The sequence below is a fragment of the Festucalex cinctus genome, chromosome 18 (genome assembly GCF_051991245.1).
Source record: "Festucalex cinctus isolate MCC-2025b chromosome 18, RoL_Fcin_1.0, whole genome shotgun sequence".
NCBI lineage: Eukaryota > Metazoa > Chordata > Actinopteri > Syngnathiformes > Syngnathidae > Festucalex > Festucalex cinctus.
In genome coordinates this window covers 7,067,579-7,514,600 of record NC_135428.1, presented here as the reverse complement: position 1 = coordinate 7,514,600, position 447,022 = coordinate 7,067,579, and the positions used below count along the sequence as shown (strand labels likewise).

At 37.3% G+C, this 447,022-nt stretch overlaps 19 protein-coding genes and 1 long non-coding RNA gene across 49 annotated transcripts in view; 12 read left to right on the top strand and 8 right to left on the bottom strand.

The window, feature by feature from the left end:
• The first annotated feature begins 5,123 nt into the window (after nucleotides 1-5,123).
• On the top strand, nucleotides 5,124-71,774 carry LOC144006192 (glutamate receptor 3). 8 transcript variants are annotated; one of them, XM_077504913.1, is made up of 17 exons: nucleotides 5,125-5,318; nucleotides 5,429-5,581; nucleotides 6,816-6,974; nucleotides 20,731-20,970; nucleotides 34,321-34,508; nucleotides 42,502-42,555; nucleotides 42,709-42,870; nucleotides 43,893-44,060; nucleotides 44,400-44,504; nucleotides 48,504-48,611; nucleotides 50,855-51,061; nucleotides 53,318-53,691; nucleotides 55,851-56,049; nucleotides 61,436-61,683; nucleotides 63,896-64,010; nucleotides 69,818-70,066; nucleotides 70,144-71,774. In XM_077504913.1, exons 2-16 carry the CDS (start codon nucleotides 5,500-5,502, stop codon nucleotides 70,061-70,063), a joined length of 2,655 nt encoding a protein of 884 aa, XP_077361039.1. In that variant the 5' UTR covers nucleotides 5,125-5,318; nucleotides 5,429-5,499; the 3' UTR covers nucleotides 70,064-70,066; nucleotides 70,144-71,774. The 8 variants fall into 8 exon arrangements, 6 of the variants coding, with proteins under 6 accessions (XP_077361042.1, XP_077361040.1, XP_077361039.1 ...); XM_077504918.1 differs by adding an exon at nucleotides 68,130-68,244 and having other exon boundaries at nucleotides 5,125-5,581; nucleotides 63,896-64,036; XR_013279756.1 differs by having other exon boundaries at nucleotides 5,126-5,581; nucleotides 70,144-70,834; nucleotides 71,295-71,774.
• A 1,660-nt stretch (nucleotides 71,775-73,434) lies between these two features.
• thoc2 (THO complex 2) lies at nucleotides 73,435-91,253 on the top strand. Of its 4 annotated transcripts, none has more exons than XM_077504447.1 (39): nucleotides 73,435-73,605; nucleotides 75,116-75,171; nucleotides 75,424-75,515; nucleotides 75,626-75,677; nucleotides 75,851-75,921; nucleotides 76,095-76,216; nucleotides 76,310-76,443; nucleotides 76,918-77,078; nucleotides 77,247-77,339; nucleotides 77,493-77,648; nucleotides 77,786-77,958; nucleotides 78,038-78,233; nucleotides 78,337-78,375; nucleotides 78,441-78,571; nucleotides 78,951-79,052; nucleotides 79,282-79,366; nucleotides 79,448-79,541; nucleotides 79,658-79,738; nucleotides 79,854-79,950; nucleotides 80,136-80,253; nucleotides 80,356-80,535; nucleotides 80,640-80,804; nucleotides 80,890-81,165; nucleotides 81,292-81,433; nucleotides 81,516-81,673; nucleotides 82,286-82,414; nucleotides 82,510-82,641; nucleotides 82,739-82,923; nucleotides 83,358-83,533; nucleotides 83,655-83,754; nucleotides 84,255-84,634; nucleotides 84,725-84,783; nucleotides 86,161-86,196; nucleotides 87,864-87,995; nucleotides 88,071-88,137; nucleotides 88,198-88,352; nucleotides 90,078-90,154; nucleotides 90,334-90,372; nucleotides 90,452-91,253. In XM_077504447.1, exons 1-38 carry the CDS (start codon nucleotides 73,541-73,543, stop codon nucleotides 90,359-90,361), a joined length of 4,695 nt encoding a protein of 1,564 aa, XP_077360573.1. In that variant the 5' UTR covers nucleotides 73,435-73,540; the 3' UTR covers nucleotides 90,362-90,372; nucleotides 90,452-91,253. The 4 variants fall into 4 exon arrangements, with proteins under 4 accessions (XP_077360573.1, XP_077360572.1, XP_077360575.1 ...); XM_077504446.1 differs by having other exon boundaries at nucleotides 84,252-84,634; XM_077504448.1 differs by having other exon boundaries at nucleotides 73,436-73,605; nucleotides 84,252-84,634; nucleotides 88,210-88,352.
• A 1,856-nt stretch (nucleotides 91,254-93,109) lies between these two features.
• Nucleotides 93,110-100,098, top strand: scn4bb (sodium channel, voltage-gated, type IV, beta b). Its single transcript, XM_077504450.1, has 6 exons — nucleotides 93,110-93,342; nucleotides 93,470-93,608; nucleotides 96,869-97,032; nucleotides 97,104-97,323; nucleotides 97,457-97,586; nucleotides 97,709-100,098. Exons 2-6 carry the CDS (start codon nucleotides 93,545-93,547, stop codon nucleotides 97,806-97,808), a joined length of 678 nt encoding a protein of 225 aa, XP_077360576.1. The 5' UTR covers nucleotides 93,110-93,342; nucleotides 93,470-93,544; the 3' UTR covers nucleotides 97,809-100,098.
• Nucleotides 100,099-104,201: 4,103 nt separating this feature from the next.
• On the top strand, nucleotides 104,202-173,161 carry LOC144006331 (cell adhesion molecule DSCAML1-like). Of its 3 annotated transcripts, none has more exons than XM_077505120.1 (33): nucleotides 104,202-104,423; nucleotides 112,897-113,217; nucleotides 115,278-115,424; nucleotides 132,542-132,688; nucleotides 133,842-134,120; nucleotides 135,683-135,958; nucleotides 136,911-137,207; nucleotides 138,565-138,837; nucleotides 140,487-140,771; nucleotides 150,126-150,245; nucleotides 150,328-150,504; nucleotides 151,515-151,714; nucleotides 152,568-152,664; nucleotides 152,776-152,904; nucleotides 153,004-153,171; nucleotides 153,248-153,318; nucleotides 154,065-154,305; nucleotides 154,900-155,085; nucleotides 156,663-156,818; nucleotides 160,179-160,318; nucleotides 163,120-163,273; nucleotides 163,736-163,853; nucleotides 164,547-164,710; nucleotides 164,783-164,881; nucleotides 166,410-166,598; nucleotides 166,679-166,966; nucleotides 167,819-167,974; nucleotides 168,051-168,081; nucleotides 168,224-168,342; nucleotides 168,520-168,672; nucleotides 169,803-170,003; nucleotides 170,129-170,440; nucleotides 171,863-173,161. In XM_077505120.1, exons 1-33 carry the CDS (start codon nucleotides 104,381-104,383, stop codon nucleotides 172,303-172,305), a joined length of 6,180 nt encoding a protein of 2,059 aa, XP_077361246.1. In that variant the 5' UTR covers nucleotides 104,202-104,380; the 3' UTR covers nucleotides 172,306-173,161. The 3 variants fall into 3 exon arrangements, with proteins under 3 accessions (XP_077361246.1, XP_077361245.1, XP_077361248.1); XM_077505119.1 differs by having other exon boundaries at nucleotides 104,241-104,423; nucleotides 154,900-155,046; XM_077505122.1 differs by lacking the exons at nucleotides 140,487-140,771; nucleotides 150,126-150,245; nucleotides 150,328-150,504; ... (20 more) ...; nucleotides 170,129-170,440; nucleotides 171,863-173,161 and having other exon boundaries at nucleotides 104,241-104,423; nucleotides 136,911-137,200; nucleotides 138,565-138,741.
• LOC144006333 (uncharacterized) lies at nucleotides 143,934-149,051 on the bottom strand. The gene is made up of 3 exons (XM_077505123.1): nucleotides 149,013-149,051; nucleotides 148,159-148,277; nucleotides 143,934-146,753 (listed from the first exon to the last, which is right to left on the bottom strand). The coding sequence occupies exons 2-3, from the start codon at nucleotides 148,264-148,266 to the stop codon at nucleotides 144,780-144,782; spliced, it is 2,082 nt and encodes a 693-aa protein (XP_077361249.1). The 5' UTR covers nucleotides 148,267-148,277; nucleotides 149,013-149,051; the 3' UTR covers nucleotides 143,934-144,779.
• Nucleotides 173,162-175,671: 2,510 nt separating the features above from the next.
• myo1ca (myosin Ic, paralog a) lies at nucleotides 175,672-210,868 on the top strand. Of its 4 annotated transcripts, XM_077504000.1 has the most exons (36): nucleotides 175,703-175,720; nucleotides 175,828-175,896; nucleotides 176,109-176,140; nucleotides 192,391-192,558; nucleotides 196,344-196,585; nucleotides 200,435-200,593; nucleotides 200,682-200,797; nucleotides 201,063-201,261; nucleotides 201,356-201,436; nucleotides 202,677-202,856; nucleotides 202,938-203,036; nucleotides 203,133-203,246; nucleotides 203,323-203,394; nucleotides 203,867-203,986; nucleotides 204,083-204,165; nucleotides 204,241-204,346; nucleotides 204,423-204,503; nucleotides 204,586-204,677; nucleotides 204,747-204,841; nucleotides 204,933-204,979; nucleotides 205,062-205,142; nucleotides 205,264-205,369; nucleotides 206,464-206,581; nucleotides 206,663-206,776; nucleotides 206,868-206,944; nucleotides 207,032-207,100; nucleotides 207,191-207,275; nucleotides 207,801-207,960; nucleotides 208,033-208,116; nucleotides 208,200-208,293; nucleotides 208,379-208,434; nucleotides 208,773-208,908; nucleotides 209,685-209,755; nucleotides 209,834-209,931; nucleotides 210,005-210,104; nucleotides 210,188-210,868. In XM_077504000.1, exons 5-36 carry the CDS (start codon nucleotides 196,568-196,570, stop codon nucleotides 210,212-210,214), a joined length of 3,138 nt encoding a protein of 1,045 aa, XP_077360126.1. In that variant the 5' UTR covers nucleotides 175,703-175,720; nucleotides 175,828-175,896; nucleotides 176,109-176,140; nucleotides 192,391-192,558; nucleotides 196,344-196,567; the 3' UTR covers nucleotides 210,215-210,868. The 4 variants fall into 4 exon arrangements, with proteins under 4 accessions (XP_077360125.1, XP_077360126.1, XP_077360128.1 ...); XM_077503999.1 differs by having other exon boundaries at nucleotides 175,672-175,896; XM_077504002.1 differs by lacking the exons at nucleotides 175,703-175,720; nucleotides 175,828-175,896; nucleotides 176,109-176,140 and adding an exon at nucleotides 186,519-186,639.
• arhgap35b (Rho GTPase activating protein 35b) lies at nucleotides 178,857-191,569 on the bottom strand. Its single transcript, XM_077503998.1, has 7 exons — nucleotides 190,849-191,569; nucleotides 183,979-187,961; nucleotides 182,705-182,846; nucleotides 182,464-182,541; nucleotides 182,245-182,376; nucleotides 181,925-182,030; nucleotides 178,857-181,424 (listed from the first exon to the last, which is right to left on the bottom strand). The coding sequence occupies exons 2-7, from the start codon at nucleotides 187,696-187,698 to the stop codon at nucleotides 181,004-181,006; spliced, it is 4,599 nt and encodes a 1,532-aa protein (XP_077360124.1). The 5' UTR covers nucleotides 187,699-187,961; nucleotides 190,849-191,569; the 3' UTR covers nucleotides 178,857-181,003.
• LOC144005732 (uncharacterized) lies at nucleotides 210,751-213,555 on the bottom strand. 2 transcript variants are annotated; one of them, XM_077504004.1, is made up of 5 exons: nucleotides 213,336-213,555; nucleotides 211,733-211,888; nucleotides 211,543-211,644; nucleotides 211,234-211,425; nucleotides 210,751-211,144 (listed from the first exon to the last, which is right to left on the bottom strand). In XM_077504004.1, the coding sequence occupies exons 1-5, from the start codon at nucleotides 213,381-213,383 to the stop codon at nucleotides 210,956-210,958; spliced, it is 687 nt and encodes a 228-aa protein (XP_077360130.1). In that variant the 5' UTR covers nucleotides 213,384-213,555; the 3' UTR covers nucleotides 210,751-210,955. The 2 variants fall into 2 exon arrangements, with proteins under 2 accessions (XP_077360130.1, XP_077360131.1); XM_077504005.1 differs by lacking the exon at nucleotides 213,336-213,555 and adding an exon at nucleotides 212,051-212,516.
• LOC144005733 (uncharacterized) lies at nucleotides 211,111-214,275 on the top strand. The gene is made up of 3 exons (XR_013279637.1): nucleotides 211,111-211,501; nucleotides 211,745-211,913; nucleotides 213,542-214,275. It is a non-coding gene; the product is annotated as an uncharacterized LOC144005733 (long non-coding RNA).
• Nucleotides 214,276-218,671: 4,396 nt separating this feature from the next.
• epd (ependymin) lies at nucleotides 218,672-220,235 on the top strand. The gene is made up of 6 exons (XM_077504003.1): nucleotides 218,672-218,842; nucleotides 218,929-218,960; nucleotides 219,061-219,198; nucleotides 219,274-219,460; nucleotides 219,577-219,658; nucleotides 219,728-220,235. Exons 1-6 carry the CDS (start codon nucleotides 218,767-218,769, stop codon nucleotides 219,852-219,854), a joined length of 642 nt encoding a protein of 213 aa, XP_077360129.1. The 5' UTR covers nucleotides 218,672-218,766; the 3' UTR covers nucleotides 219,855-220,235.
• A 692-nt stretch (nucleotides 220,236-220,927) lies between these two features.
• Nucleotides 220,928-227,594, bottom strand: mpzl2b (myelin protein zero-like 2b). 2 transcript variants are annotated; one of them, XM_077505554.1, is made up of 6 exons: nucleotides 227,439-227,594; nucleotides 227,201-227,327; nucleotides 225,081-225,250; nucleotides 223,611-223,821; nucleotides 222,454-222,667; nucleotides 220,928-221,662 (listed from the first exon to the last, which is right to left on the bottom strand). In XM_077505554.1, exons 2-6 carry the CDS (start codon nucleotides 227,313-227,315, stop codon nucleotides 221,491-221,493), a joined length of 882 nt encoding a protein of 293 aa, XP_077361680.1. In that variant the 5' UTR covers nucleotides 227,316-227,327; nucleotides 227,439-227,594; the 3' UTR covers nucleotides 220,928-221,490. The 2 variants fall into 2 exon arrangements, with proteins under 2 accessions (XP_077361680.1, XP_077361679.1); XM_077505553.1 differs by having other exon boundaries at nucleotides 227,419-227,484.
• A 1,104-nt stretch (nucleotides 227,595-228,698) lies between these two features.
• Nucleotides 228,699-234,496, top strand: pafah1b2 (platelet-activating factor acetylhydrolase 1b, catalytic subunit 2). Its single transcript, XM_077505493.1, has 6 exons — nucleotides 228,699-228,895; nucleotides 229,330-229,417; nucleotides 230,412-230,501; nucleotides 230,724-230,840; nucleotides 231,382-231,504; nucleotides 232,600-234,496. Exons 2-6 carry the CDS (start codon nucleotides 229,331-229,333, stop codon nucleotides 232,876-232,878), a joined length of 696 nt encoding a protein of 231 aa, XP_077361619.1. The 5' UTR covers nucleotides 228,699-228,895; nucleotide 229,330; the 3' UTR covers nucleotides 232,879-234,496.
• A 5,187-nt stretch (nucleotides 234,497-239,683) lies between these two features.
• On the bottom strand, nucleotides 239,684-246,162 carry LOC144006631 (transgelin-like). Its single transcript, XM_077505576.1, has 5 exons — nucleotides 245,937-246,162; nucleotides 240,936-241,122; nucleotides 240,687-240,855; nucleotides 240,511-240,613; nucleotides 239,684-240,393 (listed from the first exon to the last, which is right to left on the bottom strand). The coding sequence occupies exons 2-5, from the start codon at nucleotides 241,113-241,115 to the stop codon at nucleotides 240,243-240,245; spliced, it is 603 nt and encodes a 200-aa protein (XP_077361702.1). The 5' UTR covers nucleotides 241,116-241,122; nucleotides 245,937-246,162; the 3' UTR covers nucleotides 239,684-240,242.
• Nucleotides 246,163-256,788: 10,626 nt separating this feature from the next.
• Nucleotides 256,789-277,955, bottom strand: LOC144006627 (gap junction delta-2 protein-like). Of its 2 annotated transcripts, XM_077505562.1 has the most exons (3): nucleotides 276,753-277,955; nucleotides 275,779-275,835; nucleotides 256,789-258,975 (listed from the first exon to the last, which is right to left on the bottom strand). In XM_077505562.1, exons 1-3 carry the CDS (start codon nucleotides 276,821-276,823, stop codon nucleotides 258,111-258,113), a joined length of 993 nt encoding a protein of 330 aa, XP_077361688.1. In that variant the 5' UTR covers nucleotides 276,824-277,955; the 3' UTR covers nucleotides 256,789-258,110. The 2 variants fall into 2 exon arrangements, with proteins under 2 accessions (XP_077361688.1, XP_077361689.1); XM_077505563.1 differs by lacking the exon at nucleotides 275,779-275,835 and having other exon boundaries at nucleotides 276,753-277,948.
• Nucleotides 257,339-289,242, top strand: LOC144006630 (ras-related protein Rab-6A). Of its 3 annotated transcripts, none has more exons than XM_077505575.1 (8): nucleotides 257,339-257,410; nucleotides 283,140-283,198; nucleotides 283,278-283,331; nucleotides 283,899-284,004; nucleotides 284,130-284,241; nucleotides 285,767-285,860; nucleotides 287,757-287,823; nucleotides 288,006-289,242. In XM_077505575.1, the coding sequence occupies exons 1-8, from the start codon at nucleotides 257,377-257,379 to the stop codon at nucleotides 288,068-288,070; spliced, it is 591 nt and encodes a 196-aa protein (XP_077361701.1). In that variant the 5' UTR covers nucleotides 257,339-257,376; the 3' UTR covers nucleotides 288,071-289,242. The 3 variants fall into 3 exon arrangements, with proteins under 3 accessions (XP_077361701.1, XP_077361700.1, XP_077361699.1); XM_077505574.1 differs by lacking the exons at nucleotides 257,339-257,410; nucleotides 285,767-285,860 and adding exons at nucleotides 281,530-281,920; nucleotides 286,236-286,329; XM_077505573.1 differs by lacking the exon at nucleotides 257,339-257,410 and adding an exon at nucleotides 281,535-281,920.
• Nucleotides 289,243-289,491: 249 nt separating this feature from the next.
• Nucleotides 289,492-298,546, top strand: dnajb13 (DnaJ heat shock protein family (Hsp40) member B13). 4 transcript variants are annotated; one of them, XM_077505570.1, is made up of 8 exons: nucleotides 289,492-290,089; nucleotides 290,170-290,273; nucleotides 290,555-290,716; nucleotides 290,784-290,932; nucleotides 291,196-291,309; nucleotides 291,393-291,506; nucleotides 291,591-291,667; nucleotides 298,085-298,546. In XM_077505570.1, the coding sequence occupies exons 1-8, from the start codon at nucleotides 290,022-290,024 to the stop codon at nucleotides 298,230-298,232; spliced, it is 936 nt and encodes a 311-aa protein (XP_077361696.1). In that variant the 5' UTR covers nucleotides 289,492-290,021; the 3' UTR covers nucleotides 298,233-298,546. The 4 variants fall into 4 exon arrangements, with proteins under 4 accessions (XP_077361696.1, XP_077361697.1, XP_077361698.1 ...); XM_077505571.1 differs by lacking the exon at nucleotides 298,085-298,546 and adding an exon at nucleotides 296,670-298,074 and having other exon boundaries at nucleotides 289,495-290,089; XM_077505572.1 differs by lacking the exon at nucleotides 298,085-298,546 and adding an exon at nucleotides 294,181-296,456 and having other exon boundaries at nucleotides 289,498-290,089.
• On the bottom strand, nucleotides 292,541-296,993 carry LOC144006628 (dicarboxylate carrier UCP2-like). Of its 4 annotated transcripts, none has more exons than XM_077505566.1 (8): nucleotides 296,811-296,993; nucleotides 296,651-296,743; nucleotides 295,097-295,230; nucleotides 294,604-294,811; nucleotides 294,329-294,520; nucleotides 294,159-294,260; nucleotides 293,228-293,408; nucleotides 292,541-293,163 (listed from the first exon to the last, which is right to left on the bottom strand). In XM_077505566.1, exons 2-8 carry the CDS (start codon nucleotides 296,670-296,672, stop codon nucleotides 293,058-293,060), a joined length of 945 nt encoding a protein of 314 aa, XP_077361692.1. In that variant the 5' UTR covers nucleotides 296,673-296,743; nucleotides 296,811-296,993; the 3' UTR covers nucleotides 292,541-293,057. The 4 variants fall into 4 exon arrangements, with proteins under 4 accessions (XP_077361692.1, XP_077361690.1, XP_077361693.1 ...); XM_077505564.1 differs by having other exon boundaries at nucleotides 294,329-294,526; nucleotides 296,811-296,985; XM_077505567.1 differs by having other exon boundaries at nucleotides 294,329-294,526; nucleotides 295,097-295,296; nucleotides 296,651-296,985.
• An 895-nt stretch (nucleotides 298,547-299,441) lies between the features above and the next one.
• On the top strand, nucleotides 299,442-306,603 carry ppme1 (protein phosphatase methylesterase 1). The gene is made up of 14 exons (XM_077505591.1): nucleotides 299,442-299,723; nucleotides 300,581-300,676; nucleotides 300,860-300,950; nucleotides 301,053-301,110; nucleotides 301,896-301,947; nucleotides 302,195-302,349; nucleotides 303,462-303,552; nucleotides 303,662-303,727; nucleotides 303,817-303,943; nucleotides 304,041-304,170; nucleotides 304,248-304,292; nucleotides 304,356-304,420; nucleotides 304,505-304,572; nucleotides 305,750-306,603. Exons 1-14 carry the CDS (start codon nucleotides 299,638-299,640, stop codon nucleotides 305,751-305,753), a joined length of 1,134 nt encoding a protein of 377 aa, XP_077361717.1. The 5' UTR covers nucleotides 299,442-299,637; the 3' UTR covers nucleotides 305,754-306,603.
• A 2,324-nt stretch (nucleotides 306,604-308,927) lies between these two features.
• Nucleotides 308,928-325,775, top strand: nectin3b (nectin cell adhesion molecule 3b). Its single transcript, XM_077505048.1, has 6 exons — nucleotides 308,928-309,086; nucleotides 316,550-316,897; nucleotides 316,994-317,293; nucleotides 317,601-317,718; nucleotides 318,862-319,013; nucleotides 322,358-325,775. The coding sequence occupies exons 1-6, from the start codon at nucleotides 309,008-309,010 to the stop codon at nucleotides 323,035-323,037; spliced, it is 1,677 nt and encodes a 558-aa protein (XP_077361174.1). The 5' UTR covers nucleotides 308,928-309,007; the 3' UTR covers nucleotides 323,038-325,775.
• A 113,642-nt stretch (nucleotides 325,776-439,417) lies between these two features.
• rtn2b (reticulon 2b) overlaps nucleotides 439,418-447,022 on the bottom strand; it is an 18,442-nt gene continuing 10,837 nt past the window's right edge. For 3 of the 4 annotated variants that reach the window (XM_077504949.1, XM_077504951.1, XM_077504948.1), the window contains 6 exons: nucleotides 442,546-442,753; nucleotides 442,283-442,421; nucleotides 442,123-442,192; nucleotides 441,300-441,346; nucleotides 441,149-441,207; nucleotides 439,418-441,067 (listed from right to left, as the gene is read on the bottom strand). In XM_077504949.1, the coding sequence (XP_077361075.1) occupies nucleotides 440,965-441,067; nucleotides 441,149-441,207; nucleotides 441,300-441,346; nucleotides 442,123-442,192; nucleotides 442,283-442,421; nucleotides 442,546-442,751 (624 nt within the window). In that variant the 5' untranslated portion in view covers nucleotides 442,752-442,753 and the 3' untranslated portion in view covers nucleotides 439,418-440,964. Of the gene's footprint in view, nucleotides 441,068-441,148; nucleotides 441,208-441,299; nucleotides 441,347-442,122; nucleotides 442,193-442,282; nucleotides 442,422-442,545; nucleotides 442,754-443,612; nucleotides 443,839-447,022 lie in introns of those variants that run through there. The other variant, XM_077504947.1, reaches the window with a different exon arrangement.

Here is a 447,022-nt window from a genome sequence, read left to right as displayed (position 1 = left end):
ACTTTTACGGATTTCGCAAATGGACAATTAATCTGCTAATGGAATAAATGTTGATCGATGAGATTGTTTAATATGTTTAGTCACGCATATGTATAGACATAAAAGTCTTTATGAAAGGACAGATGTTCACAGGCTTCAAACTTCCGCCAGTATTGGGTATGAACAATTACGGTTATATTTAGACTTGAGTCACGTTGTCCAAATGCTTTTAAGGTCCCGAAAAATGGCGGTAATCTGCATAAATGCCATATTGTTGTGAAACCTCCTAAATTCAAACTGAAGTCTTCACTTCTGTTTTATTTCAAACCCAAGTCCAAATCATAAATTCTGTCACTCCTCAAGTACGTTTGCACTATATTCAGTTGAGCGAAAACTGATTCTCGCTTCTATCAGTCCATCTTCTATCTTCTCACACCAAGATGAAGCGATTCGTTCCAACAGCTGTCATGTCCAAACTTCATCTCAACTTCTTACCTAGTCCAAAGAAATGTCTTTCTGCCTCTCAAACTAAAAGTTGCTTTTGGTCAACAATGCTTTTGAAAAGTGCATATGAGGCTAAGATGAGCTACTCATATTAAAGGAAGCCGTTAAATAAAATGTGAATAGTCAAGTTAATTGAAAAGCAATAAAATAAGAGACAGTAATTTTAGACGAGGCGTATCGAAGGTTTTATTGCGAGCCATAACTACAGGAGGAAAGATGTCACATTAGTTGTTTTTTTTTTTTTTTTAAATAGCTTTCAACTTTTTCTTTCTTTCAATCTGCTGACCTTTCTGGTGAGCTTCAGACCACGAAGTATCACATCGTTTAATCTCAGGATTGTCACAGGCATTACTTCCCATTCCGTTATCAAACCTCCCTTTTGTTACACCGCTGTGGCGCTATCCATTACCCCGACCATTAATTTTAACACGGTTCTTCATTTATTAATACTTGTTAATCAGCATTCCCTCAGGTTGCCCATTCTTTTTATTGGCTCCATGCAGGTTGCAAACTAACAGCAAAGTGAGCTTCATAGCGGTCTGCTGAGCCTCCGGTACTACACCCTCCAATCCCATTTTATAGGACTTTAATTTTTTTCTTTCTTTTTTTTCTCTTTTTTTCCAAGAGCTGACTTGAAATCGATAATGGCAAAAAGATGTGCGATGTGCTGTTTGTTTTTTTGGACGCCGTTTACAACAGGATTTCTCATCTTTAATTACCAAGTGCCAAGCTGCGTTTATGTTAGCCGCCCCGTGCAAAATGAAGGAGCGAGCGCGTCAAAGCGGCAACGCGCCGCTTCCCGGCAGGCTTTTGGCTCCGGTGTCATCTTTAAATTTGAAATGCGGACGCACAGCTGCAAAGTTCAGCGGGCAATTTCATAGGTTTCAACTCGCAATAATGAAATGGGAACTTGGCCGGAATAAAACACTAATGAGATACTTTCATTAACTGGATTGTACATAATTTCCATATAACTGATTTTTTTTATGTAGGTGTCAATTTGAATAGATGTCATTTTGTTGACGTGATTATGGCCGACGATATTCCCTCTATTAAGTGTGCTAACATGTAACACTGGATCTGCGTGTATTTAGGCCACTCCAGTCCCTCGGGCTCACAACTTGTGTAATTCGGTGAATTATAAGAAGCAATCGTTATATATAAAATAGGGTTAAGTTCACAGGCTATGATAAATGGCTATTGACAAGTAGGGATGTAACGATATCCAAACATCACGATACGATATGGTCACAATACGATAGTTATCACAATATTGTTGGTGATATTTAAAAAAGATCACAATATTGCAAAAAAAAAAAGAGCTCATACTAAAAAAAATAAATAAAAAGGCACAATATTGTGCTTTTGTACATAACAGCAATGCATAAAAGCCACCTACAATCTCTAACAAAAATATTGAGGCACTTATTTGCTAATGCAAGCACACATTTATTGCTTCACAAGCAAATTAGGTTCCCCTTCATCTGACAATTAGCATAGATTTTAAACATGGAAGGCCAAAACATCCCTAATGAAAATTAAATTGCGCTAATAAACTAGCCACTGGAGGGTGCTAGAACTGCACAAATGGAAATCAACCTCACTTTTTGAACAGATGTGTTCCTTGTAAATATTGTGAACATGACGACGACGATATTGTGGCAGTTTTAATATCACGGTATTGCCGTTATCGTGACATCCCTATTGACAAGTGGTTAACAGAAATAAATCTATGCCTCGGTTCATGTTGCTCTGTGACGCGTTTGTCCTATTTAAATAATGTGGAAGGAAAAAAAAGACGACAAAGCACACTGTTTTTATGTTATGTTTTTTTTTAATCAATATAATGTGTTCATGAGCTGCTTGCAACAATGCCACCAGCAACACCCCCATGCTATTAATTGCACCCACCATATGGCCAACTCTTGAGTAGTTATGGACCGATAATCGGTGCCGATATTTGGCATTTTCACAAATAAAATCGACCTTTTTACGAATATGAAGGCCGACGAAGCTGAGCAGTGAATGTGGCAAATTTGGGGTTTTCATCAGGATTTGAAGATATTCACAGTTTTTACTTGTTGCAAAGACATTTTGACATGTTCACACAATTTTTCACTGTCTGCGAAGATCTTTTCAAACCTTATACAAACTCTGACCATAACCCAAAATTAGCTACATACACATGCATTTGTTGCTCAGTGACATACAGGGAACTTTTCTTATGTATTTATTTTTTAATTTAAATTTCCACTTTACCTTATAAAAGATTATGCTGACAGTGGGAGCTTATCTACACTTTTTGTTCTTCTAAATTAAAAATTTTAAGAAATTGTGTTGAATTTTTTTGAAAACTTTATCTACAGCAGAAAACTTTAAGTAGACTTTTACTTGCTTAGTTTTTTAAACACATGGTGATGACCCAGGAGGATCCATTTAAAAAAAATAATATTTTTAAACAGTTTAAATGTTTATTTTTATTTATTTATTTATTTATTTATACCAATTTTACACGATTAAATTTATTAAACAAAGCAGTCTATTATTTACTGTATATTTAAAATTAAAAGAAAAAAACATGCAGAAAATGTAAGCATTTCAACAGTTAATTTAAAAAAAAAAATGATGCTAATATTTTCTCTTTTATTGCAAAGGAATATTGGCTGGAAATATTGGTTATAAAAATATCGCTGTATCACTACTCTTCACAAAGACCAAATTCCATGCAAAGTAACTTGTGAAACATTTAAACAAACTTGAATCCTGCTCGAGATCAATTTTCTTAAAACACAGGTGCACGTCATTGAAAGTAATGATTCACAAATGCGTGTTAAGTTTAATAAATATTTATGCTTTAGCTTGTATTTTTTTTTCCACTAGCTGCACCCTCGTGGACATTTTCCAATTGCGCTTCAAACAGTGAAATTATTTTGATTACAGACTCCAGCCTGTTTTGCTGTGTTAGTGTTTTGCCCAAGACGTCTGCAGTCATTTGCGCGCGCACGCACACACGCGCACTGCCTTTTCCAACAAATCACACTGTGTGCAATTGATATTGCATTACTCTTTTAATCTAATGGAATATCCAGCACAGTGGGTATAAGCAATAAGTGAATAGAGCACTCTGAATTATATAACAAGGGTGTTTATCCTTAACCATTAACCTCGTGTGTAAAATGAAATCACATCCATTACAGCGCAGATGAATGGAATTTACATTCCTATAATGAAAATGCATTATTTAGGAATGGCGTAAAAGCCACTTTTCTCATTGCTAATGTATCCGTCCAGCAAAACCAATGGCAGCTCTGCTTATCTTTCGGCTTTGACACCAAAGTGTTTCTGACAGTGTGGTCCATTCGCAGCTTCATTCAGATTCTGATATCTTAGCCTGACCCAACTGCAGTCTTGGACGAAAAAACTCGATGTGGGGGTAGATATTATGTAAATTAGCCTAACGGTGAGCCTTTTTGGGTCTTCAGAAAATAAAATGTATAATTGCACAATAAAATTAACCTTTTATTATTTTGCTATAGGTAAAGTGTCACACATTGATTTCACTGCATATATAATAAATACAAATATAAAGATTTGTTTAATCCACCTCGAACAGCGGAAATATAGCATAATTTCCTAAAATGAGACATTACCATGAAATATATCAATTTATGTACTTTAGAAATATATATCTTAACATATTTGCATTTATACTATACTATACTATACTATACTATACTTTTCTATACTATACTATAGGGATGTAACGATATCCAAATATCACGATATGAATCTCACAATCCGATAATTATCACAATATTGTAGGGAGGTTGGCGATATTTAAAAAAGGTCACAATATGGTAAAAAAAATATTGTGCTTTTGTACATAACAGCTTCAATTAATATTGAGGTACTTACTCACCTAATGCAAGCACACATTGAGTTCCTCCACATATTGACTCGCTTCGCTACCATATTACGATTCCCTTCATCTGACAGTTAGTGATTTTAAACATAGAAGGGCCAAAACATCCCTAATTAAAATTAAACTGCACAAAAAAAAACTAGCCACCAGAGAGTGCTAAAACTGCACAAATGGAAATCAACCTGACTTAACAGATGTGTAGCTTTTAAATATCGTGAACATGACGATGACGATATTGTGGCAGTTTTAATATCACAATATCACGATATTGCCATTATCGTCACATCCCTATATGCTATGCTAATATATACTAATACTTTGTTTATTTTCTTTCAAAAAAATATCATTCAAATCGGCAATTAAGTCATGTCCCTGGATTACATACTCTGGGGGGGGGAGTTCACACGTTAATTTTTCTAGTGCTGTCACCTAAATTTGTTTTTATGGTATTTGTTTATTTTCTGTTGTTGTTGTTTGTACTGTGCTTCGCTTTTCAATGCTATTATGGCTAAATAAATTTCATTTATTTGCTAATTCTGTGCTAAAATTTCAGTCATGTCAAATGGAGTTTCAGTACAATAGAACGACAAAAAGTCTGATAGACCAATTCGTATTGTATTTTTGGTATGTAAAATATTTGAATTAGCTCAATAAAGAATCACTGGATTGGAAGACATTCAAAGTCAGCTGAATCACACACATACACGCACATGCACACTGCAGCGACATGAGGCTGAGCTTGAAATTTCAGCGTCGACAGACACAAGTTTGAGCCTCCTCTGTTTTCTCTCTCTCCCTGTGTCCCTCTCAGTAGTCCATTTGTGCGCTCCTCGTCCACAAAACAGGAGCTCGTCGTGTCTTTTTCTTTCCTCCTCTTCCACCTAAACAATTACGCCGTCTTTGGGTTTACGAGGTTCGCAGGACGCATTGACGCGGGCGCACATTCTTCGTGGGCGTGTGCGCACAGCAGCCCCATCACGCGCATCTTGTGGATTTTATTTTTTTATTTTTTTCTCCCCCCAGAGCCGGCTCGCGTACATGCTGCGCTGTGCTCCGCCATCACCAGGAGTTCGTCTCACTTCTCGGATAGAAACATGTGGCCGGGCATAGTGGCGACACTTTTGTTGTGTCTGTGCGGAGACTCGATGGCTGGATTTCCGAACCAAATCAACATCGGTAAGTCGCCGTCTTTTGACCACAGCCGAAATATAGGACACACATGTGCATCGAATTGTATTGATTAGGTATGCGCAATCCGTAACCAAGTTCAGTTGAAAGTGTGGGCGCGTGCTTTGAAGTGACGGTTATCTCAGAAACTGCAGGCAGGCGAATTCTGGCGCACAACAAAAAAATGCCAGAGAAAGACATTAACTGTCGCACAGAATTCCAAGATTCATTTGGAAGTTGGCACCTTGCTCAAGGGCAGCTCTGCAACATGTCAATACATTTTTATAGTTGTTTTGCCGACGGATTCCCACATTAAAGTCTAAAATAATGCATTCATTTGCAAATAGTACATACTGTTCTAAAAAAAATAAAATGAAAAATGCACCATTTTGGAGCCAATAAAGCTACAAACACTCAATACCCAAGAGAGTTAAGGCAATTGCTGGAAAATAATGTTGGCACAAAAAAAAATAGTCAGACGTTGGACATTTTCACTTAGGGGTGTACTCAATTTCGTTGCCAGGAATTTAACTATTCCTGGCTGTCGGGTTATTTTGAGGGAACAATAAATTTACACTTGCTCTTACAAACAATAACAATAGAAACAATACAAAAATAAATATTTTTATAAATATTTTTTGTTTCAAAGTGTCATTTCTTCAGCGTTGTCCCATGAAAATATTAGGGATAGACCGATAATCGGCCGGGCCGATAATCGGTGCCGATATTTGGCATTTTGACAAATATCGGCATCGGCCGTGTTTTGAATCTAAAGGCCGATAAAGCTCACTGAGCAGGGAATACTTGCGAACGTAGCGAATTTGGGGTTTTCATCAGGATTTGTAAGATGTTCGCAGTCAGTTTTTATTTGTCGTAAACACATTTGGAACATATTCACACAATTTTTCACTGCGAAAATCTTTTTGAAACGTTTTTACGAACCCTAAAAAACCCCCCAAATGAGCTACATTCACATGAATTTGTTACTGAGTGAGAAATTATATATAGTTTAAAAGAATTCCCTCCCCCATTTTACTGCAAATGAATATCGGCTTGAAATATCGGTTATCGGCCGACTTGACTACAAATAATCGGTATCGGCCTTGAAAAAAACATATCGGTCTATCACTAGAAAATATATTAAATATCTGCAGAAATGTGAAGGGTGTATTCAATTTTTATAACAGGCACTTAACAGTGCATATGTTGGGAGTGCTTCATGTAACTTGTTCCGTACTTATAGGTGGACTGTTCATGCGCTCCACAGTCCAGGAGCACAGCGCCTTCAGGTTTGCAGTGCAGCTGTACAACACTAACCAGAACGCAACGGAGAAACCTTTCCACCTCAACTATAATGTCGACAACCTGGAGTCCTCCAACAGCTTCTCCGTCACACACGCCTGTGAGTAGTCGTGCACGGATGGTAAAAGCGGGCTTTGGTTTTAGGATGTTTTTTGCAAGTATGAACTCGTTCACTGCCATTGACGGCTAAAGACGTCAAAGATCGATTTGAGCTGGGCTGGCAGTGAAAAAGTTAAGTTTTAAGTGTTTTCGCTGTGTGATGTCAGGTATGAGTTTAAAGGGATGTCACATTGTCTTGGCTGCGCATAAAATTATGCTAGCCACTCTCCTTCATTGCTAATTAGACACTAATATGCCATATATTTGCATATAAACTCAGACATGCATCCCCCCCCCCCCCCCCTCTCAGCTTCCTTAAAATACAAAATGAAATTTTCTGCCCTTGCATCTTCTGACACTCAGTTGCCTGGTGACAAGATGCATTTGCTTTAAACGACTCACACGGTACTAAAAACGCCCAGCGTGTACATCACAAAGCCCCAGTACATTATCTCATTCAGTGCCATTGACGGATATAAACGTTAAAAAAAAAAAACTTTAATTAGGCTGGCAGTGAAAGAGTTAAATGCACTTGTTAAAAGATGCTACAACATCAGGTAGCACAATCTGATGCCACTTAGTAATCGATTTGGTTGAAAAGAGCTTGTAAGTTTCCTTCACAGATCTTAACTATTATTCACTATTTAACATAATGTGGTTAACAGTATAGAAAGTGGATGGAGGCAAAGAAGCAAATACAGTATGTTGTGCTTTGTACGCTGTGACTTTGCATTGAGATTGATCAAGACTTGTGACATAATGTTGTCTGGACATGGTAAAAACTACAGGCTGGCACTGTCAGCTCCTGATTTTATCACCACTGCAGCTGAAGGGAGGTCAGAGTTTAGCGCAAGGGCACTTTGGCAGTCGCTGCTATTATACACATGAATGTATAAATTGTGTTTTGCTTACATCTACACACACAGATGACTATCTATGTCATATAATATATTCTGCACTCTAAAAGCAGTTGGATCAAAAATAACCTCTAAATTGGGTCAACAACATTTTGGGGTTATTCAATTAACCCAAAATGTTGGGTCAAATAAATAACCCACAAACAACCCAGCTAAAATGGGTTGCTTTATGGGTTATTAATTTAATTTAACCTGATCTTTGAGGCTAAATTGGGGCTCAAAAATTTGTTTTGAATCATTTTTGACACAATTCAATTGGGTTATTCAATTAACCCAAAAAGTTGTGTGAAATGAATGACGCACACTCAACCTTTAGAAAATTGGGTCATTTTGTGGGTTATTAATTTCATTTGACCCAACTCAAAAATGTGGGTCATCTCATTTTTGATCCAATTCAATTGAAATGAAGAACCCACAAAGCAACCCCAACAAACTGGGTTGATTTGTGGGTTAATAACTTTTGATGAAATTCATAACCCATTCATATAATAACCAATCTTTGGGTTGTTTTGTCAGTTAGTTTGATCCAACTTTTTGTGTTAAATAATTCAAATAGTTGGGTCGGTCCATTCTTGACCCAATCTGGGCTATTTTTGACCCAGCTGTTTTTCAAGTGAAAGCACTGTTAACTCATTCACTGCCATTGACGGAAAAAGACGTCAAATGATGCATTTTTTTTTTTTTTTGCTGGTCTGGCAATGAATGTGTAAAAAAAAAAATCAAAGTGGCCCTTGCTGCTTTCTATTTTTCTCTATGTGGCCCTCAGAGGAAAAAGTTTGGACACCCCTGCTGTACATTAAATCAAAAATTAATTGCTTCATTGATTTTTACCATGTTTAACTGACGGAAAAAACGATGTCAAATGATGCATTTTTTACAGGTCTGGCAATGAATGTGTTAAATACCTTAATCTGAGCGCCGTATGGCATTCGTAGGAAAAAATGCTTTTGGTCCGGGTGGGATAACTTATAATGCAATAGTACTTTTATAGTTAACCATAGCGAGTTAAAGAAAGTAGTGTGTTGGTGATCTTTGCACGTTTACCACATATCTATTTGTTGGGATGTTTTCCCGTCTGTCTATTGATTCAAATAATGACAACATAATCAGGATGCTTAATCGTTGCGAGAAGCAAATGCAAGCTAAACGTAGACAATTTTCCAATTTATGAACTGAGAACTTAATCATCCACACCAGTCAAACAGTTTGACAAATGCACCAAACCAAATCTATTTCTTATTTTAGTCATCCGGGTTGCATAATGTCCTGCTCGCCTGCCGGGTGTTTACGCAGCAAGTGAAAGTGCTGATTATTTTGACACATTTCTATTCTGCCCAGAGTGATAGGTTAGTCATTCCTGAGCTGTGCCACGGCTCACGTCGCTGGTTTTCATAATAACGTGCCAAAATGACTGAGAAGTCGAATCGGCTTATTTTCTTCGGATCGTGTGTGTCATCTGCTCAACTTGCTCTTTTGTATTTGTCGTGAAATGACTGTGATCAGCAGTGTCAAAGAGAAGGGTGACTGTGCTTTGATTTCGAATGGACTAAAGCCCGACGCCGTCCTCTAGCTGGGTCACTTGATAACGACGATACAAATCCCTCATGGCGAATGTGTGCGTGTTATAGGCATTATTGATCAAACGTGTTTGTGTGTGCCCGATTCCAGTTTGTGGAAAAATCAATTCCCACTATGGTCACAGACACAGCAGTGTCACTGTGATGTTGCGTGCATCGTTTATAAAAATAAAATAAAAATTACCACGCATAAAAGAAATGCATATAGAACAGGAAATAGGAACCGGTCACTGATACCTGATTGGGCAGATCCTAGAGAACTTGTGCGTTGGACATTTAGCACCAAAATAGGATAAATTGCTGGACATAATGAAGCTGTCCAAGACGGAAGAATCACAATCTTTGGCCATACGGTTATATACATACAAGTGCATGTGGGAGATTTATTTATTTGCTGGTATTTAGTGCTGAAAAGGATTCTAATGCATTCAATAATAACCCCCCCCCCCCCTTTTTTTTTTTTTTTTTTTATAAATAGACGAAACGTGTTGTGCATTTTTTTTATGTTTCATGAAACATAAAACATGTGGTGTCAATTTGGTGCAGGGTTATTATAGTTTGGGAATTTTCATTTTAGTTAGTTTTGTGTTTTGTTTTTTAAATTTTGTTTTAATTCAGTTTCGTTGTGGTTCTGTTAGTTTTTATTAGTTTTAGTTTTTTAAAAATGTTTAGTTTTAGTACTAGTTTCCTTTTTTTTTCTATATGTATTACTTGTGCACAATATTTAATAAACAACAAGGTAACATGGAAAAAAAGTAACACATTTCGTACTTAGTGAAGGTGTTTTTCTATCAGCTGCTGCTATATTATGTCACTTCTGTGTGACACACTTTTAAACGTCTTTATTCCGGTTAATATCGAAATAAATATACTTAAAAAAACATTTGAAATCATCCCCAAATGTTCATGTATTAAATTACCAAAGCCTAAAACGGACATTTTCGCTATAATTATAGTTAGTTTTAGTTTTGTAAACATAAAATGTCGTTTCAGGTAGTTTTCATTTTTTAAAAAAAAGCATTTTTCTTTTTCTTTTATTCCGTTAACGAAATTGTAGTTAGTTTTAGTTTTTTTCGTTTACTAAAATAAACCTTGATTTGGTGTCAATGGTCAAAATGGTGTCAAACTGTGTCAATTTGAATTCAATTAATGGTTAAGCCCAATTTCACGTTTACTTAACTCATTGACTCCCAATAACGTACAAATGCGTTTTTTTTTAATGCTCTAAGTGTCCCAAAGACGTATTTATAAGTTGTTTTTTTTTGTTTTTTTTTATGCTAGAGCATACAGAAGGCTTTGATGCAGCCTCTCAACTGCAAAGAACGGTTGCAGAAATGGTAGTTATTACACAAACGGCCAGCAGGTGGCAGCAGAGCAAAGGAGCTCAACCAGGGCCATCTAGAAAAAATGCTCAATTACTTACAATTTTGAATGGATTTGTGAAAACTGATGAAACTTAGCTTTCTTCTAATGCTAATTGCTGCAAAATGGAAATGGATAGAAACATACTTGTTTTTTTCCTGATGAAAGAAGAGACTTTAAGCTTTCTTTTGATAGGTTCCATGCTTTTATAGCAATAGAACACAATATTCTGTGGGCCTTGCAAAATCAGTCAAAATCCAGTATAACAGCCGGGAGCCAACGGGACTGTTTCTGTGAAAATGGCTGGGAGTGAATGAGTTAAAAATATTCGGATCGGCTGGGTCTGTGTTCCCTTGAAGAGAGGGGTAAGACTTGCCCAAAAATAATGCCTGGTGAAAAATATCTCAGCTACCCAACTTAAAATCCTGTCAACTTTGATAACCTGCCCCATTACAGAGGGAAGATTTGCAGGTCATCCCATTTTCAAAAGGATACGTTCACTCGTGTGCATAGAGATGCAGTGTGATGGTGTGTTGTGATCGGGCAACTCTCTCGGGTCATCACGCAGCTTAAAACGCCTCGGGCTCTCTCTAAATAAAGGCCATGCTGCCTGTTCAATAAATGGACTTAACCATCGTAGAAGCTTTGGAGTGTCACTTGACTGATGACACAGTTCCATTCAAGTGAAAAAAGCAACATAAAAAAAGTGCTGTATTTTATTTGCTACCTAAGTCAGCACATTCGCAACGTGTGGCCCAGACATAATGCTGCAAAATGCGTTTTGCTGTGGCCCAAATGGGTTTGGAGCCAAGCCGCTGGATGTGTTCATCTCTCATCCCGTGCATCAGAATGTGCTCGCATGTCAGCGCTGCAGCAGAGCAACAGTGATGACTTGTGACAAGTCGCACTACAGTTGACGCTGCGGCAACATTGTAGCAACACCACGCCGGCCCCAGCAAGGCCGGCTTTTGTTCCTCCAGTCTCCCCGCTACCTGAGATTATTCAAGGACACGAGAATGAAAAGACGCCAGCAGATTAGTGACTCACGGATTCAATTTGAAAACATTTGCGTAAGTTTTCCATGCGGTTTTAATGAGTGGATGGTTAAAAAGTGTTATTAAAGTAGTTTAGTTCAAGACGTATGTGTTCACATTTTTTTGAGAGGTAAAGGACGGCATATTAACTCATTTGCTCCCAAAGACGTATTTATACGTTTTTTTTTGTTTGTTTTTTGTTTAATTTTGTTTTTTATGGTAGAGCATACAGAAGGCTTTGATGCAGCCTCTGAACTGAAGAAAATGCTTGAAGCAATGTTAGTTATTACAAAAACAGCCAGCAGGTGGCAGCAGAGTATAAGAGCTCAAACAGAGCCATGTTGCAAAAAACTTTTTTTTTTTTTCCCACTGTTTTAAAAGATAAGATAAGGTCATGAGGTTCATATCGTGATAATATCGTATCATGTTTGGATATGGTTGCATCCCTAGAGAGAGCGATGGCGCCGGGACTCAAACCCAAACCTCTGTGAGAGTGAGGCATTAACCCTTATCAATAACCCCCTTTCAGTTTTGATTTATTTTGATAGTACAAGATTGTCTTGAATCGATACGGTGTCAGAAGCTGCAACGCCAAACCATCTGATTGGACCCTGATTCCATATATGACAGCAATATAAATGCAAAAACTCCCCATGATTTTAGATGCTAATACTGCATCACTCTCAAATTTGTTATTCTTGTTTTTATAGAAATCACATTACATGTTGGTCCTTAGGGTCTTCCATTTAGCCAATAAAGCTAAATTACATTATTGAAGTTTGCAAGTGATACATTGTTTGTCCCCTCAGAGTACTCCTAATGTATTCATTGAATACACACTAAGCTGTTTCACATGCAGATTCTTCACAAATATGAATTCGAACAATCATTTACCATGCATGTTCCTTTTTCAAGTGTCTTCTGTAGAGCCTAACAGCACTTAACATCCTCATTCCTCTGCCTCCTGTTGTAGTGGTCCTTGGGTAATTTTATTGCTGTGCATGGAAAGTCGGCGTAGGTGGCGTGCGAGCAGGCTTTTCACTTTGCTGCAGTGAAATAATAAAGTGTACTTTGCGCTCCCCTGCAAGCTTCTGATAGCCACGGGGCTCGTCTCTGTGGCACTGCTGTAGATTTTTCTTCCGTCACGTTTTCAGCTTTTTGAGCTTCGTCTGGTTGTGTTGCTTGGATAATCCGGCAGTGATAAATTTGGAGCCATCTGAGCATTGGGTTCATCAAGGGATGCTCAGGAGTGCTTGTATCCGTGATCACGTGACGGCTCGATCACTAGTGAGAGACTAAATCGGACTGTTGATGTTGTGTTCCCTTCTTCACTTTAAAAACAGTTGGGTCACAAATTGGATCGAACCACTAACCTGGGTCAATTTGACCCAATTTTGGGTTGTTTTATACAAAAATGTGGGTTGTATATACATAAAGATGAGTCAAAATGTGCCAAATTCACAGGTCATCTATTTTTTTTTTTTTACCCAAATTGGGTTGTTTTTGTCCCAGTAATTTTTAAGAGTGTACACCTAAAAACAGTTGGGTCAAAAATTGGATGGAACCACGAACTTGGGTCAATTTGACCCAATTTTGTATTGTTTTATACAAAAATGTGGGTTGTATATACATAAAGATGAGTCAAAATGTGCCAAGTTCACAGGTCATATATTTTTTTTTTATTTTTTATTTTTTACCCAAATTAGGTTGTTTTGTCCCAGTAATTTTAAGAGTGTACATCCTAGAAACAGTTGGGTCAAAAATAGGGACTGATCAAATAAACAACCCCTCCCAAATTGGGTTGCTTCGGTTATTAATTTAATCTGACGTAACCTTATGGGGTAAATAGGTCAAAAAGTTTGATTGGAATCATTTTTGCCCCAATTCAATTGGCTTATTCACTTAACCCCAAAAATGAATAACCCATGAACAACCCCAAAATATTGGGTTGGTCATTGAATTAATTTGATCCAACTTTTTGGGTGAAATACCTGAAAAAGTTGGGTTGTCTTATTTTTGACCCAATTCAATTGGGGTATTTAACTCATTCACTCGCCACCATTTTCACAGAAGCAATCCCGTTCGCTCCCGGCTGTTTTACTGGATTTTGACTGATTTTGCAAGGCCCACAGAATATTGTTTTATTGTTATAAAAGCATGGAACCTATCAAAAGAAAGATTAAAGTCTCTTCTTTCATCAGGAAAAAAAAGTGTTTCTATCTGTTTCCGTTTTTCAGCAATTAGCATTAGAAGAGAGCTAAGTTTCATCAGTTTTCACAAATCTATTTAAGATTGTAAGTAATTGAGCTTTTTTCCGACATGGCCCTGGTTGATCTCCTTTGCTCTGTTGCCACCTGTTGGCCGTTTGTGTAATAACTACCACTTCTGCAACCGTTCTTTGCAGTTGCGAGGCTGAATCAAAGCCTTCTGTATGCTCTAGCATAAAAAACAAACAAACAACAAAACGTATAAATACGTCTTTGGGACACTTAGAACATTAAAAAAAACATATACACGTTATTGGGAGCAAATGAGTTAATGAACCCAAAAGTTGGGTCAAATTACTAACCCACAAAGCCAACCCCCAAAATTGAGTTGCTTTTTGGTTTATTAATTTAATTTGGGCCCGGATAAGGGCCCGTTTCCCGTTTTTCATTTTCATTTTTAATTCAACAAAAACGGGAGACGACTCATTTCCCGTTATTTGTTCATATACATCAAAACGGAAATCGGTTTGTTTCCCGTTTTCCGTGTCCTTGCTTCAGAAGGAAAAACAAATGGCCGAAAAGTACACTGACCCATTCCGACTTTGTAGAGCTGGTCCCTTTGAATCTGTGTTATGCATATTTGAATTTAAATGGATTCAATGAATACCATTTTTTTTTTAAATGACCCAAAAGTTTTTATTTTATACGTGTCAGTAAAAAGTTGAATTCAATTTTACCTGCTGAAACTTTGCTCATAAATATGCACTTTACATGCCCATGCACCGTGCAACCTGAGAATTACCATTGTGGAAGTCACTGAATTACAAAGTATCAGAAACGGTTATAGAATTTATTTACTTGACGGCTATAACTCTCTTACCTCCCTTACCTCTCCTTGCCTGAATGTGAATGTTCTGATTCTCTTGTGGGCTTGCGGCAATGTATGCAGAATTGAAATATACAGCAGTGAGAAGACGAGTGAGTGAATGGAATTTTTATTTATATTGTTTATGCTTATAATGCTGTCACTCATTGAAGTTGTTTATAGGTCAAATCTTTTCATTCCAAAAAACTAGTTTGTGCCGGGTCAGTGTAAATCCATCACTTCATTATTTATCGTAGCCTGACATGGAGTCCTTCTGGTTGTATAATAATAGAACTGGTCGTCTTTGACCCCATCATTTGTAATGCGGTCATTTTGGGACAGCAGCTGTGTCCTCTTTAACCGACCCTGACAAGGTAGGACAAGTACCGTCTGTCTCCTTCTTTTCTCAACCCCTGCTGTTTCTCCTTTCAACTTTGAGCATTACTGTGGCTTTAAAAAAAAAATGTTTTCTTGTTTTCAATACCTTACTTTGCGTTGGATTACTGTTGACACATTATCATGTTTTTTTTTTCTACACTACAGTCAAAATTTATGCAAAAGTCTGTTAGCTAAGCATCATACGTTACAAGGGAATACAATGCTGTAAATTTACATAATACACAAAAAGTAGCACTGTTTTTTTTTTTTTTTGTCACTTATTGTTCAAGATGGCACGCCATCACACTTCAATCCTCTCACCTCACCTACCATCTCAGTGTGAAACCTCCTTGAACACTTTTCACTCCTCCTCTTATCTATACAGAAGGATGTAATTCCTTCTCTTGTCTCCCATTTCTTCCCTGTAAACGTCGCCTCAGCTCAGGTTCACACGCACGAGAGGCTCAGAGCAACATCATAAACAGATTTTAACGACACCCCCCCCCCCCCCCCCCCCCCCCCCCGATCACCGACATTAGAGACCTGCAAGGCTGTAGAAAATGGAAGCTTCTGCTTCTTCCTCCTACATTCTACGCGGTTAGCAGAACCTGAAACAAAGAAAGTGAGGATGAGGAGGGAAGGACACGAAGTACAGAACATTCAGCAGACACATCATCGAGATCCAATTCAAGAACAAACAAAAGCATTTATGTAACCTCATTTATAAGGTTTAGAAAAATTGTGAACATATCATTTGCGAACTACCCGTGTGCTGTAGTTACATAATATATTATGACATCATAACACATGACTAGGGATGTTCGATACCACTTTTTTTTCCAGACCGATACCGATACTCAGACCCTCAGTACTCACCGATACCAACTGCCGATACCAGTAGTACATTTTGACAAATAAAAAAAATCACTAAAAAGATATTTTGAAACAAATATATTTCCTTTAATTTTGACAAAAAAAACAGCACAGTCACTCTTCAATAGTCTTAACGCTCCAAATAAAACACAAAATTGCTCTTTTAGTTTAACTCATTCACTGCCAATGACGACTATAGACGTCAAAAATCCAAGCAAACAGCCAGTGCAAATTTTGACAAAAAATTTGAATTTAGTTTTAGTTATTCATTGTTTTCATTCATAGTTATTAATCCTCATTGTTATTAATAACAACGATGACAACAATTTCATTGCTAAGTGCTACCATCGTGCATAGTGATTGGTCTTGGTCTTACTGAGACCACAAACTGGGTCTCGACCTCCAGAAGTCAATTGCTCCTTATTTTTGTCAACTAAAGTTGGATTAAAACTCAAATACAATTAGGTGACTAAGTTATGACTAAGGCTTTAATTAAATTTAGTCAGAAGACTATAACTAAAACTAAATTGAAATTTCTTTTTTTTTTTTTGACAAATAAAAAAAATCACGAAAATATATTTTTAAACAAATATATTTTCTTTAATTTTGACCCAAAAAACAGCACAGTCACTCTTCAATCGTCTTAACGCTCAAAATAAAACACAAAATTGCTCTTTTAGTTTAAGATTCACAATTTTGAAGTATTTCCAACCCGGTGAAGCTTTGGTGAAAAACTGCTGCAAGCTAGCGCCAGTTACAGGCAAGGAGGACTCACTTAACGTCTTCCCCCTCTGCCATCGCTCGCTTGTACTCGTCTGCGTCACGAGTACTCGAGTACTTGAAAAAAGGCTAGTATTGGCCCCATACCGATACCTGGTATCGGTACTCGCCCATCCCTACACATGACTTTTAACTCATTCACTGCCAGTCATTATAGAAAATTTTTACATTTCCAATACTCACGTGATATTCCATTCAATAATTATATATAAACCGAATCTACCAAATAACAGAATAGACTCCCTACTTTTTGTCCCGTCCCGTTCTTTTATAATTGACAGCAGAAAAATGTAGGTTTGCCAAAATACAGCCATTTCTCCCATGGACTCTGAAACTGTGTTTATTTCCTATAAAATGGGGCTATGATGTCATCTACCGGTGGTTGGGCATCAGTAAAGTTGTTTCCAAGTTTGATATTTACAGTGGAGCATAATCAGATTCGCCCCCATTTAGCACCGCTCTAAAAAATACAATTGACAAGTATACTTGTCAAAGGCAGTGAATGAGTTAAATGGTAAAACAGACTAAACACAGGTGAAAAAAAATCATGTAAACTGTGCCCAAAAAAATGGCGACCTTTCGTAAAAATGCGGGGACATAGATTGCAGGTGGTGGTATGCATGGTGAGCAAGAGTGAAGATAGAGCGGAATCTTAAAATTGAAACATTTAGAAGACAGTACGCCCTAATAATAAAGCATATTTTGAACAAATGCATGTTAATACTGTATATGAATGAAAATTGAGCATCATTAGCGTAAATAGGGTGTAATTCGCTTTTCGCCCAAAGTCAGCTGAGCTACCGATGACCGTCAAAAAACATAAGCGGCGTATAAAATGGATGGCTGGATGGAGCCCAGCAAAAGATTCTTTATACCAGTATTGAATATTTATACATCATCCATTGTACATTACAGTATACATCGTCACATGCTGCAGTGTGACACATTTAAAGGAGAATTTATAGCAGGCCCAAGAAGAGAGTTACAACCTGGGCGAGACCCTGACAAACCCAAAAAACATTACACCACACTAACTCCCATAATGAGGGCACCTCATCTTGTCGATAAAACCTGTGTTAGTATTCTGGGCAGTGGTACAAGAAGTAAAAAAAAAAAAAAAAAGCTCTACCTCCTTTAGGTGATAAAACAAATGACACGTATCTTTTTTTTGTAGACTATACTTCAACTTCATAGTTGCATTGTTCCCACAGGAGAAAGACTCTCTATCCAAAAATTTTAGCACCATGTCGAATTGGATGATTTATGGCCCGAGAGCCGTTCTTATGGATATATTTAATTTTCCATGTGCAACATGACCTGAATAGCAAGTGCTGTGGCTTCAATTAAAAAATTGTCTGTTTTGTATTGAACTGACAAGGCCTGAATTCAACTACTAATATAGGTAAGTCCCACAATGAAGAAAACTGCATATTCACCTGCAATCATCTTTTACGGAACATCAGACTGTCCTTAATAGCTATAGGCATAAAAATCAATAAAACATTGACTTGATTATTAAGGAAATGTTTAATTGTGTGGAATTGATAGGGAGTCAATCATGTCGGAAATGAAATGAGGTAAAAATGGAGCCTAGTAAAAGGCTACTAGCAAAACCAGTTAAAATTGATATAATTAAAAATAAAAACAAAAGGTTTTAAATAGGGATGTTCGATACCACTTTTTTTCAGACAGATACTCAGACCCTCAGTACTCACTGATACCAGTAGTACATTTTGACGATTAAAAAAAAAATCACTAAAAGATATTTTTAAACAAATATATTTCCTTTAATTTTGACAAAAAAACCCCCAGCAAAGTCACTCCTGAATAGGTTTTTTTTTTTATTTTTTTTATTTTATTTTTTTTATACTCCTTTATTACTCCTGAATAGTCTTAACGCTCAAAATAAAACACAAAAATGCTCTTTTAGTTTAAGATTCACAATTTTGAAGTATTTCCAAACCGGTGAAGTTTTGGTGAAAAACTGCTGCCAGTTACAGGCAAGGAGGACTCACTTAACGTCTTCCCCCTCTGCCATCGCTCGCTTGTACTCGTCTGCGTCACGAGTACTCGAGTACTTGAAAAAAGGCTGGTATCGGCCCCATACCGATACCTGGTATCGGTACTCGCCCATCCCTAATTTTAAACTAAGACGTTATCAACTCTCGAGACTCCGTAAGAAATGGGCTATCGCTCTGGTTTGATGTTGTTCCAGTAAACCAGATAGCTAACACCTTTTAGCAAACACGGGTCTACGGCTCAGTATTTATGACTGCAGCCCGTTTCCATGGACCTGCGCATAGCAGAGGATTGGACTCTGCATAAATCATCGAAACTGCAGTTCAGCACAGCCTAGCGCTTGCACATTTGCATTCTCTTGTTTCTGGGTGGGGACTGATTTCTCCATTAGTTTAGCTGATTACCCAATGCAGTAAAGCCCAAGGACAAATGGAGGGCATGGAGCTTCCGAACATGGCCACGCACGGGACCAAACATGCCACCATTACTTTGGTGGAGAACGATTTCATTAATGATTTGTAATCCATATGTTTTCGAGCATTTATCCTATTCAGGCTCACATACATATTTGCAATATGGAGCAGACCTTTCTCAAATGTCCATCTTTTGAAACCCATCCCTAATGAATACTGTACATAAACATGATATAACAGCGAACAATTGTGCCACACACATCAATTGGAGCAGTTCAGAATTAAAGTTCTTTTATAATAACATGACAAAAAATATGAAACATATCAATAGAATGCATCAAACTCTCCAGAGATGTGTATTATTAATTGTGTTATGGTGTGAAGATTTTAACAGATGTCTTTGCTAGTCGAACTTGGCTGTACACTGTAAAAACAGTGGGTCAAAAATGATCCAAATTGGGTCAAGAATGGACCGAGCCAACTTTTTGAGTTATTATTCAACATCCATATGCACATACCGGAAACAGTACAGCCAAAACACAAGGAAGGAAGCAATACTAGGTCACTTCCTGTTGATATTGGATCACTTCCTGTTGATATTGGATCACTTCCTTTTGATATCAGGTCACTTCCTGTAGATTTTAGGCTACCATGGGTCACTTCCTGTTGATATTGGATCACTTCATTTTGATATCAGGTCGCTTCCTGTAGATTGTAGGCTACCTCTGGGTCACTTCCTGTTGATATTGGGGCACTTCCTGTTGTTTCTGGGTCACTTCCTATTGATATTGGACCACTTCCTTTTGATAACAGGTCACTTCCTGTAGATTTTAGGCTACCTCTGGGTTACTTCCTGTTGATATTGGATCACTTCCTTTTGATATCAGGTCACTTACTGTAGATTTTAGGCTACCTCTGGGGCACTTCCTGTTGATTGTGGGTTGTTTCTGGGTCACTTCCTGTTGATATTGGATCACTTCCTTTTGATATCAGGTCACTTCCTGTAGGTTTTAGGCTACCTCTGGGTCACTTCCTGTTGATATTGGGGCACTTCCTGTTGATTGTGGGTTGTTTCTGGTCACTTCCTGTTGATATTGGGTCACTTCCTGTTGATTTTGGGCAATATACATGTCATAAAAGTTAGACAAGTGAAGAGAATGGACTGTTGGAAATGTACAATTTCATTGAACAAGTATCAGAATTGACATTTTGAAATGTAGGTCGGTACTTCTGATAGTATTTAGGCCTAGCTGGCCCTGAGGGTTCACCACTGAGTAAAGGTAATTCTTGAGTGTCCCTGCAGTGACGCCAATCTCTTGTCTGTGTCACCAGTCTGCTCTCAGTTCTCCCGAGGAGTCTACGCCATCTTCGGCTTCTACGACAGGAAGTCCATGAACACGCTGACCTCCTTCTGCGGGGCGCTGCACACCTCCTTCATCACACCCAGCTTCCCCATCGACGCGGACGCGCAGTTTGTCATCCAGATGAGGCCTGGCTTACGAGGCGCCGTTCTCAGTCTACTGGACCATTACAAGTGGGAGAAGTTTGTCTACCTTTACGACACGGATAGAGGTAAGAGCTGCTTGCATTCGCAAAAACCGACATCCAGCAGAAGACAGATGAGCCGTGCCGCACATCTGTTCTTAATTATACAGTGTGCATGATGAGTCTCTCATATGTAAATCCACTCTCCTCAATCATCGGATGCATTTGAATCTATGCCTTTAACGACTCTGAATTGCTTCATTATAACGTCTGAATGTCTGGCTGGGTGGCGTTCAATCGCTCCTTGCGTCCCGTGAAGTGAGTCGACCACAGGTGCGGTCCATCTGCCGTCTCTTTCTAATCCTCAACACCCTCCGATTATCATTTAGCTTTTTGTCATTTCGATTTGCTTAATAGGATTACATCAAGATATAGCGTAGTTTTTTTAAACCTCTTCAAATGCGGCGCGATCCTTGCTCCCCTCATGTAGGCCAACTCTTTACAGACTTGTTGTTAAATTTGGCTCAACGTTCTGTGGGTTCAAAACTGGCTTCCAGCTTTCCTTCCTTCATTTGAAAAATCATGTTTCTTAGGTTAATTGCGATCTTCCAAAATTAAGGAAATCGGGGCCGATAAATCGGCGCACCCCTACTCTTAATTGAAGGTTGCTATTTTATTGGTCACTGACTATGTGGAGGACCAAAAATGCCAAGTGAAAATAAAAACTTGTATAGCCTCCTGACTACGAGGAAAAAAAAAATATTGTCCAATTATGTTTATTATGGTATTCCCCAATCTTTGTAAAGTAACTGGAATACTGTAAAAGAAAATTTTGACAAAAAAGTTTTTATTTTTAAGCTATGATGTGTCCACTACAGAGGACATTTTTATTATTATTTTTTTTTTTTTTAAAACGTAAATGCTAGGCTCAAATACAGTAAAAATAATTCAAGCAATACTTTAATATGTTCTTAAGAGTCTTTTAGAAAACATGCTAACAACATTTAAAGACTAAATTTGTTCAATAAAAAGTGTTATACACGTTTCCTCTTCCCTAAAAAGTGCTTGCACTGAGGGAAGCCATTTTCTTTTATGATGCAATCATAGATAGCAAAGCCCCACACCTACACATTTGGTATCATTGGAAAGCTCAGAATGTCCTCTATAGAGCACAAAAGGAGTTAATTCAATCGTATGCACTGGGTGGGAGATATTCAGGTTTAAAAAATGTCCACTACAGTGGACAAATTTGAATTGCTGGTAGTCAGGAGGATGCAAAAGTTAAAAATAAATGTAAAAAATTAGACTCAAACATAAAAACAAAAAGTAAAAATACAAATGGAAATACATTATTTTTTGTATTTAATTTTCTTTTTATTTTCACTTTTATTTATTCTTTTATTTTATTTATTTTTTTTATTTTATTTTATTTTTTTTATTTTTTTGGGGCATTTTTGGTCCTCCATAACGACTGTAATAAGAAACCAGTCCAAAGTGTCGTCTGCCTTTTGCCTGATATCATCTAGAATAGGCTTCAGCGCCCTGTTACCTTGAACAAGCAGTATCGAAAATGAATGATGTTTTAATAATTTATTGATTGCAATATACTGACTGTTTTAAATTGTGATGAGGTGCTGAGCACCTCTAAAGTTACATCTAGAACATTCTGCTGCTCCTAAATGTGCCGACGTGTTCACAAGTGCATGCTCCAAGTATTTTTAAAACTGACACAGAGCATTTCTAGGACAAGAGCACTCCTTTTTCCATTGCTTCCCCCGCCTCACTTTACATATTTCGCTTTCAGGTGGGTGTCTAATCATCTGCTCACTCATGCAACTGACTCTCAAAGAGATATTTGGTAACATCAGCAGAACAGATCAGCAGAATCACTTTTCTTAAAATCCCTTTCTACCCCCATAACACTCCAAAAGTGAGTCATGTTTGAACTCGTTAGAAGGATCATCTCAAATCCGGGTGGGCGGGGACGTTTGTTTCATTGAGCTGGCCGCCACCTTTCGGTGGCAGATTGCAGAAGCTGATAATTAGGCCGCTGGTGAGACGGTGACAAAATGATTAAGGAGTGCGTAACCTCCCCTGAGCGCAATCATCCTTCTCCGAAGTGCATCATGACGCGGGCCCCCATCGCTCCTCCCGATCGTGCAACTTTGTTGGCCAACCGTCTTTAGCGCTCCGCAGCCAGACGCAGTGTAAACACTGCAGCTTAGGATGGATTCCCACATGCCGCACAGCTTGTGTTTACTGAGAGGCACGTTAGCCTTCCTATTTTGGCCGCCTCCTCCCTGTTGGGCTTTTGCGGCAACGCAATCACCACTCATTCACATGGCAGCTCCACTTTCATCAACGGAAGAGGAAAGGGGCAGGAGTGGGATTGAGCAGCTCAGGTTCTCTGCAGATGCACAGACAAAAGTATTGAGACAAAATACTTAGACAATTAACCAGCTGTTTGAGCAGTGCTTCTTAACCCTGTTTGGTGTATGAACCCCACCAGTTTTCTATGCGCATTCACTAAACCCTTCTTTATTGAAAAATAAACTAGAACTTTATGATCAAATCCAGGTTAAAAAAAAATATGGGTGTCAAAATTAGTGTTAATTTTGAATTAATTTAAAGTTCCTTTAACGCCACTATTTTTTTCCCCCCCCTGTAGCAGACACGTCCACGTCAAAATTTAGCAGCAATAAATTTGATAATAATGCATATATTTGTGGAGAATGGGTTTCAAGTTGTATTTTACAATTTTTAAAATGTGCAGAATTTCACAAGGTACTTCATGTTAAAGATTAGGTAGCTCATAATATGAAAAGAAAAATGCACTGAGCTGTCACCATCTTCCAAATGGAATTATGACATCTCGTGGCAGAAAAATGACCTCAATACAAATCAATATCACACTTGTTTTATACAATACAGTACGTCTTTTTTTTTTTTAACTCAGTTTTATGAATTATCAAATTACTGTATCAATGATGCAGCAGTATTTCTATTAGTTTAACATTTTTTCCCCACTTTTATATTAACGAGTATGAATACTCAGATTTTATTGGACATTTAGAACAGATACAAAATTTGTCATTAATTGTAAGTTAACTATGGAAGTCATGCAATTAATTACAATAAACAAAATTAATCGCCAAACATCCCTAAAAAAAGATATATTTTTTCTGAAGGCTTAACAGCCATCCAAAACTGTAACTGTAAAATTGGATTTTCAACGCATGACCAAAACAGAATCCCATTGAAACCATTAAATGCATTCATGTATGAGCCGCACGTTTAATTTCCAAAATTATACTTCAAACTGGAAAGTGTATCAAGTGCACATTAATGTTGGCAACGTCTCTCGGTGACAGCAGTCTGCAGTTGATCTAAAAGGAACTGACACGCCAACTATGATTCGGAAATAATGAGCTTCGTTTTCCCCCCTTAGTGCTGCCTCATGCAGCCCACTTCTCACCGCAACAATTTATTGTTTGATGATCATAAGTGAGACAAAAGGAGGAAACTCAGACAGCCAGTCTCCTCAAGACAGCAGTTTCATTAAACAAAAAAATAAAATAAAAAATGAGAGCTGCTGCAGTGTGACGTCATCCACTTGCAGTGCTTGTACTAGCTTTGAAATGTCCTCATTTAACAGCCTGCTGGCAAAAAAAAAAAAAGACCTCTCGAACTGGGCAACATCTGGACTTCACCAGCTGGCCACTCGAGTTGAACTTTGCCAGGTTTATTAATGCTTTGATGATTTACTGCAAATTGTACTTAATCCAAAGTCATAATGAGCAGTTTCATTTAGCCAAAAATAATGCTCCACCCCGCACCCTAATACATGCCTAATAGCTCATATGCATTTTTTTTTTTTAATGTCAGTATCATCATTGGCTTACTTTAAGCCAAAGACTGAATCATGAAATCTATGAGAGAAAATTCTGATTCTTTATAAATAAAATATTTATTGGTCCTTTTGAACAAACAACAACAAAAATTGATTTGTGTCATACTTGATACATCTGGTCACGATTTATAACTGTGAAAAATATAATTAATGAACACACATATCAAACACATTATTACATACATACATACATTACATATTTCCAAAAATCAGAAAAAATTGCCCCACTATTAATAAGTATAGGTGTCTCTCCTTTCTCGATTGGTGCGTTCTTGCAAGGTGTCTGGAAAAGCCATCACATGGGTGATACTGCCCTCTAATGGATTATCCATGCAATGCATGTGTCAAATTATATACATCAGGGTTTTAATAGGGATAAAAAAATATACTCATTAAATATAGGGCTCAAAATGTCTTCTGTTTAATGATATGATGGCATTTTATCTACTAATATTAGCATAAATGAAACGAGAAGAATATAAGATTGTAGTACTTAGGATAAGCATAATCGGAAAGATTTTTTTTTTTCAATTTTTTGTTTCTAAAAATTATGAATTTAGCGATACTTCTAAAGTCGATTAATCTTTGACATAGTGTTGTCAACCCGCTATGTGCACTTTAGCCTTCAAACACAAGCTCAATCGCTCTCATTTTTCATGCAATGGCCCCACCCCTCCACTCCATCAATTCCGTCAAACTGCACGAACCCTAACCCGGATAGTAGATAATTTACATTCAGCGTTGGTCTCTTGAAGAAAATATCTGATTAATTGCACGCTGCTAAAGAGCTGCACTCAGCAGTCAGGCACGCTAGCTCATTAACAGAAAGTGGAAAAAGCCTGAAAGCAGATGTTCCATGCTGTAAACACTTCAGTGCACCTTCAATAAGGACGTGGACGCACATCAACGAGATACGAGCCAAGCCTCCAGCTTTGCGTACACTGTTTTTATCCCAGGTTATAATATCGGGGCTGTTGCAGAGATTCGTCATACCCACTCTTCAGTTTCAAACGCCTCTTTCTTCCCTCTTCAAGGACTCTTTCCTGGCACAAACACATGGCAACGTAAAAGGGGAACAAAATGGTGACAGCATAGGCGAGCAGAGACTTGATGGTGCTTTTCAAATGTTTCAAGTGGTAACCAAAACAGAGACATGTCGATGAGAAAGGAACTTTTACAAACAAATCTGCAAGGTCACACACGGGCCTTTTTCTTGCATTTAATAGATGATGTGCCTGTGTGCTTCTTTTTAAGAGTCATTTCAATTAGCTTTTATTTGCATCTGCAAATGCAGTATAAACAAAATGTGACCTTTGGATTTAATGTTTGGATAAAACATGCGCACAAATCCATATTTAGACTAGGCATTCAAAAATTGAACAACTTTGAGTATCGACTCTTTTACTGCCACACGTTATCAAAAATACAACCCCCTAAAGTGGCAGCCGATTTCGAGCATTTTAAGTCATTTTTCAAGGCAAACAGAATATTGTGTGCTTTTACTACATATACAACATACAATGTGCCCCGCTCTCCACAGACGCCCAAAATGGCACCAATTGATCCATGCACGTCCACGCATGCAGAGGCAGTGCAGCTTGGGGGGGGAAAAAAAAAAAAAAAACATCCGGCAAAAAGCTGCAGGCTTTCTGCCCGACTGCCTGGCTGTATTTACTAAATTATGTGCGGATTCACATTCATGCAGCGTCGTGCACCAAAATGCCTTCTAGATTTTTGCAACCTCGAAGGCGACTTTGAAACCAATATTTCTTAGCGTGGATTATTTAGTATTTGCCGACTCCATGTTATCCCCTGGATATCAAAAGTCTTCTTGTCACCAGGCGGAAAGTGTAGCAGCAGTAAGACCTGCTTAACTCTTAAGCTCTTTGTTTGTGGAATTGCAAATCGCGCTCTTATTACATTATGTAGGTGCTTGTCTGTGTCTCGGGTGGCGGAATTTACAGCACACTTGCATTGCAAAATGCCTTTACAAACTGGAAGTAGCACTGGCACACTTGTTTACATTCCTTTTGCTGCAGTAAGTTGTGTAGTTTGAAAGGATCTTGCCTCAGCGCGCCGATGGTTGTGAACTTCAGGACCCCGGACAGCTCCCACTGCAACCCTGCTCTGTGAATTGCCGTCAGCACTGTCAACATGCATGTGCTCGTCCACAGGCAGCATGCAGTTGCTTAGCAAAGATATGAACTTGTGCTGCATTTTTACTGTAATAGAGTTTCAAGAGAATCTTGTCAGTTTTGTAGATGAAGAGTTACACTGCGTGTTGCAAGGCAAGGCAGCTTTCTTCATATGACACATTTCATGCTCATGTCCTTCACATCATTAAAAGTACATTTAAAAAAAAAATTAACAGCAAGAGACATTTAAAAACAAAAAGAAATAAAAGAGTTGACTAAAAGAACATCCTGCAAGCAGATGATTCAAAAGATTTGAAAAGTGCTCAGTCGTAACTTTCACACTTAGGTCTGACTTGTGCAGCATAACGGCAAAATGCCGCTTCACCATGTTTGGTTTGAACTATAGGTTCTCTACCTCGGGGGTCAGCAACCTTTCCTTTCAAAAGAGCCACGTTAGGCCAAATAAATAAGCAAAAATCTGTCTGAAGCCGCAAAACATTTGAAGATTGTTTTGAAGGAAACAGTGAGTTAGTACTGAGAGCAGAGATGCACAATAACAGAAAAATATGCAGCATTCAATACATAGATTCATTTTTTTCTACCTTTTGGCTTCCATTTCTAGTTGTTGTAATTTTTCACACTTTATTTTTCATACATTTTTACACTTTTCTGCCTTTCTGATAAATTTCTGACATTTTTGGCAATTTTATGGACATATGGTAATTTTCTGCATCTCTTCTATTTTTTTATTATTTATTTTTTTTATTTTATTTTATTTTTTACATTTTTTGTCATTTTTCTACTTTTTTACAGTCAATGTTTGGACATTTTTAGGTATTTTTAAGAACTTTTTTGTCTACCTTTCATCTCTCTTTTTCTGACAACAAATTTGAATATTTAATTATGATTTTTATTTAACCATTAATTCATTTGAGGAATATTTTATCTAAAAAAAAAAATATATATAAAAAACAAAAAACAAAACCCAGATTAAACATTCAGGGTCCTATTCACTAAAGACATAACCGATTTTTCGTTTTGACAAACATCTCGTCTTTTTTTAAATTTTATCTTTTGAAAGATTTGAGCGAAATATGCCTTATATGTATATATAAAAAATAATTGAGTTGACAGTAGCTCATGAAAAAAGTGACCCATGTTTGGTCTATCAGTTGTACAATACAGGATTGGGGGGGGGGGGGGTCTTTAAATATAAAAGCACTGTTATCATCTTTACACACTAACGGAAATTCTTGCTGGGGGCTGTGTGATGATCTGTGGACCATTTACACAAGGCTGCCATGTTAGAGCCTCAGGTCACACACATTTCCAGACACCTATTAGAGAGTGGACGAGGAGAAGATATGCCTTTTTTTTTTTTTTGCAAGATCAGCACAATAGTCGTTGAGATTGCTGCATTTAAAGTGTATGCAAGCCAAAGATCCTGGCCTGGGGTTCTGTGCACTCATGCGTGAGATGACACATGAATATACAGGAGGCTGCTATTTTTATATTAGCTACAGAGCTCTGGTTTAATTCTGCTTGTACTTCAAAGTATTTTCCCTCCTGCTGCTTTGGTTGAGCACAGGCCAGGAGGAAGATGACGACTGGGGCCAAATTTTCCATCTCTCGGCCGGTTGTCCCGTCGTCAAATGGCTGCAATGGAGCGGAGGAGTAAACCAAAAGTGTACGGAGGCGGCGAGCGAGGGACGCAAGGAACAGACGAGTCAGCAAAACCTTTGTGAGCGGCCTGCGTCACAAAGCAGGCAACGGCGCATTGTCAGCTGTCAAATCCACCCGTTTGTTTATTTTTTTTACTCATGGATTGCACGCTTTCCTCTTCCTAACATCCAGCTCATCATATCTAATCTGCGCAGGTGACTACGGTATTAACACATTCACTGCCAGTCCAGCAAAGATGCATCATTTGACGTGTTTTTCCGTCAATGGCAGTTAATGAGTTAAAAGACAACCAACCCCCCCCCCCCCCCCCCACATCCGTTGTGAAGCTCTGCTCAGTTTACCGCCTCTCTTCCCTCATCTATTTCAGGACTATCGCTTTCAGGATAACGAAAAAGCCATTACAGCAGACTTCTTTATGCATTATGAAAGAGATTGATGTGACATGCGCTTCCCTCGCCCCAAGAGAAAACGTTGTTTTTCTTTCCTTTAAGAAGAGAGGATGAGAGCGAGCGGAGAAAGGGGGCTGGCGTTCCATTTGAAAGAGCGCTTTGTTTGTTAGTCGCCTCTCTTTGTCCATTTGATTTTTACAAGTTGACAATGATCACACGGCGCCGCCGCAAACAGGAAGCAGAGGTGCGAACGCTCAACATGTTGTTCGCAAATAACGGCAGCGGCTGTTAGATGGGGAACGATCTGTTTTGATGAGTTCTCGTTTGGGGCGCTGGCAGGAGCGACGGGGGTAGTGGCGCCATCCATCTCATTTGGAATAGGAAGCCCAACGTGAATAACGGCAGCTTGTTAGGCTAACTGGATATTTCCAGAGCTCTTTGTGTGAGCGTTCTCGGATTTAAGACGCACAACGCGGTACGGATGGCTCCTTTAGGATTTTAACGAGGTCACCTCCTCAAGGGAGGCGGGAGGATGACTGAGTCACAGATGAGACGACACACAGACCCGCAGTTTGTTCTTTTACACCCTGTGTAAAAAAATATATATATAAAGTGTTTTCTTTAATTTTATTTTAAGATTTTTGGTCACTAAGAATAATCTCCAACAAATACAGCAAATCCAGTAAATACATTGAATTAGGGAAATAGAAAATTCCCATAAATTTCATGCAAATTTAAGGAAAATGCTATATTTAAAATGCCATTGTATTTTAGGGGAAATTTTATGTATTAACACTACTCATGGTATCTGTACTTGGTATTGATTACTTCTCATTCACTGAGTACATGTACTGGTATTGAACGTCCCTAAATTGAATATAATATTAGTATAATCCAAATATCATCCTGTTAAAGACAAAATTATATTGTATAGTGATGGTCTACAATTGATTTAACTCATTTGCTCCCAATAACTTGTACATAAGTTTTTTCTCAATGTTCAAAGTGTCCCAAAGACGTATTTATACGTTTTTTTTGTTTTGTTTTGTTTTACGCTAGAGCATAAAGAAGGCTTTGATGCAGCCTCTCAACTGCAAAGAACGGTTGCAGAAATGTTCTCCCCTCATGCTAATTGCTGCAAAACGGAAACAGATAGAAACATACTTTTTTTTTTTTCCTGGTGAAAGAAGAGACTTTAATCTTTCTTTTGATAGGTTTCATGCTTTTATAGCAATAGAACACAATATTCTGTGGGCCTTGCAAAATCAGTCAAAATCCAGTAAAACAGCCGGTAGCGAAAGGGACTGCTTCTGTGAAAATGGCTGGGAGTGAATGAGTTAAAGTCTACACACCCCTGTTCAAATACCAAGATTAATAAATAATTAAAAAATAAATAAAAATCCACCTGTAATGTGACCTTAAACCTGAACAATTCAATTGAAAATATATATTCAAAAGGGGAAGTGAAACTAAACTGAGATAATGTAGTTGCACAAGTGTGCACACCCGCTTCTGACTCGAGATGGAATTGCATTAAAAAGACAATCACTTTCATATAATGTTAAAAATGTCAGGAAAAGCCAACTAGAACAGCCATCCACCTGTTTTCTGTACGGCTTATCCTCATTAGTTTAACAGGTGCGCTGTACACTTTGGGTTTGTCGCCAGCCAATCACAGCTCAATTTTCTGCCTAGTCAAATGATCCAATGTTCCATTTGGACTAAGCATTATTTTTTTTTCAAGGCAGGACTGAATAATTGAGTTGGTAAAATGTCCTTGATGGTCGTCCTGCCTGCTGGCGCTTGTAAAAGGTGCCATCTGTTTACAAAGTCAACCAAAAGACCAGAAGGACCAAAAGACTTTGTCACTTGTTCATTGACTGATAAGTCACAACAGTGCGAATACTCACCAAAGAGACTTTGGCTGGTTGCCTTTGACATTTTTTTTCTTTTAGTATTTTAATGCTTGATTCCAAAATATCCTGCTTAGCATAGTTTAATGTCAGGTTAAAAAAAATGAGCACATATAAAACTCTAGTCTAATAGTGGGAGGTGCACAGAGACTCAGCCTTTTTTTCCCGCTTGTCTGCCACCACTAATATTCACATTTTTTGACTTGTTAATGTTTGACCTGCTTGAACGATGTCAGACTGAGGACCAGTTTGGGGCCATCTGCCGCCTCTTATCCACAAATCCCGGAGGGTCGGTCGGTCGGTCGGTCATGGGGACGCTCCTGCGACCTCCCGAGTGGCCGACGCGGCGGCGCCCGGCGAGAGTCACTTGCCTTTAAAGGCCACAGCTGACTGCGGAGCCGCTTGCTTTAATGCGTGACTCTGAAGGTCACCAGCCATCATGTCACCTGAATCCCTGTGCTGTGATGGTTTATTGGGAACGGATCAGCCGGCATATCCGTCTGGGAGGGCCGCTAGCAACGAGCTGGTTGTTTTTACCGTGCATGCATTTTGGGATCAATGCACATTAGCCGCGATGAGTGACATCCTTTCGGATGTTTTCGTTTTGACAGTATCTTTCATTGAATTTAATACAATAGCCTACAGTTTAGTGTGGCTACCTTATAGTTTTTATTTCTACTTGTTTACAGAGCTGAATTCAATATTTGCTGCAGAGTTACTTATTCTTCCAATTACATGGTATACATTGTTTAATTTGTATATTCTGTAAATGTTACTGGATAGAAATGGTAGATTTAGCAGGAATGTACACACATTAGGTAGATTTCATTCAAGAACTTTGGCTACAAGAGTTAAATGTGAAATGAACCCTCAAATTTTCTCACTAGTCTAAACAAATCATTCTGATTAATATTTCATTTTTGGAATATAAATAAAGCTGCAAAATCGACCTGTTTTTATTCATCTTTGGGGGCGGCCATTTTGCCACTTGCCACTGAAAATGACCAATCACGACTCGGCTTCTGAACGTCACATGACCAAACTCCGACAACCGGCGAGCTGTGATTGGTCGTTACATGAGCCTTGAGCAACTGTGATGTCATTTTCAGTCGACAGTAAGTAGCAAAATGGCCGCCCTTGAGATAAATATTGATAAATACTCAATGAAAACAAGTGGATTTGGCTGCTTAATTCATATTCCACAAATGCAATGTTAATCAGAATGCCGTATTTAGACTAGTGGAGCCTCCTATAACAATTATAGGGTTAATTCAATTAAAATTTTCTAAATCTTTTAAATCATTCTTTCCCAGCACATCGACGAGAATTGATGTCCGTGGAAGGTCCATGGCCTCAGGCATGTGGCAGTGACCTACTTGCTTGCAGTCAATCAGTCACCGTTTGTAGCGATTGTATTCCTTTGACCCGCGAATAAAATACGATCCTGTACGTTCATAAATAACAGCAAGGCTTCTGTGCGCTGTCCTTGGACTGAAAGGCAGCAATTGGGTGGATAACAAATGACTTAAATACAACTTTGTCTGGACTTAGCTGGTTCTTCCGGACTGAATGCCATACAAAACCAAAATCTTCCTTCTATGAACCTATGTACGAACCTTTGTGTACAATATGTCGTCTTAAACCTACCATGACTGGTTTTAGACTGTGGAAACAAACTAAGCAGCAGAATATTTCCTAAGTTGCTCAGCGACCTGTTCTGACTGCTGACCATGATTCTTGAACCGCCTCTGTGAATTTAATGTTGCTGCTGAGCCAGATTAGCACCTGCTCTTCTTCCTGTGTGACTCACCTGATTCGTCCCACTCTATCCCACTGAGCTCGACAAAGTAAACCTGCCACTCACTTCCTGTACACCTATTGTGCTCACTAAAGTGCTTCTTCAGCGCAGCATTTTGACTGCAGATTTAGCCACTCAGCTGCCAGTTTTTAGATACACCAGCACAAACCAGTGACATTAGTTTGATCAGAAATTCTGCTGTTATAGTGATACTGTACATTTCAGTTTTGATTGCCGCTCCTATTTAGCTATATTTTTGAAAAGCCGAAAACGAATAGCATATATAAACAAATGGAACAGTACAATGAAGCTGCGCTATCATTTCACAACATTACCCGTAATGTACAGTATGTTGTTTGTTTGCTGTCCATAAAAATACCAATTATGACTTCCCTATTGGACAGTTTATCACATTTTTGACTGTCAGACCTCTACTTGGATCTTCGTCGTGCTATTAGCTGGTGGCCCACGTTAGCTGTTAGCATGTTAGCTAACATAGCATTAGCACCGTCGAAGGAGATTTTTTCAGCAAAAAGTAAGATTCAACAGCAATATTTCGATTAGGGGAGTTGGCGAATGATGAATTGTGAATCGTCTTCACTGTATTTGTTAAAATTATGCAAACTGATGTCCAATTTTCTTTCATTTTTGTTAACATGGCGCAAGGCAGAAATTTCTATACTGTTCTATTTTGGTTACAGTATGCTGTATACAATTTTCATGCAATTTTAGACTACATTTTAGCCGACAACATATGTTTTCGGCAGCCGCAGCAGCCCGTTTCAGACAAAACATGATGGCCATGAAACAACACGGGGACAGATTGGGCAAAGATGACATACCGTGATTGTCGTGGATGCCCGGCGAGATTTTTGACTGTCAAAAAATTTGACGGCAATCATGGTACGGATGGGAAACGTTTTCTAGCGGCCTCTGAGAACAGTATAAAAGTAGCCTATGCCGTTTAAAATAAATAAATAAATAAAAATCTCTTCATCACACAAAAGCAGATTAGACTTAAAATATGTTGGTACATATGAACTCATTCACTGCCAATGACGACGATAGACGTCAAAAATCCAGCCAGTGCAAATTTTGACAAGAAATTTGAATTTAGTTTTAGTTATTCATTGTTTTCATTCATAGTTATTAATCCCCATTGTTATTAATAACAACAATGACAACAATTTCATTGCTAAGTGCTACCATCGTGCATCGTTATCGGTCTCAACCTGGGTCAACAAACTGGGTCTCAACCTCCAGAAGTCAATTTAGTCGACTAAAATTGCTCCTTATTTTTGTCGACTAAAGGTTGGATTAAAACTCAAATACAATCAGGTGACTAAGTTATGACTAAGGCTTTAATTATATTTAGTCAGAAGACTAGAACTAAAACTAAATTGAAATGTCTTTTTTTTTTTTTTTTTTTAAATTAAATTAAATTTTATTTATTTGTTTATTTATTTATTTTTTTTCAAAATTAACACTGGCTGTTTGCTTGGATTTTTGACGTCTATAGTTGTCATTGGCAGTGAATGAGTTAAATCAAGAAATAAATTTTAAAAGGTTAGAAGCTGCAGCTAAATGTGCCCGTATGTTCTTGTTACAGGTTTTGCCATCCTCCAGGCCATCATGGAGTCGGCTGTAGCTAACAACTGGCAGGTGACAGCTCGCTCAGTGGGGAACATCGTGGACCCCACCGAGTATCGGCGCATCATTGAGGAGATGGACCGTCGGCAGGAGAAACGCTTCCTCGTCGACTGTGAGGTGAACAGGATCAACTCCATTCTGGAGCAGGTAGTGAGACAACTTTCCTATTTTTTTTTATTTTTTTTTAAATCTCGTCTTCTATTGTGGATCCTCTGCTATTTTGGTCCTCCAAGTGCATCTGGTGAACTCAGACGTCATGGTTTTCATGTAGAGGATGGTGTTAAAAGAAGAAAAAATGGTTGCGAGTTTGTTATTATTTGTTGCTCCTTGTTTGAAGTCAACTATGCTTCAGGCAGGAGGGGGAATTAAACAGCCTCCTCATATTTGTTCCCTTGGTGAACTGCAGTTTTCCCACATGAGTCACACCGAGTGCTTGCTTGCTGTGAGTGCACATTGGAGAATATGTACCGTATATATACACTATAAAGATAACTACTTCTACTTCTTCAGAAGTTTGGGTTTGTTTCTCGGCTCTGGCCTTAGAATTGTGAAGAAAGAATTGTGGAGTTTATAGCTAGCTAGCTAGCAGGGTGTATGTGCTCATATGTGCTCTTTCACGTGAGCCACAAGCTGAATAATGTGTACTGCCGTGTTTTATAAACAGTTGACTTCCCCCGAGGTGTCTCTGTAATGTGGAGCCACACATGAAACAACACAGAGTGAGACGGTCCATGTGTGTATGGACGCCTGTTAGCCCACGAGCTAGCTGCTGGCTAGCACCTCTCGTCATTGCAGGGCTTTTCTTTGCTGCGACGACTCGGTAGAATGTATTCCAGCCACTGGAGGATTTACATGGACATATTTTCATATATCAAGATTGTTTGTGTGTTTCTATGCTCATTTGAACTTGTCTTATCCCCTCCTATGCTTTGCTGACATATTTATGTACAGAAAAGGCCTCGACCTTTCCGTCAGGATCCTCGATAATCTTGATTTAGCATGTTTTTTTTCTGACCTTCATTACAGCTTAATTTCCCCTGACAGGAGGGAATATATTAGCGACGACAAGGCACATGTTCATTAATTAAGCGAGTCCCGTGATTGACTGACAACCAGTCTACTGTGTGCACAACTTCTCGCCCAGTCAGTTGGGATAAACTCGGATTACCCATGACCCTGAACAGGATAAGCAGTGAGATGGATAGATGGATGTGAAGAACATATAAATTCATGTCATCATCCTCTTAAAATAATTGCCTGTCATTTTTTTTTTTGCAAAAATTATTTTTTTGCATAAATCATGTCCTCATGATGCAAATGGTTCATTTTTTTGTTTCCTGAAAAATCTGAAAAACAAAACAAAACACAGGCAATTATTTTAATGTCGATTTAGGTGTCGATATAAAATGTATTTATAGACAATATGAGATAAGATAGATTTATTGCCATTGTAAAGTACAATGAAATTTCATTTGGTTTAATTTTTTAAATGCATAATTAAATCGAAAAATAGTAGTAATAAAATAAGGAAATAAATTGTTTAATATTAATCAATCAATTAAAACTCCTTCACTGCCAGCCCAGTTTAAAAAAAAAAGGGACTTTGACGTCTATAACCGTCAATGGCAGTGAATGAGTTAATATTAATCAATCATACTATAATAATGTACTGACAACGCTTAAGTAATTTTTCGAAGAGTTAGGCTAATTCACATCACCGCTGCCCTTAGTTAACAGCATTGGTAATTACAAAAATATTTTTTGTTTTTTTTCATATTACTACTACTACTACTAATAATAATAATAGTAATAGTAATAATAATAATAGTAATAATAGTAATAATAATAATAGTAATAATAGTAATACATTCATTGCACCTTACATGCAATACAGCACAAAGTGCTTTACAAACAAAAAAAATATACACACAAAAACAATTGAACAGCCAAAAGGAAAGTGGACATAGAAAAGAAAAGATTAATATAATAAAAAGAAAACATACATGCAAATACACAACAGAAGAATTTGAACTGGAAAAGCAAGCCTAAAAAGTCTTTAAATATCATTTGTGAGGCTGTTAATGGTCAATAAATCAGTATGTAGTGGAAGGTCAACCAAAATGATCATCCTACTTCTGAAACGTAATAATGATTATCTCTTAAATTTACTGTAATAACTGCTCAAGCTAGAACATTTATGTTGATTTACCAAACACTGTAGACACCCAGCTATAAAACATAACGCCTTTGGAGAATGTAAATATCCTATCGGATAATTGCGGTAGTAATGTGGCAATATCTACCCTGTGGTGCCTTCAAGTGAAACCTCGTAAACCATCATCTGACAGCCAAGTGTCTCCCCCTCCAAAGAGGCTTGCCGTGCTTTTTTGTCTGGGGAGAACAATTCCTTATGAGCTGTGACATCAACACTTGCTTTAATGTAATATCAGCACCAAATGTAAGTAGGCCACACTGTCCCATAACAGCAACAACAATGAGTCTACTATAAATAGCCGATCCTCCAAGCCAGAGGGAAGATCTCTTCTCACAAAGGCTGGAGTGAGCAAACAGCCGAGATCACGCGGGCGTCAGAAAGCAACCGTTACGCATGTGATTCATTTGGAATCGCTCGTCGGGCCTCGTTAAAAATGCTACGCAACTCTTCAATTTGCTCCACATTTGCCTGCATGTGCGGTAACGCCATGAGCTGATTGATTTTCCCAGGAAAAATATTTGTGTCAATATTGGTTTCATCTTCTACTCGGTAACTAGACATGGGCCGATAACCGGTTTGACGAAAACCGCTAATACTGTCTGTCACCGGTAATTATCTCGTCTTGCGGAGTTAGATAAACGAGCCAATTTGAAGTTAATTGCCTTCAATCAGGGCTGGACTGGCACCAAAAAAAATAAAAAATCGGCCCTGCCATTTTGACTTAGACCAGCCAGCCCGCTGGTTCAGTTTGCTGTTTATATTGTATTGATGGTCTTCTCCCTCTCTTGGGGTAAAATAGAGGAAAATACTAATTAAATCGCACCGTAGTGGCCCCAAAAGACGTCGGCCCACCGGGTGTCTGCCCTGTATGCCAGATGGCCAGTCCAGCACTGCCGTCAATTAAAGGGATACTTCACTTATTTAGCCCATTATAGCAATAAAAAGTTAATATTTTTTCTATAATTAATTTGATCCTTTCATTATTTTTCATGTACAAATAGTATCTTTTAAAAGCACATTTTGCAACTTGCTGTCGACTGAAAATGACATCACAAGGGTTCAGGTAACCTGTCACAGCTCACCTGTTTTCTAGGTTTGGTCATGTGACATTCCCAAGCTGAACTGTGATTGGTTACCTGAGCCCTTGTGATGTCATTTTCAGTCGACAGAAAGTTGCAAAATGTGTTTTTAAAGGTACTAATTGTACATGAAAAATAATGAAAATATCAAATTTATTATGGGCAAAATATTAATGTTTGACTGCCAAAAATGGCTAAATAAGTATAGTATCTCTTTAACTTTCTTCTCCTCCTACAGTAAAGTGCACATGGAGTCGTGCACGAGGAGGAGGGAAGCAAAGAGAAGGGTAGGAATAAGGAGAGAGGCTTATTGTCCTTAAAATAAACTAAAATTAAATAAATAAATAAATAAATACGTGTACATGTGTAAGTGCAAGCGTGTCCCCAAGGACAAAATGAGTAACTGGGGTCTGTTCTAAAAATAGCTCACTAGCGATGGGACACTGCGACTTGCTAAGAACGAGACTAAGCACAATTTCTACAGAAATTGCGTTGGAATGCTGAATGCTAATAGCTGAATGCTAAGATTTGAATGCATGTGAAATGCTTGTGAAGTAAATTGAGAGATAAATTATGAAATTATACCCTCCTGGTTACGGGGCTTTACCAACTGTGCCACCAAGCAGGATCAGACACCTGGTCATGATGATAAGTTATACGTATGGAAGTGGGCGTGGAAAGTGATACTTAGAAACAACGTCATTGTCTGTCCCATCGAAAATGAATGGGGAAAAGTTGATATTAAACACTAAATTGTGTAAATACTGTAAGTAATGTGGAATCAGACGATAAATACCCCAGGAGGCGTCAATTTTTTAAGCTATTTGAAATTTGAACAGTGTAAATTGGAAGTATTATGTGGGAGTTGTTACACGGCAAAAAAAAGTGTGGAGAATAAAAATCACAATAACATATGTGGGAATTCTACAGCATTCCCACAATTAAAACACAAGAAAGAATGTCAATGTTTATTTATTTCATCAAGCAGATGTGCCACCAGTGGCAAAAATTATCTTTTAAAAACAACAACAACAACAACCTATGCTGATAATCCAAATGGTTCAAGAACAGCTTCAAATTTACTTTGTGTGCACCTTTTTTAGACGTTTTTGGCAATATTGCCCTAATGATAAGGTCTTTTAACACATTCACTGCCAGCCCAGCAAAAATGCATCATTGGACGTATTTTTCCGTCAATGGCAGTGAATGAGTTAAACTTAGCATGATACACATTTCTTAATGTACCAAATATCCTATATTTTGTTTAGAAATGAAATAGTGTTGAATGGAAAAAAAGATGCTGTTTTTATTTACCCAAATATGTTTAAAAAGGACATTTTAGAGATGTAATTTTAATACCGTGACACCACAATATTTTTGCTCACAGTTATCATACCGTCAAAATCTATTATCGGCCCATGCCTATCTGTAACCACCTTTTACAGGTATCTCTCTACCTGCCCACAGCTGCAAAACCACAGCAATAAACACCTTTTAAGCCTTTCATCAATAATAGAAGCACAGTTGGATTTGAAAACGATGGCGCAGGGCCAGTGACTTCCAGCCGTCTTCCGCAGAGTGGACAGCGAGAGAGGGAAGGGGGAAATAGTGAAACGGCTGAGAGCTCTTGGGAATTGTGCCATGTTGTGTAAGTCTGGACTGTCTGGAGGGAAAGATGAGACTCAAAGATGCTCAGCCAAGGAAGGGAAGAAGAAGCATTGATTTTATTTTAGTTTGGCACTTTGCCTGTAAAGCATCGCGTATCGATAAACAGGAGTCAAATGCCCCCCAACATCACACGTCAGAATTGAAACGTTCTCTTGAAAAATACACACAACGTCAAAATTGGATGCTTGACCTCATTATGACCTGCGTAAACCTCAATTCAGCATTTGCAGTGCCTATAAAAAGTTTACACAGCCCTTTCAAATGTCAAGTGTTTGTGACATAAAAAAATGAAACTAGATTAATCCTTTCAAAACTTTAAAGACATTAATGTAACTTATAACCTGTGCAGCTAAACTGAAAAAAGTAAAATGTTTTTGAGAGGGAAATGTGGTTGCACAAGTGTGAGCACCCTCTTATAAGTGGCTATGTTGCCATGTTCAAACCCTGCCACTATTTAAAGTGTCTCCAATCAACCCCAAACAAATTTCAGCTATTCTATTTGGCTTTTCCTGACATTTTATTTTATGTTTATTTGCTAGCATAAATCTGACAATCTGACTAAATATTTTTTTGTTTTTGTTTGTTTTTTTAATGCTAATGCTAACTGCTGTTTTGAACTGCTCATAATTCCATTCAGCTTAATTCCCCAGTTACACATACAGAAGCATAACCCCAATGTATGATACTGTTGTTTAGTGTTGTATTTGTGCCAAACATTCTCTTTGGAATTATGGCCAAGACGTTTTCCCCACAAAGTGGACAAATACATATATGTTGCATAAATTAATCTTCTTACATGTTGCAAATAGCCACATGGTGTCATAACACTGGAATTTCCCCCCCATATTGGGATTTGGGACAAACAATAACGCATTATATTTTATATTATCGTGAATGTTAAATTTTGTTATCCTGAATGGAAGATACAGTAGATTTTAAGGAGTATCTGTGTTATCAAAACACCTGACAAGAAAAAAGCATAACAAAAAGAAGTGGTGACTAATGTGCATGTCAAACAGTAGTTTCAACCTTCTAGCTATACTAAATGATTCATATCAGCGGCCATTTAAATAACTGGGGGAGATGGGAAAGTGCACAGATAGGTAAGCAAGGTTTTTGTGGACACCTTGTTTGTTTTCAACTGGCTTTTTCATTTCAGTTACCAGCAATTCTAAAGAATTATTTTATATAATACAGCAGAGGTGAACATTTAAAACAACAACAAAGCAGGCATTGATACAAAAAGACCAAATTGGAGCGCTACAATGATATTTGGGCCAGTGTGTTTGCTATACTACTGTGCCTTTCCTTCCTGGTATTGCTTTGGTGTAGTTTTTGGCAGTTCTCTTCCAACTCAATTTTTTTTTTTTTTTTTTGTACAATAGCAATAACTAGCTGACTGGCGAAAAGGGACCATTATCAATCACTGAGGATGTGAAAAAGGCAGCCAACAGTGTATCCGTGTAACAAAGAGAATTTTCCATCAGTGGGTAGGGAGGCAAATTCTATTGAAGACACTTGGGCACGCATCCAGCTCCGCACTAAACTCTGGCTCCATTCTGCGTAATTAGATGTGGTTCCGTTGGGAATATTCAGACTGCGGCCCGACATCAAATAGCACCGAGCAAACCTGTTCATTCAGACAGGAGGTGTGTGTGAGGACCATATTCTGTTTTTTTTTTTACTATCATTGTGGGGACCACAGGTGCTTTGTGGGGAATTTGTGGGGGGAATAATGGTACCGGCATGTTCGTACATGCCGATGCCGATACCACTGTTTTTATGCAGTATCGGGGCCTCTTCCGGTATCGGGACAACACTTTATTTATTTATTTATTTATTTATCTATTCATTTATTTATTTGTTTATTTATTTTAATATATAAATTCAATTCAATAATAACAGAGGCACAGATTTTTCAGGCGATGTTTTTTTTTTTTTTAGTCATGAATTTATTTTTATACATGTATGTTCTAGTAGACCGTATCATGAGGAAACCAAGCTTTTTTTTTTTTTGTTCTCCTTTGTGTTCGTTCCACTGACCTCCAGCAGCTTTCTGGCAGTTTCAAGCACTCACAGAAAGCAGTGATCCCAGGGGACCATGAAACTAGAGCATCAGGATCCTAAAAATATTTGTTATGCCCACATGCTTTTTTTTTGCCCAGAACAAATCCACTAATAGAAGGCAAGCGCAAGCTATGTAAGGCATGCAATTAAATATACTGTATTAACTTATTTACTTATAACTGCAAATGTGTACGTGCTGGTGGTGTAATTATTCAAAATGGCCGATCATGTGATTGGAAAACAAGCCCGATCATTTTTCAGCTTAACAGAATCACTGAGAAAAGATCTGGTTCAGTTTTTTTTCCTTTCCCCCCCCCCTTTTTTAAGGACTACAAACAAAATAATTCACATATATATATATATACATATACACACACATATACACACACATATACACCGGTTTATGCCACTGTCAGTCTAATGCAGTGCTATTCAACACCATTATTACATTAATTTGATGCCTTTCTAACTGTCACTCAAAACATCTTTGAAATGGCAGAATTTTGTGTGAAATTGTGGAAGAGTAATTCTTGTATATGCTTAGAAAGGACACTGGGTAGTTAAAATGATTGCAATGCCCGACTGTGCTCTGTGTGGGTGCACAGAAAGCGAAAAGAATTAAAAAAAAAAAAAAAAACACCTCCACAATGCCATTTTTAAGCTCGGTGCTCTGTTACGGAGAAACCGACACAGTGGCAATACGGAGCGGTAAAAAAGCATGTGTGCAAAGGATGTTTTGCCTGTTGAAGAAGTTTAGTTTTGCTGCTAATTAGGCGCCAGTTAGACAGGGGAAGGGGACGGTGGGAGAGACCCACTGCGGAGAGCAAGCAGAGCGAGCGGCCAGTTTTGCTGCAGCCTTGACCTTATTTCACTTGTTGAAGTTAATGGAAAGGAGCAGGCGGTGTCATCGTGGCGTCTCGCCTCTGTGTGTCTCCCACATACGCACTCGCATGTGAAAATGTGCTCGCAAGTTCCCCTGCAAATGTCACTTCTTTTGCTCATTTTGTTCTTTCTGCCTTTGTGTTCCAAAACTAAAAGGTCTTTGTTGTTCAATCTTCGATCACTTGTCAGCGTTGGGAACTATGACTCACTGAATATTTCTTCCTTGTAGGTGGTGATTGCGGGCAAAAACACCAGAGGATACCACTATATCCTTGCCAACCTGGTGAGAAATGTTCCAACACAACACAATAATAATATACAGTACATGTTTTCATTTGTTCAGGAGTACCTGAAGTTTGTTTAAAATGTAAACAAAATAAAAACACAACAATAAATGGAGGCATGAGTTTTACAGCTTGTAATCTTTTACCTGAAGGGTTTTTCCAACATGAGCTTGGACCGGGTCTTTTCTGGTGGAGCCAACATCACAGGCTTCCAGATCATCAACCCAGACAGCGCCATTGTGCAGCAGTTCCTCCAACGCTGGGAGCGTCTTGATGAAAGAGAATTCCCAGAAGCTAAAAACACTCCACTAAAGGTCTAATTGGGAATGCTCAAACTAAGGGGTCGATTCACTAAAGGTTTGCGTACCCTTTGCGTCTAATTCACAAAACGCGCAGATGGGGAAATCCGTCACTAAGTGCGCTGCCAACCAGATTGCGCCGGTGTTATTTGCGCGTATGTAAATTAGGTAATTTGCATACATTTGACGCAAAATATGCCCACCCCAATGCAAATGAGACTCATTGATATACAGCGTCTAATTCACAAACGCCAGCGCAAATAGCCACACCGCGTTTGCTTGACGCAAATAACATTTTTGGAAAACATGTATTAACCTGACGCAACCTCGATCCTGGGATCATGACAGCAGTGCATGTGGCACGGTGCACGTCACTTTGCTGATCACGCAGAGAGGAGTGAGTGAGTGAGTGAGTGAGTGAGTGAGTGAGTGAGTGAGTGAGTGAGTGAGTGAATGAGTGAGTGAGAGATTTTTTTCTATGTTGGTTTAGGACACACAACGTAACCCAGGCTGATCAGCAGTGGCGGGGAGGCATTTTATGATCATTTTGTGTGCCAGATGCATACTGTACGCCCACGCCAACCTCTGAAAATATATTTTCAAAAAACAATCGCACCAATAATTTGTACTTTATGAATGAATGACGTCGTTGTCATCCTCTCTGCTCTGTACAGCTTAATGGCGCTCTAAACGCTAATCTCGGTCCAACCTCGCTTTCTGATAATGTCATCTTTCTCACAACTGTTACTATAACAACCATGTTTTTGGCGCAAACCATTGCCATGTGTGGTAAATCAGGTGCAAATTTGCTCCAAGCTGTCAGTTTTGTGGGCGTGTTTGCGCCGGTATATGATTAGAGCAATAACCTTAGTGAATAGGTGGGTAACTGGGCGGAGGCTGCGGGTGCAGTTGTGGTGCAATATTTCACGCTATTACCGGACGCAGCGCATTCTCAGTGAATAAACCCCTAAGTCTTTTTCTTTGTTTTATTAAATCTCTTGAAAATAACTGTTCCGATGATTTGTTGTGTATAACAGTACACATCGGCACTGACCCATGATTCCATCCTCATCATCTCCGAGGCCTTCCGTTACCTTCGACGCCAGCGTGTGGACGTGTCACGCAGGGGAAGTGCGGGCGACTGCCTGGCTAATCCCGCTGTGCCCTGGAGTCAAGGCATTGACATAGAGAGAGCTCTGAAAATGGTGAGGACATTCACAGGCGGATTTCGACATAACTCCCATTTTGTTTTATTGTTTTCGCTGTAGCTGATCAGTACAAAGGCTCATTGTCAGAGCTCAAAACAGTAAAACTGACCATTCAAAAGGTTCCACGCTTAGTTTGTACAGTGTTGAATATTGATATTAGTGTTGTGCTTGTACAAACTTGCTAAAATAATGTCACTTAAAATGTAATTCACTCCTTCAACTTCATTGAAAATTCTTCCTCTTCACAGTTAACATTCAGTTTTGTGTGGTGGTGGTTTTGTATCAGGTTAGTAGAGTATATGAGAGTCATGTTTTCAATCCTGTTTTACCTGCCAGGTCCAAGTTCAAGGCATGACGGGAAACATCCAATTTGACACATTTGGGCGAAGAGCTAACTACACAATCGATGTGTACGAAATGAAGTCAGGGGGCCCAAGGAAGGTATGTCCATTATTAGCCCAGGACACCACATACATACATACAGTAAGTCACTAAATTATAATTTGTATTAGGGTGACCATATTTTCGAATCCAAAAAAAAGGACACTCGGCCCGGCCTCGAGATCGCGGTACCGGTTGCTGTAATACGGTGCACTCCAGCTCCTACTAGTCGTGCAATGTCAACCGAACATTTTCATGAATTTTTTAACCCACGGACAGGATGTAAAAAAGTGGTCAGTCCTCCCAAATGTCTTCCCAAAAGAGTACGTTTGGTCACCCTAACGAGAAGAACTTGACTGGAAGAAATCTTAACGTACAGTAACGTTCAATGGGCGGGGCTTTTTGCTGCTAACTTGGAGCACAGCAATTGTGAAAAAAGTGTTGGGAAAGTGTCTGCTCTGTTGAGGTATTTTAACTTTGTAACACCGAACATGCTAACATACTGTATATCATGCTAACAACCTGCATTGGTCCATAATGTTAATTCTGAATATCTCGTGCTTCTATCGACAGGCATTGTTGCTAGCATGCTAACATATAACGAGATGGCAAACTGAATAGCGAAAACACCAAGACTAATCGCTGAAGAGTTTACATGTTGCCTTGAAGTTGTGTATTTCCTTTTTAACTAACCTGTATTTTTGCAGAATGCTAGTAGTAGTCAGACACTATTACAAGTAAAACAATGATAAAAATGCTAGTATGTTAGCATAAACTTAAGTAGCATCCTGAGAACAAATGGTGTTCAGACAGATTAAGACCTATCAGGCTATAGTCAGCCTACTTCTTCAAATTAATAACTTGCTAACAACCTGCATTGGTCCATAATGTTAATTCTGAATATCTCGTGCTTCTATGGACAGGCACTGTTGCTAGCATGCTAACATATAACGAGATGGCAAACTGAATATCGAAAACACCTAGACTAATCGCTGAAGAGTTTACATGATGCCTTGAAGTTGTGTATTTCATTTGTGACTAACATATATTTTTACAGAATGCTAATAGTAGTCAGACATTATTACAAGTACAGACGATGATAAAAATGCTAGTATGTTAGCATAAACTGAAGTAGCATCCTGAGTACAAATGGTGTTCAGACAGATTGATAAAGACCTATCAGGCTATTTAGTCAGCCTACTTCTTCAAATTAATAACATGCTAACAGTTGCTAACATATAACAAGAAATAGCTAGCAGCAAGTCCACAAACTTTCAACAAAATTGATGGGATCTGATGTACTGCTAATTGTCTGAGGTTTTGGACATTTGGATTGCCAAACAGTTGATATTTGGCTTTCCACTGTTTGGCTTGCTAAATTCTTGCTGTCATGAAGTTTGAGTGTCTTTCAACCTGATGATAAGCACACAGTAAGCAGTGGGTAACAATGCATGGTGACATATGTATTAAAAAGTGAGCTCAGTGAGCAGGTCATCTGGAATTTTTATAAGATGGGTGACCTCTCCTCTCGGAGGACTCTGTATCCTGCCATCGTGTCCATCTGTTCTCACCAAATGACCCATTAAAATGCAACAACACGAAATCGCCCAGTTACCGACGCTCCGGCAGCACATCAGTCTCTCGTCCTTTGTCCTCAATATCCTTCAGGAAACTGTTAAATCTGGCGTGTGCACGCGCGGCCAACATTTACTTTGGATTTGAACAAAGTAACAACTGTCACTCTTTTATTGTTGGTGAGACAGTGTCGAACAGGCTGACAACGACCGTGCGTCAACACACAACGGCTGGACACTGTATGTCGTCGTCGTCTGAACGGACAACGTCGTGTTGTGTATCGCTTGATCTCGGTTATACTTTAGAATAACTATTGTCCTCTGGATCAAACTATCACGCAATATTTCAGTATTTTGTTGATGGAGCAATCACGCAATCATCAATATGAGGCAATTTAGCGAGCTCCGATTTAGTTTTTCTCAGTCATCCCTGTATGTTGCATGTATACGTTGTAATGTTTTTAAACGTTTAAGAGGACTTCACAACTCGCACACCAGCGGACCAGGTAAGATGCGAGTCTTCTATTTATGCTTTTCATAGCTTTTTAGCTGTCAATAATTTTCACCAAAATTGAATGGGGAAATTATCATGAGAGGTAACCATCATAAAGAAACAAAAAGGTTGATATCGCTAAAGGTAACAAAAAACAAACAAAAAAAAACACACAGGTGAAAGAGACTGTCATTGATGCAGATAAAAATAGCTAATAAATTTGGATTATGATAGCAACAGATAACACACCTTCCAAACCCACTGCATAAAACAAGAGGAATAAAGCAAAAACCTTGCTAGTGGTTATATCACACCCGACTGAAGTGTGTTGTATTATTAGAGCAGCAAAACATGAAGTTTGTCTTACTCGACCCATGCTGCTTTCTGGTTATGTAAGAGAAGATTTGCAGAGCCGTGAATAGCTGCCTCCTACTCAGCTGAAGCGAGGCACAGGTGAAGTGAGCGCCACCACAAACTAGCTTTCGGCATATTGTTCCAGCCATAACGATAGTATCACCATAATCAGCATACTATCTACAGAAGCCCACAATAACCATGCAACTAAAGAAGTGAAAAGTCTTTTTGCACGTTAAGCATAGAAATACAAAACACTACAAAAATACTTTTTGCTTACATTAGAGTTAAAATATAGTTGTATGCCAAGATTGTGTTCAATTATATTTTTTAGAAAAAAAAGAAAATATAACAAAAATGATAGTTATTTGACTTTTTTTTTTTGCTTCTGGACCATGTATGTCCAGTTCAGACCAATGTTTGAACTAACTAGACTAAGTGCAATTTCTGAAGAAATTGTGTGGTAATGCTGAAAGCTGAATTCTAATAGGTGAATGCCAAGATTTGAATGCATGTGGAATGCTTAAGAAGTCAATTGAGAGGTAAATTATGACCTCCTGGTTACTGGACAATGCACTTTACCAACTATACCACCGAGCAGTGTCCCATTGAAAATGAATGGGGAAAAATTTATATTTAACGTTAAATTGTGCGAATACTGTAGTCTGTAAGTAATGTGGAATCAGACGATATATATACCCTAGGAGGTGTGAATTTTTGAAGCAAGTTGAAATTTGAACAATGTAAATCGGAAGTATTGTGTGGGAGGTGTTACACTGCAAAAAAGTGTGGCGAATAAAAATCACAATAACATATGTGGGAATGCTCAGCATTTCCACAAATGAGGAACCATTTTGGGCTTGGATCCTTTTTGTTGCCTGTCAAGCATAAAACAACTGAAATACAAAACTGCACATTACTCTCATAATTATTAGAAAACTATCGTCCATTAAAAACCTGTGTCTTCTTTCTGAGAACACAGTACATTTACATTAATAAACGTTGACTAAATTTATTAAAGATTTGAGATATATGTGCAGTAAAAACAATGCTAGCACTGCAACTTCTTTGCTAGTTTTCCTCTACTTTTTTTTTAAGCTAAAGAGCAATTTTAAATAATAAAAGCTAAATACTGAGGGCAAAAGGGGCGGGCATAATAACAATTTAGAAACTTTTACAATTTTAAAAATGGACCGTGTGTTTGAGTTTGGTAGTAGCAGTCATCTATAAATGGAAAAAGATGTGTATAATATGAAAAGATGCAGTCTTTTGAGTATTGCAGTTTGTAGATGTATTTATTGCACAGTGTAAATATTGAAGTGAGCAGGATTACAAAAGAAAAATATGGCAGTGTGCTTGCAATGCTGTCCAATTAAGATATTTTGAAATATTCAATAAAATAAAAAAAGGGGTGTACTCACTTTTGTGACGTTCTGTAAATACTGTATATGAATGGTGACATACTACAGTATAAGATTTGCATTTGCACTCTGTGTTATGTTGAAATTCGCATAATTAATAGTTTCATGGAAAAAGTATTATAATTGACATTTTGTCCCCCAACTAGCAAGGAGTTGGTTGCATGTGTTGTCTTTCTCCTTCTTTTAATAACTGTCACCATCTGTGTTGTTCTTTCAGATCGGCTACTGGAACGAATATGAAAAATTTGTATATGTAATGGATCAGCAGGTCACCAACGAGTCGTCTTCTGTGGAAAACCGAACAATTGTGGTCACTACTATTATGGTACACTCTCAAGCAGGTTTTAAGTGTTTCACCACCAAGATTTCTGCCACTCAAGGTCAAGGTGTCCATTGTTGCAATCTGTCCTGGGAGGGTAGAACTATTTTCTTTTGAGTTGCTTTCCATCCACTCACTACATGTTGAAACAGTCGACTCACAAAGAGTGTTTCAACTGTATCCGTGTGGGTGTCAAAGCATTTTGGTTTTCTTATATTCCAGTGGGCTGTTGTAGTAGTGACATCACAATAACGGCATTGGTAACGCTAACAATTGAGATAAAAACAAAACAAAAAAACACAGATTCGCATTCAGTGCGTACGTAAGTAACAGTGTTTCCGTCTCAAGGAGTGAAGCGGCCAGTGACAGAGCGTCCAAGCGGCTCATTTGAGAGGACATAAGCAACCAAAGGCAGCCCGCCCTTGGTTGTTTATCCCCTTTTTTGCCCCACAAAATGTACCTCAAGTTCACCTTTTATGGGTTTAGCCATGGAGAGTAAAAGTAATGATCAAATCATAGCAAGTGTGGAATCATCAGGCCCCTTTAAATGTAACATAAGGTGCGCCTTATGTTACATTTAAAATCATGGCCTCGTCTTCCTTCTGACTTTGTCTATCATGTTTGCATCCTAGGCAAATTCAGAACATGTTCTCCAAAAGTCACAATGTGAAATGTCACTGTCTTTCTGTTTTTACTATTTTTATTGCAGTCATGTCATTTTGAAACTTCTTTCTGACATCCCAATAATTAATTAATGCTGGATATAAGCAATTAATATTAACAGCAAATGAGCACCTGATCTGATGAGATTTGACTGACATATATTAGCATCTGACCATGTCCAATGGGATTTTTCCATGATAAATTGAAATGGCTGTCTAATAACACAATCTGGATCAGATCCGGTAAAACTCGGTTTAGTATCGTACCTTACATACTCAGCAAAATAAAAAAAAGTGTTTGGGGGGAAAAAAGGTTGTTGTATGTAAACAGATGTAACCATGAATCTTTATTATTATTATTATTATTATTATTATTATTATTGTATTTATTGTGTTTTTATTTACTTTTATTTACTGAGGTAAATGACTCATTTACAATCATGACGACTATAAAATAAAAATAATTGACATTGATGGCATCAAGATTGGCACAACAAAACAGGCAAGTTGTTTTCATGTATATCTTTAAGTTGGAGGGCAATACAAGGGACAGTTCTGTAACTTCGTAATTTTTTGGTGTGAAATATGAAAAGAAAAACAACAACATTTCACCACAGCAAAACGTAAAATATTTTTTTTGAATTGCCCCAGAGAGGGGCATCCAGAATTCACATACTTGTATGTAAATGTTTGCTAGGACGTTCAATTACAATTTCAATTATTACACTTCACAATTACAAATCAGCATAATCGTAAAAAATAAAATAAAATAAAATGCAAGATTTTTAATGCTAACTTTGAGTTGAGTTGTTTAAATGTACACATTTGCACATTTTAAATTTTTTAAAAATAACTAATATATTTTCTTGCATCCAAAAGGAACTTGCATAATTATAGCATTTCAAATAATTTTATTTGTCTTAATATTTTTTACGTTGAAACATTTTCTTCTCTTGTATCAAAAAATAATCAGGATTTCAATGATTACCATAACAATCGTGATTAATATTTGTTCATAATCGACCAGCCCTATCTGAAGGTGATACTATCAATCCAGTGGATTATTATCCAACACCGATTGACAACTACATTGGCTCTTATGACATCTATTATGATATTTGCACGTGAGTGTCTCTTCTGTCACTGACGCTTACTCTACGAACTGGAAAAGTGCTCTGTTCAGCTTGCCCCGCCCCTCCCGCCCTCATGTGCCATGCTGATCAACGCACGCGCGCACAATCCAACCCTTGCCCCGCCCTCCCACAAACTTGTAGCTTTAGTATGGGGGAGCCCCGATTTCCTGCTTCGTGCGCTACTCTTTCTGCTGGCCCACTTGGCCACTTAACTGCAGCAGCGGCCCGCTTTATTTTGCCATGTGTTGAGTGGAACCCCTCCCCCCGCCCCCAAACCCCTCCCACCCCACATTGCGTGGCTGTAAGCTGATGCTGTGTGATGGTCGTCCGACCGTGCGGCGTGTGTGTTTCATTTATGCTCGCCCTGCAGCATGCGTGCATGCCACCGTGTGACCGCTCAGGTCCAACAAATGTGTGATCTCGACCATCAACTCAAACTGTGTCTGATTAACAGGAAGCGCCGTATGTGATGTACAAGAAAAACTATATGCAGCTGGACGGGAATGACCGATACGAAGGCTACTGTGTCGATTTAGCGTCGGAAATTGCAAAGCACGTGGGGATCAAATATAAGCTGTCGGTAGTTCCGGATGGCAAATACGGAGCCAGAGATCCAGAGACCAGGACGTGGAACGGGATGGTGGGTGAACTGGTTTATGGGGTAAGTAATCACTTCAATCTACTTGATTTATTTTTTGTTGTTGTTGTTTTGAATGTTCTTTAACGAGATTTGGGGTAAAAAGCCAGAAAATGAGAAATACAGACGTCATAGCAAACTCCACTTCTGAAAGCAACACAATTTCTAATATTAACTCATTTACTCCCAAAAACGTATTTATATGTTTTTTTGTTTTTTTTTGTTTTTTGTTTTTATTTTTTAGGTTTTGTATGCTGGAGCATTATGACAGCTTTGATGCAGTTTCTGACCTGAAGAGGTCACTTAAAGCAATGTTAGTTATACAAAAAAAGAAAAAAAAATGGCCAGCAGGTGGCAGCAAAGTATAAGAGATCAGCCAGGGCCATGTTGCAACAAGCTGTTTTTCCCAGTATTTTCAACAGGTTTGTAAATAATGATGAAACTTAGCTAATTCTAATGCTAATTGTTGCAAAATGTAAAAACAGATACAAATATACTTTTTTTTTTTTTTTTTTTTCCTGATGAAAGAAGAGACTTTAATCTTTATTTTGGTAGGTTCCATGTTTTTATAGCAATAGAACATGAAAATGGTTGGGAGTGAATGAGTTAAGGGCAACTTTTAGCTGCCTACTTGAAAAACAAGACGCGAACGCTTTTGTGTAGCTTCCTCCGCTCGCGTTTGTATATAAAATGCGTAAAGTGCGATTTGCCGGGGGTTCGAGTAGAGGTGAATGTACAGGCTGATTCACGTTTCAAGGACTGCCCACATAAGCTCCTCCGCCCCTGTCTTGCAACCCTCTTACTTGATTCATAATGCAGAGTTGGATCAAGACAAAGACGCCAACCGACACAAATGCTGGTGACTCATCTCACCCAGCGAGAGCATTTTCTCTCGCTTTTGCAGAATGTTCTTATCTCCCACCTTTCTCCAAGCTGTTTCATGTATGTTTGCTTATTAGCAGGGATGTGACTTATTTTCAGTTGTGGAGTTTCATGGCTCAGACCAGTCCACTTTAGTTTTATGGAGGATATGCAATTTTACCCTTATTAGTGCATTGAAATAACTGACCATCTCTCCAACATCGATATCCATATAGATCAAAATAGAGCTGAATGGAATGTGCTTACAAGATCACAATCACTGTTTATTTGAACTAGTATGAGAACATAAATAGTTGAAATGAACAAAAAAGGGACCAATAGGCAAGTGTACATCTCAATACGAGAAATAATTTCAATTTAAATTATTTTAATATCTTTTTCTCACAAATTCATATAAGATAAATAAAGACTTTTTTTGTTTTGTTTTGTTTTTTGGTCTCTTACTGTTTTCTTGAAATTTACTGTTCACATGAATTTACATTTATGAAAGACCTGACTTATTGCACTTTAAGACAATTCAGAATCTTTTTCATTTATATTTAAAATTATTGAATTAGAGTTATGAAAATAGTTTCATCTCATCCTTGCTGATATCAATGTTTGTGTAACGTGTTAATTAATAAACTAAATCATTTAACCAGTTGCTGCCTCCGCAAACTTTAATATGGAATTGAATATTTGTGGAGTTTTTATCATATCCGTGACATTTAAGAAGAATTGATGTTCCAAAATTAATCAACATCAGGTTGAAGTGAAGTGAATTGAATTGTATCGGGAAAAAATTGAATCAAGCTGAACTCTTGTGAATCGAAATCAAATCGATTCGGGAAATTAATAATTGAGCCCTACGATAAAGTCACGATGCTGTGCAAAAACTCACTACATTGCATTAAAAAAAAAATAATGAAATATATTTTACAAAGCTCATATTGGGTGAAAAAAAACAATAATATATTTTTGTACATAATAACAGCAATGACACAGAAATAGGCTTGACTACCTCATCGTCATGTGCACCTATTGGCTCAGCGGGCGCAAAGTATCATGGTCTATGTAGTCTATGTAGTTCACAATGTTGTGTTCGGCTGAAGTGGGCCCAATTTTTAATTTTTTTTGACAGATGTTGACAATAATTGCTTGTATGACTGACTTATGAGTGATAACCGCCACAGTGGCCAAAACATTCCTCATTGAAATTAAACTGCACTAAGAAACTAACCACCAGAGGGAGCTAGAAATGCACAAATTGATTACAACCACCTTTTAACTAATGTGCTGCTTTTAATGTGAAATGACGACGACATTGCATTGAAATTGCGTCATTTATTAAATTATTGCGACTTGATGATGTCATGTCATTTGCTCTAACATGCACTGCGCTTGTCGCCGCTTCCACAGAGAGCTGACATAGCAGTGGCTCCTCTCACTATAACGCTGGTACGAGAAGAAGTGATCGACTTCTCCAAGCCCTTCATGAGCTTGGGCATCTCCATTATGATCAAGAAGCCTCAAAAGTCCAAACCCGGCGTCTTTTCCTTCCTGGACCCGCTGGCCTACGAGATTTGGATGTGTATCGTGTTCGCCTACATCGGCGTGAGCGTGGTGCTGTTCCTGGTGAGCCGCTTCAGTCCGTACGAGTGGCATCTGGATGAGAACGACGAGGCCAAAGACCCCCAGAGCCCCCCCGACCCGCCCAACGACTTTGGGATTTTTAATAGCCTGTGGTTCTCGCTGGGTGCCTTCATGCAGCAAGGATGCGATATCTCGCCAAGGTTGGTTGTCGCCTTCCCTCTCAGTCGCCTCTCATCATCTCGTTGCATTTTACAGTCCCTTACGTACATTTCCATCCTGCCATGGTGCATAAAGGTTATTTTGGGCTCCCTAGTACTCACGTCACGCCTTACTAAACCCATCTGCCGGATTTCAAGCTATGTCATGCATCCACAAAATTATGGAGGACCAAAACTGCCAAAATTAAAAATAAATAAATGACTTTATTTTTAATTTTGGCAGTTTTGGTCCTCCATCCAAAATAACTTCTATTCACCATGCTGAGGGCTGTAAAATGCACAGGACTCATTTCATTGCAAAGTCATTCCTCGTGACTCTTGGAGGGCTACCGTGTTTTTGCTGCATGTCCCATTTTCCGGTCATCAACTTTGGCGCATTTCACGCATTTTCATATGGAAAAGCCACCGTCGCCTCGTATTGATGAAGTGCCTTCAAGTGACTGCATCATGCGTTTGGCCAACACAACGGCCGTCCACGTCAGGTCATCCATTTATGAACTCCATCCGTCTCTCTCACACGACGTCTCTGACCTCTCCCGCAAGGATTCTCAAAGACTACAGATGCATTATTCAGACAATAAAAAGACACTTCTGAATTTCTTGTGGTAAAAACTGTGAATTCAAGTCTCCACAACTAAAATCATGTTATGAGGGGTTACTTTTTTTCTGTCAAAATATGCAAAAGGTAAAGAATTAGATCACACTGTCATATTCTTAGTTTTGGGAGCGATTCTGTCTCATACAAATGCCAAGTACAGCTTTTGTTGCCATGGCGACCAGGGGCGCAGCTAGGCAACTGTGCAGCAACTGAACAGTAAATGTTTTAGACTACATTTTACTCTAAACAGAGTAAAATTTACACTTGAAAGAGGGTAAAATATTCAAAGTAAACTGTACTCCAAGTATTTTTTACGATACGAGAGAATTTGCCTATGGTATGCCGTGACAAAAGTTTTTGTCACTCAGAAATTCGAAGTAGATTTTAGAAGGATATGTTTTAGTACGTTTTACTAGTTTATTAAAAAAAAAAAAAAAAAAAAACCTACACAAGGTTTGAGGAACAAACTGACTGCTACTGTCACTCTACCACCTGAGCTATGCCACTCCTAATGTTTGCTAATATCCAAAAGATGTTTTTGGTCTCTTGGCGGTACGAAGATTCCAACTGACACGAATAATATATAACACACAGTACGAGTGTGATGGCTCAGGGAGGAGATTGGCTCCCAACTGGAAGTTGTGGGTTTGTTCCTCAACCCTTGAGTGACTTTATTTTTATTAAACTAGTAAAATTTTGTCAGAATTTCTCAAAATTTACTCAGAATTTCTAAAAAACAAAAACTCATTCACTCCCAGCCATTTTCACAGAAGCAATCCCATTCGCTCCCGGCTGTTGGACTGGATTTTGACTGATTTTGCAAGGCCCACAGAATATTGTGTTCTATTGCTATAAAAGCAGGGAACCTATCAAAAGAAAGATTAAATTCTCTTCTTTCATCAGGAAAAAAAAGATGTTTCCGTTTTGCAGCAATTAGAATTGGAAAAGAGCTAAGTTTCATCAGTTTTCACAAATCTATTTAAAATTGTAAGTAATTTAGCTTTTTTTCAAGATGGCCCTGGTTGATCACCTTTTCTCTGCTGGCCGTTTGTGTAATAATTACCATTTCTGGCACCGTTCTTTGCAGTTGAGAGGCTGCATCAAAGCCTTCTGTCTGCTCTAGCATAAATAAAAAAATTTTTTATAAATGCGTCTTTGGGACACTTAAAACAAAACAAAAAAACGTATTTACACGTTATTGGGAGCAAATGAACTAATGTGTTGTAGCACTGCAGCTCTGCTTACCTTTTGATTTTTACATGATTATGCTTGCATGTAGTCAAGCTGTAGAGCTTAGCTACATATCGTGGACAGAGTAGGAGTTGTTAATTTTTAGCTATTTAAAGTAATTAAACAAAGGATAATCAAACATATGTAAACACTATAATGTTCAAGAACGTCCAATGGAAACTGCAAAAACAAAGAAATCTGTGGTATAGTGGGACTCGAACAATGAACCGCTACAAGTCACTGTCTACAAGTGAAAGAGCGGCCGTGTCTCGCTGCTCTTACGTCTGCCATCCGCTCTGCTTCCTCCCGCCAGGTCACTCTCGGGCCGCATTGTCGGAGGAGTGTGGTGGTTCTTCACCCTCATCATCATCTCCTCCTACACGGCCAACCTGGCCGCCTTCCTCACCGTGGAGAGGATGGTCTCTCCCATCGAGAGTGCCGAGGACCTGGCCAAGCAGACCGAAATCGCCTACGGGACGTTAGATTCAGGCTCCACAAAGGAATTCTTTAGGGTGAGTGCTGTTGGCAATGTATTCGCAATGTGTACTAATCTGTAACATGTATAAGATTAGATTTCCTACATAGAACGTCTTGTTACTCAAGAATGACGCTCTCTCGCTTTTGTTGTTGTTGTTGTTGTACACAGTGACCTAATCTAATGTTCTAAAAATGTAATGAGATCCAATACAAAAGCATTATAATGTATTCTGTTCTTACGCAGATGATAATCTTATACTGGTGTAACAAATCCAATTAGATTGTGCAGCACACGCAGTAGGCAACAAAATTAAATACACACACAAGGTTTTTAAAAATTAAATTGGCACTTGCAACATTTTTATCCCAGTGATGCAATGTCTATTTGTATAATGTGATTAGTATTACATGCCCCTGAGATAATTATTGAATTGAATTTTTAAAAAAGTTGTAAGAACAATAATTCGGCAACCCAAAAGCGTTATACCCAGTACTATTATTATTATTATTATTATTATTGTATTTATTATGTTTTTATTTTAATTTTAATTGTTTTAATTCATATTATTTTCACTCATAAATAATTACCCTTTTTGGTGGCCCCAACATTGATGAAAACTAATCGCACATTTTTATTATTATTTTTTTTTTTATGGTAGAAATATGTATTTTAGGGAACACGCTCCCAAAACTCACTCTGTGGCTCGTGCTTCTGGAAATTTAGATGAAAAAAATAAATAAAATACAATAATAATAGCCTGTCACCATTTTCATGTCATTTGCATGCCTTCTCACATTTAATGATCATTTTGCGGATTGCTCCTTGCAGCTCTTATTAATAATAATAATCGTAATAATAGTAGTTATCCTAACACTAAATCCTCAATCTACTTGAAATAATGGCAGCATATTGTAATTACTTAATCTAATCTTTACTTAATTACTCAGTGAAATATTAGTTTTCCGTCAGTGTTGAGTGACATTCGACATTAATTGATGTTAAACTGGACTGTATTAAACTGATTCTAATATTTTCCCCTCTAAAAAGAGAAGTCAACACAAAAATGTTCTTATCAATAATATGTTCCATGCAACAAAATCCAAACGTTATTATCCATGTCAGGGGGGGGAGGCCATTTTGTCACTTGCTCTTAGCTGAAAAATAACATCACAGTTGCTCAGGTAACGACCAATCACGGCTTAGCTTCAGAAGTTTGTGCTGTGATTGGTCGTTAGCTGAGCAAATGTGATGTCATTTTCAGTTGACGGCAAGTGACAAAATGGCCGCCGCTAACATGGATAAAAACAGATGGATTTTGGCTGCTTAACTTTTAACGTTTCATTTTTGGGTCGACTTCCCCTTAAAAATTCCTTGATAAAATCAAAATAAAATACAATATGTAGTAGTCATAATAATAATAATAATAATTTGAGGAAATCATTTACTTGTTTTGTTGAACAATATAATGAATTGGGAAGTGGAACGTGGTAGCTCTATGTTGTGTTTTGTAAGCTTATTTCACAAAACAGCACCATGGAAACATCTTTATAGTCTGGTGTCCAACTCTGAGCTGAGTCTATATTTAGCCCTAGCCTGAGATGTTACCTCTCTACATACCATCGGTGGTCTCATTATAATGATAGTTGCTTGGCTCTGCAGCATTTTTGAGAAATGTTTCGGCTACGTTAAGGCGTGCGCCGCGTTTGTGTCCCCTCAGCCCATTTTTCAAGGCGTCCAAGTGGAATAGCGTTGTCTGAGCGGAGGTCTGAAAGCAGTGACATGGAGCAATCGCTCTGATTAGTGTGGAAGAAGGTCGGCGCTACCTCGCTGCGCCCGCCATCTCTTAAATTTAGGAAAAAGATGCAAGGGCTTGCTTGCAACGACAACCGTGAACTCAACCGAGCTGAACTGTTTCAAATCGGAAGAGACGGCTTGTAGCTGTTATCTATTTGTGATAAGAAACCTTGTCCTTCACGTTTCGCTTCATTTGAGAAATATATTTCGTACATACGGAACATCCAGAAGCAAGCCAGCTACGTATGTGCCAGGTTCCGTGTAATATTTGAGGAGGAGGAGGAGGAGGAGGAGGAATATCTGACAGGCTTTCTGGTGAATCATCGCATTAAATGCTTCTTTATGAGAACATCTCCAAAAATCCTTTGCGGAATCCTTCAGAATAATTTTAGGATTCAGCTAGGGAGTCTGATTTATAGTCGTCGTATTATTATGACTTCACTACATGCTGTTATATTGAATTAGGAATGAGTACTGTTGATCTATAATGAATTCTTTATTATGTTAGTTTGCAACTTAGCTTATATTTATAGTTATATGTGTCCTTTTATTAAGCCACGAGTACATCTCTGATGTCAGTCACTAATGAGCAGAATTCCGTACAGTTGCAATAAAAAAGAAAGGCTGCTGACAAGCATTCATCTTCATGTAATGAAAAGAATAAATGCAGAAAAGAATAAATGTCTTCACAGCACAGCCAGAACTGTCATAGGCTATTATTGTCATATTCAAAGTGTTTACAGTACACTGCAATGATGTATAATTGTGCATATGTCAAGAATGATTCACGTAGTATAGCCCCGTCTCACAATCTGTTAGGTTTGCGGTGAATTATTTATGTTCCCACGTCAGGCTCGCACGTTCTTTCAACGCCGAGTATGCACAGAATAACGAACAGCATTTGAAAGAAACAAAAAGGGCTTCATCATTTCACGATGTCCCCTCCGTTCCTGACGTCTGAAATAATTGCTGCGCACATCCAGAGCTTGCTCCTTTTTCTGCCTGTCTGCCTTTTGGTTACGGCGCTCGTGCCGTAAGCGGCTCGGTGACAAACGGCCTCTTGAAAGACATTTAGAGCTAATGAAAAGTTTTCCTCGGAGGCGATTCGTCTTCAATCAACTCAAACGTTTATTCCACTTTCATGTGGTAACACCGTAACACTCCCCTGCCAAGTATAACAGGAGCTCACGTTACGACACACGATGTTGGTACATTTTTGTTTATAAAAAATAAGTATAAATAAAATCCCTATAACATAGTTGGTTGACCACAAAATGTCGCAAGATGGTACGCAAGCACTATTTTGTCTCAATGAAACGCCTCAACTCACTTCAGCGTAGGTCATTGGAACCAAGAGGCTTCAATGTAGCGCCGATGCACTACTTCTATCTAAACAAAGCTCCTCAATGCATTTCAACATAGCTCCTTGGCACCAAGATGCCATCAAAGCACTAAATCCGTCTAATTTAATCATCTCAACTCACTTCCTTGGCACCAAGTTGCCACAGTATGACGCCAAAGCACTATTTTTGTCTAAGTGAAATTCCTCAACTCACTCAAGCATAGATCTTTGAAACCAAGATGCCACAAAGTGGTGCCAAAGCACTTATTTTGTCTAAACAAAGCCTCACAACTCACTTCAACATAGTCGGTTGGCACTAACCTGCCAAAAAAGTGGTACCAAAGAACTACTTTTATCTCAAATGAAGCTCCTCCATTCACTTCTATATAGTTCCTTGACACCAAGATGCCATCAAAGCACTACTTTTGTCTTACAGAAGCATCTCAACTCACATCAACATAATAGTCCCTTACGAGAAAGATTCCAAATTGTGACAAAAGCACTAATTTTGTCTGAAATGAAGCTCCTCTATTTACGTCATCATAGTTCATTCAGTGGCACCAAGAGGTCACAAGATGGCACCAAAATACTTTTGTTGTGTTGGACTAGTCCCAAACATGGTGAAGAATTTGCACATGACAGATATTCAGGGTTCACTGTTAACATCATCGCCATGGTGAGACTTTGAATCAAGACCAGTCAGGATACCTCACTTGTTGTTTTAGCACTAGCATAAGTGCTAATGTTAGCATTCAGATTTGCGTGCAGTGCGTGTTGACTTTGAAACACAAAATTAAGCCATGTATATATATTCTAATATTTAAAGAGCTAGGTTATAACATAGACAAGATACATTCAATTATATATAAAAAAAAAAAAAAAGTGTTTGTGACTGCAAGCTGTGAGGAGCTGGTGGGATCAGACAAGGACGAGGTCATTTCCGCCTGTTACTCCCGAGTGGAAACATGGCTGTTATGTATCTCTACTGTGCGGCCAGATTGTCTGACCTCAGGCTTCTGGCGCAAGGCCTGCAAATCGCTCCGCCTCGCCGCTTGGCTTAAAGGCTGAACTAACTCGACTAATTAAGTGCATTACAACTGCATTAACTGTTATGGACTATTGGGTTGGAATATTCACGCCGCTGTATTGTAGTTGGACACAAGTTTGATGAATGATGCTGAGGTTACGGAAAAACAGAACTCATTTTAACTTTGAAAAGACGACATCTGTTTGTTTTTATATAATGGTAGGGGCAGCTATAATGTTGCCATTTAGAAAATTCGAAAAATGGCATCTACAGACAATTATCAATTCTCTTTCTCACTTATTTACTTGCACATTTTGAAGGGCTGACAATCTACGCCCATCTAGTCTTGGCAAAATTAACATATAGATACACCTGATTCACTGCATCATATTGGGAAGGGACAAAATATTAGAAACAGACATCAATAGGATGCAGTGAGGTTATACGCCACTAAAAACTATAACAATAATAGACAGTGTTTCATGGAAACTGCTGACAGCATCAACCAAAACTGAGCATTATTGTTTGAAAAAAAGAAAACAGAAACATAAGAAAATATTTTTTTTTTCATGTTAATGAAAAAAAAAATCACTGTATTGTGAAACATGTCACAAAATATGGATCACCAAAAATGCCAAAATAAAAAATGCATAAATAAATACATGTTAAAATAAAAATGATATAAAAAAATATAATTCAAAATTAAATACAAAAAAAACAAAATATAAATGGAAATAAAAACAGCAAATCTGAAAGCAGAGCCTTTTTAATTGATTAATATTTAATCAAAACATTTATTTATTTATTTAAACATTTATTTATATATTTTTTGAAAAAAAAACTTATTTTTATATTTATATTTTTAATTTTTTGAGTCTTGTTTTTTTTTTGCATTTATTTTTTACTTTCATTTATTTATTTATGTATTTATTTTGTGGTTGTTTTTATTTATTTCCATTTTTATTTATTTTTTTTGTATTTATTTTTTAGTTGTATTTTATATCAGTCTTTATTTTAATTTTTATTCATTTTTAATTTTTTTTTTTTTATTTTGTCATTTTTGGTCCTCCACAGCAAAACATAAAAAGCCTTACAATGTTTGTCGCACATTTCTTAAAAAAAAATAAAATAAAATAAAATAATAATAATAATAATAATAATAATAATACTAAACTTCAATCATCATTTTGTATTGTTGCCAATGTTAGCGAATGCATACCCTAACTCTGTTTTGTGTCTCTTTCCCTCCAAACGCAGCGCTCCAAAATTGCCGTTTACGAGAAAATGTGGTCGTACATGAAATCAGCGGAACCGTCGGTGTTTGCCAAAACAACACCCGACGGGGTCTCCCGGGTACGAAAGTCGAAGGGAAAGTTCGCCTTTCTCCTGGAGTCCACAATGAATGAGTACATAGAGCAGCGGAAGCCGTGCGACACCATGAAAGTGGGCGGCAACCTTGACTCTAAAGGCTACGGCGTGGCCACACCCAAAGGCTCTGCATTAAGGTGGGTGGGATAATATAACAATGTGCTCCATGTTGTTATAGTATTCCACCCACCCTGATGTCACCTTTTCTCATTCCTTCATTCTCTTTCCCCCTCTTGAGTCCTTTCAATCCAATCCACACGTTCGGCCATCTTCTCTTTTGTCTCTCGTCTCCCTTTCTCGCTCGCCTTTTAATGTCCGCCATCTTCTTATTATTCCCACTTGTGGTGCTTTTGCTCCCTAATTGACCTCTGAATGATCTTTTTTTTTTTTCTTCTTCTTTTTTATATGTGCATTTGCAAGTAAGAACGTTTCTGGTGATGAATATTGAGCAGCATGCTGAATGTCCTTTATGCTAATCCAACAATGGTCGTCCCCATCCCGCACACTTCACGCATACAGCGCTCACGAAATGTTTGGGATTGGGCTTTCGTGGGGGGAAATTTCAGGACCAACCGAAAATGCACGATAACCTTTATATGTTAACTCTAAACTTTTTAATGCATGTGTCCAACTGCAACGTTTCAGCACAACTTGCTATTGTCTAAAAAGGAGCTGAATGGCAACATTATACTGGAGTTGAATTTATATTTTAACCTCCTTTTTCATCAGACTGTTTACATTTTGACATTATTAATATTAGGGATGTAACTATAATGGCAGTATCGTGATATTAAAACTGCCACAATGTCATCGTCGTCATGTTCACGATATTTAAAAGCTACACATCTGTTAAAAAAAAAAAAAAAAAAAAAAAAGTCAGGTTGATTTCCATTTGTGCAGTTCTAGCACCCTCTGGTGACTAGTCTTTTTAGTGCAGTTTAATTTTCATTAGGAATGTTTTGGCCCTTCTATGTTTAAAATCACTAACTGTCAGATGAAGGGAATCGTAATATGGTAGTGAAGCAAGTCAATATGTGGAGGAACTCAATGTGTGCTTCCATTAGGTGAGTAAGTGCCTCAATATTAAATGTTATTAGAGATTGGAGGTTTTTTATATGTATTGCTGTTATGTACAAAAGCACAATATTGTGCTTTTTTTTTTTTTTTTTTTAGTATGAGCTCATTTTTTTCAATATTGTGACCTTTTTTAAATATCGGCAACCTTCCCACAATATTGTGATAGTTATCGTATCGTGAGCTTCATATTGTGATAATATCGTGATATTTGGATATCAGTACATCCCTAATTAATATGATATGTGAGAGTGATAAATACAAATAAGCTGTTTGCTTACTTAATTTTTGAATGTATTAGTGTAATGTATGTCAAATGCTTAATAAGAAACTTTTTTTTTAACCTTCCTAAGTCATTACCCCGAGGCATCATGGGAAAAATGCTATTTTTTTTTAGCATTTAGCTAACAAGTACTTTAGACCGTGTTTGCAAATATGTTTAGACATATTTGCCGGTCAAAAATGTTAACTCCACATTACCAGTTCCACGCTTTCGTATTCTCAAACCGAAACATTTGCGAACCGAGCTAATGTTTCCCATTGAAATGAATGGGAATGCAATTAATCCGTGTCGGCCATTTTAGGCAAAGAAAAACAAAGATACTTGAAGCACTGAGCCGATGATGTTTACACAGTACGGGAAAAATTACAAAGTTCTGAGCCCTATGTGGCCATTTTAAGATTCATAATGTGTAACGGTGTAATTTATACTTAAAAAAAAAAAAAAAAAAAACGTTCGGAAACCAAGGCTGCAATGTATGCCTTTTCTGCATTTCTGCTCTTGAATTAAAAATGGAGGGGGGGGGGGGGGGGTGATTATAGTTCTCTGTGGCTTGATCAACTGTACCCTCAATGTGGCTTCAAACTAAATTTTCTCAGAGGGAAGTGGCCACTGAGGAGGAGTCACAGAAAGGTGAACTTTTAATGGATTTGAATTTTGCTGTTCAGCTCCTTGTTAGAACAGCCTATTGTACAAAAAGTGCCGAAATGAAGTTAACCTGTAAAGGATCTTGTGCATCTTCGTTTCACCCTGAAATTTCCCCCAAACTTTCCGTGAGTGGTGTACGTACAAAACAGTGTGACTCTCCATGCCACCTCTCTAAGTATGGATGTCAAAGTGCCTCTTACCTTTCCACACAAGTGCAAATTCTCCACCAATTTGTCCCTTCCGTGCTCCCCTAATGAACCACTGATCTTGAACACGACAGTATTCCCACTATTAGATTTCTCACGGACCTGTTCCTTTTCTTACAAGCTATGTTTTATCGTTTCAAGAAATGCTGTTAACCTGGCAGTGTTAAAACTGAATGAGCAAGGCCTCTTGGACAAATTGAAAAACAAATGGTGGTACGACAAAGGAGAGTGCGGCAGCGGGGGAGGTGACTCTAAGGTCAGCCTCAATGTCACCAAAGTCGGGTGTCCTAAAACTGAGTAATCGGCAAGGCTGGCCTGACTTAAGTCCACTTTCATAGATGAATATTATTCTGCTCTTTATTTTCTGCCGCTGAGATCAAATGGGAACCCTTTCCTTGGCTAATTTCTAAAGAATTAAAAAAAAAAAAAAAAAAAACGATTATTTTATTTATTTTTTTTTGGCGTGTGGCTAGGAAAGACGGGAAGCATTTATAACGCCCGCTTTTCTAACCACATGCCAACGTGAAAGCTTGGGTAAGGCTAATATTCAAAAACTCCGAACTGGGCGCCCCCCAGGGGGCGCTCTATCTAGTGCAGGCTCAGGGAACAGCGTTGTCTTGAGGGGATGAAGCATCGCAGGCAAACGTGAGAATTCTAAAGAGACAAAATCAACGGCCATTCACATTTGGCCGATTTCGCACAAGTCGCCGTTTGCAGGATGTCACCGGGGGCCTCATTTGTGACACTTACGCCATCTCACTTGTATTTGTTTTGTTTTGTGTCAATGCAGTACTGTGCAAAAGTCAGAAGCAGTCATTTGTTGTTTTTGTAAAGTAAAAAATAAAATAAAATACTTTAAAATAGTTTTACTGCTCACACACTTTCAACACATTAAAACGAGGTGCAACAATTAATCAAAAATACTCAACTAATTATCTAATTCAGAGATGTCAAACATACGGCCCGTGGGCCGGATCAGGCCCGCAAATGGGTTTAATCCGGCCCGCGAGATGATTTTGTAAAGTTAACAAATAACCAAAAAATAATAATAATAATAATAATAATTGTAATGTCGGACTAATTAGACTTAGACTTAGACTTGACTTTATTGATCCCTTTGGGATGGCTCCCTCTGGGAAATTTACATGTCCAGCAGCAATGAGAACAAATAATAAAATAATTCAATCAATCAATAAATAAGGTTATTACACCAGAGATTGCATTAATAATAATAATAATAATAATAATAAAATTAAAAATTCAATCAACCAATAAAACATCATATACTTAATTTAAACATCAAAAATTGTATTGGTTTATTAGGTTGATATACATAAAATTGTAATGAAAGCAAGCTGTTCATGATGTCTACTTTCTCATGTCTTTGGGTGGAAATCACTAAAGAAAGTTGGAATAAACATCAAAAATTGTAACCAAATGACATACAATATTAACAAAAGTCTACTAGCTTAATGCTAATGAACAATGTGAAATACCTTGATGAGCAAAAAACAGGACAACAACAAAAAGTGTACATTTTTCGTGACCTCTTCTTGCTTTAAATTACGCTGAATCTCATCCATTAAACCTCAGTGCTGCCACATTGTGGCACAATCTGGTACTACAGTTGAAGGTGCACAGCGCTTAATTTTGGTGTTACGAAACATGTCTAATACTAGCATTGCTCAAACAACAAATGCCATGACAGCCTTGGACTTTTTCTCCAGTACTGTATTTACTGTATTTTTATTTATTTTTTCATGCCAGTTTCCTCATTGTCTGTCCACATTATTTTATTTCACCAATGAGGACCCCCCCCCATCCCAAAAAATGTGCACCAGCCACAAAAATAGTCCGACCGTGCATCCATCTCTGCCACTCACTGCCTTTCTTTCAGCTTGCGCCTCACCGTCTCCGAATTATATTGCAAAAGTGGAGACGACCCAAGTCATCCTCTCCTCTCCCGGCTGAGCGGGACACGGATACTCACGAGGGGACGCAGTCGACAAGCTGCTGCCACCTTTTGTCGCCCTGGTTTCACTTTCAGAAATGCCCGTCTGCGAATCGTACAGTCAGGTGGAAATATATTGTACACAAACAACCAATGAGGAATGAAATTTCACAGCGACATCGAATCAGTTACACAGTACATTTACACAAACTGCATTCCAATATATAAATGTTTACGTCATAGTTTAATGTATGTTCATGTGGCACATTTTCAGGTGCTGTTTTGGTGCCTTGCAGACCAACTGAAGGGGAAAGTTGTGATTTTACTTTGTTCGTTGTTACCACTAACCTGAATATATGACTGGATAGCCCGTGTTAATTGGGAGGAGCAATATGGGGGCCTCGCAACTTCAAAATTTTTGTCATATCGGCTATCCAGTCATATATTCAGATCAGTGGTTGTTACACAATGTGAACATTGGGCAATTATAGAGAGGAAAAGTAGCCGTTAATTACTCTCATGAGTATTTGTGTGCATGTAAGTCGCACAGTGGTGAATTTAATAAGGTGAGAATTATGAAATGCCCTTTGACCTTAAGATGTGAACCTAATTTGAACTTTAAACTTTGGCACTATACAATAATTCAACAATTTAGTGCGAACAATTACAATAATTTCAACAGTCTACTTATGTTTTATGAGACTGATGACAATTACTAATTGAGCTATAAACGAGAGTAGGCCAACTCAATTTCTGTCTTTTTTTTTTTTTTTTTTTTTTTTTACAGAAAATCAGAACAACGCAAGGCCCACATAATGTTATGAAGAGAAATTGTGTTTAGTCCTAAAAATTGTACAAATAATTTATTTGTGCTTTTGCATACTTAGAAAAAAATGCTACAGTATATAAATCATTTTATTTGTAATATGGCAGTAGGGTTATTATAGTGTTGGAATTTTTCATTTTAGTTTTTATTTTCAGGGTGGTTCTGTTTTTATTAGTTTTAGTTCTTTAATAAATTTTGTTAGTTTCAGTATTCGTATTAGTTTTTTTTTTTGTTTTTTTTAATGTCTATTACTTGTGCGCAATATTTAAAAAAAACACCAAGGGAGCAACGTCATCTGAAGGTGCTTTTTTATTGGCTGCTGCTAGATGATGTCACGTCTGTGTGATATACTTTCAAACGTCATTATTCCGGTTGATATCAAAATAAATCTAATGAAAATCACACCAAAAACTAAAACGAAGGACATATTTGCTGTAATTATAGTTTGTTATTTTTGTAAACATAAAATGTCATTTCAGTTAGTTTTCGTTTTTTAAAAGCATTTTCATTTTTTTTTCATTAATGAAATTGTTTTTTGAATTTTAGTTTATTTCGTTAGTTTTAGTTAACTAAAATAATTTTAATATTACGTGTGTTTTTCGACACCCTCCCTTTCACACTTTGACCATCGCCAAACATTTTAGTTTTTATTTTATTTGAACTGAGTCAAATGCCATTTTTAGCATATGTGGCGGGCCACTAAAAAATGGACGGTGGGCCGCATAATGGCCCCCGGGCCGTAGTTTGGACACCACTGAACAAAATAGTAATGTCCAAAACTGTGTTAACTTCATGGAACTATTTCATTAAATTTGCAGTTAACCTCATAAGAATTTACTGCACCTGTTGTTTTTTTGTTTGAAAGTTAAAACAAATAACATTTATTTTGAAATGTAGCCAAACTTTATTTACAATACTGTCAAACACTATAGGTAACTACTTCAATTTTCATGAAACTTTTTAAAACATGCTAATGATTAAATAAATAAATACTAATAACTGTTGGAATTTTATTGGTCGTGGAGGAGTCACAGAAAGGCATAAAAAGGGGATGTCTTTGGAATTGCGGACAAAGTTTAAAGGTCAAATGAGCTCACCTCTAAAGTGCATTTTAGATTGATCCTGGAATTCCACCCGAAAGCCCACCGCTTGTCATTTATTGCCGCACACTTTGGTTCCATTTTGTTTGAGCTGAACCTCCACGAGCGTCATTCGTTTGCCAACAAAAGGGTTCCTGTTTGATCCGGCTTGTTCGCAAGCAATAAAGAGCCGCCAGCTTTGAAAGCTGCGCGGAAGCCGAACAGCAGCGAGCTGCTTCCTCACTCTGCAACGTGTAACCTTGTGGTCCGTGCCGATTACTCAAAGCGATACAGGTGGGGTCTTGGCAACGCTAGGGTACATGTATCTAGGCTCAGGTCACACCTAACCTTTAGTACTGACATGTATTTCTCGATCTAGTCTTGCTTGCCATCTCTTGTCATGTCTTGGCCAGCACCCTACTTGTGATCGCTTGTGCACACTATCAAGTAGTTGACAAAAAGTTGAATAACATAAAATAACATAATCCAAATGTTATTTATGTTATTTCCCACGTGAAGAACTCCAGTAAACCTTGCAGTATTGAAACTCAGTGAACAAGGCATCTTAGACAAGCTGAAAAACAAATGGTGGTACGATAAAGGTGAATGCGGAACCAAGGACTCGGGAAGTAAGGTCAGTCGCTGCAGGTCTTTTTTTTTTTTTTTTATATATATATTATACTGATTGCCAAAAAGAAAAAGAAAACAACAGTTCATTGTGGCCTCATATCTGCATCTCTTGACATCGCAGCTGCACCTCCACGATCAAACATCGACCTCACCTCGCACACACTTTACTGGATGAACATGATCCATGCATGTCGAAGGTTACGATTTTCAATCGAGTTTTCTCCAGCATGATCACACGCAACCATGTCATCAAGCAAACGTTGGAATGAAACCCATCCTGCTGCTATTTAATCATCCAGGCTGCTATTGAAATGGAATTTATTGGTGTTTGCATTTTGCAAACGCAATTTATTTACCGCCTTGTTTTCTCACTTCCTGACAAAAGTCCCAGCTGACTTTTAAATGCCTCTTTGCCCTGAAAGGGGTATCTTAAGAGTCAAATTTCTCGTGGGATTGTCTCAGTGAGAAACAAAAACATTAGGCATGATAAACCAGCATCGTGTAATAACAATGTAGTAGCATAGTAATACGCCAGTAGGTTTTTTTTCTTCCAATTATAAGTGCAATAGTCATAGTAATAAAGTTAATGAGCAAGTGTTTTCTTCCATTCAATAGCAAGATGTCGCAGCTAATAGTTGTAACAACACTGTAATAACATTGTACTAAGTCATTCAGATCATATCTCCCGCCAGTTAGTAATAAAACAGTCATATTACAGCTAATAGGTATATCAGTGTACTAATGTGCTAATATTTTTTCTTTCAATCATTAGCAAAATAATGTCACAGCTAATAGATAGTTGTCGTGTAAAAAAAAATAAAAAATAGAAAAAAGGTCCATCTTTGATGCGATTAAAGTCGTGTCATTTTTCTCATAATGTAATAACGTAGTATTTAGTTAATATTTTTTTAAATAATGACATGTAATAAGCGAATGTGATTGTATTTTGTCCCATTGAGCTACTCATTGTAATAACAATGTAATACTGTAGTAATAAGCTACGCATATATTTGCATCTATTTATCAACGAAACAGTTGTAATAAGGCAACAATAAGAATGAGCTCAAGCCAACAAACTCATATTTTGTCCCATTTAATGATGAAATTGTTATGGTACAGTTGATAGCTGTTAAAAATGGAATAAGGTAGTAATAAGCCCAATGAGCCCATATTTTCGCCTAATAGGTCATGTCAAAGTTAGAGTTGTAAAAATGTAGTAATAACGAAGCAAGCGCGATATTATATAATACTTATTATTATTATACAGTTTAACATTGCAAATGCGGAAACTCACATAAATTGCTTTCAATGTAATTGTTTGGCGTTTAATAGCAGCAAAATGGCAAATAGTTAGAGGTACGTAGACCTGTACGACCACGACCGCCTTCCTTTTAGAATAAATTATCGTAGCCTTTAAAACCTCTCTGCATTCACCTTCCTACTTGTTACTTTAAGTCTAATTGGCCTCCCTGAAGGGGCTTTAGTCAGAATCGGCGAGAATGTGACAGTATATACTTTTTGCAGCCTCGCAGCGCCAGTTCCAAAAAAGCCTTAATGGTGGTCTTTACCTCCCCCAGGACAAGACAAGTGCACTAAGCCTGAGCAATGTGGCAGGGGTCTTCTATATTCTGGTGGGGGGGCTGGGCCTGGCTATGACCGTGGCGCTCATCGAGTTTTGCTACAAGTCTCGGCAAGAGACCAAAAGACTCAAACTGGCAAAGAACGCCCAAAATTTTAAGCCAGCCCCTCCGGTCAACACCCAGAATTTTGCCACGTACCGTGAAGGCTACAATGTGTACGGGACGGAGAGTGTCAAAATATAAAGGGTACGACCGTCATCCGCCTCGTTAGCATTTTTCCCCAAAATTCCAATCGTAATGCGAATGTTTTGCCTTCTGCACAGGAAGCAAAAGGTGCCAAATTCCCATCCGGATGGGATACGGACCGCCGTGGTGACACTCCGCCGCCACCGTGCCGGCCGGACAGCGGGAGCCGTTTGTTTTGCCACAAGAACACACAAAAGGCCGTGACGCTGCAGGACTTGTCGACGTTCCCGCGTCCTCTTAGTGCCTTACGGAGCGGTCGGCGGCGTGCAATTGACATTCGCTTGAAATTCAACGTGCGGAATCGGGAGGAGAACACCGGGAGATGTTCACTTTTAGATTTTAGATGACGATAAGGAATGGGAAAAATCACGGGGTCACCAACTTTTTTTGGAAATATGCTCAAATTACCTTTAATTATACAGTGTCTTTTAAATAGTTCTTTATATTCATCTATGTGAAGACCCAGATTATGTTACATAAGTATAAATAAACACCCGGGCTACTCAAATAAGTCCCTCAGGGCACCATGTTGGTGACCCTTGCTTTTGTGGTGAAATCTTACGTTGTATAACTGTTATATTTGGTGAAGTCATTCTCTTGTTTTATTATAAAACTTTTCAGTGTCATATTTAAGATGAGCGTCAATTAAGGTTTAAGCTGTTGTTTTTTTTTTTTGTTTTTTTTTTTTTTTTTTATTAAATAAAAACAACTCCTCCAACAATAACAACCATTTTGGTCGTTTTACCATGCACCAAAATACGACCATGTGTCACATACTGTAGTTTAGCGACCTCTATCGGTCATGTTAAATAGCGAAAACATATCAATCTGTGAGACTCGAACCCAGATCTTTTGTGCAAAAGACTAACGCATAAATTATTGAGGTAACCATCCAGTGGGAATAACTTTGTTCATTTTTAGTCTAGGATGATGTTTCTGAGGTATAGTTCGACATGGGATAATAATGGTTGACTTGAGATTAGGAAAAGGCACAGTGAGGTTGTAGATCATTTAAAAAAAAAAAATTAAAAAATTACTCGACACTAAGAAAATATGTAGTCAACACTAAAACAATCACTGAACGTCTTTACATGGGACACAAATGGTTGATATTAGGGAAAGATTGTGCAAAACATGTAGTCAGTACTAAAACAGTCACTTTGGACCAGATAAACCGGGTTTGAAACTCTCTGTAGTGTTTTGGCGCTATTGAACATGGCCGCTAGAGGTCACTAAACTAAAATACGTAATTTGGCACCTTTTCAAAACGACATATGTTGTCGTATTTATTGGAGGACTGTCTCAATAAAAAGACATCCTCCCCGGTATTATTAATATTTATTTATTTATTCATTTATTTATTTATTTATTTTTAATATAAGTTAAATGGAAAGCTGCATTTGCCCCAACTGCCACTACTTTTAGTTTCACTTTGTAACACTTTAGTGCCATCTTGTACTTTGAAGAAAATTTTGAGGACGATTCATGACGTGATACTCCAAGTTGCTTAATTAACTGGGCTTATGGTTTCCATTTTGTAAACGCTGTTCACACGTGAATCCAGAATCTGCAGTAGTTACAGTAATTTGAACATTTTTGGCTTGTTTTGGGCGGAAGATGTCATTCTGTGTCGATGCGTTCATCGCGGAAGTTGAGCTGTACAAAATGCAAACACGTTTATAAAAAATAAACTTTTTTACAAAATGCTTTCCTGCGTTTGAGTGACAAGCTGCTGCTGTACATGGGGAACGTGTATGTTATGTTCTGTACATTTATAATACGTTAAAAATGTCGTTAATATACAAATTAAAAAGTTTTGGCCCCAGAACGGACCCCTGGGGCACCCCACAATAAATATTAAGGTTATTAGCTGAGAACTGCCCCATTTGGACATATTGGGTCCTGTCCTTCAAATAACCTTTTAGCCATTGTTCGGCCACTCCCCGAATTTCATGTTTTTCAAGTTTGTTAAGTAGGACTGAATGATTAATTGTATCAAAAGCTTTTTTTAAATCAACAAAAACACCAACGGCATATTTTTTCTGATCCAAAGCATTTGTAAACTCTTCTATTGCCTCAATTAATGCCCAAGAAGTAGTTCTTTGAGTTCTAAAACCATACTGACATTCATTTAATATTTTTTATGTTTATCCAAAAACTTCTCAAGTCAAGACTTTAAAAGTTTCTCAAGAATTTTTGAAAATTGAGGCAACAGAGAAATTGGTCTATAGTTGGTGAAACTGTGTTGGTTATCATTTTTAAAAAGAGGTATTACTTTTGCAATTTTTATATTCTGGGGAAAATGGCCAGACTGGAAAGATAAATTGAAGATACATGTTAAGGCCTTTGTAATATCAGCAATAACTTTTTTTTTACTAAAGCCATTTTTATAAAGCTGCTTCTTATTTTCCTCTTTTATTGAGTACTGCCATTATTGGTTAATTGTTATCTGATTGGCATTCTGTAAATTGACAGGAGTTGGACAATTTTTTGACATTTGTCGTCATTATAATTCGTACTATGCATGTAGTCACTGGCGTTACACACATTTAGAATGACTTTGATAACAAGTCACAATGCATCCTCTTGATACAGGATGATCAAATGTGTGTATCACTTCGCTACCAGAAAAGTGACACACACAAACTCGCTCACTGTTATATTCTTTGCGGTTGCGAGTCCCAGAAAGAATCGACGATAACATAATTGAAGCTTCTACATTGTTCACCTACTGATGTGCACGCTTTCGCCAGCAGGGGGCAGACATGCACGCTTACACTTCTCAAAAATGAAAATTGATGTTTTACAATTTCCTAAAGGCCAGCACCAGCAGACCTCTTTGCCAATCCAAATTGTGTCTTTTTTTTTTAAACATTGCACCAATACTGCCACGCAGATGTATTGTCTTAAGTTTAAAATTGGTGATGCTACTATTAGATATGGATTTATCTAGCAGAATCAGTCATTTGCACTTTTGTTAACTAACAGGATGCTGGATAAATAAATAGTAATACTCGTTTGTTATATACTTGTTTGCTGTAAATGTACATAAAATATGTATATTTAAATGCGTTCGTATGTGAATATTACATTTGTGTTACAGTGTTTCTATTCACTATTGTCCTAGTATTATGGTTGGGATACATTATATTTGTTGTTGTTGTTGTTGTTGTTGTTGTTGAGCATTTAACACGAAAACGAAAATAAAAACACCGTTATTCAATATACAGTACTGAAGTGTTTCAATTAACCAAACTTCCAAATGAGCACACGTTATCTACGTTTTTACATGAAGCTAATGTTCGTCTTTGAAGCATTCGGTGGGAGTCTTTGTGAGAGAGGTTCCACCTTCCACGTCCCGCCATGCATCTGTGCGCTAGCCGCAGTAGCATCGGCGTGCTAGGCGTGCTAGTTCACAGTAGCTAAGCACATTTGACCCTGCCGAAGAAGACATCCGGCCGCTGTGGGTGGAAGATGGCGACGCTTATCCTCCCAGGCGAATGGGTCAAAAATTGGGAGAAATCGGGAAAACACCAATTGTGAGTGGTCTAACCGCAACAGTTAAAACAAAAACACCCGTAGTTAAGACATTTATGTAAAACTAGATATATTAGTGCTGTTAGTAAGTGCAACTAATGCTAGCTAGCGTACAGTTTACCGCTATTAAATAATGTGTGCTTTTTTTGCGGGTGTAAAATGGGCAAATGTAACGGGCCTATTCTTTGCCCATCGGATGGCTGCGACACTTACAATGCGAGGATATTAGCTAAAATTTGCGCGTTTGCCAATTCCATTCACTTAATAGCTCATGAAATTGTAAACACGATGTCTAGTAAAGCTAGGCTAGCTAGCATCCATGCAGTCCTCTAGCACGTTTACAAAATGTAAATACAAGTTGTAGTTCTTTTAAGATTTCGTCGATATCAACTGTTAATGTAGAATCGTCACACATACAGCAAACGTACAGTTTGAGTGTTTTTGTGTAATACAAATTGCACTAATCATCTATAACCCATAGTGGAGGGAATTACAGATCTTGACACAATGCTAGCAAATTAGCAACAATGCTAGCTTGTTGCTCGATGTCTATTCCTTGCGCCACATTGGATTTACATTAACATATTGACTCGAGTTAAATTCACATTATCTAAGTGACGCGATTCAAACGTCGACTGGGCGATCGAAAATATAGGAATTGCTTAACTTCCTTATGAGTATCTCGCATTTGCTTTCGTTAGCCAGTAATATATATATATATATATTTTTTTTTTTTTCGTGCAAACATTTCGATGCTAATTAATTATTCAGGCAGCACCTAACATACATGACCAAAAACGTCTATAAAATGAATTGAGTAGACTGCGCCTTAGTCGCACATTCACACACAATTGTATTGTGCTGGTCGGTTTAGGCCTGTTGAAATTAAAGGCCTGAAATGTCGATCATTGTATTCCATGGCTAATTTTTAGGCGTTTAGTTGTTACTGTAGCACATCGCACTTGGCTAGAATACTGCTCCCCATGCTGCCATTTTCACGTCTTTCTCTTCCACCTTCAAACTGCATGCTAACCATACACGTCAGAGGAAAGCATACATTAACCATTAATTAAACACAAATAACACGCAGTAATTAAAAATAAATAAATAATGTGGAATTGGAAAAATGTTTACTAGGTTAAAGATTGTTTTAACTGTTCTTGCTGTTTGTCTGAAGTTCCTATTTCATCCTGTCTTCACATGCTATTTGGAATTAGATTTACACAAGATGCATCTGTGAACGTTTATTGCCACACTGTATAAATAGGGTATTTTTTTTAATTTTTTTTAAAGCAGATTTACACCTTGCAATGCATACATAGTCACATAGGCAACAGCATGACTGTGTTTGGGATTTGGCACCTTGTAAATTTGTCAACACAAATTTGTAGTAGTCTTATCTATTTCTCTTTTCTCTGTCAAGATAAGTTGTGTAGTGTTAGAATCACTTGACATTCTACTAAATATGTGTCACTGACCCATTTCCCCTTTTTTTCCGTCCCCCCCCCCCAGTGTACAACTTTGCAAAGGCCTAACAGAGAAAATAGACCATGGATGTCAGATTAAAGGTAACTTTTATTTGTTTATTTTGCTTTGGGGTTCCGGGGATCGGATGAGTAATTTCCCATGTATTCTGTGTCTCTTTCAGAGAATTTATCGTAATAAATGTTACAACAAACAATATAGCAGCAGCACATGTATTAGTTTGCCTACTTTTAGGGCTCCAGTAAAACTGCACATCCTTAATCCCAAAGCTTTTGCTGTCTGTCGCAAGGAAACATAATCATCAAAGAAATTGTCTTGTCTGTTGAACCATTCAGATATCCAGGCGGCCTTATATGAGCTCTCCTGGCAAGTTGTACAGGGCAACCTCAAATTGGACCTCGTCGCCAACGTCCTCGGAGAGATGATGGTACGCTTTTTCCCCCTAATCAACAATGTTAAGTTGTGTTGCCGTTATCGCAGTCACTTCGACTGGGGAAATAGTTTACCTGGTTAATTTTTTTTTTTTTTTGCTTACAGGAACTCAAAGATGACATGCCATCGATTTTAGCTGATGTCTTTAGTATCCTAGGTAATGTTTGATTTGAATATTTATCCTCGCATGGTGTTAAGGTCTGTGAGACCTTTTTTTTTAGTATGTGAACGTGGCTCCCACAGACCCTGAACACCATACAAGGGTTTAATCATAAAGCAAGCCCTGATTTGAAAAGATTTGCGATTACATATATATTTTTTCTGTTTCAGATTTGGAGACTGTTGCACTTGAGGAAAAACACAAGCGTGACCATTACATCCAATTAGTGGGGGCATGTTTGGTAAGAATTATTTTATTTTTAGGTATGATAGAATTGATGTTTATGTGATGATAATGAAATAGACTGGTGGTTTTATCTGTGTGAGGCTAACTTTTCATTCGATTGCCCAGGATCACATCAAAGTGTTAAACGCTGCTATTTATTTTATTTTATTTGTATTTATTTTTTTCCAGATTTTTGTTCCGGAGGTCATTTTGAAAGAGCGTCTGGATCCAGAAACCCTTGAATCTCTTGGACTTATCAAGCAAGCCCATCAATTCAATCAGAAGATTGTGAAAATAAAGACGAAACTATTGTAAGTAGGAGGCACATATTTAAGGGATGTAGATTCTTTTTTTTTTTTTTTTAATTGCGCTAATTCTGCTTATTGTATGCTGACTCTTCTCAGTTACAAGCAACAGAAGTTCAACTTGCTAAGGGAGGAAAATGAGGGCTACGCCAAATTAATCACAGAGCTTGGCCAAGACCTGTCTGGCAACATCACCAGCCACATTGTCCTGGAAAGCATCAAGTCTCTCATAGGTAACACACCACACTTTTTTTCCCTTTACACTTTTGTGACTACAGTGGATGGTCTTACATGTTATGTACATTTAAAGGGTAGTAATTTGTCATTTATCATGATATTATAAGAATATCAGTTTTAGGCAGCATGCTATTAGGAAGCTTTATTTGTCGATCTCATTAATGTTTCCAAACTTCTGATCTATTACTGCTCTTGCTGCCTGGAATAACTGTTTTTTTTGTTGGTTTTTGCAATCTCATTTTCATATGTTACATTTGTTATACATATACAGTATATTATTTGTTATACATAATATACAATCACCCCATTTTCTTATTGTCACATGACACCAGGGAAATGTGCACGTTTACATAATTTACTGCTCAATGCAACTTCTGCATGTGTTGCATTAAAATGTTTTGTGAATTTAGTTGAGCATTACTCCATAATGTCATGTGTTACTTATAAAAAAAAATTCCCCCTTCCAACAGGATGCTTCAATTTAGATCCTAACCGCGTGCTGGACATAATCTTGGAGGTGTATGAGAGTCGATCAGACCAAGATGAATTCTTCCTGTCCCTCATCAAGTCCTACATGTGCGAAGCACTGACTCTCTGCCACATCCTTGGCTTTAAATTCAAATTTTATCAGGTGAGGACATTTTGAAGTCGGGATGGGAGTACTGTATATAACCATCTGAAACCTGAAGGCTTTTTTTTTTTAAATTGTTTTGTTATTTTTCCATGTAATTTTCAAATCTTTGTTACCTGATTATTTTTATTTTAGCTTAGAAACCTTATCCTATTGTTTTGCTTTCAGGAACCAAATGAGGAAACCCCTAAGTCACTATACCACATTGCTGCTGCACTACTACATCATAACCTCATCGAATTGGAAGATCTCTATCTACATGTAAGGAAAAGCAATTATTCTACTAGTTTTTTTATTTTTATTTTAGTAGTGGTTAACATATAAAATGTGAACATTCCGATGCTGTTCATTTCAGTGCTACTGATTTCTTAAATTCATGAATCAAAAAATTTAATCGTGTCTCTGTCATTCCAGCTTTTACCGCTAGATGCCGCCATTAGTGAGGAACACAAGATCGTTATTTCAGAGGCCAAGCAGATTGCTCGCAAGATGGTCATGGTTGTTGTGCCTTCTGACAAAAGTGAAGACAAGGAAAAAGAGAAAGAAAAGGAGGAAGAGAAGATTGAGCAGGTATAGGTCCTTTTACATATTTTTTTCCTTTCAATTCACGTACCGAGTATATGAATTGTATACAAAATACTGTATTTGCCAGACTTTAACATATTTAAGTCAAATAATGATATACCCAACTATATATGCACCCGTAGCCACCTGATAACCAGAAACTTGGTCTGCTGGAAGCACTTCTCAGGATTGGGGACTGGCACCATGCACAGAGCATCATGGACCAGATGCCTTCCTTCTATGCTACTTCACATAAGTTCATTGCACTGGCACTCTGTCAGCTGTTACACCTGACTGTGGAGCCTCTTTACCGAGGGTACGATTCCTTCCGAACATGTTTCACTTCCTGCACGCCTGTCAGACACAAATCAAGTTGAATTCCTCGGTTCTGGCAGGGCTGGCCTCCCGAAAGGCGCACGGGGATGTGCGATGCATCCGCTGAAGAACAAGCGGGCCCCAAAGCCCGCAGAGAGCTTTGAAGACTTGCGCAGGGAAACGTTCAGCATGCTCGGCTACCTTGGACCTCACCTCGCGCATGATCCCATCCTCTTTGCCAAGATTGTGCGCCTTGGAAAGGCGTTTATGAAAGAGGTACTCAATTGCATCGCTACATGCGCACTCATGCTTCTTCTTGACATCAGCGTCCATTGCATATCCTTTTTTTTTCTTTTTTCTTTTTTTTTCCCCCCCACAGTACCAGAGCAGCGAGGGCTTGGACAGCAGAGACAAAATGGTTTGTATGAAATTGAGCTTCTAATTGCTAAATACTGTAACTTATTCTCACTATTTTTGTCCCAGGAACCACTATTGAGTTGTTTCCTTAGCATTGCTGACCAGGTGCTACTCCCCTCCCTCTCACTGATGGAGTGTAACGCGTGCATGTCTGAGGAGCTGTGGGGTTTCTTTAAGCTCTTTCCCTACCATCACAGGTGAGACTGACACACATATATCTGTCAGTACATTTGTTACACAAGTGAGGTATCAGTAAACCCCCAGGCAGTTCTCCAGGATGGTGTTTACTGGCTGTCGAGGAAATGGAAGCCGTTCTTCAAAGTGTCTCTAGCACGACTGACAAAGGAAGCCTTCAATTTAAAGTGACTAGACGAAATTTGCTGCGCCAATTTACTCTATTGTGTCAGCTTTGAAATGCTTATGTTCTTTTTGTGTGTTCATGTGGATTTTTATAGCTCAGACGTTAAGGGGATGCGTTTGTTGCGCTGTTTATGGTGTTTGATCAATTTCTCTTAAGCTTCGGTTTAAAATCCACTGTTTTTTTTTTTTTTTTTTTTTTTTTTTTTTTTTGTCCAGGTACCGCCTGTATGGACAATGGAAAAATGAAACGTATTCCAGCCACCCCCTGCTGGTAAAAGTCAAAGCTCAGACTGTGGAAGGGGCTAGATATATAATGAAGTAAGTCCCCTTTTGAATGGAGCATTCGTGAAATGTTCTAAATTACTTTCAGATATTAATTAGATACATCTATTTTTACATTTTAATAACCTTTATCCACATTTAGTGGACTCCATAATAGTAATAAAGAGTGCAACTGTGCTATCATTAATAGTGGTAAAGTCTTAAATTGTCTTTTTTTTTTTTTTTTTGTCACAATTTGTGGTTTTGTGTGATTTTCTTCCTGTAGGCGCTTGACCAAAGAGAATGTGAAACAATCTGGAAGGCAGATTGGGAAACTAAGCCACAGCAACCCCACCATCCTTTTTGATTATGTAAGTGTATTTTGTTAACATTTGACTTATTTTTGTTGAATTATCACAAAGTGATGCGTTGACATCGGTCCTCTTTGTCAGATGCTGTCACAGATCCAGTGGTACGACAACCTCATTGGTCCAGTCGTGGATTCCTTGAAATACCTCACATCCCTCAACTACGATGTCTTGGCATGTATCCTCCTATGCTGTTGTCTTGGCAGGGAATGACTTTCTTTGTGGTGTGCATATCAAGGGCTGTTTTTTTTCCCCAGATTATTTTGGCTGTTTCTCTTAACCCCAAATGTTTAGATTGCATTATTGAAGCGTTGGCCAATCCTGAGAAGGAAAAGATGAAGCATGACGACACCACAATCTCATCATGGCTACAAAGTATGGGTCTTAACATGGAACGAACTGCATGCTGTCCCTATAAATTAGATAATTGGAGAGAACTCATTTTAAGTTTATTGAGTAGCTAACTCTTCTGTTCCATCTGTCAAACAAGGCCTGGCAAGTCTGTGTGGAGCTGTGTTCAGAAAATATCCAATTGAATTGGCTGGCCTCCTTCAGTATGTCACCAATCAACTCAAAGCAGGAAAAAGGTCCGTTTTATGGAATACTTTACCCTTGATATTTATTTGCATTTCCTGTCGTTAAAATTTCCTAATCAGATGTTGCGTCAAATGTGTCCTATAATTTGCATGTGACACATTTGCTGGCATTTTATTAATATATTTGAGTCAGTATTTATTTTTTTCAGTTTGTATTTTTCTTTTTCTTTTTGCAGTTTTGACTTGCTGATCCTAAAGGAAGTGGTGCAGAAAATGGCTGGCATTGAGGTCACAGATGAAATGACATCAGAGCAGCTCGAAGCAATGACAGGAGGGGAACAACTCAAAGCCGAGGTATAGACCAATTTATGTTTGTCAGTTTTGTTTTATCCAGCGTATTGCTTTGCAGTCTACTTCCCAGTATTTGTTGCGCTCACCCCTGCACTTTTCCCACAGGGTGGCTATTTTGGTCAGATTAGGAACACTAAAAAGTCTTCACAACGTCTTAAGGATGCTCTGCTTGATCATGAACTGGCCCTGCCGCTTTGTGTGCTCATGGTCCAGCAAAGAAATGGTGTGGTTTTCCTAGAAAGTGGAGAGAAAGATCTCAAACTGGTCGGTCACCTGTATGACCAGGTATGTGCTCTCTTGCGTAATTCTTACATTACATTGTTGGATTAGATTCTTGTTTAGCTCCATAGACTTAATTATTTTCAACCCTTTTTTTTTTTTTGCGTCAGTGTCATGACACACTGGTGCAGTTTGGTGGCTTCCTGGCCTCCAACCTCAGCACGGAGGACTACATCAAGCGGGTTCCCCCCATTGACATCCTTTGTAACCAGTTCCACACTCCACATGACGCCGCCTTCTTCCTTTCCCGGCCAATGTTCGCTCATCAAATATTAGTGAGTGGACATACTTGGCAGTTCTATTAACTGGACTTAGTACAGTAACATATAATGTAGTCCTTTTTTTTTCCACTTCTTTCAGTCAAAGTACGATGAACTGAAGAAAGCAGAGAAAGGCAACCGGCAGCAGCAGAAGGTGCAGAAGTACGTGGCGGCCTGTGAGCAAGTCATGACGCCGGTGCACGAGGCCGTGATGTCCCTCCATCCAGCCCGGGTTTGGGAAGACCTCCGGCCCCAGTTCTACGCCACCTTCTGGTCTCTTACCATGTACGACTTGGCTGTGCCCCACGCCGCCTACGAGCGTGAGATCAACAAGCTCAAGGTCCAGATTAAGGCCATTGACGAGAATCCTGAAACTGTGAGTAATTGGCTCACCACATCGAGCATTTAAATGCTGTATTTGTGTTTTACACTTGACTGAGTCTTTATGCATTCATGATCTTACCACGCTTCGTGTCGTGACTTTGCGTTCCTTCCACTGCAGCCTATGAATAAGAAAAAGAAAGAGAAGGAACGCTGCACTGCTCTGCAGGAAAAACTGCAGGAGGAGGAGAAAAAGCAACAAGAGCACGTCCAAAGGGTTCTCCATCGCCTCAAACTGGAGAAAGACAAGTGGTTGATGACCAGTAAGTATTCTGTAATGCGTATCTATGCAGTCCATGTGGCGTCTTTCTTATTAATAATACAACCTTCCACATTATTCAACAGAATCTACCAAGAATGAAACCATTACAAAGTTCCTCCAGCTCTGTCTGTTCCCTCGCTGCATCTTCTCCTCCATCGACGCTGTTTACTGTGCCCGCTTCGTCGAGCTGGTTCACCAGCAGATGACGCCCAACTTTTGCACTCTCCTGTGCTACGACAGGGTAAGATGGTTATTTGCACATGCAACTACACCGGCTAAATTGCTATAGTTTACAACAGTGTTCTTGTGGAGATCTTCTATGGCTTTTGTTAGCATCATCATTAAGATAATAGCTAATGTCACCAAGGAGAATATGGTGGTTATATGATTAGTGTTAAATATTTCTTTGAAGAGGAAGTCGACCCAGAAATGTTCTTTACTATCAAAATCAGTTCGGAATTTGTCATTGCGTGTGCACAAGGTCATAGCAATGAAATTACACTTAACAGGCTATTTTGCCATTTGCTGTCGACTGAAAATAACATAATTTGTCAGGGCTCAGGGAATGACCAATGACGGCTTATCTGTTTTCTGGGTTTGATCATCTGATGTTCACAAGCTGAGCCATAATTGGTCCTTACGTAAACCCCTGAGCAACTCTGATGTCAGCTTTAGTCAATAGCTGTGGCAAAATGGCCGCCCCCTGAGTGTGTTTTTTGGTGCTTAGCTCATTATTTAAAAAAAACACAAATTATTAATCAGAATGTGCGTAGAATCTATTGTAAAGAAAATTGTGTTGATTTCCCCTTGAAAAGCACAATTGCATGCATAATATGTTTGTTTTGCTCTACAGGTGTTCTCAGCCATCATTTACAGCGTGGCCAGCTGCACAGAGAACGAGTCTCACCGATATGGGCGCTTCCTCTGCTGCATGCTAGAGACGGTGACCCGCTGGCATAGCGATCGCGCCGTCTATGAGAAGGTATGGTCATACATTCAGTAGCAACACCCCACTTTTGTATATGCAGATTGATAGGGCATCAATTTAGACATAAGTCGATCTCAACGCTTGTCCAGGAATGTGGCAATTACCCCGGCTTCCTCACCATTTTGCGAGCTTCAGGATTTGATGGCGGCCAGCAAGCCAATCCGCTCGATTATGAGAACTTCAGGCATGTGGTGCACAAATGGCATTACATGCTGACAAAGGTAAGCCACCTGAAATTGTCTGTATTTTTACATTTGCCATGATCACAATCAAACAAGAGTCTAATGTATTGTATACCTGTTTGTGCGCTCTGTATAGGCTTCAGTTCACTGCCTGGAAACGGGAGATTACACTCACATCCGAAACATCCTTATCGTTCTCATCAAAATCCTGCCATGTTACCCCAAGGTTTTGAATCTGGGCCAAGCGCTGGAGTACCGTGTCCACAAGATCTGCGTTAAGGAGAAGGACAAGAGGCCCGATCTCTATGCCTTAGCGATGGGGTAACATGGCATTGTGTGCAGTTGAGCGCTCTGTGGAGCTTTGAATTTGAGTCACGTGAGGTTTAGTCCTGAGGTGTCGGTCACTTGGAAGATGAAGAAACAATATATTCACTTGCAATGAAATTTAGAGGACATTCTGCCATCTCCGATATTGATCCAGCTTAAGTGTTTTACACACCAACCAGTGCAAATAATTATTGGCCTCAACATAAGACATGAACAGAAAAACAAAACTTTCTGGTGATGGATCTGGTCTGGATGCAGGATAGTCCATAGATGCATTTAGATAAATTTTAAGCTGTAAATGATACAGGTATTAAAGGACAGCTACTGAGACAGGGATCAATTCATTTCTTAATGTAAGGCAGCCGACAGGCTCTGTGTCTTCCATCTTTTCCACATGAACCCTTTCATTAACCTTTTACATCTTGCAGCTATTCAGGTCGCTTGAAAAGCCAGAAGGTGCGCATGGTCCCTGAGAATGAGTTTCACCACAAAGAGGCACCAGCGCGCAATGTTACTCCAGCCAGTCAGCAGAACGGACCAGGTAGCACAGGCAAGCCTGCCTCAGCCACGATTAAAGGAGACGATGGCTTGTCAGAAGATGGAGGTGGGTGACGTTGGCATTATTCTGATGAGCGGCGCATTTGAGACACTTAATAGCCTCGAATAATGTGGTTTAAAAAAAACAACAACAACAAAACAAAACACTCTGGCTTGTTTGCCTGCAGATCGGGGGAAGGATAAATCTCAGACTACAAAGCCAGTAAACAAAGCCAACAGTGCAGCAGCTAAAGTAACCACCAGCAATGGGAATGGCGCTCTGAACAGGTGAGTACTCCACACATCACGGCCTACAACTCCACACGGTAACATCAATTAGACATAGGCCGATATTAGGTTTTGACCGTATGATAATCGTGAGCAAAAATCACAGTTGGGGATGAGCATACCAGCATCAGTCACTCTCTTGTGGCTACTTTAGAATTAGGAGCTAGAAATGAGAAGAATAGAAAATTGTCATGAATTTTATGCAATTTAAAGGGAAAATGCGATATTCGGATCTATAGGTCTTTCTTTAAAAAAATTCAGTCATTTTGTTTTTGTTTGTTTGGAGGGGGATATTTTACGTATCAAAAGTATTAGTAGTATCGGTGACTACCGTACTGGCATCAGTCTGGGAAAAAAAAAATCATTTTTAGACAATCAATTGTGAGATCATTTCTATTAATTTTAACCCGGAAAATTGTCACGGTTCATGAATAGTTGTGGGGGCAAAAACTGAATAAATATATACATAAAAATCAAAATGTCTTTTCTTTTCCCAGCAGCAAAACCTTAAAAGAGCGTGACGACAAAGAGAAGAGTGGCAAGGAGAAAAAAGAGAAAAAAGAAAAGACACCTGGCAGCACTCCTGAAACAAAAGCAGAGGCCCGCAGAGAAAAGCTGAGAGAGGAGAGAGCGGGCAAGGATGAGCGGGTCGTTCGCGAGGGTAAGGAGAAGACGCCCAAGTCAGACCGAGACAAAGTCAAGGCCGAGGAGAAGATGAAAGATGACAAGACCAAAGCGGGCAACGGCGAGTCCATGGAGCCTTCCAGGGAGCGCGATGCCATCAAGGAGTCGAAGAGCAAGGAGAAAGGAGACAGGAGCGTAGTGGTCGGCTCCCGCAAGTCGCCAGTTCCCAGGTCAGAATCAGCTGACACTGAGAGGGGTAAGAAGACTTTTCTTGCTTATCAAATGAATCTTTTTATTAGCTGTAACAAAAAAAAGAAAAGAAAGCCAAACTCTTGCCTCCTTTCAGATCACAAAAGACGAAAGCTCGACAGTCACTCTTCTCCATCCCACTCGTCGTCTGTTAAGGTTAGTATGGCTTGAGGAAGGCTGTGCCCGTTACTTCTCTATCTGCCGGAGCGTTCCCTGCCGTTGCACATTCCAGCACCCCTCAAGACCACCAAGGAGAGTTCCCCTAAACGCAGGCTGCATGGCATCTGGAAAGCATTCTGTGGACATTGGCAGAATATTTTTTTCTCAACAATTTGGGAGGAAACTCCTGAAGGACTTAGCAAGGAAAAAATTGTATAAATTCAGTATTTTCATAGTGAAATATTTATCTATTTTCATACTAATGGAAGCGATCAGCGTGCCTTGTGAAGAAGACACATTTTGTATGCATTTCTATATTCCTGATGGATTTTTTTTTTTTTTTTTTTTTTGGAAGCCTTTTGGAAAATGGCTTGGCAATTCATTTTCAAACCCAAACTGAGAGTTTGCAACGTTTCCTCATTATTATTTATTTTTGACAAGCAGAGAAGATTTCCTGATTACTCCGATTGAAGCATAACGCCCCTCCCCCTGCCCTTCCTCATCGCCAAACCCAGCAAAAGAACGGGATGTCGTTCTGCTGACGGAGTGCCTCTTCGCCGGGCCTGATTCATCAGACTCCCCCGCCCCTTCGACGGCCGCATGATCGATCCTCCCAAAGTCATTTTGGTTCCGACGGTCGCCACAGCGCTGCCGTGACAACTCCAGCCATCAGCATCAGCAGCCACACCTACCTCCTGGCGAGCGTTCCACGGAGCCACCAGCAGCTGAGATGATGAATGTCACGCGCGGTCTCGAATCAGCCCCGAAACGCGGTGGCAAAGTTACAGCTGCCTCGACAACAAAGACGCGATGAGGGAACATCTGGAGCTTTGCCCTATCTGCTGGGAGCTTGTGATAGGTCTATATTTAACCTTCCGCCAGAGAAATAGGCTCCGTGTGTCATATCCTGAACTGTAAGTGACAGCCGCAGTTATCTCTGTAGGGACGTAGTCTCATGCACGTGCACACTCAGACTGATTTTTCTTACACACACGCAGTATTACACACACGAGCACTTTTGATGTACAGTATTCTTATAAATATTAATACATGTTTTATGTCGTTTGCTGCCTCATATCACAGGCATTAATGACACTAGCTGTTATTTAACACACGCTCAGGGTATTCTATCAAATATTTACATTCCACGTGTTGAGCCATTGATCTCTCCTCTGTGGTAACCATGTCGAAGCATAAGTCCCCGAAGGTCAGAGGTCAAGGAGCAGTTGCGGCCAGCCAGCTGAGACACCCCCCTCAGCCCCCCGCCAACACTTCCCAAATCCGATCTTCCGACTCTCTACTGCTGTCTGAAAACCTCCTCCCAAACCTCCCAACCTCCCTCAGCTCATCTGTCATCTCCATTCATCCCCACAGGACAATAGCAACGATCCCAAGGAAGCCACATCCAAGGTTTGAATCGAATCTGATACTTTGAGACTGTCGCGCTCGCTTCGCCTTTTATTTGTGTTAGATCGATCGCACAGCAGTCAAACAAGTTAAAAAGCTACTGATTCCTGGGAATTTAAAGAGCGAACACCACCACTGTGATTGCATTCCATAGCAAATAAGTCAGTTTCTTTATTATTATGACATCACATATATATATATATATATATATATATATATTGCAAGAAAGTGGGCATGTTTTTATAAGTGAAATACTGAGTACTACAGCGTTAAATGGGAAGTAAAAGAACAAATTCTTTACAATAAAATGTATGTGCCTGCTCACACTAGTCTAAAAATGGCATTCTGATTAATATTGCGTTTGTGGAATAGGAATTACGCATCAAAATGCAGGCAGGGGGCGGCCATTTTCTCACGTGCTGTCAAATGAAAATGACATCACAGTTGCTCACGTATTCAATGTGCTTGGCCGTACGATGTTCACAAGCTGGGCCATCGATTGGTTGTTACCTGAGCCCTGAGTGGCTGTGATGTCATATTCCGTCGACAGCAAGTGACAAAATGGACGCCTCCAGGGGAGGGATAAAAATGGGTGGATTTTGCTGCTTGATTCATATTCCACAAGCAATATTAATCACAATAGCATGTTTAGACTATTGGGGGGGGGGGGGGGGGCTTAGAATAATAAAAATTGTGGAAAATACTTTTCTTTTTTTTTTTACTTTAAATGGTACTATTTTATTTTATTAATTAGACTGCGATTGGCTGGCAACCAGTCCAGTGTCTACCCCATTGTCTACAACATTCTTTTGACATGCCTTTTTGAGGCTGCTCCTTCTTTATATAAAAAAAAAAAAAACTAAAATAAAAATACAAGCCAAAGAAAAAGCAAACCAGGCCAAGTTATCATTTCATGCCCTCTGATTACATCACTTGAATAACACAGATTTCAAAAACTTGTCAAATTCCAAATTGCTGGTGAACAATCCTAAACATGGCTTCCCTGTTTAATTTGGTATTAATTTTCTTGAATTGGATGACTCCCTGGTGCTGTTTGATTTGCTCAAATGGCCCAGCACCATTCGGCAATGCCAAGTTACTCAAAACTAGAAGTGTCAATGCCATCGTCTAATTTAATAGAATCAACTTGAATCCCTGTACAGCGTAATATTTGGTGTCATACTCTATGAAGACCAGCCACTTCGGATGAGGGGACAAGGAGAAAGCTGACATTATGCATCTTTTTCAAAATTAAAGCATACCCAGGTGTCTTTAATCACAGTGCGGTTAATGTCCACTTTACACTGTTTTGAACAAAGCCACCGCCGGCTAATTTACCCATTTCATCCCCCGATACGGCGCACTTATGACGTTTCAATTGTATTTTCACTGGTGGAAGCAGCACTTCGTTGGTTAATTAATAACTGTAGAAGATGCATTTTCAGAATTAAATGTTAGCAAACCTGTTAGCTCATGCTAACGTCGTTCGGGTTTGAAGAAGGAAACGGTGACTCCAGTCCTGGAACTTTTCTGACGCCCGACTTAACCATATTCGATCAGTATGTGTTTTAAAAACATGGCCGCTGCTCACGCACTGGATCGTTCAAGATGTATGTATTAAGATACTTGCTCTTTGCTCTCCTCTTGTCTGGGTCTGATTGTCATTGCAGTACCACCTCATCTACAATTCAGTAGCGCCGTCCATAAGCAGAGAGAGGGAGCTGGAGAAGAACGATCCCGAGGTGACACTTGGCCGATGCAAAGAGAAGAAAGAAGAAAAGGAGCGCAAAGACAGGAAGCGAGTCAGTACCTTTGAAAACATTCCACATTTGAAAACCAAGTTTGCCAATGGATATTTTTCCTCATTTGCTTGCTAGGACGTCAGTCTAGGTGAGCGCGAGTCCAGCCTCGAACCCAAACGCAGAAAGGACGAGAACAGCACCAGTAAGTTGTCATAATCGCTCTTATCAGCCAAACTGGTAAGACGTCATTGACACTGAAAAGTTCTCTCCCCAGACTCGGCGAAAAACAGCCAGTGTGGGAGTCCTTGCGACTCGCCGCTCTCGATGGAGAAGGAGAAGAGCAAACGATCCAAATCTTCCAGCAAAGAGAAGGGCGACTCCTTCAAGCCCGAGCGAACTTCTACCGGAGGGAAAAAGGTCAGCCATTTTGTGCCTCACATAGCCTTCACTATTGCAATATTGTACTTATTTATTTTGTGGATATATTTTGACTGCAGTTTAACGTGTGTAAATATTTGTTTGGATGCCGTTACAGTATATTTATCACTGCCCCCTGGTGGCCTGTGCACACTGGCCAAACTGTATTTCTTTACATTCTCTAGAATTGCCGTTATGTTATGTTAATCATGTTTTTTTTATCCAGTACATTATAGCATATGTTTAAAAAAAGAAAAGAAACATTACAAAGAGTTTCCTCAGGTCATTAAAAAGCATTAAATACGATGACCAGATTAATTAAAATTATTCATTCACTTGATGTAAAAACATTCATACTTTATTGTACATACAAAGGACACACTATAATGTAATAATAAATTAGATTTTTTTGGGGGGGGCTGGTGAGTCGTGACAAGTTGTAATTTACAATGAACAAATGTTCCAATTGCTCTGAATTTGCAAAGGAAAAAATTCATTTCATTTCATTTTATTTGAAAGGGACAATGCACATTAATGAACACAAGTTGTAAATATGCCAGTTTCTAGCAGCAGTTGCTAATTTGCATCTGTAGTCCCTTATAAATACATTAAAATACACATCACATAGCAATACAAAATCAAGATAAAACAAATAAGAGCATTACAATAAAACAATAGAATACCATAATAAAATGACTCGATAAAAACAAATCAATGTAAAAAGAGTTAATGTTCACACTTCTGATTGTCTTGTGCTATTTGTGTCAGAAACGTCCAACATGAAACACTCATCCCACCTAGTGGCATAAAATTACTTCCACACAAATCTGACACAATGTTTTACACACCTTTGAACAGTTCAGCATTTTTTTTTTATTAACTTCAAATAACTTCTATAAAATGACCTTTTTTTGTATTAAACATCTTCCACTTTTATATTGAGTATGAAAAACTTGCAAAAAAAATAAAATAAAAATATATACATTTAGAACATGTATAATGTGATTAATTTGCAATTAATCACGAGTTGTGGAAATCATGTGATTATGCATATGCAGCATGTATATACAGTACGACGTATGTTTTAAGTTGCATTAAAAACAGCATAACATTAGACTTACTGACCTGGCCTGCAGAAACTCATTTGCTCCCAAAAACGCATAAATACTTTTTTTTTTTTTTGTTGTTGGTTTTTTATGTTAGTGTCCCAAAGACGTATTTATAAGTTTATTTTTATTTATTTTTATTTATTTTTTTAAAAGCTTTGAAAAGCTTTGATTCAGCCTCTCAACTGCATAGAACGATTGCGGAAATGGTAGTTATTACACAAACAGCCAGCAGGTGGCAGCAGAGCAAAAAAAAAAAAGCTTAACTCACAACTCAAACTAACAATTCTAAATAGATTTGTGATAATTGATGAAACTTAGCTATATTCTAATGCTAATTGCTGCAAAACTGAAACAGATAGAAACATACTTTATTTTTCCTGATGAAATAAGAGACTTTAATCTTTCTTTTGATATGTTCCATGTTTTTATAGCAATAGAACACAATATTCTGTGGGCCAGCCGGGAGCGAACGGGATTGCTTCTGTGAAAATGTCTGGGAGTGAATGCGTTTAAAAAAAATAAAAAATAAAAAAAATAATGGTTTTAGGGGAGTCTGCCACAGCTTGCTGGCTTTTCAATTCATTTGAAATATAAACTGGTCCATGCCGTCTTGCAGGAATCCCGACGTGATAAAGAAAAGTCTGAAAAGAAAGAGAAGAGGGACAGCAGCGGAGGAAAAGAAGAAAAAAAACAATATCCTTAATCCCTGCGTAAAAAAACAAAACAAAAAAAAACAAAACAAAAAAACAGACTGTTTCCGACTTTGTCTTGTGTGCTCCAACTTAACACATTTGGACTCTCCACCTTTAAATTGGTTGATTTCTCTGCTACGTCATGACAACACGATTTCATTTTCACCTTAACGCTCACACTCATAAGTCTTCTGACAAGCACAGATAATGTGCATCAAGGTAAGATGCTTTCTTTCAAATGATGACAAACATTGTCAACACGTTCTGACGTCTTCGCTTTCTTCGTTTCCACACACAGACCTCGGAAAAGTTTGGCTTTTATTCAACTCCTCCATTCGTGCTTTCTTGACTTCATCGCCAACCTCCATTCCTGTTTTTTTTTTTTTTCCGTTGTTTTTTTAATTAAATGCCCTCCCACGTGCTGTCTGCTTGACTCATTGTTAAATTTTGTAACCTGCAGAAAACAAGACGGAATATCTTATTTTTTTTTTTTTTTCTTCTCTTATTCTCATGTGAGAAAAATATTTTGCCCTTTTGACAATGTGGATATTTAGTGACGTTACTGTAAGAAATGATATTTGGTAGCTTCTGATTATGGATCCTGTAGTCTCATGATTGAATTTTTCTTTTTCTTTTTTTTTTATAAATGTCTTCAGGCGCTTGGCTTTGATTCAATTTTATTGGTGTTCATATGCTTTCCATACTCATAAACCTCATACCCCGCCAAGATCATTTTATTTATTTAGCTCTGCCTTTTAATCTGTTAGACAATACAATAATTCATTAAAAAAAAAAAAGGACCATTTTGTATATTGTGTACAATAATAAAGAAGGTAACATGGAATTCACGTTCTATTTTTTTTCAACCTTTTTTTTTTGTTATTCAACTGTTTACGTTTTGTGGTTGTGTTAATCAGGTTTTACATAATTTATATATATACAAAAATATTTTAAATATAGAATTGTACGGCATAAATGCAGAAACTGTTCTCCAAAATGGAAGCTGCGTTGGAGATTTTAGCTGCTGTACTCAGTGTGGTTTTTTTTTCTTTTCTTTTTTTAATAAACACAAAAAAAATAAATAGTTTTCCTATAGTGTGTCACTTTTGTATGGTCTCTTCCTTTGCACTTCCATTATTCATCTTGACCAGTGGCGTAGCAACATTCCCCAGGGACCCCAAGTAAGAAGGGATTGAGTGCCCCGGCGACCATTCGTAGTATAGGCCTACGTAGTACGTCATTTTTAAATTGCACATCTGCATCTCCAACAGACAATCACCATTAATTGTGCTCATTCAAGTGACTTGTTTTGTTTTAGTTTAACTTCACCAAGAATCCTGAGTCAAAAAATAAAATTACTAATTGCAAGATTGTTAAAAAAAATAAAAATTACTATACATGGTTGTCAGGTTTACCTGTTTGACATCTATTTACTCACAACTCATCACAAATTTTATAAATTTTCATACTCAACATAAAAGTGAACAAATAGAAATATGGCTGCATCTATTAGTCATTGATACTGAAATTTCATAATTCATCCATCCATCTACTGAACCGTTCACTCCTAACAAGGCTTGCGGGGGGTGGAGCCTATCAGGTGGCGATGGGACAGTAGGCGGGGCACACCCTGAACTGGTTGCCAGCCAATCACAGAATTTCATAATTCTGAAATTTAATTAAAATAAAAAAAATGTAATGTAAAAAATAGTTATTGATTTGTGTTAAGGTCATTTTCTACCACTAGATGGCATAATTGCATTTGTAAGATGTTTACGACAGCTCTGCATTTTTCTTTTCATATTGAGTCACTTGTGAAAGTATACACATTTTTAACATCGTAAAATACAACTTGACTCCACAAGTATATGTATTATTATTAAATTTATCACTGCGAAATTTTGACGTGTCTGCTGCGTTGCGACTGGAATTCCCCCAGTACAGGCTCATTAATCGCGAGCAAAAAAACAAAATAATTGTGGCATTGAAGGAACTTTAAATGAATGCACTAATTTTAACACCCAAAGTACCAATATTTTCAAACTATTTTCTGTGTGTGCAATGAACAGCAAAGCAAAAGATTAATACAAACCAGCTTTTATTATGGAAATGTAGTCAAATGCTTTTATGGCCTCTCCTTCAATGCTAACTGTGTCCATTAGGGGTGTGAATTGCCTAGTACCTGACGATTCGATTCGTATCACGATTCACAGGTCACGATTCGATTCGATACCGATTAATCCCAATACGAATTTATAAGTCGATTATTGCGATTTTTTTTCATTCAAATTTAGAAAATACTAATCAGTAAACTTGTAGAGTGTAAGATTTGTATGAAAATGTATTATTTGTGTATCTGAAACTTCAGTCTTATACAGGTTGTTATTTGTTTCATGTTTGAACAGCATTGAAATAAAATATTAAGGCTTAATGTTCCATTCATATAACATTCTTCTATGCTTAAGGTGTGAACCCTAACCCGAAGTAAGACGTTTTGTTGAATATATTTCCATCAAAAACGGAAGTTTAAAAATCGATTCAGCCGTAGTATCGCGATATATTGCCGAATCGATTTTTTTTAAGTATAGTCAGAGAGGTCAGACGTAAAAAAAAAACAAAACATGAATGATTGGTAGTTTCTGTGAAGTCATATATTAGATGTCTAAAAACAAAAACTTTCATTTTTAGCCCATTTTGTTGACTGTTTTTAGCCGAGACGTCTAAGCAACCATTTAGACGTCTACCTGAAAAATGCTCGGTGGGATGTGGTGTGGATCGACCCTGTTGGCTGCATTACACAAGCCCAATCTGCACTGCAGAACTTTTCCCTGCTCATCACAAACACTCTGACAAAATGCCTGCATACACACCCCGAGTCAGCAGGGGGGGGGGGGGGGGGGGGGGGGGGGGTTATAAGAAATGGCATGGTGCCAGCGTAGAGGACAGGCAAAAGTTGTTAGATAGCCTGAGGGGGGTGAATAGGAGGAGGAGCCAGCTGCTTTTTGGGGGGGTCTCCAGCGGCGGCGTTTCCTCCCCTAATTGTCTCTCTAGCCGGCTGCTCCTGCAAAGTGGCAGCCGCTGCAGCGAGAGTGCGGACCGGCGGATTTCTCCTTGAATGAACCCTGACGGTGCAGCACGGTGCAGAGTTGGCCGCCGAGCTGTGGGCCTGAAGAGGGAACACTAAAGCTGGTAGGCGTTGTTATCGCTTCAACTTGAGCTCACCAGGTTTACAGGACAGTTTGCAACTTTTACTCCTAGATAACGGTTCATTCGAATATTTAAGTAGTTTACATTTGTCTTGTGTTTTCTTCCGAAGGTTCCAGATTCAACTGCTGAGGCTTGAGCGGGGCTAAAGGAAATTTTCCGCAAGTCAAGCTTGGTTGGATCTTGCATGGACATGGAGGTCCATGGGATCTGGATTGATGCCCTGAGGCTGATTGTCACACTACTGCTTGGTAATGTCAATCTCCAAATTTTCTCAACTTGAACATACTTTCCCCATTATGATTTGATGATGTTGCCTTTGGTGGCTGAACTTTTGTTTTCATGACGTTAACTGTTAAATTTGCGTCGAATGAATCCAGTCTTGAGGGACGGGATGTGGCCAGGACTGACTCCCGCATTTTGGAGAGCATCAAAAAGTCATTAAGCGTTAATGCACATGATGCCGTGATTTGTTTTCCATTAGCTTTGCATTATGCATAGAGTCGGTTAATGTGATGGTACCTCTGGGTGCACTGCGCTTGTTAAAACACAGAGATGAAGTTCTGCATATAACTTTGAAGTGTCTACAGTTGACATCAACTTATCACACATGCGCTAATGGATTGTGTACGGGATATGTAATTGTCAGCACGAAGGGATTTGTGAACACAAGAGAGGTGTTTTTGCAAACTCACCATGCACCATAGCAGAAGAGGAATTGAGATAGCCGAGGGTGCGATGTGAAGGAATCAATAACAAGTCTCTCACATGTGACCTCCTTCACTCTCCCTGTTTGCTGCAATGATGTTTGACCTCATTTTGACCTTGGCGTTGTAATGAACAACTTGAGAAATGTGCACCACAAACGGCATCAAAAGTTTATTACCAAACGCATGCACAGCTATTTTGGTTTCAGTATGTGAGTGTGTGTGTGTGTGGCTTTGTTTTCTCTGCGTCATTGGCATTGCACCTGAGACTATAGTTCTGCACAAAAGCTTTGTCAGCATGTAATTTACACAATATGCACTAGATGGAAGCATTAAACACTAGTGGGGAAGTCAGGGAGTGGACAGACTCAGATTTAAAGTACCCGGTATGTTGTTGTTGTTGTTGTTGTTTTTAATATATTAAATTAACATTTCTGGATCTGAGGTCGCAAAAAGTTATCCAATTAATGTAATTTAAATGTATTTCACTGGTGAAAATTGATTTGATGTCCAGTATAGGTAAATTTGTGAGTAAATTAGGTCATCTTTAATAAATGTATGACAAAAATTCTATTTCAAATATGGACAAAATACATGCAAAATATATACTCTTAATATATTTAATTTTTGATCATATATATTTCAATGTATCTATAAAAGATCCAGTAACCTAACCCAACAACACAATACTTGAAGGAAACAACAAAATAACAATAATAATAAAATAATTATAATTAATATTAATTATAATGATTAATTATCAATTAATATTAATTAATATTAATATTAATAATATTAAGAATAATTATTATTAATAATAATAATTATAATAAAAAAAATTCCCCAGTGCAAAGGACCATTCAAGGACAGCAGAAAACTGCTGAACAAGAAATTGAAAGCGCAACAAATTTTTTAATTTTTTTTTTCCCCACCACAAAAATACACTCACTCAAAATATTCATTTAAGGCACTATGTTTGTCCTGCATATCATTCCAAATCAGCAAAAAAAAAAAAAAAAAAAAAAAAAGGTTACTCACGTTGTAGTATAGGCCAGAAAAGAGCCCAGTGTAAGTGCAATTAAGACATCTGCCATCTAGGGGCGAATGCTGATAATACAACTTAAAACTACAGTCAATCCCTGCATATTCACAGATTATTTTTTTCCCCCCACGGTTTTTGCAATTGACCCCTTCCTCCCCTTTTCGGCTCTTTTTTTTCATGGATAACTTATATTGGATTTCTATCAGCATTTTTTGAAAGTTTTTTTTTTTTGGGGGGGGGGGGTATTAAAAAATGTATTAAATAATTTTTTTAATTTATTTATAATCACTCAGAGTAAGGTTGCAGCAGGCAATCAAACAAAAAAAAAACAGAAGTTGAAATTAAAAACACAATGCAAAAAATGGAACACAATGGAAAAAAAATTGCAAACAAAAATAACGATTTGTATTTTTAAAAAGTTTTGCAAACATCCAGAAGAATCCATCCATCCATTTTCCTAACCGCTTACTCCTGCAAGGGTTGCGGGTGTGCTGGAGCCTATCCCAGCTGGCTTCGGGCAGTAGGCAGGGTACGCCACACCCTGAACTGGTTGCCAGCCAATCACAGGGTTGTTAAAATATTTATGCATTAATGTATTTATTTATTTATAATTTATAACCGAGCAAGGTCGCAGTAATTTCTGTATCCATCCATCCATTTTCTTGACCGCTTATTCCTCACAAGGGTCGCGGGGGGTGCTGGCGCCTATCTCAGCTGGCTCTGGGCAGTAGGCGGGGGACACCCTGGACTGGTCGCCAGCCAATCGCAGGGCACACAGAGGCGAACAACCATCCACACTCACACAAGCACACCTAGGGACAATTCAGAGCACCCAATTAACCTGCCATGCATGTCTTTGGAATGTGGGAGGAGACCGGAGAACCGGAGAAGACCCACGCGGGCACGGGGAGAATTTCTGTATCTTCATTCATAAAAAAAATAAAATAAATAAAAAAGAGAGATTTGAAATAAAATAAAAAAATGCAGAAAAATAAAATGCAAACAGCAAATGATTTGTAATTATAAAAGGGATGCAAGCAAAAATAATGCGTTTGTATTTATTAAATTAAAAAAACGTTTTGCAAACAAGACCCATATTTCCAAATGCATAACTTATATTGGATTTCTATCAGCTTTTTTGGAAGATTTTTATATTTTTTTTTAGGGGGGGGGGGTGTTACATTTTTTTATTAATTAATTTATTTATTTATTTATTTTTTTATTTACAATTACTCAGAGTAAGGTTGCAGCAGGCAATCAAACAAAAACAGAAGTTGAAATTAAGAACACAATGCAAACAAAAAAAATGTAAAAATGCGTTTGTATTTATTAAATTAAAAAAAAGTTTTGCAAACAAGACCCATATTTCCAAATGCATAACTTATATTGGATTTCTATCAGCTTTTTTGGAAGATTTTATTTTTTTTTAGGAGGGGGTGTTAATTTTTTTTATTAATTAATTAATTAATTTATTTATTTATTTATTTACAATTACTCAGAGTAAGGTTGCAGCAGGCAATCAAACAAAAACAGAAGTTGAAATTAAGAACACAATGCAAACAAAAAAAATGTAAAAATGCGTTTGTATTTATTAAGTTAAAAAAAAAGTTTTGCAAACCAGACCCATATTTCCAATTATTATTTTTTTTTCAGTTGTTTTTTTTTTTTTTTTTTTCAATTCCCTTTTTCTGCTCGATTGAAAATTAAGACACATTTCTCTCCGTGGGAAACACGTCTAATCCTATAATGTGTTGCTTTACAGTTGTGAAGTCTGCTCAGACCTTGGAGATGACTGCAGACAAGATTCCATTCCTGGTGGCTGTCAATGGCAGCACAGTCTTGTTACCCTGCAAATATTCCAGCTGCATCGGCATTGAGAACCTTTATTTTAGATGGCAGTTCAATGACAACGGCACTATGCAGACGGTAAACCCTTTTTTTTTTTTTGGCCTGTGTCGGTTTCGAAAACGGTTGACAGCGTTCGTCTTTGCCATCAGGTGTGCGACGGAACGATACCATCAGAAGGGGTTGTGCCAAAGGTGAAGATGTATAAAGATCGCTTCGATTTTGTGGGGATGAACAAGGAGAACAACATCTCCATCTTGTTGTGGAACATTACGTTTGAGGATGCAGGCCAGTACACTTGCTTTGGTCGCAACCCCAAAGAATATAACAAGAACCACAGCGCCGTCTACGAACTCATTGTCGTGAGCGAGTGTGAGTGTGTCACTTTTCTGAAGTGAAACACACGTTTGATCATCCTGTGTCAGGATGCATCGTGACTTTGTTATCAAAGTCATAATAAATGTTATGTATAGGCCAGTGAGTCCTCTGTCTGTTTTTTTTGCAGTGAGCGTGGTGGACAACACGCTGACGATCATCATAGCTTCTGCCGTGGGCGGAGCTGTTGCGCTGCTGATGGGCTACATGCTGCTGAAGAACTTCACTCTCTTCGTCCTTTCCAAGCTCGAGGAGAAAAAGTGAGTCGTTTTTGCACGCCAGACACTTTCTTACGACATTCATCGGTCAAACTGACGGCTCATGTTGTTTGAATACGATGTCGGCCCCTCCTCCTTCTCCCCTCATCCAATCCCGCGAGCAGTAAGGAGTGCCTTGTCACGTCATCAGGGATCGACAACACAGAAAATGGCCTCTCAGGATCGAAAGTGGATTCAAAACCCAAACCCGCGAAACAGAAATGAGGAAGTGCATGCATTTTAAACCTTAGGAGTGCTTTTATGTATAGGCCTTCATTGCAGAATTGTACTATACAAGCACGATATGTTTGGCGGGGGGGGGGGGGGTTAAAAACAAAAAAAAATGTGCCTGCCTGGCTTTGATTTTCAAATGTACATGCAATGCACAGAATGTAAGATTTTAGATGCTTTTGTCAAACGTGCACAGTTTTACACATATAAGATACAGCCAAAGACAATTTTTAGACCTCCCATATTTCAGTTAGTACTCAACGTTTTTCCATTAAAACAAACGCGCTCTTTTTTTCGTTCACATAATATGCTCATATTTGTTTCCATGGCAACTCATTACGATTGAAATATGAGTGGTGCTACAAAATGAATTCAATTTGCAAGAGAACAAAAAAAAAAAAAGTAAAGTTAAATCTTCCTCTCGTAATGGTTTGCATAATAACACATAAGAATCGCTTCGGTAATTGCAGTTTTGCACAGTAATTTTACTTGAATGTGATATTCAAAATGTACCTTGTAAAAAAAAAAAAAAAAAAAAAAATAGTAGGCCCCCTCTGCTTGTTTCTTTGCTTGATGTAATTACATCTTAGTTTCTCTGAAAGTGTGGACACACTACTTGCGAATATTCCAAAAATATGGATAATATAAGCTTCTCTTGAACTACACAATCCTCCCAAGTACCCTTGTGAATGTCTTACCAGTGTTGCTGCTTTTTATGAAAAATAACGAATGCAATTCATGCATGTGACATGAGTCAGCATTTAGAACGCTTTAAAAAAAACAACAACAAAATGTGCGGCATTACATATTCTATTACAATGAAAGTAATAAAAGCTTTAGCTTTGGGAGGTAAAATCATAAAAGCTAATATACAACAAAATCATATTCCATTCCTATGGCCATGCATTATGTCCATAATGTGTCCTACCTACTGTATTATTCCATGCAGATGTTAGTTTTACAGCAGTTATTTTAATAATTAAGCAAAAAAAAAAAAAAAAAAAAAAAAGATGCCTTGTCCTGTGTATTTAGTAGGGATGTAACGATAACCGCAATATCGTGATATTAAAACTACCACAATATCGTCGTCGTCATGTTCACGATATTTAAATGCAACACCTGGTAAAAAAAAAAAGTCAGGTTGATTTCCATTTGTGTAGTTCTAGCATCCTCTGGTGGCTAGTTTTTCAGTGCAATTTAATTTTCATTAGGAATGTTTTGGCCCTTCTATGTTTAAAATCGACACTTGTCAGATGAAGGGGAACATAATATGCCTGTGAAGCAAGTCAGTATGTGGAGGAACTCAATGTGTGCGTGCTTTAACAACAGAACAAAATAATAACAATAACATAATAATAATAATAAACAATAATAATAATAATAACATAACACTGATGTTATGTACAAAAGCACATTTAAGCAATATTGTGCTTTTTTTTTTTTTAGTTTGAGCTCTTTTTTTTTTTTTTTTTTATAATATTGTGACCTTTTTTAAATATCACCAAGCTTCCCACAATATCGTGATAATTATCGTTTCGTGAGCTTCATATCGTGATACTATCGTATCGTGACATTTGGATATCGTTACATCCCTAGTATTTAGATGAACCTCCATGACCATGTGACTTGGTCTCATATCGCACTCTGGGTAGTGTAATATCATTATTATATGGATTGATTGTGCCAAGCAAGGATAATCATAAAACGAGTAACACATCAGGAAATGAATGTACACCTATTACGGTGTGTTTTGTATGTATCAAATTGCACCTTGTGAAGATTACCTCTGGAGTGTGGGGCAAATGCTGGAGGAGAACAACTCGAGTGAATGACCACACCTGCAACAGGTGTTACATCAACATGCTGTAGTGTGATTTCTTCTGTTAATACTAATTTTATTGTGCCTCCATAAGCAATACTATAATAAAGGACGGTCTCGTCGACGTATTGGACGTATTGAACACTTGAAAGAGGTTGCAAAAAAAAAATGTACACGATGACTTTTATAATTACCGCTCAGGTTTGAGAGAGCTGCAGGTACACCGTAATTCACTTTAGTGGGTCCAGATACAAAATGATATTTGAGGTTTTAAAATTTAGAAACGGAAATAATTCCATTTCACAGAAATTATCCCAGATTACTGATTCCCAATAATATGATTCATATTGTGATGCACCTCTGAATTATTTAATCTGAGTCTGGAGAGTGAACCGAATCAATGTTTTCCTCCTTGCAAACACGAGGAGCTCAATTAATTAAGATAAATTTGGGCGAAGATTTTTATTATTTTTTTTAAATTGAATTTATTGACGTTTGTTGTGTATATTCTGATGGCGTGGAAAGTGTAATGATCACCTGTTCTATGCAAATGACAAAATAAGTGCATGGTCTGACTACTGAGGGAAAAAAAAAAAAAAAAGTACCACTGATCATCTGAGTCACTGTGATTATATTGCAAGCAATACAATTTAATATATTCTGGATCGGGATGTCGTAATGGGCTACAGGGAGAATAAGGGAACATCCAGAAAGGACCATCTTGTGGATTTGGACCCCTGTACTTGATCAGAATCTGCACCCCGCAGACTTAACCAAGTCATTCTCCATCGCTGCATGCTAATAATACTCAGCTAAGAGGCTCCGGTTCGCTCTCAGACGATGTCCCTGCCTTTAGAAAATTCTCCCTGTATATCAGCTCTTGACCTGTTTATTACTGAAACAATAAAATCAAATTTGGAGCAGACCTTTGTCCGACTCGTTTTGTCACCACCGCGTCAGAAATGTATGTTCTCAAAGTACCACAATAATGGGCAACATTACGGCAACAAAGGAGGTCAAAAGAAGAGTTGAAGAATTGGCGGAGCTCGAGAGACATCAACAACAGTAACTTACATCACTAATTAGCCAAAACTGGAGTTGTAAATGATTACTTGCTGACATTGCCAAGGCTCTTGTTTATACACATGCATTGATAACATGTATTGCTGTTCCCATTTGAATCTAAATATTGTCTGGCTCTAATTCCATTTGGACATTTTTTTGTAACGGTCAAGGCTACATGATTGAAGCTGTATTGTGGCTACAATGAATCTGCTGTCAATACGTAAAATGGGGGTTGGTGGTCCGGATTCCTGGAGTGCGGCTGGCGTGGGCCGCTAGGCTGGGTAGCGCTCAGGAGTCATCAAGAACAACAGTGGTGTGCTGAGATGACCAGAATCGAGGCAAAAATTGCTTGAAAGCAATGAGCCGAATGCAAACCGATCTACTCTTCTGGAAGACACAACATGTGTGAAAGCTGATCCGAGGTCAGGGAAGACGCTACTGGTGAAAGAGAAGAATTGTCTGGTATAGTATGGGATGGATAACGATAAAAATGAATGACTATTCTAAATTAATGTATATGACTGATGCGTTATAGTAATTGGTCAATGGGGACGGGTCTCGAATAAGCTTCGGCTTCTACCCGTCAGCCCTTCTTTCGGATGTCAATGTTGCAAATGATGTGATGTGATTGATGTAAGCTGTAATGTGCCCGAAAGTAATAAAAGATGAAGAAAAAAAAAAAACTAAATCAAACCAAAATATCTTTGTAAAAACAAACAAAATACATTGTGCAGTCTTTGTATCTTCTGCTTTAAAAAAAAAAAAAAAGAATTAATTAATGCATTTAAATAATGACTCAATTTAAAATGTATTGCACATATGATAAATACATTAAAAAGTGTAAATGTACTGTACTTTAAACTTCAATATAACTCAACTGTAATTAAAATGTACTGTACTTCCATCCATCCATCTTCTACCGCTTAACCGAGGTCGAGTAAATACTGTATTTTGAAGTAATGAATGAGAAGATGCTTACTCTCTTTTATCAATCAATTATTCAGAGGTTAATTGTAACTTCTGCCATCTAGTGGAAGAACATTTAATAGTTCAGCCTGTCACTACACGTCTCTGGCATGAACAAAGATAAATAATTTAGTCAATAATAATTTCATGAAAATTATTATTATTTTTCTCTCGCCTCTAACAATAGTGTTTGGGAATCACTGCAGGACAAATGAAAATAAACATCAGGTAAAACGATTACCACTTATAGTCCAATGGGCTCTTTGCACAGCTCGACTACTTCCTGAATTGAATACCACGTTTTTGGGCTCCGGGTGGAGGAGTGGAACCGTCACTTGCCTTTGGTGCCAGTTGGCGTGGGTTCACTTCTCTGCCTGGGAGACCATGTGCGTCTTACATGATGTAAGCTTGTGTGAGTGAGTGATATATAAAAAAAATAAAAAAAACAATAAAAATTTGAACAAAAAAAAAAAAAAAAAAAAAAAAAAAAAAAAAAAAAAATACCACGTTTTTGTTTCCGGTCTTTCATGAGTGGACAAACTGATTAATTCAGGTGTGTCTGGCCAATGTCGTTGTAGTTACTCAGATCAGGCACACCTGGATTAATCAGCTTGTTTACTCATGAAAGACCGGAAACGAAGGAGTGGTGTTGAGTTCAGGAAGTAGTGGATTTGTGCAAAGAGCCCATTACCTCCACTTTTTCTTCTACTTTTTTTTTTTTTTTTTTTTTAATTATCATCTATTGTCAGTTCACCTGATCCTTGAGATGACGGCAGCACTCAAATACTGGTAAGAAAAGAAGCTTAATATTGAATGTAGCCTATCTACACTACAAGAGTGTGCGTGAACTTAATTGTATGAATTGAAAAATGATGGCGGTTGGTGGAATGTTGGCAGTCTTTAATTAGCACTGTGTGGAAGACATAGAAACTGGGTGGACTTTTTTTTTTTTTTTTTTTTTTTTTTTTTGCGAGAGAAATAAAGGTTATTGGAACTTTCACTAGCCTAGCATAGCTTGTAAACAGAACTCGGTGTTTCTTATTCTCCACTAATCACACACCACTCTCACACTTGCGTAATGTTGCTGCGTCATTAACTGGTTATCATTTAGTTTATTGAATAAACTTTGTTTAAAACGTTGTTTGATTGCTGTCACTGTACATAGTTGACAGGGTGCACGTTCACATACAACCAGCAGATGTCAGGAGTGTGTTAAATTTGGACACTGCTACTATCACCTGGGTGCAAAGTGGTTTTACTTTCCCAATCTTTATTGAGCCAACCTAGCACATGTTTTAGGTACAAAATTTCACGGCACATCACCAAACTGCAATGTCACATAAATATACATACTCAAATAATGATAATCTCGAATTTACGTAATCTGGGTGTGTTTTTGTTTTGTTTTGGTTTTTTTGCTGCTATTATGACTGGCAACAGGTGAACACGAGTGAAAGTTCTGCCATCTAGCGGACGAGCATTTACCTGTTCTGCCTGTCACTTTAAATCGCTGGCATAGATAGAATTGAGATATTGTACAATGTAAATTAGTTATAGTGAGTAAATGGGAGCAATATTTACCGGCTAGCACAATGGTCAAAACAAAATATTTTTTTACCAGAGGGTGCTAGCTTTCGGTGTGAAAATTGTCAAGCCATCGTTTTAATTTGTATTTAAAAAAAACACACACAAAAATAACTTCGTAAAAATACATGCACTTTCTTAGATGTTATTCGTTTTTATTTATTTATTTTTTGACACAACTGCAGTACACATTTTACTTTGAAACGTTCAATGAGCTCGGTATCCCCACATAGCAATTTATGAAGACACAGTGGACACGTTCAGGTTTGATGTTTAAATGTCAATAATTCTTAAACAAAAATATTAGTTTTAATTTACCCTGCTGTCTTTTTATATATTTTTTTATTTATTTTTTTGACACAACTGCAGTACACATTTTACTTTGAAACGTTCAATGAGCTCGGTATCCCCACATAGCAATTTATGAAGACACAGTGGACACGTTCAGGTTTGATGTTTAAATGTCAATAATTCTCAAACAAAAATATTAGTTTTATTTTACCCTGCTGTCTTTTTATTTGTTTATTCCTCCGTGCACACAGCTGCGCTCTCCATTCTCACCACTTTCTCCCCCAGGATTGCAGAGAAAAACAATTTGTTATCATGTAATGGAAGTCCAAACCGTTCAATTGTTCAAAAATATATTTTTAAAAGATATATATAGAGAGATAACGTTAACCCAACGACAAGGCTTCGGTTCCAACGTAGCGCCTCGATCTGGTCCACATTTTGCAAAGAGGCAGGGGTCATCCTGCCCTCACAGGTGGGCACCAAACGATCCAGCTCCACAACTTTTGTGGCAACTGATGGACCAAGAGGACCACGGTCAGGCCCATATGAACCCCATGGACCAGAGCCGGTCTGTGGAGGATGGTGGATGTTGGATTTGCTCACGCGCTAGTCCCGAGAAGAGAGGAGGGACTTGGGCGGGGCTGAGGCTCTTCTCCTTTCCCAACCATTCTTAGTGGGGCGGCAGGGCTGGAGAGACCTCCGGGGAGCACAGTCGCCAGTCCAGCACGGAGACGCACCTGGCCCCCCGAAAAAAAAAGAAGAAGAAAAAGGGGGGGTGACGCGCCTCACGCTCGCCAGGATTGCAAACATCTCCCAAAAAAATATACCTGCTATTTATGGCATGTGGCTTGTAACTTTACTCCTGCTGTACTCTCTCCAAGAAGGTAAGACAAATGCATTATTGTCATTTCCATCCCATAGAGTGAGTGTGATAGTTTTTTTTTAAGTTGATTTAACGGCGAACATCAATCGAAAGTGTTGTAAATGCATTAATTCCCGATGTGTGCCGATGCTTGCGCTTTGGCGCGTCGACTAATTAAAGAGAGAAACATGATGCTTTTTAAAATAAACAAATACATAAAAAGGACATCTCAAAATGTGCATGTTTTGGAGAAAGTGATGATGAAAAGTGTGTTTTTGTGCGAGCTGATGTGGGCCCGTGCACGCCTGGATTGTTTTTCGCATTACCAGTTAGGATATGAATATGTAAAATGGCTGAATGGAGAGAATGAGGTGCAAATACAGCGAGAGGTGGAAAACATGCAAATCTTCCAATCGATCCTTAATTGTCTATCGCGACGATTTACCTCCAAATCTGGCCCTCTGTAAAGTTTTCATAAAGCACGCATGTGGTTTGTCGTGATTATTTCCCCACTCATTGTGCATATTTTGCTAATTGCAGCTATTTTGATCAGGCCTCGTGTCCAGTCGCTCCTCCACAAAAAAACAGTGATTTCCATCAGGGTTTTTTTCGACTGATTAGTTATTTTTTTTGTAATTAGTGCCAATTTGTCGCAATTAGTAATTTGATGTGAACAAAAGGCATTTCCCTGACAACGGCTCTTTTGGCTAAATCAGGATAAACCCGCATAAAGGCCCTAATTGGTGCAATTAGCCGCTTGGATGTTACAGCGTTGAAATTGATTTACAAACGCAAAAAGGACGACATGCAGATTTTTTTCCCCCCTTTTCTTATATGAAATAAATCCTGACCCTGCTGCCAAGTTGATCCTTTGCTGTTAAAGTGCTTTATAATCTGGACACATCTGCATCGAAAATTGCAGAAATTAAGCACCATCTCCATCTCACATCCGGGCCTTTGTATCAACGAATATGTGACATTTTTTTTTTTAAATTAAAACGTGGATATGTCTGCTTTCTAAATAAACAAAACAAAGCATTTTTTTTCTTTTTGCACCATGTGATTAATAGTAATTATTTTTCATTTTTATTTTCTAAAATCAAATATCCTCTTTATTTATTTATCAACTTGAAGGAGGAATTAATGAAGTCCCCCGTTTCCCCTCGCGCGTGCATGCGAATTTACGCAAATGAGGGCGTCCACAGGCAGGCAGGCAAGGCAAGGGGAGGTGGGCCAGATTGCAGACTTGCCCGGTCATGTTCCTCACTAATGGCGCACCTGGACCCCCAGACTGGTTCGCGCGCTTGCCGGGGTGTCGCGCGCGGCCGAGTGAGCGCGTGCGTGCGATGCGTGCGTGTCGCGTGCTCAATGGCGCGCAGGAAGAGAACGGGGACACCCTTGTTTTGCTCGTTGTAAACATATTTCCAATTGCATCTCACGCATAAGATGAAAAGCAAGTTTGTCACTTTTTATTTTTTTTTCCATTTTGCCTTTTGTGATGCGTTCAAGTGCAAACGTGAGGAGGAAAAAACAAAACAAAACACGAGTGTAATTAACGAATATTAGTTAGGCCGATGCCGGTAATTTTTAACCAGTTAGATATATTCGATCAAACTTGCAAGCTGTTATTCCCGTTTCTGATTGGTATCCATAATTACGTATAAGCTCGGAACGAATCGAACCCCGTTTGACGTATAGCGGCCTGCGACGTCGTGGGCCTTCTTATGAAGCTCCTATTAAAACGTTCCAAATAAAACGAAAATGTGAATTTGAAGCTCGCCAAGCAATAAAGGTGATCCTTCACCCTGGCACGTTCGCGTGTCCCCCATATGCAGCTCAACCTCCACAAATAGAAATATGCTAAATTCGCCCTCCCTCCCCGCAGTCCAATTCCCAGTGCTGTCTTTGCAAGGCTGCACAATTAAAGCTGCAATGTGTGAGCAGTAGGCACCGCTGAATGACAGAGCTGTGGGCTCCACTGCGGTGACATTATTAAGGCAGCTTTCCGTTTCCACAATTCAAATCCTGAATAAATATTTATTTATGTAAAAATGAATGCATGTGCACCATCTGGATGTAAATAATTTCAAACAGACACCCGCAGTGTGCTGCATCTTCGCCGTTATGTAAATACTGGCCCTCACAAATTGTCAGTTTTACCGTTCAGTTTCAGACAAAACCCAAAATGCACTTTTAAGTTAACCTTGCTGCAAAGTTGAGATGTGCAGGCATTCACGCTCAGTCCATTATTAATCACATTTCAAAGCCAAATAAACTGTTGATGGCAACTTGCGTGTTCAACTAACCGAAGCTGGTCGAGCCGCATGTTTTTCGGGGTTAGTCGTTGCAATTCGGCAAATGTCAAATCTGTGAAGCAAGTGGTTGTTTTTGTTCATCTCCCTCTCCAATCGCTCCCTCCCGCCATCGTTTCCTCCTCTCGCAGCAACTCCCCTCCCTCTTTCCCCTCATCACTAGGCAGAATTAAAGGCTGGGGGGGGGGGGGGGGGGGGGGCGTTTATGCAGACTGTGCCGGGACTTGTGATCCACAGATTTGATATTCACATTAGGAGAGAAACTGGCTGCTTTGATGTGGAGGGGGAGCAGGTCCCAGGGGACTGCTGAAGTAGCACACTTTTTTTTTTTTTTTTTTTTTTTTTACTGACACAGCACTGGCCGGGGGTGGCTTGGTGGGGTGATGTTGGAGAGGGGGGGGGCGTAGCAGATTGTTGGGCAGGGTGTGCCAATACACAGTAGGTGGGAACTGCGATATCGCTGAGTTGATTAGATGTAACCCCAACCACACCCCCCTCATGCTCCTACTTTCCTCCTCCCACCCTCCACCTACTTACATGAGACCCCATGAGGATTATGTACAAGCTTACACGTATACCTTTATCTCATGACACCCCCCCAAATATTCAATTGACACCCCTTCTGATGCTTCAGTTCAGCTTTCCACACATTATCTAAACCAGGGGTGTCCAAACGTATTCATTTGAGGGCCACATACAGAAAATCAGAAGGACGCAAGGGCCACATAATGTTATGAAGAGGAATTGTGTTTCGTCCTAAAAATTGTACAAATAATGTATTTATTTATTTATTTATTTTTGCATACAAAATGCTACAGTATATAAACCAATTTATTTGTAATATGGCAGTAGGGTTATTATAGTTTTGGAATTTTTGATTTTAATTAGTTTTTATTAGTTTTCAGTGTGGTTCTGTTAGTTTTTTTTTATTAGTTTAGTTCTTTTAAAAAAAGCTTAGTTTTAGTTTAGTTTTTTAGTTTCAGTATTAGTATTGGTTAAAAAAAAATGGGGATGATTTTAAATGTGGCTTTTAGTAGATTTATTTTGATATAAACCGGAATAATGTCGTCACACCCATGGTGTTTTTTTAAATATTGCGCACGAGTAATACACATAAAAAAACAACATAAAACTAATACTGAAACAAACTAAATTAAAACTAAGCATTTATTAAAGAACTAAAACTAATAAAAAATTAACAAAACCACCCTGAAAAATAATTCAAACTAACTAAATTAAAAATAATAATAATTCAAAACAAAAGAAAACTAAAATGAAAAATTCCAAAACTATAATAACCCTACTGCCATATTACAAATAAATTGGTTTATATACTGTAGCATTTTGTATGTAAAAAAAAGTATGCAAAAGCACAAATAAATTATTTGTACAATTTTTAAGACTAAACACAATTTCTCTTAATAACATTATGTGGCCCTTGCGTCCTTCGGATTTTCTGGATGTGGCCCTCAAATGAAAAAGTTTGGACACCCCTGGCATAGAGGCACTGTTGACTCAGTGTCAACTAGTTTCCCTTCAAACTGCACGACAAGGAAACACTTCAATCTGGTTGGGTTGTGCACCCCCACCCCCACCTCACCCCCCTTGTCATCCCCATCAGCAAATCTAATAAAGAATGCTGTCAAATTGATCAGTGATGTAGATGGATGGAGATAATGGAGGAACATGCATTATTGCACCTCTGGTTGGGCACGGGGGGGGGGGGTTGCGAAAATGCATGTATGTTGAAACATTGGCGGCCCTGGGGTTTGTTTACCACCGCTTCCCATTACGGCCGTGTGCGCACGCACACTCCTGTGCGCGCGCACGCCCTAGTGAGGCGTAGATCAGCTGCATTATGCATGATGAAACCTTGCATAGGTTATGACTTCTACCTCTGCGACATACATATTCATGCGGCGCTCTGGCAGTATGTATAAAAAATAGTGGCTGCAGGTCTGCCAGTCCGTGCTGTACTGTAAGGTGCCGTGCTCCAACCGAGACTGGGCTTGAATAAGTACGGAATTTTCAGTGTTTTTGCGTGTTGTCGTACTCTCTGGTTGTTTGTGAGAGAAGTTACACAAAAAAATATTAAAAAATTTGTAGAGAGGTGAGACATAGGCCAAGTAAAGACCCCATTATCTAGTCTTAGCCATATTTTTTTCATTTGTACAGGAAAGGCAAAGGTAAAATTTCAAGATTATGAATTGGGGGGGGGCGGGGAGAATCTGAGATTTGAGAGTAGATGGGCAGTTTGTTACTGATTATAATTACTTCATTTGTGCTTCTCTTATTGCGTCAGGAATAATCAGCAAAGGTGAAGAAGCCTGAAAGCTTGAGTGATTGAGTAACTTTTTTTTTTTTTTTTTTTCTGTTCATATTATTTTTAGAAGTCAAGTTCTAGAAGTACACCTGGGATGTGGCTTTTTTTTTTTTTTTTTTTTTTTTTTAAATAGAATTGTTTGAGGATTTCTTAAAGAGAGAGGGAAAAAAAGTGTGCTTTTAATTTGTGCATTGTCTGGAACAGATATAATTCTTGCTAGCAACAACTTGATGTCTACCTGCTCAGTTGATTGATATCCAATACTGGAAGTGTATGAATATAAGCACAAAAATGCTTCCACTTGACTGACACCATCAAAGAAGGATTTAACAATGCTGTTATTCTTGTTTTTTAGTGATGTAGATCAGCACTTGATCATAGTAGGATGGCTTATTTATAATTTATTTACCTGACCGAGCAACACAAAAAGGTCTATATATATTTGTACTGCAAGATATTGTGAAAATATGCAATATAGTTTCTGAATATAGTGATATTTAAATTATTATTATTATTATTATTATTATTAATTTATTTTATTTATTTATATGTACTTAAAGAAATGACATTATAAAAATATTATCTAATGTAAAGTTGTTGTTTTTTTTTCTTGAGGCATATAAGCAAGTTCAGTGTATTCTTATATTATAGATATTGTTCAATTATCGGATGGCGATGCACATTTAAGTTTGCGTCTGTTCAAATTCAGATAAAGGTAATTCCATAAGATATTTTTTCGATATATAGCAAACATATCTGCGTTAATTAGGATCTGTAACTGTAATTTGTTTTTATTTGTGGTACATGACCTCCATGGTGGATTAGTGGTTAGCACAGTTCTGAGATTTGGAAGTTTGAATCCAAGGTTGCATTTTTTTTTATTTTATTTTAGTTTTTAAAACAGGCTCCCACTATGCTCCCCTTTTCAAACATGGCTTTGACCCTTGTCGTTTTCTTCCTCCTCCTTCCCTCTGTATCTGTGCATGTGCAATAACAATAAGGATTCATTTGTTTAGAATGTTAACCCGCCTCTTGCCCCAAGTCAGCTGTCTCCCGGTGTACCAGTAATTAATATTGTTGGCAAAAGTCCAAATGCATTTTTATGCCTGAAGTAGAAAAAGGAAACATTTGTTTTAATGGCATGATGCCAGGGGAAACATTGGCTTGTGTTTACATTATGTAATGCTAGCATGCTACATACAAGCTTTTCTGTATTCATGGAGAACATCATGTTCATGTCAGGTCAAAGGTCACTGACACACGTCCTCCCATACTGCTTATGACTGTTTGCACTTTCACATCGTGAAAACTAAAGTTTCCCCACCAAGCCAATGAAATATTCTGTATACTTGTTTACATCTGAGCCATTTTGACAAAACGCGCACGTTAGTGATGATCAGGATCTAAATTTAGATGTATCTCTTGGCTACTGCTGTCTTTCATGTGGATGCTGCTACTTCATTTTTTTTTTTCTGGTTGTTGTTTTCATCCTCACATGTTGTTGTTGAAGTGCCAGTGCCACCATGACAATACACCGTCTCCTCCCAGTGTGACAGAACTACTTTTGGTTTGTTTGCGCTTGGAGTGTAGTACGTGGCGCATGTGGCGAATGCGTGTTTACGTCGGCTCATTTTGACAGACTGAGTGGTGGGAGTTTGCTCTGATCCTGTTTCTGTTCCACTTCCTGCTCCATCAGTCCCCAGTGCTCCCCAGCCTTGTGTGTCCAGGCCCCCGGGCATATAATCCACAACCACAGCCCACTCCCTCCCCCCGACCCCAACAAGCTCTCAGGGTGACCCCCGCACTCCTCTACTCTCGTCCTGTCCCCCCATTGGGAGATTATAGATATTGCAATCTTTAATATGGCTTTATGCTCAGGGGCCATTATCAGTAATCTGCAGTGGGGAGGGAGTCTGACCTGGATTTTTCAGCTCACCACTGGACTGTCCGTCACTTTTCATATACCATCTGTAACATTCTGCACAGTTTTATCAATCTCAAGCTTAGGGGCACTCTCACTCCTTGTAAGAGCACTTTTAATATCGGTTGTTGGAAAAGTTAGCTCTCGGTAGTAGCGTCGTGACATTGTTGATCTACAGGCATCACTTGTGTTGAGCAGGTGTTTAACCCATTTTGTTATAGTACATCCATTTTTAGCTTTCATGGAGTTATTTGGGTTAAATCATAACCCAGCCGACGTTTTTACGGCAACTACCTTCAACTTTTATGTTCCTCACATTAATCTCGTACAGACAGACTTTTATGTATCCGGAATAGATGAAAGGGTCTGGTATAAAAGCACTGTTAGACTATATTAACTACACGATACTGTAAGAATATAATGATTTTTATTGTTACATACAAAATAAGCCGTAGTGTTGGATAGTCTGCCAACAGTTGGGACCATTTTTTTTTTTTTTAAACATATACAGTCACCATAAAAATAGGTCAAACATAGCAGAAAAATCATGCCCATCCTCCTTGTTCTTTTCTTATCCTTCCTTACTATGATGACCCCAAATTTTCAAGACCTCTCAACCCTCTTCCTCCATCTTCCCTCTCACTCTTCTTTCTCTGTCTGTGTTTAATCGGAGTGCCAGTATGTCTGTGTGCGTGCATTTGTGTGTGTGTGTGTTAAATATGTAAGGAGATTAAAACGACTTAAATCTGCGTCTGGCATAGAAATTCCAATCACATAACCTATCATCAGTGTTCACCCGCTTCCTCTTTGTTTGTGTACGCGTACAACTGTATAGAGGTAGCCGGCTCCTCCCCCTGCCCGTCCACCTTATTCACCACAGGCATTAGCCCAAATCCCTGGCTTTCTGCGTCACATGACTGATGTTTGCAGCTGGACAGTTGACGTACATTTGTTATGATTATTTTTCAATACATTTGAAGGACATTCTGGACTTAACTCATTCAGTGCCATTGACGGCTATACACGTCAAAAATCAATTTGAACTGGGGTGGCAGTAAATGAGTTAAATGGCGCCTTTTTGCCACCCTCACCTGGGCCTAATGTTGTGCAGAGCTGTCAAAATTAATCGATTATACTATTTACGATTATTATATTGTTAAAAAAAAAAAACTATTGTAATAATTGAGTAATCATTTGGAGCTTTTTTTTTTTTTTTAAATTCAAAATGGTCCTTATCTGATTTCAGCACATCAACAGTAATTGATCAAAATAAGACATTTGCAAACATCTTTAAAAAAATGGAATAATCAATATTGAATTCATTTTCCTTTTCGAGCCTGATATCGATTCATAAATCCATGAATCAATTATTTTAATATCTTTTCCCATAAATTCATAAAAAAAAATAGAATTTTAAAGGCCATTTTTTTATGTATTTTACTGTTATATTAACAATTTACTGTTCACATGAATGTTCCTTACGTTTACTAAAGACCTGACTTATTACACACTAAGATAATTCAGAGTCCTTAATTATGAAAGTATTTTCATCTCATCTTTGCTGATGTCAATGTTTGTGTAACACTTAAGTGATTATAACGTGTTATGCTCATGAATAAACTAAATCATTTAACCAGTCTCCACAAAAAACAATTTAGAATTTAATGCTTGTAGAGTTTTTATATTTAAGAAAACTGTATGTTAAATAATTAATTAATATCGGATTGAAGTGAAACGAATCAAACTGAATCGGGTACAAATCCAATCGAACTGAATGCTTGTGATTTGAAGGAAATTAGAATCAATACCCAGCCCCAGTTTTTACTTAGGGAAACAATGACCGAACTGGTAACATAGTACAATATTGAACAGTCGATTAATCGATTCTAAAAATATTCGCTCGTGACCTCACTTTTGTCTTTTCTGTTTACCCCTTCAGTACACAGTGAGGATGTGGGCTCTACCAGGCTGTACTTTGTGAATGCCTCCCTGCAGAGGGTAACCTACTCCAGCTCCGTGGGGGTGTCCCTACCCTGTCCAGCAGGGGGCACCCCCAGTGCCATTCTGCGCTGGTACCTGGCCACTGGCGACGACATCTACGACGTGCCCCACATCCGTCACGTGTACGCCAACGGCACCTTGCAGCTGTACCCCTTCTCGCCCTCTGCCTACAACAGCTACATCCATGACAACGACTACTTCTGCACTGCCGAGAACCAGGCGGGCAAGATCCGCAGCCCCAACATCCGCATCAAAGCTGGTGAGTTGTGTGGGGAGGTGTTGCGGGATGAGTCATAAAACAAAGTATTTGAGAATCTGCATGAGAGAGGAGAAAAAGCATCCCAAAGGTCAAAATGAGACTGCATGATGAGTCGGGCGGATGTGATTGACAGCTGAAAAAAAGACCAGCTCGCACACTGGATCACCTGCCCTAAAAATAGTCTGTCTGAACCCGAATGCAGGTTGACCTAGAACATAAACAGCGCACACATATTTGACTGAACCGCATCATCATTATAGTGATAAAATAGAGGTGCTATTTTAGTGTGTTTCTCAAATTAGTGTGAGTCAAATTAGATTTGGAAAAAAAGTGACAACATATTTGATTGTACTGTCACTATATTAGCAAAACTAACTGTTTTGTATTTGGTATTTGCAGCAGAGCGTTATTGCCAGTTGTAGAGTGATTCAATGAGTAGAGATGGGAAAATGTCTATTTTTGGCAAATCTGACCAGAAGCTCCCTCTGTGCTGTCATTTAGTCCCTCTTCTATCCTTCCTCTCCACCCAAGTTCTCCAAACTGCCCTCCTGTGTCAGACTAAATATAGCCACAGCACACTTCTTTAATGAATTCTCATTAACAACCCTAATTGGTGCTTTTCATTGATTAGAATGTGTGATGCTGCTTTAATGAGCCCGACCTCATCTCTTGTAAAATCGCACATTTGGGGGTTGCAGTTCTCTGGCCGTTCGTGAAGTAGAGACAGAGATTACTAAACAAATAGTAACCTCAAATCATCGGCGGAGTAAATCTGGATGATATAGTAGTTGCGCTGCGTCTGTTCTCTGCGGTTCATTCAGGCCAGTCGGTTCCACCCCCTTCCCTCCTGTCATCAACATCTGCTTTCATATTCTGCCTCCCAACACCAACCAGAACTAATACTCATATTCATTCTAATACTAATACTAGCGCCAAGTTGCGGATTTGAGCCAGGACCCTGAGCTGCATGCCAGCCGGGTGTTGCCTTCATTCCTACATGACCCAAAAGCCTGGCTGCAGGAGACAAGGGATTAGCGTGAACCAAACATCCTGTAGCCAGCGGCCTCCGTTGGGCCCGGGCAGCTCTTGAACAGGTTGCAGAGGAGGTTGAAGTATTTTTGAGGAGCAGGGGGGGCCTCATACTTGGTAAATCATCATAAAATTCCCTTTTCACAAATTGTATTACAAGTTAAAATATTCCAACAGCCGTTCCTTAGCAACCTTTTGACAACTTTTTATCCGATTTTGCTAATGAACCCCTGCTCATTCAACAGGGACAAAAAAAACAAAAAAAAATTTGAGAAGCTAAAAATGGACACTTGCTTCTTTTGTTCTGGATTTGACATCCTGATAAAGTTCTGAAAACGATGATTAATTCATCAAGATAACATGGCATTGCTGAAAGATAAGTGATTGTTAATGTAGAGTGCAGGCAGGATTAGCCTATGCCCGTTAAAACAAAGCTCAAGAACGGGCAAATAAACAACTGAATATATACAGCGTGCTGTAATTGATGAAAGAGCTCCGGGTGTTTTTAATGATGTAAACACAAGTAGATCATTATAGGTTTTGGAGCAGGATAAATATTGGGCTGCCATATTATTGAATTGCTCAGTGGTGTGATGGCAAAAGCCTCAACAAGGGAAGAATCAATCTGTCTGTCTAGTAGCTAGCTAACTTCTGTGTGTATCTAGCTAGCTTCTGTATGGATCTACTGTAGTTAGCTAGCTAGCTTCTGTATGTATCTACTGTAGCTAGCTTCTATATGTAACTTGCTAGCTAGCTAGCTTCTATATGTAACTTGCTAGCTGGCTAGCTAGCTTCTGTATGTATCTAGCTAGCTAGCTTCTATATGTAACTTGCTAGCTAGCTTCTGTATGTATCAGCTAGCTTCTGTATGTATCTGGCTAACTGGGTAATTTGCATCCGTTTAGCAAAGTTCTCCATGGGCTAGCCATATTCTGCATTTAGTTTGTGATATGCCAGTGTTTTTTTTTACTTTACAGTCACGCTATCAATAGAGCATCACTCTGTGTGTGACTGTATTTGTGTACGTGTAGTTTTCAGGGAGCCCTACACTGTGCGGGTGGCGGACCAGCGCTCGATGCGGGGCAATGTAGCCGTGTTCAAGTGCCTCATCCCCACAGCCGTGCAGGAGTATGTCAGTGTCGTATCTTGGGAGAGAGACACGGTTTCTATCGTCCCAGGTAAGGCATCTTTTTTTTTTTTTTTTTTCAACCAGGGTGATCTGTTGGCGGATGTTTTGTATGTCGTTTTTCAGGGATGAATTTAGTTTGTATTTGTGCATGACAGTTGACGTATGTTGACTTTTGTGTCTTCTGTCTGCTCACTCTTCTGGATCACTGATCTGGCCTTCCACCTCCTCCCAGCTTGAACCCCTCCCTTACTCAGCCTCATCTTTGCCCTCCTTTGTACAGATATTTCTCCCCCCCCCCACCCCAGTTATCGCTACCTTTACATCTCATTATATATGATACAAATGTTAAATCATGACATTAACTGTACCTAATTGATATCTAGTTGCGAGTTGTAATGACTATCTTTATAGTTGTCTTCATCAGGGCTTCCAAATTTTACATGGTCCTTGAAGATAGGAGCTCCAATTAGAGACAGTGGATGTCAATAGCATTGTCCCCACATTCCCATCTTCATGAACATAATTTGCAAGCGTGAGAGAAAAGAAACATCGTGATAAACCATTATGTCTTTATGTCTGTTTTATTATGTGATCACTGCTGAATTTGTGCAATTTGTGGGTCTACAATATGTGCAACTACAATGTTAAAGCGAAATGAGGAAACGAAAATGAAGCAAGGAGGCTAGTAGGGTAAGAATAGCCTCAGGTTCCGGCAGATGGTGTTTTATATCTTATGTATGCAAAGTCCAACGTTGTGTTGTGTTTAATAGTTGACATGCGGACCAGCAGTTTTAATGTAATTGTGAGAAAACATTATTTTGTGCATTTGCATCCATAGTGTATTTTTATTTTGTATCTTTTTTTTTTTTCATACGCTTTCAACCTTTCCACGGATGCGATGACAACTATGGCTGACTTCATTAGTTTGACTTGACATATCCTGATAACAAATCAGATCTGATAGCGGAATGCAAGACTTTGTTGTGTATATTGATGCTTTGCGTGTTTGGTTCGTTTGGCTGGGTGTACGATCACAAGGCTGCTGTGTGTATGTATGGGTATATAGGTCACTTGATGAGCAGTGAGTGTGAAGATCAGATGCTGAACATGATGAGCTGCTCGCTGAACTCGACTCTCTCCTCTGTACGAACAGTAGATTGCACAAACGCTGCAAGCCCTCACAGTGCAGCCAGTTCAACCTTGACCCCCTTTATCGGCGCATGCCAATCAAACATTAAATCCAGGCAGAAAATAAACACAAATCACCTGTCAGTTGGAAAATAATGCTGAAATGACCTTGCTTGCATGGAACTACACAAACAAAAAGGAAGGATTTATCACAAACGTTTTAGGTCACATTAACATTACTTTCTGGTTAGTGGATGTGTTAAAATTCATCTTTAGTACAACCCCTCAGACTAGGGCTGCTTGATTATGAAGAAAATATTAATCACGATTATTTTGAGAATAACTGTTTTTTTGGTACAAAATAATAAAATGCCAAAGCTATGCTAACACATGAGATCCACTAATATCCATGGACAAAATAAGATGTTTAGGTTACGTGCTAAATCCAAGTAGTGTATTCACCTGCTACCTGTGCCGTTGAGATGAGATCTCCATTTACACATTCAGTAGTACAATCACATATTGGGCCATTGGTTGAGTTGATGACATAACACCATGCAGCCTTGCCCTCTGAAGCCCAACCGTTTCCATCCCGACAGTCGCACATGTTCCCCATCTGTTTGTGTGTGTGTGTCTGTATATTAATATAAGTGTGTGTGTGTTTTAATACATTTGTGTGTGTCCCACTTTCCTGTCCAGCCATGACATTAAGGGGGTTTTAAAAGGGGAGGGGGTGCAGGCAGACTGACCTAGTTCCCTCTCACTTGCCCGTCCCGGTACCATCCCCGTGGTGTGAAGTCTCGTGCAAGTGCGTTTAAGCGCCCACATGAGAAAATACGGGATTGCAAATTGGAGTAGTGATCTAAAGGAGGAGAGTTGGAGTAGTGACAGAGAGATGAAGAGTTTGTGGACGGGCATAAAAAAAAATAACACACCATGAGCACAGATTTAAGCTGTCAGAGTAACCAGCAGAGAGCTAATGAGTGGCTCCGATGCATCCAGACTGGACCGGCAGATGGCTGCGGCCACATGGATGGCCCATAGAAGAAGCCCAACTATGCTTTATATCATCCACCTGCCACACAGTTTGCCTTTGTTTACTGGCGCAGTCATTTCATACACATTCAAGACTGTAATGGTTAAAAAAAAAACAGAAGAGAGACATTTATTGTTGCTTTCCACATTTGTTTTAATGGACTGTATTTTGTCCTTCACAAATGTGAACGTGAAATCCGAGCGCAAATTATGCAAATCAGGAAGGGGCCACTAAATGAAAGTAATTACAGGTATTTTATTCTATGCTTTGGCTCACTATAATATTGTAGAACAGTGGTGTCCAAACTACGGCCCGGGGGCCATTTGCGGCCCGCCATACATTTTTTTGGCGGCCTGCGACAAATACTAAAAAGAATTTTTCAATGCTGTTTTAAAAAAAAAAAAAGAAAAAAAAAAGGGTGGATTACATTTCTAGCTATGTAAATAAAGACAACTTTGCAGCTAATAATTCAGTTTCAGAAATAAAAATAGTTTCTTCCACTTGTTGCTTAGTGTCAAGGTCCAATTTGTGAAAACATCACATTAAATTAATGGTTCTTAAGTGTGGTCTGTTTACTACCGATTGTTCTTGTTGTAGTTCAGAATGTCAAGTTGGTAGTGGAGAGGCGTATCTATTATCGTGGCACACAGTGGTCACTATTTGCCTTGTGACTGTTAGCAGTTTTCAGTAAGTAACTGCACATTATATCAACAATTTCTAAATGCGTCATTGATTTTTACCATGTTTAACTCATTCACTGCCATTGACGGAAAAAGACGTCAAATGATGCATTTTTTGCTGGTCTGGCAATGAATGTGTTAATAAATAACTTTAAAAAAAAATCAAAGTGGCCCTTGCAGCTTTCTATTTTTCTGTATGTGGCCCTCAGAGGAAAAAGTTTGGACACCCCTGTTGTAGAAGCTAATAATATTTAGCTTACATCTGTGAGTAAAACTAATACGATCTTGGATACTAATGGGCGCCACTGAGTGACAAGGTCACTTACAGGCTACATTACTGATCAATTCTCTGCCCCTGGCGTCCTTGTTGGAAGTCAGGCTTTTCAAAACACACGCGCACGCACATACTGGGTGGTCACAGGGTTGAATGGAGAACAGCTGGATGTTGCCATTACAGTCCGTTTGCAAGCTAAGCAAATCTCGGTAACAAATCTAAACTGATTAGTTCATCAGCGTTGCGTCAGTTTGATGAAGATGATGATCTGCACTTCATCTCCAATGTGCCATGTGATCAATATCAATTCAAATGCTCAAATGACCAGAACTTCATTTCTCCTGTCAATCAACTGACACATTTACTTCAACAATGTGCTAGGCAAAATAATCACTTTTATTTATATTTTTTAGTCATCCCGACATGACAACCGGATCATTTTGTTGACGTTTGTTTCTTTAAAAAAATAAAAATTAAAAAAAAGTTCCCTCAAAGCCTTGCAAAACATATCTGCTGTGATTGTTTGAAGACAAATATTTGAGTAGTTTCTCTATATTCTGTATGCAATCGTACTTACTGTATTGCTGGTTTTTGTTACCAATTTAGTAGAGTTGCACCAACCCAATCATGTGATTTTCCGCTAATTGTAACTTGCTGAAAAAAATCGGCATTTTAAATGTTCTTACTTCCTAAAGTCAAGAGTCAAGTATTCATCTACTTGACTTGAACCATTGATTATTTAAAGCCGTTCTATTAAGAGTAATTTGTCCCCAAAGCAGATGTGTGACCAGGAAACAGATGAGTCGGACCAAATTTTGTCATAATCCCACGTCTCATGTGGGCTTTCAAATTGTCGCCAATACATCTCCGTAAACCTCCTCCACCCTTCGGCCGTTAATGTGCTTAAATAGCGGCGATTCGCCCGCTAACTTTCTTCGTGTGTGGTGTTTCTATACAGTCCGCCATGTTTTCTGCCACACAGCTATCCGCGCATGCGCTAAAAAATGTCAACAAAGGATTCTCCTATAGGCCAGTATGGGGAGTAGCCATGTTTTGGGACACGCACACTCGCACGCACATCCGAACACAGTTTCTGTTGGTAAATCTGTGCTTGTGCGCACACAGCAAAGAATACATGAATAAAAAAACACGTGTCCGGGACACCACAGACTCATGTAAACACTGGTTTTACAAAGGCACTCACTTCTAGGGAGAACAAACATACAAGCCCAACATCACATGCAAGCACACACACACATTGAATCTTAACACAATAAAGCCATTTCCAGATTTTACATGAACCTGCCTGAATAGGGAGAAGTCATTAAACATTAACCTGGGGTGCATTAAGGCTGCGCTCGCCTGTGCGGCGGTGGTCCTGTCGCGCTTGGTTCGACAATTGTGCGACGGGGGGGGGGGAGGCTGGGGAGCACATGGCCTCCCCGGGGCTCATGGGACACAACCTCATTGACTGTAACCCCCCCCCCCCCCACCTCCAAACTGCCCAGCGATATCATGTTTGCCTCTGCTGCCCCATGTGGCACACAGCAGGGTGTCGCCATGCAGCTGATATCATGCCGACAAACATGCAGCAAAGGAAGGAAATTGCAAGACGGCATCACGTCACTTTGCAGCGTTTTGCCGTTTCCCTCACCTCCGCATGTGCTTCCCTCGCTTTTGTACGTACAATTTTGCTCCGTTTGAGAGCGAGAGGAACAGATGGGCTGCTGGCAGCCATCTTTTTACTCAGTTAGGTTGAGTAGGCACGTGGAAGAGTGTGTTAATTAGCACAAACAAGCGCGCGCGCACGTGGCCACAATAGGCATAATTATTTCTGCTTGAGAGGCCAGTTTTAGTAGGGGGGGGGGCAGCGAGAGGCGGAGTACAACAATGCCCCAACCACGGGCTTTGTATGCATTGAGGAGAGGGCTGACAAGTGTCGACTATTATTGACTATTTACACACGACGACACGCCCGCGCACGTGTGCTCAACGCGGCACGGCCCCGCCGTTTTCCCCTTCTTTTGCGTCTCTATCAAGCACTCGCGTTACACACTTGGGACGCACACGCGTGCGGTATGAGCATGTTTGTCGAGCATCGGCGTATCAGTGTCAATCAGTGTAAGAGGGAGAGATGGGGAAGTCCCTGAGAGCACATCACTCTGACACAAATCTGGCCACCGCCTCAGCCTTCAAGCCAGGCTTTAGTGACAATACAGTTGACACGGGGAGAGACTTACTACATCCTGGCTCTCATTTACAGATTTAGAAACAAAAAAATTAAAATTGTTTTGATTCGTACATAATTTTTATTGAATAAACAAAGATTAGAATCGAGTAGAAAATGGACCTGAAGACCATTTTAAAGCAAACGCTACCAAGAACATTTACAGTAGAATAGAAAGGTGACAATTTCTTACGATTTGGGCGAGTACTGATACTGGGTACTCTGTTACAGCTGCCGATACCAGTCACTGATACTCAAAGCGAACAAGATCTGACATTAAGCCCTCCTCGGCATTAGATGGCAGTTCGACACATCGCATATTTTTTTCACAATTTTTCATCACTGTGTTAAATGAAATTTTATACATGAAAAAGTACTCGGTATCGGTGAGTACTCAAAAGAGTATCAAACATCCCGACTCAAAATATTGCAAGCTGATCATCTTACAATTTTTTGGGGAGCATTTAGTACTAGTGTGTAAAATAATACTCTTTCGATTTTTAATCGTGTTCACCCGGTGGTACTTGTTGGAATTCATGATGATTAAGTAACGATACCAGGTATTGGTATCTGGCTGATGTTGAGGCGGTTTTATGAATTAGAACTATAAATTAAAAACTAGAAGAATAGAAAATTGCTATATTCGGATATATAGGCATTTCTTTAAATTATCTGTTATTCTGCGTGCTTTTTTTCATGTCTCAAAAGCACTAGTGGTATCGGTACTTGGAATCAGTATCGGTGATTTCTCAAACGTCGAGTGCTCCTACCGGCATGAGCCTGAAAAAAAAAAATGTTTTATTCATCTCATATACTCACAATACTATACAAACAAAATATATTCACCAGTAAGATTGAAAATTTGATTTAAAAAAAAAAAAAAGAACAAACAAAAGAAATAATAATAAAACCCTCATACCCAAATCTAATTAATCAGGTGTGCATATGAGAAGGGGCAGAATAAAGCATTTTAGCTTATCTAGTCATGTGCTAGCATGTTGGTCATAATCTGCGTGTGCGTGTATGTACTGTATATGTACACACAAATACACACTCTGCATCTACAGTAAAACGTAGTGAAGTAATAATGAAAAATTTGAGTATGAAGCCTTTGGGTTGTGCAGTTGCCGTTGATTTTCCCCAGCTAATTTTTAGGTTAAAGTGAGTTGTCAAAACTCTGACAGCACTATTGAGTATTCACGGAATTGATTATTCTACCAGGTCTTCGTCACGGTCTACACGATAATACTGGTGGCTTTGAGTGTGTATGGCTTTAAAAGGTAGGGCCTGGTGAGTGATGTGGGAAGTCAAAAAATGAGAACAGTTGGTTGTGTTGTGAGCTCAGGTTAGTAGCTCGCTTTTAACTGGCTCACACTTTTCCTGTTTTGATGTGTAATAATTAAACAAATATACTGATACTGATTAACACAAGCCAATTCTCGCCGATGCCTCAATAAACCTCACATCTCATTTTCTAAGTATTCCGAGTCTCTAACAGAAGTGAAAGCAGGGAGGCTTGTGCCAAGGCTTAGTGAAAATAAGTGAATGGGGATATCTGGCTCGGATTGGGTTAAGAAATGGGATTTAAGTAAAGAGGTTTTAACCCTTTTCCTCCTGCTTTTCTTCCATTGCTTTGTTTCGGCTAGTGAAAGACGGATTAGTGCCGAGAGATTACAGCACGTTTTGCCAAGAAAATGGTGTTCAAGGAAACACTTGTTCAAATGTTTGGTGAGCCACATTTCTCCCTGTCATGAACAACAATTTATTTCCTTTTAATCCCCGGTAATCCCTTCATAGCATCTCTTTACTCGTAACTAAAAACAATTGATGGATTTCTCACTTGAGTCAGAATGAGGTCTATATTTCACGGCCAACACGAGCAGCCATAGAGGGGTCGGAGTGGCACATAATCAAGAATCAAATTTGATCCCTGGTGGGCCTCCGTGTGTCATGTTCCTACATGACCCGGCAATCAGACCTATTGATCCGACTCGCTGTTTGCTGACCAAACGCACACAGATGTCACATCAATGCTATAGACCCTCTTTGAACTAATTCTGGGCGGGGGAGCTCAAAAAGGACAACAGCAGCCTGTGATGGTTCCTCTGTTGGTTCTCTGGATTAGTCGTATACTGACATCAATATCAGTATATTGATCATTCAAAGTGGTTAAAACATGTTATTACGCTGAATATCCATAGCTAAAACATAATCTCAAAATAACTAGGGTGCGACCGCGACCGATATGGATTTATTGTGGGAATGCTGAAGCATAACAGCCAGTCAGATAATTCCATGTCAGTACTGGTACTCACATGTCTAGCCACAACCAATGAGATCGATTCACTGTCTATAGAAGCTGTCTGAGAAATGTGCGTGTTGCCGGATTATTGCTCGCTGTTCTCTGTGCTTCTCCGCAGTCCAAGGGAGCTAGGCGTCTCCTGATTCTCAATGTGTACTCGTTGCTTGTCGTTTAGTCAAGTTATGTGAATAAATAGTTAAAACCTTATTTGTGTCTGCGCTTTGGGATCCAACCTTCAGCACATAACAAAAGGAGAGGGACTAAAGAGCCACATGTGGCTCCTGAGCCGCAGGTTGCAAACCCCTGGACCAGTTTTTGGACACCAAAATGACACTGTATAGACTGCAATATTTGCTATATCTGTTCTAGCTCTGGCGGCACGGTGGTCGAGTGGTTAGCACATCCGCCTCCCAGTTCTGAGGACCCGGGTTCGAGTCCAGGCTCCGGCCTTCCTGGGTGGAGTTTGCATGTTCTCCCCGTGCCCGCGTGGGTCTTCTCCGGGTACTCTGGTCTCCTCCCACATTCGAAAGACATGCATGGCAGGTTAATTGGGGGCTCCGAATTGTCCCTAAGTGTGCTTGTGAATGTGGATGCTTGTTCGTCTCTGTGTGCCCTGCGATTGGCTGGCAACCAGTCCAGGGTGTCCCCCGCCTACTGCCCAGAGCCAGCTGAGATAGGTGCCAGCACCCCCCGCGACCCTTGTGAGGAATAAGCGGTCAAGAAAATGGATGGATGGATGGATGTTCTAGCTCTGTAAAGGTGTCTGATGGGGCTAACTTCTCTCACACCAAGCACATCCATGCAAAAGCTTTACTGAGCAACCGGGGTCATGCTGGAACAGCAAAGTTAAAGCAGACTATAAAATGTCATGTCCATGTTGACAACACGAGCTCAAGGTCAAGTTGCGATATAACAATGAGCAACTTTTAAGCGGCTGACGGCTCTTAAAATGTCACATCGGGTTATTTGTTTACTTCGCTTGCCTGGGATTTCAGCCATCGTCCGTGGTAAACACTGACAATCTCTCTGCGTGCGTGCGTGCCTGCTTTTGCACGTGTGTGTGTGTGTCGCCAGTTAAGCCCCGTCTCTCTCCATGCTGGCCAGTGACACTCCTCTGCCACCAGCACTCTAATGGTTGGGTGGAGGGAAGGTGGTGGTGGTGGGGGGGGCGGTTAGCGGGGAGACCAGGCGACTCACTCAGTGCTGCTAATGCAGCTCACGGCCTCAGGCCATGGGCTAAGCTGAAGTGCACCTCACCATATACACACATGCACACAATATATATTCCATTGTGTTGTTGAACCAAAACAACTTGGTGGGGGCTAGTGATCGTCCGCTAGATTATTATTTTGTTATATTTAATCGCATGTTTTTGTGTGGAACTGGCTCCTTTCAGAGATGAACACTCAGTTTAGGATCCAGTGCTGGGTAGTTGAACCGAGGTTAGCATCTTTCTACAAACTGCGGTGAATTGCGATTTGTGTGTGTGTACGTGGTTTTGCTCTCCCGGGACCCTCATTATCACTGCTGTCCCAGATGTCACCAGGCACATGAAACACATCATGAATAATGGAGTCCTATTTCTACATCTTTCTCCACGTGGCAGCCTCCGTCCACCGGATTTCCCTCTGATGCCGAGTCTGCGGCCTGCTCCCTCTTTCCTGGATGGACCGTTTAGTTTTACGCGCTGTTGTTACGCCTTGTCTGCTCACGACGCATTTATGGAGGGGAACGTGGCTCTGCAGTGTGGAGTTGTATCTATGGAAACTACATGCTTTGCATAAGAAGACTTTTACGAGGGTCCCCCGCTGTCCATTCAGCACCACACATGTACTCCCCACCCACCCATCCCCCAGTGTTTACCGTTTAAAGTCACACAGGGCAATTTGGGACAGAGCAGCCAGTGGAGCAGAAGAGACGTTGTCCCATCGCAATGGAAACTGGACTTTTAGTCTGTCTGGTCCGCCCCTCCTTTCCTCGACAACCATTCTTCTTCTTCACCTTTGTGTTAGGGCTGGATGATTATGGGTTCATTTCCATTCTTCAACATTACCCTTATCTCTTGATCATATTGACGTTAGCTTATGTTATTTTAACAAGTCTTGGGACTTACTGGGCTAACGTGCGACCTTGGGGATTGTATTTCATGCCATGTCACATGGAAATGTGTGGAAAAAGTCCATGGATCTTTTGAAGGAAAGGAAAATTCTTTGAATGCTTGAAGACTGAACTTTAAATATAACTTGAAAGAATAATGAGAAAAGAAGTTAGTAAGAAAGTAATGTAAGAATATATTAGCTCCCAATAACGTGTAAATACGTATTTTTTAATGTTTTAAGTTTCCCAAAGCCGTATTTATACGTTTTTTTGTTTTGTTTTTTTATGCTAGAGCATACAAAAGGCTTTGATGCAGCCTCTCAACTGCAAAGAACGGTTGCAGAAATGGTAGTTATTACACAAATGGCCAGCAGGTGGCAGCAGAGCAAAGGAGATCAACCAGAGCCACGTAGAAAAAAAGCTAAATTACTTAGAGTTTTGAATAGATTTGTGAAAACTGATGAAACTTAGCTCTCTTCTAATGCTAATTGCTGCAAAACGGAAACAGAAAGAAACATACTTTTTTTTCCTGATGAAAGAAGACTTTAATCTTTCTTTTGATAGGTTCCGTGATTTTATAGCAGTAGAACACAATATTGTGTGGGCCTTGCAAAATCAGTCAAAATCCAGTAAAACAGCCGGGAGCGAATGGGATTGTTTCTGTGAAAATGGCTGGGAGTGAAAGAGTTAACATAATAGCAATTGAAAAAAGAAATACTGGTTGTTGTGCGTTTTGGCCTCTTGGGGCAGTGTGGCGCTGTGTATGTATGGAGTAAACATAATGAGAACAGAAGAAAGTTGTGAGTGAAATCTATTAAAACTCTGATTGCCAACAACGATTAATATTGATTAGTAAAATTCCGATGAATGGAATGCCATCTTTCATTTAGTAGCCACATTGAATATGTAGTAAAGGCAAACAATATTCTTTTTGCCTTGAAAGGTGAGTTAAAATGCTCAAAAGCTGGTACTGTGGATTTTTTTTGTTTTGTTTTTATAACATGTGGCAGTCAGAGTTAATATAACTTATTTTTTACGAGTGTGTATGTGCTTCCACACCGTTTGTATGTGCATGTTTGTTATATTGAAGGAATATCACTCCCAAAGTTGATCCTGCTTTCCCCTTTAGCATTTCAATTGGATATTACTTTGACTTTAGCATTAGCGGCTAGTGATGTTTTAAAAACAAAGTATGTTTTGTATTTAAATACACGATGTGTAGAATTCTTTTTTGTTGTGAGTTTTAGTTTTACAGAAAACGCCAACTGGGGTGTCATTAAATAGTTTAAAGCACGTTCAAGGTCGGCAGAATCACCTACGCTAAAGCTTGCTACGCGAGCAACATGGTGCATTCAAGGTACTTTCACTAGCTAACGGACCGCGCCGTTCTGCACGTTAATTGTCTTCTTTGATTCTAACGTGACGTTTTAAAGATCTAGAGAAGCCAAAATCGAAATCATAATTACATTTTCGATTAATCGTCCAGCCCTGCTTTGTGTCCTCTTTGTCATGTCTGCGCACGCGACTGTCCAACATGAGCAGTGGCAAAGAGCGGACATGATTGAAAGATGAGGCAAGCGGTCAGAATTGCTCAGGAAAGGGCACAGCAGTTTGGATTAGACAGTGAAGCGTGGCTTTTTAATGAAAACGCGACAGAGCCGCCACCGCCGCCGCGTTCCCCGTCCAGCCTCCCCGCATCTTCCGGAAAATGAACAGAGAGGAAGCGAGGGCGAAAAAGGGCCGATATTGCTCATGCGGCGTGGTCTTAACTGGCAGCGTGACTTCTGCCCCGTCTGAGCAGCTCGGTGGCCTGAACAAAGTCTCTTTTGTGGAGGAGATGCGGCGGGGGCGGGCTCCCGATGCACCGTCGCTTGTTATACGTCAGTTGGGCCAATAGAACCTGCTTAGAATGTGAATTGAAGGAGTTAAGAGGACGCCATTCATGGACGTTAAGTGTGAAACAGAATAAAAGCCAGAGAAGTGTATATATTTAATTGGCTGACACCTGCTTCTACTTGTGCTTTTAATCTATACGCAGTAGAGAGAGGGAGCAATGTTAGGGCGGAGTGAGTGTGCACTTTGAATACAGATGCAACACCCCTTTTTTTGCATGAGGTTTGAAAGGATGAGAGCTCACAGACATGGGCTGTTACCTCCGCCGCCGTTTTCATCGCCATTCTTCTCCTTCAATTTTTCTTCCAATGGAGCCGCTTCAGCTACAACTTCCATAAATGTTCACTGACTCCACGGTGCTAAATTTACAGCATTACTTTTTTGTTCCGACTGAGAAACACGATTTGTCCTATTTTAAGCCTGGTTTGTTGATGGCTTTTGTGTGTGTGAGTTTATTCCAGCACCACGGAGAGTATCTCCAGAATACGCCTTTTTTTTTTTTTCCCCTTTCTTCCCATGACAGTTCCACCTCTTTGATCCATTCCTCCCCCCACCTATTCTCACCTTCTTTCACATTCTTCTCTGCGACAGAATGCAGTTTTCTAATGTCAAAATCAGAAGATTCTCTGATTTTAAACTCTGAGGTTGTCATCCAATTACAAGTGGAAACAAAACACCGTCGTGCTTGTCCACTGTGAGTTCATTTGTATGCTTGAATGTGTTTGCGTCCCATAAATATGCATGTCTAAATCCTTTGTTTGCTCCTTTCGAATTTGGTGGGAAGGAAAATTGTGAAATTATGAAAAATCAAGGAACATAAAAGAAACAAAACATTTTTGTATTCATGTATTTGGAAAATTCATGACCAAAGTACCCATCATTTCTCGTGAGATTTTCTGACCAATATTCCACTTTTTTTTATTTTTATTTTTTTTTTTTTTTTTTTTTTTTTTTTTTTTTTTTTTTTTTTTTTTTTTTTTTTTTACAATGTGCATATTTGTGATTACTGCGATTGGTTGGCAACCAGTCCAGGGTGTCCCCCGCCTACTGCCCAGAGCCAGCTGAGATAGGCGCCAGCACCCCCCGCGACCCTTGTGAGGAATAAGCGGTCAAGAAAATGGATGGATGGATATTTGTGATTAATAATGTAGCACCTTTCACACTGCAGGTACAAGTTAGATATTTTAAATATTGATGATTTACAAATAAATGTATAATTAACCAAATATGCAACTGCATAAATAAATAAATAAATAAATAAAATAAAAAATGAGTGGCCACATCATGCACAGAGTTTGGGTATTGTAACTAGTGTTGTTCCAATACCGATACTGGTATCGGCAGAGGCGCCGATACTGCATTAAAACAGTGGTATCGGCATCGGTGAGTACTCACAAGTAACATGCCGATACCATTAATTCCAACCCTAATAAAGGATTTTAGATATTCTTGTGTCTTGCTCGTGCACGACATTCACTGATATGTAACATGTTCACTGCATGCCGATCTAAGATATCCTATTGGCCCTTGAATGCTCTGAACCAATGGCAGGACAGCTTTTTCATGTTGAGGAAAAAAAACCTTAAGTATCTGTATGGTATCGGTATCGGCCAATACTGCAAAGCTGGGTATCGGTATCGGTATCGGGAGCCAAAAAACGGTATCGTGGTAAAAGTGTTTGTCAGTACAATTATAACAAATACAAAGTTGACATTGCTCAGGGCTCAGCCCAATCATAGCTCGCCTGTTTTTGTTTTGTTTTTTAGTTTGGTCATGTGACATTCACAAACTGAGCAGTGATTGGTCGTTACTTGAACCCTTAGCAACTGCGATGCCATTTTCAGTAGACAGGAAGTGTCAAAATCCAAATTTTATATGTTGTGTTGAGTAAAAATATGGAAACCCATGTTCAATACTTTTTTTTTTTTTTTCTTCACTTGGAGCTATATCATAATTTTCACATCGAGAAACTCTTTTTTTCTTCACACAAGTAAGGCAAGTACATAAATCTAAAAGATGAAAGGGAGCCAATCTGTCCTTTGACATTCATATTTTGATCTGTAAGGTGAAATAACTTCTTACATGCGCCAGGTAATTGTTGCTACTATGAAACAGCGCTGCTTACTTTGGGTACACAATAGGAATAGCTATATTTAACTACCTAATGATAGTGTTTTTCATATTTGTTATTTTTACTCCCCTTTTACCACTATGAATTTTGCATCTACGCAACACCGTGCGGTTTCATTGTTTTCATCTCTGACCGGGATCACGTTGTGCTTTAATAATTGCTGAAACGACACCAAAACAGAAGGAGGATGGCAATGAGAAGACCCTAGCAACAGGGACGGGATAACAACGTGTGAAGGAGGGTGTGTGTGTGTGGGTGTGTGGGGTGGGGGGGAGATGCAGAACATCAATAAATAATGGGCCCACTGAGGAGGTGGAAATATGGGCCTCGTTATTTTTGCCCCGACGCCTTCATTTGCATGTGGAAAAATGCGGCTAACGCTAACCTGCTTGTGCTCACATTCATTGCATACGCAGACGGACCAAAACGGCCTACTGTATGCATCCTATTTATAGACGTGTTGGTTTATTTTTTCCTCTCTCGCACATTCATAATTTCATCTTCACTTACAATCCTCAGTATTATGATTTGTCACAGCTGTAGTTTTGTCTCTGAGGTCGCAGGCATGTTGTATTAGAAAACGGAACTCAAGAAGACCTTTTATGGCACAGTGGTTTATTACAGTAATATCATGTAAGAATATATAATGTCATGTAGATGTTTCAATCAGAAGTCCATCAGTAGAAATAAGTGCAGACTGTATGCTGATTTTTAATTAGATTAGAAAATAATTAGCATGTTTTGACATCCAAACGAATGAAAGCAATTAAAATATTCTAGACTGGATTCACTTTCAAGAATCTCCATCCAATCAGAATAGAAATCCCAACATTTTCCCCCTCTGGAAATTCTTTCTTTGCACTAATAGCTTATATTGAGGCTCAAATGGACCTCATGCAAAATTCTAACAATGTCAGCTCTCCTGGAGGCTACGCAGCCTCTTTCTGGGTGAACAGACTTTTTATAGAGCCATTTATGTTGAATAAAAATGTGCGCAGTAAACCAAAACAAGACTTAATAGTACCGAGTTGTATGTAGAGTGGAGGCTGCTGCCTTTTTGCCACGTTGGTGACTTAATCACGAGTAATATGAAAAGCAAGACAATCTTGAAAGCTGAGATACTATGAATTGAAAATGTGTTCTAATTCAACCTGAACAGATGTGACTTTAAAGTTTGTCTGGTGTGGATGAAAAGACATTTAGTTCTTGTAGTTTTACTTTTTGTCATGCATATGTGTTTGCTATTAACAGACGTCAACTGTTGCATTAAAACACAGTGAAGCTCTTTTTTTTTGTGGGGGATATGTTCCAGACCCACCAACAATAGGTGAAAATCTGTTATTTTGGGATACCATGTGAAAAAAATAAAAAAAATAAAACACATTTTAAAGCAGGGGTGTCCAAACTTTTTTCATTTGAGGGCCACATACAGAAAATCAGAAGGACGCAAGGGCCACATCATGTTATGAAGAGAAATTGTGTTTAGTCTTAAAAATTGTACAACTAATTTATTTGTGCTTTTGCATATTTATAAAAATGCTACAGTATATAAACCAATTTATTTGTAATATGGCAATAGGGGTCCGCCCGCAAATATATGGATGGCGGGCTCCGAATGGTCCCCAGCCCTGAGTGCTGCCCCTCATGTAGTGGAACTTGCCTGTACACTGCAAAAAAACGATGAAAAACAAAATATCACTTCAAAATGAGTGTTATATATGATGATGACGATATAGGAGGAGAACACTGCACTTGTAGTGCGTGTGCATGTATGTGCGTGCGCGCCTTCCACGGACATCAGCTCTGTTTCTTGTTCGCTTGTCAAGTAAGCATGAATAAAAGCTGAGGGGCGCACAGTGATTTAGTAATTAATATTTTACTCTGTCTGCCACTCGGCTTGGAGACTGCAAGGAGGAGGCCGAGACAGACCAAATGAGCGAGTTGACTAATGAGAGTTGACTATAAAATAGAATGGATTTTACGCAAGCCACTCGTCCGAGATGGACAGTGTCAGTAAAGGGGAAATCGTGTGATTGAATCCGCAGATAGGATGAATTCAACGTGCTGCAAAGGGCGGAAATTGTGCTTTTGACACATCCTGCTGATCCCGCCGTCGCTCTGCCTGTGTCAGAGTGTTTTGACAAGCCACTTGTCACTGCTGTGGGAGTAGCGCTCTTAAAGTACTCATTATCCTGTAAGACTTCTTTGCAGGGGGGCAAACAAAGGCGGTGGGGAAATTGCAGGCTGCGTCGCCTCACGGTGTCATACAAAATATCGAATGCAAACATGGAGTAAATAAGTGCGGCATACTGTCTCCATCCTTTGCAAAACCCTAATATACAGGGTTTGATTAAACATAACTGTTGTTAAATACCCAAACAGAGGCAGTCAAAAGCTGTTGGTATGTAGCTTTAGTCTAAAGCAGGGGTGTCCAAACTTTTTAATTTGAGGGCCACATACAAAAAATCAGGACACAAGGGCCACATAATGTTATGAAGAGAAATTGTGTTTAGTCCTATAAATGGTACAAATAATTTATTTATGCTTTTGCATATTTAGAAAAATGCTACAGTATATAAACCAATATATTTGTAATATGGCAGTAGGGTTATTATAGTTTTTTGAATTTTTCATTTTAGTTTTTTGTGCTAGTTTTTTATTTGTATTTAGTTTTAATTAGTTTTCAGGGTGGTTCTGTTAGTTTTCATATTAGTTTTAGTTCTTTAATAAATGCTTAATAGTTTAGTTAGTTTCAGTATCAGGTTTTTGTGTGTGTGTGTGTGTGTATTACTTGTGCGCAATATTTAAAAAACACCATGGGCGTGACGTCATTATTCCCGTTTATATCAAAATAAATCTAGTAAAAATCACATTTAAAATCATCCCCAAAGGCTCATGCATTAAATTAATTACCAAAGACTAAAACGAAGGACATATTTGCTATAATTAGTTAGTTTTATTTTAATTAGTTATGTAAACATAAAATGTAATTTCAGTTTTCTTTTTTTTAAAAAGCATCTTTGTTTTTATTTTATTTTGTTAACGAAATACTTTTTTGAATTTTAGTTTTTTCGTTAGTTCAGTTAACTAAAATAACCTTTAATAGCACTTGTTTTTCAACAACTTCCTTTCTTACTTTGACAACCTCCAAACAACCCCGCGGGCCACTGAAAGATGGACGGCGGGCCGCAAATGGCCCCCGGGCCGTAGTTTGAATACTGTTGGTCTCAAGGAAGAAATGGGGCTCTTACTCAACAAAATTATTTTAATCATAATCCATGATACCTCCCCATATCTCCTATTGAGGTGTTTTTTTTTGTTTTTTGTTTTTTTTGTGCATGGTTGTTTTTACATTATGGTTTTGTAATTGTAATTTATTTTCTCTTCTTTTCTTCCAGGTAACAGGTTCTTGCTGACCTCCTTTGGGGCTCTCTACATCTCAGATGTTCAGAAGGAGGATGCCCTGTCCACCTACCGGTGCATTACCAGGCACAAATACAGCGGGGAGACGCGCCAAAGCAATGGAGCCAGGCTCTCTGTGATGGGTGAGAGAGGTTCTTCCGGTTTTCTGTCCAAATCTACTTGCTACATGCCAAAACACTCAGTGGTTTTAACCAAGGCTATTTCGATTTTTATGAAAGTTGATGTACTTGTTGAGAGTGATGGCAAAAGACTAAATCTCACTACGGCCCACAGAATTTTGACATTTTCAGCCGTCCTTTGAACCCTTACATCTCAGGAACTACTGGGTCAATCTTCACAAAACGGATATTTTGTAAAGATTGACTTGTTAGTTCTTCACAAAACAGGTATTTTATGAAGTGACCCAGTTCCAGAGATAAAAAGGTTCCAAAGAACGGCGATCACGTCCTTTTCCCTAAAAATGTCAAAATTCGGAAGGCCCTAGCTCCCTAACTCTTGCTCCAATTAACCTAAAATTTGAGATTTAGTGTTGTGTCATCAGTATTAACAAGTACACCAACTTTCATTAAAATCCATATCTGCTTGGTTAAAAATTTCAGATTTCTTGGGGGAGTTAAGGCCCGCGGGCTTGATACAGTCGATTTTTTTTTTTTTTTTCTCAGTGCACGTCTAAGTGCAGCGCTGCCCGGTCAATGGGTTGTGGAATCTAAAACACTCTAAACTATGGCCAGCAGATGGAAGCATTGTATCTCTTTTCGTCAATGATCAAAGCCTCTGTCATATCAAAGTTTTTGTTTGATAACGTGTGGCAGTAAAAGAGTTAAGCTGTAGTGAGTAGGGAGGACGGCAGTGATTAACTCATTCTTTTCGTTTATCAGGGGGAAAAAAAGTATATTTCTATCTGTTTCCGTTTTGCAGTAATTAGCATTAAAATATAGCTAAGTTTCATCATTATTCACAATGCAGTTTAAAACTGTGGGGAAAACAACTTGTCACAACATAGCCCTGTTTGATCTCGTATACTCTGCTGCCACCTGCTGGCTTTTTTTGTAATAACTACCAGTGCTTCAACCGTTCTCTTCAGTTCAGAGGCTGCATCAAAGCCTTCTTTATGCTCTACAATAAAAAATGTATAAATACGTCTTTGGGACACTGGCAATATTTAAAATAGAACGTATGTATATGTTTTTGGGAGCAAATGAGTTAATTATAGAAAATTGTGTGATTAATTAAGTAATCATTTGAGGGAACTCAATTTTTCCATCTTCCCTCTAGACCCCAATGAGTCCTCGCCCACCATCCTGGACAGTTTCCAATCAGGAGAGGTGCATGCAGGCCAGAGTATCGAGCTCCCCTGCATAGCAGGAGGTTACCCAAGCCCTACCGTGCGTTGGCTCAAAGATGGCCGCCCCCTGCCCTCGGACACCCGCTGGACACGGCGTTTGACGGGGCTGACCATCAGCGACCTGCGACAGGAAGACAGCGGCAGCTACGCGTGTGAAGTCACCAACAGCTTTGGCTCGAAGGAAGTGTCCGGACAGCTTCACATAATAGGTGCGTGAGCGCTACACACGCACACACCAACTGACAGACTACCGCGCACTCTCTTCTAGCTGGCAGACGATCACATTCGCACTCCTCTCCTTTTTTTTTTTGCTCTCAGGCACGCATACTGTGTGAGTGTAACAAACACGTGAGCGCTACTGTATACGATGCCCCAATATGTCAGGTCTCAGAGTGGGCGACAGGGATGTAATTTACTGAGACTGAAGCCATAACGTAGCTGCCAGCACAAGTCAGCATCACTGAGGAGGAGGGTGAGGAAGATGGTGGTCGAGACCAGGGGTCATCAACAAAATGAGCAGACACTCCACCAAGGCCAGCCCGGAATGACATTATCAACAAAGTAACGCGATAATAATAGTGTCGGACAGAGGTAAAAGCGTGTAACATGCAACTAAACAAAAGGCGAGCAAACAGGGAAGCGTTCAGCTTTGCCAGTGGGCACATCATGGCAGCACACTCTGTGACTTTGACAGGATGGGTTGTGGGGGGGGGGGGTGCTTGGAAGGCACAGCAATGCCCCCTAGCACACACCACCAGCTGCCTTATTGCTCACTGACATTTGCGCACACACATAAAGTGGACATAGATGTGAAGCGATATCTCCAGCTGCTTTTTAATGAGTGCATCCAACTGATGGAGTCGCCGCTGCTGATTGCGCTCTCGCTGGCTTTGCACCCTCCTCTGTGATTGTAAATATGCAACTGTACTCATGGGCGGAATTTGGTGTTACTTTATGCCAGGGGTGTCCAAACGCTTTCATTTGAGGGCCACATACAGAAAATCAGAAGGACACAAGGGCCACATAATGTTATGAAGACAAATTGTGTTTAGTCCTAAAAATTGTGCAAATAATTTATTTGTGCTTTTGCATATTTAGAAAATTGCTACAGTATATAAACCAATTTATTTGTAATATGGTAGTAGGGTTATTATAGTTTTGGAATTTTTTATTTTAGTTAGTTTTTATTAGTTTTCAGGGTGGTTCTGTTTTTTTTTTTAGTTTTAGTTCTTTAAAAAATGCTTAGTTTTTGTTTAGTTTGTTAGTTTTTGTTTTTTTTATAATGTGTATTACTTGTGCGCAATATTTACTTGTGCGCAATATTTAAAAAACACCATGGGAGCGACGTCATCTTTTGGTTCTTTTCTATTGGCTGCTGCTAGATGACGTCACTTCTGTGTGACATACATTCAAACGTCATTATTCCGGTTTATATCAAAAATAAATCTACTAAAAATCACATTTAAAATCATCCCCATCCCCATGCATTCAGTTAATTACCAAAGACTGAAACGAAGGACATTTTTGCTATAGTTAGTTTTAGTTAGTTTTGTAAACAAAAAAAAAACAAAAAAAAAAATATATATATATATATATATATATATATATATATATATATATATATATATATATATATATGTTTGTTTGTTTGTTTAAACATATCTTTTAGTGATTTTTTTTTTATTTGTCAAAATGTGCTACTGTTATCGGCTTATCTAGTTGTGCTAAACAATAAACCAATTATTCCTCCAACATTTTCATTTTCTTTCAGATCCACTTCGAGTGACCTTATCCCCCAAGAACCTGAAAACGGGAATTAGCAGCACACTCTTCTTCACCTGCACTGTGGAAGGTTCTCCGGAATACACCATCAACTGGTACCGAAACACGGAACCCATCTTCCCCGACCAGCACATCTCCATCCAGGGTCAACACAACGACACCCTGCAGATCACTGCAGCACAGAAGTTCCACTCTGGTGCCTACCAGTGCTTCGCTTCCCGCAAGGGCCACACATCTCAGGACTTTTCCATCATTCTGCTTGAGGGTATGTTCAAAAAGACACTGTTAAAATACAGTGGTACCTCTACTTACGAAATTAATTGGTTCTGGGAGAAAATTTTGTAAGTGGAGACGCAATTTCCATGTAAATGCCCTAATCCGTTCCAAGCCTCCCAAAATTCAGACATAAATGTTTTATAAAGCATAAAAAATGCATCAAAACATATAACAAATACATGTTACAATTAGATTATTGCATAATAAATGAAAGTTGTGCATAATGTAAAAAACAAAGAATAGAGTAAAGAATAAAAATGGTCATTCACCTTTTATCTGCTGTCCTCATGTTTTCCGATCTCAAGTGGTGTTTTTTTTTTTTTTTTGCCTGGTGTTTTGTAAAGAACTGACCCATGGATGTTTTAAAAATAAATAAATAAATAAATAAATAAATAAATCCTTCGGAAATGTCGAAGGCAAACATCTTAGTGAGCAAACGCCCGACTGGTGAACACTTTTTCTGGGCGATTCTTTTAAACAAATTCTGAAACTTCACGGAAACTTCCGGTATGGCGAGGCATCTTTTTTTTTTTCACAAAAAGGCCCGTCTCGTCGCAATTAAAAACTGTGCCTTCATCAATCACCAATTGTTTGAATTTTTTGCACAAATTCCTTGGCAGTTCATACATTTACGGAAAACTATCGTAACACCTCATGGGCCGCGGGATGAATGATGAGGACGCTGTATAGACACCGATCTAGTATACGCTCATAGATACCTATGGTAGGAAATAGCCATAGCCGAAAGTATGTTGCGTTCGGTAATGTATTTTTACCTTTCGTATCTAGAAATTTCTTTCGTAACAAGAGGCAATATTTTCCCGTTGAGGCGTTTTCGTAACTCGAAAATTTCGTATGACGAGACGTTCGTAAGTAGAGGTTCCACTGTATTTTATCTTCTGCCAGAAAATGATTCATCTTTGTCTGTTTTTCGTCGGTAGACGGCACCCCTCGCATCGTGACGTCCTTCAGCGAGAAGGTGGTGAACCCCGGCGAGCCTTTCTCCCTCGTGTGCGAGGCCAAAGGAGCGCCGCCGCCCTCCATCACCTGGACGCTGGACGACGAGCCGGTGGTGCGAGACTCCACCTACAAGACCAGCCAGTACACCCAGTCGGACGGCCTGACCGTGTCCCACGTCAACGTCAGCAACCCGCTCATCCGCGACGGGGGAGTCTATCGTTGCGTCGCACGCAACTCGGCCGGCAGCGCCGAGTACCAAGCGCGCATAAACGTAAGAGGTGCCTGTCTGCTTTTCAATATCAACGCACTCTACACCTCATTCTATACAAATACAGTACAGATTGTGATAGATGTATGTGACTATCGATATGTAAATACACTGATACCTTGACTTACGGGTGGCCCGACTTGTGAGTTTTTTCTAGTTACTAATCCGATGCTTTTAGCCAATTTTTTAAAATGTATTTTTTTTGTTTTGGTTGCACACTAAAATTTTAGCTACAAGAAAGCTTCAGATACACAACCAATCGAGTGAAAATTATTCAGATGTTAATTGAACTCAGAGGTCACTCAGTTGGCCAAAAGCCTTAAAAGCTAACACGAATGCTACATCATGTGCAGTAAATACACTTTTTAAAGCTCTGCATGCACACTTTATTATGTTTTCAAACAATACAGCAGGTTCAAAATAGTTCACAAATTTTCTTTATAGATACTTTTATTTAATTTTGACTTTTTTTTTACGTTCATTTTAATCAGTTTTGACAGCTGGTTTGTTTTGTTTCTGAAAATGCTTCATTTTATTTTTATTATTAGTTTTAGTATTAGTTTTTTTTTTTAAATAATTGCAATTTGTGGAGTGCAAGATTTAGAAAAGTCACTAAGTATTGTGTAATAAAGTAAAATAAACAATGACTGCCAAATGACTGTTCAACCTTCTTTCTTCTGTACATCCGTGCAGTAATACCAAAATAAATATAAATAAACCAAACCCTGAAAAGTAATGAAATTCATAAACAAAGATGAAATCAAAGGACATTTTTGCGATAATTATAGTTAGTTTTATAAATGTAAATACAATTACAGTTGTTGGTAAAAAAAAAAACACTAGTTTTTATTTTATTTCATTAACAAAAATATTTTTAGGGATTTCCTTAGTTTTCATTAACTAATTAAAAACTCATAAAAAAACTTCCAATACAGTACCTTTTTTTTTTTTTTTTAAATATATATATAAACTTGTTTGTTTCGTAGGAAGGCTGGAGTGGAATAATGGCATTTAAATGGGGAAAACTGAATTGATATATGAGCAACTTGAGCTTGGCCTTGGAACAAATTACACTTGTAAGTCAGGGTACCACTGTCTGCTCTTCAATTTGTAGCATACAAGTAGTGTTAAGATAATAATAAGAAATACAAATATCCTCAGTCAATTTTAGCAAAGGGAGCAAAACTAACCTCCCTGTCCGCCTCTCAACTTACCCCAATCACTCTGTCCATCGACCTTTATCGCTTCACCTTCTGTTTCCATGGCTGCTCCATCTCTCTGCCACGACCTCCCTCACCTCATCGGCCCGTCTTTCCGACCACTGTGTCCGCCCCGCCACCCCCTCCCTCTTTTCCCCGTGTCTCCAGGTCCACCCCGAATCAGACCCATGCGGGACATGACGGCAGTGGCAGGCAGGAACACGTACATAACGTGCCGCGTCATCGGGTACCCTTACTACTCCATTAAGTGGCTGAAGGACGGCATGCAGCTGCCCGATAATCACCGACAAGTGTTGTTTGACAATGGCACCCTGCGGCTGACGGACGTGCAGAAGGGCGCCGACGAGGGCACCTACCTTTGTAGTGTTCTGATCCAACCGCAAGTGTCAATCAACCAAACTGTGCATGTTACTGTTAAAGGTAAGTGGGAGGAATCTGTAGTCAAGTGTTATGTATTTTATAGTAGGGATGTAACGATATCACATCACGATACGATAACTATCACGATATTATATTTACAAGCATATTACGTTTCCCTTCATCTGACAATTAGTGTAGATTTTAAACATAAAGGGCCAAAACATCCCTAATGAAAATTAAATTGCGCGAAAAAAAAAAAAACTAGCCACGAGAGGGTGCACAAATGGAAATCAACCTGACTTTTTTTTTTTTTAACAGATGTGCTGTTTTTAAATATCGTGAACATGACGACGACGATGTGGCAGTATTAATATATCACAATATCGCCGTTTAGCTTTACATCCCTATATTATAGTAGGCATTTTTTTTTTTTTTTTTTTTTTTTTTTTACAATAGCAGATTGTGCTATTTGTTTTTTATGTCCAATAAAGATGTCTGATAGCCTACCACTTTTTTTTTTCCCAGGACTGATACCTATACTCAATTCTTGGGTTGATACCGATACCAATAGTACTTTTGATACATAACCCCCCCACCCCCAAAAATGGGAATTTTCTGTTCTTCTCATTTCTATTTCTAGTTCTTAATCATAAAACGGCCACAGGAATGGGCAGATACTGGTATCGATTGCCGTTGTGAGGAATGATACCTTGAAATAATGCCTGGTATTAGCTTGATATCAGTGCCCGACCATTCCTGATGTCCAATATTGTTTTTTTTTTCTCTTTGTAATACAGAATGGTGTTTAATTTGCAATATTAATAATAACATTTACATTAATTTAATAAAAATTTAAATTGCAATATTTCAATTAATTAATTTAATTACAATTTAACGTTAAATAACGTTCTTAGCCTCTCGCTGTATGACTTATTTTCCAGACAGCTCTCTGTCCCAGTACACAGTACTTTTAGCACCCAGTTTGCCATTCAAACAGTCAAATGGCCATGACTGTATATGTGCCCAAGTCCGTTCCTCGATAGCCCCTATCCAGCCTGTTTTAAATGCTTCCCTCCTCCAACACACCTGATTCATATGATCAGGATCGTTATCAGGCTTCCGCAAAGTTTGCTGATGAGCTAATCCAATCCTATGAGCTCAGAGGAGCAACAAGTACTGAAATGATATTTCATCTATGAAATAGAATGGATGAATCATAAATTATTTTTGAATTTTGTATTGTTGCTGGTGCCCCACCTTTTTTCCTCTTGCAAAAAAAATACGCCACTTTCTTCCGATCGCTGCAGTGGTTCATTTCCCGTTTTAGGATTGCCTTATTGACTCATTTTGTCCATGAGTGGGGTAACGATGGCGGCTGGGCAGCTGCAGAAGTGTTTAAGGGTGTGCGCATGTGCCTGCGTGTGTCTGATTTAATTAGATGAATAATAATGAAGCCTAGATTAAATCCCCCCCAGATGTCTCAGCTGTAGTACCACAGCGCCAACCTCCATTACTATGGCAACGGAATGACTTCCTCCTGCCAATTGGATCCTAACCAGACGAGCTCTTAGGGACTACAGGAGATGGGGGACTCAGGGGGGGGGGTCAAAGAAGGAGCCATACTGGCCAATGACCTTCTCTCGGCATAGCTGCCACTCTTTCACATCAACTCACTGTCATTTTTTTAACGACTCCCCTCTCTCCCCTAGTGCCACCTCTCATCCAGCCCTTCGACATCCCCTCTACCTCAGTGGGGAAGCTCATCTACATCGCCTGTGTGGTGTCATCCGGGGACATGCCCATACGCATCACCTGGCACAAAGACGGCCAGCTGATCGTGCCAGGGCCCACCTCTGGCGTTGCGATCGAGACCAAAGAGTTCATGAGCTCCCTGCAAATTTCCAAGGTGACACTAAAACACAACGGAAACTACACCTGCATTGCCAGCAACGCCGCCGCCACCGTCAGCTGGGAGCGACAGCTGATCGTTACCGGTGAGGCACTAATACATAATACAAATAGCTGAAATGGCTTTTTATGATATTTTATCGTTACATGCACAAGGAAGACAGGATGGAAAAGTCTATCGTACTCACTAAAAAGCTCCCCACAACTTTACACTCTAAAAACGGTTGGGTCAAAAATAACCCAATAGGGATCAACAAGGGACTAACCCAACTTTTTAGGTTATACATTCAAGTGATTCAACCCACAAAATTTGTCAACCACCCCAAAATTGAATAAAAATAATAGTTAAAGGAATACCTTAAAAAAGTAGTTAGTCTTTTTTTTTTTTTTTTTTTTTTTTACTCATATTGGGTATTTGTGTCCCAAATGTTTTTAGACTTTGGCTTCAGAGTGTGTGGTTATTTTTTTTTACCTGTTTTTAGAGTGATTCCACATTGGATCAAAAATAACTTGGTTTTGGTAAATTTAACCCAGTTTAAATGTAATCAAATTCAACCCAATTTTGGTTATTTATGTATTTATTTATTGCACAAAAGATCCCCAAAAAGTGGGTCATTTTGTATAAAACTACGGAAGCGTATTGCATTCACTTGAAAAATAAAAAAAACTGCTGTTTTTCTGACTAATTTTTTTTGGGAGCTTTGTTTTTTAGAGTAATTTTTTTCCCCCCCTGTTTTATTGAATATTTTTTTTTGCTGTTTTTCTGAGTAATTTTTTTTCCTGTTTTTTCAAAAAATATTTTTTCCCCTGTTTTTCTGAATAATTTTTTTTCCTGTTTTTTCAAAAAATATTTTTTCCCCTGTTTTTCTGAATAATTTTTTTTCCCTGTTTTTCTTAGTAATTTTTTTCTGTTTTATAAAATAATTATTTTTCTGTTTTTCTGAATAATTTTTTTAAGGTTTTTCCCTCAGAGAGTACAGAGCAAACTGCAATATAGTATACACATTCAGTAATTTGCGAGCCAGTAAGTAAACATGACCATCTTATTTGGTTTAATCAAGTTTTATTTTGATATGGGTTTAAGGCACTGGGAGATAGTCCTGTCTTTGAGTCAGCTAGATGGTATTATTATTAGTTTGACGACCTTACGCAGGCACCTGAAGACTTTGCATTTGTTCAGGAGGAAAGCCCATTCAGATCTGCTAGATGTAGCAATGTTTGTCCAGGATCAGTTGGATAGATATGGCATGCTCCATGGATACAAGATGATGCATTTGAAATGCATTCAGGCTGGCTATGTCGTGACTCAAGAGACGATCAGGATACTGATGAAAATACTGGATCCGCATGGTGTGCAACTGAGACGCAGGAATCGCCTTCGGCGCCGCTTATACCAGAATCCAGGCCCAAACTTTTTGTGGCATGTAGACTCTTATGATAAACTCAAACCGTACGGAATCTGCATCAATGGTGCAATAGATGGGTTTTCGCGAATGGTGATATGGCTACATGCTTACTCTACAAACAGTGATCCGAAGATAATCGCTGGATACTTTATTGATGAGGTGTCATCAAGGAAAGGAACTTGTGCCCGAATTCGTTCGGACCTCGGCACTGAGAACTGTTATATTGAACAAATGCAGATGTTCTTGAGGCACGACCATCTCGACAACTTTGCTCACAGATGCTATCTGTATGGATCAAGCAATCACAACCAAAGAATAGAGAACTGGTGGAGCTTTTTAAGGAGGCAACACGCACAGTTTTGGATGAACCTGTTCCAAGACCTAAAAGACTCGGATTCTTTTTCTGGTGACTTCCTTGATAAAAGTATCATTCAGTTCACATGTCTTGAAATAATAGAGGTAAGAACTGAAATAACTACTATTTTCCCCCTTATAGTGCACCTGCTTAAGAAAACGCAGTAAAAGGTAGTAAAATGCCAGTGTGAGTAGTTTGGGTGTGGTAGTCAAATAATGTGCTTAAATAGTGAAAACATTTTCACTCTGTGTAGGCTATAGGATTCAAAACATTAAAGGAAGAGACCAGCACCAATCAGCAATATACTGTAGCCTATATTCAAATTACTTAAAAAGTGGGAAAATTAAATAAAATGTTCCTGTTAGCATTTAGATGTTTTTAATTGCATGATACAGTTTAACTAACCGTATCATGTAATTAAAAACATCAGCCTATATTGCAGATGTTGAGATGGAGCAGATTTGCAATAAGTTACTGGCTAGTTTGCATCATGATGTGTACTGTACTGCAGAAAATATGTGAACCGATTTGTATCACTTTCCTTATTTATACTTATTTAGAAAGAACTACAGGAAGTTGTTCAGCTCTGGAACACTCACAGAATTCGCCCAAGCAGGAATGCTGTGTCTCCAGGTGGGCGTCCAGTGATGATGTATACCCTACCCCAACTTTTTGGTGCTAGAGAGTACCTGAAAATGGTATCCCAGCAAAAGATAGTAACCTGCAGAGAGGAATGCCTTCAGAGAGGACCGTATCCCTGCGATGATACAGTGTTTGACATTTGCTGCCTTGCCATGGCAGAAAATAATCTTCATCCACCCACCTCTCCAGAGGAAGCCATTGAGCTTTATATGTTCTTACGTGCTTACATCAGAGCTCGGATTGTATAAACGCAATCCACCCTATTGGATCAAATGACAGGATGTAAGCCTCCAAATTGTACTTGTAAAGGGTAACAACTGTAAACAATGGTAAATTTTATACTAATGAACATCTCCACTTAGTGCTTTTTTATATATTCTTTCTATTCATTATTGGGGAAATCGTTTCTGACAGGTAATAGTTCCATTAAAAAAATAAAGACTTTGGTTTCATTATAAAAAGAACAGTCTACAAAAATGAAAATCAAAAATATCAATAAAACACTATAATACAGTAACCTATCTGCGTGTGTATGCTTAATGTCAAATGTAGCTCTTACAAACAGAATATCTATTAATACCGAAGTGAAATATGTCTCTTTTGATATTGTTAATTTGTGCATCATACCACTAAGGAAGTACCCTTTACCTTCTTGATTTTTGTAACTCTCAAAGAGATTCCAAGTGTAATTTGTAGCACATGTAATAGTTTTGTAACTGTATTGGATTTTCATGTAATCTATCAAAAACAGATCAAACATTCATATGTATTTGAATGCAGTGTCACCGTAATGTATGCATTTGTTAAAAAGCATTTGCCATTAAATTTTCAGCAAATGAAGCATATTGTGTGAATAGCTTTTATTAGAGCAAGCATCATGACCTGAGTTTTCATACATTTGCTACTTGTACCTTTCACAATAAAATCACCAAAAGAAAACATGACCAATGTTCACACTGCAGTAGAAAAATAAACATGTCTCAGAGAGTATGATTCCTGAATGACATGACTCAACAAAAAAGGCACAATCTGCTTAAAAAAAAAAAAAATCAGAAGTACCTTTTAATATGACAGATCCACATACACGCTGATATGAGGTAGTGTTTCAACTTGCATTATTTAACAGTGAAAATATAACAGAGGTATTTTTTAATTCTCATCCTAGACTGATAACGAAAGTGTGTTATTGACTGCTGATAACAAAGTATCCAAAATAATAACTCAACAAACCTATGCTTGCTTATCACACAGGCGCAGAGGTAGTCATATATTGCTGGCATCGGGTGGAATCACCACAACTCCAAAGCAATCACTTTCCAAGAATCAAACACAAAAATGTTATGTTTGTTGAGCCAATGGCATTGCATTGTTAAAAGGAGTACAAAACACTTTTTTTGGTCAATCAATAGTAAAAAATAAAAATACCTGCGGACTGACTAATAATATAAAATTTGTGAAAAAATTGTAAAATTAAACAAATTTGGAGGTTTCCACTTGATGCCAGCAATAGACTATTTACATGCTCTGATTACAAAAACTGTACAGTAAATCTGTGTATGTTACTGTTTCAGCACTAATCACAGAACTATTGAACTGAACAAATCTTTCCTAACATTCTCTATCCCACATTCAAAAATTCCAAACATGCATTGCTTATATGTCTGAGGGAGAGAAACATGTGAACACCACTCCTAAGCAATGTCCATTGCAAGAGAGTTGCTGGACAATATAGCCTCCATTTCAGCTCGTAGCTCAGGATAGCTGTTATAGGTGGATGGCAGCTCCACAGTTGGGCCACAAGTATGGGCAATCACTCGCCGTGCTAACCCGTCCAAAGTGGTGAAGATGACTTGAATTTGTTTAACACAAATAACATCAGACCCAGTCAGAAATCTCATCAGCTTTCGGAGACCAATTTCATCCAAGGCCCTTATGTACTGTTGTAAAAATTGCAAACTTTGGTTCTCTGCTGCAGTATCTGGAGAAGCTGTTAACATCTTAATCACCTTCCGTGCTGTTGGTTTAATGTTGTCGTACAGCTTCTTCATATCCGGTACATTGGGGAAAAAACACCTGAGGGTTGGTCCTGCAACCTCTGCGATATTATCCAGTGCATATTTTGGTTGCTGAATGAGTTGCTTGTGGGCGACCTGGATAAGCACAGCTCTCAGGTTATCTTTTGTTGGTATTTTTCTTACACCCATTCGATCCATAAGATCTAGAAAGTCTTCCTCATCTTCACCGACAACAGCCTCTTGCAAAGCGGTGGACAAGAGGTCACGCTCAGACTGACTAAGATACAACATCAGGGAGTCAAACAGTAAATCAGATGAAACAGCATGTTCACCAAATGCAAGTGCTGCTGTAAAAGCTTGTGCCAGCCGAAATGGGAAATACCCATGGTCCTCCAGTCCCTTGGCCAATATCCTACCTACAGACCTCCATTCCTCCTCTTGCCATTTTGGGGAGAGTGATGGCACCCTCACATCTGCACCTTCAGCTGCACAATCTAGGAATTCTGTCCAGAAGGCAGCGTATACATCTCTAGACACGCCATCAGCATCTGCCCCCATTTCATCAATGAAGCTGTATTTCACAGAATAGGTCATCATTGCTTCATCCTTGAACTGGCCAATCAGTTCATCGAGCAGCGTTACTCTGTGAAGTTTCACATTCACATGCAAAACTTCATAGGCAGGACTTGGTGGTCTAACAGAATCTGTCACAGCATTAGTAGGAGTTGAGGCATAGGCAAGGCGGCTCGTTTGTTCACCTTCTATTGCAAGGTTTGGCTCATGTATGAGTGTATCATCAAGATCACCGAGAAATGGACCACCTGCCAAAGGACCAAAACTGACAACTGATGTATTACACAAAGATGAAAAATCAATCTGAACAGCTGCACTAGAGACAACAGCTGACACAGTGGCAAGACTCAGCTCATCATCTTTGACTATGTGTATTGGATTTTCACTGTCGTCTTTTTTCTGTGTCTGCTGCTCCATCTCTTTCATTGTGTCTTTCTCTTGTCCAGATTCTATCGTGTTGTCATGTTGCTCATCTCTCAGTACTTCGGCTCCTTCCTCTGGGTCATCTTCACCAGTTATGGTCTTTGTGAACAGATAAAATCTTAATAGACCAAATTTGTGTATGTCATAATAGTCGCGCACACTAACATCCTCATCAAATTGTGCTTCCTGAAAGTCCACTATGTCGTGACTGACCTCTTCCCACGTTCCCATTGTTGACTTCTCATTGGGGAAAAACAGTTTTTTAGCTTGTGACAGAATCTCAATCTTAGTGGCATTCTTGTTAATATCAACAACTCTGGTTCCTCCACCACTGCGTTTTCTGACTTGCCTGTTGTCATGTATCCATCCTAATTCTATTTTTCTGGTTGCCTTCCAGGCTCTCTTGTTATTTTTTAGACGCATATTTTGTGGTTGTACTGTATTCTCCCCCTCAAAACCTTGATCACATACTTTGTTGCTCATTGTGCCCATTTTTTTAGTAAGTTTTTTGAATAGGGAAAGTCTTCTTGTATCATCTTCACCTCTTCTCTGTTTTTCCATAGCGAATCCTCTTGTGGCAATCCTGTCACCATAGGCTGGAATGTAAGACGCCAACGTAGCATCATCCATTTCTCCAATTATTGAGCTGTCAATCTACAATGAAACCAAAAATATACACATTAAATGTGAAAATGTTCAACTATATTATATCCAAGACTATTTGATTATGAGCAAGAAAACCAATCATCAGTTCCAAAAAGAGAGAAAACTGAGGCACCAAAAGGTGTTCCAATTAAAAATTACCAAATGGCCAGTTGATTAAAAATTGTCAACGCATTTCGGCCTTTCAGCTGACGAAGACCTACCAAGGCCGAAACGCGTTGGCAATTTTTAGTCAACTGGCCATTTTGTTATAAAGGCATTTTACTTGGACCACCTTTGAGGGCCTCAGTTTTCTCTCTTTTTGGAAATGCTTTGCAGATCCCTCCAATGAACAGCACCAAAGAGACACTTGAAAATGAATAAATAAATAAATTAATTAATTAATTAATAATCCAATAAATTCTAGCAGCAGTACTGCATGCTCTGATTTTTTTTTGTATACAATCATCGGTGTCTAATGCAGATTGAACACTATAGACAGTACGAAACAATACAAAAACAGATTATGAAGATCGCAACAATGCAGTGTGCAGAATCTGCTGATACAACATCTGACATTTAAGTTCAGAGCTTTGTGCGCACATGCGTGTGTGCGCGCGTGTTTGCATGAATGGTGGGGCCTGGGTGACGTGGTGACAGATGCATGCATCAGAGAGTGAGAGTATTTTGATTAAGCACAAAGCCAATCAGTCTGCATTCATGGAGGAATATTAGAAATAATTGATTATTTACAGTTGAAAGGTTGAAATAAGATTCTGACAATTTTAAGTTAAAAAAAAACAGCTCAACATGATTAATCACTTCTCAAAATAATTGTTTAAATCAATAAATGATAACCTATCAATAGTTGCACCTGTAGTTACTTTTTAGCATGATAGTGAACATGTTTTAACTCTTCTTACTATGTAAAGAATCTGCATGACCATGTCGACAGTGCATCTCTAAGTCATCAAACGTGATTCATTTGTTGCACATTCCTATACTGGAAAAATGTGATGATGACCCATACTTATAGTCTTACTTTGATGGCACAGAACACTTCTTCGCCTATTGTATATTTGTTCTGATTTTTTTTTTTTTTTTTTTACATTTTAAAATGTAATATTTATTACCAATCTTGTAAAAAAAAAAAGGCAGTAAATAGTTTGTATATTTATTTGTATATTGGTATAGCAGTGATGTCCTACATCAAGCTACATTGATGGAAGATACAATTGACAAATATAAATATTAAAACCCCTGGAGTCACATGTGGTCAGCTATGTATAGGTGTATAAAAAATGAATTGCAATTCAGTTAAATATTAAAATATACTTGAGACAAAATACTACATGTATTACATGGTACATGGTACAAGGTACAAGTACCTTGCGGGAACAAATTTCCTGCGACTTACATGATCCTGCTGCATTTTCTGAACACGCGCCTCAGGAACACCTCTGTTGCGTAAAAATACCCACAGACCATCATCTTGTGGGAGGCCAGGGGTTGAGGATGCAGCCATTGCAGCTGGCACTACAAAAATACATGAAAAGGCAAAATCTATATGAATAATCATTTGAAAGTCAACCTGATATTAAATATTTCAATATGCTCACTCAAATCGGGTTTGTGTTGTGTGTCCTTTTGTGATGAAAGCCTTCAAAGTTTATTCATGAACAATAATATAGCCTACTAATAGTACATTAGACTAAAGTCAACATGTCAGAGTGGGCTTTTAGCAGTATCCTTTTCATTGTTATAATTAATGATCAATTACAAAATTGTTCATCCAGATTAGGGCTTTGCAACATCCTTCCTCAACGTTACAAGCTTAAAACACGTGTCCCATGTTAAACAATATGTTACTATTCGTACTGATGAGCTGATAATAAGAATAATTAACGTTATCTCGCTAAACTCATAAGCATAGTGTTAGCGTGTATTTAGTATAGCCTATAATGTTACGTAGCCGACATACGGGTCGTTCAATCTATGGTACGGAGCGTAATAGTGTATACTGTACTTGCAATCAAACGACGTTATGACGAATGGCTCCTTCCAATTTTGTCAAGTGAAGGATGAGCAATTCCAGCGGGAACCACGGCTAAATTACGTTGGGCATTGTACTGTTATCTTACGAAAATTATGCCGACCGATTTACATGTTCGTATACTTACATGCTACATAAAATCATGGCATACCTACCTCACACTAAAACATTAATAATAATGTGTGTTACTAATTAGGGTACATGGCTACATGCCTTACCTTTACTGAGCCAGAAGGTACGTTGTACCGTCCTTCCACTTGGACGTCTGCGGGAAAGTGTCCGCTTCCGCATTAGCGAGTCTGCAGCAGGAGTTCATTCAGAGGTCAAAAAAAAATTACTCCGAAAAACAGAAGTGGGTGCTCTGTTTTTCGGAATAATTTTTTTTTCTGTTTTTCGGAATAATTTTTTTTTCTGTTTTTTGGAATATTTTTTTTTTTCTGTTTTTTTGAATAATGTTTTCTCCCCTGTTTTTCAGAGTATTTTTTTTTGTTTTGTTTTTTGGAATAATTTTTTTTTATGACGGAAAAAAAATATTCAGTAAAACAGAAAAAAAAATATTCAAAAAAACAAACAAAAAAATTACTCAAAAAAACAAAGCTCCCCCAAAAAAATTACTCAGAAAAACAGCAGTTTTTTTTTTTTTCAAGTGAATGCAATACGCTTCCGTATAAAACAACCTAGAAAGTTTTTTTTTTTTTTTTTTTTTTTTTTTTTTTTTTTTTTTTTTTTAACCCAAATTGTTTTTACCCAGTGTGGCTCATTACATTCTTAAAAAAAAAATGGACATACATTTTGGAAACTTAACTACATTTGAACTTTTATCCAATTCAACCCAATTTTAGGTTGTTGTTGTTGTTGTTTTTGCAAATAACAAAAAACAAACAAAAAATAATAATAATAATAGAGTTTTGTTGTTGTTGTTTTTTACAAGACTGACCCAAGTAGTGGATCAGTCCATTTTTTATTTTTTATTTTTTTAACCCATTTTTATTTTTGACCTAACTGTTTTGAGAGTGTAGATAAGAAGGGAGAGGTTGGGATAAATTAAACTCAACTCAACTCAACTTTGTTGATAAAGCGCTTTAAGAACAGACATTGCTGTATCCAAAGTGCTGTACATGAAACATAAATCGATGGTGCAGTAAAGAATAAGGTGACAAAACAAGAACAAAGCAAACATTTTGAAGTGCGCATACAATTTTTTTTTACAAGTAAATAATTTTTACATCAGTAAATCTGTGACTCTCTGTGTGCCTTCAATCAGCAATCATTTTAACAACGTAACCATTTCACAGCAAAAAATAAGCTGAGTGCAACTTTGTGTTTCTCAGTACCGCCACGATTTGTGGTGCAGCCCAACAACCAGGACTGCATCTACGGCAAAGCTGGAGTTCTCAACTGCTCTGTGGAGGGTTACCCTCCTCCGAAAGTCATGTGGAAACATGCTAAAGGTAAGAATAATCACAGCAACCCAACAATATTATAACTAACAATAAATAAAGAGACAAAGTAAGAAGGCGTTTTGTCATGCAGGTGTAGGAAACCCCCAGCAGTACCATCCGGTCCCTCTAACCGGCCGCATCCAGATCATGTCAAACGGATCGCTGCTCATCCGCCATGTGCTGGAGGATGACCGCGGATACTACCTGTGTCAGGCCTCCAATGGAGTGGGCTCAGACATCAGTAAGAGCATGATCCTCACTGTCAAGAGTAAGTGGCAATCATTTCCTCTGCTTTGAAAACGAGAGATGTAACGATAAGGGCGATATCGTGATATTAAAACTGCCACAATATCGTCGTCATGTTCACAATATTTAAAAGGAACACATCTGTTAAAAAAAAGTCAGTTTGATTTCCATTTGTGCAGTTCTAGCACCCTCTAGTGGCTAGTTTATTAGTGTAATTTAATTTTCATTAGGGATGTTTTGGCCTTCTATGTTTAAAATCTACACTAATTGTCAAATGAAGGGGAATCTAATTTGCTTGTAAAGCGATCAATGTGTACTTGCATTAGCAAGTAATTGCCTCAATATAATTATTAGAGATTGTAGGGGGTTTATATGCATTGTGGTTATGCACAAAAGCACAATATTGTGCTTTTTTTTTTTTTAGTATGAGCTCTCTTTTTTTTTTTTTTTCAATATTGTGATCTTTTTTTAAATATCGCCAACTCCCTCACAATATCGTGATAATTATCGTATCGTGACCTTCATATCGTGATAATATCGTATCGTGATGTTTGGATATCGTTACATCCCTATTGAAAACAGCTTCTTCTTTTTTCCCCCGCACGTTTCCAGAGGGACAAATTCTTACTAGATGCATTTTTGCCCTGAAGTAGTACAACTGTGGACCAAACCTAATAAAAACCACGCGTCTGTCCTTAACAGGGGGTAGATTTACTCTTGAATGATGCGTTCCATCTGTCTGTGTACCGCTCAAGGTTGGGGAAAAGGACGGATGAATTAGTGATGAAAACAAAACCACAAGAACCCCTATAATCAATAATCTGTCTGAGCAGAGGCGAGATTGAAGCGTCGGGCACGAAAGATGCAGCCAGCGGGGCTTAAAGCGTGAAATGGAAGAGGAAGGGAATATATAGACGTGGATATACATTTGTAATATATCCTCCGTTTCCATCACCTCTTCGCCGCATCCTTGTCTCATTATGCCATGTAATGCCGTTTGTCACACTGACACGGGTCTATGATTCTTCTCAGTTCCCGCAATGATCACCAGCCACCCCAACACCACCATGGCCAGGAAGGGCCAGACGAAGGAGTTGAACTGCACAGCTCGAGGCGAGCAGCCCATCATCATCCGCTGGGAAAGAGGGGACACGGTCATCGACGCGGAGAGGAACCCCCGTTATTCAATCACCATCAACAAGAAGGGCGATGAAGTCATCTCGACCCTAAAGGTCAAATATTGAGCGCCTTATACACGACATGTCTAACGTCTTCATGGCCTCGCGTACGGAGGACCAAAAATGCCAATTAAATAAATAAATAAATTTGAACTTAAAAACGGATATATGTATAAATATAATTAAATAAATTCAATAAAAAAAAAAATAACGGAAATAAAAGCAACAATATAAAAGTAAAAATAACCCCCCCCCCCAAAAAAAAAAAAATAGATTCTAACATCAACAATATAAAAATAAATGAGGAAATAAATACAAAAATATATAAATAAAATGAAATGCAGCAATGTATAAAAAATATAATAAAAAAATATTAATGGCAATAAAAACAACTATATACATATATAGTAAAAATAAATACAAAATTAAAAAATAACTAGATTAAACAATAAATATAAAAATAAAAGTGGAAATAAATACAATATAAATAGAATTAAATATCAATCAATAAATAAAAACGCTCTGCTTTCATATTTATTTATTTCATGCTGCAGACGCTGTCAGCATGAAATGCGTCATGAAATGTTATTCAATTGAGGGGGCTAAGTGTCGCATTTTTGGTCTTCCATAACGTGCGGCCGAGGAGGGAGAATTATGTGTGTTAGTTTGATTAATTAAATGCAAAAATAATTCACAAGCATGTATAGATGGGGATATAAAAACTGATTAAATTGTATAGACATATTTTGGCAACCTTTGCTTTTTGACAGCAAGACTTTGAATCTTTATTGCTGCCTTAGAGTAGAAAAAAATTAGTATAGATTTTTTAGATGCTACTAAGTTGCTGTTGCTAGCATAGTTTTTGTCATATGTAGTTTTAGCTAATTATAACCTTTGTTGCTCACAGCTGAACCCAGCAGACAGAGGAGACTCCGTCTTCTTTTCTTGTCACGCCATTAACTCCTATGGAGAAGGTCGAGGACTCATCCAACTCACTGTGCAAGGTATCACGCATATGGGAACATTTCTCAATCTTTCACCTGATTCTTTGATTGTATTAGAAGTCCAATAGAGATATTTGCTCTTGCAAACTCTGTATTCACATACACATACAGAACCGCCAGATCCCCCTGAGCTGGAAGTAAGAGAGGTGAAGGACAGGAGCATGAACCTACGCTGGATCCAAAGGTTTGACGGGAACAGCATCATCACAAGCTATGACATTGAGTACAAGAACAAGTCAGGTAGGTCGCCCAAAACAAAACCTTCATGACAACTTTTGATGATCTGTTTCATTAAAAAAAATAAAAATAATAATAAATCTTAATTTATTTACTTGTCAGACTCCTGGGACCATATGTACACAACCAGGAACATTTCACCCACCAACAACCAAGCCAACATTGTAGAGTTGCACCCGGCTTGTGTATACAGCATCCGCATGTATTCCTATAACAAGATCGGCCGGAGCCTTCCCAGTAAAGAGCTGACAATCAGTACAGAAGAAGCACGTGAGTCATCTGAACAAAAATAACAAAATACAGTATGCTCTCATTCATAATGTATTCAATGTCTTCTCTTCAATAGCGCCTGATGGGCCGCCAATGGATGTGATCCTGCAGCCCATGACATCACAGAGCATTCGGGTCACATGGAGGGTAAATTTCTGACCATCTCGTATGAGTTGTCGTGCAAGTGCCAGTGATGAAATGGAATTGCTTCAAAGTGCTGACTAAGCATCCAATCAGATTGCTCTGATGTTATCTTTATGCTGCTCGCCATATGTCTCTGAGGCTCACACTCATTAAGGGTCATTGCTTTAATTTTCAGTGAATAGTCAAATAATATTGTAGTGGAGCGTATTGATTTGCAGCAATAGAATCCACAGAACTGTAAATTGTGGTTATTTCACTTTTTGTACTGTTGTGATCAAGTGCAAACCAGAAAAACCTACAATTATATTATTATTTAGCTGCTGTAAATATTTATTCAGCTAGCTATGTCTCCCAAAAAAACAGGACCTATATTATTTTACCTCCCTGTATGTTAACTCTTTGACTGCCAAAAACGTTTAATCACGATTAATAAAATCACAACGTATGCCACCATAAACGTTAAATGACGTCAACTATTTTTATTTATTTTTTTTAAATCAATGGGCAGTGCAACATCTAAATGCAGCGCTGTCTGGTCAATGGGTTGTGGAATCAAAATCACTCACTAACTATGGCCACCAGATGGCAGCATTGTATCTCTTCAATGGGCTGCCCGTGTATCAAATTACAATGAAAGATGACGAAATCTGATGAAATAGAACGTTTTCAATGATGATGTGAATGATAATGTTTTGATAACGTGTGGCAGTAAAAGAGTTAAAAAACAAACAAACCTTCATCTCTTTAAGGCTCCCAAAAAGGAGTTGCAGAACGGTGTTATCCGTGGCTACCAGATTGGCTACAGAGAAAACGGCCCAGGCAGCAATGGGCAATACAGTATCGTGGAGATGAAAGCGACGGGCGACAGTGAAGTATACACCCTCGACAACCTGAAGAAGTTCGCCCAGTACGGAGTGGTGGTCCAGGCCTTCAACAGAGCTGGGACGGGGCCTTCCAGTACGGAGATCAATGCAACCACGCTGGAAGATGGTAAGGAAGACGCTGATTGACAAAATAGTAAGAGAAAATATCTATTTTCCTATTGTGTAAAAGTCTCAATGGAACAGGAGCACATGAATAAGAAATGTGAACATGTATTTGTACAACACTAAAATGGTTGGAGTTGTAGCACCCCCTCCCCCCTCCCCCCCATGATTCTGCCTTCTTTAATTAGCACCCTCGTTAGGCTGCTAGAAGCCAAGGGAGAAACAAGGAACCTTATTATGCTCCTTTTCCACCTCCTGTTTCCTGTTTCTCATTGTCTTACTACTTTTGGTTCAATCTGAGTCAAATATTTTCTTTTGCTTTTATTTGTCTCTGATGATTTTCACATTCGGCCATAATGTCGCATGGCAAGTGTGGGGAATGTGTAGACAACCTTGATCATGGTAGGATGTTTTTATGTTGTTGTAATTACCCACATTGTGTTTCTGTCACCACAACTGTCTTTGGGACACTTAAAACATTTTTAAAAAACAAAAACAAAAAAAAACAACGTATTTACACGTCATTGGGAGCAAATGAGTTAACGACAGCAGCAACCAAAAAAGTACTAACACTCCTCCCCCCCTGCTACGTCCGCAGTGCCCAGCGAACCCCCCCAGAACGTGCGAGCCATCTCGGTCACGTCGGATGAGGCGGTGATCACGTGGGCGGAGCCTCCACGGCTGACGCTGCACGGTGTGCTGAAAGGCTACCGGGTTGTGTTTTGGTCCCTCTTCCCCGACGGAGGTGGGTGCTGTGGGGGCCGGGCCCAATGGCCAATGCAGAGTAATTATCATCTATATCATTCTAAACTTCACCCAACAGCCCTCCCACCTCACTGTCATTGTCGTTGACGTGCGTGTACCTCATAATGCACTTCCTCTTTTTGTGTATCCTTGATTAAGTTTGTTTGTGTGTAAATGTCAAATAATGTGCTTGTTGTCGGAGTAGCAGTTAATGTTAGTGTGTAGTTCAGTGTTGTTAATATTGTTTATTAGGGATGTTTGAGATTGATTGAAAAAAAAAAACAATCACTGAAAGTTCCTGATTGTAAAAAGGCCACAGGAGAGCAGCCGATACCAGTATCGCGAGTACAGAAATAATGCCTTGTATCGGCCTGAATATAACATTAAAAACAAAAAAAATCGACACATAATTTGAAAGATTTATACTGTATATCCCAGTATAGCATTTTTTTTTTCTTAAAATTTCATTTAATTAGTGGCAATGTTCTATTATCTTTTCTTTTTTTTTTAATCATTCATAAAATATATATTTTCTAAATAAAACAAATAAAATACATGTAAATAAATAAATAAAGCAATAAATAAATAATTAATGTAAAAGTAATAAATAAATAAATAAAATAAATAACATAAAAGTATGACATAATATAATAATAGTAATAGTAATAATCAAGTGGCAAGAAAAAAAATTCCAAGAAAAATGTATCGTCGTCGTCATGTTCAAATAATTAAAAGGAACATATCTGTTAAAAAAAAAAAAAAAAAAAAAGTCAGGTTGATTTCCATTTGTGCAGTTCTAGCACCCTCTGGTGGCTAGTTATTGAGTGCAGTTTAATTTTCATTTGGGATGTTTTGGCCCTTTAATGTTTAAAATCTATGCTAATTGTCAGATGAAGGGGAACCTAATATGCTTGTGAACCGAGTCAATATGTGGAGAAGCTCAACGTGTGCGTGCATTAACAAGTAAGCGCCTCAATATTCTTATTAAAGATTGTAGGTGGATTATATGCATTGCTGATATGTACAAAAATACAATATTGTATTTTTTTTTATTATTATTATTTTTTTAATAATATTGTGACCTTTTTTAAATATCGCCAACCTCCCCACAATATCGTGATAATTATCGTATCGTGAGCTTCATATCGTTGCAATATCGTATCGTGATGTTTGGATATCGTTACATCCCTAGTTTAAGCTATGATACTTGTTCTATAGTTGTTTTGTAGTTGTAGATGTCCTGTGATTTGTGTGTGTGCAGTGAACCTCCACTATTAGTGAGGAAAATTTGCGAATAATTGATGCCCCACCCTAAAAAGGTGAATTGCCCATAGGTCACACAAAATGGCAGTAAAGCACAATTTTGTCTAAATAAGCTCCTCAACTCACTTCAACATAGTTCCTGGATGCCAAGATGGCCTTGGTCTGCAGAAAAAAAGAAGAAAAAAAACAGGGAATAGCAAGATTTTCAGTGAATAATGGGGGAAAAAAAATCAGCGATTAGATGCATTCATGAACGCCAAACCGCAAATATGTGGAGGCTCACTGTCGTTATTCATAAGTAAACTGCAGCCAGCCAGTGTGCATGAATGAATGAAATCATTCCATTATTCTCAGAGTGGGGAGAGATGCAGAACATCACCACCACACGTGAGCAGGTGGAGCTGCAAGGACTGGAGAAGTTCACCAATTACAGCGTCCAGGTGCTGGCGTACACGCAAGCTGGCGACGGCGTCCGCAGCAACGTCCTCTACATCCAAACTCGTGAAGATCGTGAGTATAACACACGCAAGAAATTATTTTCGTTCATTTCAGTGTTTCAAAACGTCCAAAACGAGTACCGTATTTTCCACACTATAAGGCGCACCTAAAAGCCTTCGATTTTTTGAAAAGCTGACCATGCGCCTTATATATGGATCAATATTGAGCCGCAACAGGTACGCTGTCAAGACGCTATCGGTGACCCTGCACGATCGGTGACGCTCATGCGCAGAAGATCCCGCCATCTTGGATCGCTAGCTAATATTAACACTTTACCTCAGAGACAATAATGAAACAGCTGTTTATTCATTTTGGGATTGAATTGAGTTGTCCGAAAAATGATTTGTAATCTATTAATAAAGTTTGACTGACCTCTCTGACTGTTTTGTTGACATTCCCTTTAGCGCAGCACCATCTAATGGAGCATAATGTAACCCCAGCCTCTACTGTAGCGCCTTATATATGCAAAAAAAGTTTTAAAATATGTCATTCATTGAAGGTGCGCCTTATAATGCGGAAAATACGGTAATACAACTGAAGTGCTTGAGAGTACAAGAGGTTAGGGGAGTAGATAAATGGGTGCTGGGTGTATCTCAAACCCATGACAAAAGCTCATTTATGCTAGGAAGCTCCATTAGTGGTGCTAATGAGAATTAAGAGGCTTTGGGTACATGGCTCAGGGCTGAGCGAGGCCTGGCGGGAGGAGCTGGTGTGGGGGATGGACGTTCTCCCTCTCGCAGCACACGGGAGTCAACCATCATCCCAAGCCTGCATCCTTTCCGTCAGCCCCCTTGCCATCGGCATAAGGATTAACTCCTCTTGGATTAGAACGAATTAATTTTGTGCTTACACCATTGGAGGCAGGATTATTGTCAGATCTGTATAGAGGAGGGGGCATGGGTGGCAAACAAGGGTGGAAGATGGGGCGATAGAAAGAAACATCATACAGCCTATTGTGTGTCTTGAGGCCTCCCCGTGCCTTTTACTGTCAATTGTCCCTCTCTTATCAGTATAATAGATCATAATGCACCAATCATGTAGGTTGGTCCCTTCTCCTGTGACTCCCTGAGGATCTCTAAAAAATATTGTAGAAATAATTTTTTACATATTTATTTTTATTTTTTAGATAAACTATACATAAAATGTTCTCTAAATTAATTGATTTAGATTTAAAAAATGAATTAAATATAAAAAAAAATAAGTTGCCAGAAAAAGAGAAATGCAAAGTATATAAAAACAAAGTTTTTAAAATTACCTAAAGAGTGGCCATAAAATGTCCAAAAAGGAAGTGAAAAAGTCTAAAATTACAATAAAAATGTCAATGAAATTGCCAAAAATGTCAGAGAATTAAATACAAAAGCCAGAAAAGAAAATGCTCAAAAAGTAATGATAAAATATCCAAAAACAAAAAAGGAATCCCAAAAATTACCATAAAATGTACACAAAATGGCAAAAAAAAAAAAGTTTGAAAATTGATTTTAAAAGAAGGCAGAAAAGAAAAAGTTCAAAAGGTTAAACTATGAAATGTCCATAAACAAAAGAAGAAATCCCCAAAATGACCACAAAGTTGCCAAAAAGTAAAAAAAAATTGAGCAAAAAATGTATATAAAAAATGACAATAGTACAATATTTTAAGTTGTCAGAAAAAGAGAAACAAAAGGTAAAAAAAAAAAAAAAAAAAAAAACGGTTTAAAAATGACCTAAAAATGTCCAGAAAGGAATATGGGAAGTAGAAAATTACCATAAAATGTCCATGACATTACCAAAAATGTCACATTTATTTTAAAAGAAGGTAGAAAATGTTTAAGAAGTAACTATAAAATGTCGGGACAAAAAGGAAGAAATCCCGAAAATTACCATAATATGGCTCCAGATTTTTAAGTTGTCAGAAAAAGAGAAACAAAAGGTTTTTAAAATGACCTAAAATGTCTACAAAGTGCCCATAACATGTCCAAAAAGGAAGAGAAGTAGGAAATTACATAAAATGTCCATGAAATTGCCAAAAATGTCAGGGAATTAAATAAAAAGGCAGGAAAGAAATCGTTTAAAAGGTAACCATAAAATGTCCCAAAACAAAATAAGAAATCCCGAAAATTACCATAAAATGGCCACAAGATTGCCAAAAATGTCAGAAAATTGATTGCAAAAAAAGGCAGAAAAAATGTTTAAAAAAATAGCCATAAAATGGAAACGAGGGAAAAAAATTACTAGATGTCCATGAATGTAACAGAAAGGCAGAAAAGTGTGAAAAACTAGCTGAAAAATCACACACACAAAAACAAAAGAAAGGTGGAAGAAAATCAATCTCTATGTAGTGGATGCTGCGGGTTTTTGTGTTCTGGTGCAGCTCTTATTCTTGAGTCCTCACTAGATTAGACTAACACTGCTTCCTTCAAATGTTTTGCGGCTCCAGACAGATTATTGGTCATTTTCTTTTGGCCTAAAATGGCTCTTTTAGCAGGAAAGGTTGTAGGTGGTCCTGTTCCTTTGTAGTACTGTGCTGTTCCTCTTTATCGTAACATAGGCCTCACAAGGTGGACTGCAGAATATTTGCCTTCCTGGCATCCTGGGCAGATTCTGGGCGCCAGATGGGATTTAACTCCCGCCACACCCACTATACTCCTCTCACATGGAGGTTCATTTATGACGGTGCGCTTCCCCGTTGCCACCCATCATCACTCCCCCGGGATCAGCAGCTATCAAATGCTTCACCCTTGCCTCGCTTGTAAACGCTGCCCTGTTACATCCTATCTGAGCAACTGAGTCACCGACTGGCTGAATAGCGGGATCAGGGAGGCCTACATGTTGGGGAAAAAGGAATTGGTGATGGATTTACAGAGGCTTGGCAATACACTGCAGTGCCTCTTTCTGCAGCCCTGAGATGAGGCCCACTGTCGGGCGCGCCTAATATTTATGTCAGGAACTGAATAGGTTTGACACCGTGAACCCCGCACTCTATAGTTTACGAGACAAAAGCCTCACTCTCACGCTGTCCGGCGCCGTTGTGCGTTTACAGTTAAGCGCGCACGCATTTTAAACTCCTCGAGGCTTTGGCTTGATTACTTCCAATTGAGCGTATTAAGCGACATCCAGTGTCAAGCTGAAGTGGCCGACAGAGGATCAGACATTAGCGTCTAATCTGTTTGCGGGGTTTGCGAGTTGGGAGAATGTCGCAGTGTGAGAATTGCTGACCAACGTCTGAATGAACATATGTCACTCCTCGACACGCAAAGGCGCTTCTTTGCAGTCCTTCCGGAGCGGCTTAGTGAAGGGATAAGACTAAAAAAGCTGCAAACAAGCCCGATCACTTTAATAGGCACCCGACACTCAGCATGGATAACCCTGCTAATTTGCCTCCATGTTTTTCTGTAGTTCCCGGTCCGCCGGCTGGCATCAAGGCAGTTCCTTCCTCTCTTAGTAGCGTGGTGGTGTCCTGGCTGCCTCCCCACAAACCCAACGGTGTCATCCGCAAGTACACCATTTACTGCTCCAGCCCAGGTTCTGGACAGCCGGTAAGCGACTCATAACATAACGTTTGCACCAATCGAATCACTGATTCAAACGATGTAAACAGGCAGATATGTGTGTGCGTCTTTTTTTTTTTTTTTTGTCACGTTTTCACTGTGTTTGCGCCGTCGCCTTATTTCCTGCCCTCCCAGATGAACAGATGAGGTTGTCTTGGCAACGTGATGAGACGTAGATATGCAAATGAGGCCGAGAACAAGCTCACACATGCACACTGCCGCATCGGAGAGGCACACAGGCATCACATTTCAGCCATTTGCTATTTATACACCCGTGTGTGGCATTTCACTTTTGGTTATATCATGGGCGCGCGCGCACACACATCAACACAGGGAATTCTGCTATCTCTCACTTTGTTGTTATTCAAAAATGCTCCTCAATTTCTGTGCACGAGCGCAATGTAAATGAGCACGGGCTGGGAGGACGGGGAGGGAGGGCGGCGGAAAGAAAGACACCATTAGAGGTAGGCAGAGACCGAGGGGAAATGGGGGAGAGAAAGAGGGGGGGGTGTAGAGTGACAGACGGGCAGGGAAGGAAGGGGGAGCAGAGGAGGGTATCAGTCACATCGAGATGAGAGTGCTTTTGTCCGTCTTTTCATTATCTCCCTGTATCACTCCCTGGATCACCACAACACGGCCGCTATTCTGGTGGAATGTTCGCAAGCGCAGATACGCACACGTCCTCCCCTCCCTGGGTTCCCTCCATCCTCTCACTGATTTAGACGGAGAAGGGGGGGGGGGGGAGCAAATTGTGGAGATGTAGATGAACAGATTAAAGAGACACAACAGGAGATTGACTTGAGAGAATGCAGTGTTTTGTGCGCATGGCCGGACGTGCGTTCGCATGCCTGCAGGCGCAAGCGTGAAAATCATTTTCAAGATATATTTCTTGCCCACATGAACACATTTAGTTGTGTATGGAGACATCAAAATAGAGTGTATTTTTGTTACTAAATCCAAAGTGGAAAAATTATTTGAATGAATCGGATTAAATTGTGCTTTTTTTTTTTTTTAACCATCTTTCAAAATTCTTTACACTCGCTGAACCAAACGTTATATAGACTTACAAAGTCTAATGAGAGCTATGTGAAAAATGTGAAGATAATAGTAATATTTGATTGACAGTGATAATGTGAATATCATACTTGGGTGTATTTAATAATTGTAAGAGAGGGAGGCAATGCCAATTTAGTCCGTCGCGATCGAAATTTGATTTATGGCCTCATTCGCTTTGATGTCCTTTGATGACGTAGGATGAAACGATAAAAATGATCGATCGGGGGTCAAGAGGTCACGATCAAAGGCCTGGTATGACGTAGGATGAAAGGGAACGATAAAAATGATCGATCGGGGGTCAATAGGTCACGATCAAAGACTTCAATTCCGATCAATTCCTCTCTCTTGGGATTAATCATATCGGCCTACCACGTCGCTTCTTACATTTTTATCAAAAGCGGTCATATATAATCTCCTTCTTGGGGGTCCAATAGAGGGCACACAGGCACACCTCTCTTTTTGAAATCCTAACCCTAACCCTCATTTTTATCGTTTTCCTTTCATACGTCATCAAAAAAAGTCTTTGATCGTGACCTATTGACCCCCGATCGATCATTGTTATCGTTCCCTTTCATCCTACGTCATACCAGGCATTTGATCGTGACCTCTTGACCCCCGATCGATCATTTTTATCGTTTCATCCTACGTCATCAAAGGACATCAAAGCGAATGAGGCCATAAATCAAATTTTGATCGCGACGGGCTAAATTGGCATTGCTTCCCTCTCTCTATTGTATTTATTTAGTAACATGTTATTTAGAGAGGGTCAACATTTTGTATGCAAAGTAAATACTTTGGCATGTATGCTGTATAAAAAAAAAACCCAAAAAACATCTCAGTATATAGAATCAATACAATACATTTTGAATCATTTTTAAGGTCAAATTAAGAAATCTAATTTTAAATATGATCAAGGTCTTTTTGTAAAATAAGTCAAATAATATTCATAATCTGATTTTTTTTTTAATGTTGAATCTATATAAAAACGACAAAATATCGAAAATTGTTGTTGTTAACAGATTTTAAGAATAACCGTAAATTGTTGAATAAATAGAGACGTTCGATACCACTTTTTTAGACCGATACCAGTATGGAGTACACAACTTTTGAATAGTCACTGTTACTAATTCCAAGCACCGATACCACTACTACTTTTGACACATAAAATTTCCAAAAAGAAAACAATGATAGATCATTTTAAACAAAGATGTATATATCTTAATATAGCATATCTTTTTACTTAATTATTTTTTGTGTATGTATTTTTTAAATATTAATTAATATTAATAGCAATTTCTGTTTGTGTATTTTTATACATATACTGACAGAAATTGCACCTTAATAATAATAATAATGTGCAATTTTCTCTCTTTAAAGTGTTTCCTGGAAACCAAACAAAATTGTTAATGGTCTGTTTCCTTCAGCTCAGTCTCCATTTTTTTTTTTTTTTTAAATTCACTACAATACAATAAATGCACTGTTTTCACTGAGAAAATGTAACTTGTCATGGATGCTAATTGTGTCACCTAAGAGAGAGGCTTACTGAATGGAAGAGAGCCACCATCTCATGGAAAAAAAAAATGTAACATTCATTTCCTGGTAACTATTTTTGACTTCACTACCACTCTGAGCTCTGTAAATTTGAGCGCTCCACTGCGGAATGTCAGATTGGCTGTCGTGACATCAATCCAAGTCTGCAATCTGTAATCCTCTAACGCAAGACTCTATCTCAGGCTCCCAGCGAGTACGAGGCCAACCCCGAGATGCTCTTCTACCACATCACGCACCTGAGCCGGGGAAAACAATACCACATCTGGGCCGCTGCCGTGACGACCGCCGGCCGGGGCAACATGAGCTCAAAGGTCATCGTGGAGCCAGCCGGAAAAGGTGGGTCGTGAGGCGAGCCTTGTAAAGGTTATGAGCCGGAGCGCCCTAAAGATGGCCATTAAACAGCAACATGATCTCCTGTTCACACATCACTTTCATCGCCCGCCCTCCTTCCTCGCGCCGCCTGCGCTCTCTGCTATTGATTGACAGTCGTAGTATTGATTGAGTGCCAGCTATGTTGCGAGAAACGTTGTTGTTAATTATGTGGTGATGAACAGGGCCTATCTAGTCCAAAGTAAAATGACCCTTGGGGAGAGAGCGAGCAGGCAAGAATCAATAGAGGGAGGATCTATGGGTTGAAGATAGACTGGAGGAACTATGAGGTCAGCGGAGGGGCTCAGACGTGAATAAAGGCCTTCGTCTCAGACAAACTGGGCCAGTCGTATGGCGAACAAAAGATGCACCCTGTTTGGGTGTATCGGTCAAACACTTTGCGTGATGTCTTTGTGTCTCGCCTTGCAGTCCCAGCCAAAATCTTGTCCTTTGGGGGAACGGTGACCACGCCCTGGATGAAGGAAGTACGCCTGCCCTGCAAGTCTGTGGGGGAGCCGGCTCCAACCATCAAATGGACCAAAGATAGGTCAGTTGATCATACTGTATTTTTTTCTTTTCTTTTTTTTTTTTAATCACTCGCTCACACACTCACATACAGGCTTACTTCATGAAAAGCCACATGGGTCTCCCAGGTGGAGGAGTGAACCCACGCCAACCGGCACCGAAGGCAAGTGACGGCTCCACTCCTCCCCCTGGAGCCCTGATCATACTGTATATAACCGTATCATAGAAATCAGGTCACTTCCTGTTGAAATCAGGTCACTTCTGGGTCACTTCCCGTTGAAATCATGTCACTTCCTGTTGATTTTAGATCATTTCCAGGTCACTTCCTGTTGAAATCAGGTCACTTCCTGTTGATTTTAGATCATTTCCAGGTCACTTCCTGTTGAAATCAGGTCACTTCCTGTTGATTTTAGATCATTTCCAGGTCACTTCCTGTTGAAATCAGGTCACTTCCTGTTGATTTTAGATCATTTCCAGGTCACTTCCTGTTGAAATCAGGTCACTTCCTGTTGATTTTAGATCATTTCCAGCTCACTTCCTGTTGAAATCAGGTCCATGTTGCTGTGTCGTTGAGGTGAAACTCCAATAAAATTAGTCGGGATGCTCGATAGTCGCCGACTACTGACTCGGAGTACTGTTATCATAAGTACAACTTGACAGAATTCCATACGATGACGATGAGATTAACATCTGTAACGTGCATGTCATTTGCCAGCGAGGACTCGGCCATTCCGGTGACAGCTGACAGTCAGCGGCAGATTTTATCCAATGGCACACTTGTGCTGCGTTCAGTCAAAGCAGAAGATTCGGGCTACTACACATGCACGGCCACCAACACTCTTGGTTTTGACACCATCATTGTCAACCTGGTAGTGCAAGGTAAGGAAGACATGATACGGATTCTTCATCTAGTTGTATGCTCAGTTGTGAAGTCGTGTGTTGTTCCTCTAGTTCCTCCAGATCAGCCCCGTTTGACCGTTTCCACCACTTCCACCTCTTCTATCACTTTGGCTTGGATCCCAGGAGACAACGGTGGAAGTTCCATTCGAGGTATGCCATTATTGACGCGCTACATCAGTGTCATGTATTCATAAGTAGGAGACATCTGCCGCCTGGTGGCCAACAGCTATAACAGCAGATTGATGTACCTTGTGCCTAACCAGAGGTGATTCTGAGGTTTAGGGGCGCTACAAAGAGTAGTCTGTCGTGATTTGGGCGTACTGACCCGCTCCCATAATTGCAAGGGAAGTCAGTGAGTAAACCAAATTTAATAAAAGTTATGTAAAGGAGAAAAGACCTGTAATTTATGGCAAAAGGTACTCTTTTTGATACAACAGCTCCTCAACGTACGCATTCACAATATGCATGTTTCTGGAGTAAACCAGCTCCACACAGTTTACAGTGAGAACAAAAAAGGACCCTGGACTTGTTTGTTTTCTGACTATATATTGCTTGTCTGTACTATTTCATTAAAAAAACAAAACAAAAACAAAAACATTAACATGCACATCAAGTACAAATCTGTGTATGGGTGAAGTGCAGACACAATATAAAACATATTTAACAAAATGGACTTGTTTGTTTGGCCTGGCTTTAAAACAAACAAATAAATAAAAAATAAATAAATAAATAAATAAATAAAAATACACTTCAAAATTGAACTTTTGTTTGCTGAACAACAATTTTACAGGCACGCACATACACCACGCACGTTAATAAGCTAGCCAATAGCAACACAGTACAGATATTAATTATAATAGTCACATTGGTTTCCCTCATTCCACTCAAAAATGACAGTGATGGGCGTAAGCCTTCAGTCTGACCACCTGCAAAGTTTCCTAGCTTGAGGGGAGGGGGCAACTTCGGATAACAAATATCACATAACAGCATTAAAAAAAAAAAAAAAAAGGAATGTTGAATATTGAGTTCTAGAGAAATAAATATTTCACATATAATGGTGAAAGTAAGGAAATTACAATTTCACTTGACTAGATAGCCACAGGGAGGTACATATATATTAGGGGTGGGAGAGAAAAAAAATCGAAATTGCAATATATTGTTGAGCTCTCTGTTGCAATAAATTATCGAGACACTGACGGTAGATATCGATATAATGTGTCCAGTTGTGCAGTGTTATGTTATAAATGTTTATGCACTTTAATTTGTCTCACTTTACGATGTTTACAGTTTAAAAGGCTCAGAATGAAGTCAAGTCTAAGTCTAAGGCAGTAAGGCACTATGCAGAACTTCGTACATTGTACAAAGTTTTGGCATTGAATAAATGCATAATTAGACATTTTCCTTTTTATGGGCATTTGTTGGCTTTTTCAGTCACATATCGTGATATATTGCTAAAATGTTTTTGACAATATATCAAAAATCGTAGATATCGTGTATCGTGATATTATCGATACCGTGAGCCAAATATTGTCACGGTATCGAATCGTGTTTAGCCGTATCGTCCCACCCCTAATATATATATATACACACTTTTGAGGGTGTTTATTGTTTATTTCGCCTCAAAAATGGGCTACATATGCATCTGTGCCTAACTGAACGTTTTGATATAATTGCGCAGGTTTCGTGCTGCAGTACTCAGTGGACAACACCGAGGAGTGGAGGGACGTTTTCATCAGTTCCAGTGAGCGTTCCTTCAGGTTGGACAACCTGCGCTGCGGAACGTGGTACAAGGTCAAGCTGGCAGCGAAGAACAGCGTGGGCTCAGGGCGCATCAGTGAGATTATTGAAGCCAAAACGCATGGCAGAGGTGATGCGACGGACGTGTTATCCGACGGTTCTCGTTCGACGCCTCCCGCTCATCTCTTTGGCCGCTCTCCTTCTCCGCAGAGCCCGTGTTCAACAAGGAGCAGCCGCTGCTCACCCACATCAACTCCACCCACGCGGGCCTCAATCTGCAGGGTTGGACCAGCGGCGGCTGCCCCATCACCGATATGATGCTGGACTTCAGGCCCAAAGGCACTTGGGCCTGGCAGAGTCTCAAAGCCAACTCCACCACTCAGCTGTTCCTCAGCGAGCTGCGGGAGGCAACCTGGTATGAGCTCAAAATGAAGGCCTGCAACAGTGCTGGCTGTGGCAACCAGAGCTCCCAGTTTGCCACGACCGATTACGACGGAAGTAAGTGTAGCTCAAAGTCATCTCGTTGTTGATTGTGAGAACAAACAAATTGCCAGAGGGGCCCAAACCGCTCACACTCTGTACTTAGTCTTTCATTTTTGGATTTTATTGGTAAGTTTTCATACTTTTATTTTCATACATTTTTAGACTGATCTTCTTTTTTTGTCAAATCTTAGGCATTTTTGGGTAATTTTATGGCTATATTATGGTCATTCTCTGCCTCTCTTCTTACTTTTTTTTGCATATTTTACGACTATTTTTTTTTTGCTATAAATTTTCTGACATTTTGGGCAATTTTGTGGACATTTTATGGTAATTTTAGGGATACCCTTTGTTTTTATATGGTTAACATTTTCTTTCCTGCCTTTTCTAAAAATAAATTTTCTGACTTTTTTTGACAATTATGTGGACATTTTATGGTAAATCTTATTAATTAAGATGACATTTTGACAATTTCATGGGCATTTTATGGGTATTTTTTTTTTTTTTTTTGCTTTTTCTCTTCATCTTGGGACATTTTATGGACACTTTTTGGACATTTGTAGGTATTTAAAAAACACTTTCATCAACGTTTCATCTTTCTTTTTCTGACAACTTACACATTTTGACTGTGGCATTTTTTATCTTAATCATTAATTCACTTAAAGAATATTTTATCTAAAAAAAATAAAAGTAAATGCATAAAAAACACAAAAAAACAATTTCTACTAATTATTTTGAGAGATCCACAATGAGAGTCTATATGTGGCTCCAAAGCAGTCAGTTGCAGACCCCTGATAGTAGATAAATTCTCCCAGTCCTGCTCACGATATTTAAAATACAACATTGCTAAATTCACGTTTCCCGCAACAGGTACAATCCCTCCCATCAAATCCGCCCGCGGGGAGGGTGATGATGTGAAAAAGTTGTTTTCCATCGGCTCTCCTGTCATTCTGGTCACCATCGGTGTTGCGCTACTCTTCATTATACGCAAGAAACGTAAAGAAAAGAGGCTGAAACGACTTCGAGGTAAGACAAAAAAGAAAAAATATGATTGTAATGAACTCATATGTATTTATCCAAAATAATTTTTTCCTGTTTATAGATGCTAAGAGCCTTGCTGAGATGCTCATCAGGTGAGAGAGAGCTTTTATTTATTTTATGAGGAACATTATTAATTAAAAGTAATAGAATACAGAGCAATAACCAATATATTGTTGTTTTGTGTGTGTGTGTGTGTGTGTGTGTGTGTGTGTGTGTGTGTGTGTGTGTGTGCAGTAAGAACAATCGCAGTATTGACACTCCTGTGAAGGGCCCTCCTCAGGGGCCACGACTCCACATTGACATACCTCGTGTTCAGCTGCTCATTGAGGACAAGGAAGGCATCAAACAAATAGGTGCACACTTGACATCCATTTTGTACGCTGCTTATTATTCTATACAAAGTCATGTAGATGTAAGCTGAGTAAAGCGGTGAGACGTGATAGAAAGATTGGCAGTAAAATTGCAGAGTATTTTTTTTTTCCTCCTAACTGCATGTCTAACCATTAAATTTTGTCATCTGTGTCTAAAAGGAGAGGACAAGGCTGCGGTGCCGGTGACAGACACCGAATTCAGCCAATCAGTCAATCCGCAGAATTTCTGCACGGGCGTGTCGCTTCACCATCAAGCACTCATCCAAAACTCCGGACCTTTGATTGACATGTCAGACATCCGTCCTGGAACAAGTAAGCTGTCTTAGACTTTATGAAGTGTCAAAAACAAACATGTCACCCAGTGGTTCTGAACTTTTGAGGCAAAGCATATATTTTATATTAGAAAAATATCATGGCACACACAACCTGACAAAAATGGCATAAAAAGCATACTGAAGTTTTGTTCTGAAACTCTATTGTAAAAAAAAAAAAAAAAAAAAAAAGTGCAAAATAAAATGATGTGAAGTTTCTAAATGGAAACGTTTTTACAAATTTCCAATAAAAATAACATAAAAGGATATTGAAATAATTGGCCCTTTTTTCGTGCCCAGTGCAAGCAGCTGTGTACATGGGAGTTTTCTTCTTTTTGGTATTTTGCTAACCTGGCAATAGCCAGATAAATATGTAATATCCATCTGGTACCGCTCCACAGTAATTTTGTCGGGAAAAGGCGGGACATTCTGTACAATAATTCGAGCTGATTGGACAATGCGACATTCTACTAGTTTGTTTTAACCAATCACGGCCACGGATGAAAATGCGTTTGTGTCCGTTCATCGTTCTTGTCGAAGATTGGGAAAAGGCACGAACATTTTACCAGCTTGAAGTGCACGAAGCGCCTCTCGCTATTCAACAAGGAAACGGTAAGTCATTCTGCGAGAACAGAATTAATTGCAGCGTCCATTCGTCCATGTTGGGTTTGTTTGTTAGCCCTGGCGTCGGCGCTAGCTTCCTGGTTTCGTCACAGTTGCATATCCCGCCCCCAAACACAATGTCGCTCTGTGATTGGTCCGAACGGCTGTTATCTGCGGGAGCGGTATAAGATGTATTCGCCGGAGTTTGTGAACTCACAAATACCTCGAGAATTCATCTTGTGAGAGCAAGGTTAGTATTTTTGCTAGACTAGTTCAGAATTTGCGCCGTTGTGGGAGGGAATGCAGCCGACTCCTGGTCAATCGAAGCAGCTCCTCTCATTTATCCATTCAATTCCAGTGCAGAGAGAAGCGCACGGTCTCCATGACTTTTGGTCACTCGACCAAATTCACAACCCCACTAAACTAGACTTGCCCTGGCACGAAAACGAAACTACTCCCGTTTTTACGCCAAGCGCTCGGGCCCAATTTACTCTTAAATTTATGTCGCTGATGTAATGGTCGTTTCAGATCCTGTTTCCAGAAAGAGCATCAAATCAGCTCACAGCTCCAGAAACAGATACTCCAGCCAGTGGACGCTCAGCCGACCCAGTCAGAGCCAGTCCACGGCCTCTGCGCGAACTCTGACCTCAGATTGGCGGACCATGGGCTCTCATGGCATCACCGCCACTGAGAGTGACAGCTACAGCGCCAGCCTCTCCCAAGACACTGGTGAGACATGTTGGGACATTTTTAACACAAAAAAAAATGGTGTTAAAATTATTTCACAAGAGTTGATTCACTCTGCAGAGTGTTATAATAACTCCGCTTCTGGCGTGTTTTTGTTTTTTTAACAGATAAGGGTCGTAACAGCATGGTGTCTACGGAGAGCGCCTCGTCCACCTACGAGGAGCTGGCGAGGGCGTACGAGCACGCCAAGCTGGAGGAGCACCTGCAGCACGCCAAGTTCACCATCACGGAGTGCTTCATCTCCGACAGCTCGTCCGACCAAATGACCACCGGCACCAACGACCCGGCGGACAGCATGACCTCCCTCAGCACGCCGTCCGAGCCGGGCATCTGCCGCTTCACCGCCTCGCCGCCCAAACCGCAGGACTACGACCGTGGGAAAAACGTGGCTGTGCCCATTCCTCATCGCGCAAACAAAAGTGAGTCGACTGCGAGCGAGCGCTTCCTCCATCTTGAGCTTTGACGACAGATGGCCTTTTCTGACCCATATTTGAGATTCACCTATTTGTGTTTTGCTCTGAAAGCATCCTTATCTCATAAAAGTATTGCTTAGGCGCCATCTTGTAGCATCTTGGTACAAGGGAACTATGTTGCAATCAGTTGAGGAGCTTCATGTAGTGTTTTGCCACCATCTTTTGTCTGTAGACAATAGTAAACCTTTTTTACGGTGGTGCTGTCAGTTACTTGTGTATTTTCATTAGTTATTATTGGATTTTATCCAACTAAAATATAGATGTAACTAAAATAAAGCATAGTACAGGGGTGAACAAAACATGACCCATGGGCTCCAAATGGTTTACTCCGCTTTATAAAGATACTGTATTCTGATTTATTTAGCGTTTATGGAATATAAATTAAAGAGATACTTGACTCGTTGAGCCATTTTCAGCAGTAAAATGTTAGTATATTGTCCAGAATGAATTTGATAGCTACATTATGTTGTGTGCTGAGAGGTGGGATCCCAACTGCAGACACAAATAAGTCTTTTTCTATTTATTCACAATGAGAGGCAGAAACTAAGAGAGCGGTACACAGGAACAGTTGAGCAATAATCTGCCAAAACACACATAATTCTCAGACCCTTAAATAGTCATATCATTAATATCATTCAATCTGATTGGTTGTGGTTAGACATGTGAGTACTAGTACTGACATGGAATTCTCTGATTAGCTTTTGACTCCGTAATTACTAGGGGTGTTAAAAAAAAATCGATTCGGCAATATATCGCGATATTACATCACGCAATTCTCGAATCGATTCAAAAGGCGGCCGAATCGATTTTTAAACGTCCATTTTTGATGGAAAAATATTCAAGAAAATGTCTTACTTAGGGTTAGGGTTCACACCTTTACCATGGAAAAATGTCATATTAATTAATGGAACATTAAGCCTTAATATTTTATTTCAAAGCCGTTCAAATATCAAATAGATTACAACCTGTTAGTTCAATACAGTGGCTCACAGTTATGACTGAAGTTTCAGATAAATAAATAATAAATTTTTATACAAATCTTAACAGTGTACATGTACAAGTTTACTCAATAGTACTTTCTAAATTTGAGTTAAAAAAAAATCGCAACAATCGCCTTATAAATTCGTATTGGGATTAATTGGTATTGAATCAAATCGTGACCTATGAATCGTGATACGAATTGAATCGTCAGGTACTAGGCAATTCACACCCCTCGTAATTACAGATAGTTCCTGACATCACATATCGCCAACGCCCCTACAATATCGTGATAATTATCGTATTGTTAACTTCATATCGTGATAATATCGTATCGTGACGTTTGGATATCGTTACCTCCCTAATCTTAACCTTGCTTGCTTTCCTCAGGTGAATTCTGCAACCTACCCCTTTACATGAAGACGGATCCCTTCTTCCGCAAGCAAGGGGAGCTGCACGACCCCTGCCCGGCCGTGCCCCCGCGGGAGGCGTCCATCCGCAGCCTGACGCAGCGTGCGTATCACACGCAGGGCCGCCACAAGACTCTAGACTCTGCCAAGCAGCAGGCGCTGACGCTGGGCCACTCCGGGCTGGGCAGCCTGGGCTCGGGCTCGGGCTCGGGAACGGCCACCCTGCCGCAGAGGACTCTCACCATGCCCGGCTCCAACGCGGCGGCCACCGCCTCCACGTCCAGCACGGGCAGCAACCCCACCAACAGCGGCAACAAGATGGGCGGCTCCAGAGACTCGCTGCTGGAGAGCAGCTCCTCCGCGCTGGGCCGGCTGCAGAAACAGAGCGCGGGGGCTTACTCCAAGTCGTACACGCTGGTCTAGTCCGATCGGTGCCATCCCGCCGCTCGAGCCCGGGCAACGCCACCGCATTTTGTACCTCGCTAAAGGTGAGCTGCCCGCTGCCCTCTCCGTAGGTGTCCTCCTATTCAGAGACCCGGCTAACTTTGCTTTTTAATCTCCACGAGGGACTCTACTAACTCCAACTAACAGTTACGGCCGACTGAGGCTGAGTTCCGGAGTTGCGCTGTCAAATATTGATTATTTGTGTGGAGCAAAGCGCTCTGACTCCATGACAGTGAGGACTACACACAAACACACACACATACGGTCCTTCATAGTTTGAGTATTACTGACCATTTGGAGGACTTCCAGTTCAGTTCCTTATTCTTTTTCTATTGTTTTACCCTTTGTATGCCTCCCTAATAACTATTGGCAATTATCATCCAAAAGAAGAAGTCTATTATCTCTACAGATGTCACGCTCTATGGCTATATTGTAGGGATAGACCGATTATCGTCCGGGCAGAATATTAGCAACATATTGAGAATTTTGACAAATATTAGCATACGTTAATAAAGATATTTTGAAAAACTTTATTAGTCAGCTATTTACTTGTTTTTATTTGACTGTTAAGACATGCTAATGACCCTGGGAGGCCTCTGAACTTCTTTTTTTTTTTTTTTTTTTTTTTTTGAATTTTAAATCAAAGATGTCGATAATAAACCTCTTAAAACTTGTTAACATGCTTAAAGGGATACTTGAGTCATTGAAAATGTTTCCGCAGTGAAAATATTTTATTTAGTCCAGAATTAATTTGATAACGTCATTATTTTTCATGTACAATTAGTACCTTTAAAAAATAATTTTTCTACTTGCTGTCGACTGATGACGACATCACCTGTGCTGAGGAAGTAGGTAACGGCCAATCATGGCTCACCTGTTTTCTGGGTTTGGTCAGTAAACTGAGCCATGATTGGTCGTTACCTACTTCCTCAGCACAGGTGATGTCATCAGTCGACAGCAAATTGAAAAATGACTTTTTAAAGGTATTAAATGTATGTGACATTACAACATTAATTATAGACAAAATATATGAACTTTTAACGACTTTATTTAGTATTATTATTATTATTATTATTATTTTTATTTATTTTTTTATTTTTTATTTTTTAAAACAATTTAGTGAAAATGAATATCCGCTCCAAAATATCGGTTAGCGGCCTCCTTGACTACTAATAATCAATATTGGCCCGGAAAAACATTGGTCTATCTCTACTATATTGTTAAGTCAGGACAACCCAAATGAACCATCTGCAATTACCCCACACTGCAAATAGAGAATGTTTGCTATTTAAAAAGAATTAACATATATATTTCTATATAGGTATATTGACATCTAAGTGAATAAAAAAGATAAAGCATAAATGCTATGTACTACGGCAATGTAGTAATATTTACAGAAATTTAATGTCAAATTTAAGAAGAATGAGACAATCGCTCAACCAGGAAAAAAAATAAAAATACATATAATAAAGGTTTGACTTTGTATGGATGTTCTGAATGATTAAGAAGTATTAGTCAGTATGTGGAAATGGGAAACGCAAGATAGATTTCTTATTGTTTAATATTATTATCATCATCATTATTGTATTGGGTCATTGGATGATTGCCACTCTGGTTGGAGTCATTCTTTGCATTTCATGAATAGAATCACTCCCAAACGTTAGCCCAGTGTCTATAACTAGCTATCGTCATGACAACCAAGCTCCCAGTAAGCCTAGTTGAAGGAATCCCAGTAACGAAGTGAATGAGGTGAAATATTTCAATTAGATATGTTTAAGGTCAGGGATTTGAGTTGTAAAAGTTAGCAAATCGTCACTCAATCTTTCTTGATGTCCAGTCTGAAGTACTGTAAATGTCCCACGAATATGTACATTCACACAAGAAGCTACTGGAATGTCTCTCTGGAGCATCTCCATAATAGTTGTTGCGCTTTATTTTTATTTTGTATGCTTATTCCGGGGAGGGTTTATTTGTTGGTTATTCATTTTCATCTGACTTAGTTTGGGATTTAATGAAAATGTAGATTCTAGACTAAAGTCAAGTTTGTGGCCTGCCAGCCAAAGCAAATCAGGGACTTGTAGCTCTTTTGGTCACATAAACTGCTATTATGTATATAAATAGCGGAGCGGAGTGTGAATGTCAAAATGACGCGTTCAGGCTCCTCTCCTTTGCCCCCACACGGATGAAAGAAAGTAAAAATATCCTTACCCTACAACCATATTAGATGCAGCATCTGCTACCTTTGTCAGTGTTGTTTATAGATGAAGTCTTGTACATAAAACACAGTTTTGTATGAAGAGCTATTTTCGTCAGAATGGTTAAGGGGACGTGTCATGGTTGAATCCCCCACTTTCAAGAATTGAAACGGAATCAAAAATACCGTTATTACTTTTGAATGGGCAAAACACTTTTCTTTCCCTTCATGTTTTGATACTAATTTGTCATTTTTTAAATTCTTTTTTTTAAGGTCTTTGATGTTGTCATTTGTCCTTTTTTTAATCATAATTTTGTATTTTGTTGATCCTCTAAAAAAAAAAAAAAAAAAGTCATTGCATGCTTGCTAAAAGGGAAACATTTGAAGGAAAATATGTATGAAAATCAAAAATGTCCCCAAAAAAAAAAAATGTTGAGGGTATCCCAAACATTTGTTTGAGTTGCTTGTTATAGCAATTGCTTGTGTTCAAAAGTACATTTTCTATGAAAAGAAAGCAAAAACTAAAAAGATCATTCTAACACCTTGTGCAATAAAGCTATCTTTCATATGTCATGGTTTCTGTGTGGTTTATATTTGACCTCTAGGTCTTCTGAAATTTTGAAAAGCGTCAACCTTTTACACGTATCGACATGAACATCTTGCCTGCCAAATTTAAATTCTTTTCTGAGAGGTGATCCCAGACCTACTTGCAACGATGTCTTTATGAAAACATTAACTGGAGGTGAGTTCAACATGAGTCAACTTCAGCACAACAATGAATGCAGTACTCACAATACACACTAGAACGCCATGTTGTGGACTAAGTACAAACAGTTATTGTACTTTTAGAATGTAGTAGAAATTTCTTGTATGTAAACAAATATGTGTACTTAGTACAGTGCTCCTCTGTGTCAAAGTAGATTTATTTATTTTTTTTTTCAAACTTAGTAGATACTACATAAAAAATGTGTATATATATATATATATATATATATATATATATATATATATATATATATATATAAATGAGAGAAATGTAAGTAAATGAGCGGTTAAGATCTTGATTATCTTACCTTACAAGGTGTGCGTGTGAAGGGGGAAGCAGTTGGGGCGTTGCCATGTTACGTTGCTTTATGGCCGACTTCCGGCGTCTAAAAATGTCGTCTATCTGGGGTAGGAGGGGGAAGACATACAAGTAAGGTGATTTAGTACGTTTTGTGACTCGAAATTAAAGCTTTTGGAGCACGTTTTGATAGCATAAAGTCTGAGCTAACGTTAGCTTGTGCTTAACATACATGTGTTACAAGGTGGGGGGAAAGGCAAACGCCATGTGCCAATTTATGGCATTCATTCATCTTGGGTGGTGGGACATACAGGTAAGATGTTTTTTTTCCCCATTATAAGTTAATTTAGCACATTTGTGACTTAGTTGATGTTAGCAAAGTTTTTGAAGCACGTTTTGATAGCATAAATGTTGAGCTATGCTTGCTGTTTTTTGTTGTTTTTTTAAAGAAAAAAAAGCTATGTTTGCTAACGCTTTCTTTTTTCGTCTTTTTTTTCTCTGTTTATCAATAAAACGGGGAAACAGTCAGCTGAATTTCCCTACGAGGACAAATAAAGGTAATCTAATCTAACTTTTCTTCTTCTTCTACCAAGTTATCTAAACAGGTATTGTGTATATATTTGACTGTACTTATTTACTTTTCAATACATTTCAGTTTAAATGTTTGCTTTTGAGTACAGGAGGGAATCATTAATTGTATAACGTTTTTGATTTAATACTTTATCAGTACTTTTACCAGTGCGGTTACTGCCGGTTCTGAATTTTGTCTGATTGTGATGTATGGTGAGGCTACTTTACATATTACTCGCACAGAGTTTCCGTCGACTTGGCTGCTAGCTCATTCACTGCCAGCCATTTTAGGAAATTTCAAAATTTTCAATACCCACGTGATAATACGTTCAATGATTATATATAAACCGAATCTACCAAATGACAGCATAGACTCCCTACTTTTTGCCTTGTTCCGTTCTTTTATAATTGACAGTAGAAAAATGTAGGTTTGCCAAAATACAGCCATTTCTGCCATGGACTCTGAAACTGTTTATTTCTTATAAAATGGGGTAATGATGTCATCTACCGGTGGATACGGTTGGAAAATCAATCAACCTATAAACTTAACTATTTAAAAAATATATATATAAATATTCAAATTAGAGATAGACCGATAATCGGGGCCGATATTTGACATATTGGTACATATCGGTATCTGTCTGTTTTATTAATCTGACGGCCGATATGAGCGATCCATTTAAAACTCCGTCTTTTCGCTTCGAATGCAGCCCAGAGCGTCTCTGTCTGTTATGGAGTCCAACTCCAGCAATGTAACGCCCATAGCAGCATTTGATTGGTTAGCCGTGCAAAAGCCAGAACCAATCAGTAGTGTATGCGGTGTATCACAGTAGCCGGTCACACACGCGCCCACGGACACAACGCGAGACACACATGCTTCGAAGGTAAGTTAAAAGAGAAGAGACTCCGCCGATCGTTTCACCATGATAAGCTAAACACATTGAATTATGTTGTGTATTAAATGCACTATATGAATGGAGCTGCATTGCCTTGCATTGAATCCCCGCTAGCTAACAGTGGTGTGTTCAGCTTAGCATGTAGGCTAACACCCAGTAGCTAATTCGCTACTTGAACTACTCGGGGAGGGAATCACACACATTTTCACTTAATTAAGTAAATAATGTTTGTTAGAAAGGTTCCAAATATTAACAGTTGTCATTATTATATTGTCTAGTTCCATGTTAAGAGTAGAGTAATGTCATTATATTTACCTCTCGTGACGCACACATTGCATTCTGGATCACGTCCACTACTTGTTGCATAGCGGTTATTATGCAGTGAGATGCCACAGTGACACTAAATAGCGTTTAGTTACTTTATATTGTGTTTATTTGTCGCACTGGTTTGCCATTGTGTGCCTTAAGCTTCGACGTCGATTTGATTGACAGCTCGTTGTGCACCTCGTTAAAGTCCGCTCCGTAACTAATTAAGTGTCTCAAACACCGTTTAACTACACGAACGTGTTCTCTTCCGTATGTTTGGCATTAGTAGAGAAGTGCACTAAAGTATAGTGTGCTTATTTGCTCGTTTTGTCTCTCTTTTCACGTCATGTCTGCCGTCATTTGGGACATTATCCTCTCAATGGATGCCACTAATATGTAACATCTACGGCCGTACACGGCTGCAATTAATGTTCAGTGATGTAATTTCGTTACGTGCCTCATACTTTGAATAATGAGCTCATGTTTGGTGTGTTGTATAACTTTCTCGTGTGTTAGTAACTATTCATGTGGACAGCTAAGATAGTGCTTGTTAATGTGAATTAGCAATGTTGCAGCCCAGTTATTACTTAGACAAGTACATCTGTGCCATTAAGTGATACAGTACAGTACAGTAGTGAGAGAATAGTGGGCCCATATACACACACGTGTCTATAAGTGTAAAACACATTAAACAGCAGAAACTGGCAGCGGTCCACCGCAACAATGTCTGTTTAACCAAGTTATTCTTACTATTATTATAACCAAGTTATTTTACTCGACCTTTTTCTGCGTTGATTGGGGCATCCTAAGTGGCAGTAAACTACATGATGAAGTGTCTTTTGACAGTTCTCTTGTAGAGAGGAGTAGCATGATATTGCTGTTCTCGATTTAAGATCCTCAGCTTATCAAAACTGTCTATATGGTAACAATAACAATAATCATAATAAGGTCTACAAGAACTGTATGGTGTTCAGGGATGAATAGTTTTTCTCATGGAATTTTTTTATTTATTTTTGCTGTATTAATAAGTAATGCCACAGCTGATGCACATTTTGAATGACAGGGTTCCTCCTATTACTTCAAAATATAAAAATATAACATTTATAGAATAAAACTACAAGTATCCCAAATGCTATAAAAGGTAATGTCACATTGGCCCCCACATTTAACTCCCCCCGCCACCAACGTCTTATTGCAGATAGAAGGATGTAAAATGAAAAGTGTAGTGTGAGAATCCATTGTAAAGAACGGTTAGGGTTTGCATTATTCAAAAATTTGGTGCCAACATTTTAACTTTTACTGCAAATGAATATCGGCTTCAAATATCGGTTATCTGCCTCCTTGACTACCGATAATCGGAATCGGTATCGGCCCTGAAAAAAGCATATCGGTCTATCTCTAATTCAAATGACAGGGATATTCAAATGATAGACTATTGGTGCGCTCATGTCATAGCCCATTGTGCCCAACAGATGCTGAAACACACAAACCACAAGAAAGATGACAATTTTACAAGATTTAATTTATTAACTATCATACAGTTCACATAAGGCCTTCATCTTCAAACACTATTTGCTCAGTCAGACAAATTTCATGGTTTCCTCTTGGTGCGCAGTACATAAGCTATTTCTCTTGAAGCATTTGTTCTGTCCTTGGACTAAATTTTTATTTTCAAGCAGTGAGAGGCTTTCATCTCTCTCCTGCGGTGTTTGTGTGTTTTAAATCATGCACTAAGCGGCCTTGAACCCTTCACAAAAAAATTGGAAAAAAACGGACTTTCAGTCATCGAAATACACACTAGAAATGTTTCCTACCACTGACTTCACTGGTTCTCCCGCAGCCTACAAACGGTCACACAGTCACTCAGCCACTGAATGGCAATGAGCACTTACGGTTGTGTGTTTACAGTATATTTTATCATGGACAGGTAGGAGCAACAATGTTTAGAATGAATGCATTGTGGTAAATTGACAAGAGCCAGATTGATGATATGAATCACTCACAGGAGTTCTAATCTCCAAAATATAAATTTGGAAGTGTTCCAATGTGACCTGCTCGGGAAAGGCGGGACATTTAGTACAATAATTTGAGCTGATTGGGCGATGTGGCAACTTGTGCATGCCTACCAAACATTTTTTTTGACCAATCACGGCAATCGATGAAAATGTCGTCGTCGTCGTAGTCATAGGTAAGAAAGCACAAAATGAACAAAGCTCATCTCGCTGTTCTTTTAAAAAACAACTGTGGGTAATTCGACGACAACATAATTAATTGCAGCGTCCATGCATTCGTCCACCGGTGTCGGCCATGTTTGGTTTAGTTGTTTCCCTTGGCATGCCCCAAACCCATTGTCGATTTGTGATTCAGAGGTGCTATAGACCCGTACAACATGACGGCTGTGTCCGAATGTCCACCCTTATCGCAATGCATTGTGGTCTTTGAGTGACCATCCATGTTCACTACTTTTCCAAATGCATTGTTGGTAATCAAGTACACTGCATTTTTCTCTTTTGGCACCCCTACAAAATGGCATGTCCCCTTAGTAGTGCACTATATTGGGAGTAGTGGGCACATTCTGACACATTCTCAGAGTCAGAGGTTTGTGAACTCACAAATACCGCATGATTTCAGCTTGCGGGCAAAACTAGCATTGTGGTACTTCCTATCAGTAAAAGATGGTCTGGGGGGAAAAAAAAAAAAAAGTTGTTCCAGTGATTAACACACTTTCCCCGTAGGAAACGCAGAGCTTTATCTTGTAAATTTAAGGGTAAAAACAAAACATTCAGATCTTCATAAACAAATATACTAAAGTACTTCACATGGCATCGCCATTCACAGATCCTTTCTACGATATTGTTTATTTCCAGTAAATGTGGAAACTGGAGGGAATATTACAAATGATTGGCATCTTATTACGTTTCAAGTGATCAAATATGGCTGCTTTACTTCACTTGACCCACATTGAAAGTCAAACCCAATCTAGACATTCCTTCAGCTCAACCAACAGCTAGAAAGAGGACAAAATCTAAAACTATATTCCGTGAGGCCGGATGAGTGAGTAACAGGAGTCACTCCGGGATAATGGGACCAATGAAAGTTTTTACAAAAAGGGGCTCATTTGCACAAGAATGCCAAACTTACCACTAAACAAACAGTATGGACAATTAAAATAGAATGCTACACTATCAAAAAGTGCTTCAGATAAGTATGTAGATAGAAAAAAACCCCCAAAAAAACAAACCCTAACTTCATGTAAACAAAGGTTGATCTGCCAGAGCTCTGTTCTGTAGAGGCAATGGGTATGGCTGAGCTGTCAAAATTATAGACACAATATGTTTAAAAAAAAAAAAAGCTGTGAAAATTAAAGTGCATCCCTGGATGTGTAAGCCTCTTACCCTACCCATATACAACATGCCTCCACTAGAGGGCGCAAACTTCCACCCCTAAAGACCATGCGGGTCAACAAATCCAGTGGCAGTACTCATGAAGAAGAAAAACACAACAAAAATGGTGACGGCAAATGTCTTCCAGCTTCCATAATGTCCAATGTCCAGATGACCCTCAAACAAACCAGCGTGAGGTTGCCCCTAACCCCCCTTGCCCTCCCCCACCATGAAGTTCCATCCCGGCACACGTGGCTTCGTCGTCTCACAGTGTCTCCTGTTCGGCGGGGGAGTGATGGGGGTGAGGGTGGGCATGCTGGTGCAAGGGTGGGAGAAGGGACTGCAGAGGGGACTGCGGGGTGGTGGGCGGCGACTGCTGCTGCAAGGGGCTGAAATGCGCACCCGTGTGCGGAGGAGAGGATCGGTAGCAGGAGTAGGCCGAGCTCCCGCCGAGGGTGGTGGTGGGCGAGGCGGGGAGCCCCCCGAGGCCCGTGGGGGAGTCGATGAGAGGCTGGTTGTAAAAGAAGAATGCACACTGGTGTATGAAGATCTCGATGATTGTCTGGTAGGTGCGCGTGGCTGTCAGGGCGTCCATGGTAGTGAAGTCCGGTCGCATGAGTGTGGGCCAGAAGCAGATGGACAAATTCTCGCTGGTCATCAGGTTCAGCCTGCTTAGCTGGCTCACCCTGTCGAATGCACAAAGGTTGGAGCAAGTTCTGTATTGAGTAATTTGGAACCAAGTCCAACTTTGAAATATATCGAGATACATATTGAATCGTCCTTTATTGGAGACCTGTATCTTAGAAGGAAATGGCAAATTGACAGTACTGGGATGCTCATTCAGGTGAATGTATGTGCATCATATCCTCTCGTCCTGAGCCATACCATACTAAATTGAATCGTATCCCACTGAGTTGAACCAAATTGAATCGTTCCACTTTCAAATCAAACCATCCTTAAAATTGTTTGGCACACCACGTATCAAACCATATTGAATCATCTTTTGTGGAGCGATGCAGTTTTACACCCCTAATGTAAGTATATATATATTTATACACACATTTACATATACACATATAAATTTACCAATTAAATAAAATCAACAATATCACCAAAAATTGCGAGGTAGCAGGCAGTTTTTGCACAATTCTACTATATGCAAATAAATTATCCTTGGGGAACTTACTTGTGTAAGTGGCTCACGACGTACTTGAAGGCATCATAATTCTCCCTGGGGAACCTCCTCAGGACATCCTTCATTGTGTACAGCCGCTGTTCTCGGTCAGTGATTTCTGCATTCACAGCGAACATTTTGGATTTAGAATTGCATAATGGCATTTACAGCATTGATTTGTTTTCAAGAAGCCTCTTCGCACTATCATTGAAATCATCAGCGTCAAGACAGGAAAATAAATGTTAAAAGCTGCCCCACCCTCTTTGCTCCTAGAGGAATCATGCTTTTATATTGGAGCCAAGACCATTCCCTGCCCAGCCGTGTTTGCTTACTGAAAGCATCCAGTAGGTCCACCTGCAGAGCACAAGGCACCAGGGGCTCAGGCAGCTCGGAGAAGAAGCTCTTTAGGGCTCCAGCCACAGTGTTTATGGAAAAGTCTTTCTCCACCAGGTCTAATCCATGGTCTGCACAACAAACACGTGTTATGGAGATGAGAAAATGAGAGGCAATGGTTCTTCTGAGTGAACCATCATCTTGCTTTAGTAACTTACCCTGTTCAAACTGCCTTTGCATGCTTTCCATTTCAGACTTGTTCCCACTTACGCGGTACAAACCTTCTGTGTTTAGACCTGAGCAAAGCAGGGAAAGGTTCAGGTATTACCAAAAACATTCCAACATTTTATCTTCCTAAATATTTACTCATGTCATATTTACCACGACCTAACGAGGTCTAATACAAGACACACAAATGCCAATCAGAACAACTCATAACAGGTTCATAAAAACACCCACCTGTGGTCTCAATGAAACGAACACACTTCTCAATGAAGAGTGGAATAGGTCTATCTGGGGACACCACATTGACTAATGGTACACCAAAATAGTTGCTTTCCATAGGCTTGGGGATTGCTGGACGGGGCTTTGGTCTTGATTTCTGAGAGGAAAAGAATGATGGAGTTCAGCATCAAACAATACTGACAATAGGAAACATACATTAGGTGAAGCAATTTCTGGAGAAATTGCGTGTGAATGCTGAATGAAAAATATATAGAAACGTGGAATCATATTGAGTGAGGTGGTTATTGAAAGGTATGGAATTATGTCAAATTGTAGTACTGAATGATTTGGAATGATATTAATATTGATGAATGCAGAATGTTCTTGAAATGGTAGTGGTGCAAATGTAAGCATTAAATGATGTGGAATGCTATTGAATATTATTATATAGAATTAGGTGAAATGATATTGGTGAAAATGTGCAATATATGCAAGTGTATAAGGTATGGAATTTTTGATATGTGGGAATGTTGAAAATCATTACCAAGGTAAGCTGAATGAGTAACATTTTGAATTGTTGACGGGAAGGAATAGTTGAAAGTGTCAGTGGAAATGAATGCGGAATTTGTGGGACAAAAACATAGAATTATGTGGAACGTGGAAATATTTTGAATAGGAACGAAACTGAATTTCCAATAGGAAAGATACAAACACTAACCCTAAATCGTAACGCCTGACCCAAGACATATTGTTGGTGAAAAATATGCAAGAAAAGTGGAATTTTTGCTATATGGAATTGGGGGAGTGCTGAAGCTTGATCCCAAGGCGAATTGAATGAGCTTAACAGTTTGAATTTCGAATAGGAGTGAATTTTTTAATATCTAATTCGAAATGAATGGGTGTGAGTGTGGATGGTTGTCCGTCTCTGTGTGCCCTGCGATTGGTTGGCAACCAGTCCAGGGTGTCCCCCGCCTACTGCCCAGAGCCAGCTGAGATAGGCGCCAGCAGCCCCCGCGACCCTTGTCAGGAATAAGCGGTCAAGAAAATGGATGGATGGATGGAAATGAATGGGGATTTTTGGGGTGAAAAATGTTGAATTGTGAGAAAACGGTGACAGGAATGAGAAAAATAATAGCCTGCAAAGCGTGAAGTTTTGGAACATGTTGAAGTCTGAATGGTTTGAATCAGTAGAGAATTGCATAAATATTGAAAGACAACAAACGTCGGAATAAAATGATAATAATGAAAGGTAGAATAATATAAAACAGGAGAAAGAGTTTAATACACACCTTAGCTGTTCGTCGAAGACTCTTCAAAATATTCCTTTTCTTGGGGTCCTCATTCTCCTCATTAACCAGACTTTCACCCTTCAGTGTTCCAAAGTCATCTTCCTTGGACTTTGTAAGCGCTCCCATTTCATCGTCGCTGCCTATGAAGCTGGTACGGAAATTGCTGAACTTGCCAAGCCGTTTGGAGCGGTCGCGGTACAGACGAGGCTTTACGCCTGCTGCTGAGAATTTCCTCCGCCGCTCCAGAGAGCTGCTGTCTGCTTCACTGTCGGACCCGTTGCCGTTGGAGTGCATCCTATTGGAGTTGCGGATGGTGATGATCTTTCCTTGAGTGCTGTCATGTGGCACAGAATAGATAATCTCATCATTGCTGGGGCGAGGCTTGCAAACAGCGTCCATAGGTTCTGCGTAGTCTGAGGGGTCGTAGCCCACGTCGCCCCCAGGTACCCAGGTAACAGAAGATGGCAGTGAGCGCCGGTGACCGACTGTGTCCATGTATGGGTTTCGACTGATCTTTCGGAAGTCAAAAGTGACGCCAGGTTTAACTCTTACATGAGGAGGCACCTTGTTGTTGAGTTTGCTCTCAAGGTCTCTAATGTCAGAGATAATAGAGATGTCATTGGAGTCCAAGTCGGGCAGGTTAAAGCCCCCATGGTGAGATGTGAGTGTGCCATCGTAGTACGGAGGTGAAGGCTCCACATCGTCCTCTGAATCCAGGAACATGGTGACAGGACTAGGAGAACTGCAGCGTGGGGAATACACGTTTTCATTGGTGCACGCTTCAGCAACATTATCGTACATGTGTGTGGCTTCCACAATGTTGCGCTTCTCAACTACCTCCATGAGAAAGGGATGGAACATCTCTATCCTGTGCAGGCCTCCCACAACGCCCCCAGATCCACAAACCACGCTATTGAAACGGCCTTCGATCTCATGGGCAAGTTCCTCTCCTTGTATCTGCTGCTCCCGTGCGTATTCGCTCTCTGTCAGCTCGGCCTGGCTGTCCCCTACTGCCAACAGTTGCACTGGGATGATGTCCTGAACCTCACACAAGAATGCGCACAGCGTCTCCAGGGATGCTTTTCGGGAGACTGAATACACAGCAAAGTAGCCGTGAACCAGCCTGCTCTTTCGTAAAGTGAAGGAGGCGTGATATGAAAGAATAGATAACTCTATAGCCAGCTTATGTCCAGCAACAGTCTGTTCAAGCAATACAGAGGTGCCGCTGTTTGACATGGGCCTGCAGTGCTGATGCATCAGAAAGGGGGACAGCAGCTGCTCAACGTCGTAGGAGTCGCCGCACATTAAGCACATGACAATGCGAAGATCTGCCTCTGGGGCTGGCTGATGAGGAGACTCCCTCACACCTGGGGGCTCAGGGAGGAGCGGAGGGGAACTGCTACTAAAGGATGTACTCCTCCGAATATCCAGAAGGCCCCTTAGCACCTGGTTGATTTGTGACTCACTGACATTATGTCCATAACCGACACCAGGAGAGGCAGGATCCAAGAAGCTACACTGCAGTCTCCTTGCAACTTGCTGTCCCTGCGTTATTAGATTTAAGGCAGTTTCTCCACCAACATCCACATATGATCCTACGCCTCTTTTGGTGACTAAAAGCAGTGATGTTGGCAGCTGCGCTAGGTGGCTGTCCCTTCGACCTAGCGTTGATTCCCTAAGACGTTCAAGGCTTTCAATCACATAGGAGAGGGATTCTTTTGAATTATACAGACACAAACATCCGTGAGGAGTGAACGTCGGAGTGTGGAAAGAATTTACAGGAAGACGCACATTTCCCTCAATGGGCCGCAGCGTCAGCTCATACATCTTCCCGTCTAACACATACCAGTCATCATTTGTGCAGAGAGCCCTAATCTCATTGGCAAATTCTCTGGCCAGTCCATCCCTTCCCAGTATGACAAGATTGATTCTGTCAGCCTTTGTATCACCAAAATGAGCTTTCACATCAAAAAAGGGATAACATGTAGGGAAACGGGACGCCAGGAGTTGTTCAATCTTCGAGTCACCACAGTGGGGACTGCTAGGGCAGGTCTCCTTAGTTGGGTGATATACAAAGTGGATATGCTTCAATACCAGAGCGTCTCTTTCAGCTGGAAGCTTTTGTAGCGCCTTGAACCGCTGCTCTTCCACCAACACCTCCTGAATTGCCCCCATCTTCTCTTTACTTGGCTTGGCATCCACTTCAAGTTCATAAAAAAGCTCAGAATACTCCAGTAACAGCTCCTGGAAGTCTTCTTTAGCACGGTCAATGATCTCCTTTTGATGACGGTTGTAAAGGTCTAAGTACTCCGGTTCCTCAAGCCACTGGTAGAACTCTTCGTTCATGATGAAGCTGCGAGCCTCCTCCCAAGGTCTACCAGGTGTGACAAAGGGTGAAGACGCTAGCTTGTGTTTAAACTCGAGTCTCATCTCTGCACGTCTGCACTCGTTACGTAAATGCTCCAGGTGGGCATTAAACAATTCCTCTGCTTCATCTGTCTCCAGAAGGTCTGACGGGATCCGTTCATCTTCCATGTTGTCGATGTGAGATGTATCCTCCCAAGGAGAGTCCTCCAGAACGACAAACCAGTGAGCAAAATGCTGCTTGGATTCAAGAACCTTCTGTACACCAGACCAACTGAGCTGATCTATTTCATCCAGGTCAGGCACCAAAGAACTAAGTGCAAGAGGAAGTGTGCTTAGGTAGATTTTACGCCGTCGCTCAATATGTTCCTGCTTCAGACGGTAAACATGTTGTTGAAATAGCTTCTTGCATTTGGCTGTTCCCTCCAAGAAAACATATTCTTTGTATTCCGGGGAGGTGTTCATGCGCCGACTGGTGTTAAGCCACGTTTCGTTATGATTCTTCACTATCCGGTTTATTAACCATTCATAGCGATCCTTGGCGGAAGCTATTTGCTGACTCTGGAGCTTTAATGCTTCAAAATAGGGGATGATCTTGGGCTTGCCTCTGCTTTTATCAATTAGCTGAACCAAAGTGAGGAAGGCAAGGTCCACGTTTATATTTGAACGAGCAGAGGTCTCGACTACAGGCAGACTCTTTTTAGTGATAGCAAAGGTATGCGCATCTTTGATATAGCGTTCAACTCCTTCATCGCACTTAGTGAGGACTAACACGATGGGTTTCTTAGTCTTGCTGAGCTGACCATAGATGTTTGTGACAAATTTCAGCTGGTCATCGAAGTTGCGGTTCATGCCTCGGCTGACGTCAACACACAGCAAGAAACCATCAACCTGCAGCTTGCCCTCAGGCATTTGCTTTTGCTCAAAGTCTTGCTCCAAGCCCAACTGATCTGTGCAGAAGTACATTAGCTTCTCTGCTGATGCGAGCTTGGTTGCAGCCGCCCGTTTAATATAAGGCTGCATAGCGGTGCTACGATGTGGCTGAAATGTCTGGTCATCAATGAATTCTGTTTGCTCCACCACATGCATTCTGCATTCAGGCCCTTCCTCCAGGAGCCGCGAGACCTCGCCCCAAAACAGAAAGTGATCATTGTTAACCACTCGACCCCCAAAGTCACTGGTGCTCAACACTGATGTGTGGTCCAAATAGAAGTCGTCTGCGCTGGGCCTAACATACCTATTACACAGACATGACTTTCCAACCCCACATTGTCCTTTTTCTTTCTCCGTACCCGACAGACCCACCACAATGAGGTTGTAAATGGGGGAGCGGACATCTTGCTTTTTCGCCATCATAATCTCCCTACGATCATCCTGCCATAAACAGGCACTGTGTAAAAAGTTCGCTTGAAGATTTGTCCATAAAGTTCGTGATGGGCTCAAATTTCAGTTCCTTCTGCAGGGCACAGGCAGTGTAAAAGGTTCGCTTGAAGATTTGTCCATAAAGTTGGTGATGGGCTCAAATTTCAGTTCCTTCTGCAGGGCATCTATTTTGAATTCAAGAAACAGTGCAGTATGTGAAGATGCTGTTCTCATTCATCCTCTTTGAAAGTCAGGTTCTGTAAGAGACGAGAGGGAAAACATTAGCCTTAATTGGGCAAACAGTCGCACTATTTTAATATTGAGATTTTCAATAGGAAATGAAACGATGGGACAAAGGTTACACCCAGTGTGTGAGAACGTTTGTGTTTTGTAAAGTAGCATAGCTCTAAGTCAACCACTAAAGAAATGCCTTGCAAACTTGACTATATAAGTCAGGTACACAGGCTACACAACATCATCTTGCACTAATGAAAGTTACTTTGTACCAAATTAACAAAATTTATACAGCGTCAATACCCCATTATAGATGTCAAAGTCAGCAATATATCAGCTATGGTCTGAACATTTTGGTAAATCGTAATCACATTCATCAGGGTCAAAATACTGTAATTCAAAGTGAGGGACCATGATAGGAGTGGTTCTCTCTAAACAACATTGTTTGCTGATAACTGATTGTGCTGTAACCATAAAATGACTAATAAATATTAGAATCCCTCTTTCCAGGCTAATGAACACACTCTCATCCAAAATAAAGCTAAAGCTCCGCAAATAGACAGAAAATGCATATTAGAACTTAAAAAACTAAACATTGCCAATTAAGACGTGTGGGCAACACAAAATATGCTGCAGAGTGTAAGTTGAATTTCTCCTTGGGGGATTATGCTAAAATCAAGAAGAAAAAAAGTAAGAGCTTGACCATCCATCCATTCATCCATCCATCCACTTTCTTAGCTGCTTCTCCTCATAAGGGTCGTGGAGGTGCTGGAGCCTATCCCAGCTGTCATAGGCTGAACTGTACCCTGAACTGGTTGCCAGCCAATCCAGGAAGAGCTTGACCACTAATATGTAAACCATTGCAAGTCGGTGTACTGTCCAATTGACAGTAAAATGTAACATATTAGTTTAACTGGTCTGTATAGCCGAATAGGGGTGGACGATATGGCCCAAAATTCATATTAATATTAATTGCAACCCTTCACGGTAACGGTATATATTATCACGATATAAAATTAAGGGTAAAAAATATTTTTAATTAATGATCATTTAATAAAGGAATAATTTCTGAATATGTTTATACACCATTACAGAAGCTAAATTGGTCAAATAAAAAGTGATAAACAATTAGGATAACATTTATTGTGTATATGATCTCAAGTCAGAATTAAATGAAAGCACTCCCTAGTGCAAAATAGTGCAAACAAAAATAATACTGCTCATATTACAATGAACTCAGTACAACTGGTTTTCAATTTAGTTTTCCATAATTCATTTATATGACTTTGCCATGGATTACTTAGCCTTTCCAGATTCTGAAGTAAAAGAAAGCAACAGTCTATTAAATTAGATTTAAAATTAACAAGCAGCAAGAAAAATAACAAAGTTGCTGGTTTGACAGTTAATGCAGAGCCCATATTACTATTTGTGCCATGTACATATTGTACAAAATGTATTCTCTTCCTCCAATTTGACTAAAAGTAAAGGCTCTTATATTTTAAACATTTATAACTACTATACTACTCACCTTATTTACCCCCTACATGCATTGTTGAGTCGAATGCTAGACTATGCTTGAAGTTTCCAAAATCATTATGAATGACTGTTTGCTTACAATCAAACTGATTAATTTAAGGTTCTTGTCAATTTGTAAATGTCATTTCAGTTAGAAAATACCCCGTCAAATAATAATTGACATATTTTATTCATTTGAACAGTTGAATGAATGAATGAGTAAATGGCTCATGTGATTTTTCTTTCATTTGGATGATTCACTGACTTGCAAACTCTAAAGTGTTCATTTTGGTGGTCTACATAGGATTTTGAAATATTTGCTCAATACAAAAATTCACAGTAACTCAATGTGGCCAGTGTATGAATAATTCTGAGCTTATCAGTGCGTTATACTGTATACTGAATAAATCAATTTCTTACAATGATCATAAAAGTATGATTTGGAATTCAAGCAATTACAGTATGGAGTTAAAATGCTTGAGTTGAGTACAGTAAATGACAAATGTGATTATATTTTTGTTAATGCTTAACAAGGCATGAAATTTGTCTTGTTTGCTTGCTTTTGTGGTGAGCCTGCATTTATGGCTAGACAGGTAAAGTTAATTGGAGCTTTGGAGCAAATTATTGTTGATTGTACCTTGAGGAGCATACATTGATTACTGGTGTACTCATATTTCTCAGAGTGATAAACAATATGAAGCTGTACGAGTCATTGCAGTCAATCAGGACCGGGGGGGACATTAGAAATACAGTACAGTGAAGTAAATAAGCAAGCAGACACATTTAGCAGCCTCAGCAGCAACTATTAGCAGTCCACATTGCTCAGCTGGGCTAGGCCTGACATCCAAAATAAATACGTGCAATCCTGCTGCTTCCCAATGCAACCCTGAGAGGTGGCTTATCCAAACATAATCGACCTCGAGGGATCATATTTTCTGACGTTCCATACTACTGTCGATCCTTTTTTATTTTTTTATTTTATTTATTTTTTTGCAACGGATTGACATGGGTGGCCAGTCACAGAGGGGCTGACCAACGCCAGGCCTGCTTTCTTTCTGCTGTCTCCATAATGAGATTGCAGAAGCATGCAAGAAATCTGGGCTAGTGTGCCTCCACTAGAACACACAGACAGTATATAAAGTGCTTTATTTAGGCAGCTGTCTGGTGTGCAACGCACGAGCACTCACCGGTGCACTAACGCCATAAATAAGAAGAGGGCGTGCATACCATCGCATGTCTGCCTTTCTCTTGCTGCATCTGTCAGGCCAGCTTGCCGCAGACCAACCGCCTGATGTGCAACCGCATAAAGGCACACGAAACATTCATACAACGTATTCGAGCTACAACTTAAGAGTGCATGTGCCATTGTGTGCGTTATATGGCGTTTTTAGTTACCCGTGCTTGCCTTCGCCTCTTCGGCATCACTTGCTCCCTCCGTCGCTGCGATTGAAAATCACTGGAAAGGCAATAAATATCCACACATACAAAACGAGAACAATCCGATGTTGCTTAAGCATACGTTCGCTTCTAAAAAAAAAAATCCAGATGTGCAAAAAGAAGAATAAAAAAAAATCCTACTAAGCCTTCCTTTTGCTGGCTTCACCACGTTGCTTCGTTTTCACTCATTATTGTGTCCATTGTTGTGCACATTTAATGCTGGGCCGGCCGTACACGCCTCACACGAAACCGGTCAGTAGGTTGCAATCGACTAACAGTTTCGTCTCCAACAAAACATCAACGGCGCGTTCAGAAGCGGTCACGTCCCGATTTTGGAGCAGCTCGCGTGTGTGAAAGTGCGATTTGAGGCAGCTTTTCGATAATGGCGACGGCGGCAGCGGGGGCCCTCCTCCTCCCCGGACCCAGTCCTCCTCTTTTCTTCGGAGAGCGGAGCAGTGGATGCAGAGGCGGCGGAAAAAGGGACTCACCCAGCGGCGCCCGCACACTACTGCAGCACGGCTACCTAGCAAGCAACTGGCAAGGCTCACTACAATATTGCGGGATGCGTCACTCCTAAAGGCATCCTTTTATCCAACTAGGTAGCTACAAACCAACCTCAGAGGATTTAAATTTTAAATAAGGTATTAATTTGCACACATATCAAAATAGCACCTACGCCCCTCCCTTCAGTCTCACTCCAAAAAAAGAAAAAAAAGAAAACTAAAATATTACCTAGCTAAGTCGTTGCCTACGTGTGTTATTTTATTTCAGTCACCAAATTAATATTTGTTTACATTTCATCGTTTTCCGATTTGTCACTCAGAACTGGCTCAATTTCAGTTATTCCTAGTGAGCATAATTGCTTGGCAGATGTGCAAATTTGATTTGCAGTGTAAAAAAAGTATATGGCAAAAACAAATGTATAAATGCAGGTGAGAGGTGGTTGGGGGTGGGGGGGGGGGGTATTACAACCTAATATTTCCATCATGATTATGAAAAGTGTACGTTCAATTACTGATGATTCTCGTTTATCCACAAGAGGGCAGCATCAACGTTCAAATCCTCTTGTGGATTATAAACCACAATTTTAAAAACGTATATGTCAGGAGTCTGAAATTGTTTCTGACAGGGCAAACATAGGCGTGCCCGTAAGTGTAGGCTACACGAAACATGAAGTTCTGCAAAGTGATCAATTTATATAGGTAACATAACATGATCAATACCAGGGCACTGGAGATATAATGCAGTCATGTTTCAGTTGTTTGTAGCAGACTATTCCACGTGTCTACATTTCTTTAAATCACCATATGTCGATGCCAGTCATCATCAGCATCACAGTCTGATTATTTCTTGCAACCTGTTAACTTTAGTGTTGCTACTACAAATTGCCTAACTGTGTATATTGGCTTTGCAAGTGTGAAGAAGTGAAAGAAGAAAAAAAAAATGTTCAAAGCGTGTCACCTGCACTCATTCATTAATGTATATGCTTATATTCTGCAGGTCAGAGATGCCTGCCACTGCCTGGTGAAGAAACATCTGGGAATGGAATTTACCCTGCATCAAAGTTGACTCACCTTCACCTCTGAACTTCAGTGAAGACATGTGTGGACCAGTAAGTTGTGGAGGAATACTAGCAGAAGATTCATGACCAGTCAGCTATTTTCATCTGTAAGTGTGACCCTTGTTGTTTAACATAAATACCATTTGCATGTTTGTTTTTACACATGAAGACTTACACTGTTTTATGCAGTACCTGAAACTAATATTTTTTTTGTATCTGTAGACTAAAACGGAATATTCCTTAAACAAAAAAGGCACCTCCAAGATTGACATTAATATACAATGAATGATAGATGATGACAGAGCCTCGTTTAGCCTTTCAGAAGGATTTGATCAAGGCAATAAAAATAAAACGATGAGCAGTTTGAGGCGTTGGCGTTTAAGTGTCATTGATACGACCTCCACTAGGCGGCGCCATTGGCATTCACTTAATGACACACCAGAGGAGTTGAACTCGTGATAAAATTTGTCTCAGTGATTAAGGCATAACTGTTATTCTTGTGTTGTTGACTCCACTTTCCACGTTACAATTTAAAATGGAGTCTTGCATATTTCTATGTTATATCTCGCATACTGTTATCTAGTAATCAAGAGGGCTTTGTCCTTGTAACAGGGATATGGGGCAGTGGCAGGCAGCAAAGGTGAAGACGGGGTGAAAGTGACAGCAGATGGGTGCTGACGGAGCCCAGCACAGACGGACAATAGGGCTACTAGCGGCTTCTGCATCAAGCGCATAATACGCTGTGGTGGTGGCTCAATAATAGCTGCACATTGAAGCGTATACGCTGCAACATGATAGGCTGAAGGGACAGGAATAAAGACAGACCGTTAGACATGGAGAGTGTATGTGTGCGGTTGACCAAATAGATACAGAAAGAGAGGTAAGATTCCCTCCCATTTTCCACCCTGCCCTAACAGTCATCCCACCGTGATATATTGCTGTGTTGAGTCATACAACCTCTGAAGACTATAAACAGCAGGCAGACATTTTGCAACGGGAGTATGTTTATGCTTGAAGTTCTGAATTCCTTCAATTAGAGTTCACATGTTTGGAATTAGTTTTTGAGCTTGGATACTATTATGTGAAAATCAAAGTCAGGTTTATTTTCCCCATATTTTATTCATGGAGTCATAACAACATCGCACAGTTGTGTGAGATCAGACCAAAGTGTGTGCCATGACAGTGGACTTCCCACCTTGTATCATTTAAAAAGCTCAAATAAAAGTACTCCTGGCTTTGCAAACAGATTGAAGTGCTATTTAGCAAGCAGTACTTGGGGTTAGCTGATGGCAGGCCATGAAGGAAAATCTTGAACATCAGGAAAGAGCAAGGAAGGAAACCATACTTACAGGAACTGCTGCACAGAAATAGGAGCATGAACTGACACATCTGGAAAACAGTGGTGAATGATACGCCTCTCAGATGTTGGACAATCCTGTGGCACCTTGCAGTATGTGCGCTACCTTTATGTTATGCACGGATGGTAACGCATAATGTGATTTATAAGGCCTACAGTGAGATTGGCATCCTAATGATGGAAATTCTGACACAATGATGCAAGCGCACTCAAACACCAGTTGTGATACTGTATCTGTTTTTTTCCACTGAATATTTTGGTCAAATTCTTTAGGTTTTACATGTTAAAACACATGCAATATTTCATCGTTGCAACTCGTATACAGTAGATGTAGTAAAACATGGGTGAGAGTGAAAGACACTATTGTTATTTGTCTTAGATCACTACAAAAGAATGTCACTATGAACATAACTTTGCAATATAATGTACCCTTGAGTGTAATTTGCAGGTTGCACAATTTCATATCCCGAATTGTTTCTCAGGAGACTGTTTGGCTTTGATAGGAAAGCAAAACAATACTGATCACTTTTCCCCCATGGCAAACAAATGATCAACTATTGTCTCATTGTATGAATTTCTTTTGAAATGGTGGCCTAATTTGAAAATGAATAACTAGAATTTGAGGGAATGCGACATTGGCGAGCATGAGTATAAAGGGGACAGTGTGAATGGACCATATATAGTAAAAGTATTTGTTCACAAATATCTCACACACTGCGGTTTAACCCCTAGTGTAGAGTTAATTTGAATATAAGTAGACGTACTACGTTGTGATTTTTTTTTTTTTCCCTGCAATCAAAACAGTTCTCAGGTGTCTGTAACATGCTTTTGTTTCAGTGACAACCAAGATGTCATGTGAGGTGCGGAATTAGGACCCAAACTCAGACAAGACATGGGAGTTGGTTAACAGAGCTCTTTTATATACAAAAAATACCAAATAACAGACAGATGGGCTCAATTCAGATGGCCTCAAAGAAAACACTTGACAGAGAAACCTTGACTGAGAAACCTCAATTGAGAGAGTAAGGCTGGAAGCATGAAAGCAACCTCAAAACACATGGAAGAACATATTGCATGGAAGAAAGCTTGCATGGAAGAGTAGGGAAAGGAAACCTCGACATCCTGAGAGAAAACCACGGCACACTGACAAAAGTGTCATTCAGTAACTCGCTAGGGCAATGTAAAATTTGATATGACAGAATAAAGGTCTATATGATCAAATAAGAGTGACTAGACAAACTAAGAGTGGCTAATATAGGACCATAGCAACTGACAACATCAACAGAAACCAGAAAAAATAGGGGTGTCAGGAGTTTAAAATGATTAACCATAATTTATCGCATAACTTCATTAGTTAACTCAAGATTAATCACAAATTTTATATCTGTCTCAAATGTGCAATAAAATATTTTTTCTCAGTTTTCATACTCTTAACATAAAAGTATAAAAAAAATAATTAACTAATAATTTCATAACGAATAAAATTGAGTAGAAATTAAAATGATGTACTCTACTGTAAAAAAAAAAAAAGAAACAGTGTGATATTGATTTCAGTTGGTCATTTTTCTGCCACTAGATGGCTTAATTGCATTTGTAAGATGTTGGTGACAGCTCAGTCCATTTTTCTTTTCATATTAATCTTTAACATGAAGTAACTCTGAAGTAATTCTGCACATTTTTAAAATTGTAAAATACATCTTGACCCCAGTCTCCACAAATATTTGTCTTACTGTTACATTTGTTAGGCCAACAATATATTTTATTTTATTTTTTCCTTGAGAAGGCCCACTGTTATTATTGCGACTGGAATTCCCCCCAGTATAGGTAGTCATTAATCATGCGTTAAAAAGAAAAACTAATTCGTGGCGTCGAGGACTGAGGACCTACACAGACATTTAAATAAATTTAAAAAAAAGAACAAAGTTTTTAACAAGCACATTTTTTTTTTGTTAGGTTATTGGTCGGCTAATGTTGTAAAGCGTTGAATGTTACATTGAAATTAAAAACAACAGGAAAAATTAATCCCAGATAACTGTATAACGCCACGCAGGTATACCAACTGGAAGAAGTCCTTTAACCACATCCTATTTGAATCTGTCTCAGCTTGTGGGAGAAAAGGGAGGGAGCAAACTCAACTGGGAGGGAAAAAAAGAAAGAATGCTTCAAGATCTCATCATCTCTCTCTCTTTTTTTTTTTTTTTTTTTTTTTAACATTGCAATAGCAGAGTGGTAACTCTTAATTTTGGAGCTGCTAGTAATTTTTTCCACTCCCTGTTTCTCTGGCTTGCCTTTTGCATTATCCACAGCAGCATACTTTCCCATGTTTTTCTCTTTTTTTTTCTTTTTTCTTTTTTTCTTTTGCAACCCACTTGTGACGTGTGAGTGGAGTTCCTGCTCTTGTTTCATGCAGCGCAGTTTGGAGACAGAGCGGGCGAAAGGCTTTAGAGAGGCAGACGTACATTTGGAAGGGAAGGTGAACTGAAGGTTTAAACGAGCAACTTTTTTGGCTTGACCGCTTTCTATCCTCACATGCAGGGGAGGTCAAGCGGGAGGAAGACGACGGACGTGCGGAAAGGCTGAGAGAAGTGAAAAGGGGGACTAACTGGGGACAGAAGACATTAAGCTGCCTCACTCTGTCGCCCTTGGGGTAACGCTGAATGAGAGGTTACAGTTGACGGGTCTTCTTCACACGAGAGGAGGAGCTCCAGCACAGCGGGGGGACCAGCACTTCATCCTATTTCAAGCAACAACAGGACAGGATGAGGTACCAAGGCAGGGTAAGAGCCTCTCTACCATAATGGCCCTTATACTGTTTCACATGTGATTCAGCACACTTCCAGTATACATATTAACCTAGCTACTGTATGTACCCGTATAAGTGTTCCATTTTGGGTTTCAATAAGCATTAGCGCAGAAAAGTTAGCATAGTCACAATAGTAGGTTGCATCCAGCTGTGGTAGCATCAAGCCTTGCCAAGGGACAGAGGCTTACCAAATAAGGAAGATTATCTGGATGGGGTCACTCAGGAAAAGTTTAGTCAAGTCCTCTCCAGAGCAAACATGCTCATTTACAATCAAAACCAACTCGGACGTGCTATTTAAAAGCTGCAAAAAGCCACATTGCATTTCTTTGAAAAGGGAATTCAACTAAAAAAAAAAAGTTCTTTACAATAATATTCAGCCTCACTTGTCTAAACACAGTATTCTGATTAAAAGATTGTGGGATATGAATTAAGCAAAAAATTCTACCTATTATTATCGAGTTCAGGGGATGGATATTTTGCCGCTTGTTGACTGAAGTGAAAATGACATCAGAGTTGCTCAAGGCTCAGGTAATGACCAATCACGGCTCAGCTTGTCAACGTCACATGACCATATTCATAAAACAGGTGAGCGCCCGCGATGTTGTTTATTTTCAGTCTACAAGTGGCAAAATGGCCACGCCCTCTACTGCAAAATTTCTCTGACTGTCTTATATTTTTTGGTCTTATTTTGTTTAGCTTTAATATCCTTTGTAAACTCCTTGGTGTGTTTTGTGGAGTTTTTTATGTTGTCTATATTAAATGTTGCTACATATTCATTGTTTACATAAAACTTGATTGAACCCCCCCCCCCCCCCCCCCCAAATGGCCGCCCCCTAAGATGGATAAAAACAGATGCTTTTTTTGCTGCTTACTTCATGTTCCATAAATGCAATATTAATCAGAAAGCGTTGTTTAGATTCTAGTCAAGATTTTGAGTTGAAAGTTCTACTTGGTGTGGTGACTGTAGGGATGAAAGTCAAAATCGACTCGTGACTGGAGAGAGACAGAAAACAATGTTTGCTGTGTTTTGTGATGACACAAAATAGTTTGGTTGCCTGGCAACCCCGGTGTTGAACTGGCCTTCTCAAGTTGGAAAAAATGAGATTGTTGCACAAACATGGTTGCACACGCACGCACACAGCGACAGCATGACAGCTGATGCACATCTGTAAAAGTCTGAGCGAGTTACTTGTGAGGTGTTAAATCTGACGAATGACTGATTATGCTAAAGGAGCTGTTGCAGGGCGAGATTGTTATTGCCAATGGCAATCTGGCTCTGTGCAGTCTTGTACTGAGGTATGTTTTACGAGGGTAATGCATGCCTACATGGCTTTTCTTTGGTATGAAAAATTCTCGGAAAAAAAAAAATATTCGAAATGTCAGAGTTATTGTGCCGATTCCTCGCGTTTCACCCCTGTTTATGAGGCTTAAAAGATAACGCGCATCGCCAGTGTTTAATCTAAAAACATGCAGCTATTGCCATACAAGCAACAAAAGATTCCACGGCGTCCTCCGCTCCAATCCTGACCTGAACATTCCTTCGTTGTGTTCTTTGGAAAATCTGACAGCCAACTGTTGATCACATCTGTAGGGAGCCCACCTGCAGGAATGAGAGAACAATACTCCAAGGTGAAGCCGTGAGGAGTGGCCGCAATCGACTCTTGGTGACTTTCCTTTGCTCTCACGTCTTGGCTCCCTTCCACTGTTGTCCTCTTGTTTTCGCAAGGATTTCCCTGCGAATACTGCTCAAGGGTAAAAGGCCTTTTACCGACATGCAGCAGCCAAATGAGCCCCCTGGGAGAGACACTTGCATGGAAGAGAAGTCTTTGTGGAAGTCAAGCTCCTTTGTTCTGCTCTCAACTTGCTGTTTGTTTTGATAGCTGTTTACAGCAAATCTGCACGAGGTTGCAGATAGAAGAAGATAATGCTAAAAAGTGACTCAAGAGTGTTCAGAGTAAAAAAAAAGAAGGGGGTACAGGAGAAGGAATGTCTGTCTCTTAAGTGCAGCTAATAAGAGGCACCTTTTCTCATGAGTGACCCGATTTCTGCACTAAATGGTGGCAACAAACTACACAACAAGCAACAAAATAGTGAGCAATACTATTTTATACCAAGCTGTTTTATTGCCATTCTCAGTTGAAGTTTAAACACAGAACCAAGAGAATTGGAGGCGTATTTAATCAAACAACATAACGTCTGAAAGCCCACTAGCATAATGCTGACACATGTTGCTAAAAGCCATTGAAACAATATTAACGCTCACAATTTCGCACATGCATTCTACATCCTCTGCAAAAATAACTACGATTACTGCAGCCTACTGAGCCGCTTAGTTTTGGAACTTTGTCTATTATAATACTGCCACACCAGAGAGGAGCAGCACAAAGTCAATGGGCATTGAAACATGAAATCAGGGTACGGAAAATATTTGATCAGTTTAGCATTATATTTTTCTTAACAAAAACACAATTTACAATTTTTTTGTTGATGTTTTTTTTTTCTGGAACAGGTTAATAGCATTCACATTTATTTCAATGGGGAAAGAGTGTTAACTATATGGATGTATTATCACCAAACCACTGTTTGAATAGGGAAAATCCCAGAAATTTTCTTTACAATAACAAGTTCTATGTAGCCCTACTAGTATAAACGTGGTTTTCTGACTACTTTTGCGTTTGCGGAATATGAATAATGTAGCAAAATCCACCCATTTTTATCCATCTCAGGGGGCAGCCATTTTGCTACTTACTGTCCACTGAAATTGACATCACAGTTCAGGGTTCAGGCAACGACCAATCACAGCTAATCTGTTTTCTGAAGATGAGCCGCGATTGGTTGTTACCTGCACCCCTGAGCTACTGTGATGACATTTGACAATGATGACAATGGCGACCTCCTGAGATGGATAAAAACAGGTGGATTTATATTTTGCTGCTTAATTCATATTCCACAAATGCAATATTAATCAGAATTCTGAGTTTAGACTCGTGGGGGGTGCATACAACATTAATGTAAGGAACATTTGGAGGTTGACTTCCCGTTTCAGGTGAACCGGACTACTATATTGCCTATTAAAGTGTCATGGGTACCAAAACAGTACTTTTGAAGCTACCGCATGATTGACACACCTCTTAATGTGTAATAATGCATGTTTAGAATATTACTCATCAGTAAGGATTCCAAACTGTCAAACGTTTCCCTTTCCGTTGCATGTTGCTGTGGTTGTGTGTGCGTGTGATATTTTACACTGCGGCCACAGAGAATGTCACCGCAGCCCACTAAATTCTACCCATCCTTAATATTAGGTTTGCCATCAAATTAAGATTGACATGTACACAGTTACATCACTGTTATCATCCTCGGGTGTTATCACGTTGTGTGTATGTGGTGCATATCACCACCTCAACACAGATAAGCATATCCTGTTTATCATAGAGATTCTTTCAATGGCTTGCCTTGGCGAGGTTCAGGAGAACTGCGGAGTGTTGTTTATAGATGTGGCCAGTCATGTTGAGTCATTTGCAATTTTTCATACTCAAGAATATATATATATTATATCATTAGCAAAGATTATCATTTAGAATCTTACTGTCTGTGTCATTCCAAACCATTTTTTAATCTATATTTGGCATCTAACCCCCCCCCCCCCCCCCCAACATTTTTCTCTTAACCTAATTTATTGTTTTATTTTTATCATCATTAATTCTGTTTGAATTTTCTCGAGGCCTTCAATAATGGAGCGTACACGTCCGATAAAATAGGAACAGTCCAGGAGCGCCACCTTGTGTCAAAATGTTGTAACTACAATCCTTCTTTTCCACAGGAGGTGGACATTGAAGGAAGGGTGCGCTTGGTGTTGGAGAGCACCCTAACAGCCCGTGACAGGGTTGGAGTGCAAGATTTTGTCCTACTGGAGAACCACAACAGTGAGGCAGCATTTATAGAGAACCTGCGACGGCGCTTCAGAGAAAACCTCATCTATGTAATGAGTGTTGTTGGCATATTTGAAATGCTGAAAGTTGGAGTGATGTTTGAATGTTTGGTATAATTTTGTGACCGTTTTGGCTCAGACTTACATAGGCTCAGTGCTGGTGTCAGTGAACCCCTACAAAGAGCTTGAGATTTACTCCAAGCCACAGATGGAACGCTACAAGGGAGTTAGTTTCTATGAAATCTCTCCTCACATGTGAGTCTTGTTTTTGTTGATGCTAGTAACCACACAATGTAATGTGAATTATTAATTATTTGTCTTATTTTTACGATAACTTGTATCTAGAATGGATTATGTGCCTTAATAACATGCGCATTTCTGAAATGTTGTAATTCCATAATATGAATAATGATTTGTTGTTGTATACATAATTGGCAGCATTATGAGTTTAATGCACAGCTATCAACATGACAATTGACTACATGTGCGTGAATCTGAAATTGTTTTGTTTTTCACTCAGCTATGCAGTGTCAGACAACACGTACCGGGCCATGCGGACTACATGGAAGGATCAGTGTATTCTTATATCAGGTGAGAGCGGTTCAGGTAAAACAGAAGCCTCTAAGAAAATCCTCCTCTACTATGCTGTCACCTGCCCCACGAATCATCACATGACCACGCTGGGAGACCGCCTCCTCCAGTCCAACCCTATTCTGGAGGTATTTAATAGAACAGCAGTGTGAATCAAAGCATATTTGGTACATTTGAATGTTGAATGTTGCTTTTCGATCATGAAACTTTTTGTTTGTGTAGGCATTCGGGAACGCCAAAACATTAAAGAATGACAACTCAAGTCGGTTTGGAAAATATATGGATGTGCAGTTTGACTTCAAGGTAAACAATCTTTTGCTGTTTATTTTAATTTTAAAGGGGAAGTAAAAAAAAATACATCTTGACGATACTATGTTCTATGCAGCCCCACTAGTCGAAATACAATATTCTGGTTAATACTGTGTTAGTGGAATATGAGTTAAGCAGCAAAATCCTGCAGTTTTTATCAATATCAGAAGGCAACCATCTTGCCACTTGCTGTTGAGTGAAAATGAGATCACAGTTCCTCAGATCTCAGGTAACAACCAATCGCAGCTCAGCTTCAGAAGACCATTTAATTGTGATTGGTCGTTGCCTGAGTCCTGAGCAACTGTGGTGTCATCTTTAGTCGACAACAAGTAGCAAAATGGCCGCCTCCTTTAACCCGGGATTTACACCGGATGCGGCTGCGGTGCGTTCCGGCGACGCAACCAATTAGATTCCATTTATTCGAATGGTGCAAATTACACCGGTTGCGTGTGCGTTGCCGCAGCTGAGACGCACGGGTGGACCAATTTTCCATTTTTGCCGGATGCCTCATCCGTCGGCCTCCGGCAAATGGCAAGCTAGCACAAAACACATCGAGCGGGACAGGAAAACCGACGCAGTTTCAAAATAAAATTCCGGTTACCTTTCAGAACAAAACACTCGCCCGCTCCTATTTCGCAAGCATGTCAGCAAAACGTGATGTGGGCGTTGCCGGGCCTGGTGTTAACGGGCAAGGTGCTCATTCACGGTTTAGACACCAGCGAACATGGACGAGGAGAGGTTTATATTGGAGGTGGAAAGCCACAAAATAATAAAAGTCCACCTCTCTTTCTGCATCTGTTGAGCACAGACTTTCTGTGTTTGCCGTTGTTTTTAATGCCACATGATCGCGCGCGGTCACGCGAGACACGCCAGAAGTGGTTGGCGACGGAGCTGCCGGACTGCAGCTGTGCGGAGCCGGTGTAAGTTGGCCAAAAAATTGACGCTTCTGGAGCACGCAGTCAAGACCCACCGCAGCCGCATCCGGTGTAAATCCCGGGTTAGATGGATAAAAACGGTTGGATTTTGCTGCTTAACACATATTCCACAAATGTAATATTAAACAGAATGTCATGTTTAGACTAGTGAGGTCACATATAACAAAGTATTGTCAAGAAATGTTTAAGGTTGACTTCCACTTTAAATTCTGTATGTAAACCACCTTGCACCATTCTAGAAATAATGTGTAGATTATTGCAGTTCTCTTTTCATGGTGTTCCAATCCTGCCCATCATAGGGGACGCCAGTGGGTGGCCACATCCTCAATTACCTGTTGGAAAAATCTCGCGTGGTCCACCAGAACCACGGCGAAAGAAACTTCCACATTTTCTACCAGCTTCTGGATGGTGGCAGCAGTGAACTTCTCCAAATGTTGGATCTTGAAAGAAACCCTTTAAACTACCCGTATTTGGTTAAGGTTCGTTAAACAAAAGTTGTATTCTTCGTACACGTAAATTAATCTTGATATTTGGTGTATGATACTGAGTCGTCTTGACAGGGAAGCTGTTCCAAAGTCAGCTCCATTAGTGACAAGAATAATTGGAAAGTTTTGATGAATGCCTTGTCTGTTATTGGCTTCACTGAGGAAGACCTGCAGGTTCGTCAAAATCACTCTGTTTGTCCGTCTTTAAATCTCCAAATGTACAACACTTCTCTCGTTTTCACCAGTGTGATTCATGTGTCTTTTTCTCAGAATTTGTTGAGCATCATTGCCAGCATTCTCCATCTGGGAAACACTCAGTTTGGAGAAGGCGAGGAAGGTGAAACGCACATTACCACTGAGATGCCGATAGCAAATGCTGCAAAGGTCAGAGTTATCCCACAAGTATTGGTCGATGTTCAAATTTTAAAAGCAACTGAACAGATGTGCTCTTGTTTTGCAGCTGCTGGGTCTTGAAGCCTCATCCCTCAGCGAGGCTCTTACTCACAAAAAACTCACCGCCAAAGGGGAGGAGGTAATGATACTATTGTTCTTGATTTGGGTGTTTCTTGACAATAATATGTTCTATGCAGCTCCACTAGTCTAAATATGATATTCTGGCTAATATTGCATTAGTTGATGTTGAGTTAAGCAGTAAAATCCAGCTGTCAATATCAGAAGGTGGCCATTTTGCCACTTGCTGTCGAGTGAAAATAACATCACAGTTGCTCAGGTCTCAGATAACAACCAATCACAGCTCAGCTTCAGAAAGCAGGTGAGCTGTGATTGGTCGTTGCCTGAGCCCTGAGCAACTGTGATGTCATCTTCAGTTGACAGCAAGTGACACAATGTCCGTCCCCTCATTCTGCTTGCATAGCTCATAGTCCACAAATGTAATATTAATCATAATGTCATGTTTAGATTAGTTAAGTCACATATACCATATTATTGTCAAGAAATGTTTAAGGTTGACCTCCCCTTTAAAATTCTTCTTACTTGCATTCCAGATGATCATCCCACACAACTTTGAGCAAGCAATGTCAGCCCGAGACGCCTTAGCCAAAGCGCTCTATGGTCGGAGCTTCACTTGGTTGGTTGATAAGATCAACCAGTCTCTTGCTCTGAAGGTGCCGCCATTTATTTATTTATTTATTTTAATAACAAGACAAAGCCAACTCTTACAATGTCATCATGTGTCTATTGCCTTCTGTATTGTTATACAGGATGACATGGACCACAGCAATAAAGCCTTCCCAGTGATCGGGCTTTTGGACATCTATGGCTTTGAGGTCCTACAGCGCAACAGGTCTAACTAGTACTTGTTTGACGTATCTCTTCCACCTAAATATGTTACAACAATCGTTTCTTTCTTTCCCTGTAGCTTTGAGCAGTTCTGCATCAACTACTGCAGTGAGAAGCTCCAGCAGCTCTTTATTGAGCTCACCCTCAGATCCGAGCAAGAGGAGTACACAACAGAGGGAATAGCAGTGAGTGTATTATAAATCTCAAAATGCATACATTTGACCCATTTCCACTCTAACACATTACGCCGCCCATCTTCAGTGGGAGATGGTGCAGTACTTTGACAACAAAATCATCTGTGACCTGATAGAGGAGAAGCACAAGGGCATCATCGCCATTCTGGTGTGTGTATATAAGGTCCTTGTGGAAATATCTGCCTGTCTGCTCTTGTTGTTATCAGTTGAGTAGCGTTCCTGTCTTTCAGGACGAGGAGTGTCTGAGACCCGGAGAGACGAGTGATGCCTCATTCTTAGAGAAATTGGAGGACACACTTGGCGGCCATCCCCATTTTGTCACGTATGCGTGAACATGATCCAATCACTGTTGTTATTATTTTTTGTTTGTAAATCTCCACGTGTCTTGCAGTCACAAGCTGGCAAATGGCAAAACTCGGAAGGTCATGAGTCGAGAGGAGTTTAGGTTGCTGCACTATGCTGGAGAGGTCAACTACAATGTTGATGGTAACCATTCATTTCCTCAGGATTATCATTAGTCTATATGATGCAACTCATAAATGAAAAACAAAGTTGATGCCATTTTTCATTCGTTTAGGTTTCCTTGAGAAGAACAATGACTCACTGAACAGGACTCTGAAAGAGGTAAACAACATTTGTAATTGCTAGAAAGAGGGTTTCCCACTGTGTTGACATGATGCATTGTTTTTGGTCTGTCTGTGTCTAGGTCATGTGTCAGTCAGACAACGAGATCATAAGTCAGTGTTTCTCCAGAGAGGAAGTGACGGAGCAGAAACGCCCACACATGGTATGAGCTTTTCTTTCTCTCTCTCTCTCCCTCTCTCTCTAAAAAGGACATAATCAAGTTTGATATGTATCTTCAATTCTACCAATTCCTTTCCAATTGTTGTTGTATTTTTTTTCTCCAGGCTGCCACTCACTTTAAAAATAGCCTACTGAAACTTATGGATATCCTCATGACTAAAGAACCGTCATATATCCGCTGTATCAAACCGAATGATGCCAAGCAGCCAGGTGAACTTGTATGTCAGATGACACTTCATTAAGTAGACCTGCGCAAACCTATGATATCAAATGCTCATTCCGATGTTGTATTAAATTTTGGAAATTTCTTGATAGTCTTAGTTGCAAAGTAGTTTGAAGTGTAAGCAAACAACACATCATACAAAGAATTTCTTTAGTTGATCCACACCAAATTTTAATGAGGTCCTTAGTTCATGTAAAAAAAAAATGTGTTGCTTATTGTCATCAATGTTAACTAAGAATGATGGGGGGGGGGGGGGGGGGAATCATGCTGGCGGTACAATATAATGGACAGCTAGGAGTATAGATATATACTTCTGATTAGTGCTGTCAAGGTTAAAGCATTAACTAATTAATTAATCAGAAAATATTGCCTTAATCGTGAATTAACACAGATTAATCACACTATTAATTTTGACCAGAGATCCTTTACCTTGACAGCGTAAAAGGTAGCAAAGGTGTGTTTGAGCAATAAACACAACTACATGCATTAAAGTAAAGCTTTTAATAAATGTTTGTGTATGACATTCAGAATATTTTTTCATGTCAAAATATTGTGGTGATATTTTTTTTTCCATTTTAAATTATGCAAGTAATATAGTAATAGTTACTGATTAGAAAAAGAGGGGATGAGCGTATGCAGTGGATCAAAAAGTGTTGAAGATGTCCTCATAACATTCAATGTCAAAAGAATGAACACGTAACAGGTGCCCTTCAAATTTGGCGGGCAAGAAATGTTGATTAAAAAAAACAATAATAATTAAGTGATTAATCATGATTAATGAAAATTCTAATTTACAGTGTCGTGACCAGAAAATTTTCTTTGGGATGGCCAGTCTGATTTTATACTAAGTAAAATAAATATAATGTAATAAATAAAAAATAAAATATATAATACTAATATAAAAACAATAACAATGAAATTATTAATAATAATCATCATCATCATCATCAATAATAACAATCAAATGAAGACGGGTACCAAATTTAGCCACCATGTAGCTCCGCCACTGTATATTTCTGAGTATATACTAATGTGTTCTGACAAAGTATTTCAAACTAGCTGATATGCTCTCCACCTGCAGGTCACTTTGATGAAGTTCTTGTCAGACACCAAGTCAGGTACCTCGGCCTGATGGAGAACCTTCGGGTGAGGCGAGCAGGCTTTGCCTATAGACGCAGCTTCGAAGCCTTCCTGCAGAGGTGACTCACTACTCCGATCACGGTTTATTTGGGCTTCGTGTATCCTCAGCTAGGCCATTTCATTATGTTATGTGCCCTTAGGTACAAGCCGCTATGTCCGGAGACGTGGCCCGTCTGGTATGGCAGACTCCAAGATGGTGTGGCCACACTGGTCAACCACCTTGGCTACCAAGAGGAGGAGTACAAACTGGGCAGGCAAAATATCGTCCATCGACTTTCACAACGTTTATTTTAATCTGTGACAAACTTTGCACTACTGCAGTTTGTAATCTTTCATTCTATGCAGGTCCAAAATATTCATCCGTTTCCCCAAAACTCTCTTTCTGACTGAAGATGCACTTCAAGCCAAAAAGCCAGAGATAGGCGAGTAACATTATGACAAAGAAATGTCTCTCAACAATCCAGATAATTTCACCAAGTTCATAAGAAACTTCTTCTTTTGTGTTCCAGCTTTGACTCTGCAGACATCATGGAGAGGCTACAGGGAGCGAGCCAAATACAAACGAATCAGGCACGCAAGTCAGTGCGCATTCCACTTGTTTTAACATTTTAGCCTCAACAGTTCTTCGGATGACTTTGTAGTAATATAAACGCATTGTGAATGTGCAGTCATAGTGATTCAGTCCGCATGGCGAGGGATGAAAGCACGGCGGAGGGCAAAGAGGCGTCGACAGGCTGCTGAGTTGATACGCAGGTACACAACTGTCTCTCATTGTAATCCATTTTTTCATCTTTAAAATTTTTTAGGCACACCTGTGTTTTTAAATGAGCTCTCACACAAAGCTGAATCAACATTTATATCTTTACAATTCTAATAGTTCCCTATTTCATTATCATTACCTATCCTATCTTAACTCATTTTTCTCCCAAAAACATATAAATGTTTTATTTTATGTTTTAGTGTCCCAAAGACGTGTTTTTACGTTTTTATGGGGGGGGGGGGGGGTTATGCTAGAGTATACAGAAGGCTTTGATGCAGTCAGAACGGTTGCAAAAATGGTACTTAATACACAAACAGCCAGCAGGTGGCAACAGAGCGAAGGAGATCAAGATGTTGAATAATGTTGAAAAAAGGTCTATTACTCACAACTCTAAATAGATTTGTGAAAAATGTTTAAACTTAGCTATATTCTAATGCTAATTGCTGCAAAACGGAAACAGATAGAAATATACTTTTTTTTTCCCTGATGAAAGAAGAGACTTGTATCTGTTTTTTCAGGTTCATAAAAGGCTTTATCTACCGCCATGAGGACTACTGTCCAGAAAATGACTATTTCTTGGATCATGTGCGTTACTCCTTCCTCATGAAGCTTAGCAAAAACCTGCCAACAAACGTTTTGGACAAAAGCTGGCTGCCATCTCCTCCCTCTGTCACTGAGGTACAGTCAACAGTCGTTTACAGCTAACAGTTAGAAATCCACCAGTGATTGTCGATCTGTTTTCACCTGCAGGCTTCAGAGTACCTTCGCGCTCTGCACATGCGGAACATGGTCATGAAGTATTGCATGAGGATCCAGCCTGAATGGAAGAATCAAGTAAGTTTAGTGTGATAAATTAGGTTTAATTGTGATCCTGTTTGCAATTTATGAATATAATTAATGACGTGACTCATGACTAGATGACACAGAAGGTTGTTGCCAGTGAGCTCTTCAAGGATCAGAAAGAAAGCTATCCTGAGAGCGTTGGCAGGCTCTTTTTGGACACCAGGATCGGTGCATGTTTATTCACTCTCCTCACAATAATACAGTCTAATACAAGAAATATACATTGACTCACTCACTTTTTTTTTTTAAATAGAACGTGAGCAGATCAGTCTCAAAGTTCTCCAGACTCTCGGCAGTGACAAAGTGCAGGTGAATTTCACACTGTTTGCATGAGGGTTTTTCCCATTCATTTATCTAAGTGGACAACTCTGCCCATTTGTTTGAATGTGAGAGTGGAAGTTGATCTTTTTATTATAGAACCTTTCACAGACAGGTCTCACGATGCTTTCCATAGTTACTGTGAAATACAGAATCACACTATTTTACACTCTAAAGCTAATATGAGGCAAGTTAAACAAAATAATAATAATAATAATAATAGGCTTAACAGTCTCTCAACCCTGGGTAGGATAAGCAGAAGAAAATGGATGGATAAAAACACCTCAGAATGATCTGCAACAGTGTGCTACATGCTTGTGCTTCCACAGTACGGCGTCCCGGTCACGAAGTACGACAGGAGGGGCTTCAAACCTCGCTCTCGTCAGCTCCTCCTTTCCACCACCTTCGCCGTGCTGGTGGACAGGACCAAGATCAAGCAGAGAATCGACTACGCGGCCCTCGGAGGTCTGTTTGATCATCACGTAGTATCGTTTTGAGCATCCAATCGGAATTCTCTGATGTGATCCTGTATACTGCTCACAGCCCATAGAGGAATGATTTCCAATCACTGTATCATTCAACTTTACCCAACCAGTTGGAAAAAATATTTTTGTTCATCTATTTATGTCAGCATTCAGCAATGTTTAGAAATAGGCAGAACAATTTAATGCTCTTCCACTAGATGGCAATAATTAGGTTCAACGTGAGGTGGACGGAACGTTTAACTCCACCCTCATAGATTCTTTTTTTTTTTTTTTTTACAAAATGTTTTTTTATTATTATTATTATTATTATTATTACAGATTTAGTGATGTGCTGTCTTATGACTTCACATGTATTTATTTTTTAACACTTAATGGAACATCAAAAATTACAAACACTCAACCAGTCAAACGGGGCGGAGCTAAACGGAAGTGGTCCAAACAGCCATTTTGACGTCCATTCTGGGTGAACAGAGGGTTATAGAGCCACAGAAGCACGTCCAGCGTGTTAAGAGGCCCTGAAAATGGCGGAGTCGACTCTGGCTGGGTATCTGCTCTAGGCCATTAGGTTCAAAAGTTGTGGTCAACTCAAAATATATCTTCTAAGTGGGTGGTTGCAGTACAACATGTCCTCAGCAGAGGGCGTACTCCCTTGATGAATGGTTTGCGTTTCCGTCATGTCATTTTGTAATGTTCAATTAGGTGTTCCTTGTATCAGGGTTTTTTTTGTAAATTAGGGTTTTGTCTTAAAATTTGCAGGTATCTCAGTGAGCTCTCTCAGCGACGGGATGGTTGTTCTGCACCTACCCACTGAGGACAATAAACAAAAGGTACAGAAATTAAGCTCAGTTTAGTTGTGTACAGTACAATAATGGAGGGCATCCCGAATCGTCCTGCATCTTGCCCAGGGTGATGTGTTGCTGCACTGCAACCATGTGATCGAGCTAGTGACAAAATTAGCCCTGATGGCCCGCATGTTAAACCACGTCAACGTCAAGCCTGGCAGGTAAGGCCTCGTCTGACCGCTGAAGCCGAGGTCCACAAACAGCACCATTTTAACAGATCTGACGCTTTATCAGCGTTAGGTTTGCAGGGGCACGAGGCAATGAGGGGATCATCGATTTCGTCAGGGGCTCTGAGCTGAAGGTGGCCAAAGGCAAAAGAGGACACCTGCTAGTGGTGAGTCGGTAGCTGCTCTTATGTCAAGTCATTCAAATAAAAGAAGCCTACTAAATAAAGTATTCAATTTGATTTTGCCCTAGACTGCCCCTCGGATCAACACCACATGAAGAACAAAACCAGATCACTTCTAATTAACACTTCGATAACGGGAAGATTAACACACTCTGCTCTTGATGCAATGAAGCACACAGCTTGTATTCAAAATCTCCTCTTATAGTGGCCTTTATGTACTCAAAACAATGTGTACAGTCCCAGGCTTCTATTAGGCGTCAATAGTAAATTAAGTTATTGATTGTTCATTGTTTTCCACATAATTAAATGTCATGAAATCATGGCAGATCGGTGGAATAGTGGTTCCAAGATTTGCCTCACAATTATGAGATTCTGGGTTTGGATCTTGGCTCCGTAAGGGCTGACTGCGGTCTTTCACATTCAAAAGGAGGTGCAGCATTTTTTTATTTTTTATTTTTTATTTTTTTGAAGTGAATGATGCACCCATGTGGTGAATTGAAGAACAGAGCGGAGCCACTATTTGAGGAAATATGCTATGCAAAATTGTCTTTCAAAGAATATCCGCTAATGGTCGATGACATCATACATGAAGTCTTCACATTTCATATTTTTTATTGAAAGCCATATACAAATATATAATACAAAATGTCATATAAACACTTGTACTTGGAACACTTGTCTGTGTAAGATAAATAATACAACTGAAATCTATCAAATAAATATGTCAAATAAATAAATAAATAAGCAAATATCTTGTGTCTTTGGAAAGTCCAGTCGATTCAGGTCCTCGGTGCGAGATAACTCCACAACACCCAAAATCTTCCGTTGTTCCGGTGTTACTGACTTTTAGAGGCCAGGAGGAGGAAATCTCGGGCCAACTTTGTGAGGTAAAGGTCGAGATCCCGTAAAACGATGTAACCCTCCACACGCTTTTCCCACAGTGTTTTAGAGATATTTGATTGGTTCAAGGGTGTCCAAACAGTGGGGAAGGTTGGTTTTCTGCTGGAAGTCTTTATGTAACTCATCTAAAGAAGGAAATACATTTTTTTTTTAAATGTCATGTTTTTGGGGTTTTTTTTTCAGATTTTCAGGGACAGAATGTGTGTGAGCATACCTGACTGCTGACTTGGCTCATCAGGTCCCTCAGATCCAGCTCAATGTGCTTGATGTTCTTCGGTAAAGTGTTGAGGAGCGCCTGCGCTCCCCTCTTCTCTTTTTCCTCCGTTTCCAGTTCTTTCCTCTGCCATTCCAGCCTGTTCCTGTAGGCCTGCATGTCTGACAGAGCGGCATGTAGTCGGTCCCAATCCTTAGACGCAGACAACAAGAGCCACAAGTTGAGCCAGGGGAACGGTTTCAAAATGTAAACAGGAAGTCTGATCAAGGTGACGTATTTTGTCATGCACAATTTGAAAAAGTGACTAACCGTAAGCTGGAGCCAGCTGTTGAAGTCTGTAGAAAGCGATGGCAGGTCGTTCAAATAACCACTTCTGTCCTCAAAGTCCTTGTTTCCTAACTGCTGCTCCTTCTGATTTAGGGAATCAAACATTTTTTGACCAATTTTAAAAGCTGAGCAGGCACAAAGTAACAATTTGTCAGCATTGTTGACCACTTACATATTTACTCAGCAACTGCTGGACACGGGTTCGAGTGGACCTTGCCAGGCGGAAGGAGTTGCTGTATCTAGCCTTGTGGATGCCGAGTGATGGGGCTGACTCGGCACAGCTCAGTATGCAACAAAGAAGGATGAGAGCACAGAATCCGGCAAGCATCTGGAAAACAAGGAGCAACATAGCTGTGAGAAGTTTTTTTTTTTTTTTTTTTTACTTTTAAATTGCTTACAGAGGTGGAAAATCCCCGACCAGAAACTAAAAACCCTGTCACAGTTTGGCTTTAGCCTCAGGTGCTAGCTAGCTTACATGATGCTCGTTTACCTGCTAGGGATCTGCCACAGTTTGGCTTTAGCCTCAGGTGATAGCTAGCTAGTGCCCTAGCCTAGCTAGCTTCCATGATGCTCATTTACCTGCTAGAGAGCTGCCACAGTTTGGCTTTATTCTCAGGTGCTAGCTAGCTAGCTAGCTAGCGCCCTAGCCTAGCTAGCTTCCATGATGCTGGTTCACCTGCTAGGAAGCTAGCTAGCTAGAACGAGGGGCTAAAGCCAAACTGTGACTGGGTATTTACTTTCTGGACCTGGATTTGCCACCTCTTAATTTTATAAAATACATGACAGCTTTTTGTGTATGTATTAATCCTATAATACTGTTCAGTCTGTCTATTGCTGCAGACAAAAAAATTACATCATCCTGGCTAAAAACAAAATATGATTCAGCATTGTGAAATAACGTTTTGACATAGTTGTGGCAGTGTGATACACGAAAGCAACAAGGCAAGGCAGCTTTATTTATAGCACAGTTCTTACACATGTGCTTTACATGACGTAGATGAAGTAGAAGCATTTAAAAACAAATAACCAAAGGTGTTTATAAAAAAAAAAAAAAGCTTACTGGAATTACTAATAAAACATACAGTGCAAGAAAAATATTTTTTAATGATTTGTAATCGCTCGAGAACTCATTCAGAACGTTCACTTTCAATTACAGTTCACTTGTATTGAACGTTCTAGTACACTACATTTGCATTAAACCTTGAACGCTTTTTTCCCGTCTCGATATGATGACGTTCTACACTGCTTTATTTTAATGTTGGTAATAATGGAAGTCCTTGGAAAGCTAAGAATTTTTTAGGTGGTACTTTGTTTCAAACCCACTGTCCTAGTACTTTTTTGTAAATTTTGAAGTTGGGGGGGAGGAGTTGTGCAAAAATAGAAAACTACTGTATATTGTTTTTTTTTTCGTGGTTTAGTATCATTTGTTCACAAGCTCATTAATATTAATATTTTTGTATTTATAATGATGAAGGAAAATTCTGTGTTCACTAATTCATACTCACACATGCAAGCATACCACATGTACTGTATATAGCTCAGCATGAAATACAATTTGCACAGATACAGTACAAATCTGAATAAAAGTAATGCAGGCTGTCAAGAGTCAATGTAACCTCAATTTAACCTCACTAAATCAAAATCCAAATTGTCTCCATGGCTTCCTGCACTTATACAATGATAATGCTAAATGTAAACTTTAAAAAAAATCAATTAAAAGACATGCCTACAATTACCCATATTTTATTCAAGTATAATACGAAAGATGATCATACCTTGGAGCAGGAGCAGTGACCGATCACTCTTAAGTGGCAAAACTTCATGCTTCTGTGTTACTGCATCTTCAATTTATATTGTTCATGTTTTCGGTTCCTGACTAAACTGGAGTTTTTTTTTTCGTTTTTTTTTCCCCCTCCTCTCTTTTCTCTCTCTCACTTACGGTTACCGCATCTTGTGGTTACAAACATGAATCATTCAAAAGGGAGGAAGTTGCCAAGTAAGAAACTTAGTCGAATACAGTTGTTGTTGAGAGACGCTGTTCTGCATCCTGACTACTATCGAGGTGCACGTGAGCATGGCAGCAATCCAACCCAACAGCTCAAGCCTTACATGCTTGCATCATGCAAGTATGTAATTTGGTTCTGTGTGTGCTGTGCAATGCAAATATACAGAACAGTACATCAAAGGGTGAGTTGAATTTCTCTTTGCAGTATAATCGTAATAATCAGCTTCAACTGGGTTCCCACTTAGGCAATCTCACATGGTTTTTCTTTTCCTCAATAAAATCCACTTTTTATTTTATAATACCCCTTTCCTTCTTTAGACTAAAAATACAAACTGCCTGGAAGGTCCCTGGTACATTTAGCAATAACATAATAATCCAATATATTGTCTCATACACATTTACCCCTGGAAACAAAACAGGGAGTTTCATAAAGATTCAAACTTAACCGTGCACCTTATGGGAATATACCAGGAGTCTCGTGATACTCATGACTAATGAACGAATGATCCAACAAAAATCGCAAAAGGGGAAAGTAGTTTCAAAAAAGAAAGTGATATTTTTACTGCCGAATACATTAAATAAATGTCTGTTATGGTATCAGTGTTTAGTGTCGAGCAAAAACAAAATAATGGGACTTTAATTTCAGGTTTTAATCCAAGTACAAGTTGGATTATGATTATACGTTATGGTTACATTTCACATTGTGCATAAATACCGTAAATATATTTCTCTTAGATAAGGAAATGTGCAAGTTTTTCTTCAGTCCAAACATGATGGATGTGATAATTACGCAGTGGTAAATCCCTAACTTGTTTGGGAAGTTACCTAACATTCCAAGGTGGCTGATGAACACTGTTAATAATTTACCAAATGTGTACCATGCAGTGTGTGCGTGCGTATGTGCACTGTGTATCCTGCACTGTAAATGGAGCTTTCTGTATACTTGGTCAAATGTTTCTGGCAATTTCAAAATATCAAAACATCTGTCCAAAATCATTGGAAATAACGCCTCCACCAAACAAACCACCACAGGTTTCAGCTAACCTCTTTGTGGTTTGGCCGTTTCACTTTGGCACATCAGTGTTGGCTGCTTGTATAGAGCGAGGTGAGGTGTCTTTCTATTTTTTTTTCTTTTTTCTTTTCTGTCTTTGTACTTTACCTTGAAGTAGTCAAAGCGGCAACCGGTTTCGTTGTGTGTTCCAAGAAGTTGTATCGGTTTTCACTCTATCTGTAGCTTGCCAACCCCATAATATAGCACTTTTCATACATACAAATAGAAATAGGCCAAACTAAAAATGTATGTTTTGATCCTTTGAATCAAACCAAAAAGGTGAATTGATTTAAAGTACTGTTTAGCTCTCTTGTACATTTCATAGAGGTATCCCCCAAGAGTCAATATCAGGCCTCTAACCAATTACACAACAAACATTTTTCATCTTCAGAATAACTTGTGTTCAGCAATAGTGTGATCTTCCAACACAAGTATGAGGTAACCATTTGCCACTTGGAGTGGTATTGAATCATTGTACTTCATGACTTCCTCTTGGGCAGAAGTTCTCACATGTGGTTTGCGCATCAGGAGAAGGGCTTCCCTCATTTTCATAATCTCCGCCCCCAATGGCGCCTTCAAAGCAAATTTCCCTTGTGACGTACTGAATATTGTTTACTCTCAGTCTTATTCTTGGTTTTGTTATGCATTTCCTTCCTGTTTTTCCTTTCACACATTATTGCGCAACTCTTTCTATGTGTCAAGTTGTCATTCATGTCACAGTATGGGAAATCTTAAACAATCACATGAACATGACAAAATAAATATGTTAATGAAAGGAAACAGATTTTAAGAATGTGACGCACATGGACTGATTTTTTTTTTCACCCTTGTTTAATAGGATTCTCTCTTTTTTTCATACAATTAAGTAAACTGACTCATATAACCAAAACCTTAATTTGACTTTTTTTTTATATTTAAAATATGACAACACCAACCATCTTCTTAAAGCTACAGAGCTAGCTAGCATAGCTATAAAACCACATAAATAAGAGTAATTTGATACAAATTCAATTTAGTTTTTCAGGCAAATCTATAGGTTGCTGTTTTCATAAGGGCTCTGAATCCACAATTTTTCATGTTAACTTGTAATCTCTTGTGGAGCCACAACACTTAAATAATGTATATGATTGATGCGTTATAGTAATGGGTCGATGGGGACGGGTCTCGAATAATTCGGCTTCTACCCGTCAGCCCTTCTTTCGGATGTCAATGTTGCAAATGATGTGATGTGATTGATGTAAACTGTAATGTGTCCGAAAGGAAAAATTGAATAAACTAAACTAAACTAAACACTGACAATAAGATTTGGTATTGGGGGGGGTAAAAAAAGGTCATTGTGGAAAAAGCTTCATTGGCATTGATTGGTACTATTAGGCATTGTAAAACAAGAATTGACATTGTGAAAGGTTGTATTGAAAAATAAAATACAAACGTGGAAAAAAAAACACAATTTTCCTTAACCATATGTTTTTGTATTATGTCTTTTTCGATGCCAATCTGCAGGTTTTTTTTTTTTTTTTTTACACTTCTCTCTCTCGCTCTCTCTCTCGCTCTCGCGCTCTCTCTCTCACTCTCTCTCTCTCTCTCGTTTCACGGTTTTTCAGTTTCAACTCGCTGGGTTTCAGTTTCACTTCTCTCTCTCGTTTCACGGTTTTTCTGTTTCAACTCGCTGGGTTTCAGTTTCACTTGGCAGTGTTTTAACGTGAAGGGGCGGAGCTTTGACCAGGAGAACGCCTTCCAGCTTTTCAGGAGATGAGAGAGGAGAGCGCGCCCTCTGTCGGATAAAGGCAATACCTGAATTCCCTGTGGCATGTATTAGACATATTTAGCTAGCATGCTAAGTGGTTTACTAAAGAAACATTAACACTGACGCCACAAGGTTATATGTCGAAAAAACAGACTTACAGGCGGTTTAGGAGTTCCTGGTCAACTTTTGTCTCCACGAGTCTGTGACGATATGCCACAGGGAATTCAGGTATTGCCTGTAGCCGACAGGGGGCGCGCTCTCTCCTCTCCTGAAAAGCTGGAAGGCGTTCTCCTGGTCAAAGCCCCGCCCCTCTACGTTAAAATACTGCCAATAAGTTGAAACTGGGAAAAAAAAAAAAGAGAAGTGAAACACAGCGAGTTGAAACTAACCGTGAAACTCGAAAAATGCGTAAAAAAAAAAATCTGCAGATTGTCATTGAAAAAGGCATAATACAAAAAATATGGTTAAAGAAAATAGTGGGGTTTTTTTTCAATGTTTATATTTTATTTTTCAATACAATCTTTTACAATGCCAATTCTTGTTTTAATGCCAATCCAGCTTTTTCCCACAATGACATTTTTTTTTTTCAATACCAAATCTTATTGTCAGTGTCGTGGCTCCATAACCACTCAGCTATAAAACCAAACATCACAGTACAAATTAATATTAATACAATAGCTCTCTGCATTTATTGAGATGCAGAAGACGTAAGCAATAATTCTGTTGCCGTTATTCCGCCCCCCCAAAAAAAAAAAGTGCACTGACTTGTTGGCAGGGACAAGGTGACACAGGGACACAATGTTGAGCAGAATAATAAACGACAGCTGCACCAACTTTTGGACAGCAACACATTCCGGAAGAACAAATGACTGTTACACAAACTTTGGACAACAAAACATTCCTGACCTAACTTGTGCTGTTGGTGGGGTGGAAATGGCTCTTACTTGTTTTGCCAAAGCTCCTTTGATCAATTAAGCTTTGAAGGTTAAATCCCACATTTAAAAGCTGTATGTGGTTTAGTACGGTCCATCTATCCGTTGTTGTTGTTTTTTTGTTTGTTTTTTTGTTTTCCCACTGCTTATTCTCACTAGGGTTGTAGTTGAGCTGGATCCTATCACATTCAATTTATAGTCTTCATTGAACCTAACTAACATGCATGTTTTGGCAAGAGTGCAACATGCAAACGCCACACAGAATTGTTAAGCTAAAGGACTAACCACCAACTCAACTGCTTATGTAATTGTAGGACAAGGTGTCACCAACAAGGTGCCCACCAGTACCAGGTAGCCTCCCCAAGGACTACATAAATATCTAGAGCAGGGCTGTCAACTGTCAAACATACAGACTGCGGACTTGAAGCTACCCGGTGAGGACAGAACACGAACTGCAGTTTGACATAAATGAACTGCTAATTTTGTCCACTGGAGGGCGCACTGACATTCTGAAATTTGGCTGTTTTGTTTTAATTAAGAAATGCCAGATTACTCTAGAGTAAGATACTAATAAATGAGAATATTTGCAGTATTATTTGCAACCAAAAAAATAAGAAAAATTTATACCAAGTCATTATTTAAGCTTTGTTGCATATTATATTAATGTTGATTATTGTAAGAAATTATTAATATGATGCGTTATCACATATTGTTGTTGTCTACCATAATTATCAATATTAACAGAAATTTAACGTAATATGAGCCAAATTGATATTTGAGAAGAGTGTATCAGACAAGTTTGTGACTACTGGTGTATGATATTCTCTTACAGTTGTAAGGAACAAATAAGCAGTGCTCATGAAATCAACTGAGCTCTTTTATAATTAGTACTTGCCGACCTTTTGTTATTTTATACTAACTTTTGTTCAGTTTATGTTAAGATGGGGATTAGGTGTGCTAGAAAAATACTAGTAGCATCTATCAAAAGTGATAAAAATGGGCAATTTCAGTATAGATTTTCTGCTAAAATGACAAGAACAAACTTTGTTTTGTTTTGCTTTGCTTTACTGGGCATCATAAAACAATCCTGTATTAATTCTCATCTGACAATCAAAATAATGAGACAGTACAAGTTAGACTTTACTGATCCAAATTCAGACATTGAAAAAGTGCAAGCAAGATGCAGATAAACACAGTCGTAAAACACCAAAGAACAGCTGAATAAATCAAGTCAAGAAAAGGAATCCAGCAATTTTTTATTTTTTTTTCCCCCCCTTTAAGAAGGTCACCACCTGGCGGGACAAAGCAGGGGACTTGTTTTGAAAGCTGGCTGTTTACGTCATCTCAGGCTATGGTGCGTCCTTTTAAAAGCTGCTCGAGCTGCGCTGGAGAGCAGAGGGGCTTAGCTGCGTTTGTGAAAATCCTTTTTTTTTTTTTTTGTACTCTAAACTGCTGTTGGAGAGGGAGAAAAATGTATACAGCTGTTCTGCTGTTCATCTTCATGTGCTGGACTGCCACTGCCCATGGAGAGCACCATCAGCCTTGTCGTAAGAATTTCATTTGACGTCTTTCCTTGCCTATTGTGCGTCATTTACATGAGTTTTGTAATTAAAAAGAAAACAATGTCTTTCAGGTTCACCCAATATGACAGGATTAGCTTCCGTGGTGAGTGATGTTCTTTTGTTTCTAACCAAAAAATCTAAACGTGTTTTGGAAGGTATAAATCGTGTTTTTCTCTCAATGTGCGCTTTTTGGATGACACCAGATGGGAATGAGAGCTGAAACGAGAGCAATCGGCGCGTTCACGTACGACTCAATGAACAAGAAACTCCGCTTCCAGTCGAATGTAACCGTACCCTTCAACGCAACCTTGGATCTGGATCTTTTGGTGTTCTTTGACGAGGTAACGGCTTTGTCTCCCCAGCCACCGCGTTACTTCACGTTCTTTAAATGTATGTGTCACTCTCGCATCATTCAGGGGATATTATACAAGATCGACAGCAAAAATCAGAGCTGTGAGAAGAAGTCACTGCAAAACAGAAAGCACCCTTTCGCTTTACCCACGGATGCCACCTTCTTGTCCACAATGACCTCTGGGAGTACTTTCATCGAGGGGGAAGGCCTGAAATTTCAAGTATGGACAATACCAACGCCAGGTTTTAAAAGTAAGGCAAGACACTGACAATATTGTCTTCCAATAATTCATTCTTATTTACTGTTTTAACTTAGATTGTTCGAGAGCTTTAATTCAATTTATATTAATTAATGATGATTTTTTTAGGTCAAACCATCATGTGCACAACAATGGGGTGTTTACCTCTTAGTACGTTCTACGTGACAGAATCTTCTATGTTCTTCTTCAGGTATGGCTGCATGCATGTTCGGGAAGCTTCAAATAAATGCCTCCTCATATTGTCTCTTTCTTTCCCCAGCAACATGAATGTTGAACTGGAGATCAAGGATCCTGATCTCCTTGTAGTGCCTCCCTTTTGCCAAGGATTGCATGCAGAGGAGACACCAGAAGGGACAGTATATGGCTTCTTTGATGAATTCCTCTAAAGAGAACCCTCGTCAGACCCCTTCTTTTCACGCGCGACCTTAATACTTTGCAGGATATTGCGATGCATTACAACTGTTTCACCTTCCACTTCTCTATGCTGAAAGATGTCACACTGTATACGTTTTCAATGTAATGAGATATATGATATAATTAATCATAATTAATAACTGCTTTCACTCAGTCTTGCTTCCACAGCCCTTTACGATTAATGGAACAACAAACACAACTGGCAGTGGTTTTGTATAGAATTTTTTTTTTCTTTTTTTTTTGTGTAATTCAATAAAATCCAAGTTTTTGGAAGGATGCAATTTAATTGCAGTGACTGGATTGTTCAATGTATTGTTCCGTCTTTAGTTTTTAATAAAAGAGCAGATATGGTATACTGGCCAACGTGAAATCAATCTATCTAGCTAGCTGCTAGCTAAAAGTGTTTGTATTTCATTGCAGTACACACAAATCAATTATAATAATCAACTACTTAATAAATTAATACACTATAATTATTGCTCTTGTAAATGCTCATGTGGGCTGGATTATTTTCCCACCATTGATTTACGTAGAGATCCATCTTGACCTTTTTTGGCTTGGACACCGGAAGCAGTACAATTAGCAGCCAATAGGTGGTGCTACTGTGCTTGTCACACGTTTGCAGTTTGCAGAATGACCGTTTCTTCTTGAAAGGGATACTTTATTCATTTAGCCATTTACAGCAGGAATAAGTTAATATTGTGTCAATAATTAATTTTATAATTTGTCAGTCTTTGTCAGTTTAGTCTGAGACAAAACTCATTTACAAAGATGTGAACAGAAACGCTCCAGGTGATGCATCAACAAAATGCGATGCCATTCACCACAAATACCGTAATCATTTCTGTAGTGTATGGATCTACTTTTTAGAGCCTAGTTACCAGCTCCTCGAGTACCACGTCACTGCATGCATGCGCGGAGTGATTTGTCTTGCCCGTTGCCTGTGATTTGCCTCGAGTTCGCAAAAGAGTTCCACAAACCCAAGTTTCGAGTGGTCTCATTAAGCTGTTAAAGACACAATTTCCTTTATAACATTCATATGACATGCTTTCAAATAGTTTATTCCAGTTACAAATAACATCTTAGACTATGAGACAAAAACAGTATATAAAATAAAAATAAAAAAAATCGTAAGTGCAAAGTTTGTAGAGATAAACAACAATTTTGTCATCTCTGACGGTTGTTACTTTACGCCAACATGTGGTACTTGTGAAAAATGGTACTTGGTAGTAGGTTTATGTAGTCGGGTGTTCAATTAACAGATAATCTTAGTGACTGTAAACATTGTGTGCATTATTACGAGGGTGTAAATTGGCTCTGCTTGTTTGTCTGAACACACACATACAAAAAAAAAAATCATGCCACATCACTTGTCCATCAGCAGCAGAGAAAATACAGCCAAAAGAAGCTACAGCAGTGACAATCCCCTTGAAAGCGAAACGGCACAAGCAGTGACGAGACAAGCACTCAATAAGGTAAGGTTGAACAATCCTCATCTCACATGCAGCGTCTAATACCACCATTTATTTTTTTTCTTCAAAGGTGAGGCCAAACTAGAATCGTTGGGGTAATGCAATTACCGATTTACTCAACCCAAAAGTGCCCGACTTAATCGTCATCGTCATCATCATCATCGTCATCGTCGTCATCATCATCATCTTCTTCATTGTCGTCGTCCTCGTCATCGTCTCCACTGCTCGGCTCAGACTCTTCATCATCTGAGCTAACAACTTCCAGTATCTCCTTCGCAAGAATCAGGTGAGCCGCTTCCTCGGGTTTACTGATGCAGCGCGGCATTAACAAAACATAAACAAAATGTGAGATGGGCTGCTAACAGGAAAGCATAGCAAATAAGCAAACAGGACGTTTATTGTGAATTAATACCCAGAATGCTCAGCTTGACCCAGCCAGCTTACCACCGAGGAAAAAAAACAACTACTGAGAGGCTCATGAGTATTCACTCAAAAAACTATTCTTGGTTGTCCAAGGTTTGGCCTCTGGACTTGTTAGTTTCGTCACCTGTTTTCACGAAGCAGAAAAGAGTAAACGAGCAGAATCACAGCTGGTGATTATGAGGAAAAATTTGACAAGCCAGATATGTTAATGTGCTCATATCATGATTTCAACCTTTTAAAAACAGCCAGAAAGACAGGATGTGACTAAATTCGCAGCAACAGGTTTGTATTTTAAGGCCTCATTGGAGTAGTAGTAGTTGTGGACTATTTCACGTTTGATGACAAAGGTTATCAAAACTGCTGCTGTGAACTGAGATAAATTATTTCAAAAAGAAAGATTCCTCCATATTCACATCTCCTACTTTACTTGGCAGCGTTATCAAAACGGCAACATAGTAAAATGGCAACTTTTACGGAATACAGCAATCAGCGATAGAGACTGTAATATCGAACACTGCAATGATACATTTAAATAAATCTCAAAAAGGTTCACATTGGAGGAGCAAACATGGAAGAAAAAACACTCCCAAGCCGTCATTAGTCTCTTTCCCAAAATAGCCACACCAGTCCCAAGAGGAAGAGCAGGAGAGGAGCGGCGGCCCCTGTGGCCCCTCACCACACGGTCGGGTCCTTGCGCTTGGGTTTGGGCTTGGGCTTGGTCTTGGGCTTGGGGTCCTTGGCGGTGGGCTCCTGTGTGTTCATCTCTATGTCCTCGCCCCTGCGCCTCTTTTTGTAGAATTTCACGGCCAAGCAGATACAGAGCAGGACCATGATAAGCACACAGCCGCCGACGATTGCGATGACCAGGATGGTGATCTCGGAGAGGGAAGCTGGAATAAAAAACAAAACAAAACGGAAAAAAAACAAAAAAAACTGTGATGATAAGGGAGAAGGCTCAAGATATTCGTTGATGAGATACGTCAACTGCACAAAACAGTGATAACGTTTGTAAAGAAATAAACGCAAGGTCTCAGTAGTTCCTCTGCCATACCTTTTGAAAAAAAAAAAAAAAAAGTACACCTATCCGTATAATTAACATCAATTGTAGTGACTAAATGCACAAATGCAAAAACAGGTTCTGAAATGTACCTAAGTACAAAAGTAAAAAGTACAAATACATTTTTACTCATGTATAATTCCCACCTGATAGCTTGGCCCTAAAAAACAAAAAACAAAAAAACAAAACAAACAAAAAAACACGCATCTGTACACAAAACAGTGTCTGCATTTGTTTTTTTTAAAACCACTGCAAATATGTTTAGAATTGTGTAAATTATGTTTTGCTATTCACGGTCTGCAATTGATGACTCGACTGACCCCCCCCCCCCCCCCCCAACTTCTAAAAGTTCTAAAGGGGAGTTCTCGTGCACGCTTCCTGGTTTGAAGTAAAAAATAAAAATAAAAAACTGAGGACTTTCCACTTTCCTTTTGTCCTCGAATGCAGCATGAGACTGTCATTTGGACTTGTGATTGTCAATTCTGATAAATATCGTTTTTGTGGTATATAAATTAAGCAGCAAAATCCATTTCAGGGAGCGGCCATTTTGGCACTTGTTGAGTTAAAATGACATCACAGTTGCTCAGGGCTCATGTAGTGACCGATCCTGGCTCACCTGTTTTCTGAGTTTGGCTTGATTAAATGTTATGAAGGGTTGAGGCTGGCTATGTATGTATACATCCATTTTTCTATCTATAGTGCGGTTCTAGAAATGTGAGAATATCCTATGGAAAGTTTCCAACGTTAGTTTTGAAACAAACACAATTAACGCTTACCTTTGGTGACGACACTGAGCGTGGTCTCTCTGTTATTGCCGTGCACATCTGGGCGGTTTCGCACGTTGCAGATGTACGTGCCGTTAAACGTTGGCGGCACGTTGTGCAGGGTGATGGAGGCGTCATTTCTCGTAACATCGCCTGACCACACCACGTGGTCTTTAAAGCGTCCGCTCTGAGGAGGGTACGCCTCCTCCTGGTAGTAGAACACCTGACAAACATGCACAAATACATTGCGTATACATACGTGTGAACACACCGTACTTTTGGGACTATAAATCGCAGTCGTTCAACCAAAATAGTCTGTGCCTTTTCAAATTATGTCTAATTAACAGGTGGACTCCAATTAAGCTTTAGAAACATCTTAGTTGATCGGTAGAAACTGTAACTGGGCTCATTTTAAATCATTTTAGTACTGTTTAATTCCACTGGGCTGGGTTTAAGTTTCACCTTATGCAAGATGAAAATGACACACCTGTCTACCATCACTGCCTGGCAATTGCTCAATGAAAAGAGGGTCTATTAAAGCACTGTTGGCTTTTTAAAGACCATACATGCAAAGTCATCATTCTTCTTGTGTTTAACTATGGAAGCGTAGAGCTGCCAATGTGGAGTAAACATTTTTGGCTGGCGAGTATGTTGGAACATGCTCGCAAGTACGTTCGAACCTGCTCGCAAGTACGTTCGAACATGCTCGCAAATGCGTTCGAACATGCTCGCAAGTACGTTCGAACATGCTCGCAAGTACGTTCGAACATGCTCGCAAGTACGTTCGAACATGCTCGCAAATGCGTTCGAACATGCTCGCAAGTTCGTTCCAACATGCTCGCAAGTACGTTCGAACATGCTCGCAAATGCGTTCGAACATGCTCGCAAGTTCGTTCCAACATGCTCGCAAGTACGTTCGAACATGCTCGCAAGTTCGTTCCAACATGCTCGCAAGTACGTTCGAACATGCTCGCAAATGCGTTCGAACCTGCTCGCAAATGCGTTCGAACATGCTCGCAAATATGTTTGAACATACTCGCAAATACGTTCGAACGTACTTGTAGGCTACATGCTACAAACTTAGCATACCTTCCCATAATGCCACGGGGTATTATTTGCGCATGCACAGAACCCCATTTTTTAGGCATTTGGGCCACATTACCAATTCTTTAGAAAATTAAGTAGACAAAAAAAATAGTGTTCATTCGTAACTTTTACGATTTATTATGTCTGCCGTGCATGATTTAGGTTTGTCAGTTTTCGCCCCATAATGCAATGGGGTATTACGCTTGCGCACTTGAGTACCACAGCAATCGAGTATGTTCAAACATATTTGCGAGTATGTTCGAAAGTTTTTGTGATGATGTTCGAACATATTTGCAAGTACGTTCGAACATATTCGCCAGCCAAAAATGCTTACTCCACATTGGCAGCTCTACGCTTCCGTAGTTTAACAGAATCATGTTAAAATTAATTACCTACCGACTCGTCTGTTTTCGAATTCAGTGGCCGGAAATTCCAAGACACGATAACGGACTGAGCCGACACAGGATGACTGGAACGGAAGGTGCACTTGAGTTTCACTGTGGTCCCGTTCACCGCCTCCAGCTCACTCGGAGCATAGATCTCAATTCCTGACACGTGTGTCACTCCTAAAGAAGATGGCAAAAAGTATTGAGTTGGCCTCATTCCTAAACTGTTAATGATTGCTACAGAGTCTGAAGGTCACATGTAGCCAAGCTGATGATAAATCCCAGTGATTCCCACAACGGTGAAGTGAAAATATATTTTGCAGCTACAGTACTTTCTGTAAAATCTTTTTCTTTTTATTAATGCAATGCCAAACAACATGATAAGAAGGACCCCATCGTATTTGTAGGGTTGGACATTAAATACTGCCTTTAGCAAGTACCCCTGATAGCTAAACTGAAATCTACACAGGAAGCTTATGACAGCACATTATGAAATTTACATTTTAAATCCTAGTTTTACAAGTACAGTTGTGCCTTGAGATACTTGACATATTAATTTGTCAGACTTTCAAAATGATACAAGCGTCAGATGGCGGAATCAAAAACAACTCAATTCACATCACAGCAAGCAGCAGTTTGATAGTGAACAATACTGTAAAAAAAAAAAAAAAAAGAGGCCTCTATCAGTTTATTGGGCCTCCCAGTTAATATTTTCTGTCAAAATAAACAAAACAAAGCCACATAATGCCTTAATGTCTGCTCTCTTAATGCTAACAGATAATGGTAAACACTATAGACTGGGTAACAATATAGCATTGATATACTGTAGTAGTTTATAACCCTTAGGCAACAGATCTTTGAAAAAAAAAATGGTAGCACTGCTTATGAGTTTTTGACTGACTGTATTACACTGCCCCCAGGTGGCCAAAACACGAATACCAAAAGGAGCATAACACTGTCCAATGAAATGAAACAAGAGAATATGTTTACCAAAAACTATTTTATTACTTTACTTTCTATTAAATTTTCATGACTGTAAGTTTAGTTTGTATACACAACAACATTATAGATAACTATTTTTTTTATTATTTAAAAAACGCATTCTAAACATTTTTTGTTTGTTCTTGTTCCATTCATTTCAATGGGGAATGATGACTTAAGATAAGATTGTTTTGAGTTACAAGTGTGGTCACAGAGCAAATTAGCACCACCGTATTTAAGAATACTGATTACATATAGGGCTGAAAATGTTCTGATAAATGGTGGGGGAACCTGAGCCACTGCACATTGGCTAATACCATGACAGCCATTTGGAATGCCCTGAAGAAGAAACAGGAAGTTAAATAAAATAGTCAGCTGCAATAAATTAAATGCAATTATAACACCAGGAAACAATGCACAGTGCACATAATCATAAAACTGATTTAAAATCACTGAATTTGCTTGCTCAAACACATCGTTTGTTTATCTTTGTCACTAAAGAAAATCTGATGCCAATGCTAATAATAACATTGTGTCCAGTCAATAAGGTGTGCCTCAGTGACACACCTTCCCATTTCACACATACACATAACCATAACACGTGTAACAATTAACATAAAGGCCCTTTGACGGTAGAATAAAACAATAAAAGGCTACATTAAGAGGTTGATTGCGGCATATTATTGGGCTCCCTCTGAAAACAAAATATTCCCTCTGGAATTTGTTCTGTCACATCTGTTGTTTAAATGAATTGAAAGGAGGTGACAGATGTCTTTGTCAAACGGAATGACCACAATCTCTTTTAGATTAGCATTTTTACATTGAACTGAAAATCAGGGTGTCGTAATATATGCCGTAGGAAATGTGCCAAAAAATCAAATTAAATAAATAAATAAATAAATAAGTGCTTGCAGCGTTTCCTCAGTATAAATACTTTTGTGCGATAGTTGTTGCTGAAATACAAGATGTCTGAAATCCACAACTCGGTTTAAAGGTTGACCAGCAGGCCAGTGAGCCTAAACATTACCACACAGTGTATGCGTGATACTTCAAGGTGCTAAACAACAAGACATTTAAGCGAACCCTAACGTGTCTTTTAAAAGACGAACAATGCGTTGGATGCGTCACGGAAGTTTCTCTCGCTCTCACCTGACAGGACGAATCCTCCCAGGAGAAGCAGATGCCATGTCGGACACATGAGACTGGCAAACATCGATGCCGTCTCAACTCGGACAGTCCCTTCGTGATAGTAGAATGGGGGCATGCATGTATGTTCCTGGCAAAAAAAACAAACAAACCAAAAAATAAGAATGCGTGAGTTGAAACTCCGATCACTCCACTCCCACCGTGTAAATCTTTTGAGTCACCTCTCGGAACGAGAACACACCTGATGGGCGGTGTTTGGCCACTTCTTGCATAACCTGTTGCTCTACCTCCTCAAATTGTCTCCACGTACCTCTGGCTTTAGTGAACATATAGTTTTTTTTCCTCCTTTTTTTTTTTTTAAACCCAAAATTGTAAATCTGCAGGTTAGTTCCTGTGACACAAATGTAATACTAATAAGCTTTGGCGCCCCCTGGTGGTCGAAGTACGAATATGACTATTAATGCATTTAGTTTAATTTAGTTTAGTTTAGTTTAGTTTAGTTTAGTTTTGTTTAGTTTACTTTAATTTAGTTTAGTTTACTTTAGTTTACTTTAGTTTAGTTGTACATGGTACACTAGTCCAGACAATGCATTTGTATACAATACTGTATTTAGTACAGTATACTGGTGGCCTGCATTGAAATGAGAGCCCAAAAAGCATTAACATGAAAAACAAAATTATCAACAGGCAGTGGAAATACTTTTAATGTGCTTAAAAAAAAAAATATATATATATATATATATATATATATGTTAAAAAAATCGATTCGGCGATATATCGCGATACTACATCGCGCGATTCTCGAATCGATTCAATAATCGGCAGAATCGATTTTTTATTTTATTTTTTTTAGGATTCACACCTTGAGCATGGAAAAATATATGAACGGAACATTACGCCTTAATATTTTATTTTAATGCTGTTCAAACATGAAACAGATTACAACCTCTATAAGACTGAAATTTCAGATAAATAAATAATACATTTTCATATAAATCTTACACTCTACAAGCTTACTGATTAGTATTTTCTAAATTTGAATGAAAAAAAATCGCAACAATCGACTTATAAATTCGTATCGGGATTAATCGGTATCGAATCGAATCGTGACCTGTGAATTGTGATACGAATCGAATCGTCAGGTACTAGGCAATTCACACCCCTAATATATATATATATATATTATAAATTAGCAGCACATTTTAAATGCATACCAATTGAAGAAAAATAAATTTAAGGACGGGAATTGAAGATTTTTGTTTGATATATCAAGGTGAAATAATACAAACATATTTAAGTTTTTCGTTATTGTTTTTGTTAATACATGATCTCCTATCATTGCTAGTCTAAAGCGCTGCTTTCATGATATGACTTTGAGAATAACAATAACATATTTATAATAATGTATAAAATAATATATATATTTATAATTATTTATGAATGCCTGCATGCTACACGATGAACCCCTTCGACCTTCGTTCAGGCAAATTGTGGCACCGAAACACTCTCTTCTCAACAGGATCTCTGGTAGTTGCCTTCATGACACGCCTTTTGTTGTCTCGCCTAGCTTAGAGCCCGTTTGATGCTACTATAGCGACTAGCGAGCATCTCCCGCATCAAACTGCGAGACAGCTGCCAAGTCTACAACACAGCAAACGTCAGCCTCGGGTTGAGAAGTGACGCTCTGCACTCTGCCAGGTAAACAGTTTTGTAAAATGCAATAACACGTGATATTATTGCGCATTTTGGGTGAAACGCGGTGCACGGTTGTGTCAGATGCAGCTGCAGTATGCAACGTTTAGCTAGCTAACAAGCTATCGACAAATAAACCTCCGTGGCCGTAATAGCGGGGCACTTTAATCCTAGAGTTGATTCTGGGATTTTGTAAGCAGTCGCCTTGAAAGCGAAAGTAGTCTGGGTGCATATTAGGCCACGCTGTCTGCTCCCAAAACGTTAATCTGCTGCTCCGCGGCTAATGTCTCGGCTAGCTGCTGCTGATGCTTTGCTCCTCAAACAAATGACGTACGTCCTTGCATCTTTCTCTTGGGATCTGGATTTATTTATTTTTTTATTTCGTCTGTGCATGTCTGTTTTAATTTGGTAGTTAGTAAACGTTCTTGTTTATTCTGCAGGATGAGCGGCGATGGTGATGGTTTCAACCCTGCTGCAGTGGCTCAGCCAGTAGAGGATGTGCAAGGAGATGGGCGGTGGATGTCACAGGTATGATGGTATCATGAAAGCTTCCCATAAGAATTTATATGGCCAGTAATTGATTGCCAGCCACCAATGTGCCATGAGAAATTATGCAATTTAACTTAATTGATTTGAATGTTTTCTTTTACCATCATTAATATTTGTTCATTAGTTACAAAATGGCAGATAGTACAAATAACTATCTAGCAGCTGTCGTTCATTTGAATCGGTCTCATGACTTCCTGTGTTCAACCAAACAGTCCTAGATTTTACATTGTGTATGTCAGTTTGTGAGTAAACTGTTTTTGTTTGTTTGTTTGTTTGTTTTTGTAATTTTGTCTGGCCGAATTAGACATTTGTTGTGGGTGTTTATTTTGGATCGAATGTACTCAAAGCACTACTTTATCCAACTTGCTTGGTAGCACCACATGCTAGGCGTCTGTTGGTTAATCCATTGAAGCTAATAGGACTGAGGCAGTCTGCTACAGTACAAGCTCTGCATCAGTTGGTACGCCAGACCTTTCACACCTGCAGAGCAGGGTTTTGTTTACATTTGGACACATGATAATGCGGCACTCTTCATGCTGTTTGCGGGCGAAGTCAAATGGTACAGCGAACTTGTAGCCCTTAGAATAAATTGTTCACAGATGATTTGATTTTTATTAAAATTCACTGGAAGTGTGCATATAATTTCCCATGTGGCGATGACTAATTTACCTACCAACCCAGGCTAAACTTAGCTCCTCCCCAAAAAGCTAGTCTGTTGAGATCGATACTTAAACATATTTAGCTAAAAAAAAGAAAAAAAAAGTAAGTGACGGGATAGGTTTCACATGCAAAAAAAAAACGTGAATTTGTGAATAGTGAACCGCAAACATGCAGGTCATTACTGTAGTACAAATATGCGGGCTTAGACTCATTTAGTTAAATTCCTATTTATCTGTATACGATTGAATACTGTCACTGTAGCATGAATCACATCCCAAACTCTCTTTCTGACAAGGTTATGTTTATTTTGCAGCACACGCGATTTGTGCAGGAGTGCAAGGATGGGGAACCAGATGTGCTTTTTGTCGGGGACTCGATGGTACAACTAATGCAGCAGTATGAGGTGAGATGGGAAAGTGTGTTTTGTTTTATTATTTTTACTTTTATGTGCAGAGCAAACACAAATTCATCAATAGATTCAACTGCATCTATATTAAAAGCTCCCTCAGAATGGTCCCATATAAGCCATAACCGAAGATCTGGCTTTTAGCGCAACTGTACGCTTTTACGCAGCGACACGGCAATCCCGTGGTCAGACAATTAACCACCTGATTTACTTGAACAGGTGTGGAGGGAGTTGTTCTCACCACTTCACGCTCTCAACTTTGGCATCGGCGGCGACACCACCTGCAACGTGTTATGGCGGCTGCAGAACGGAGAGCTGGAGAACATCCGTCCCAAGGTTGGTCTGAGTCTGCCTCTCCGGTGTGCACTCCTATGAACACTGTGTGCTTGTGTCCTTGTCAACATGCACGGTATGTTGCTGAGGCTCACTCAAACGCGAATTGGCTGCCCCCGACCTTGCCATCTTGGTTGTTTCAGAAGCAGGTGTTATTATTGGAGTAGTGGTACCAAATTATAGCTGAAGACATATGCCCAAATAGTAGTGGTGCAACGGATAACAAAGTGCGCATTCACAGTGGACAACATTCAGGCATGTCAAAGGAAGTTGAAACTTGAAGCCAGATTTTTTTTTTTTTTTTTTTTACATGCTGGACCAAGGCTACTTCATAGTCATTTAAATTGTTGTAAAGTGTGTGGTGTGACACCCCAGAATAAGAAGTATAAAATCTTGGATCAACTGAACAAGATTGTCACTGAGTTATGTAAACAATGGAGCAGCAATATTCATTGCAGTTTGTTGAAATTTTGCACACAGAACACTGAAGCCTAAAAAAAGAATCGTGAAAATGAGCCGAACATCTGTTTTTGGTTTTGTGCAGATTGTGGTGGTGTGGGTAGGAACCAACAATCACGAACATACGGCAGAGCAAGTTGCTGGAGGAATTCTTTCGATCGCAAAGCTGCTCACCTCCCGTCTACCCAAAGCAAAAGTCGTCGTGATGGTAAGTTCACATTTGTTTGCTTTTTGTTCTATTAAAGGTATGAGCAGTTATTTCTTCCTTCACTGAGCGAACATCATATCTTACAATAATAATGGTAATTAAAAAAAATACCTCACGGTACACAAATATGTAAAAAAATACAAAATAAAAAAAATAAAAAAATGTTGAATACATGGCCCAGTTAGGATTGTAATCTTTTCAAGTATTTATCCATCACTATCACATCTGGTTCATTTTACTAGTACTTTCTGCTATCTTGCATTTTAAGAGGAAGTCGACCCCCCCAAAATAAATAAATAAATAAAAAATAAATCTTGACAATAATATGTTCTATGCAGCCCCACTAGTCTAAATTCGGTATTCTGGTTAATATTGCATTAGTGGAATATGAGTTATACAACAAAATCCAGCAATTTTTTAATCAATATCAGAAGCCGGCCATTTTTTGCCACTTGCTGTCGAGTGAAAATAATGTCACAGTTGCTCAGGTCTCAGGTCACAACCAATCACAGCTCAACTTCAGAAAACCGGTGAGCTGTGATCGGTCGTTGCCTGAGCAACTAGTCAAGTGTGATGTCATCTTCAGTTGACAACAAGTGGCAAAATGGCCGCACCCTGAGATGGATAAAAATGCAAAAAAAGAAAAAAGGTCACATTTAACATATTATTGTCAAAGAAATGTTTAAGGTTGACTGCCCCTTTTATTGTTTTGCTCCGTATATTAAATACACGTCACTGGATAGATATATAAATAAAGATACATATGATCTCTCTCTCATGGCTGTGAGCTGAAACATCAAAGAGGGGTTTAATAGTTTTTCCTCTTCAGTGTCTCTTGGCTGAAATGAACAAGTGAGACATTTTTAAGACTGGTGCTTCACTTCACAAAACACCATGAACACAAGAATGAACGCAATAACATTTCAAAGATCTGAATGTTATTTATACGGTCTTGACATAGCATGGAGCTAAATGTTTTATTAGCGCTGACGTTGCTCAAAGTTGTTTGCGCACACAAGCCAAGTGAAGCCCAAGCTTACATTTAAGCTGCCTATGTTGCGTTTACATTGATTTCAAATCAAAACCGGTCCTCAGGGATTATTACCGCGGGGGGAGCGTCCGAACCCCCTGAGGGAGAAGAACGCCGCCGTCAATGACTTTCTGCGCTCCTCGCTGCCTCGCCTGGGCCAGGCTCAGTTCCTGGACGTGAGCGGCAAGTTCGTCCACTCCGACCTCACCATCAGCCCGCAGGTCATGTTCGACTTCCTCCACCTGACGTCGACGGGTTACCGCAAAGTGGCCAAGCCCCTCAGCGACCTGCTGCTTCAGATACTCGAGGAGACGCCAGAGGAGCGAAGGGGGTCGCTGGTTTGAGCCGCCGAGACGCAGCAGCGCCCGAGTCCTGCCTCCGCGGTCCGGAGGAGGAACGGGCACCCTGAGGATGGGCGTGTCTTGGCGTTGCTAAGCGGAGCGGATTGCGTAGAGGGAGAGACATCACTACACTCTTGAGATGACTTACTGCCTGAGACTGTCAGATCAAATGAAGTATTTCTCTTGATTTCCGAGCTCCATTACACACTCATATGAACAGCCTCATTTTTTCCCCCCCTCTATTATCTCATCATGGTTAAATGTTGGCAGCAACTCTGGTAACAAGTCTGTTCAAAAGACAAAAAATATAAAGTGCTTGCGGTAATGTTCTTGAATCATTTTTTATTTTTAAGATTCATAAAGCAGTATCAGAAAACAGCACAGCAAATCGAGCACATATTTACTTAATGTGCTCCATTTAAGTGACTATAGATGAGTATAAGAGATGAATCCAGTTGAAATAGTTTGCCGAACTCACAGAAACTAATTGAGCGACTTGTGTAACCCAACATAACGTTACATATCGTAAAAGTGTATTGTTTGCAGCAGAATTTAAAGTGGAAGTTAACTCGAAAATTTTCTTCGCAATATGTTCTTTGCAGCCGACACTAATCGTATTCTGATTAATATTGCATATTTTGTGGAATATGAATTAAGCGGCAAAATCCATCTATTTTTATCCATCTCGGGGGAAGCCATTTTGTCACTTGCTGTCGCCTGAAAATGACATCACAGGTAATGACCAATCATGGCTCAGCTTCAGAAAACAGGTGAGCAGTGATTGGTCGTTAACCTGAGCAGCTGTGATGTCATTTCCAGTTGAGAGCAAGTGGCAAAATGGCCGCCCCCTGAGAAGGATGGATTTTACTACTTGGCATATATTCCACAGACACAATACCGTGTTTACACTAGTGAGACTGCATAGAACATATTGTAAAGATTTTTGAATTCTTCTTTAAAACTTTTAAACAAAGTCACTCATCATGCATGCTGTTATGTTCCTGACATGGATGGACAATGACACTCACCCTCTCCCTCCAGTTCACTATCTTGATGGTTATACAGTATTTTCTTTCTTACGCACCTTTTCATTCTGTTATCTTTTTTTGTGTAATTTTATCTACCTGTCGTGTTTAGTTTTCTCACTGACCTTTCACACAACCCGGCCACTCTTAGCTTCTCTACTTGATTACCCAATACTTTTAGGAATAAAAAGTTGCAGAAGCTACTGAATATTATCACGCTACCCCGCAACGACAACAAAAAAATTGTCTGCGAGCTTACGCTTCTTTATAGCTCAAAAAGTCACATATGAGCTTCAAATTATCTCAAGTTACGGCTGTCTTAAGCTCTACACAATGCGTGTTGTGTTCAAATGTGTATGATTGTGTGCCTCGAATGTCTACGGGAGCAGTTGTGTACAGTGCGTCTGGAAGTTGGAGTTGTGCGAGTGGTTAGAACTGACCCCGGTTGTATATAAGCGATGTGGAAAGGATGTCTGAAGGGGGGGTTATATTGTGGGAGTCTATCAGTGTGATCATTATGTGCACTTGTTTGGCTTGTTGTCTCGTTATTGAGTTAAAGTAAAGCATTCCAATAAAAACAAAAAACATGGATGGAATACATTTGTCTGAGTGGGCATGTTTAGTCGCGTTTGGCTTCTTCCTTGGTAGTTTCAACACAGGAAGGTAAGGCAGTTCGCTGTTATAGCACTATTTTAGCCAACAGGAGCAGCGTTGCCCAATAAATAAATAAATAAATGTTACACAAAACATAAATTAAGTTGTTACATGTTTTCACTCACACTAGTATAAGTGGAAAATGAATAATGATGACGGCCCTGTAAACACAATATAGTGTTAAACCAATTTCATTTTTAATCGTTTACTGTTTACGTTACATGTATGACAAGTTGTTGCTGCAGTTTGAGATGCTCACCATTAGGGGGCGGTATTTGATTAAAATGTGGAAAAGACGGCCACATACTGCACCCTAATAATTGTATTTTTCATCTGCATACCAATACTGTGTGACTTTACTAGTTCTGAATGTTTGATTTACACAAAGTTTAGGTTCCAGCTTACTCTATCTTGACTTCTCATCACTTATGAAAAGCTTATGTTACTCATTATCGTGTATCAAGAACCTGCCACGTGTAATAATGTCTGAATGAAAGGAATGGCAATGGATTTTGCACAGGTTAAAACAATACTACTGCCACATGCTTGGGGCTGGAAGTCATGTGATTGAGTAATCCAGAGTTGGAATGTCAGCCTCTTGACATATCCATCTCTCTGCTGTGTTTACGTTGTCGTTGATCCAAATGTGTAGGAATTTTACATTCATGTAAATAGTTGTGAACGCCTGGCAGCGCACACTTCCATTTTTCTGCTTCGTCTCAACCAAACTCTGCGCTTGTAAAGTTCAAACCTTCTGTTCCCAGCATGCATTTGAAGTTGAACAGATAAAATCTACATGCAGCCATGTTTGCTCTTCAGGCACTGTTAACCGGTTACGTTTGGCTTCAGTTCAGTTGTTTTTATCACTCTGGATTCGAAGAGTGTTTTTTTTTTCCCTCCTTCATCTGCTGCCAAGTGTAAGCAATGGGTCAGTGGTTATTGGATCCTTATGTTGTCGGCTTCCCATAGCTTTATTAAATTGTAAACAGTGATAGCTTGACACCACCGTAGACGTAAACTCCGGGAAAGTGCACTGCATTTTGGTCTTTTAACAATATTTTTGGGGTTGTGTAAAATTATTTTTTTAATCCTCCAATCCTTGTCCAATAATCCCTGTTCTAGTATCATCCTAATAGTGTGTTATTCCACATCAACATCAGACTCGCCTAACATTAGCTTTTCTTAATAATTTTTGCTCTTACATAATTGCTTAAAACGGAAGTCAACTAAAAAATGTTATTTAAAATATGTTGTATGCTCCCCCGCTCATCTAACATAGCATTCTTGGAATATGAAATAAGCAGCATAATGCACCTGTATTTTATCCATCTCAGGGGGGCGGCCATTTTGTCACTTGCTGTCGACTGAAAATGACATCGCAGTTGCTCAGGTCCCACCAATCACGGCTGAGCTTGTGAACATCACGTGACCAAACTCAGAAAACAGGCGAGCCTTGATTGGTTGTTACCTGAGCAACTGTGATGTCAACAACAAGTGACAAAAAGGCCGCCCCCTGAGATGGATAAAATGTGGGTGGATTTTGCTGCTATATTTATATTCCACAAATGCAATATTTATGACAATTTTTAGTTTATTTTTTAACGCTGCCTTAACTGTTGTGATGTTGGCTGCCTGAATTCATTTGTGAGATCTTAACTTTATGTGCCCGTTTAGTCACAAATTGAAGCTCCGTTTTAGGCAGCAGAAAGTAGCATTTTATAGGGGAAGCACCTGCTTCCTGATTAAGATGACACATCACTGTTGCATGCTACACGCATAGTTGCTGTTGAATGACACCAAATATTGAAGTAACACATCATTCAAGAGTCATACTGTCAATAAATCATTTTTTTTTTTTTTACCATAGCCTATAATGCAACAATCACAACTTTAGTGAACCTACAGGAAAGCACATGTGTACACGAGCAAGTGTCCCGTTATATTTGGTTTATTAATTTAGGCAGTTCCCTCGAAAGTTGTTTCATTACAATGTATTTGCCATTTTAAAGAACTAATGAATAAAAATGAAAATGATTAGCCGTGCGTGAAACCGTTTTTACCTCTTCAACCTCTCGCGTCTCCCACGTCATTCTACCTTTCTGCATACTGTACCTTCAAAATAAACTTCCGCCCAAAGAGGAAGTTATAAAATAAAAGTTCCAACATTGACGGAAAATTAGAAAATAAACTCGTTGACCTTTACATAGATTGTGAGATGCTTTACTTACCAATTTCTGAAAGTGTGTCTGTGAGTGAGCCTTAATTTACACAAAAACTGCCCCCACGCAGAGTCTGTTGGGGGTTTTGCCTGATTTGCTCCACTGGTCTACAAGAATGAGCCTGTGGGAGTCCACACAGACCGTCAATGACCATAATGTTCTTTACTGGCTTCCCAACCTACAAACTTGGCTCCTGGTACTCCACCTGGGACTGTGGCCAAAGTCTTTGCAGACTTTTTCCACTGCGTCACTCAAATAATCAGTAGCACAAATTCTAACCTGATGACCACAGTGAATGTTTAACTTCTTTTTAATTAAAAAGTCCCTACCACTGCAACTGACCGTAAGCCTGTTAATGAGGGTAGTAGTAAAAACATTGTAGTTGAAGTTTTAAGTGACACTCAGACATTCTTTGGAAAATATTACGACACGGCAGTTTTATGTATCACAGTGACAGCAGCTTCCAGGTTCAGATTTACATTTTAAATTTATTATAATTTTAATCCCTTAAGGGAGACATTTACTATTCACTTATGCAAGCATTTCAGGCGAGATGTCGTGATGTGACGTACATATGGTGTTTCTGAGGAGTAGTTAGGAAGCGCATCACTTCTCACATTTGAAAGCTTGTTGTTATGCTCAGGCCAAACAAAGTAATTATGTTGCTTTTGTATCATCTTGTGCCACTTGGCGTCAATGAACTACAGTAAGGTGAGTTGAGGAGCTTCATGTATTATCTATAGACAATAATACACTTTTTTTTTTTTTTTTTTTTTTTTTAGGTTGTGACTTGTGACATAGGCCTACTGTAAATTGTTTTCAATTTGCAGCAGGGCTTGGTTCATACCCATCCTGACTAGTGGTTACTTCTAATTAGTCAAGTCAACTGAATTTTATTTATATAGCGCGAATTCACAACTGAAAATACCTCAGCTCAAGGTAACAGCTGCATAAGACATCCTGTCAAAATAAAATAATGTAGTAGAATAACAGTTTCACTGCACTTTCTCATGCCCTATTGTGACTTAGTTAAAAGCCTCACTCAATAAAAAAAACACAATTGTTTGAGTGTAACTGCTAAATAAGCCAACATGGGGGCCAAAGAAAGTGTCGTGAAACTGCTAATACAATGGTGTGCTTTTATTTTGAAGTCATGATTTGTGACATATTCGTAAGGTAGAGAGAAGACAAGAAGAATCATTGGAGATTGACATACAGGATTTTTTATTTTTTTATTTTGTCTGGAGCTGGGCTCATACTGGTTCACCATTCCAAGTCCTGATCTATAAATAATGAGAAATTTAAAATTATATATATAAATATCTTGTGGGCTCAGACAAGAAACAACAGTCCAAAGATCATATCTCCAACCTCAAGGCTATTGTTACCCAGCTATGCTCCTGTATGGCATTAAAGTACATTCCACTGGGGTGAGGTAAGCAATATGTTGCGCTTTGTCACTTTGAAAACAACTGAGGAGGAAAAATGAGGAGGAAGGGGAAAGGAAGTCTTTTTGTTTGACCTCCCTCTCTAACGTTAACGTTATTCCTTCTTTGAAAATGCTTACAAAATTCTGTCCTCGCTCTGCCTTGACTTCACCTTCTTTCTGACCTCAGTTGTCATAATCTCCGATGTTAGATGGTGTGCTTTCAAAACAGCAGAATGTTCTCGACGCTTTATCTCTGTCTCCTTCTATAACTCACTTATCTGTTATGACGTACTTTCCCGACTTTGACATTTGTCCGAGTCGCTCCATGCCGGGCATGTGCGTTGCTGGTAACAATAGTCATCTTCCCTGAAACCTCATGATGTGTATTTCACCACTGCAATCACTCACAGACTATATTATCACCTTCCATTTTGGGGCAGATTTTTTATTTTTTTTCCCCCTGTGTAGCTGAAGATGTTATCATCCCGTAGCGCTTTGCTGCACGCTAAAATCATCAGATAGTGTTATAGTTCAAGATATGATGTTATATAACACATACAAGTCCTGCTAGTGTTAAGCACACATATTTGTTGAAGTGAATCTTTAGTTTCTGACCATGTCGTTCCCATTTAGCTTCAGATAAAAGTTGTTGATATAAATGGCAAGTTAGGTACCAAGTGAGTTATTCATGGATGAAAACTAAGTATAAAATGTTGAGGATGGTGCACTCCGTTCTGAGTGAAAATAATTTGAACCATCGGGTCATGAGAAATCTTTTTCTTCCAGCTGCTTTTTAGGGAACACTCGCAGTAAGCAATTTGTGCTTAGACGTCCGTGTTCTCTCAACCACTTGTCCTCATTAGGGTCACGTTTGAACTGGCGCAGAGGACATTAGCTTATTTATTTTTATACTGAGAGCTACTTCTTGGGTACTAATAATGCGAAGGGCTACCATTTTTATATTCAGGTACACTCCTGAAATACCAAATTTGCTGTTACTATTTGTGGGTAATAGTTCTTGTCATCAAAAGCTAGCTAGCTAGCTAGCTAGCTGGCTAGCTTGTCTCCATGAACGCTATGGTTTGGTTGTGGACTACAGTACTTACCTTCCAGCTATACAGTACTAAAATATAATTTTAATGTATTGTTTACAGATTTACATCAATGTAAATGTTTGTTGTTGTTTTTTAATCGCATTTGGGGTCCTGGTGTCTAGCCGTATCACACTTTGAAATGCAATATACTTTAAATGTGGACTGAGCTTACTAAAGTCTCACAAGATTTGTTGGTCTTTTTTTTTTTCTGTTTTATAGCATTTTCTTCTAGATAATTTTGGTTGTACTACAAATTTCACCATATTCAACTTTGGCAGTTCTACTGTATTGTACTTACTGGTTCATCAAGGCAAGCTTAATGTCGTAATCATCTTCTCGAGCAGCACGCAGTGGTGCCATTATCGTTCATCACACGGCAGGCGTCTCAACAGTGAAAAGGAACTTTATTTTCAAATCATTTTCAAACAGAGAATGTATTACACCAAAAGAAGGCCATCATCTTGATTAGAAAAGTAAAATATTGTCAACAAAAATGTAGCAATAGAATTTTAATGCATCCGACTATTTTCTCTGATTTGCTCTTTATCTTTACGTTATTCCATTAAATCTGTCCTGCACTTCTGCTATGAACGTTTGCTGGAGTTTCCTTGAAAGCATTGTAAGTAAAGCCCATACATAGTTGAATCAACCTAAATGCAATTCAGCTGTAGTACAACATTTTTTTTTATATGAAACTTGCAAAATACGTACTTTAGCAGATATGGTCTAAGGGGATTTAACTGTTTTGCTGTTGACATTATGTGCACATGGTTGCTTTGGTCCCTGTCTTGGTCCAGTTTGGTCTTTAAAAAAACAAAACAAAAAAAACAGACGGGTCACATTTGTCATCCTAGCCTGAAGATTCACTGGAAGTGGAAGAGTTTCTATGTTTTGTGCTTGCTGGCCTGTCACTGAGCAGAGGGAACGTCAAAACACTTTTTTGGCCTCAGTTGTTGTTGATGATCTGTCTGTGTATCCCGTAGCCCGTCATGCCAGCTTGAGTCGCCCCCCTGTTTGTGCCCATTTGCAGGCCGATGATGTTCTTGCCTTCGCTCAACTGCTCCTCCGAAAAATCCCTCTTGTTCTCTTGTGCCTTCCTGTAGACAAATGATATATTTTTTTTCTAACTACAACTCATTTATTTCTTACACTATCGCTTACTTTGACATAGCATGATTTTAGAGCGAAAAGGGAGGGGGGAAAAAACGACGTACTTATTGAACCAGCTGGCGTCTCCTCTGTAATTCCCATCATTCTTTGTGACAGCCAAGCTACCCAGAGCCGCCAAGGTCCTCTGGACAGCTGCCATATCCTTGCCTGGAGATGAATAATCAAATCAATAAAACACGCCGCAAACAGTAGTGTTGCACACATTTGAAAGCCGTCTTACTTTCAAAGAGGTCAACAGTTTGGAACATGTCCGTTTTCGTCACTCCGTATTTTTCTGCCGCACCGAGGAACAAGGAGATTTGCTCCATTTGAGCAAAAGCCCTTTCGGAGCTCTTGGTTTTTATTGGATTGTTGGGCGCGTTCAAGCTGTTCATCAGCTGACACAACACCTAAAGGCACAGAAAGTAGTTGCTTCTTATAGATTACGTGGCACTAAATAATAAGGATGACAAATCTGCATCCAACTTACATATCCATTCTTTAGCCATTCATGGAAACCGGTTTTGCCTGGCTGCGGCCGGCCCACGCCAGTTCCACACTGCGCCACGATCCACTCCACCAGCGTTTCCTCAAGCTCCGGGTCGTATTTTTTGTCAATCTTAACCTGCAACTCGCGGGTGAGACCGTAAGCCGGGCCCCTGTTTGCCATGTTGAGCCTGTTAGAAGGGAAAGTTTGGTTTAATAAACGGCAAGAGGATTTCCGGGCTCTTGGCAGGCTATTTTGTACTTTCCGGAATGCATGTTTAATGGAACATTTAACGATGGGCCCACTAGCACTTGGAAATCAGGAGACAAAGCACTTAGACCATTCCCTCAATTCTGATTTTTGACTTTTCAAGTCAGTGCTGATATGACAAAACACAGTACAGTTTGAACTGGACATAATGAGTACCACCTTAGTATTGCAGCCAGACCCGATTGTGACTGTAAAATGTTATGTTGACTTGTGTCATCACAGCTCGAGTCAGGCTTTGTAGTCTGGTTTTCATGTGCGACAGAAAAGGCTCTTCAATTTTTGTGCCCTTTCATGTCTTTGATTTAACACAATCTCTCTCATGTGAATTTGATTTTCTTCAACTTATTGTTTTCACATCGTTTGAAATGTGGCATCTTCTAATTGTCAATTTAACGCTGAACATTTGAAGTTCTGAAATTGTACTATTGAGACTTCATGCTCGTCAGTGTCTCACACACACACACACACACCAAAAATGCTGTCTTGCTTGACTTCACACTCTACTTTTGCTTTTTCTTTGGCTTTAATTTCCACTTGATTTGATGTCGATTTCCCATTGGATAAAAGCTATTTATGAACACATTTTAGACTGACAATTGTTCAAGAAGAGATTGTGTTTAGTTTGTGCTAGATTTTTTTTTTTTTTTTTTTTTTTTGCATAGCAGCTGTCTGCAGTAGGCTACTTCTTACTTACACATACCAAGAAGGCAAGGCCAAAAAAGATAGTTGATGCAATGCCAATGCGCTTTCAATTTGTGAAACAATCATGACAGCAGCAGTTTAAGTCTCCTTACGCAATCACTTCCATTTCAATCACACCCACTCCCACCACTTGTATTTACTAACACATGATTGCCATCTCAAATTTGTATGTGTGTGCTGACATGTCATGAGGAGAAAAGGACGGAGCAACTCACGTCATGACATTGTCAGAGGAGGAGTTGGAAAAGTCAGGTTGTTTTTTTCTTTTTCTTTTCTTTTCTTTTTTTTTTTTTTCTGAGCACAGTCCACTCCTATCATGGTGTATCCCCCGTAAACAGACTGTATCAATCAGAGACAATGCAAATGTGTCTCATGGAGCAGTGGCTGTGGAAACAATGCTCTTCATTTATGCTAAAGTTTCTGAAATAATGGAAATAGGATTTGGTTGTTTCTTGGTCAAAACATTTCCCCAAACAAATCAAATGATTTCCCTAAAATATAAACCAAACTGTAACAATATTCATTTTAACAGAATTGTATTCAGAGATTTGTTTCTAAATATATTTTCAAGGACAGATTTTTTTTAAAAATGTTATTCAGTGAATTTGCTTAGTGCTTAGTTACTACTACATCCATCACCAAATAAACTATACTAAACTGTGTGCAATTAGCTAGCTAGCTATGCTAAGTGACCCACTTGCTACAGTGTGCAGTTAGCTAGATAGCTATACTAGGCCCATTTGACACCCACTACAATGTGCACTTAGCACTTAGCTAGCTAGGTGCATCTCTCCCATTATAGTGTGCAGTTAGTTAGCTAGCTAGCTATGCTAGGCACATGTCCCACTACAGTGTGTACTGTAGTTAGCTAACTAGCTATCCACTCTGGAAAATACGGTATATATTCCCAGAATTTACAGAACAGTTTGTTATTATTTAGATTCCCAACTGAGGAGGTAAATGAGCCCATCAAAATTAACAGAGGTGTAAAAAGTGAACCACTGTAAAACATAAAAACAACCAATTATTATGCTTTAAATTTGATAACAATGGATAAGACACTTTTTTTTTTTCTTTAAATATGAGTCTGCTGATTTATTCATGTGTAAGTTATTTCTCTTCTTCCTAATTTTACAACTTGGAGGTTCAACTTTTAGGAGTCTATTGTAATTGATGAAAGATATATGTCTATTTATCTGACAACACCACTTTAAACTAAAACTTTACAGCATTTACTTATCATATAGTGTGATTAACGTTGGCCATGTGGCATCCGTTGTAGATTGGTTTCTGATAGTTTTTCCTTGTCCAAGTGGGAGGTTTAGACCAGAGGATTTTGTTGATCTATGTGAACTGTCAGCTTGTAAAGCCCTTTGAGATACTTTTGTGATTAAGGGCTATATGAATACATTTGACTTGATTACTTGTTTGTTTTTTTTTTAACATAAAAAAAATCTTTCATGCAAAACTGTCCCTGTTCACAAGGACAAATATTACTTACTTTTATTCATTTTTAGTTAAATCTCCAGCAGCCTTGTTTCTCTGAATCACGGCTGACCGCTACCTCCTATAATGCCGTATGCGCTTCCTGTTGGCTTCTACAGAATAGTCCTCCTTCCTGCATCCTGTTTGCTCATTCAGCTGTCACTTCCTTCCTCCCTCGGTAACAAAGAATGTTATGTGTATACAAGACTTTAAACAAAATGCCAAACAACACTGCTGTATACTGCCTGCGAGAACTGCCCTAATAGCTAACCCTCCATAAAGCATGTCTAGTCGGGAAAGTGTATCTGTAATGGCTTAGAAACATCTCAATCCCTCATTTAAATCATTTTGTGGCATATTTTACTGAAGTTGATGCCATATGGAAGTGTTTAGCCCTAGTAGGAAAAATTTTCCCACACTTCCTTTTTCTCGCCTGCACGTCTATGGTATGTATGCCTACTGCATATATTCGGAATGAGCTTTTATTTTATCGCTGCAGTTGCAGTGCTTATGTGTTGTGAAGCACCTTTGTTCCCTCAGGGCAGAAAGGCGCACCTATTACATCCCTTGCAAAACAGAGGCCTGTCTTGCACAACGCGAGCTGGCTGCTTGACAAATGATCGTTTTGTCTAATGGCTCCACACTGCTTTGGATGAGACTTGTGTCTGTTTATTGTCTGAGGTTGCAGCGGTTATATGGGCGGTAAGAGCATATGCCTGTTCGCTAAATGATTCCAAACCAGCTCACTTTATTAAAAACATCTGCTTGGACGCATTCTCTCGTCTATCTCAAGATCTGAGCCGTCCGGGCATATCCAAACTACTCCAGACGTACTTATCGGTGAACGAAATGAAGGCAGAAATGTCTGTGCACTTTGACCTTAACGTGCACTTTGAGCCCTCAACCATGTAAACAGCTGATTGTAGGTCACAAGGTCTTCCTGATGTGAACAATCACGGGTTATTTTTCCGGTGTTTGTAAACACATGATGCTATTTGAGAGCATGAGTAGAATCATATGTTTTTGAAATTAGTTCATACGGTAGTACATTTTCATTGAATGGATGATTTAAGAAATGATTCATTGTTACTATTCAATTAGTATTTCCATGGTTGGGAATTTGCATTCTTTGCTCGTCCTTTACTAGGGTTACGAGTTAGTTAATTCTATCCCAGGTGACTCTGGGTGAGAGGCGGTGTACATTCTAGACAAATGTGCCACACCCGCAAGTTAAATGAGTTTTCAGTTTTTCAAATTTAAAAGAAAAAACACACAGATTAGTTGCAGCCAACTTCAGTGACTACAGATTATTTTACACACATCACTTAATTTACAAACAAACCTTGTGTATGCTACAGTACATGAACGTGTCACTTAAATCACTTCTAGACACTAGACGATAATTCAAAGATACTTGTAATCATATTCTAATGTAGTGTGAATGCAACTTGAAACTCTAGTGTGAGGTCAAATTTACATTAGCTTTTCTTTACTGTGATAAATGTGCTAAAAAGTGCGTATATATGAATGTTGTCATGCTTCATTTCACTGCCTAAATTAAGACAAATGTCTAAATTAGTAGAAATTCGGTGTTGAGGCCGCCAGAAATGCGGAATGAAATGTGGATCTGCAACACAAACCACACCTTCAGTCATTGCTGAGCCTTATCGTTTCTATATAATTGAATGACTGTTTCGACGATTTCACTCTTACTTCAGAACTTATGTACAGTGAATAAAGGCTTCATGTTTGACTTGGAGGAGATTACGGCGACCAGAATTTCAAAACAGATTGCGGTCAACAAAGCAGTAGAGCAAAGTGTGTTGCTTATTCGGTGTGGCTGAACAAGTACTTTTTTTTTTTTTAACACTTATTTGACATACTAGTTCCAAAATCAGGTACTTTTATTCACAGACAGATGTGTGTGGGTATTTTCATGGTATGTGAGGTTTGCTATGACGTGCTGTTTATCACTGGCTCTCAGTCCCTTGAAGCGGCGTACCTCATGTATCACCCTTGGTGTTTCTGATTTCTTCCTTTCGAGGTGTTTTTCAACTTCCTTGTTGTTGCATCAGGTTGAATTATGCCACGTAATACTTATACTACGTAACATATTACATTCCAATTGGTGGCTGAAGTTCCTTAACGATTTGATCCAGAAGAATTGAATGAAAGCTGGCTAGCGTTGACCCTGGCTGGGAATTCAATGGCGCGTACCTATTGAAAGGCGCATGGTTTCGGAACAGCTATTATTCAAAACAAATGGCTACTTTTGTGCAGTCACTTGAAAACTCCGTCTTAGCCCCAGCAGTACTTGAAACGATAAAGTTTTGAAATTCATCACAAGGGTGAAGAGAAGAATGCTAAAAACAACAACACCAAAAACATTGCAATTCCGTCCAAGGAAGAATGAACTTTCACCATCTGATTATTAGTATGAGTGAGCCAGATTGAAGTAGACTTTTTTTTTTTTGTGTGCAAAGTTAGCCTTTAGCACTTATGGAATTTGAAAAGTGAAAGTAGGGTGAAAAAGGAGCATTTACTTACTTTGTGTAGTAGCGTTCAGGGAAGTAATGGTACACTTGTCTTGTCTTATGCTGTTCTCCTCCCCCTCTTATCTAATCCCTTTCAGCACAAGTACACTGTGCACTGCGCAGGTTGCCAAGGTAAATACTGCAAACACCCTTGTCTGAAATATATGACTTCACCGCATTCAAGAGAAAAGAGGGAGTCAGAGAAAGAGATACGCCTTCACGTCCTCTTATTTCACTCTGTGACCCGCCCCTTTGCTCTTTCTCCCTTTCTTTACTCAAATTGTAATTCCTTATTTAGGAGAAGCAAGGGAAGGAAAAAGAGGCCATGTGACAGGGGAGTTTGGTGTGGTCACTGAGAAGCATTTTCCAAATATCTCCCCCGCCCCATCACTGTGGAACAGCACTGGATTAAGGGGGGGGGCAGGAGTGAGGAATGAGCATCAAGAACAGTTTGTGGGAGGACAGGAAGGAGTCTGACTTATGGGAGAGCGGGGAAGCAGACGGACGAGCTCATCTCACGCCTGCGTGTTTGTCTTGTCTAAAATCAACACCACGCTCCTCCGTGCTCACATTCGTTTTAATCTCATGTGAAAAGAACAGGCCACGACACGACCCGCAGCATGCTGGAAGTGAACCGAAACTTGTCCTTGTTCCGAGTTTGTTTCCATGCCAACATGGGGGGAGACACTTCCCGCGCCACACATGCCAGACACAAGAGCAAGTCTGCACATGGGGAGACTTTTTTTTTATTTTATTTTTTTTTTAACGACAAACAATGACATCAGATGAGTGGACTCATCAGTTGAGGCCTTACAGGTCGTGAGCAAACATTTGTTCAGAAATGTTGGGAGTTGAGTTTGTAACGATTCACTATGACTGGTTTTACAACTACTTCCTGTAACCAGTGTGATATGAAACTTTTAACTATAGGGACAGCTACAGTGTTTTTGATTACCACACTTGGGACTAAAGACGTGTGGTGGAGAAAAATACAAGTGTGAATGTTTGGTCTGCTATACACATCGATCAACTGCATTTCAGCTTTCATTTGCATGTGGCTCTGATCCGCAGTTTTGGAAGATCATTTATCGGAACACACCCAGTTTTGGAACATGTGTCTCACTGATGTGTTTTGATGTCTGTCTCAGTACATTCATTAGTCAAACAAATAACACTCAGTCAGTTCCAGATTCTGGTTTTGCCTGTGAAGACAACGCTTTTACCGCAGTGAAACTCAACTAATTACGTAGGCTTGGGATAGATTGAGCCCTGACACGAATAGTGATAAAATGCACAAGTAACCGACTATCATGAAACATACATTATTATCCCAAAACACTTTAATATAATTTCAAATCCATTCTACAACATTACCCTTAAAAATAAATAAAATATTTCAGCTAGAGTTGTACGTGCTGTCAAGCTAGCTATCAGCTGGTGGCCAATCTAGCTAGCTACTCCTCTGCATGCTAACGTTGTGCCTAAGAGGGAGAGGGGCATTTAACTGGCGTCTTAGGGTGTTAGAAAGCGTTGTTGTTCGTTCGAGTGTACCGAAGAAATCGTGAGTATGTGAGTTTTCGCTGTATTACTACGACTACTGTTAGCAGTGTAACTAACTCTGGGTAAAAACCAAGCAATAATTGTGAAGCTGAGAGATTAAAAAAAAAAAAAAACATCAATCAGCACCTTTGTCTTAAATATTATTGTTCTGTAGCTGTGCTGTATACTACTGAGAGACCCACTGTGTTTCTCATTGTTTTACATTTCCTGTTTTATTTTGAAGGTTTATTTTGAGCCTTTAACGAAACTATTTCGAGACAGGATGTTTTAACAGGGACAAGTCTTTTTTTAGAACATTAACACAGTTTCATTCCCACATTTTTAAATGAGAACCGATCGCTTTTTGGTCATGTTAGCTTGTCAATAGCATCTTGGCTTTAATATTAACACATGCACAGGACATACAGTTAGCTTCTCCTATTCCAATTCAAACAGGCGCTGACTCTGATACCTGAAATGTTCCCAGCCAGAAAAAGCGTCAGCCAACTCCTACCTAGCAACATAATTGCTGTAATTATTGTTTCAAAACAAAAAAAATAACAAAACAAAATACTGTATGTTAACGCACTTCTCTAGCTTGTTAAAAAGGACATATATTTGAAAAAAATCTTCTCACCGTTAGAGGTACTAAGATTCAATTTAGGGGTGCTTGAGCACCACCTAAAATAGGCTAGAAACACCCATGTGTACCTTTATCTATTTATTTATTTATCTATTTATTTATTTATTTATTTTTTAAACTATTGTGTTGTGATGAGTCACCATTGAGTCTCCTCAGGCTTCCTCTGCACACCACCAAACATCTGGTGGCTTAGACTCAAACTCTTGCTGTGAACAGACCGAACAGGTTTAATTTGGTTTTGGGGTGCTGTGACACTCCGCCGCGTGTTAACGATCCTGCTGGGAGCCGCTAATTGAAAAACTGTCGCCTGGAGGACAGACATAAGTGTGAGTTCATGAGGGTGTCAAAAAAAATAAAAAAAATGTCGCGTTAGGCAGAATTAGAATTTTAACGAATGCAGGTGAATCATTCCGAAAGGACAACGCCGGATGGTGAATAATCTTCTTGATTTGTTATTTTAATAATAAGTCATTCATGTTGGATCTTGAAGGAAATAATTGCGGGGGGGAAAACATGGCAATGTTTTCTTAGACTTAGATGGATGTCTTCTGCATATTTAGGCCCGTTTTTATTAATTCATCGACATGTCTGCAGTATTGAGTCTTGAGTTGTGGGGGATAAAGAACTGCAGCGTGTGCTGGATCATTTATCTTAACATTTCCTGTGTCCAACCTTACACCATTAGTGGCTATGTGAGCCGTGAGAGGTGTGCTCATAATGAGGTACAGGACGTGCATGAATAAAAAAGACCACAGGCACTGCATGATACCACAGGGCCAAAATAATAGTTGGACACAGCAGGGAACACATTTATATTCCTTATCTAGTCCAAGCCTTCTTTCATGCTTGCTGTGATGTAGCGCAATAGTTTTTGTGAGACTGCGGATTTTTGGTCTCCACATGGTTTCTTGTTTCTTATGTTATGTATCTCTACCACTCTTTGATGGCAGTATACTGCTGTTTTAAACCGAATTTCCCCTGGGGGATCAATTGTCTCTTTCTTCTCTTCATTTGAGGATTAGCAGTCAGGATGGGTGCTGTAGTGTGGAGTTAAATCCTCTTGAGGGCGCTGTGTTTCATTCCACACACTGCAGCCACTGAGCTTCGAAAACTGTGACCCCTAAACGTCCATATAAATCTTACGCTTGCCATCTTCCTCCTCTCGTAAGGCTGTAGGATGCTCACCAGCTGCGCAGTGGATATGTCAAGGTGGATGTGAGGTTTGGTGGAGTCACTAACAGCACTTGTGTGACCACACCAGAGTGCAAAATGCACACACAGGCCATCATAGAGAGGCCGCATGCATTCTATAAGACAGTAATTTAAGAAATAAGATTAGGCTTGCGCTTAATTCATGTAGCTTGTGTTTATTGATCCAGTGTGAGGGGTGTGGGCTGAGATATTGAACGACTGAGAGCCGCGGGGTCCACAGACAACCTCCACTCGTGTCTTCGTGAAGGGTATATACATCATTAGCGTCTAATGGGAGGCCACCTCCGTTTGCATTCAGAAAATACAATTTAGCCGCCGGTTTCACACTTCTTTTTCAAATTTAAGGGACTAACAGAGGCGTGTCGGGATGACAAATGCACACTGTGGCGTCCACACGCCGACTGGATTTATTACTGCCGAGGCTAATTTAGGCTTCCGCTGGAGGATTATGTGTTCTTAAAGCCAATCCATAGAGATATGTGGGTGCAGTGGTGTGATCATATGTCCGTGTTCACACCCCATTGAAATCCTGAAAGATATTTTTGCTCTTCAGCTACGTGAGTAAAATTCATGTTAACAGCTGTAGAGCATCTACAGTATGTATTCTTAAATGATACTGTGAATCATACTTTGTTGTTATTTTGACATTTTAAAGCAGTAAATAGTAGGACTGGAGCAGGAAGACATTTTAGGTGAGTCTTGATGAAGGAGAAGATAGAACAGTTTGACCTTCATTTTGTCTATACGCTCTTAAGGACAGGATGTCCCAGAAGTCACTATACCCTATAACAGGGGTCGGCAGCCTTTACTGTCAAAAGAGCTATTTTAGGGCAAAAAATAATTACAAAAAAAATCTGTATGGAGCCACAAAACATTTGTAGATTGTGACGAAGGAAACAGTGTGCCCAAGACAGTGCTCATTTGAGCTGCGCAACTACAGAAAAATATGCAGCATCTAAATACGTTGAGATTTAATTTATTCTACCTTTATTTATTTATTTTTATTATTTGTATTTTTTTTTTGTAATTTATCAGACTTACATTCATACATTTTTAGACTTTTCTGCCTTTCTGTCAAATTTCTTACATTTTTTTTGACAATTTTGTGGACATATGGTAATTTTCTGGCACTTACTTTTATTGGATATTTTCTGGTATTTTTTTATTTGTACATTTCTTTCTGCCTTTTTTTGCTATCAATTTTCCAACATTATTTGGCCATTTTGTGGACATTTTATACAAATTTTTGGGATTCCTTATTGTTTTTGAACACTTCCTTTCCTGCATTTTTGGAAATGTTATGGACATTTAATGGTAAATTTGTGGATTTCTTCTTTTTTTTGACATTTTACAGTGAATGCTAAATTTGAAACGAATGCATTTGCATATTTCATTTAATTGTAATGTGAGGCTGTTTATCCAAGCTAGAAACAATTGGGAAAAAAATGACTGTGGATTCCAAGAAGACTCATAGCCCTAAATAGGTCTTTTTTTTTTTTTTTCAGATGATTTCAGCAGATCGCAGTGTACTGTGTTGACGCTCCTCGTAGATATATCCACTGGTGGGTTGCATCGTGTCATCATTGCCAGCATGATGTCACGTTATTTATGTCGCTGACGCACATATCGCCATCCCACCTACACACGTCGCCAGATCGGGATTTACCATTCCAAATGACGTGCTCGGCGGATGTACTTTGTCAAATAATTAGACATACATACGTCCAATTTTTGTACGTCCATTTAACAACAATATGAATTTGAAATCAGCAGTCGTGGAAAATCATGACAACTAAATTAAATCGTGTTCTGACGCTTAATCACGATTGGCTGATTTGTCGATTTTCATGTTTCTGATTATTTTTTTGGAACCCATCCTCCACCATATTGTGGCATGCTGGTGGAACTACATTGTAGTTGAGGAACGTTGTTTAGACAAAATTAGTGCTTTGCCACCATTTTGTGGCATCGTGATCGGCATTTTGGTGAAGTGACTTGAGCAACCTTCATTTTCAACTATCTTGGGGCATTTGGGGCCTGTCAAGGTGGGGGGAATTATTAACAGTTCCGAATACTAATCAGTTAGCACAAAACATTCAGCCTTCTTCTTGGAAAAAGATAAAGATTTTTAGTTGAATTGTACAGTTCATAAGTCACATTAATGGTGAAAACCTTTTTAAATGACTTATCCTGGTCTCATTTTTTGTTTCCCGAAAAACTGCATTTGGACAGGGAGGGGTGTGTAGACTTTTTATATCCACTGTTGTACAATTGATATCAAGAATGGATTTGGTAAAAAAAAAATAATAATAAAAATAATAATAATAATAATAATAAACATTAAAAAAATGTAATTCCCGTCGCGTGTGAAGACAATTGCAATTTTGGTACATTTTCCAAAAATATGAAAACAAATGCAAGAACATTAAAGAAGAGCATTTATCAAAAACAAAAAAAACATGTGTATGTAATGGTAAGCTAGATGGACGGATGAGGGGGAATCATTGTGTTTTAATGTTACACTGCTGGTAAAAAAAAAAAAAAAAAAAGAACAAGTCCATTTGCGAGAGGACAGGCAAGGTCAAAAGTAGCAGAGTGAGTCAGGTAGAGGAGGAGAGGGGCAGATGGAGACGGAAAGAGAGAGAGGGACGAGTGAGAGTAAGGGCTGAGAGCGGGTGCCAAGCGGGGGTTGGATTGGGAGGGGGGTGGGGGGGGGGGGGCTGTTGAGAGCAAAATGGAGACTGACACAAAATGATGGCACAAAACATTAAGAGGCTGCAAGAGGAAGAGCGCAATCCAGAGGGACACGCCAACTCCACTTTCATCTTTATGAATGAGCCGAGAGGCGCGGAGGCAAATATCCAAGGAACAATAGCGACTAATGAAATGATCTTTCTTCATGCCGAATAATAATGAACAAGCCGTGGTGATATGTAGGTCACGCAGGGGATGAAAATTTGATGAACGAGGCAACCCTGCGAATAGCCAGTTAATGGAAATCGATGCGTTAACTCTGCTTTATCCTTACTGAGGGAAGAAGAAAAATCAAAAAGGAGGTCGATTGTGAAGTGAAAGAGTCGATGGATGCATTCAGTGTCGGTTCGACGTCGGAACGTGACATTATGATGAGCAAACATGCCACACTGACTGAGCTTGTCCCGACAAGTGAAGGCACAAAAATAGAAGCAGCATACTCATAACATGCTACGACAGACAGCACCCATCATGTACATTTTTTAATTGACAGTCTGTCAAGTTAGAGAACTAGTCATACTGTATGAGTGCTTTTGTGTCCCTCTAGGTACATACAGAGTGCGTTAATGTACCATACAGCCATTTTCTCTACCTCTTGTTCTTATTAGCGTGAGCAAGGAAAGTATCCCAACTCATTTTTGGGTGAAAGGCAGCTGGTTAGACCTTAACTTAAGTGTTTTAAATCAGAAAATGTTTCATCTGAACCAGGTAGCTTACCGACATTCTCACGTAACTTCTTAAAGCACACCCGAACTCTCATACACACACCTCTTTTAAAATGGCCTCTCCAGCAGGTTCATCCTTACTTCATTCATCACTCTTATTACTCGCACGCTACCCAGCCTTGAAACACTGTACCGTCCCGTATTAAAATTGAAAGAAAGAAAAAAAAGATGTGATGTAATTACACGCTGCAATGAAATGTCTGCACATTTGAATGTGTTAAAGAATAAATGAGCGCACACCTCTGATGGATGGCATGAACTATGGGGATTTTTAGTGGCGGTTCCTTAGGTGAAACACCTGCACAGTCCAAGACCAAGCAATAGACCAAAAGACCTCAGATAGATAGATAGATAGATAGATAGATAGATGGCATACAGTATGAATAGATAGGTATATAGCTACATCGATCTAGCTATCAAGGTATAGCTCGCTAGCTAGCGAGGTATATAGCTAACTAGCGAGGTCTCTCGCGATCCAGCTAGCTCATATTATATACCTAATAACACAGCAGCATACAAAAGGCGTTTAGCCACCTGTACTTTGGTCAGACTGGAGATGACAGGCTAACTTAGCGTTAGCAAGCTTGTACGCCACATTACAGATGGTTTTACTGGACCAAAGCAAGAATAAAAACACGCAGAATTTGACTGTTGGCCAGGGTACAATGAGGGATCCATAAAGTTGAAGTAAGCTATTTTAAACTGTAAAGGGAAAACGTTTCTGTAGGAAGAGGCTACTGCTTCAACACACCTGTGTGTACACTGGTTCAATACTAGGGTGGTTATTTCCATAAGGTCAAAAAGGTGGGAATATTTTTAAAAAATTAACACATCAGACTCGCGGTGTATTTTCATCAGCAATAAAGTTTTGCATGGTTTATAGATCATGTTTGTGTAACTAAATTGTAAAAAATATCAATAATTTATTTAGTTTACAGTACAGTTTTTTTTTTAAACCACTAAGCAGTGACATGCTTCTGTAAAAGTGCAATGTGCCACAAAACATAACTTATTTTGAAAAGTAAATATCAAGGAAAAAATGTCTTCAAGGATGACACACCTGTTTCTCACTTCTTTCTTTTCTACTTCTCCTTCCCTGCGTAACGTTCTATGACTGCTTTGCCCTGACTCTTCACGTCCACCTCATACCGGCAAAGCATGCAGAAACCGTGAAACCAAACGTAGCCACACGTGAAACTTTGTTTAAATTTATTGAACCAATTAGAAATAAGATTTTCAACTGAAGCCATGCTTAGCCAATCACAGACCGGTTGTGACAAATGTGGGGTGGGTCTGATATTGATATCACATAAACTCAACCGTGGCTCATTTTCTTTAAAAAGGAGGGCAAACCAGCATCCTGCTTTGGGTTGTGCAGGGCGCAGGACGTATCACTGAAAATTAGGACTTTCCTGCCTAAATCAGGACACCTGGCCACCCTATTCAATACATATACAGTACATCTTTATAAGTGAATGAATAAGGCTTTGTAAAGTGCTTTGGACACTGTATGGTGGACATAACACGTGATACAAGTGCACTCCATTTTCCATTTAGAGTTTTCATTTCTTGGACTGTGAAGCTTATTTATTTATTTTTTTGCTCGAAAGTATTAATTTCACACCTGTTCGATGGACAGGCATTTTAGAGACTCAATACTTGTACACACGCAATAGAATAATTATCTATATCTCCCATTTAATTATAAGTCAAATATAATGGTAGCTACCTGATATATAGCTGATATTGTACTAGTGACGACTGTATTGTGGAGCGACCCGGTGACGTTTGTGCTCCTCATTATTGTCTTGTGTGTACTGTTTTTGATTACCGCCCTCCTGTCACCACAGCAACCAGACTGGCCACATCCTCACTAATGCTTTTGTCTGGCCACTTATTGACTCTTTGCGGGCGTGTCTGTGTGCGTTTGTTGGATGCTTGTTGATGTGAGTGTGCGCCACACGCAGCAGTGTCAATCGCATGTCAATAAGAACCCAGCATGGCCTTTAAGTGAATGAATATGCCCGAAATTCATTAGCCTACATCCCATCAGACAATCAACTTTATTAACACGCCACCTTCATCACCATGGTTCCCATTCCTTTGCTGCCCGCTAAGCCTGCTTTGAGGCTGCATCGACTGAAGTTTTAATAACGCTAAAAGGTTCACTGTCCACCCACGCCTCGCTCTGGCATTTTCACCCGTAACCTCGCTCATTCTTCAAGTGATCATTATTGCTCTGATGACATAGCTGCCTTTTCATCCTGGCATAGTCTACAACTAAATAATTATCAAAGGGTGAAAACAAAAAGAATTGAGAATGGATGTTGTTTTATGACATTTCATTTTTGTTCAGAGCTTTTGAGGTTTTTATCACGAACATCTATAATTCATCAACAACAACAAAAACTCACTATGACTTAAAATATGTGTCCGCCCTCGCCCCAGAGATATATCAATTGTCAGGGTTGACTAATGCATATTAAAGCATGTTTCTAACTCTGAACAGCTGAAAGCATTACAGTGAGCTTACAGTATATATTCCATAAGGCCACAAACCCAATTTAATGTTATTCTAGCTTATGTGAAATGGTTACAAGAATAGAATGCCTTCATTGTTTTATTAGCTAACGACAAAAACTATGATTTTGGCCAGGCATGGTTTTATATTTATTTGTGTATTTATTACAACAAAGCTTCTTTCAAAGTCACTTTTTAGGAGTCTGGAGCACACAAAAAAAAAAATCAATTTTGAGGTGGCTGCAGATGAAAGTGCCTGCGCTATGTTTGCAATAATTCATTCATTTCCTATTCCCTTATCATTATCACTATAAGGGATATTTTGTGTACAAATGTACAAATGCCAGTTTTTGTGATTAAAAAAAAAAAAAAAAAAAATAGATCAACATAAATCTTTTCAAAACTTTTCTCCCTCATTAATGTGACTTATTATTTAACAACAAAAATCTTTCGAGGGTAGAAGTAAAAATGACTTGAATAGCAATTTCCAACTCGGATTTGGCTTTTTTTTTTTTCAGAATTAACCAATCACATTAGAGCCCACATTAAATGGGAGTCAGCACACACCTGCCACCTTTTAAAGGGCCTTTAATTAACCCCAAATAAAGTTCAGATGTTTGAGTAGGCTTTTATTTATTAATAACAATTATGTCTTCCAATAACATGTAGAAAAATTACTCACTATGCTTATATTTGGGAATGGGAGATACCAGGCGTCACTTCAAAGTATCTGTACTCACCACGACAGCTGAGGGTTGCTGTTTTCCGATCAAAAATTAGAAGAATAGAAAATTGGCATTCATTTAATGTTATTTTAAGGAAAAATTCTATGTTGGAATATATAGGTCTTTAATTGTTTTATGTATCAAAAGTAAAAGCAGCGTTAGTACTTGGTTTTGTATCAGTGACTACTCAAGAGTTGAGTACTTGCACTGGTATCATTCTGGAAAAAAAAAGTGGTATTGAACATTCCTACTTATATTACACCACATTAAAGAGGAAGTATTTTCATTTGATTTTATCTTTGTTATACAGCAGTTAACTTCTATTTTCACATTTTATTACATTTTTACTACATACCTTGATTTACTTTTATATAGCCTACCTACAACAAGATACTACACTGGATGACGTGGCAGTTCAAATTGCGCCAGAAGGAATTAATTAGCATATGTAAATGCTAGAATAAACAGCAGATGATTTTTGAAAAGCGTCTGCATGGTGACACGCTGCATCTTCGTCTTGAGTTGACATTGATTGACAGATGCGTAAGCCGGCAGTCGGTTCATCCTCGCGCCTTGTGGATCAACGTAATTAGCCTTTTCACCTTAGATTACTTTGCACACACCTCATTTTGCCCATTTTGCATTTTTCCTCCAGTGATAATCAGTCACGTATTTAATTGAACACCAGCTGACTGTGACCCTGTGAAGGATAAGCAATAAGGATGATGGATGGACGGACAAGGAAGCTGTTTGCATAATAATTTATTGACTTGTTTTCTTTTCACATATTATATATTAATATTATTGCTGCAGTTCGGGAGCCTTTCAAATATTCACTTTCAATGTTCCCATGATGGGAGGGCTATGTATCTCTTAATATCATAACGCATGCTGAGTACAATTCACAGGAGCAGGATGCAAATAAATAAAAGTCTTCTTAAGTTAAATGTCATGACCTATCCATTCTATTTATGCTTCTTTAACATGCCTTTTTCAGTCCATGGGGTGGGGGAGGAACACTCGTCGGAACGTTTCTATTGGAAGGATGAAGGCTGAACAGAGCACATTGATAATACATATTTTTAAAGCTAGAATTCATCTTCTTCACCACCTTAAATCGTGTTTCCAAATCCAAGTGATAATGATTAATTCCTAGATGCCAAATATGTACAGTACCTTTTAAAAAAAACGGCGCTAAAAAGCTTAAAATGTATGACAAGTTGACAACTGTATATTTTACTGTTGAATTGTCGAACACAGTTGAAACACTTTTTTTTTTTTTTTCTTTTTTTACCAGGTTGCTCTTGAAAGTAAAGGCCCAGCATTGCGGACATCATGAGCACTGAGGTGTGTAACACAGCGCTTGGAGGTAAGTGCGGGACTGATCATCAGTGCACGTTTGTTTTACTGACTCGGCGCGTTGCGGTAGCACAGCACCAAAAATGTTGCCAAATTACTGGCAGAAGCAGGAAAGGCGACGTCAGTGTGTTTGAAACGTGAAGCGTTGATCAGAAAAACGGTTTGCACATTGATAGTCGGTGCTCTTATATTGAGTGTGGAGTTGTGTTTAAAAAGTGAAGCGCTTGTCCGCTGAGTGGCGATGAGATGTATGAGTCTCTCTCAGCATCTTCAAATTCAATTTTTCCACTCAAATGAGCGATTGGCTTTTTTTTCCTCTCCACTCATGCGTATGCATCTTTTGCATATGTGCACATCTTGGGAAAACAAGATTACCGTATTTATGAGCTACAACAAAGGCAAGTAACGAGGGGCATTCCTCAATGCAATTTCAAACTACCTTTACATTATTTTATTGAAATTGCTCATTTGTGTCTGTTGGGTTCTTGAAAGGCACCTAGTGTCACCTAGGCCGAGTGGAACGCTCCATCAGTTTCAGGGCGGAGCTTAAGCAGCACCAAAGCTGGTTCTTCTTCTCTGACATGTGCTCCAAGTCATAATACAGTGGTGACCTTTTGTACCCGAATGCTCTTTGGAGGTCCAGGTCCAAGGGGAAAACTTCTCCTCCAAAATGTCACATGTCCTCGAGGCCCCAGGCGGGGAAGCCTCTGTCAGACGTAGGCCGACTCGCTGGACTGGGTCCTGCCCAGGTTGGGGGCCTGAGACAGGTGGGAGACGTCCTTCTTGCGCACTTCGCAGATGGACTTCCGCCGGGCCTGCACGCCGCGGATGGCCGTCTTTATCTTGCGCCAGCCGAGGTGGTTGAGCTCGGCCAGGTTGAGCACCACGCAAATGCCGCTGACCGCGAACATGAAGACCAGAAAGACGGTCTTTTCCGTGGGGCGAGACACGTAGCACTCCACCTCCTTGACGCACGGGTAGCGGTCGCACTCGAACATCCCCGGCACGTTGAAGCCGTACAGGAAGTACTGGCCCGCCAGGAAACCGATCTCCAGGGCGTTGCGGAAGACCACCTGGATGACGTAGAAACGAGAGATCCCTTCTTGCCGCCGCACTTTGGCGCTCTTGTGCGTCGGAGGGAGCCCTCGAGGTCCGTTGGGGATCTCCTTGACCTCCAGGCAGTCGTGATCCTCTTTACTGCTGTCGGGGTGCACCAGGATGCCGTTGATGTTGCGGGAGTGAAGCTTGCGAGCGTGATGGTCGTGATGGCGGCCGTGGTGACCGTGACCGTGGTGGTCCATGTAAGGGTGCAGCAGGGAGTAGCTGCGGTCCCGAGCTTTGGCCGACTGGTGGACCGAGTAGGTGATGAAGCACAGGCTGGGCGTGCACACCAAGATGATCTGAAAGACCCAGTACCGGATGTGCGAGATGGGGAAGGCTTTGTCGTAACAGGCCTGATTGCAGCCGGGCTGCATGGTGTTGCAGATGAACATGATTTGCTCATCCTCGTACACCTTCTCGCCCACTATGCCAACTATCAGGATGCGGAAAATCACCACCACAGTTAGCAGGATCCTGCAGAGGAAACACAACAGGAAGGGGAAGGTCATTCTTTAATGCAGACATTTAAGTGTGTGGATACAGAGGAACCCTTAAAAGCCCTTCCAACAGTTAACTATAATTTTTTATGAAATATTCGAAATATATTCGCAAGAAATCGTGCAGGAGGAGGAGAGGAGGGAAAGAACAAGGAGAGGGAAAAAAAAGCCTGAGCTGGTCTTGAACATGGGACCTGCTGCTTACAGAGCGAGCACACTAACCACTATACTTTTCGTTCAGTTAGGTTCAATAGTGCAAAACGTTTACTTGTAGTTTACACAAGTGTCAGCCAGAGCCTTTGTGGGATTTTAAGTGTGTGTGCAAATGTGAAGGATAATTGATTACTTTGAATTCATTAAGACAGAATGTTTACTGATAAAGGCTACTTTTCTCACTATCCCACGGAGGTCTCAGAAAAAGTGGGTGTGCGTTTAGTCAGCAGAGGCGATGCTGTGGTGTGTCCGCACCTTATGAAGTCAAAGAGTGCCAACAGCTCATTTTCTTAGGTTGGAAGGGGCTGAGTGTGTGTGTGAGCAACTTCAGCTTTGCTGAAAATGATCGCATTTCATGTATTATTGCATGCAAGCTCACAAGTTCACTAAACTGCACTAAACATGAGAGGATGCCAGTAAGTAGAGTGACTCACACTCACAATTGATATCAGTGTGTAAACCTACACATATGCTTAAACCGCTTGCTGTTTGTCATCCTAAACACTAAATATTATCCACTGGTGTTGATCCAACTTGGCCACTGCAGAGGAGGAATGGGCCTTTAGGATTGCACTGTCAGCGCTTTGTAATGAGCAGCGAGCGCCCGCACTTCACGGGGTGCCCGCTGCCAAAATGCAGTGGATGTGCATACTTCCTGTGTGGAGGAGCCAATTACTTAGAACGCACTTGTCTCTAGGCAGGGAAAGGGATTGGAAGGGAGATCAATGAGAGCTGGCTACAGGCTGCATGGACCAACGACTGTAAATACAATGACATACTTTATGTGTGTGCACATTCACATTATTAGCTGGTATATTCAACAACCACAACAATTGGTACACCTGCTCAGTTTTAAAGTACTTCCAATACAAGTGCAAAATCCACCCATTTTTATCCACCCCATGGGGCGGCCATTTTGTCTCCTGCTATTACATCACAGTTGCTCAGGGCTCAGGTAAACAACCAATCACGGCTTACATGTGTTCTGTGTTTGATCATGTGATTGGTCATTTCCTGACACCTGAGCCTGACACCTGTGTTGCCATTTTCAGTTGACAGCAAGCACACAAAATGGCTGCCCCCTGAGAAGGATACAAACAGTTGGATTTTACGGCTTTATTTAACACAATATTAATCTGAATATCATGTTTACACGAGTGGGGCTACTATAGAACATAGACTCACGTTGATTGGAAGCAGTGTTTATTTTGTCTGCCATTTTTAAATGTAGTCTTTTAATTTTAGTTCAATTTCAGTCACGCTTGTTAGTTTTTATCACGCTTAGTCAACCTCATCTCATTTTTATTTAGTCCATTTTTAGTCGACTATAAATCTAGCATTTTAGTCTTTATTTTAGTCCAAGAAAATGCAGTTTTATTCGTCTAGTTTTAGTCAACAAAAACTGTCAACATTTTAGTCTAGTTTTAGTCAGGACAGCCATTTTACCCCTGTATGTATATATTTTTTTTGTTAGCAGTTTTTATTGAACCTTTTCGGCTCTAAAACTATTTCGTGTCAAATTTTCTCATCTTTTTGATGAAAAAACAACTTGACACACAGTTACAGCGGCTACTATGGCTCTATGCTATGAGCTAGTAAGTTAGCCAGCATTAGTTACCAGTCGCATTAACATTATTGTTGGAACGTTATAGCCGTTGGATTAACAACCAATCACAGCCCGTTGCCTGAGTCCTGAGCAACGTTGATGTCACCTTCAGTCGACAGCAAGTGGCAAAATGGCCGCCCCCTGAGATGGATAAAAACGGCTGGATTTTGCTGCTTAATTCATATTGCACTAACGCAATATTAAACAGAAAAACGTGTTTAGACTAGTGGGGCTGCATAGGACGTATTATTGTTAAAAAAAAAAAAAAAAAATAAAAAAAAATGGATTGACTTCCACTTTAAATCGTGCCAGCATACCTAATAATTTGTCAAATGATGTCCACTGTATTTATGAGGCTACCCTTGCATTTGAAGGCCTGTTTCCAAAGCAACTGCTAAAATGGGAGATGTTTGAGCGGGGTGAGAAAAAAAAAAGGTTTATATAAGCTCAACATGCTGTATTCCTCAAATGTAAATATTGTTGTTAGAGACGTAGGATGGAATTTTGGGCTAAATATTAGAAGAAAACTGTTGTAACAATCAGCATCTCTGTTTGATGTATTTTATTTATATTTGTAATGTTTTAGTCTTGTAACTTGATAAACACTCATTCTGAATAACTCCAGATGATGAAAGTGGCGACAGTTTTTGGATAATGTTGATGGTTTCTAGCCAGTGGTGGCATTCCAGTCATGTCATCCCCACTGAAGGCCCTTGTACCAAATACACCACTTAAGAAAAACTTCTTGAAGTGTCTTAGTGGAAGCAGCTGAAAGCGACAAAAAAAACCTCATGTCGTTAGCGTGAAAGAGGTTTAAAATAGAGTCGTGCTCCACCTGCGAGCGCATGCCAAGAATGTTTCCTTCTAACGCGAGACGCAGACACGAGAACCGAGACAATGAGGGAGAGTCAGCCATGTGTGTGACTCGTGCAAAATGGCAAACGTGCCTGGCCGTCTGTGATGCAGCAGCTGCGAGTGCGTACGCTACACTGACTTTCACTCCATGAGCGCCGAGAACACAATAAAGCTCAGCTGCACCTTTGGACCGCCATAAATTCAATTTAAAGTTGTCGTAATGCAGGCTTCGGGTCGAATCAAAAGGTTGATAGTTTTCGTCATCAAGGAGGTAAATCATATACTATATGCTCATATATATATATATGACATATTTTTTATGCAGTTGTAGGAAAGTAGCACTTATTCACTGCCAGTTGGAGATTGACACTATCCTTTCTAGTCAGTTTTTATTGTTATTACTTTATTTACATTACTTTAGTTCCCACGTAGTGAGAGTGGTCTATTTAATTTATTTTAAATTGTTGTTAAATGTTTTGCTGACGGTTAATCATGAATACGTATCAGATTCAAAATATGACATTACATTACAAATGACAGTTTCTCCATATTTAGTCTAACATGATTGATTGATTATTGTAGAAAGAAAATAATGTAGCTCCAGTTTTTCTTTTTTTGTTTCATGTTTTTCTCAAAGCAAAATCTTCTCTTTTTTTCAAATAAAAAGAGAAAAAAAATGGGTGTACTGTAAATATCTTCCATCACAAAATGGCACCCTATCCATCTCAGGGGGCGGCCATTTTGCCACTTGCTGTCGACTGAAAATGACATCACGGTTGCTCAAGGCTCAGGTAACATCCAATCACAGTTGACCTGTTTTCTGAGTTTGATCATGTGACATTTGCAAACTGAGCTGTGATTGGTCGTTAGGTGAGATTGAGCAACTGTGATGTCATTTTCAGTTAACAAGTAGCAAAATGGCCGCCTCCTGAAATGAATAAAAACTGGTGGATTTTGGTCATATTCCACAAATACAATATTACTCAGAAGGCCGTGTTTAGACTTGTGGGGGCTCATAAAACATTATTGTAAAAATAAGCCATTTTCAGCAGTAAAAAGTTTATATTTTGTCTTTAATTAATTTAGTAACTTCATTATTTGTCAACATATTTTGCCACTTGCTGTCCACTGAAAATGACATCACGTGTGCTCCGGGCTCAGGTAACGACCAATCATGGCTCAGTTTGCGAACATCACATGACTAAACTCAGAAAACAGGTGAGCGGTGATTGGTCTGAGCCTGATCTCTGAGCAGCTGTGATGTCATTTCCAGTCGACTGCAACTGTTAAAATGGGTTTTTAAAGGTATTAATTGTACATGAAAACTAATGATGTTATCAAATTAATTCTGGAAAAAATATTAACGTTGTATTCATGAAAATACACGCTAGGTTAATTGAAGACTCAAAATTTTCCAAAGGTGTGAATGGCCCAATACTCTAAATGTGCCTTACCCTGCTGCTCTCACTTAAGAAATTCATAAATTCCACTCAAACCTTCCTAGTTTCGAAATCATATTTTCTGAACATTGTACTGCAGGTATTTATTGCTGTATCATTAATAGTTTCTGCGCCAATGATCATATTGGGTGTTGTGCTGTGTTTGTTTGTCTTGTGAGTGCTTGCGTGCGTGTGTCAATATGTGCACTCCTCTGCTGGCTAACAGGATAATCAGCACATGGCAGAATGCTGCATTAGCAGAAAGGAATGAAGGAAGGTTATCTGCAAACATCAGTGTTTTAGTGCCGCACAGCGCCAATCGTGTGCTTTGGAGCACATTGGGCCAGTACCGCCCCGAGCTATGAACCTGCAGAAGGTTCTGAAATCACCACACCTGTCCCTGAAATAGATTTCTAGTCCAGCACACAGTTTAAAATTATGTAAAGGAGAAATGTGAATATGTGGGTTCTTCATTGTTACACCTTGTGGCATGCGGCGTGTACGGTGAGTGTTTTTTTGTTTTGTTTTCAGTCAGTGCTCATCGCATCAGTAACAGCAGCTGCCCACCTTCCCGAGGGCGTCTTTTCAGTAATCATTACTTTTTGGACGACGGGGTGCCACAGCTTCAATAACATTTGAAAGCGGATCGGCGTTTCGATGACCTGCATGGATGCTATTTATTCGTATTTAGCATTTGTAGCCGTTGTAGCCGGCTGATGTCAACGTGGGCAATAAATTGTATCATTTGATGTAGGGATGGGCGAGTACCGATACCAGGTATCGGTATCGGGCCGATACCAGCCTTTTTTCAAGTACTCGAGTACTCGTGACGCAGACGAGTACAAGCGAGCGATGGCAGAGGGGGAAGACGTGAAGTGAGTCCTCCTTGCCTGTAAGTGGCGCTAGCTTGCAGCAGTTTTTCACCAAAACTTCACCAGTTTGGAAATACTTCAAAATTGTGAATCTTAAACTAAAAGAGCATTTTTGTGTTTTATTTTGAGTGTTAAGACTATTGAAGAGTGACTGTGCTGTTTGTTTGTTTTTTTTGTCAAAATTAAAGGAAATATATTTGTTTAAAAATATCTTTTAGTGATTTTTTATTTATTTATCAAAATGTACTACTGGTATCGGCAGTTGGTATCGGTGAGTACTGAGGGTCTGAGTATCGGTATCGGTCTGAAAAAAAGTGGTATCGAAGATCCCAAGTTTGATGTGAAGAATATGAGAAGACAAAATGAAGCATACTGATTAATGGGCAGCAGACCATCCTGTGTGACATTAGATTCTCCGCCACTGGTGTGTTGACTGGACTCACCCACAGGCTTCAAAACACACTCACGCACATTCATTCATAAGGCAGCTGCTGCCGCCAAGCCCCTAGGGACGACAAGAGCCTGCAGCATGACAGCAGATGTATTAAAAAAAAATAAAATAAAAAATGCACACATATTTTCTCTCTCTCTCAGTACACACACGCTGCATATACAATCAAACTCCCCTGAGGTGGCCCATCCATTTTTTTTTTGTATCCTGTTTAGGGTCATGACGGGCTAGAGTCTGTCCTGGGCCGACTACACCCTGAATGAGTAGATGAATGAAATGTGAGTCTGTGTAAAAAATAAAATAAAAAAATACTTATCCGTCAAACAGGATTAGAAATATGTAGGCTACATAATATAATTACATTGAATTAAGTCACCTTAGATTACACGTTTCACACTGAGAAAAAAAAAAAGAAAAAAAAAGAAAGAAAGACAGAAAAAAAAACACTGTGTAACCTACTTTCTGGGTAGTAATGGATTTTGAGCAGATTGGGTTACTTTTAACCAAAGTTGGGCTATTTACATACTAGAAACAATTGGGTTAAAAATGACCCAAATTGGGTCAAGAAGGGACCCAACTTTGTTGGTCATCTTTTCTTTTTTTTTAAACAAAAGGAACCAATTTGTGGTGTTGTTTTGTACAAAATGATCCGTTTTTTGGGGGGGTTGTTTTGTGCAAAATAACCCAGGAAGTTGGATGAAATTGACCAGGTAGTGGATCTAAATTGTGTTATTTTTTTTTACCAAACTGTTTTTAAGGACTATTTTGACCCAGCTGATTGGCTTGAAGATTGGATTTGGGCTGACTAAAGAGTTGAAAAGTTTTGGTTCCTATTTTGGACATGATTTTCTTGTGTTCTGAAGATGAAGTCAATTTAAGCCTGGATAAAAATCAGTGGGTTGTACCAGAGCATCCGGTGTAAAAAAAATTGTTCCAAACATGTCATGCCACCATCATGCGAGTGACTTACTGTGCACTCGAAAAACAATTGATTTTTGGGTAAAAAAAAAAAAAAAATCGGGGGGGATGACCGATTCACTACAATTTGACTTCAATTTAGAGGGGTTGTTTTATACAAAAGGACCCGATTTTATGGCTCGTTTTGTGCTGTTTTTAACTGTTTTTAAAGTGGACCCCTGACAGGGGAAAGTTTCTTCTGCTTCTTAGAAAATGTAAAGTTAGTATTATTTTTAACCACAGCTATACTGATAAACTGGTAACCCATTTATTGGTAGCTTTTAGTCACCAGTATGGTTAGTTTTTATCTTTTGTTGGATCAAAATCTCGACCCAACGAGCTGGGTCAAATCCACAACCCAATTGGTTGCGTATAAATAAATCAGCATTGTCTCGGTCGGTTGAAGCCAGCATTGGGTTGCATTTTTTTTTTTTTTCATGAGCTGAATTCAAACAGTTTTTCTGTTTTAATTTTAATTCAATTTTTCAAAAATATTTTTGAACAAATCTGTATTGGTGAGGATTTTTTTTTTCTTTGCAGAGATAATCCATCCACAAAGTACCTCATAAATGTAGCATGTTGGTAATTGCACAGGTGTGTCCTAGACTGCCCACAATAAAAGGCCTTATTGGTATGGACTATTGAAAAAAAAATGATATTCAAACTTTTTTTACCGTTATTTAGTGAAACAGACGAGCACGTACATAATGTAAAATAGGTTTAATAAGTTTGGTCAAGTTTCAAATGGCTTTCATGTTTCTCAGAGCTTAACTGTTTTTTATACTGTATGTGACACATACAGTAAGATTGCATGATATGTGAAATACTTGTATGACCAAAAAAAAAAAATTGCCTGTACAGTCATATGAGGTTTCATGATAGTGACAGTGTGACAATTAGAACAGCTTTTTTCTGCAGTGTTTCCATGATTTCCTATGGGACAAGTTGATTCTAAACAAATCCGTCGGGATAAATAGAGTGCAGCCAGCCTTATCTGCAGGGTGAGGAATAATCTGTGCAGGAAGGCCTTGAGTGAAAAGATTTATCCCACCCATACGCTCTCAATAATAAGCTCCACCGATTGCTGTAATGAATAAAGACTTTCAGCAGGCAGAGAAATTAGGCCGCTTAATGATGACTGTGCAGACATTTCTATCCTACTGCCACTCATTCCCCCACAACTCCGCTTTGGAAGCGCTTTAATAGTTTGGAATTTATGGCGGGCAGGCCGCCTGAGGGTCCACTAAACAGCACCGTGAATTATGATTTGAAGTGTGCGCTCACCAAAGCAGGTTCACCAAGTTCAATCAGCATATTTTTAACCGAGCGATTAAAACCTAAATGGTTTATAAGTACCGTGGACTGTGGAGAAACGTGATAATCGCTCTTCCAGGGAAACAACGCATTTCTGTAATTGAGAAACTGACCCGCCATTAGTTGAAGGGAGTTGAGCAAAACAAGAGCAGATTATTCTGAGGATGATGCTGCCTTCCTCTTTTCCCATCACCCTTTCATCTATAATGCTCTTTCCATCTTTCTTCCTTTACTGGCAGAAAAAAAATTAATTCTCTCTGAAGGTTTCCAATGAATGAACCAGAGCATTTTTGCTGACTGCATGGAAACGCAGTTCCTGAAACCACCATGAATCTTATTGCTTTCCAGTGTTTGCAGTCACGACAGCTTCTCTGTCGTGAAAAATATGATCACCACCGAGGTTTTGCATGGTCTCAAGTGCAGTGTGCTAAGTTCAGCATAACTACAGTATAGAACTGTCATTAATATCCGAGCATTGATATATTGTACTTTAATGCATCCTTAAGTGTCACGTCAGAGGCAATGTAAGACTAACATCTCATGCATGTAATAGCATATCATAGTTTTGATTAGGGCTATCACTCAATGTAAGTGAAAATGCATTTTGCACATTAGAAAACTGCTATAGCAAATTATTATACTGTTATGTTATCACGCTCACGCACACAATCTTGTGTGGTACCAAACAAAATGATTATTATTTTTCTTATTCAGATTTTTGAATATTTTTTTTAAAGAAGTAATTAAAAAAATTCAATTTTCATATATCGAGAATAAACAGTACTTGTAAAAAGTCGACACACCCCTGTTCAAATGGCAGCTTTTTGCGATATAAAAGATAACTTTTTACACCATTAGACCACACGCCACCACTTTAATGTTTTTGAGAGGTGAATTTAACAACAAAGACAATGAGGTTGCACAAGTGTGCACACCCTCTTATAATCAGCGATGTAGCTGTGCAGATTTAACCAATTACATTCAACGTGCCTCTGATTAACCCAAAATGAAGTTCGGATGGTCTAGTAGGCTTTTTCTGACATGTTTGGTTTTTGCTTGTTTTCTACAGTATCATAATCCTTAAGTTTTTTTTGTTGTTTTTTTTTGTTTTTGTTTTTTTTTTTACTGCTATTTGGAACTTTTCATAATTTCATCCACAGTGTTTAGGTCACAGTTCCAGCTGAAGTAAAACAGCCCCAAATCATGTTGCTGCCACCACCGTGTATGTTGTGTTCTTTTAGTGATGAGCGGGTTTATGTTTGTGCCAAAAGTATCGTTTGATGTTTTGGCCAAAATGTTCAACCTTGATTTCACTGGAACACTACAAGAACTCCCACATGTGGAACTCTGTGTTACAGGAAATCCTTCAGGCTTCTGCTAGAGAGCACAAAATAATGCCATATAAAGTCGACTAGATCAGCTGAAGTTTATTTTTGGGTTAATCTGAGTGACTCGCATTTAAGATGAGTGTGACTTTGATTGTTAATTATGAACACAGCCACATACTAGTTATAGGCGGGTGTGCAGACTTGTGCAACCTCATTATTTTAATTGTTTATTTTGACTTCCCCTCTTGAAAAGAAAAAAAATCACAAGTTGTACAATTTATTGGCCACATTTTTGCTGAAAAAAGTTTTTAAATGATTTTCCTTGGTCTAATTGTTTTAATATCAGAAAAAGTTGGCAATTGAACAGGGGTGTGTAGATTTTTTTTTTTTTTTTTAAATATGTATCTTATATTGATTTTATAGCTAGTTAAGCCGAAATGGTGGATATTTTTCTTGCTCAAAATGAAAATGGAAAACTTTTTAAAAATTTATTTATATCTGTGATAATTATTGAATTATTTATTAATATTAAATAATATTAATATTAATATATATATTAAAATATAAATATAAATAAATTATTATATTATATCATAATGTATATTATGTAAAATATATGAATATATATGAATTAATACATTTATACAATATTATATTTTATATTAATATAATATTTAATTAATATTAATAATTATTAATTAAATCTGGAAAGTGCATCAAGTGTAAGGGTTACGGATCAAATTAAATTGATTGCACCCATCCTGTCGTGATGGAGAGACTTGATTGATGGCTATCCTTGGCCTACGGCCTTCTGTGTTGTCTTTGCTGATATATGATGATCAAACAGAGTGTATGACACAATAAGTGGCAGGATGGCCCATTGAGCCTGTCTGTCCTCTCTCTGCTCTCGTGCGGCCTCCTCTGCAGACCCATGTCATCATTCATGAGCTGAACCGCAACTCACACTCTTTCCCCTAAAGTGCTTCATGCTTCTCACAATGGGACGCATTGCGGTCATTCTGCTCGGCATTTTACCAGGAAAGAAAGAAAGACAGGAGTGTGGCTTAAATGCTTTGCTCAGCGTATGCGTAAGCCCGGGTCAACAGTTTATCAACATTGATATTAAGATATCCATACAAAACACTGCTCTCGCTTTATGTGATGTTAATGAGGGCTGATTGGAGGAATAATTGCTACTAAAGAGAAATCTGCACAAATGAAGAAGCACTTTACCGTCCTGGTTCAAGTTCAACCATCCAATAAATTGATCTTGATTGAGAATTTAAATGTAAAACAGGCCTCGGGACTTATAAATAGTTCATAAAACATCTTCAGAAAGTGTCAGACTCATTTTTGTTGCGGGCCACATTATGGTTTCCCTCAGAGGGCCGTTATCACTGTGAAGACATAAATTGATAATCAGCTCTCCATAATTATACATTAAATTGATGGATAACTAGTTTTAAAATACAAAGTTAGGGAAAACAAACATGAAGTAGACAGATGATTTGCTTTACCGGCTGTGTCAGTATCTGACGGAAAAAAAAGGGACAGAAACTTCTGCATAGAGCACAGCCACGCAAAACAGTGACACATACTCTGGGAACTTACGCCGTCCATCAATATGTTACTGGGATGAATAATATCCTTCAGCGAGTGAACGCCGACCTCAGCTTTATCAGGAAAAGCCGCCATTAAACAGCAAAATCAATTGCAGTCAACGCCGCGGATTGCTGCGCAAATAATCTAATGACAACCCCTCCGATGTGCAGACAAATAGTTTAATCTAAAAGAGCAATCAGCTTCAAGTCATCATAGAATGATGGATCACTAATCAAATGTTGACATTGCGGATTTCTATCATGGAAGCTGATGAGAAATGATACTCAACTGCCCATAAATGAGAGTGGTCCTGTGTCTGATTATTTTGGGAGAATTTGGGAAGCTCTTGTCAAAGTAGGGTACCTCCCCCTGCTGGATATCTTGACCTATTTAGGCTAAGAGGCAGCTAGAATGCAAATAACTACTGCAGCAGGCAACTATTTAAAAGGCCATGCACAATCTTTGCTTTCCCTTTAGAGCCAACACAAAAAGGCATGTAAATCTTTTGAATAATATTTTGGTCAAATTGTGTTTGATTGTGAAAGCAGTGAAATACAATTTGGATTTTGGATCAGATTTTGTCATAAAATCCGTAATACTACTTGACAGGCTTTAAAAAAAAAAGAAAAAAAAAAAGCATTTCTCCTTTTCTATTTTTGGATTTGAGGATTGACTTGCACACTGTATTTTGCATTCTATAGGTCTTATTTTGGTCAATTATTTCCATTATTTCTATGATCTCACTGTTATGTTGATGTTATTTGTCATTGTAGAGTTAACTCGTCAACTAATAGTTTCAACGCCTAGTAAGAAGGTAGGTAGGTAGAAATTGTTAGCGTAATAGCATTATTGCCATAGTCAGTTTTAACTTTTAACAGTTTTAACTGATTGTCTCCCAATCAATAAAAATATGCACTTTTTAAAACTGTTTTTTTTTTTGCTTTGATTTCCATAAAATTCAAATACAATTTTGACAACTATACTATTAGGCTAACAATACGGTAGATACTGCATGGTACGTACAGTGTGTTGGTAGCTAGGCATCATTAGCCTAATAGCATAATTGCCAAAGTCAATTTCAGCTGTTACCAAATCTAAAAAAATAAAATTAAACACTAACATGCTTGTTAAAATTATTAAATTTTTCCTGTTCCCTGAAAATGTTCAAATGTGACTTGGGCAACGACGCTATTATAGGCTAACGATACGGTAGACAATAGATATGGAAGGTACACTATGAAGGAAGCTAAGTATCATTAGCCTAATAGGATAACTGCCCAAGTAATTTTAAACTGTTAACAAATACACCCATGCTTGTTAAAATTGTGTTCTTGTTCTTGTTCCCTGAAAATGTTCAAATGTGCAACTATGCTATTAGGCTAACGATACGCTATAGATGTGTTAGCAAATACATACACTACACACATGCTTGTTACATTTGTATTCTTTCTCTTGTTTCTTGTTGGAGTGAGCATCTATACTTTTAAGCTAATGATACCTAGCTAGTAGTGTGCCTATTTTTTAATTCTTTTGACTATAGGATTTACACTGCATTTATTTTTTAGCACTGATTGTGTCTGTTAATGTAAGAAGTAGAGAAACAAGATGCTCGAAATGCAGCTCAACACAAGGCTGGTCAAGTCTACTTAAATTTTTTTTATAAAGCACATGACATCTATTGCAGCTTATAACACGTGCCAAATAATTTTCCTGTAATTTTTAAATGTCATATTTACATTACATTTTTCACTTGAGGTAGAAATTAGTCACCATGAAGAAAAGCAAATCTGGAAATGTACACGTGGTTGTGTAAATTTTTCATTGGAATTATTTCGAACAGCTGTGGCTTTGGAAATGTATGAAGACGCGCTTTTAAAAAGCTACATCGTTCATTTGAAGATCCTCTGCTGCTTATTAAAGGTGCTGTTTATTCAGCCAAAGCTGCATTGCTGTGTCTGCGTAGATGGTGAATATTGCATGTCATTTTTCTCTAAATAGCACTGCAGTACTAAATTCCGTGCAGAGGAATGTGAAAATTAAAAAACTTATAATAAACAGAGCTTATGCTGACTTTGTGAGCTGTTTTGAAACTTTTTTTTTTTTTTTTGCCCTTTCCTCTCTTCCCATCCAGCAATATTTAGGATTTTATCTTCCCAGGATCACTCCTCCTCCATTATCTTTGCCTCTTTTCTCGCTCCACTTGTCTTTGGCTCCGGCCCTGCAGCATTGCAGTGGAGAGCAAAATGCATCAAATTCCTTCCTTCCTTCCGCTCTACCTGCAAGGTGTACACCTCTGATTTGTTGGTGCAGCCCCAAGGCTTCGTGCTTTCACGCTAGACAGCGACACACACACACACGCACGCACACCTGTGGTCTCAAGAAAATCTGAGCACGTCATGTCAAGCAGGAAATATGGTTACGCATATGCCTGGATAATTCCTTTTAAAAGAAATAATGCTGTATGTGAGTCAAGGACGTTTACAGTATCAGCCTGAGTGCGAGTTGCGTGTGGTCAGCTTGTGGCTGGATGTCCTTCATATTTAATTATTTTGTTTGCATGTATCGCTTTTGGAGAGAACATTTGTTCGTCCTTTTGTGTAGTTAAGCGTATGACTCCCGTTGTGATATATATTTTTTTTTTACAAGGACGCTTTCCCTTTTCCAGCAGTTTCTATCCATTACCTCACAGTTATATTTGCAAAATAAACTATTTATTACTCAGGCTAATATAAATTGCTGATGCCTACAGGACGACAAAGCATGAATTTTATAAACAGCTGTAGTACAATGATTCCGTCATAAAACGAAATGTTCCGTTTCCCTCCCAGTTTTTTATCTTTTGCTGCTGGCCGTAATTTCACTCGCTGCTGCTCTAAGAGGAAAATGGTATCAAAGAATAATTTGTTTTTAAGATCCTGGAAAACTCAATTCAGATTCAATAAAATGGTTCAGTAATTATTTTCTTATGAGAAACAAGCTATTATAACTAATATGTGCCTTAAAGTCCTCTGATAAGAATTATGAGTAGACTGCAACTAAAGGGGATGTCAACCCATTTTTTTTTTTTTAAACAATATTATGTTCTATGCAGCCCCACTAGTCCAAGCATGGCATTCTGATTAATAATATTACGCTTGTGAAATATGAGTTAAGAAACAAAATCCCATTTTTTATCTATCTCAGGGGGCGGCCATTTTGCCACACACATCTCACATGACCAAATTCAGAAGAAAAAAAGATGAGCTGTGATATGTCATTACACGACCCTTGTGCAACTGTGATGTCATTTTCAGTCGCCAGCAAGTGACAAAATGGCCGCGCTCTGAGATGAATAAAAATTGATGGAATTTGCTGCTTAATCAATACTCCACAAGCGCAATATTAATCAGTATGTTGTGTTTAGAGTGGGGGAGCATGTAACATATTGTAAGGACATTTTATGGGTTGCCTTGCCTTTTATTAAAATGATCTCAAATGATAATTAAAACAACAATCGTTTTAGCCAGTGAATGAGGAGCCACTATACACGTTCTTCTTTGCAATGCAATTATGATTCCATTCATTGGTTAATCATGTACAAATTGTACAAGATGAGACCGGCCTTTAAAAGGGCAATACACGAAACGCTTGCAATGAGTCATCGTGTGGAAGCCACCTGCAGTTAGTCTGAGGCATAGAAGCAAATCTCACATCAACCTTTCCCAAGACTATGATTAAGCCAACCTATGCTAGTTTCTATTTCTAGTTTCAAGGCATAGTTTATCTTAAAGTCTGCAATCAAGAAGAAACATAATGGCAGCACGGTGTCTGATGATGGAACGTCATCGCCATATTGCGAGAGGACACCCAAACAGATGACTGACATGCAAAGGACAATGATCAGCCAATGGGCGACGACGTTGTTGTCATGTACTTTGGAGCATCATTTCAGCTACAAGTGCAGACATGCAATGTATTTATAAGTTTCAAATGCTACACAGGCTCAACATTCTATTTTGTGCTGCCATCAAGCAGTTGCTGCATGCTCCGGCCACACTGTGTGAAGATAACACTTGACGATGCGCAACTGTGAATCACAGTTGATCGTGTTGGCACGTGCAACAACAGATCACTCCTGACCACACCCAACTTGGGAGGGGTTGGCTGTGGTCAGTGGTGCAACAGACTTGAACCTTTCAACCCACAGAGGTCAGTGCAACAATTTGGACTCCATACACATGTTTATGGTGTGGAGTGGGTTCCATTTTGGAGGCACCTGTACAGCTTAAGACTGTGCCAGAGGGTGAGCAGCATTCTCCAACTTGCTAGGAAATTCCAAAAATAGAATTCGGATGGATTTCCTGACCATGCAAACACATGCTTAGTGTTGGGGATTCAAATGTTAACGGGTTTTGTCATCTAGCCTCAGATGGTGAATAAGTTTGAATAATAATAATAATAATAATAATAGAACAGCATCAAGGCTGTTACTTCAATACAGTGGAACCTCCTAAAATAGAGAGACCCCCCCTATTTTATTATTTAATTTTTATTGTTCACGTATCACTGTAGCTCACCTGTTTTCTGGGTGTGGTGAGTAAACTGAGCCCTGATTGGCCGTTACCTACTTCCTCAGCACAGGTGATGTCATCGTCAATCGACAGCAAGTAGAAAAAAACACCTTTAAGGGTATTAATTATAAATGAAAAATAATGAAGTTACCACATTAATTCTAGATAAAATATTTTTGTACTGCTGAAAATGGCTCAATGAGTCCAGTATCCCTTTAAAAATTAAATGTAACTAGTGCTGTCAACAATTAATTTTTTGACTAATTAATCGCAGTATTTTCCTTAATTAATCACAATTGATCACAGTTTCTGCTTCTACTTTTTTTTTTCTTCAAAGCATGTAATCTATATTACTTGAGTAAAAAACTTGGAATTAATGGAGAATCATTAAATAGAAACTGTTAAACAAAACAATCAAAATGGACTCTCATCTTCTTTTTCTCATCTCATCACAAACGTCAAGTAAAATTGAAAGTAAAACTACCGATAGTCCGTGTTTGCCATTTTCATGCAAGTGTCTAAGTTTGGCTGTACGGTACAAACCATAACAGGAAGTAAATAAAACGTACTTAACTGAGTTAATTTTTTAGCGCTTTAACGAATTTTAATTACTCTCCAGAGTTCACTTTAATTTTGACAGCCTTAAATTTAACATTAACAGTTTTAAACATTTTGTGATCGCGGCAGGTTATTTTCTATTTCCTATGGCAAGCTTTATTTTGAAACCAGTTTTGTGTACTGGATCATGTTTGCCTGTTAAGGTTCCACTGCATTGCTAAAACTCGGGCCTTTCAGACCAATATATTATATCTCGGTTTGTTGTAAACACTTTGTTTGCAAGGGCAAACAGAAAAGACATCTTTAAGGAACTACATCCGACTAGCCTGAGTACAATGTTCGGAGCTTGAACTGCATGGACAGGCAGGAACAATGCGGGGTACCTCATCGGAAAACTCTCATGTTACTGCTAAATGCCCCATGGGCCGACTCGAGAGGCTCGCAGGACAAACACGATCTGTGTGAAACCAAAACACATTTACCACGTGTATCACTTTGCTTGGGACTGTCTGGATGTTCAAATCCTGAGGGTGTCAACCACCTTCCGGATTGTTTTAACCATTTCACATTAACACTTAACCCTGTTTGTGTAATTTTGGGTTATTAAGCTAATGGCTTATCATAAAAAAAAAAACACAACCAAAACAAGTACTTAAAGGACCATTCTAAATTGAGCCAGAAAAGCTTCTAGGCTGATTACAATGGTGACTCAGGGAACCATTTTAATGTTCTTCCAGTGAAGTGCATGATCAACAAATAGCTTAATTAAGCACAGGAGAGGGAGCCATTACATTGTTAGAGTATTCATTATGACTTTTGAAAGCGGGAGCAGACAAATTGAGAGTTGCCTCCATGCCTCTGAAAAACTACAGGTGGCTTTCTGCGTATTGTACACGGTTGACTTATGTTTTGACCACTAGGGGGCGGAAAGACTCATTTAAAAAAAAAAAAAAAAAAAAAAAACAATCACAACAATTAGCAATTAGCTTAGCAAGTAGCCATGACTAACATGTTAGCAAACAGTTTCCTACTTACAAATCCAGTAGAAACAGAGCAACACGGACATCCCTTTGGTCTCCTTTTTCCGGCCACCTGTTGAACGCAATTCCAATATTCACTGGCGTTTTAGCCCTTGTGCTCTTTTTTAGCGCTAGCTACATGTTCACCATTCTTCAGCAGTTACTCGGACAAGAAAAATGAACTCCACAGAAGTTGAAATTTGGAGCTTAATTCCTAGTGGTAAACCCCCATAAGCTGCGGTCATATAATCACATGTCAATAAAACCTCGCTCAGTGCATCTTTATTGAAGCCAGTCAGCATCCTTGCAGGTTTTCCTTCCATCTGTTGTACCCCAGAAGATTTAATTGCTTAATAATGTGCTTTCAACCACAAGCAAACCTCTATGAAATGGCTTAGTTGGAAGGAAAATCTCCATAAAACCAATCATGATTCCAGCCCAACAAGAGGTTTGGTGTCATATAATGCTGCTCACATCATCTCTGTCATTATTGTGTTGCAGTGACACTGACCCACATGCTGAAGGGTATAGGGAATGTGAAAACAGAGATTTTCCCATACTTTTATTCCGCTCGCCATAGTGCTATGTGACGATTATGTGTGTAAAATTTTGATGTAAGCGTCGTCTTTATTTCATTTTGTCAATCACACAGAGATGATGCATAGTGCATTGTTTTTTTTTTTTCCAAAATGAAAGCTACTATTCAACGTCTGTCTGAGATGAGGCACAGGTGTTTCTTTTTGATTCTCTTCAATAATACTTTATTGATATAAACCTTATCCTATCAATAGCTAGGCTATCAGGTAGTATCAACCTCTCTGAATTAACCCTAAGCTTCCTATTGATTATGTGTGATTTGTTTATCCCTTAATTAATGGTTAAGCTGGCGAGGGGGAAGATGAGGAGGCATGGAGTTTTGAGGACAACATGGGTCAAGATGTCCTCAGCAAGTACACACAAAAACCGTTGAAAAATCAACCCGTTTCTTACCTGCCAATCATAGTAGAGTGCTGCTGGACAGCCGCCTCCAGCAGCCTCTCCAAAATGGTCCATTCTCCCATGGTGAAGCGTCAGGGCGATCAGACCAAGCGGCGGGACTCGGAGGTGACCTTTTTTCCTCGGAGGGGGCACGGCCACTATGACCCCTCCCCACCTCCTCGTGCTCTCTCTGTCAGCTGGATTTTGACCTCTACACCTGGCCTTGGGTGATTTTTTTTTTTTTTTTTTTCACGCTTCCTCCAGGCTAGTCGTGCTGTGATTCTCTTGCCGGTGGTGGTGAGGTGCTGATCTGATTGCCCCCTCCCTCCCTTGTGCGGCGATGCTTGTCCTCCCCTGCCGCACCACTCTGTTCTGCACTACAGCATATGCTATAGCTCACTCTTTGACAGGCATGATCACCCTCTTTTCCACCCTGTCGTCGTTCTCCGCTCTACCTGAGCTCCTCCTGGCACCTCAGCTGGCCTCCCTGCCACCAGCGCTGCTCTCTCCTCGTCCTCGCATCGTCTTCAGATTTCTGCTTGCACTTACCTCAGCGCACAGCAGCATAAACAAAAGCCCCCCCACCCCCTAGCCCCGCTCTCTTACTTCCTACTGAGGACTGCAGAGCCGCACCAGCGCACGCAGCTCCTGTCTGCTGAATGTCATTTTATGACTGGAGGAATGGTCTCTCCCAAAAGCGCCGAGCGCTACAAGGACCCATAAAAAGCTGCACACATACACGTGCATAGACGCACGAGCACGTTCCCACCTTTGTAATAAATCAGCTGCCTTGCTGCATCCAGCGAGGCTGAACCAAGGCTCTGCAGACCTCCCGTCCTGCTAATTTGAGGCACGCTCCAGTGCTCAGAGTCACGTCTGCTGCAGAGAGCGCTGGCGAAACGCTGCCCCGTATAGCCTATATTCTGGGCTCCATCATCTTAACATCCTGCTACCTCCTCCTCCTCCCCACCTTCACCTCCTCCACCTCTCCCGCTAACCTCCGCTCTCCTTCTCCCTCCACCTTTTTTTTTTTTTTTTACTCACGTTTCTGTGCGGATCTTTCCCAACTAGCTCTGCTCTCAGCGCTCAGTCCCCATCTCTGCGCTCCCTTCTCCACCTCTGGCTCGTTCTCGTGCATGGAATCGCTTTATCTCTGTCACATTGTGAGCGTGCACTCCCCCCAATTCTGCGCTCTCTCCTCCCTCTCTCCCGCCCTCCCTGGTAAATGTGCTTACTCCCTTATGCTTGCAAGAATGCCTCCTTCTGGACACAAATGAGGGATTCTAGATCTCACGCTGCATTATGTCTCATCATCGCTGCGATCCTTTGTTCCGTGGTCTTTCCCACACTCTTCCGCTACTCTCATCCGGGGGAAACTGATTTCAGGAGAATTATGTCCCTGCTTCCACAATTTTCATTGGGGTAGCCGGGGGGATTTTTATCCTAAATAAATTAGAGCTGTCAAACGATTACATTTTTTAATCAGATTAATCACATCGTAGAATTTTGATTAATCACGATTAATCACTGTCTTAACAAAGCTTTTTTTTTCCCCAACATTTTTGCCCGCTGCACACGCTCATCCTACTTTTTCTCATCAATTAATTATTTGCATAATTTAAAATGGGAAAAAATGACCTACGGCATATGTAAACATTTATTAAATGCTTTACTTTAATGCATGTAGTTATGTTTATTGCTCAAACTCCAACAGCTACCTTTAATGTAACCATCCACTGTTGGCTAAAAAGGATCATCTGCGGTCAATATTAATAGTGTGATTAATCTGTGGCAATACAATGATTAATGCAATAATTATTTTGTGATTAATTAATTAGTTAACGCTTTAACTTTGACAGCACTAAAATAAATACAATAATATACTATAATAAATAAAAATTAAAACATATCTATAATAATAATAATAATAATAATAATAATAATAATAATAATAATAATGTGAGGAATAAGCGGTCAAGAAAATGGATGGATGGATTTTTTTATGGATAATAATAATATAAAAATAATGATAGTAAAAATGTATAATAATAATCAATAATAATAATAATCAGAATCATATGAAGAAAAATAACAGTTGCCAACATTTTCTTAGGTAGGAGGGTGGCCAGAGAGTGACAAGGGGTGGCCATGCCCACCCCTGGCCCCCATGTAGCGCCGCCACTGTCTGTTCCTCCACTCTCCCCCCCAGTGATCCCCCTTCACTTCTTAATGTCACACTTGACTTGACTTTACCCTGACCCCCATCCCCATATTCCCTCGCCTAATCGGCCCCTATGTTCTTCATTCCCTTCACTCCTACTCCCCCTCCCATCCTCCTTCATTACATCCCGCGTGCTCCCCATCCCTCTCAGGAGACGTGAGTGCTGTATTGCACTTTGCTGTGACATTGAAAGCTGCATTCGTTAGATTTATATTAAGGTGATGTGGGGATGGGAAGGTCTCCCTCCATCATGTGCACACATGTAGGCAGAGGTACGTCATTGATTCTCTCACATATAGGCAAGCCACTGCAAAAATCCATATTTCTGTGTTTATCGTAAGATAATAGAAGGGGAACTGTGCCACAATTTGTGAGTCATAGACGGGCTTCCCCATCCACGGAGGATTGTGTGCACTCGGAGGTTTAGCACAGGCCGATAATGCAGTGGAATGACGACCAACTTGCACATCAAAATGAAGTCAGCACTTGAGGTGACATTTTCATTTGTGCTATCTTACCTCTTACGCTTCTTTGGCTTTTGGATGACATGCTTAAGCAGCTCCTGAGTTATCTGATTTCCTATGTAACCAGGGCAGCAAATCTGCTCTAGTGAAGTGAACAACAAACTCCGTCGTGCATTTTATAATCCATTGCACACTGAGCCTTCCAAACATGCCCGAATGGAAATGTCTAATAGGGGACAGTGTGAAAGACGAATTTGTCAGTTCAGCATCTTAGGGTCGTTCCCTTACCAAGGACATATGGCGGAGTTGAGGAGAGCAGCAATGGGGAGGCGGGCAGTGAAGGGGGATGGCTCGCGTTTGGCGAGGTTCAGGTCTCGAAAACCGATGCGCTGGTATCAGCCAGATGGAGACCAAGCTGCGTAGAGAGTCGCAGGTGTGTCTTCAATGACCTACAGCTCAAGAATGCACAGAAACACACACTGTGTTCAGCACAAAGTCAATTAGAAAGTGCAATGTTCTGTTTAGTCTATTTTGTGATGTGTGCAACGGACTCGCTATAAAACTGGGTCATGCTTTTATGCATTCACGTAGGAATTCATTTATGTACTGTATACCATTCAGCTGAAGGTCACGTTTCATTTGATGCGTGTAAACAAACACATGTGTCCCTGTATGCCGCTACTATCAATATATTCACTCAGGTTTTGTTGGAAATGATTTCATTACCCTACCAATAAAATAAATGTGATTGTAATTATTATGATCGGTAGCTACCACATCTCACTTCTCTGCGATATGACTTAGCATAATGGCTTCTTTCAGTTTTGATTTGATAAGACATCACAGACAAGCAAAAAGGTTCCTAAATGACTATAAAAATTCCTCTCAGTCAGTTATGTCAGTTCCGTTTCACAGCAGCACAAATTACAGCCTTCAAAATGGCTATTAATCAGCACCTCTCTTGAATAAATTCAATAAAAGCCGGATATTATAATGGCCTTGACACGAGATTTTATCGCTGGGCTATTGTGTAAAACTGTTAATTTTTTCTTGTTGAGTGTATGTCACGTAAAATACAATTAAAAATTTAAATACATCCTGTTACCCTCTCATCTATTAATGTTTTTATTTTTATTTTTTTATCAAAGATATATTCAAATGATGAAAATGTTTGTATGAACTTGATCGTAGGTTTGTTATTAATTAATTCATCAATCTTAGATTTTTTAATTTCTAATAATTATATGTTTTATTTCCGTAATTCTAATTGTCTTAATTCTTTGTTGTGGCTGTATACATATTTGTTTAGAATTCATTACAAGCTGGGACCACCATTGCACAGAGCTTTAAAATGTGTTACAATTACATTAATACGTGGCACATAAGACTTGTAATGTGAGCATTATGTCAAAATAGAATATACATAATATCACAAAATGGTTTTATTCTAATGCACACTTTAGCTTAATGTATTGCAGTATTACAGTGAACATTTGACCAACTAATTTAAACTAACACATTAACCTTTTTAAATAGATAATTTCATAAGACAAATTCGATCAGAGTGTTGGTGTATATTAAATGACTTCAAGTGGAGCTCAGCTTTACATTACAAATATTCTCATCTCGAGTGAGGGGTGTCACAATTCGCCCTCCTGTGGACAAATAGTGGTATAACGTGTACTGCACAATCCGGTGATTTAATTAAACACTGTGATGTAAAAAAAAAAAAAAAAAAACTACAATATAATAAATAAACTGTGGGTATTGTGTTTTACTTCGGCAATTAAGTCTAAATTCACAAATACATTATTGTATTGACAGTTATTCGCAAACACTGTGCCACAACAGCACATTGCACATTAGTGTGCGGTGAAATTGATCAAATTAATTGCGGTGAAATTAATTGGTCAGATTCGTTATTTATTTATTTATTTATTTACAAAAAATAATTTGTCTTTATTTATTTAGACCAGCAACATATATTTCTGCTCTTCTTCAGAGGTATTGTTCACATACACAGCACTACTGAGTTTTGCGAAATAGTGTTGTACGGTATGTTTACCACCAGTAGGGGGAAGTACACTAATTTAGGGCTGGCGTTTTACTTACGCAGAAGAAGAGTGTTCCAAAGTGGCAACCATAGTGGCAACTAGCCAGTAGACATGTCACACAAGTAATATACTGTAATGCTAACTTGTCTGCAGCTCGGGGGTGAGTTGTCTAAAAAAAGTGTCAAGAAATCCGAAGGAGACGTTTTCGTAACAGAAACCACATACAAGTGGCTTCTGTCACGAGTTTGACAAATCGGTTCGACGTTCCAGATCTTTTCTTTTTGAAAACAAGTGGTTAGCTCGCGTTAGCCGGCTAGCTGGGAAGCTCCAGAGAAGTCACGTCAGAGCCCATTTGAGCCCGTTTCACAGCCATGTCTACGGCAGGAGACTTTGGAAACCCACTAAGAAAATTTAAATTGGTCTTCCTCGGGGAACAGAGTGGTAAGTGTTACTCTTAAGTGGGTACAGGGGGATTTGTTCTAAAGCAATGTTGACTGTGTCCATTTGGAAATGATGCTCAGGACTTTGGGTGTGTTGTGCCTTTGGCTGATTTAATCGGTTGTTGTGGCTAGCTCATAATAGCCACGATACAAAACTCATTCATATTATTTCCTCCCTTAAAACGTAATGTTCTTCTAATCCAACAATAAACGATGACATTGAAATGCATGTTTGTTTCAAGAAATAATGATGGTGAATTCGCAACTTTCCAGAACAAATGACTAGTAAATCGATTCAAGTAGTCTGTATCAGACGCTTGTTGGCCCATTTATTAACACTTTTAAGACCAAAGCTACTGTCCAGCCTAATGTTGTGGTAAAAACCTGTCCAGTTGCATTCCTCTTCCCACCCATTCTCCCACTTTCTAGTCAAACAGAGCACCGAATTCCTATGTAAAGGGAAAATTTGCTTCACTAACAATCTTTAATCCTTATTTATCACTATTAGGATAAAGGCCTGTCAACACAAAACGTTTTAAGAGCACTCTCCCAAGAGGGGTCTCATACCTCAAGCCAATACACTATTAAGTATTAATACTGTATTAGAAGTCTCCATGACTCATCTTTGTGCTTGGTAACATGAGGCAAGAAGTTGCTTGCATCACTGTCACTTACTGGATTGCGCTGATTGTTTGAATCCTTGTGAATCTTTTATTGTGCCAGTGTTAATTAGGCTAAAATTGTAAGATGCACCTCCTAAGCAAACATGCTGGTCTTAATTAATTAATTAATTAATTGTGCTTAATTCTTCATCCTACTGAGACATTTTTGACATCCAAATTGTGGCGACACTTATGAGAGTATGACTGTGTCCCAAAACACTATTCATATTCATTTTTTTGCCTGTTGCAGTCAGCTCTTGTTCTTGCTGGCCACTTGCCACCCAGCTTGTGTGGCAGTTGTGGTGTCTTGCTGTTTTGTAAACAGACGTGTTGACTTTGGCCCTGTCGTCATCAAGTCAGTGCGTCTTGTGAAATTAATAGTCCAGCTTCGTGTCATAGTCCACGCTGGCAAGTGCTCAAAGCCATTGCGTGGCTCCCCCCTCCTGTTTGTCTTCATAACGGGATGGAAATGACAACATGGAGAACTACGACTTGCTAGTTTTAAGCGGGACTTGATGTGACATATCCGTAATTCTCTGATGTCTGTGTTGCTTTCAGTGGGGAAGACCTCGCTGATCACCAGGTTCATGTATGACAGTTTCGACAACACATACCAAGTGAGGCCAAAGGTCACAATCAAATGTTGATGGACTTAGCACTTAATATGCCTAATGATCGCCATGTGCCATGTTTCAGGCCACAATAGGAATCGATTTCCTGTCGAAAACCATGTACCTCGAGGACAGAACAGTAAGTTTTGCGTTTTGTGTTAGATCTTTTTGTGTCGTTTGTGAGACATGATGTAATTTTGTTGAGTTTCTGTCAACATATATAAAAATAAACATTTTGTTCTGCCCTTTAAGTGTGGGCTGGCTTCCATTCCTTTCTCACTGCATGATGCTTTTTTTCCCCCCTCCTCAAATCAAAGTCAATACGTCATCTAGAAAGAAGAGTGGATGACAATCGAAAGCTGATTCCGTTGTGTGTCCTCAGGCCTCCTACCCTGTTTTGCATTCATATTCACATTGATGTTATGATTCATTTGCCCTAAGCTATAAAACACATAGGCATAATAATAATAATCTGATATTGTTTATTTTAATACAGAAACATTTTTTTTGCTTGTATTTGTTAAAAATAAGACCTTGAAGAACATGACATATTAAATCATAATCACATTACTAAGGGAAAAAATGCATTTACATTGTTTACCCTCATTCATATAACTATTTTCCGTTTTGGCAGAAAAACTGACTAAATGTGTTTGTGTTTGTCTCGTATTTTCCCCATGTTTGACTTCTCCTCCCTACCTTCTAGATCAGATTGCAGTTGTGGGACACGGCGGGCCAGGAGCGATTTCGTAGCCTCATCCCAAGTTACATCAGAGACTCGGCCGCCGCTGTCGTCGTGTACGACATCACAAGTAGGCAGTGATCCCTTCCAGACACAATTTTTCTCTTTTGTTTGACACTTTTTAACAATATTTGTCCAAATCAAACAGTCAAATGACATTTCTACTCCATTTACCGGTTCTCATGTCATTGGCAGACGTGAACTCGTTCCAGCAAACCACCAAATGGATTGATGACGTGCGAACGGAGCGAGGAAGTGATGTCATCATCATGTTGGTGGGAAACAAGACAGACCTTGCAGACAAAAGGTAATCTTCCTCCTCCTTCCTCGCTCCCTGGCAGCAGGCATGCTAATGAAGGCATCGATTGTCGCTGCCGGAATGTCAATATAGAGTGGTTGCGAGTTTCCTGATGCAGCAACTTATTTCGATGTCAGTGCTGTGATTGGTGTTTTCCCACCACTGTTTTCTTTCACTTTCAAAAGTAATGAGTAAATATAAAGCTCTAATATGTCTATTTATTTTCCATATACATTTAATGTAATGTTCAAATTGTTGATTTACTCACAAACCTCATTTTTAACGTTTACTCCCAGACAAGTAGCAAATTAAATCCACCTCTAATGTAAAACTAACACACACATAAACACTTTAGTTTTATTCTCCTCCTAGGTTAACACATTGGGAGCAGCATATTCCGAGATTTTGTCCATCTAAGCAAATGGCCAGCAATAATGGCCGTCAAAACAATGGGGTAAAATATACTGTTTTTTTTTCATTATTATTATTATTGTGTTATAGCTTCTGTTATTTATATTTACAGTGGTTTTAAAAGCTTATCTCATTTCATGTTTGATAGTATCCGATTGGCTTCATGTCTCACTTGAGCCGGCATCTCCAGTATATGTGTGTGTTTGTATTTTTGGGTGTGCAGGCACATTCAGAGCACTGCAATGCAGTGGGAGGGGTGGAATCGAGGTGGAAATACAAACAACTCAGCATTGATCGTGACCATATTGCAAATCGTTAAATGTTTTATCATATTGCTTCTAAATTACTGAACAGATGGGAAAAGTTTAATATAGAAGTTTTGCAACTTAACCACACATACGTTTTTATTCACTGGGCACTTTACTAAGGAGTGCCAACTGCTTTTTGGCGTCTTTTAAGGTTACTTGTCACCTCACTCAGGTGTGACAACAAACTTTCACATATTTTATCATTGATGAAACAGAGAGGATTGTTTTATTTTTGTTGCCTTCATTCCTTGAATATAACAGGCCATAATAGCAGCAACTTTTTTTTTTTTTTTAAATGCATGGTCAGCTTTGTAAAAATTTGGCCAGGAAGCTCAGGAACATTGCAGCCTCTTGGCCTTCAAAATAAGGTCAAATATGGTTGAAATGAGGTTTAGTGATATATGATGCAAAAATGCTGACATCACACATGATGATGGTTTTTGTGTGGTATATTTATCCTGTGATTTTTGGTTAAATGTAAGCTGTAAACTGTCTGCCCGTCAATATTAGATGTTAAAACTGTTAACTATATATTTTGTTTGCCTTCTTGACCTTTTAATAGCTACCCAGCAGAGCAAGATACATACACATTCAGCAGATTTGCTGTAAATTCTAAACGAAATACAGCGCCACTTTGATTTTAACCAGGGTGTTGACGCAATATTTTGGTATCTAATATGTTACAGAGAGCTGCCAATTGAGCTGCTTTAAAAAATTATTTACTTAGCTGCTCTCTTTTATGGTCATTTGTGGGTTTGTTTTCATTCATGCCACTGTCGTGCGATGTCCAACTTTAACCCCTTTATCTACCACAGGCAAGTATCTATTGAGGAGGGAGAGCGGAAAGCCAAAGAACTAAATGTAATGTTTATTGAGACTAGTGCGAAAGCCGGCTACAACGTAAAACAGGTAAGCGTGAGCGCGAGCGTCGTGCTCAGTCACCTCGCCACCGACGCTGCCACCTTGGCGACGTCTCCAAAAGTGCCCCCCATCCTAGTCACTCATCAGAGGGTGTCGTCGACAAGAAACCACTAATAAATATTGTGGTTAGTGCAGTCGAGGCCTACATTTACACCGACGTGACCTCCTGTTTGTTGTGCAGATGGTGAACTTTTGGTCTTGAGAAAAGGTGGCAGCAGGAGCAGGGATGAGCACGACTCCTTCATTCATTTGAAAATATTGAACCTGTACTTTTTTTTTTTTTTCCCTCCTTTTGTCTGTCTATCTGTGGGCGTGTTTTGTGTGGTTGGCTGTGCGCGTCCCGTACGCTGTGACTCATCACAGACAGATTACCACAGAGGAGGGAGAGCAGAGGGCAAAAGAGATGAATGTTCTGTTTATTGAAACAAGTGCAAAGACAGGCTACAATGTCAAACAGGTAGAGCGTGCGTGCGTGTACGTGTGTGCGTGTTCGTGCTGTCCTTTGACTGTCTTCGTCTTTACACGCGCATGCTCGCTTTAAATCGTCTTTGACCTTTGGCCCTGGGTGGACGTAAATGGGTCTGACTGATTGGAATCACATTCACAATCTACGTAGTGCAACATTTAAATGCTTGTTGTGTTGGCATGGGGTGAAAAAAATAATAGTAACTGAAATATGCACACTCCTTATTAAAAAAAAAAAAATATATATATATATATATATCAAGGGATGTGTCAGTTTACAATCAAAGCAGTATGAGGGGAATGCCAAAAAGTACAAAAGTGATATGAGATTTGAGTAATTGAATTGCAAGAATGAAATTAAAATGTTAGGTGGTAAATAATTATTTGAAGAATAAACCTGATTTTCATTGTAATGCACTCTTACCTGTTGATTTAAAAATAAAAAAATTACTGTATTTTGACTGATTTTGCAAGACCCACAGAATATTGTTTTATATTGCTATAAAAACATGGAACCTACCAAAAGAAAGATTAGTTTCTTTTTTCATCAGGAAAAAAAAGTATATTTCTATCTGTTCCATTTTGCAGCAATCAGCATTAGAATGTAGCTTAGTTTCGTCATTATTCCCTATTTTTTATTTATTTTTTAATCTGTGGAAAAGAGCCTTTTGCAACATGGCCCTGTTTGATCTCTTATACTCTGCTGCCACCTGCTGGCCATTTTTTGTAATAACTACCATTGCTTCAATCATTCATAAATACGTCTTTGGGAGCATTGTAATATTTAAAATAGAACGCATTTATACGTTTTTGGGAGCAAATGAGTTAATCGATTCTAAAAATATTTGATAATGACAGGGCTGACTTCTCGCTCTTGAAATGTTACCCCTTTATTCCCACATTATAAGCTTTTTCACTCTTGCAACTTTTTGAGCCTGGCCCTAAAACTCCTTAGTAACATTCCATTTCACGGGATAGTTGTGACCAGTCTATTTGTCGCATGTCAAGAATCATAAATACATGTCCACTTTTTTTTTTTTTTAATTCATCTTTCACTTGACATGCTCTTAGCTCCCTCAGTGGAAAGCCATTTTTAAAGTTGAATTGGTACACGGTTTCCTCTGTGAAAGCTTCAAGTGGACCACATGATCATGCCAATACGCATATCGACGCCTTCGTAAAATAATCGCACAAGTCATTTTTATCATATTTTTCAGGAAACACAAACAACTGAAACATTTGCATCATGAGGACATGATTTATGGGGGGGGGAAATAGCTTTTGCAAAAAAAATAAATAAATAAATGACTTGGGCAATTATTTTAAGAGGGTGACGATATGTCACTATATTGAGTTTCACAGAATGTAATTTCCTCATGTGGTTAAAAAAAAAAAAAAATGCTTTCTTCCCTCCTGCAGCTCTTCCGTCGCGTGGCAGCCGCCCTCCCTGGTATGGACACCACACAGGACAAAAATAGAGAGGACAGTATCCTTGTACATTTGCCGCCTATCTTGTCATAAGCTGGTATGTCACGCTCCTCTTGTGCTATACGACAGGAGGAAAAACTTTACGCCTTGTGGCACGAATGACCAACTTCAGTCTTTAAGAATCAGAATATACCACAAAAATAAAACAAAGTGATGTTCCCTAATTCATGCATCCTTCAGTGATCGACATCAAGCTGGAGAAGCCGACAGAGCAGCCTGCCAGCGAAGGCGGTTGTGCCTGCTAGTTTTCCCCCCAAGTCACTTGGAAAGGTTTCTCTTACTGGGCTTGTTTGTCTGCATCTGTACCCTCCACTACATCCGCCTCACTTCCTCAACCTACGGAGAAGGGAGACCTTCGCTCTCGTCCGGCAGCCGTTAAAAGTCTTGGATCGATATTTGCACTGCTGCGCAACATGGAAACGGTATTCACAGCTTGAGCTCGGACGCCTTCCCCGGACCGCGGTGTCTGCCCGTTGGGAAGGAGATGGTGGCAGAAGCGGAATGAGACACGGTGGCAGTAGTTTGTGTAAACTTTACTTTTTGAACCAAACGGCAAACGTGTGTAAAAGCACCAAATGACGTTAGCATGTTAAATAAATAAAGAGCATTGCATTAACAGTATCGAGTGCAATGTGGATCTGTTAACATCACCTTTTGAGAATTCTTACGTAATTTGTGTTGCACTAAAAGCAAATAGGCGTTATCATGGCGAGAGCTCGCTGTCGACACAGAGTGAAACTCACTAACAAGCGTGACATGTCACAACAACCTTTAGCAGCAAGGTCACCCATCTCCTGATATTTCCCAGCATGTCGTGAAAACCTCCAAATGGACAAAAACATGACGCCCACAGGGGCCGACACTACACTTTTCCCTTTCACCGTCCTCACGCTTTCTTCCTGTTTGGATTTGTTTTCTTGGCTTTCATTTTCTACCCTTTTCATTTGGATAGTTTATTTTTATCTTAAGAGTACCATATAGCAATTTGATAGTGTTAAAGATGTTCTCATATATACAGAGTTATTATAAAAACCCACTGTAAAATTACAAATGGAGATTGCTTTCTAGTTTGGCTGGTTTAAAACTTCCTTTTTGTTTGTTTTTCTATTTTGGTGTTGATCTTTTTGTTAGTGATTTATCTACAATAATTTGTTATATTTATTTCTACTGGATTCATTTTTCTTTTTCTTTTTTTATGGTTCTTAATTTCTTCAATCTTGCTATGTCTTCTGAATTGCTAACATATATCTATGAACAGATGAACACATCTGTCATTCACGTTCGTTGGTAAATCATGCAATTTTCACTGTGCAATTTTAGCTTGTGTCAACATCTTGAGGAAGTTATACAGTAGTTTCTGTCTGAAAGTGATTTCAAAGGAAAAATCAAATAAACTTGTTACTGCTGCTGCAATTCATCCACGCATTCGGTCCACTTTGTTGAAGATGTTTGGAAATACATCTCAATGGATATATATGTGTTTTTGTTTGTTTTTAGGTATTAATACTTGTTCCATGTAATTGAGATTTTTTTTCTGCAGTGGGCCTGTGTTCTTTAAATACATTAGCCTGCAGGTCAAACCATTTTGTTTATCCTTAACTGCATAGCTAACTGCTATTCTTGTTTGTTTTTAATTAAACGTCAGAGATTTTTTTTTCTTTCTTCCATATTGTCTTTGTTCGCTTAAACTCTTTATTGACGGTCCCTCGACTGGCCGGTGTTGCCCCTAGCAACCAATGTAAACAGTTCCTACGCAATGGACCCTTTGCTTGAAAACGATGCTGTAATTAATGTAGTTGTTTTTTTACTTTCATTGCTATGTTTTTTATAGCTGTTTTTTATTTATCTTATTGATCACGGTATTGGATTTCTTACTAAATTAAGCGCTGAATGAAACGTCAGGTGGCAGCTGCCATCATTAGCGTAACTTTAGAACTATTATCGTAACATTAACGCGTGTAATACTCCGTCGTTTATGTCATCGGTATGGAAATTCTCTTGATGTTTTAACGACCCTGACCTCAACATTGTATTTTTCCATCTCTTCTGGTGAATACGTTATCACAGAGACTGAAAGGGACCGTCGTGGCGTGATCTTGGAAAAAGAAACGATTATTCATCTTTGAGTAATTTTGTAGTTTATTGTACATTTTTATTCCTGAAAGAAATAACCAAGAGCAAGCATTCGACGTTGCAATGTGCAGCGAATACTACGACAAGCTTGAAATAAACAGAAATGCGACAGACGCAGAAATCAAAAGAGCGTAAGTCTACCTAGCAACAGGTGTCGTAATGAACCAATCACGGTAAAACATCGTCATAATTTTATTCTCTGCCTTTGCAGGTATCGACGTCTGTCACTCAAGTTTCATCCGAGCAGCAACAAAGAACCTGAAAGTGCTGAGAAATTTTACCAACTGGGTGAAGCCTATGATGTTTTGAGTGACCGTAAGTATGATTAAATACAGTATTATTTGTTGCATGGTGGTGGTTGTTCTTTTCCCCTTTTTGTGCCATTATGCACTATCATACATTCATTGGGCAGAATCGATTAATATTATGGAAAACTTCATTTTAAGAAAGACACAATATTACTCATTTAAAACTTATTTGCCAAGATAATCCCTCACGTATGCCCTAAATTGCCATTAAAACGTGCATTTTGTTTATTGTGATTTTGCTTTGAATAATGAGTGTTTGTTCATAGCATGTATCCAATGTTGTGACAGCTCGAAAAAAGGCAACATATGACAAGTTTGGAGTGGAAGGCCTGAAAGGTGGAATCCCATACGAGTTTGGCAGCGGCGGCGCTTGGTCAACCAAATACGTCTACCACGGCAATCCAGACAAAACCTTCCGGCAATTTTTTGGCAGTGACAACCCATTCGCAGGTACCATCATTTTTTTTGATAATATCATTTGCAACATTGAATGCATCATTTATTTGTCTGTTGTCAGACTTCTACACAAGTGACATCCCTCTTCTGTTGGGTGGCCTGCTACCAGAGGAGGTCAAGACACAAGATCCGCCCATCGAGAGGGATCTTCATTTATCCCTGGATGACCTCTTCCATGGTTGCACTAAAAAAATCAAGATATCTCGAAGGGTCAGTTTGGATGCGAGTTACTGCCGTGAGATGCAAAACATCTGTTTGGCCAGCTGGGGGCAGTATAGATGGTCGCAGCTTCTTCCAGAGAATAAAAGCAATATTGTTTGTTAGCATTAAGCTAAACGGACAGTAAACAGCAGTTGTTTGAAATACTGTACACCAGTGTAATTCGCTTTGTTTCCTATTTAGTTTGCCATTAAACTTCAAACACTAACAACAAAAGAAACACAGACAAACATTTGTTGTCATTCAACTTCCAGGTTATGAATGATGATGGCTACACGTCGGGTATCAAAGATAAGATTCTGTCAATTGATGTTAAACCTGGATGGAAAGAGGGCACAAAGGTCATTTTCTCCAAAGAGGGGGATCAGGTAAGAAATAAGTTGTAGTCACAAATTGTTCCATTTTGGCACAATTAACAGAACCTGCACGTTTTATGAATGATGACCTACAGGGCCCGAACAAGATCCCTGCAGATATTGTGTTCATAGTACGACAGAAGGCTCACCCTCAGTTCAAAAGACAAAACGACGACTTGATCTACAAGGCCCAAATCTCACTGGCAATGGTGAGTCATGCTCAGAGCCACAGAAATATTTATGGAGATGTGGAGAGGCGGACTCAAGTAGCAAGTATTCTCTCTCCGCAACAGGCCTTGACGGGTTGTTCTGTCAACGTGGAAACACTAGATGGCAGACTACTCAACATTCCCATCAACGACATTGTACAGTAAGTGTTTTCTTCTTTTTGATATGTAGTATTTATTTACTTTTATTGAGCCATGGCACGTTTTTATATATCACAAAAATATATATATATATATGCTGTTTAAAAAAAAAATGAAATGAAAAACAAAAGGGGCATAGCACATAAGCCGTACTGTACTAAATCGAAATCAAAACAGGAAGTGTTGATTTTCGAGGATTTGCATTCCACCACATACAAGCGGAAGGATTTATGCATCCCCTTTCCTCCTAATTTGTGTGTCACCGCACTGCAGCTTCACATACCAAAAAGTGGTGACTGGAGAGGGGATGCCGCTTTCCCAGAATCCTTCCCAGAGAGGAAACCTCATCCTCATTTTTGGCATCCAGTTTCCTGAGAGGCTCTCCCCGGACAGGAAGGATCTCATCAAACAAGCTCTGCTTTTTAAAAATTGATCACAATTGGGCTTTTTTTTTTTTTTTTTTTTTTCTCTCTCATCACCACCATAGGGCAAAGAAGAGAAATATCCATAAAGTCCATTCCGCTCAGACAATGCAGACTGCTGAGTCATGCTGAAAACACAAGAAGACTTTGCACTGTACAGAAAATGAGATCCATACATCGAGGCTATTTACATTTGTTTTCAGAACGTGAAGAGCCTCAACGATTGTCATAAGTCATCACATACACATAGGTGTAACAATATTATGGTCCGTTGTTATGATAGCACCCTATTAGAATCAGTTTTGCCAAAAATTCAGTTAAAATTCATTTTTCTTCCTCGCCAACTGGCTCACTTATGAAACCAGTCACAACATACAATTGCTGCAAGTAAAAAATATTAGATGTATTGAAAGGCAGTGGCAAAACAAATATAACACTAATAACACAATAATTAAAAAAACAACAACTTTATTTTGTCATCTCAACACTTTTTTAACATGTTTATAATTTATTGACCAGCAATAAATCAATATATTTAAGTGCATGTCCCGTAATTATTCCTAACCTCATGACTCACAAACGTAAACAAGCACTGTAACTCTTAAAAAAAACAAAAAAACAATCACGTTGTTATCATATGGCTCAGTCTACAGTACTTCTCGTCTGTGGTCTCAATAACAAATACAGTACAACTTAAGCAACACTTCCGCATGACCTGCCAGTTTGCTGTAAACATAAACATCCTGTTTTGTCACTCGGCAGTGCACTTGCTAAATTGCAAAAGGGTGTTGCAACAATTCCCGCAGCAGGAATTAGTGGACCTCGGGTCGACCTGAGCTGTGACCACATGGGCCCCCCAAAACCGTTTCATGTACTGTGTGTCCCGGGGGGGGGGGGGGTCAACTAACCACTCGAACACTGAGCACATTCCTGAAGCTTTGGTTTGTGTGCATTCCAGCTGGAAGAGGCTTCAAAATGGTGACTCCCAATATTGCGTCACACCTCGTTTGATTTGCTCATATGTGACAAACATGACGATATTCCAGGAGCCCAGTCGCAGGAAAGAAGGCATAAACCTGACGGAAGAAATTCCAACATTAGACGTTGAGACGAGTGTTTATGCGACTGTTTCATACGTACCCTTTATAGAAGGCCGCGGCTCCTTCATTCTTCATCATCGTGAGAGCGCAGTTGATGGCGCTGCTGTACTGGTTGGCACCCGAATTCATGAAGCGCGTTTTAACGACGTCCACAGGCGACGCCACGACGGTGGTACAGAAGCCCGCGCCGAAGGCAGCCGTGAAATGACACGGCAGGTTGTCTGGAAGGGACCAAAAGGCAATTAGCGCTCATCAAATTTTGATAGTAAACTTGGTTTTTCAAACTACAAAATGTTCATTTACAGTAATATATGTGCAAAAATGTGATCAGTATTCTCTTAAAATATGACATATTAGTTCAATCTTTTGCTGAATGACATTTATTTTGTGCTATATGGATATGAATGAATCAAATTATGTAAAATGAAGTGCGTGGAATGTGAATAAAGCCGCAAAATCCACCTGTTTTTATCGGAGGCGGCCATTTTGCCTCTTGCTGTCCACTGAAAACGACATCACAGTTGCACAGTGCTCAGGTTACCGACCAATCACAGCTCAGCTTGCGATTGTCACATGACCAAACTCAGAAAACAGGTGAGCTGTGATCGGTCGTTACCTGAGCACTGCGTAACTGTGATGTCATTTTCAGTCGACAAGTGGCAAAAATGGCCGCCGCTTGAGCTGGATAAAAACGGGTGGAATTTGCTGCTTAATTCATATTCCACAAATGCAATATTAATCTGAATGCTTTATTTATACTAATGGAGGCTCATACAACACATTGCAAAGAAAAATTCTGTCACACCTAGACACAGTTTCTCAAATCAGTAGCATTATAAAAGTACGTCCAACATTTTGACTGGTGAACAAAAAACTAAATTCACCATCTTGAGATATATATATATATATATATATATATATATATATATATATATATATATATACTAAATGTTGTATTTGCATTATCTCACCTGTCATTATGTTATACTTTAGGATGACCTCCTTAATGATGTCATAGGTCACCAGCTCTGCACAGTTGACGATGGCGTTACGGGTGATGTTGGGCATGCACCCTACAAGTATGTAAAGCCGGTTATTTCATTGGATGATTTAATAGTGACGTATTAAATGGTGGAAGTACCTTTCCAAAGTCCTCGTACTCCCTCATCCCGGGCGATGGTTTTATAAGCATCCAGAGTACCGTTGTATCTCCTCTCGCCGTCAGACAGGCGCGTCTGAGCTTGGAAGCGCACCTTCACCACGTCGGTCGGTTGCGCGAACGCCACAGCCATGGCGCCAGTGGTGCAACCCGCCATGAGCCTCGTGACGATCCCTGAACCTTCACACGCGCACTCGTTACAATCAGGTCGCCTTCATCAGGTGACAAAATCCTCCTGGGGTACTCGGGGTACTCACTTTCGTTGCCTCGAGTGTAGAATTGCTTCATGGAGTCGTAAAGACCGATTCGTACGGAGGCGAAGCTCATCTGCCTCTGCAGTCCTGCGGCCAGTCCGTTGTAAAGACTCCTGGGGCCCTCCGTGCGCACTATAGTGCAGATGGTGCCAAACACGCCACGGTATTTTCTTGCATTTGCACCCTCGGCTTTCTGAACCTCGCCTTGAACCTAAAGACACGGCCACATAGAGTTAGAGACGCGTTTAACATGATTCACTTTTATCCGCGCAACACCTGAGTTAGCGGTGAGCTCGCCTGCCTCACAGTTCTGAGGTTCGGGTTTCGAATCTCGGCTGCGCTTTCATGTGTGGTCTAATTTATTGCTTTTGTTTAAAACTCAAAATACATGGATACAATAATAATTTTTTGAGGAGGGAAAAATTTTCAAACCAATTCAGTGAAATTGAATCGTCACTGCACACCGGTTGGGAATCACCCGTTTACATCATCCCACCTGTAGTCGCACTTTGGCCGTGTCCAACGGAAAGGTGACCAAGTCAGCGACGCAGCCTGCAGTGCCAGCGCCGAAGAACTTGACAGTTGCCGTGGGGGCCACCTCACTGGCTTTCATCACGACCATTTTTCCACCTGAGTCGCACGGAAGAATCTGCTCTTATTTGACCTGCGCATGCTTTAGAATGAGCACAGCCTGACCTGCAGATATGGCACGTCAATCAAGTTACACAACATCGGTTGTGATGATGAGAAAGAACCTTATTTGGTAGCCACGGTGGAAATGTGTGTTGTGGTGTTTCACTTTGCGTGTGTCGCTGTGGACCTATGTGATTGTTAAATAAAAGTATAGGAATGATAATAATGAAGGTATTAAATCTATTAAAACAAGCGTACTGGTGCATCACCTCTCTGAATAAAATGCTAGTTTTAAATACTTTTGTTTTTTTGTTTTTTAACATTTTGAAAAAGATGAAATTGCTGTCATGTGTTTTTAACCCTGATACTCACTCAAAGTCAGCTGCTAAAGGTGGAGAAGATAATGAGACGACATAACCAGGATATAGCTAACGTGTGTAGCATCTAGCTAGTTGTCTCAAAAATCTTATAGACACAAAGGTACCATGAAAATCAATACCAAAAGGATAACAATGACCCCCCCAAAAATTCGAAGCAGTCACTACCACATTTCCTTTCAATTACATCTTGGAAAAAAAACAAAACTAGGCTAGCATCAAAACACTAGCCTACGGTGTGTGATGCTAGCTAGCTGCAACAGAATCCCCCACGCTTCTTTTACTGTTTTTATGATCAAAAGATGGATGACTGCACATTGTTCTCACTATAAATCCATAGTAGACAATTTCAAAGAAGAATATTGACAATATTTTAGCTATTTCTTGACATTAAGGCTTGTAAATGTTTGAGGTAGCCATACAACAAGGTTCAGGCAGTTAGAGATCAATGGTCATGTTAATGTTCTTCAAATAAATCGCGTGATATTGATATATTTGGTAGAAGACAACCTATTTTTTCAGTTTAAAACCTAAATAAGCTACCTATAAAGTCAAAACAATGCTTTGAATTTCTATAAGTAACATAAAAGGTGCGGCAACTAATGTTGCCAGTGGGATTAAATTGAGCAAAAATCTAATTTATGTCTTAAATCTAATAAAAGCATGCTTTTATTGTGGTAAAATTACAACCTGACTGTTGCAAAATTATGCAATATTATGATTTAATTATAAATAAATATAATTAAAAAATGTGACCTCATAGTTTATGGTTGGATTATGTAACAACTCACTAAAAAAAAACAAAAAAAAACAACAAAAAAACTAACAAATAGAAACCATTGTGGCCATAAATTCCATCATCAATACGCCCTTTCGAGTGTTAAAGTCTATAAAGAGACTTTCATTTTCCATACTCAATGTAAACTTCTGGATGAGACCTTGCTTTGCTCCATATCCATTCTTTGTGTAACAACACAACAGTTATGCACGTATTTGAAATGCTATCATCCATACAAAATACACTATATGTAATCAATTACCTTTGTTGTGTTCCTGAAGCATCAAAGTGAATGAACAATCCCTATGCAGTCCTCATCCCTTGCCACATGCACGCTGTTTGACCCGCCGCCAAGCTGCCGAATATATGGACACCTTTTGCACATGACCCCCCCACCAGGCTGCGTGACAAGTTGAACCCACCTGTTATGCGAGTCACATGTTTACCAGGGTGGGAACCAGACACAGGCAGGATACTCGAGCTCTTGTTGATCTTCACTTTGCACCGTCATTGGCGCGTGGACTGTGCAAACATTAAAATGATTGAAAGCTATTTAATAGCCTGACTGTGATGTCATCACTTGTTGTTATGCAATCCTTACATCTACTTTATCTTTCAGTGCAAGTTCATTTTGGAACATGCAGTCCTTGGTGAGTGTATTGGCTCACATTTGCAGCCAATGAGAACGACATTCCCATATGGAATTCCTTGTGTTTCCGCTGGTTATTGGAGGGACTCACAGGAGGGTTGCGCAAAGTCTGAATGTCCAGAAGTGGCAAAACGTAAAAGTACTCAGACTATATTAGCAGGAGTACAGATGTTTGTGTAAAATTCATTTTATTTATTTGATTACACTTCAATAGAATTACAAATTAAACTCTGTAATGTGTACAAGTAAAGGCGAAACTTTACTGTCATTCATATTCTGTAAAATACCCATTTTGAGAATTTAAGCACAGAGAAAAACAACATCTCTGCACACAAAATAGTTTTCCTCTTACAAAGTCGCAAATGGCTCTTATGCTGAAAAGACGCCAAGGCATCCATTGCAACTTTATTAAATTATGAACAAGATGACTTTTATTACTATTACTATGTTTATAATTTTAATTTCACCATTAACTGTTGTCAATCATACAGCAGAAAAATTTCATCCAATACCGACAATCCGCAAGTGATTGACGCCGACCCAAAAAACGTTTGTAATTGCCTACAAATGCCACAAGATGGCAGTAAAGCGCTTAAACATCGTCCCTTGGCCTTAAGGTGCCACAAGATGGCGCTCAATAATTGTTTTTATTTATTTTATACTTGGCTTTGGCCTAAATATTTCAACAAGGATGAATTCCCAGAAGAAATTTGCAAAAAGCAGTTACAAAATGTTCTTGAATCTAATATTCGGTTATACTTTCTACGTCTTCTTTTGGCCGAGGTCCCAGCACGCTTACATCACCAGTCACAAGGAAGGCCCATGAAAGACATTCCCACGAAATTTTGAACATGCCCCCTTCTGTATGCTTTAATATAAAATTGCCACATTGATTATTGCTATAGATAAAGTTTGACTAAATATGTCTTGCTTGTCTTTATACTTTGATACAAAGGGAAATTTATAGCCTTGTAAAGTGCAAAATAATACAGAATCAGCACTTTACCCTAGTAAAGTTATCTAACTTGAACCTCTTCACTTCCCAAGGACCCTCCCGGACCGGAGACAGAGGCGTAAACACCTCGTGGCTGTTTCCAGCTCCAACCAGATCGAGGTGACCTCGTCAATACGGTCCTTGCAAAATGAAACCGAGCTTGCCCGCTCGCTTCCCCCGCTGCGCTCGGCTGCACTTTGAATACCACGAAGTGTGTATCAGTGCAGTGAACACAGCTTATCACCGCCGCACTATAAATAAGACCGGCGGCTATAAATAAAGTCAGACGCTGCTTAATGTAAATGTTAGTGGATGGAGCACACATGTATGTTTCATTATTCACCGAGCTGTTCAGCTGTCACCCTCTGTCTCAAGTCGAATTATTTTATTGCTATGAGATGGAGAAAAGAACCCTCGAAAACAACAAACGCTGCATGTGACATCACGCCTAATTTGCATTTTAAATTAATATAACAGAGTAAGGGAAATGGTAATATGTGTCAGCCATTTTCCCATAATTATCCATAAGACTTGAACATGATGTGTGCTTGCTTTTATTAGCATCATTACTGTCTATTTAATTTAAATATCAATTTTCGAAATACAGCACTCAAAGATGCTTCCATTATTTACATTTATATTAGTAGTTATTAGTGGTAGTGATACTGGTAGTATTTCATAGATAGCATTTAGGGGGGTTGACATAATTTTCAATAAACCTGATAGTAGACACAAATCAATAGTGAACATCTTGTGTTATTGTATTAGAAATACTAAACACACACCTGTTAAATGACTGACATGAGATACCTCACCTTTGTCAGGCGATTAAATAAAAAATAAAAACTTTTATTGCATCCATTATTGAACATCTGAGAACGGGACAGGACAAGAGAATTTCCACACGTCTTTCCATTATGTAACTTGAAACCATGTCCTAGTATACAACAATAAAGTCCACACCTACTGTACATGTCTGCAGATCTGGTGGGAGCAATTTGTGTGATATGATCGAATTTAAGTCATTTAAAAGCCACAAAGAAGACATTGTAAGATGTGTTCTCTGTATCATGTAATTATATTGCATGACTTCGAGAATAATGACTGGGAGTTGACCTACTGGACTGTGTACTCCTACCCACCTACCTAGCAATTTATACACATTACTTTATTTAAACTTAGTTATTATTACAATGAACTATTTTACGTATTTGGGAGAAACGCTGAGAAAAATATTAAACCTTTTACTTTAATTAAACTTCAATTGTACTTTTTTTTTTTAAATAAGGGTGAATTATTATTTTATTATTTAAAAAATGAACTATTTTACGTGTTTTGGAGAAACTCTTAGGACTTGTTGTTAATATTGATGGACACTAGGGGGCAACACAACATCTGAGTAAACGCGGAGGAAGAAGACGGAGGCGGAGGTGACGGAGAAGAAGAATTACCCGACTAGCCGTTAGCCCGTGGTACAAATGTAGCACGGTTCTGTCATGTCTGCCTAGCATCGGTGCAGGTGTGCAAGAAAACTCTTATGCCGCGAGAGTGGGTTGATGTCACATTCAAGCTTTCCTGACAGCGACCGAGATTCACCTTCCGCAACATGGAGAAACAGTTGCATTTAAACCTGTTAGCTTCCAGACCTCCTATGCCGGGTGGCTTCCAGTCCAGCTCCAAAATGAAAATGGGGTGAGCCGATTAGCATCACATTAACTTAGTCGACTCTATTTGTCTTAAACGTAGCGTTAACATTCATCTCACTTGTATCGGTGTGTTATTTATGCGGCACAGTGATACTGTGTCACTGTTAAATGACTAAATTAGCCTGTGCAAGTGGATAGCAGCAACGCTGTCAAGAGTTTGAAATGGACCATTATTAATATGATACGACAATCTAACAACTCAGCAATACACACTTTTTGGATTTGTTTATTAGTGTGTATGTGCAAACAGACATGATGTGACGACCAGTGGTCCATCTCTATGTCACGACAGAAGAAAAACACTATTTGCTTAATAGTAACTAATAACAATGTTTTTGTATTTATTTATTTATTTTTCTGTATTTTATTTATTTATTTATTTATTTATTTTTACTGAACACAACACATTTGGAATTTTTTTTTTTTTCAGATTTCATATCACTCAATGAGGCTCTTTTTTTTTTTTTTCTTTCTTCTGTTCAAGCCATTTAGTTGTTGATTTACTTCGGGTCATTGTCCTTTTACATTACACGTTTCCCGTGAAACTTAAATTGGCAGGCAGGCTGTAAAAATGATAAACTTGATGATAGCAATGTGTCCAGGCCATGACGAAGCAAAGCAGTCCCAAACCATGATGGTGGTTTACAGTGCACTTTTTCCCCTCCACACCTTGTGTGCTACAGTTAGGAACATCTCAACTTTGGTTTCACTTTCATTTCATCTGTCCACACACATAGTTTGCCAATGATTTCCATTCATTTGTATCAGAGGATAACGAGTATGGAAAATGAATGGATAGATGTTCATGACATACAGTGCTTTGTTTGTCTTTTTTTAATCCAGGCCTGGACGAAGGAGAGATTTCACCCCGCTGTCCTGGAGTCAGTATTTTGAAACCATGGAAGATGTTGAGGTTGAAAATGAAAATGGCAAAGATATATCTTTTTCTGCTTCTGTGTTTCTGCAGAAGGTGTTCAAAATGATGATTCTGAAAGTATTATAATTCCAACTATACCACTCTGAGTCTAACATTTCAGTCCAACATGAAATTGATTAACAGTGACACTAGTTGTAATTGCATCTATTAGTTGGTTTGAGAGTTTCTTTGACTACATGGAACATTTTCAGAGTTTACTGCAGTGGTGCTCATGGCCCTGTGCTGCTCTTGCTCCATGGAGGAGGACACTCTGCTCTCTCTTGGGCTGTCTTCACTGTGAGTGTCAGAACTTTTACTATTATTGTGTCATTACATACTGTATAACTGTTAAAATCCAGTTTTAAGTGTGCTTAAAGCCATTCCTACGTGTTTTTACAGGCTGTCATCTACAGCAGGATTAACTGCAGGGTGGTGGCTATGGACCTTCGAGCTCATGGTAGGTGGCATGTACTGTAATAGTTATCACAGGAGAAACAGCAGCCACCATTCTGGCACGTGACTCAAATAACTTCACAACAAGGTGCAGTTTGGCAGAATTAGTTATATATATATAAAAAAAAAGGCTTCAAGTAGTTTGACACTGTCAGTGGAAGTTTAATATCAAACTAAACATAATGGCAATTACATGTTGTGTAAAACAACCACATGGCTTCTGCGACCTAATGCGAGCAAGCATTGGGAAACTCCAGATGCACACAGGCTAGCAACATGTCAACAGATAGTACATTCTCACAGGCATGCATGATTTATCATCTGTGAAGAACTACTGTCACTGCCTACTGAGGGGCTGAGTCTCAAGTACAGTGAATCTGTTTGTATGTCTTCTACTGCCCCCAGGTGGCCAAAGCCACAATGAGCATTGAATGTTTTGCATTGGATGAAAAAATGTAACAAAACCTGTTTCATACTTTTTAATTCTATTTATTATGTAATTCCGGTAAAATGTAATATTTTAAAGTGCTGTTTTTGGCATTAAAACACATTACAAAATAGTTTTGGTGTGTTCAAACTGTCAGTTTATTTAAATCAGGGCTAAAAACGTTTACTGCAACATTCTCGCGAGTCTGTCTTTGATTCTCTTCTTTTAATCCCAATTTGCTCGCTATTTTATTATTATCTAGCCCCCTGTTTATGCAGTCTGATGCTTGGTTTAGAAAAAAAAAAAAGACGACGATATCAGGAGAACACTGTTTTCATGAACATCTCTGTCATCTGCTACAGGTGACTCCAAAGTAAAGAATTCTGAAGATCTTTCTGCAGACACTATGGCCAAGTAAGTTGCAATATTTTGAAGGAGGACCCCCACATAAACGGTAATTATTAAAAAAAAAAAAGTTTGTTGAAATGCCAAGTTTTTATATAAGAACATAAAAATTAGACCTCAAAAACACAAAAATCTGGCATTTTATTTTGAACACGGGTGTGAAGTATTTTTATTTCCCCAGTACTTCTCTGACATTATCGAAAGCTTTTATTTATTTACTATCTTGATGTTATCTTTCCTCTTCCTCTTTCCAAAGGGATATTGGCAAAGTAGTCGAAGCTCTTTATGGAGAAAATCCACCACCAATCATGATCATTGGGCACAGCATGGGTGGGGCCATAGCGGTTCACGCCGCCGCTGCCAATCATATACCATCGCTGCTTGGCCTCTGCGTCATTGACGTTGTTGAGGGTAGGTTTTTTTTTGTTTTTTTGTTTTGTTTTTTCTTCCTTCCACTCCAAATCTTTAACTCATTCCCTCCCAGCCAATTTTACTTTGCTCCTGGCTGTTTTACTGGATTTTGACTGATTTTGCAAGGCTCACAGAATATTGCGTTCTATTGCTACAAAACCATGGAACCTACCAAAGGAAATATTAGTCTCTTCTTTCTTCAGGAAAAAAAAAAGTTTATTCTATCTGTTTCCATTTAGCAGCAATTAGCATTAGAATTAGGGGTGTTAAAAAAAAAAATCGATTCGGCGATATATCGCGATACTACATCGCGATTCAATCGATTCAATAATCGGCAGAATCGATTTTTTTTTTTTTTTTTTTTTTTTTTTTTTTTTTTTTTTTTTTTTTTTTTTTTTAGGATTCACACCTTGAGCATGGAAGAATGTTATATGAACGGCACATTAAGCCTTAATATTTTTATTTTAATGCTGTTCAAATGTGAAACAGATTGCAAACTGTTTGTGTACAGTGGCTCACGGTTATAAGCCTCAAGTTTTAGATAAATATATTCATACAAATCTTACAGTGTACATGTACAAATTTACTGATAGTATTTTCTAAATTTGAATGGAAAAAAATCGCAACAATCGACTTATAAATTCGTATCGGGATTAATCGGTATCGAATCGTGACCATTCGTATCGGGATTAATCGGTATCGAATCGAATCGTGACCTGTGAATCGTGATACGAATCGAATTGTCAGGTACTAGGCAATTCACACCCCTAATTAGAATATAGCTAAGTTAAATCATTATTCACAAATCTGTTTAGAATTGTGGGGAAATCAGCCTGTTTTCAACACGTTGATCTCTTATACTCTGCTGCCACCTTTTGTAATTACTATCGTTGCTTCTCCCGTTCTCTGCAGTTGAGAGGCTGTATCAAAGCCTTCGGTATGCTCTAGACTAGCATTAAAAAAAAACAAAAAACAAAAAAAAAACGTATAAATACGTCTTTGGGACACTTAAAACATTTAAAATTAGAACATATTTATAAGTTTATGGGAGCAAATGAGTTAAACATGCTGTGAGTTTTGTGTCTTTTACAAATTATTATTTTTTTTTGTAGGCACAGCAATGGACGCTCTGAACAGCATGCAGAATTTCCTCCGAAGTAGGCCAAAAATGTTTAAATCACTGGAAAACGCCATAGAGTGGAGGTAAGCCTCAACTGAGCTCACTGTTTAAAGAAAACTGTTGTTTTTCCGCTTCAGAATCTTCCATTTCTTTTGTACGCCTGCTTAAAACATTACTACATTTCCATATTAGCGTGAAGAGCGGCCAGATCCGCAACATCGAGTCAGCACGTGTGTCGATGGGAGGCCAAGTGAAAAAGTACGTGCTTGTCCTGCACTGAGCATTAAATCCAAACGTCAACGTGTACTCACGTTCAGCCCGAACACTTTGTTGCTCTTTGTTGACAGATGTGATGAGTCCACCAGGAGCCCGGTGGTCTCCACTAGCATTGGTGAAGGTATAATCGAAGAGGAGGAAGATGAAGAAGGGGAAGAAGAGTCCAACAAGAAACGAATGAAGGAAGATGACCAAGAGGTTAGCTGTGTGTGAGGTCGTTTCCTAAAGCAACACGTCTCTGACGACTTTACAAAATGTCATTGGTGCACATGGACATAATCTGATTTTGTTTCAGACGAAAAAGGAAAGCGTCTTCACGTGGCGAGTGGATTTGGCAAAGACAGAAAAGTACTGGGAGGGCTGGTTTAAAGGCCTCTCTTCACTTTTTCTCACCTGCTCCGTGCCCAAACTGCTCCTGCTCGCAGGTTCGATCCCTCGCCTCAGCTCCGTTTCTCATCGTCGCCATTTTGTTGTAAGATATTCAAACGTGTTCTTTGTGCAGGGGTGGACAGGCTTGACAAAGATCTTACCATAGGACAGATGCAAGGTAAAGACATCTCATGGACGTTTACAAACTCTTCTGCTTGATCATCTCACTTTTTGTCCGCAGGGAAGTTTCAGATGCAGGTCCTCCCTCAGTGTGGTCATGCTGTCCATGAGGATGCGCCTGAAAAAGTACATCACCAGAATCTGAACTTTGCAGCGTGAGTTTGTTATTCACTCGACTGATGTTGTAATTGTCGTGCTCTTTCTTTCTAGGTAGCAGACGCTCTAGCCACGTTTATGGTCCGGCACAAATTCACGGACTTTAAAGATGGATATATGTGGTAAGTGATTCTCCTTGTAAATATTAGGGATGTAACAATAAGCGCGATATGGTGATATTAAAACTGCCACAATGTTGTCGTCGTCATGTTCACGATATTTAAATGCAACACATCTGTTAAAAAAGTCAGGTCGATTACCATTTGTGCAGTTCCAGCACCCTCTTGTGGCTAGTTTTATAGTGCAATTTAATTTTCATTAGGGATGTTTTGGCCCTTCGATGTTAAAAATCTACACTAATTGTTAGATGAAGGGGAACATAATATGCCTAATAATACAATATATAATAAAATAATAATAATATAATATAATAATAAAACATAACACATAATAATAACATAACATTAATATTATGTACAAAAGCACAATAATGTGCTTTTTTTTGTATTAGCTCTCTTTTTTTTTTTTTGACAATATTGTGACCTTTTTTGGATATCGCCAACCTCCCCACAATATTGTGATAATTATCGTGTCGTGAGCTTCATATCGTGATAATGTTGTATTGTCACGTTTGGATATCGTTACATCCCTAGTAAATATGTATGATCTAGGGGTGTCAGGCAATTAAAATGTTTAATCGTAATTAATTACAGGACCTCAGTAGTTAACTCACGATTAATTGCAAATTTGATCTATCTAACACAAAAAAATATTTTTCTGTTTTCATACTTTTGTTAACATAAGTGGGAAAAATGTTAAACTAATAGTAATATGACTGCACCATTTCGTCATTGATACAGAAATTTCATAATTCATAAAAACGAGTTAAAATTAAAAATGTGTTGTAAAAAAATTAGTGTGATATTGATTTGTGTTGATGTCATTTATCTGCCACTAGATGGCATAATTGCATTTTTAAGACATTGGTGACAACTCTGTGCATTTTTCTTTTCATGTTAAAATCTAATCTTTAACATGAAGTAACTTGTGAAATTCTGCACATTTTTTAAATTGTAGACCCCAGTTTCCACACATTTTTATTAAATTTATTACTGCTAAATTTTGACGTGGACATGTCTGCTGCATTGCGACTGGAATTCCCCCAGTACAGGCTTTCCAAGTCAGGGGCGGTCATTGACCACGCGTTAAAAAAAAATTTGTGGCCCTAAAGGAACTTTAAATTACCGCACTAATTTTGACGCACCTAATATAAACTTAATTTGTCTGATCTTTCCACAGTTAATTGAATATGTTGCCATAGACGAAATATTTGAAGAATCATCGTCATTGTACAGCAGATTACAAAGGATGTTTCACATAAAACACTCATTATGTTTTGTAGATACTTTGCCTTTCAGCTTTGCCTTATTTTATTGTACAACACAAATATTTGTTTGTATTCTTTTGTTTGCGACTGCTTTTTCATGTAAAATTCCCCTTACATTTTTTTTTTCCCCGAGTGATGTTCATGTTTATGTTTATGAAATATGTTTATAATGGTAAAGAGTGATTGAGAGGGATTGTAAAGATGTCACATGCTTTTTGAATATGTAAAGATTTAGCAATATGTCACGTAGCAAGGTCATCATGGCTGTTTACTGCTGGTGTACTTCAAGGTTATCTGCGGTCGACCTTGTAAAGAACTCTTAACTTTTGCACTGTTCAAAAACTTCATTATTTCATATCCACAACATATATTGCCCCATATACTGTACATTGATTTTTTTCCCCTCTCTCCCCAACCAAAACCTGTCCATGCAGTTGCACTCAAATTGATTCAAACCCTATTGCAAATTATACTTAGTTTGCACTGAAACAACAAGACCAATTTTAACAGCCCCACATCACTAATATTACCCATTATATTTTTAAATGTATTTAAAGATCATACAAATTCAAATAATGTGCAATTTTGAGTGCAGCTGTATCAAGAAAATATTAATTTGATTTGTGTGCTGAATTACTGCTGAGTGAGTTATGAACAGCAAATTTGCATGGATTACTTTAATATCACATAGCACAATGGCATCAGATGCACACAAATGACAGTCGTCTTTCATGGGTTTCGTGAAATAAAATGATGATTTCAGCTATTGTTTGTATCTGTTTACACGGGGGAAATCTTGTCAGTATAGTGTGTTAAATTTATTTATTTTTTAAACGGGCTAATGGATTTAGAAAGTTAATTTATAAGATTAATACACTCCCGGGAATTCAGTTGCATGGCATTAATAGTCTCTCTGTAGAGTAAGACATACTTAATGTTGCAAGAAAAACAGTTGGCTTATTGATTAACAAATAATGGCTCTTCAAACAGCTAAAACTGCAGCGATAATGTGAGCTTAAAAACAATAATACTGAGCTATAAACAACCCAATGAGTTTAAGCCAAGCAAATAATAACCCTTTATATAGGATGGCGTGATATGATTAAAGTATTGTATGTATTGTTTTACAAAAATGTTGGATTTGGTGACCAGATCTGAGCAAACACAATCACTAATTTTAATTTCATCGTATTTAAAAAAAAAAAAAAGAAAGAAAAGAAAGAAAAAATAATTTTTTAACAATAGATATCAATGTTATAATAAAAACAAGATGATTATGTTGCTGACCACAAATATTACACAATAACTGTACATGTTGGTGAAATCATTAGTTACTGTATTAGTTGAGTCGTGTATTTATTAGCAATTATTCAAAATCGTTTGTGACAACTAAGACAGAAATAAACAGTTTCACACTTTATCCAGCAGATGGCGTCATTGATGTACATTTGAATGTGATGGTCCCTCAACTTACTATACCAAGTCTCCATACTTCATATACGATAACATAAAATGTAGACTCCCACATGCATAGCTGCCTATAATATTGCTCTCCAACCCCCTTTTATTTTTTATTTTTGTCCCCCCCAGTCCATAAGGACACATGAGGCCAATTTATGAGCGTAAACAGGGTGGGAGGTGGCAACCAATGGAATAAAAAGCGGGATGTGGACTAATTTAACCGATCTTTACTCTGCCACAAGCCTCGAGCCCTCTCAGAACCTCCTTGGCCTCCGCGAAAGAGCACTTGAAGGCCTGAAAAACATTCCAGAGAGGGAAAAGTACCTGGTGACGGGGGCACCGAGACAAAGGTTGTTGTCAGGATCACAAACTCCTTTTTACATCTTTTACCAGGAAAATGTAGAATGTTATTTCCATTAACTTTCCTTCTCACTGCTCTCACTCGACAGTTATACATCCGTTGTGTTTTTAACTCTATAACTTTCTCATTCTTAACTCGTATTATGACCCTCTAAGGATGGTTTGACAATGCAGCGTATGCGCAGTGCACAACCTCCATGTTCAACATAGCTTCAGTTCTTGTTTGCAACTACAAATGTCTACAGGGTATTCAACAGAGTTGAAAGTCCAATTACATAACAAGCTGGTAATGAAATGAAAGCTCAAAACAATGGCATTGGCATGTGACAGTAAAGGCAAACAAAACGGAATGCGCTAATGTAGCAATCTAACTAATAAATTCGAATGAAATTACTACTGAGCAATGGTATTCCCAATGGTTCTCCATAGGCTGGTACTGAGACTCAAATTAAAGCGCTGACCTGGTTAGCTTTCTGTCAGCAGGAGGGAGCGCTCGCTGTACCCCAACCCCCACTCCATCCCACCCACATGCAGGCATTAATGAGACTGGAATGCTGGATGTGCCAACCAACTTTTGTCAGTTTTTACTTGAATTTGCAGGGGGGGTTGGAATTTGAATTATTATTTTTTTCGTGATGGATGAACCAAAACTACAGGCCTACCTTTTAGAAATATGGTAAGTAAATGGAACTTAGTTAATTGCATCTCTGCTTACCTTGCAACAAGCCTCTAATGGGGGGAAGGAGGGCACGTGTAAATAAATGTGACGTCATCCTCCAATAGATAGCTATTTTTCTCCCGATGGTAAATTTCAATTGTCCGTCAAATATGTCATAAAAGTCAAATAAAAATGAATTGTGCACACACACACACAAACAAACATCAGATTAAATCTAAAAAATAAGTTCAAAACAAAACATTCACATATTACAATGTGTGAATACAGGCAGCTATTGCAAGTTATAGACAGGTTGCCTTTGGCAAAGGTGACGACATATTCAGTTAAACTCGACGTTTGCAAAGATTAAAACGATTAGGGACTTGATTAATCAATTGATATTGGGTTTTCAAAAGAGATGACGTAATGTGAATACTAATGGTGCGTTCCTCCGAGGGTAATATTTGCTGTACAGCCACGTTTAAACGTCATTCACTTAATAGGCAGGTGAGTTTTACGTTCCCCCTGTTGTATGTGGCGCAGATGGTACGGTCCGCATGCACTCTGAGTTGTTGCTGAGGAGGTTCCGCTGTGCACTCAGTGCATACCATCAAATTGGCACGCAGCTGTCGCGTCTTGTTGCAAGTGGTTTTCGCTTGATTTAAAAAAAGAAAAAAAAAAAAAAAGGACAATGCTGTCTTTTTCTTACCGATCTTACCTCGGACGACATGGCAAGGTCGCGTTGTTTCTCCTTTTATTTCATCTTACAGGTGAGTGTTTTTTCTTTCTTTATTCATTTTTGGTGTGTTTTACCAACACTTAAAATATAGTTGGATTCATAAAACTTAACTCTCACGCGTGCGGCTAGCAAGTCATTAAGCTAGCTTCCCTCGTAGGTTGAAAGTGCAATTTTTTTTATTACTATTTTATATGTTTGGTTTTTTTTTTTAAATATTGCGAATTTAGCAGGTGCCTCGGAAAGAAATAGCTCAGAGCAAACTTGGCTGCAAGTTGACTTGCCTCGCCGCTCCAGCCGGTGTCACCTCATCAAGTCTGCTCGTGCTCCGACCTGGGGCTTCCATAGTAACACGCCATAGGAACCGCCAAGGAACAGATGCAATGAAATTGTACATACCGCCACCCTGCTGATTCAATGGCAGCCATATTAACTCCTGGACATTATGTGACAAAGTAGCATGTTTCTACCGTATGCACAGTGCACCTCCTTGCAAAAGTAATGGGACATTGGTGCCAATTCATTTCATGTTTGTAAAAGACTTAAAAACAGGTTTACCATATAGATAACTAGAGGCAAACATTTTAAGTTTTTTATTTCCAGCTAGATAACTTAAAACGGTTATTCCAGCCATTGTGGACATGATAAAGTATTCGAAATCATCAGGTGTGCCTGGGGAAATTATCCAATTTCACTTAATTGGTCATTGGTCAGAATTTTTATTTTATTTTTTTGTCACCATGAATAGTTTTTATTTTAATCTTTTCTAGCTAATCAGTGACAGAATAAAATTCTCTTCCACTTTATCCTCATTAATAGTAGCTGCAAGTTTAAAAAGTTGGCCGCAAACTCTAACTCTTTTACAACAAGCAATATTTTGGCTGATAGTCAATAGTTGTTATCAAGCTGGCATTTACCGTAAAATTAAACCTAAAATGGAATTGCGCGTTGTGTATTTAAAACTAAATCACTTTGACTGAATGTTCGCTAGCGTTAATTTAATTGTAGCTGAAGCAGAGCCCAGTGTGTAGAAAAAGCACCCAAAACAATGAAAGCATTATTGCGCTGCATGGACACAGTTGCCAAACACAAACGGCACCCCTGTCCCAACAACAACTTAACAGAGCAATCAAGTAAGTGTCGCTCATAAGAAGCTAACGCTGTTTATCTCACTTAACGCGAAGGCCCACACAGTCCTTTTGCATGATCTTCTAGTGGATGTAGGATTTCATCGCCAAGCCGCCAACATGATCTTGTTAATTCTAATGGTGTGGTATGTGCCGTCCCCAAACACTGCCCTGCCCCCATGTTGACAATTTAGCCAAACAAGTTTTTTTCCTGGCTCAAATTGAAGCAGAGGTGGTAACATCTTGACTATGATGGATGACTACCGATACCAGGTAGCAGTATCGGTGCCTTAATTTTAAGGCACAGGTCTCAAACTCCAGTCCTCGAGGGCCGCAATCCTGCATGTTTTAGAGGTTTATCTCCTCAAACACACCTGATTCATCAGCAATCTCTGCAGGAACCTGATAATGATCCTCATTACGTGATTCAGCTGTGTTTGAAGAGAGAAATCTCTAAAACATGCAGGACTGCGGCCCTCGAGGACTGGAGTTTGAGACCTGTGTTTTAAGGTATCGGTTCTCGCGGTAGTGACCAATACCGTTACAGGCCGCCCTCCTGCAGCCATTTTACAATCAGGAACTAGAAATTATATGAATACAAAGTTACCATGAATTTTTTTGACATTTTTTTTTAAACTACAACCATTACAAAAAACTCGTCTACTGGTACGTATTAAATTGTAAATATAGTTCAGTGTTGTTGTAAATCACTTATGTTTATTGTGTATAATATACTGTTTTTAAGACTTTTGCGATCGCTGGAGCACGCCACCTCTGCCTCGCAACCAGGAAATGGGCATGGCAACGGTTGCTCCATGATCTGTTTCTTCTTTGGTAGTTTACAAAAAAGAAAGCGGTTTCTTCTTCGGTTGTGGCTTCGGGTCTTTCCGGTGCACTGCTGTTGAAATAGCGCCTCCGTAATGGTGCAACACAGCAACTGCAGTTAAAATGCGTTCTGCCAAGCTCAACACAGCTGGAGCGCTGTGTTGAGTGCTATCAGTGGCTCAGGCTCGAGGTGGAAAGCAAATTTGGTGGACAGATAATTAAGATTCGCAAGGTTGTTTAATTTTACACTTGGTGCGTGGCCAAGTTTTGTTGTCTCACTTTAAATGTAATTGATTGAATTCTTGGCAATCAACTAAACAATTAATATGCCAATCCCTGTGTACTTTTTAAATCACCCAACAAACTATGTACACATACTGTACTACTTTCAACAAACAATTGTCGTTCGTCTGTGTCATGTGCCCTGCAATTGGCTGGCAATCAGTTCAGGGTGCACCCCGCCTACTGCCCAGTCAGCTGGGATAGGCTCCAGCACGCCCGTGACCCTCGTGAGGATAAATGGTTCAAATGATGAATGGATGGAGATTGTTTCCCTTTTGATTGATCTCTTAGCGATGGACACATGTACCTCTGTAAAAGCAAGGCCGCTTGTAGAACAGCTGGATTTGTTAGTTGAATAAGTGTAGCCTCCAAATGATGATTCAGCTGCACAAGCCAAGCCCCACTCACTGCTACCTCCACCCGAACACCATCTATTTTATGCTCTGATTCCCACTTTTAGCAAGACTCCCTGCCCTCTGCCAAGACATACATATTTATATACTTGCTGCCACTTACACATGGTTGATGGACTAACTTGAAGTAACTGCCAATGCTTTCTTTATGGAGAACATTTGGGGTAAGAAAGATATGAATCAAATGATCCCACCCAAAGTGTCTCTGACAGCAAACCACATAAAAAGGGAATATCCTTTGAGGGGGGTTGGAAGTCAGTTCAAGTCTCTACTATGGATCCAGGGAATCCTTGGAAAAGCACCCTAAAGCTTTTCTACTAGCATGCTTTGTTAGTAATTTGTCACCCATCGGTAAGTGGGTGCATGTGAAGGTATTATTGTCTAAAGTGAGAACTAGCGTCAGACAGTCCCTGAGGAGCAGCGCGTCCTTGATGCTGGGATATCTGTAATCTTTTCTTTTTCTTTTTTACTGAGTGTGAAGGGGACACATTGTATTACATTTGCACGCCAAGAATCTTCTTTCTGAGATTCCCCTGAAAGCACACGAAGTACGTGCTTATCGTTACGTCAAGCGAGGCTGCACATATGATCAAATACACTTCGCCCCTATTCTCGTCACTTTTTATTCTCAGTCAGAGAAAAACGAGGGCACGCTTATGTAAGGTTGTCATGTCACCAATAAAAAATTTAACGCAGTCGCTATACCTCTGTCATTACATATTCAGAAGTGGAGAAATGCTGCCTCCTTGTTTCGAGTTGTTGTTTGCTGTCTAGCGTTATTGTGTCTGTACTGGAGGGAAAAGTAGAGAAATCAGTTTTGGGGTTTGAAGATCAATCAATCAAACTTTATTTATATAGTATCTTTCATACATTCGAATGCAACTCAAAGTTCTGAACAATTAAAACATCCATACTATAAAAAGAAAAACACCACCCCTTCGCCCCCATATCCCCATGATCGTACCCACAGACACACACGCAAACCACATGGCGGGGCACAGAAGAACCCTGTGAGGAAAGGCACCCAGGAGGAGAAGATAGGGATGTTCGATACCACTTTTTACAGACTGATACCAATAAAAGTACTCGGTTCTTGAGTAGTCACCAATACCAAGTACAGATACCACTCGTACATTTGACAGACATTTAAAAAAAAAAAAAAAAAAACTATAACATAATACAATTTTAAAGAATGACCTAGATGGTTACTAAACGTATTAAACACCTAAGGACAAACATTTTAATGAACCCAATTTAGTAGGGATGGGGAGTCCTGATTCCAGGTATTATCAGGGTGATACCCAGTATTATTTCACGGTATCGGTTCTCATGATGGCTGCCAATACTAGTATTTTTTATCATTGTTTTTTTTTGTTAACATTTTATTTTATCACCAAATGGTTCCATGTTTAAAATGGGCGCTAAAAGTTAAGCATGTGCAGTGCCACTTTGTTTTTGTTTTTTTGTCAGGCCAATACCAGTACTCAACTCTTTAGTCACCAATACCAAGTACCAATACACTTGTATTTTTTTATGCCTAAAATTTCCACACACACAAAAAAAGAATTTTTAATATGGCGTTTTTCTAAAATTACAAAGTATTGGTGTAAATTTCGATTCAAGTGACATTAGTATTCTATAGTGGATCTTCCGAGTCACTTCTAAATGGACCGCACAATTTAAGAATGTAATTATGTGCTGGGGTTGGATCCCAAAGTGAAGACACAATTTTAACTCTGTATTCACATCGAGAGGCGGGGAATAAACTTGACTAGACGAGAAACAATGAGAGTTGCACAGAGGAACAGAGGTAATAATCCGACAAAAACACACATTTCTCAGACAGCTTATATAGACGGTGAATCGGTCTGATTGGTTGTGGCTAGATAGATTAAAGATTCCTGACATCACATAGCGTATTACCAGTTGAAACTAGATGCTGCGACATCAGTTCAAAACACACTTGACCTCAGTTCAAAACAGACACTTGACCACATGGTCATGACCCAAACATAACCCTTGCATGACCCTAGTCATGACAGTAAGATGCCATGGCTCCATACACTTGTAAAACAGCATATTCCAAAATGCTGTTTAGAATAAGTTTAGTAGTTGCTGATAACTGTGAAAAACCAGCCAAGCAGTAACAAATACAACATAATGTAAGTTATGATTAATGAAACTCACTGCATAAAATTGAATAACTGCTTGCCTGGGCTTTAAAAATCACCCAGTTTAATTCAAGCAGCAGACATCACGGTACTTTGGCTTGGGCCCTTAAAATGGTGTCATGTCTCTTGGGTCAAATTCACAAGAAGTTTTAAGCATTTTTGGACGCATTTACTACTGACAAGTGACTGTGAAAAGGCCATAGTATTTCTTTGCAGCTCTTTGCCTGACATAATTATTCTTTTCCAGGATGCTTGCCAATTGGTGATATTTGCCTTCAAGTGAAAATATCATCTGTTTGCACATGTACAATTTGATTACTGCCAGAGGTTTCCAAGTGAATTATTTATGGCTATGAGCATGTGTAGTGATGTACTTTAGTATTGAACCTCAGTTTTGTGTGTGAAACTGTGAATGCCTCGTTTGAGGCAACTAATTAGGCGCACTAAGTGAACCAACATTGCCGCGACCCTGTCACTCTTCATTCAGAATGGCTTCACTCTCCTTGGGGGATGTAGTGATACATTTTATAGGGCAATCTCCTGCCTGTGCAATCGTTTAGCCTACAGCTATTGTGGAGAAGAAAATCAATCAGTAGCAATAAAATGATAGCTTTTTTTTGTTCCCTCTCTCTCACAGTCAGTCCTCCACCAATATTTGAGCATCCAGTCTTTTAAGAGGGAGTTTGGCGCGATGGAGCTGATTTTGGCAAAACAACAATGGAATACTGTTTTGGACTCAGTTGCCGAGCAGCACAGCAGGTTTTGATTAGTCATGATGTTTCCCACGTTGGCAGTTTGTTGCAATTAGTGATGAAGTCCAAGGCTTAGGGACACATTTTTAAATTTTCTTTCATAAAGCTGTGACGTCACTCATCTGTTTTCTCTTAACTGAAATCTTGACGATAGCATCCCTCTCAGTCATAGTCCCTTGCACTTTTCTCTCTCTCTCTCTCTCTCGCTCTCTCGCTCTCTCGCTCTCTCTCTGAGAGGTGATGTCATCTCCACATGTACCGTCGCCTCCGCCGCCTTCACTGGGATCTTGTCGTATCCCTTTTTGCCTTTCCTTAAAAAGATGAGCTTTCGGCTTTTGAGCGGCGGCACAATTGTGACAGAACGACCACGGGTTTGTCGGAAACGAGGACATGCAGAGACGGACCGCTTTCATGCGTTGTCTGGGTGGAGGGAAGCTTGCAGATTAAACGGATTCATCAAATGAACGTTCCCTCTGTCATCTGCGTTTTATTTGTTTAAATGTTTGACGCCTGCTGTGATGCGATCATGCTTTGAATCCCGTCTTATCACCACAAATGTCACATCGCTCTGCGCTTGAAGGGCTATGAAACATTGGACACAACACCATAAATGTTCGTTTGAACAAAGCCCTAGTATGACATATTTTTTTCTTTTCGGTTTGGGGCGTCAAATACATTTTCATTCCAGGCCATTGAATTTTATTTATTTTTTTACAACGGTTACAGCTCTGCTGTTTCAGTGTTGGAAAAAGGGTGTAAGCAGCAAACTATTTGAACAGTTTCATTCAAAAATAGAACATTTTTGCTGAAAATGTCGTTTTGTTTAAGCACAAACCTAAATTGGCTGCTAAACCTATCAAATTTTGAAGTACAATTTTGCCATTTTCAATTTTTGCTCTCAACACAAACTCGTACGTAGGGAAACTGTTACGGTAATCATGAAATATGGTGGCTATATTCAGGATATGCTAACATGTAATTTTTACCTTTTTTATATTTAAAGGGGGAATTTAAGTCAAAATTTCTTTACAATGTTTTATGCGGCCACTCTATAGTTTAAATTAATACGGTATAGTTTAATTTGGTTGAATATGAATTAAGCAACAAAATCCACCTGTTTTTATCCATCTCAGTGGGCGGCCATTTTGCCACTTGCTGTCGACTGATTGTGACATCAGTTGCTCATGGCGCAGGAAACGACCAATCATGGCTCAGTTTGCGTCGCTTGACCAATTCATGAAACGGGTGCGCTTGATTGTCCGTTACTAGAGTTAATTTGACACACCATTTTTAAACTTAGACTGTTTTAGTCCAGTTTCAATCACGCTTGTTAGTTTTCATCGTAGTTGGTCAACCTCATCCCGTTTTAGTCCGTTTTTAGTTGACTATAAATGTATTTTACCCTTTCTTGACGTGCTATGGGAAAGATGGACCTTGTCAAGGCGCTACCCCTGTACGATCTGTGACGCGCATGCGCAGAAGATCGGCCATCTTGGATCGCTAACTACGGCAAACACAAACGCGTTCACACACACACAAAATGAAACAGACATTGCGAAAGATACAGGACAGGTGCACGTTTTGTATTGGGGGAGGGGGGTGCTTTTATTTTCAATTGGAAGTTAGTCACACTACAAGATAAAATGGCCACCCCCTGAGATGGATTGAAACGGGTGGATGTAGCTGTAATTCATATTCCACAATCATATTAATCAGAATGCCATGTTTAAACTAGTGGGGGCGCATAGAACATGTTAACATTTTTTTTACTTACCCTTAGGGTCCCTTCTGCCAATATCACTTGAAAATGTTTTCTTTTTCTGTATTTTATTTTATTTGAAGGACCACTTAACTTGTAGAGACGGCATATGCGAGTTAGTCTTGTTTCTGTATTTGGGTTCTTCATTTTTTCATGCGTCTTTGTCAGGGATGTTGGCCAGTCAGGTGGTCGTGCCCCACCACGTGAGCGCCGTGCTGGGGAAGAACCTGACGCTGGAGTGCCAGGTGGAGGTGACGGCCAACCACACGCTCACGCAGAGCTCTTGGGAGCGCCATTTGCCCTCCGGTGCTGTCACGGTGGCCGTCTACAACCCGCGCTACGGCATCTCCATCTCCCCGGAGTTCAGCCATCGCTTGTATTTCCGCTCACCATCGTTCCATGACGCCGCGATTGTGCTGGAGAATGTGGGCTTTGCCGACATGGGCATGTACACCTGTAAGGCTTCGACGTTCCCACTCGGGATCACTCAAGCCTCCATGACTGTCAGTGTGCTCGGTAAGCATTTCAAGCACATGCACGTAATAAAATGCCGAGTTTCTTTGTGATTTGTCCTCAATGAAATGTTTTAATTTCATCCGTTACATTGATAAGTGGAGCCCAAAGTCTACGTGTCCGCCGGCTCGACGGCGCTGATAGACGGCAGCAACGAGACGGTGGTGGCCACCTGCATCGCCGAGCGTGCCCGCCCCCCCGCCGAGGTGTCGTGGGAGTCCAACCTTTTCGGCCAATCGGAAGTGCAGCTTTTCGACGACGTCAACGGAACCACCACCACGCAAGTGCGCTACCTTTGGCAGCCCACGCGGCACACCCAGGGACACACGCTCACCTGCGTCGTCCGCCACCCGGCTCTGCTCAGCGACTTCAGGGTCCCCTACCAGCTTAATGTGCAGTGTAGGTGCATCTATCAATGAAAGGAATGATGTTGCTTTTGTTAGGTTTTGTTTTTTAAATCACGTGAAGGAGTGTTTGGACCTTTTAGAGATTTACTGGTAAATGGCTTGAGGCTGTAAAAATTAACTCTGTTAAAGGCAGGGTCTGTCGTTTTCATTCAGGAAAATGCACTTTTTAAATACAGGATGTACACACTTTAACTCTTTCCCAGTCTACACATCTGGGCTTATGTTCATGTTTGGTGATTTTTTTTTTCCTAAACAATATCTGGTTTTGTAATGTCATCAGCTTTGTCTCTTTGCTGCAGTTGCTCCTGATATCTCTGTGGTGGGATACGATGGAGACTGGTATGTGAGCCGGGACAATGTTCAAATGACGTGCAAAGCCAATGCAAACCCACCAGCTCATCACTTCAGATGGATCAGGTGTGTGTCTATAAGTACACAGACTAACCTCCCCAACTTGTGCAAGTCATTGAGATCCAAAAAAAAAAAAAAAAACTACCAAAAAAATTGTCTTCCCAAAAGTAATGCTCGATTTTGATTGACGATGGTTATTGTGGTTGCATTCCATCTGAATCATGATTGATAAACTGAGATTGTGCAAGTTGTCTTTGTTGTGGTCCAAGTTTATATATTTGTTATTGTGAAATAGATGTCTTTTTGTCTTCCAATTTGAAGTTTATGTGAAGTCATTGCGATCACTCTGTCCTGGGCGGCAAACATAAACAGTCAGCATCTTCTATTAATTGTTGACTTGGAGCTTTAGTGCCGCCAGCTTTACAAATAAATCCACAAAAAGTGTTGATGTGGTACTGTTTGCAGTGATGTTTGCTTAACTTGTCATTTACCCGCAAAATATTTAGTTAGAATAGTCAATTTCCCCATCAGTACTAGGGATGTAATGATATCCAAATATCACGATATGGCCACGATACACGATATAATTATCACGATATTGTGGGGAAAATGGCGATACAAAAAAAAGTCACAGTATTGAGAAAGAAAAAAAAAAAAAAGACCTCCTACTAAAAAAAAAAAAATATTGTGCTTTTGTACAATACGGCAATGACAAATATTATAAAAATATTATACATAAAAAAAAATATATATATATATATATATATATATATATATATATATATATATATATATATTATGGCACTTACTCCACATATTAACTTGGTTCACAACATATTACGTTCCCCGCTATATAAAGATGACTTGACTTGACTCGGATCATTAGTGTGGATTTGAAACATAGAAGGGCCAAAACATGCCTTGTGAAATTAAACTGCACTTAAAAAAAAAAAAAAAAAAAAACTAGCCACCAGAGGGTGCTAAAACTAGGCAAATAGAAATCAACCTGACTTTGTTTTTTTGTTGTTTTTTTTTTTTTTTCTTCTTTTTAACAGTTGTGTTGCTTTTAATAGCGTGACATGTTCGACGATATATTGTGGGAGATTTAATATCGCAGTATCACGATATTGTCGGTATCGTTACATCCGTAATCCGTACTTTCAGACTAGCGACATGTTGACGAAAATGCTCTTGCTCTGTTGGTTCCAGACTGGACGGCGAGATGCCAGAAGGCGTGGAAGTCCTGAACAGCACGCTGATTTTCCTCCGTCCTCTCCAGAGGAACGACTCGGGCGTTTACAGGTGCGAGGTTGCCAATGACATCAACCTCCGCAGTCGGGACGTTCGCATTCTCATACAAGGTGAGCGCACCGCAACACGTCTGGCTCCGATTTGCCTGAGGATGCACAATGCACGCCGCCACGCTTCATTGAGAGTATTGCTTTGTGGGATGCGCTCCTTTTTTTAGCTGAAATGTGACTCTGCCTCATTCCTGTTCTGTTTGCCAGCTGCTGGCAGCCTCCAAGGGCGAATTCACCCGCATGTATGGGGCACTTATAATACTTGACCTATAATTGCTTGCTGATGATAAACATTAACACCCCAGATGTTCATATGGCACGTTCTTGGCATATGAGTAACTAGTAACGACTTCTTCTGTTTGTGTGTTTTTGCTTTTTTTTTTTTATTTTATTTTATTTATTTATTTTTTTTTATTTTTTTTAATTATTTTTTTTATTTTATTTTTTATTGCATTTTCTCTTTGCTTGGCCTTGAAATGTGTCGTGTGTTCTGTCATGCAGGAAGAGGCAAAAGTCTTCACTAGCCTGACTGGGATGATGTCTCCCTTTCATAAAACATTAACTGGTTCTTTTCAACTCCTATATATTATTTATAATACACATTCTATTTTCTTATGAGAGGGGCTGTGCAGATATTCACAAGATTACATGTTGGTTTACTCCTTGTTGTCTGTCAGTGTGTGCACACATTAATTGACCACCTTCCTTGAATGTTTTCCATTCATCCACATAAAGATGACGGACCTCCGGGTTTGTGGTTTTAACCAATCAGAAGTGAATGTTTGTCTGATCTTCTCTGGCACTACTTTGGCTTGTAGACTGTTTTCATTACTTCAGTTGCTCCATCTATTTTTTTAAATTATTTATTCTTTGGCTTTGTGGTTCATATCATTTTACACTTGTATTAATGTTGCAATACATTAGGGCAGTGTCTTTAATGTTGTCAGTCCTGTGAATTTCCCCAACAATTACAAGTTCAGCGTATGTGATTTAAGCAGGAAATTGAATGAAAATGTAAACATTATGGTCAAACTGTTTTCTAGCCAACATGAGCTCAGTGTGCAGACAGCTACAGCAATGCACTCTAATGCACAAACATGGTAGCCACTAGCCATGCCGCACCGAAGCTGCTGTAATTCATTGCTGTCGTGACTACACAGCAGTTAGGGCATCAATTAAAAGTTCATTCCTGAAAATGAATAACTGACAATCAGACTGGCAATGTTAAGCAGAGTAATTTAAAAATCTACGCAGTTGTTCATAGTTTTTTGTTAAACTGCATGTAAACACAAGACTGGAAAGATGTCGTCATAATTTATGTATTCAAGAAAAATATAAAGATCTACCAACTTGTCAGTACCATCTTATCTCTGCAGAATCCCTCCTGGGGATGCAGTCAAACTGAATGAAGTTGAATTTCCGAAAGTTGTTTGTTCTTGTCCTACTTTACGGCTGTTATAGTTGCACGCAAAAAAAAAAAATCGCTGGCAATTCAGTTTGCTTGTCACCTCAACAATTCCTGAGACATAATACAAGATACTTGAACATGAATATACTATTTTAATGGAGTTTTGTCAGTCAGATTTGTTTTGTTTTTAAAAGGTCCTACTACTGTAAAGAAAGCATATCAAGCATGATTTTCGTTTTGGTGTACTAATAAAAAAAAAAAAATTCCCTTTTGAACCTGTAAATGCTCTGAAACAAACTATTCTTGGATACGGTTAAGCCTTCTGTTTGGATTTCAAATCCGTATTTCTCATTCAAAATAATGAGAAGGCACTTAAGGACATGCAAAACATCAAACTTGACTTGGAACCGACGCCGCATGCAATAGCTAGCTAGCCATTGGCTCGTTAGCATCAAACATTACATCAACTCCAGTGTGTGGCCCCAAAAGGTCTGGCAAGTAGATAATTATGACTTCCTCTGTTATGAATGATGTTCTGAGCCTCAGCAAGAGTTCTCTAAAAGGTAGCAGTAAACATCCCTGCGGTGAGTAATGGAGAAAATACAATTTGTCAAGCCAGGCAAACCACCCACTCATTTGAAATGCATCCAGTAGTTGTTCTATATGGCCAAAGTTGTTCCATGTTGTTGAACCTCTGGTCTTAACACCACAACGCAAGAAAACTTTTGCCTTGCTTTTTATTACCTTAGTGCACTTCGGATTTTCCTTCTTTCAGCTGTCATCACTTATCTCTATGTCCAACCATTACATCTAATCTCATATTTTAAAGACCCTGTAAAGTGAATTCACAGATTTATTTTGACTAAGACCATACTCCTAAGTTGTGAGGATATAGTGTTAAGCTTTTTCACCATTTTTCCACAATTTTTTTTTTTGGTGGGGGCGTGGCTCGTGATGTAGTCTCCCCTCTCCCATATACTGTAAGAACCTGAGCCGTATTTTGGCGCAATTATGACTTGCGGGTTAGTTAGCTCTATGCTTGCACCCTGAAAATGAATCTTCCCTTAGGATAGATGGTATGCTGGCGTGCCTGCTTTAGAGTGCCTCATTGTATGCTTTGAGTTGTGCACGTCACTGAGCTGGATAGAAGAGCGAGGTGGTAGTGGGGGGGGGGGGACTTTTTCAGCGTTTTCAGCTTCAGCTGGCATGGCCACTTTATAGCGCCTTGTCGCAGCAGGAACGTGCAAACATAGGCTTTAATCAAAAAAATAGCTTCCAGAGCACAAACGTAGTTATGCGTAGCTCATAAGAATAATCCATATTTTCATTGTTAATTGACAGTTGAGCGGTGAGTCGTTTTAATGTATTCAGCAAAGGTACCCACGGCGTTTGAGAGCAGAGAAGGGCTTGTTTTTTTTTTTTGAATCCTCATGTTTTGTTGATTCAAATTTGATAAAGCTAACTCTATAATGTAAAATTTGGAAGACTTTCACTTTGCAGGGTTTTTTTTTGTGGTTTTTTTACCATAATTAAAACCAAGTTTACACACACTTTGTCCATTGGCTGACTGTAGTTTAGTGTCCCTACTGTAGGACAGTGTTTCCCAACCTGTTTTGAGGCAATGCCCATGTTTCACATCAGAAAACCGCCAAGCCAAACCAAAATATCACAATAACTGTGTATATATAGAGAAATAATGATCTCATCTGTTTACTTTCAAACAAACTGCACCGGTTAAATTAACCACAAAAGATACTGATGGAAAGCCATGTCATACCATCTAGTGAGATTTCATTTGTTTTGCCTGTGACCGTTGCTGACATGGATGACCTCAGATATACGTTATTTGTATTAAATCAATATTTTCTGACCAATTAAGTGAAATTGGGTAATTGCCATGCCACAGTGTTTGGGAATCACTGCTGTAGTCGAATGTAGTTGCACTGACATTGTGCTTATGTGTTCATCCCCACCCCCACCCTCTACTCCCCATTAGATCCTCCCACCATGCCTTCCACCATTACTGCTCCTGTCCTCTCTGGTTCCCCCTCCTCCTCCTCCTCCTCCACCCTCGTGGACGAAAAGCTTCACGTTCATCTCAGCTCCCCGACCCTCGAAGCGCTACCTGAGAGTAACCTGGGCACCGTTGTGGGTGGGGCAGTGGGCGGGGCCCTGTTCCTGCTGCTACTGCTGTGTCTGGCCGGCGTGTGCTACCTGCGCAAACACCAGTCCTTGCACGGAGACTGCTACGCCAAAGAGTACCCGGGCCCCGGCGACCTCCAGAAAGCCGCCGGCAAGCCGCACGAGCTCCAAGCCGCCAAAACGGGCGGCGGCGGCAGCTCCCACCGCCGTCAGGACCACGACCGAGAGGAGTGGGGAGGCCGCGAGCCGAAGCGCCACTGCAGCTACGGCGGCGATGAATACCCGTCCAACGGCTACACGCGGGCCATGAGGGAGGGCGGTCACCACAGCAACCAGCAGAATCCCCAGCAGGGACAAACGGAGTATTGTAGTCCGCAGCAGCAGCCCAGGAGGCCCCCGTACACGCACTCTCCCAAACCCACGAGGAACGGCTCCCCCTACGTGGCCAACAAGTGCTACGGCGGCGCTCCGGAGGGCGATTACGTCTCGCACAAAGACGGCTCGCTCATCTCTCGCAGGGAGTGGTACGTTTGACCAGCTGGCCGCTCCTCGCGTGCTGATCGCCACTTTACAGAATTTAGCAACACTTGACTTCTCTTCTTCAAAATACCTTTTGCACCCTGGAAGACACTTGATTAGGCTCATGATGCGAATGAGCCTCGCTGTGGCTGCGTTGCATCTGGAACCGCCACTTTGTCCAGTCACTAATTGTTGTCAGGTGAGGAAGCCCCTGGTGGCCTTGCTTTCTCATTTGCACATACCAATTTGTTTGGAAGACCTGCGACCTCTGAACACACGACGCGGAGGCGAAAGGCCGGACCAAAACCTGATGAACATGTCGCCATGACTCTCTGCTATTCAGGAGGTTACTGGTCCTGACCTCTCGTTTATGGAAGTCCACTTAGTTGCACTGCCTTTTGCCATAGCCTCAGTATTTCTTTCGAATAACTTTCTGTCTGTGAATAATCCCCGCCGGAATTAATTTGAGGCCTTGCGAGCTTGAGTTAATGTTCTTGGAGGAACCTCGACTGCTGTTGTGTATAGGAAAGTTGAAGGGAAGCCAGGTCACTGCCACCAGCAGACGTGAAGTCTCCGTTTGTAAATGTGACGAAGGGACCCGCCATGGTCCTCCATTTAACCTCGTGAGTTGGGCCCTCTTTTAGTTTACAATACCTCGACATGACAATAGCTGTTGGACAGTTTGCACTCTGGCACAGGGCCAACTGTAGCCACTTGGGGGTTGTCGCTAACATGGCCGCCATCGCAGACCTGAATACAGTATTGGGTTGCATGGCAGTGGCACTACTGCTACTACTGCTTAATAATTTGCTGTTAACAGTAGTTATGTTCACTTATCAGATTATTGTCATCATTGCAGGTATAAGTTTGATGGTTATGATATCCAGACAAATCTGTGACTTTTAACTGGGCCCACTATATGGTTTCTATGCCATTGGAGTTATGGAATTTGGTTCACTCATTCTTTGTTTTTTGTTTTGACGCACTAATGTGCCTGAGTGTTTTTTTTTTGTTTTTTTCCTCTCTTCTTCAAAAGTCAGGATATCAAATCAGGAGCTCTCTGAGCTGTTTAAAAGGAGGAGGTTGACCCCAAAAATGTCTTTACAATATGTTCTATGCTGCCACACTGCTCTGAAGATGGTGTTATGGATAATATTGCATTTGTGGAATTTTGTTTTTATCCATTTTGCTACTTGCTGTTGATTGACAATGACATCATAGTTGCTCGGGTTTCAGTTAAGAACCAATCATGCTTCACCTGTTTTCTGACAACCAATCACGGATCGGCTTCAGAAAACGGGTGAGCCGCGATCGGCTGTTACCTGAGCTCTGAGTAACTGTGATGTCGTTTTCAGCTGGCGATGGCAAAATGGCCATCCACAGAGATGGTTAAAAACAGGTCATTTGTGGCTTAAGTCATATTCCATAAATGCAATATTAGTCAAAATGCCAACATACAACAGTTGGTAAATGACATTTTTGGGGTTGACTTCCCTTTGAAGTATTTTGGCACGTGCACTTACCAGACGGGACGGAGGAGATTTGACAATCTGCCTCTTGCACAGTAGTGTTTCTAAACGGTAGCGTTTGTCACCTTTGATATGTGCTCAGAGGCCAAATATTTGCTTGCGTGTAGAAATGACATGCGTAGATCAGTCTAGATGACGATGTCGTAGCATATTAGTTGAACACAGGGTCCTGTAGCTTGAAACGGAAAGACGCGTCAGCCACTTAAATCGTAGTCGTCCGATGGGCGTTAGTTAAATCGATGTTATTGACTATCGTGCTGTGATTAGGCAGCCATCGTCGTAGTGACATGTTGGCCAGTGCAACTCATGTCGTTTCTGTGAAATGAAATGCTAGAAACACATGCTCCTTTAGTTCAAAACTAACTTCAAGTCTTCATGGCCATATCGCCCAGTTTACCTCCAGTGTTTGTAGAGTCGAGTGCCATCTTTTGAGGCCATTGTTGCCAAACTAGTACTCAACATGTTTTTTCCTTTACGTAGAAAGACTTCGAATCATTCTGGACACAAGCTGGTGTAGGGAAGATATTAAATTGCCCCTCAGACAACGTTTGCATCTTGGGGGGGGGGGGCTTAAGAATCCAATCTCATGCTCGTCTCCAAATTGCAGCCATATTGTGTGCTGCAAAGATTAGAATTTTCCCGATGTGACGTTTTCATGGTTGGGCAGCAAAATAAGCATCGTGGCCATCTCGGTGTCCAGGCAAACATCCGTGCAGGTAACAGAAAGCACGGCTGCCTAATCCCGTCGTTTTGCTTCTATGCACTAAGGCGGAAACTTCACTAATCGATTTTTGCGGCCCTTGCATCTGAATTCATCAAGTTTGCGTGAGTGAAGCTACGAGACACCTTGAAAAAATGATCTAGTGCCTTAGAAGATGTTTAATTGTTACCGTATTTGTAGTTTTCCTGTTGACGCTTGGTGCCATTTCCGTTCTCAGTGCCATATATTCACCGTATACATGACAGAGTATTGCAAACCCACTATAGGCACTAAAACACACTTTTGTTGTAAATGAGTTCTCTGGTTCACAGGTAATAGTACCACAGTAAATAAACACTGTGAGTAGTTTACGTTTGATAAGCACCTTTTTCGTTGTTTGTATATAAATATACAGTATTCAACAGGAATGTAAGTTAATGGAAAGAAATATTTATGTCAGTGAAATGTTGATTTGTTGTTCTTTTTCCAGATACTTTGTCTCAATAAAGCACCTTAGCACACGAGTTCTTTTCTCTCGTCTTCGGCTCTTTGTGCTTCAATAAATGACATCATCTCTGGCTCCCGAATGCTGCATAAGACCACCCCCCCAATCCGCTCCGTCAGCCCTCCCCGCCTCCCTCCCCGCTCCTTCAGATCCAGTATGCACATCTGGGACGCTGCCGATGATGTAATGCTTCCCCGCTTCATCTTCATTACCGTGTAGTCTCTCGGAATTATCTGGGATTACACTTATTGTCGTTAACTGGAATACGCCCATTTGTTTCGCCGCTCTAATTCGGGTTTCCAGTGTCAGATTTCCCTTTTTGGATTCGGCACAAAAAGGCCCTTGTGCTCTTTTTGCGAGTTCGCCCCCCCGCGTCTCGCTCCCCTACTGTCTAGCAGCTGGTAAAATTAAACGCTGAGTGTTTGTCTGGCCCCGTGTCCCACTCTCCAGCCCATTGACTGTCCCCATGGCAACAAGCTCATCTGGGGCTGCTTCTCTTCTTGCTACCTGGCCACAAAATCTGGAAGGGGTGTGGGGAGGCGGGGATGCCGGGGAGCACGATGCTGGGAATGTCCCGTTACCCGCCACCCACCTGCTGCATGATTGCATTCATCACATGGGTTTGACCTTGACCTTGTTGAACTTCCCTATGAAACGGTGTCATCTCTGATGACCTTGCCATGCAAAGGTCACGAGCGCCGTTTTCACTCTTGACCTTGAAACGCTTTGATGACCGCGCGCCAATGAAGTATCTCGACTCACGTTTGACCCGCCTTGACGTACTCGTAGACAAAATCTTTGAATTAGCATTTGGTTGAAACGTGCCCGTTTCCAAGGTTACTTTCCCCGCCAGACAAAGAATAAGAGCCGACGGCTCTCGGAGCAACGTGGGATCAAATGGTCGCCACCTTTTGAGCTTGAGCAGCAAAATTGCAATAACGGGTTAAAACGGAGGCGCTTCACCTTCACTGTTAATGATGACAGCATCTGATCCTACAGGATTGTTGTGACCTTTGACCCTGCCGTTGAGCATTTAGGGAATGGGACTGTCCTGACCTGCTCCCTTGAGTCTCTTCTTTAATTCAGTCTGCTTCTCCTTTACTGTCAACTCTTTGCTGGTTACACAGTCACCATGTACAAACGTATAGTCGAAAAAATGTCTGACAAATGTTTTGTTTTTTTGTTTTTTAATTTAATTTATTTAATGAAGCCAACTCACCCAAAAATTGACATGTTCTATGCAGCCCCACTGTCAATTCGGATTAATATTGTTTGGGAAATACAAGTAAGTATGAGTTCAGCAGCAGAGTCCTCCTGCCTTTTTATCCATCTCGCAGCCATTTTGCCAATTGCTGTTGACTAAAAATGACATGACAGGTGCTCAGGTAACGACCAATCATGGCGCACCTGTTTTCTGAAGCCGAGCAACCAATCATGCCTCATTTGTTGTCTGAAACTATGCTATGATTGGTTGTTACCTGTGCAACTGTGATGTCATTTCCAGGCAATAGCTGGTGGCAAAATGGCCGCCCCTTGACCTGGATAAAAATGGGCATATTTTGTTGCTAACCTCATATCACACAAACACAATATTAATCAGAATGTCATGTTTAGACTAGTGACAGTTTGTAAAGGACATTTTTGGGTTGATTTCGCCATTAATGACATTAAAATGCCCGCAAGTTAAACACAAACTACACTCTAAAAAGAGAATTGTTGAACCAACTTTAATTGCTTCAAGTGAATTAAGTTAATCCAAGTTTAATATATTAAATTGAATTACGAGGTCATTAAGTTCAATCACTTGAGTACATTGAACTTAATGTTAATTTTGGAATATCTTAATTCAGTTGTTTGCTACCACTTGAAGCAATTAAGTTGGCTTTTTAGCGTGTACACAGAACTGTATTTGGCCACTGATGTTTAAAAAAAAAAAAAAAAAAACTACCCTTAGCAACATACTAGAAAAAGAAAGAAGTACAGTATATCCAAAGTTAGTACTTTAGTGATCTTATTTGCATATTCAAAATGGAGCAAAAAAATAAACATTTAATTCAGATGAACTAAGAATGACCTTTTGACCTGGTCGGCAGCTGCTGCCGCTCTCCCCCTGCCACTCAGCGAAGGTCAGTCATCGCGCATTACAGCGGGGAAGGTTGACGAGCTGCATTTTTTAAAGGCGCTCCGATCAAGCGGCGCGGCCCGTCGTGTCGTAGTTCAGCCGCCGTCAGGGCGAAAGCGGCGGATGGAGGTCGAGATGAAGGGCACCGGGAAGCTCCAAAAGTCCACACTTGTCCGCGTGCGTCGTGATGGAAGCGGTATTTAAGATTCATTGCGGCGCATTATTGATCCCCCTCCACCTCCGCCGCTAAATCAACTGTATTTGACCCTTGAACGTGTACTTTTCCTCCTGTCACCTTTCGTCCTCCGTCGGCCTTGCTGGCTGTGTGTGCCGTACTCGCAGTTTTACGCAGGCCTGTTGGTGGGCTTGTGACATCATGAATGCATCTTAATCACTGTTAAGCCTTAATCCCTTGTGGGGGGGGGGGGGGGGGCGGCGTGGTGCGTATGCAAGCATATGGTCTAACAAAGCAAATTCAGCAGACATTACAACAGTATTTAAGCTCCACGCACACAATAGGGTGTGATGGAGGTGAGCAAAATGTGGTCAAAGAAACATTTTGGAAGGCTCACTAATACAAAAAATTATAGTTTCATTAACTTATTTTCACTTCAGTGGTCTATGCCATTTGTGTAACCTAGCGTAAGAAGTGATAAGGCAGGGGTGTCCAAACTTTTTCATTTGAGGGCCACATACAGAAAATCAGAAGGACGCAAGGGCCATATAATGTTATGAAGAGAAATTGTTTAGTCCTAAAAATTGTACAAATAATTTTTGCATATTTAGAAAAATGCTACAGTATATAAACCAATTTATTTGTAATATGGTAGTAGTGTTATTATAGTTTTGGAATTTTTCATTTTAGTTAGTTTATATTAGTTTTCAGGGTAGTTCTGTTTTTATTAGTTTAGTTCTTTAAAAAATGCTTAGTTTTAGTTTAGTTTGTCAGTTTCAGTATTAGTATTAGTTTTGTTTTTTGTTTTTTTGTTTTTTTAAATGTGTATTACTACTGCGCAATATTTAAAAAACACCATGGGAGCAACATTATCTGAAGGTGCTTTTCTATTGGCTGCTGCTAGATGACGTCACTTCTGTGTGGCATACTTTCAAACGTCATTATTCTGGTTTATATCAAAATACATCTCTTAAAAATCACATTTAAAATCATCCCCAAAGGCTCATGCATTCAATTAATTACCAAAGACGAAAACGAAGGACGTTTGCTATAATTATAGTTTTAGTTAGTTTTGTAAAAATGTAGTTTGTTTGTTTTCGTTTTTTTTTTTTTTTTTTTTTTTTTTTTAAAGGACTTTCGTTTTTATTTTATTTTTGTAACAATATTGTTTTTTGAATTTTAGTTTTTCCCTTAGTTTTAGTTAACTATAATAACCTTTAATGGCATCAGTTTTTCCTTCTTACTTTGACCATCTCTAAACATTTTTGTTTTGTTTATTTTATTTAAACTGAGTCAAATGCCATTTTTAGCATATGTCGCGGGCCACTGAAAAATGGACGGCGGGCCGCAAATGGCCCCAAGGCCATAGTTTGGACACCACTGTTATAAGGGATAAATAATATTTGGTTTTTACAAAGTTAAGCGAATATAAAGAGAGATACAGTTTAAATGTTGAGTTTGTCATTTCCAGAAGGTTATCACGTCATCTTGCCCGCATCTGACAGCAGCTCTTGTGACCACTCAAAGTGTCTTTCTCCTCCCAGAACAGTCTCGGGCCGAAAGGTCAAACTCCCTCGCCATGGCCGGGGCGGTGATCGGCGCCGTCCTCGCTCTCTTCCTCATCTCCGTCTTCATCATCGTCCTGGTCACGGCCCGCAAGGCCCCGCCGGCGGCCTTTTCGGACAAAGTGTAAGTCACAAAAATCTGACTCAACCAGAAAAAAAAAATGACTGATGAAAAATGATTCCCCTTGAGCCTTGGCTGAGGCCTGTCAGCGCGTTCGCTTGCGCCGCTGGGGTGCCAAAGAAGCTTGTGAACAGATCGTCCTTTGTCTTATTTTGTGCACTTGTTCTCCTGTAAAAACGCTCAATCCTGATGCTGGTTTAAGTGCTTAAGGATCGGTTTGGATGAATTAAGCTTCTTTTTAATATTGAAGTCCACGCCGCTGATCCAACTTGCAACCTGCGGACCGGAACGTCTGTGCAAGGTCACAGGTTGATTCCCCTCATTTATCTTTGTTAATGTGTCCTTGCGGACTGCTATGCCAAAGTAGAAGAAAGTTGATGGCAAAATAAATGAATAGAGTTTAGATTCATCACTTCGGAGTAAATGCTTCATCCAGGATGCTTATGTTTTACTCTTTAAAAAAAAAAAAAAAAAAAGCTATTCAAGCTGGACCGTGTGACACTGCAGAACTGCGCATGCTGCAGTGCCGTAACGAAGTTAGCATCTTAAGCGTGACTGTGGCTGGATGTCCCGGTGGGACGGCAGGGCAGGCCTCGCCACTCTCTTCCGTCACACATAAACGTGTATCTGGCATCTTGAAAGAGAAAAACGTTCTGTTTTGCAAAGTCAATGTTAAGTAAAGGGGTCAGTATCGATATCAAGTGCTTTTGGTGTCCTCGTCGAAACGCTCATTGTACAAACAGTTACGCATAAATCAGTAGAAAGTGTGACCTTCAAGATTATTGTACTTTGTGACTTTCAAAATGCTACGGAAGCATAACACAACCACTGTGGAGTAAACAGTTATTGTAAAGTGGTTCAAATAAATTGATAAATTTGATTGAACATATTGGTAAAATATAGGCTTGCAAAGTTGAAACCTTTTTTTTGTAAGTTTTTCTATATCTGATTCTGAAAATAAGGAAAAGCACTTGTTAAATTGTGTTCATTTTTAATGTTTTCAATGTTTATTTTTTACTTAAGACCACTGGCTAAAACTTATTTTCCCCTAATGTTGCTTTATTTCATAATTTCCTCTATGTTGTTTCTGTAGTACATACAATTCAATTCAATTTGCTAAATGAAGTATTGTTAGTTAAAAAAAATAAAAGAAAAAAATATTGTGACGTTTAAGACAAAAAACAATCCTAAAAATTATCAAAATCATTATTTTCCCCATTAATGCCACAAGTTGCGCATGTGCAGTTGTGCACTACAGACACATTTTGACAATAAGACAAAACTTACCAACAGTGAAAATTAAATAAGTAAACATTTTTTTTATGGTTTAATGTGTGAGAAATGTTGAATCAAATGCTTATTTACTTAGTTTATTTTCCACTTAATTTTTTATTATTTCATAATTTATCTCCTCTGGTGTTTCTATAGTACATAGCCTACAGTTCAATCCATTTGCTAAATTAAGAATTGTTAATAAAAAAAAATAGAAGAAAAAATATTGCAACATTTAAGGCAAAAAAACAAAAACAAATGGTAAATGCTAAAAACATATATATTTTTTTTGCCCCAATGCCACAATTTGCACATGCGCAGTAGTGCACTACAGCCACTTTTTGACAAGACGACGACGCTTACCAACAGTGCAAATTAAAAAAGTAAACATTGTTTATTAATGTTTGAGAAATGTCGAACCAAATGCATAATTTTCACTATTGGTGATCTTCGTTATCTCTCCACCATCAACTATGCACACATCAATACCCCGTGGCATTATGGGAAACAATGTTTACTTACTTCATGCTACGTTCAAACGACTCAGCCCAGTCAAAACAGTTTATTCCACAACGTAGGAGGAAATAATTTCGCAATCGACGTTTCTTTTATGTCTTTATGTAATCCTCTGAAGGATTGACCTTCCGCCGACGCACAAGCCGCCTCCCCCCTACTCCGAGCGAGCGCCTGCTGTTCCTTTGGGTGTCCATGCGTCGCAGGTGGCCTGGCTGTGTCAGGTAACTCCCCCCCCCCCACACACACACCTCATCCTCACCGTGATGTCATTGATGATGCCACTTTCCCCGCGCGTACTACATCTCCGGTGGATATCCACATGCAGAGCCGCAGGGCCGAGCGCAGGTACGAGGCCACCGAGAGGCGGCGACCCGCCGTGGCGGAGGAGGGGCCGCCGGGAAAACGCAGCCCCACGGGACGCCTAGAGTGGGTTTGTCACCAGAGCGGGACGGAGCGGGTGTACATCAACCACCGTGAACACTACGTGTGATGTGACGCGACATCAACAAGCCGCTCGCTTTTGAAAACCGTTGAGCTCTGATAGCTTCCATCTTGTCCACCGAGCCGTCAGTCCAGACGAGGAAACATTTGGAAGCATCGGGGCCACACTTTCCTTCTCAAAAAATGTCTTTGTAGTAATGTTCTATGTGCCCGGACTAGTCTACACAAATTCCGTTTTATATTGCCATTTTTAGAACTGTGGAGGCACTGTATTGCAAAGAAATGTTATTTCACTTCCGTTAACTAATTCAAACCCAAAAACTTATGAATTTATTTTTTAATACTTTGTCATTTACTCCCAAAGACGTATTTATACGTTTGTTTTGTTTTTTAATGCTAGAGCATACCGAAGGCAACTTCTGACCTGAAGAGGTGGCTTAAAACAATTGTAGTTGTTACAGAAAACAACCAGCAGGTGGCAGCAGAGTATAAGAGATCAACCAGGGCCATGTTGCAACAAGCTCTTTTTGCCAGTGTTTTCAACAGGATTGTGAATAATGTTGAAACCTAGCTATATTCTAATGCTAATGAGTTTTAACTTCCCTTTTAAAAGCACAAATGTCGACTTATTTTTTTTGTTTTTGTTTTTGTTGTTTATTTACGTCTTTTTCTTTAATTATTAGTGACGCCACTAGTGTCAGCACGACACTATGTTTTGTCGTTCTATACACAAAGCAAAAATACACACAGTGTATTTATTTTAGTTTTATATTCAGTTTGACAGTAAACTGAGAGTGGCATTAAACAGCTAGAAGCCTCTCTATGGGGAATTGTTAACTATTTGCCAAAGTGCTGCTATTGTTAACCCTCCTGTTATGTTGTGGGTCAAAATGACCTACTTTCAAGTTAAAGAATAAATGTTTGCTTTCCGCTATCAGATGTGGCACCAACAGACAAAAACAGTGAAGAGCTTTTCGAAACATTGCGCATATACCGGGTCAAATTGACAAAACAAGTTTTTGTTTTTCTTTTTGTTTTGTTTGTATGTTTGTTTTTTTGTTTTGCTACGAAACGTCACATCAATAGTGTTAAGTTCAATATATGTGCAATGAAAACGGTTTAAAAATAAGATATAAACAATATTCATTGGTTTGGTTTTGGAATATTAAACATTCCGGGTCAACTTAACCCATTTTAAGACTGACAAAAGGATAAATATTAGTATGAAACCTCTCAACGATAGTCAATTAACTCATTCACTGCCAGCATAGGAAAAATAGATATTTGACGTCTTTAGCCGCCAATGGCAGTGAATGAGTTAAAATGGTTCATTCAGCTTTTCAGTTAAATGTTGATCGGAATGCTTTTGGAACATTAAACATAGCCACTTTTTTTTTTTTTTTTTGCAACTTTTCATCAACAGACAACATGGTCCATTTTGACATTTGGGTTAAAAAATGTTAATCGTGATCTATAATTCATTCATTGTCAGTGTTTGTGATGAGGTTGGACACAAATAAGACTTAACTCTTAACTCTTTATTTACATTGAGAGGCATGCAACTTGACTAGACGAGAAACAACGAGAGTTGCACAAAGGAACAGAGGTAATAATCCGACAAAAACACACACTTGTCAGATAGGCTTATATGGACAGCGAATCAATCTGATTGGTTGTGGCTCGACGTGTGGGTAACAGGACTGACATGGAATTATCTGATTGGCTGTTGACTAGGTAAAGAGATTAAAGATTCCTGACATCACATAGCTTCTGACATCACATAGTGTATTACCAGTTGAAACTAGATGCTGGTTACATCAGTTCAAAACAGACACTTGACCACACGGTCATGACCCCAAACATAACCCTTGCATGACCCAAACATAACCCTTGCATGACCCTAGTCATAACCCTTGCATGACCCAAACATAACCCTTGCATGACCCTTGTCATAACAGTAAGCCTAACCCTTGCATAACCCGAGTCATAACCCTTACATGACTCGAGTCATGACAGTAAACATTATCCTTACATGGCCCTTGTCATAACAGTAAGCATAACCTTTGCATGACCCTAGTCATAACAGAAAGCATAACCTTTGCATGACCCTAGTCATGACAGTCAGGGAGGGGGCTTTTGGATCATTAAACATATCCCGTGTCAAATGGACCCATTTCAAAGTTACAGCACTACAGATAGTATTATTTCATGATGGAACTTAAAAATGGTTAATTCCAAAAATTTGCAATGAAAGTGGTTGATGTTTTGGGGGGATATTATCATTAAACACCATGGGTCAAATTGACCCGGGAACATTACTGCAGTTCTTGAAGAAACCAACCTAACAGGAGGGTTAAGTGAGTTGAGTTCACTGCCACCATACTGCACTTCGGTCTCAAGTTTAGGCTCGCAAAATCGGGCTCTTATCTACAAAAACTTTTAAGTCAGGTCACTCGTTTAGATCTCGTCCAAATGTCCTCACAGATTTTATTACTCTGTGTAATACGCGGGCCTGTTTCGCTATCTTTTCATGGTAGCAGGTGGAAGTTAATTGTGCCTTCTGCTTTCTACTGGAAGAGCATTTAATAGTTCTTCCTAACACTGTACATCACTGGCATATATAGATGAAGATACTGTACATTTGTAGTGAGTAAATATTTTTTCTTTTTTTTTTTGTAAATGAAGAACATTGAAAATGGATCGTTTCCTGCAGCACACCTGCTGATCTCATGGCACATGAATGTGTCAAGGCACAGTGGTGGGAATCACTGGATTAGCTTGTCTAATGCTACATTCAAGAAAAGTTGGAAATATGCCACTTTGACCTCAAGGAAACAAAAACCACAATAAGCTGTTTGCGACCAGAAAATTTGCTTTTTAGAGTTCCTTATTTACATTTTACAGATTAACAATGTGGTGATAAAATCGGAAATATTCAACCAGATAGGCAGCACAGACAAATATATTTTAGTTTCAATCCCAGAAAGTGTTGACCACACGCATAAGAATGGGATGTAATTGTAAAGTTTAAACAGTTAAGGTCTTCAGCCAAGCAGCTTGGAGAATAAAAATCCCTCTTAACATTGATCATAAGAGAAAAAAATGTGCAAACTATCCTCGGATATTGTATGTGTGCACTCCGCTTTTACCCATTCTGATGTTTTGTTTCTGATTAGAAATGATTGCCTAGCTAGTTAAGCTAAGTTAAGTGAAGCTAACGGAGCTTTTGACAAAAATGTGAAAGTGTCTAAATATATCAAACTAGCCTTTTACGTTTACTATTTTTACTTATTTGGGGGACAAATGTCATGTATTTATCAGTATTTCAGGACTGTTATCCGCCTTGGTGACAGCAAACCTGCCAATATCAAATATCAAACTTATCGGCGTGTGGCTTTCACAAGCACATGAAATGACAATACAGTAATTATAACGGATGCCTGAAGACAAGCATTGCTTTTAATTCTTGTGTCGTCAGTACATCTGCATCTTGATGCGTATCATCAGACCAAAACATATTGCAACTTCCGAGGTCCTCAGAGACCTTCTGTGCTTACTGTGATGCAGACTGTGAAGGGACTTCCGTCTTTTTTGTTGTTGTTGTTGTTGCTATTTTTGGTCTGGACACTGCAAAGGTTAACAGACGAAAGTGTAGATGTTTGTTGAATGCACATATCAGGGGGACTATTTACATTATGACTTTTTTTGTTGTTGGTCTGTATAGGAATTTGCTAGGGATGTTTTATTGGAGTAAATGCTCAGATGTGAGCAATTAATATATGTATATATTGTTTCATGTCAAGTATCCTTTTTTGAATGGATTATGTGAACAACACTTTATGATTTAAAGCATTAGAACCACTGCCTTTTACAGCTACTGGAAGTGAAAATGAAACGTTTTGCAGATATAACAGTTTCCAATTTTTGGGAAGACTTACATAAATTGTTTGTGAATTTTGGGATGAGGCATAGCCTATTATGGAAAATTTACTTTTTAATTGCTTGTGTATAAATAGTTGTGTATCTGGAGTGCCCGCCCACAATTAAAGTGTATAATAGTAAATATTTTATCTGCTTATTTCTTAAAATGTGTCTACGAATGAGCCGTTTTAAACGTACCTCACTGTAGCGTAACAGTGGGGCTAATTAATTTTAATAATTACCACTGCGCAGTGCACGTTGACAACCCCTGTTTGTTTTTGTAAGTGAAGAAGTGAGAGTTCTGCAGGAAAGCAAGAAAATAAATCATCCGAGAAATGTTTGAACTCTCGATTAAGTGTGCTGACATTTCATTTCAAGTTGATAGTCACATTGTACGCTCTGTGAGTGACAGTGTTGAATTGATACACGCGTAGGAACACTTCGTGACTGACTCAGGAGTCCAAAGGCACGTTTTCTAATGGCGCTGCACTCATATTGAACACGACCGTCACCGGAAGCATCCATTAGCGTGTGTGCACTTTGCAGTTTCTCTGCGAGCCCCGCCCCCCTCCCATATACTGACACTTCCCAACAGCGACATTTAGTGGCTCCATGAAGGACTACAACAGCCGGTACCTTTCATCATCACTCAATAGCTAGGACCATTTATTTATTTATTTATTAGGGCCCGAGCAGCGACTGCTGCGAGGTCCCTCTTGTTTTTGTAAGAATTATTATTCTTCCGCTTCTTCTTCTTCTTCTCCGTAAACGATCGCATTTTTGAGGACCTAAACATTTACAAAAACTCTTCGGGCCCGGCGAAAAATTTTATATTATGAATTTGTCAAAACAATGCAACTCTATAGCGCTCCCTAGCGTAGAAAAATAAAAACCAATCCCGGCCCGTTTGACCGAGAGCTACGAAAATTGGCAGGCACGTGTAGCACCCCGAAACCCACAAAAAAGTCAGTGGAAGTCATTTCCGAAAATGTACAGGAAGTGAGCTATGAATTTTTATTTATTTATTTATTTATTCATTTTTCAAACGACAATGTATAGTAAGGCGTTTTAAAAAACAAACAAAACAAAAAAAACGACCATGTATATATATTAAGGCGTTTTTTTATTTTGTTTTTTTTTTAAAACGACCATGTATAGTAAGGCGTTTTTTTTGTTTGTTTTTTTTTTTTTGTTTTTTTTTTTTTTTTTTTTTAAACGACCATGTATAGTATGGCATTTAATAAAAAAAACAAAAGGCGTTTTTTTTTTTGTTTGTTTGTTTTTTCAAACGACCATGTATAGTATGGCCTTTAAAAAAAAACAAAAAAAAAAAACGACCATGTAAAGTATGTTTTTTTTTTTTTTTTAACGACCATGTAAGGTGTTTTAAAAAAAAAAAAAAAAAAAAAAAAAAGACCATGTATACTAAGGCGTTTTTTGTTTTGTTTTTTGTTTTGGTTATTTTTTGTTGTTTTTTTTCAAATGACCATGGATAGTATGGGGTTTTTTAAAAAAGAAAAAAAAAAAACGACCATGTATAGTAAGGCTTTTTTTTTTTTTCTGAAACAACCATGTATAGTATGGCGTTTTTTTTTGTTTTTTTTTTTGTTTTTTTTCAAAGACCATGTATATAGTAAGGCGTTTTTTTTGTTTGTTTTTTCAAACGACCATGTATAGTATGGCGTTTTTTAATTAAAAAAAATAAAAAAAACGACCATGTATAGTATGACGTTTTAAAAAATGGTATGCTGGGGTTTTTTTTGTTTTTTTTTGTTTTTTTAAAAAAAAACGACCATGTACAGTAAGCCGTTTTTTTTTGTTTTTTTTTAAACGACCATGTATTGTTAGGAGTTTTTTTTCTCGAACAAAAAAAATGACCATGTATAGTAAGGCTTTTTTTTTCTCTAACAAAAAAAAATGACCATGTATAGTAAGGCTTATTTTTCTCTAACAAAAAAAAAATGACCATGTATAGTAAGGCGTTTTTTTTTGTTGTTTTTTTTTTTGTTTTTTTTCAAACGACCATGTATAGTATGCCGTTTTTTGTTTTTTGTTTTGTAAACGACCATTGAAAGTAAGGCGTTTTTTGGGGGGGTTATCTTTTTTTTTTTTAAATCGACCATGTATAGTATGGCATTTTTTTTAATTTTTTTTTTTTAAACGACCATGTATACAAAGGCATTTTTTTTTTCACACGACCATGTATAGTATGGCATTTAAAAAAAAAAAAAAAAAAAAAAAAAAAACGACCATGTATAGTAAGGGTTTTTTTTTTTTGGTTTTTTTTAACCCGTGTTTATTTTTTCAAACGACCATGTATAGTAAGGCATTTTTTTTTGTTTGTTTGTTTTTTCAAACGACCATGCATAGTATGGCCTTTAAAAAAAAAAAAAAAAAAAAAAACGACCATGTAAAGTATATATATATATTTTTTTTTAAACGACCATGTATAGTAAGGTGTTTTAAAAAAAAAAAAAAAAAAAAAAAGACCATGTATACTAAGGCGTTTTTTTTCCTCTAAAAAAAAAAATGACCATGTATAGTAAGGCTTTTTTTTTCTCTAACAAGAAAAAAAAATGACCATGTATAGTAAGGCTTTTTTTTTTTTTTTTTTTTTTTTTTTTTTTTCAAACGACCATGTATAGTATGCCGTTTTTTGTTTTTTGTTTTTTGTTTTTTAAACGACCATTGAAAGTAAGGCGTTTTTTGGGGGGGTTATCTTTTTTTTTTTTAAATCGACCATGTATAGTATGGCATTTTTTTAAATTTTTTTTTTTTAAACGACCATGTATACAAAGGCATTTTTTTTTTCACACGACCATGTATAGTATGGCATTTAAAAAAAAAAAAAAAAAAAAAAAAAACGACCATGTATACTAAGGCGTTTTTTTTTTTTTTTTTTTTTTTTTTAAACCGACCATGTATAGTCAGATGTTTTTTTTGTTTTTTTGTTTTTTCAAAGACCAGCTCAGTGGTCTAGTGGTAGAGTGTCCACCCTGAGACTGGGAGGTCATGGGTTCAATCCCCTGGCCTGGAAAAACCAAAGACTATAAAAATAAATTACCATGGATATAGTAAGCTGTTTTTTTATTTCTTTTTTTTAAACGACCATGTATTGTAAGGCGTTTAAAAAAAAAACAACAAAAAAAAAACGACCATGTATAGTAAGGCTTTTTTTTTCTCTAACAAAAAAAAAATGACCATGTATAGTAAGGCTTTTTTTTTCTCTAACAAAAAAAAAATGACCATGTATAGTAAGGCTCTTTTTTTCTCACAAAAAATGACCATGTATCGTAAGGCTTTTTTTTCTCTAACAAAAAAAAAAAATTACCATGTATAGTAAGGCTTTTTTTTTCTCGAACAGAAAAAAATGACCATGTATAGTAAGGCTTTTTTTTTCTCGAACAAAAAAAAAAATGACCATGTATAGTAAGGCTTTTTTTTCTCTAACAAAAAAAAAAAAAAGACCATGTATAGTAAGGCTTTTTTTTTTCTCTAACAAAAAAAAAAATGACCATGTATAGTAAGGCTTTTTTTTCTCTAAGAAAAAAAAAAAAAAAGACCATGTATAGTAAGGCTTTTTTTTTCTCTAACAAAAAAAATGACCATGTATAGCAGGGGTGTCAAACATAAGGCCCGGGGGCCGGATCAGGCCCGCAATGGGGTTTAATCCGGCCCGCGAGATGGTTTTGTAAAGTTAAAAAAAAAAAAAAAAAAAGACTGTCGGCCCAATTAATCAGCCGGCCACAATCAAAGCTTATAAATTCATAATTACACAAGTAAGTCTCAGTTGAGCAATGCATCTTGTACATGGAATTGCTCTGAATGTCGTTATTTTAAACACAATTTAAAGTTAGTTTGTTTAAAAAATAAAAACATGAATCAAACACAAACATGCTGAATAAGACACATTCAACTACACATATGACAAGGATTAACGTCCTTATAACTTAATTAACGGCACCCGGCACACAATCAGTGAACATTATACAGGTTTATGCAAAAAAAATTTTAGGACAATATTTGTACAGATGCGCCCCACAATTTAGGGCTGGCCCACAAATAGCGAAAATCTGCATGTAATTGACGGCAATGTTTTACAAATTATTTTACAATTTTACCGATCCGGCCCAATTGCGAATATATTTTCCTCCATGTGGCCCCTGAGCTAATATGAGTTTGACACCCCTGATGTATAGTAAGGCTTTTTTTTTTCTTGAACAAAAAAAAAAAAATGACCATGTATAGTAAGGCTTTTTTTTCTCTAACAAAAAAAAAAAAAAAAAAAGACCATGTATAGTAAGGCTTTTTTTTTCTCTAACAAAAAAAATGACCATGTATAGTAAGGCTTTTTTTTTCTCGAACAAAAAAAAAAATGACCATGTATAGTAAGGCTTTTTTTTTCTCTAACAAAAAAAAAGTGACCAAGTACAGTAAGGCTTTTTTTTTTCTCTAACAAAAAAAAAAGACCATGTATAGTAAGGCTTTTTTTTCTCTAACAAAAAAAAATGACCATGTATAGTAAGGCTTTTTTTTCTCTTAAAAAAAAAAAAAAAAAAAAAAAAGACCATGTATAGTAAGGCTTTTTTTTTCTCTAACAAAAAAAAATGACCATGTATAGTAAGGCTTTTTTTTTCTCTAACAAAAAAAAAATTACCATGTATAGTAAGGCTTTTTTTTCTCTAACAAAAAAAAAAAAAAAAAAGACCATGTATAGTAAGGCTTTTTTTTTCTCTAACAAAAAAAATGACCATGTATAGTAAGGCTTTTTTTTTCTCTAACAAAAAAAAAAATGACCATGTATAGTAAGGCTTTTTTTTCTCTAACAAAAAAAATGACCAAGTACAGTAAGGCTTTTTTTTCTCTAACAAAAAAAAAAATGACCATGTATAGTAATGCTTTTTTTTTCTCTAACAAAAAAAAAAACGACCATGTATAGTAAGGCTTTTTTTTTCTCTCACAAAAAAACAAAATGACCATGTATAGTAACGCTTTTTTTTTCTAACAAAAAAAAAAAATGACCATGTATAGTAAGGCTCTTTTTTTTTTCTCGAACAAAAAAAAACGACCATGTATAGTAAGGCTTTTTTTTTTCTCTAACAAAAAAAATTACCATGTATAGTAAGGCTTTTTTTTTTCTCGAACAAAAAAAAAATGACCATGTATAGTAAGGCTTTTTTTTTTCTCTAACAAAAAAAAAAATGACCATGTATAGTAAGGCTTTTTTTTCTCTAACAAAAAAAAAAATGACCATGTATAGTAAGGCTTTTTTTTTTTTCTAACAAAAAAAAAAAATGACCATGTATAGTAAGGCTTTTTTTTCTCTAACAAAAAAAAATGACCATGTATAGTGTAGTGTTAACTATCGGTACGTGAGACAATGACGACACCTGTTGATGTTTTCAAAGTGTTCTTTATCGCTCGCTTGCCATGTGCACCAATACAACACATCCGTGTTGCAACATACAATGATAGACACATAGTTCCGATTTATCCAACATATAGTAAGTCTTTCTTTTTCTCTAACAAAAAAAATGACCATGTATAGTAAGCCTTCTTTTTTTGTCTCTAACAAAAAAAAATGACCATGTATAGTAAGGCTTTTTTTTTTTTCTCGAAAAAAAAAAATAAAAATGACCATGTATAGTGGGCGGCACGGTAGTCGAGTGGTTAGCACGTCCGCTTCCCAGTTCTGAGGTCTCTGGTTCGAGTCCAGGCTCGGACCTTCCTGGGTGGAGTTTGCATGTTCTCCCCGTGCCCGCGTGGGTCTTCTCCGGGCACTCCGGTCTCCTCCCACATTCCAAAAACATCCATGGCAGGTTAATTGGTCGCTCCGAATTGTCCCTCGGTGTGAGTGTGCGTGTGAGTGTGGATGGTTGTTCGTCTCTGTGTGCCCTGCGATTGGTTGGCAACCAGTCCAGGGTGTCCCCCGCCTACTGCCCAGAGCCAGCTGAGATAGGCGCCAGCAGCCCCCGCGACTTACTAAACTCATTGCTCCTCTTTCCAGTAAACAGACTCACAGCCCCGTGGTCTAGTGGTAGAGTGTCTACACTCTGACACTGAGGTTGTGGGTTCGATCCCAGGCTGAGTCAAACCAAATGACCTTGTATAGTAAGGCTTTTTTTTCCGACAAAAAAACGACCATGTATAGTAAGGCTTTTTTTTCCGACAAAAAAACGACCATGTATAGTAAGGCTTTTTTTTCCGACAAAAAAACGACCATGTATAGTAAGGCTTTTTTTTTTCCGACAAAAAAACGACCATGTATAGTAAGGCTTTTTTTTCCGACATAAAAACGACCATGTATAGTAAGGCTTTTTTTTCCGACAAAAAAACGACCATGTATAGTAAGGCTTTTTTTTCTGACAAAAAAACGACCATGTATAGTAAGGCTTTTTTTTCCGACAAAAAAACGACCATGTATAGTAAGGCTTTTTTTTTTTTTTCCTAGTCATACTTACTAAACTCATTGCTCCTCTTTCCAGTAAACAGACTCACAGCCCCGTGGTCTAGTGGTAGAGTGTCTACACTCTGACACTGAGGTTGTGGGTTCGATCCCAGGCTGAGTCAAACCAAACGACCTTGTATAGTAAGGCTTTTTTTCCGACAAAAAAACGACCATGTATAGTAAGGCTTTTTTTTCCGACAAAAAAACGACCATGTATAGTAAGGCTTTTTTTTCCGACAAAAAAACGACCATGTATAGTAAGGCTTTTTTTTTCCGACAAAAAAACGACCATGTATAGTAAGGCTTTTTTTTCCGACAAAAAAACGACCATGTATAGTAAGGCTTTTTTTTCCGACAAAAAAACGACCATGTATAGTAAGGCTTTTTTTTTTCCGACAAAAAAACGACCATGTATAGTAAGGCTTTTTTTTCCGACATAAAAACGACCATGTATAGTAAGGCTTTTTTTTCCGACAAAAAAACGACCATGTATAGTAAAGCTTTTTTTTCTGACAAAAAAACGACCATGTATAGTAAGGCTTTTTTTTCCGACAAAAAAACGACCATGTATAGTAAGGCTTTTTTTTTTTTTTCCTAGTCATACTTACTAAACTCATTGCTCCTCTTTCCAGTAAACAGACTCACAGCCCCGTGGTCTAGTGGTAGAGTGTCTACACTCTGACACTGAGGTTGTGGGTTCGATCCCAGGCTGAGTCAAACCAAACGACCTTGTATAGTAAGGCTTTTTTTCCGACAAAAAAACGACCATGTATAGTAAGGCTTTTTTTTCCGACAAAAAAACGACCATGTATAGTAAGGCTTTTTTTTCCGACAAAAAAACGACCATGTATAGTAAGGCTTTTTTTTCCGACAAAAAAACGACCATGTATAGTAAGGCTTTTTTTTTCCGACAAAAAAACGACCATGTATAGTAAGGCTTTTTTTTCCGACAAAAAAACGACCATGTATAGTAAGGCTTTTTTTTCCGACATAAAAACGACCATGTATAGTAAGGCTTTTTTTTCCGACAAAAAAACGACCATGTATAGTAAGGCTTTTTTTTTCCGACAAAAAAACGACCATGTATAGTAAGGCTTTTTTTTCCGACAAAAAAACGACCATGTATAGTAAGGCTTTTTTTTCCGACATAAAAACGACCATGTATAGTAAGGCTTTTTTTTCAGACAAAAAAACGACCATGTATAGTAAGGCTTTTTTTTCCGACAAAAAAACGACCATGTATAGTAAGGCTTTTTTTTCCGACAAAAAAACGACCATGTATAGTAAGGCTTTTTTTTCCGACAAAAAAACGACCATGTATAGTAAGGCTTTTTTTTTCCGACAAAACAACGACCATGTATAGTAAGGCTTTTTTTTCCGACAAAAAAACGACCATGTATAGTAAGGCTTTTTTTTCCTAGTCATACTTACTAAACTCATTGCTCCTCTTTCCAGTAAACAGACTCACAGCCCCGTGGTCTAGTGGTAGAGTGTCTACACTCTGACACTGAGGTTGTGGGTTCGATCCCAGGCTGAGTCAAACCAAATGACCTTGTATAGTAAGGCTTTTTTTTCCCGACAAAAAAACGACCATGTATAGTAAGGCTTTTTTTTCCGACAAAAAAACGACCATGTATAGTAAGGCTTTTTTTTCCGACAAAAAAACGACCATGTATAGTAAGGCTTTTTTTTCCGACAAAAAAACGACCATGTATAGTAAGGCTTTTTTTTCCGACAAAAAAACGACCATGTATAGTAAAGCTTTTTTTTCCGACAAAAAAACGACCATGTATAGTAAGGCTTTTTTTTCCGACAAAAAAACGACCATGTATAGTAAGGCTTTTTTTTCCGACAAAAAAACGACCATGTATAGTAAGGCTTTTTTTTCCGACATAAAAACGACCATGTATAGTAAGGCTTTTTTTTTCCGACAAAAAAACGACCATGTATAGTAAGGCTTTTTTTTCCGACAAAAAAACGACCATGTATAGTAAGGCTTTTTTTTCCGACATAAAAACGACCATGTATAGTAAGGCTTTTTTTTCCGACAAAAAAACGACCATGTATAGTAAGGCTTTTTTTTTCCGACAAAAAAACGACCATGTATAGTAAGGCTTTTTTTTCCGACAAAAAAACGACCATGTATAGTAAGGCTTTTTTTTCCGACATAAAAACGACCATGTATAGTAAGGCTTTTTTTTCAGACAAAAAAACGACCATGTATAGTAAGGCTTTTTTTTCCGACAAAAAAACGACCATGTATAGTAAGGCTTTTTTTTCCGACAAAAAAACGACCATGTATAGTAAGGCTTTTTTTTCCGACAAAAAAACGACCATGTATAGTAAGGCTTTTTTTTTCCGACAAAACAACGACCATGTATAGTAAGGCTTTTTTTTCCGACAAAAAAACGACCATGTATAGTAAGGCTTTTTTTTCCTAGTCATACTTACTAAACTCATTGCTCCTCTTTCCAGTAAACAGACTCACAGCCCCGTGGTCTAGTGGTAGAGTGTCTACACTCTGACACTGAGGTTGTGGGTTCGATCCCAGGCTGAGTCAAACCAAATGACCTTGTATAGTAAGGCTTTTTTTTCCCGACAAAAAAACGACCATGTATAGTAAGGCTTTTTTTTCCGACAAAAAAACGACCATGTATAGTAAGGCTTTTTTTTCCGACAAAAAAACGACCATGTATAGTAAGGCTTTTTTTTCCGACAAAAAAACGACCATGTATAGTAAGGCTTTTTTTTCCGACAAAAAAACGACCATGTATAGTAAGGCTTTTTTTTCCGACAAAAAAACGACCATGTATAGTAAGGCTTTTTTTTCAGACAAAAAAACGACCATGTATAGTAAGGCTTTTTTTTCCGACAAAAAAATGACCATGTATAGTAAGGCTTTTTTTTCAGACAAAAAAACGACCATGTATAGTAAGGCTTTTTTTTCCGACAAAAAAACGACCATGTATAGTAAGGCTTTTTTTTCCGACAAAAAAACGACCATGTATAGTAAGGCTTTTTTTTCCGACAAAAAAACGACCATGTATAGTAAGGCTTTTTTTTCCGACAAAAAAACGACCATGTATAGTAAGGCTTTTTTTTCCGACAAAAAAACGACCATGTATAGTAAGGCTTTTTTTTCCGACATAAAAACGACCATGTATATTAAGGCTTTTTTTTCCGACAAAAAAACGACCATGTATAGTAAGGCTTTTTTTTCCGACAAAAAAACGACCATGTATAGTAAGGCTTTTTTTTCCGACAAAAAAACGACCATGTATAGTAAGGCTTTTTTTTTCCGACAAAAAAACGACCATGTATAGTAAGGCTTTTTTTCCGACAAAAAAACGACCATGTATAGTAAGGCTTTTTTTTCCGACATAAAAACGACCATGTATAGTAAGGCTTTTTTTTCCGACATAAAAACGACCATGTATAGTAAGGCTTTTTTTTCCGACAAAAAAACGACCATGTATAGTAAGGCTTTTTTTTCCGACAAAAAAACGACCATGTATAGTAAGGCTTTTTTTTTCCGACAAAAAAACGACCATGTATAGTAAGGTTTTTTTTTCCGACAAAAAAACGACCATGTATAGTAAGGCTTTTTTTTCTGACAAAAAAACGACCATGTATAGTAAGGCTTTTTTTTCCGACAAAAAAACGACCATGTATAGTAAGGCTTTTTTTTTTCCTAGTCATACTTACTAAACTCATTGCTCCTCTTTCCAGTAAACAGACTCACAGCCCCGTGGTCTAGTGGTAGAGTGTCTACACTCTGACACTGAGGTTGTGGGTTCGATCCCAGGCTGAGTCAAACCAAATGACCTTGTATAGTAAGGCTTTTTTTTCCCGACAAAAAAACGACCATGTATAGTAAGGCTTTTTTTTCCGACAAAAAAACGACCATGTATAGTAAGGCTTTTTTTTCCGACAAAAAAACGACCATGTATAGTAAGGCTTTTTTTTCCGACAAAAAAACGACCATGTATAGTAAGGCTTTTTTTTCAGACAAAAAAACGACCATGTATAGTAAGGCTTTTTTTTCCGACAAAAAAACGACCATGTATAGTAAGGCTTTTTTTTCCGACAAAAAAACGACCATGTATAGTAAGACTTTTTTTTCCGACAAAAAAACGACCATGTATATATAGTAAGGCTTTTTTTTCAGACAAAAAAACGACCATGTATAGTAAGGCTTTTTTTTCAGACAAAAAAACGACCATGTATAGTAAGGCTTTTTTTTCCGACATAAAAACGACCATGTATAGTAAGGCTTTTTTTTCCGACAAAAAAACGACCATGTATAGTAAGGCTTTTTTTTCCGACAAAAAAACGACCATGTATAGTAAGGCTTTTTTTTTCCGACAAAAAAACGACCATGTATAGTAAGGTTTTTTTTTCCGACAAAAAAACGACCATGTATAGTAAGGCTTTTTTTTCTGACAAAAAAACGACCATGTATAGTAAGGCTTTTTTTTCCGACAAAAAAACGACCATGTATAGTAAGGCTTTTTTTTTTCCTAGTCATACTTACTAAACTCATTGCTCCTCTTTCCAGTAAACAGACTCACAGCCCCGTGGTCTAGTGGTAGAGTGTCTACACTCTGACACTGAGGTTGTGGGTTCGATCCCAGGCTGAGTCAAACCAAATGACCTTGTATAGTAAGGCTTTTTTTTCCCGACAAAAAAACGACCATGTATAGTAAGGCTTTTTTTTCCGACAAAAAAAACGACCATGTATAGTAAGGCTTTTTTTTCCGACAAAAAAACGACCATGTATAGTAAGGCTTTTTTTTCAGACAAAAAAACGACCATGTATAGTAAGGCTTTTTTTTCAGACAAAAAAACGACCATGTATAGTAAGGCTTTTTTTTCCGACATAAAAACGACCATGTATAGTAAGGCTTTTTTTTCCGACAAAAAAACGACCATGTATAGTAAGACTTTTTTTTCCGACAAAAAAACGACCATGTATATATAGTAAGGCTTTTTTTTCAGACAAAAAAACGACCATGTATAGTAAGGCTTTTTTTTCAGACAAAAAAACGACCATGTATAGTAAGGCTTTTTTTTCCGACATAAAAACGACCATGTATAGTAAGGCTTTTTTTTCCGACAAAAAAACGACCATGTATAGTAAGGCTTTTTTTTCCGACAAAAAAACGACCATGTATAGTAAGGCTTTTTTTTCCGACAAAAAAACGACCATGTATAGTAAGGCTTTTTTTTCCGACAAAAAAACGACCATGTATAGTAAGGCTTTTTTTTTCCGACAAAAAAACAACCATGTATAGTAAGGCTTTTTTTTCCGACATAAAAACGACCATGTATAGTAAGGCTTTTTTTTCCGACAAAAAAACGACCATGTATAGTAAGGCTTTTTTTTCCGACAAAAAAACGACCATGTATAGTAAGGCTTTTTTTTCCGACAAAAAAACGACCATGTATAGTAAGGCCTTTTTTTTCCGACAAAAAAACGACCATGTATAGTAAGGCTTTTTTTTCCGACAAAAAAAACGACCATGTATAGTAAGGCTTTTTTTTCCGACAAAAAAACGACCATGTATAGTAAGGCTTTTTTTTCCGACATAAAAACGACCATGTATAGTAAGGCTTTTTTTTTCCGACAAAAAAACGACCATGTATAGTAAGGCTTTTTTTTCCGACAAAAAAACGACCATGTATAGTAAGGCTTTTTTTTCCGACAAAAAAACGACCATGTATAGTAAGGCTTTTTTTTCCGACAAAAAAACGACCATGTATAGTAAGGCTTTTTTTTCCGACAAAAAAACGACCATGTATAGTAAGGCTTTTTTTTCCGACATAAAAACGACCATGTATAGTAAGGCTTTTTTTTCCGACAAAAAAACGACCATGTATAGTAAGGCTTTTTTTTCCGACAAAAAAACGACCATGTATAGTAAGGCTTTTTTTTCCGACAAAAAAACGACCATGTATAGTAAGGCTTTTTTTTTCCGACAAAAAAACGACCATGTATAGTAAGGCTTTTTTTCCGACAAAAAAACGACCATGTATAGTAAGGCTTTTTTTTCCGACATAAAAACGACCATGTATAGTAAGGCTTTTTTTTCCGACATAAAAACGACCATGTATAGTAAGGCTTTTTTTTCCGACAAAAAAACGACCATGTATAGTAAGGCTTTTTTTTCCGACAAAAAAACGACCATGTATAGTAAGGCTTTTTTTTTCCGACAAAAAAACGACCATGTATAGTAAGGTTTTTTTTTCCGACAAAAAAACGACCATGTATAGTAAGGCTTTTTTTTCTGACAAAAAAACGACCATGTATAGTAAGGCTTTTTTTTCCGACAAAAAAACGACCATGTATAGTAAGGCTTTTTTTTTTCCTAGTCATACTTACTAAACTCATTGCTCCTCTTTCCAGTAAACAGACTCACAGCCCCGTGGTCTAGTGGTAGAGTGTCTACACTCTGACACTGAGGTTGTGGGTTTGATCCCAGGCTGAGTCAAACCAAATGACCTTGTATAGTAAGGCTTTTTTTTCCCGACAAAAAAACGACCATGTATAGTAAGGCTTTTTTTTCCGACAAAAAAACGACCATGTATAGTAAGGCTTTTTTTTCCGACAAAAAAACGACCATGTATAGTAAGGCTTTTTTTTCCGACAAAAAAACGACCATGTATAGTAAGGCTTTTTTTTCCGACAAAAAAACGACCATGTATAGTAAGGCTTTTTTTTCCGACAAAAAAACGACCATGTATAGTAAGGCTTTTTTTTCCGACAAAAAAACGACCATGTATAGTAAGGCTTTTTTTTCCGACAAAAAAACGACCATGTATAGTAAGGCTTTTTTTTCCGACATAAAAACGACCATGTATAGTAAGGCTTTTTTTTCCGACAAAAAAACGACCATGTATAGTAAGGCTTTTTTTTCCGACAAAAAAACAACCATGTATAGTAAGGCTTTTTTTTCCGACATAAAAACGACCATGTATAGTAAGGCTTTTTTTTCCGACAAAAAAACGACCATGTATAGTAAGGCTTTTTTTTCCGACATAAAAACGACCATGTATAGTAAGGCTTTTTTTTCCGACAAAAAAACGACCATGTATAGTAAGGCTTTTTTTTCTGACAAAAAAACGACCATGTATAGTAAGGCTTTTTTTTCCGACAAAAAAACGACCATGTATAGTAAGGCTTTTTTTTTTTTCCTAGTCATACTTACTAAACTCATTGCTCCTCTTTCCAGTAAACAGACTCACAGCCCCGTGGTCTAGTGGTAGAGTGTCTACACTCTGACACTGAGGTTGTGGTTTCGATCCCAGGCTGAGTCAAACCAAACGACCTTGTATAGTAAGGCTTTTTTTTCCGACAAAAAAACGACCATGTATAGTAAGGCTTTTTTTTCCGACAAAAAAACGACCATGTATAGTAAGGCTTTTTTTTCCGACAAAAAAACGACCATGTATAGTAAGGCTTTTTTTTCCGACAAAAAAACGACCATGTATAGTAAGGCTTTTTTTTTCCGACAAAAAAACGACCATGTATAGTAAGGCTTTTTTTTCCGACAAAAAAACGACCATGTATAGTAAGGCTTTTTTTTCCGACATAAAAACGACCATGTATAGTAAGGCTTTTTTTTCAGACAAAAAAACGACCATGTATAGTAAGGCTTTTTTTTCCGACAAAAAAACGACCATGTATAGTAAGGCTTTTTTTTCCGACAAAAAAACGACCATGTATAGTAAGGCTTTTTTTTCCGACAAAAAAACGACCATGTATAGTAAGGCTTTTTTTTTCCGACAAAACAACGACCATGTATAGTAAGGCTTTTTTTTCCGACAAAAAAACGACCATGTATAGTAAGGCTTTTTTTTCCGACATAAAAACGACCATGTATAGTAAGGCTTTTTTTTCCGACAAAAAAACGACCATGTATAGTAAGGCTTTTTTTTCCGACAAAAAAACGACCATGTATAGTAAGGCTTTTTTTTCCGACAAAAAAACGACCATGTATAGTAAGGCTTTTTTTTTCCGACAAAAAAACGACCATGTATAGTAAGGCTTTTTTTCCGACAAAAAAACGACCATGTATAGTAAGGCTTTTTTTTCCGACAAAAAAACGATCATGTATAGTAAGGCTTTTTTTTCCGACATAAAAACGACCATGTATAGTAAGGCTTTTTTTTCCGACAAAAAAACGACCATGTATAGTAAGGCTTTTTTTTCCGACAAAAAAACGACCATGTATAGTAAGGCTTTTTTTTTCCGACAAAAAAACGACCATGTATAGTAAGGCTTTTTTTTTTCCGACAAAAAAACGACCATGTATAGTAAGGCTTTTTTTTCCGACATAAAAACGACCATGTATAGTAAGGCTTTTTTTTCCGACAAAAAAACGACCATGTATAGTAAGGCTTTTTTTTCCGACAAAAAAACGACCATGTATAGTAAGGCTTTTTTTTTCCGACAAAAAAACGACCATGTATAGTAAGGCTTTTTTTTTTCCGACAAAAAAACGACCATGTATAGTAAGGCTTTTTTTTCCGACAAAAAAACGACCATGTATAGTAAGGCTTTTTTTTTTCCTAGTCATACTTACTAAACTCATTGCTCCTCTTTCCAGTAAACAGACTCACAGCCCCGTGGTCTAGTGGTAGAGTGTCTACACTCTGACACTGAGGTTGTGGGTTCGATCCCAGGCTGAGTCAAACCAAACGACCTTGTATAGTAAGGCATTTTTTTCCCGACAAAAAAACGACCATGTATAGTAAGGCTTTTTTTTCCGACAAAAAAACGACCATGTATAGTAAGACTTTTTTTTCCGAGAAAAAAACGACCATGTATATATAGTAAGGCTTTTTTTTCAGACAAAAAAACGACCATGTATAGTAAGGCTTTTTTTTCCGACAAAAAAACGACCATGTATAGTAAGGCTTTTTTTTCTGACAAAAAAACGACCATGTATAGTAAGGTTTTTTTTTCCGACAAAAAAACGACCATGTATAGTAAGGCTTTTTTTTTTCCTAGTCATACTTACTAAACTCATTGCTCCTCTTTCCAGTAAACAGACTCACAGCCCCGTGGTCTAGTGGTAGAGTGTCTACACTCTGACACTGAGGTTGTGGGTTCGATCCCAGGCTGAGTCAAACCAAATGACCTTGTATAGTAAGGCTTTTTTTTCCCGACAAAAAAACGACCATGTATAGTAAGGCTTTTTTTTCCGACAAAAAAACGACCATGTATAGTAAGGCTTTTTTTTCCGACAAAAAAACGACCATGTATAGTAAGGCTTTTTTTTCCGACAAAAAAACGACCATGTATAGTAAGGCTTTTTTTTCCGACAAAAAAACGACCATGTATAGTAAGGCTTTTTTTTCCGACAAAAAAACGACCATGTATAGTAAGACTTTTTTTTCCGACAAAAAAACGACCATGTATATATAGTAAGGCTTTTTTTTCAGACAAAAAAACGACCATGTATAGTAAGGCTTTTTTTTCAGACAAAAAAACGACCATGTATAGTAAGGCTTTTTTTTCCGACAAAAAAACGACCATGTATAGTAAGGCTTTTTTTTCCGACATAAAAACGACCATGTATAGTAAGGCTTTTTTTTCCGACAAAAAAACGACCATGTATAGTAAGGCTTTTTTTTCCGACAAAAAAACGACCATGTATAGTAAGGCTTTTTTTTCCGACAAAAAAACGACCATGTATAGTAAGGCTTTTTTTTTCCGACAAAAAAACGACCATGTATAGTAAGGCTTTTTTTTTTCCGACAAAAAAACGACCATGTATAGTAAGGCTTTTTTTTCCGACATAAAAACGACCATGTATAGTAAGGCTTTTTTTTCCGACAAAAAAACGACCATGTATAGTAAGGCTTTTTTTTCCGACAAAAAAACGACCATGTATAGTAAGGCTTTTTTTTTCCGACAAAAAAACGACCATGTATAGTAAGGCTTTTTTTTTTCCGACAAAAAAACGACCATGTATAGTAAGGCTTTTTTTTCCGACAAAAAAACGACCATGTATAGTAAGGCTTTTTTTTTTCCTAGTCATACTTACTAAACTCATTGCTCCTCTTTCCAGTAAACAGACTCACAGCCCCGTGGTCTAGTGGTAGAGTGTCTACACTCTGACACTGAGGTTGTGGGTTCGATCCCAGGCTGAGTCAAACCAAATGACCTTGTATAGTAAGGCTTTTTTTTCCCGACAAAAAAACGACCATGTATAGTAAGGCTTTTTTTTCCCGACAAAAAAACGACCATGTATAGTAAGGCTTTTTTTTCTGACAAAAAAACGACCATGTATAGTAAGGCTTTTTTTTCCGACAAAAAAACGACCATGTATAGTAAGGCTTTTTTTTTTCCTAGTCATACTTACTAAACTCATTGCTCCTCTTTCCAGTAAACAGACTCACAGCCCCGTGGTCTAGTGGTAGAGTGTCTACACTCTGACACTGAGGTTGTGGGTTCGATCCCAGGCTGAGTCAAACCAAATGACCTTGTATAGTAAGGCTTTTTTTTCCCGACAAAAAAACGACCATGTATAGTAAGGCTTTTTTTTCCGACAAAAAAACGACCATGTATAGTAAGGCTTTTTTTTCTGACAAAAAAACGACCATGTATAGTAAGGCTTTTTTTTCCGACAAAAAAACGACCATGTATAGAAGGCTTTTTTTTTTCCTAGTCATACTTACTAAACTCATTGCTCCTCTTTCCAGTAAACAGACTCACAGCCCCGTGGTCTAGTGGTAGAGTGTCTACACTCTGACACTGAGGTTGTGGGTTCGATCCCAGGCTGAGTCAAACCAAATGACCTTGTATAGTAAGGCTTTTTTTTCCCGACAAAAAAACGACCATGTATAGTAAGGCTTTTTTTTCCGACAAAAAAACGACCATGTATAGTAAGGCTTTTTTTTCTGACAAAAAAACGACCATGTATAGTAAGGCTTTTTTTTCCGACAAAAAAACGACCATGTATAGTAAGGCTTTTTTTTTTCCTAGTCATACTTACTAAACTCATTGCTCCTCTTTCCAGTAAACAGACTCACAGCCCCGTGGTCTAGTGGTAGAGTGTCTACACTCTGACACTGAGGTTGTGGGTTCGATCCCAGGCTGAGTCAAACCAAATGACCTTGTATAGTAAGGCTTTTTTTTCCCGACAAAAAAACGACCATGTATAGTAAGGCTTTTTTTTCCGACAAAAAAACGACCATGTATAGTAAGGCTTTTTTTTCCGACAAAAAAACGACCATGTATAGTAAGGCTTTTTTTTCCGACAAAAAAACGACCATGTATAGTAAGGCTTTTTTTTCCGACAAAAAAACGACCATGTATAGTAAGGCTTTTTTTTCCGACAAAAAAACGACCATGTATAGTAAGACTTTTTTTTCCGACAAAAAAACGACCATGTATATATAGTAAGGCTTTTTTTTCAGACAAAAAAACGACCATGTATAGTAAGGCTTTTTTTTCAGACAAAAAAACGACCATGTATAGTAAGGCTTTTTTTTCCGACAAAAAAACGACCATGTATAGTAAGGCTTTTTTTTCCGACATAAAAACGACCATGTATAGTAAGGCTTTTTTTTCCGACAAAAAAACGACCATGTATAGTAAGGCTTTTTTTTCCGACAAAAAAACGACCATGTATAGTAAGGCTTTTTTTTCCGACAAAAAAACGACCATGTATCGTAAGGCTTTTTTTTCCGACAAAAAAACGACCATGTATAGTAAGGCTTTTTTTTCCGACAAAAAAACGACCATGTATAGTAAGGCTTTTTTTTCCGACATAAAAACGACCATGTATAGTAAGGCTTTTTTTTCCGACAAAAAAACGACCATGTATAGTAAGGCTTTTTTTTCCGACAAAAAAACAACCATGTATAGTAAGGCTTTTTTTTCCGACATAAAAACGACCATGTATAGTAAGGCTTTTTTTTCCGACAAAAAAACGACCATGTATAGTAAGGCTTTTTTTTCCGACATAAAAACGACCATGTATAGTAAGGCTTTTTTTTCCGACAAAAAAACGACCATGTATAGTAAGGCTTTTTTTTCCGACAAAAAAACGACCATGTATAGTAAGGCTTTTTTTTCCGACAAAAAAACAACCATGTATAGTAAGGCTTTTTTTTCCGACATAAAAACGACCATGTATAGTAAGGCTTTTTTTTCCGACAAAAAAACGACCATGTATAGTAAGGCTTTTTTTTCCGACATAAAAACGACCATGTATAGTAAGGCTTTTTTTTCCGACAAAAAAACGACCATGTATAGTAAGGCTTTTTTTTCCGACAAAAAAACGACCATGTATAGTAAGGCTTTTTTTTCCGACAAAAAAACGACCATGTATAGTAAGGCTTTTTTTCCGACAAAAAAACGACCATGTATAGTAAGGCTTTTTTTTCCGACATAAAAACGACCATGTATAGTAAGGCTTTTTTTTCCGACATAAAAACGACCATGTATAGTAAGGCTTTTTTTTCCGACAAAAAAACGACCATGTATAGTAAGGCTTTTTTTTCCGACAAAAAAACGACCATGTATAGTAAGGCTTTTTTTTTCCGACAAAAAAACGACCATGTATAGTAAGGCTTTTTTTTTCCGACAAAAAAACGACCATGTATAGTAAGGCTTTTTTTTCCGACAAAAAAACGACCATGTATAGTAAGGCTTTTTTTTTTCCTAGTCATACTTACTAAACTCATTGCTCCTCTTTCCAGTAAACAGACTCACAGCCCCGTGGTCTAGTGGTAGAGTGTCTACACTCTGACACTGAGGTTGTGGGTTCGATCCCAGGCTGAGTCAAACCAAATGACCTTGTATAGTAAGGCTTGTTTTTCCCGACAAAAAAACGACCATGTATAGTAAGGCTTTTTTTTCCGACAAAAAAACGACCATGTATAGTAAGGCTTTTTTTTCCGACAAAAAAACGACCATGTATAGTAAGGCTTTTTTTTCCGACAAAAAAACGACCATGTATAGTAAGGCTTTTTTTTCCGACAAAAAAACGACCATGTATAGTAAGGCTTTTTTTTCCGACAAAAAAACGACCATGTATAGTAAGGCTTTTTTTTTCCGACAAAAAAACGACCATGTATAGTAAGGCTTTTTTTCCGACAAAAAAACGACCATGTATAGTAAGGCTTTTTTTTCCGACAAAAAAACGACCATGTATAGTAAGGCTTTTTTTTCCGACATAAAAACGACCATGTATAGTAAGGCTTTTTTTTCAGACAAAAAAACGACCATGTATAGTAAGGCTTATTTTTTCCGACAAAAAACCGACCATGTATAGTAAGGCTTTTTTTTCCGACAAAAAAACGACCATGTATAGTAAGGCTTTTTTTTCCGACATAAAAACGACCATGTATAGTAAGGCTTTTTTTTCCGACAAAAAAACGACCATGTATAGTAAGGCTTTTTTTTCCGACAAAAAAACGACCATGTATAGTAAGGCTTTTTTTTCCGACAAAAAAACGACCATGTATAGTAAGGCTTTTTTTTTCCGACAAAAAAACGACCATGTATAGTAAGGCTTTTTTTCCGACAAAAAAACTACCATGTATAGTAAGGCTTTTTTTTCCGACAAAAAAACGACCATGTATAGTAAGGCTTTTTTTTCCGACATAAAAACGACCATGTATAGTAAGGCTTTTTTTTCAGACAAAAAAACGACCATGTATAGTAAGGCTTTTTTTTCCGACAAAAAAACGACCATGTATAGTAAGGCTTTTTTTTCCGACAAAAAAACGACCATGTATAGTAAGGCTTTTTTTTCCGACAAAAAAACGACCATGTATAGTAAGGCTTTTTTTTTCCGACAAAAAACCGACCATGTATAGTAAGGCTTTTTTTTCCGACAAAAAAACGACCATGTATAGTAAGGCTTTTTTTTCCGACATAAAAACGACCATGTATAGTAAGGCTTTTTTTTCCGACAAAAAAACGACCATGTATAGTAAGGCTTTTTTTTCCGACAAAAAAACGACCATGTATAGTAAGGCTTTTTTTTCCGACAAAAAAACGACCATGTATAGTAAGGCTTTTTTTTTCCGACAAAAAAACGACCATGTATAGTAAGGCTTTTTTTCCGACAAAAAAACGACCATGTATAGTAAGGCTTTTTTTTCCGACAAAAAAACGACCATGTACAGTAAGGCTTTTTTTTCCGACATAAAAACGACCATGTATAGTAAGGCTTTTTTTTCCGACAAAAAAACGACCATGTATAGTAAGGCTTTTTTTTCCGACAAAAAAACGACCATGTATAGTAAGGCTTTTTTTTCCGACAAAAAAACGACCATGTATAGTAAGGCTTTTTTTTCCGACAAAAAAACGACCATGTATAGTAAGGCTTTTTTTTTCCGACAAAAAACCGACCATGTATAGTAAGGCTTTTTTTTCCGACAAAAAAACGACCATGTATAGTAAGGCTTTTTTTTCCGACATAAAAACGACCATGTATAGTAAGGCTTTTTTTTCCGACAAAAAAACGACCATGTATAGTAAGGCTTTTTTTTCCGACAAAAAAACGACCATGTATAGTAAGGCTTTTTTTTCCGACAAAAAAACGACCATGTATAGTAAGGCTTTTTTTTTCCGACAAAAAAACGACCATGTATAGTAAGGCTTTTTTTCCGACAAAAAAACGACCATGTATAGTAAGGCTTTTTTTTCCGACATAAAAACGACCATGTATAGTAAGGCTTTTTTTTCCGACATAAAAACGACCATGTATAGTAAGGCTTTTTTTTCCGACAAAAAAACGACCATGTATAGTAAGGCTTTTTTTTCTGACAAAAAACGACCATGTATAGTAAGGCTTTTTTTTCCGACAAAAAAACGACCATGTATAGTAAGGCTTTTTTTTCCGACAAAAAAACGACCATGTATAGTAAGGCTTTTTTTTCCGACAAAAAAACGACCATGTATAGTAAGGCTTTTTTTTCCGACAAAAAAACGACCATGTATAGTAAGGCTTTTTTTTCCGACAAAAAAACGACCATGTATAGTAAGGCTTTTTTTTCCGACAAAAAAACGACCATGTATAGTAAGGCTTTTTTTTCCGACATAAAAACGACCATGTATAGTAAGGCTTTTTTTTCCGACAAAAAAACGACCATGTATAGTAAGGCTTTTTTTTCCGACAAAAAAACGACCATGTATAGTAAGGCTTTTTTTTCCGACAAAAAAACGACCATGTATAGTAAGGCTTTTTTTTTCCGACAAAAAAACGACCATGTATAGTAAGGCTTTTTTTTCCGACAAAAAAAACGACCATGTATAGTAAGGCTTTTTTTTCCGACATAAAAACGACCATGTATAGTAAGAATTTTTTTTCCGACAAAAAAACGACCATGTATAGTAAGGCTTTTTTTTCCGACAAAAAAACGACCATGTATAGTAAGGCTTTTTTTTCCGACAAAAAAACGACCATGTATAGTAAGGCTTTTTTTTTTCGACAAAAAAACGACCATGTATAGTAAGGCTTTTTTTTCCGACAAAAAAACGACCATGTATAGTAAGGCTTTTTTTTCCGACAAAAAAACGACCATGTATAGTAAGGCTTTTTTTTCCGACAAAAAAACGACCATGTATAGTAAGGCTTTTTTTTCCGACAAAAAAACGACCATGTATAGTAAGGCTTTTTTTTCCGACAAAAAAACGACCATGTATAGTAAGGCTTTTTTTTTTCCGACAAAAAAACGACCATGTATAGTAAGGCTTTTTTTTTTTTTTCCTAGTCATACTTACTAAACTAATTGCTCCTCTTTCCAGTAAATAGACTCACAGCCCCGTGGTCTAGTGGTAGAGTGTCTACACTCTGACACTGAGGTTGTGGGTTCGATCCCAGGCTGAGTCAAACCAAATGACCTTGTATAGTAAGGCTTTTTTTTCCCGACAAAAAAACGACCATGTATAGTAAGGCTTTTTTTTCCGACAAAAAAACGACCATGTATAGTAAGGCTTTTTTTTCCGACAAAAAAACGACCATGTATAGTAAGGCTTTTTTTTCCGACAAAAAAACGACCATGTATAGTAAGGCTTTTTTTTCCGACAAAAAAACGACCATGTATAGTAAGGCTTTTTTTTCCGACAAAAAAACGACCATGTATAGTAAGGCTTTTTTTTTTTTATTTATTTTTTATTTTTATTTTTTTTTTTTTTTAAAATTCCTAGTCATACTTACTAAACTCATTGGTCCTCTTTCCAGTCAATAGACTCTCAGCCCCGTGGTCTAGTGGTAGAGTGTCTACACTCTGACACTGAGGTTGTGGGTTCGATCCCAGGCTGAGTCAAACCAAACGACCTTGTATAGTAAGGCATTTTTTTCCCGACAAAAAAACGACCATGTATAGTAAGGCTTTTTTTTCCGACAAAAAAACGACCATGTATAGTAAGGCTTTTTTTTCCGACAAAAAAACGACCATGTATAGTAAGGCTTTTTTTTCCGACAAAAAAACGACCATGTATAGTAAGACTTTTTTTTCCGAGAAAAAAACGACCATGTATATATAGTAAGGCTTTTTTTTCAGACAAAAAAACGACCATGTATAGTAAGGCTTTTTTTTCCGACAAAAAAACGACCATGTATATTAAGGCTTTTTTTTCCGACAAAAAAACGACCATGTATAGTAAGGCTTTTTTTTCCGACAAAAAAACGACCATGTATAGTAAGGCTTTTTTTTTTCCGACAAAAAAACGACCATGTATAGTAAGGCTTTTTTTTCCGACAAAAAAACGACCATGTATAGTAAGGCTTTTTTTTCCGACAAAAAAACGACCATGTATAGTAAGGCTTTTTTTTCCGACAAAAAAACGACCATGTATAGTAAGGCTTTTTTTTCCGACAAAAAAACGACCATGTATAGTAAGGCTTTTTTTTCCGACAAAAAAACGACCATGTATAGTAAGGCTTTTTTTTCCGACATAAAAACGACCATGTATAGTAAGGCTTTTTTTTCCGACAAAAAAACGACCATGTATAGTAAGGCTTTTTTTTCCGACAAAAAAACGACCATGTATAGTAAGGCTTTTTTTTCCGACAAAAAAACGACCATGTATAGTAAGGCTTTTTTTTCCGACAAAAAAACGACCATGTATAGTAAGGCTTTTTTTTCCGACAAAAAAACGACCATGTATAGTAAGGCTTTTTTTTTTTTTTTTTTTTTTTTTTTTTTAAAATTCCTAGTCATACTTACTAAACTCATTGCTCCTCTTTCCAGTAAATAGACTCACAGCCCCGTGGTCTAGTGGTAGAGTGTCTACACTCTGACACTGAGGTTGTGGGTTCGATCCCAGGCTAAGTCAAACCAAACGACCTTGTATAGTAAGGTATTTTTTTCCCGACAAAAAAACGACCATGTATAGTAAGGCTTTTTTTTCCGACAAAAAAACGACCATGTATAGTAAGGCTTTTTTTTCCGACAAAAAAACGACCATGTATAGTAAGACTTTTTTTTCCGAGAAAAAAACGACCATGTATAGTAAGGCTTTTTTTTCCGACAAAAAAACGACCATGTATAGTAAGACTTTTTTTTCCGAGAAAAAAACGACCATGTATATATAGTAAGGCTTTTTTTTCAGACAAAAAAACGACCATGTATAGTAAGGCTTTTTTTTCCGACAAAAAAACGACCATGTATAGTAAGGCTTTTTTTTCCGACAAAAAAACGACCATGTATAGTAAGGCTTTTTTTTCCGACAAAAAAACGACCATGTATAGTAAGGCTTTTTTTTTTCCGACAAAAAAACGACCATGTAGTAAGGCTTTTTTTTCCGACAAAAAAACGACCATGTATAGTAAGGCTTTTTTTTCCGACAAAAAAACGACCATGTATAGTAAAGCTTTTTTTTCCGACAAAAAAACGACCATGTATAGTAAGGCTTTTTTTTCCGACAAAAAAACGACCATGTATAGTAAGGCTTTTTTTTCCGACAAAAAAACGACCATGTATAGTAAGGCTTTTTTTTCCGACATAAAAACGACCATGTATAGTAAGGCTTTTTTCTCCTACAAAAAAACGACCATGTATAGTAAGGCTTTTTTTTCCGACAAAAAAACGACCATGTATAGTAAGGCTTTTTTTTCCGACAAAAAAACGACCATGTATAGTAAGGCTTTTTTTTCCGACAAAAAAACGACCATGTATAGTAAGGCTTTTTTTTCCGACAAAAAAACGACCATGTATAGTAAGGCTTTTTTTTCCGACAAAAAAACGACCATGTATAGTAAGGCTTTTTTTTCCGACAAAAAAACGACCATGTATAGTAAGGCTTTTTTTTTTCCGACAAAAAAACGACCATGTATAGTAAGGCTTTTTTTTCCGACAAAAAAACGACCATGTATAGTAAGGCTTTTTTTCCGACAAAAAAACGACCATGTATAGTAAGGCTTTTTTTTTTCCGACAAAAAAACGACCATGTATAGTAAGGCTTTTTTTTCCGACAAAAAAACGACCATGTATAGTAAGGCTTTTTTTTCCGACAAAAAAACGACCATGTATAGTAAGGCTTTTTTTTCCGACAAAAAAACGACCATGTATAGTAAGGCTTTTTTTTCCGACAAAAAAACGACCATGTATAGTAAGGCTTTTTTTTCCGACAAAAAAACGACCATGTATAGTAAGGCTTTTTTTTCCGACATAAAAACGACCATGTATAGTAAGGCTTTTTTTTCCGACAAAAAAACGACCATGTATAGTAAGGCTTTTTTTTCCGACAAAAAAACGACCATGTATAGTAAGGCTTTTTTTTCCGACAAAAAAACGACCATGTATAGTAAGGCTTTTTTTTCCGACAAAAAAACGACCATGTATAGTAAGGCTTTTTTTTCCGACAAAAAAACGACCATGTATAGTAAGGCTTTTTTTTCCGACAAAAAAACGACCATGTATAGTAAGACTTTTTTTTCCGAGAAAAAAACGACCATGTATATATAGTAAGGCTTTTTTTTCAGACAAAAAAACGACCATGTATAGTAAGGCTTTTTTTTCCGACAAAAAAACGACCATGTATAGTAAGGCTTTTTTTTCAGACAAAAAAACGACCATGTATAGTAAGGCTTTTTTTTCCGACAAAAAAACGACCATGTATAGTAAGGCTTTTTTTTTTCCGACAAAAAAACGACCATGTATAGTAAGGCTTTTTTTTCCGACAAAAAAACGACCATGTATAGTAAGGCTTTTTTTTCCGACAAAAAAACGACCATGTATAGTAAGGCTTTTTTTTCCGACAAAAAAACGACCATGTATAGTAAGGCTTTTTTTTCCGACAAAAAAACGACCATGTATAGTAAGGCTTTTTTTTCCGACAAAAAAACGACCATGTATAGTAAGACTTTTTTTTCCGAGAAAAAAACGACCATGTATATATAGTAAGGCTTTTTTTTCAGACAAAAAAACGACCATGTATAGTAAGGCTTTTTTTTCCGACAAAAAAACGACCATGTATAGTAAGGCTTTTTTTTCCGACAAAAAAACGACCATGTATAGTAAGGCTTTTTTTTCCGACAAAAAAACGACCATGTATAGTAAGGCTTTTTTTTCCGACAAAAAACGACCATGTATATATAGTAAGGCTTTTTTTTCAGACAAAAAAACGACCATGTATAGTAAGGCTTTTTTTTCCGACAAAAAAACGACCATGTATAGTAAGGCTTTTTTTTCCGACAAAAAAACGACCATGTATAGTAAGGCTTTTTTTTCCGACAAAAAAACGACCATGTATAGTAAGGCTTTTTTTTTTCCGACAAAAAAACGACCATGTATAGTAAGGCTTTTTTTTCCGACAAAAAAACGACCATGTATAGTAAGGCTTTTTTTTCCGACAAAAAAACGACCATGTATAGTAAAGCTTTTTTTTCCGACAAAAAAACGACCATGTATAGTAAGGCTTTTTTTTCCGACAAAAAAACGACCATGTATAGTAAGGCTTTTTTTTCCGACAAAAAAACGACCATGTATAGTAAGGCTTTTTTTTCCGACAAAAAAACGACCATGTATAGTAAGGCTTTTTTTTCCGACAAAAAAACGACCATGTATAGTAAGGCTTTTTTTTCCGACAAAAAAACGACCATGTATAGTAAGGCTTTTTTTTCCGACAAAAAAACGACCATGTATAGTAAGGCTTTTTTTTCCGACAAAAAAACGACCATGTATAGTAAGGCTTTTTTTTCCGACAAAAAAACGACCATGTATAGTAAGGCTTTTTTTTCCGACAAAAAAACGACCATGTATAGTAAGGCTTTTTTTTTTTAATTTTTTTTTATTTTTTTATTTTATTTTATTTTTTTAAAATTCCTAGTCATACTTACTAAACTCATTGCTCCTCTTTCCAGTAAATAGACTCACAGCCCCGTGGTCTAGTGGTAGAGTGTCTACACTCTGACACTGAGGTTGTGGGTTCGATCCCAGGCTGAGTCAAACCAAACGACCTTGTATAGTAAGGCATTTTTTTCCCGACAAAAAAACGACCATGTATAGTAAGGCTTTTTTTTCCGACAAAAAAACGACCATGTATAGTAAGACTTTTTTTTCCGAGAAAAAAACGACCATGTATATATAGTAAGGCTTTTTTTTCAGACAAAAAAACGACCATGTATAGTAAGGCTTTTTTTTCCGACAAAAAAACGACCATGTATAGTAAAGCTTTTTTTTCCGACAAAAAAACGACCATGTATAGTAAGGCTTTTTTTTCCGACAAAAAAACGACCATGTATAGTAAGGCTTTTTTTTCCGACAAAAAAACGACCATGTATAGTAAGGCTTTTTTTTTCGACAAAAAAACGACCATGTATAGTAAGGCTTTTTTTTCCGACAAAAAAACGACCATGTATAGTAAGGCTTTTTTTTCCGACAAAAAAACGACCATGTATAGTAAGGCTTTTTTTTCCGACAAAAAAACGACCATGTATAGTAAGGCTTTTTTTTCCGACAAAAAAACGACCATGTATAGTAAGGCTTTTTTTTCCGACAAAAAAACGACCATGTATAGTAAGGCTTTTTTTTCCGACAAAAAAACGACCATGTATAGTAAGGCTTTTTTTTCCGACAAAAAAACGACCATGTATAGTAAGGCTTTTTTTTTTTTTTTTTTTTTTTTAAAATTCCTAGTCATACTTACTAAACTCATTGCTCCTCTTTCCAGTAAATAGACTCACAGCCCCGTGGTCTAGTGGTAGAGTGTCTACACTCTGACACTGAGGTTGTGGGTTCGATCCCAGGCTGAGTCAAACCAAACGACCTTGTATAGTAAGGCATTTTTTTCCCGACAAAAAAACGACCATGTATAGTAAGGCTTTTTTTTCCGACAAAAAAACGACCATGTATAGTAAGGCTTTTTTTTCCGACATAAAAACGACCATGTATAGTAAGGCTTTTTTTTCCGACAAAAAAACGACCATGTATAGTAAGGCTTTTTTTTCCGACAAAAAAACGACCATGTATAGTAAGGCTTTTTTTTCCGACAAAAAAACGACCATGTATAGTAAGGCTTTTTTTTTCCGACAAAAAAACGACCATGTATAGTAAGGCTTTTTTTTCCGACAAAAAAAACGACCATGTATAGTAAGGCTTTTTTTTCCGACAAAAAAACGACCATGTATAGTAAGGCTTTTTTTTCCGACAAAAAAACGACCATGTATAGTAAGGCTTTTTTTTCCGACAAAAAAACGACCATGTATAGTAAGGCTTTTTTTTTTTAATTTTTTTTTATTTTTTTATTTTATTTTTTTTTTTTTTAATTCCTAGTCATACTTACTAAACTCATTGCTCCTCTTTCCAGTAAATAGACTCACAGCCCCGTGGTCTAGTGGTAGAGTGTCTACACTCTGACACTGAGGTTGTGGGTTCGATCCCAGGCTGAGTCAAACCAAACGACCTTGTATAGTAAGGCATTTTTTTCCCGACAAAAAAACGACCATGTATAGTAAGGCTTTTTTTTCCGACAAAAAAACGACCATGTATAGTAAGGCTTTTTTTTCCGACAAAAAAACGACCATGTATAGTAAGACTTTTTTTTCCGAGAAAAAAACGACCATGTATATATAGTAAGGCTTTTTTTTCAGACAAAAAAACGACCATGTATAGTAAGGCTTTTTTTTCCGACAAAAAAACGACCATGTATAGTAAGGCTTTTTTTTCCGACATAAAAACGACCATGTATAGTAAGGCTTTTTTTTCCGACAAAAAAACGACCATGTATAGTAAGGCTTTTTTTTCCGACAAAAAAACGACCATGTATAGTAAGGCTTTTTTTTCCGACAAAAAAACGACCATGTATAGTAAGGCTTTTTTTTCCGACAAAAAAACGACCATGTATAGTAAGGCTTTTTTTTCCGACAAAAAAACGACCATGTATAGTAAGGCTTTTTTTTCCGACAAAAAAACGACCATGTATAGTAAGGCTTTTTTTTTTTAATTTTTTTTTATTTTTTTATTTTATTTTTTATTTTTTTAAATTCCTAGTCATACTTACTAAACTCATTGCTCCTCTTTCCAGTAAATAGACTCACAGCCCCGTGGTCTAGTGGTAGAGTGTCTACACTCTGACACTGAGGTTGTGGGTTCGATCCCAGGCTGAGTCAAACCAAACGACCTTGTATAGTAAGGCATTTTTTTCCCGACAAAAAAACGACCATGTATAGTAAGGCTTTTTTTTTCCGACAAAAAAACGACCATGTATAGTAAGACTTTTTTTTCCGAGAAAAAAACGACCATGTATATATAGTAAGGCTTTTTTTTCAGACAAAAAAACGACCATGTATAGTAAGGCTTTTTTTTCCGACAAAAAAACGACCATGTATAGTAAGGCTTTTTTTTCCGACAAAAAAACGACCATGTATAGTAAGGCTTTTTTTTCCGACAAAAAAACGACCATGTATAGTAAGGCTTTTTTTTCCGACAAAAAAACGACCATGTATAGTAAAGCTTTTTTTTCCGACAAAAAAACGACCATGTATAGTAAGGCTTTTTTTTCCGACAAAAAAACGACCATGTATAGTAAGGCTTTTTTTTCCGACAAAAAAACGACCATGTATAGTAAGGCTTTTTTTTCCGACAAAAAAACGACCATGTATAGTAAGGCTTTTTTTTCCGACAAAAAAACAACCATGTATAGTAAAGCTTTTTTTTCCGACAAAAAAACGACCATGTATAGTAAGGCTTTTTTTTCCGACAAAAAAACGACCATGTATAGTAAGGCTTTTTTTTCCGACATAAAAACGACCATGTATAGTAAGGCTTTTTTTTCCGACAAAAAAACGACCATGTATAGTAAGGCTTTTTTTTCCGACAAAAAAACGACCATGTATAGTAAGGCTTTTTTTTCCGACAAAAAAACGACCATGTATAGTAAGGCTTTTTTTTTCCGACAAAAAAACGACCATGTATAGTAAGGCTTTTTTTTCCGACAAAAAAAACGACCATGTATAGTAAGGCTTTTTTTTCCGACAAAAAAACGACCATGTATAGTAAGGCTTTTTTTTCCGACAAAAAAACGACCATGTATAGTAAGGCTTTTTTTTCCGACAAAAAAACGACCATGTATAGTAAGGCTTTTTTTTTTTAATTTTTTTTTATTTTTTTATTTTATTTTTTTTTTTTTTAATTCCTAGTCATACTTACTAAACTCATTGCTCCTCTTTCCAGTAAATAGACTCACAGCCCCGTGGTCTAGTGGTAGAGTGTCTACACTCTGACACTGAGGTTGTGGGTTCGATCCCAGGCTGAGTCAAACCAAACGACCTTGTATAGTAAGGCATTTTTTTCCCGACAAAAAAACGACCATGTATAGTAAGGCTTTTTTTTCCGACAAAAAAACGACCATGTATAGTAAGGCTTTTTTTTCCGACAAAAAAACGACCATGTATAGTAAGACTTTTTTTTCCGAGAAAAAAACGACCATGTATATATAGTAAGGCTTTTTTTTCAGACAAAAAAACGACCATGTATAGTAAGGCTTTTTTTTCCGACAAAAAAACGACCATGTATAGTAAGGCTTTTTTTTCCGACATAAAAACGACCATGTATAGTAAGGCTTTTTTTTCCGACAAAAAAACGACCATGTATAGTAAGGCTTTTTTTTCCGACAAAAAAACGACCATGTATAGTAAGGCTTTTTTTTCCGACAAAAAAACGACCATGTATAGTAAGGCTTTTTTTTCCGACAAAAAAACGACCATGTATAGTAAGGCTTTTTTTTCCGACAAAAAAACGACCATGTATAGTAAGGCTTTTTTTTCCGACAAAAAAACGACCATGTATAGTAAGGCTTTTTTTTTTTAATTTTTTTTTATTTTTTTATTTTATTTTTTATTTTTTTAAATTCCTAGTCATACTTACTAAACTCATTGCTCCTCTTTCCAGTAAATAGACTCACAGCCCCGTGGTCTAGTGGTAGAGTGTCTACACTCTGACACTGAGGTTGTGGGTTCGATCCCAGGCTGAGTCAAACCAAACGACCTTGTATAGTAAGGCATTTTTTTCCCGACAAAAAAACGACCATGTATAGTAAGGCTTTTTTTTTCCGACAAAAAAACGACCATGTATAGTAAGACTTTTTTTTCCGAGAAAAAAACGACCATGTATATATAGTAAGGCTTTTTTTTCAGACAAAAAAACGACCATGTATAGTAAGGCTTTTTTTTCCGACAAAAAAACGACCATGTATAGTAAGGCTTTTTTTTCCGACAAAAAAACGACCATGTATAGTAAGGCTTTTTTTTCCGACAAAAAAACGACCATGTATAGTAAGGCTTTTTTTTCCGACAAAAAAACGACCATGTATAGTAAAGCTTTTTTTTCCGACAAAAAAACGACCATGTATAGTAAGGCTTTTTTTTCCGACAAAAAAACGACCATGTATAGTAAGGCTTTTTTTTCCGACAAAAAAACGACCATGTATAGTAAGGCTTTTTTTTCCGACAAAAAAACGACCATGTATAGTAAGGCTTTTTTTTCCGACAAAAAAACAACCATGTATAGTAAAGCTTTTTTTTCCGACAAAAAAACGACCATGTATAGTAAGGCTTTTTTTTCCGACAAAAAAACGACCATGTATAGTAAGGCTTTTTTTTCCGACATAAAAACGACCATGTATAGTAAGGCTTTTTTTTCCGACAAAAAAACGACCATGTATAGTAAGGCTTTTTTTTCCGACAAAAAAACGACCATGTATAGTAAGGCTTTTTTTTCTGACAAAAAAACGACCATGTATAGTAAGGCTTTTTTTTCTGACAAAAAAACGACCATGTATAGTAAGGCTTTTTTTTCCGACAAAAAAACGACCATGTATAGTAAGGCTTTTTTTTCCGACAAAAAAACGACCATGTATAGTAAGGCTTTTTTTTCCGACAAAAAAACGACCATGTATAGTAAGGCTTTTTTTTCCGACATAAAAACGACCATGTATAGTAAGGCTTTTTTTTCCGACAAAAAAACGACCATGTATAGTAAGGATTTTTTTTCCGACAAAAAAACGACCATGTATAGTAAGGATTTTTTTTCCGACAAAAAAACGACCATGTATAGTAAGGCTTTTTTTTCCGACAAAAAAACGACCATGTATTGTAAGGCTTTTTTTTCCGACAAAAAAACGACCATGTATAGTAAGGCTTTTTTTTCCGACAAAAAAACGACCATGTATAGTAAGGCTTTTTTTTCCGACAAAAAAACGACCATGTATAGTAAGGCTTTTTTTTCCGAGAAAAAAACGACCATGTATAGTAAGGCTTTTTTTTCCGAGAAAAAAACGACCATGTATATATAGTAAGGCTTTTTTTTCCGACAAAAAAACGACCATGTATAGTAAGGCTTTTTTTTCCGACAAAAAAACGACCATGTATAGTAAGGCTTTTTTTTCCGACAAAAAAACGACCATGTATAGTAAGGCTTTTTTTTCCGACAAAAAAACGACCATGTATAGTAAGGCTTTTTTTTCCGACAAAAAAACGACCATGTATAGTAAAGCTTTTTTTTCCGACAAAAAAACGACCATGTATAGTAAGGCTTTTTTTTCCGACAAAAAAACGACCATGTATAGTGAGGCTTTTTTTTCCGACAAAAAAACGACCATGTATAGTGAGGCTTTTTTTTTCCGACAAAAAAACGACCATGTATATAGTAAGGCTTTTTTTTCCGACAAAAAAACGACCATGTATAGTAAGGCTTTTTTTTCCGACATAAAAACGACCATGTATAGTAAGGCTTTTTTTCCGACAAAAAAACGACCATGTATAGTAAGGCTTTTTTTTCCGACAAAAAAACGACCATGTATAGTAAGGCTTTTTTTTCCGACATAAAAACGACCATGTATAGTAAGGCTTTTTTTTCCGACAAAAAAACGACCATGTATAGTAAGGCTTTTTTTTCCGACAAAAAAATGACCATGTATAGTAAGGCTTTTTTTTCCGACAAAAAAACGACCATGTATAGTAAGGCTTTTTTTTCCGACAAAAAAACGACCATGTATAGTAAGGCTTTTTTTTCCGACAAAAAAACGACCATGTATAGTAAGGCTTTTTTTTTTCCGACAAAAAAACGACCATGTATAGTAAGGCTTTTTTTTCCGACAAAAAAACGACCATGTATAGTAAGGCTTTTTTTTCCGACAAAAAAACGACCATGTATAGTAAGGCTTTTTTTTCCGACAAAAAAACGACCATGTATAGTAAGACTTTTTTTTCCGAGAAAAAAACGACCATGTATAGTAAGGCTTTTTTTTCCGACAAAAAAACGACCATGTATAGTAAGACTTTTTTTTCCGAGAAAAAAACGACCATGTATATATAGTAAGGCTTTTTTTTCAGACAAAAAAACGACCATGTATAGTAAGGCTTTTTTTTCCGACAAAAAAACGACCATGTATAGTAAGGCTTTTTTTTCCGACAAAAAAACGACCATGTATAGTAAGGCTTTTTTTTCCGACAAAAAAACGACCATGTATAGTAAGGCTTTTTTTTCCGACAAAAAAACGACCATGTATAGTAAGGCTTTTTTTTCCGACATAAAAACGACCATGTATAGTAAGGCTTTTTTTTCCGACAAAAAAACGACCATGTATAGTAAGGCTTTTTTTTCCGACAAAAAAACGACCATGTATAGTAAGGCTTTTTTTTCCGACAAAAAAACGACCATGTATAGTAAGGCTTTTTTTTCCGACAAAAAAACGACCATGTATAGTAAGGCTTTTTTTTCCGACATAAAAACGACCATGTATAGTAAGGCTTTTTTTTCCGACAAAAAAACGACCATGTATAGTAAGGCTTTTTTTTCCGACAAAAAAACGACCATGTATAGTAAGGCTTTTTTTTCCGACAAAAAAACGACCATGTATAGTAAGGCTTTTTTTTCCGACAAAAAAACGACCATGTATAGTAAGGCTTTTTTTTCCGACAAAAAAACGACCATGTATAGTAAGGCTTTTTTTTTCCGACAAAAAAACGACCATGTATAGTAAGGCTTTTTTTTCCGACAAAAAAACGACCATGTATAATAAGGCTTTTTTTTCCGACAAAAAAACGACCATGTATAGTAAGGCTTTTTTTTCCGACAAAAAAACGACCATGTATAGTAAAGCTTTTTTTTCCGACAAAAAAACGACCATGTATAGTAAGGCTTTTTTTTCCGACAAAAAAACGACCATGTATAGTAAGGCTTTTTTTTCCGACAAAAAAACGACCATGTATAGTAAGGCTTTTTTTTCCGACAAAAAAACGACCATGTATAGTAAGGCTTTTTTTTCCGACAAAAAAACGACCATGTATAGTAAGGCTTTTTTTTTTCCGACAAAAAAACGACCATGTATAGTAAGGCTTTTTTTTTTCCGACAAAAAAACGACCATGTATAGTAAGGCTTTTTTTTCCGACAAAAAAACGACCATGTATAGTAAGGCTTTTTTTTCCGACAAAAAAACGACCATGTATAGTAAAGCTTTTTTTTCCGACAAAAAAACGACCATGTATAGTAAGGCTTTTTTTTCCGACAAAAAAACGACCATGTATAGTAAGGCTTTTTTTTCCGACAAAAAAACGACCATGTATAGTAAGGCTTTTTTTTCCGACAAAAAAACGACCATGTATAGTAAGGCTTTTTTTTCCGACAAAAAAACGACCATGTATAGTAAGGCTTTTTTTTCCGACAAAAAAACGACCATGTATAGTAAGGCTTTTTTTTCCGACAAAAAAACGACCATGTATAGAAAGGCTTTTTTTTCCGACAAAAAAACGACCATGTATAGTAAGGCTTTTTTTTCCGACAAAAAAACGACCATGTATAGTAAGGCTTTTTTTTCCGACAAAAAAACGACCATGTATAGTAAGGCTTTTTTTTCCGACAAAAAAACGACCATGTATAGTAAGGCTTTTTTTTCCGACAAAAAAACGACCATGTATAGTAAGGCTTTTTTTTCCGACAAAAAAACGACCATGTATAGTAAGGCTTTTTTTTCCGACAAAAAAACGACCATGTATAGTAAGGCTTTTTTTTCCGACAAAAAAACGACCATGTATAGTAAGGCTTTTTTTTTTTTTTTTTTTTTTTAAAATTCCTAGTCATACTTACTAAACTCATTGCTCCTCTTTCCAGTAAATAGACTCACAGCCCCGTGGTCTAGTGGTAGAGTGTCTACACTCTGACACTGAGGTTGTGGGTTCGATCCCAGGCTGAGTCAAACCAAACGACCTTGTATAGTAAGGCATTTTTTTCCCGACAAAAAAACGACCATGTATAGTAAGGCTTTTTTTTCCGACAAAAAAACGACCATGTATAGTAAGACTTTTTTTTCCGAGAAAAAAACGACCATGTATATATAGTAAGGCTTTTTTTTCAGACAAAAAAACGACCATGTATAGTAAGGCTTTTTTTTCCGACAAAAAAACGACCATGTATAGTAAGGCTTTTTTTTCCGACAAAAAAACGACCATGTATAGTAAGGCTTTTTTTTCCGACAAAAAAACGACCATGTATAGTAAGGCTTTTTTTTTCCGACAAAAACACGACCATGTATAGTAAGGCTTTTTTTTCCGACAAAAAAACGACCATGTATAGTAAGGCTTTTTTTTTCCGACAAAAAAACGACCATGTATAGTAAGGCTTTTTTTTCCGACAAAAAAACGACCATGTATAGTAAGGCTTTTTTTTCCGACAAAAAAACGACCATGTATAGTAAGGCTTTTTTTTCCGACAAAAAAACGACCATGTATAGTAAGGCTTTTTTTTCCGACAAAAAAACGACCATGTATAGTAAGGCTTTTTTTTCCGACAAAAAAACGACCATGTATAGTAAGGCTTTTTTTTCCGACAAAAAAACGACCATGTATAGTAAGGCTTTTTTTTTCCGACAAAAACACGACCATGTATAGTAAGGCTTTTTTTTCCGACAAAAAAACGACCATGTATAGTAAGGCTTTTTTTTTCCGACAAAAAAACGACCATGTATAGTAAGGCTTTTTTTTCCGACAAAAAAACGACCATGTATAGTAAGGCTTTTTTTTTTCCGACAAAAAAACGACCATGTATAGTAAGGCTTTTTTTCCCGACAAAAAAACAACCATGTATAGTAAGGCTTTTTTTTTCCGACAAAAAAACGACCATGTATAGTAAGGCTTTTTTTTCTGACAAAAAAACGACCATGTATAGTAAGGCTTTTTTTTCCGACAAAAAAACGACCATGTATAGTAAGGCTTTTTTTTTCGACAAAAAAACGACCATGTATAGTAAGGCTTTTTTTTTCCGACAAAAAAACTACCATGTATAGTAAGGCTTTTTTTTCTGACAAAAAACGACCATGTATAGTAAGGCTTTTTTTTCCGACAAAAAAACGACCATGTATAGTAAGGCTTTTTTTTTCGACAAAAAAACGACCATGTATAGTAAGGCTTTTTTTTCCGACAAAAAAACGACCATGTATAGTAAGGCTTTTTTTTCCGACAAAAAAACGACCATGTATAGTAAGGCTTTTTTTTCCGACAAAAAAACGACCATGTATAGTAAGGCTTTTTTTTCCGACATAAAAACGACCATGTATAGTAAGGCTTTTTTTTCCGACAAAAAAACGACCATGTATAGTAAGGCTTTTTTTTCCGACAAAAAAACGACCATGTATAGTAAGGCTTTTTTTTCCGACAAAAAAACGACCATGTATAGTAAGGCTTTTTTTTTCCGACAAAAAAACGACCATGTATAGTAAGGCTTTTTTTTCCGACAAAAAAAACGACCATGTATAGTAAGGCTTTTTTTTCCGACATAAAAACGACCATGTATAGTAAGAATTTTTTTTCCGACAAAAAAACGACCATGTATAGTAAGGCTTTTTTTTCCGACAAAAAAACGACCATGTATAGTAAGGCTTTTTTTTCCGACAAAAAAACGACCATGTATAGTAAGGCTTTTTTTTTTCGACAAAAAAACGACCATGTATAGTAAGGCTTTTTTTTCCGACAAAAAAACGACCATGTATAGTAAGGCTTTTTTTTCCGACAAAAAAACGACCATGTATAGTAAGGCTTTTTTTCCGACAAAAAAACGACCATGTATAGTAAGGCTTTTTTTTTTCCGACAAAAAAACGACCATGTATAGTAAGGCTTTTTTTTTTTTTTCCTAGTCATACTTACTAAACTCATTGCTCCTCTTTCCAGTAAACAGACTCACAGCCCCGTGGTCTAGTGGTAGAGTGTCTACACTCTGACACTGAGGTTGTGGGTTCGATCCCAGGCTGAGTCAAACCAAATGACCTTGTATAGTAAGGCTTTTTTTTCCCGACAAAAAAACGACCATGTATAGTAAGGCTTTTTTTTCCGACAAAAAAACGACCATGTATAGTAAGGCTTTTTTTTCCGACAAAAAAACGACCATGTATAGTAAGGCTTTTTTTTCCGACAAAAAAACGACCATGTATACTAAGGCTTTTTTTTCCGACAAAAAAACGACCATGTATAGTAAGGCTTTTTTTTCCGACAAAAAAACGACCATGTATAGTAAGGCTTTTTTTTTTTTTTTTTTTTTTTTTTTTTTTTTTTTTTTTTTTTTTTTTAAAATTCCTAGTCATACTTACTAAACTCATTGGTCCTCTTTCCAGTCAATAGACTCTCAGCCCCGTGGTCTAGTGGTAGAGTGTCTACACTCTGACACTGAGGTTGTGGGTTCGATCCCAGGCTGAGTCAAACCAAACGACCTTGTATAGTAAGGCATTTTTTTCCCGACAAAAAAACGACCATGTATAGTAAGGCTTTTTTTTCCGACAAAAAAACGACCATGTATAGTAAGGCTTTTTTTTCCGACAAAAAAACGACCATGTATAGTAAGGCTTTTTTTTCCGACAAAAAAACGACCATGTATAGTAAGACTTTTTTTTCCGAGAAAAAAACGACCATGTATATATAGTAAGGCTTTTTTTTCAGACAAAAAAACGACCATGTATAGTAAGGCTTTTTTTTCCGACAAAAAAACGACCATGTATAGTAAGGCTTTTTTTTCAGACAAAAAAACGACCATGTATAGTAAGGCTTTTTTTTCCGACAAAAAAACGACCATGTATAGTAAGGCTTTTTTTTTTCCGACAAAAAAACGACCATGTATAGTAAGGCTTTTTTTTCCGACAAAAAAACGACCATGTATAGTAAGGCTTTTTTTTCCGACAAAAAAACGACCATGTATAGTAAGGCTTTTTTTTCCGACAAAAAAACGACCATGTATAGTAAGGCTTTTTTTTCCGACAAAAAAACGACCATGTATAGTAAGGCTTTTTTTTCCGACATAAAAACGACCATGTATAGTAAGGCTTTTTTTTCCGACAAAAAAACGACCATGTATAGTAAGGCTTTTTTTTCCGACAAAAAAACGACCATGTATAGTAAGGCTTTTTTTTTTTTTTTTTTTTTTTTTTTTTTTTTTTTTTTTTTTTTTAAAATTCCTAGTCATACTTACTAAACTCATTGGTCCTCTTTCCAGTCAATAGACTCTCAGCCCCGTGGTCTAGTGGTAGAGTGTCTACACTCTGACACTGAGGTTGTGGGTTCGATCCCAGGCTGAGTCAAACCAAACGACCTTGTATAGTAAGGCATTTTTTTCCCGACAAAAAAACGACCATGTATAGTAAGGCTTTTTTTTCCGACAAAAAAACGACCATGTATAGTAAGGCTTTTTTTTCCGACAAAAAAACGACCATGTATAGTAAGGCTTTTTTTTCCGACAAAAAAACGACCATGTATAGTAAGACTTTTTTTTCCGAGAAAAAAACGACCATGTATATATAGTAAGGCTTTTTTTTCAGACAAAAAAACGACCATGTATAGTAAGGCTTTTTTTTCCGACAAAAAAACGACCATGTATAGTAAGGCTTTTTTTTCAGACAAAAAAACGACCATGTATAGTAAGGCTTTTTTTTCCGACAAAAAAACGACCATGTATAGTAAGGCTTTTTTTTTTCCGACAAAAAAACGACCATGTATAGTAAGGCTTTTTTTTCCGACAAAAAAACGACCATGTATAGTAAGGCTTTTTTTTCCGACAAAAAAACGACCATGTATAGTAAGGCTTTTTTTTCCGACAAAAAAACGACCATGTATAGTAAGGCTTTTTTTTCCGACAAAAAAACGACCATGTATAGTAAGGCTTTTTTTTCCGACATAAAAACGACCATGTATAGTAAGGCTTTTTTTTCCGACAAAAAAACGACCATGTATAGTAAGGCTTTTTTTTCCGACAAAAAAACGACCATGTATAGTAAGGCTTTTTTTTCCGACAAAAAAACGACCATGTATAGTAAGGCTTTTTTTTCCGACAAAAAAACGACCATGTATAGTAAGGCTTTTTTTTCCGACAAAAAAACGACCATGTATAGTAAGGCTTTTTTTTTTTTTTTTTTTTTTTTTTTTTTTTTTTTTTTTTAAATTCCTAGTCATACTTACTAAACTCATTGCTCCTCTTTCCAGTAAATAGACTCACAGCCCCGTGGTCTAGTGGTAGAGTGTCTACACTCTGACACTGAGGTTGTGGGTTCGATCCCAGGCTGAGTCAAACCAAACGACCTTGTATAGTAAGGTATTTTTTTCCCGACAAAAAAACGACCATGTATAGTAAGGCTTTTTTTTCCGACAAAAAAACGACCATGTATAGTAAGGCTTTTTTTTCCGACAAAAAAACGACCATGTATAGTAAGACTTTTTTTTCCGAGAAAAAAACGACCATGTATAGTAAGGCTTTTTTTTCCGACAAAAAAACGACCATGTATAGTAAGACTTTTTTTTCCGAGAAAAAAACGACCATGTATATATAGTAAGGCTTTTTTTTCAGACAAAAAAACGACCATGTATAGTAAGGCTTTTTTTTCCGACAAAAAAACGACCATGTATAGTAAGGCTTTTTTTTCCGACAAAAAAACGACCATGTATAGTAAGGCTTTTTTTTCCGACAAAAAAACGACCATGTATAGTAAGGCTTTTTTTTTTCCGACAAAAAAACGACCATGTATAGTAAGGCTTTTTTTTCCGACAAAAAAACGACCATGTATAGTAAGGCTTTTTTTTCCGACAAAAAAACGACCATGTATAGTAAAGCTTTTTTTTCCGACAAAAAAACGACCATGTATAGTAAGGCTTTTTTTTCCGACAAAAAAACGACCATGTATAGTAAGGCTTTTTTTTCCGACAAAAAAACGACCATGTATAGTAAGGCTTTTTTTTCCGACATAAAAACGACCATGTATAGTAAGGCTTTTTTTTCCGACAAAAAAACGACCATGTATAGTAAGGCTTTTTTTTCCGACAAAAAAACGACCATGTATAGTAAGGCTTTTTTTTCCGACAAAAAAACGACCATGTATAGTAAGGCTTTTTTTTCCGACAAAAAAACGACCATGTATAGTAAGGCTTTTTTTTCCGACAAAAAAACGACCATGTATAGTAAGGCTTTTTTTTCCGACAAAAAAACGACCATGTATAGTAAGGCTTTTTTTTTTTTTTTTTTTTTTTTTTTTTTTTTTTTTTTTTTTTTAAATTCCTAGTCATACTTACTAAACTCATTGCTCCTCTTTCCAGTAAATAGACTCACAGCCCCGTGGTCTAGTGGTAGAGTGTCTACACTCTGACACTGAGGTTGTGGGTTCGATCCCAGGCTGAGTCAAACCAAACGACCTTGTATAGTAAGGCATTTTTTTCCCGACAAAAAAACGACCATGTATAGTAAGGCTTTTTTTTCCGACAAAAAAACGACCATGTATAGTAAGACTTTTTTTTCCGAGAAAAAAACGACCATGTATATATAGTAAGGCTTTTTTTTCAGACAAAAAAACGACCATGTATAGTAAGGCTTTTTTTTCCGACAAAAAAACGACCATGTATAGTAAGGCTTTTTTTTCCGACAAAAAAACGACCATGTATAGTAAGGCTTTTTTTTCCGACAAAAAAACGACCATGTATAGTAAGGCTTTTTTTTCCGACAAAAAAACGACCATGTATAGTAAAGCTTTTTTTTCCGACAAAAAAACGACCATGTATAGTAAGGCTTTTTTTTCCGACAAAAAAACGACCATGTATAGTAAGGCTTTTTTTTCCGACAAAAAAACGACCATGTATAGTAAGGCTTTTTTTTCCGACAAAAAAACGACCATGTATAGTAAGGCTTTTTTTTCCGACAAAAAAACGACCATGTATAGTAAAGCTTTTTTTTCCGACAAAAAAACGACCATGTATAGTAAGGCTTTTTTTTCCGACAAAAAAACGACCATGTATAGTAAGGCTTTTTTTTCCGACAAAAAAACGACCATGTATAGTAAGGCTTTTTTTTCCGACATAAAAACGACCATGTATAGTAAGGCTTTTTTTTTCCGACAAAAAAACGACCATGTATAGTAAGGCTTTTTTTTCCGACAAAAAAACGACCATGTATAGTAAGGCTTTTTTTTCTGACAAAAAAACGACCATGTATAGTAAGGCTTTTTTTTCCGACAAAAAAACGACCATGTATAGTAAGGCTTTTTTTTCCGACAAAAAAACGACCATGTATAGTAAGGCTTTTTTTTCCGACAAAAAAACGACCATGTATAGTAAGGCTTTTTTTTCCGACAAAAAAACGACCATGTATAGTAAGGCTTTTTTTTCCGACATAAAAACGACCATGTATAGTAAGGCTTTTTTTTCCGACAAAAAAACGACCATGTATAGTAAGGCTTTTTTTTCCGACAAAAAAACGACCATGTATAGTAAGGCTTTTTTTTCCGACAAAAAAACGACCATGTATAGTAAGGCTTTTTTTTCCGACAAAAAAACGACCATGTATTGTAAGGCTTTTTTTTCCGACAAAAAAACGACCATGTATAGTAAGGCTTTTTTTTCCGACAAAAAAACGACCATGTATAGTAAGGCTTTTTTTTTTTTTTTTTTTTTTTTTTTTTTTTTTTTTTTTTTTTTTTTTTAAAATTCCTAGTCATACTTACTAAACTCATTGCTCCTCTTTCCAGTAAATAGACTCACAGCCCCGTGGTCTAGTGGTAGAGTGTCTACACTCTGACACTGAGGTTGTGGGTTCGATCCCAGGCTGAGTCAAACCAAACGACCTTGTATAGTAAGGCATTTTTTTCCCGACAAAAAAACGACCATGTATAGTAAGGCTTTTTTTTCCGACAAAAAAACGACCATGTATAGTAAGGCTTTTTTTTCCGACAAAAAAACGACCATGTATAGTAAGACTTTTTTTTCCGAGAAAAAAACGACCATGTATATATAGTAAGGCTTTTTTTTCAGACAAAAAAACGACCATGTATAGTAAGGCTTTTTTTTCCGACAAAAAAACGACCATGTATAGTAAGGCTTTTTTTTCCGACAAAAAAACGACCATGTATAGTAAGGCTTTTTTTTCCGACAAAAAAACGACCATGTATAGTAAGGCTTTTTTTTTTCCGACAAAAAAACGACCATGTATAGTAAGGCTTTTTTTTCCGACAAAAAAACGACCATGTATAGTAAGGCTTTTTTTTCCGACAAAAAAACGACCATGTATAGTAAAGCTTTTTTTTCCGACAAAAAAACGACCATGTATAGTAAGGCTTTTTTTTCCGACAAAAAAACGACCATGTATAGTAAGGCTTTTTTTTCCGACAAAAAAACGACCATGTATAGTAAGGCTTTTTTTTCCGACAAAAAAACGACCATGTATAGTAAGGCTTTTTTTTCCGACATAAAAACGACCATGTATAGTAAGGCTTTTTTTTCCGACAAAAAAACGACCATGTATAGTAAGGCTTTTTTTTCCGACAAAAAAACGACCATGTATAGTAAGGCTTTTTTTTCCGACAAAAAAACGACCATGTATAGTAAGGCTTTTTTTTCCGACAAAAAAACGACCATGTATTGTAAGGCTTTTTTTTCCGACATAAAAACGACCTTGTATAGTAAGGCATTTTTTTCCCGACAAAAAAACGACCATGTATAGTAAGGCTTTTTTTTCCGACAAAAAAACGACCATGTATAGTAAGGCTTTTTTTTCCGACAAAAAAACGACCATGTATAGTAAGGCTTTTTTTTCCGACAAAAAAACGACCATGTATAGTAAGACTTTTTTTTCCGAGAAAAAAACGACCATGTATATATAGTAAGGCTTTTTTTTCAGACAAAAAAACGACCATGTATAGTAAGGCTTTTTTTTCCGACAAAAAAACGACCATGTATAGTAAGGCTTTTTTTTCCGACAAAAAAACGACCATGTATAGTAAGGCTTTTTTTTCCGACAAAAAAACGACCATGTATAGTAAGGCTTTTTTTTTTCCGACAAAAAAACGACCATGTATAGTAAGGCTTTTTTTTCCGACAAAAAAACGACCATGTATAGTAAGGCTTTTTTTTCCGACAAAAAAACGACCATGTATAGTAAAGCTTTTTTTTCCGACAAAAAAACGACCATGTATAGTAAGGCTTTTTTTTCCGACAAAAAAACGACCATGTATAGTAAGGCTTTTTTTTCCGACAAAAAAACGACCATGTATAGTAAGGCTTTTTTTTCCGACAAAAAAACGACCATGTATAGTAAGGCTTTTTTTTCCGACATAAAAACGACCATGTATAGTAAGGCTTTTTTTTCCGACAAAAAAACGACCATGTATAGTAAGGCTTTTTTTTCCGACAAAAAAACGACCATGTATAGTAAGGCTTTTTTTTCCGACAAAAAAACGACCATGTATAGTAAGGCTTTTTTTTCCGACAAAAAAACGACCATGTATTGTAAGGCTTTTTTTCCCGACAAAAAAACGACCATGTATAGTAAGGCTTTTTTTTCCGACAAAAAAACGACCATGTATAGTAAGGCTTTTTTTTCCGACAAAAAAACGACCATGTATAGTAAGGCTTTTTTTTCCGACAAAAAAACGACCATGTATAGTAAGGCTTTTTTTTTTAATTTTTTTTTTTTTTTTTTATTTTTAAATTCCTAGTCATACTTACTAAACTCATTGCTCCTCTTTCCAGTAAATAGACTCACAGCCCCGTGGTCTAGTGGTAGAGTGTCTACACTCTGACACTGAGGTTGTGGGTTCGATCCCAGGCTGAGTCAAACCAAACGACCTTGTATAGTAAGGCATTTTTTTCCCGACAAAAAAACGACCATGTATAGTAAGGCTTTTTTTTCCGACAAAAAAACGACCATGTATAGTAAGGCTTTTTTTTCCGACAAAAAAACGACCATGTATAGTAAGACTTTTTTTTCCGAGAAAAAAACGACCATGTATAGTAAGGCTTTTTTTTCCGACAAAAAAACGACCATGTATAGTAAGACTTTTTTTTCCGAGAAAAAAACGACCATGTATATATAGTAAGGCTTTTTTTTCAGACAAAAAAACGACCATGTATAGTAAGGCTTTTTTTTCCGACAAAAAAACGACCATGTATAGTAAGGCTTTTTTTTCCGACAAAAAAACGACCATGTATAGTAAGGCTTTTTTTTCCGACAAAAAAACGACCATGTATAGTAAGGCTTTTTTTTCCGACAAAAAAACGACCATGTATAGTAAGGCTTTTTTTTCCGACATAAAAACGACCATGTATAGTAAGGCTTTTTTTTCCGACAAAAAAACGACCATGTATAGTAAGGCTTTTTTTTCCGACAAAAAAACGACCATGTATAGTAAGGCTTTTTTTTCCGACAAAAAAACGACCATGTATAGTAAGGCTTTTTTTTCCGACAAAAAAACGACCATGTATTGTAAGGCTTTTTTTTCCGACAAAAAAACGACCATGTATAGTAAGGCTTTTTTTTCCGACAAAAAAACGACCATGTATAGTAAGGCTTTTTTTTCCGACAAAAAAACGACCATGTATAGTAAGGCTTTTTTTTCCGACAAAAAAACGACCATGTATAGTAAGGCTTTTTTTTCCGACAAAAAAACGACCATGTATAGTAAGGCTTTTTTTTTTTTTTTTTTTTTTTTTTTTTTTTTTAATTCCTAGTCATACTTACTAAACTCATTGCTCCTCTTTCCAGTAAATAGACTCACAGCCCCGTGGTCTAGTGGTAGAGTGTCTACACTCTGACACTGAGGTTGTGGGTTCGATCCCAGGCTGAGTCAAACCAAACGACCTTGTATAGTAAGGCATTTTTTTCCCGACAAAAAAACGACCATGTATAGTAAGGCTTTTTTTTCCGACAAAAAAACGACCATGTATAGTAAGGCTTTTTTTTCCGACAAAAAAACGACCATGTATAGTAAGACTTTTTTTTCCGAGAAAAAAACGACCATGTATAGTAAGGCTTTTTTTTCCGACAAAAAAACGACCATGTATAGTAAGGCTTTTTTTTCCGACAAAAAAACGACCATGTATAGTAAGGCTTTTTTTTCCGACAAAAAAACGACCATGTATAGTAAGGCTTTTTTTTCCGACATAAAAACGACCATGTATAGTAAGGCTTTTTTTTCCGACAAAAAAACGACCATGTATAGTAAGGCTTTTTTTTCCGACAAAAAAACGACCATGTATAGTAAGGCTTTTTTTTCCGACAAAAAAACGACCATGTATAGTAAGGCTTTTTTTTTCCGACAAAAAAACGACCATGTATAGTAAGGCTTTTTTTTCCGACAAAAAAACGACCATGTATAGTAAGGCTTTTTTTTCCGACATAAAAACGACCATGTATAGTAAGGCTTTTTTTTCCGACATAAAAACGACCATGTATAGTAAGGCTTTTTTTTCCGACAAAAAAACGACCATGTATAGTAAGGCTTTTTTTTCCGACAAAAAAACGACCATGTATAGTAAGGCTTTTTTTTTCCGACAAAAAAACGACCATGTATAGTAAGGCTTTTTTTCCGACAAAAAAACGACCATGTATAGTAAGGCTTTTTTTTCCGACATAAAAACGACCATGTATAGTAAGGCTTTTTTTTCCGACATAAAAACGACCATGTATAGTAAGGCTTTTTTTTCCGACAAAAAAATTACCATGTATAGTAAGGCTTTTTTTTCCGACAAAAAAAACGACCATGTATAGTAAGGCTTTTTTTTTCCGACAAAAAAACGACCATGTATAGTAAGGCTTTTTTTTTCCGACAAAAAAACGACCATGTATAGTAAGGCTTTTTTTTCTGACAAAAAAACGACCATGTATAGTAAGGCTTTTTTTTCCGACAAAAAAACGACCATGTATAGTAAGGCTTTTTTTTTTCCTAGTCATATTTACTAAACTCATTGCTCCTCTTTCCAGTAAACAGACTCACAGCCCCGTGGTCTAGTGGTAGAGTGTCTACACTCTGACACTGAGGTTGTGGGTTCGATCCCAGGCTGAGTCAAACCAAATGACCTTGTATAGTAAGGCTTTTTTTTCCCGACAAAAAAACGACCATGTATAGTAAGGCTTTTTTTTCCGACAAAAAAACGACCATGTATAGTAAGGCTTTTTTTTCCGACAAAAAAACGACCATGTATAGTAAGGCTTTTTTTTCCGACATAAAAACGACCATGTATAGTAAGGCTTTTTTTTCCGACAAAAAAACGACCATGTATAGTAAGGCTTTTTTTTCCGACAAAAAAACGACCATGTATAGTAAGGCTTTTTTTTCCGACATAAAAACGACCATGTATAGTAAGGCTTTTTTTTCCGACAAAAAAACGACCATGTATAGTAAGGCTTTTTTTTCCGACAAAAAAACGACCATGTATAGTAAGGCTTTTTTTTCCGACAAAAAAACGACCATGTATAGTAAGGCTTTTTTTTCCGACATAAAAACGACCATGTATAGTAAGGCTTTTTTTTCCGACAAAAAAACGACCATGTATAGTAAGGCTTTTTTTTCCGACAAAAAAACGACCATGTATAGTAAGACTTTTTTTTCCGAGAAAAAAACGACCATGTATATATAGTAAGGCTTTTTTTTCAGACAAAAAAACGACCATGTATAGTAAGGCTTTTTTTTCCGACAAAAAAACGACCATGTATAGTAAGGCTTTTTTTTCCGACAAAAAAACGACCATGTATAGTAAGGCTTTTTTTTCCGACAAAAAAACGACCATGTATAGTAAGGCTTTTTTTTTTCCGACAAAAAAACGACCATGTATAGTAAGGCTTTTTTTTCCGACAAAAAAACGACCATGTATAGTAAGGCTTTTTTTTCCGACAAAAAAACGACCATGTATAGTAAAGCTTTTTTTTCCGACAAAAAAACGACCATGTATAGTAAGGCTTTTTTTTCCGACAAAAAAACGACCATGTATAGTAAGGCTTTTTTTTCCGACAAAAAAACGACCATGTATAGTAAGGCTTTTTTTTCCGACATAAAAACGACCATGTATAGTAAGGCTTTTTTTTCCGACAAAAAAACGACCATGTATAGTAAGGCTTTTTTTTCCGACAAAAAAACGACCATGTATAGTAAGGCTTTTTTTTCTGACAAAAAAACGACCATGTATAGTAAGGCTTTTTTTTTTCCGACAAAAAAACGACCATGTATAGTAAGGCTTTTTTTCCGACAAAAAAACGACCATGTATAGTAAGGCTTTTTTTTCCGACAAAAAAACGACCATGTATAGTAAGGCTTTTTTTTCCGACAAAAAAACGACCATGTATAGTAAGGCTTTTTTTTCCGACAAAAAAACGACCATGTATAGTAAGACTTTTTTTTCCGAGAAAAAAACGACCATGTATATATAGTAAGGCTTTTTTTTCAGACAAAAAAACGACCATGTATAGTAAGGCTTTTTTTTCCGACAAAAAAACGACCATGTATAGTAAGGCTTTTTTTTCCGACAAAAAAACGACCATGTATAGTAAGGCTTTTTTTTCCGACAAAAAAACGACCATGTATAGTAAGGCTTTTTTTTTTCCGACAAAAAAACGACCATGTATAGTAAGGCTTTTTTTTCCGACAAAAAAACGACCATGTATAGTAAGGCTTTTTTTTCCGACAAAAAAACGACCATGTATAGTAAAGCTTTTTTTTCCGACAAAAAAACGACCATGTATAGTAAGGCTTTTTTTTCCGACAAAAAAACGACCATGTATAGTAAGGCTTTTTTTTCCGACAAAAAAACGACCATGTATAGTAAGGCTTTTTTTTCCGACATAAAAACGACCATGTATAGTAAGGCTTTTTTTTCCGACAAAAAAACGACCATGTATAGTAAGGCTTTTTTTTCCGACAAAAAAACGACCATGTATAGTAAGGCTTTTTTTTCTGACAAAAAAACGACCATGTATAGTAAGGCTTTTTTTTTTCCGACAAAAAAACGACCATGTATAGTAAGGCTTTTTTTCCGACAAAAAAACGACCATGTATAGTAAGGCTTTTTTTTCCGACAAAAAAACGACCATGTATAGTAAGGCTTTTTTTTCCGACATAAAAACGACCATGTATAGTAAGGCTTTTTTTTCAGACAAAAAAACGACCATGTATAGTAAGGCTTTTTTTTCCGACAAAAAAACGACCATGTATAGTAAGGCTTTTTTTTCCGACAAAAAAACGACCATGTATAGTAAGGCTTTTTTTTCCGACAAAAAAACGACCATGTATAGTAAGGCTTTTTTTTTCCGACAAAAAACCGACCATGTATAGTAAGGCTTTTTTTTCCGACAAAAAAACGACCATGTATAGTAAGGCTTTTTTTTCCGACATAAAAACGACCATGTATAGTAAGGCTTTTTTTTCCGACAAAAAAACGACCATGTATAGTAAGGCTTTTTTTTCCGACAAAAAAACGACCATGTATAGTAAGGCTTTTTTTTCCGACAAAAAAACGACCATGTATAGTAAGGCTTTTTTTTCCGACAAAAAAACGACCATGTATAGTAAGGCTTTTTTTTCCGACAAAAAAACGACCATGTATATTAAGGCTTTTTTTTCCGACATAAAAACGACCATGTATAGTAAGGCTTTTTTTTCCGACAAAAAAACGACCATGTATAGTAAGGCTTTTTTTTCCGACAAAAAAACGACCATGTATAGTAAGGCTTTTTTTTCTGACAAAAAAACGACCATGTATAGTAAGGCTTTTTTTTTTCCGACAAAAAAACGACCATGTATAGTAAGGCTTTTTTTCCGACAAAAAAACGACCATGTATAGTAAGGCTTTTTTTTCCGACAAAAAAACGACCATGTATAGTAAGGCTTTTTTTTCCGACATAAAAACGACCATGTATAGTAAGGCTTTTTTTTCAGACAAAAAAACGACCATGTATAGTAAGGCTTTTTTTTCCGACAAAAAAACGACCATGTATAGTAAGGCTTTTTTTTCCGACAAAAAAACGACCATGTATAGTAAGGCTTTTTTTTCCGACAAAAAAACGACCATGTATAGTAAGGCTTTTTTTTTCCGACAAAAAACCGACCATGTATAGTAAGGCTTTTTTTTCCGACAAAAAAACGACCATGTATAGTAAGGCTTTTTTTTCCGACATAAAAACGACCATGTATAGTAAGGCTTTTTTTTCCGACAAAAAAACGACCATGTATAGTAAGGCTTTTTTTTCTGACAAAAAAACGACCATGTATAGTAAGGCTTTTTTTTTTCCGACAAAAAAACGACCATGTATAGTAAGGCTTTTTTTCCGACAAAAAAACGACCATGTATAGTAAGGCTTTTTTTCCGACAAAAAAACGACCATGTATAGTAAGGCTTTTTTTTCCGACATAAAAACGACCATGTATAGTAAGGCTTTTTTTTCAGACAAAAAAACGACCATGTATAGTAAGGCTTTTTTTTCCGACATAAAAACGACCATGTATAGTAAGGCTTTTTTTTCCAACAAAAAAACGACCATGTATAGTAAGGCTTTTTTTTCCGACAAAAAAACGACCATGTATAGTAAGGCTTTTTTTCCGACAAAAAAACGACCATGTATAGTAAGGCTTTTTTTTCCGACATAAAAACGACCATGTATAGTAAGGCTTTTTTTTCCGACATAAAAACGACCATGTATAGTAAGGCTTTTTTTTCCGACAAAAAAATGACCATGTATAGTAAGGCTTTTTTTTCCGACAAAAAAACAACCATGTATAGTAAGGCTTTTTTTTTCCGACAAAAAAACGACCATGTATAGTAAGGCTTTTTTTTTCCGACAAAAAAACGACCATGTATAGTAAGGCTTTTTTTTCTGACAAAAAAACGACCATGTATAGTAAGGCTTTTTTTTCCGACAAAAAAACGACCATGTATAGTAAGGCTTTTTTTTTTCCTAGTCATACTTACTAAACTCATTGCTCCTCTTTCCAGTAAACAGACTCACAGGCCCGTGGTCTAGTGGTAGAGTGTCTACACTCTGACACTGAGGTTGTGGGTTCGATCCCAGGCTGAGTCAAACCAAATGACCTTGTATAGTAAGGCTTTTTTTTCCCGACAAAAAAACGACCATGTATAGTAAGGCTTTTTTTTTTCCTAGTCATACTTACTAAACTCATTGCTCCTCTTTCCAGTAAACAGACTCACAGCCCCGTGGTCTAGTGGTAGAGTGTCTACACTCTGACACTGAGGTTGTGGGTTCGATCCCAGGCTGAGTCAAACCAAATGACCTTGTATAGTAAGGCTTTTTTTTCCGACAAAAAACGACCATGTATAGTAAGGCTTTTTTTTCCGACAAAAAAACGACCATGTATAGTAAGGCTTTTTTTTCCGACAAAAAAACGACCATGTATAGTAAGGCTTTTTTTTTCCGACAAAAAAACGACCATGTATAGTAAGGCTTTTTTTTCCGACAAAAAAACGACCATGTATAGTAAGGCTTTTTTTTCCGACATAAAAACGACCATGTATAGTAAGGCTTTTTTTTCCGACAAAAAAACGACCATGTATAGTAAGGCTTTTTTTTCCGACAAAAAAACGACCATGTATAGTAAGGCTTTTTTTTCCGACAAAAAAACGACCATGTATAGTAAGGCTTTTTTTTCCGACAAAAAAACGACCATGTATAGTAAGGCTTTTTTTTCCGACAAAAAAACGACCATGTATAGTAAGGCTTTTTTTTCCGACATAAAAACGACCATGTATAGTAAGGCTTTTTTTTCCGACATAAAAACGACCATGTATAGTAAGGCTTTTTTTTCCGACAAAAAAATGACCATGTATAGTAAGGCTTTTTTTTCCGACAAAAAAACAACCATGTATAGTAAGGCTTTTTTTTTCCGACAAAAAAACGACCATGTATAGTAAGGCTTTTTTTTTTCCGACAAAAAAACGACCATGTATAGTAAGGCTTTTTTTTCTGACAAAAAAACGACCATGTATAGTAAGGCTTTTTTTTCCGACAAAAAAACGACCATGTATAGTAAGGCTTTTTTTTTTCCTAGTCATACTTACTAAACTCATTGCTCCTCTTTCCAGTAAACAGACTCACAGCCCCGTGGTCTAGTGGTAGAGTGTCTACACTCTGACACTGAGGTTGTGGGTTCGATCCCAGGCTGAGTCAAACCAAATGACCTTGTATAGTAAGGCTTTTTTTTCCCGACAAAAAAACGACCATGTATAGTAAGGCTTTTTTTTTTCCTAGTCATACTTACTAAACTCATTGCTCCTCTTTCCAGTAAACAGACTCACAGCCCCGTGGTCTAGTGGTAGAGTGTCTACACTCTGACACTGAGGTTGTGGGTTCGATCCCAGGCTGAGTCAAACCAAATGACCTTGTATAGTAAGGCTTTTTTTTCCGACAAAAAAACGACCATGTATAGTAAGGCTTTTTTTTCCGACAAAAAAACGACCATGTATAGTAAGGCTTTTTTTTCCGACAAAAAAACGACCATGTATAGTAAGGCTTTTTTTTTCCGACAAAAAAACGACCATGTATAGTAAGGCTTTTTTTTCCGACAAAAAAACGACCATGTATAGTAAGGCTTTTTTTTCCGACATAAAAACGACCATGTATAGTAAGGCTTTTTTTTCCGACAAAAAAACGACCATGTATAGTAAGGCTTTTTTTTCCGACATAAAAACGACCATGTATAGTAAGGCTTTTTTTTCCGACAAAAAAACGACCATGTATAGTAAGGCTTTTTTTTCCGACAAAAAAACGACCATGTATAGTAAGGCTTTTTTTTCCGACAAAAAAACGACCATGTATAGTAAGGCTTTTTTTTTCCGACAAAAAAACGACCATGTATAGTAAGGCTTTTTTTTCCGACAAAAAAACGACCATGTATAGTAAGGCTTTTTTTTCCGACATAAAAACGACCATGTATAGTAAGGCTTTTTTTTCCGACAAAAAAACGACCATGTATAGTAAGGCTTTTTTTTCCGACAAAAAAACAACCATGTATAGTAAGGCTTTTTTTTCCGACATAAAAACGACCATGTATAGTAAGGCTTTTTTTTCCGACAAAAAAACGACCATGTATAGTAAGGCTTTTTTTTCCGACAAAAAAACGACCATGTATAGTAAGGCTTTTTTTTCCGACAAAAAAACGACCATGTATAGTAAGGCTTTTTTTTCCGACAAAAAAACGACCATGTATAGTAAGGCTTTTTTTTCCGACAAAAAAACGACCATGGAAAGTAAGGCTTTTTTTTTCCGACAAAAAAACGACCATGTATAGTAAGGCTTTTTTTTCCGACAAAAAAACGACCATGTATAGTAAGGCTTTTTTTTCCGACATAAAAACGACCATGTATAGTAAGGCTTTTTTTTCCGACATAAAAACGACCATGTATAGTAAGGCTTTTTTTTCCGACAAAAAAACGACCATGTATAGTAAGGCTTTTTTTTCCGACAAAAAAACGACCATGTATAGTAAGGCTTTTTTTTCCGACAAAAAAACGACCATGTATAGTAAGGCTTTTTTTTCCGACAAAAAAACGACCATGTATAGTAAGGCTTTTTTTTCCGACAAAAAAACGACCATGTATAGTAAGGCTTTTTTTTCCGACAAAAAAACGACCATGTATAGTAAGGCTTTTTTTTCCGACAAAAAAACGACCATGTATAGTAAGGCTTTTTTTTTCCGACAAAAAAACGACCATGTATAGTAAGGCTTTTTTTTCCGACAAAAAAACGACCATGTATAGTAAGGCTTTTTTTTCCGACATAAAAACGACCATGTATAGTGAGGCTTTTTTTTCCGACAAAAAAACGACCATGTATAGTGAGGCTTTTTTTTCCGACAAAAAAACGACCATGTATAGTAAGGCTTTTTTTTCCGACAAAAAAACGACCATGTATAGTAAGGCTTTTTTTTCCGACATAAAAACGACCATGTATAGTAAGGCTTTTTTTTCCGACAAAAAAACGACCATGTATAGTAAGGCTTTTTTTTCCGACAAAAAAACGACCATGTATAGTAAGGCTTTTTTTTCCGACATAAAAACGACCATGTATAGTAAGGCTTTTTTTTCCGACAAAAAAACGACCATGTATAGTAAGGCTTTTTTTTCCGACAAAAAAACGACCATGTATAGTAAGGCTTTTTTTTCCGACAAAAAAACGACCATGTATAGTAAGGCTTTTTTTTCCGACATAAAAACGACCATGTATAGTAAGGCTTTTTTTTCCGACAAAAAAACGACCATGTATAGTAAGGCTTTTTTTTCCGACATAAAAATGACCATGTATAGTAAGGCTTTTTTTTCAGACAAAAAAACGACCATGTATAGTAAGGCTTTTTTTTCCGACAAAAAAACGACCATGTATAGTAAGGCTTTTTTTTCCGACAAAAAAACGACCATGTATAGTAAGGCTTTTTTTTCCGACATAAAAACGACCATGTATAGTAAGGCTTTTTTTTCCGACAAAAAAACGACCATGTATAGTAAGGCTTTTTTTTCCGACAAAAAAACGACCATGTATAGTAAGGCTTTTTTTTCCGACAAAAAAACGACCATGTATAGTAAGGCTTTTTTTTCAGACAAAAAAACGACCATGTATAGTAAGGCTTTTTTTTCCGACAAAAAAACGACCATATATAGTAAGGCTTTTTTTTCCGACAAAAAAACGACCATGTATAGTAAGGCTTTTTTTTCCGACATAAAAACGACCATGTATAGTAAGGCTTTTTTTTCCGACAAAAAAACGACCATGTATAGTAAGGCTTTTTTTTCCGACAAAAAAACGACCATGTATAGTAAGGCTTTTTTTTCCGACATAAAAACGACCATGTATAGTAAGGCTTTTTTTTCCGACAAAAAAACGACCATGTATAGTAAGGCTTTTTTTTCCGACAAAAAAACGACCATGTATAGTAAGGCTTTTTTTTCCGACAAAAAAACGACCATGTATAGTAAGGCTTTTTTTTCCGACATAAAAACGACCATGTATAGTAAGGCTTTTTTTTCCGACAAAAAAACGACCATGTATAGTAAGGCTTTTTTTTCCGACATAAAAATGACCATGTATAGTAAGGCTTTTTTTTCAGACAAAAAAACGACCATGTATAGTAAGGCTTTTTTTTCCGACAAAAAAACGACCATGTATAGTAAGGCTTTTTTTTCCGACAAAAAAACGACCATGTATAGTAAGGCTTTTTTTTCCGACATAAAAACGACCATGTATAGTAAGGCTTTTTTTTCCGACAAAAAAACGACCATGTATAGTAAGGCTTTTTTTTCCGACAAAAAAACGACCATGTATAGTAAGGCTTTTTTTTCCGACAAAAAAACGACCATGTATAGTAAGGCTTTTTTTTCCGACAAAAAAACGACCATGTATTGTAAGGCTTTTTTTTCCGACAAAAAAACGACCATGTATAGTAAGGCTTTTTTTTCCGACAAAAAAACGACCATGTATAGTAAGGCTTTTTTTTTTTTTTTTTTCCTAGTCATACTTACTAAACTCATTGCTCCTCTTTCCAGTAAATAGACTCACAGCCCCGTGGTCTAGTGGTAGAGTGTCTACACTCTGACACTGAGGTTGTGGGTTCGATCCCAGGCTGAGTCAAACCAAACGACCTTGTATAGTAAGGCATTTTTTTCCCGACAAAAAAACGACCATGTATAGTAAGGCTTTTTTTTCCGACAAAAAAACGACCATGTATAGTAAGGCTTTTTTTTCCGACAAAAAAACGACCATGTATAGTAAGACTTTTTTTTCCGAGAAAAAAACAACCATGCATAGTAAGGCTTTTTTTTCCGACAAAAAAACGACCATGTATAGTAAGACTTTTTTTTCCGAGAAAAAAACGACCATGTATATATAGTAAGGCTTTTTTTTCAGACAAAAAAACGACCATGTATAGTAAGGCTTTTTTTTCAGACAAAAAAACGACCATGTATAGTAAGGCTTTTTTTTCCGACAAAAAAACGACCATGTATAGTAAGGCTTTTTTTTTTCCGACAAAAAAACGACCATGTATAGTAAGGCTTTTTTTTCCGACAAAAAAACGACCATGTATAGTAAGGCTTTTTTTTCCGACAAAAAAACGACCATGTATAGTAAAGCTTTTTTTTCCGACAAAAAAACGACCATGTATAGTAAGGCTTTTTTTTCCGACAAAAAAACGACCATGTATAGTAAGGCTTTTTTTTCCGACAAAAAAACGACCATGTATAGTAAGGCTTTTTTTTCCGACATAAAAACGACCATGTATAGTAAGGCTTTTTTTTCCGACAAAAAAACGACCATGTATAGTAAGGCTTTTTTTTCCGACAAAAAAACGACCATGTATAGTAAGGCTTTTTTTTCCGACAAAAAAACGACCATGTATAGTAAGGCTTTTTTTTTCCGACAAAAAAACGACCATGTATAGTAAGGCTTTTTTTCCGACAAAAAAACGACCATGTATAGTAAGGCTTTTTTTTCCGACAAAAAAACGACCATGTATAGTAAGGCTTTTTTTTCCAACATAAAAACGACCATGTATAGTAAGGCTTTTTTTTCAGACAAAAAAACGACCATGTATAGTAAGGCTTTTTTTTCCGACAAAAAAACGACCATGTATAGTAAGGCTTTTTTTTCCGACAAAAAAACGACCATGTATAGTAAGGCTTTTTTTTCCGACAAAAAAACGACCATGTATAGTAAGGCTTTTTTTTTCCGACAAAAAACCGACCATGTATAGTAAGGCTTTTTTTTCCGACAAAAAAACGACCATGTATAGTAAGGCTTTTTTTTCCGACATAAAAACGACCATGTATAGTAAGGCTTTTTTTTCCGACAAAAAAACGACCATGTATAGTAAGGCTTTTTTTTCCGACAAAAAAACGACCATGTATAGTAAGGCTTTTTTTTCCGACAAAAAAACGACCATGTATAGTAAGGCTTTTTTTCCGACATAAAAACGACCATGTATAGTAAGGCTTTTTTTTTCCGACAAAAAAACGACCATGTATAGTAAGGCTTTTTTTCCGACAAAAAAACGACCATGTATAGTAAGGCTTTTTTTTTCCGACATAAAAACGACCATGTATAGTAAGGCTTTTTTTTCCGACAAAAAAATGACCATGTATAGTAAGGCTTTTTTTTCCGACAAAAAAACGACCATGTATAGTAAGGCTTTTTTTTTCCGACAAAAAAACGACCATGTATAGTAAGGCTTTTTTTTTCCGACAAAAAAACGACCATGTATAGTAAGGCTTTTTTTTCTGACAAAAAAACGACCATGTATAGTAAGGCTTTTTTTTCCGACAAAAAAACGACCATGTATAGTAAGGCTTTTTTTTTTCCTAGTCATACTTACTAAACTCATTGCTCCTCTTTCCAGTAAACAGACTCACAGCCCCGTGGTCTAGTGGTAGAGTGTCTACACTCTGACACTGAGGTTGTGGGTTCGATCCCAGGCTGAGTCAAACCAAATGAACTTGTATAGTAAGGCTTTTTTTTCCCGACAAAAAAACGACCATGTATAGTAAGGCTTTTTTTTCCGACAAAAAAACGACCATGTATAGTAAGGCTTTTTTTTCTGACAAAAAAACGACCATGTATAGTAAGGCTTTTTTTTCCGACAAAAAAACGACCATGTATAGTAAGGCTTTTTTTTCCGACATAAAAACGACCATGTATAGTAAGGCTTTTTTTTCCGACAAAAAAACGACCATGTATAGTAAGGCTTTTTTTTCCGACAAAAAAACGACCATGTATAGTAAGGCTTTTTTTTCCGACAAAAAAACGACCATGTATAGTAAGGCTTTTTTTTTCCGACAAAAAAACGACCATGTATAGTAAGGCTTTTTTTTCCGACAAAAAAACGACCATGTATAGTAAGGCTTTTTTTTCCGACATAAAAACGACCATGTATAGTAAGGCTTTTTTTTCCGACAAAAAAACGACCATGTATAGTAAGGCTTTTTTTTCCGACAAAAAAACAACCATGTATAGTAAGGCTTTTTTTTCCGACATAAAAACGACCATGTATAGTAAGGCTTTTTTTTCCGACAAAAAAACGACCATGTATAGTAAGGCTTTTTTTTCCGACAAAAAAACGACCATGTATAGTAAGGCTTTTTTTTCCGACAAAAAAACGACCATGTATAGTAAGGCTTTTTTTTCCGACAAAAAAACGACCATGTATAGTAAGGCTTTTTTTTCCGACAAAAAAACGACCATGTATAGTAAGGCTTTTTTTTTCCGACAAAAAAACGACCATGTATAGTAAGGCTTTTTTTTCCGACAGAAAAACGACCATGTATAGTAAGGCTTTTTTTTCCGACATAAAAACGACCATGTATAGTAAGGCTTTTTTTTCCGACATAAAAACGACCATGTATAGTAAGGCTTTTTTTTCCGACAAAAAAACGACCATGTATAGTAAGGCTTTTTTTTCCGACAAAAAAACGACCATGTATAGTAAGGCTTTTTTTTCCGACAAAAAAACGACCATGTATAGTAAGGCTTTTTTTTCCGACAAAAAAACGACCATGTATAGTAAGGCATTTTTTTCCCGACAAAAAAACGACCATGTATAGTAAGGCTTTTTTTTCCGACAAAAAAACGACCATGTATAGTAAGACTTTTTTTTCCGAGAAAAAAACGACCATGTATATATAGTAAGGCTTTTTTTTCAGACAAAAAAACGACCATGTATAGTAAGGCTTTTTTTTCCGACAAAAAAACGACCATGTATAGTAAGGCTTTTTTTTCCGACAAAAAAACGACCATGTATAGTAAGGCTTTTTTTTCCGACAAAAAAACGACCATGTATAGTAAGGCTTTTTTTTCCGACAAAAAAACGACCATGTATAGTAAAGCTTTTTTTTCCGACAAAAAAACGACCATGTATAGTAAGGCTTTTTTTTCCGACAAAAAAACGACCATGTATAGTAAGGCTTTTTTTTCCGACAAAAAAACGACCATGTATAGTAAGGCTTTTTTTTCCGACAAAAAAACGACCATGTATAGTAAGGCTTTTTTTTCCGACAAAAAAACGACCATGTATAGTAAAGCTTTTTTTTCCGACAAAAAAACGACCATGTATAGTAAGGCTTTTTTTTCCGACAAAAAAACGACCATGTATAGTAAGGCTTTTTTTTCCGACAAAAAAACGACCATGTATAGTAAGGCTTTTTTTTCCGACATAAAAACGACCATGTATAGTAAGGCTTTTTTTTCCGACAAAAAAACGACCATGTATAGTAAGGCTTTTTTTTCCGACAAAAAAACGGCCATGTATAGTAAGGCTTTTTTTTCCGACAAAAAAACGACCATGTATAGTAAGGCTTTTTTTTCCGACAAAAAAACGACCATGTATAGTAAGGCTTTTTTTTCCGACAAAAAAACGACCATGTATAGTAAGGCTTTTTTTTCCGACAAAAAAACGACCATGTATAGTAAGGCTTTTTTTTCCGACAAAAAAACGACCATGTATAGTAAGGCTTTTTTTTTCCGACAAAAAAACGACCATGTATAGTAAGGCTTTTTTTTCCGACAAAAAAAACGACCATGTATAGTAAGGCTTTTTTTTCCGACATAAAAACGACCATGTATAGTAAGAATTTTTTTTCCGACAAAAAAACGACCATGTATAGTAAGGCTTTTTTTTCCGACAAAAAAACGACCATGTATAGTAAGGCTTTTTTTTCCGACAAAAAAACGACCATGTATAGTAAGGCTTTTTTTTTTCGACAAAAAAACGACCATGTATAGTAAGGCTTTTTTTTCCGACAAAAAAACGACCATGTATAGTAAGGCTTTTTTTTCCGACAAAAAAACGACCATGTATAGTAAGGCTTTTTTTTCCGACAAAAAAACGACCATGTATAGTAAGGCTTTTTTTTCCGACAAAAAAACGACCATGTATAGTAAGGCTTTTTTTTCCGACAAAAAAACGACCATGTATAGTAAGGCTTTTTTTTTTCCGACAAAAAAACGACCATGTATAGTAAGGCTTTTTTTTTTTTTTCCTAGTCATACTTACTAAACTCATTGCTCCTCTTTCCAGTAAACAGATTCACAGCCCCGTGGTCTAGTGGTAGAGTGTCTACACTCTGACACTGAGGTTGTGGGTTCGATCCCAGGCTGAGTCAAACCAAATGACCTTGTATAGTAAGGCTTTTTTTTCCCGACAAAAAAACGACCATGTATAGTAAGGCTTTTTTTTCCGACAAAAAAACGACCATGTATAGTAAGGCTTTTTTTTCCGACAAAAAAACGACCATGTATAGTAAGGCTTTTTTTTCCGACAAAAAAACAACCATGTATAGTAAGGCTTTTTTTTCCGACATAAAAACGACCATGTATAGTAAGGCTTTTTTTTCCGACAAAAAAACGACCATGTATAGTAAGGCTTTTTTTTCCGACAAAAAAACGACCATGTATAGTAAGGCTTTTTTTTCCGACAAAAAAACGACCATGTATAGTAAGGCTTTTTTTTCCGACAAAAAAACGACCATGTATAGTAAGGCTTTTTTTTCCGACAAAAAAACGACCATGTATAGTAAGGCTTTTTTTTTCCGACAAAAAAACGACCATGTATAGTAAGGCTTTTTTTTCCGACAGAAAAACGACCATGTATAGTAAGGCTTTTTTTTCCGACATAAAAACGACCATGTATAGTAAGGCTTTTTTTTCCGACAAAAAAACGACCATGTATAGTAAGGCTTTTTTTTCCGACAAAAAAACGACCATGTATAGTAAGGCTTTTTTTTCAGACAAAAAAACGACCATGTATAGTAAGGCTTTTTTTTCCGACAAAAAAACGACCATGTATAGTAAGGCATTTTTTTCCCGACAAAAAAACGACCATGTATAGTAAGGCTTTTTTTTCCGACAAAAAAACGACCATGTATAGTAAGACTTTTTTTTCCGAGAAAAAAACGACCATGTATATATAGTAAGGCTTTTTTTTCAGACAAAAAAACGACCATGTATAGTAAGGCTTTTTTTTCCGACAAAAAAACGACCATGTATAGTAAGGCTTTTTTTTCCGACAAAAAAACGACCATGTATAGTAAGGCTTTTTTTTCCGACAAAAAAACGACCATGTATAGTAAGGCTTTTTTTTCCGACAAAAAAACGACCATGTATAGTAAAGCTTTTTTTTCCGACAAAAAAACGACCATGTATAGTAAGGCTTTTTTTTCCGACAAAAAAACGACCATGTATAGTAAGGCTTTTTTTTCCGACAAAAAAACGACCATGTATAGTAAGGCTTTTTTTTCCGACAAAAAAACGACCATGTATAGTAAGGCTTTTTTTTCCGACAAAAAAACGACCATGTATAGTAAAGCTTTTTTTTCCGACAAAAAAACGACCATGTATAGTAAGGCTTTTTTTTCCGACAAAAAAACGACCATGTATAGTAAGGCTTTTTTTTCCGACAAAAAAACGACCATGTATAGTAAGGCTTTTTTTTCCGACATAAAAACGACCATGTATAGTAAGGCTTTTTTTTCCGACAAAAAAACGACCATGTATAGTAAGGCTTTTTTTTCCGACAAAAAAACGACCATGTATAGTAAGGCTTTTTTTTCCGACAAAAAAACGACCATGTATAGTAAGGCTTTTTTTTCCGACAAAAAAAGACCATGTATAGTAAGGCTTTTTTTTCCGACAAAAAAACGACCATGTATAGTAAGGCTTTTTTTTCCGACAAAAAAACGACCATGTATAGTAAGGCTTTTTTTTCCGACAAAAAAACGACCATGTATAGTAAGGCTTTTTTTTTCCGACAAAAAAACGACCATGTATAGTAAGGCTTTTTTTTCCGACAAAAAAAACGACCATGTATAGTAAGGCTTTTTTTTCCGACATAAAAACGACCATGTATAGTAAGAATTTTTTTTCCGACAAAAAAACGACCATGTATAGTAAGGCTTTTTTTTCCGACAAAAAAACGACCATGTATAGTAAGGCTTTTTTTTCCGACAAAAAAACGACCATGTATAGTAAGGCTTTTTTTTTTCGACAAAAAAACGACCATGTATAGTAAGGCTTTTTTTTCCGACAAAAAAACGACCATGTATAGTAAGGCTTTTTTTTCCGACAAAAAAACGACCATGTATAGTAAGGCTTTTTTTTCCGACAAAAAAACGACCATGTATAGTAAGGCTTTTTTTTCCGACAAAAAAACGACCATGTATAGTAAGGCTTTTTTTTCCGACAAAAAAACGACCATGTATAGTAAGGCTTTTTTTTTTCCGACAAAAAAACGACCATGTATAGTAAGGCTTTTTTTTTTTTTTCCTAGTCATACTTACTAAACTCATTGCTCCTCTTTCCAGTAAACAGACTCACAGCCCCGTGGTCTAGTGGTAGAGTGTCTACACTCTGACACTGAGGTTGTGGGTTCGATCCCAGGCTGAGTCAAACCAAATGACCTTGTATAGTAAGGCTTTTTTTTCCCGACAAAAAAACGACCATGTATAGTAAGGCTTTTTTTTCCGACAAAAAAACGACCATGTATAGTAAGGCTTTTTTTTCCGACAAAAAAACGACCATGTATAGTAAGGCTTTTTTTTCCGACAAAAAAACGACCATGTATAGTAAGGCTTTTTTTTCCGACAAAAAAACGACCATGTATAGTAAGGCTTTTTTTTCCGACAAAAAAACGACCATGTATAGTAAGGCTTTTTTTTCCGACAAAAAAACGACCATGTATAGTAAGGCTTTTTTTTTTTTTTTTTTTTTTTTTTAAATTCCTAGTCATACTTACTTAACTCATTGCTCCTCTTTCCAGTAAATAGACTCACAGCCCCGTGGTCTAGTGGTAGAGTGTCTACACTCTGAAACTGAGGTTGTGGGTTCGATCCCAGGCTGAGTCAAACCAAACGACCTTGTATAGTAAGGCATTTTTTTCCCGACAAAAAAACGACCATGTATAGTAAGGCTTTTTTTTCCGACAAAAAAACGACCATGTATAGTAAGGCTTTTTTTTCCGACAAAAAAACGACCATGTATAGTAAGGCTTTTTTTTTTTTTTTTTTTTTTTTTTTTTTTTAAATTCCTAGTCATACTTACTAAACTCATTGCTCCTCTTTCCAGTAAATAGACTCACAGCCCCGTGGTCTAGTGGTAGAGTGTCTACACTCTGACACTGAGGTTGTGGGTTCGATCCCAGGCTGAGTCAAACCAAACGACCTTGTATAGTAAGGCATTTTTTTCCCGACAAAAAAACGACCATGTATAGTAAGGCTTTTTTTTCCGACAAAAAAACGACCATGTATAGTAAGGCTTTTTTTTCCGACAAAAAAACGACCATGTATAGTAAGACTTTTTTTTCCGAGAAAAAAACGACCATGTATAGTAAGGCTTTTTTTTCCGACAAAAAAACGACCATGTATAGTAAGACTTTTTTTTCCGAGAAAAAAACGACCATGTATATATAGTAAGGCTTTTTTTTCAGACAAAAAAACGACCATGTATAGTAAGGCTTTTTTTTCCGACAAAAAAACGACCATGTATAGTAAGGCTTTTTTTTCCGACAAAAAAACGACCATGTATAGTAAGGCTTTTTTTTCCGACAAAAAAACGACCATGTATAGTAAGGCTTTTTTTTTTCCGACAAAAAAACGACCATGTATAGTAAGGCTTTTTTTTCCGACAAAAAAACGACCATGTATAGTAAGGCTTTTTTTTCCGACAAAAAAACGACCATGTATAGTAAAGCTTTTTTTTCCGACAAAAAAACGACCATGTATAGTAAGGCTTTTTTTTCCGACAAAAAAACGACCATGTATAGTAAGGCTTTTTTTTCCGACAAAAAAACGACCATGTATAGTAAGGCTTTTTTTTCCGACATAAAAACGACCATGTATAGTAAGGCTTTTTTTTCCGACAAAAAAACGACCATGTATAGTAAGGCTTTTTTTTCCGACAAAAAAACGACCATGTATAGTAAGGCTTTTTTTTCCGACAAAAAAACGACCATGTATAGTAAGGCTTTTTTTTCCGACAAAAAAACGACCATGTATAGTAAGGCTTTTTTTTCCGACAAAAAAACGACCATGTATAGTAAGGCTTTTTTTTCCGACAAAAAAACGACCATGTATAGTAAGGCTTTTTTTTTTTTTTTTTTTTTTTTTTTTTTTAAATTCCTAGTCATACTTACTAAACTCATTGCTCCTCTTTCCAGTAAATAGACTCACAGCCCCGTGGTCTAGTGGTAGAGTGTCTACACTCTGACACTGAGGTTGTGGGTTCGATCCCAGGCTGAGTCAAACCAAACGACCTTGTATAGTAAGGCATTTTTTTCCCGACAAAAAAACGACCATGTATAGTAAGGCTTTTTTTTCCGACAAAAAAACGACCATGTATAGTAAGGCTTTTTTTTCCGACAAAAAAACGACCATGTATAGTAAGACTTTTTTTTCCGACAAAAAAACGACCATGTATAGTAAGGCTTTTTTTTCCGACAAAAAAACGACCATGTATAGTAAGGCTTTTTTTTCCGACATAAAAACGACCATGTATAGTAAGGCTTTTTTTTCCGACAAAAAAACGACCATGTATAGTAAGGCTTTTTTTTCCGACAAAAAAACGACCATGTATAGTAAGGCATTTTTTTCCGACAAAAAAACGACCATGTATAGTAAGGCTTTTTTTTCCGACACAAAAACGACCATGTATAGTAAGGCTTTTTTTTCCGACAAAAAAACGACCATATATAGTAAGGCTTTTTTTCCGACAAAAAAACGACCATGTATAGTAAGGTGTATAGTAAGGCTTTTTTTTCCGATAAAAAAAAACGACCATGTATAGTAAGGCTTTTTTTTTTTTCTGACAAAAAAACGACCATGTATAGTAAGGCTTTTTTTTCCGACAAAAAAACGACCATGTATAGTAAGGCTTTTTTTTCATAAAAAAATGACCATGTATAGTAAGGCTTTTTTTTTTTCAATAAAAAAATGACCATGTATAGTAAGGCTTTTTTTCAATAAAAAAAATGACCATGTATCGTAAGGCTTATTTTTTTTTTCATAAAAAAATGACCATGTATAGTAAGGCTTTTTTTTTTTTTTTTTCATAAAAAAATGACCATGTATAGTAAGGCTTTTTTTTCATAAAAAAACTGACCATTTATAGTAAGGCTTTTTTTTTTCATAAAAAAATGACCATGTATAGTAAGGCTTTTTTTTTTCATAAAAAAATGACCATGTATAGTAAGGCTTTTTTTTTTTCATTAAAAAAATGACCATGTATAGTAAGGCTTTTTTTTTTTTTTCATAAAAAAATGACCATGTATAGTAAGGCTTTTTTTTCATAAAAAAAATGACCATGTATAGTAAGGCTTTTTTTTTTTCATAAAAAAATGACCATGTATAGTAAGGCTTTTTTTTTTCATAAAAAAATGACCATGTATAGTAAGGCTTTTTTTTTTTCATTAAAAAAATGACCATGTATAGTAAGGCTTTTTTTTTTTTTCATAAAAAAATGACCATGTATAGTAAGGCTTTTTTTTTTCATAAAAAAATGACCATGTATATTGAGGCTTTTTTTTTTCATAAAAAAATGACCATGTATAGTAAGGCTTTTTTTTTTTTTCATAAAAAAATGACCATGTATAGTAAGGCTTTTTTTTTTTCAATAAAAAAATGACCATGTATAGTAAGGCTTTTTTTTTTTTTTTATAAAAACATGACCATGTATAGTAAGGCTTTTTTTTCATAAAAAAAAATGACCATGTATAGTAAGCCTTTTTTTTCATAAAAAAATGACCATGTATAGTGAGGCTTTTTTTTTTTCATAAAAAAATGACCATGTATAGTAAGGCTTTTTTTTTTCATTAAAAAAATGACCATGTATAGTAAGGCTTTTTTTTCATAAAAAAATGACCATGTATAGTAAGGCTTTTTTTTTTTCAAAAAAAAAATGACCATGTATAGTAAGGCTTTTTTTTTCATAAAAAAATGACCATGTATAGTAAGGCTTTTTTTTCATAAAAAATGACCATGTATAGTAAGGCTTTTTTTTTTCATTAAAAAAATGACCATGTATAGTAAGGCTTTTTTTTTTTCATAAAAAAATGACCATGTATAGTAAGGCTTTTTTTTTTCATAAAAAAATGACCATGTATAGTAAGGCTTTTTTTTCCGACAAAAAACGACCATGTATAGTAAGGCTTTTTTTTCCGACAAAAAAACGACCATGTATAGTAAGGCTTTTTTTTTCCGACAAAAAAACAACCATGTATAGTAAGGCTTTTTTTTCCGACAAAAAAACGACCATGTATAGTAAGGCTTTTTTTTCCGACAAAAAAACGACCATGTATAGTAAGGGTTTTTTTTCCGACAAAAAAACGACCATGTATAGTAAGGCTTTTTTTTCCGACAAAAAAACGACCATGTATAATAAGGCTTTTTTTTTTCCGACAAAAAAACGACCATGTATAGTAAGGCTTTTTTTCCGACAAAAAAACGACCATGTATAGTAAGGCTTTTTTTTCCGACAAAAAAACGACCATGTATAGTAAGGCTTTTTTTTCCGACAAAAAAACGACCATGTATAGTAAGGCTTTTTTTTCCGACACAAAAACGACCATGTATAGTAAGGCTTTTTTTTCATAAAAAAATGACCATGTATAGTAAGGCTTTTTTTTTTTTTCAATAAAAAAATGACCATGTATAGTAAGGCTTTTTTTCAATAAAGAAAATGACCATGTATCGTAAGGCTTATTTTTTTTTTCATAAAAAAATGACCATGTATAGTAAGGCTTTTTTTTTTTTTTTCATAAAAAAATGACCATGTATAGTAAGGCTTTTTTTTCATAAAAAAAATGACCATGTATAGTAAGGCTTTTTTTTTCATAAAAAAATGACCATGTATAGTAAGGCTTTTTTTTTTCATAAAAAAATGACCATGTATAGTAAGGCTTTTTTTTTTTTTTTCATAAAAAAATGACCATGTATAGTAAGGCTTTTTTTTCATAAAAAAAATGACCATGTATAGTAAGGCTTTTTTTTTTTCATAAAAAAATGACCATGTATAGTAAGGCTTTTTTTTTTTCATAAAAAAATGACCATGTATAGTAAGGCTTTTTTTTTTTCATTAAAAAAATGACCATGTATAGTAAGGCTTTTTTTTTTTTTCATAAAAAAATGACCATGTATAGTAAGGCTTTTTTGTTTCATAAAAAAATGACCATGTATAGTAAGGCTTTTTTTTTCCGACAAAAAAACAACCATGTATAGTAAGGCTTTTTTTTCCGACAAAAAAACGACCATGTATAGTAAGGCTTTTTTTTCCGACAAAAAAACGACCATGTATAGTAAGGGTTTTTTTTCCGACAAAAAAACGACCATGTATAGTAAGGCTTTTTTTTCCGACAAAAAAACGACCATGTATAATAAGGCTTTTTTTTTTCCGACAAAAAAACGACCATGTATAGTAAGGCTTTTTTTCCGACAAAAAAACGACCATGTATAGTAAGGCTTTTTTTTCCGACAAAAAAACGACCATGTATAGTAAGGCTTTTTTTTCCGACAAAAAAACGACCATGTATAGTAAGGCTTTTTTTTCCGACACAAAAACGACCATGTATAGTAAGGCTTTTTTTTCATAAAAAAATGACCATGTATAGTAAGGCTTTTTTTTTTTTTCAATAAAAAAATGACCATGTATAGTAAGGCTTTTTTTCAATAAAGAAAATGACCATGTATCGTAAGGCTTATTTTTTTTTTCATAAAAAAATGACCATGTATAGTAAGGCTTTTTTTTTTTTTTCATAAAAAAATGACCATGTATAGTAAGGCTTTTTTTTCATAAAAAAAATGACCATGTATAGTAAGGCTTTTTTTTTCATAAAAAAATGACCATGTATAGTAAGGCTTTTTTTTTTCATAAAAAAATGACCATGTATAGTAAGGCTTTTTTTTTTTTTTTCATAAAAAAATGACCATGTATAGTAAGGCTTTTTTTTCATAAAAAAAATGACCATGTATAGTAAGGCTTTTTTTTTTTCATAAAAAAATGACCATGTATAGTAAGGCTTTTTTTTTTTCATAAAAAAATGACCATGTATAGTAAGGCTTTTTTTTTTTCATTAAAAAAATGACCATGTATAGTAAGGCTTTTTTTTTTTTTCATAAAAAAATGACCATGTATAGTAAGGCTTTTTTGTTTCATAAAAAAATGACCATGTATATTGAGGCTTTTTTTTTTCATAAAAAAATGACCATGTATAGTAAGGCTTTTTTTTTTTTCATAAAAAAATGACCATGTATAGTAAGGCTTTTTTTTTTCAATAAAAAAATGACCATGTATAGTAAGGCTTTTTTTTTTTTTTTATAAAAACATGACCATGTATAGTAAGGCTTTATTTTTCATAAAAAAAATGACCATGTATAGTAAGCCTTTTTTTTCATAAAAAAATGACCATGTATAGTGAGGCTTTTTTTTTTCATAAAAAAATGACCATGTATAGTAAGGCTTTTTTTTTTCATTAAAAAAATGACCATGTATAGTAAGGCTTTTTTTTTTTTCATTAAAAAATGACCATGTATAGTAAGGCTTTTTTTTTCATAAAAAAATGACCATGTATAGTAAGGCTTTTTTTTTTCATAAAAAAATGACCATGTATAGTAAGGCTTTTTTTAAAAAAAAAAAAAATGACCATGTATAGTAAAGCTTTTTTTTTTCATAAAAAAATGACCATGTATATTCAGGCTTTTTTTTTTTTTCATAAAAAAATGACCATGTATAGTAAGGCTTTTTTTTTTTCATAAAAAAATGACCATGTATAGTAAGGCTTTTTTTTTTCAATAAAAAAATGACCATGTATAGTAAGGCTTTTTTTTTCATAAAAAAAAGACCATGTATAGTAAGGCTTTTTTTTTTCATAAAAAAAATGACCATGTATAGTAAGGCTTTTTTTTTTTTTTTTTATAAAAACATGACCATGTATAGTAAGGCTTTTTTTTCATAAAAAAATGACCATGTATAGTAAGCCTTTTTTTTCATAAAAAAATGACCATGTATAGTGAGGCTTTTTTTTTTCATAAAAAAAATGACCATGTATAGTAAGGCTTTTTTTTTTCATTAAAAAAATGAGCATGTATAGTAAGGCTTTTTTTCCGACAAAAAAAAGACCATGTATAGTAAGGCTTTTTTTTACTCTAACAAAAAAAATGACCATGTATAGTAAGGCTTTTTTCTTTCTCCAACAAAAAAAAAAATGACCATGTATAGTAAGGCTTTTTTTTTTCTCTAACAAAAAAAAAAAAAATGACCATGTATAGTAAGGCTTTTTTTTCTCTCACAAAAAAAGAAAAATGACCATGTATAGTAAGGCTTTTTTTTTCTAACAAAAAAAATGACCATGTATAGTAAGGCTTTTTTTTTCTCTAACAAAAAAAATGACCATGTAAAGTAAGGCTTTTTTTTTTTCTCTAACAAAAAAAATGACCATGTATAGTAAGGCTTTTTTTTCATAAAAAATGACCATGTATAGTAAGGCTTTTTTTTTTTCATTAAAAAAATGAGCATGTATAGTAAGGCTTTTTTTTTTCATAAAAAAATGACCATGTATAGTAACGCTTTTTTTTTTTCATAAAAAAATGACCATGTATATTCAGGGTTTTTTTTTTCATAAAAAAATGACCATGTATAGTAAGGCTTTTTTTTTTTCATAAAAAAATGACCATGTATAGTAAGGCTTTTTTTTTCAATAAAAAAATGACCATGTATAGTAAGGCTTTTTTTTTCTCTAACAAAAAAGAAAAAAAGACCATGTATAGTAAGGCTTTTTTTTTTCATAAAAAAATGACCATGTATAGTAAGGCTTTTTTTTTTTTTTTATAAAAACATGACCATGTATAGTAAGGCTTTTTTTTCCCGACAAAAAAACGACCATGTATAGTAAGGCTTTTTTTTCCGACAAAAAAACGACCATGTATAGTAAGGCTTTTTTTTCTGACAAAAAAACGACCATGTATAGTAAGGCTTTTTTTTCCGACAAAAAAACGACCATGTATAGTAAGGCTTTTTTTTCCGACATAAAAACGACCATGTATAGTAAGGCTTTTTTTTCCGACAAAAAAACGACCATGTATAGTAAGGCTTTTTTTTCCGACAAAAAAACGACCATGTATAGTAAGGCTTTTTTTTCCGACAAAAAAACGACCATGTATAGTAAGGCTTTTTTTTTCCGACAAAAAAACGACCATGTATAGTAAGGCTTTTTTTTCCGACAAAAAAACGACCATGTATAGTAAGGCTTTTTTTTCCGACATAAAAACGACCATGTATAGTAAGGCTTTTTTTTCCGACAAAAAAACGACCATGTATAGTAAGGCTTTTTTTTCCGACAAAAAAACAACCATGTATAGTAAGGCTTTTTTTTCCGACATAAAAACGACCATGTATAGTAAGGCTTTTTTTTCCGACAAAAAAACGACCATGTATAGTAAGGCTTTTTTTTCCGACAAAAAAACGACCATGTATAGTAAGGCTTTTTTTTCCGACAAAAAAACGACCATGTATAGTAAGGCTTTTTTTTCCGACAAAAAAACGACCATGTATAGTAAGGCTTTTTTTTCCGACAAAAAAACGACCATGTATAGTAAGGCTTTTTTTTTCCGACAAAAAAACGACCATGTATAGTAAGGCTTTTTTTTCCGACAGAAAAACGACCATGTATAGTAAGGCTTTTTTTTCCGACATAAAAACGACCATGTATAGTAAGGCTTTTTTTTCCGACATAAAAACGACCATGTATAGTAAGGCTTTTTTTTCCGACAAAAAAACGACCATGTATAGTAAGGCTTTTTTTTCCGACAAAAAAACGACCATGTATAGTAAGGCTTTTTTTTCAGACAAAAAAACGACCATGTATAGTAAGGCTTTTTTTTCCGACAAAAAAACGACCATGTATAGTAAGGCATTTTTTTCCCGACAAAAAAACGACCATGTATAGTAAGGCTTTTTTTTCCGACAAAAAAACGACCATGTATAGTAAGACTTTTTTTTCCGAGAAAAAAACGACCATGTATATATAGTAAGGCTTTTTTTTCAGACAAAAAAACGACCATGTATAGTAAGGCTTTTTTTTCCGACAAAAAAACGACCATGTATAGTAAGGCTTTTTTTTCCGACAAAAAAACGACCATGTATAGTAAGGCTTTTTTTTCCGACAAAAAAACGACCATGTATAGTAAGGCTTTTTTTTCCGACAAAAAAACGACCATGTATAGTAAAGCTTTTTTTTCCGACAAAAAAACGACCATGTATAGTAAGGCTTTTTTTTCCGACAAAAAAACGACCATGTATAGTAAGGCTTTTTTTTCCGACAAAAAAACGACCATGTATAGTAAGGCTTTTTTTTCCGACAAAAAAACGACCATGTATAGTAAGGCTTTTTTTTCCGACAAAAAAACGACCATGTATAGTAAAGCTTTTTTTTCCGACAAAAAAACGACCATGTATAGTAAGGCTTTTTTTTCCGACAAAAAAACGACCATGTATAGTAAGGCTTTTTTTTCCGACAAAAAAACGACCATGTATAGTAAGGCTTTTTTTTCCGACATAAAAACGACCATGTATAGTAAGGCTTTTTTTTCCGACAAAAAAACGACCATGTATAGTAAGGCTTTTTTTTCCGACAAAAAAACGACCATGTATAGTAAGGCTTTTTTTTCCGACAAAAAAACGACCATGTATAGTAAGGCTTTTTTTTCCGACAAAAAAACGACCATGTATAGTAAGGCTTTTTTTTCCGACAAAAAAACGACCATGTATAGTAAGGCTTTTTTTTCCGACAAAAAAACGACCATGTATAGTAAGGCTTTTTTTTCCGACAAAAAAACGACCATGTATAGTAAGGCTTTTTTTTTCCGACAAAAAAACGACCATGTATAGTAAGGCTTTTTTTTCCGACAAAAAAAACGACCATGTATAGTAAGGCTTTTTTTTCCGACATAAAAACGACCATGTATAGTAAGAATTTTTTTTCCGACAAAAAAACGACCATGTATAGTAAGGCTTTTTTTTCCGACAAAAAAACGACCATGTATAGTAAGGCTTTTTTTTCCGACAAAAAAACGACCATGTATAGTAAGGCTTTTTTTTTTCGACAAAAAAACGACCATGTATAGTAAGGCTTTTTTTTCCGACAAAAAAACGACCATGTATAGTAAGGCTTTTTTTTCCGACAAAAAAACGACCATGTATAGTAAGGCTTTTTTTTCCGACAAAAAAACGACCATGTATAGTAAGGCTTTTTTTTCCGACAAAAAAACGACCATGTATAGTAAGGCTTTTTTTTCCGACAAAAAAACGACCATGTATAGTAAGGCTTTTTTTTTTCCGACAAAAAAACGACCATGTATAGTAAGGCTTTTTTTTTTTTTTCCTAGTCATACTTACTAAACTCATTGCTCCTCTTTCCAGTAAACAGACTCACAGCCCCGTGGTCTAGTGGTAGAGTGTCTACACTCTGACACTGAGGTTGTGGGTTCGATCCCAGGCTGAGTCAAACCAAATGACCTTGTATAGTAAGGCTTTTTTTTCCCGACAAAAAAACGACCATGTATAGTAAGGCTTTTTTTTCCGACAAAAAAACGACCATGTATAGTAAGGCTTTTTTTTCTGACAAAAAAACGACCATGTATAGTAAGGCTTTTTTTTCCGACAAAAAAACAACCATGTATAGTAAGGCTTTTTTTTCCGACATAAAAACGACCATGTATAGTAAGGCTTTTTTTTCCGACAAAAAAACGACCATGTATAGTAAGGCTTTTTTTTCCGACAAAAAAACGACCATGTATAGTAAGGCTTTTTTTTCCGACAAAAAAACGACCATGTATAGTAAGGCTTTTTTTTCCGACAAAAAAACGACCATGTATAGTAAGGCTTTTTTTTCCGACAAAAAAACGACCATGTATAGTAAGGCTTTTTTTTTCCGACAAAAAAACGACCATGTATAGTAAGGCTTTTTTTTCCGACAGAAAAACGACCATGTATAGTAAGGCTTTTTTTTCCGACATAAAAACGACCATGTATAGTAAGGCTTTTTTTTCCGACATAAAAACGACCATGTATAGTAAGGCTTTTTTTTCCGACAAAAAAACGACCATGTATAGTAAGGCTTTTTTTTCCGACAAAAAAACGACCATGTATAGTAAGGCTTTTTTTTCAGACAAAAAAACGACCATGTATAGTAAGGCTTTTTTTTCCGACAAAAAAACGACCATGTATAGTAAGGCATTTTTTTCCCGACAAAAAAACGACCATGTATAGTAAGGCTTTTTTTTCCGACAAAAAAACGACTATGTATAGTAAGACTTTTTTTTCCGAGAAAAAAACGACCATGTATATATAGTAAGGCTTTTTTTTCAGACAAAAAAACGACCATGTATAGTAAGGCTTTTTTTTCCGACAAAAAAACGACCATGTATAGTAAGGCTTTTTTTTCCGACAAAAAAACGACCATGTATAGTAAGGCTTTTTTTTCCGACAAAAAAACGACCATGTATAGTAAGGCTTTTTTTTCCGACAAAAAAACGACCATGTATAGTAAAGCTTTTTTTTCCGACAAAAAAACGACCATGTATAGTAAGGCTTTTTTTTCCGACAAAAAAACGACCATGTATAGTAAGGCTTTTTTTTCCGACAAAAAAACGACCATGTATAGTAAGGCTTTTTTTTCCGACAAAAAAACGACCATGTATAGTAAGGCTTTTTTTTCCGACAAAAAAACGACCATGTATAGTAAAGCTTTTTTTTCCGACAAAAAAACGACCATGTATAGTAAGGCTTTTTTTTCCGACAAAAAAACGACCATGTATAGTAAGGCTTTTTTTTCCGACAAAAAAACGACCATGTATAGTAAGGCTTTTTTTTCCGACATAAAAACGACCATGTATAGTAAGGCTTTTTTTTCCGACAAAAAAACGACCATGTATAGTAAGGCTTTTTTTTCCGACAAAAAAACGACCATGTATAGTAAGGCTTTTTTTTCCGACAAAAAAACGACCATGTATAGTAAGGCTTTTTTTTCCGACAAAAAAACGACCATGTATAGTAAGGCTTTTTTTTCCGACAAAAAAACGACCATGTATAGTAAGGCTTTTTTTTCCGACAAAAAAACGACCATGTATAGTAAGGCTTTTTTTTCCGACAAAAAAACGACCATGTATAGTAAGGCTTTTTTTTTCCGACAAAAAAACGACCATGTATAGTAAGGCTTTTTTTTCCGACAAAAAAAACGACCATGTATAGTAAGGCTTTTTTTTCCGACATAAAAACGACCATGTATAGTAAGAATTTTTTTTCCGACAAAAAAACGACCATGTATAGTAAGGCTTTTTTTTCCGACAAAAAAACGACCATGTATAGTAAGGCTTTTTTTTCCGACAAAAAAACGACCATGTATAGTAAGGCTTTTTTTTTTCGACAAAAAAACGACCATGTATAGTAAGGCTTTTTTTTCCGACAAAAAAACGACCATGTATAGTAAGGCTTTTTTTTCCGACAAAAAAACGACCATGTATAGTAAGGCTTTTTTTTCCGACAAAAAAACGACCATGTATAGTAAGGCTTTTTTTTCCGACAAAAAAACGACCATGTATAGTAAGGCTTTTTTTTCCGACAAAAAAACGACCATGTATAGTAAGGCTTTTTTTTTTCCGACGAAAAAACGACCATGTATAGTAAGGCTTTTTTTTTTTTTTCCTAGTCATACTTACTAAACTCATTGCTCCTCTTTCCAGTAAACAGACTCACAGCCCCGTGGTCTAGTGGTAGAGTGTCTACACTCTGACACTGAGGTTGTGGGTTCGATCCCAGGCTGAGTCAAACCAAATGACCTTGTATAGTAAGGCTTTTTTTTCCCGACAAAAAAACGACCATGTATAGTAAGGCTTTTTTTTCCGACAAAAAAACGACCATGTATAGTAAGGCTTTTTTTTCCGACAAAAAAACGACCATGTATAGTAAGGCTTTTTTTTTCCGACAAAAAAACGACCATGTATAGTAAGGCTTTTTTTTCCGACAAAAAAACGACCATGTATAGTAAGGCTTTTTTTTCCGACAAAAAAACGACCATGTATAGTAAGGCTTTTTTTTCCGACAAAAAAACGACCATGTATAGTAAGGCTTTTTTTTTTTTTTTTTTTTTTTTTTTTTTAAATTCCTAGTCATACTTACTTAACTCATTGCTCCTCTTTCCAGTAAATAGACTCACAGCCCCGTGGTCTAGTGGTAGAGTGTCTACACTCTGACACTGAGGTTGTGGGTTCGATCCCAGGCTGAGTCAAACCAAACGACCTTGTATAGTAAGGCATTTTTTTCCCGACAAAAAAACGACCATGTATAGTAAGGCTTTTTTTTCCGACAAAAAAACGACCATGTATAGTAAGGCTTTTTTTTCCGACAAAAAAACGACCATGTATAGTAAGGCTTTTTTTTTTTTTTTTTTTTTTTTTTTTTAAAATTCCTAGTCATACTTACTAAACTCATTGCTCCTCTTTCCAGTAAATAGACTCACAGCCCCGTGGTCTAGTGGTAGAGTGTCTACACTCTGACACTGAGGTTGTGGGTTCGATCCCAGGCTGAGTCAAACCAAACGACCTTGTATAGTAAGGCATTTTTTTCCCGACAAAAAAACGACCATGTATAGTAAGGCTTTTTTTTCCGACAAAAAAACGACCATGTATAGTAAGGCTTTTTTTTCCGACAAAAAAACGACCATGTATAGTAAGACTTTTTTTTCCGAGAAAAAAACGACCATGTATAGTAAGGCTTTTTTTTCCGACAAAAAAACGACCATGTATAGTAAGACTTTTTTTTCCGAGAAAAAAACGACCATGTATATATAGTAAGGCTTTTTTTTCAGACAAAAAAACGACCATGTATAGTAAGGCTTTTTTTTCCGACAAAAAAACGACCATGTATAGTAAGGCTTTTTTTTCCGACAAAAAAACGACCATGTATAGTAAGGCTTTTTTTTCCGACAAAAAAACGACCATGTATAGTAAGGCTTTTTTTTTTCCGACAAAAAAACGACCATGTATAGTAAGGCTTTTTTTTCCGACAAAAAAACGACCATGTATAGTAAGGCTTTTTTTTCCGACAAAAAAACGACCATGTATAGTAAAGCTTTTTTTTCCGACAAAAAAACGACCATGTATAGTAAGGCTTTTTTTTCCGACAAAAAAACGACCATGTATAGTAAGGCTTTTTTTTCCGACAAAAAAACGACCATGTATAGTAAGGCTTTTTTTTCCGACATAAAAACGACCATGTATAGTAAGGCTTTTTTTTCCGACCAAAAAACGACCATGTATAGTAAGGCTTTTTTTTCCGACAAAAAAACGACCATGTATAGTAAGGCTTTTTTTTCCGACAAAAAAACGACCATGTATAGTAAGGCTTTTTTTTCCGACAAAAAAACGACCATGTATAGTAAGGCTTTTTTTTCCGACAAAAAAACGACCATGTATAGTAAGGCTTTTTTTTCCGACAAAAAAACGACCATGTATAGTAAGGCTTTTTTTTCCGACATAAAAACGACCATGTATAGTAAGGCTTTTTTTTCCGACAAAAAAACGACCATGTATAGTAAGGCTTTTTTTTCCGACAAAAAAACGACCATGTATAGTAAGGCATTTTTTTCCGACAAAAAAACGACCATGTATAGTAAGGCTTTTTTTTCCGACACAAAAACGACCATGTATAGTAAGGCTTTTTTTTCCGACAAAAAAACGACCATATATAGTAAGGCTTTTTTTCCGACAAAAAAACGACCATGTATAGTAAGGTGTATAGTAAGGCTTTTTTTTCCGATAAAAAAAAACGACCATGTATAGTAAGGCTTTTTTTTTTTTCTGACAAAAAAACGACCATGTATAGTAAGGCTTTTTTTTTCGACAAAAAAACGACCATGTATAGTAAGGCTTTTTTTTCATTAAAAAATGACCATGTATAGTAAGGCTTTTTTTTTTTTCAATAAAAAAATGACCATGTATAGTAAGGCTTTTTTTCAATAAAAAAAATGACCATGTATCGTAAGGCTTATTTTTTTTTTCATAAAAAAATGACCATGTATAGTAAGGCTTTTTTTTTTTTTTTTTCATAAAAAAATGACCATGTATAGTAAGGCTTTTTTTTCATAAAAAAACTGACCATTTATAGTAAGGCTTTTTTTTTTCATAAAAAAATGACCATGTATAGTAAGGCTTTTTTTTTTCATAAAAAAATGACCATGTATAGTAAGGCTTTTTTTTTTTCATTAAAAAAATGACCATGTATAGTAAGGCTTTTTTTTTTTTTTCATAAAAAAATGACCATGTATAGTAAGGCTTTTTTTTCATAAAAAAAATGACCATGTATAGTAAGGCTTTTTTTTTTTCATAAAAAAATGACCATGTATAGTAAGGCTTTTTTTTCCGACAAAAAAACGACCATGTATAGTAAGACTTTTTTTTCCGACAAAAAAACGACCATGTATAGTAAGGCTTTTTTTTCCGACAAAAAAACGACCATGTATAGTAAGGCTTTTTTTTCCGACATAAAAACGACCATGTATAGTAAGGCTTTTTTTTCCGACAAAAAAACGACCATGTATATTAAGGCTTTTTTTTCCGACAAAAAAACGACCATGTATAGTAAGGCATTTTTTTCCGACAAAAAAACGACCATGTATAGTAAGGCTTTTTTTTCCGACACAAAAACGACCATGTATAGTAAGGCTTTTTTTTCCGACAAAAAAACGACCATATATAGTAAGGCTTTTTTTCCGACAAAAAAACGACCATGTATAGTAAGGTGTATAGTAAGGCTTTTTTTTCCGATAAAAAAAAACGACCATGTATAGTAAGGCTTTTTTTTTTTTCTGACAAAAAAACGACCATGTATAGTAAGGCTTTTTTTTCCGACAAAAAAACGACCATGTATAGTAAGGCTTTTTTTTCATAAAAAAATGACCATGTATAGCAAGGCTTTTTTTTTTTTCAATAAAAAAATGACCATGTATAGTAAGGCTTTTTTTCAATAAAAAAAATGACCATGTATCGTAAGGCTTTTTTTTTTTTTTCATAAAAAAATGACCATGTATAGTAAGGCTTTTTTTTTTTTTTTTTCATAAAAAAATGACCATGTATAGTAAGGCTTTTTTTTCATAAAAAAACTGACCATTTATAGTAAGGCTTTTTTTTTTCATAAAAAAATGACCATGTATAGTAAGGCTTTTTTTTTTCATAAAAAAATGACCATGTATAGTAAGGCTTTTTTTTTTTCATTAAAAAAATGACCATGTATAGTAAGGCTTTTTTTTTTTTTTCATAAAAAAATGACCATGTATAGTAAGGCTTTTTTTTCATAAAAAAAATGACCATGTATAGTAAGGCTTTTTTTTTTTCATAAAAAAATGACCATGTATAGTAAGGCTTTTTTTTCCGACAAAAAAACGACCATGTATAGTAAGACTTTTTTTTCCGACAAAAAAACGACCATGTATAGTAAGGCTTTTTTTTCCGACAAAAAAACGACCATGTATAGTAAGGCTTTTTTTTCCGACATAAAAACGACCATGTATAGTAAGGCTTTTTTTTCCGACAAAAAAACGACCATGTATATTAAGGCTTTTTTTTCCGACAAAAAAACGACCATGTATAGTAAGGCATTTTTTTCCGACAAAAAAACGACCATGTATAGTAAGGCTTTTTTTTCCGACACAAAAACGACCATGTATAGTAAGGCTTTTTTTTCCGACAAAAAAACGACCATATATAGTAAGGCTTTTTTTCCGACAAAAAAACGACCATGTATAGTAAGGTGTATAGTAAGGCTTTTTTTTCCGATAAAAAAAAACGACCATGTATAGTAAGGCTTTTTTTTTTTTCTGACAAAAAAACGACCATGTATAGTAAGGCTTTTTTTTCCGACAAAAAAACGACCATGTATAGTAAGGCTTTTTTTTCATAAAAAAATGACCATGTATAGTAAGGCTTTTTTTTTTTTCAATAAAAAAATGACCATGTATAGTAAGGCTTTTTTTCAATAAAAAAAATGACCATGTATCGTAAGGCTTTTTTTTTTTTTCATAAAAAAATGACCATGTATAGTAAGGCTTTTTTTTTTTTTTTTTCATAAAAAAATGACCATGTATAGTAAGGCTTTTTTTTCATAAAAAAACTGACCATTTATAGTAAGGCTTTTTTTTTTCATAAAAAAATGACCATGTATAGTAAGGCTTTTTTTTTTCATAAAAAAATGACCATGTATAGTAAGGCTTTTTTTTTTTCATTAAAAAAATGACCATGTATAGTAAGGCTTTTTTTTTTTTTCATAAAAAAATGACCATGTATAGTAAGGCTTTTTTTTCATTAAAAAAATGACCATGTATAGTAAGGCTTTTTTTTTTTCATAAAAAAATGACCATGTATAGTAAGGCTTTTTTTTTTCATAAAAAAATGACCATGTATAGTAAGGCTTTTTTTTTTTCATAAAAAAATGACCATGTATAGTAAGGCTTTTTTTTTTTTCATAAAAAAATGACCATGTATAGTAAGGCTTTTTTTTTTTCAATAAAAAAATGACCATGTATAGTAAGGCTTTTTTTTTTTTTTTATAAAAACATGACCATGTATAGTAAGGCTTTTTTTTCATAAAAAAAATGACCATGTATAGTAAGCCTTTTTTTTCATAAAAAAATGACCATGTATAGTGAGGCTTTTTTTTTTTCATAAAAAAATGACCATGTATAGTAAGGCTTTTTTTTTTCATTAAAAAAATGACCATGTATAGTAAGGCTTTTTTTTCATAAAAAAATGACCATGTATAGTAAGGCTTTTTTTTTTTCAAAAAAAAAAAGACCATGTATAGTAAGGCTTTTTTTTTCATAAAAAAATGACCATGTATAGTAAGGCTTTTTTTTCATAAAAAATGACCATGTATAGTAAGGCTTTTTTTTTTCATTAAAAAAATGACCATGTATAGTAAGGCTTTTTTTTTTTCATAAAAAAATGACCATGTATAGTAAGGCTTTTTTTTTTCATAAAAAAATGACCATGTATAGTAAGGCTTTTTTTTCCGACAAAAAACGACCATGTATAGTAAGGCTTTTTTTTCCGACAAAAAAACGACCATGTATAGTAAGGCTTTTTTTTTCCGACAAAAAAACGACCATGTATAGTAAGGCTTTTTTTTCCGACAAAAAAACGACCATGTATAGTAAGGCTTTTTTTTCCGACAAAAAAACGACCATGTATAGTAAGGCTTTTTTTTCCGACAAAAAAACGACCATGTATAGTAAGGCTTTTTTTCCGACAAAAAAACGACCATGTATAGTAAGGCTTTTTTTTCCGACAAAAAAACGACCATGTATAGTAAGGCTTTTTTTTCCGACAAAAAAACGACCATGTATAGTAAGGCTTTTTTTTCCGACAAAAAAACGACCATGTATAGTAAGGCTTTTTTTTCCGACAAAAAAACGACCATGTATAGTAAGGCTTTTTTTCCGACAAAAAAATGACCATGTATAGTAAGGCTTTTTTTTTTCATAAAAAAATGACCATGTATAGTAAGGCTTTTTTTTTTTTTTTATAAAAACATGACCATGTATAGTAAGGCTTTTTTTTCCGACAAAAAAACAACCATGTATAGTAAGGCTTTTTTTTCCGACAAAAAAACAACCATGTATAGTAAGGCTTTTTTTTCCGACAAAAAAACGACCATGTATAGTAAGGGTTTTTTTTCCGACAAAAAAACGACCATGTATAGTAAGGCTTTTTTTCCGACAAAAAAACGACCATGTATAGTAAGGCTTTTTTTTCCGACAAAAAAACGACCATGTATAGTAAGGCTTTTTTTTCCGACAAAAAAACGACCATGTATAGTAAGGCTTTTTTTTCCGACACAAAAACGACCATGTATAGTAAGGCTTTTTTTTCATAAAAAAATGACCATGTATAGTAAGGCTTTTTTTTTTTTTCAATAAAAAAATGACCATGTATAGTAAGGCTTTTTTTCAATAAAGAAAATGACCATGTATCGTAAGGCTTATTTTTTTTTTCATAAAAAAATGACCATGTATAGTAAGGCTTTTTTTTTTTTTTTTCATAAAAAAATGACCATGTATAGTAAGGCTTTTTTTTTCATAAAAAAATGACCATGTATAGTAAGGCTTTTTTTTTTCATAAAAAAATGACCATGTATAGTAAGGCTTTTTTTTTTCATTAAAAAAATGACCATGTATAGTAAGGCTTTTTTTTTTTTTTTCATAAAAAAATGACCATGTATAGTAAGGCTTTTTTTTCATAAAAAAAATGACCATGTATAGTAAGGCTTTTTTTTTTTCATAAAAAAATGACCATGTATAGTAAGGCTTTTTTTTTTTCATAAAAAAATGACCATGTATAGTAAGGCTTTTTTTTTTTCATTAAAAAAATGACCATGTATAGTAAGGCTTTTTTTTTTTTTCATAAAAAAATGACCATGTATAGTAAGGCTTTTTTGTTTCATAAAAAAATGACCATGTATATTGAGGCTTTTTTTTTTCATAAAAAAACGACCATGTATAGTAAGGCTTTTTTTTTTTTTCATAAAAAAATGACCATGTATAGTAAGGCTTTTTTTTTTCAATAAAAAAATGACCATGTATAGTAAGGCTTTTTTTTTTTTTATAAAAACATGACCATGTATAGTAAGGCTTTATTTTTCATAAAAAAAATGACCATGTATAGTAAGCCTTTTTTTTCATAAAAAAATGACCATGTATAGTGAGGCTTTTTTTTTTCATAAAAAAATGACCATGTATAGTAAGGCTTTTTTTTTTCATTAAAAAAATGACCATGTATAGTAAGGCTTTTTTTTTTTCATTAAAAAATGACCATGTATAGTAAGGCTTTTTTTTTCATAAAAAAATGACCATGTATAGTAAGGCTTTTTTTTTTCATAAAAAAATGACCATGTATAGTAAGGCTTTTTTTTTTTCAAAAAAAAAATGACCATGTATAGTAAAGCTTTTTTTTTTCATAAAAAAATGACCATGTATATTCAGGCTTTTTTTTTTTTTCATAAAAAAATGACCATGTATAGTAAGGCTTTTTTTTTTTCATAAAAAAATGACCATGTATAGTAAGGCTTTTTTTTTTCAATAAAAAAATGACCATGTATAGTAAGGCTTTTTTTTTCATAAAAAAAAGACCATGTATAGTAAGGCTTTTTTTTTTCATAAAAAAAATGACCATGTATAGTAAGGCTTTTTTTTTTTTTTTTTATAAAAACATGACCATGTATAGTAAGGCTTTTTTTTCATAAAAAAATGACCATGTATAGTAAGCCTTTTTTTTCATAAAAAAATGACCATGTATAGTGAGGCTTTTTTTTTTCATAAAAAAAATGACCATGTATAGTAAGGCTTTTTTTTTTCATTAAAAAAATGAGCATGTATAGTAAGGCTTTTTTTCCGACAAAAAAAAGACCATGTATAGTAAGGCTTTTTTTTACTCTAACAAAAAAAATGACCATGTATAGTAAGGCTTTTTTCTTTCTCCAACAAAAAAAAAAATGACCATGTATAGTAAGGCTTTTTTTTTTTCTCTAACAAAAAAAAAAAAAATGACCATGTATAGTAAGGCTTTTTTTTCTCTCACAAAAAAAGAAAAATGACCATGTATAGTAAGGCTTTTTTTTTTCAATAAAAAAATGACCATGTATAGTAAGGCTTTTTTTTTTTTATATAAAAACATGACCATGTATAGTAAGGCTTTATTTTTCATAAAAAAAATGACCATGTATAGTAAGCCTTTTTTTTCATAAAAAAATGACCATGTATAGTGAGGCTTTTTTTTTTCATAAAAAAATGACCATGTATAGTAAGGCTTTTTTTTTTCATTAAAAAAATGACCATGTATAGTAAGGCTTTTTTTTTTTCATTAAAAAATGACCATGTATAGTAAGGCTTTTTTTTTCATAAAAAAATGACCATGTATAGTAAGGCTTTTTTTTTTCATAAAAAAATGACCATGTATAGTAAGGCTTTTTTTTTTTCAAAAAAAAAATGACCATGTATAGTAAAGCTTTTTTTTTTCATAAAAAAATGACCATGTATATTCAGGCTTTTTTTTTTTTTCATAAAAAAATGACCATGTATAGTAAGGCTTTTTTTTTTTTCATAAAAAAATGACCATGTATAGTAAGGCTTTTTTTTTTCAATAAAAAAATGACCATGTATAGTAAGGCTTTTTTTTTCATAAAAAAAAGACCATGTATAGTAAGGCTTTTTTTTTTCATAAAAAAAATGACCATGTATAGTAAGGCTTTTTTTTTTTTTTTTTATAAAAACATGACCATGTATAGTAAGGCTTTTTTTTCATAAAAAAATGACCATGTATAGTAAGCCTTTTTTTTCATAAAAAAATGACCATGTATAGTGAGGCTTTTTTTTTTTCATAAAAAAAATGACCATGTATAGTAAGGCTTTTTTTTTTCATTAAAAAAATGAGCATGTATAGTAAGGCTTTTTTTCCGACAAAAAAAAGACCATGTATAGTAAGGCTTTTTTTTACTCTAACAAAAAAAATGACCATGTATAGTAAGGCTTTTTTCTTTCTCCAACAAAAAAAAAAATGACCATGTATAGTAAGGCTTTTTTTTTTTCTCTAACAAAAAAAAAAAAAAATGACCATGTATAGTAAGGCTTTTTTTTCTCTCACAAAAAAAGAAAAATGACCATGTATAGTAAGGCTTTTTTTTTCTAACAAAAAAAATGACCATGTATAGTAAGGCTTTTTTTTTCTCTAACAAAAAAAATGACCATGTAAAGTAAGGCTTTTTTTTTTTCTCTAACAAAAAAAATGACCATGTATAGTAAGGCTTTTTTTTCATAAAAAATGACCATGTATAGTAAGGCTTTTTTTTTTTCATTAAAAAAATGAGCATGTATAGTAAGGCTTTTTTTTTTCATAAAAAAATGACCATGTATAGTAACGCTTTTTTTTTTTCATAAAAAAATGACCATGTATATTCAGGGTTTTTTTTTTCATAAAAAAATGACCATGTATAGTAAGGCTTTTTTTTTTTCATAAAAAAATGACCATGTATAGTAAGGCTTTTTTTTTCAATAAAAAAATGACCATGTATAGTAAGGCTTTTTTTTTTTCATAAAAAAATGACCATGTATAGTAAGGCTTTTTTTTTCTCTAACAAAAAAGAAAAAAAGACCATGTATAGTAAGGCTTTTTTTTTTCATAAAAAAATGACCATGTATAGTAAGGCTTTTTTTTTTTTTTTATAAAAACATGACCATGTATAGTAAGGCTTTTTTTTCCGACAAAAAAACAACCATGTATAGTAAGGCTTTTTTTTCCGACAAAAAAACAACCATGTATAGTAAGGTTTTTTTTTCCGACAAAAAAACGACCATGTATAGTAAGGCTTTTTTTCCGACAAAAAAACGACCATGTATAGTAAGGCTTTTTTTTCCGACAAAAAAACGACCATGTATAGTAAGGCTTTTTTTTCCGACAAAAAAACGACCATGTATAGTAAGGCTTTTTTTTCCGACACAAAAACGACCATGTATAGTAAGGCTTTTTTTTCCGACAAAAAAACGACCATATATAGTAAGGCTTTTTTTCCGACAAAAAAACGACCATGTATAGTAAGGTGTATAGTAAGGCTTTTTTTTCCGATAAAAAAAAACGACCATGTATAGTAAGGCTTTTTTTTTTTCTGACAAAAAAACGACCATGTATAGTAAGGCTTTTTTTTTCCGACAAAAAAACGACCATGTATAGTAAGGCTTTTTTTTCCGACAAAAAAACGACCATGTATAGTAAGGCTTTTTTTTCCGACAAAAAAACGACCATGTATAGTAAGGCTTTTTTTCCGACAAGGCTTTTTTTTCCGACAAAAAAACGACCATGTATAGTAAGGCTTTTTTTTCTGACAAAAAAACGACCATGTATAATAAGGCTTTTTTTTTTCCGACAAAAAAACGACCATGTATAGTAAGGCTTTTTTTTCCGACAAAAAAACGACCATGTATAATAAGGCTTTTTTTTTTTTTCAATAAAAAAATGACCATGTATAGTAAGGCTTTTTTTCAATAAAAAAAATGACCATGTATCGTAAGGCTTATTTTTTTTTTCATAAAAAAATGACCATGTATAGTAAGGCTTTTTTTTTTTTTTTCATAAAAAAATGACCATGTATAGTAAGGCTTTTTTTTCATAAAAAAAAATGACCATGTATAGTAAGGCTTTTTTTTTCATAAAAAAATGACCATGTATAGTAAGGCTTTTTTTTTTCATAAAAAAATGACCATGTATAGTAAGGCTTTTTTTTTTTCATTAAAAAAATGACCATGTATAGTAAGGCTTTTTTTTTTTTTCATAAAAAAATGACCATGTATAGTAAGGCTTTTTTTTCATAAAAAAAATGACCATGTATAGTAAGGCTTTTTTTTTTTCATAAAAAAATGACCATGTATAGTAAGGCTTTTTTTTTTCATAAAAAAATGACCATGTATAGTAAGGCTTTTTTTCCGACAAAAAAACGACCATGTATAGTAAGGTGTATAGTAAGGCTTTTTTTTCCGATAAAAAAAAACGACCATGTATAGTAAGGCTTTTTTTTTTTCTGACAAAAAAACGACCATGTATAGTAAGGGTTTTTTTTCCGACAAAAAAACGACCATGTATAGTAAGGCTTTTTTTTCCGACAAAAAAACGACCATGTATAATAAGGCTTTTTTTTTTTCCGACAAAAAAACGACCATGTATAGTAAGGCTTTTTTTTCATAAAAAAATGACCATGTATAGTAAGGCTTTTTTTTTTTTTCAATAAAAAAATGACCATGTATAGTAAGGCTTTTTTTCAATAAAAAAAAATGACCATGTATCGTAAGGCTTATTTTTTTTTTCATAAAAAAATGACCATGTATAGTAAGGCTTTTTTTTTTTTTTTTTTCATAAAAAAATGACCATGTATAGTAAGGCTTTTTTTTCATAAAAAAAATGACCATGTATAGTAAGGCTTTTTTTTTCATAAAAAAATGACCATGTATAGTAAGGCTTTTTTTTTTCATTAAAAAATGACCATGTATAGTAAGGCTTTTTTTTTTTCATTAAAAAAATGACCATGTATAGTAAGGCTTTTTTTTTTTTCATAAAAAAATGACCATGTATAGTAAGGCTTTTTTTTCATTAAAAAAATGACCATGTATAGTAAGGCTTTTTTTTTTTCATAAAAAAATGACCATGTATAGTAAGGCTTTTTTTTTTCATAAAAAAATGACCATGTATAGTAAGGCTTTTTTTTTTCATTAAAAAAATGACCATGTATAGTAAGGCTTTTTTTTTTTTTCATAAAAAAATGACCATGTATAGTAAGGCTTTTTTTTTTCATAAAAAAATGACCATGTATATTGAGGCTTTTTTTTTTTCATAAAAAAATGACCATGTATAGTAAGGCTTTTTTTTTTTTTCATAAAAAAATGACCATGTATAGTAAGGCTTTTTTTTTTCAATAAAAAAATGACCATGTATAGTAAGGCTTTTTTTTTTTTTTTATAAAAACATGACCATGTATAGTAAGGCTTTTTTTTCATAAAAAAAATGACCATGTATAGTAAGCCTTTTTTTTCATAAAAAAATGACCATGTATAGTGAGGCTTTTTTTTTTTCATAAAAAAATGACCATGTATAGTAAGGCTTTTTTTTTTCATTAAAAAAATGACCATGTATAGTAAGGCTTTTTTTTTTTCATTAAAAAATGACCATGTATAGTAAGGCTTTTTTTTCATAAAAAAATGACCATGTATAGTAAGGCTTTTTTTTTCATAAAAAAATGACCATGTATAGTAAAGCTTTTTTTTTTCATAAAAAAATGACCATGTATATTCAGGCTTTTTTTTTTTTCATAAAAAAATGACCATGTATAGTAAGGCTTTTTTTTTTTCATAAAAAAATGACCATGTATAGTAAGGCTTTTTTTTTTCAATAAAAAAATGACCATGTATAGTAAGGCTTTTTTTTTTCATAAAAAAAAGACCATGTATAGTAAGGCTTTTTTTTTTCATAAAAAAAATGACCATGTATAGTAAGGCTTTTTTTTTTTTTTTTTATAAAAACATGACCATGTATAGTAAGGCTTTTTTTTCATAAAAAAATGACCATGTATAGTAAGCCTTTTTTTTCATAAAAAAATGACCATGTATAGTGAGGCTTTTTTTTTTCATAAAAAAATGACCATGTATAGTAAGGCTTTTTTTTTTCATTAAAAAAATGAGCATGTATAGTAAGGCTTTTTTTCCGACAAAAAAACGACCATGTATAGTAAGGCTTTTTTTTTCCACTAACAAAAAAAAAAAAAAAAGACCATGTATAGTAAGGCTTTTTTTTACTCTAACAAAAAAAATGACCATGTATAGTAAGGCTTTTTTCTTTCTCCAACAAAAAAAAAAAATGACCATGTATAGTAAGGCTTTTTTTTTTTCTCTAACAAAAAAAAAAAAAATGACCATGTATAGTAAGGCTTTTTTTTCTCTCACAAAAAAAGAAAAATGACCATGTATAGTAAGGCTTTTTTTTTCTAACAAAAAAAAATGACCATGTATAGTAAGGCTTTTTTTTTCTCTAACAAAAAAAATGACCATGTAAAGTAAGGCTTTTTTTTTTTCTCTAACAAAAAAAATGACCATGTATAGTAAGGCTTTTTTTTCATAAAAAATTACCATGTATAGTAAGGCTTTTTTTTTTCATTAAAAAAATGAGCATGTATAGTAAGGCTTTTTTTTTTTCATAAAAAAATGACCATGTATAGTAACGCTTTTTTTTTTTCATAAAAAAATGACCATGTATATTCAGGTTTTTTTTTTTCATAAAAAAATGACCATGTATAGTAAGGCTTTTTTTTTTTCATAAAAAAATGACCATGTATAGTAAGGCTTTTTTTTTCAATAAAAAAATGACCATGTATAGTAAGGCTTTTTTATTTTCATAAAAAAATGACCATGTATAGTAAGGCTTTTTTTTTCTCTAACAAAAAAGAAAAAAAGACCATGTATAGTAAGGCTTTTTTTTTTCATAAAAAAATGACCATGTATAGTAAGGCTTTTTTTTTTTTTTTATAAAAACATGACCATGTATAGTAAGGCTTTTTTTTCATAAAAAAATGACCATGTATAGTAAGCCTTTTTTTTTTTTCATAAAAAAATGACCATGTATAGTGAGGCTTTTTTTTTTTCATAAAAAAATGACCATGTATAGTAAGGCTTTTTTTTTCATTTAAAAAAATGACCATGTATAGTAAGGCTTTTCTTTTCTCAATAAAAAAAATGACCATGTATAGTAAGGCTTTTTTTCAATAAAAAAATGACCATGTATAGTAAGGCTTTTTTTTTCCATTAAAAAATGACCATGTATAGTAAGGCTTTTTTTTTCATAAAAAATGACCATGTATAGTAAGGCTTTTTTTTTCATTAAAAAAATGACCATGTATAGTAAGGCTTTTTTTTTTTTCAATAAAAAAAAAATGACCGTGTATAGTAAGGCTTTTTTTTCAATAAAAAAATGACCATGTATAGTAAGGCTTTTTTTTCCATAAAAAAATGACCATGTATAGTAAGGCTTTTTTTTCCATAAAAAAATGACCATGTATAGTAAGGCTTTTTTTTCATAAAAAAATGACCATGTATAGTAAGGCTTTTTTTTCATTAAAAAATGACCATGTATAGTAAGGCTTTTTTTTCATAAAAAAATGACCATGTATAGTAAGGCTTTTTTTTTCTCTAACAAAAAAAAAAAGACCATGTATAGTAAGGCTTTTTTTTCTCAAAAAAAAAAAAAAAAGACCATTTATAGTAAGGCTTTTTTTTTCTCTAACAAAAAAAAAAAAGACCATGTATGGTAAGGCTTTTTTTTTCTAACAAAAAAAAAAAAAAAATGACCATGTATAGTAAGGCTTTTTTTTTTCTCTAACAAAAAAAAAAGGACCATGTATAGTAAGGCTTTTTTTTTTCTCTAACAAAAAAAAAAAAAGACCATGTATAGTAAGGCTTTTTTTTTCTCTAACAAAAAAAAAATGACCATGTATAGTAAGGCTTTTTTTTTTTCATAAAAAAATGACCATGTATAGTAAGGCTTTTTTTTTTTCAAAAAAAAAATGACCATGTATAGTAAAGCTTTTTTTTTTCATAAAAAAATGACCATGTATATTCAGGCTTTTTTTTTTTTTCATAAAAAAATGACCATGTATAGTAAGGCTTTTTTTTTTTCATAAAAAAATGACCATGTATAGTAAGGCTTTTTTTTTTCAATAAAAAAATGACCATGTATAGTAAGGCTTTTTTTTTCATAAAAAAAAGACCATGTATAGTAAGGCTTTTTTTTTTCATAAAAAAAATGACCATGTATAGTAAGGCTTTTTTTTTTTTTTTTTTATAAAAACATGACCATGTATAGTAAGGCTTTTTTTTCATAAAAAAATGACCATGTATAGTAAGCCTTTTTTTTCATAAAAAAATGACCATGTATAGTGAGGCTTTTTTTTTTCATAAAAAAAATGACCATGTATAGTAAGGCTTTTTTTTTTCATTAAAAAAATGAGCATGTATAGTAAGGCTTTTTTTCCGACAAAAAAAAGACCATGTATAGTAAGGCTTTTTTTTACTCTAACAAAAAAAATGACCATGTATAGTAAGGCTTTTTTCTTTCTCCAACAAAAAAAAAAATGACCATGTATAGTAAGGCTTTTTTTTTTTCTCTAACAAAAAAAAAAAAAATGACCATGTATAGTAAGGCTTTTTTTTCTCTCACAAAAAAAGAAAAATGACCATGTATAGTAAGGCTTTTTTTTTTCAATAAAAAAATGACCATGTATAGTAAGGCTTTTTTTTTTTTTTATAAAAACATGACCATGTATAGTAAGGCTTTATTTTTCATAAAAAAAATGACCATATATAGTAAGCCTTTTTTTTCATAAAAAAATGACCATGTATAGTGAGGCTTTTTTTTTTCATAAAAAAATGACCATGTATAGTAAGGCTTTTTTTCTTCATTAAAAAAATGACCATGTATAGTAAGGCTTTTTTTTTTTCATTAAAAAATGACCATGTATAGTAAGGCTTTTTTTTTCATAAAAAAATGACCATGTATAGTAAGGCTTTTTTTTTTCATAAAAAAATGACCATGTATAGTAAGGCTTTTTTTTTTTCAAAAAAAAAATGACCATGTATAGTAAAGCTTTTTTTTTTCATAAAAAAATGACCATGTATATTCAGGCTTTTTTTTTTTTTCATAAAAAAATGACCATGTATAGTAAGGCTTTTTTTTTTTTCATAAAAAAATGACCATGTATAGTAAGGCTTTTTTTTTTCAATAAAAAAATGACCATGTATAGTAAGGCTTTTTTTTTCATAAAAAAAAGACCATGTATAGTAAGGCTTTTTTTTTTCATAAAAAAAATGACCATGTATAGTAAGGCTTTTTTTTTTTTTTTTTATAAAAACATGACCATGTATAGTAAGGCTTTTTTTTCATAAAAAAATGACCATGTATAGTAAGCCTTTTTTTTCATAAAAAAATGACCATGTATAGTGAGGCTTTTTTTTTTTCATAAAAAAAATGACCATGTATAGTAAGGCTTTTTTTTTTCATTAAAAAAATGAGCATGTATAGTAAGGCTTTTTTTCCGACAAAAAAAAGACCATGTATAGTAAGGCTTTTTTTTACTCTAACAAAAAAAATGACCATGTATAGTAAGGCTTTTTTCTTTCTCCAACAAAAAAAAAAATGACCATGTATAGTAAGGCTTTTTTTTTTTCTCTAACAAAAAAAAAAAAAATGACCATGTATAGTAAGGCTTTTTTTTCTCTCACAAAAAAAGAAAAATGACCATGTATAGTAAGGCTTTTTTTTTCTAACAAAAAAAATGACCATGTATAGTAAGGCTTTTTTTTTCTCTAACAAAAAAAATGACCATGTAAAGTAAGGCTTTTTTTTTTTCTCTAACAAAAAAAATGACCATGTATAGTAAGGCTTTTTTTTCATAAAAAATGACCATGTATAGTAAGGCTTTTTTTTTTTCATTAAAAAAATGAGCATGTATAGTAAGGCTTTTTTTTTTCATAAAAAAATGACCATGTATAGTAACGCTTTTTTTTTTTCATAAAAAAATGACCATGTATATTCAGGGTTTTTTTTTTCATAAAAAAATGACCATGTATAGTAAGGCTTTTTTTTTTTCATAAAAAAATGACCATGTATAGTAAGGCTTTTTTTTTCAATAAAAAAATGACCATGTATAGTAAGGCTTTTTTTTTTTCATAAAAAAATGACCATGTATAGTAAGGCTTTTTTTTTCTCTAACAAAAAAGAAAAAAAGACCATGTATAGTAAGGCTTTTTTTTTTCATAAAAAAATGACCATGTATAGTAAGGCTTTTTTTTTTTTTTTTATAAAAACATGACCATGTATAGTAAGGCTTTTTTTTCCGACAAAAAAACAACCATGTATAGTAAGGCTTTTTTTTCCGACAAAAAAACAACCATGTATAGTAAGGCTTTTTTTTCCGACAAAAAAACGACCATGTATAGTAAGGGTTTTTTTTCCGACAAAAAAACGACCATGTATAGTAAGGCTTTTTTTCCGACAAAAAAACGACCATGTATAGTAAGGCTTTTTTTTCCGACAAAAAAACGACCATGTATAGTAAGGCTTTTTTTTCCGACAAAAAAACGACCATGTATAGTAAGGCTTTTTTTCCGACACAAAAACGACCATGTATAGTAAGGCTTTTTTTTCCGACAAAAAAACGACCATATATAGTAAGGCTTTTTTTCCGACAAAAAAACGACCATGTATAGTAAGGTGTATAGTAAGGCTTTTTTTTCCGATAAAAAAAAACGACCATGTATAGTAAGGCTTTTTTTTTTTTCTGACAAAAAAACGACCATGTATAGTAAGGCTTTTTTTTCCGACAAAAAAACGACCATGTATAGTAAGGCTTTTTTTTCCGACAAAAAAACGACCATGTATAGTAAGGCTTTTTTTTCCGACAAAAAAACGACCATGTATAGTAAGGCTTTTTTTCCGACAAGGCTTTTTTTTCCGACAAAAAAACGACCATGTATAGTAAGGCTTTTTTTTCTGACAAAAAAACGACCATGTATAATAAGGCTTTTTTTTTTCCGACAAAAAAACGACCATGTATAGTAAGGCTTTTTTTTCCGACAAAAAAACGACCATGTATAATAAGGCTTTTTTTTTTTTTCAATAAAAAAATGACCATGTATAGTAAGGCTTTTTTTCAATAAAAAAAATGACCATGTATCGTAAGGCTTATTTTTTTTTTCATAAAAAAATGACCATGTATAGTAAGGCTTTTTTTTTTTTTTTCATAAAAAAATGACCATGTATAGTAAGGCTTTTTTTTCATAAAAAAAAATGACCATGTATAGTAAGGCTTTTTTTTTCATAAAAAAATGACCATGTATAGTAAGGCTTTTTTTTTTCATAAAAAAATGACCATGTATAGTAAGGCTTTTTTTTTTTCATTAAAAAAATGACCATGTATAGTAAGGCTTTTTTTTTTTTTCATAAAAAAATGACCATGTATAGTAAGGCTTTTTTTTCATAAAAAAAATGACCATGTATAGTAAGGCTTTTTTTTTTTCATAAAAAAATGACCATGTATAGTAAGGCTTTTTTTTTTCATAAAAAAATGACCATGTATAGTAAGGCTTTTTTTCCGACAAAAAAACGACCATGTATAGTAAGGTGTATAGTAAGGCTTTTTTTTCCGATAAAAAAAAACGACCATGTATAGTAAGGCTTTTTTTTTTTCTGACAAAAAAACGACCATGTATAGTAAGGGTTTTTTTTCCGACAAAAAAACGACCATGTATAGTAAGGCTTTTTTTTCCGACAAAAAAACGACCATGTATAATAAGGCTTTTTTTTTTCCGACAAAAAAACGACCATGTATAGTAAGGCTTTTTTTTCATAAAAAAATGACCATGTATAGTAAGGCTTTTTTTTTTTTTCAATAAAAAAATGACCATGTATAGTAAGGCTTTTTTTCAATAAAAAAAAATGACCATGTATCGTAAGGCTTATTTTTTTTTTCATAAAAAAATGACCATGTATAGTAAGGCTTTTTTTTTTTTTTTTTTCATAAAAAAATGACCATGTATAGTAAGGCTTTTTTTTCATAAAAAAAATGACCATGTATAGTAAGGCTTTTTTTTTCATAAAAAAATGACCATGTATAGTAAGGCTTTTTTTTTTCATTAAAAAATGACCATGTATAGTAAGGCTTTTTTTTTTTCATTAAAAAAATGACCATGTATAGTAAGGCTTTTTTTTTTTTCATAAAAAAATGACCATGTATAGTAAGGCTTTTTTTTCATTAAAAAAATGACCATGTATAGTAAGGCTTTTTTTTTTTCATAAAAAAATGACCATGTATAGTAAGGCTTTTTTTTTCATAAAAAAATGACCATGTATAGTAAGGCTTTTTTTTTTCATTAAAAAAATGACCATGTATAGTAAGGCTTTTTTTTTTTTTCATAAAAAAATGACCATGTATAGTAAGGCTTTTTTTTTTCATAAAAAAATGACCATGTATATTGAGGCTTTTTTTTTTTCATAAAAAAATGACCATGTATAGTAAGGCTTTTTTTTTTTTTCATAAAAAAATGACCATGTATAGTAAGGCTTTTTTTTTTCAATAAAAAAATGACCATGTATAGTAAGGCTTTTTTTTTTTTTTATAAAAACATGACCATGTATAGTAAGGCTTTTTTTTCATAAAAAAAATGACCATGTATAGTAAGCCTTTTTTTTCATAAAAAAATGACCATGTATAGTGAGGCTTTTTTTTTTTCATAAAAAAATGACCATGTATAGTAAGGCTTTTTTTTTTCATTAAAAAAATGACCATGTATAGTAAGGCTTTTTTTTTTTCATTAAAAAATGACCATGTATAGTAAGGCTTTTTTTTCATAAAAAAATGACCATGTATAGTAAGGCTTTTTTTTTCATAAAAAAATGACCATGTATAGTAAAGCTTTTTTTTTTCATAAAAAAATGACCATGTATATTCAGGCTTTTTTTTTTTTTCATAAAAAAATGACCATGTATAGTAAGGCTTTTTTTTTTTCATAAAAAAATGACCATGTATAGTAAGGCTTTTTTTTTTCAATAAAAAAATGACCATGTATAGTAAGGCTTTTTTTTTTCATAAAAAAAAGACCATGTATAGTAAGGCTTTTTTTTTTCATAAAAAAAATGACCATGTATAGTAAGGCTTTTTTTTTTTTTTTTTATAAAAACATGACCATGTATAGTAAGGCTTTTTTTTCATAAAAAAATGACCATGTATAGTAAGCCTTTTTTTTCATAAAAAAATGACCATGTATAGTGAGGCTTTTTTTTTTCATAAAAAAATGACCATGTATAGTAAGGCTTTTTTTTTTCATTAAAAAAATGAGCATGTATAGTAAGGCTTTTTTTCCGACAAAAAAACGACCATGTATAGTAAGGCTTTTTTTTTCCACTAACAAAAAAAAAAAAAAAAGACCATGTATAGTAAGGCTTTTTTTTACTCTAACAAAAAAAATGACCATGTATAGTAAGGCTTTTTTCTTTCTCCAACAAAAAAAAAAAATGACCATGTATAGTAAGGCTTTTTTTTTTTCTCTAACAAAAAAAAAAAAAATGACCATGTATAGTAAGGCTTTTTTTTCTCTCACAAAAAAAGAAAAATGACCATGTATAGTAAGGCTTTTTTTTTCTAACAAAAAAAAATGACCATGTATAGTAAGGCTTTTTTTTTCTCTAACAAAAAAAATGACCATGTAAAGTAAGGCTTTTTTTTTTTCTCTAACAAAAAAAATGACCATGTATAGTAAGGCTTTTTTTTCATAAAAAATTACCATGTATAGTAAGGCTTTTTTTTTTCATTAAAAAAATGAGCATGTATAGTAAGGCTTTTTTTTTTTCATAAAAAAATGACCATGTATAGTAACGCTTTTTTTTTTTCATAAAAAAATGACCATGTATATTCAGGTTTTTTTTTTTCATAAAAAAATGACCATGTATAGTAAGGCTTTTTTTTTTTCATAAAAAAATGACCATGTATAGTAAGGCTTTTTTTTTCAATAAAAAAATGACCATGTATAGTAAGGCTTTTTTATTTTCATAAAAAAATGACCATGTATAGTAAGGCTTTTTTTTTCTCTAACAAAAAAGAAAAAAAGACCATGTATAGTAAGGCTTTTTTTTTTCATAAAAAAATGACCATGTATAGTAAGGCTTTTTTTTTTTTTTTATAAAAACATGACCATGTATAGTAAGGCTTTTTTTTCATAAAAAAATGACCATGTATAGTAAGCCTTTTTTTTTTTTCATAAAAAAATGACCATGTATAGTGAGGCTTTTTTTTTTTCATAAAAAAATGACCATGTATAGTAAGGCTTTTTTTTTCATTTAAAAAAATGACCATGTATAGTAAGGCTTTTCTTTTCTCAATAAAAAAAATGACCATGTATAGTAAGGCTTTTTTTCAATAAAAAAATGACCATGTATAGTAAGGCTTTTTTTTTCCATTAAAAAATGACCATGTATAGTAAGGCTTTTTTTTTCATAAAAAATGACCATGTATAGTAAGGCTTTTTTTTTTTTCAATAAAAAAAAAATGACCGTGTATAGTAAGGCTTTTTTTTCAATAAAAAAATGACCATGTATAGTAAGGCTTTTTTTTCCATAAAAAAATGACCATGTATAGTAAGGCTTTTTTTTCCATAAAAAAATGACCATGTATAGTAAGGCTTTTTTTTCATAAAAAAATGACCATGTATAGTAAGGCTTTTTTTTCATTAAAAAATGACCATGTATAGTAAGGCTTTTTTTTCATAAAAAAATGACCATGTATAGTAAGGCTTTTTTTTTCTCTAACAAAAAAAAAAAGACCATGTATAGTAAGGCTTTTTTTTCTCAAAAAAAAAAAAAAAAGACCATTTATAGTAAGGCTTTTTTTTTCTCTAACAAAAAAAAAAAAGACCATGTATGGTAAGGCTTTTTTTTTCTAACAAAAAAAAAAAAAAAATGACCATGTATAGTAAGGCTTTTTTTTTTCTCTAACAAAAAAAAAAGGACCATGTATAGTAAGGCTTTTTTTTTTCTCTAACAAAAAAAAAAAAAGACCATGTATAGTAAGGCTTTTTTTTTCTCTAACAAAAAAAAAATGACCATGTATAGTAAGGCTTTTTTTTTTTCTGTAACAAAAAAAAAATGACCATATATAGTAAGGCTTTTTTTATTCTCTAACAAAAAAAAAATGACCATGTATAGTAAGGCTTTTTTTTTTTTCTCAAACAAAAAAAAAATGACCATGTATAGTAAGGCTTTTTTTTTTTCTCTAACAAAAAAATAAATAAAAAATGACCATGTATAGAAAGGCTTTTTTTTTTTTCTCTAACAAAAAAAAAAATAATTGACCATGTATAGTAAGGCTTTTTTTTTTTCTCTAACAAAAAAAAAAAAAAAAATGACCATGTATAGTAAGGCTTTTTTTTTTTCCTCTAACAAAAAAAAAAAAAAATGACCATGTATAGTAAGGCTTTTTTTTCTCTAACAAAAAAAAAAAGACCATGTATAGTGTAGTGTTAACTATCGGTACGTGAGACAATGACGACACCTGTTGATGTTTTCAAAGTGTTCTTTATCGCTCGCTTGCCATGTGCACCAATACAACACATCCGTGTTGCAACATACAATGATACACACATAGTTCCGATTTATCCAACATATAGTAAGTCTTTTCTTTTTCTCTAACAAAAAAAATGACCATGTATAGTAAGCCTTCTTTTTTTGTCTCTAACAAAAAAAAATGACCATGTATAGTAAGGCTTTTTTTTTTCTCTAACAAATAAAAAAAATGACCATGTATAGTAAGGCTTTTTTTTTTTTCTAACAAAAAAAAATGACCATGTATAGTAAGGCTTTTTTTTCTCTAACAAAAAAAAAGACCATGTATAGTAAGGCTTTTTTTTCTCTAAAAAAAAAATGACCATGTATAGTAAGGCTTTTTTTTTCTATAACAAAAAAAAAAAAAAAGACCATGTATAGTAAGGCTTTTTTTTTTCTCTAACAAAAAAAAATGACCATGTATAGTAAGGCTTTTTTTTTTTTCTCGAACAAAAAAAAATGACCATGTATAGTAAGGCTTTTTTTTTCTCTAACAAAAAAAATAAATAAAAATGACCATGTATAGTAAGGCTTTTTTTTTCTCTAACAAAAAAAAAAAAAGACCATGTATAGTAAGGCTTTTTTTTTCATTTAAAAAAATGACCATGTATAGTAAGGCTTTTCTTTTCTCAATAAAAAAAATGACCATGTATAGTAAGGCTTTTTTTCAATAAAAAAATGACCATGTATAGTAAGGCTTTTTTTTTTCCATTAAAAAATGACCATGTATAGTAAGGCTTTTTTTTTTCATAAAAAATGACCATGTATAGTAAGGCTTTTTTTTTCATTAAAAAAATGACCATGTATAGTAAGGCTTTTTTTTTTTCAATAAAAAAAAATGACCGTGTATAGTAAGGCTTTTTTTTCAATAAAAAAATGACCATGTATAGTAAAGCTTTTTTTTCCATAAAAAATGACCATGTATAGTAAGGCTTTTTTTTCCATAAAAAAATGACCATGTATAGTAAGGCTTTTTTTTCATAAAAAAATGACCATGTATAGTAAGGCTTTTTTTTCATAAAAAAATGACCATGTATAGTAAGGCTTTTTTTTTCTCTAACAAAAAAAAAAAAGACCATGTATAGTAAGGCTTTTTTTTCTCAAAAAAAAAAAAAAGACCATGTATGGTAAGGCTTTTTTTTTTCTAACAAAAAAAAAAAAAAAATGACCATGTATAGTAAGGCTTTTTTTTTCTCTAACAAAAAAAAAAGGACCATGTATAGTAAGGCTTTTTTTTTTCTCTAACAAAAAAAAAAAAATGACCATGTATAGTAAGGCTTTTTTTTTTTTCCTCTAACAAAAAAAAAAAAAATGACCATGTATAGTAAGGCTTTTTTTTCTCTAACAAAAAAAAAAAGACCATGTATAGTGTAGTGTTAACTATCGGTACGTGAGACAATGACGACACCTGTTGATGTTTTCAAAGTGTTCTTTATCGCTCGCTTGCCATGTGCACCAATACAACACATCCGTGTTGCAACATACAATGATACACACATAGTTCCGATTTATCCAACATATAGTAAGTCTTTTCTTTTTCTCTAACAAAAAAAATGACCATGTATAGTAAGCCTTCTTTTTTTGTCTCTAACAAAAAAAAATGACCATGTATAGTAAGGCTTTTTTTTTTCTCTAACAAATAAAAAAAATGACCATGTATAGTAAGGCTTTTTTTTTTTTCTAACAAAAAAAAATGACCATGTATAGTAAGGCTTTTTTTTCTCTAACAAAAAAAAAAGACCATGTATAGTAAGGCTTTTTTTTCTCTAAAAAAAAAATGACCATGTATAGTAAGGCTTTTTTTTTCTATAACAAAAAAAAAAAAAAGACCATGTATAGTAAGGCTTTTTTTTTTCTCTAACAAAAAAAAATGACCATGTATAGTAAGGCTTTTTTTTTTTTCTCGAACAAAAAAAAATGACCATGTATAGTAAGGCTTTTTTTTTTCTCTAACAAAAAAATACAATAAAAATGACCATGTATAGTAAGGCTTTTTTTTCCTCTAACAAAAAAAAAAAAAGACCATGTATAGTAAGGCTTTTTTTTTTTCTAACAAAAAAAAAAAAGACCATGTAGAGTAAGGCTTTTTTTTCTCTAACAAAAAAAAAATGACCATGTATAGTGTAGTGTTAACTATCGGTACGTGAGACAATGACGACACCTGTTGATGTTTTCAAAGTGTTCTTTATCGCTCGCTTGCCATGTGCACCAATACAACACATCCGTGTTGCAACATACAATGATTCACACATAGTTCCGATTTATCCAACATATAGTAAGTCTTTTCTTTTTCTCGAACAAAAAAAATGACCATGTATAGTAAGCCTTCTTTTTTTGTCTTTAACAAAAAAAAATGACCATGTATAGTAAGGCTTTTTTTTTCTCTAACAAAAAAAAATGACCATGTATAGTAAGGCTTTTTTTTTTCTCTAACAAAAAAAAAAAATGACCATGTTTAGTAAGGCTTTTTTTTTTTTCTAACAAAAAAAAATGACCATGTATAGTAAGGCTTTTTTTTTCTCTAACAAAAAAAAATGACCATGTATAGTCAGGCTTTTTTTTTCTCTAAAAAAAAAAAAAAAAAAAAAGACCATGTATAGTAAGGCTTTTTTTTCTCTAACAAAAAAAAAATGACCATGTATAGTAAGGCTTTTTTTTTTCTCTAACAAAAAAAAAAAAAAAAGACCATGTATAGTAAGGCTTTTTTTTTTTCTCTAACAAAAAAAAAAATGACCATGTATAGTAAGGCTTTTTTTTTTCTCTAACAAAAACAAAAAAAAATGACCATGTATAGTAAGGCTTTTTTTTTTCTCTAACAAAAAAAAAAAAAAAAGACCATGTATAGTAAGGCTTTTTTTTTCTATAACAAAAAAAAAAAAAGACCATGTATAGTAAGGCTTTTTTTTTTCTCTAACAAAAAAAAATGACCATGTATAGTAAGGCTTTTTTTTTTTTCTCGAACAAAAAAAAATGACCATGTATAGTAAGGCTTTTTTTTTTCTCTAACAAAAAAATACAATAAAAATGACCATGTATAGTAAGGCTTTTTTTTTCTCTAACAAAAAAAAAAAAGACCATGTATAGTAAGGCTTTTTTTTTTTCTAACAAAAAAAAAAAAGACCATGTAGAGTAAGGCTTTTTTTTCTCTAACAAAAAAAAAATGACCATGTATAGTGTAGTGTTAACTATCGGTACGTGAGACAATGACGACACCTGTTGATGTTTTCAAAGTGTTCTTTATCGCTCGCTTGCCATGTGCACCAATACAACACATCCGTGTTGCAACATACAATGATTCACACATAGTTCCGATTTATCCAACATATAGTAAGTCTTTTCTTTTTCTCGAACAAAAAAAATGACCATGTATAGTAAGCCTTCTTTTTTTGTCTTTAACAAAAAAAAATGACCATGTATAGTAAGGCTTTTTTTTTCTCTAACAAAAAAAAATGACCATGTATAGTAAGGCTTTTTTTTTTCTCTAACAAAAAAAAATGACCATGTATTGTAAGGCTTTTTTTTTCTCTAACAAAAAAAAAAAATGACCATGTTTAGTAAGGCTTTTTTTTTTTCTAACAAAAAAAATGACCATGTATAGTAAGGCTTTTTTTTTCTCTAACAAAAAAAAATGACCATGTATAGTAAGGCTTTTTTTTTCTCTAAAAAAAAAAAAAAAAAAAAAGACCATGTATAGTAAGGCTTTTTTTTCTCTAACAAAAAAAAAATGACCATGTATAGTAAGGCTTTTTTTTTTCTCTAACAAAAAAAAAAAAAAGACCATGTATAGTAAGGCTTTTTTTTTTTCTCTAACAAAAAAAAAAATGACCATGTATAGTAAGGCTTTTTTTTTTTCTAACAAAAAAAAATGACCATGTATAGTAAGGCTTTTTTTTCTCTAACAAAAAAAAAGACCATGTATAGTAAGGCTTTTTTTTCTCTAAAAAAAAAATGACCATGTATAGTAAGGCTTTTTTTTTCTATAACAAAAAAAAAAAAAAGACCATGTATAGTAAGGTTTTTTTTTTTCTCTAACAAAAAAAAATGACCATGTATAGTAAGGCTTTTTTTTTTTCTCGAACAAAAAAAATGACCATGTATAGTAAGGCTTTTTTTTTCTCTAACAAAAAAAATAAATAAAAATGACCATGTATAGTAAGGCTTTTTTTTTTCTCTAACAAAAAAAAAAAAAAAGACCATGTATAGTAAGGCTTTTTTTTTTCTCTAACAAAAAAAAAAAGACCATGTATAGTAAGGCTTTTTTTTTCTCTAACAAAAAAAAAATGACAATGTATAGTAAGGCTTTTTTTTCTCTAACAAAAAAAAAAATGACCATGTATAGTAAGGCGTTTTTTTTTTCTCTAACAAAAAAAATGACCATGTATAGTAAGGCTTTTTTTTTTCTCGAACAAAAAAAAAAATGACCATGTATAGTAAGGCTTTTTTTTTTTCTCGAACAAAAAAAAATATGACCATGTATAGTAAGGCTTTTTTTTTTTTCTCGAACAAAAAAAAAAATGACCATGTATAGTAAGGGTTTTTTTTTCTCTAACAAAAAAAAAGTGACCATGGATAGTAAGGCTTTTTTTTCTCTAACAAAAAAAAAAATGACCATGTATAGTAAGGCTTTTTTTTTCTCTAACAAAAAAAAATAAAAAATAATTACCATGTATAGTAAGGCTTTTTTTTTCTCGAACAACAAAAAAAAAATGACCATGTATAGTAAGGCTTTTTTTTTCTCTAACAAAAAAAAAAAAAAAAAAAGACCATGTATAGTAAGGCTTTTTTTTTCTCAAACAAAAAAAAATGACCATGTATAGTAAGGCTTTTTTTTTCTCAAACAAAAAAAAAATGACAATGTATAGAAAGGCTTTTTTTTTCTCAAACAAAAAAAAATGACCATGTATAGTAAGGCTTTTTTTTCTCTAACAAAAAAAAAAAAAAAGGCTTTTTTTTTCTCTAACAAAAAAAAATGACCATGTATAGTAAGGCTTTTTTTTCTCTAACAAAAAAACAAAAACAAAAAAATGACCATGTATAGTAAGGCTTTTTTTTTTCTCTAACAAAAAAAAAATGACCATGTATAGTAAGGCTTTTTTTTCTCTAACAAAAAAAAAAATGACCATGTATAGTAAGGCTTTTTTTTTCTCTAAAAAAAAAAGACCATGTATAGTAAGGCTTTTTTTTTCTCTAACAAAAAAAAAATGACCATGTATAGTAAGGTTTTTTTTTTACTCTAACAAAAAAAAAGTGACCATGTATAGTAAGGCTTTTTTTCTCTAACAAAAAAAAAAAAAAAAAAAAAAAAAGACCATGTATAGTAAGGCTTTTTTTTTCTCTAACAAAAAAATAAAAATAAAATATGACCATGTATAGTAAGGCTTTTTTTTTTTTCTCTAACATAAAAAAATGACCATGTATAGTAAGGCTTTTTTTTTCTCTAACAAAAAAAAAAAAAACAAAAAAAAAAAAAGACCATGTATCGTAAGGCTTTTTTTTTCTCAAACAAAAAAAAAAAGACCATTTATAGTCAGGCTTTTTTTTCTCTAAAAAAAAAAAAAAAAAAAAAAAGTGACCATGTATAGTAAGGCTTTTTTTTTCTCTAAGAAAAAAAAAAATGACCATGTATAGTAAGGCTTTTTTTTCTCTAAGAAAAAAAAAAATGACCATGTATAGTAAGGCTTTTTTTTTCTCTAACAAAAAAAAAAAAAATGACCATGTATAGTAAGGCTTTTTTTTTCTCTAACAAAAAAAAAATGACCATGTATAGTAAGGTTTTTTTTTACTCTAACAAAAAAAAAGTGACCATGTATAGTAAGGCTTTTTTTCTCTAACAAAAAAAAAAAAAAAAAAAAAAAAAAAAAGACCATGTATAGTAAGGCTTTTTTTTCTCTAACAAAAAAATAAAAATAAAATATGACCATGTATAGTAAGGCTTTTTTTTTTTCTCTAACATAAAAAAATGACCATGTATAGTAAGGCTTTTTTTTTCTCTAACAAAAAAAAAAATAAAAATGACCATGTATAGTAAGGCTTTTTTTTTCTCTAACAAAAAAAAAAGACCATGTATAGTAAGGCTTTTTTTTCTCTAACAAAAAAAATGACCATGTATAGTAAGGCTTTTTTTTCTCTAACAAAAAAAAATGACCATGTATAGTAAGGCTTTTTTTTCTCAAACAAAAAAAAAAATAAAAATGACCATGTATAGTAAGGCTTTTTTTTTCTCTAACAAAAAAAAGTGACCATGTATAGTAAGGCTTTTTTTTTCTCTAAGAAAAAAAAAATGACCATGTATAGTAAGGCTTTTTTTTCTCTAAGAAAAAAAAAAATGACCATGTATAGTAAGGCTTTTTTTTTCTCTAACAAAAAAAAAAAAATGACCATGTATAGTCAGGTTTTTTTTTCTCTAAAATTTTTTTTTTTTAAATGACCATGTATATTAAGGCTTTTTTTTTCTCTAACAAAAAAAAATGACCATGTATAGTAAGGCTTTTTTTTCTCTTAAAAAAAAAAAAAAGATCATGTATTGTCAGGCTTTTTTTTCTCTCACAAAAAAAATGACCATGTATAGTAAGGCTTTTTTTTTCTCTAACAAAAAAAAAATGACCATGTATTGTAAGGCTTTTTTTTTTCTCTAACAAAAAAAAACAAAACAAAAACAAAAAAAAAGAAAAGAAAAAGACCATGTATAGTAAGGCTTTTTTTTCTAACAAAAAATGACCATGTATAGTAAGACTTTTTTTTTAAATAAAAAATATTACCATGTATGGTAAGACTTTTTTTAAATAAAAAATATTACCATGTATAGTAAGACTTTTTTTTTCTAACAAAAAATGACCATGTATAGTAACACTTTTCTTTCTAACAAAAAATGACCATGTATAGTAAGGCTTTTTTTTTTCCTCTAACAAAAACAAAAAACATGACCACGTATAGTAAGACATTTTTAATTTTTTTTTAAAAACAACCATGTATAGTAAGGCGTTTTAATTTTTTTTAAAACGACCATGTATAGTATGGTGTTTTAAAAAAAAAACAAACAAAAAAAAAAAAAACGACCATGTATAGTAAGGCTTTTTTTTTTTTTAATCGACGTTTAAAAAAATAAATAAATAAATAAATAAAATAAACTGAAGCTTTTTTTTTTTTTCCCTCCCCCCCACTCCTCAAAGACCATCTCAGTGGTCAAGTGGTAGAGTGTCCACCCTGACAATGGGAGGTCGAGGGTTCAATCCCCCGGCCGGGTCACACCAAAGTCTATAAAAATAAATGACCATGGATATAGTAAGCTGTTTTAAAAAAAAAACAAAAAAAACAAGCATGTACAGTAAAGCGTTTTGTTGTTTGTTTGTTTGTTTGTTTGTTTTCCAAACGACCATGTATAGTATGGCATTTTTTTGTTTTGTTTTAAAAAAAAGACCATGTATAGTATGCCGTTTTTTTTTTTTTTTTTTTTAAACAAACAAACAAAAAAAAAAGACCATGTATAGAAGAATCTCTTACTTCCCACGACTTATACTGAAGCATCACTCTTGGTGTTACATCAAATTACGAAGTATGTAAGACCAATTTTTAAGATTAAAAAAAAAACAAAACAAAACAAAACAAAACCATCCTTCCTGACATAAAAAAAAACTTCACACAATTTTATTTTTTATTTAAAGATGTTAAAATACATCTCAAAATCATTATTAGTAGTATTATTATTATCCATCCATTATTATTATTTATTTATTTATTTATTTAATACATTAGAATTGTAATTGTAGAACAACATGAATCAGAATCAAATACGTACAGTATTACATTTTTTTTTGCTTTTTATTACAGAAAGAAGGGCAAAAAGAACAATGCACTGATTCTAATATTATTGTTTTTAAAGTTGATTCTTCATAAATGACTTGTATAAAAACTGCTATACTCAACAGAAAAAAAGACTCCTGCCATTCTGGGTGACGCAGCGGAGATGGTTTGGCTAGCTGTTAAATGCGGGGTATGAAATTCACAGTTCTAAAATATTATATTTCGCAGCTACAATGAAATAAATAACAAATGTACAGATACCTTTGCGTAAGTGTTGAGACACATCACTATGACACCTTGTAAATTAACTCGAATATAATAGATATGCGGGGGGGGGGGGGGGGGGGCATCTACAGTACATGCTTTATTAGCACATTAAGACATGTTAGTTGAGTACAGTATGTGGTCATTAGAGTCATACTTTTGCAGAACAGTAACAATTTATCAATAAAACAAGTCACAGCTGAAGATTAACACCATTTTTGTAGTTTGGCCCTCAACTTGCACTACAATTTACAAGATGATGCTATTTTAAATGTGCATGATTTGGACAATGAACTTCTGCATGCTCAACTTGAACAGCCTGTTTGTTTTCTGTTTTCATCACCAGTGATGTATGTAATAGTAGAATAAAGCACAAATAATAAACAGAAAACAAAGTGAATTACACAATCACATAGCTTAATATTTAGTCCGCTAGGTTAATGCTAATGCTAACACATAATAGCAAACGTGTGTATAACCCTTTAAACATATTTGAACGCAAACAGTGCAGCAACACATATAAATATTCAATATAACAGCACCATCCGTTTGTCCTATATTGCCCCCTGATGGCCAAGGCGGGTAACACAATGGCCATTTAAATTGATTCAAAGTGTGATTAAAAAAAACTTTGCCTATTAATGTCATTATTGCACATTTATAGATGCCAATTCCCACAAAAGTTATTAAGAATTACGGTACAATTTTAAGACAAACAAATATCATATCCAATATGATTGTCAGGTGAGGTTCCTGTCAGTTTTATTCAAATGATATCGCTGATAATAATTAAAAGCTTCATTTGGCATCTCAACAGGAACACAGTGCTTGTGCTAATGTAAAAATAGACCTGTTGCCACTTAAGAAATAAAAAAACTATGATCTTGTGCGTGTGTGCTGTCCTTGACTCAAGTGAATATGTGAATCAGTTTGCCCACACAAAGTATCTTGCTGAATAAAATTCCTCTCTCCTCACGCATCTCCTAATGAATATCAGCTTTGTCTCAGCTGTGAGCATCGATTAAATGGTGTTCCAATACCAACGTCATGGTGGACTGACAGAGGATGCGGCACCACCGCCGTCATTTTTGACGCACTTAAAACATCCTGCGCGTGCTGTTTACTTTGCCTTGACTTTCTGTTTGGGGGCTGGCGTAGGAGCAGGTTTTGAGGAGACGGCTTGTGCGCGAGCCGATTTGACTGCATCGTGCACCCCGAGGCACCTGACACAAAACGCAGCACCGTAGAGTAGTTATTATATTGTAATGAGGTCTGTGACAACTAATTTTGTAACAATTACTCACCAAGTTTTGATTTTCTTCTCAAAAGCCTTCCAAGCTCTGACAATCTTCCTTATCCTCACCTGGCATTATGACAGAGACGGGTATATTTAGAACAGATTTCTGCACAGGTGTACCTAATGTTGTGGCCAATAAGTATATATTCAAATATTACCTGCTGTTTTTTGTAGAGCAGAGGAAAGGAAAAGAGAGCAATGACAGCTGTAACACAAAAATGTTGATGTTAAAATGCCATTACTAATGAGACAATTTGAAAAAAAAAGTAAAATGATGTTGAAATTGTAACTGAAAATTAAGCCTAGCCAGGACGAATTTTCAATACAGTGAAGGTATCAGACAATAAAATCCATGGAAGCTCTCTGCTATGGAAGACCAAAAATACTATCCAACACCACCACCCAAAGTAGTAATAATAATAATAATGATAATAATAATAATAATAATTATTATTATTATTATTATTATATTATAAATAAATATTTATAAATAAATATTAATAAATAAATAAGAATGTACAAATATAATTATATATATATATATATATATATATATATATATATATATATATAAACAACAAATATATGTATATGTATAAAAGTGAAAACAAAAACGGATATAAAAATACAATTCAAAAATTAAATACAATAAAATAATATAAATGGAAATAAAAACAACAAAAATATATATCCATGAATAAATAAAAGTACAAATAACTATAAAAATAAAAACAATATAAACAATGATAAATCTAAAAATAAATGTGGAAATAAATACAAATAAAATATATAAATAGAATTAAATATCAATAAATAAATAAAAAGGCTCTACTCTCACATTTACTTCATGCTGCAGACGCTGTCAACATGAAATACGTCATGAAATGTCATTCAAATGACATTTCAGGGAAAAAACAAGAAAAAAAAAAGAAGAAGAAATGGTGGTGGATACATTATCACAAATCCTTTTTCTGAACTCACCAGCTATGACCAGTGTCAGCCCAGCAGTGAGAACGCCAACATAGGTTAGCAGGTACAGCAGCAAAACAAACTGAGAGAAGAAAAAAAAACAAAAACAAAATGTAACTGGTTCAAAATCAGTAAGTGTTTTATAATATTTTGCTTTTGAACATGCTCTGACCTTGAGCGAGTCAATCACATTGTCAACGAAAAGAAGACGTTTGAGCTCTGTGACGGCAAACGCTATTAGCAGCACCACCTCCTCCACCAGCATCACCGTCTCCTTGTCTGTCAGAGAGCTGTCGTAGTCCAGATAAGACCTGGAAACATAACATTGCAGAAAAAAAACAAGAAAAAAAAAACAAGAATCACTCCAAAGTAATATTCTCAGCAATGGTACATTCCCTCTTTTTGTCAGCCAATCATCAATGTGAATGGACTCACTGGAAAGGATGCAGCCCTGGGTTCCAGCGCAGCAGCTCCAGCAGCTTGTAGTAGAGGCGCAGGGGGAAGGTGACGCACATGACGCCCAAACAAATGTGAGAGAGGACAGTGATGGCGCTCAGCTGGAACAAACTGGCCAGGCACACCACCAAGCCCGTGAACACAACACCGGTCCTGCTCGTGCTCCTCCAATAGACCAGGTCCATCACTGCAAACACAACATACGCATTATCAAATTTGTAACTTCATCATTTCTTTTAATATCTTATTTTAAGTGGTCTGAAATTTAAACAAAAAAATGAATTTGCATTATTAGTTAATGTAAATAACTATTTTTGTTTAACTTGAGAATTCTTAGAGAGAACATTTAAATTCCACACAGGAAACTGGGATTTGAACCTGCAACCTCAAAATTGTGAGGAAAATGAGTCTGTCATAACAGCACAAGCGCTAACAAGAGATATTGCATGATTTGTCATCATATTAAGTCTTCCTTAATGTGAAATGAACCCCTGTTGAATTACTGGAAAACATTCAGATTTTGGCTGTTATTAATTTATGTGAATTGCCTTAGAGAGAAAGAAAAATTAATAGTCATTCATTTTTATATTGCTGATTTAAATGTAATAATGTTATAAAAACTGTATACCACAAAGTCAACAGAACAGATGCAAAAGTTCTAAACAAAATAATAATAATAATAAAAACAAAACAAAAACAAAAACACTGACATCATCATAACAAAAAGTGAAAATTCCTCCCATAATGACAGCTATATTCATTCACATTTATCAGGACAGGATTGAAGCTTGTCAACAAACTTGCACAATAGATTCAACATTCACATACACAACACTTTAATATGAAGAATGAAAAAAAAAAAAAAAGAAAAAATCTGCCAAGCCTTCTCCCATTCCCCAACTTTTCACTTAAACTAAAGTTGAACCAGTGCGTTCCCTGCACACACTAAATAAATCACCTCCCATTTCCACACGCACTTGACAACCCAACTGATTGACAGCGCGACCGCTCTTAACTTCAAAGTGTGTCACCGATTGTTTCCTTACGTTTGCTGGCCATTTCTGCGGAGGTCCTGCTCGCTCTCCTCTCTTTTCCTTCTTGTTGGCCGTGCACCGCCGCAGGCTTTTTTTGGCCACCCCCGCTCTGTCAGCAATATAAGGACGCCCTGGCCTAATTTTATCCCGTATTGGATGGCCCCACTTTGGATTTACACACACACGCACACGCACACACACAAATTGGCAACTTGAGACATCAGCATGTACTCATCCCTCAGCTTTCAGACACTCCTATGCCCCCGAGCTAGTTGGTGCCCTACTGGAGGCCGTCATAGACAACATTCATCTGTCCTCCTCAGTATTTAAATTGTTTGTAAGGCCATCTGTCCTGCAGCTGAAGACTTAGGCCTGCCTACTGTAAAATGAGTCATCTAGACAAAACTGGAAAAAATACAATTCATAGTAAAGATGGTCTATCTATCTATCTATCTCTCCAGCTAGCTACCTGGTTACCTGTCTATCTAGCTGGCTAACTGGCTATCTATCTAGTTAGCTAGCTAGCTAGCTATCTATGTAGCCAGCTAGGTAGCTAGCTAGCTAGCTAGCTAGCTATCGCATCTATTTTTGCCTACTTCAACCTCTGAATATGTCACAAAGACCGCCCCAATATTTTCTATTTCATGGGGCGTTAAGTCTTTTGCTCTTCATACTGTAGACCAGGGGTGTCCAAACTTTTTCATTTGAGGGCCACATCCAGAAAATCAGAAGGACGCAAGGGCCACATAATGTTATGAAGAGAAATTGTGTTTAGTCCTAAAAATTGTACAAATAATTTATTGGTGCTTTTGCATATTTAGGAAAATGCTACAGTATATAAACCAATTTATCTGTAATATGGCAGTCGGGTTATTATAGTTTTGGAATTTTTCATTTTAGTTTTTATTTTGTTTTGAATTGTGTGTTTTTTTTTTTATTTAGTTAGTTTTAATTAGTTTTCAGGGTGTTTTTTTATTAGTTTTATTTCTTAAATAAATGCTTAGTTTTAGTTTAGTTAGTTTAGTTAACTAAAATAAACTTTAATAGCACCTATGTTTTTCAACACCCTCCCTTCTTACTTTGACCATCTCCAAACATTTTTGTTTTTATTTTATTTGAACTGAGTCAAATGCCATTTTTAGCATATGTCGCGGGCCACTAAAAAATGGACGGCGGGCCGCAAGTGGCCCCCGGGCCGTAGTTTGGACACCCCTGCTGTAGACGCTCACTTATGGACAAATTGTTTATTGTTGCTTCGGAAAGCTTTGATTTTATGGACAATTAAGCATTTTTCCTTATCTGTTAATGAGGACCTAAGGAGAGGAAGACATCTAAGGTCTATAAAAATCCCAAAATATTGGGGGGATCGTTTTGATATTTTTCACAGATTGAAGTGGGCTTAAGTAAAGCCCACATAAATATTGCTTAAGATTGCAGTTTTCTGACTTCAAGGGATGTGAAGCTTTTTCTGTATCCCAAAATATATTTCAGATGTTGAAGTGAGCATGAGTAGAGATGTGAACAAAAGCTTGTATCTGGAAAAACTTAAATTGATGCACTCATAAGTCAAATACCTGTACCTCAAGATTCATGCATTCAACTTAAAGAAACAGACTCTTTAATATCTTCGCCAGTTTCACAGCTGTGACCAAAAAGATTGTTGTCACAGAGTAAGACTTTTGCAGACAAGCTGACATGTTCCAGCGTTCCCTGTTTATATTCCGCTATTTGCTCCTCTGTGATTCAATGTTTGAACACCACTGTGGCAGCTATCTGAAACAACTCAAATTTGTTTATATTACAACCTGTCCTGTTGGGCCGTGCTGGCATGACTGTCTGCATGCCAACCACGGACGAGTAAAACTGGATGAAAGATGTATGCAGCATGATTGGAACCACAAATTGCAATTGCCTGAGAAATTGTTGCTGAGTGATGTCACCAAGACAATAAATCACTGCATACTCACACTGAATGGTAGCAGTGGATATAATGCCGTACAAATGTGCCCCCAAGTGGCTGTGAGCGCTACAGGGATGACGTCAGAGCAATTTGATTGACGCAAGTAAGTTTCTGCGGAGGCCATTACGGCACTATTTTTTTTTTCTCCCATGATCACTCTTTATTTGGATTTATTGCAATATTTGTACAGACGAAGAGAGAACGTGTTCACATATTTCATATTTCCTTGACTGAAGTGGTTATTTTGAGTAATAAGTGTTATAACATTGATAGAAACATTTAACGTGAAAAAATTATTGGTAGTAAATTTACAGGGAATTTATTGGAATTGGAGTCGCTGCTATGTGAAAAACACTTATGTCCATTTTTGTTTTTGGGATGAAACTGAATGCAGACAACCCAAAAATAATTTAAAAAAAAAAAAAAAAAAAGGAAGAAGAAGATGAAAAAGAAGAAGAAAGAAAGAAGAAAAAGAAGAAAAAGAAGAAAGAAAGAAAGAAAGAAAGAAAATGGACACAAGTATTTTTCACGTAGCAGCAATGATATACAAATTTATGGAGCTGAAAATCTGCTAAATTGCATGTTAGCACATAAATGTAAAATTCATAATTTGACTGATGATTGAACTTTTACATTTATGTCATAATTTATGTCATACTTAATGACATAACGGACATAAAATGGTGTTAATGCCGGTGTGGTGGGGGGAGTTTAGGGTCATGATTTATAGTAATTATTCTTTTCGATGACTATGATGAGCTCTTGGGGCCACATATGGGTTTTTATTCTATTGAAATGTATTGTTTTTATGTTTCAATGAAAGATTAATAATTAAATGATTCAAGTACTGTAACTAATACAACTTTTTGTCCACTTGTATTCAATTATGTTCTGACTCAGTTTACTTTGAGTGTAATTCTAGTGTTAGCCACTGGATGGCAGAACACTATTTTGTTAAACACTAAATTTGAAAGAGCAAGACCCATTTTTTTGCTGCAGATTTTTCAATTGTAAATTCTCTTCAAGACTTCTTTTTACACAGCGATGGCTAAAGGTTCATGTTTGCTGTAAACAGAACAATCAAAACACTGTTGCACTGTTTGTACAATATTTTTTGTTTTGGTTTGGAAAGTAACCCCTATGATGGAGGGTTGTTTACTCCAGTTCACAAATTAACCAAAATGAAACGTGACAATTTCAAAAATAATGAATAAATACATAAGCAAAAAAAAAAAAAAAAAAACGGCAAATTGAAAAACAGATGCCCTTGTGTCTTATTTATTTTGTTATTGTTTTTAAAATTGTTGTGCTCAATTCGGTTCCATTTTATGATTGTTTTTCATGTTTGTACACCTCTGTTTCAGTTGAAGTTATTTTTAAAGTGTTCTACAAATAAAATTGAGTTTGGTGGTACATTTGTTATTTACAGTGGGAACACAAAAAAATTATTTACATATTCAGA

Coding starts and splice junctions, on each gene's coding strand:
- pafah1b2 (XM_077505493.1), top strand. CDS start 229,331: ATGAGCGGCGATGGTGATGGTTTCAACCCTGCTGCAGTGGCTCAGCCA. Junction 230,502..230,723: donor AACTAATGCAGCAGTATGAG/GTGAGATGGGAA, acceptor TTACTTGAACAG/GTGTGGAGGGAGTTGTTCTC. Junction 230,841..231,381: donor TGGAGAACATCCGTCCCAAG/GTTGGTCTGAGT, acceptor GGTTTTGTGCAG/ATTGTGGTGGTGTGGGTAGG.
- ppme1 (XM_077505591.1), top strand. CDS start 299,638: ATGGAGAAACAGTTGCATTTAAACCTGTTAGCTTCCAGACCTCCTATG. Junction 300,951..301,052: donor TCTCTTGGGCTGTCTTCACT/GTGAGTGTCAGA, acceptor GTGTTTTTACAG/GCTGTCATCTACAGCAGGAT. Junction 302,350..303,461: donor CGTCATTGACGTTGTTGAGG/GTAGGTTTTTTT, acceptor TTTTTTTTGTAG/GCACAGCAATGGACGCTCTG.
- LOC144006192 (XM_077504918.1), top strand. CDS start 5,500: ATGTGGCCGGGCATAGTGGCGACACTTTTGTTGTGTCTGTGCGGAGAC. Junction 42,556..42,708: donor ACTATATCCTTGCCAACCTG/GTGAGAAATGTT, acceptor TTTTACCTGAAG/GGTTTTTCCAACATGAGCTT. Junction 61,684..63,895: donor CCCAAAGGCTCTGCATTAAG/GTGGGTGGGATA, acceptor TATCGTTTCAAG/AAATGCTGTTAACCTGGCAG.
- LOC144006631 (XM_077505576.1), bottom strand. CDS start 241,115: ATGGCAAACAGGGGCCCGGCTTACGGTCTCACCCGCGAGTTGCAGGTT. Junction 240,856..240,935: donor AATGGCTAAAGAATGGATAT/GTAAGTTGGATG, acceptor CTGTGCCTTTAG/GTGTTGTGTCAGCTGATGAA. Junction 240,614..240,686: donor AACTGTTGACCTCTTTGAAA/GTAAGACGGCTT, acceptor ATTCATCTCCAG/GCAAGGATATGGCAGCTGTC.
- LOC144005732 (XM_077504004.1), bottom strand. CDS start 213,383: ATGAAGTTTTGCCACTTAAGAGTGATCGGTCACTGCTCCTGCTCCAAG. Junction 211,645..211,732: donor AGCAGTTGCTGAGTAAATAT/GTAAGTGGTCAA, acceptor TCCCTAAATCAG/AAGGAGCAGCAGTTAGGAAA. Junction 211,426..211,542: donor ACAGCTGGCTCCAGCTTACG/GTTAGTCACTTT, acceptor TCTGCGTCTAAG/GATTGGGACCGACTACATGC.
- epd (XM_077504003.1), top strand. CDS start 218,767: ATGTATACAGCTGTTCTGCTGTTCATCTTCATGTGCTGGACTGCCACT. Junction 218,961..219,060: donor TGACAGGATTAGCTTCCGTG/GTGAGTGATGTT, acceptor GGATGACACCAG/ATGGGAATGAGAGCTGAAAC. Junction 219,461..219,576: donor ACCAACGCCAGGTTTTAAAA/GTAAGGCAAGAC, acceptor TGATTTTTTTAG/GTCAAACCATCATGTGCACA.
- mpzl2b (XM_077505553.1), bottom strand. CDS start 227,469: ATGCAAGAAGTGGCCAAACACCGCCCATCAGGTGTGTTCTCGTTCCGA. Junction 223,822..225,080: donor ATTCGAAAACAGACGAGTCG/GTAGGTAATTAA, acceptor CATGTTTGTCAG/GTGTTCTACTACCAGGAGGA. Junction 222,668..223,610: donor GCTCAGTGTCGTCACCAAAG/GTAAGCGTTAAT, acceptor TTTTTATTCCAG/CTTCCCTCTCCGAGATCACC.
- thoc2 (XM_077504446.1), top strand. CDS start 73,541: ATGGCGACGCTTATCCTCCCAGGCGAATGGGTCAAAAATTGGGAGAAA. Junction 77,959..78,037: donor GTGGAGCCTCTTTACCGAGG/GTACGATTCCTT, acceptor CGGTTCTGGCAG/GGCTGGCCTCCCGAAAGGCG. Junction 78,376..78,440: donor TGGACAGCAGAGACAAAATG/GTTTGTATGAAA, acceptor TTTTTGTCCCAG/GAACCACTATTGAGTTGTTT.
- scn4bb (XM_077504450.1), top strand. CDS start 93,545: ATGGACATGGAGGTCCATGGGATCTGGATTGATGCCCTGAGGCTGATT. Junction 93,609..96,868: donor GATTGTCACACTACTGCTTG/GTAATGTCAATC, acceptor GTTGCTTTACAG/TTGTGAAGTCTGCTCAGACC. Junction 97,324..97,456: donor ACTCATTGTCGTGAGCGAGT/GTGAGTGTGTCA, acceptor TTTTTTTTGCAG/TGAGCGTGGTGGACAACACG.
- LOC144006627 (XM_077505562.1), bottom strand. CDS start 276,823: ATGGGAGAATGGACCATTTTGGAGAGGCTGCTGGAGGCGGCTGTCCAG. Junction 275,836..276,752: donor CACTCTACTATGATTGGCAG/GTAAGAAACGGG, acceptor TGCGTTCAACAG/GTGGCCGGAAAAAGGAGACC. Junction 258,976..275,778: donor GCTCTGTTTCTACTGGATTT/GTAAGTAGGAAA, acceptor TTTCCTCTGCAG/GATCCTGCTAACTGTGGTGG.
- LOC144006628 (XM_077505565.1), bottom strand. CDS start 296,672: ATGCTTCAGGAACACAACAAAG. Junction 294,261..294,328: donor AGTACGAGGACTTTGGAAAG/GTACTTCCACCA, acceptor ACATACTTGTAG/GGTGCATGCCCAACATCACC. Junction 293,164..293,227: donor GCCGCGGCCTTCTATAAAGG/GTACGTATGAAA, acceptor TTCTTCCGTCAG/GTTTATGCCTTCTTTCCTGC.
- LOC144006331 (XM_077505120.1), top strand. CDS start 104,381: ATGTGGCTTGTAACTTTACTCCTGCTGTACTCTCTCCAAGAAG. Junction 135,959..136,910: donor TTCCATCATTCTGCTTGAGG/GTATGTTCAAAA, acceptor TTTCGTCGGTAG/ACGGCACCCCTCGCATCGTG. Junction 137,208..138,564: donor AGCGCGCATAAACGTAAGAG/GTGCCTGTCTGC, acceptor CCGTGTCTCCAG/GTCCACCCCGAATCAGACCC.
- arhgap35b (XM_077503998.1), bottom strand. CDS start 187,698: ATGATGGCGAAAAAGCAAGATGTCCGCTCCCCCATTTACAACCTCATT. Junction 182,031..182,244: donor GGACCTACTGGATGCTTTCA/GTAAGCAAACAC, acceptor CTGTGAATGCAG/AAATCACTGACCGAGAACAG. Junction 181,425..181,924: donor GTCGTGAGCCACTTACACAA/GTAAGTTCCCCA, acceptor TGCATTCGACAG/GGTGAGCCAGCTAAGCAGGC.
- dnajb13 (XM_077505569.1), top strand. CDS start 290,022: ATGTGCAGCGAATACTACGACAAGCTTGAAATAAACAGAAATGCGACA. Junction 290,274..290,554: donor CTATGATGTTTTGAGTGACC/GTAAGTATGATT, acceptor ATGTTGTGACAG/CTCGAAAAAAGGCAACATAT. Junction 291,668..291,938: donor CCCATCAACGACATTGTACA/GTAAGTGTTTTC, acceptor ACCGCACTGCAG/CTTCACATACCAAAAAGTGG.
- myo1ca (XM_077503999.1), top strand. Junction 203,987..204,082: donor ACCAGTCTCTTGCTCTGAAG/GTGCCGCCATTT, acceptor ATTGTTATACAG/GATGACATGGACCACAGCAA. Junction 204,980..205,061: donor TGAACAGGACTCTGAAAGAG/GTAAACAACATT, acceptor GTCTGTGTCTAG/GTCATGTGTCAGTCAGACAA.
- LOC144006630 (XM_077505574.1), top strand. CDS start 281,851: ATGTCTACGGCAGGAGACTTTGGAAACCCACTAAGAAAATTTAAATTG. Junction 286,330..287,756: donor CAGGCTACAATGTCAAACAG/GTAGAGCGTGCG, acceptor TCCCTCCTGCAG/CTCTTCCGTCGCGTGGCAGC. Junction 287,824..288,005: donor GGACAAAAATAGAGAGGACA/GTATCCTTGTAC, acceptor TGCATCCTTCAG/TGATCGACATCAAGCTGGAG.
- nectin3b (XM_077505048.1), top strand. CDS start 309,008: ATGCTGTCTTTTTCTTACCGATCTTACCTCGGACGACATGGCAAGGTC. Junction 316,898..316,993: donor CATGACTGTCAGTGTGCTCG/GTAAGCATTTCA, acceptor TACATTGATAAG/TGGAGCCCAAAGTCTACGTG. Junction 319,014..322,357: donor CGTTCGCATTCTCATACAAG/GTGAGCGCACCG, acceptor ACTCCCCATTAG/ATCCTCCCACCATGCCTTCC.
- LOC144006333 (XM_077505123.1), bottom strand. CDS start 148,266: ATGGCTGCATCCTCAACCCCTGGCCTCCCACAAGATGATGGTCTGTGG. Junction 146,754..148,158: donor AGAAAATGCAGCAGGATCAT/GTAAGTCGCAGG, acceptor GTTTCATTGTAG/ATTGACAGCTCAATAATTGG.